A 489,908-nucleotide genomic window follows, 5' to 3' on the forward strand; every position below is an offset into this window, starting at 1 on the left:
GGAAGGCAGGAGGAACTGAGACTATGATTTTCTTTTATTAAGATAAAATTTGCATACAAAAATTCACTATTTTAACCATTTTTAGGTGTATAATTAAGTGGTTTTTAGTGTATTTACAGTGTTGTAAAATACTACTGCTATCTAATTCTAGAACATTTTGTCACTCCAAAAGAAACCCTATAGCCACTCCCCATTCATGTCCAGCACCTGGGAATTCCTAATCTACTCTCTGTCCCTTTCTTTTTCTCCTCTCCTTCTGGGACTCTCAATATGTGTATGTTGGTCCACTTGATAGCATCCTATACATCTCTTAGGCTCTGTTCATTTTTCTTCATTCCTTTTTATATCTCTTTCTCAGCCTGGATAATCTATAAGTTCACTGATTATTCTGCTTGTTCAAATCTGCTGTTGAGCCCCTCTAGTGAATTTTTCAGTTATTTCTACTTTTCAACTCCAGATTTTCCATTGGATTCCTTTTTATAATTTCTGTCTTTTTGCTAATATTCTCCATTTGGTAAAATATTATTCTTCTGGTTTATATTTTATTTACTCTTTATCTACTTTAGCATTACTAACAAATTGGAGTTCCAGGGTTTCCTCTTGACCTTCCCTGACACAATAACCTTAACCCCATTGTTCAGAGAGCCAATGTGGGCATCTGCCCGATGCCAAGAATGTCTATTCTGACTACTTACTCAGGAGCTGGGGAAAATAGCCACAGAATGGGTTTACAGACTCATGAGGCTTAATGTGAGGTGGATTTGTGCCTGAGCACCATTTACTCTCTGACCCCCATGAGCATCCCCTCTAACTGTTGTCTCAGTAAGAGCTCAGCACCAGCATCAATAATCTCTCAAAGGTTTTAGGATTTCCTTTGCTGTGGTGCACATTTACACTGGTGAGCATCTGAAGCTCCCTTTTTAATAGTCTAGGAAGATCCATAGCATCCTGTAACGTTACCACAATGTCTTTCTTCAAGGGTTCCTGACCTTCCTTTGATCAAGGGGCTCTATGACCTGTCTTAGGTCTTGGAATTGGTTGAATGGCCATGAATTTCCCATACATGTAAGTTCAAGTCAGGCTTCTGTCTGCCAGATCTAGAGTTCTCTTTTTTCGAGAGTCTTTGTCACCCAGGCAGGAGTGCAGTGGCACAATCTCGGCTCACTGCAACCTCTTCCTCCCAGGTTCAAGTGATTCTCTTTCCTCAGCCTCCCAAGTAGCTGGGATTACAGGCACCCACCACCATGCCTGGCTAATATTTTGTACTTTTTTAGTAGAGATAGGGTTTCACCATGTTGGCCAGGCTGGTCTCGAACTCCTGACCTCAAATGATCTACCTGCTTCAGCCTCCCAAAGTGCTGGGATTACAGGCGTGAGCCACCACGCCTGGCCTAGATCTCCCTCCTTCCCTCCTTTCCCTCCCTCCCTCCTTTCCTTCCTTCCTTCCTTCCTTTTCTTGCCTTTCATGTGTTTCCTTTCTTTCTTCTTTCTTTCCTTCTCTTTCTTTCTCTTTCTCCCATCCTTTCCCCTCCCCTCCCCTCTTCTCCCCTCCCCTCCCTTCCCCTTCCCTTCCTTTCCTTTCCTTTCTCTTCCTTCCTTTCCTCTTTATTTCCCTCTCTCACTTGCTCGCTCTCTTTTGCTCTCTCTCTCTTCTTTCTTCTGTCTTGCTTTCTGGTATACAAATCAGTCCAGCCTTTCCTAGGAGGTCCATCTACTTTTCAGTCCTAGGAACTCTATGATCCACAATTTGGATGACTTCCTTGGCCCTGCTTCCTATTGCAATGACCACATCCACTTTGTGTCTGGAAGTTGAGCATGGCTACACGGTGTTTGTACCCTAGTACCCCATAATCCACACTGAGCTCAGGGACCCAGGTTAATGGCAGCATCTCCCACATTCATCTCTAAGCTTCCAAGTATGGCTGCCTCTGTGCTTTTCAAGGATGCCAACACGTGATACTTTTTAAAGTGAATGTGTTCTGGGTCTTCTCAGGTGCCAAGGTAGGAACTAGCTGACTGAGTTGCAATTAGAACCTTCCTGTCGTCTCCCTAATCCTTTGGATCATTTTGTCTAAATTATACCTAGCAACTTCTGGCATCTCATCTTCATTCAGCATAGGTTACCATTGAGTCTATAGTTCAAGTAACTGAGCAAGAACCACCTCCAGCTGCCTGAGTTAGCTAGCACATTGAATCCTGACACTATCAAACACACCCATATAAATAAATTCTGCACAATCTAAACTTAGGTTTCCCCTTTGCTAATCTAGGAAAGACACTAAATATCCATTCCCACCGTATAACCCTTAGGCTTTAACCACTATAAATTAGCAAAATCTTGAAATTACTTTGGTGTGTAAGCAGTTTTCTGAGTGTGACTTGGTGAATTTCCCTATGCTCAATTAATCTAATTATAGATCTAGAGGTAAAGATGGAAAGGTAGCATGGGCAGGGTCAGTTTCACGGGCCTCTGACCATGCAGTCACACAGAGCCTTGTGCTTTAGAGGGTCCCACACTTGGTTTAATGCTTTGCTGTTGTTGCTGCCTTGAAATTCTCAATTTTTTTAATAACGGGCTCTGAATTGTCATTTTGCACTGGGGTCCTGCAAATCATGCAGCTGGTTCTGAGAGTGGGGCGTGAAGACAACTGGGCTCTTTATACACAGTAACTATCTCAGGAAAGGCCACGTGTGGTCCTTAAGCAAGGTAAGGACAGCTTCATCAGACAGGGAGGGAGCTGCTGTTTCTGCTAGCAGGAAAGCCCAATAGGGTTTATGAGTTGAGGGGAATTGGACTGAATGTATCTATTAAGATTTTTGAGGTCCCCCTCATTCCCAGTGAGTTACTGAGATTTTTCTATGAGTTCTGGTAAGGCTATGACTTCAACCTAAGTTGCCCTACGTCTGATTTTTGGCTATGTTGGCTTTGTGGTTAAATAAATGGACTTTCTGGTTTTTTTGGCCATGGCTTAGGCCAAGAATTATTTTTCTTTTGTTTTTGTTTTGAGATGGAGTCTCACTCTGTTGCCCAGGCTGGAGTGCCGTGGTACAATCTCAGCTCACTGCAACCTCTGCCTCCCAGATTTAAGTGATTCTTCTGCCTCGGCCTCCTGAGTAGCTGGGACTACCCACCATCATGCCCTGCTAATTTTTGTATTTTTAATAGAGATAGGGTTTCACCATGTTGGCCAGGCTGCTCTCAAACTCCTGTAGGTCAAGAATTTAAACCCCTGCTAGCTATGGCCCACATGCTGCTATCTTGATTTCTGGAAACTGCAGTTTGAAGATTCTAGACTCTACCTGGCTCTTGTTATGTGAGTTGAGTTTGGAAGTCTCCTGGGCTCCTTGTACCACAGAGGGAAAGTAAACAATGGTCTGGATCTTGGAGATAGTGCCCGGACAGGCTGGCTACAGTGCATCAAGGTCGGAGTAATTATTAGAGTGTGAAGCATAATATATTCCTACAATTAACAGATGACAAGGGTAGCATAAGATGACAGTGCAGCAGGTAACAGGGACCTGGGGATCCTCTGTGTTTTTCTGAAGACATTGATTAATGTTGCTGCTTGTCCCTTGTGAGGAGCCAGGCAGGAGAACACTGCTTTTCTGCAGGTGTGTTGAGAAACGGAAACCCCAGGGCGAGATGGGGTGAGGCCACATCCAGACAGGGCCAGCAGAGCAGGCTTGAATTCAGGCTCCTCAGTGCCCCAGGTGTTACTCACAGGCATTCCCCCCAGAGGATCTAAATCACTTTTCCAGGCCAAAGCTGGAAATCCTGAAATCTCCCTGACCCAAAAGAAACACTCATCATCTCACTGTTGTGGTTGAAATCGCCGCTCGTATTTATTGGAAAAGCAGAACAGTATGCACCTGTAGGGGTGTAGCTTCCATGGTTCTCCAAGCACGGGCTGTACATTACCCTTAGGCTGACCATTCCCTTGCGGGGGCGCAAAACTGCTTTGAGGAAATGTCCCCAGGAGGAATAAACTAGAAGACGCACCTGCTATTTCACCATACTATGGAGAATACAGCTAATGAAGTGGTGGCAGAAGCTTGGCCGTGTGAGTGCCCCAGGGTAAAAGTCTCTCTTCTGTCCAGTCCAGAGCAGAGACTTCTCCCCCGTGGACAGCAGCCTGCCACCAAGACTCAAGCAACGTAAGAGTCATCTCCCCAGACTGGCTGTCAGAGCAAGAAGCACCCAGCCTTCCTAAAGGCAGAAGAGTGGAAATCTGACAGTGCCTGCCATTTCCGGTACAGAGGACAGCATCACCAGGCCCTGCAGTGTCTGGGGGGGGTCTCTGGGGGGCAGATCCTGATGAGAGGCCAGGAGCCTTTACTGGTGGAAGAGCAGGGAAGGGCCCTTGTTGGGTTGAAAGGCCATGATCAGAAGATAACCCAGAAAAGGCCACCCAGTTGACTTCTTAATCACACAGCTGGGACCCACTCAAATGTGCCTGAGCAATAAGTCTAGTGAATACTCTCATTTTTACTTATAGTAGTGTCTTAAAAGTTTTATTTCCAGAAAGGTGAAGTGCTTTGGTGGTGTAAGGAACTGACGTAAGGACAAGTGCACTGACGTACACGTATTCCTATCGGAACAAACAAGGCTTGTTGTGGGGGAAAAGTGTTTGCATAAAGAAGAAGAGATTGGAATGGCTGGAATGAGCCCTTTGGGAGCCTGGCTGGGAGTGAGGTCAGGTCACGTGATCCCAGTAGGTAAGGAGGTGTCTTTGCAGAAGTTCACAGCGTCTTGGAGCACCTCACTTTGAGTTCAGAGACATTAGAAACAATTACTCAGCAAACAAGAAGTTAGACTATAGCAGTGGCTGAGAGATTGCTCAGTTTCTCTCAATTTAGGAAGCAGTCTGATGACCCATGGCAGGCCGATCAAGGCAGTTGCCCCCTGTGTTAACGCGACCCATAGGTATCATCTTCAACTCTTTGTAGCTGGTGTTGGAAATCAGGTATAATTTATCTTGTTTAATTACCTGCTGCCCTGCTCCTAATTCCCTCCCCTGTGATGAGCTTATGAAGTCTTCACCTGCCTCAGCTGGAAGGAAAATGCTGGCTGGATAGGGAGGCCCTGCACGTGCTGATTTTCAGGCATCTTGGATGCAAGGCCACCATCCCCTTCCAAAGATGTGGCCAGTGAGGTGCCAGCAGGTTCCAGCACCAGCGTCAGCTCACTCATCAGGACTAATGGTTGTCCTGGACTGGGGAGCTGGGAACCACCCTGATTTTTTTCTGAAATAAAGGCTAAGCACGTTGATGTCTTTTACACTAGAGATTCTAAAATGTTCTCTCCCCAGTCAGGGCTCTTTCTGGGCTGCTCTGCAGGCGAGCATTCAGCACTCAGGGATCCCACTGCCTCTGGACTGCCAGGCACTGCGTCTGGGGTCAGGCCAGGAAGGGGCAGCGCGTGGGGTCTGACATTGAGGCCAGCACCCAAGGGGAAAGCAAGCCTTGCATTTTATCCATTTAGACTCTACCAAATGCGTGATTAAAAACAAAAACTCTTACAACCCTTGAAATAGCTGCATGTACGAAACCTCACTCATTCTCAATTACCGTCAGGATTGGCCCTGCACACCTGGCAGCCCCCAGGCCCGTTACCCCCGCAGGTAGGGGGGGCGCACGGGCCCCCGGGCATTGATGTGCGGCAGCGCGCCCGCCGCCAGCTTCTCACTGAGTTTCTGGTTCGCCAGCTCCAGGTGGCGGCCCTTCTTACGCGCCTGCCGCAAGGACCTCTTGACCTTCTTCACTCGCTCCCGGAGCTGCCGGTTGCGCTTCTCCAGGGTGGCCACTTTCTGCTGCAGTTTCTTGACGTGGTCCTCCTCCTCAAACAAGGCCTTCTGCACCGAGGAGCACATGAGCTGGAGGCAGAGACAGCGTGCAAGGAGAGGAGGTGAGTCCCAGAAACTGCGCTGCGGCCAGGGGAGTCCCAGAAGCTTCCCCGAGTGCTGACAGCAACACAGACCCCGATTCCCCACCCCAGCATGGGCATAAACCCCAGGATGTCCTTGACGGTGACATTCCCCGCCCTCCACCCTGTGAATCCTGCCCTGGCCTCAAATACAGAGCCCCCGTTTTGCTTTCCATACTTGGCTTCCTTGGAAGATGTCGTTTTCAAATGATATTCTGAATATTTGTCATGCGTAGCAAAAAGGAAAGAGCCCCGCTTTGGTAGAAGACCAAAACCAGAAATGCACACAGAAGGTGGACAGTTCCGGGAATGGGGGGAGTCAGGTGGCCTAATTAACAAAGGCTGAGCCACTTACATTCGCGAAGGCTCTGATCAATGCTGGCCTGTCCAACTGAAGGGAGGGGTTCCCTTCAGCAAAAACAGACTCTCTTTGCTCCCTTTAGCTGGGCTGGCCAGCACACAGAAGGTGGATAGTTCACAGGAAAGAAAACGCCAGTATCTCTTAAACGCATGAAAAGATGCTTAACCCCACTCATAATAACATAAAAAAAACAAATGAAAGCCATGGTGAATTACTATTTTTCACATATTAGATTGGCAAAATTTCAGAGTCAGGATTTGGGAAAACAGGTGCTATCATACTGTCAGTAGAGTGTTGACATCTATAAAGACCAATCTGGCTCTGTCAAAATAACTGCATATACCCTTTGATCTAGTAATTCTGGGACTATCTCAGATAAATACTCTCATATGTGCAAGCTGCCACATGTGCAAACATTATGGCATTATTATATTAAAAGATTGGGAACAAAAAATACCCATCAAGAGAGGTCTGGTTCCATAAATTATAGTAAATCTACACAATGCAAAGGTTTGCCGTTTTTAAAGGAACAAGACAGCTCCGTGTGAATGGTGGTGTAGCAATGTCTAAGTGGTGTTCATATTGAAAAGCTGTGCAGAACAGTGTGTATAGTGTGATACCAAGAGTGCGAAATACGGTACCCATCTGTGTCCGTTTAAATATGCATACACTATCTCTGGGAGCATATGCAAGAAACGGGTAAGGGTGGCCATATCCGGGGAGCAGAGAAGACAGGAAGAAGAAGATTCATTTTCACTTTTGTACTTTTTGAATTTTGTATTTCATAGGTTTGGCTGTGTCCCCACCCAAATCTCATCTTGAATTCTAGCTCTTATAATCTCCATGTGTCATGGGAGGGACCCAGTGGGAAGTAATGAAATCATGAAGGTGGGTTTTTCCTGTGCTGTTCTTCTAATAGTGAATAAGTCTCAAGAGATCGGATGGTTTTAGAAAGGGCAGTTCCCCTGAACACTCTATTGCCTGCCATCATGTCAGACATGACTTTGAGCCTATTCACCTCCACCATGATTGTGAGACCTCCCCAGGCATGTGGAATTGTGAGTCCATTAAACCTTTCCTTTATAAGTTACCCAGTCTCAGGTATGTCTTTATTAGCAGTGTGAGAACGGATTAATACAGTAATAAGGCTGGCATTTCCTTTATATGTGTGTGTGAGCATATATATAAAAAGAGGTATTCTCCAATCTTTCTCCTTTCTCCCATTTTACCTCATCAGAAGCTACATTCCCAAAGAAAGACTTGAGCCTCAACTTTCCTCTGCTTAGAAATCTCCATCATTGAGCCGGGCTGGGTGTGGTGGCTCACGCCTGTAATCCCAGCACTTTAGGAGGCTGAGGTGGGCGGATCACAAGGTCAGGAGATCGAGACCATCCTGGCTAACAGGGTGAAACCCCATTTCTACTAAAAATACAAAAAAAAAAAAAAAAAAAAAAGCCGGGCGTCGTGGCGGGTGCCTGTAGTCCCAGCTACTCGGGAGGCTGAGGCAGGAGAATGGCGTGAACCTGGGAGGCGGAGCTTGCAGTGAGCCGAGATCGCGCCACTGCACTCCAGCCTGGGTGACAAAGAGACACTCCATCTCAAAAAAAAAAAAAAAAAAACAAACTCCATCGAGCCCCACTATCTACACTGCAATATGATGGTGATGGGTGAAGAGCTCAGACCCTGAGGCCAGGCTGCTTTGGTTTCCAGTCCTGCCTCTTCCACTGACGAGTGACCTGAGACCTTGGGCAAGCTTCCTAGGCTCAGAGTAGTGGACTCTGGTCTGTATTAGCCAGAACCCACTTCAGTACTAAAGGATTGATTTCCCCAGCTTCTTGGAGTGCTGCAGACCGATAGCCGATAGCCCTAAGCTGAGTCTCTCTCCGGAAACTGACCCTGACCTAAGAGAACTGCCCAAGGTCACGCCCCCTTCTTTGGAGCACCTGTATCCAAGGACTGGCTGACACCAGGGTATGAAGACCAAGGCCCCTCATCCCAACTTGGAAGATCTCTGAAGGGCGGTCCCCATTGCTGGGTGTCCTGGGGTAGGCTACAGCCTTTGTTGAGACTGGATCACAGGCTGATGTCTGCCTCCGCCTGTTCTTGTTCTTTTCTACCCAAGGTATTAATCCCAGGAGCATTCTTGAAAACACCACCTATACCTCTTACATTATTTTTTCTTTTCTTTTCTTTTTTTGAGATGGAGTCTTGCTGTGTCGCCAGGCTGGAGTGCAGTGGCGTGATCTTGGCTCACTGCAATCCTCCACCTCACGGGTTCAAGCGATTCTCCTGCCTCAGCCTCCTGAGTAGTAGCTGGGACTACAGGCACGAGCCACCAAGCCCGGCTCATTTTTTGGTATTTTTTGTAGAGATGGGGTTTCACCATATTGGCCAGGATGGTCTCGATTTCCTGACCTCGTGATCTGCCCGCCTCGGCCTCCCAAAGTGCTGGGAGTACAGGCGTAAGTCACTGCACCTGGCCCACCTGCACCTCTTATTCCAAAGTCTACGTCTCAGGGAACCTGGCCACTCTCAGTGGGATGATCATGGTTGTTGGGAGGATTTCATGAGTTTTACTTGAAAAATGTTTAGAACCATGCCCTCGTGCACAGTAAACGTTCACTAACTGTTAGCCGTGATTATAGGATAGAGTCAAATCTCCTAAAGCCTTTAACTTTTGTGATTGGACCCGGCCAACATCTCCAGTCTTAGTGTTCTTCCTTCTGTTCCCACATTTTATACCCAAGGCACACTGGGTCCCACCCAGCTCTTCCTCCAACACATCAGCGCTTTCTCATCCCAGAGGCTCTTCCTCCCGCCTGGAGCACTGTTCTCCCCATCTCCGCCTGGCCATCTTGGAAGCCCTCTGTGGTCCCCTTTCACGATGCTTTCCACCGGGTCTCCCTGTGTATGTAATGTGTCCCCCTCCCCAGTCTCCATGGCACGCCGTAGCTATTCACACCACACGCCAAGTACCTGGTGGCACTAGGAGAATGTGACTCAAGGGCCTTGACATTCACAAGTCACAAGCTCCTGAAGGCCTGGTTCACAATGGTTTTTGCATCCTTGCTGCCCTGGCCTTTTTAGGCCTACAGTTAAGAAAAAGGAGCCAAGTGGAATGTTCCAATAATACCTGTCATTTAATGAGAAACTCTGGGCTCCCGGGGAAGCTGCTGTTACAGGGGAGACCATATGTGCAACACTGCCCTCTTCTGGCCAAAATGAGACCCCCTCAAAAAGATGAGAAGGTGGGCATGAGAAATTCCCGGGAGAACTGACAGTATTTCTATTGTCTTGTGGATAGATATTAGCTATGGAACTTAGGCTTTAATATGGCCAAGTACCAGGCTGAGCACTGTATAATGACACTCCCTCATTAAGTCATGAGTTTTCTACAAGTTATGGTAGATTCTTCAACCAAGAACAAGACAAAAAAGTCCAAAGTCCATGACAACAAGAGGATTGGGGTTTTGGAAGACTGCTTGCTCGAATTTTCAAAGAACAGAACCCAATAGTGGCTGGAACATAACATCAAAGAAGAGTTGAAGGCAGGCTCGATGGCGGTGTTCAGAAGCTGCGTTTAAAAATCGTGAAAAATAGAGGAGGATGCTGGGACTTGAGTGATCACGTGTTAAGAGTTCTTTCTAAGACACAACACTCTTCACAGTTAGCCCTCGACCATGGACACAGCTGTTCTCCAGGCTAGCAAGAGGATGAATTTCACCTCCAGCAAGACTTAGAGCCCAGACAAAAGGAAGACCTTGACCCAGGCTGTAAAAACCAAGATGGAACAGAGGGACGCCTTGAAGTGCATCTGTGTGTGTATCCGGAGTGGGAGGATCATTGAGATGGGAATGATAAATTCCCAAGCAAAGGTGAATGTGAAAAGCGTGGATGGGATGAGAGTTCCTTGGTGAACATGTCATTCTTTGGTCCTCGTGGCCTCTAATATGGGTAGGGTTTCAGTAGGAGCAAAAGACATCAAAGGACTCTAGTAACGTATCCAAGACAACCAACATAGCACAGCCATGACCCAGGACTGCTTAGCAGGCAGGTCTGTATCTCTGCAGCAAAGTGGGCCATGCCTCTGAGTAGGGGGAGCCTGTGTCATGTGAATTGAGGCTAACGCCATAAAATAACCAAGCCACTGCTGATGGAGCCGATGGAGCCCTCTGGCATCCCAGCTATCACCTCAAAAGAAAATCCTGTGTTTAAGAAAGCAAGAATTTCTAGAGGAGAGCTGTGCTTTCCAAAATGTGTGTTTCTTTAAGAAATGCTTTCTTTGGAATGCTTTCCAAATGAAATCCATCTCCTTTTAAAACTGCTTTAAAAAGAAAAAAAGGTCCAGATACGCTATTTGCTCAATTTGCTTTGTGGTATTTTTTGGTAAACTGAGAAGAGCAGGGAAAGGCCAGGCCAAGCTGAAACAGGTACTGCCATATTTTCTTTGAAGAAGAACCAAAGAGAATGTCCTACAGGGCAGCCCCAAAGCAACAGACTCCTCATAGGCAGGCCCCGCTCAGGCCTGCAGCACTCAGCGCCTCCCAGGTGCTTGGGTACCTCTGGCATTTGCCTGCCCAGAGCTTTTCTCTGGAAGTTTCCATGTGGCCAATAGGATGCCTGCCTAAGGGCAGATGGGAAGATTGCCCTGGGAGCCTGCTCTTTTATTTTCGAAAAGACAAAAGTTAGGCTGGGATATCCATACTTCCTTATCTGTCTAAAATAACACTTTTTAAAACCATCAAAGCACACTGATTGTAGAAAAAACATTTTTTAAAAATATGGGACCAACAAAAGGAAAATCAAAATCATCAATGATTCTATGGTACAGAGATAATCACTGTGGACATTGTAACATTTCTTCCTAGTATTGTTCCTACGGGTATAAATAGATAACTATTTCAAAGAAAACTGGAGTCCTGCTGTTACTCAGTTTTCTGTTCTAATTTTTTCCCCTTTTCATTTTATCATGATTCTTTTCCAGTCATCGGTCTGTACACTTCCCGTGAGTATTTCATGGGAGCTGGAGGAGGGAGCATCTGGTGGTTCCACTTGGCCACGAGGACTAACTCACTAGGCAAGACTGGCTCACTAGGCCGGGCATGGTGGCTCTCGCCTGTAATCCCAGCACTTTGCGAGGCTGAGGTGGGAGGACTGCGTGAGCCTAGGAGTTTGAGACCAGCCTGGGAAACACAGGGAGACCCCATCTCTAAAAAATAAAAATAAAAAATAGCCCGGCATAGTGGTGCACATCTGTGGTCCCAGCTACTTGGGAGGCTGAAGCTAGAGGATCACTTGAGCCTGGGAGGTGGAGGCTGCTGTGAGCCATGATTGCACCACTACACTCCAGCCTAAGTTACAGAGCAAAAGCCAGTCTTAAAAAAAAAAAAAAAAAAAAAAAGACTGGCTCAGGCTCACTAGTTATTAATCCTCCTCTATCCTTAGGACCACAGGCCAATGGGGAGGGATGGCAAGATGGGGTGCTCATGCATCCATGAGATTGAGTGGCCTTAATGTGGCCTTTTTGGGTCACCTGTCTCCAGTGACGGGACAAATCCGTGGAGAGCTCTTTACCCGGAGCCTCCACCTGAAGTCTTCCTATAAGTTTCCTGGTTTCTCCGGGAAGCTCAGGTGTGAGAAAGTTTCACCATCAACATCTTGAGCAGTTAAGGAAGTATATCCATGATACCATCTAGAATCACCTCTCATTTCCAAAGCGTTTTGGCTTCCATATGTTCATTCATTCTGGCAAGAAGCATTTATTGTGTGCCTGGCACTGTATGGTGCAGAAAGTCCCCCCCAGTTATTCTGGAATATAGCAAGTTTGTATCAAGCTAAACAAAAAGACAGTATGTTTTTTTAAAAAAATATCTCATGGCACCAGACATGCCAAAGAGTCACCGAGAGGATTCTTGCCTTTCACAGCTGCTTTTAATTTAAATAACCACGTATAAAGACAAGACAAAGTGTACTTTCTGAAACGTAAAAATATAAAGGAAGAACAGTCCAAAAGCAACAACACAGACAAATAGCTTGCTTTTTTAACACTTTGTTCCTGTTCTCGGGATTCAAAAATGAGAAGGAAGAAAAAAGAAAACCCAGAGCAGTGATCAGGAAACGATGGCCTATGGGCCACATCTGGCCCCCTGCCTGTTTTTGTGAATAAAGTTTTATTAGACCACAGCTATACTCATCAGTTTATGTTTTGTTTGTGGCAGCTGTTGTGCTGCAATGGCAGAGGTGAGTAGCTGCAACGGCTGCTTCCACAAAACCTAAAATCTGGCCCTTTACAAGGAAAAGATGCTGAATCTTAACCTCAAGAGGGGCTCAAGGCAAACGCAGGTGGGAATAGGATGGGTTTGGAGGGCAGCTGGTCTACAGGCAAAGAATGGATGAAGGGCAAAGGGTTTGAAAAAAACACCTGGTGCCAGAGACGCCCAAGAACCTCACTGTCCACATCTCACCCCTTTCCCACCACTTTCAGACATTGTTTTGTGATGATGGCTTTGGCTGCCAGGTCATGGTTCAAGGTCTCCACGATCCTTGTCAAAGGTCCTATTGACTCCATCTCAATGTACTGCAGCCAATTTCAAACCTCCAGGTGGAAATTAACAAACCAGCTCTTCCCAGCACGACTGACTGTTTCTAAAATGCATCCCTTGACATTGGACAGATGAGCCTAGAGCAAGCCCCTGTGCCCTGCTTGGGAACATCAACTGTCAGTGTGGATAAGGGTCTGCAGGGGATTGCTCTAGTCCCGCAGTTGGCCGGTTAATTCTGAAAAGTTTACATGGCGCTGTGTTTTCTGGCCCCGTAGAGGGCAGAGGCCAAGATTCCTTCATTATCCACATGATTCAGGGACTCTGGGGAGCTTGATGGGAAGCCCATGGGCCTTTACCCACGTCCTCCGTAGTGCCTTTTGGCGTTTTCCATAAACAGGTTGGAAATGCAGCTTTGTTCTCCCATTCTTTAAAAGCCTTTAGAGATAGAGATCTATGAGGAGGTGGGCAGAGAGCCACGTCCACGCAGAACGGTTTCCTGAATGACTCGACAGGACCACACTGGAGGATGCCCAGAGCTGCTGAAAAAACTCCCAAAGCTGGGAAGTGACAGCAGGGAAGTTCTTCTGAGGACTGTCTGGAGGGACAACCTGAGATGACTGCATGTGGCTTGGCAGCTCGTTCTCTGCTCCACCCAAAGTCAAAAGAGCTGCTTCCCTGGTGCCAGGAGCCCAAACAAAGGGAACGCTCATGCCCAGGCTGTGGCGGGAGGGGAGGCAAATGAAGAGGAAGGCGGAGATGGAGTCAGGGAAGAGGCTGGGGCAGGAGTTTCCTTTCCATGAGGCAGCACCCGGCCTAGCTGGGCAGGGCCACAGCAGCCTCTCCTGCGTCCGCTTCCTGATGCTGCCGGGGGAGGAGGTAGCCGGGCAGTGTGGGTAGGAAGGGGTTTTGGACTCAGGTAACTCTGGGACTGAATTCTGGCTTAAACGATTCCACACTCCACGTACCCAGATACCTGTTAGAGTCCACAGGTCAGGGAGCCCACTCAGCCCCACCATCGGACAGTGGGGTCTTGCTTAAGTCAATGAACCTGTCTTGGCTCAGTCTCCTCATGTATACAATGGGCCTAATAAAGCCTCTTCCCTAGAACTGCTCTGAAGATGAAATCAGATGATAAGGGTAAAGCATCTGATGTAGCACCTGGTGTAGGGTGAAGGACACACAAAGCTTTTGTGATTGTCGTTCGCCCGAGCTTGACCTTTGCTGCTGGAACTCCTCCTCCCTCAGCATCCTAGGTCCTCTTGAGTGTCTGTGATTTTTTGCATCTAATTCCTTCCACTAAATCTCTGCTCACACCTTAACCAAACGATGACATTCTACTTCTTCTCCAAGTCTTGGTTCAAGAGTCACCTCCTCTGTGATGCCTTCCTGGTTCCTCCTGAAGTCTTCCTATAAGGAAGAGCCCTGTCATCTTTTCCTGGTTCCATTGTCAAGTTTATCGCATGGGGCTCTAACTGTTGGCTAGCCTGACTCTCTCCCAGACTGAGTCCCTTGAACACAAGGGCTCCATCTTTTCATTCTTGCATCCAGCACTTAGCATGCAGTAAGCACTTAATAAATGGATGAAGGGATGCAGGTTGAAATAGAAGCAAGTCATTTTCAATGACTCGAAAATGAAAAACCGGTGAAGAAGCTGGAGCTACCTTTTAATGCTGGAGCTGGATTCACCATCTTCCCTGTGAAGCCCCATTTCCCAGGAATAAAGTTAGTTTTGCCGGGTGCAGTGGCTCACGCCTGTAATCCCAGCACTTTGGGAGGCTGAGGTGGGAGGATCACTTGAGGTCAGGAGTTTGAGACCAGCCTGGCCAACATGGCAAAACCCCATCTCTACTAAAAATAGAAAAATTAGCCAGGTGTGGTGGTGCACACCTATACTCCCAGCTACGCGGGAGGCTGAGGCAGGAGAATCGCTTGACCCGAGAGGAGGAGTTGGCAGTGAGCTGAGATCGCACCACTGCACTCCAGCCTGGGTGACAGAGCAAGACTCTGTCTCAAAGAAAAAGAAAAAAGAAGATTAGTTTTGACGATTTGTTCTGGTAAGATCTGGGAGCTGGATTTAAGGAGCCCTGAACTTGGTGCCTTTTCCTTACTTTCCTTTTCTCCCTGCCCCCACCTGCCCGCCCCCTGTTGACTAGCTTATTTTGTACATCCCCATACCAAATCCCTTAAGAATTGCAGGATGTGACGCAGATGAGGAAAAATCCATTCTAGAGGGGAGATGCTAGATGATGGAAAACCTGGGTAAGTGCAGGAGAAGGGATCACATTTCAGAAGCTGGGGCCAGGGCCAGCCCTGCTGAGAGTTGGAGCGCAGTAGCAGCTGGATGTGGGAAGCAGGGGGACAAGATCTTAAATGGCCAGGGGTTAAGTCCTGCTGATGGCCCATGATTAAAATCAGGAAACATTGAGCTGTCTTGGGTGAATTGCCTGCCATCAGAGGAAAGGGGAGTTTATTAGCTAAGTTCTACTACAGAGATCATAAAGCCACGTCTTCAGATAAATCTACTACAAAGGTTTCCCAAAATGGAGTCTCCAGGACACTCGTCTCATTAGATGTTTACGTGGGGACCAAAAGGGTGGTTCTGGTTAAAAAAGTTTCAGAAATGCTGCATATTATGGCTTCCTCTGTGATGTAACACTTAGTATCAGCTGTGCACATTGGTCCTGCATTAAACCTCTCTAACTTTGTTTTACCCCAGATCTCATCGGTCTCTGGTGGAGATCTCCAACATGCAGCAAGAATAGACTACAAGAGTGAGTGTCAAGGCTGCTCAGTTACGAGCGGTCTCCTGTGTTTCTCCCAGGGAGTTTTGCAAACATTTTATCTAGTCTGTGATACAAAGAAGCCTGGGAAACACTAGGTCATGGAATACTGATTTCAACTCTAAATCCTTTTTCTAGAACTACCAAGGGGTAGAAGGGTGCTGAAATCACAGATTCTTGGCTAAGAACTGTGATTTTTCTTTTTTTTTTTTTTTGAGACAGAGTTTCCCTCTGTTGCCTATGCTGGAGTGCAGAGGTGTGATCTCGGCTCCCAGGTTCAAGCAATTCTCCTGCCTCAGCCTCCCAAGTAGCTGGAACTACAAGTGCATGCCACCATGCCCGGCTACTTTTTGTATTTTTAGCAGAGACAGGGTTTCACTGTGTTGGCCAGGCTGGTTTCAAACTCCTGACCTCGTGGTCCATCCGCCTTGGCCTCCCAAAGTGCTTGGGTTTACAGGTGTGGACCACGGCGCCTGGCCAGAACTGTGATTTCTTAATGCTGACCACTGTCCATGGTGAGTGCAGAGAAGGTGTCCAGGTGTAGTGGGAAGGAAGATGTTCTACTTTTATTTTCAGGATCCCAGAAAATCCACATCACAGTGGATGGGGCTCTGGTCTAGATGCAAGGCTCCATCTTCCTGGTATCCTTGGACACTCATGGTCCTGTGAGTTACAGCATCTGAAAGACATCTTCCAACCTTGGATGCCTCTGCTTGTTTAGTCAAAGCCTCCTTGGGCACCTCAGTCCTTAGCCAGTCACGGCCAGTTAATTCTCTCCCTTGAAAACAGCAGGAGGGCTATAAGGGCACTACAGCCTGGCTGATGCAGGCATTCCCTTGGGAAGGAAGAGTGACATTCATGGCCACTGACCATCGGCCCTCAGATGTGTGTATGCTCAGCCTCCGTGGCATCCCAGGCTGCAGGGGAGGAAGGGCAAAAGGACCTGATGATGTTATCTTCTCCCCACCGTGCCCAGCAGTTGACAGGTGGCTGCCAGTGGGGCACCCGGGGGCCATGCTTACTCCTGCCCTGCCCATGGAGTGTGGGTGTGCCAACCCGGGCTGAGTGAGGTGCACTGTGTCCCCCATCAGCTCTGTAAGCTCCATGTCTTGGGTCATTGCTGTTGCCCAAGGGAAGAACAGGTCATTGGCCCAGTCAAAGCTTACCCCTTGCTCTGTGGACCCCTGTGCTTAGTGCCGGAAGGGCTCTGAAGTCAGGCTCTCCCTTCCGGTGTCAGGGCAAAGCAATGAGGCTGTGGAGAGTGGAAGGCTGAACCGTGGACTAACGGTGCAGGGTACCAGGTCTCCCAAGGAGGGGGATCCTAGACAGGCACTGACCCAAAGCCAAAGCTGTCCTGCTCCCTCCCCACTGGTGCTATCCACCTGACCCATCTCTAATCTGATGCTGGTTTCCATGGGGTACTTTTCAGGGTCTAGGGTATTGGGTAATTAGGGGCCAGTCTCCAGCTCTTCAACTGAAAAAGGCAGTGAAAGGCCAGGCTCCACCTTCCTCCCAAGGGCTGGGGTGTGTGCCTGTATCCTCAGTACTGGCTGAAAACCCCAAGGGCTCCTGGCCATCCGCCCTCCCGGGGAATGCGATGGGAATTTATGAGCTGTGATCATGTTCATGTTTACTTCTCAGAGACTGATGACTTGTCCACACAGCCACATCCAGGTCCTGCTTCAGCTAAGAGTCTGTTTATTTGGGAGAATTTATCAAACCCAGACACAGGCTTTTTTCTGCTACTGAACCAAGACAGGTGGCCCTGGAGTTGAGATAGCCCTAGAGCTGACTCTCCTTGGATTGGAAAGAGCTGTGGGTGCAATTTAGCAAGACCTTGCTTCAAATGTGGTTGTGCCGCTTGCTGGCTACGTAGCTGTTTTCCTTTTTAAGGCAGAGATACTGATAATGAGAAAAAGCATGGTGTATTTGGTGTGCCTTAAAGCCATTCAATGTCGAATGCAGTTGCTGCTACATATTGCCAGACTCAGTCCATAACCATATGTCCCCAAATAAATTCTCAGTTAATATTTTATTTGGTAAAAATATTATTGGAAAACCTATAAACAACAGATGACAAGCACAATGATACGTGTTTCTGCCAATTCAAGGATTGTCCTTCCTGGCTTGGTATCTGGCACAAGTCCTTGCAAACTTGCAAGTTTCAATAACTAGTCAGAGCAAAAAAAAAAAAAAAAATTTTTTTTTTTTTTTTGACACAGAGTCTTGCTCTGTTGCCCAGGCTAGAATATAGTGGCGTGATCTTGGCTCACTGCAACCTCCACCTACCGAGTTCAAGCGATTCTCCTGCCTCAGCCTCCTGAGTAGCTGGGACTACAGGCACCCTAATTTTTGTATTTTTAGTAGAGGCAGGGTTTCACCATGTTGGCCAAGCTGGTCTCAAACTCCTGACCTCCAATGATCCACCCACCTTGGCCTCCCAAAGTGCTGGGATTATGGGTGTGAGCCACAGAGCCCGGCCAAGGGCAAAATTTATATGTGGAAGGCAGTATAATTACAGAATCCTCCCCAGTGCATAGTTGCGGCCAGCCCCTGTGAAATGAATATTATCTGTGAGAATTTTAAATATGTCTGAATTACTGTTCCATTCTATAAACGACCACAGTTATTCTTAGCGACCTCTTCAACAGTTTGCTGTTCCATCTTTCTGGAAGGCCATTCCATGACTCTGCAAGGCAGGTTCATTCTCATCCTGGTTCCTGTGTCATCTCTGCAGATGTGTTCCCTTGTCACCCCATAAGTCACCTCTCCTAATGAGGCTGTTGCATCACCTGCTTCTCTTCAGTGCCTTATAACATTGTTGGATTTCCTTATTAATGGCTAATTTGTTCTTTCTTCCACTAGACTAAAAAACGGGGACTCTATCTCTGGTTTTTACTGCCATAGCCCTAGTGCCTAATACTGTGCCTGACACACAGTAAGTCCTCAACAGAGTCACTGCTGAATGAAATAACACATTCTAAAGCTAATATACGCTAATGTTTTTTTGAAAATTATAAACTAATGAGAAATGGGAAAAAGTCACCTATAATCTCACCACTCAAAGACAACTTGCATTTCTATTTTAGTGGCATGATTTCTTAAACCTGGTTATAAACACTGTATTTACTTTAACATTTTAAAAATATTTAAATTGACAAAATTTATATTGAACATGTACAACGTGATCTGAAATATGTGTACACTGACATGGCTAATTAACGATGTATCACCTCACATACCATTTTTTTGTAGTGAGAACACTTAAAATCTATTTTTAACAATGTTCAAACATACATTGTATTGTTATTAACTGTAGCCACCATGATGTCCATTAGATCTCCTGAAGTTATTCCTTGTAACTGAAATATTGTACCCTTTGAACAGCATCTTCCAATACCCCTTCCAAGTCTCTGGTAACTGCCATTCTACTTTTTGGTTCTTTTAGCTCATTTTTTTTAGATTCTACATTTAAATATTAATAAGATCATGCAGTACTGGTGCCTGGCTTATTTCACTTAATATCCTCCAGTTTCATCCATTTTGTCACAAATGATGGTATATCCTTTTTTAAGGGTGCATAGTATTCCACTGAGTATATACACATCATGTTCTTTATCGATTCATTCATTGACAGACACTTTAGTTTGATTCCCTATCTCGACTATTGTAAGTAATGCTTCAGTGAACATGGGAGTGTAGATATCTCTTCGACATACTGACTTTGGATGTATACCCAGTAGTGGGATTGCTGGATCATACAGTAGCTCTGTTCTTAATTTTTTGAGAAAACTCCATACAGTTTTCCATAATTACTAATTTACATTCCCACCAAGTGCACAAGGGTTCCCTTTACTCCACATCCTCACCAACACTTATCTTTTGTCTTTTTGGTAATAGCCCTTCTAACGGGTGTGAGATGATATCTCATATTCATTTTAATTTGCGTGTCCCTGATTAGTGATGTTGAACATTTCTAAATATACCTGTTGACCATTTGTATGTCGTCTTTCTAGAGGTCTATTTAGGTCCTTTGCCCATTTTTTAAATCAGGTTGTTGGCTTTCTTGCTGTTGGGTGTTTGGTTTCTTTTGGTTATTAACCCCTTATCAGATGTGTGGTGTGTAAATATTTTCTTCCATTTCGTAGGTGTTTTTTTCACTCTGTTGATCATTTTCTCTGCTGGACAGGAGCTTTTTACTTTGATGTGTTCCCATTTGCATCTTTTCCCTTTAGTTGCTTATGCTTTTGTGGCCATACCCAAAAAATGATTGCCCAGACCAATGTCATGGAGCTCTGCCCCTGTGTTTGCTTCTGGTAGGTTTACAGTTTCAGGTCTACGCTTAAGTCTTTAAACATTGAGTTGATTTTTGTATATGGCGTGAGATGAGGGCCTAATTTCATTCTCTGCACGTAGATACTCAATTTTTCCAGCACCGTTTACTGAAGAGACTGTCCTCTCCCCGTTGCATGTCTTGGCATCTCTGTCGAAAATCCATTGACCATACACATGGATTTATTTCTTGGCGCTCTATTCTGTTCAATTGGTAGATTTCTATTTTTAGGCCAGTGCCATCCCGCTTTGATTACTATTGCTGTGTAGTATATTTTGAAATCAGGTAGTACAATGCTTCTTTTTTTCCCCTCAAGATTCCTTGGCTATTCAAGGTCTTTTGTGGCTCCATATGAATTTTATGATTCTATTTCTATGAAAAATTCCATTAAGGTTTTTGATGGGGATTGCATTGAATCTGTAGATCACTCTGGTAGTATAGACACTTTAACAATATTCTTCTAATCTATGAGCACAGGATATCTTCCCATTTATTTGTATCTTCAGTTTTTTCCATCAATGTCTTATAGTTTTCAGTGTACAGTGGTTTCACCATTTTGGTTAAGTTTATTCCTAAGTATGTTATTATTTTGTAACTATTGTAAATAGGATTGTTTTATTGATTTCTTTTCCAGATAATTCATTGTTAGTGCATAGAAATACTACTGATTTTTGTGTGTTGATTTTGTATCCTCAGACTTTACTGAATTTGTTTATTAGCTCTAATAGTTTTGGGTGGACTCTTTGGGTTCTTTTTGTGTGTAAGATCATGCCATTGCAAACAGGGACAATTTGACTTCTTCCTTTCCAATTTGGATGCCCTTCATTTCTTTCTCTTGCCTAGCTGCTCTGGATAGAACTTCCAGTACTATGTTGAATAGAAGTGGTAAGAGTGAACATCTTTGTCTTATTCCTGATCTTAGAAGAAAAGCTTTCAACTATTCACCACGGAGTATGATGTTAGCTGTGGGTTTGTCTTACGTGGCCTTTATTGTGTTGAGACACATTCCTTCTATACCTAATTTGTTGAAAGTTTTTTTATCATTAAAGGAAGTTGAATTTTGTCCAATGGTTTTTCTGCATCTATTGAAATAATCATAAGGTTTTTGTCCTTCATTCCATTAATGTGATGTATCTCATTTATAGATTAGTGTATGTTGAACCATGCTTATATCCCTGGGATAAATGTCATTTGATCATGGCAAATGATCCTTTTAATGTGCTGTTGGATTCAGTTTACTAGTATTTTCTTGAGAACTTTTGCATCTACGTTCATCAGAGATTTTTGGCTTGTAACAGCTTCTTTTTATAGTGTTTTTGTCTGCTTTTAGTATCAGAGTGATGCCATGTACGGTGAGTTTGGAAGTATTCCCTCCTGTTCAATTTTGTGGAAGAATTTGAGAAGAATCAGTATACTTCTTTAAATGTTTGGTAGAATTTAGTAGCAAAGCCATCAGATCCTGTGATTTTCTTTGATGATAGACTTTTTACTGCCAATTCAATCTTCTTACTCATTACTGTTCTGTTCAAATTTTCTGTTTACTCATGACTTAATCATAGTAGGTTGTATGTGTCTAGGAATTTATCCATTTCTTGTAAGTTATCTAATTTGTTGGCATATGATTGTCTGTGGTAGTCTTTTTTAGTCATTTGTATTTCTGCGGTATCAGTGTAATTTCTCCTCTTTCATTTCTGATTTTATCTTTTGTTTTTTCTTTTGAGACAGAGTCTTGCTCTGTCACCCAGGCTGAAGTGCAGTGGCGTGTCCTTGGCTCACTGCAACCTCCGCCTCCTGGGTCAAGCGATTCGCCTGCCTCAGCCTCCCAAGCAGCTGGGACTACAGGCATACACCACCATGCCTGGTTAATTTTTTGTATTGTGTAGAGCCGGGATTTTGCTATGTTGACCAGGCTGTTTTCAAACTCCTGGCCTCAAGTGATCCACCCAGTTAGCCCTCCCAAAGTGCTGGGATTACAGGTGTGCGTGAGCCACCATGCCTGGCCTGAGTTGTCTTTTTTTACTTAGTCTAGCTAAAGGTTTGTCAGTTTTGTCTTTTCAAAAAACCAACTCTTTATGTTGCTGATCTTCTGTATTATTTTTCTACTCTCTCATTTATTATTATTTCTTTCCTTCTAACTTTGGGCTTAGTTTGTTCTTCTTTTTGTAGTTCCTTGAGGTAACACTAGATGTTTACTTGGCAAGTTCTTTTTTGATGCAGGCATTTATTGTTATAAACTTCTCTCTTAGAACTGCTTTTGCTGCATCCCGTAAGTTTTGGTATGTTGTGTTTCCATTTTCATTTGTCTCATGACACTTTAAACATTTTTAAAATTTTTTTCTTTGACCCATTGGTGTTCAGGAACATGTTGCTTAATTTCCACATATTTGGGAATTTCCCAAAATCCTTATAACAGGAAGAATTTTTCTGAAACCAGAATTGATTTCTGGTTTCAAACGATTGTGGTTAAAAAAGATACTCAGTAGGATTTCAGAATTTTTAAATTTATTATCTATCCTGGAGAATTCTCTGTGTGCACCTGAGAAGAATGTGCATTCTGCTGCTGTTGGATGGAATGTTATATATATGTCTAGTGGTCCATTCATTAAATGTCTTGTTTGGGTCATTCATTTTCCTGATTGGTTCAATTGTTTTTCTGCATTTTGCAGGGTGGGGTGGGGTCACTGACCTTCCTTAAAACAATTATTTTGAATTCTTTGTCAGGTAGCTCATAAATCTCTGTATCTTTAGAGTCAGTTACTGGTGCTTTATTTTGTTCCTTTGGTGATGTGATTTTTCCATGATTGTTTTTGTGGCCATAATTTGGTGTTTGCACATTTGAGGAAGTAGAGATTTATTTCAGTCTTTGTTTGAGAAAGCCTTTCACCAGTAGCCTGTCCAGAGATTCTGGGCAGGCTGTCTTGTGTGGTCATGGGTGGGTTTGCTACTGGAGCCTTTGGGTAGGCTGGCCTGGTGCCTGGATCCACTACGGTGAACTTGTTAATTGGTACTGTGGAAGCCAGCCTGAAGCCTAGGTTCACAGAAACTGACAAGGTATTGTGGTGGACCTTGACCCTGGATCTGTAGGTCTTGGCCAGGCACTGGGACAGGCCTGGAGCCTGAGTCCATGAAGGCAACCCTTGGTCTTGAGACCATGGGTGCTGACCTGGCACCAGGGTCTGCAGGGTGGACCTGGGGCAGGTATGGAGCCTGGGTACCTGGAGCCATGGGGGCTAGTCTGGAGCCTGGGTTCACAGTGGATGGTCCTGGAGCCTGGGTTCTCAAGGACAGGCCAAGCACTCGATTGTCCTGGGACAGGCCTAAACCCCTGGTCTGCTGGAGAATAGCAATGCAGGGGCTGCCCTGGCACTGGGCAGGCCTGGAGACTATGTCTTAAGATGCCAACCTGGGCCAGGCGCAGTGGTTCACGCCTGAAGTCCCAGCACTTTGGGAGGCCAAGGTGGGCGGATCACAAGGGCAGGCGATTGAGACCAGCCTGGCCAACATGGTGAAACCCCGTCTCTACTACAAATACAAAAATTAGCTGGGCATGGTGGTGCATGCCTGTAATCCCAGCTACTCAGGAGGCTGAGGCAGGAGAATCTCTTGAACCTGGGAGGCGGAGGTTGAGCTGAGATCGTGCCACTGCACTCCAGCCTGAGGGATAGAGACAGACTCCATCTCAAAAAAAAAAAAAAAAAAAATTGACAGCCTGGGGCCACGGGTGCCAACCTGATAGTATGGTGGGCTCAAAGCCTGAAGCTATGTGGACCAACCTGAGGCAGGAGAATCGCTTGAACCTGGGAGGCAGAGGTTGCAGTGAGCTGAGATCACGCCACTGCACTCCAGCCTGGGTGACAGAGAGAGACTCCATCTCAGAAAAAAAAAAAAATTGCCAGCCTGGGGCCAGGGGTGCCAACCTGGTACTATGGCGGGCTCAAAGCCTGGAGCCAAGTGGACCAACCTGGCTCACATCTGATCTGGAACCGGAAGTAAGCCTGAAGTCTGGGGCCATGAGGACTGGCCTAGCACAAGGCTGGCCTGGAGGCTGGGTCTGTGGCTGCTGGCTTGCTGAGTAAGGCTGCAGGGGCCTGTCTGGTGCTGGGGTGGATCTGAAGCCTGGAGCTATGAGAGCCATCTAAGTGCTGGAAGCAGTCCAGAGCTTGGGGCTACTGGGTTGGGCCCGGAGACCAAGTCCATTGGGCAGGTCGGGTGCCAGAGCAGGCCTTTATGCCCAGTGCAATGGTACCAGCCTGGAGTCTGGGGCTGTGAGGCCCTTGCATGGCACTGGGTTTTTCTGGGGCAGGCCCAGTGTAGGTCTGAGGCGAAGTCCAGAGCTCACTTCCCTTACCTTCCCCCAAGTGGAGAGGATCTCTCTCCATACTGTGCTGCCCGGGGTTGGGGGAGGTGATGTTGGAAATGTCCTTATTTCTTCTTCTTTTTTTTTTTTTTTTTTTTTTTTTTTTTTTTTGAGACAGTCTTGCTCTGTTGCCCAGGCCGGACTGCAGTGGCGCTATCTCGGCTCACTGCAAGCTCCGCCTCCCGGGTTCATGCCATTCTCCTGCCTCAGCCTCCTGAGTAGCTGGGACTACAGGTACCCGCCACCATACCCGGCTAATTTTTTTTTGTATTTTTAGTAGAGACGGGGTTTCACCGTGTTAGCCAGGATGGTCTCGATCTCCTGACCTCGTGATCCGCCCACCTCGGCCTCCCAAAGTGCTGGGATTACAGGCGTGAGCCACTGCGCCCGGCCAGAAATGTCCTTATTTCTATGCCACATTGAGATACTGTGATCTCTCACCTGGTTTTCCCAGCTCTTGGGAAGGTGTTTTCATGTAGGGAGAGTTGTTCAAACTGATTTTCTGCGTGGGAGATGAGTGGTGAAGAGTCCTCTTTTGTCATCTTGCTGACATCCTATTTCTTGGAACACAGTGTCTTTTAGTGTGAATTTCGCTTTCTAAAATTTACATGGTATAAAAACATTGCAACCCGAGTTTCATTATTCTGATGGCTGTAATCATTTCAGATGACTCTTTACTTTACCGTAGTCCTTTTGTTGAGTCTGTGGGCTGTTACTGAATTTTGTACTTTCCTAAAGATTTTGATGTGCCACGTTTTTCTTTATCAGGATGATTTCTTTAGGATTGACACTCAAAAGTGAAATTACTAGAAGTTATGAACATTTCTTAGAAGTATGGCTTTATGTTGCCAAGTTGTTTTTTAAAAATGTCATACTGACTGAAGGTTTAACTTTTCAAATTCCTGAGTTTACCTAGAATCTAGTTGGGTATATGGTATGAAGGGAGTATATAAAGCTTTTCCAAGTAGCAAATCAATTATTCTCCCATATTTTATTAAATACGGCTCCCTTCCCTACCCATCTGTATTACCTCCTTCTTTAGGATTCTTACATATGCTAAGGTCTGATCGGACCCACCTTGTCCTGTTTAGCTATGGGTTAATAAGTACTCCAGTGCCATATGACTTTTGTTAAATTAGTTTTATAATATATGATGTGATAGGATATTCCTTTTTCAAAAATTTCTTGGCCAACGTTTTTAAAATACAGAAGGATTCTATAAAGATCTTAAAATATAGTATGAAACCTTTGCAGTTCCATACAAGCTTTGAATGGATCAAACACTACAAACTGTATTAGACTATTGCAAAGTTATACTTTAGTTCTCTGATCAGTTTCTATGCCCATTATTTTTCCTTAAAGACACTTGATTCCTTCTGTAATTCCTAATCAGGGAACCAAAGCCATAAAATGTTATGCTTCATTCTGGATTTAACCTATAAAAGTTGCATTTCCCCTTCTTCTCATTACCTATCTAGAAAAATATGCACAGATGTTGATAACAGGATGATCACTGAAAAAGCAGGAATGACTTTAAGACCCATGTGTAGGAGAACAGTTAAATAAACTGCAGCCCATCTACCCCATGTAACACTATGTGTGATTAAACAGATGGAAGGGGGAAGGCTTCCAACATACATTATCGAGTAGAAAAAAAAGACACCAAGTTGGCCGGGCACGGTGGCTCATGCCTGTAATCCCAGAACTTTGGGAGGCCGAGGCAGGTGGATCACGAGGTCAGGAGATCAAGACCACCCTGGCTAACACGGTGAAACCCCATCTCTACTAAAAAAATACAAAAAATTAGCCATGCATGGTGGTGGGCGCCTGTAGTCCCAGCTACTCGGGAGGCTGAGGCAGGAGAATGGGCGTGAACCCGGGAGGCGGAGCTTGCAGTGAGCCGAGATTGTGCCACTGCACTCCAGCCTGGGTGACAGAGCAAGACCCCATCTCGAAAAACAAAACAAAACAAAAAAGACACCAAGTTCTAGCACCATTCCTATAGTATGTTACCATACAGTTTTTAAAATGCCCACATAATTATTTTTTAAGGGTCTATGTATTATGTGTGTAAAGACCTAGGCTGGAAGGGTCTTTATTGTTAGAGTGAAAAGGAAGCTGTGTTTTTACTTGCAATGCTTACATTTTTACACAGATCATGTATTTGTACATGCTTTGCTTGTGTAACTAGAAATGAGTACTATTGGCCAGGCAAGGTGGCTCACGCCTGTAATCCCAGCACTTTGGGAGGCTGAGGCCGGCGGATCACTTGAGGTCAAGAGTTTGCCATCAGCCTGGCCAACATGGTGAAACCCTGTCTTTACTAAAAATACAAAAATTAGCTGGGTGTGGTGTTTTGTGCCTGTAGTCCTAGCTACTTGGGAGGCTTAGGCAGGAGAATCACTTGAACCCAGGAGGCAGGGTTTGCAGTGAGCTGAGATCATGCCACTGCACTCCAGCCTGGGCTACAGAGCAAGACTGTCTAAAAAAAAAAAAAAAAAAGAAATGAGTACTATTTTAAGAGTCACACTCTTTAAAGGGATTATCGGCTCCGGGGCTGTATTCCTCTTGCAGTCGCCTTGATGCCTTTGCATCTTGCAGCTCCTTCCATGCTCAGCACAGACTTGTGGCCCCACAGAGTGCCCGGGGTGGGTGGGGGGTGGGCGTTAGCCCGAGATGGCATGCAGCTCCCAGGGAGATGTGCTATGATTAAATCCTTGCCCTGCAGGGATCACAAAACTTGGCAGTTGCCAGTTTATGTAAGAAAAGCTATGCTCAGGAAAGAGAGAGGGAGTTTGACCAGGGATGGGCAGTGACTTGGAGCCTGATCATGAGTGGAATTGAGGCTCCCCAGCCACCAGTCACAAATTCCATCTAGTGGGCCCGGAAGGGTTCTCAGCAGAAGGTTGTGTCCCATAAAAAAGGAGAAGCTGCTAAACATGCTAAGTGCATTAGTCTGTTTTCATGCTGTGGATAAAGACATACCCAAGACTGGGTAATTTATAAAGAAAAAGAGGTTTAATGGACTCTCAGTTCCATGTGGCTGGGGAGGCCTCACAATCATGGTGGAAGGTGAAAGGCACGTCTTACATGGCGGCAGGCACGAGAGAATGAGAGCCAAGTCAAAGGGGAAACACCTTATAAAGCCATCAGATCTCATGAGACTTAATCACTACCAGGAGAACAGTATGGGGGAAACAGTCCCTATGATTCAATTATCTCCCACGGGGTCCTTCCCACAACATGTACGAATTGTGGCAGTACAATTCAAGATGAGATTTGGGTGGGGACAGAGCCAAACCACATCACTAAGGCTTTGGACATCAAATGTGGACATTTCAGGGCTGGTTCATGGCTGTGGCAGGGAGCAGTTATTTACCCAGGGCAGAAAGTTTCCTCGACTGAGGACTTTATCTTCACTTCATTCTGGTGAGGGAGAAACCATTCTTTGAGAATTTACTACGTATTAGGTTGGCGCAAAAGTAATCGTGGTTTTTGCCATGACTTTTAATGGCAAACTTTAAAAGTTTTAAAAACTTTAAAATGTTACTAATACCAGGCACTGTATGAGAAGTTTTGAACACGTATCTTATTATATTCTGACATTCCACCCATATGGGAGGTTGTACCATTCTCCCTGTTTTGTGGATTATAAAAGCGAAGCTCAGAGCACTGACGTCACTTGCCTAAGTCCCCGTGACAAGTGAAGGAGCTTGAATTGGAAATCAGAAGGTCTATCTCAAAAGGTAGCGCTCCCATGCTCATAACCTCCATGGTAGACTGACTACCTCTAGGAAAACTTGAGGTCTTCAAATAAGAAGATTTATTTTGCAAACCAGGGGCTCACAGAGGAGGGCAGGCTTCAGCAGCCTTGGCTTCCCCTAACCCTCGGCAGCATATGAGAACATTCTCTTTGCAGAACAACTGCCTTCCAACTACTCTCAAGAAAAATGCAGGCAAGCTACATATTATGATATTTGCCTGGGACATCGTGGTTTTAGTTACCAAAAAAATAAAACAACCTTTCCAGCTGACTGCCTTCTCATCTTCTTCCATAATCTCTCTTTTGCGAGCAGTCTGGGTATTCAATTTAAAATGAATTAAGGAGGCAATTGAGGAAGGATGTCAGTCCGAGCTTTTAAAAACTCACAGTTAATGAACATCAAATTCCATTCTAGTCTGCAAGAAGGTAACCTTTTGACTTGTAAACTTTATACATCCTCTGTGCTGTCATCTGTCCCCAAGGCTGTCTGTGTACGTCTGTGGGGAAGGTCAGCCCGGGGCCCAGAGCTGGCCTGTGCAACTTCAGCAGCCAACCCCCTCCCCGACTCGTCCCATTGGTGCCCTCTGATGAACTTGAACCTGGAAGCTCTGTCTCACTGTCACACTTCTCTGACCAGTGCAAAAGCCAGGCCTTATCTTTTTCAACTTTTTCAAATGATCTCTTAAAAATTGTAGCAAAATATACATAACATAAAATTTACCATCTTAACCATTTTAAGTGTACACTTCAGTAGTGTTAAGTACAATTACATTGTTGTGCAACCAGTCTCTGGCACTATTTATCTTGCACAACTATAATTTTTTTTGCATTGTAGTTAACTGCATAGACCATAAAAGTTATCGTAGCCGGTTTCTGTTTTTTGTTTTTTGTTTTTAAGACAGGGTCTAACTCTGTCACCCAGCTGGAGTGCAATGGCCCAATCATGGCTCACTGTAGCCTCGAAACTTCTGGGCTCAAGTGATCCTCCTGCCTCAGCCTTCCGAGTAGATAGGACTACAGGTGTGGGCCACCATGCCTGGCTAATTTTATGTAGAGATGGGTCTTGCCATGTTGCCTGGGCTGGTCTTGAACTCCTGTTCTCAACTCTCCTACTTCAGCCTTCCAAAGTGCTGGGATTACAGTCATGAGCCATTGTGCCTGACCCTATCTTAACTATTCCTAAGTGTACAATTCAGTAGCATTAAGGACATTCACGTTATACAAACATTACCACCATGTACAGTCCAGGCTTTATCTCTGACTCCCATTCCTCTTATCATCTGTTCAGCTTCTGCCTTTACACACTGACTTCCACTTCTCCAGATGGTTCTTTGCTCTCTTACATGAGTGCCGTGTTTGTGAATCCAGTCTACAGCGTGAGCTGCCCACGGAGCACAGGCTCCCAAGTTACCCGCACTCGGACGGGCTTCTGCAGACCTGGGTGGGAGCTCCCATCTGTGCCAGTTCCCAAAAACTCCTCCTAGCCCAGGCCCTGCATCCCACCCTCCCATCTGTGTCAGAAGATGCTTTGGAACCACTTGCATGAGTTAGAATTGGCCCAGCACCTCCCTCAGCAGTTGACCCAACCCCCAGAAACCTATTCTCTCCTCCACAAAATGGGGCCACTGCTGTTAGGGTGGCTGTGACAATTTAAGAAGAGGCTTGTAAGGTCCCAGCACCTGGAAGGCCATCTTGGATGTTAGCTGTCACATTCTATTCTAGAAGACAACCTCCCCACCCTTCCTCACTTCCTTCCTTCCCAGCCCTTCTCTCTGAAACATGCTCTTCCCCCTCCCGGACCCCTTCCCGCGCCGCAGGAACCCAGGATGTTTATGTTTTCCCCGGATGTGGTACATTGTAGGAATCTGGCTGTTTTCTGAACCTAAGGAGTGTCAATTTCTCACCTCTTCCCTTTGGCTGAGTCTGGCAGAAAATGCCCACTTAGATGTTGCATCTGATAGTATGGGATGTACAGAAAGAGATGCTTCCCCAAATGCCAATTTATAGCCTAGAAGAGGAGCCCGGAGCCTTCCGGACTCAGGAAAACATACTCTTATTCTGACATTGGCCAAATGTTCAGTATATAAACTTATGACATCCTTTCCTTCCCTCTCCCTTTGTGAGTGAGATAAGATAATCCCTTGATGAATTGGAACACATCACTTATTTTTAAAAGTCATTTGGGGGAAGAAGACCATCTGGATGCTTAGAAAGCTTCAGAACACAGGAAAGAAACTGGGTAGACAAAACCAGATTGGGATAACCTTCCACAGACTCCCCATGGACCCACCATCTGGAAGTTTAATCTTCTAGAAGGGAAAGTAATCTCTGGGTGCTGTTCGTCTGTTTGGGGAACACAGGTCAGTACACTTGCAGCATGTCATGTCTATGCTCAGAAACCTTCAAAGGCAACCAGAGGTCGCCATGAGATAGACGGTCCTCCCTCTGACATCATTACTTTTTCACAAATACCTGAATTACAGCCACTCTGAAATACTCGTTATTCCCTGAACATACCCCAAACATTACTTCTGAGTCTTTATTCTGCTGCTTCCTCCTGGCACGCCCTTTCCACCGGCTTAAGTGGCACCGTTTGCATGGCCAATGTGATGCTACCTTCACAAAGCCAGTCCTGGGTCCCCTGACTGCCTGAAACCCACCACCTCTGGCCTCCTATGGCTCTTGGAACCTCCCTTTTTGCATTAATCCTGCAGAGGTTAGAATGGAAGCAATGATGTGATATTTTGTGATATGATACCTCGATGGGTTTTCCTTTGGGATATGCGTCCCGGTCATTTCTATCCTTTTTTCACCTCCATGCACCAGAATGAGTTCCGTGAAGGCAGCATCTGTGTTTGACTCCGGTCTGTGTCCCTCCCGACCCGTCTCCATGCCTGGAACTGGGCAGGTACTCGGTACATTTTAATCACTTACACTTTACAAGTCAATAGTGCTATTCTGAGCATAAAGGTTTCAGACAACCTCTGCTGTCATGTGTATCTTTGCAAATATCGATAAGGACATCTGAACTCGACACTCCAACCCTGCTCCTCTACCCACTCAGGGAATGGCTACACTTTGCAATGAAGCCAGGGGTGAACGGAACTTCACCTTTGATAGGTGAATGAAACACTAGGTTTGGTGTGAATTTGTGAGCCCAGTTTTGTGCCTTAAAGGAGACTGGCTTCAAATGCTGTAGAATTGCCATGGCCTCAGTTTCTGCTTTAAGCACCTACTATCATTAAAATAGTTTATGCAACCTTCTAAAGGAAGCTGAGTTATGGGGGACCCTTCCCAATCTCCCTGAAATCTGTAAAGGAGACTAAGAGCTGTATATTCTGTAGTCCAACTCTGTCTCTAAACCACTGAGACCTCTTGAGTTGCCTATGTCGAGGCCCTCTAAGTAAGGCCCTTTGCCGTACAGTGTGGTTGAAGACATGGAGGGCATTGCACTGGTAGGTGGCAACCGCTTTTGAGCAGAAATGGGCTCATTATGTTTTAGGAAATTGTGTGCTTGTGGGTTGAAGGAGAAATCCTAGAATGCTTTCTGAAGCGAATATTCGTTGCCAAAACAATTTATAACTGTGTTGCCATGGAAGCCAATATGTCACGTTTCACTCAGCCTAAGAATATCTAAACTCTAATGATTCTGAGAATAGCCGAAGTGGAACAGCCAGGTGTGATCTCTACGAGAGGCCCAAGGTTAACATCCATTTTCCAGTTTCTAATCCACTGTCTATGAATCTCTCAAAATCCCCAACTTCTTACTCTGAATGTCATTTTGGGAGCGTGGGCTTTCCAACTGGAGTATCTGTGAGGCAACTCCTCCTCTTCTCTTATCCAGGTAGTCACCAGGCCAGACCCTGCTTAGCTTCCAAGATCTGACGAGATCAGGTGCATTCAGGGTGCTACGGCCGTAAGTGACTCATTTTCTTTTGTCGTGTTCTGTGTGTATATAAATGCTTGTGAGAATCTCCAAATATGTGGTCAATTTGGGTCTCATGAGCTTGAGGGACAGTGAAAAAAGAATGGAAGAAAATAAAGTGCGAGTAGTTAGAGAATTTCTATGGAGACTTGCAGCTGTGTAAAGTGAAATCGATGTGGCAGCGGTGAGCAGCCCGTGTGGACACCAAGCACAGGTGGGGACAGTAGATTTAACCTGAAGTTCCAGAAGCCTCTGTGTGTTGAAGGAGAGGGGGCCACCAATACCCTACAGGGTAAAGGCACATTTCAGAGGCAGAGGTGTTCTGAATGAAGCACATGGTCGGTTCCAGGAGAGCCCAACTGGGGAGCAAAAACCCTGGGTCAGACTGGCTGGCATCCCTCAGGAAGTAGGCAGGTGGGGAGTGGGGTCTGGAGAGAGGAATATGAAGGAGGGGTGCTGAGAAATCCAGCCAGTGGGAGAGCTGTTAAGGTCCCCAAACTGGGTTGTACTCTTGGCCTCTTTGGCTTATATTCAATAGGTAACCAAACTTAGTCAAAAAAAATCAGGATCTCCTTTTCCCTCTTTAAAGTCCTTTGTGGGCCATTAATTTCAAAACTGACACCTCTTGAGTTGCATATTTCAAGGCCCTCTAAGTAACCTCTCCCCCAGCGAAGGCAAACTCTCCGCAACTCCCCACAAGCGGCCAGTCTGCCTGAATGCCCCTGTGGCGAGACACTCTGACCCTGCCTAGCATCCAAGCCACTTTTAAAAAATGCACAACTGCCTATCCCAAAGGTAAACCCTCTGTGTATCTTAAAATATAACATACATGGTCTTAACTCTTGCCTCTGGAGTCACACAGAATAAACTCTTCTCTTCTTTTCCAAGGTGGCATGCCAAAGGTGTGCACACAGCCATTGTATCTTCTCTAAGTCCTCCGTCCCCATGTAGTCATCCCTGGATCATTTCTCACATTACATTTTCCCCAAAACATCTAACTCCACATCTCATGAAATTCTCAATTCATCCTATTGTGATACCCAGGGCTGAACCCTGTGCTTAAGGGATGATCTGACTGGGATTGTTATAGCTCAAACTTTATGTATGAGGCAGAAAAGAACAGGCAGAACAAAAGCTGGGGTTTGGCACAGGCCCTGGGAGGCTTTATTGGGCCACAAAGGCAGAATTTGTAGGGGCAGTTGGGTACTTGAGATGCTATGCCCAAGAGCAGAGGCTGGGTAGGAGCAGAGGGACTGCTGGCTGCCTGCTGACCCAGCTGGCAGGAGCGCAGGACAGTGCTCAGTCCTGGGTAGGGACTGGAATACTGGGAAGAGTGAAAACAAGTGGATAGTCAGGAGCAGAAACCAAAGGATCCATGGAGGATGCTGGAGGACACAGGTGGAGTGTGAAGACAGCTGGGATTTAGTGATAAAAGGCTGGTTTGTACTCCATGGACTGAGTTGTGTGTAACTGCTTGTGATCATCAACTCAGCTTAAGAAACTGACATAACCCAATTATATATTCCTCATATAGGCCAAGAACTGGTTGAGCTGAACTTAAGCATGGCAGGCAATAGGGGCCTTAGCTATGAGGGCCAGAGACAAACAGTCAGGGCTGGCATGGTGCCCACTCTAGAGTGCCTTATTTATGATGTATTAGATTTGTGCCCCAGGGAGCACAAAGAATGGCATTTCCTAGATTTCTACATCTGTCCTTATGGAGAGGGCTTGCTTTCCTTGCTGTGTATCCTGTTGTTCTATTGGGCAGGAAAAAAGGTCAATTAAGAGATGGGACAAATACAAAATATTAAGATGGTAGACTAAACAACTAAATATAAATGGACTAAACACTAATAAGTGTACAGAGATTAAAGCAAGACCCAACAACATGCTGTTTACATATACAGGCACAAATAGGTTGAAAGCAAAAGGACAGAAAAAGTTATATAGGTATATCATGCAAACACTAAGCATAAGAAAGCTTGTAGGGCTATATTGATATCAGGCAAAGTAGACTTCAGAACAACATTAAGTATTACTAGAGATAACAGGATATTTCATTGGAGGTCAACTCATAAAGACATTATAATCATAAATGTGTATACCCCTAAAAACAAAAAATACATAAACTCAGAGCATTTATTTAGCACTAGAAAGATGAATAAAATATAGTTATTACTCCAAAACAATTTCCATTTTGGAAAAAAAGGGATGTTAACATTTTTAGAGTAGTATATTAGCAACCAAGAAAGAGGCCCCAAGATCCTGATATCAGCCAACGTGATATTTACCAGTTCCTGTTTTCCATCTCCCCTGCCAAAAAGAAATTATTTTTAAAATGGAAATTTCCGAACACACATAAAAGTAGAGAGATGAGTATAGTGAGCCTCCATGTAGCCTCACCACTACTACAAGAATTCTAGCACTTCCGCCTCTCATTTCATCTATCTGCTGGCCCTTCCCCAACTACTTTTTGCTATAGCATTTTTAAGGACATGTCAGATACCACCTGTAAATACTTTAGCACACATCTCTAGCTGATAACATTTGTAAAAGCATAACCATCATACCATTACCACACTTAAAATTAACAATTGCTCAATACTAGCTAATACTCAGTACAACTGCCTCACAGATTTCTTTTTTATATTTAGTTTGTTTACATCATGATTAATATAAGGCCCATATATTACACTGATTGCTAAAGCTCTAGTCTCTTTTACAATATTTTTTGTTGTTTTTGTAAAGCCACTGATTTCTTATGAGAAACTGGTTCATTTATGCTACAAATGGCAAAAAAAAACCTTTCTTTTGACTAAACATCTCTTCTAGAAATGATAATGACCAATATGAAAATAAAAAGCAATAATGTAGACGCTTAGGAGTGAATTCTCTAATACACACTTTGTCCCAAAACACGCTAAAGGGATTGCATCTCATTTCCCGACAAATACACTGAACCTATTGGGGTTAATTTGAACCATATTAGAAGTCCATGAATCCATTAGAATCATCTGGAGCAGGAACTTTTTTCAATTCAATTGCAAGTGAAATTCAGTCTACATTTGAAAAGTACTAACAAGATGTATAAATTCTATCAATCTCAAACTACATACACAGTCCAGAAATGGAATTGCAATGGAGAAAGGACTTCAGAGGCCCCCTGGGTAACAGATGAACATTGCCAAGTCTTAAGTAATTATCTAATTTTCTTCTAACCTCAAGGCATGCTGGGGCATCTGGGAGTTGTCAGGGAATGCAGGTGTGCACACCCAGGGCCTCAGCGTGTTACAACACAGCCAAGGAAATGGCAAAGCAATGCTGTTCAAATAAAAATGTAGACAGACCCAGAGTTTAGAAGAGGTGACTATACCAACTGTGGCTCAAGGCATCTGAGGTTAGTCAGCCAGTACTACAGGGAACCATTTCCCTCCAACTCTTGTCCACACCAGATTCAAATTTTATTTTCTGTTAAGCTTGGAAAGCCAGTATCTTGGGAAGAAAAGGTTCAAAAAGCCCCAGGCACAAGAGAGAAGAATACAATAAAAAATGCAACAAAAGGAAAGAGAAAGCATGAGATGATTTCTTTTTCCCAGTAGTTTTCTGTTAAATTTCCCTCCAACCGTTTTAGGAATTACAATACTTAACATCCTCAATAGGCTACATCAGCAGTTGAAGAAGTGAACCAATACCAGCTCATGATCAGTGATCCATTTTCTTATTCTCTTGGCAGGGCTGCACTTAGCCTCCAGAGTTGTCTCTTCAACAAGACAGGTCTGATCATCTCAGTAACCTTCTTCTGGGACTCCTGTTAGACGTGTATATTTAATACCATTGGCTAAGTCGTAACAATCATCCAAGTCAACCGACCTCCCAGCCTGCCCACATTGCCTCCCTGTAGGAAGTGATTTTGCACACAGAAGCCCCTGGTGGGGTAGGGTGGAGTGTGAAGTATCTGTTCTTGGACCACAGTTCCATCCCTGGAGCAGCAATTGTGAAGCATCGTTCTCCTGTTCCAGCATCTCTCCAAAGACGCTCAGGTCTCCGTCACAGGATCACCATTGAAAAAGGTGTCTGTCCCTCTGACACATACCCAGGGGAGGAAAGAGCAAGCTTTGGAGGCACCTGGTTGACTTCACCTGGAGGTAAGGGTCTGGGCAACTGGGATCACCAGACTGAAGGATTAATTGAAAGTTCAGCAGATGGCTCATGCCTGTAATCCCAGCACTTTGGGAGGCCTAGGTGGGTGGATCATGAGGTCAGGAGTTCAAGACCATCCTGGCCAAGATGGTGAAACCCCTCCTCTACTAAAAATACAAAAATTAGCTGGGCGCGATGGCAGGCACCTGTAATCCCAGCTACTTGGGAGGCTAAGGCAGGATAATTGCTTGAACCCAGGGGGTGGAGGTCGCAGTGAGCCGAGATCGTGCCACTGCACTCCAGCCTGGGTGACAAAGTGAGATTCCATCTCAAAAAAAAAAAAAAAAAAAAAGAACAGAATAGACCCCACCTTCCTCTGAGTTTTATTTTTGTGCCCTGTCATGTTAGAACCTCTGCCTTGTCTTTAAGTCACCAAAACAAGGTGCCAGGGCTGCATTCTCTCAGGGTCTGCAGGGACTCTGATGAGGGCCTTTCACAGAAGCAGCTTGTGAGCACTTAGCGAGATGGCTACCTCTGCCTCAGTGGCTCTAACACTCTCCCTGTGAAGGGCAATTCCTCCTTTTGATAGACAACACCCTGCAAACCCAGATATGGGTTAGAGTCCACAGGGAATGGAGCTCACTCTGCCCCCCTCTGCCACAGATTATCTTTCTCACTCTCTACCACATGCCACTGGCCTCTCCAGTGACCCCCTCACCTTCCCTGCCTCCCCAGGCCCTTCCACATGGGTCCAGCAGGTCCAACAGGCCCCAAAGCCGAGCCCATTGAAGACAATTTAACACCATTTGATTCTAAGCTGGTCATTACCTCTTGAGACTGTTTTAAAAGGGAGCTATGATGGTAGTTTAATGCAATGGGGCGGGGGGATGATCAAACACATGTAAATGAGAGGTGTTTGAAAATGGTAAAATGCTGTACCAAAGCAAGCTAAGAAATTGAAGTGGGAGAGGGTAAAGTACTATTAATATAACAGAAGGCACAATCAGAGAAGAGCTAGAACTAGAAAAAAATTTCTGTTTTTGATCTGGCCATTGAAATTTTTTTATGAGTAGATTAATAGTTGTATTTTAAAATAAAATTGCAGTTCAGGCATCTATATATGATAATGGGAAATGCTAGTTGGGGATTTCCTCTGTCTTCCATAATTGCAGAGTTGAAGCAGAAGGTCCCAATGTCCTCCAGCTCATGGTCTAGGCACAATTTCAGCCAAATTATTTTCATCAAATAGGTTTCTAATCTTTTTCAAAAGCTGTCCAGGACAATACGTTGTACAGTTTCTCTAGGAAATGATGTAATATTTTTACATTTCTTTTCTATTTGGTTTTGCATTGTGCCCTCAAAAACGTGTCACAAAAGCATTTGGCAGACATTTAATAGAGTGATGAATATAATCAGATATTATTTTGAGGGAAAGTGTCACCTAATTTCTGTTGACTCATTCTGAACAATGGAAAACATTCTTTTCCCATGCTTGGAATAAGAGTTCCCCTTGATTTACAAATGTTTCTCCATGTTATTACTAAGAGGTTTACATGACTTAAGAACACGGGATGTCATTTGGAAACATGGGGCACAATAGTCTTCTTTGTGCAATTGACAACTGTGCTAGCAAATAGTGGCTGCTTCCATTGGGTTAACAGCTGATACCACATTCTAGAGCACTGATTCTCAACCGGTGGCAATGTCATTGCCCTGGGGACAGTTGGCAGTGTTCGGAAATACCTTTCATTGTGATGAGTTGGGGGACTATGCTCCTGGGTCAGTGGGCAGAGACCAAAGATGCTACTAACCATCCCACAATGGATTGGATAGTCTCCCACAACAAAGAATCACCCACTCCCAAACATAACAGTGCCGAGGTCAAGAAGCCCCATTCTAGGGTACCTGGAGCATAGAGCACAGGAGGGGCTTTGGAGATGTCTGTCCCAGGCTCTGGTCCAAACTTCACTTTTCACAGTGATGGTCGCAAATTTACTTGGCCGGGTGTAGTGGCTCACACCTGTAATCCCAGCACTTTGGGAGGCCGAGACGGGAGGATCACCTGAGGTCAGGACTTCCAGACCAGCCTGGCCAACATGGCGAAACCCCGTGTCTACTAAAAATACAAAAATTAGCTGGACATGGTGGCCTGCGGCTGTAATCCCAGCTACCTGGGAGGCTAAAGCAGGACAATCACTTGAACCCAGGAGGCGGAGGTTACAGCGAGCTGAGATCATGCCACTGCACTCCAGCCTGGGCCACAGAGCAAGACTCTGTCAAAAAAAAAAAAAAAAAAAAAAAAAATTAAAGCTCTGACAAGTCTGCCGTATTCATAAGACTTTAGGAATGGTGTCCACTCAACATGCAGCAATACACTGTTTTAATTTCTAATTAACTATTTACAATGTACAGCAGATGGGGTGGAATGGGATTCAACCTTCTTCTGGGGTTACTTCCTCTACAACAGAGCCTGGAAAGCTAAAAACTACGTTTCCCAAACTTCCTTGTATTGACCCTTCTGAATGAATTTAGAGTCCATCCATCAGATGCTGAAGATCTGAAAGGTGCAAGTGGAAGCCAGGTTTCTGCTGCACCAGCTATTCCTCCTCTGTTGTAGAAGCATTTGGTTTTTCTATAGCTGCTTTTGGCAGAGGCCGTGGCTACCCTGAAGGGCTAAATCAGTGGTGTTCTGAGAGTCATTCCTGCAGGTCACCTAAAGTTTTCTTCCTGTTGCCCTTCTGACAAGTTTGTCTGACCAAACCTCTCTAATATTTTCTGCTTAAAATATGTAGACTCATTACTGTTTTCTATAACAGAACTGTGGTACATACAGCCAGGATAGCCAGAGATCCTAAACTGTCCACATTTCAAGAATTAGGTCCTGTGTGTTTCTTCCATGCAGGGGCTCTGAATCTGGGGTCTCCACTACCCAAAGGACCTGTAAGTAAAACTCAGAGGATTTGTGTATTTGGGTGGGAAAATATTACATTTTTTATATATAAAAAACAGTTTTATGTTCACAGCAAAGCTGAATGGAAAATGTAGATTTCTCTTGTACCTCCTGTTCCCACATATGTGCAACCTCCCCTCCTATGGATGTCCTGACACTATTGAGTCTTCCTATCCATAAACAAATCTCCATTTGTTTAGTTCTTTAATATCTTTCTTCAGAGTTTTGTAGTTTTCCTCATGTAGATCTTGTAAATATTGTTAGATTATTCTTAAATATTTCATTCTGGGGAGGTGCCTAGTATAAATGATAATGTGTTTTTAATTTCAAATTCAAATTGTTCCTTGTAAGTAATGTTTCTTGACCTATGATGGGTTTATCAGGACGTAAGTAAAAAATGCATTTAATACATCTAACATATTGAACATCATAGCTTACCTTAAATGTGTTCAGAACACTTACACTGGTCTACAGTTGGACAAAATAATCTAACACAAAGCCTATTTTATTAAAAAGTATAGACTATCTCACATAATTTATTGAATATTGGAGTATGGTTTCTACTGAATGTGTATTGTTTCACACCATAAGTTGGAGACCATCCATAGGAAAGCAATTGACTTTTGTCTGTTACCTGTGTATGCATGTAATCTTGCTACAATTGCTTATTAGTGCCAGGAGTCTTTTGCTATTTGGGGGAATTTTCTACATAACCAACCATGTTATCTACAATGTTTTATGTCGTCCTCCTCAATCTGTATACCTTTGATTTTTTTTTCTTGTCTTGTATTAGCTACAATAGAACTTCCAATATGATGTTGAAAAGCAGTTCTGACAGAGGACATCCTTGCCTTGTTCCTGATCTTAGCGGGAAAGCTTTGGGCTTCTCACTATTAATTATAATGTTAGCTTTAGTTTTTTTGTAGATGTTCTTTATGAAGTTGAGACAGTTCCCCTCTACTCCGAGTTTGCTGATAGTTTTCTCATTAACAGGTTTTAGATTTTGCTAAATGCTTTTTCTCCATCTATTGATATGATCATGTGATTTTTCTTCTCTAGCTTGTCATGATGAATTGCATTAATTGATTTTTGGATGTTGAACCAGCTTTGCATACCCAGTTTAAATATCCCTTGGCCATGAGGCATCATTCTTTTTATATACTGTTGGATTTGATTTGCAAACAGCATCATGTTGATTTTTTTTCATCTTGGTTCATGAGATATGGGTCTATTGTTTTCTTGTAATGTCTTTGTCTGGTTTAGGTAGTAGGGGAGTGCTGGCTTGTAGAATGAGTTAGGAGAGATTCCCTCTACTTCTACCTTCTAGGAATTGTAGGGAGCTGGTACAATTTCTTTCTTACGTGTTCAGTAGCATTTACCAGTGAATCCATCTGGGCTTGGTGCTTTGAGTCTGGAAGGTTTTAATTACTGATTCAATTTATTTAATAGATTATAGGTCTATTCAGATTCTCTTTCTTTTTACATGAATTTTAACAAATTGTGCCTTTTAAAGAATTGGTCCATTTTGTTGAGGTTATCAGATTGGTGGGCATAGAGTTGTTGATAATATTCCCTTTATTTTTTTTTTTTTTGAGACAGAGTCTTGCTCTGTTGCCCAGAGCGACCCAGTGCAGTGGCATGATTTTGGCTCACTGCACCCTCTGCCTTCTGGGTTCAAGAGAGTCTTGTGCCTCAGCCACCAAAGCAGCTGGCTTACAGACATGCACAACCACGCCAGGATAATATTTTGTGTTTTTAGTAGAGATGGGGTTTCATCATGTTAGCCAGGCTGGTCTCACAGTCCCAGCCTCAAGTGATCCGCCCGACTCGGCCTCCCAAAGTCCTGGGATTACAGGTGTGAGCCACTGTGCCCGGCCATAATATTCTTTTATTATCCTTTAAATGTCCATGGGATCTGTAGTGATGGCCCCTCTTTCATATTTGATAGTAAATAACATGTCTTTTTTCCTATAATTAACCTGGATAGAGGTTTATTGATTTTATTTATCTTTTCAAAGAATCAGCTCTTTTGATTATTTTCTGTTTTCACTTTCATTGATTTCTTCTCTAATTTTTATTATTACTTTTCTTTTGCTTACTTTAAATTTAATTTGCTCTTTTTGTTGTAGTTTCCAAAAGTGGAAGTTCAGGCCACTGATATTAGATCTTTCTTCTTTCCTAATATATGCATTTCATGCTATAAAATTTTCTGTTAAGCTTTATTTTCACTACATCCCACAAATTGGTAAGTTATATCTTCATTTTCCTTTAACTGAAAATATTTCGAAATTTTTCTTCATTTCTTCCTTGACCTGTGTGTTACTTGGAAATGTCTTGTACAGTCTCCAAGTATCTGGGACTTTTCAGATATATCTGTTATTGATTTCTAGTTTAATTCCATTGTCGTCTTTCCATTGTTGTCTGAGAGCAGATATTATATGATCTCTATTCTTTTTGATTTTTTAAGGTATGTTTTATGACCCAGAATGTGATCTATCTTGGTAAATGTTACATGTGAGCTTGAGAAGAATATGTGGCCTGCTGTTGGTGGATGAAGGAGTATGTAAGTGGCAATTACATCCAGTTGACTGATGGTGCTTTTGGGTTCAAGTATGTCTTACTGATTTTCTGTCTACTGGATCTGTGAATTACTGATAGAGGGGTTTTGATGTCTCCAACTATGATAGTAAACTCATCTATTTTTCCTTGCAGTTCTATCAGTTTTTGCCTCATATTTTGATGATCTGTTGCTAGGCACATAACATTAAGAATCATTATGCCTTCTTGGAGTAGTAACCCCATTATTACATAATGGCCCTCTTTATATCTGATACCTTTTCTTGCTCTGAAGTCTGCTCTAAAATTAATATAGCTACTCCTGTTTGCTTTTGATTAGTGTTGACATGGTATGGCTTTCTGCGTCCCTTTATCTATTTGAGACAGGGCCTTGCTCTGTTGCCCAGGCTGGTATCAAACTCCTAGGCTCAATCTTCCTACCTCGGCCTCCCACAGTGTTTGGATTACAGGCATGAACCACCATGCCCAGTCTTATCTTATTATGTTACCCACACTGGAGTCCATTGGTGCAATCATGACTCACTGTACCATTACGTAACAAACTCCTAGGCTCAAGCAGTCCTCCTGAGTAGCTGGGACTACGGATGTGCACTACCAAACCTGGCTTTTTTTTTTTAAGAGATAGGGTCTTGCTATGTTGCCCTTGCTGGTCTCAAGCAATCCTCCCACATCAGCCTTCCAAAGTGTTGGGATTATAGGTGTGAGCCACCATGCCTGCCTTTGTCTTTATATTAAAGTGAGCTTTTTATAGACAACAGATATTTGGGTCTTGTTTGTTTGAGACAGAATTTTGCTCTGTCACCCAGGCTGGAGTGCAGTGGCACAATTTCAGCTCACTGCAACCTCCATCTCCTGGGTCCAAGTGATTCTCCTGTCTCAGCCTCCCAAGTAGCTGGGACTACAGGCATGAACCACTATGCCAGGCCTTGTTTTTTGATCCATTATGGCAATCTATCTTTTAATTGGTACATTTAGACGACTGAAATTTCAAAGTGACTATTGGTATAGTTGTATTAGTATTTCATATCGGTTACTGTTTTCTATTCATTACCCTGGTTCTCTATTCCTATTTTTTACTTCCTCCTGTGGTTTTAATTGAGCATTTTATATTATTTCATTTTCTCTTTCTTAGCATATCAATTATAACTTCAACTCTTTTTTATTGGTTGTCCTAGAGTTTACAGTATACACATACAACCAATCCAAGTACATTTTTTTTTTTTTTTGAGACGGAGTCTTGCTCTGTTGCCGAGGCTGGAGTGCAGTGGCGTGATCTCGGCTCACTGCAAGCTCCGCCTCGCAGGTTCACGCCATTCTCCTGCCTCAACCTCTAGAGTATCTGGGACTGCAGGCGTGAGCCAGTGCGCCCGGCCAACCCAAGTACACTTTCAAGTAACACTACACTGCTTCACAGGTGGTACAAGTACCTTATAATAACAAGACGTTCCTAATTCCCCTGCTGTCCCTTATATCATTGCTGTGATTCACTTTCTAAGCATCTACTTTTACAAAAGTGAATACATTGTTGCTATTCTTTTGAACAAACTTATCTGTCAGATCAATGAAGATGACAGACATTGTATCTTGACTTACTCATTCTCAGATGCCCATTTTTGTATGTAGATCCAAGTTTCTGACCTATATCAATTTTCCCCTCTCTGAACAACTTCTTTAAACATTTCTTGCAATGCAGGTTTACGGTCCGACGGTAATCTCAGTTTTTGTTTATTTCTCCATCACTTTTGAAGGATAATTTCACAGTGTACAGAATTGTAGGGTTGTTTTTTTCTCTCAGCACTTTAAATATTTTTTTCTCCTCTATTCTTGCTTGCATGGTGTCTGAGAAGTTGGATACACTTCTTATATTTTTGCCTGTATATGTAAGCTGTTTTCTTTCAAGAATTTTTTTTCTCTTTTTGAGACAGGATCTCACTCTGTTGCCCAGGCTGGAGTGCAGTGGGTGTGATCATGGCTCACTGCAGCCTTGACCTCCCTGGGCTTGGGTGATCCTCCCACTTCAGCCTCCCAAAGTGCTGGGATTACAGGGTACTGAGCCACTGTGCCCGGCCACTTTCAATATTTTATCTTTGATTTTCTGAAGTTTGAACATGATATGCCTAGGTATAGGTTTTTGGCATTTCACTCCAGCAGGTTAGATTCTGGTTGAACAGTTCCTCCTAAGGTCTCCTAAGACCAAGCACAGAGGCTTACGCCTGTAATCCCAGTGCTTTGGGAGAAGCCAAGGCAGGAGAATCTTTTAGGCAGATGCTGAGGCCCCCATCTGTGCAAAAAAATTTTAGAAACTATTAGCCAGATATGGTGGCACACACCTATAGTCCCAGCTACTCAAGAGGCTGAGGTAGGAGGATGGCATGAGCCCAGGAGTTCGAGGCTACAGTGAGTTGTGATTACACCTGTCAGTAACCACTGCACTCCAGCCTGGGTGACCTAGTGAGATCCTGTCTCAACTAACTAAAGAAATAAAAAACACAAGGCTAAGGCATATGTCAAAATGGTTCCGTTTCCCTCTTCCTGGCAGCACAAGGGGACCTGTATCTGACAGTTACTTGTAGGACCTGGTAGAGCTTCTAGAGGTAAAACTCACAAAAGCCTAAGCCTGGGGGCCGGCCAATGGCTGGGTCCCTGTGGACTTTTTTTTTTTTACCCTCAGACTCATTCACTCTGAGCATCCCACAGTTCATCAGTTACAGTTCCGCCTTTCCTACCCTGATACTGGTTCCCACAGGCGTTTTTGCTCGGGTAAGTTGTGACCCTGTATTTTCCCGTTTGACTGATCTAAGAGGAGCTTGTGACTTCTCAGCCCCTTACAGGCTGCACTGGAAACTGGTGGTCTCTACCTATTTATTTTCACTCATTTCCTACGTAGAGCATTTCCTTTTAGTATGTGTGCGGTTATCAAGCCACCATAGTACTAGCAGTACCTGAGATGTTGTCACCAGAAGACATCAGATATCATCATGTCACGTTCTATCTCAATGTACTGTGTTTTTTGCTTTTTTCTAAGACAGGGTCTCAACTCTGTCACCCAAGCTGGAGGGCAGGGGCGTGATCATAGCTCACTGCAGCCTCGACCTCCTGGGCTCAATTGATCCTCCCATCTCAGCCTCCCAAAATGTTGGGATTGAAAAATATTCTGAAAAAGAGCCCATAAGCTTCCTCAGATTATGAAAGAGCTCTATGGCACAGAAAAGTTTAAAAACCCTTGTTCCATAGGGACAGTATGTGTGACTCAGAATAAGCTCATTCATAGCTTGCAGGCATGGCTAAGAGAAAGCTGATGTCTTGTGGAAAACATGTTCATTGTCCTGGCTCAGATGGGAGGCCACTACGGTCCCCTTACAAGAGTACTTCTCCAGTGTCTGCCATCATTAAGCCATTATTTGGCACCCCATGGAAACTCGGAGGCAGTCTCCCTGTGTCTCAGTCATCACCCAAGATTTTGGTCCCTTTGGTCTTCCATCCCGTGGCCCTTATCCAATTTTCTGTGTTCATTCTTATGCCTTCAACCCAGCATCCTCCAAAATCCCTGGAACTCTGCAGTATAGAAAAGAAGTCCTCAAACATCTTCAACCCACATGGAATTCTCTCCATCTGCCTGCTTCATTGAAACCTGGCTCCTTCCCAAAGACACAGCTTCCTTGTCCCTCAGCCTTTAGGGTTGGAAGGAGGGGTTAGCATTTTCCTCCCTGAACAATGGTATTTCCAAACTAACCTCCACCCACAGAGAGGAATGCTTCAGCTTTTGAACTCAAGCCATCTAACTGTATCACCATCTATACCTCTTCATTTGGTCACTGCTGGCTTTCTGATCACCAGTCCACACGTTCAATACTTTTAGCCCCCAGTCCTCTTGTCATTGTAGCAATGACATCAGTAACCACATGGATAATGCATCCAGCACTGGCTGCCACACTTGGCTTCAGCTACTTTCTCCTGTGGCTATCCCCACTGCTACGTCATCAGCTGGAACTATTTCCCCTTTGGACCACAACCTTCTAGAGGCAGTGCAGTATAGCGTGAAAAACTTTGGCTTTGATGCCTGGGTACGAATCCCAGCTTTGCCATGTACTAGCTAGGAGACCATAGACAAGTTACTCAATCATTCCATGCTTATAAGATGTGAATAACAGTAGTCCTATCCCAGAGAGTTGAGTTAATGTGCAAAATACAGAACACTGCTTGGCACACAGAGCTATTTATGCACTGGCTTCCATTACTATCCTTTCTGATTGCTCGTGCCTTCACTTCTTTGGTTCCTTGAACTCCTCCCACCCTCTTTTTCCCTCCAAAAGTAACTATTGTAACTATTTACTCCTGTCTTGTGCCTCCTTCCCTATCCAGCCACACTGTCTCCTATATAATGCCTGCTTAATAGACATTTGTATCATGGGTGAATGAATCAAGGATCCATAACCTCACCTGCGTTCTGGTCCATAGCCCCAATCCCCTTGCCTTCTTGTCTTTTAAATAAACACACACAATAAATATGCCAACCCCAGATCTAACTCTAGCTCCACTATCTTCTCTCCTCCTATCTCTGAGAGGTTGGCTGCATCCACTACAAATTCAGAATCTCCAGCCTCAATTCTGCCCAGCCTTTACGTGCCTCAAGTCAGCTCTCTTTCCCAGTCTTTACAACAGTGACTTTTAGCCTTTAACGCTTTCCTATCACTTCCGCATTCGCCCTTATCAATGACCTTGCTTCCTACTTTATAAATCTAGTGTTTCCAGGCCAGTGGACAAGGTGTCCTTCTGAGTAAGGTAAATTCCTACTCCCGTGTTCCAACTTCTGTCCAGTCCATCAGACCTGAAGCTTTTAAGCTGCACGAGAAGAAATCTTTCTTTATATTTTATAATAACTGTTAGTAGAGGCTGGGTGCAGTGGCTCACGCCTGTAGTCCCGGCACTTTGGGAAGCCAAGGCAGGCAGATCTCAAGAGTTTGAGACCATCCTGGGCAACATGGTACAAACCCATCTCTACTGAAAATACAAAAATTAGCTAGGCATAGTGGCATGCACCTGTAGTCCCAGCTACTTGGGAGGCTGAGGGGGGATGATCGTGGCACTGCACTCTGGCCTGAGTGACAGAGCCAGATGCTGTCTCAAGAAAATAAATGTTGGTAGTATTCAACAGATGGTAGGAGCGGATCAATTCTGTCCAGATGAGATACCCTGGGAAAGCGGATCAATTCTGTCCAGATGAGATACCCTGGGAAGGCCAACCTCACATGGGGATTATGCAGAAAAATTGCTTGATATGACATATTCTGATCAAATAGTAGTAATTACCCAAAAGGGTAATGAAATCAAGGCCTGGCCAATCTCTTTAAGAGTCAGAGTAACAACAACAACGACAACAAAACCCTCTTCTTACAGCCAATGATTTAATAAAAATTTCAACCATTTTGCTAATTCACTTGGCTAATTCTAAGAATTTTCTGAATTTCAAGATTGTTAGCTATGGGAATAGTTCAAAGGTCGGAGGCCTTTAAAAATAGCATTGACCTGGTCAAGATGGATTAAATGCCCATTCTAGGGCCTTAACCCATTCTAATTCCACTTCTGTGTTAATATATCTGACCTAAATGTCTAAAAACATACTGTTTTTTTTCTGAGAAAGTGCAGAACCCCATTGGTGGATGTTTTTACATAGAAAAGAAAACAGCTTAAAATATATCAGACTATTTCAGTTACAGAAGCAACAACCCAAAAAGAAAAAGAAGGCATCTGGAGAAAGAATCATTGAAATTGTTTTTTTTTTTTTTTTTTTTCCCTGAACCAAACTCCAGTTTACTGTTTTTCCTGGGAATGTGATTTTATAGTTGGGAAGTGAGATGTTGGCATGGTGGCTGACATTTCAAGTATATTATTGGTGCACAAGAGAATACAATGAAAAGATCAGCAAGAACCTCAAAGTCTATGGCCTCTTGAGAGTTATATTAGGAATGGATGAGCTTAGATGTCTACAGAAGTCACCTTAAGGGTTAGGGTGGTTCCCTAGTCAAAGGAAGAAAATCAGGGAGGCCTGAAGTATAGTAGAAATAAGATAGGATCCGGGGTCAGATACCCAAGTTTGAATCTTAACCACTAATTAGTTCCATGACTGTCCAATCATAACCTTGTAGAGCCTTACCTTACAGAATAATCGTATTTACTTCCTATACTGGTGGTACCGAGCAAGAAGCTAAGTAATAAGTCAATCATACGTAAGAGGTAGGCAATTTACCCTTCTCCCTTGCCTTCTGCACATAAATTTAAATGAGGCAGAATTAAGTGAGAAAGAGCCTATAGCCTAACCCTCCATGTTCCAAGTTCTGCAGAAGAAAACTGATCAACAGGGAAGAACCTGACAAGATGCTGGGAAGGGGATCTGTGGACTTGACAAGGCTTACCCAGCACTGTCCAGGGACAGGAAAGGGAGGCACTGAATTTAGATCCCTGAGTAGGAATTGCTGATCTTTGCACTTGTGATACTCTGTGGGTGTGGTCAGACATGTATGAACCAGAGCGACTCCATTTTGTGTAGAGGCTGGGTAATATAAGGCTGAGACCTACTGGGCTGCATTCCCAGACAATTCAGGCATTCTAAGTCACAGGATGAGATACGAGGTCAGCCCAAGATAAAGGTCATAAAGACTTTGCTGATAAAACAGGTTGCAGTAAACAAGCGGCTAAAACCAACGTGGTGACGAGAGTGTCCTCTGGTGGTCCTCACTGCTACACTCCCACCAGTGCCATGACAGTTTAGAAATGCCAAGGCCACATCAGGAAGTTACTGTATATTGTCTAAAAAGGGGAGGCATAAGTAATCCACCCCTTGTTTAGCATATTACAAAGAAGTAACCATAAAAATGGGCAACCAGCAGCTCCCAGGGCTGCTCTGTCTATGGAGAAGCCATTCTTTTATTCTTGTACTTTCTTTCATTTTACTCCATGGCCTCGCCTTGAATTCTTTCTTGCAGAAGATCCAAGAACCCTCTCTTGGGGTCTGGATCAGGACCCCTTTCTGGTAACAGGTGGGCTTCAGAGGGCTATGTGCACATCTTGGCACTGAATACAAATGTTGCATGTATATTAATGTACTTATCTGGGAGAGGATTCATCACCAGACTCTCAGAGGAGTCTGTGACCAAGAAAAGATTAAGATGACTGCACCAGATGCTGAAGGGAAGCTAAGACATACTAAATTACAGGAGCCCATGAGTCTGAGGTTGAGTTCCTACATAACTTAGTATAAAAACAAACTGGGTTGGGAAACCACTGATCTAGCCAAGTTAGTCTCCAAAATATGCCGCTTTGGCATAAGGATTATTTCTAGCTGGTTATTTTGAGACCCCTTTGTAATAGAAAATTCCATCTATTAAGGAAGGAGATCTCCATTTGTAAGAGTGCCTTCCTCTCTGCACCAGGAATAGGAGGAGGACTAAGTAACTAAAGAATGGAGACGGCCTTGAATCATCTACTTCAAAAGTCTTACCTTTGTTGAAGGCGGTTTTCCTGACCATCTTCTTAAATGGGCCTTTACCTATACCCTTCTTTCTTTCTTTAGGTAAATGATAGTAATTAAGCCAGAAGTCTATGCTCTATGCCTTTGAGATGTCCATTTTCTCTCTTGTTTTCTCTAGAACCTTACAGCTAGCCCTTTGACATGGAAATTTTAAGGGAGATGACTCATCAGAAGAAAAATGACATTTGGGCAAATGAAAATTCTTGTCTTTTCCACAAATATTACTAAAAAGCTTTGCTACCAGAGCAAGTAATCTTAACTTCTTCCATCTGCCAGAAACATAATTGGAATTCAGCTATTCTGTAAAGTAGTAAATTTTGTGGGTTTTGTATCTGGTACTGATACAGGAGCTAAAAAGAAATTTAGGCAGTTGGTGAGGGTAAAAGTCGTCGGCAAAGTTTCCCTTTTAATAAAAAGCAGCTCCAAAGTCATTTCTTTTCTAAGAAAGAACAGTCTGCAAAATGAAGCTACAGACATAGAAAAGCAAGCTGGAAGCTTGCACGGGTGAATGCTGGCAGCTGTGCCAATAGGAAGAGGCTACCTGGGGGTGAGTCATGTTCAACATGGACGCCCTATCTTCCCTTTTCTTTGTCAACCACATGTACAGTAATGAAGCAGGCAACATGGCACCGGCCAGGTAGAGACCCCATCTGCATAATAAAAGATTAGGGTGGGGTGGCCAGCTTCTTCACCTGCTATGCAAGTGGCACACCTGGTCCTACCAATCTTTTGTCCCCTGTGTAAATCAGACACTGCCTCCTCAAGCTCTTCTATAAAACCCCATGCATTTCACCACAGAATCAGATGACCCACTTGGGAGCCCCCCTCTCTCCAAAGGAGAGAGAGCTTTTCTCTTTCTCTCGCCTATTCAACCTTGGCTCTTAAACTCACTCCTTGTGTGTCCTCGTCCTTGATCTCCTTGGTGTGAGGCAAAGAACGTGGGGTATTACCGCAGATGAATGACGCCATTTCAGTACATGCCTAAATTTTAAAATGAAACCTACAACAGAGGGCTCTGTCTTTATGTTTATTTCTCTCTGTAGGTACGTATGTGTGATTTTTTTCTATCTTCAGATGGTATTACCAAAATTAAGTTATAAAAGAGCTTTATTTAATTGGCTTAAGCGCTTATATAAATTAAGTACTCCTTAAACTCTTAGGAAAAAAATGAATCCAAAATACCTTCCAAGTTTATGTGTTCTAGGATAATCTTTGGTTAAAGTTTGTCAGTTTAATGAAAATAGAGTGGTCAGCATTAGATAGTAAACCAAAAAATACAATTCTAAGCACCCCCCCGCAAACGACTACATGGAACCCCCATCTTGGCCAAGGGAACCCCGAAGAAATGTGAAAAACTAGTTTAGGCCATGATGGTGATGAGGTAGCTAAAAAGAAATTATTTAGGCAGTTAGTGAGGGTATGAGAATCCTCGGTAAGGTTTCCCTTTTAACAAAAAGCAGCCTGAAAAATCAAGCTGCAAACACAAGCTTGCATAGGCAAATGCCAGCAGCTATGCCAATAGAAAAGGGATACTTGGAAGCCAGGTATATTCAACATGGAGGTTCCCTCCTCCCTTTTCTTTGTCGCCACATGTGCAGTAGAAAGGCAGGCAACATGGCGCTGCCCAGGTAGAAACCCCATCTGCATAACAACAGATTAGGGTGGGATGGCCAGCCTCTTTGTGTACTATGTAAATGGCACACCTGGTCTGACCAGTCTTCTGGGCCCTATGTAAATCAGACACCGCCTCCCCAAGCTTGTCTATAAAACTCTGTGCATTTCGCCACAGATGAGACGACCCACTTGGAAGACCCTCTCTCTCTGCAGGAAGAGAGTTTTTCTCTTTCTCTCTATTAAACCTCTTCTCTTAAGCTCACTTGTTATGTGTCCACATCCTTGATTTCCTTGGCATGAGATGACGAATCTTGGGTATTTACCCCAGACAACGTTGCTGCTACAATGGGAAGGGACAGGTTCCACTGGCCTCATTTCACCCTCCTCCCTTAAGAGTTGACATACAACCGACCAGTGTTAACATTAAAACAGGGATCTTAAGACTGACAAAGCAGAGTCTTTGTAGCAGTAAGATACCAAAGTGACTCCAGTAGAGTACCACATGACAGATAACAGGCCCTGAAGGAAATTATTTTACCCCAAAATATATTTCTTTGACATATTCCAAAATGGCCCTACAAAGCTCTCTCTCATGGGGGAAACTTGTGTTCCATTGAGAATCTCCTTCCCTTACTAGAGTCTGATACATTTTAGGGTCCAAGAAGACATTCACCATCCATTCTCTCTGACGCCTGCTACCTGGAGGCTTCATCTACGTGACAAGAACCTTGGCTTCCACAACCCCCTTCTCTAAACACAAGCGTTTTTTAATGCTGAATTCAATTCTTCAGGCAGAGCTTAACTCTTTCAACCAACTGCCAATCAGGAAATGTTTGAATCTGCCTCTGACCTGGAAGCCCCTGCTTTGAGATGTCCTGCTTTCCTGGGCCGAATCAATGTATTCATTTCATCTATTGATTTATGTCTTTGCCTGCAATGTCTGTCTCCTTAAAATGTATAAACCAAGCTGTAAACCACCCACTTTGGGCACATGTTCTCAAGACTTCCTGGGGCCATATAATGGGCCATGGTTCTTAACTTAGGCAAAATAAACCTATAAATTGATTGAAACCTGTCTCAGACACTTTCCAGTTTAGAAATATAATACAGACTCATAACTTTTCCTACCTATGTTTACTAGTAAAATAAGCTCATGTTACCTCTGTAGTACAAAATTTGTTAGCAAGAAAAATAACTTAAGGTGACGGATACTTAATGTCTCATTGTCATGAGCAATCCAAGTATAATTGTTAAGAACAATGAATTAGATGTAGGAAAAATATTCCCATGGGAAAGGGGTCTTCCCTATACTAGAAGGTTTTAATATTCTTACCAAGGATGGAAGTTCAGGCTGAGGAAAATGTGTACAAACAACAATTTCATTCTCAGGCCTAGCCAAAAATTCTAATAAGGATAGAGATACAACTTTCCCTCCCCTATAGCTTTTTATTAGAGACTAAAGATAGCTGAATCTGTTAGTAAACATGTTCTGTGTCACAATGAAAAAAATTATTCTATGAGGAAGCACATGCTTCTAGAAATTATGATTCATAAATTTGTCAATCTACAGACAGCTAGTGTAATAGGGTTCACAACTGCTTGCTTCCTTTCACTGGAAATTAAGATGATTTAGTATATAACTAAAATTACCAGAAATAATACGGGAAACAACTCTATATGCAAGCATACAAAATAAGTAAGATGAATTTTCAGAAAATCTATAAGGTAGGAGAATGTGTTTTGTTAAAGGCAAAAAGAGAATAATTTTTGTCCTAAAATAGAATGGCATTGTTCCACAGTGAGAAAAAAAGTATAGGGAAAAAAAAAACCCCGAATGGATATAAGAAAACTGTAGGATGCTTGTAAAAGTAGAATCATGGGAAAGGAATTATATGTGTGATCAAATTCCTAATATTTGCTAATATTTGAAGGGAATTAAGTTGCTTTTAAATTCTAACATTAATATCAAAAGTACGCTGATACAAAACTAGAATGTGGTCCTCTGTGTTAAAACAGCAAGGTTTTCTTGGAGTTCTAGTCTGCTCTTAATAAGATAGGGTAAAAGGTTTTTCTTTACCTTTTAAGTAATTGGTCTAGGAAATAAAGACTGTTTTATCAAGATAATTTCCCGTGCTTCATGTTGTCTTTGCTCTTCGATTAAGAAAATGGAATCATTTCTAGTAAAAAGAACTAAGGTTTTTCTATAACTATGTTCAAGTTATTTAAGATAACAAGGTTGCCTTTGACTATCTGTTGGCTGAATGGGGTGCAGTGTGTGTGTGATAGCTAACACCTTCTGCTGCACTTAGATAACAAACAGGCAACTTGGTTAAAACAAGTAGATTCTTCTGCCTAATTCTTTGGTTTAGTTGGTTGTAATTGGTTTGGTTCATGGGTGCATTGGTTAAGGAGCATATTTCAGTCTGTTAGTACTATCCTCCTGATACGTCATCATAGTAGTATCTCTAGGGCACTGTATTCTCTCAAGAGTCTTAAATGCGGCCACCCATTCTGCCCCAAATGGCCTCACTCCATTTATAGCAGCAAAACCACAAAGGGAACATAACAAGTCATTCAACAGACTTGATGTCATGGCTTGTGAATTCCATACTGAAACCAAACATGTCCACTATGATAGTGACTGACAGGCAATAGCATCAGTGTCTAAGGCTGCGTCAATGTCTGAGCATCAGTGTCAATCTTGAGAGGCTGACCAAAAAGGGGAAATTGTTCAACTAGCAGAGGCTGTCTCTGTACTGTGAGTTTCTACATAACAAACTGCACCTTAATTTATTAGTATGTAAACAAACTGAAAACTAACTAACTTAGGAGTATTTTTTTTTGGTAACAAATAGCCAGGTCTCAGCAAATCCTAGGCAGCCAACTGATCCGATCATGCCCAATAAGACAAATGCCCAACTGTGGCTAATCAGGTCATTTCTCTACTTTGCTTCCTGTTCGGCCTAGAGCAGCTCATGGTTCACACTACTAAGCAGAGCTCTCTGAACCTATTCTGGTTCTGAGTGGTGCCCGATTCATGAACTGTTCTTTGCTCACATTCTGTTAAATTTAATTTATCTACAGTTTTTCACAGGTATTGTATTTCACCATGCCCTAAGACTCAAAAACTCCATTTGCTATTGTAGCAGGAAAAGGTGTTCTTTCTTCATTCTGTCTTCTGCCTTTTCCCTCCTTTAATCAACATGCATTTTCCCTCCTATTTGGGAATTATTACCTTATTTGGTAATCATCTCATCCTGTACTACCTCAAAATTATACTTTCCTAAAGATCCTGTCACTACATTCAGCCCCCTCCGCCACTAGCATAAGGGAGGATGGAAGCCAAGAAGAAATAGAAAACCGAACGGAAAAGCAAAAGACAGAGGCCAGCTCTCTTATTGCTGGTTTTCCTTTTTTGTTTCTATCTCCACAGTTTATTTTCGGTCAAAAATTCTGCCACCCACAGCTCTGTCTCCTTAGTTTTTTGGAGTGCCTGATGTAGTTTCAAAGTAATGTAACATTCCCATTCTCATCTTTTGCTCACTTTTTTTTTTTTTTGTTTTTTGGAGACAGGGTCTTGCTTGGTAGCCCAGGCTGGAGTGCAGTGGCATGATCTTGGCTCACAGGAACTTCTGCCTCCCAGGTTCAAGTGATTCTCCTGCCTCAGCCTCCCAAGTAGCTGAGATTACAGGCGCCCACCACCACACCTGGCTAATTTTTGTATTTTCAGTGGAGACATGGTTTCACCATGTTGGCCAGGCTGGTCTGGAACTCCTGACCTCCAGTGATCTGCCTGCCTTGGCCTCCCAAAGTGCTGAGATTACAGGCGTGGGTCACCACACCTGGCCTGTTCACTTCTATACAACAAATATTTCATGAGCTTCCACCATGTGCCAGAGTGTTGGGTGCTAAAAATACATGAGGCACTGATAAAATGGCCTGTGACTTTGTCACCTCAGCTACAGGCCACCCTATATGGTGTTTTATATTTTCAAGTAGATTATACACTCCCTGTGGACGGGAATCTAGATCTTCTAATTATTTTGAGCCAGGCAACAGGAGCTGGACAAACAGGAGATACTCAGTACCTGACTGAGTAGAATACATTGCTAAGAGTTGGGCTTAGCAGTAACTAATAAATTGATAATTAAGTGCCTCTTGTATGAAGAGATGAGTTAGAGGAGAGCAGTGGATTGACTTCCTTTAAGTCCTTACCAACGGGTCAGGTATTGTGCTAAGCACGGCCTCCTGACAATCCTGTGGTGTGCCTGCTCTTATTAGCATTGTCCCTCAGCTCATAGATGGGAGAAACAGAGGCTCAGAAGACAGACCCAAGATGTCTCACCTATTAAGTGAAATTGGAAGACCCAAGCTTTGAACACATGCAGCCTGACTCCAGAGCCCAGCTCTTGGTCGGTGATACAGTTTGACTCTGTGTCCCCACCCAAATCTCACCTTGAATTGTAATAATCCCCATGGGTTGTGGCAGGTAACTGAATCATGGGGTCAGGTTTTTTCCATGCTGTTCTCATTATATAAGTCCCACGAGATCTGATGGTTTTATAAAGGGCAGTTCCCCTGCACACACTCTCTTGCCTGCCACCACATAAGATGTGCCTTTGCTCTTCCTTCGCCTTCCACCATAATTGTGAGGCCTCCCCAGCCACATGGAACTGTGAGTCCATTAAACCTCTTTCCTTCATAAATTACCCAGTTTTAGGTATGTCTTTATTAGCAGCATGAGAACAGACTAATACAGCCCATATACTAAACTGACTCAGGATATGGAGGAGACCAGGGCCTCTCTCTCAGGCATGTGTGATATCATGGTGAAGAGTTTGATGTGGCTAAAGGCAGGCAGACAATTGCACACACACACACACACACACACACACGGGAGGGGCCACCTTCAGCTCCAGAACCCCGTGTGTTTTCTCTACCTTTGGGACTTTTCCTAGAGTTGAAAAAGTGTATCTCTTTCTTCAACTCTAATGTGAGAGTCATTGTCAAATAGAGTTTGCCCTTCTTTAGACCACTGGTCCAACACCTTAAATTACTAGAAGCGCTAAATTTGGTGACCAACTGAAGACGAAAAGGGGTAAAAATTTAAGTCCTCATTTTTAAGGCAGTTTTTTTTTTTTTTTTTTTTTTGAGACAGAGTCTTGCTCTTTTGCCCAGGCTGGACTGCAGTGGCCTATCTCGGCTCACTGCAAGCTCCACCTCCCGGGTTCACGCCATTCTCCTGCCTCAGCCTCCCGAGTAGCTGGGACTACAGGCGCCCACCACCATGCCCGGCTAATTTTTTGTATTTTTAGTACAGACAGGGTTTTACCGTGTTAGCCAGGATGGTCTTGATCTCCTGACCTCGTGATCCACCCGCCTCGGCCTCCCAAAGTGCTGGGAGGCAATTCTTTTATATCTCATGACATTATGGGGATACCTACATAATGTCCTCAGTAGCTGGGCCATGAGTGAACTGCAACATCACAATTTTGGGGGCTCCTGGGAGCAAACACTGCTGGTTAGCTAAATAGCAGAAGAGCCAGACACAACTGCCAGTGTTCCCCTTGTTTCCTCCTTAGTAAAAGCTGCTAAGAGAACTCTGTAACTGGGCACATGGCTGCCGGGAATAAAGACCACATATCCCAGCCTGCCTTGAACCGGGTGTGGCCACATGAGTAAGTTTTGGCTATGGGATATAAGCAGAAGTGGTGTGCACAGCTTCAGTGAAGTGCTTCATAAAGGGAAAAAGCATGTCCTTCTCTTACTCTTTTTTCCTTCCTGTTGGCTGGAATGCAGACGTGATATGGCTGGAGCTGCCATCTTGGACCAGGAGTTGAACTTAGCCACGGAGGCCATGCTCAGTGGAGCCACCCGATGGAGGGATCTGACACTGTGGAGTTCCATTCCAGCCTGGACTTCACACAAGAGAAATAAACATCTACCTGAGCCAGTATTACTAGGGTTTTCCAATACTGAAGCTGAGCTGAATCCTAAAGAATACACACTACTTTCCCCAACAAGATACATAACTGCCTTGCTTGCTGAGAAAAAAATTATAATCGCAGGTTCACTTTCCTAAATCAATGTAAGTAATAGCCTGGCCTGGCTCTTTTCAGGAGATCCTATCAGATCCTGAAGCAAAAGACTATTCCAGTCTTAATACCAGTATATCTGGGTTTTCTGCCCAGAGGAAAGTGCAATCATGACTTCTAAGGAAGCAAATGGTAATGGGTGCAGAGACTGTCAAGAAATTAGGTGGTGAAATCAGGCTGAGGTCATCTCATCTAATGTATATTTGGTGACCGTGTAGACCCAGAGATACACACTTCAAAGCAGCCATGTGGTATCCATATCTGTGTGCCTACTTTGGGTTCACACACCTGTGTTCTCTCCTAGTTGGTGCCACCTGTCACATCCAAGCCCATCATCACCTCCTGTGCTCATCTCTGCTGTCTCTTCTCCATGCCTTCACTCTGGCCATGCCCCCAGCCTCCCATTCCCTTTCCTGCATCTACTGTTCTCTCTCCTTGTAAAAGCTTTCCTTGCCCAATCCAGACCACATGGGTCCTTTTCTTGTCCCATCTCCTATAGAAGCTGTTACCAGTGCCCTGACTAACCCAAGGCCTTCCTCTGCCTGCTGGAGCTTAATAATTATTGAATGCATGAATAACTACACATGACAAATAAGGCCTCAGGTGTAAGAGTTCAAGCTAACAGGAAATGCTCTCCAAAGCACCCTCCGGAAAGCAGTTTTAAGAGAAAGAGATTCAACCTAAATGGTCAGGAGGATGCTCTTCCCAGGGGTTTGTTTCAATTAAAAATACAGGCATCTGCTGGGATTAAAAAGCAACAATCTAAAGAATTCATCCACCACCCCATCAGATTCTAGCCATTAAGACTGAGATCAGTTCAGATGCAAAGAGCAGAACGAGGCAAATTGTTCTCTACTGAAACAACATGAAATGCTTTCATACTTTGGGGTTGGTGACCCTAAAAACCTTGCACTTGGTTATCATTTTTTTCTCCTTATCCTGGACTTTGACTTCCTCTCCTGTATACTGTTAGAACACAGAAGGCAAATGCAAACATTTCTACAGTTCCTGACTCCTCGCCCATGTCAGAAACCCTTAGAAGCACCCACATACCACACAAGCTCAGACCTGTGGGCTTCTCTAGAGAAAGGCGTCATGACACAATCACATATTCAGCACTGACAGACTCTGTGAGGAAGATATGGGGGGCTTGGGGGTGGCTGCTCCCCCACCACACCTGACTCCATTTAATGCCCAACTGGAGTAATCATGACAGGTCAGCCTAGGTCACCTTGAGAGGGGCTGAGTCTGCAGTAGGGTGCGTCTGTCTGGCCTTCCTCGATAACACGAAGGTTGAGCTTTCTCTGGCTCACTCTGCACAGTAGCTTGGGTTAGAAAAGGCCAAGCAGGAGCTGAGGCAATCAATCAGAAAGTATTCAGTGAGCACTGTGAGAAATAAAAAGTTTAGGCCAAGCACAGTGGCTCATGCCTGTAATTCAAGCACTTTGGAAGGAATACTCGAGTCCAGGACTTCAAGACCAACCTGGGAAACATAGTGAGACTCTCATCTCTACAAAAATAATTTTTTTTAATTAGCTGGACATGGTGGTGTGCACCTGTAGTCCCAGGTACTCGGGAGGCTGAAGCAGTAGGCCAAGCTAGAGAGAGCTGTGATTGCACCACTGCACTCCAGCCTGGGTGACAAAGTGAGACTGTCTCAAAAAAAAGTTTAAAACCCATTTAAGGAATGTTTGACCTAATGCGATGGCTCCTAATCTACAGGGCATGATCCATTAGCAGTGGGCTGTGAAATCCATCCGGGGGTCTCTACCAGCATCTGTAAATAAAGCAGGGTGGACAGGAAGTATCAGGCATCATTTATGCAGTTTTGTGACACTCTGTGGCTCACGCCTGTAATCCCAGCACTTTGGGAGGCTGAGACGGGTGGATCACAAGGTCAGGAGATGGAGACCATCCTGGCTAACACAGTGAAACCCCGTCTCTAACTAAAATACAAAAAATTAGCTGGGTGTGATGGCATGCGCCTGTAGTCCCAGTTACTCAGGAGGCTGAGGCAGGAGAATCACTTGAACCTGGGAGGCGGAGGTTGCAGTAAGCTGAGACTGAGCCACAATACTCCAGCCTGGACAACAGAGTGAGACTTCATCTCAAAAAAAAAAAAAAAAAAAAAAAGTTGTTCTTTGTGTGGGCTACAGCCCAGAGCACATGGAAGCCACTGATTTCATACACAGTGGAGAGGGATCGCTGGTGTTTTTGTAAGAACTCCTCTTTTTATGTCTCTTGTGCATTCACCTTCCAAGAAACTCAGTCCCTGTCTGTACCATGTCTAGTACAACCTTCTGGTATCTTCACCATAGGCCACGAGTATACCCTTTGGACAGATAAGGAAATAAAGGTACAGAATAGAAATGACTTCTAGCCACTTCTAGCCGCCTAGAGAACATAGCCAAACTGATCGTGCCCAAATCAGGTGAGACCAAGAAACAGGCTCATGTGGTTCTCCCCAGACCATGAACATATTATCTAGCAGGCACCAGATAGAATGTGACCTCAGGAGGGAGAAGGTTTTGTTGGTTCACTGCTCCATCCTCAGTTCTTAGGATAGTTCCTGGCACAAAGTAGGCCCTCAATAAATATTAGCTCAGCAAATCATTATGACTTGATGATAGAATGAATTAGGACAATCCCCAAACTCAAAAATAATCTTTTACGGTCATGGACCATGTATTGAACCCAACAAAGAAATCATGTTTCATTGAGGTGCAAATGAATATACTCAGGTAGACTGAGAGAACAAAACAGAACCCAGAATGTATTTCTCTCCAGCTTGAAATGTTTTGATGGCATTCCATCATCTAGAATAACTCCCAGACTAGCCCATGATGTGTCTTCACAGCCGAGTTCCCCTCTTACTTTCCAGTGGCAACTTCCTCCTCCTTGCCCCATTTTGAACTTCATCCTTTGGCATTGATGAACGAATCCGAATTCTCCAGGTGCATGTGGCTATTTTATGACTTGGTGACACTGCAAATTCAGTGTTCTCTGCCTGAGATTCCAGTCATTTTGGGAGCCCAGCAATTTATCACCATCCTCCTTCAAGCCCCAGGCCAGGTGTGACCTCAAAGCCTTCCCTCACCACATGCCCTTAACCTCAACCTCTGCTGAGTAAATGAAGTTCTCATCCAGGTTACCACTGTACCATGTGCACATCCATGGGTTTATTTCTATCATCCTCTTGCAGTTCATCTGGTTAGATGTTTTACTCTGCTTTCCTTCAGATTTTGAGCTTCTTGAGGGCTACAGTTGATCTTATTCAAAGAATATCAAAGGAAGGAAGGGAGGGAGGGGTAATCCACACAGTCCTGTTGGACCCCGTATTAGGCCGTTTTCACACTGCTGATAAAGACGTACCCGAGACTGGGTAATTTATACAGGAAAAAAAAAGTTTAATGGACTTACAGTTCCACACAGCTGGGGAGGCCTCACAATCATGGTAGAAGGCAAGGAGGAGCAAGTCACATCTTACAAGGATGGCAGCAGGCAAAGAGCTTGTGCAGGGAAACTCCCATTTTTAAAACTATCAGATCTCATGAGACTTATTCACTGTCATGAAAACAGCACGGGAAAGACCTGACCCCGTGATTCAATCACCTCCCACCAGGTCCCTCTCACAACACACGGGAATTCAAGATAAGATTTGGGTGGGGACACAGCCAAACCCTATCAGACCCCCTCCCGCTCCACTAGCTCATGTCTTTATATCCCCAATACTACATCTGTAGGGATATACTGAGGAAATTAAACAAGATTAAAATACAGAGAGAATACAGGTACGATTAGAAGCAAAAGGAAAACAGAAGATCTGTGGTTGATTGTGTTTGAACAGGCATGCCACGGAGAAGTTATTAGCCTACTGCTCAGACACACACTGTTTAAACATGGGCAGAGTTTTCTCTGCTGTGAGTCTTACTGCTGCCTTGCTGGGGGACCACGAGCTGGGAGGACAGCTTGCTCAGCTCTACCCTGTGGAGCTGTGACTTCAGAAGAGCCACAGGGGGCCTCGAGGCACTCGGCCCCAGGCAATGCTCAGAAGCCTTGATCACAGAAGAAAAAAAACCTTTTGTGTAGGGAGAAGAAGAGAACAACATAAGTCTTTGGAAGCTAGACTTCCAAAGTGTCTAGAACAGGCACTGGCAAACTTTTTCAGTAAAGGCCGGATAATAAATATTTCAGCTTTGTGGGCCATCCCATTTCTGTTGCAACTACTCAACCATGACTCTGTAGCACAAAGGCAGCCACTGACAAGGACAATTAGTAAACAACTGAGCATGGCTGTGATCCAAAAACACCTTATTTACAGCCATCAATTTGAATTTCATACATTTTAATGCACAAAATATTCATTTTAACTACTAAAAAATTTTAAAAAGCACACTTAACTCAGAGGCCACACAAAAACAGGTACCAGGCCAGATTTAACTAGTTGATCAGATGTAGCTACAGGCTATAGTCTACTGGCCTCTGATCTAGTGAGGAGAAATTATGCTATGCAATGTCTACAAGTCACTCAGAAAATCAATACTCTAGTAGTTTACCCAGAATGCCCATTATCTGTCCTATCCCAAATTACTGGCTTGGCTATATTGAATTGAAACAAAGTGTTCATAAAAGACATTCAACTCAAATAGTTTTGATTTGGAATGATCCTGAATTTTCTTTCCATGATGTAGATTATCAAATTACGTCTTTGTCCATTTGTGTTGGTATAAAGGAACATCTGATGCTGGGTAACTCATAAAGAAAAGAGGTTTATTTGGCTCACAATTCTGCAGGCTGTACAAGAAGCATGGCGCCAGCATCTACTTCTGGTAGGGGCTCAGGAAGCTTCCACTCATGGTGGAAGGTGAAGGGAAGCTGGCATCACATGGTGAGAGAGAAAGCAAGAGAGAAGGGAGGCACCAGGCTCTTTTTAATAACCAGCTTTCATAGGAACTTACAGAGTGAAAACTCATTCATTCCCACGGAGATGGCACCAAGCCATTGACAAGGGATCCACCCCCATGACCCAAACACCTTCCATTAGGCGGCACCTCCAACGTCGGGGATCAAATTTCAACATGGAATTTGGAGGGGACAAACCAAACTATGGCAAATGGGATATAACACATATTTTATAAAATATGAGCCCAGTTATAATCCAATGATTCAAAATGACTTATCCTTGAAAACATAAGGGACTCAGACAGTCATGATAGTTGTGAAACCCATAGGACTGCCATAATAGCCTTGCAAATACCCATCACCATCTGCCTGTCCATTTTTAGAATGTGTACTGTCCCACCTAGACATTACCAGTTGTCATTCACAGCCTAGCACTTCACACGATCATCACACACCACCCACAAGAACAAACTGTTCAAGTTTTTGTCATGAATAATCATTTATTTTTAAAATGCTTAGAACAATCCTATTGTTCAGATGTGTCTGGCATTTAGATTCCTTGGTATACCCAGTGAAGTGATGAATCACACAAAATTGTTTACTTCCATTTCCTTAAAGAAGTAAAGATCCCTTTAAATAGCAAGCTCTCCTAAGGTAACTGAAACAATGTAATTAACTTTTCAAGGACATATCTAACTTGGGCAACCTGTAGTCTTTTGCTTAAGAAGACTCTACTACTCACTCTCCAATTAGGATTCCACTCCTGATCCTACTCCAACACTTTAGAGTCTCATTCCTGTGTGAAAATACAGCCTTTCTTAGGCAAATTCAAGTCATTTCCAGGCCTGCCCACAGTTATTATGGGGCAAGGTGTTGGGATAGAGGAAAGGGAGGCAAATTCCAACTCAGACCCAGGGATCATCTAGTTTGTAGCCAAACCCAGGTTCAGTAACTTCATATTTTTTTTTCTTTGAGAGACAGGGTCTTGATCTATCACCCAGGCTGGAGTACACTGGTGAGATCACAGCTCACTGCAGCCTCAACCTCCTGTGCTCAGGTGATCCTCCCACCTCAGCCTCCCAAGTGGCTGGTATTATAGGTGTGTGCCACCATGCCCAGCTAATTTTTGTGTTTGTTTTTTGTTGTTTATTTATTTTATTTTTTGAGACAGAGTCTCACTCTGTCACCCAGGCTGGAGTGCAGTGGTGCGATCTCAGCTCACTGCAACCTCAGCCTCCCAAGTAACTGGGATTACAAGCATGTGCCACCTGCCTGGCTAATTTTATATTTTTAGTAGAGATGGGTTTCACCATGTTGGCAAGGCTGGCCTCAAACGCCTGACCTCAAGTGACCTGCCTGCCTCAGCCTCCCAAAGTGCTGGGATTACAGATGTCAGCCACAGTGCCCAGCCCTAAATAATTTTTTAAGAGATAAGATCTCACTATGTTGCCCAGGCTGGTCTTGAACTCCTGGGCTCAGGTGATCCTCCCTCCCACCTCGGCCTCCCAAAATGCTGGGATTACAGGCATGAGCCACAGCGCCCAGCCACTTCACTCTTGTTTCAGTGACTTGTGACCACTGGGTTGCAATCTTGCCAAACCACCAACCCTACCCCAGCCCAAGAAGAAATGAAAAGTTTCTTATCCCATCATTCTATGTCTTTTCAAAGTAGGCTGGACTGTCCCTGAGGGAGCTAGGCCAATTACACTCTTCAGACCAATCTTCCTCTACCTAGCATTCCTATGGAGCAGGAAAATGGTCTAGATGAAGGTCAGGGTCCTCTTTCTGTCATGGCTGCCGTGTCCCTGTCAGCACAGAGACCCAGCCATAAACCTAATGGCTGCTCCCTGCTCCCTTCTTCCTACCCATGGGACCTCGATTTTGTTCACCCTCCTCATGGTATTGTGCCAAGAGAGGCCTTCCCCATCTCCAGGGGATGAAGCTTAATGAGTCTAGACTATATGATAATTAGGGAAACTGCATTTCTTTTGCCTGGAGCTTCTGTTGGCTTGGTTTATCCCGGGCAGGTAATGTAATCTGGCCAAAAGAATCACAAAGACTCTCTCCTGGACTAAACTTTAGTCAAGCTCCTCTGAGCCCTCTTCTTAGCTAGGTCTCAGCCTTGGCCTAGAACAGCTACAACTTTTAGCACAAAGGATGTCACCTCCTCCCTCCACCCACCACCACAAACTCACACACAAGAGACCTGAACACACTATCCTAGCAGCCTCAGGTCATGTCCCTGGAATGATCCAATCTCCCTTAAGTTCCAGTCTGAAAAAACTCAAGGCTGCCAACAGAATTTACCATTTGTTCTAGCCAGCAACCCAATAGGCACCTGACCTCCCTTTTCACAGAGCATTTTTTGAAACAAAGCTAATTATAAATCCTTTCTCTGTCCCTTATGAGATGTGTATGTACCTTTTGCAATTCAGGAGTGTCTTTTTCAAAGACCTAAAAACTGTTCCTTTGAAATTAATCATCAGAAAGGACAAGGGCTCTGTCTCTGAGTCTCCACAGAAAGGTGGGAGCCTAACTTCCAAAGGGTCAGTTAGCAGGCCCAGATGGCCTAAGCACACTGACCAACCCCCCTGGCCACTTTGTGTAACTTTGTCAATTTCCACTTCCTAACTAACTCAGGCCCCTGCAGGTTTCCCCTCTTCCTCCTTTTAAGACACCCAGTCACCTCTAAAGGGTTCGGGGCCGAGCTTAGCTCTATACCGAAGCCTCTCTCCTGCACTGCAGTAATACTGAACGAAATCTATCTTTACCAACCGTAACTCGTGTCTGATTTTGTTTTTCTGTCACAGAAACATAAAAGTCTGCTAAAGGTTGCTAGAATTTTTTCTGATTTAAAACAAAATGAAACAAAGAAAGCCGACGACATAGTTTGGATCTGTGTTCCTGCCGCAGTCTCACGTGGAACTGCAGTCCCCAGTTTTGGAGGTGAGAGCGGATGGGAGGTGAATGGATCAGGGGAGTGGATTTTTCACAAATGGCTTCGCACCATTCCCTTGGTGCCGTCCTCACGATAGTGAGAGTTCTCTCGAGATCTGATTGTTTCTAAGCGTGCGGCACCTCCCTCCTACCTCCCTCGTTGTTCTGGCCATACGATGAGCCTGCTGCCCTTTACTTTCTGCCATGATTGCAGGCTTCCTGAGACTGCCCCAGAAGCCAAGCAGGTGCCAGCACCATACTTCCTCAATAGTTTGTTGAACCGTGAGCCAGTTAAACCTCTTTTCTTGTCTTTTTTGTTAATTTTTTTGTGAGAAGGAGCCTCGCTCTGTTGCCCAGGCTGGAGTGCAGTGGCGTGATCTTGGCCTCCTGGGTTCAAGTGATTTTCCTGCCTCAGCCTCCCAAATAGGTGGAACTACAGGCTCACACCACGTCTGGCTAATTTTTGTATTTGTAGTAGAGACGGGGTTTCACCATGTTGGCCAGGCTCGGTTCCAACTCCTGACCTCAGGTGATCCACCTGCCTCAGCCTCCCAAAGTGCTGGGATTACAGGCTTGAGCCCCTATTCCTGGCCTAAACCTCTTTTATTTATAAATTACCCAGTCTCAGATATTTCTTTATAGCAACACAAGAACAACCTAATACAAAAGTAAACAAACAAACAAACAAAAAAAACCCAACAACCCAAGACCATGAAGAAGTTTAGGGAGAAACTTCCACTTGGGATAAAGCAGTTGTGTGAGGTGGCAATTTCTAGAACTGCAACCTGACACCATGAGGCGACAGACCTAAGAGCCAAGCCAGCAGCTGCAGGTGCCAAAAACCAGACGACCTGAGCCACAAATGACCAATCCCAGACCCATGCCACCTGGGCTTCCTGTTACAGGAGATGATAGACCCCCTCCTGCTTAAGCTGCTTTGGGTACCATTTCAAAGCCAAACGCATCCTCCCTGATTCACCCCATAGGGTCAAGAGCAGCCCAGACGATGTGGCAAACGGCAGTAGTGCCTGAAGAGCAGGCCTGGTCTTGACTCAATTGTAGGGGCAGAAACTCAGCTCAAAACTTCCATAGAGAAAAAGAGATCTATTGTTCTACATAGCTGACAGGACCAGGCCCAATTCCAGATTCTGCCAGAGCTGGGGGGCAGGGGAGACCATGAGGCCACTGAAGCTCCTCTCCTCTCTGCTGCCCCAAGCTGACATCAGCCTCATCCTCATCCTCGGCAGGTTCATCCTGTACCCCTCCAGCCTGCCAACCCCCCTGGGAACAGCACGCTTCTTTCCCTATGGTTCCAGCAAAGGTCTCACTGCCTGGCTTAGGTCCCCACCTGTTCCTTGACCACTCACCATGGCCAGGGGAGAGACGCAGTTCTAATTGGCCAGTCCTAGATCCTGGGGATGTGATCAACCTAGTGGGAATGGGTAACCAAAGAAAAGTAAGGTCCACCATTGCCAAAAGCCAGAGGCTGACAAAAATAGCAGGTGTCGCCACATAGGGGGAATGAAGGATTAAATACTGGACCCACATCAGCAGATTCCTACCACTGCCCCAGTCCACTGCAGACCAGCAATGGCCCCCACTCCCAACTCACCCATCTTCATCATTTCACAAGCTACAATCTTTTTTTTTTTGAGATGGCACCTCGCTCTGTCCCCCAGGCTGGAGTGTAGTGATGCAATCTCAGCTCACTGCAACCTCTGCCTCCTGGGTTCAAGTGATTCTCCTGCCTCAGCCTCCCGACTAGCTGGGATTATAGGTGCCCGCCAGCATGCCCAGCTAATTTTTGTGTTTTTAGTAGAGATGGGATTTCAACATGTTGACCAGGCTGGTCTCGAACTCCTGGCCTCAGGGGATCCACCTGCCTCGGCCTCCCAAAGTGCTGGGATTACAGTCATGAGGCACCGTGCCCAACCTACAAGCTAAAAAGTTTAGAAATATACTTCATGATTCCTCAGCACAGTGCCTGGCTAACAGATACCCAACAATTACTAATTACCCAAATACTCCTCTATTTGTGTAGTCAGGGGTCAGGGTGAGCTAAGGAGCAGGGTGGGAAACCATAGTTACAGCATCTCCTCTGCCAGGACTGTCAGAGCTGGAAGGGGCCTTACAAACCATTCCCTCCAAACTCCTTGGTTTATAGCCAAATAATCAGAGGCCCAGAGAGGGTAAGCAGTGTGGCCTGGATCTCATGGCTGGTCAAAGCCAGAGCCTCTTCCAAGCTCAGCCCTTACCATTGCGTCCCATGGCACCCAAAACACTCACAAGTGAGGCCCAAGGAAAATAACAATTTTCTCTCCTTTTTAAGGGGTTTCCTGGCCAGACACAGTGGCTCACACCTGTAATCCCAGCACCTTGGGAGGCTGAAGCAAGCGGATAATTTGAGGTCAAGAATTCAAGACCAGCCTGGCCAACATGGCGAAACCCCGTCTCTACTAAAAATACAAAAATTAGCCAGGCGTGGTCGCACATGCCTGGAATCCCAGCTACTTGGGAGGCTGAGGCAGAAGAATCACTTGAACCTGGGAGGCAGAGGTTGCAGTGAGCCGAGATCGTGCCACTGCATTCCAGCCTGGGCCACAGACCAAGACTCCATTTCACACACACACACACAACACACACACACACACACACACAAAGGTTTTCTCAGCATAACTGTACTGTCCTTGAAAGCAAAAGCAACAAAAAGCATAGACAGACTTTTGAGTATCTTTTGTGTTTTTATCCTGCAGCTTTACAGAACTCTGGAGTCATTATTTCATTATCTTTGAGTGTGTCGTCTGTGTGTGTTTGGGAGAGATGGGGAGAAAAGCCAGGACAGAGAAAGACGGAGGCGGGAGAGAGACAGTCTGAGTCCTGGTGCCCCTGAGGATGGGAACTCCCCCACCCTGGGTTCAAGGCTTATCTGCCTGTTGGCCACAGAAAGCAGCTGCCAGGCAGGGAGATTTATAAGGTGACATTCCAGCCCTGAGCAGTGTTGGGTAAACAGACCGAAGCCCAAGATGCTGGACGTGCCTCCAGTACTTTCGTAGTAGGCTCTAGAAGCTTTCCCACCACAGTGACAAATTACGCAGAAACAAAACACGAGGTGGGGCAGGGTGCAGTCGGGAGAGGCGAGAAATGTGGAAGATGGCCAGAGAGCTCAAGGCTGCGGGACCCTCCCTTAGAGCCAAAGGTTGGGACAAGTCAACACAGATAAAGAATCGCTTGGCTGCCTGAGCTCCGCCTGCCAGGTCACGTGCTGGGACTTCTGCCCTGACACCCAGAATGGGCATTATCCCGACCCAAACAAGCAGGGTAACATGTGGGGAAGTGTCCCGTAGAATAGAAAGCATTCTGCACAAACGTAGGGATGTTGTGGTGACCCTCAGGCTTTCTTCCTCTCTGCAGTCTGGGTTGGTATTCCTAGAATAGGGTCTCTCAGTGGGAGATAAAGTGGGCAAGAGGTAGAAGAGTAGTGCCAACAACAGGGAAGAGGCCAAGACATGCGCCTTTCCCTTCGCAACCTGGATGGCCTCCGAGGTGTCGTCAGGGAGCACCACCTTCCAGAAACATCTCTGTGCAGTGCTGCGTGAGCACCGGCTGGGAATTCCACAGACCTAAGTTCCGGCCCACATTCTGCCAAGTCAGTGGCTTGAGCAAATGGCTTCAGCCCACCAAGTCTGTCTCCTCATCTGTGAGATGAGGATCAGAACAGTATGCACATCACAGGGTTATTGTGAAAATCTAGCATCCCAAGAGCCTGCCAAGTGGCCGCTACCTACTAAATCCACTCTTGCCAAAAATATGTCAGGAAGGAAAAAGGCAGGTGGGTCAACTCATTGCTGAAGACCAACATCTCCTTTAAAGCCAAATAATAATGGGATCCAAATAACATTCGGGGTGGAGGGAAAAAAATCTTCCATCGGTCTAAAGTTGTCCTAGCCACAGTCTATGTCACAAATCTATTTACAGACATGGTCATTGTGAGCCTTTGCAAAGGATTTTGGCATAAACAATTTTCCCCGGAGGCTCTGGGACCACGGCATGAAGCAACCTAGCTCTCTGTGGAAGTGTTTTCTCTTGAGCTTGAAGCAACTCAGGACAGCTGGTGCAGTCTGTTAAATTGACTTTCAAAGGAAGGCTTTGCATGAGGAAGTTAATGGAGCTTAAGTGCATTTCATGGTGGAAACAGAGGGTCTCCCACCCCTAAGTAATTAGATGAAATCAGCACAATTTCCATTTCAGCCCTTTCCTTGGTTCATGCTGCTCAACCCCTCATGAAGCTTCCAAGTAGCTAGCTGCAGGCTGAACTTAAAATATTCCATAAATATGGAGAAATACCCCCACTGACCCATTTTTGAAGGGTATGCATAGGAGGAAATGTAAACCTCTGATAAGGAATAAAGGATTACTTGGACCCGTATATGCTAAGTGCCAAGCCAGACAGATGGGCAAACATCACATTTTATGAGATTGATTGTAAATAATGGAACGTTGCTCTCTGAAAAGATTGAAAGTAAGTTTGATAAAAGGCCAAGAAGAATGAAAACAGAAACTGCTATCTTCATGCTGTGTAAGAGCTCCCAAATTTCTCCAGGCCTTCTTCGGCTTCTCTGAAGTGGAAGGATTTGATATGACAAATTCTCCTGTCACATAGACACCCTCCCTGAAAGTAATTGGCTTTGCATTCAAGAAAAACACGTAACGATCAGTAAGCCCCCAAATCTCAAGGTTGCAAGAATAAAACTTGATGCATTAATGAAGTGCCATAATAAAATGGGCTTTTGGCCGGGCACAGTGGCTCACGCCTGTAATCCTAGCACTTTGGGAGGCCGAGGCAGGCGGATCACGAGGTCAAGAGATCAAGACCATCCTGGCCACCATGGTGAAACCCTGTCTCTACTAAATATACAAAAATTAGCCAGGTGTGGTGGTAGGTGCCTGTAGTCCCAGCTACTCAGGAGGCTGAGGCAGGAGAATTGCTTGAACCTGGGAGCTGGAGGCTGCAGTAAGCCAAGATCGCACCACTGCACTCCAGCCTGGTGACAGAGCAAGACTCTGTCTCAAAAAACAAAAATTTAAACAAATAAAATGGGCTGTTACATTTCGAACGGCTTACAACTGTCACTGTTACATTTAAAATGACACATCAAGGGGTCAGAAGGAAAAGCTAAGTCCTAAGTGGTATAAAATGACATCAAACATTACAGGGATTTTTAAGTGTGAAAAACACTCAAAAATCATTCAGAATACACAAGAGTAAAGTTTTTCCCAAGTAATGCATCAAACATAGATCAGGAAGGTTATTTTTATTTATAGCTAAAAGCTTAGGAAGCCAATTTTCTTCTTTTCCTTCTTTTTGGCTAGGGTTGACAGCTTTTATATGGTTTCTTCCAAGCTTTATGTGTGTGTTTTCATAAAAAGATTTAAACTTACATACTTATATACACTATTTTCCACCTCCATTCTTCCCTCATCAAAAGTAATGGGATCTATGCTTTTTATTTGGTTAAGAGACCTTGGCTGTTTTAAAAATACGTCTGCAGTTAAACACCACTTTCAACTAGTGAAAGAAAATAGCTGTGGGAAAGAAGAGGCAATTGAGACTGGGTTTCATTAACACATTAAGCGATCATATTTTTTCTTTATTTAGAAGGCTGCTTTACCTCCTCTCAAGATACAGACTATGACCAAACATAGGCCAACTGCTCACTCCATCTCCTCTTTGCTTCTGAGATCTCTTAACCTTGTTGACCTTTACAATCCATCTCTCTTCCTCTATCTCTAAACAGCACCATTCACAATGATCCTTTTCACTGGTATGGCATTGAGACTTACCAAATCCACATGCTAATCCCAATAACAGCAGCAAATACACACATAGCACTTCCCACGTCTTCAACACTTTCTAAAGAGTTTCATATATACTAACACATTAAATCATATGTTCTATCTGTTCCTCATAATGATCCTATAGGGGTTATTATGTATGTTGCCTAATTCCTGCCTTCCTTCCTATTGAACTCCAGTTTTGTTTTCCGGGTTTTTTTTTTTTTTTTTTTTTCAGACAGGATCTCACTCTAACCCAGGCTGGAGTGCAGTGGCATGATCTTGGCTCACTGCAACCTCCTTCTCCCGGATTCAAGTGATCCTCCGCCTCAGCCTCCCATGTAACTGGGAATACAGGCGTGCACCACCCATGCCCAGCGAATTTTTTGTATTTTTAGTAGAGATGGGGTTTCACCATGTTGTTCTGGCTGGTCTCAAACTCCTGACCTGAAAGTGATCCACCCAGCTCAGCCTCCCAAAGTGCTGGGATTACTGGCGTGAGCCACCAAGCCTGGCCTGAACTCCAGTTTTCTTAAAGTTGCACTGTCTTTCACATGGCCATTACTTCAGGGCGGGATGTCCCAGGAGGCGAGTCGTTATTGGTCTAAGCTAATTAAGCAGGCCTACAAGGTACAAGTCAGTGATACAACTCTGGCCAATGACATGTGAGAAAAAGCTTGCTGGTTGTGGAGAGGGAGAAGTTGCTCATGAGAATCACATTTTCCAGCCGGGAGCGGTGGCTCATGCCTGTGATTCCAACACTTTGGGAGGGTGAAGCAAGCGGATCACTTGAGGTCGGGAGTTCGAGACCAGCCTAACCAACATGGAGAAACCCCGGTTCTACTAAAAATGCAAAATTAGCTGGGCATGGTGGTGCATGCCTGTAATCCCAGCTACTCAGGAGGCTGAGGCAGGAGAATCGCTTGAACCCGGGAGGCAGAGGTTGCAGTGAGCTGAGATTACACCATTGCACTCCAGCCTGGGCAACAAGAGCAAAACTCCATCTTAAAGAAAAAAAAAAAGAGAGAGAATGACATTTTCTGTTCTTTATAAAAGCCACACCAAAATAATCTCTCCCGCTTTCAGATCTTGTTGGGTCTGTAGTTTATGCCTGGAAGTGCTGCAGCCTTTTTGCATCCATGAAGGAATCTAGCCTGAGAACAACAGTACCACGAAGAGAGAATGCCGAGCCAAAAGAATCACCAAGAGGGGACCCAGATCCCTGATTAACCCGTGCCTGGAGCTACCACTACCTTTGCTTTCTTGCCTCATGTGATAATACATTTCCTCACTGTTTGAAATTCATTGAGTCCAGTTTTCTCTTACTTGTAGCCAAAGGCATCCTTAACAATGTAATTGACTCCACTTTGCAGATGAACAAAGAGACAAAGAGGGCAAGTGACACCTACAGTCACACCACTGGTAAATGTATTAAGAACATGCAGGCATTAGGGAGTAAAGTTTATACATAATTTAAAGTAGTATGTAGGAGTTTAGGACAGGCCACCCCAAAATATGCTGCTTTGGCATAAAGACTACTTTGAGCTGGAGGAACTTGAAAAACAGTACATGCAGACAGTGGCTTTCTCTGAATTCCCTTTATCTGCCTAAAGACAAAACCTCCAAAAGGAGCTCAGTTGTCGTCAGTACCCCCACCCCTGGGAGTTTCATCAACCAGGGAAAATTAACTCTTATCACAGGAGAGGAGAATGGAGGTGACATCACACCCAAGGTTTGTCACAAGCTATCACTTATTCTGAGGGTCTATTCATCTTTCCCCAAAATCATTTTCTCTCTCCTAAATTGCCTACATCCCCCCTCCCTGCTTTCCCCAAAAAGAGGGTATATAACCTTCTAAATCTCACTGTTTTAAGGGGTATGACTTTTTTTCCTATGATGTCCCTGTGCACTTAATAAACTTGTGTATCTTTTATCCTGTTAATCTGCCTGTTGTCAGTTTATTTCATAGACCCAGTTACTAAACCTTGGAAATTAGAGGGAAAATCTTCTCCCTCCTCCCTCCCAAAGGACTTCCAAACATATTTTATAAATTATATGTACTTATACTGTCATAGTCACATATACACACCACAACTAAAATTATGGTTCAGTTCACCAACTAGAGTTCAATATAAATTTACGATTCCTACTCCCGATGATTGTTAGATTTTTGAGTGTACGTAAGAGAGATGTCACTCACAGTGTCACAAGACACATAGAAAGGCAAATATATCTTTTCTTAAACACTAATTTTTTGCTGTAACAGTACATCTTTAAAAACCAAGTGATTAGCCATGACATTCAAAGTATAAACAATTTGTCATTCGTTGTTAATGCTTCTTTTCTCATGTAATCATGAGTCATTAACTTTTGGATGCCGGCAGTTTGGAATTTTCTGTCTATAAGGAGACATCATGCAAGACAGAATGCCAAGTTGGCTCAGCCCTAAAGAGAAGGCTTCGTGACATACACACGTTGTAAATGGCACATGGAGAAGGTGTCTGCACCAAAGTATGTAGAGAATAGGATTCAGAACACAGTTCACATTGGATGATAAATCATTGAGTCTTGTGAAAGTGAATAAGGAGTTCATTTTTGATGACCACAAATCATTAAGTTTCTCCAGCACAGAGTGAATCCACCATCCCAGGCATTTTCTTAGGTCCCCTTTGCAAGCCTTTCACGAGATGTTCCCAAGGCTGGGCCTCACTCTATCACCGTCTGTGGGCAATAAGCCCCTGGCAGTAGCGTAAATAGGCTGTGCTGAAGTCAAAGCCCACAAACTCAGTTTCTCGTTTCTCAACCTTACTCAGTTACCAGCCTTACTCATATTACTATATGGTACTCAGTTACCAGCCTTACTCATATTACTATATGGTACTCAGTTACCAGCCTTACTCATATTACTATATGAGCAAGGTTGAGAAACTAGAAACTGAGGGGCTGTGGGCTTTAAATTCAGCACAGCCTATTTACGCTACTATCTATAGGAGGAATCTCCCTTCCCCAGCCTGCTAGTTTTTGTGTAATGAGTCTTGCATTACAAGCATGCTCCTGGCTTCTCCCCAGACCCTCACACCCCTCCGGGAACAGGCAGGGACTCTGATTCCTGTACTTGCAAACAGGAACAAAGCATGCCTAGCTCTCCCCTTTTCCTCTTGGGAGCCAGCTGGCCACAGGGAGTTCCCAGTCCAGTCTGCTTCTTATCGAAGCAGAAAATTTTAGAGCATCAGACACGCCCCAGACATGGGCTACGGTTTTCCAAAGCGACCTGTGCCTCCTAAGTCCATCTAACCCTGAGGTTGGGAATCATCCCTCTTGCCTACAGATACAAGCCACACTGTATCATCTTCATCAGTTAAGAAAGGAAATCTTTGACTCAGTTAAGTCAGAAAGTGGGTGAGGAAACCAGTATTTATTGGGCGCCTTCAAATTCCAACGTGTTCTAAAATGAAGAGGTTTAACCATACCTTACTTTGTATAGCACTTGACAATGTTCAAAACAGTTTCCCGTATCTTATCTCTTTGGGTCTCCTCAACAAACCTGGGAGGAAGGCAGGGTGTGGAAATGGAAACCCAGCTATTTTAAACGAACTGTCCAGGGTAACAGCCTGTATCATCTTCCAGATCTCTTTTGCTGGAGTCCCTTCATCTTCTGGGCTTCCTCCAGCTTTCTAAGGAGTTGAACAAGCTGAGCGATTTACCCAGGGTGAGGCAGCTGTGAAACCATGCCCCTCTCCACCTTCTCCCATAAATCAGTTTTGACTTTTTAAAGGCTGGTTCCATATGCAATGTATTGACTTTTGTGCCATTCCATAAACAGCATAGGTCTTCCTATAGTGAAATGAACCCAGAACAGCTCCAAGAGGTGACTTCTCCACCAAATGAACAGACATCAGCATAAGGTAATGAGGAAACAAATAATATATCATATTCTTTTGGTGGTGTTATAATCTCCCAGTAACTAACCACAAAGAAATTAAGATATGTGAACTGCCTAAGAATTCAAAATAATTATTTTATGTTCAATGAACCTCAAAAAATCAGAGAAATATCCCAATGAGTCAGGAAAATAATAAATAATCAACATTAGAAATTTAATAGATATTACAATTATTTTTAAAAAATCAAATTCTGGAGCTGAAAAATACAATTAATAAAAAGTTCAATAGAAAATATCAACAGCAAAATTGATCAAGGAGAAAAAAAGTCTGTGAACTCAAAGACAGGTTATTTGAAAATATGCAGCCAGCAAAGAAAGGAAAAAAGTGAAAAGGGATGAAGAAAGCTTCAGGATTTATGGGACAACATCAAAAGAACAAAAATACTTGAGTTACAGGAATTAAGGGAAAAAAACATAGGGGCAAAGGGGTAGGCAAGCTTAAACAATAGCAGAAAACATGCCAATTCTAGGGAAAGACACAAATATCCAGGTAAAAGAAAGTCAAAGTTCTCTAATCAGATTCAATCCAAACAAGACTATCCCAAGACATATTATCATCACACTGTCAAGTATAAAGACAGGTCGGGCATGGTGGCTCATGCCTATAATCCCAGCGCTTTGGGAGGCCGAGGCGGGCAGATCACAAGGTCAGGAGTTCGAGACCAGCCTGACCAACATGGTGAAACCCAGTCCCTACTAAAAATACAAAAATTAGCCAGGTGTGGTGGCGTGTGCCTGTAATCCCAGCTACTCTGGAGGCTGAGGCAGGAGAATCATTTGAAGCTGGAAGGCAGAGTTTGCAGGCAGCCAAGATCACACCACTGTACTCCAGCCTGGGTGAAAGAGCGAGACTTCACCTCAGAAAAAAAAAAGAAAATACAAACACACACACATACACACACACACACACACACACAGAGTATCCTAAAAGGAACAAGAGAAAACAGGAAAACAATATATAAAGAAGTTCCAATAAGGCTAGTGGCAGATTTCTCAGTAGAAACCTAAGCCGTGAAAAAGTGGGATGATATATTCAAAGTATTGCAGGAAAAAACTTGTCAACCAAGAACACTGTACCTAGCAAGGCTGTACTTCAGAAATGGAGAGAAAGACTTTTCCCAACAAACAAAAGCTTAGTAAGTTCATCACCAACAGACCTGTCTTACAAGAAAGGTTAAAGAGAGTTCTTCAAGCTGAAAGAAGATGCTAATGGGTAACAGGAAAATACATCAAAGTATAAAACTCATTTGTAAAAGTAAGTAGTCAAATTCAGAACAGTCTAATATTATAATGGTGGTATGTAAGTAACATTTATCTTTAGTATGAAGGTTAAAAGATGAAACTATTTAAAATAATAGCTATAATTTTTTAAGGGATATACAAGATGTAAACTGTGACATCAAAAACACAAAATGGGGAGGTGGATTAAAAGTATGGAGTATTATCATGCAATCAAGGTTAAGTTATTTACAGCTTAAAATAAATAGCCCATTACAGTATCTTTTATGTAAGCCTCAAGGTAATCACAAAGCAAAAATCTATAGTAGATACACCAAAGATAGAAAGTAAGGAATCAAAGCAAACTATGAGAGAAAATCATCTAATCATAAAGAAGACAGCAAGAGAGGAAGAAAGGAACAAAGGAACAAGCAAAAAACAATTAACAAAATGGCAATAGTACATCCTTACCTATCAATAATTATCTTGAGTGTAAACAGATTAAAATCTCCTATAAAAGACAAACTACACACCTGATAAGAAGTTAATATTCAAAACATACAGGGAACTGAAACTACTCAATAGCATGTAAACAAGTCAATTAAAAAATGGGCAAAGGACCCAAATAGACATTTCTCTAAAGACGACATACAAATGGCCCAAAGGTAAATAAGAAAATGCTCAACATCACGAATCATCAGGGAAAAGGAGATTAAAACCATAATGAACTGTCATCTCACACCTGTTAGAATGACTATAATAAAAAAGACAAGCAATAAATGATGATGAGGATGTGGAGAAAAGAGAACCTTTGTAACAGTTGGTGGGAATGTAAATTAGTACACCACTATAGAAAACAGTATGGAGTTTCCTCAAAAAATTAAAAATAGATTGGAAATTATGTTCAATTATGGTAAATATATAACAACACACACCCACAAATTAAAAATAGAATTACCCAAGGTAATTTAGTACATAAGATTCAGAAGCTTACGTACCCAGTAGTAAACCGACTACTGGGTACATATCCAAAGGATATGATAACAGTATGAAAAAGAAGCCAACCTAAGTGTTTATTGACAGATGAATGGATAAAAAAAGTTTTTTTATATAATATATATGGTAGGATATTATTCATTCTTAAAAAAATTTTAGAAATTTTTTAATATTTTAAAAAATATTTTAATAATTTTAATATTTAATATTCTAATATTTTTAAAAAATATTTTTAAGATATTCATTCTTAAAAAAAAAAGAGGAAATCCTGTCATTTGTGACAACATGGATGAACCTGGAGGAAATTATGTTAAGTGAACTAAACCAGTCACAGAAAAGCAAAATACCATGTGACCTCAGTTATATGTGGAGTATAAAAAAGTCAAACTCATAGAAACAGAGGATAAGACAGAAAAATAAAATACTTCAAAGGGACTCAGTGTATGCCTATTTAATGAAGCCATTTTAATTTAAAACAGGATAGCCTGCAATGCCTTATCTCAAGTTAAATTAGCTTCTTGATGTATTTTGGTAGTGTTTTTTCTAATGTATGGGTTTTTAGGGTTTTTTCATCAATGGTGGTCTCCAAGATGGTAATTTAAAAGTTACAGGAAGGGGTGAGTCACAGCTTTTCCTGGCAAAGGCTGAAGGATGAGGGGTGAGGGGAGATGTTGGTCACAGACGCAAAATTTCAGTTACACCGGAGGAATGAGTTTACAAAATCTACTGCATATCGCGGCAACTACAGTCAATAACACTATTATGGTGGTTCAATATACAATAGTTCAACTTTACCGTGGGTTCACTGGGGTATTAAATGCATTTTCAACTTACGGTGGGTTTATTGCTGTACAACCCCATCGTAAGTTGAGGTACATCTGTAGTATGTATTGGAAAATTGCTAAAAGAGTAGATCTTAAGGTTCTCACCCCAAAAAAATAAGTTTGTGAGGTAGTATACATGTTAATTAGCTTGATGTAGCCATTCTACAACGTATACATATATTTAAAATCATACTGTACACAATAAACATATACAACTTTTACTTAATTAAATAAATTAAAAGTCAGTCTGGGCCGGGTACGGTGGCTCACGCCTGTAATCCCAGCACTTTGGGAGGCCGAGGCAGGGCAACTGGGGATCACCTGAGGCCAAGAGTTCGAGACTAACCTGGCCAGCATGGTGAAACCCTGTCTTTACCAAAAATACAAAACGTAGCTGGGCATGGTGGCAGACACCTGAAATCCCAGCTACTCAGGAGGTTGAGTGAGGCAGGAGAATCACTTGAACCTGGGAGGTGGAGGTTGCAGTGAGCTGAGATCGCATCACTGCATTCTAGCCTGGGCGACAGAGCAAGACTGTCTCAAAAAAAAAAAAAAAATTGTCAGTCTGCAAACCAATAACTAAGCAACTATAAAGCACTTCGCAAAGTTTGGCCTATCATTAAACCCTTCTACTTCTCAACGTTCATTTTTTAAATCTGGAATCTATCTACTTACTGATGTAATGTCAAGGCTTAAATATAAAGGTCTACAGAGTTACAGAATTTTGAAGGGAAGAAAAGCCTTATACCGTTAATGTGAATCAGATCCCAAGCTGTCCACTGTCCACAGAGTGCTGCCTCCCTCCCTGTCCCCAGGGACTCATGAGCTATATTTACACCATGGAGTGTAACCCTAAGTAGCTGGCGTGAGCAGGAAAGGGGCCATCGTGGGCAGCTGAACCAATGCCTGGGGCATCGTGCGCAGCTGAAACAATGCCTGGGCAGAACATGCATGTGGCTTCTATCCTTTCGGAAAGGAATGAGGACATTTGCTTGCCTTAACAGGTCCTGCAGATTGGCCACAAATTGGTCTTTGAGAACCTTAGATCTCTCACTCAGAGCACAGCTTCTCACTGTAGCCCACCGCAGATGGAGATGCAGAAAAGAAGGAACCCACACTCTAGGTCCTAAATGGCCTCCTTGCCAGATCCAGTGTCCTCCTGGCATCCTGAATGTCAGCTCCTGGCACTGCTACCCTATTGTCCCCAGCAGCCTCTGTGCCTGGGTCCCGCCATGCCACAACCCCTGCTCTCCCGCCCGTGTTGTAACAGCTCCTTTGCTGTCTGCTGGACTGAGGTGTGTTCCCTCTTCTGGTCCCACCAGTGCCCAAGCCCCGAAGTTTTTATTTGTTTGTTTTCGAGACAGAGTCTTGTACTGTTGCCCAGGCTGGAGTGCAGTGGCGCAATCTCAGCTCACTGCAACCTCCGCCTCCCAGGTTCAAGCGATTCTCCTTGCCTCAGCCTCCCAAGTCGCTGGAATTACAGGTGCCTGCCACCATGCCCGGCTAATTTTTTTGTATTTTTAGTAGAGACAGGGTTTCACTACGTTGGCCAGGCTGGTCTCAAACTCCTGACCTCGTGATCTGACCACCTCAGCCTCCCAAAGTGCTGCGATTACAGGTGTGAGCCACCATGCCCAGCCCGAAGTTTTTGTCTTTACCCTCTGCTCTCTCCTGCCTCTCCTAATGCTGCCTTATGGCTTCAACTATCACCTCCTGTGCTGGGAGCCTGGACTTCTCTCCACCTAGCACACTGCTGCGTGCAGGACAGTAACTCACTATCAAACCACCACCTCATGCCATACACAATCCAACCAAGCTCACGCACCCACACATGCCCTTAAACTCAACCCCACTCTCCACCCTCACTGGTTCCTGTGAGTTTCTTCATGTTTTCACCACATTTACAACCAAGCAGCCTCCAGCTTCCTCTTCCCCTCACCCCCAACTTCCAAAGCCACCTGGAGACTCATCCCTGCCATAGCCCCAGGCACACCCTTGGGCTTCTGCCTCAGTTTCCAGCCTGGCACTCTGGGTTTCCTGCTGGATCTGAATCCTGCCCTCAACCACATCCCATTCTGTGCTGGAGCTCTGACACCCTCCTACTACCTACCAAGTCCCCTTCACCCTGTCCCAAAGTCACCTAGAAACTCCAAGTCATATTCCAGAAGCTTTTAAAATGAGAAATTGGGCCAGGCACGATGGCATATGCCTGTAATACCAGCACTTTGGGAGGCCAAAGGCAGGCAAATCACCTGAGGTTAGGAGTTCAAGACCAGCCTGACCAACATGGTGAAACCCCGTCTCTACTAAAAATTCAAAACTTAGCTCAGCGTGGTGGTGGGTACCTGTAACCCCAGCTACTCAGGAGGCTGAGACATGAGAATCTCTTGAACCCGGGAGGCAGAGGTTGCAGTGAGCCGAGATCACACCACCGCACTCCAGCCTGGGTAAAAGAATGAGACTCTGTCTCAAAAATAAATAAAATAAAATAAAATAAGGAATGGCATAAACCAGTTTGGTGTGGTTTCTCATTCAGGAGAACTGCAGTGATGTAGTAGAAAGAACTCCAACTTTGAATCCAGACAGGCACGGTTTGAATCCCATGGCTGCAGCTCGTGACCAGGCAGCCTTCTCCTTTAAGCCTGTTTCCTCATCTGCAAAATGAGGGAGATGTCCCCTTGCTTTTGAAACTGTTGTAAGGAATAGAAAATAAGGACAATGTGGCAGCTACCATTGACTGTGCCCTTACTACGTGCCAGGTGCTCTGCTGGGGACCAGGAAAAGACAGATAAATAAGCCCAAGGCTTATTTCATTTAAGACCTGAGGGCTCTACTGTCAAAAAGTAGTCTGATGGATTACAGGGGAAGGGAGTCACAATGAGACCTTCTCTAAAGGATGCAAGAACACAATATCACAGCATGGTGCAGGGCCCTGCACCCAGCCACGTGTCCCAGGTCCTGGGCCCGAGGACAGCGGCCCAGCCCACCAGTTAAGTCACAGCTGAATGGAGGGGGAGGAGGCTCTCCAGAGAGACTAACCAATGGGGGAAGGCCTGAGCAATGGAAATGGGTCAAAAGTCAGGCAACAGACTGGCCTCATCCCTGAATTCCTCAAGGAGCTCCCTTGGGGAATGCCACTGGTCCTTGCCGGTCTGTTCAGGAAAATGTAGGAGGAGCCAACCATGTTCTTCCTACGTGGAAGTCTCCCCTAAAAGGTCATACGCAGTGATTACTGGGTGGGTTCCCAGCACAACCCTGTCCATGATAAGGTGTCAGTTTCCTTTTACTCACTGTACTCGTTACCCAACTTCTACTGGACTTGGGCTTCCAGGTAAACCTGACCCAGGTTTTATATCCCCACGGCCTTACTTGGGCTTCCAGGTAAACCTGACCCAGGTTTTATAACTCCACGGCCTTACTTGGTCTTCCAGGTAAACCTGACCCAGGTTTTATATCCCCACAGCCTCTTGCATGACCCTGGCTTTTCTTGCCACACAAGTAGTGTGATGTGGTTTTTTAAAATAAAGCATTTGAGAAGGCATTAGGAGACCTGGAATTTTTTTTCTAATCACAAACAATCTCCGACTTTGACTGGGTCACTGACTTCCCTATCCTCACCAATCAAATGGGGAAAATGGCACCTATGGTTGTGAAGATCCAACAGCAAGAGAAGTACAAGCACTCCAAGAACCAGGCAGCATTCCAGAAAGGCCTAGAGGTTCCAGAAAGGTCAAAGGTCACAGTCTATAGCCCCTTTCATGGTGGGAAATATGGGGTGATGGACCCAGCATTCTGAAATCTGCAATAACCTAGGCAACATAATGAAATTTGCTGGATAGGAAAAGCCTGCCGGGTACGGCGAGAAAAACTCATCACATGCAGAAGACAGAGCCAGATGTGCGAACTTCCTGCCTGGAGTTTCCATCTAGGAGGGGGCCGCTTTCTGAACCTGGCCAAGTCGTCATCAACAGAGCATAGGCACGGGGCAGCCTGGTGCAGGCCAGAGGTTTCCGCTGTCCTGCTGGCAGGGACTGACCTTATCCCTGTCCTGTTTTGCTCCCACCCTGTTTTCACAGTTGTTATCTCCAGGAGCAGAGGATGGGGCTGACTGCGGGTTGACTGTGATATTTAAGTGATATCAATTATATGGAGTTTAGAAATTGTACGTGTGTCTGTTCTATCCACCTAAACTCAGCCTCCTTTCAGCCTTCTGAAGGCAGGGGATGTGTGGGGTAGGTGCTGGGAAGCAGAGGTGTGGAGCACAGGACTGACTGAATTCAAGTTCTGAGTCACCATGGGGCCGAGGGCTGAGCCCACAGCCAGGAAGACCCAGGCTGGGCTGTATCCTCCCCGGCCAACATGACACCCCCGGATCATTCATTCTTCCTTGGGTCTTCTTAGAGCACATCCACTGCCAAATTCTTGAATCCCAGCCACAGACAAAGGTTTCATCACCAGATTTGGATCGCCTTTGGATTTCATGGCAGCACAGTCTCCCCAGTGATATATTCCTCTGGTTTCATCGTTGAACGTTACTAATATTTTTTGAGAACCCACTATGCATTAGAGACTCACAGTACCTGGTGTTTTCTACACATACACATTCCTAACCCCTGCGAGGTAGGAATTATGCCCACCTCACATGTCACGTGACAAATAAAGACTCAGAAACACTGAGGTTAGGAGATTTCGAGATGCTGAAACAGCTGGCAAAGCCAGGAGTCTCGTCCATGCCAAACTCACGCCGCTCTAGTCACTAGGTAGGGTTTTCTGGCTGGTTCCATTCTAGGTTTAAATTAGTGTTGTGGGCTCAGATCCTCCTTCACAAGCTCTTCCCAAGACCCTGACCCGGCTCCTTGCTCTAACAAATGTCTTCTGTGTAGGGTCTTTGACGCCTCTGCCCATTTCACAACACTGAGCGAGGAGGTGCTCAGTCCTCCCTCCACCCAGACACCCCCACTGCCCTCCCATGGAAACAAACCAAGATTCATTTGGAGTTTTGAAGAGGCAGGAACCTTCCAGAGTTCTGCTCAGCCCTAACTCCACCTGCTGGCCATTCATTCCACCTTAGAAAGGAGTAAGAACAAGATCAGTTTCGGCAGCCTCTTAAGAGGAAACAAATCCACTAACTCAACTCACCCCTGGCTGTTTGTCAATGAGAGGAAGGATGGGCAAATCAATGCTGAACCACCCCTGCTCCGGTTCCAGGACTTGCAAGCCTCCCTTTGTGCAGGTGGCCAAGGCTGCAGCAGGGACTCTGGACAGAAAGTGGCCCACCTGCTGAGAATTAGGTGGGCTGGTCCTGCTAACAGTCATTTTTCTGTTGCCAGCACCCTGTGTCACATGAAGAGGTAGCCCTGGCACTTGAAAGAGTCAGGCACAGAGTGTTCATATAACCAGCAACTTTCACAGAAAGGTCTCAAAGCATCTCACTCCTACTGTCCTTGAACCATGTCAGCAAGGGTGACAGAATGAGCCCAATCCCAAATTGCAGGTGTAAAATTTCATCTCCCCTGGTTTCAGTGAGTTGAAATGAGCCAGGCTGCAAATTCAGGACACAGCCCAGCCAAGACCCTGGCTCCAAGACACACTCTTCTACACTGCATTGTACTCTCTTGAAGGCAGGAGATGCAAATCCCTGCAGAGGTGGGGTTTCTGCTATTTGCCTGTAAGCCCTATGTCTCTCCTGATCGGACCCACACATTGGAGCGATGCCATCTCTACCAGCTCACACCCTTGCTCACTCATCCCAGAGTGACAATCCCAGGCTGGGCTGAGACACAACCTCTGTGTGTCTCTAGAGACCCGGCCTTGGCCCTATTTCCCCTAAGATGGGTGGGCAGAGAGCTAGGCATGGGCAGCAGGGAAGGGCAACCTGCAGTCAGGAAATGAGCATGTAGCTGAGTAAACAAAGGCGTTTTAGGACCTGGTGGTTGAGCATTCATTCGTTCATTCATTCATTCACTCACACACAGAGCATCTACTGAGCAATTACTACTGTGCTTTAGGCCCCAGGCTACAAAGATGAAGATGAAATGGTCCCTAATTTCCAACAGCATCTGGTACAATGGAGAAAGGTGTGTGTATTGGGGGTGGGGGCAGAGGGCTGAGGAGCTGGGTGGCCAGGAATTCTCTGGCAGACACCTCCATCACACAAAGCTGAATCATCAAGGTGAGAATCCACAGCCACAAGGGAAGGTATCTTAGAGAATTGACTTTTCTCATCTGATCCATGAACCTACTTTCACACACGGTATCGTTACACAAATGGATAAAAACAGATGTGCAGGCCTCTAAATAGGCCCTGTCCAATATGCAGAATAATTTAATTCTTGCTGAAAATCCAGTAAGACTTGGGGAGAGGAATAAATCAGTGAAGCACAGGGGATTCTTGGGGCAGTGAAGTGGCTCTGTCCGATACTACAGTGGTGGGTACCTGTCATTACACATTTGTCTACACCCATAGAATGTACAATACCAAGAGTGAACCCTAAACTATGAAGTCTGGGTGTTTAATGTGTCAGTGTAAATTTAAATCTATTTTTTATAAACCAAACAATAGCACTAGATTATGGTATTGACAGAAGGAGTGGGCTCCCCAGTCCAAAGCTCAGAATGGTGTCCCCCACTCGAAAGTGTCTGTCAGGCCGAGTGCAGTGGCTCACGCCTGTAATCCCAGCACTTTGGGAGGCCAAGGTGGGCAGATCACTTGAGGTCAGGAGTTTGAGACCAACCTCACCAACATGGTGAAACCCCATCTCTACCAAAAAACAGAAAAATTAGCTGGGCATGGTGGCGAGTGCCTGTAACCCCAGCTACTCGAGAGGCTGAGGCAGGAGAATCGCTTGAACCTGGGAGGCAGAGGTTGCTGTGAGCTGAAGTTGCGCCACTGCATTCCATCCTGGGCAACAGAGCGAGACCTTGTCTCAAAAAAAAGGAAAAGAAAGGAAAGGAAAGGGGAAAGGAAAGGAAAGGAAGAAAAAGAAAAGAAAGAAAAGAAAGTGTCGTGTCTTTAAGAGAGTAAGCAGTGCCCTCTAAATTTTCTCTTGGTGTCCTTAAGTGCCTGTGGACACCACTGTCCATAAACTTCTCAAAGGAAGAGAACAAACCCCCGACCCCATAAAAGCTATTAATAGTAGCTGATTGCAAAGTTAACAACTGTAGCATCTAAAGTCAATTTCCTTGGACAGATCTCTCCAGAAGCATAAACCCCAGGCATGAGAGAAACATATTTGCAACATGGAGTGGGGAGGGGCTGAAGAAATAACCCTCACAGAGCCTTTCAATTAATTACTGCTTCTTACAACATAAAATCCAGGCTCACAGGACCTTTCCAACAGACTTTAGAAGCAGTTTTCAAACCATAGGAAAGATTTATTGCCAACTTCATCAACCATGCTAAGATTTCATCATTAACAGATGCATATCAAGTTCCTATTGTTCATGAAAAGAATTGCATTTAAAAGGTAAGAATCATGTTCATTAGCAGTTTCAGATAAATACTCATAAAAGACATCCCTGGGATCCACATAGGTTGAATCTTCCTCCAGAACAGGACAAAGGACCAGAACTCAGGCCCGGGCTTGTGCGTGGATGGCGTACAGATGGTGTCAATGATGTGGTTTAAGGGACCACATGTATCGCTTGGGAAAGAAAAGCCATTTTCCACACTCTTTTTTTTTTTTTTCTTGAGATGGAATTTCACTCTGTCATCCAGGCTGGAGTGCAGTGACACAATCTTGGCTCACTGCAACCTCCGCCTCCCAGGTTCAAGTGATTCTCCTGCCTTAGCCTCCCAAGTAGCTGGGACTATAGGCATGTGCCACCACACCTGGCTAAGTTTTTTGTATTTAGTAGAGAGGGGGTTTCACCATGTTGGTCAGGCTGGTCTCAAACTCCTGACCTCAGGTGATCCACACGCCTCAGCCTCCCAAAGTGCTGGGACTACAGGCATGCGCCACCGCACCTGGCCATATTTTCCACACTCTTGAAGCGCCTGTTCCAATCACATTTTCAGGTTAAGAGATGAAAACTTTCAAATGTACATGTTCACAGAAATGTGCTACTACCCTCCTTTTACACTTTAACTCGAATTATCCGATGGAATCGGCTTTGACTGTTTAGCAGAACCTTGGGGTTACATGACACGGTCAAGGGAGTATTCAGGAAGCAGAAGAAATCTGCGGGTCCTGGAGAATGGAACCAGAGAGAGAGAGAGAGAGAGAGATAAGGCCAGAGAAAGCAGAAAGGCAGGAGGCCAACCTGGGGTCTGCAGGGAGACCCAGAGAGGACGGCAAGTCAGAAAGAAAGTTGGACCACACCCAGGGAGCAAACCTAGTCTGCAGACACGATGACCACCATCTCCCTGAAAACTGGGGAATCCACCCTTCTCTCTAGCCTCAGAATAAGGAAATGGAAAGAGGACCCTTTCCTTAGAGCAGGTAACTAATTTAGAAAGGACCTAACAAGTTACTATCTGTACCATGTAAGAATGTTCTTCCTTCATTTTTTAATATGCGTGCTGTTTTGTGAAAGTAAATGCAATCTCAGGACCCCACACTCATTATGCCAAAAGGAAAGGCAACCTTGGGAACTGAGTCACGCAACACCGCCTTCCTTTTGTTCCCAAATGAGAGCTGTCATTTCACAACCCTGTGTCATCGCCTCATCCATAAGCCAGGCTCCCATGTTGACAGAAGATCACATATCTCCCCAGATGGCCTCACAAATTGCTCACAAGGAAATTCCTCGTGAGCCCCTAACTCTTTCAGGATACATATCCCTCTCTATAAACTAGCCCTAAAACTGAGTTCTGTTGAATCTCACCCTGACAATGTCAATTACCAACTTATCTTCACAGGACAAGGGCAAGACCAGACATCAACCTTCTGCCTACACTCAGAAGAATGCACCACTGACTTTTCACATGAAAGATGTAGATTTACTGAGTGTTCATCAGTAAGTGCTCGCTGCCTGCCCTCCCTTTCTTTTTTTCCCCTCCTGCTTGTTCTTTCCCTTTCAAATACAGAAGCTCCCCAAACCCTCTGTCTTTGTTTTTGGTTTTGAGACAAGGTGTCACTCCATTGCCCAGGCTGGAGTGCAGTGGCATGATCACAGCTCACTGCAGCCTCGACCTCCTTGGCTTCTCAGCCTCCAAAGTGTCTGGGACCACAGGCACACACCACCATGCCTAATTTTTATATTTTTAGTAGAGACAGGGTCTTGCTGTTGCCCATGCTCATCTCAAACTCCCGGACTCAAGTGATCCTCCTACCTTGGCCTCCCAAAGTGCTAAGATTACAAGCACGAGTCACCACACCTGGCCCCCAAAACCCTCTTTGGAAAAGCACAGGTCAAACACAGATGCTCTGGTGACTTGTGTTTTCCCTGGTGCATCCTCAAACTTTGGCTAAATAAACCGCTACTGACTGAGACACCTGCCTCAGTTGCTTTTTGGTTAATGATATGGGTTGATTTGTTCACTTCAGCTGACCTTCAGTAGGACAGTTTTGCTTTACTACAAAGCTGTGGCAAAGGGCACAGGCCTGTGCACTTTTGAAGCCCCATGCTAGTTTCTACTGATAGCCTTAATAGTTTAATCATTGAAATGATGATTATTGCATTTAAGGTCAAAAGAGCATCACTAGGCTACGTGCTAATAGTTGTAGCTATGGGTATGTCCTAATTTTCTTAGGAGATTCTTTTATGATGTTACATGAAAGGGTTCGACTAGGCAATCTCCCGGGTCCCTTTCAGTCCTGACATTCTTCATCCTGTGCCCCTGCAAAGCAAACAGACTGCCCTCAAGTACGTCGGGTGATCTCTGGGGCCCCAAGTCCCTGGAAACTGCCAAAAGCATCTGGGTTTGCTTAGACCCCTGGGGGAAGCATGGCTCTGCCAGGTGTCACAGCTGATTTAACTAAAAGAAAGATGAGAACCAGCCAGGGGAACTGAAGCTTGACAGTGTCCCTGAGGGTCTGTCCAGTGAGAGCCAAAACAGCATGGGGAAGACAGGAGGAGATCCTCTCCAGCCCAAGATTCACAGGCTGCGCTTATTCTAACCACAGCCATCAGTCCCCAGAAATGTCCCCACGGGTCTGTAAAACCTCCGTGCCAGCTGAGAAAGGGGAGAGCTGAATCTGCTGGTGTCTGTGATGGATGGGATGAGGCAGAAACACAGGGCAGACAGGGAGGAGGGGGTGGAGGAAGAAAGGCTTAGGTAAGCAAAGATAATGTCTTCTTCCCCGGAGAAGTTTGCATGAGCTAAGATGTCCTCCCGGAGAGCTCAGATAATAGCAAACTTTCTGCTTCCAACACAGAGGGGAGATAAATGATCACTTCCTATTTAAAACCACAGCTTTATGGCCATAGATCCTATGAGCCTGTCATTCTTCTTTGCCTAGACCCTGGAAAGATGGTCTACATATTCAGACCCCACGTCTGCATGGGGGCAAGACACCGAGAGAGGATTCAATGAAGCAAACAGCTACAGGGGACTTTGGAAACAGAACTCAGAATCTTCTATCTCCTAGACTGCAAGACTCTCGGCACACTTTCTCTCAAGCTCTGCTTCTAGTACTCTGGCACATTGCCATAATCATGACCCTAGCATTGGTTACTTCATGAGGCCAGAGGAAGGCTGGCTTGAGGAGTCTCTCTTTGGGGGAGAGGAGACCCTTTATGGAAGATTAGACTTTTTTTTTTTTTTAAGAGACAGGGTCTTGCTATGTTGCCCAGGCTGGTCTTGAACTCCTGGCTTCAAGCCAGCCTCCTGCTTCAGCCTTCCTAAGTGCCAGGATTACAAGTGTGAGCCACTGCATCTGGCCCAGGATTTTTTTTTTTTTTTTTTTTTTGAGATGGATTCTCACAGTTGGCCAGACAGGAGTGTGGTGGCGTGATCTTGGTTCATGGCAACTGCCGCCTCCCAGGTTCAAGTGATTCTCCTGCCTCAGCCTCCCGAGTAGGTAGAATTACAGGCACCTGCCACCACACCCAGCTAATTTTTGTATTGTATTTTTAGTGGAGACAGTGTTTCACCATATTGGCCAGGCTGGTCTCAGAACTCCTGACCTCAGGTGATCTGCCTGCCTCGGCCTCCCAAAGTGCTGGGTTTACAGGCGTGAGCCACCGTGCCCAGCCCAGGATCCTTTTGGATCCACCTAAGCATATCATATACTGAGGCTCTCTGGAGAGGCTTGGGGGATTGAAAAATAAACTTAGTTATACAAGAAAAGTGATAAAAATTCAGGAGGAAATGAGGCCAGTGAAGCCTCTTCAACCAGGCAGGGTGAGAACTTTCTCCTGCTGACTGCTGACTTTTTGGCACAGGTGCTATTACTGAGGGCATCTATGAAGTAGTCCATGGCAAGAGTCCTGTTTATTTACAAAGCTCTGACTTTAGTTACTACCAAATTCCATCCCCTATGAGTTACGATGGAGAAAGTGAGTCATAGTGATACCACATGATTATCCATGAGTTAAAAATGAGAAGTGAGCGGCTGGGCACGGTGGCTCACCCCTGTAATCCCAGCACTTTGGGAGGCTGAGACAGGCAGATCACAAGGTCGAGAAATCAAGACCATCCTGGCCAACATGGTGAAACCCTGTCTTTACTAAAAATACAAAAATTAGCTGGGCGTGGTGGCATGTGTCTGTAGTCCCAGCTACTTGGAGGCTGACGCAGGAGAATTGCTTGAACTCGGGAGGCAGAGGTTGCAGTGAGCCGAGATCATGTCACTGCACTCTAGCCTGGGAGACAGAGAGAGACTCTGTCTCAAAAAAAAAAAAAAAAAAAAAAAAAAAAAAGTGAGCTACCACCAATCAAAATCAAAAGCCATGGTCACACGCTGCAACGTGGAGGACCTTGAGGACATTAAGCTAAGTGAAATGAGCCAGTCATAGAAAGACACATACTGCATGATTCCACTTATATAAGGGATCTCAAGCACTGAAACTCACAGAAACAGAAAGAATGGTACTTGCCAGGGGCTGGAGAGGTGAGGACTTAGCTGGGGAAAGGGCAACAAAACAGAGTTTCAGTCATGCAAGATGAAAAAGTTCTAGAAATCCGCTATACGACAGCGTACACACAGTTAACAATACTGTAGATTTTGTTAAGAGTAGATTTCATATTACGTGTTTTTTACCATAATTAAAAAAAAAATCGGCCGGGTGCAGTGGCTCACACCAGTAATCCCAACACTTTGGGAGGCCGAGGTGGGTGGATCATTTGAGGTTAGGAGTTCAAGACCAGCCTGACCAACATGGTGAAATCCCATCTCTACTAAAAATACAAAAATTAGCTGGGTGTGGTGGCATGCACCTGTAATCCCAGCTACTCAGGAGGCTGAGGCAGGAGAATCACTTGAACCTAGGAGGTGGAGGTTGCAGTGACCAAGATTGCACCATTGCACTCCAGCCTGGGTGACAGAGCAAGACTCTGTCTCAAAAAAAAAAAAAAAAAAAAAAAAAAACCATACCTCTATGCAGGGCACAATGGCTCACGCCTTTAATAACAGCACTTTGGGTGGCCGAGGTGGGCAGATCACTTGAGATCAGGAGTTTGAGACCAGCCTGGCCAACATCGTGAAACCCATCTCCACTAAAAATACAAAAGTTAGCTGGGCATGGTGGCGGGTGCCTGTAATCCCAGCTGCTGAACAGGCTGAGGCACAAGAATGGCTTAAACCCGGAAGGCGGAGGTTCCAGTGAGCCAAGGTCATGCCACTACACTCCACCCTGGGTGATGGCTGTCTCAAAAAATAAATAAATAAATAAAATAGTGTATATATATATATATATATATATATATATATATATATATATATAAAATCTATAGCTCTAAAGGTTTTGGGGTAGAATTAAAAAGAATCTATAGCTATGAGTAGCTTAACAGTTGTGTCTCTAATCCATCTTAACACTGATGCAAAGAAGAATTTGAAAACAGCAGGGAGTGGTGGCTCATGCCTGTAATCCCAGCACTTTGGGAAGCTGAGGCGGGCAGATCACTTCAGGTCAGAAGTTCGAGACCAGCCTGGGCAACATGGTGAAACCTTGTCTCTACTAAAAATACAAAAATTAGCAGGGTGGTGGTGTGCATCTGCAGTCCTAGTTACTCAGGAGGCTGAGGCAGGAAGATCATTTGAGCCTGGGAGGTAGAGGTTGCAGTGAGCCAAGAGTGCACCACTGCACTCCCACCTGGCTTATGTGAGTGAAACCCTCTCTCAAGAAAAAAAAAAAACAAAAGAAAACAAAACGAAAAAAACTTTCAACATACTACAAAGGGAATGTTTACAGTCATAGCTCTAATAAAAAGAAGTGGCAAAAAAAAAAAAAAATGGGCAAAAGATATGAACATTTTACCAAAGAGGCCGGACAGATGGTAAATGTACAGATGAAAAGATGATTGACATCATTAGCCATGAGGGAAATGCAAATTAAAGCCACACTGAGGCTGGGCGCAATGACTCATGCCTGTAATCTCAGTACTTTGGGAGGCTGAGGTGGGCAGATCACTTGAGGTCAGGAGCTGGAGACCAGCCTGGCCAACATGGTAAAACCCTGTCTCTACTAAAAATACAAAAGTTAGCTGGGCATGGTGGTGCATGCCTGTAATCTCAGCTACTTGGGAGACTGAGGTGGGAGAATCACCTGACCCCGGGAGACAGAGGCTGCATTGAGCCAAGATCGTGCCACTGCACTCTAGCCTGGGTGACAGAGCAAGACTCTCTCAAAAAACAAACAAACAAACAAAAAACCCACAGTGAAAAGACAGCACACACAATGGGAGAAAATGTGTACAAATCATACATGTGATAAGGGTTTAGTATCCATAATAAACAAGGAACTATTACAACTCAACAATAAAAAGACAACCTAGTTAAAAATTGGACAAAGGACTTGAATAGACGTTTCTCCCAAAAGGACACTATGCAAATGCCCAATAAGCACCGTAAAGATGCTCGACATCATGAGTCATTAGGGAAATGCCTATCAAAACCACAATGTGATACCACTTGAGTCCCACTAGGATGACTAAAATCATTAAGATAGACAATAACAACTACTAGTGAAGACGTAAAGAAATTGCAACCCTCATACACTGCTGGTGGGCACGTAAAATGGTGCAGCTGCTTTGGAAAACAGTCTGGCTGCTCCTGCAAAGGCTAAACATAGTTACCATCTGACCCAGCAATTCCGCTCCTAGTTAGTTACACACCCATGAAAAATGAAAGCTTATATCCGTACAAAAACCTGTTCATAGCAGCATTATTTATAACAGGCAAGAGTGGAAACAAATCAAATGCCAAACTGCTGAATGAATAAACAAAATGTGATAGCACCATACCATGAAATATTATTCAGCCATAAAAAAGAACAAAGTACTGATTCATACTACAATATGAACGAAGCTTGAAAACATTATGCTAAGTGAGACTTGCCTGAGACAGACAAATCTTACACAATAGTGTAAGATTTTCTGTATATGAGACGTCCAGAGTAGGCAAAGCCATAGAGACAGAAATAGACTAGCAATTGCTGGGGCCTGGAAGAAGCAAAGAACTGAGACTGATCAGTAAAATGGATCTGGGGTTTCTTTTGGGGGTTATAAAATGTTCTGAAGTTAAAAGTGGTGACGGTTACACATATATGTGGATATACTGAAAACCACTTAATTGTACAGTTAGAGACTCAACTGTTTACGCTATTCATAGCTATAGATTTTTTTTACTCTACCCAAAAACTTTTAAAGCTATAGATTTTTTTTAAATTATGGTAAAGAACAAAAAATATGAAATCTACTCTTATCCAGGGTGAGTTTGTGGCATATAAATCGTATCTTAACTTTTTAAAAAGCAAAACCTTAAAACCATAATGAGATAGCACTGCACACCTATCAAAACAGCTAGAATAAGAAATAGTAATTACACCGAATGCTGGCAACGAGGCAGGGAACTGGATGCTTTATCCATTGCTGATAGAAATATAAATGGTACAGGACCTTTGGAAAATTAATTTCAGGGTTTCTTTTAACACTAAAAATAGACTTACCATACAACCCAGCAATGGGACTCTTGGGCATTTATAACAGAGAAGTGAAAACTTATGCCTACACAACACTCTGTACGTGAATGTTCACCGCAACTTTATTCGTAATAGCTAAAAACTGAAAGTTACCGTAATGTCTTTCAGTAGGCAACTCGTTAAGCAATCAGCGGTGCATCTACACCATGGAATACTACCCAGCAATGAAAGGGAATCCAGTAACTTGGATTAACCTCAAGGAAATTATGTTGAATGAAAAAAGACAATCTCCAAAGGCACATATAGTATGATTATATGTACATAACACCTGAAATAACATTATAGATATGGAGAAAAGATTAAGGGTTGCCAGAGTTTAGGGATAGGTGAGGGGAAGGGTAGCTTAAAAGGGGTAGCAGGAAGAAGCCACTTGGTGATGGGACAGTTCTGTATCTTAATTGTGGTGGGGTTACCAAAAGACACACGTGATAAAATTGCATCGAGTTTTTTATTTGTTTGTTTTGGGACGGAGTTTTGCTCTGTCGCCCAGGCTGGAGTGCAGTGGCGCGATCTCGGCTCACTGCAAGCTCCGCCTCCCGGGTTCACGCCATTCTCCTGCCTCAGTCTCCTGAGTAGCTGGGACTACAGGCGCCCGCCACCACGCCCAGTTAACTTTTTTTGTATTTTTTAGTAGAGACAGGATTACAGGCGTGAGCCACCGTGCCTGGCCTCGAGTTTTACACATGTACATAAATGACTGCCTGTGTAACTATCAGGTTGGTGCAAAAAGTAATTGCAGTTTTTTGCCATTTTTGCCATTAAAAGTAATTACTTTTGTACATTTTACAGTAAGATACATGTAATAAACTTGCACAGAGTTTTACACATGTACACAAATGAGTGCCTGTGTAATGACTGAATACTAACATCTGAATAAACTCTGCAGATTTCATCAGTGTCATTGCCTGGTTTTGATATTGCACTACAGTTATACAACATATTAACAGTAGGGGACAAGGGGTGAGGGGTGCCTGGGACCCGTCTGTACATTTCTTTGCAACTGCCTGTGAATCTAAGATTATTCCAAAATAAAATGAATTTTTTAAAAAAGTAATCCCTGTAGGCCGGGCACAGTGGTTCACGCCTGTAATCCCAGCACTTTGGGAGGCCAAGGCGGGCGGATCACAAGGTCAGGAGATGGAAACCACTCTAGCTAACATGGTGAAACCCCATCTCCACTAAAAATACAAAAAATTAGCTGGGCGTGGTGGCGGACGCCTGTAGTCCCAGCTACTCGGGAGGCTGAGGCAGGAGAATGGCGTGACGCGGGAGGCGGAGCTTGCAGTGAGCCGAGATCGTGCCACTGCACCCCAGCCTGGGCGGCAGAGCGAGACTCCGTCTCAAAAAAAAAAAACAAAAAAACAAAAACAAAAACAAAAAAGTAATCCCTGTAAAATAGGAAACTAAAAATGTAACAATAATATAGCATTTGTCCCTGTTTAAGAGTAATAACTGTTTCAATAAAACTTTCATTTGATGGCAAAACAAAAAAGAAAGAAATGATACACCACACACAGTATAGTCACAAATCCTGACCCCTCCTTGCTGGAGGGCAATCTTCTTCGAGTGTGAACTGCCTACACTCAAAAACAAGCCAGGAACTCCCAGTGTGGGTCCACTGACCCGTGCACCCTCATCGGCCCTCCATTCCCTGGTATGCAGCCCTGTCCTCTGCTGTGTGCTGGCTCACCCCAGCGCCTGCACACATCCCTCCCCTGTCTAAATTCATCGTCTCTCACCTCCACCAAATCCTCCCATTTCCTGTGGCCCAGCAGGAGTACCCATCTTTCATGTGGGTTAATTGTATCTCATCACTTGACTTCAGAGACCAGGTCTAATTCTTCCACTACATTCTCCATAACCCATGACACAGTGCTAAGCACGTAGGAAGGATTTTCTATGTGGATGGAATAAACGCCCATCTGCCTGGAGATCTTATGGGATATATGGGGCTATGAGAGCTGTAACATAACGCCTCACACATAACCAATACTCTGTCCTTATTAGTATGTTACCTTTTTTTAAATTATCATTACAGTGATATGGATAAACCACAGTAGGTATATTATAACCAATTTTCAGATAAAGCAACTAACCTCAGAATGGTCAAGTGACACCCAGTTAGAACCCAGAACTCTATTTTAAAACCTATCAAGGACCTGTCTATTCTTGCATCTATCGAGATGCAAATTTCTGCCTTAAAACTATTTTCAACTAGGTATGTTATTAATTAATTCAGGTACAAATATTCCCAAAGGAAGTGTAATATTTTGCAGCACAAAGCATGACATTGGCCAATACCCTGGGGGTGGTCGAGGTGCTGGAGGAAGATGACACAGAGCAAATGTCTTAAAAAGTAGTGACAGCAGTGGTCTGTGATCAAAGACAAATTGGAAGAACACAGGAGAGCGCCCCTTCCAGACATATCCCAGAGCCAGCCATTTCTTCCCAGAGCCACTGCTACCCACTAGTCCAAGCCTCCAGTCTTGCCTAGACAGTTCCAGTGGTTTCCCAACTGGTCTCCCTGCTTCCGCTTTTGCCCCTCAGCAATCTGTGGTTCACTCAGCTGCCAGAGTGTTCCTTTTCTGAAAGGCTCATCACGTCTCACCACGCCGTTCAATGGCTCCCCAAATCACAAAGATCTAATCTTCCCCCACATGCTCAGAAATGTCCACATGATCCAGCCCATGCTCACCTCTCCAAACCCAGCTTGTTCCATTCTCTCCCCACCGCCAATGCTCATTCCTATTTTTCCACCCCTCGAGAAGGCCAAGCCATTTTCACCTTGGGGCCAATTGCAATGGCTTCTTGGTCTGCCTGGCATGCTTTTCTGCCTGATCTTTGTATGGCTGGTTCTGTGTCCTTCAGATTTCAGTTTAAAAGTCATCTCTTCAACCTAAAGTGGCTTCCAATTCCTATTACCTTTTTTTTTTGAGACAGAGTCTCGTTCTTGTCGCCCAGGCTGGAGTACAGTAGTGCAATCTCAGCTCACTGCAATCTCGGCCTCCAAGGTCTAAGCGATTCTGCCTCAGCCTCCTGAGTAGCTGGGATTATAGGTATGTGCCACTATGCCTGGCTAATTTTTGTATTTTTAGTAGAGACAGAGTTTCACCATGTTGGCTAAGCTGGTCTTGAACTCCTGACCTCGAGTGATCTGCCCACCTCAGCCTCCCGAAGTGTCAGGATTACAGGCATGAGCCACCGCGCCCCACCTACCCTCTTTTAATTCTTGGCCAAACACCTATCATTATCTGTTATTTTTCCTATGGACTGATACATTCATTGATGTAGTGACTGTCTCTCCCTCATCCCACTACCACGTAGGTTCAAGGAGGGCCTGGAGCTCTTTTCTCCTGTTCCCTTTTGTATCCCCAGTGACACACTGTAGGTGTTTAGTAAATATATGTAGAATGAAGGTACAAATGAATAAATTAAAAAGACCACCATCCTACCTACTTGCCAGCTTTGGCTCTACTTGGCCAATCAAGTGGCTGAGTAATGACAATCAGAATAAGTTAATAGCCTTCACCTAGAAAGCAGGGAGTAGCACGATTATAAATAGCTCAAAAGCTTTCTGAAAACAGTATATGCTTAGTCACTCTCCAAAGTCCAGATCGAGCCCCCTCAATCCAGAGTCTCCTGAGTCTCAGCCCTGGAATCTTTACAAAGGTCTTCATAGCCCCCTACAATCTGGCCCAACGCTGCCCATGCAGCTGCCCATTATTCAGCAGGGCTAGAAGCCCAGCTCCTGAAATCATTCCAAGCTCAATGTTCACTCAAGGTCTCCTGAAATTCTGGGCCACATACTGAGGTCACAAACCTCCCTTCACTCAGACCATTAAATCCCCCATTCCTTAAGCCCTCGGCTCAGTCAATACCTCCCTTCTACCATGGTCCACCACTGACTTAGTCCAGAGCAGCAGTTCCCCAAGTCTGCAGAATCCTAGGGGGCCCCAGGACCCATTCATTCATTCATTACTCACTCATTCATTCATTTTACTTACTTATTTAGACAAAGTCTCTCTCTGTCGCCCAAGCTGGAGTGTAATGGCACGATCTCAGCTCACTGCAAACTCCACCTCCCGGGTTCAAGCGACTCTCATGCCTCAGCCTCCTGAGTAGCTGGGATTACAGGCACGTGCCACCACACCTGGCTAATTTTTGTATTTTAGGTAGAGACAGGGTTTCACCATGTTGGCCAGGCTGGTCTCTAACTCCTGATCTCAAGTGATCAGCCCACCTCAGTCTCCCAAAGTGTTGGGATTACAGGCGTGAGCCACTGCACCTGGCCCCAGCACCCTTTTAGGCAGTCCATGAGATCAAAACTATTTTCGGAATACTACTAAGATGTTATTTATTTGTCTTTTTCACTGTTTGTCATTTGCGCTGCTGGTGCAACAGCAAGGCAAGTTAAACTGCCAGCCTCATAGCGCAAATCAAGATAGTGGGACCAGATGATTCTAGCAGTCATTGCATTCTTCAGTGCCATGTGCAAGCAGAAAAAAAAAAATGCCAGTTTAATTTAAGAATATCTTCACTGGGCCGGGCACAGTGGCTCACGCCTGTAATACCAGCACTTTGGGAGGCCGAGGCGGGCAGATCATGAGGTCAGGAGATCGAGACCATCCTGGCTAACACAGTGAAACCGCATCTCTACTAAAAATACAAAAAATTAGCCGGGCGTGGTGGCAGGATCCTGTAGTCCCAGCTACAGGCCTCGGGAGGCTGAGGCAGGAGAATGGTGTGAACCTGGGAGGCGGAGCTTGCAGTGAGCCAAGATAGCGCCACTACTGCACTCTGGCCTGGGCAAAAAAGCGAGACTCCGTCTCAACCAAAAAAAAAAAAAAAAAGAATGTCTTCACTGAAGCAGTAAAAATTATTAAATCCTGACTCTTGCATACACATTGTTAATACATGCAAGTGTGAAGAAATGAAGCATACACATAAAGCCCCTCCGCATAGCAAAGTATGATGGTTGTCTCAAGTTCTGAGATGAACTATTGGCTTTCTTCATGAAACACTATTTTTACTTAAAAGAATGAAATGAAGGGCCAAATATATTTATTCAGATTTGGGTATTTGATAGACATTTTCTTGAAGGTGAATAAAGTAAGCTTGTCACTTCAAAGAAAACAACTGACAGTATTGGCTGCCAGTGACTGGGTGTGAGCTCTCAAGCAAAAATTAGAATTTTAAGAAAGTTGCCACTGTGAGTTTGACAGCTTCCCAATACTTAGTCTTTCCCCCATCAGATCAATAGTGGTATTAACAAATATGATTTTTATATTGTATAATTAAATCTCACCACATTTGGAAGGTCTGCATAACATGGTAAAACTACTATTTTCCAAATGGTCAATGCGTCATGTTATGAAATCATGCATGAGTAAGAAATCCATTCAAAGTACAAGATAGGCCAATGTATTTTCATGTAGGAATACAGAAAGTTCATTGATAAGGTTTCAGATTCTACATTATAGCACATTTTTAAGATACTACCACTTTTGAGTTTGGGTGCAGTATCAAAGAAGAATAAAGAAACAGAGACACTTAACAGGTGCTCAAATACTTGTTGACCATAAGCTACACTTCTCCATCTCTAAGGAATGAGTATCTTTGTTTTTGACCAAATGATCTGTTAAACTTGAGGATCTCAGCACACTTGCGGGGATACCTTTAAATTGTTCTAGAGCCCTTTCTGAAAAATGTGAATGAAATGAGTTCTATCTGATTTTTAGTCTATTTGGGGTTCAAACCTCGCTTTAGAAACTACAGATCCTGTCCCATTCCTATTTGCTTTTGATCATCAAAAAATAAACACTGTTCATTTTTTCCCTCCGTGCTATATATTCCACCAAAGCTTGAACATATGTTTTTTTTGTTGTTGTTGTTTTGTTTTTTTTTCCTTGAGAGGGAGTCTTGCTCTGTTGCCCAGACTGGAGTGCAGTGGCATGATCTCAGATCACTGCAACCTCTGCCTCCTAGGTTCAAGCGATCCTCCTGCCTCAGCCTCCCAGGTAGCTGGGATTACAAGCATGTGCCACCATGCCTGGCTAATTTTTGTGTGTTTAGTAGAGACGGGGTTTCACCATGTTGTATCACCATGTTGGCGAGGCTGGTCTCAAACTCCTGACCTCAAGGGATCTGCCCACCTCAGCCCCCCAAATTGCTGGGATTACAGGCTTGAACCACCAATCCTGGCTTTGAACACACGTTCTTAATGGAGCCAGTCAGATAGAAATGTCAACTCCAGCGCCAGTCAAGATGAAGCAAGCCAACCATGGCCTATGATTCCCACTGATTTTAACTGAAATCTCTGCATATAGTTTTAAAAACTCCAAAACCTTACCTACCTGAACTCTGAACACTAAACAGTTAGAAGCAATGCGGGGATCTGACCCAAAAAGGGCTGAATCATGGAGCTGTGCAGCAAAAACTCCAGGAGAAATCCTTATTATGGACAAAGGCCTTGTTTTCTGTCTCTTTCTTATCTTTTTTTCTCACCCAGTCTAGCCCTCAGGCCATGCATATGGAAAGATCTCCCAGATCTACTCATGAATTAAGCAAGGTGTAGTGAAGTGTACACAGTGTGTTGCCATTTGTGTCAAAGACGGTGGTAATAACACATATTTGGATTAAAAAAAAAAAAAGAAAGAAAAAACAAAAACTCCATTGAGGACCAACTGCAGTGGCTCACACCTATAATCCCAGCATTTTGGGAGGCTGAGGTGGGTAGATCACTTGAGGTCATGAGTTTGAGACCAGTCTGGCCAACATGGTGAAACACCATCTCTATTAAAAATACAAAAATCAGCTGGCCGTGGTGCTGGGCGCCTGTAGTCCCAGCTACTCAGGGGGCTGAGGCATGAGAATCGCTTGAACCTCACTGCGGAGGTTGCAGTGAGCTGAGATTGCGCCACTGCACTCCAGCCTGGGCAGCAGACCAAGACTCCATCTCAAAAGAAACAAAACAAAACAAAACCAACAACTCCATTGAGATAAAGAAAATGTATTTTATATATGTCATGGAATACTACTCAGCCATAAAAAGGAATGAAATAATGGCATTCGCAGAGATCCGGATGGAACTGGAGACCACTATTCTAAATGAAGTAACTCAGGAATGGAAAATCAAACATTTTATGTTCTCACTCATAAATGGGATCTAAGCTATGGGGACGCAAAGGCATAAGATTAAGAATGGACTCTGGGGACTCGGTGGGAAGGGTGGGAGAGGGTGAGGGATAAAAAAGACTACACACTGGGTACAGTATACACTGCTCACGAGATGGGTGCACCAAAATCTCAGAAATTACCACTGAAGAATTGATTCGTGCAACCAAACACCACCTGTTCCCTAGAACTGACTGAAATAATGATTTTTAAAACACCACTGACTGTCTATAAAGGAAACTAGTAACAGTGGCTACTTATTTGGAGGATTTGTGGGGACTGGGTGGATGGGTGTCAGAGGTAGTAGAGACCCCACGTGAGTGTGTTATCTGTTGATAATTCAATACACTATATTTTTAAATGTCATCCTTGCACAGAACCCAATCGATTCTGTTGAATGAAAAAAGTGCAGAAGATAGCTTCCCTTCCATCCGTTCCCATCTCCAGCACAAACCCCTGTTACTACTGATGTTGCCACTACTCCATGGGATGTTTCAGGACCCCCTGGACGGGAGCAGGCAGCTTTTCAAATTCTTTTTCAATGTGGTTTTTAAAGCAATACTTGAGAATAATCAGCTTCCAGTAATAAGCCCTTGCATCACTCTAGAAAGTGTTTTCAAAAGTATGTTCTAATTAGGTCCTGAGACAATACCCTGAGACAGTTTATCTGTTCTAGGTTCTATTTTATAGAAGGGAAAACTGAAGTTGTGGGAAGTTAGGGGATCTGCCCACGGTCATTCCTCTGGAAATGGCAGAGCCGATCAAGGTCTTCTGATTACAAGTTGAGCTTAGAGAAGGGTAACACCCCTATCATCCTTCCCAACTCCAAAAGAAGAAAGAAGAAAATGATAGCAAGATCTCCACAGATTTTCCTTCCATTCCATGACATTTTATGACAGACTGACATAAGTATGGGTCAGTCTGGGTCTTGGTCCTAGGGGACAGTAACGGCAGAGAGGGAAAAATATCCAAATTCTGTTTTGACTGTTGCACTTGTCCAGCAAGAGAGAAATGAGGAAGGAAAAATGTCCTTGGCTGGTGTGGAAAGAAATCTGCCAGTAAATCTGGTGGATGTTCCAACGTGCCAAAGATATCCCCCCAAGTCCTATTAACACCATGACACCGAACCAGAGAGGCGGTGAACACGTACTAACACTGCTGACATCTTGGCAGCTTTTGAAAGAAAGATCCCGTTGCTATTTACTAATGCGTGGGTGGGATATTTGAAGATGGAGAGGTGCTGGAAAGGAACCAGAGTGTGGGAGGACTTTGCTCCCAAGGACTGAGTTGAATGTCACCCTGCATATGCTTTGCAAAAGTTTCCCTCCGTAAGATTTCCCCCTCTTCCATCTCCTACCCTCCAAATCGACCCTAGAGTCCCAGATCCTCCAACAGAGAGAAAGTGAGAACTATCAGGGAAGAGAATGAAATGTGCCCTTCATATCTACAGTCCAGATCCACTGTCCAAGCTGAATGGAAACTTAAAGAACAGCAGCATCAACAGCATCTAGAGGTGGGGCATGGTGGCTCACGCCTGTAATCCCAGAACTTTGGGAGGCCAAGGCAGGAGGGTCACTTGAGGCTGGGAGATCGAGACCAGCCTGGCCAACATGGTGAAACCCCATCTCTACAAAAAATACAAAAATTAGCTGGGCATGGTGGTGGGTGCCTGTAATCCCAGCTACTTGGGAGGCTGAGGTAGAAGTATCACTTGAACCTGGGAGACAGAGGCTGCAGTAAGCCGAGATTGCATCACTGCACTCCAACCTGGGCAACAGAGCAAGACTCCGTCTCAAAAACAAAACAAAACAAAAAAAAAAAACACCCAGCACCCAGCACCCAGCACCTAGAAAGTCCAGGAGCACATGGGATGCCTGCAGGGTCTGTAATTGAAGATCGGCACATAATACAAGAAAGTATCCTAAGCAAAGTCCCAGGCCCTTCATAACTGCTCTTAGAATATGCGGAGTGTTAGCGTGTTCTGATTAACAAAAGTCTAACATCTATTCTTACTGGAATAAAAGAGTGATCATAACAGCAATTCTGACCCCTCCCCTAAGGTTAAGGAACAATGTTGACTGCTTCTGACATAACATGGTGTATTTATCCTGGGTAGGATAATTTGATGCTTGCCTTCCCACAGAAAAAGAAACGCTTAAAGTTTTTGGGTTTTTTTAAGAAAAAAGCAGCAAGTAGGCCAGGCACGGTGGCTCACGCCTGTAATCCCAGCACTTTGGGAGGCTGAGGCAGGTGGATCATCTGAGGTCAGGAGTTCAAGACCAGCCAGGCCAACATGGTGAAACCCCCTCTCTACTAAAAATACAAAAATTAGCCAGGTGTGATGGCACATACCTGTAATCCCAACTACTTGGGAAGCTGAGGCAGGAGAATCACTTGAACCCTCGGAAGTGGGGATTGCAGTGAGCCGAGATCATGCCATTGCACTCTAGCCTGGTCTACAGAGTGAGACTCCATCTCAAAAGAAAAAAAAAAAAAAGAAGCAAGTAGTAGTCAATAATTCACAACTATTTTAATCACTCCAGGGTATGTAAAAATATCTTAGGGAGCATCAGAAAACTTTAAAAAGTCAATGTAATTTTAATTTCAAATTAAGTTTTAAACTAATGGGCTAATTTTTCTTGTTTTGCTTTGTTTTGAGACAGAGTCTTGGTCTGCTGCCCAGACTGGAGTGCAGTGGCACGATCTCTGCTCATTGCAACCTCTGCCTCCCAAGATCAAATGATTCTCCTGCCTCAACATCCTAAGTAGCTGGGATTACAGGCGCGTACCACCATCCTCAGCTAATTTTTGTATTTTTAGTAGAGATGGAGTTTCACCATGTTGGCCAGGCCGGTCTTAAACTCCTGACCTCAAGTGATCCGCCGACCTCGGCCTCCCAATGTGCTGGGAATACAGGCGTGAGCCACTGCAATCAGCCCACAATGGGCTAATTTTATGTAGCTTTGATGTGGTCCCTTTCAAAGTGGGTAGGGAGTAAAAACGGCACAAGCAGAGGTCTGGAAACGTGCAGAGTCCCTCAGATTGAACTAAATTCTGCTCCACAGCAGCTCAGCAAAGTGAAATAATGATCTTCCTCACCTCAAGTTTCCACTTTTTCTCTGAGCCTGGAATGCTCCCACACTTTGTTATCTAAGAGGCCAGGGTGATTCAAGGGAAAGGGAAAAGGAATTCTCCCCCAAGATCAACATCTGATCAACAGAAATAGATCTGCCTTCAGGCTGAAACAATTCTCCACGGTCCCATTGTTCTTTGTTTTTCCCAAATGATGGAAAAATCTAATTCCAGAAAAATGTTAGTAGCTAGATTGTGACCATAGTGCTAAGAAGTTATGTAGCTTAAGATTTTAAGGGCTAACCTATTAAAGATCAGAATAATATCTGATCTCTTGACATAAATCTATTATATAGTCATATAAACAAAGCTCCCACAAGATGGGGAACAAAAGGGCCAAGCCTAAAAAGCCTTCGCTTGGAAGAAATTAAGTATGACTCGGGCTTGGGATGCTCAGGCTTAGACTTGCTGGGTCCAACTCAATATGGAGTAGGCAACAGTAATGATTAAGAAGGAGAAAAGGAAGAATAAAAACAGGTGCTTAGAACCACATTGGGAGCAAACTACATGAGAAGCGTTCAGAAAGTTCTAACTTTCTAACCATCAGGGAGGGGTTAGAAAAGTCTAGACTGCTGTCAGTAGGGCAGAGCTGAGGAATGTATGTTTGTTTGTTTCTTTGAGATGGAGTCTTACTCTGTCGCCCAGGCTGGAGTGCAATGGTGTGATCTCGGCTCACTGCAACCTCCGCCTCCTGAGTTCAAGCGATTTTCCTGCCTCAGCCTCCCGAGTAGCTGGAATTAGAAGCACGCACCACTCTGCCCAGCTAATTTTTGTATTTTTAGTAGAGACAGGGTTTCGCCATGTTGGCCAGGCTGGTCTTGAACTCCTGACCTCAGGTGATCCCCCCACCTCGGCCTCCCAAAGTGCTGGGATTACAGACATATGTCAAAGAAGAAGAAATCCTTTCCCTTAGTTGGACGTACCAGCCCTTCACAGGAATAGCTTCTGTGCAAGAGCATGAAGAAGGCCTCCAGGGTCCAGGGAGCCCTGGGAGAAGCTCCCTTTGAATCTCCCTTTGAAGCGGGTTTGAATCCTGTCCTTTGCAGACATGGATGCAGCTGGAGGCCATTATCCTAAGCAAATGAACGCAGGAACAGAAACCCAAACACTGCATGTTCTCACTTATAATGGGAGCTAAACATTGAGTACACATGGACACAAAGATGGCAACAATAGACACGGGGGCCTACGTGAGGGTGGGAGGAGGGTGAGGATGGAAAAACTACCTCTCAGGTACTGTGCTCACTACCTGGGTGCGAAACGATTGGTATACCAAACCCCAGTGGCACGCAATTTACCCACGTCATAAACCTACACACGTACCCCCTGAACCTAAAATAAAAGTTGGAAGGAAAACAAAATAAAAAAGACAATAAGGGGATTCGGAAGAACAAGGCAGCTACCCTAGGCCATCCCACCAGACAAGAGAAAGACACTTCCCTCAAACCCTTCTTGATGGGTGGAAAGAAGGGAGTCTCTTAACATGTGCAAATGGGTTCGTTAATGGAAAAAAAAAAAAAAAGTCCTTATTCCATGTGATACCCACATCAGAACTCTCTCTCCAGCAGTGTGTCACATTGCCCTAAAAATGTCTTCAATCGGGGACCGGAAGAGATGGGTCACAGCCCCAGAGGCCTAGACTGGCCTGGCCCCCACTATCATCCCAACTTGGTTGTGGCAAAGCCCATTGCTTTGGAAGAGTGATGATCATCAAAATGTTCCTCCAACTCTGGCATTTGGCCCAGATCGGAAGACTCTTTTATATTTTCATTCCCAACCCTTACGATCCCGACCCTTACATTTTGCAACCACCTTGGCCATCCTGCACCTCTATGTCTTACCAACTATAGTTAAGAATCACAGAAGTGGTAGCTATGATAGCAATTTCATTTCATTTCCCTCAGCACTTTTCCTTTCCTCTAAGACAATTTCTTAGGGCCCTGTGCTGTCCATGACAATCATACACAGTCAGGAACAGTCGTAACGGCTCACATGTATTGAGCACTTACTCTTTTAAGCATTACGCTAACGGATTTACATAATTATAGTTTTTACATATTTAAATCATATTGCATTAGCCCTCTGACATAGATCAGGGGTGTCCAATCTTTTGGGCCCCATTGGAAGAAGAATTGTCTTGGGCCACACATAAAATACACTAACACTAACGATAGCTGATAAGCAAAAAAAAATTGCAGAAAAATCTCGTAATGTTCTAAGAAAGTTTACAAATTTGTGTTGGGCCACATTCAAACTGTCCTGGGCTGCAGGTTGGACAAGCCTGATATAGATGCTACTATTGTCCCTGTTCTGTAGAAGAGGAAACTGAGGCTCAGCATGCCAATCTTCATCTCATCTTGTTCTCATACTTTGGGAAGAACTCCTTATCCAACAGTAAAGCTTCAGGGATCCAAAGTTTATGAATGGTCTTTTTTAACAGCTGGGAGGTAAGGAGGGATAGCAGGAGAGAGAGAGGGCATACGCTAATACTCTCTGATCTGGGCTTTTGGAAGAGTATTCTTGATTCCTTTGGTCACAAAATTCACACAAGGTGTAGCTATACTATTGTTTTGCTGTGGCACAGGATTTAGCCAATTCTTACCCTACTGTCTTCCTGGATTTCCCAGTCACTGGAGAAAGTCGCCAGCTGCTGCCCTTGCGAACAGTTTGAAAACTGGAAAAGGCTAGAAAACATCCTTCTGTTCTCTTGAGTGTCTGGGAAGATGGCATCTTGGAAATTGACTCCGTGAGGCAAGAGGTTATAATTTTCATCCATCCTAATGGAGGAAAAAAAGGCAGACATGTAGGCTAGACAGTCAAGGGTGTACCAGCTCCAATCCAGAGTCACAGACAACTGCAACGGGCTTGCCAATTTCACATCAATGTCTGGCATGGCTCTCATTAGAGGAGTTACTACTTCTAATTATTTCTTTGTCTCACGCTACATCAGTCTATCCTTAAGGTTTTCAAAAAGATGAGTTTGAGCAAAGTATGGAGAAAACTATGTGTATGGTGCCTGTTTGTCTATTTGTGTTGTCTTCCAAGTCCCCCAAGGGGTCTTCCTTCTCAAAGAGTGTTCCTTATTTCCTGGTGAAAAAAAGGCCAGCTGTCATCACCTATGTTTAAGTTCTGTCTTTGCTATTTATCTTCTGTATGACATGAAACAAATGTCTTAACTCCTCTAAGCTTCAGTATTCTAATCTGCAAAAAGAATATAGTACTGGCTAGGTGCGGTGGCTCACACCTGTAACCCCAGCACTTTGGGAGGCCAAGGCAGGTGGATCACCTAAGGTCAGGAGTTCGAGACCAGCCTGGCCAACACAGTGAAACCCTGTCTCTACTAAAAATACAAAAATTAGCTGGGCACGGTGGCACACACCTGTAATCCCAGTTACTCAGAAGGCTGAGGCAGGAGAATCACTTGAACCTAGGAGGCGGAGGATGCAGTGAGCAGAGATTGCACCATTGCACTCCAGCCTGGGTGACAAGAGTGAGACGCCATCTCAAAAAAAGAACATATATAAGTAAAAAATAGTACCTACTTTTCTGGTGATGTCATAAGCATTGCATCAAAAACCTAAGTAAATGAAGCACTTGGTACAAAGTAAATGCAGTATGCATGTTAGTGAACACATTTAAAGGCCTAGCATTAATCAATTAGAATGATTCTTTAAAATGTCACAAAAAGAAAGAGATGAAAGTTACACTCCAGTCTACAGAAAACACGTAGGGCTCACCAGCAAGTCTCCGTTGCCACCCTCACCCCTGACAGTGACCACAGGTCCAGTTTCATCTCAGTGGGTCCCAGAATAACAGAGAAGGAATGATTTGTGTGTAGTTGTTAACACACTCCAAGGCAAGACAGCCCTGTGAAATGAAAATGTCAGACTACTGTCTTTGTATTTCTGCCCTAACTTTTGTAAACATGGTAGAGCAAAAAAGATGAGAATTGGCTGAGCACCACGGAACTATTGGACAAACTGTATTTCATGATAAAAATTTCTTTAAAAAGCCTGCTCAAACACTTGGGCTCTTTTTCCTTTGGAGAACAAAGTTCTGGTTTTGAATAGTTTTATAGATGGTTTCTCAGTATCTTTCCTAATTAAAAACATGAAACCCTAAGTTTCTCTGTATCGAGAAGGGCACTCTCTCAGTCTCACTGGCTTTATTTAGAAACTACACTTCTCTGGAAATACATACATATATATAAAAACTTAATCTAGCTGAACCACTCAAGCCAACACAAAGCAAGACGTGTTTTTTAAACTTAGATATTCTGGCTTCAATATGGAAAACATGTGTTGCCATGCACTTACAAACACCACTTTGTAGAACTGTTTTCTTTCTCAGAGAAATGCGAGCTAAAAGTGAATCTGCAGACCCACGTCAGCCTCATTCCAAATATCCTCAGTGCTACTTCCCAGACTGGGAAAACGAACTACAACCGATCACCCCAACAGTGGATTAATTTACTATCTTGATAGATAGGTTAGATTCCATTTTGATGTTTTTCTCAGTTGTTTTATATCACTCTCCAAATTCCAACTGAAGCTAACCAAAGAATTTAGAGTTCTACCTGGCACTCTCTATTCAAATTTCAGAAGAATTCAGTAGTCAATGAGAATTGACTGAATTCTTAGGCAGATGCATTCCATCTTGACCACAGGCCAAGTTCTGAAGTTCATGGAACTTCAGAAGATTCCAGTGGTCTATAATCAAAGAGGACCTCCTGGCCTGGTTCACCTCTCCACTCCTCAAAGCATTGCTACCCAGGATTTTACCAGCAGCAGAACCCCAAGCCCTAGTAAACCTTTGCTATTTCAAAGAACCTGGCAGCTGATATGAGACAGTGAAGCAATCCCGGGCTACATTCCACACCATTCACATCTTGGCATTTGAGCAAATGAGGAAGAGGAGAGAGTGGACAGCTGGTCAACTTCTAACCTGCACCAGGTGCTTTGCATGAGTTACGTTCCTCACTCAACCAGCCCTGTCTCTCACTTTACACAGGTGAGGCTATGGAAGTTCTTGAGAAGGTGTCAAGAAATGCGCTCAGAATCACGGTTAGGAAGGGCAGAGCCAAAATGCCAGCCACAGACTGATTTCAAAGATTGTTTTTCTCACCGTCCCAATCTACTCCCACTGAGGCCAGTTTAAAAACCCAAGTCAAAGGGACTGTTGGAGGGCGCTTTGAGCTTCTGTCTGCAATGCTCTTCTGTGTACAAGGCACAGAAACCTTCCCTGTCTTTTAAACCGCCTTAACCAGGGGTAGTCAGGATGTCTGTAGAGACGTCAGACGGAGCAAGAAAGATCCAAGAAGGCAAGGGGTAGGCGCCCCAGGGGCATTCTCACTTGACACCGACAGGCTGCCCGGGGAGTTACCGGCCTGGCTCTAGGTAACGGCGACCTCGGGAGGTGGCGCAGAGAGAGAGAGAGGTGGCGGCGGCGCCGCCGGGCTCACCTGAGGAAGAAGAAATAGGAGTAGTCCTGGACCACGGTGTGGGAGTGGCACGAGAAGTAGCCCAGGCCGGTGAGGTTGAGCCTGGAGCCGGCGGGCACCTCCAGCATGCTGCCCCACGCCTGGTCGCACAGCATCTCGACCTCGGCCGAGTAGAAGAGGCCCCCCTGGCCGGCGTGGTACTGCCAGGGCAGGTGGTTGTAGAGGCCGGGCGCCTCGGGGTGCAGCGCCAGCACCCTGGCGTACACGATGGTCTCGGCCAGCTCGGCGCGGCAGCCCTCGCTCAGGGGCCTCCACTCGGAGGGCAGCTGGCAGGCGCGCGCGGGCGCTGGGGGACCCGCCAGGCAGAGCGCGGCGAGCAGCAGCTGGCGCAGCATGCCGGGCCCTCCCGGGGCGCACGGGGCGGCGGCGGGGAGCCCGGGGAGCCCGCCGGCCCGGGAAGGGCAGCCCTGGGCGCTCGGCTGCTCGGGCCGCTCCCGGGAGCTGAGCGCACCGCTGTCTCCGCCACGGGGCTCGGCATGCCCGGCCCTGGCGCGCCACGCTTTAAAAGGGTCCCGGGGACTGGACGCGCCGGGCGCCCGCCTCCCGCCCTGCCCCCTGCGGCTGGGGCGTGGGCGGGGGAGGGGCGGGGAGTCGGGCGGGTCCCGGCGCCGGCTGGGGCGGGGACCAGGGACTCGGAGAACGCGGGGACGCCGGGACCCAGCCCTGAATTGGGGACAGTGGCCCAGCAATCTCCTGGCGCCCCACGATGGACGTGGTCCGAGCTTGCCAGGCGTAAAGCCTGTTTGCAAACGCAAGGCATTCATTAAAGAATGACTCTTAATTTGCACGATTACTGCCTAAGTTTTTACATTTTCTCTACATTTCAGAGTAAAAATACATAGAAACCAAATCTGACTTTATATTCCCAGAGATTAGGAAATTCAGTGTGGGCTGAGATCTCGTGCTCTCTCAGATTTGCTAGTTATTTAATGAAGATCTTAGAAAAGCTTTGATAAAAGATTCCAAAAAGCAATCATTTGGCCCTGATTTTCTTGGTTTCCATAATCCCTGATTCCATTTTCTAAACACTGTACACCTGAGAAATACATTCAGAAGTAAATCCCAAACAGCTTTTCACATCAGTGAGTGAATTTGAGGATACTGACTCCACAGTTCCATCTTTATCTCTAAAGGCAACAGGTTTTTTGTTTTGTTTTTTGTTTTTTTCTTGAGACAAGGTCTATATCTGTCACCCAGGCTGGAGTACAGTGGCTCCATCAGGGCTCACTGCAGCCTCGACCTCCCCTGGGCTCAGGTGATCCTCCCAGGTCAGTCTCCCAAGTAGCTGGGAATACAAGCACACTGCCACCCCGGATAATTTTTTGTTTTTAGTAGAGACAGGCTATGTTGCTCAGGCTGGTCTCAAACTCCTGGGCTCAATCGATCCTCCCACCTCAGCCTCCCAAAGTGCTGAACTTTCAGGCGTGAGCCCCCACATCCACCCTGAATATTTAAATTATGCAATTTCATAATGCTATTAGTCTCCCAGGGCTGCCATAATAAAATACTCTAGTCTGGTGGCTTAAATAACAGACCTTACTTTCTCAGAGTTTTGGAGGCAGGAAGTCCAAGATTAAAGTGCTAGGGTTGGTTACTGGTGAGGCCTCTCTTCCTGGCTTACAGACGGCCACCTTCTCACTGTGTCCTCACGTGGCCTTCTCTCTGTGTGTGATGGAGAAAGAGTGAGCCCTGGTCTCTTCCTCTTCTAACAAGGTCACTAGTCCTATGGGGTTATCACCCCACCCTTATGTCCTCATTTAATTACCTGCCTGAAGACCCTATTTCCAAATACAGTCACATTAGGGAGTTAGCACTTCAACATATGAATTTGGAGGTGGGAGGGGAGACATAATTCAGTCTATATGAGCTATTTAGCAGGTGTTCTGCAGGTTTGCTAGAGAAAGAGAGCAGGGATCCCAAATGGTTTATATTCCTGGCAGGCAGACTCACAGCACACACTGCCAAGTTATAATAAGAATTGCTAAACCTTAGTCATTGTTGACCATGGGCCAATCACTGTTGTAAGGACTGTACATATGTCATCTTAATAAATTCTCCAAACAATATTCTGAAGTAGATATAACTATTATCCTCATTTTACAGATAACAGGCACAGAGAAGTTAATTGACACCAAAGATCACAAAGCTACAAGTTGACCAAGCTAGGATTCAGCTCCCAGCAATCAGACTCCAGATCCATGTACTTAACTACAACACTAGAATAGGGCCAAATATAGGAAATGCTCTAAAGACACAGGTCGGCCCTTTAACCAGGATATACACAGAGCAAATTAAGAGAAAACCTTAGCAGAGTCACCAATGATGGCTCAAGGAGTGTGCAACTGACCTAACATTAATTTTGTATGACCCAGAATCCCTGCTCTATTTTAGTCCTATACTGTAACTCATCAGATAAGATAGTAAGAAAGTTTTTCTTACTAACTGCATCTTCAAGTGTCTTGAAGGCCTGGAAAAGATTTGTCTACCCCAAAAGACTGTAAGGCCCTCTCTTTTCTTTCCACATAGGTGAGCAAATAAATAAAAATCAGCAAACATGGCTGTTTTTTCTCTTGTTGTATAAACTTGACAGAATCAAAACTCTTCCAATACTTCCCACAGTGTATTTTGCAGAAGTGAGCACCTGCAAGAAATCGTCCTCATGGATTCAGCAGACACATCAGTCATGCTTTTCTCCCCTGTAAGATCTGGCAGAGTGCCTCACTGATTGGGTTTCTCTTCCTGATTGAGCCATTGCAGTGTACCGTAGTGAGCAGTTCCTCTTTGGGGACTAAGACTTCCAAACAAGCAGAGCTCAAGGTAGCCAGGAGGGGAAACAAAACTTCTGTGAGTGAATTATTGGGTTTAATAGTGACATGAGCCACTTCCATCTCTTGATTCCGAGACCTATATGTCCTGGCTGTGGGGTGGATAGTACCGTATATGTATGTTCTGTTTCAAAGCACACACAGTAAGTACACTTTAAGATGGACTCCATCATTTCAGTGTGGTGACTCCCAACTGACACTATAATTAAGTCTTCACTAAACTGTTACATCCTTCAAAATTTGTCCAGTTGCTTCCAGGTGATGGGACATGTGGTAAAACCAGTTAATTCTATGGCCTTGAGACCACTGCTGCACTTCATTGCTGTGAAAGAAGCAATGCTGTGGGAATCATTGATCAGAAACATCACTATGGGAAATTCCATGATGGTGGATAAGGTGCCCCATGAGTCCATAGATGGTGCTACTGGCAGAAGCATTATGGCAGGGAAGGCATATCCGTGTCCAGAATGTGTCTATTTCAGTGAGGACAAATCTCTGACCCCCACCCCCCACCCCAAGATGGAAAAGGTCCGATGGAATCAACCTGCCACCAGGTGGCTGACTAGTTCCCCAGGTGAATGGGGCCACATTAGGGGATCCATGTTGGCCTCTATTGTTGACATATTAGGCTCTCAGCAGTAGTAGTAGTGTTAGCTAGGCCAGCCGTGGTAAGAGGAAGTCCACATTGTTGAGGCAATGAATACCCTCTGTTTCTGCCACCATGGCCACTCTGTTTATGGGCTCATTGAGTAAGCAGTAGAGTGGCCAAGAAAAGAGACTGACAGACACCCACTGAGTACATCAATTGCCCACCTAATCACTAAGAACTTCCCCTCCACTGAATGCACTTTGGTCATCATTCACATGGGTCACAAATATCTTCACACTTGGTAACCGTTATAAGATGTCCATTCATTCACCTCTTCCCAAGATGTCCTTGTCATCAATCTTCTGATCCTATTTCTTTCAAGTCCCTAACCATCAACCAAACCACTAGCAACTGCCCACGAATCAGTGTCCATGTGTACTCCCAGCCCTCTCTTAGTCTAGACATAGCATACAACAAAATCTGCTGCTCAAAGTTCTATCGACTGGGAGAATTTTTCTTCACCAGTGTCCTTCAGGATCACCCATGAGTGAAACTGAGTAATATCTGTGTGTAATACAGAAAAATCTTCAAACCAGTCTTGTTATTTCTTCCTCATTCAACTGGAGTATCTTCAAGAGGCCATAAACCATATGAGTGGAAGAGGCAACGTACCTTCAGAGTCAAAGGAATCTAAGCCACTTGCCCATGCAACTTGCTTGCACCATCTGGACCTGCCCAATCCCAGTCTCTTGGATACCATTTCCATTTAATGGTAGATTGCTGCTGCGCACACATGGCCTTATGTCTAGGAGGGTCATACAACACCCAATTCATGATGAGAAGTTCAGATTACATAGTCACCCAGCATACCATGGTTAGGCATTCAATCTCTACCACAGCCTAGTAGCAAGGGAGATGCTATTTTTCAAAAGGCAAACAGCCATATCCAGAATAAGGCATAGATGTGCACTAAAACCCCAGAGTTTTGTGCTGTGATTTTCCTTCTGGTGCTTTCTAAAGACTCCATACAACATTCCTGTTTGCCATAAATACTTTATCACTGGACCTTCTAGATAATAAGGCTCAAGTGATACAGTGACTTGTACACAGCCTGAACTTGCTGCAGAGACTTCTCAGAACTTGCTCAACACCACTTGAAACTGGCAGCCTTAGAGATAACTCTATAGATGAATTCAAAAAGCATTTTTAAATGTGGCATATGTTCCCTCCTAAATACAAAAAGGCTGAACATACATTCTCCCTCTTTTCCCATTTAGATCATCCAAGGACCAGCAACTTTCCTTTTGCCTTGGAGGAGTGACAATTGAGCCCCCAGAAACCATACTGAGGTGGCAGGTCCCTGAATTTTTGTGGGGCCTATCTCCCACCTTATATCTTACCAAGGCCTCTAAAGTATATGGTGTTTCATGAACATCAGATCCATTCATCATACTGTCATCCATGAGGTAATCCAATGTGATGTTTTGTGGAACGTCAAGACAATCAACATCTCTGCAGAATAAATGTGATAGAGAGCAGGAGAATTGACATAGCCTGAGGCAAAACTGAAAGTATACTGTTAGCCCTGACAGGTAAATGCAAACCGTTGCTGGCAATCCTTGCAAATCAGTGAGGAGAAAAGGGCAGGTCAGTAGCTACGAAGCAAATGCTGGGAGACATATCAATTTGCTCCAGGAAAGATACTACATCTAGGACAGCAGCTGGAATTTTAGCCACCACCTCATTAAGTTCATAGTAGTCTTCAGTCATTCTTCAAGACCCATGCAACTTTTGCACAGCCCAACTGATGAGTTCAGTGGAGATGTGATAACTATCGCCACTTCTTTCAAGTCTTTGATGGCAGCATGGATTTTTGCAATCCCCTCAGGGATGCAATATTGCTTCTGATTTATTCTCTTGGTAGAAATGAAAGTTCTAGGAGCTTCTGCTTAGTCCTTCCAACAATAAAAGCCATCACCCATGGGTCAGAGAGAAAATGTGGGGGTTTGTCAGTTGTCAACTTTGGTCCCTTTGGAGAAGTCTTAGAGGAGGATTTATGGTGTGTGCATGTGGCAATGGTGCAGGGTCCTTCCTCAAGGGCACCTGGCTTACCTTTCAGTCAAAAGGCTCTGTGTCTATAAATTTACTTATGTCTAAAAGCTAGGTAAGGGGCTTCAGTTCCTCTCTGTGGGAATTCAAGTCAGGTTTTCAGCTACCAGAGTTTTTGCTGTTACATAGATCAGGCACTACACCCACAGGTTGCCCACATATTTACTTTCAAGAGACATCATGATCAACTATCCACTGTCAAAGATCTCTGCCAATCGAAACATTCTGATTACTAGTATGCCCCTCCCGACCTTTACGGTAGAGGTACTTACCTTCCCTTTGGCAGTTAAGTGCTGCCGTTTGACCCCTTTTCGATGGCATCATCCTGTACTAGAGTCATAACTTTTCTAGAAAGAGGAGAAACCACAGAGATGTTCAAGGATGCAGTACTTCCTTCATTAATATATTTCTCATTGCTGTCGTGAAGGAAATACCTCTGGGTCATCTTGTGGAATGTAGTTGGCAGGTGGCTGTGCAGGTCACACATCGAGTATTCAGTTCAACCTTCCTAATTCCCTAAGCCTTTGGATTCCCTCCTTTACATTGTTTCAGGGAAGCTCTGGCATCTCAGCCAGCATGGAATTCCTTCAAATTGTAGTCAACCAATCAAGTAAGCTATTAGAGTCACCTCTAGAAGTATATTAAATTTATACTCTCAAACGCATCAAAACAATAAATTTTGCCAAAACTAGTATTATATTCTGCCCACTTTGGTTCTGCCTGGAGTCTGCTGATATATATAGGCAGTCTTGCAATTTCTTTAGTGTCTGGGCTATTTCCTCCTGGATTATAGTGTGTACCTGTCTCCCGGAACATGCTGAGCTTTTACCTTGGTTATACCACTAGTTGAACTTAATTATGACTACAATTGCCTTATAAAAGACACTTCTGAAGCAATAATGGAGCTACCCTCTCTTAAAGATAGACCAAGTATGGTCAAATATGTCCTTTCTTCCCAAAATAATTTTTTTAAAATCCTAATACAAAATAGTGGAAAATATTTTAGTTATGTAAAAAATATTTTAAGTTATTCATGAAAAATAAATGAGTGAGTTCTTCTTCTTTCTTCTTCTCTATCTCTTCCTGAAAAACTCCACTCTAAAAGTCTTTAGCTGGGGCCAAACAAGTTAGGTCTCCAAGCTGGGGCAGGATAAGAGATGGAAGAGACATGCAAGATAGGAGGAGCTTCTGTCTGGGGCTTCCTACTGCAGGTGTGAACCACAAGGGGTGAGGGCATCAATGCAGAGGAGTGGCCCACTATAGGATATGAGAGCCCAAGAAGGGTTAAGGAGAGTCCCTGGAAAAGAAGAGCCTGTCATGTGGTCTCAGGCTCCAAAACCCCATGACAGGGTACCCTGTTATGGGGTTGACCATGTGGGAGGGCAGCATTTGCAGAGACTCAGTGTCTAGGCAATAGTGGCCTCCTAGGCATGCAGCCCAACATGGGTTTCAGAAGCCAATAGGGGTAACATCCACAAGGATGTCAGTGCATGAGCAAGAACAGGGGACTTCCATGTGAAAGGGCATGACCCAGTTCAGAGAATCAGAGCATGGTTAGGGTGAGATGAGTGTCCATGCAGAAGGGCAGCCCAAGCCAGGGAGTCAGAGGCCAAGCAGGGTAATGAGGATGTCCATGTTGGGGAAGGCAGCAGCAGTGCGGTGAATGCCAGACTCCAAGTGTGATGTGGAAGGCATGGCATGAGCTATGGGATGGGAGTAGTGATGGGAGAATAGTTACACACAAGAGGTTGATCAAATAAGCAAATCTATTAAGGAGGATGGAAACCAGTTTCTCACTATCAAAAAAGAGAGTTACATATATGGAAAGAAAGAAAACTACAATGGATCCTGTGGTGGTGAAACATGAATTCATAGATTTTAATAATAGATATAGAAATCAATATAGTTGCATGTGAATTTGTGGATATACACTTTTATCTGTCCCACAAGTCTTAGAAATATATGTTATATGCTTACAAAAAGAGAATTCTTGATAAAACTCAGTAAGTTAGCAATAGAAGGGAACTTTCTCAACCTGATAAAAAGCATCTATGCAGTCTACTGCTAACCTTTCACTTAATGTGAAAGACTGAGTGCTTTCCCTTAAGATCAGAAACAAGACAAGGATGTTCAGTTTCATCACGTCTACTCAACATAGTACTGGAGGTTCTAGTGCAATAATTCCATAAAATAAAATAAAAAGCATCCAGATTGGAAAAAAAGATGTAAAATTCTATTTACCCATGACATGATCATCTGTCTAGAAAATGCAAATGAATCTACAAAAAAGCTACTAGAATTCATAATCAAGTTTAATAAGTGGAATACAAGATCAATATACAAAAATCAATTGTATTCTCTTTACTAACAACAATTGGAAATTGACATTTTTAAAAATAATACCATTCACAATGGCATCAAAATATATGAAATACTTAGAAATAAATCTCATTAAATATGTAAAAGACTTATACATTGAGAACTACAAAACATTACTGAGAGAAATTGAAGAATATTTTGAAAATGGAGATATATATTTTTTTCATAGGTTGGGAGACTCAATATTGTTAAGATGTTCATTCTAGCCAAACTGATTTACAAATTAAATGCAAACTCAATAAAAATCCCAGTGGACTTTTTGATAAAAATTGATAAGCATAGTCAAAATTCCATATGGAATGTAGAGAACTGAGAATAGCCAAAAACAACTTAGAAAATAAAGACCAAAATCAGAAGGCTAACATTACCTGATTTCAAGACCTACTATAAAGCTATAGTAAGCAATAAAGTGTGATTTGGTGCAAACACAAATACCTATGTCAAAGGAACAAAATGAAGTCCAGAAATAAACCCATAAATATATAGATAACTGATTATTAAAAAGCTGCAGAGATAATTCATTGGAAATTGATTGGAAAAAGAACGACCTTTTGAACAAATGGTGCTAGAACAATTGAGGGAAAAATATTTCAGCCCATACCTATCACTGTACACAAAAATTAACTCGAAATATAAAACCTAAAACTATAAAACATCTAGGAGGAAACCTCTGCTAACTTGAGTTAGACAAAACTTAGACATCATCAAAATATCTAATAAAAGAATGAAATATCAAGCCATAGACTGGATGAAAATATTTGCAAATCATATATCTGATAAAGGATACATATTCAGAATACATAAAGAATTCTCAAAACTGAATGATATAGCTGGGTGCACTGGCTCATGCCTGTAATCCCAGCACTTTGGGAGGCTGAGGCGGTTGGATCACCTGAGGTCAGGAGTTCGAGACCAGCCTGGCCAACGTGGTGAAACCCTATCTCTACTAAAAATACAAAAATTAGCAGGGTGTGGTGGCATGTGCCTGTAGTCCCAGCTACTAGGGAGTCCGAAGCAAGAGAATCGCTTGAACCTGGGAGGTAGAGTTTGGAGTGAGCCAAGATCATGCCACTGCACTCCAGCCTGGGTGACAGAGCAAGACTCCATTTCAAAAAAACAAAAAAACAAAAAACACTCAATGATGAGAAAACAAACAACCCAATATAAAAAATGGGCAGAAGATTTAAAAAACACTTCACCAAAGAAGCTAAGAATGGCAAATAAGTGCATGAAAAAACGCTCAAAGTCATTAGTCACTAGGGAAACTCAAAACCATTATGAGATACTCCTACACATCTACTTGAATAGCAAAAATTAAAGATAATGACCATACCAAGTGTTGTCAAGAACATGAAGGAACTGGAACTCTCATGTACTGCTGGTGGAAATGTAAATGGTAAAAGCACTTTGGAAAACAACTTGACAGCTGCTTAAAAAGTTAAACATATGATTAAGCCATTCCACTCCTAGGGATATACTAGAGAAAATTAAAGCATATCCCATATAAAGACTCGTATATGAATGGCGGTAGCAGCTTTATTTGTAGTAGCCCCAAACTAGAAACAACCCAAGTGTCCATCCACAGGTACATGAAAAAATAAACCGTGGCCTGCAATTAAACACTACTCATCAATAGTAAGCAATGAACTATTACTACACACCAAAACATGCATGAATCAGGTGACAGAGTAGTCAAGCAAGTGGATTTCCTCTACCAATTCATTTGCTCTCAGAAATTCTCATCTATAAAACGGTCACAAAGGGCCGGGCACAGCGGCTCACGCCTGTAATCCCAGCACTTTGCGAGGCCGAGGTGGGTGGATCATGAGGTCAGGAGCTCGAGATCAGCCTGGCCAACATGGTGAAACCCCGTCTCTACTAAAAATACAAAAATTAGCTGGGCCGCGGTGGTGCACACCTGTCATCCTAGCTACTCAGGAGGCTGAGGCAGGAGAATTGCTTGAACCTGGGAGGCAGAAGTTGCAGTGAGTTGAGATGGCGCCACTGCATTCCAGTCTGAATGACAGAGTGAGACTCTGTCTCAGAAGAAAAAAAAAAAAAAACCTGTGACAAAGGCGGCATCGAAATAGGAAGAGAAGAAATCAAACTATCCCTGTTTTCAGAAGACATGATTCTATATCTAGAAAACCTCATAGTCTCTCCCCAAAAACTTCTTGAGCTGATAAGCAACTTCAGCAAAGTTTTAAGGTACAAAATCAGTGTACAAAAATCAGTAGCACTCCTATACACTAATAGCACTCAAGCTGAGAGCCAAATCAGGAACACAATCCCATTCAGAATTGCTACAAAAAGAATACAATACCTAGGAATACAGCTAACCAGGGAGGTGAAAGATCTCTACAATAAGAATTACAAAACGGCTGCTCAAAAAAATCAGAGATGATACAAACAAATGGAAAAATATTCCATGCTCATAGATAGAAAGAATCAATATCATTAAAATGCCTATATAAAATGCTATAATGCCCAAAGCAATTTATAGATTTAGTGCTATTCCTATCAAACTACCCTGACATTGTTCACATAAGTAGGAAAAGACTATTCCAAAATGTATATGGAACCAAAAAAGGGCCCAAATAACCAAGGCAATCCTAAGCAAGAACACAGCTGGAGGAATCACATTGCCCAACTTCAAACAGTACTATAAGGCTACAGTAATCAAAACAGCATGGTAGTGGCACAAAAACAGACAAATACACCAATGGAACAGAATAGTGAGCCTAGAAATAAAGGCACACACCTACAACCATCTGATCTTTGACAAAGCTGACAAAAACAAGCAACGGGAAAAGGACTCCCTATTCAACAAATGGTGCTGGGATAACTGGCTAGCAATACGTGGAAGATTGAAACTGGACCCCTTCCTTACGCCATACACAAAAATCAACTCAAGATGGATTAAAGACCTAAATATAAAACCTAAAACTATAAAAACCCTGGAAGATAACCTAGGAAATACCATTTTGGACATAGAAACTGGCAAAGATTTCATGACGAACATGCCAAAAGCAATTGCAACAAAAGCAAAAATTGACAAATGAGACCTAACTAAAGAGCTTCTGCAAAGCAAAAGAAACTATCAACAGAGTAAACAAAAAACCTACAGATTGGGAGAAAATATTCACAAACTATACATCTAATAAAGGTCTAATATCCAGAATCTACAAGGAACTTTAAACCTACAAGCAAACAAGAACCCCAGTAAAAAGTGGGCAAAGGAAATGAACAGATATTTTTCAAAAGAAGACATACTTGCAGCCAATAAGCATTTGAAAAAATGCTCAATATCACTAACCATTAGAGAAATGCAAATCAAAACCACAACATTATACCATCTCGCACGAGTCTGAATGGCTATTATTTAAAAAGTCAAAATATAACAGATGCTGGCAAGGTTGTAGAGAAAAGAGAATGAATGCTTATATACTGCTGGTGGGAGGAGGGAGAAGTTCATTAAGAAAAAGAAAAAAGAAAAAAAAGAAAACTGTTGTAGTCCCAGCTACTTGGGAGGCTGAGGCAGGAGAATCACTTCAACCCGGGAGGCAGACGTTGCAGTGAGCTGAGATTGCACCACCGCACTCCAGCCTGGGGGACAGAGTGAGACTCTGTCTAAAAAAAACAAAACAAACAAAAAAACTGTTGAGTACTATGCTTAGTACCCTGGTGACAAAATAATTTGTACCCGAGATCCCCAAGTCACAAGTTTACCTATATAACAAACCTGCATGTGTACCCTGAACCTAAAAATTAAAATATTCTAATAAACTGTCACAAAGAAAAATATTTTTCTATTGCTGCCGAAAAAATAAAGAAAAACTTAAAATTTTTATATTCAAAATTCACAAAACTAAGTGTAAAGGAGTATAAATAATTTCCAAAATTTTTCTGGTAAATTTATCACATTTATTCTTCAGAAGTTATTAAAACATTCAGAAGTATTAAAACTGCACTAAGTCTTTTGGGACACACACACATATTTCCTAGCTCTGTCGACCAAGAAGGTCCAGGAGCAGTAACACTCCAAAAGCAATGCAAGCACCCAGCAGCCAGATTTTGGTTTCTAAATATCATTCTCCATTAAAAAGAACCAGGACTCTGGAGAAATAGATGATTTCAGAGAGTAGATGATGAGTGGACATGAAAATTCTGATTAGCCACAAACATTTTGTGCCAAAAAGAAAGGGAGTGCTGAAAGAACTGGGAAATATCTCACACAGACACACACAAACCCTTAAAGGGGCTCCCAGTGATGTGTTTAAATTAATAATGAATTATAACCCATAGAATAAAATAGAAAACCATGAATCAACAATAGTAAATACAAGAATGAATAATTAGAACAGTTTAGAGATATTTACATAGTTACAAATAGCTGCCAATAAAATATTTATTTATCACAAAGAGAAAAAGAACATTACAGATGGAGAATCCTGGCAGATACCATGGTAATCCAAGTAAATGTCATGGTAATGGAGCAAACTGGAATCTTGCACCAGCTGATAAAACATACCGAGAACACAGCATCACCTTGTGATACTCCTGCCAATGATGCAAAATGTGAATGTAAACATGAGGAAATATCAGATAAACACAAATTGAGGAACATTCTACAAAATAACTGGCCTATAATCTTCAAAAGTATCAAGTTCACAAAAATCAATAAAAGACCCTGTAGCTGTTCCAGATTGAAGGAGATGAAAAAGACATGCATCGCTGGGCATGTGGCTCACACCTGTAATCCCAGCGCTTTGGGAGGCCGAGGCAGGGGGATCACTTGAGGTCAGGAGCTTGAGACCAGCCTGGCCAACATGGCGAAACCCCATCTCTACTGAAAATACAAAAATTAACCAGGTGTGGTGGCACACACCTGTAATCCCAGCTGCTCAGGATGCTGAGGCAGGAGACTCACTTGAACCCGGGAGGTAGAGATTGCAGTGAGCCGAGATCACGCCATTGCACTCCAGCCTGGGTGACAAAGTGGGACTCCATCTCAAAAAAAAGAAAAGGAAAGAAAGCCGGGCGCAGTGGCTCATGCCTATAATCCCAGCACTTTGGGAGGCTGAGGCGGGCAGATCACAAGGTCAGGAGATTGAGACCATCCTGGCTACTATGAAACCTCATCTCTACTAAAAATACAAAAAATTAGCCAGGCGTGGTGGCAGGCACCTGTAATCCCAGCTACTTGGGAGGCTGAGGCAGGAGAATGGCGGGAACCCAGGAGTCGGAGCTTGCAGTGAGCCAAGATCGTGCCGCTGCACTCCAGCCTGGGCGACAGAGTGAGACTCTGTCTCAAAAAAAAGAAAAAAAAAAAAGAAAAAAAAAAGAAAAGAAAGAGAGAAAGGCATGCAAAAGACTAATGCAACACACAATTCTGAATTAGATCCTTTTGCTCTAAGTGACTTCATTGAGACAAGTGGCAAGATGTGAACGGGAACTGAAATGTCAATGGTGGTACTATATCAAAGCTATTTCCATTTCTATGCCCTTGATTGTAGGAAATACACACTAAAGTATTTGCAGATGATGAGTATCCTATAGCGGTTTGTTGGTACTGGGCTTGCAACTTTTTTTAAGTTTGAGGATATTTCAAAATAAAAGTGAGAAGAAAATTTACTAAATAAGTGAAATAGCTATGAATTTTTTGAAAGAGGATTGGCATAAGTAATTTCTTCTTACAGATATTTAAAAAGTATATTATGCAGCTACAATTCTTGAAACAGTGTGGTAATTGTGCAAGAATCAACAGTCATATCAGGAGAATAAAACAAATCTTCGTTCATAAGAACTTAATATAGTTATGTAGGAACAACTGAAATTGCCAACAAACAGGGAGTGATTTGTAAATTGTAGCACATTCATATATTTGAATATTTTACCACAAACATATTTTTAAACATTCTAAAAGGCATGCATGTGATATAACGTTAAGTGAAAGAAGAGTATGAATGAGCTGTAGGCCCATGATGGGTTCTTGGGGTGCTGGGTTGACTTCAGTGGTAGCTATTGGTCATTCACTTTGTTTCATAAATATGATTTATGTATTTGCCTGATGTAGTTACAGTAAAAGATTTTAAAAGGACCTGTAAGACCCTCTATCCTACTAGACTATATTCTTGAGATTGAGCTGATAATTAGATTAAATTCCATCAGCCTGTTATACAGATTAGGAATCAAATTCCGAAAGGGCTAGATCATTGCTCTCCGGGAGCTGATATCTAATGAGACCAGGATGGGAATTCATCCCCGCTCTTGCCATAGCACTACCCTGGGTCTTCTGGCATTGACGATGGGAGAGCTGCCAGTCATCACAGCGGTTACTGTGACTGTGTGTTAGTGTGCTGAGGATGCCACATGTTTCACTCATGCAGCCCTTACGACTGCCTTGCAAAGGTGGTGTTATGACCCCCAATTTATAGAGAAGGAAAGGGGGTACATAGCTGGCAAAGAATAAAGCTGCAATTCGGACCCATTAACTCATTCATTAAATCAACCCAAACTCATTCGCAGCTGTATATCAGACACTGGAAAGATTCTGGAGATAGAAACAGACGTGACACAATTTCTTCCCTCCAGGAACTGCCCATCCCGATGAACCCCCAACTTGGGCCACTCCATCTGTGCCTATCATTGCTCTTCAGTAGGAGAGCCTAGGTTCGGTGAAAGAGGGGATGGTTAATAGGTACAAAAACTAGTTAGAAAGAATAAAAAAGATACAGTATTTTCTAGCAAAACAGGGTGACTGTAGTAAAAAAATAATTGAATTGTTCATTTAAGAATAACTAAGAGTATAACTGGATTATTCAAAACACAAAGGATAAATGCTTGAGGGAATGAATACCCTATATATCCTGATGTGAGTATTACACACTGCATGCCTATATCAAAATATCTCATGTAATCCATAAATATATACACCTACTATGTACCCACAAAAAGTTAAACATTAAAAAAATTTTAATAAAACAATAGTAGAGCTTATCTGCTACTGTTTACCTATGGTCCAAAGTCAGATACTTCTCCCAGTGGCAACCGAGTTACCTCCTCTCAAAATTCCCCTCCCATAGAGTTAACAAATGAATAAACAAATAAAAACCCCAGCACCCATGATGCAGTTATCCCACCTGAGTTGAGCTCAAGATTTTCTTTTTCCCCTTTGCTGACTTTTTTGGTAAAGCGAAAAAAAAAAAAAAAAAACACAACTTTCTTTTACATTTGAATACTGTATACAGGGAATGGGCCCAGGAAACCTAAACGGAGACAAGCAACTCAAAAATAAAAGACATTCTTCCTATGATATCATATTTCCTACTTGTTCAGGGCCTTCCTTGGAGGCTCCTAATGTACAACGTAAATGTTAACTCATTCTTCCTTCTGGTATCCTTGGGAGGCAGGAAGCCGATGTTATTTCATAGATAAAAAAGCTGCAGTCCCGGAGGTTGAATCCCTTCCCCCGGGGTCACATAACTACAGGCAGTGTGAAGGGCTGGGAATGGAACTTGGGGTTAGGACTCCCTGCCTGTGGTCCCCTGGCTCTCAAGTGGGGCCTCCTTCCTAAGAGATAACTTTTATGTTGAAACTCTGTTGGAATCCGGTTCTATAAAAGGAATGCTATGGAACTGCTGAGACAAAATATGCATTTTTCTTCCCCTGCACATTAATACAGGGTACATCTTCAAGAGGCGACCTAGCACATGTAAGCACTGTCTATAATACTTCCACATTTATCCAGTGTGGGGACTAATATTTAGCCCGAATGACCCAGTCCATGACAATTCTGTTCTGTTGGGAGAGGACAGAAACAAGGGACCGAACTCTAGACATCATGATCTCTGCCAGTTTAAGCATCTGCATTTCCAAAAGGAATGAGCTAGGTCTGAGGTTGAGGAGCGCCTCGTACAAATGTGTTACTCTTTGGGAGGTATCATAGCACTCTGTTAAGCAATGTGCTGGTGTCCTCGCTCTACGGTCATAAGGATGACACAGCCAAAGCCTTTTTCACAGTAGGCAAAGTGGAAACAGGGAGACGAGCTGATTTTTCATGTAAGCCAGATGAAGTTCTAAGAATACCTGTTTTATGGCCAGGCACGGTGGCTCACGTCTGTAATCCCAGTACTTTGGGAGGCCGAGGTGGGCGGATCACCTGAGATCAAGAGTTTGCAACTAGCCTGGCCAACATGGTAAAACTTCACCTCTACTAAAAATACAAAAATTAGCCAGGTGTGGTGGCGGGTGCCTGTAGTCTCAGCTACTTGGGAGGCTGAGGCAGGAGAATTGCTTGAACCCGGGAGGTGGAGGTTGCAGTGAGTTGAGACTGCGCCACTGCACTCATGCCTGGATGACAGAGCAAGACTCCATCTCAAAAAAAAAAAAAAAGAAAAGAAAAGAAAAGAAAAAAGGAATGCCTTTTTTTAAATTTCAAGTCCATCCAACCAATTTCCCAACATCTTCTTGTGTAGATTTTTAGATACTAATGGAAATACTAGGCACAGCCTGAGCATTTGACAATATTCATCATTCAACATTTACATTTCAACAAATAACTTTCAAGATTTTTCTTTCAACTACCATGTGTTGGGCACTATTCCAGGCACTGGGGCCACAGCAATGAATGAAACAGACTCTATCCCATTGGGGTTGACATCCATCAGGACTCAAATTGGTGTGACTGATAAGGAAGGAAGAAAAATCTAGCCTTTGGAGACATCACCTTTCCTTGGAAAAGAATGGCTTCAAAATCTTATTCCACATCCTCTGAAACACCTTCAATTAAATGTCCATGTAACTAACCGGGCTAAGATTAAGCATGCCAGGGTCTCAGGTGGGTCCCTAAAATGCCAAGTGTCCCTATATAGGTTAGAGCAGAGCAAACCCTAAACTGAGAGCAAGGTGGGTTTTATGGACTTTCCTTTCCCATCTATGTCCTTGGAATGAAATGAAAAAAAAAAATAATAATAAGCCAAAGCTCCAGAGGGCTGGGAGAGGGAATATGTGTAGATATCATAAACACAAAGCCAGGTTTCCCTGAGATGTTGTCAACAAATGCCTCTTTCCCATAGGAAGTGAAGTCTCTGGGGACGTGGTGGAAATATGGACAGTGGAAGAGTGGAACAAAGTTCTTGGGGTGGAGGGGAGTCTTCCTGCTGAAGGGAAGACTCACAGCTGGGCCCTCTCAAGAGAATGTAAATTCACAAACTGTGCACACTAGACCAGCTTTCATCCCTGACATACTTGTCTGATATCTCATCAGTATCTGCCCAGGGAATGTGAAAAGCTGGTAGAACGAGATACATGGGAAAGTTTACAAAGACTCCCGGCCTACAGGCCACTGTGTGTCTTCAGTGTGCTGGTTCCACATTTTTGCAAGCTGCACAGGGGACTTAAAATCCTATTGAAAAGTTCCTGGAGAAATAGTTTCTCATCCTGGAGGAAGAATCTCACAGGATTTTCGTCTTAGTGGGATATTATGATGGACTATTGAAAAATGAATAGAGGCCGGGCACAGTGGCTCATGCCTGTAATCCCAGCATTTTGGGAGGCCAAGATGGGAAGACCACCTGAGTTCAGGAGTTCGAGACCAGCCTGGCCAATATGGCGAAACCCCGTCTCTACTAAAAATACAAAAAAAATCAGCTGGGCGAGGTGGTGAGTGCTTCTAATCTCAGCTACTCAGGAGGCTGAGACAGGAGAATTTGGCTTGAACCTGGGAGGTGGAGGTTTGCAGTGAGCCGAGATCATGCCGTTGCACTCCAGCCTAGATGACAAGAGCGGAACTCTGTCTCAAAAAAGGAAAAAAGGCCGGGCGCAGTGGCTCACGCCTGTAATCCCAGCACTTTGGGAGGCCGAGGCGGGCGGATCACAAGGTCAGGAGATCGAGACCATCCTGGCTAACACGGTGAAACCCCGTCTCTACTAAAAATACAAAAAAATTAGCCGGGCGTGGTGGCAGGCTCCTGTAGTCCCAGCTACTCGGGAGGCTGAGGCAGGAGAACGGCATGAACCCGGGAGGCAGAGCTTACAGTGAGCCTTGATCGTGCCACTGCACTTCAGCCTGGGTGAGAGAGTGAGACTCTGTCTTTAAAAAAGAAAGAAAGAAAGAAAGAAAAATGAATAGAAAGTATAGAAGACGTTTGGCTATTGTTATGTTTACTATGAAAGCACTGCATGAAAAGGGTTAAGATTGCTCTGAACCATAAATAAAATTTCAGCCCTTTTTTAGCATCAGGAAAAAGTCCAACTGGTTCATTCATAGCAAAAGCCCACAGGTATCACAATGAGAGCGTTTCTCCCACCACGTGGTTTTTCACGTGCACACAGCATTTACTGATCTTTCCGTCTGTGTTCTCGTTGTAGAGGTATCACGTGATCAGCATTGCACTAACTTCTACCCCTAAGTAAAGTACTTGGTAGAAGAATATCTGTTTTTTCCTTACATTTTCCATTACTGACTTTGTTCCATTTAAAAATACATTATAACTTAATGCTGGTGACCCCACATGACTCATGATAACGTTTAAAAATATGTTTTTCAAGACTGCATGAATAAATATGAACACTGGGCTAGGCAGGGTGGTGCACGCCTGTAATCCCAGCACTTTGGGAGGCCAGGCTGGGTGGATCACCTGAGGTCAGGAGTTCGAGACCAGCCTGACCAATATGGTGAAACCCCGTCTTTACTAAAAGTACAAAAATTAGCCCGGTGTGGTAGTGCACGCCTGTAATCCCAGCTACTCAGGAGGCTGAGGCAGAAGAATCGCTTGAAACCTAAAGGTGGAAGTTTCAGTGAGCAGAGATTGCACCACTGCACTCCAGCCTGTGCAACAAGAGTGAAACTCCTTCTAAAATAAATAAATAAAAATAAATACATAAATATGAACACTATTAGTAAATTATGAATTTACAAATAAACTTGATACTAGGACCTTGGAAAATACTTTGATTGGAATACAGATCCATTTTTCTTCAAAACAATTTTCACTTCGACTTCAGATAGAAGGGACATAAAACCAAATCCCCACTCTGAAAATTCAAGGGGAACTCTTTTCTAGTAACATGAGGCATGAGTGGCGATGGTTTACAGGATTCATTTGTTTCACACAAATTCAGGGGTGGGACTCAGCTATTGTTTTTCTAACTCATTCCCATGAATTCTAAATTGTCAACACCTAAGGTTAATGACACCTGTCTTTTTGCTGTCATGAACAGTTAGCGCGGTTTAGCAAGAGATAAATCATCTTCACACAGAGGGTTGTGCTATTATTCTCAGCAAACAAAGGACAAAGCTTATTTCTATATAATGTTAAACATCGTTATAAGGGAATAAGCTTATTTTTTCTTTCATGCTCTAATGAAATTATCAGCCTACAACACATTTCTTTCTTGATTTGGAACATCTATTCTTCAAAAGTTTGTGGAGTAATCACAGAGAGTTTCCATACATAATGGATCATTCTCACCTCAAAATATGCACTGATTTTTAAGGAATGTACAGAAGGAAAAGTCAACCATCCTTTTGATTATTGGATAACCAGATCAGCCTTGATCTGAAAAATACTCCACTCAATTGAGGAAGATACTTTTAGCTACTAAATAAAATACACAGTGATAACGTAGGGAGGAGGCATGGAATAACAACTTTACCAAGAATAGCCAAGAGATTCATCTTACAATGACTATGAGCAAAAAGTTTTCACAAAAAAAACTTATTAAAGAAAATAAAACAAAAAATTAAAAACAATAATGAATAAATAAATATGAGCACTAGGTATCAGTAATGACTGGTACTGAGCAAGCACTCAAATATTTGCTGAATGAACGAATGAATGAATGAATGAATCAATATGTCCTGTACCTATCAACATACAACTTCAGCTTTTTGGAGGTTTATTTAGCACTAAAAATGCTCTTGTCATGTATTTATTTTGTGTGTTCAAACTCAAAAGTGTAGGCTTTGAGGTATAGACTATAGCAATGTTATATTATAGCTATAAATGTTCTACTCGGCATTTGCAAAAATGCAGTTCTTTGAGGAAATAACTAAGCTTAACATTTAACAATAAAAGAAGATATACTTCTGGGGCAACTTTTAAAAATACACCAATTCAAGGTACCATCATTTTCTCTCCATCTTTTTACTCCTATCAATCACAGCTTAATCTTGCTGTGCTCTCCAGGTCTTCACTCAAAATCTTCTCTCCACTTCAATCCTCTCTTAAAGTCAACTCTCTCCTTGTTTTAGTATCAGACTTTAGGCAAAGCTGGCTTCAAAACATCTTGCAGCTTTTTCCAGCAACAAATTCTGATAACTTGACTCTGACAAGAGCTCTTTCCTGTGGCAGCTTCTCTTAGTCTGTTGCTAAATCTATTCTGCCCAGAGGTGCGGCTTCCTTTGTTCAGGTCTCTTTTCTCCTTTCCACAGGACAAAACGAATAGAGAAATTCAGAATGATCTGCCCTCTGAATGTAATACCTATCTCTTTTCTCTATTTTGTGACTTCCAACCTCCCATTATCCAATGGATAGTTTATCTCCAATAAGATGGATATTGTACAGGGATGGGATTCCTCAGGCCTCTTTTCCTACTCCTCTCCTCTATTTTTTGTTTTTTTGTTTGTTTGTTTGTTTTTGGAGAGTGAGTTTAGCTCTATTGCCCAGGCTGGAGTGCAGTGGCACGGTCTCAGTTCACTGCAACCTCTCCCAGGTTCAAGCAATTCTCATGCCTCAGCCTCCCAAGTAGCTGGGATTACAGGTGCACGCCACCATGCCCAGCTAATTTTTCTATTTTTAATAGAGACGGGGTTTCACCATGTTGGCCAGGATGGTCTCGAACTCCTGACCTCAGGTGATCTGCCTGCCTTGGCCTCCCAAAGTGCTGAGATTACAGGTGTGAGCTACCACGCCCAGCCTTACTCCTCTATTTTTCTAACCCATTCCTTCCTCCCCCAGCCCACCACAAGAGATGAGGAATGACTAAGTTTATTGATGAGAGTACAGGAAATTCACTAAGTCACATCTGCCAGTGAACAGACGTCCTCCTCTCTTCAACCTCCTCCTGCAGACTATGCAGAAGCTATCTTCTCAAAGCAATCCTCTCTCTCTTTTTTTCACCCCTTCCACACCTATAAGGGCATGCTCAAGCAGGTCAGGACCCGATCTGAGAATCCAGATTTTTCTCTGTCTTGCTCCCTCCTTAAAGTTATACTAGAGTGTGTTGGTGCCAAAATTTTGATTCAGGGTGAAAAGCAGGAAGTCCATCTTAGATCAGGAGCCTAAATCACATGCTTCAACTCAGCATTTACCAGAAAGCCCACCATCAGCTGATCCTAGGACCTGCTCAGCTATAAATGCAGTGGTATTAGGTTGGTGCAAAAATAATTGCGGTTTTTGCCATTACTTTTAATGGCCAAAAGTAATGGCCATTTTTAATTTAAAGTAATGGCAAAAACTGCAATTTCTTTTGCCCCAACCTAATGCAAGGGGACCCTCAATCTGAGCATCCATTATCAGAGTTGTTAACAGAAGCAAAATCATGATGTGAAACTGTTTTTTAAAAACTGACCATTTATCAAATTAATTCCCAACCAAATGTCCCTCCTTTCAAGATATTAGTATCTATGTATCTCACCAATATTATAGCAGATAATAAATTCAAGTAGAGTGGAAGTCTACTGTGAAAGAAATTATAAATATTGCAAGAGATGCAGAATTTTACAAAGTTGATGAAAGTGATATTGCAGAACTGCTTGAAATATAGGCCAAGCCATTAATAAATGAAGATATAGCACAAGTTGACCAGTTTAAAATCAAAGAGAAAGTCAACAAGGAAGATGACATAAAAAATACTTGAAAAGAAAGAGAGTCAAATAGAAAAAGATTAACAAACTACTGGGGAAAAATTAAATAAAATCCTTGAGTTGTGTTTTTTTTTGCACACTTTTTTTTTGCACAAAACAGCCCTTTTCATGATTGTACAGCAAAAGGAAAGTGTAAAATAAAAGATATTTAACGCTGCTATTGTACAATTTTATCTAAAAATTATTAGCCTCCTGTTTGACTTATCTACTGCTGCATAAAAACCACCTATACATTTCATGATTTAAAACAATAACAATGTAACGTTGCTCACAATTCTGTTGGTTGATTAGGTAGTTTTTTCTGTTTCACTTGTAGTCTGGATGCTGGAATGACAAGAAGGTCCAAAATGGCTTTATTCACATGGCTGAAAGTTGGTGCTGGCCATTGACTGGGGGCTTAGCTGGAAGGTTTTCTGGGGTTTCAGTTCTCCTACCCAAAGTTGCTCAGGGTTCCTCCTAGCTTAGTGGCTAGGTTTCAAGAAGACCTGTTCTAAGAGAAGATGCCCCAGTGTGCAAGTATTTATCAAGTCTCCAGTCACACCACTCTTGCTAACGTCCCGTTGTCTAAAGCTAGTCACGTGGCCAAGCTGAGAGTCAATGATGGAGGGAACTACACAAAGCTCTGAATCCCAGGAAATAAGATTCATTCAGGGCCACCAGAGCACTCTCTGGTCTCTAATGGGCCATGTCCTTACTACATGAAAAATATAATTATCCCCTCCAAAGCATCCAAGGTCTTGTCTCATTATGATATCATGTACAGAATCTCATCATCCAAATCAATCCAGGTGCAGAAGGGGTCTCTTGGGTGCAACGCCTCTTTATCTGAAGATGTGTGAACTAAAGAGGTGTGTTTTCTGGCCTACACACACCCAATATACAACGATAAGGCAAGCATAGGAAACCTGCAATAGACATTCCTACTCAAAAAGGTTGAAAATGGGTGGTACACAGAAGTTACTGGTCCATAGCAATTTTGAAATCCAGTAAGGTACATGTAGCTAGTTTACTGATGATGGCTCAGTTCTACTCCCTGGAACTGATTCTCTGTGCCTCTTACCTCTGCCCTCTGTGCTTTAGGCTCTGTTCTCTGAGATATCCTTCTTTTTCCAAGAGAAATGACCCAAAAGAAATGAGTTTCTTTTCTGGCTTACTTCCTCCCCATAGAAGTTTGGCGGTCTTGAGGCATCTTTTCATTTTGAGCTATCTCTTTCCTTAGTTTTTTTTTTCAGTCCAGGCTGATATAATTTTATTAAAATTTGTATAGTTTTATATGCATCAAACTGTAATCTCCATTAGAGAAAAGTGCACTAACAGATCTCTTCAAGGCAGTCCTCTCTCTGAAGAACTGGTGTTTGCAGCCTCTCTCTGGCTGCATGTCAGGATGCTACGGGAAAATACTTTTAAGATTCTTAGTATATTTTGCCTAGCTGAGAGAAACTCTGAGAATTCTTTAAATATGTCTAATGTGTTAATAGAGATCTTGACCCTAAAGCCATATTTCACTCCCAGCACCCTGCATTGCATCTTGAAACCAAGGCCATTTCTTACTTTGAAAATTCTTTCTTGGAAAGACTAGGAATGAAAAACAATTGTGTTATCAAACACAGCAAATTATAGCTCCTTTTTAGTTCTTCTAAATTTTACTTGAAATCTGAACAGGTCCTTCTCTAGCTTAACTTGTACCTTCTGTTCTCCGTCATAGGCAACTAAAAAGAAGCCAGATTGCGCATTCCATATTTTCTGCCTGAAAATCTCCTTAGCCAGGTCCACAAGTTTATTAGGTATGTTTTCTATTTCCCATATTACCAAGGCAACCGTTCTGTTACTTGTTCTGCCAATACATAACTTGGGTTCTCTTTCCTCCGGCTTCCCATAGGAATCTCCTCATTGCCCTTCTAGCCCCCACTAACAGTCTCCTTCCCATTCTTCCATATTTCTTCATTCCTTCTGCCAGACTCAAAGCCTGTGTTATTACAGGACCTCACTTTCAGGTAACAATTTATATTTTAGTTATCTATTGCTGCATAACAAACCATCCCCAAATTTGATGGTTTATAATAATTTCTTATTACTTCTTCCAATTCTGTGGGTTGACCAGGGGGTTATTACACTTCACATATTGTTGACTTGGAGTTGGACTGTCTAAAGGGTCTGCCATGGCCTCATTTATATGGCTGTAAATTGGTACTGGATGCTGGTTGGAGGTTCAACTGGAATTGGCGAAGGGGCTTCAGTTCTTCTCCATGTGGTTGCTTAGGGTTTCTCATAACATGGCAGATTGGTTCCAAGAAAAAGCATTCCAAGAAGGCAAGCCTTAAAGTGCAGGGACCTATCAAGCCTTCCCTTGCATCAGTCTTCCTAAAGTTGCATTGGCCAAAGCTCATCAGGTAGCCAAACACAGAATTAACATATGAGGGGGCTCATAAGGGAACAAGCACTAAGGAGTAGTTTAGTGAGAGCCACCAAATTCTATCACAGCCTTCATTTGGTTGAACAAATGACTTAGGGCGCAATTGTCATTATAAAAGAATCTTGTTAAATATAACGTCAAAAAATCACTTTTATAAATTTTCATTTTATTTTAAGAAACTACCATCGAACCTGTTTTATGTTGTCTACGGTGACATTTTGGTCCTCACTTTCAGTGGATTCCAGTTGAGTGGCCTTTTCCTACTATCAATTATCCTCAGATATAAAGAGGTCTTCTTGTATTTTGTTTTTCACTTAGCTTTTGTAACTTGAGTCTCACTCTCAGATCAAGAACACTTTGCAGAAAAGGAGTAAGACACAAAACAGTCTTTAGACGTTGCTGGTCCCTGGAAATAAGAGCATCATAATAGCACCAAATATCATCCCTCTTCCTGACAAATATCTTTTTTAAAAAACTCACCCGGGCATGGTGGCTCACGCCTGTAATCCCAGCACTTTGGGAGCCTGAGGTCGGAGGATCACTTGAGGCCAGGAGTTCAAGACCAGCCTGGCCAACATAGCAAAACTCCATCTCTACAAAAAATATAAAAATTAGCTGGGCTTGGTGGCGTGTGCCTGTAATCCCAGCTACTCAGGAGGCTGAGGCACGAGAATTGCTTGAACCCGAGAGGCAGAGGTTGCAGTGAGCCGAGATCACACACTGTACTCCAGCCTGTGTGACAAAATGAGACTCTGTCTCAAAAATAAATAAAAATAAATAATTTAAAAAATAAAAAACTTCACTATTTAAGAAGAATTAAAGGGTCACTCTCCCACCCACTTTATAACTAGGCGCTGATAATTAGGTGTGGCCTGAAATTATATACAATAGTACTTTCCTCATCATACCTTAATAACCTACAGCTTTTACAAACTGCTTTAGTGGGAGGATACTACAGAAATTAATTCTAAAAGGCCTATAGTCTTTACATAGAACATTTTGAACAAAGGTGTAGTTTTTAAATGGGAGTTTAATTTTGTTTCTTGGCTTCATTTTTTTTTCTTAAGCTTTAAGTGAAAGTTTGAAGAATATGAGTGCTTCATGTTTTATAACACTGCACGGTCTGCACTTAGCATTCAATACCTGGGATATATCTTTTTCACATAGCAATAGAAAAGGCTTGAAATGACTGAATTCACTAAAATTTAGGAAACACTCCACATTCTCAACTAATCCTTGATGAAACTACAGGTAATTGTTTTTTAAAGAGATTTAAAATCCAGCCAAAAAGCATACATGCTAACCATTTCGTTTTTCTCCCTAGAGATTCTCAGTTTAATCTCATAATAGTCAACATCATAAGCTTTTCTTTCCCACTCCAGCATGAATATAACAAGTACTGTAAGTAAAACTCTGTCATCAAAATGCTTCCATGGAGCCAGTGATCTTAACAGAGCTGCCTGGGCCGCCCCCGAGGGTGTTGTTACCTCTTCTTCCATTTCCTCCTCCTGAACAGATCCGTCATTTTACCAGATCTGAAATTTCCTTTCCTTTCACATATCTTCATAAGCAATTAAGCAAAGGATACCCAACCCTTGTGGTTTTGTCACTGTGCCTTAGTTCCCATGGCAATCTTGGTACTTTGTAAAGGACCTGTCAACCTTGCTTTAGTATCTGTGTCTGTCAAACTTGAAAACAAAACCTCTGAAGAATAGGGAGTTGGTCTATGGGCAAGCTGGAGGGTGGAGCTCTCATCAGGGGTGAGCTTAGGTGAGGGTCAGTGTGTAGGTCCGTAGGGGAATCTTAGCAGCAATTCCTCCACTAACAGACGTTTCTCAGAACCCAAAGCACACCTCAGAGGGCATCCCCTCCACATCCAACTCTTTCAACAAACAGATGCTGTCTTATTTTAAAGAATCTAATGAGAAAGTGATTCAGTAACTCCCTTTAGAAATGGTTCCCATCTGTCATATTTATCAGGAATTTCTACACATCCCATAATAATATGAAGTCTTCCCCTGTCTCTTTCTCTCTGACGTCTCATTGCACTAAGACACTGATTAAGAGGCTAATCATTAACTTATTAATAGCTATCATTCACTGAGCAACCGCCATATGTCATATTATGTATCAACCATCCACGCCCAGGGCACAGTGGCTCATGCCTCTAATCACAGCACTTTTGGAGGCTGAGGCGGGAGGATTGCTTGAGCTTGGGAGTTTGAGGCTGCAGTGAGATGTGATCACACCACTGCACTGTAGCCTGGGTGATAGAGTGAGACTCCAATTCAAAAAAAATTAAAAAAAAAAAACAAAAAAAAACTACTCAGTACTTTCCGCACCTGAGCTCATTTAATCAATACGACCTTACAAGGTGACTACTATTAGCACCATTTTATGGATAATGAACTAAAACAATAGTTGAGAGAGGTTATATTAACTTTTCCAAGTTCTCATAGTTACACATGGAAAATGTCTGACCCAGAATATAGATCCCACATCCTATCTTCTCAATTAATGATGGAAACCAAGATTGATGCTCCTCTTAGGTGACATAATTCTGCAGTAGTGTGTTTGCCACAGTTTGGCCAGGACCCTCTGTTTACAACGACCAGGCTACTACAATATATAGTTTATTAATGTGAAAAAGCCAGAATGATATGGTTTGGCTGTGTCCTCACCCAAATCTCGTCTTGAATTACAGCTCCCATAATCCCCATGTGTCATGAGAGGGACCCAGTGGGAGGTAATTGAATCATGGGGGTGGGTTTTTCCCATACCGTTCTCATGATAGTGAGTACGTCTCATGAGATCTGATGGTTTTATAAAGGGCAGTTCCCCTGCACACACACTCCTGCCTGCCACCATGTAAGATGTGCCCTTGCTCCTCCTTCACCTTCTGACATGATTGTGAGGCCTCCCCCAGCCACGTGGGAACTGTGAGTCCATTAAACCTCTTTTTCTTTATAAATCACCCAATCTTGGGTATGTATTTATTAGCAGCATGAGAACAGACTAATACACACAACCCATAACAGAATTTAGAAGAGGAGTGAACCAGACCACCCAGACAGCTGAACAACTCATTGGGATTTTGAGTTAATTTTTTTCCTAATGTGAGAACTACTCAATTCTCATCTCATAGAGCACCCACAGATGACAGGGTTGAACAAAACATTTAGGGATTTAAATGGATTGTCCCATCACATCAGAAAAATGGTATTGGAGTGAATTTGTGGACTCTTTCTAGTCCCTTTGCCCCACACGCCAAACAACTGGTTTGGGGTGGAATCCTAGGAAGATGAATTGATGAGATAGAAATATGAATATTTAGGAAATAGCAGGATTGTAGTGGCACATGCAAAGGGTTCCATCTCTCTCTCTAATAGTCAAATCCACCAAAACCAAGCTTCTGCCTCTTGAGAAGTAAGGAATTATTCTGGACATTGCTAGACTGGAACTGACCTGAGGACAGGAAGCACAGTGCTTCCCTCCCTGCCACACCATAGCACCTGCAAAATGACATCCATAATTCCAGCTGCCAGCAGATGCTTATTTGATCAGTGAATGACCTGACAGTGTGTGAAAATTCCCTCTGACTGAGTAGCCTGTTCGGCCACTAAACAGGGTGTGCAGGTGTGTAACTGGGTGCAGGAGAGAGTGACAGGATGCCAGCCTTGGCAATGTGCTCCTGCTGTGTCCTTTCTGATTCCACTGCCCACTCTACGGTTTTCACCTCTAAACCCCAAATCCCCAGTCATAAGGAAAGCTGTTTTGATACTGCCTCAGGAAGCTGTCTCATCTTGTCCTGTTGGCTTAAAAACAGGTCTGGGGCTCTGCAGCTGACGGTCCTGACTGTTAGAAGGAAAACTAACAAATAGAAAGGACATGCACACCAAAACCTCATCTGTACGTCACCATGATCAAAGACCAAAGGTAGATAAAACCACAAAGATGGGGAGAAACCAGAGCAGAAAAGCTGAAAATTCTAAAAACCGGAACGCCTCTTCTCCTCCAAAGGAATGCAGCTCATCGCCAACAATGGAACAAAGCTGGACAGAGAATGACTTTGACAAGTTGAGAGAAGAAGGCTTCAGACGATCGGTAATAATAAACTTCTCCAAGCTAAAGGAGGATGTCCGAACCCATCGCAAAGAAGCTAAAAACCATGAAGAAAGATTAGACGAATGGTTAACTAGAACAAACAGCATAGAGAAGACCCTAAATGACCTGACGGAGCTGAAAATCATGGTACGAGAACTACATGACGCATGCACAAGCTTCAGCAGCCGATTTGATCAAGTGGAAGAAAGGGTATCAGTGATTGAAGATCAAATGAATCAAACGAAGCGAGAAGAGAAGTTTAGAGAAAAAAGAGTAAAAAGAAATCAACAAAGCCTCCAAGAAATATGGGACTAGGTGAAAAGACCAAATCTAGGTCTGATTGGTATACCTGAAAGTGACGGGGAGAATGGAACCAAGTTGGAAAACACTCTGCAGGATATTATCCAGGAGAACTTCCCCAACCTAGTAAGGCAGGCCAACATTCAAATTCAGGAAATACACAGAAAGCCACAAAGATACTCCTCGAGAAGAGCAACTCCAAGACACATAATTGTCAGATTCACCAAAGCTGAAATGAAGGAAAAAATATTAAGGGCAGCCAGAGAGAAAGGTTGGGTTATCCACAAAGGGAAACCCATCAGACTAACAGCAGATCTCTCAGCAGAAACTCTACAAGCCAGAAGAGAGTGGGAGCTAACATTCAACATTCTTAAAGAAAAGAATTTTCAACCCAGAATTTCATATCCAGTCAAACTAAGCTTCATAAGTGAAGGAGAAATAAAATCCCTTACAGACAAGCAAATGCTGAGAGATTTTGTTACCACCAGGCCTGCCTTACAAGAGCTCCTGAAGGAAACACTAAACATGGAAAGGAACAACCGGTACCACCCACTGCAAAAACATGCCAAATTGTAAAGACCATCAATGCTAGGAAGAAACTGCATCAACTAATGAGCAAAATAACCAGCTAACATCATAACGACAGGATAAAATTCACACATAACAATATTAACCTTAAATGTAAATAGGCTAAATGCTCCAATTAAAAGATACAGACTGGCAAACTGAATAAAGACTCAAGACCCATCAGTGTGCTGGATTCAGGAGACCCATCTCACATGCAGAGACACACATAGGCTCAAGATAAAGGGATGGAGGAAGATCTACCAAGCAAATGGAAAGCAGAAAAAAAAAGCAGAGGTTGCAATCCTAGTCTCTGATAAAAGAGACTTTAAACCAACAAAGATCAAAAGAAACAAAGAAGGCCATTAAATAATGGTAAAGGGATCAATTCAACAAGAAGAGCTAACTATCCTAAATATATATGCACCCAATACAGGAGCACCCAGATTCATAAAGCAAGTCCTTAGAGACCTACAAAGAGACTTAGACTCCCACACAATAATAATGGGAGACTTTAACACCCCACTGTCAACATTAGACAGATCAACAAGACAGAAAGTTAACACGGATATCCAGGAATTGAACACAGCTCTGCACCAAGCAGACCTAATAGACATCTACAGAACTCTCCACCCCAAATCAACAGAATATACATTCTTCTCAGCACCACATCACACTTATTCCAAAATTGACCACATAGTTGGAAACAGAGCACTCCTCAGCAAATGTAAAAGAACAGAAATTATAACAAACTGTCTCTCAGACCACAGTGCAATCAAACTAGAACTCAGGATTAAGAAGCTCACTCAAAACCACTCAACTACATGGAAACTGAACAACCTGCTCCTGAGTGACTACTGGGTAAATAACGAAATGAAGGCAGAAATAAAGATGTTCTTTGAAACCAACGAGAACATAGACACAACATACCAGAATCTCTGGGACACATTTAAAGCAGTGTGTAGAGGGAAATTTATTGCACTAAATGCCCACAAAAGAAAGCAGGAAAGATCTAAAATTGACACCCTAACATCACAATTAAAAGAACTAGAGAAGCAAGAGCAAATACATTCAAAAGCTAGCAGTAGGCAAGAAATAACTAAGATCAGAGCAGAACTGAAGGAGATAGAGACACAAAAAAACCTTCAAAAAATCAATAAATACAGGAGCTGGTTTTTTGAAAAAATCGACAAAATAGATAGACCATTAGCAAGACTAATAAAGAAGAGAGAAGAATCAAATAGATGCAACAAAAAATGATAAAGGGGGTATCACCACCAATCCCACAGAAATACAAACTACCATCAGAGAATACTATAAACACCTCTACACAAATAAACTAGAAAATCTAGAAGAAACAGATAAATTCCTGGACACATACACCCTCCCAAGACTAAACCAGGAAGAAGTTGAATCCCTGAATAGATCAATAACAGGCTCTGAAATTGGGGCAATAATTAATAGCCTACCAATGAAAAAAAGTCCAGGACCAGATGGATTCACAGCTAAATTCTACCAGAGGTACAAAGAGGAGCTGGTACCATTCCTTCTGAAACTATTCCAATCAATAGAAAAAGAGGGAATCTTCCCTAACTCATTTTATGAGGCCAGCATCATCCTGATACCAAAGCCGGGCAGAGACACAACCAAAAAAGAGAATTTTAGACCAATACCCCTGATGAACATTGACGCGAAAATCCTCAATAAAATACTGGCAAACCGAACCCAGCAGCACATCAAAAAGCTTATCCACCACAATCAAATTGGCTTCATCCCTGGGATGCAAGGCTGGTTGAAACATATGCAAATCAATAAACATAATCCGTCACATAAACAGAACCAAAGACAAAAACCACGATTATCTCAATACATGCAGAAAAGGCCTTCGACAAAATTCAACAGCCCTTCATGCTAAAAATTCTCAATAAACTAGGTATTGATGGGACGTATCTCAAAATAATAAGAGTTATTTATGACAAACCCACAGCCAGTATCATACTGAATGGGCAAAAACTGGAAGCATTCCCATTGAAAACTGGCATAAGACAGGGATGCCCTCTCTCACTACTCCTATTCAAAATAGTGTTGGAAGTTCTGGCCAGGGCAATCAGGCAGGAGAAAGAAATAAAGGGTATTCAATTAGGAAAAGAGGAAGTCAAATTGTCCCTGCTTGCAGATGACATGATTGTATATTTAGAAAACCCCATCATCTCAGCCCAAAATCTCCTTAAGCGGATAAGCAACTTCAGCAAAGTCTCAAGATGCAAGATCAATGTGCAAAAATCACAAGCATTCCTATACACCAATAACAGACAAACAGAGAGCCAAATCATGAGTCAACTCCCATTCACAATTGCTTCAAACAGAATAAAATACCTAGGAATCCAACTTACAAGGGATGTGAAGGACCTCTTCAAGAAGAACTACAAAACACTGCTGAACGAAATAAAAGAGGACACAAACAAAGGGAAGAACATTCCATGCTCGTGGATAGGAAGAATCAATATCGTGAACATGGCCATACTGCCCAAGGTAATTTATAGATTCAATGCCATCCCCATCAAGCTACCAATGACTTTCTTCACAGAATTGGAAAAAACTACTTTAAAGTTCATATGGAACCAAAAAAGAGCTGCATTGCCAAGTCAATCCTAAGCCAAAAGAACAAAGCTGGAGGCATCATGCTACCTGACTTCAAACTATACTACAAGGCTACAGTAACCAAAATAGCATGGTACTGGTACCAAAACAGAGATATAGACCAATGGAACAGAACAGAGCCCTCAGAAATAATACCACACATCTACAACCATCTGATCTTTGACAAACCTGACAAAAACAAGCAATGGGGAAAGGATTCCCTATTTAATAAATGGTGCTGGGAAAACTGGCTAGCCATATGTAGAAAGCTGAAACTGGATCCCTTCCTTATACCTTGTACTAAAATTAATTCAAGATGGATTAAATACTTAAATGTTAGGCCTGAAACCATAAAAACCCTAGAAGAAAACCTAGGCAATACCATTCAGGACATAGGCATGGGCGAGGACTTCATGTCTAAAACACCAAAAGCAATGGCAACAAAAGACAAAATTGACAAATGGGATCTAATTAAACTAAAGAGCTTCTGCACAGCAAAAGAAACTACCATCAGAGTGAACAGGCAACCTACAGAATGGGAGAAAATTTTTACAATCTACCCATCTGACAAAGGCCTAATATCCAGAATCTACAAAGAACTTAAACAAATTTACAAGAAAAAAGCAAACAACCCCATCAAAAAGTGGGCAAAGGATATGAACAGACACTTCTCAAAAGAAGACATTTATGCAGGCAACACACACGTGAAAAAATGCTCGTCATCACTGGCCATCAGAGAAATGCAAATCAAAACCACAATGAGATACCATCTCACACCAGTTAGAATGGCAATCATTAAAAAGTCATGAAACAACAGGTGTTGGAGAGGATGTGGAGAAATAGGAACACTTTTACACTGTTGGTGGGACTGTAAACTAGTTCAACCACTGTGGAAGACAGTGTGGCTATTCTGCAAAGATCTAGAACTAGAAATACCATATGACCCAGCAATCCCATTACTGGGTATATACCCAAAGGATTATAAATCATGCTGCTATAAAGACACATGCACACGTATGTTTATTGTGGCACTATTCACAATAGTAAAGACTTGGAACCAACCCAGATGTCCATCAATGATAGATTAGATTAAGAAAATGTGGCACATATACACCATGGAATACTATACAGCCATAAAGAAGGATGAATTCATGTCTTTTGTAGGGACGTGGATGAAGCTGGAAACCATCATTCTCAGCAAACTATCGCAAGGGCAGAAAACCAAACACTGCATGTTCTCACTCATAGGTGGGAATTGAACAATGAGAACACTTGGACACAGGGTGGAGAACATCACACACCGGGGCCTGTTGGGGGGTGGGGGGAGGGGCGAGGGATAGCATTAGGAGATATACCTAATGTAAATGACAAGTTAATGGGTGCAGCACACCAACATGGCACCTGTATACATATGTAACAAACCTGCACATTGTGCACATGCACCCTAGAACTTAAAGTATAATTTTAAAAAAGAATTCCCCCAAAAGCCTAGATCTTAAAAAAAAAAAAAAAATGGGTACATTTTTCCAAAAGTTTGGAAATAAACCAAAGTCATAGCAATAGTTAGGAATGTATTAACATTATTCCAATGGGACCTTTTTTGTATTAGTTCAGTCCAGATTCCTCTAAACTATTATTCCTGTAATAAATGGAATCCAATGTTCTCACTGTAAAAAACAAACAAACAAACAAACAAACAAAAAACCAGGTCTGGCGCTGGGTGCGGTGGCTCACGCCTGTAATCCCAGCACTTTGGGCGGCCAAAGTGGGTGGATTGCTTGAGGTCAGGAGTTTGAGACCAGCCTGGCCAACATGGCAAAAACCCATCTTTACTAAAAATACAAAAAATTAGCCAGGCATGTTGGCGGATGCCTGTAATCCCAGCTACTTGGGAGGCTGAGGCAGGAGAATCGCTTGAACCCAGTAGGCAGATGTTGCAGTGAGCCAAGATCACGCCATTACACTCCAGTCTGGGCGACAAAGTGAGACTCTGTCTCAAAAAATTAAAAAAAAAAAATTAAAAAAAAAAGAGGAAAAGAAAAACAGGACTGGAGGAAACCCCTACGAAGCCCAGTCCTGGCATCATTGCAGGATACCCAGGTAGAGAACACTGATCTCTCTGCATTTCTGGGTGGCAATCTCACAGCCAGAGGCTTTCCTAGGTGGAAGCTGCCTCTTCTTGGCTTTAGTGCATTTTTCTCCTGTTTTTGCTCTAGCGTGTCTTAGGTTATTTTTTCTGCTAACTTCCTGAAAGCTAGATAAAAGAAATTCTCACTTTTGGGCTCGACTGCAGTGATGATTCTTGCAGCTCAGCAGTTACACATTAGACATTAGAGACCAAAAATAAAATAAAATAAAATAAAAAATAAATGCTAGCTGGTAAAGAAGATAAGTCTCAACTTGGTTCTGAAATGAACGGCAACATTTTTCAAAAACACTTTGCCAGAACAGGCCTCCTACTCTATGTGAACCTTTGTAAAAAGTTGTAATTTTTGTTTTTGTGGTTAAACCTGTGAGTTAGTTAAGGGCAAGCTCTGTATCATTTCTGTGTATGTTCCATTGAACCAACCATGTTCTGCTTGTTTAATTCATGTTAAGGGAAGAACTATATCATCCCGAGGCATGTTTTAAAATATCAAGAACATCCAGGTTTTATGATCATCATTCACGTGCAACCCAGGGCTACTTGACTTAAGCTGTCCTGGAACAGGCACTACCTGGGAAGACATTCAGAAAATAGACTTGAATAGACAAAGCAACAAACGAAACCCTTTCCTCTAGGGAGAGAAGCAAAAAGGAGCTGAAGTGTCTAATACCATAAACAAGTGGCTGCCCGGCCAGGCATGGTGGCTCATGCCTGTAATCCCAGCACTTTGGAAGGCCAAGGCGGATGGATCATGAGGTCAGGAGATCAAGAGCATCCCGGCTAACATGGTGAAACCCCGTCTGTACTAAAATACAAAAAATTAGCCAGGTGTGGTGATATGCACCTGCAGTCCCGGCTACTCAGGAGGCTGAGGCAGGGGAATCGCTTGAACCCAGGAGGTGGAGAACGCAGTGAGCCGAGATTGAGCCACTGCACTCCAGCCTGGTGACAGAGCAAGACTCTGTCTCAAAAAACAAACAAACAAACAAACAAAAACAAGTGGCTGCCCACCAGGATGAAGTAATACAGAAAAGGAGAACATGGAAGAAATATTGTGTTGGGGGATAAGAGATGTTGTCCTGAGTCCTGCCCTATCTCTTTTATACTGTTGACCTCACTGAATTTAACAGGTTTTTCAAAGCCTTTAAAAAAATCCATGCTATATATTTTTTAAAACTTCAAGTAAACCATACCAAACTTTGCAAATAGAAAACTCTTTCCCAAAGAGCTTAAATCAGACAAACTTCTAGAAAACCATGTTCTCTCTAAGCTAGACAGAAAAGTGAAGGCCTTATGTGTGCTTTTTTTGTTTGTTTGTTTTTGTTTTTCAGATGGAGTCTCGCTCTGTGGTCTAGGCTGGAGTGCAGTGGCACGATCTCCACTCACTGCAACCTCTGCCTAATGGGTTCAAGCAATTCTCCTGCCTCAGCCTCCCGAGTAGCTGGGACGACAGGTGCACGCCACCATGCCCAGCTAATTTTTGTATTTTTAGTAGAGATGGGGTTTCACCATGTTGGCCAGGCTAGTCTCGAACTCCTGACCTCAGGTGATCTGCCCACTTTGGCCTCCCAAAGTGCTAGGATTACAGGTGTGAGCCACTGTGCCTGGCTCTTATGTACATTTTTTTTTTTTTGAGATGGGGTCACCCAGGCTGGAGTCAAATGGTGTGATCACGGCTCATTGCAGCCTCGACTTCCCAGGCTCAAGCAATCCTCTCATCTCAGTATCCAGCATAGCTAGGACTACAGGCATGCACCACCATGCCCAGCTGATTTTCTTTGTTTATTTTTTGTAGAGATAGGGTCTCACTGTGTTGCCTAGGCTGGTCTTGAATTCCTGGTCTCAAGCCATTCTCCTGCCTCAGCCTCCCAAAGTGCCAGGATTATAGGCATGAGTCACTGTGCCTGGCTGCCTCATGTACTTTGAGTACCTTTATCACATAACTAATTCCCATGTTTTTATATAAAATATTTGTCATCCTTGCTACATTTTTAAAAATAAAAATGTCTAAAATAGCGTACAAGCCCTCAGCTTTAATAATTATCAACGTTTTATCACACATTTCATCTACACTCACTTTTTAAAAGTCAAAATGTTTTAAAACAAATCCAAGTTTTCAAGTTTTTTTTAAATTAAATACTTCATTGGGTAATTAAAAAGAAGATAATACCTTATTACGTAACCATAATGCCATTAACACATCCAACAAAATTAATCATCTGACACTTGATCCTACATAAAAATTCCCCAAATTTCTAAAATAATCTTTTTACCATAGGTTTATGGGAAACATTGTAGAAGGTGATCATGTCTCTAAGTCTCTTTTATATTTTTCTCACTAGAATCAGTAAAATTATCATCTCTCTCCTCCCTTTTTCTTTCCACGCCACTGGGTAGTTGAGGAAATTCGGTGCATTGTCTTGAAGAGTTCACCCCCCTCTGAATTTGGCTGCAAATTCATCTCTTAAGCTTTGAACCCCTTTGCCAGCCAAGATATCCAGAGGAGGCCAGGCATAGTAGCTCATGTCTATAATCCCGGCACTTTGGGAGGCCAAGGTGGGAGGATTACCTGAGCTCTCCCACCAAGGAGTTTGAGACCAGCCTGGACAACATAGTGAGATCCCATCTCTAAAACAAAGATTTCCAGAGGAGCATCCTTTGATCTTGTAGGCACTCTGCACTGCCTTAGTTGGTGAAACTGGATGGCATACACCCTGAGTCTCTACACTTCCCTACTCCTCTGCTGGTTCCACAGTGGAGGAGGGAAACTAACAACTTAGACCCTAAGAGCCTTTTCCCCAGCCAGGTCTCCAACAGATTTCAAAAGAGAAAATGTGGTACCATGGAATAATATGCAGCCATGAAAAGGAGCGAGATCATTGCAGGGAATGGATGGAGCTGGAAGCTGTTATCCTCAGCAAACTAATGAGGAACAGAAAACCAAATACCACATATTCTCACTTATAAATAGAGCTGAATGATGAGACCACATGGACACATGGCGGGGAAAAACACACACTGGGGCCTATCAGAGGGTGGAGGGTGTGAGGAGGGAGAGCATCAGGAAGAGTAGTTAATGGATTCCGGGCTTAATACCTAGATGATGGGATGATCTGTGCAGCAAACCACGGTGACACACATTTACCTATGTAAATGTGCACATCCTGCACATGTACCCTGGAACTTAAAAGTTGGAAAGCAAAAAAAAAAAAAAAAAAGAAAGCTGGAAGACCTGAGTTCTGCTCTCAAGACTCAGCAAAGAGAAAGAGCAGCCTAGGGCTGTGTAGCTCTGATGGGAAAGAACAAAAGTTGATTGTTTAAGAAAACAGACCAGTATTTATGTTCTAAAAGAGGAAGCTCCTATCACAGACAAATATATAGGACTTGCTGAGGCTTAGCTTAGAGGCTTGGCATCACTGGTTGGCAAAGCACCTAGCAACAAGTAGCCTGGGGTGCTCCAAGCCCTGGCTTCTGTCTACCCAGCCCCACTGCTGTCTTGGTATTTACAGACAGAGAGCTCAGGGTCTGCAGATTAGAAGCAATAATAAGGACGGTGTTTGTGTAGCACCTTGTTCCAGGCAGCTTCAAGTGCTTGGCAGGGAGCATCTTGCTCCCGCTGATGTAGCTGTGGGAAGGGATAGATCTGTGGGCTGGGGAGAGGGCTGTTTTCTCCCACACCATCCTGCAGCACTTATGTCTCCTTGTGGCTACATCTTGCACACCTGCTCAAGGTGGTTCCTTTAGCTCCCATTGGGCGACTTCTGGAAGTCCAGTTCCCTTCCCGCAATCCAGAAGAACCTAAACAGGGGTCCCTGGAGTAGATAATGTAACTCCAAGAGAAATTCTTTGACAAAATATCTCGGAGAGCTCAAATGCCACCACGCACATGCTTCAGTTCAAATAAGCAAGCACTGGCAGGGTTGTGGTCATCTATCCATCCCTCTTCTAGCTTTCTTTAGGAAAAGTACTTCGAGCTCACACCTGTAATCCCAGCACTTTGGGAGGCCGAGGCGGGCAGATCTCCTGAAGTCAGGGGTTCGAGACCAGCCTAGGCAACATAGTGAAACCCCGTTTCTACTAAACCCGCATATCTCAAAAAATAGCTGGGTGTGGTGGAGCACACCTGTAATCCCAGCTACTCAGGAGGCTGAGGCAGGAGAACCACTTGAACCTGGGAGGCGGAGGTTTCAGTGAACTGAGATCGTGCCACTGCACTCCAGCCTGGGCGACAGAACAAGACTCTGTCTCAAAAAAAAAAAAAGGTACTTCCAGAATGGATTACAATTTAAATTATTATTTGGTTATTTACACTGGAATTGATAGTGCTTTGAGTTACAAATAAGCAATAAAGAACTAGGAGTAGTTACTTAGTATCTTTTGCCTAGGAGTTTAAAGCATTTCACAGATACTGGTCACAAATAGTAAGTTAATTAGGATGTTTTTCTGCTGCTTTGCAGATGGATAGTATCGGGACAGAGATTAAAGTTGGGAGAGTGCAGAGTAACATTCTGATTTCACTGTAATTTGCACTGTGACCTCAGGCAAGTAATTCTCTTTTCCTGGATCTGATTTCCTCCTTGTGCACAGCATCGTCAGCTGAAAATGGTAGGACCATCCGTCTCCCTCAGTACTTGGAAATGCGGGAGAGGTGGGTTCTAGTTGTTACAATAACTGTGACAGACGTACTGGTGACATACAGTGGGCAGGATCTAGAATGCTGTTTGTCCTGCACAGAAAGGTTTCACAGAAAAGATCTTCCTGCCTGAGCTGCCTATAGCACCTAGGTGACCGCTGACATTGGTAAATGGTCTCTGGCATCCTCCCAGCTTGATAGTCTATGAATATCTGTCTGATTTCACTGTAATTTGAATTATGACTTCAGGCAAGTGATTCTCTGGCACTAAAAGCCCAGTCACAAAGGCATTAAATTCAACATCCAGGTTGTCTGTCCCAGGAAAGATGGGCATGAGAGGGACGTCTCAGAAGCTGGGGCGAACACAGTGAATTAGGATGGAGGGTACCATTTGCAAGTTTTTCACGATACCCAGATTGTGCTTGGGAAAGACCCCACTGTGTCAACCCAGATTTGCAATTAAATTCCACGAAGAATTTAATATTTGTGACACCGTCCCCTATGTTAACACGTTTGCCAGCCCAAGATAGGCTGTGACAAAAGGAAGTGAGCCTTATCTATCAGTGGAGGTTGAACAACCAGCAACGTGAGTCATCCGCAAAAGTAAACAGCTGGGGCTAGATGCGGTGGCTCGCGCCTGTAATCCCAGCACTTTAGGAGGCCAAGGCAGGTGGATTACCTGAGGTCAGCCTGACCAACATGGTAAAACCCCATCTCTACCAAAAACACAAAATTAGCTGGGCATGGTGGTGCACGCCTGTAATCCCAGCTACTCAGGAAGCTGAGGCAGGAGAATCGCTTGAACCTGGGAGGCAGAGGTTACAGTGAGCTGAAACTATGCCACTGCACTGTAGCCTGGGCAACAAGAGCAAAACTCTGTCACACACACACACACACACACACACACACACACACACACAAAGTAAACAGCTGGAGCCAACCAATGAGGACAGGTAAGATAAATTCCAGGTTACTAAACTGGCCACCTGCATACCCAAACTTTCAGGTAGCCTTTGAAGGTGACCTTGTATTATGTACGATGCTGGAGTCCTATCTAGTAAATTATTTCCTGTATGCACTAAGTGGATGCAAATTATTTATTGTGTATCTCACCTATAGATTTACTCTTTTAAGACCTTGAGAATCTTTCTTGTTTTTTAGAAATTTCATTTGACTTTTAATGTTCTCAAGGGCTCAGCCTCAAATGATTATACCTCATGCTGAGGAACCAAAAAAATTAAGTCCCAAACACTGAGTAATTATTTTTCCAATATGTACGTCTAGCAGCCTTTTTAGTAAGTGCGCTAAGAAAAAAAATTTCTCCTCTAAAGTTCTCAAAAATAACACCCAAAGCATAGATTCAACTTAGCCAGCCAGAAGTACCTATTCATCTGGGCCCTTTGAGGTAAGTTGAAACAGATTTAGTATTTCTCTTGGTTTCTAAAAGCCTTTGTCTTCAATTAAAAATAAAAACTAAAGCTAGATGAGTAGTATTTTGACATCCGACCAATTCTTATTTCTGGTATAACTATACAGACTAAAACACCACTCACGGCAAATCTTGCACATTTTTATGTGAATGTTTATTTATACTCGTCTTGGCTCCACACCGTGATATCTTGTTCCACACTAAGTATCTGTATGTGTTGATTTCCCCCTCGCTGTGTGTAAGTTCACTCCAAGTGTCTGGCAGATAATTTTTTTTTTTTTTTTTTTTTTTTTTTTTTTTTTTTTTTGAGCCAGAGTCTCACTCTGTCGCCCAGGCTGGAGTGCAATGGTGCAATCTCGGCTGACTGCAACCTCCACCTCCCAGTTCAAGTGATTCTCCTGCCTCAGTCTCCCGAGTAGCTGGGACTACAGGGGCATGCCACCATGCCCAGCTGGTGGCCAGGCTGGTCTCGAACTCCTGACCTCAAGTGATCCACCTGCCTCAACCTCCCAAAGTGCTGGGATTACAGGTGTGAACCACCATGCCCAGCCCTGGCAGCGAATCTTGATGGAGGCTCCCAGAAGAGACCAGGGTTGGCCAGGCTGGTCTCGAACTCCTGACCGCAAGTGATCCACCTGCCTCAACCTACCAAAGTGCTGGGATTACAGGTGTGAGCCACCGTGCCCAGCCCTGGCAGAGAATCTTGATGGAGGCTCCCAGAAGAGACCAGGGACACCCACTCACCACCATCTCCCTAAGAGTGCTGAATGGGCTCCCCAGACTCAGGAGATCCCAGACGCTTTGGCCTCTGTCTAAAAGAAGACTCTCCAGAAACAATGAGATGTCGTGGATGAAACATAGAGTTTGAAGACCAATAGCCTGGATCCAAATATTAACGATGCCGTTTCCTGCTGTGTGATCCCGTGCAAATCACTGAAATCCTCTGAGCTCCAATTTCTTCACCTATCACAGCAGGTAGCAGTGAGGAGACAAAGGAGAGGAAAACACTTTGAAAACTGCAAATCTGCAAATCATTGCTAATTGTTGAGATGGTTGGTGGGTGGACTACGGCTTGGGAACTAGGACCAACATTTCACCTTCTACTTTCTGAGGCTTTCTGGGATTTGAGGCAAGAATGAGTCAGGGAATGAGGGGCGGGAGACCGCCACAGGACAGTTTCCATAAGGTGGTCCCATGGCCCAGTTGATGAGGTTGGTTATCCGGTATGAAAGCAATGTGGGACTAGCTCAAAGCCTGGTTGAAGCCAAATATTGTCATCATCTCCGAATACCTATTTTTAAATTCTTCTTATGTGCTGTTGGATGCAGAGAACTTCAACTTCCTGCTTGGTTACCTTCTAAAATAATGGTCGAAAACTCCATGGCTTCTCAGCCGGGCGTGGTGGCTCACACCTGTAATCTCAGCACTTTGGGAGGCTGAGGTGGGCGGATCACGAGGTCAGGAGATCGAGACCATCCTGGCTAACATGGTGAAACCCTGTCTCTACTAAAAATACAAAAAAATTAGCCGGGTGTGGTGGCGGGCGCCTGTAGTCCCAGCTACCCGGGAGGCTGAGGCAGGAGAATGGCGCGAACCTGGGAGGTGGAGCTTGCAGTGAGCCGAGATGGCGCCACTGCACTCCAGCCTGGGCGACAGAGGGAGACTGTCTCAAAAAAAAAAAAAAAAAAAAAGAAAAGAAAAAGAAAACTCCATGGCTTCTCACACCTATTTAAGTTAACATCTCAAATGTTCCTTCATAAGTTTACACAGAAAGGATATAACTTCTGGTAATTGCAAATATTGAACATTTAAAAGGAAAACTTTTAAAAAATAATTTCAATTTTTATTTTAGGCTTAGGGGGTACATGTCAGGTTTGTTATATGGGTATATTTGTGTGACACTGAGGTTTGGGACACAAGTGATCCTGTCATCCAGGTAGTAAGCACAGTACTCAATAGTTTTTCAAGCCTAATCCCTCTCCCTCTCCCTGACCCAGGAGCCCCCAGTGTCTACTATTACCATCCTTATGTCCATGAGACATAAAGATGAAAGCAAAGACAAAGACAAAGATAAGCTGGGCATGGTGGCTCACGCCTGTAATCCCAGCTACTTTGGGAGGCTGAGGTAGGTGGGTCATTTGAGGTCAGGAGTTTGAGACCAGCCTGACCAACATGGTGAAAACCTGCTTCTACTAAAAAAACAAAACTTAGCCAGGCGTGGTGATGTGCGCCTGTAGTCGCAGCTACTCGAGAGGCTGAGGCAGGAGAATCGCCTGAACCCAGGAGGTGGAGGTTGCAGTGAGCTGTGATCACACCACTGCATTCCAGCCAGGGGGGACAGAGTGAGACTTTGTCTCAAAAAATAAAATAAAATAAAAATAAAAAAGACACAACAATAAAGACATAAAGACAAAGATCTCCACCCACGTTGCTGCAAAGGACATGATTTCATTCTTTTTCCTGGCTGCGTAGTATTCCCTGGTGCATATGTACCACATTTTCTTTATCCAGTACAGCATTGATGGGTACTTAGGTTGATTCCATGTCTTTGCTATTGTCAATATTGCTTGTGATGAACATATGATTGCAGGTAACTTTTTGGTGGAATGATTTATTTTCCTTTGGATATACACCCAGTAATGGGATTGTTGGGTTGAATAGTAGTTCTATTTTAAGTTATTTGAGAACTCTCCAAACTGCTTTCCACCACAGCTGAACTAATTTACATCCTCATCAACAGTAAATAAGCATTCCCTTTTCTCTGAAGCCTCACTAGCATCTGTTGTTTTTTTGACTTTTTAATAATAGCCATTCTGACTGGTGTGAGATGGTATCTCATTGTAGTTTTGATTTGCATTTCTCTGATGATTAGTGATGTTGACCATTTTTTCATATGTTTGTTGGCCATTTGTACAGCTTCTTTTGAGAAGTGTCTGCCCATGTCTTTTGCCCGATTCTAATAAGGTTATTGTTTCTTGCTTGTTGAATTGTTTAAGTTCCTTATAGATTCCGGATATTAGGCCTTTGTCAGATGCATAGTTTGTGAATATCCTCCCATTCCGTAGGTTGTCTGTTTATTATGTTAATAGTTTATTTGGCTTTGCAGAAGCCCTTTAATTGGATCCCATTTGTCAATTTTTGGTCTTGTTGCAATTGCTTTTGAGGACTTTGTCATAAATTCTTTCCTAAGACCAATGTCCAGAATGGTGTTTCCTAGGTTTTCTTCTAGGACTTTTCATTTAAGGTCTTACGTTTAAATCCTTAATCCATCTTGAGTTAATTTTTCTACATGAAGGGTAAGGATCCAGTTTCATTCTTCTGCATGTGGACAGCCAGCTATCCCAGCACCATTTATTGAATAGGGAGTCCTTTCCCCATTGCTTATTTTTGTTGACTTTGTTGAAGATCAGATGGCTGCAGGTGTGTGGCCTTATTTCTGGGTTCTCTATTCGGTTCCATTGGTCTATGTGTTTGTTTTTGTACCAGTACTATGCAGCTTTATATTATAGTTTGAAGTCTAATAATGTGATGTCTCTGTTTTGGTTCCATATAAATTTTAGAGTAGCTTTTTTTTCTAATTTTGTGAAAAAAATGACATTGGCAGTTTAATAGAAATAGTGTTGAATCTGTAGATTGCTTTGGGCAGTATGGCCATTTAACATATCGAGTCTTCCAATTCATGAGCATTGGAAGTTTTTCCATTTGTTTGTGTCATCTATGATTTAAAAGGAAAGCTCTTACATGACTTCTAACAATGTTTCCCATGGAATCTAAATGCCATAGCAATTTCATATCAAACATAATTCAATTTAAACATACACGAACAAGCTCATCTTTAACAGGCAAAAAATTACTCCATTTACTGCTTAAACTTGTATTTCCATTCTACTTTCCCTACATTATATTATGTTAATGTGATATATTCAATGCCTGAAATTCTTTTATTGACCACTCATAATTATCTACGACAAAAGCATGCATATAAATTGAAATTAATTTTTAAAATTTTCTGTGACCATATGGCTCCAGGTATCAAAGAAATCTCTCTGGACTGAATTACCATTATAGGTAGTGTTAATATGCAATTTATCAAAATAACAAATATATTTTTAAGAAATTATTGGCTGGGCGCGGTGGCTCATGCCTGTAATCGCAGCACTTTGTGAGGTCAAGGCAGGCGGATCACAAGGGCACCATCCTGGCTAACAAAGTGAAACCCTGTCTCTACTAAAAATACAAAAAATAAGGCCACGCACCTGTAGACCCAGCTACTCAAGAGGCTGAGGCAGGAGAATCGCTTGAACCTGGGAGACAGGGGTTGCAGTCAGCCAAGATTGCACCACCGTACTCCAGCCTGGGCAACAGAGCAAGACTCTGCCTCAAAACAAACAAACAAACAAAATATATATACATAACATAAAAATTAGAATTTTATTGGGGAAACTATTCTTCATTCCACTTCTTACTAAAATAGGCAGGGTCCTCATCAACATTTTTCTCATTTTACAATTATTGTTGCTACTGCTACCGTAAGCACTATAAAACTTTTTTCATGTAAAGAAGTATATAAGCGGCCAGGAGCAGCAGCTCACGCCTGTAATCCCAGCACTTTGGGAGGCCGAGATGGGGGGATCATGAGGTCAAGAGTTCAAGACCAGCCAGGCCAAGTTGGTGAAACCCCATCTCTAGGAAAAATACAAAAATTAGCCGGGTGCGGTGGCATGCACCTGAAATCCCAGCTACTCAGGAAGGCTGAGGCAGGAGAAGCACTTGAACCCCAGGAGGCAGAGGTTGCAGTAAGCTGAGATCGTGCCACTGGACTCCAGCCTGGGTGACAGAGTGAGACTCCATCTCCAAAACAAAACAAAACAAAAAAAGAAGTACATAAGCTGGGCATGGTTGCTCATTCCTGTAATCCCAGCACCTTGGGAGGCCAAGGCAGGAGGATTGCTTCAGCCCAGGAGTTAGAGACCAGCTTGGGCAACATAGTGAGACCTCATCTCTACAACAAATAAAAACATTAGCTGGGCATGATGACTCACACCTGTAGTCCCAGTTGCTAGGGAGGCTGAGTTGGGAGCATCCCTTGAGCCCAGGAGTATGAGGCTGCAGTGAGCCGTGATCGCGTCACTTCATTCCAGCCTGGGCAACAGAGCAAGACCCTGTCTCAAAAAAAGAAAAAAAAAAAGGCCAGGTGCGGTGGCTCATGCCTGTAATCCCAGCACTTTGGGAGGCCGAGGTGGATCACCTGATGTCAGGAGTTCAAGACCAGCCTGGCCAATGTGGTGAAACCCCATCTCTACTAAAAATACAAAAAAAAATTAGCCAGGTGTGGTGGGGCATGCCTGTAATCCCAGCTACTCAGGAGGCTGAGGCAGGAGAATTGCTTGAACCTGGGAGGCGGAGGTTGCAGTAAGCTGAGACCGGGCCATTGCACTCCCGCCTGGGCAACAAGAGCGAAACTCCGTCTCAAAAAAAAAAAAAAAGAAGAAGAAGAAGAAGTAGACAAGAATGGAAGCAATTTTATCAAGCAGTATCAATTATTACTCAAGCTCCTTCAGATACAGTGATCTATCATCGAAAATATTTAATGATCTAATTCTCTGACAACTCAATTAGGTCTCCTCTCAAATTTCATGAAAGCAAAGAATTAGAAATCATCTGATCTGCAAAAAGATTTATTACTTAGTCAATAGAATCATTCACTTTCTAAAAAAAAAAAAAAAGAAGAAGCCAATCCAGCAATTTGTCTGGCAACCCAGATATCTGTTCACCCTGGGGCAATGCACCCTAGTAAGATGAGAGAGGGTGAGGGATGTTTTGCATTTATGAAGCAGCTGTTACGAAAGAGGAGACAGAACAGAGAGACTCCATTTAGCGGCAATGGCTCATCGCCATTCAGTTCTCACCAGAACAATTATAGGAAAGAACGCATGGAAATTGTGGACCCAGAATTTAAAAAGAACAAAAACCATGTACCTGTGTAGCCTTAGAAAGTCCTCTTGTGACCCTGAAGATGGGCATACCCAAATTTGAAGCCCATGGGTTTGAAAAGTCCCCATTAAACTGGTAGGTGAGTCTCCATGGAGCTGGTGACAGACCGGCAGCTGGAGCTTCCTTGACATCTCCGGGTGGCTCTCTCCAGCCTGGGCTTTGTGGATCACAGTGCCCTTTGAAATGTTAGGGATCCCCAGGAAAAAGGGATTCTCAGGACAAAAAGTTTGGGGAAAGCTTTCTATTCTTTCTGCCTCTTACAGATTCACAATAAAATCTGCATAGCAAAGACTAAAGAAACCTGCTTAATTTTGTGTAATGCAAAATTTCCCAAACTAACCTGGCTCTCCCCTCCCGCCTCCTTCTTTCACACAGAATGCCTGGGTACATATAAAGAGACTTCAGTAATCTGCTCCGGAGCCCAGTGTGGTCCTGGCAACTGCAAGCTGGATCTCCATCCGTGCCCTCCCTATGAGACCTGGGTGATTCCTGTTAGCCATGGGCCTCTCTAAAGCTCTCCAGAGGGACTAAGGCCTGAGATCGGTTTGTTTTCTTGTGTGAACCAAAAAGCATCTGAGACAGGTCTCAATCAACTTAGAAGTTTATTTTGCCAAGGTTAGGGACGCGCCGGAAGAAATAAACATGGAGTCCCAGAAACAGTCTGTGGTCTCTGCCTTTCTCCAAAGACGATTTTGAGGGCTTAAAGGGGGAAAGCAGGCTGGAGGGAAAGGAGGAAGGATATGGTCACATGACTGAATCCACACGTTGCAAGAGAAAAGGAGCAAGTAGGGGAATAGTCAATTATGTATGCACCTCACGCGCAATGTAAGGTGAATTGAGTAACTATCTGCGGGGATGTTTTGTATTTTATCCATAGCTATCTTAGGAACAAAAGAAAAGGTAGCTTCTTGCATGACTCTGCTTTAAGCTTAATTTTTTTTCTTTTGGCAGAGTGAATTGAGGTCCCAATTATTTTTTTTTAGACGGAGTCTCGCTCTGTTGCCAGACTGGAGTGCAGTGGCGCGATCTCAGCTCACTGCAGCCTCTGCCTCCCAGGTTCAAGCAATTCTCCTGCCTCAGCCTCCCTAGTAGCAGGGACTACAGGTGCGCACCACCACACCTGGCTAATTTTTTTGTATTTTTACTAGAGACGGGGTTTCACCATGTTGGCCAGGACAGTCTTGATTTCCTGACCTTGTGATCTGCCCACCTCGGCCTCCCAAAGTGCTGGGATTACAGGTGTGAGCCACTGCACCTGGCCAGGGTCCCAAGTTTTTATTCTCCTTTTACACTTGCACTTTACGGATTCTGTTACCTATTCAGAAAATGCTACTTTCCTATTGATGCCATTCACTTTTAGATGGAGACTCTCATATAATTGGGAGGTTTCTATGATATTCACTTTGGGCAACACCCACTGCAGACAGGAACTTGAAGGTGTTTCCTAAGTGTTACCTCCACAAGCAGATGAGTCAACTTGGCAGGTCGCTAGCTGTCCCTGTGGGTCCCCTGGTCATCAATAGTATGGTGCCAGCTGAGAAGGGATTAAAATTAGATGTAAAGTAAAAAATCCAAATATTTAAGAGTAAGGAGTGTGTGTAAGAGAGAGGGAGATTGTGTCTGAAAACATATGCCTGTCTTTCATCATACCTAGAGCCACGTGGTCTTTTTTTTAATCATCTGGCTTATATTTTCCATTTTTCATTGCACAACACCAAGAGTTGGCTACATAGTCATGATGAAGATGAGCATACAAATTCCAAGTGTCACAACTGGAGAGGGAGGCCTCCTAAGTTGTTCATGGGAATGAGGATCAGATCACCTGACTCGATACAGGCTTTGGGACATCTTAGGCATCTAATCTCTCTAATCCACTGAAGAGACACAATAACGAGCCCCAGCTATCCCTTCCCTTTTCATCAAGAAGACTGCACATTAGAGATTAGTCAATATTCTATGCACAAATCATAAATATTTGGTGAATAAGGAGATCAGTTAGATTCTCCATCCTTGATTGCAGCTCAAAATTCAAACAAATCAATCAGTACCTGCTGGGGGGAAAAAGCCTGTAGAGCACTTTTTTTTCTTGAAATACAAGAATCATGAAGGGAATAAATATTAACTTTATTCCCTTATTCAGAACAAGTGAATTGGATGGCGCCAATGGCAAACAACATGGATTCCTGGCTCTGCTTCAGCCAAAATGCATTTTGCTCTTTGGAACCCTCAGTTCCAACCTGTGACGCTGGAAAAGTACTAATGAATTTGTATGAGGCTCCACAAACCAAGGAGGGCAAAGCAGAGAATAGCTGGAATAAATGAGATGAAGAGCGAAAAGTAACTTTTTATTTCAAAACAACTAGAGATTTCTTGGAGAATTATATTTTTTTAAACGCCCTTTTATGGGAAAACAAAGGCAGCAGAAATCAAATGGCTTACTTACGTTTAAAGGGGAGTTTGGCAGCTGAAATGTGATGGAAATAGACTCTTCGCTCTCCAGGTCACAGAGAAGGCTGCCCAGAAGAGCCCTGGGAGAGACAACACCATCGACACCTCAGACCACCCTTTCTGGAGGGCGGGTGTGTTAAGTTCTTATTAAAAATTTATCCAGGTGTGGAGAACAGCTGTAGCTGATTTCTTCAGCATGCCTCTGCCAATTTCCCAAGAAAAAGAAACAATATTTTTCTCTCCACTGCTCTTCCAAGAAGTAGCTGAGGACGGGAAGAAACACAGAATCAAAGTGTTGCTCAAGGGTGCTTTCTGATCCAAACCCACAATGTGACATAAATCTGTCATTTTGATTCCGCTGGGGTGTACATCTGAAAACCCAAAAAGTGAAAAAATGAAATTAGCCCAGGTATTAACCTGGGTGTGGGGCTGAGGCTGTGAGCCCAGGTATTAACCTGGGTGTGAGGGCTGGGGAAGGGGAACACAGCATTCTTTGCTGTGGCCGTGGGTGTGGAATTGGGGGCAGGGCTGGTCCATTTGCAGCCTGTGTGTGTGTCTGTGCTGATGGAAGCCTCATTTACACACAGCACAAGGAAGGCAGGCTTTCTCCTTGGTAATTGGTGAATCTGTCAGACTGCAGGGAATTAAACAGCAGGAGGCAGGTGTCGACCTTTAAATACCTAAATAAGCCATATCAATCCAAGGGCTGAGGCCATGGGCCAGGGCTGGGCCTAGGCTTAGAGAAAACTGGTAATAGTCATCACTGGATTATTTATTCTTTTTTTTTTTTTTTTTTTTTTGAGACGGAGTCTCGCCCTATAACCCAGGCTGGAATACAGTGGCACGATCTCAGCTCACTGCAACCTCCGCCTCCTGGGTTCAAGCAATCCTCCTGCCTCAGCCTCCTGAGTAGCTAGGATTAGAGGAACACGCCACCATGCCCAGCTAATTTTTGTATTTTTAGTAGAGACGGGGTTTCACCATGTTGGCCAGGCTGGTCTTGAACTCCTGACTTTGTGATCCACCCGCCTCAGCCTCCCAAAGTGCTTAGATTACAGGCGTGAACCACCGCGCCCAGCCTGTATTTATTCTTTATCATTACGTTTTAGTTTGTTTTTTATTTTAATACAGATGAGGTCTCACTGTAACCCAGGCTGGAGTGCAGTGGTGAGATCACAGCTCATTGCAGCCTCAACCTCCTGGGCTCAAGTGATCCTCCCACCCCAGCCTCCTGAGTAGCTGAGACTACAGGTGCACTCCACCACACCCGGCTAATTTAAAAAAATTTTTTTTGTAGAGACCAGGTCTCACTATGTTGCCCAGGCTGGCCTCAAACTCCTGGTCTCAAGCCATCCTTCCACCTTAGCCACTCAAAGTGTTGGGATCATAGGTGTGAGCTCTGTGTCTAAATATCATCAGCAGATTAGACAAAGCTCTAATCCTTTGGGATTCCTTTGAGTTATTATTCAGATTCTGCCCCCAAAGGAGCCTCAAGTATTTCCAACCGACTTACTCTATTCTATCTTATTTATTTTGGTCACAGCCTGCAAATTAGTGGGGAGGAAGAGGGATTACTTCTCACCCAGCAAGGCCACTCCAGCGCTGGTTCAGCATAAGCTAACACCCACGACCCTAGGCCCTGCAGGGGTGGTCAGAAAAGCAATGAGGTATGGCAGGAAGATTGAGGCTTTGGTGGCAGGTGGGTCATTCGTGTGCAAATCCCAGCTTAGATTTTGGGCTTCAACTGTCAGCTTCAATTGTTTCATTTCTAAAGTGTCATTCACCTTAAAGTCACCGTGCACACTGAAGATTATCACGTCAAGTGCAGGGCACCTAGCAGGTATGATGGCAGCTGTCACTACTATTACTATTGTAACAGAAGAGTATAATTACTCTTCTTTCAAAATCAGAGTCACACTGTCCCCGGGTGGGACACTGGTATATTAAGGACAGACTTCAGATGTTACCAAGGCTGGGGAATATCTAAAGTCTGGGCAAGGCTGGGGTAGAAGGAGGGGCAGACTGCTAGAGCGTGGGGCAGGAGGACTGGGGGTGGTATGCCTGAGACAGGTGAGAATCAGCGTCCCAGACCCAGGAGTGAAGGGAAGGGGCATGGAGGGTGGTGGGAGCATTGTGATAAAGGCAACAGATTGGGGGAACAGTTCTGAACCAGAAAGGGAGCTGACTTCCGGACTGAGCACTTCCGCTTGGACAGGACAATGCAGAAATGGCCTGGAGCTCATGACTATGCTATGGCACTAGGGATGACAGAGGACTCCTCTCCTGGGTTCCTTCTGCAGAAGTTGTGTATGCAGCTGCTCATCTAAGCATGAAGATAGGAGGGCCCCTTTTATGGGACTTCAGGAGAAGCCTAGAAGGTGCAAATTACTAGGGCAGTATAATCTCCAAATTTTGGCTGGGCATGGCGGCACACACCTGTGATCCCAGCGCTTTGAGAGGCTGAGAAGCAGGGATTGCTTAAAGCCAGCAGTCTAGACCAGCCTGGGCAACATAGTGAGACTCAGTCTCTACAAAAAATTTAAAATTTAGCCAGGTATGGTGGCACGTGCCTATAGTCCCAGCTACTCAGAGGCTGAGGCGGGAAGATCGCTCAAGCCCAGGAGTTTGAGGCTACAGTGAGTTATGCTTGCACCACTGTACTCCAGCTTGGGCAACAGAGCGAGACCCTATCTCAAAATTTAAAAACATCTCCAAGCTTTCTTGATTGCTTACCTGATTTGATCAGGTACGTTGTTTTATTCTATTCCATTTTATTAATTATTACATACATATGTTCAGTTATAACTTATTCATATGTATGGACGATATATTAAGTGCAGCTTAGATTAGAAAGCAAACACAAGGAGATCTGCTGTACAATGCTGCACCTATCGCTAACGATACTGTCTTGTGCCCATAAAATTTTGTTGAGGGTTGATCTCATGTTAACAGTTCTACCAATTAAAAAACCCACAGGCATCCTGGGCATGGTGGCTCATGTCTATAATCCCAGCACTTTGGGAGGCTGAGGCAGGCGGATCACTTGAAGCCAGGAGTTCGAGACCAGCCTGGCCAGCATGGTGAAACCCTGTCTCTACTAAAAATACAAAAATTCGCCAGATGTGGTGGTGCATGCCTATAATCCCAGCTCATGACCTGAGGCTGAGGCAGAAGAATCACTTGAACCCAGGAAGCAGAGGTTGCAGTGAGCTGTGATTGCACCACTGCACTCCAGCCTGGGCAGTAGATTGAGACTCTGTCACACACACACACACACACACACACACACACACACACACACACACACATACACACACACACCTAGAAGTTCCAATGTTTTTTTTCTTGCCTTCCAATGGATCTTCTTACACATCCAGTTTTGGATACTTCTGGTCCCAAAAAGCAAGAGGTGGGGTCAGGAAAAAGGATTTTTCCTCTCCAACCTCAGAGGAATAAGAAAAGTCATTTTTCCTTCCTCTAATGCAAACAACTAAAAAGACTGAAGGTAGAATAATCTTTTTTGTTTTTGTTCTTGTAGGCAGGAAGGTTAAAATTAGGAAGATGAAAATATGTGACAACCACTGACTTACGTAATAAAAGTACAAAGGGGTTGGGCTCAGTGGCTCATGCCTGTAATCCTAACACTTTGGAAGGCTGAGGTGGGAAGATCATTTGAGACCAGGAGTTCAAGACCAGCCTGGGCAACATAGTGAGACCCCATCTCCATGAAAAAATTTAAAATTTAGCCAAGTGTGGTGGCATGCACCTATAGTCCCAGCTACTCAGGAGGATTGCTTGAGCCCAGGAGATTGAGGCTGCAGTGAGCTAGATCACACCACTGCACTCCAACCTGGGCAACAGAGTGAGACTCCATCTCTAAAATAATAAAATAAAATAAAATGTACAAAGAACTCAAATTCAAGCTTCTTATGAAAACCAGAGGTGATACAAAAGACAACCAGTTCTTCAAGTGAGGAATGTTGATGAACCTTGGAGGGCACATTTGTTTCATTTGTCACTTAAAACCTGAGCCTGATGCTCCATTTGTACACTGCTCACCCCAAAATGGACGAGCTGCCTCGTTTGATCCTGATAAGCCATGTGGGCAGGGGTGAAGGTACACAGCCCATAGTGTCATCTGGCACCATGTGGCACAGAGCATCACAAGGCAGTAGTGAGCCATGCACGTTAAGAATGAGGAAACTCTTGTAATCGCAGCACTTTGTCAGGCTGAGGTGGGTGGATCACTTGAGGTCAGGAGTTCAAGACCAGCCTGGCCAACATGGCAAAAGCCCATCTCTACTAAAAAATACAAAAATTAGCTGGCATGGTGGTGCATGCCTGTAATCCCAGCTACTCGGGAGGCTGAGACAGGGGAATTGCTTAAACCCAGGAGGGGCAGGTTGCAGTGAGCCGAGATAGGGCCGCTGCACTCTGGCCTGGGTGACAGAGAGAGAGAGAGAGAGACTCTGTATCAAAAAAAAAAAAAAAAAAAGAGGAAACTTGGCAAGGGGCACACCTCACCTGGTCTGCCTCCTCTCAGCCCAGCTATTGCAAACAATCTGCATTCCCTCCAATCACCTCATCAGGCCACTCCGGGCTGCCTTTGTACTTGAGCTGCCTCTGCCTGAACTGGTTTTGCTCCTCCTCTGCAATCCCCTCAGCTACTCATCCTATCCTACTCATCTTCCCAACTCAGCTTAAGCTTTTCAAAGTGGATTGCTTCCATTTTTTTTGTCCCCCACTCAGTAGCAATTCCAAAAACTCGCTGTTTGTTTGCATTTCTGTCTCCCTCTGCTTGGCTACGAGCTCCATGATGGCAGGAATTGCATCTCGATGATCTTTGGGTACCCCCTGGCCTAACAGACTCAGTCATAGGTGTCAAAAGAAAAAGAAAGTTCAGGACCTTTCAAACTCATTATGCCGAGGGGAAAAGTTAAGCCCTGGAACCCGAGTCAGGTAACATGGCTCTCTCCTCTCCCCTCCTCTCTGCTCCTCTCTTTTTTGAGCCAGAATTTCCCTCTTGTTGCCCAGGCTGGAGGGCAGTGGTGTGATCTCTGCTCATTGCAACCTCTGCCTCCTGGTTCAAATGATTCTCTTGCTTCGGCCTCCCAAGTAGCTGGGATTACAGGTAACCCTCACTACGCGTGGCTAATTTTTGTATTTTTAGTAGAGATGCGGTTTCACCATGTTGGCCAGGCTGGTCTCAACCTCCTGACCTCAGGTGATTGACCCGCCTTGGCCTCCTAAAGTGCTGGGATTACAGGCGTGAGCCACTGCACCCAGCCAAGGAGTTATTATTTCTTATGATTCTGAGGGTGCACTGACCTCAGATCAACAGCTCTGCCCCATGTGGTGTGGATTGTGGTTATGCAGGCAGCTGCAAACAAGTGGAGTTCAGCTGGGGCCCAAACATCATGAAGACTTACTTAATGCCAAGCAGGTGGTGCTGGCCTTTGGCCTCTGGGTTCTCTCCATCAAGGCCTCTCTTCCTCCACAGGGTACAGGGACTTCCTCTCTGCAAGGCAACAGGATTTCAAGAGAGTGGAAGCTGCCTACGCCCAGAACTGGCACAGCACCATTTCAGCTGCATTCTGTTAGCAAAAGCAAGTCACATTCAAGCCCAGATTCAAGGGTGTGGGGAACAGAATCCACTTCTTTTTTTTTTTTGTAGACAGGGTCTCACTCTGTCACCCAGGCTGGAGTGCAGAGGTATGATCATAGCTCACTGCAGCTTCAGACTCCTGGGCTCAAAGTGATCTCATCTCAGCCTCCTGAGTAGCTGGGACTACAGGCATGCACCACCATACCTGGTTAATTAAAAAAAAAATTGTAGAGACAGGGCTATGTTGCCTAGGCTGGTCTCAAATTGCTGGGCTGAAGCAATCCTCCTGCCTCAGCCTCCCAAAGTGCTGAGATTACAGGCAGAATCCACCTCTTGATGCAAGAGAAACGTGTGTACAGGGAGGTGAGAAATTGTTGGTGGCTAGCTTTAAAGACACTCTTCCAACATGAATAGTTCTTATTACGGTACCTTTATCTTCACTGAAGGATTTAATTCATTCCAAAATGCTTGGCAAATTCCTGGTTACCTGCTTTACTCATAAACAAATTTGACCACATGCTACAGTCTCTCTTTTTCCTAAGCTACTGTGCTTTCTCCTTGCTAGCTGCCTGCCTTTGAGTCTGCAGATCAAGTCCTTTGCCTGCTAAAACAATTGGAGTGGGGAGGTCTTTACAACCCCTTTTGACAGGGAACCTGTTTGGAGTCTCATATGGAGAAAGAAATCCCTATTGTGCAGAAACATGGATACTTCCTATGAAATATTTTCTACAGGAATATCACATAGGACATTAGGGTTTCATCAGTTAATCTGTGTATCAGTTGTGGTAGGGAAATTACTGCAAAAAAATTTCAATGGCTTCACACATTACAGTTTAATTCTAAACTTGTGTAACAGCCCAACGTAGATCCAAGTCAATGCAGGGACTTTGCTCCATGCAGTCATTCAGGGACCCAAGGTGGTCGCAATTCCACCATCTTCAGCCCATGACCTCCAAGGTCAATTTGGGCACTGACATCAGCTAGTGGAGGGCAAAGAGCGTGTGAGTTTACAGATGGGGCCTAGAAATGGCGCACAACCTCTTGCATTTTATTGGCCACAACTTGGACATACGGCCAAATCTAACTCTGTTGGAAACTGAGAAATGTAGTCCAGCTGTGTGCACAGGAAGGAGAGGAAGCAAGTTCGTGATGGACTAGCAGTCTAAGCCCACTCGTCCGGAACCACATACATTACACACATATTGACAGTGTTACTTGTGCCTGTTAGCACACAGATCACACTCAAGCCTGGGAAGAGGAGGGCGAGTGCCTCAAGAAAATTATAGGAGTGTTTAGCAGGAAGATTGAATGCATTTCCCCCAACTTTCCCTGGAAACAGACAGCATCTTTCCAGACTTGGACACAGTGCCATCTGCTGCTCAGAATAAAAAGCAGGGAGGTGGACTGGGTTATGGTTGGGCCTGGGGTCAGAGTAACCAGGTTAGAAGAATCAGAACTTAGTACTCTAGAATTTTCATCGGTTTGGTAACCATAGGAGATTAGAGGAAATTCATGCAGCAGCCACTTCCATTTAACAGACACCAAACAAAAATTGTGAGGAGGAAGGGAGAGGAGTTGTATGGTTGGTTTTAGCTTTCTGTGGAATTAATTAATTAAGGCAGCTGAGTATCATGGAAGGCAAGACTGGAGTCAAAAGACCTGGGTCCTAGGCCCCACTTTGCCATTATCTGGGCTGCAGTTTCCTTAGTTCTAAAATGAGGGGACAGGCCCGGCACAGTAGCTCTTGCATGTAATCCCAGCACTTTGGAGAGCCGAGGCGGGAGGATTGCTTGAGCCCAGGAGTTTGAGACCAGCCTGGGCAACAACAGCAAGACCCCATCTCTATCAAAAATTTTTTTAAATAGCCAGGTGTGGTGGCATTTACCTGTAATCCCAGCTACTCAGGGGGCTGAGGCAGGAGGATTGCTTGAACCCAGGAGTTGAGGTTGAGTGAGCTATGGTGGTACCACTGCACTCCAGCCTGGGTGACAGAGAGAGACCTTGTCTTAAAAAAAACAATAAAAATTTTAAAATAATGAGGGGACAAGAAGACTTTTCATGATTCCTTCCAGCTGGGAGCTCCAACCCAGTTCCATAGTCATATGGGACCATTTTCAAGATGGCAAGTGAAGCCACATAAACACATCGGATCCCTCAGGGACAGTGTTTCTTCTTTTGTTTTCTTAAAAAAAAAAATCTAAATCCATATGTTATAATTTCCACATCAGAATCATCTATTACTTGCTTTTTTTCTTTTCTGTCAATAAGTTTATTGTCTTTATCTGAAAAATCCTCATAGAAAATTGTTTGGTTTGACCGGGCGCGGGGGCTCACACCTGTAATCCCAGCACTTTGGAAGGCCAAGGCAGACAGACCACAAGGTCAGGAGTTCAAGACCAGCCTGGCCAATATAGTGAAACCCCATCTCTACTAAAAATACAAAAAATTAGCTGGGCGTGGTGGTGGGTGCCTGTAAATCCCAGCTACTCAGGAGGCTGAGGTAGGAGAATCACTTGAACCCAGGGAGGCGGAGGTTGCAGTGAGCTGAGATCCCGCCATGGTACTCCAGCCCAGATGACAGTGCGAGACTCTGTCTCAAAAAAAAGTTAAAACCTTCTTTCTTGGGCTTCTTTTCATAGACTGGATTCTCTCATATAGCAGCATGAGCTTTCTTGTGTATCTCCTCCATCATGTCTGGAGTTACATTGTTCTTTATATATTGAAAGAACTGTTTCTTGTAAGCATCTTCATCTTCCTCCATTAAGTAGCACATGTAATCTGCAACATTCTGGCCCCTGATGTGCTTCTGGTGTACTTCTGCAATAAATTCCTTGTTTTCAGAATCATAACCAGGGAATCATTTGGTATTGCGAGGGATAGACAAGCCTCCATCCACAGCTCCCTTCAGGGTGCCAAAAACTTGATTGCCAGCGGTAGTTCTGGCAAGGCCTGCATCCAAATAGCAGGTAAAGGCACCTGGCTGACCATCAATGCTTTCCACATCGTATTCATCGCCAGTCACCTTCACTTGGCCTTCATAGATCTTGTCCATGCCAAACCTACTGAGAATCCTGTGGGTCAGCAGCAGTCCAGGACAATACGCTGCAGCGTAATTTGTCAGGCCAACCTTCACACCGTATTTTGGCAGTTCGTGTGCATATGCTGCGCAGACTATCATATCCCCCTCAATATGGCCTAAGCAATCTGACAAATGATATCTCTGTTCGTTACACAAACTATCATCCTGTATTTGGGTGTGCTGTATTTATTTTTATCCTGCATCACCAAGCGTTTCTGGGCATAGTAATCCGTTTTACCCTCTCGTCGTCTTCTAAACGTCACTTGGTATCTCTTCAAGTTGGCCTTATTTTTAACAACTTTAACAAACCCCACCCTGTGGAACAGAGACCTGCATCTGTGGCTCGACAGAGACCTGCAGGCCTATTACTTGCAGTTAAAGAAAAGTAAATATGTATGAATTTTTAAATTAACAAGCAGGACTTGTTGTTTGGAGGTGGATGATGAGGGAAGAGAGTTTCTAGCTTGGCACAGCTGGGTGGCTGAGGAAGTCCCGCAGCTAATTAATAGCCATTATCATTCATACACTACGGCGCATCCATATGACTCAGGCATATTCTAATTGCTTCACATACACTATCTCAATTTTCATAACAACTCCTGTGGAGAGTACTATTAGTGGCCCATTTTACAGAAAAAAACAAAACACAGGAAATACTGATGGAAGGACAGATGAGAAACAGGGAGGAAGGGAGTGTGGCAGACAAACTGTCCACCAAAGTTTGGTGTTGTGCTCCCTCCCATACCGTAGACTTATTGCTGGCATACGCACACTTCGTAAGGGTGATGCTAAAATTTAGATATGCCCTTCTGCATCCTCTTTTCTGTTCCCTTCTCCTGTCCGGGTGACGCCAAGGCAACCTTGGAAGCCACCTATGGAAGATGGCAGAGTCTTCAGTCTGGACCTTTGAACAACTTTGCGGAGCGGACCTCTCATGCCCCCATTTCACCTCCTGCCTCCTGCCCTAGAACACCTACTTTGGATATGAGATGAGAAGTAAGTTTTTACTGGTTAAGCATTAAAATTTGGGAGTATCTTTGTTACAGCAACAATATTGAGTGAACATCTTGCTACATCTAATTAAAACGGGATGGGAGGTAAAGACAATAAATGAAATATTGGACATGTTGAATTTGAAATCTTGCAGGACAACCAAACGGGAAAGGCCTAGAAGGTAGACAGCGAGAGATGGGGCGGAGATGAACAGAGTCATCGTTAACACCCAAATTCACAGTGTGGACTTGCTCCTGAATAAATCACAGAGAGAAAGGAAAAATTACTGAAGGTTTTTTTTCTGCCATTTCACTTCATGGCTATGTGCTCTAAACTGACCACGAAATGGGAGGTGTGAATCTGCTGTTCCTCCGATGGCCTCATTTCTCTTGTGCATTCTCACATTGTGAACTCTCTGAGTAAAATCCCAACCTTTAAAAAAACATTGTTTTGGCCGGGCGCGGTGGCTCACGCTTGTAATCCCAGCACTTTGGGAGGCCGAGGAGGGCGGATCATGAGGTCAGGAGATGAGACCATCCTGGCCAACATGGTGAAACCCCCTCTCTACTAAAAATACGAAACTTAGCCGGGCGTGATGGCGGGCTGTAATCCCAGCTACTTGGGAGGCTGAGGCAGGAGAATCACTTGAACCAGGGAGTCAGAGGTTGCAGTGAGCCAAGACTGCACCACTGCACTCCAGCCTGACAACAGAGTGAGACTCCATCTCAAAAACAAAAACAAAAAACATTGTTTTTCTACATAATGGCTCCAAATCTGAGCCAGCTGTTTCATCAGAAACAAAACAAAACAAAACAAACAAATCTCATAGTGAGAAAATGCTATTTTTACCTCGGCCTCAGACCTTGGAACTCAACCCCATGGAAGACGTGACCTTGCTGTGCGTGTCTGGGAATTCGTGCTTTCAAGATGGCGTCTGAATTCAGGGAAGGGGATTGGCTCTCTTGGGAAAACTGCACAGAGTAAGAAGAGGAGAGGACCAAAGATGCACCCTCAGGGAGCGCCAGCATTTGGGATGTGGGCTGGAGAGGAGTTGCGTATAAAGGCCAAGGAGCAGAAGTCATCAGAGAGGTGGGAGGGATATCAGGAGTAACAAGAGTCCCCAAGGCCAAAGGAAAACAGAATGCCAAAGAGTATCTTTGTAAACAACAGACAGGGTCTCACTCTGTTGCCCAAGCTGGAGTGCACTGATGCAATCATGCTTCACTGCAGCCTCAAACTCCTGGGCTCAAGCAATCCTCCTGCCTCAGCCTCCCAAGTAGCTGGGACCACAGATGCACATCACCAAACCAGGCTAATTTTTAAATTTTTTGTAGAGACAGGGGTCTTGCTATGTTGCCCAGGCTGGTTTCTAACTCTTGGCCTCAAGCAGTCCTCCCTCTTCGGCCTCCCAAAGTGCTAGGATTACAGGTGTGAGCCACCACACCTAGGGTTCAAATTTTGTTTCTAAAGGCTGAAAAAAAGGGGTTACTGGATTTGACAATAAAAATATCATTTGTGAGTTTTATAATAGCAATCTCAACGGAGGTGTTGATATAAAAATCAGATTTTAATGGAGTGAAAAATTCAAGGAAGAGAGGGCTCTAAGAGGTTTGGTAATAAAGGCATGGCCCAAGATTAGATTGGGAATTAGCAGGATTAAATCCTTGTTCCATAATTTTCCAGCTGTCCAACCACACTTGGATTCAGTTTCTAAATCTGTAAAACAGTTTTAATAATCCCTGTCTCAGAGAGGTTTCTGAGGATGAAATGAGAGGACAGTTGTGATTGTGTTATAAAACCCAAGCAAGTAGGAATGAGTATAAATTATGGATTTTCCAGCCATTCTAAAATCTTCCTGAGGATACAAAGCAGAATCGCAGAGAGCTGGAACACACAGTTCCACCTCCTCACAGAACTGCTGTTACTGCAGTGGGCTTCCGGTGATGATCTACCTAACAGTGTGGGAAGCAGTTCTGTAAAACACTGGTTCATCTGCTGAAAACATATCAGAGATGTTGTTTATTACATGACGCAGCCTCATCTCAAAGGTGATGGCTGGGAGCATCCCCTCTGGTCTTGTGTGGACGAAAACAGTCAAACTCTGTAGAATATCTGAAGATATTTATTCTGAGCCAAATATGAATGACCATGGCCCGTGACACAGCCTTCAGGAGGTGCTGAGAACATATGCCCAGGATGGTCAGGGTGCAGCTCGGTTTTATACATTCTAGGGAGGCATGAGACATCAATCAAATACATTTGAGAAATACACTGGTTTGGTGGAGAAAGGTGGGACAATTCAAAAGGAATGGGGATGGGGGCTTTCAGGCTACAGATAAACTTAAACATTTTCTGGCTGCCAATTGGTTGAGTTTGTCTAAAGACCTGGGATCAATAGAAAGGAAATATTCAGGTTCAGATAAAAGATTGTGGAGACTGAGGTTCTTTTGAAGTCTCATAGTGGCTGCCCTTAGAGACAACAGATGACAACTGTTTCCTATTCAGACCTTTAGAAGGTGCTGGACTCTCAGTTAATCTCCTCAGGATTGGGAGGGCCTGGAAGAAAAAGATCTAGCTATGTTAACAGAGATTCTTTAGAGATGTAAATTTCCCCCCCACCACCCAGAAAGGACAGTTTTACAGGGCCATTTCAAAATACGCAAAGAACCATGTTTTGGGGTAAAATATTTTGATTTTCTTCTTTGCCACATAATGTTATGCCAGATTCAGAAAGGAAAGTAAGTAGCAATATGTAGGGTTAAATAAAACCCATCTGACGAGAATTTATGGCTTGTAGGGCATGACTCCCCAGACCCCTTAGATAAGAATTGGTGCAAGATAAGAAAAAAATCAGAGCTTAGTCCTCAGTCTGAATATAAGGAATAATTGTGCTTCTCCTGAACAATTGGCCTGCTTTTATCTTGTGACTGACTAACCGAGTTTCCCTTTTGCAATGGTTGCTAGAAAGCTTAGAGTCAACCATGTGGTCCACCCATTGTATGTACATAAGATGCCATGGGATGCTTTTTTTGTACTGGATTCTTCTCCAGTCCTCCTTAATGTTCCTACTTCTACTATTCTCATATTTTAAACCTGTGCCACACTATTTTATATATGCATTCTTACAAACAGTCTTAAATGTTTTCTGTTATAAGGGATGATATTGAAACCCCCTTTGGAAAATTATGACAGACAGTGAAAGCTTATCTAAAGAGATAAGCAAGACTCTGTCTTGTTCTAACCTCCAAGCTATCCTTGTTCGTTCCTGGGGGTAGGCTGAACTAACTTTGGGAGAAACTTAGTTTATGGTTTAAGTAAAGATGGTAACAGCCCTTTCCCAAGCAGACCTCCTTTTTGCTTGGGGACTAGATTGCCTTCGTAGGACTAACATTAGCCACAAGATTAGAAATTACGGTTTAGGAGTCATGCAGCTGGAGGCTACAAGATTCTGACCCTCCCTAAACTGCTCCTAAGATCAGTGCATGAGATATTTTGCATGCCCTGCACTTGATGGATCATCTGACACTACCCAGATCAATAAACTTGCTCATCTGCTCTTATGGCCCCCACCCAGTAACTGACTCAGTGCAAGAAGACAGCTGACTCACGGCCATTTCATCTCTGACCAATCAGCACCCTTGGCTCACTGGCTTACCGATTTCATCTCTGACCAATCAGCACTCCTGGCTCACTGGCTTACCAATTTCATCTCTGACCAATCAGCACTCCTGGCTCACTGGCTTACCCCCACCCACCAAGTTATTTTTAAAAACTTTGCTCCCCGAATGTTCGGGGAGACTGATTTGAGTAATAACAAAACCCTGGTCTCCCACACAGCCGGCTCTGTGTGAATTACTCTTTCTCTATTGCAGTTCCCCTGTCTTGATTTATCAGCTCTGTCTAGGCAGTGGGCAAGTTGAACCCCTTGGGTGGTTACAATATAAATAATTGTTCTAGGCATGGTGTCCTGCTAATTTTCCATCCTCTATTTGATTTTTATGTATGTATCAATACATCTCCAGTCTTCCTATACACTCCATGAAACTGAAACTGTCATGCCCTTGGGTACCTTCCTTAACATCAGAGCTCATGACAACAGCTAACACAACCTTCTCTAGGGGCAGATAGGAATGCTTTATGTGTGTAGATGTTTATGGATTCATTGAATCACAACAATCTTTTTATGTCTACTTCACAGATAAGAAAACTAAGGCACATCAAGGTTCAGTACCTTCAAAGCCACGTAAATAGTAAGGAATGGATCTAAGATTAAAAACCCAGTCGCCTAGCGCCAGAGTCTGTTCCACCAGATGTACCACCTCTCTACAAACTCATGGAAACTCTGGGATACAAATGCTTCAGTATTTTGGCTTGCATGCTTTGTAAGATATTAACAAGAAGGGCTGGGAAGCCTTCCTTGTTAATATAATATCTTGCAAGTTCTGGGATGAGGTAGAATTGTATGTTCTAGCTCTCTGCGATCCTGCTTTTTATCCCGAGGAAGATTTTAGAATGGCTGGAAAACTCATAACTTACACTCATTCTTAGTGTGAGTCGTTTTTTTTTGTTGTTGTTGATGTTGTTGTTTTTTGAGACATTGTCTCGCTCTGTCGTCACGCTGGAGTGCAATGGTGCCATCTCGGCTCACTGCAACCTCCGCCTCCCTGATTCAAGTGATTCTCCTGCCTCAGCCTCCCAAGTAGCTGGGACTACAGGTGCACACCACCATGCCCAGATAATTTTTGTATTTTTAGTAGACAGGGTTTCACCATGTTGGCCAGGTTGGTCTCGATCTCCTGACCTCGTGATCCACCTGCCTCAGCCTCCGAAAGTGCAGGGATTACAGGCGTGAGCCACTGTGCCCGGCCAGCATGGGTTTTAAAAGTCAATCACAACTGTCCTCTCAGTTCATCCTCAAACACCTCTCTGAGTCAGGGGCTATTAAACCTGTTTTACAGATTAAGACATGAAATGTAACAGTAGCTGGACAGCTAGAAATTGGTCTTCACGAAATAAATTACATAAAATTTCTTTCATGTGTGAACCCTGAAAATCTGAGCCAGGTCTCAGTTAATTTAGAAAGTTTGTTTTGCCAAGCTTGAGGACATGTGCCTGTGACACAGCCTCAGGAGATCCTCACGACATGTGCCCAAGGTGGTCAGGGCACAGCTTACTTTTATACATTCTAGGGAGCCATGAGATAGCAATCAATACATGTAAGATGTACACTGGTCCTGGCTAACATGATGAAACCCCATCTCTACTAAAAAAATATAAAAAATTAGCCGGGTATGGTGGTGGGTGCCTGTAGTCCTAGCTACTGGGGAGGCTGAGGCAGGAGAATGGCGTGAACCTGGAAGGCGGAGCTTGCAGTGAGCCAAGATCAGGGGCCACTGCACTCCAGCCTGGGCGACAGAATGAGACTCTGTCTAATAAATAAATAAATAAAAGACATACACTGGTTCTGTCCTGAAAGGCAGGACAACTGAAGTAAGGAGAAGGCTTCTAGGTCACAGGTAGATGAGAGACAAATGGTTACATCCTTTTGAGTTTCTGATCAGCTTTTCCCAAGGGAGGCAATCAGATATGCATTTATCTCGGTGAGCAGAGGGATGACTTTGAATAGAGTGGGAGGCAGGTTGTCCCTAAGCAATTCTCAGCTTGACTTTCCTCTTTAGCTTAGTGATTTTGCAGCCCCAAGATTTCCGAGATTTATTTATTTTTCACACATGTAATAGGATTGGCAAAATATAGCTAAAAATAGTATGTCTAAGTAGAAGTCTTAATGAATACAGATCTCTTTGTTAAATAAGAAGTAATTTTTAATTAGATTAACCTGCCTCTCTTGGTTTCAAACAGTCCTAATCTTCCTAGAGTGCTAATTGTTTATATCCTACAAGGATCTTATGTTTAGTGTTTTTAACTTTTTGGAAGTAGCTGGATGAAATAGATATGGACCTAGGAGAAAAGCAATACCATATAAACACGTCACATCAAAACATCCTACTATTGATCAACTTATTAGCATAAAAATGGTCCAATGGGCATCAGAATATTGAAAAAACAAGGAGATGATGTTGCTGATTCAGGAACTTCTCACTTCTTATTCTTTATTTCTCCTTGGAAGGTAGTTAATGAGATTATAGTTTTAATCCTGGGCATGCTTGGCCACTCTATCTTTAGTATAGGCTTATGGATATTAAGAACGTTCTTGCTTAATAATTACGATATGAAGCTAATGCTGTTTCCTTCTCTTCGATATCCTGCTCATTCCTCAACAGTCAGGGCCCAGGCAATGTCCTACCCCCTCCACAGAATAGCTCCTCCATTCCTGCCCACTTGAACCCACGTTGACACAACTTCCTTCTAAATCCCTGCAACATTCTCTTTGGCATGTATGGACACATTCAATACTTACCAGTTGATGCTGTCAATCATACATCAATGTCATATATATATATCAGTCATTAGATATAAGTTCCATCCAGACAGGAACCGAGTCTCTTTACATTACCAAGTCCACATCACCATGTACAATGATAGGGCACTATAAATGTTTGTTGAATTAATAAGTTCAGGAAAGAATGAGTGAACGAATGAGTGGGAAGTGAGTTGGAAGACCTCTGCAACTGACCAACTCTGCCCTTGCTTAGGGTAATGTTTCTCTAAAAGAGGTCTTTGAATCTTCTGCATCAGAATCATCTGAAATGATTGAGATGCAAAATCCTGGGCTCCATCCCCAGTTCCTTTCATTAGAATATCTGGAGTTGAGCCTAGGAATTTGCAGCTTAACAAGCACCCTAGGTGATTTTTTTTTTTTAGACAGGGTCTCATTCCCATCACCCAAACTGGAGTACAATGGTACGATCTTGGCCCACTGCACCCTTGCCCTCCCGGGCTCAGGTGATTCTCCCACCTCAGCCTCTGAGTAGCTGGGACCACAGGTATGCACCACCACGCTCAGCTAATCAGGTGATTCTTTAGCCCACAAATTTGAGAGCCACTGGTTTACCAGGGTATGTTTTAGCAGATATTTTTTGACTGCTTCATTGGAATAATCTGAATTACACACCACACCTCTCCACAGATTTTATAATTAAGCTCAAACTTGTAACAGTTTGTAATATTCTTTTGTAAGAAATCAATTTTCCTGGAAGAAAGAGATGTTTAGTTTTGGGCACCAGTGTTGTGAGATCACTGGAATTAAGGCAAACAGCAAAACCCATAGTATTTGTATACCATGATGAGACAGCCAAATGCCTAGGCAGATAAAACAGTGTCCCCAGAGAACCTCCGACCCACCCCACAAGTGTTGACATCAGATGCTTTTGTGCAGATGAGGGAACCTGCCCAGGGCCTCGTCTGAGCCTGCCCACACGTGCACTGGGGGAACGGGGTGGAGCCACAGGCAGCGGGAGGAGCCTGGCTCTTCAGTTCTTGTGTGGTGACCTGGGATTCAATCTGTGAGGTGGGGGACTTGTTAGCAGGAAGCCACCTCACTTTGCTGAGTTTTTTTGTTTTTTTCCCTTTTCGCCCAATAAAACCCTCCTCTGCCCACCCTTCAATGTGTCTACATATAATTCTCCTGGTCTTCTGACAAGCTAGAGCCCAGTTTTAGCTGAACTAAGGAGCAAAATTCTGCAACATTTTGGCTCCTAGGTGTGGGGCTTGAGGAGGGGTGGGTAAGATGTGAACCAAAAAATCTTTTTCCCCTTTCGCTTCCAAGCCTTTTTGTCCTTGGGCTTCTTCTGAGGGTAGAGGAAACTGCACACCCCCTCACCCCAATGGCTGCAGGCACCTGCGAGATAGACTGGCGAATGGTGGGTTCCCCGCTCCCCTCCCAGCCAGGGTTGGGGTGCATGGCCCATGGCCCAAGGGTGCCCAATGGTGGACAGCAATTAAGTTTCTCTCCCTGTCGGAGGAACCCATTTGTATAAGAGTAAGAGGTATTTTCCCCAGGCATCTTTCCAACCCTGCATTTTAAACTATTTTTTCCTTTTCTCTACCCTGTCAGCATTTAACTTTTAAGTGAGAGGTTTTTTTTTTCCTTTTTGAAGACATTTTACTAGGCCAGGAATAAGGATCACTGTTTATATTCTCTGTAAAGTTTTAATTATGAAAAAGGATTTGTGAGGTTGGTCTTAAGCTGTAGCCAGTCTTGTGGGCTTTGCATGACTTTCTGTATGGTGAGTAGCAAACCTTGCTGCGGGCCTCCATCTTGTTTTAGGGAGCATGACCTGTAACCACGTGGCAACGTTTTGTCTTAGCCTCCACCATTTTACAATGGCGGCCGGGTTCAATCCTGGCTTAGGGAATAAGTCCTTTCTGGTTTGATATCTGCATGATCTGTTGCTGATTCTCTTCCCCTCCACGAACCACCTTTTATCTTCCTTTCTCTGAGCACCTGGGACATCACCTTTAGCAAAGTTTGAAAGCCAGAAATATTGGCCACTTGGCACGGCTAGTTGGGTAATAAGGCAGTTAAAAGGTTTTTCTCAAAGAGCACTCAGCTTAATTAAAAGTGGATATCCAAGTTATAAGTATATTTAAAAGGTCTTTACGTTTTTTGTTTGTTTGTTTGTTTTCTTGGATCTCTTTGCTGGAAAAGGGCTTTTTCTCAGTAGACTGAATTATTTTTCTCCATTTTGCCTTGTCACTCTTAATGTATGCATGAGAGGCCCTAAGATAACTCCTGGGGGCATGGGACTCCTTGGGAAAAACAGACAAGGTGCCACTAACCCCGTTTTGGGAAGAAACCTGTTTTTCTCATGGAACCCCGGGAATTAAATGCAGATATATCCCTCTCAAAATCTGTTTTTGCCTCCCAGTCATGCCTATTTTATTAGGCCTTAAAAGCTGCATGTTTTTCTGGCCCTGTCTCTTAAAAGGCAACACCCGGAAGCCAATAATCCAATTAGGAGATTGGCAGACGAAAAATTTCACAGCTACTGCATTTTCTTCTGCTTGTGTAGTTAAATATGTGTCGTGTATGTGATGTCTATAAAAAAGAGCTCTACTTCATTGACTTAAAAGAGGATAAGCACTTGAATCAAATATTTTTTAAAAGGGAAGATAAAAGCTGTGGTACCTTTCAGTTCACATGACTTTAATCCTCGAGGAATAAAAGCAGCCTTAAAGATTATTGGTAAAATGTAGATGTCATCAAAATGTAAATAGGTGATCTAAATTATGCAGGTCAGATATTAGGTTTGCTAAATGTTTTAAGGTTATAAACTGCCTTTTTTGGTTTTTGTGAACAGTTTGACTTGCCTGCTTCACAACTGGTGAGGCCTACAGACATATGGAATAAACCACACCCTTAATTATGCTGGAAGGAGTCAAACCTTGGCTGCGACTTGTACATAATTATAACAACTTACTAGGTTCTACATAAAAGTTAAAAATTGCTGGGAGTTACCATTATAACATGTAACTGAAACTACTGGAAATAGATTTACATGTGAGGTGTATAAGAACAGTAAGATGTGTTTTTAGCAAAAGATGATAAGAAGGCGTAGAAATGTAAATTCTTTCCTAGGCTTGAAGGATTGTTTTGAATTAGATAAGGTAAAGCTGAAGGTTTAATCAAATGATGAAAGGAGTATAAAAATTAATCTTGGCCGGGTGTGGTGGCTCATGCCTGTAATCCCAGCACTTTGGGAGGCCAAGGCAGGCGGATCACCTGAGGTCGGGAGTTCGAGACCAGCCTGACCAACATGGAGAAACTCCATCTCCACTAAAAATACAAAATTAGCTGGGCGTGGTGGCACATGCCTGTAATCCCAGCTACTCGGGAGGCTGAGGCAGGAGAAGCACTTGAACCCGGGAGGCAGAGGTTGCGGTGAGCCGAGATTGTGCCATTGCACTCCAGCCTGGGCAACAAAGACTGAAACTCTGCCTCAAAAAAATAATAATAATAATCTTGCAAAAGAAATTCCATGTGTGAACATATTAACTACATTCAAATGGTTATTATATGGTCTTCTATAAATTCAGCATTGAAATAAAAGCACAACAAGGTACTCTTAAGGCATTAATCTGCTCTTTAGCAAAATTTGTAAAAGGTTATAAAAGGTTTTTTGCTTTTTTAAAATTTCTGAGTCATTATTTTGGCAAAATAAATAATTTATGGCAATCTGGAATTGTATTTCATAACATCAGGTGTTTTAAATTTCTAACACATAACAGACTTCCCAAAATCAAACTTCAGTTTCAAAATTGTCTTTCCTGATGCCTGGCTTTTTGGATGCTACAGAGGGCCCCTGGAGTATCCAAAAGAGAGGTGAACAGGATTATTTGACATGTTTAAGTACATTGGATTGCCAAAATGATGTTTAATCTTCAGGTTAGATTTTAGAGAATTATATTAATATATGTTCCAAAATTGTATGGGATGTCTAAAATTCTAATGTCTGAGTATACGCTATCAATCATAATTAAGGTTATTAAGTTATTGTAAACCACGAAGATAACCAAATTTATTTGTCAATCATGTTTCTGACTATAACTACCCTGGACATTTTGTTATTTACAGATAATTGTCTTATTTTGATCCTCTTCAACAGATGGTTTATAACCAGCTATAGAACTTTGACAGGTGCTCTGAAATGCAGGTTTCTGATAACTTTGGAGATTGTGACATTATTCCAAAGGAAAAACATACAGGACTCATGAAAAGATGAAATGTTTATGAATATCAAGCAAAACAAGAGTTAACTGAACGGTCTAAACTAATACAAAACTGAGGTAATCTTTTGACTTTTGCTTGAAATATTGCTGATCCTTGTTTTGTTTTTCAGAGTCAAGCAAACTTATTTTGAGCTATTTACAGCCTTTAATCATTGAGTAAGGTATACTCCTGTGAACAAAATTTGGAGTATATTTGTCTCTGTCTCTCTGCCTGGCTTCTCCAGAATTTGGAAACTAGTTGTGAGTATTCTTAATTTATGGCCATATAGTTGTTTGCATCAGTGCAATAAGAATCCATTTTCTTTTGCAACAGCACACAATTGGAGAAACTGGTTGCAACAAGACACAATTGGAGAACCTGGTTGCTTTACTGAGGCTTTGACTGGAAAGGTATGCTTCCCTTTAAGGAGTCAAGCTTGACTTGCAGAGTCAATAAAGCCCCATGGGAGAAACTGGCCTCATATCTTCGTACACAGTCCCCATACAGGGTTCCTAACCTGCGGTAGGTAAAGAATGTCACTTTCCAACAGACCCAGGGACCATATCTCTTGAAACCTCAAGAAGAGAGGAGTTTGCCCAACTCATCGGTATTTGAGGATACAAACCCATGACTAGGCTCAGCTTTAAAAGGTCTTATTTGAGATTCTCTGTGGAACAAAGTTCCATGAAAGCCGATCTAAAAGGCCTATGTGGAAATAATTATTCTTGCTGCACTTTATGCAAATAATCGGGCCAAGTATAAGACTAAAGTCTATTTTGCAAACAACCCAGTCCTATCATGATTTGTTTTTAACAAAAATGAAGACTAGAGAAAGAGAAATAATGTTTCAAAACTTATCATTAGGTTCTAGATTCATTCATTGTTTTTAACTTTTTGCCTACATTTTAGACGAACCCTGCTTGTTCCTGTGAACCAAACAGCAATCTCTGGCTGCAGCTCAGAAAAAAACAAAAGGGATGGGTGACGTAAAAATCTGGATCAGTATTCTCCTTCTGAGCAGTTATCCTGCAAATCCTTCCAGGTGATGAAAATAAATAGGATGCCCACCACCCAGAGGTTTCCTTTTTGGGAAAGTAAGACAAAGGGAGCTAACCAAAGCCAAGCCCCATGCGTCCAAATCTTAGCAAGCATAACTATAGCCACCAGTGATCTAGGGGTGTCACAAGACATCCTTTTCTCTCCCTGGTTGGAGGAGGACTCAATTCCACCGCTTCATCTCAGCATTCAGCTTATAATAAGGAGTCCACGCAACCCCCCCTCAAGACGTATTTTTGTCCCAAATTCAATTCCAAACTTCAGCTCAAAGCCCTAGGAAAGAAAACTGGATCTGAGGAATCCAGAGACAGATGATAATGGCAGTTAAAAGACACAGCACAGGTGAGCATGACTAATTCCTGCTGCTTAAGCCAAGCTTCCCATTACACGGATAAAGGTCATGCTAGTATCCACGGCATAAATGAGGTCTAGGGAATTCACAGGCTACTGACAGCAGGGGAGACAGGGCGTATGTGGGTAAGAGCGGATATTCCCATCCCTTAGGCCCTCCTTTTAACATGGGTGAAAGCCACTTTGACACCCATAGGTGGCACCCTGTTGTGGCTGCCAGGACTTGGGGATACAAGGACAGAGGAAAGAAAGAGGAACGCCTCACTTTCCGTCCCTCACGTACTCTGGGTGTTTGCTAGTAAGAGAAAGGAACCAGGGATGCCTGCTCCCTTCTTTCTGGATGGGTAGCCATTCATCTTCAGTCTGTATCTCTTTTGAATGCCTCCTGAACCCCTGGGACTCCTCTAAAAAACACCTTCTTTTTCCTTTTTTTTTCCTCTGTCCTCTCTTCAGTGATATATAATGGTGTCTCTGTACTATGAGACGCTCCCTTCAGATGCATTCTCCAAACTGGGAAGAGTTAATTTCCTAAACCTTAGGCTGGTTGGTTTAGTACTGGGCTCAGGAGAAGGGAACCCAGAAGTCCAAATGCTGGCAAAAGGGTAGTTTCATTTTTTATTTTTTTAACCAGTTGGGCTTTTGGCCTCCCCTCCCACTTTGCAAACCAGTAAAAGGCCTTGGGATTTTTTGAGCTGTCCTTACCGTAACCTCCTTGTTTCGTTTTGATATATGTTTCCTAATAACCCAGTTGTCTATTCTCGCCTTCAGGCTATCAAACTCCAAATGATCATGCAACCAGAGCCTCGGACGATGGCCTTTTCTGCTGGGGATACTTAGATAAGCCTCTGAGGGAGATCTGACTGCTGTTTTCCCCAAAACAGTGCCCCCTGTTAGCAGAAAGCAGTTAATTTTGGTCATCATCCTTATCCTTACCTTATTCTAACCGCCGTTGGATGTACTTCTTTAGAGGGGGGAATAAGACAGCCAAATGCCTAGGCAGATATAAAGGTGTCCCCAGAGAATCTCCGACCCACCCCACAAGTGTTTACATCAGATGCTTCTGTACAGATGAGGGAACATGCCCAGGGCTTCATCTGAGCCTGCTCACATGTGCACTGGGAGAATGGGGTGGAGCCACAGGCAGGGGGAGGAGCCTGCTCTTCAGTTCCTGTGTGGTGGCCTGGGATTCAACCTGTGAGGTGGGAGGCCTGTTAATAGGACTCCATCTCACTTTGCTGAGTTTTTTCTTTTTTTTTCCCCCTTTTGCCCAATAAAATGCTGCTCTGCACACCCTTCAATGTGTCCACATGTCTAAAGTCTCCTGGTCATGTGACATGAACCCAGTTTTAGCTGAACTAAGGAGCAAAATTCTGCAACAATGATGCCTTAAAGACATTTCTGCCTGCACAATCATTTCTTTTCTTTTCTTTTCTTTCTTTTTTTTTTTTTTTTTGAGACAGAGTCTCACTCTGTCACCCAGGCTAGAGTGCAGTGGCATGATCTCGGCTCACTGCAACCTCCACCTCCTGGGTTCAAGCGATTCTCCTGCCTCAGCCTCCCAAGCAGCTGGGATTACAGGCATGTGCCACCACGCCTGGCTAATTTTTATATTTTTAGTAGAGACGAGTTTCACCATGTTGGTCAGGCTGGTCTTGAACTCCTGACCTCTAATGATCCACCTGCCTTGACCTCCCAAAGTGCTGGGATTACAGGCATGAGCCACTATCCCTGGCCACACAATCATTTCACTTAGGAGTTTTATAACTTGCAATAGTTCCTAAGAAAAATACCATTTTACCGGGGCAAACTATGGTAGATTCTTAGTCTTCTCTTTGGTGGTGGCCTCTGTGATCTCTTTGGAATAGCTCAAGAATGCTGTCTTTTGGTCTTCCTTCTTGGAATGTCTCAGGACAGGTGACATAGGACACTGAGCTGGAAGATGCACAGACACAGGGAACTGTTTTCTAAACTCAGGTGTCATTACTGCTCTGAAAGCAGCTTCTAAATGGAGAAAACAAATCCAACTGGAGCAGGAGTAACCACATCCCCTTCCATCTTTCACCGTATTAGATGAAGACTTTTTTTTTTGAGACAGGATCTCACTCTGTCACCCAGGCTGGCTCACTGCAACCTCCCCCTCCTAGGCTCAAGCAATCCTCCCACCTCAGCCTCCTGAGTAGCTAGGAGGCTACAGCTACAACTACAAGCACCTGCCACCACGTTCGGCTAATTTTTTGTAGAGACAGGGTTTCTCAATGTTGCCTAGGCTGGTCTCCAACTCGTGAGCTCAAGCAGTCCTCCCATGCCAGCTTCCCTAGGTGCTGGGATTACAGGCATGAGCCACGGTGGCCTGCCCAAGACATTTTTTTTAAATGAGAGATTTTAAAAGCTTAGCAATGAGAGAATAAACCCAACAGGTCTACCATTCCAACTCACCTTTGCTTTTTTCTTTTCTTCCCTTCCACAGTAGGAAGTATCCTCTCTCAGTACCTAAAGCTTTGATGTCACCTCCTCTAACAGGTACACCATGCAGTGTAGATCATTCCAAGTCTTTGTAAGCACTAAGTTACAGTCTCTTGAAGAATTCCATTGAACTGGTTCCAGAGTTGGTGTCTCTTTTCTAATCCTCCATTTATATGATAATCACTTGAAATTCAAGTCACCTGTTACTAGGATTGCAAGAAACAGAGGAATCAAATATATATATATATATATATATATATTTTTTTTTTTTTTTTTTTTTGAGACAGAGTTTCACCCCTGTTGCCCAGGCTGGAGTGCAATGGCGTGATCTCAGCTCACTGCAACCTCTGCCTCCCAGGTTCAAGCAATTCTCCTGCCTCAGCCTCCCGAGTAGCTGGGATTACAGGCATGCACCACCATATCCCGGCTAATTTTTTTTTTTTTTTTTTTTTTTTTTTTTTTTTTTTTTGTAGTAGAGACGGGGTTTTTCCATATTGGTCAGGCTGGTCTCGAACTCCCGACTTCAGGTGATCCGCCCACCTCGACCTCCCAAAGTGCTGGGATTACAGGCGTGAGCCACCACAACCGGCGGAATCAAATCTTTTCTTCTGGAGTTCTTTTAATGCTTTTAATCCAAGGTCCCAGCTCTCATGCTCACTTGAACTAACTCTCCCTCCCCCTCCCCCTCTCCCACTCCCTCAGCTTTTATAGATTTTTCTACAATACTTTCTCCTTACCCTTGTTAAAGCATTTGTTATCACTTCCATCCTTTACTGTTTAATCTTTCTCATAAGCACAAATACGCGTGCACACACATACACACACTCACATGAGTTCCCCGTGCCGGCTGCAAGTCTGGGTGCTGTTTTACTCAGCTATCTACGTTAGACCTGTGTTCCTGTTATTCCACAATATTACCACATTCCAGGAGGAGAAACCATTTTATTGTCTATTTCTTATTTTGATCCACATATCACATTAAAATGGAGCAAAAGAAAGGGTCTCAAACAGACAATATGAGTGCCTTCTTTAAGATGCTGGCCCTATAGAAATAGATTTCATGTTTTCCAAAGAGGACCCGGTACATCCCAGCCGCGGCCAGTCACTTGGCGCCATCTGCTGGACATGGACAAACAATCGTAGGCGGGGAACATCAGAACTGACGCATAGGTGCCCACTGCAAACCTGGCTCCCTGATGAACGAATGGTTTCCCACTGAAACGAGGCTTTACATCCCTTTATAACAAATCATCTCTCCAACTTCTTATCAATATCTCAGAAGCTAGGGAGTCTTTTCCACTATGGTTTTCCTATTTCCTCTGCTGGTGCATAAAGTGCCTTTGCTTTGTTTAACAAGCAATAAACAACTTTTTGTTTTGCGTATCACTGTATCCCCAGCATCCTGCATAGTGACTGGCACATGTAGGAGCTCCAAAATCAGTGGGTATTTTTGTTTCTTTGGCTTTTAAACGAAATAATAAGTGATTGATATCTGAGTCGGGGAAGATGACACACAGATATTCCTATTTTCATCAGACACGTTTGTTTTTTTGTTTTTTTTTTCTAGACGTCCCAGCCTGGGTAGGTGGGTAATGGTTTAGAAGCTCCTAAGGATGAACCTCTTCCCACCGCTAAAGTATTGAATCTGCTAAAAATAAGGGAAGAAACACTAATAAATAAATAAATAAACCAGGAAAAAACCCTTGTGGGGAGGGGAGACAAGAAGGAATAAAGACTTTGCATTATAGATTCTCCATGAAACCTGGCCTAGAATTGGATGAGCCTTCAATGCTCAATATACTTTTCAAAAATTGATGATTAACCAATTTGCTCAGTGCAATGGTTAATTTTATGTATCGATGTGGGTAGGCGCACGGGCATGGTGGCTCCACACCTGTAATCCCAGCACTTTCAGTGGCCAAGGTGAGCGGATCACTTGAGGTCAGGAGTTTGAGACCAGCCTGGCCAACATGGCTAAACTCTGTCTCTACTAAAAAAATAAAATAAAATAAAATAAAAATAGCCAGGCATCATGGCATGTGCCTGTAATCCCAGATATCCAAAGGCTGAGGCAGGAGAATTGCTTGAACCTGGGAGGCAGAGGTTGCAATGAGCCAAGATTGTGCCAGTGCACTCCAGCCTGGGTGACAGAGCAAGACCCTATCTTAAAACAAGCAAACAAAAAAACCTAAAATAATAGGGAAGCAGGTATCAGGGAAATAGGGAAGCAAAGGAGGCAGGTCTCGATGGCTAACTCAGTATGGGCAGAAGAGTCAAAGCTGCCTCCAAATTTCTAACTTAGCAAATGGGCAAATGTTGATGGCTGGAATTAAAACGAAAAATAGAGAGGATAAAGCAATTCAGCCAACAGTAATACATTTAGGATTGTTGTCAGAGGCATTCAAACCAGAGCAACTCCATCTTGGGTGAGGACTAGGAAAAATGAGGCTGGGACTTGCTGGGCTGCCCTCCCCGAAAGTTAGATATTCCTAGCCTCTAGATGTTTGTGGCTAAGGAAACAGATTGATAACCTTTACTAAACAGACCCAGACGTAGGAGTGTCCTGTGTAGAAAGCAAAAAGTTTCTTCCTCAAAGTTTCCCTTGTTAAAGAATAAATCATAAGTGTTAGAAGTAATAGTTCCTTTTAAAGACTAACTTCCTTCAAGCCTCCTTGCTTTGTGCTAATAACTCTTTGTTAAGCCCTATCCTATGTAGTTATTAAACATGCTCACAGGCACATAGTACATTCTATGTCCTTGTACTTTAACCAAGATATCTGTGCTGGACATGCTCACAGACATGTCCCAGCTCGCAGCCTATGCCCCTTCCTTATTTGGGAATGTTATTACTTTTCTAAGTCCTTTAGTAAGCAACTTCCTCCTTTCCCTTGTTCTCCATTGCTTTCACCTATTTAGAGAAGTTTTAAATTGTCAGCCAATCGGGTTCAGTTTATATTGTGAGGTCTGGCTCCAGCCAATGGAGACAGGACAGAGTAGCAGGGACAAGCTGCATAAGGGACAAAAATTGCTTCCCATTCCCTTTGAAAACTGGCACAAGAGAGGGATGCCCTCTCTCACCACTCCTATTACACATAGTGTTGGAAGTTCTGGCCAGGGCAATCAGGCAGGAGAAAGAAATAAAGGGTATTCAATTAGGAAAAGAGGAAGTCAAATTGTCCCTATTTGCACATGACATCATTGTATATTTAGAAAACCCCATCGTCTCAGCCCAAAATCTCCTTAAGCTGATAAGCAACTTCAGCAAAATCTCAGGATACAAAATCAAGTGCAAAAATCACAAGCATTCCTAAACACCAATAACAGACAAACAGAGAGCCAAATCATGAGTCAACTCCCATTCACAATTGCTTCAAATAGAATAAAATACCTAGGAATCCAACTTACAAGGGACGTGAAGGACCTCTTCAAGGAGAACTACAAACCACTGCTGAACGAAATAAAAGAGGACACAAACAAATGGAAGAACATTCCATGCTCATGGATAGGAAGAATCAATATCGTGAAAATGGCCATACTGCCCAAGGTAATTTATAGATTCAATGCCATCCCCATTAAGCTACCAATGACTTTCTTCACAGAATTGGAAAAAACTACTTTAAAGTTCATATGGAACCAAAAAAGAGCTGCATTGCCAAGACAATCCTAAGCCAAAAGAACAAAGCTGGAGGCATCACGCTACCTGACTTCAAACTATACTACAAGGCTACAGTAACCAAAACAGCACAGTACTGGTACCAAAACAGAGATATAGACCAATGGAACACAACAGAGCCCTCAGAAATGATACCACACATCTACAATCATCTGATCTTTGACAAACCTGACAAAAACAAGCAATGGGGAAAGGATTCCCTATTTAATAAATGGTGCTGGGAAAACTGGCTAGCCATATGTAGAAAGCTGAAACTGGATCCCTTCCTTACACCTTGTACAAAAATAAATTCAAAATGGATTAAATACTTAAATGTTAGACCTAAAACCATAAAAACCCTAGAAGAAAACCTAGGCAATACCATTCAGGACATAGGCATGGGCAAGGACTTCATGACTAAAACACCAAAAGCAATGGCAACAAAAGCTGAAATAGACAAATGGGATCTAATTAAACTAAAGAGCTTCTGCACAGCAAAAGAAATTACCATCAGAGTGAACAGGCAACCTACAGAATGGAAGAAAATTTTTACAATCTACCCATCTGACAAAGGGTTAATATCCAGAATCTACAAAGAACTTAAACAAATTTATAAGAAAAAAGCAAACAACCCCATCAAAAAGTGGGCAAAGGATATGAACAGACACTTCTCAAAAGAAGACATTTATGCAGCCAAAAAACACATGAAAAAATGCTCATCATCACTGGCCATCAGAGAAATGCAAATCAAAACCACAATGAGATACCATCTCACACCAGTTAGAATGGTGATCATTAAAAAGTCAGGAAACAACAGGTGCTGGAGAGGATGTGGAGAAATAGGAACACTTTTATACTGTTGGTGGGACTGTAAACTAGTTCAACCATTGTGGAAGACAGTGTGGCTATTCCTCAAGGATCTAGAACTAGAAATACCATTTAACCAAGCAATCCCATTACTGGGTACATACCCAAAGGATTGTAAATTATACTACTATAAAGACACATGCACACATATGTTTATTGCGGCACTATTCACAATAACAAAGACTTGGAACCAACCCAAATGTCCATCAATGATAGACTGGATTAAGAAAATGTGGCACATATACACCCTGGAATACTATGCAGCCATAAAAAAGGATGAGTTCATGTCCTTTGTAGGGACATGGATGAAGCTGGAAACCACCATTCTGAGCAAACCATCGCAAGGACAGAAAACCAAACACCACATGTTCTCACTCATAGGTGGGAACTGAACAATGAGAACACTTGGACACAGGGTGGGGAACATCACACAACGGGGCCTGTCGTGGGGTGGGGGGAGGTGGGGAGGGATAGCATTAGGAGAAATACCTAATGTAAATGACGAGTTAATGGGTGCAGCACACCAACATGGCACATGTATACATATATAACTAATCTGCACATTGTGCACATGTACCCTAGAACTTAAAATATAATAATAATTAAAAAAAAATTGCTTCCCTTCTTTATTCAGGTGTGTTGTCACCATTATTCCATCTGCGAGGAGCACCCTTTCTGCAGAAAGTAAAATTACCTTGCTGAGAAAACTTTTTGTCTAAATGCTGATTTTTCCTTATGGTACCAAGGAACAAGCATTCTGTTTTTGAATAAACATTTTACATATAACAAAATGGTGGCACATATGGGGATACATTCCCCTCCGGGGGTGGTCTCTAGTCCTCTCTCATGAGGAGGCACGCGTTGTGGCCTTAGGGGTAAGGAATCGAGACCCACCTGGTGTGATGAATAAACCCGGACTCTCAGCAACGCAGAAGGAAACTGGCTGTGACCTGGAGTAAAGGATCCTCACGTACCACGTGGACCGGGTGACCTCATGCATGAGCCAAGGAAGGGAACACTGGAGGAGCCAGTAAAGCAATTCCTTAGTCAGGCAGGACTAAAGCGGGGCCATAAAGCATTCCTTGGTTGGGACACATACCAAGGCAAGAGAAACAGCAGGAGCGGTAAAGCATTCCTTAGGTCAGGACTGAGAAAAGAAAAGCCACGGGGTTGGGGGGAGAATGGGGGTGGCGGTGAAGTATTCCTTAGACAGAATGTCTTAGAGGTTAAAAAGAGGTGAAAAATCCCCATTAGGGGAAGATTAAACATCACACAAACGTCCAGTAGTAAAAAGGATATTCAAAACTTCCCTTTCCCCTCTTCTCAGGGGAAGAAAGAGGCTAAGCTCCATTCCCACTGCCACTCCCTAGGGAAAGGGGGAGGAGAAGAGAGAGCAGCAGCGTGGGTGGCTGGCAGAGGCAGGGAAGAGCAGCAGAGAGAGAAAAAGGCAGAGACAGAAAGCAAAAATCTTTTGGCAAAGTTCCAAAGTTCTCTAGACGAGGTTAAAAAAAGAAAGGGAACTCAAGAATGCAAAGAGAAAGAAGGCAAGGTAGGTACTTTAAAGAAGAAGGTCAAAGAAAGTGCTATAAGGGCTGTGGATGTAAAGATAAGGAGGGAAGACAAGGGGGCCCTCTGGCCCAGGGTTAACGACTCAAACAACTTGAACCTGGCATCTGCCGAGCCTCTGGGCCGATGGCAGCCCTGGGCCCAGACTGCAGCCGCATGGATCCCACCCAGCCCAAGAGACTGAGTGTAAGGGAGAGAGGAAACGGGATGGCAAAGAGAGAGAGAGAGAGAGCGAGAGCGAGCAAATGAAAGAGAGATAGAGGGAGAGAATAAGTGACAGACTGGAAGAGACAATGATCAGAGAAAGACACAGAAGGTAAGACTAGGAAGAGAAATAGTGTAAAAGGAAGTCAGAAAGTTAAAGCATGTCAAAGATTGTCTGTGAAAGCCATAAAAAATGTTACAAAAGAGAATTTATGCAAGAAATGTTGTATAATTTAAAAGTAATTAGGCCTCCTGAATGTAAAACTATTAAAGGAACAGTTTATGTGCAAGATATGTAAGGAAAATAAAATATACTTTTAGTAAAAGGATTATAAGGAGGCATAAGAATATCAATTTTTACCTACATTAAAAGGTTAAAAAAAGGTGCTAAAGAAAATTCAAAAGAAAAATAAATATTGCTAAACCAAAGGGAAATATTATCCAACCCCTTATAAAGAAAATCTTATTCCAACTGCATCAAAGAACCCATTAGGGGCCCTCCAGCGCAGAGTTAATACCAACAAGTTTCCACCTCCAGTGGCTCCTAGACAGGCCAGGGTACAAGCCAGCAGGGGGACCTAGCCACGGACAGACACTTCCTGTGTCAGGGAGGGGGCCAGGCAGTTGTTAGACAGCACAGCCCAGCCCAAGGCCAGAGGCCAGACAGTGGGGGCTTGGGCAGGAGCAAAGTCTAGGGTTGGCCGGGTGAGTCACAAGGCCCCTCATCCCCAAGGCCGAAACGCACAGGGGTGATGAGGGCCACAGAGAGGCCGAGACCTCGAGAGAGGGGCAGGGCCACCAGGTCCCCTAGGCAACACTAAGTAGGGATGGGGCAGGAGGCATCACCATGGGGCCTCAAGCCCCAAGATATGCAAAGTCCTAACAAAATAAGAAGCCCCAAAGGGTCCCTCAGAAACAACTAAGTAAACATTTTTAAAAAAGGAAATTTCTCAACAAGAAGACACTAGGAACTATAAAGTAAAAAAAAAAAAAAAAAAATACCTATAGGTTGCCTTACTTACATTCCACTGCTGATGTCCCCACATTTAAAACAAAAGATCAGTTTCTCAGAAATTATATACTTGGTTTATCTTCCACTTTCCCTTCCCTCAGAACTAAGTCTTTTAGCACAGGTACCACCCCTAGAATTTCCAGTACACCAGCACCAGCCTGGAAACCACATCCTCATCAAAGGTCAGAAAGAAGAAAAACTTGAGCCAGCCTGGGAAGGACCCTACCTTGTGCTGCTAACCACTGAGACTGCCGTTCACACAGCAGAAAAGGATGGACACATCATACCTGCGTCAAGAAAGCATCATCACCATCAGAGTCATGGGCCATTGTTCCAGGGTCAAGCCCTACCAAGTTAAAGCTACGAAAACTTAATCTATCTTCTCTTTTTATTTTCTTCCCTTTAACTACTCTCCATCTTATTAAGGTAACTAAATCTAACTCACCTCAAGTTACTACTTTTAATGCCTGTTTAGTTATCACTCCTCCCAGACACAATGACAAGACCAAAGTCTCTATAGTAAAAGTAAAAAACCTAAGGCAAACAAGAACAATTGAGACAAGGTATCAGGATGTAAATGCCTGGCTAAAATGGATTAAATATTCCATCTGCACTCTAAATAAATGCAATCGTTACGCTTGTGTGCGTGGTAGGCCAGAGGTCCAGGTTGTCCCCTTTCCACTCAGATAATCCTCTAATCGACAAGACATGGACTTCCTGGTAGCTCTTTTTCAAAATCCTACAGCCTGTGACAGTGAACTGTGCCAAACTCTCTCTGCTATTTCCTAAAATGCAGTACCCTGTGGGTCAGCCCCCGAGGGCCATCCAGCCTTGTAGGGACCGGCCCTACAGGGTCTGTGGGTCTTTCACCCTGTGTGCAGAGACAAGAGATCATAGAAATAAAGACACAAGACAAAGTGATAGAAGAAAAGACAGCTGGGCCCAGGGGACCACTACCACCAAGATGTGGAGACTGATAGTGACCCCAAATGCCAGGCTGTGCTGTTATTTATTGGATACAAGACAAGGGGGCAGGGTAAGGAGTGTGAGCCATCTCCAATGATAGGTAAGGTCACGTGGGTCACATGTCCACTGGACAGGCGGCCCTTCCCTGTTTGACAGCCAAGGCGGAGAGAGAGGACACAGCTTACGCCATTATTTCTGCATATCAGAGACTTTTAGTACTTTCACTAATTCTGCTACTGCTATCTAGAAGGCAGAGCCAGGTATACAGGGTGGAACATGAAAGTGGACCAGGAGCGTGACCGCTGAAGCACAGCATCACAGGGAGACGTTTAGGCCTCTGGATGGCTGCGGGCAGGCCTGTCTGATGTCAGGCCTTCCACAAGAGGTGGTGGAGCAGAGTCTTCTCTAACTCCCCTGGGGAAAGGGAGACTCCCTTTCCCGGTTTGCTAAGTAACGGGTGCCTTCCCTAGGCACTGACATTACTGCTAGACCAAGGTCAGCTAAGTAACGGTTGCCTTCCCAGGCACTGGTGTTACCGCTAGACCAAGGAGCCCTCTAGTGGCCCTATCCGGGCGTGACAGAGGGCTCACACTTGCCTTCTGGTCACTTCTCACTGTGCCCCTTCAGCTCCTATCTCTGTATGGCCTGGTTTTTCCTAGGTTATAATTGTAGAACAGAAATTATTATAACAGTGGAATAAAGAGTAATGCTACAAACTAATGATTAATAATATTCATATATAATCATATCTATATCCTATTTCTAGTACAACTATTCCTCTTCTATGTGTTTTCTTTATTATACTGGAACAGCTTGTGCCCTCGGTCTCTTGCCTCAGCACCTGGATGGCTTGCTGCCCACACAGCCTCCATCTTTCAAGACCAATTTTACCTCATTTCTCCAACGACAAGGGGAAAATTTGGCATTCCTTGGAGACTTAACAAGCAGTGAGTTCAGGCACTTCCAAGAGCTGACCCATCAGTCCACCATTATTCATCACCAAGCAGATGTATGGTAGTATTGTAGAGGACCTTTACTGGACATTCTGCCAAACAATTAGAGCAGTACTTGCACTCTAGTTCAATTGGCTATCCCTTTTACCCTGGCATTTCATCAACCAGAAAAGCTTTTTCTTTTAAAAACTCAAGCAAAATAGCTAGAACAAGACATGTTAAGAAAGTTTGCAGAGGAAAAAACTATGAAATCAAGAGGAGGGAACCGTAGAAAGTAAAAAGTTTCCTCTTCACAGTTTCCCTTTTTGTTAAAGAATAAATCATAAGTGTTAGAAATAATAGTTTCTTTTAAAGACTAACTTCCTTCAAGCTTCCTTGATTTGTGCTAATAACTCTTTGTTAAGCCCTATCCTATGTAGCTGTTAAATGTGCTCACAGGCACATAGTACATTCTATGTCCTTGTACTTTAACCAAGATATCTGTGCTGGAGGTGCTCACAGGCATGTCCCAGCTCACAGCCTATGCCCCTTCCTTATTTGGGAATGTTATTACTTTTCTAAGTCCTTTCGTAAGCAACTTCCTCTTTTCCTTTGTTCTCCATTGCTTTTACCTATTTAGAGAAGTTTTAAATTGTCAGCCAATTGGGTTCAGTTTAGATTGTGAGGTCTGGCTCCAGCCAATGGAGACAGGACAGAGTAGCAGGGACAAGCTGCGTAAGGGATAAAAATTGCTTCCCTCCTTTATTCAGGTGTGCTCTTGCCATTTTTCCATCTGCGAGGAGCACCCTTTCTGCAGAAAGTAAAATAACCTTGCTGAGAAAACTTTTTGTCTAAATGCTGATTTTTTTTTCCTTATGGTACCAAGGAACAAGCATTCTGTTTCTGAATAAACATTTTATATATAACATCCTGATATCCCAATATCTTGAGAACAGAAGCATTCCTAATTTTGCTTTAAAGATAGTAATATCGATTCTTGCAAGATATAGTCATTAAGAAAATTAATCCTTTATCACAAACCCTTGTAGCAGAGCACATCTCCCCATGATCTTCTTTATCCTACATAAATGAGTATTATACCTAGGGTGGACATGTTTCTTCTTCTGCCTTCGGGAACGCCCTACCCTGTCTATGGAGTAGCCATCTTTCACCACTCTACCTTCTTTTCTTTTCTTTTTTTTTTTTTTTGAGACAGCATTTCACTCTTGTTGCCCAGGCTGGAATGCAATGGCACAATCTCTGCTCACCACAACCTCCTCCACCTCTCGGGTTCAAGCGATTCTTGTGCCTCAGCCTCTCAAGTAGCTGAGATTACAGGGATGCACCACCACACCTGGCTAATTTTGTATTTTTAATAGAGACAGGGTTCTCCATGTTGGTCAGTCTGGTCTCGAACTCCTGACCTTAGGTGATCCACTCGCCTCGGCCTCCCAAAGTGCTGGGATTACAGGCATGAGCCACCGCGCCCGGCCCCACTTTACTTTCTCAATAAACTTGCTTTTGCTTTGCACTGTGGACTCACCCTGAATTCTTTCTTGCACGAGATCCAATAACCCTCTCTTGGGGTCTAGATCGGGACTCCTTTCCAGTAACATTGTGAGATCCTGATTTTGAGATGCCCAGAAAGTTGCCAGCAATCAGTGGATTACAGAGGTCTGAAGATGTGGGGAGGAGGTGAGCAAAGCCATGAGAAGGAGTGAGATTGTCTAGGGAGAGGAAGGAGAGCACAGTATGGGTGCAGGGGCCAGGCTTGTGTGGACACATCTGGAAAATGCTAGAGCACCCCATTAGCAGGTGACGTTCCCCAACAGAAAATCACGCCCTCCAACCAAGCCTTTGTCAGTCACATACAAAAAAGTTTTAAATCTCTCATCTGCCTTTCTCTGGTTTCACACTTGTTCAGAACCCAGGCAGGGAAGAAGAGAACTATTTTCTGAGGCCCCCTGAAGATCCTGACAACAAAGAGAATAGTTGAAGTGTCAATATCCTTCCTTCCAGAAAGTGTTCTGGCTTCCAGGCAAACTGCCACCACCACCCCAGCAACCTGAGATCAAGGCACTGGAGTCTGCCTAGCAAGCCTGGGTCCCAGCCCCAGCCAAGGGAATATTGAGTGAGCGTGCTGTTGTGTGCGCACCCCAGAAACTTTACGGCTCTGTCACTAAAGGGAGCCACTCCAGTGGTTCTTCCCAAAGAAGTCAGCTTCAAGATGACTCAGTGTCCCCATGCCAGAAATAGAAATGGCTGGCAACTTTCACATGTCAGTTTCTTCTGCTAACAACAATTCCACACCCTGTTACATGCCCATTGAATTTAACAACGGGAGGTCCTTAGCGATTTTGGACACAGCAGATGGATTTTCAGTCCAAAGCATTCAGGAAGCACTGAAATCCGTGACCCCATCCCCACCTCCGTTGTGGGGCTTTGTAATGCATATCAGCATATTGAAGACCGTGGAAAGCAGTCTCCAACATTTTGTTTAATTCAAACTTTTTGATCCATAATCCTCCCTCCTTTCCAGGCAGAAAACTTTCAAATATTCCATAAAACATCAGAAATTCAAGGGACCATGAGGCCAGGTGCAGTGGCTCATGCCTATAATCCCAGCACTTTGGGAGGCCAAGGTGGGCAGATCACCTGAGGTCAGGAGTTTGAGACAAGCCTGGCCAACATGGCGAAACCCCATCTCTATTAAAAACATAAAAATTAGCTAGGTGTGGTGGTAGATGCCTGTAATCCCAGCTACTCAGGAGGTTGAGGCAGGAGAATCACTTGAATCCGGGAGCTGGGGGTTGCAGTGAGCCAAAATTGTGCAACTGCACTCCAGCCTGGGTGACAGAGAGAGACTCCCTCTTAAAAAAAAAAAAAAGAAAGAAAGAAATTCAAGAGACCAAGTATATATTGAAGAAGTTTGGATGAAAAGATAATTAATTAGAAAAAGTGGTCATAAAGGGAAAATATGAACCAAGAGAGGCCTTGTTATTTAGTGATTATTTTTAGATTGGTATAAACTTCCATATGTTCTTAGGCCAAGGGAAGCAGGAAAGATGGCGCATATGAGAAACAGAATAATTCATGGAGCCAGGCCCTTTGGGGATTTATAATCAAGTAGCTTTTACTTGGTAAATACTTCTTATATGAATAACAAATGAAAGGAAGTGAAACCCAAAATTTGTAAGTTTCAAATGCAAAGTAGATGAATAATCATTCTTTTGAGATATTTCCAAAGTTAGCATAACAATTCCAAGTCATTGAGTAAATATTCACATCAATATTTAAGATTTAAGGCAATTGTTTGGAATATTTTGGGAGTTATGAATAAAACTCTGAATCCTCTCTGCAAAAGGTTTCTTTCTTTTTTTTGAGATGGAGTCTTGCTCTGTCACCCAGGCTGAAGTGCAGTGGCACAATCTCAGCTCACCGCAACCTCCGCCTCCCGGTTCTCCTGCCTCAGCCTCCCCAGCAGCTGGGATTACAGGCACATGCCACCACGCCCCACTAATTTTTTGTATTTTTAGTAGAGACGGGGTTTCACCGTGTTAGCCAGGATGGTCTCGATCTCCTGACCTCGTGACCCGCCTGCCTCAGCCTCCCAAAGTGCTAGGATTACAGGCATGAGCCCCCGCGCCCGGCCTCTGTAAAAGGTTTCTACGATGAGTTTCAGGGAATTCAATCCTAGTTTTCAAATTTGTCACCAAAGCTGTGGTTGGTCCAGGGGGTCAGGAAGCGGCACCTGCCACCCAGAGGTGAGTAAAATGCAGAAAACCACTGCCAGTAGTCCCAGATGCCTACAAGCCCTGGGCTAATAACAGTTAAGGAAACATGAAAGGGGCTGCAGATTCATCTGTTGGAAGCCCACACACCTGTTGCAGCCTCAGCTTTTCAAACCTGGCACAGACACATCTTCTCAGCTGTATCCTAAAGCCTGTTGGCAAAGGCATTTCAGAAATATAGTCCCTAGGCTTCTAAGGCCTAAGATACAGAGAAGAGCATAAAAGGTGCTAGGAACAAGGCCGGGCATGGTGGCTCACGCCTGTAATCCCAGCACTTTGGAAGGCCAAGGCGGGTGGATCACCTGAGGTCGGGAATTCGAGACCAGCCTGACCAACATGGAGAAACCCAGTCTCTACTAAAAATACAAAATTAGCCAGGCATGGTGGTGCATGCCTGTAATCCCAGCTACTCAGGAGGCTGAGGCAGGAGAATTGCTTGAACCCAGGAGGTAGAGGTTGCGGTGAGCTGAGATTGCGCCATTGCACTCCAGCCTGGGCAACAAGAGTGAAACTCCATCTCAAAAAAAAAAAAAAAATGGTGCTAGGAACAGTGCTGACGATATCTGGCCCACCCTCTTTGCCCCTCTCCCTTCTCCATGTCCACTCCTCTTAGCAGTGCACCTTATAACAGAAGACCAGATAGAAGGCTAAAAACCAGCACAAGAGAAGTCTGGACCCTGGAAATGGGCGGGTGAGATCGAAGCACAGAAGGGCTATGGAAGTCTGGGGAAAAACAGGAGGTCCTAAGGGGTAGAAGTTTTCCTCCCTACTATAAAAGGATAAGCTATGTTGGGGCTTATCCTTAGATACTTAGAAGATGATACTTAGAAGTATCATCTAAGGTCAGTGGAGAAACTGGCGCAGAGAGCTAGGAGCATAGAGAAGCCATAGCCGCCGCTTTCCTATGTACTCTGCAATGGGCTGGAATGCTTTTCTACAGCCTGAAGGTAAGAGATCTACAAGGTTGGTGCACTAGCAATTGTGGTCCTCCAGACTTTGGATGTGCTCACATTAGGAAGCTTTTGGCAAGGACTTCACGGATAGCATTGCAAGCTGAGGATCTGTATAAAATGATCAGATCCAGGATTCCACTAGTTGGTAAAAAGTCTTTGTGTGCGTTTGAGAAAGGAGTTACTTCCTTGGGAAGACGCAGCTTCACACCAAAGTGCATGACTTGGCATGCTTCAGCCTGCATTCATCCCCTTGGGGATGCAGTGAACAGCCTGCACAACTGTACACAGCCGCCCCAGTCAAATCCTAGCAAAAGACTAATCTACAGTAAATTTATGTTAGCAAACTTAGATACAAGAATTTTGACTCACCATTGAGTCATTGTAAAAGTAGTGTTGGTTTTAGTTATCATTAAAAAGACTCAACAATTTAGAAATAATGTTGAGAAGGATAAAAAAAAATTAACATGCTGCTCTAAAGATAGAAAGAATCTAATTCTATTGGAGAGCTGTAACTCTTAGAATAAATGAAAAGGAAACGTGAATTGAGCAAACCAGTGTTGATAAACACAAGAAAGGGACGTCATAAAATGACATCGCCCCAAATCCAGCAGAGTCAATATCATCAAACTATAATTAGCACAAGTCTCCAAGGAGCATGAATCATATTGAGAAATAGGTTTTTGATCTTGAAAAGTAATATGAGAACTAGAGATGAAAACTAAGCTGTAGATGGCACACTGCAAAAAATTGAGGCTACCGAGGGAATGGAATGAGACAGGCTGCCGCTCACCTGCCTGCCCTGTCTCCAAAAGCACAGGCAAAAGAAGCAAATGAGGCGTTAAGCAGCATTAAGGAGACAAGACGGAAAGGAGGAAAGCATTTTTAAAAAATTAACTGAATATTAGCTGGGCGCAGTGGCTCACGCCTGTAATCCCAGCACTTCGGGAGGCCAAGGCAGGAGGATCACCTGAGGTCAGGAGTTCGAGACCAGCCTGGCCAATATAGTGAAACCTACTAAAAATACCAAAATTAGTCAGGTATGGTGGCGGGCACCTGTAGCTACTCAGGAGGGTGAGGCAGGAGAATCATTTGAACCCTAGAGGCAAAGGTTGTAGTGAGCTAAGATCGTGCCACTGCACTCCAGCCTGGGTGACAGAGTGAGACTGTCTCAAAAAAAAAAAAAAATAAAAGAAGAAAGAAATATTAACTGGATATTGAGATATATGTAGAACAGGTCTACGACAAATTCCCTCCTCAAATTCTCCAGGTTCTGATTCAGATCCAAAAACTACACAGCGGACCATATAAAATACATCTTAGAGCTTACAGATAGTGGCTAACTCTTTAGAAAGAGTCGTCTTAAAGTAGTAACTTTATTTGTTTAACACTTATTTATGAATATTTATAAATGAACACTTATGAATATTTGTAAGTGAACACTTATTTATGAATATTTGTAAGTGAACATTTCTTTATGTTTAACACTTATTATGAATTCTTTATATGAATCATATAAAGAATGCAAGTAAACAACTTAGTACTATTGTTATATTCTTTGAAGTTGCTGGGACTATTGTCCCATCACTTGATTAGAGTCTTCAATTCTCAAACTTGCTTTTCTGTCCCCATTCCTCGGGGTACTCTGGCCCCGGACACCTTCAATGCCCTCTCCTTCCTGATACTTTTCCTCACTTGACTTCGGGGACATTGCTCTCTCCTAGTTTCGCTTTCTCTTATCTGGATGCTCCCTCTTCTCTCCTCTCCAACTTTTTATTTTCTTTCAGCACCCCCCCTTAAATTGGAGGAATTCTCTAGAATTCAGCCATTTTTTTAAATTTAAATTTTAATTTTTTTATTTCCAAAGGTTATTGGGGAGCAGGTGGTGTTTGGTTACAGGGATAAGTTTTTTACTGGTGGTTTGTGAGATTTTGGTGCTCCCATCACCCGAGCAGTGGACACTGCACCCAATTTGTAGCCTTTTATCCCCCACCCCCCTCCCACCCTTTCTCCGTGAGTTCCCAAAGTCCATTGTGTCATTCTTACGCCATTGCATCCTCACTGCTGTGAGTGAGAACATACGATGTTTGGTTTTCCATGCCTGAGTTACTTCACTTAGAATAATAGCCTCCAATCTCATCCAGGTTGCTGCAAATACCATTAATTCATTCCTTTTTATGGCTGAGTAGTATTCCGTTAGATATATATATATATATATATATATATATATATATATATATATATCACCGTTTCTTTCTTTTTTTTTTTTTTTTGTGTCAGAGTCTCATTCTGTCACCAGGCTGGAGTGCGGTGGTGTGATCTCAGCTCACTGCAATCTCCACCACCTAGGTTCAAGCGAGTCCCCTGCCTCAGCCTCCCAAGTAGCTGGGACTACAGGTGCGTGCCACCATGCCTAGCTAATTTATTTTGTATTTTAGGAGAGACAAGGTTTCACCATGTTGGCCAGATTGTCTTGATCTCCTGACCTCGTTATCCACCTGCCTTGGCCTCCCAAAGTGCTAGGATTACAGGTTTGAGCCACCGCACCTGGCCATACCATTTCTTTATCCACTCATTGATTGATGGGCATTTGGGTTGGTTCCACATTTTTGCAATTGCAAATTGTGCTAGAATTCAGCCCTTTTAGAGGAGGTCTCTGAGAAGGACTAAGTCCATATTTCCAAGCTTAATCTCTATCCTGAGGTTCAGGCCCATTTTTCCAAATAGGTGTGGACCTCTTCATTCACCTATCCCACAAGTAATGCAAGTTACTCAGAACTAATCTCCTTCCCCCAGGGCAGCTGCCTGTCCTGGGTTTCTCATCTGCTAGGGTCTAAATGTTTGTGTCCTCCCAAAATCCATAGATTGAAATCCTCACCGGCAGGTGAGGGTATTAGGAGGTGTTATTAGTCAGGGTTCTCTAGAGGGACAGAAGTAAAAGGACAGATGCATATATTGAAGGGAGTTTATTAAGGAGAATTGACTCACACGATCACAGGGTGAAGTCCCATGACAGGCTGTCTGGAAGCTGAGGAGCAAGGAAGCCAGTAGTGGCTCAGTCCAAGTCCCAAAGCCTCAAAAGTAGGGAAGCTGACAGTGCAGCCTTCAGTCTGTGGCCAAAAGCCTGAGAGCCCCCAGCAAACCACTGCAGTAAGTCCTAGAGTCCAAGGGCCGAAGAACTTGGAGTCTGATGTTCAAGGGCAGGAAGCATCCAGCACAGGAGAAAGATGAAGTCTGGAAGACTCAGCAAGTCTGCCCTTCCACCTTCTTCTGCCTGCTTTTTCTAGCCTCACTGGCAACCAACTGGATGGTGCCCACCCAGATTGAGGGTGGGCCTGCCTCTCCCAGTCCACTGAAGCAAATCTTAATATCCTCTGGCAACCCACTCACAGACATACCCAGAAACAATATTTTGCATCCTTCAATCTGATCAAGTTGACACTCAATATTAGCCATCACAGGAGGTGAAGCCTTTTGGGGGGTGATTAGGTCATGAGAGGAGAGCCCTCACAAATGAGATTAGTGCCCTCATGAAAGAGACCCCAGAGAGCTGCATCAACCCTTCCACCACATGAGGACACTGCAAGATGATGTCTATGAACCAGGAGGCAGGCCCTCACCAGACACTGCCAGTGCCTTGATCTTGGACTTCCCAGCCTCCAGAACTGTGAGAAATCAATTTCTATTTATAAGCCACTCTGTTTATGGTATTTTGTTATAACAGCCAGGATGGACAAAAACACCATCTCAGCTAATACTGCTACCCTCCATTCAGTCGCCCAACGCAGAAATGTTCGCCTTCAACAACTCCCTTCATCTCCTCAGGTACATCTCATCATCCTAAAGTTCTCTCCCCTCCATCTGCATAAAAGCTTCCAAGCATAACCCCTTTTAAATAACAGAGTCAAATACATAACCTTTTTTTGTAGCCAAGATGGAAGTTCCCTAAGTGTCTGATTTCAAGCTTACTGAGAAAAGCCCAATCCAAAAAAAAAAAAAAAAAAAAATTCCTCCTTGCTGGCAGATCCTGAAATCCCTTTGGCAGACAAGGTTTTTATTGCAGAATTAGAAATAATCCTAAATGCCAGAGGCTCTGGAAAGATGCCACCTGAAATTGAAAGGACACCAAAGTGTCAATGTTGTGTCATACAGCCTTGCAGTGAAAAGGGCTGATGGTGGGAGGAGAGGGGAGGGTGGCAGATAAGAGCAAAGAAGAAAGAGTGCAGGGTGCAGATAGCTGCAGCAAAGGTGGTGGAGGCGGGCACACTGTGAACATACAAAGAAAGTTCGCTTGAGCCAACCAAGCCAGAATCAACTAAAATATACTTTTGTGCTGAAGGTGAATTAAACAATTCGTGAGTATGGGAACCAAGGTAGACAGGAAATCATTTTATAAAAAGATTCACAGAGACTCTTCTCTTGTTTCTATAATAAACAGAATGGAGCCACTTCCCAGAATTATAATAAGACACAGTGAATGGGAAAGTTCTAAATTTATGTAAGATCAGCTTTTGAAGTCTCTGAAATCGTTGCAATGGGAAATACTGCCTAAGTGCTTCCAAGTTCACTAACAGATCTTCCTCTAGGAGTTTTCACAGCCAACCCTTCAAAACTTGGCCACCTTTGCCATAATAGTCCATGAATATCCAATTGTCTCTGCAAGAAGTCTGTTATGACTGGGATTTCTTTCTGCCTCCCTTGGGTCAGATCAAATTAACTTGGTAAGAATTGCTTTCTGTAAAGCTAACTCACATTGGAGTAACCCCCGTGTGACCTAAGGCATCTTCTCCCCTGGCTCCCAGTAGATTCAGAAAAAGGAATGGATGAGGTCAGGAATAACACAGGGGTGACCAGTTGCAAAATTTAAAGATATAGCAGCTGGAGAAGTGAACCATAGGCCTTAGGAAAGAAAGAAGCAAAATGTTGCTGGCATCCAGCTGTGCAGATCTGATGAGACCAGCCGCCCAGAAATCTGTGTTACTGCTCCAGAAGACAATGCAATGTGCCTACAAATTTAATGACTGTCTCCTGGCCTATAACAGGGGAGCAGGAACTCTGCCCGCAAAGCCGAAAAGGGTCAAGGCAACCTGGTGAGAGAAATGTTGACTTTTCGTGGGTATAAAAGGCACAGACAATCTAGCTAAGGCAGGTGTATTGTGATCTAGTGGAAAGTCATGTATGAACCCCTCACCTTTTTTTTTTTTTTTTTTTTCAAAAACAAAGGAGTTACTGACTTTTCAAACCGCAAAATCATTTATGACAATTTAACCAGCTGTATTAGTCTGTTTTCATGCTGCTGATAAAGATATACCTGATACTGGGTGATTTATAAAGAAAAAGAGGTTTAATGGACTCACAGTTCCACGTGGCTGGGGAGGCCTCACAATCATAGCGGAAGGCGAAAAGCACATCTTACATGGCGGCAGGCAAGAGAGAGAATGAGAACCAAGTGAAAGGGGTTTCCCCTTATAAAACCATCACATCTCGTGAGACTTATTCACTACCATGAGAACAGTATGGAGGAAAACACCCCCATGATTCAATTATCTCCCACCAGGTCCCTCCCACAACACACGGGAATTATGGAAGCTACAATTCAAGATGAGATTTGGGTGGGGACACAGCCAAACCATATCACCAGCCAAGTATTAAGTCAACCTCTACAGAAGGAAGAGGCTTAAATTCAAATTAATTTGGCATCTACTAAAATTGTATACCAAATATAAGAAATGAAAAACAAATTCTAATTTTTTTCAAGCTGGAGAGAAGCTAAGAGGTTATCTATCTTAGCCCCTGACTTCCCTCACTGATGAAGAGGTCAAGGCCTAGGGGTGAGTTCTCAGGTAGGGCCGAGGTAGCCTGATACCCAGGTCTCTGTGTCCTCCCTCACTCCACCATGCACTTTTTCAGAGAAGTGAGACACCTTAGTTTGGAAAAAAAATAAGTGAGATGGAAAAAAGACAAATCACTTGTACTTTCCTACTACTGATCAATTATTTAATCCAAAGAAGCTAAAACTATGTCTAAAATTAGACAGCCAGGCCATTTTTCACTCCTCAGGCATGCAAAGAAGATAATGATAGTATTTTTCAGACAATGACGAGGAACTGTGGTGCATTACAGTGATTATTTTCCCAAATCACCAGCTCTGGCTAATTAATACTTAAACAGAAAATTTTGCTAAAGGAACTCATGACAGTTTTGTAGCAAAACAAGGAAGCAAAGACTTAACATTTCATCGGTGCTGTGCTTTGATTTGGTACAAAAGGCGGCAGGGATTAGACAGGTTCTAATGGGACAGGCATAGGAAGTAATTAATAAGCAGCATTCTTATCTATTATTTACAGAGGGCCAACCATAACCTAAGGGGTAAATACCTGGCTCTTTCCCAGTGAGTTTACTTTTCAAGATGATGATGATGATGATGATGATGATGATGATGATGATGATGATGATGATACTCACCCAGGCTGGAGTGCAATGGCACGATCTCGGCTCACTGCAACCTCCACCTCCCAGGTTCAAGAGATTCTCCTACCTCAGCCTCTAGTAGCTGGGACTATAGGCGTGTGCCACCATGCCCAGCTAATTTTTGTTTTTTTAGTAGAGATGGGGTTTCACCATGTTGACCAGGATGGTCTTGATCTCTTGACCTCATGACCCGCCCACCTCAGCCACCCAAAGTGCTGGGATTACAGGTGTAAGCCACTGTGCCCGGCCTATTTCAAGATTTTTAAACATGAGGCAGGCCCGGCACAGAGAGTTATGTCTGTAATTCCAGCACTTTGGGAGGCCGAGGTGGAAGGATCACTTGAGGTCATGAGTTTAAGACCAGCCTGGGCAACATGGTGAAACCCTATGTCTACAAAAAATACAAAAATTAGCCAGGCATGGTGGTGCATGCCTATAGTCCCAGCTACTTGGCAGGCTGAGGTGGGAGAATTGCTTGAGCCCAGGAGTTCGAGGCTGCAGTGAGCCACGACTATGCCACTGCACTCCAGCCTGGGTGACAGAGCAAGATGCTCTGTCAAACAAACAAAAAACATGGGAGGAAGGAGAGGAAGGAGGAGCTTAGCACAGCACACACACCGTGAACAGGCTTGTCTCAAAGCAGAGCCATGGTCCCTGGGACTCTGGGTACTTGGCTGAGGCTGTAGGTTGGACCCTAATCCCAGAGCCTCATTCTGATGGAGGCTTCAACCATACACCTTGCTTCTCATACAGGGAGTTGCTTTCATGCTGGATTTCAGGGAAAGGAAAGCAACCTATTAGAGGCATAGACACGCACCTGTTTGAGTCTCTGTTTTCAGTTTCTTTGGAGTGTACACCTAGAAGTGGAATTGCTGGGTCATATCATAACTCTCTGTTTAACTTTCCAAGGAACTCATCCTCGGAATATTTGGAACCAGTGATGAACTGAATCAAACTAAAGCTGAGACAAAGTCCAGACCAAGGTCAACCATAGGGCAGATGATTCATGCAGCGACCACACCAGTGGCCTCACAGGAGCAGGGGCACACCCTTTGCTGCAGCAGTCCCCAACATTTTTGACACCAGGAACTGGTTTCATGGAAGACAATTTTTCCATGGATGGTGGTGGGTGGGGGGGTGGTTTTGGGATGAAATGGGTCCACCTCAGATCATCAGGCATTAGAGTCTCATAAGAAGCACGCAACCTAGATCCCTTGCATGTTCTGTTGACAATAGGGTTCACGCTCCTATGAAAATCTAATGCAGCTGCTGATCTGACAAGAGGCGGAGCTTAGGCCATAATGCTCACCCACCCGTTGCTCACCTCCTGCTGTTCGGTCTAGTTCCTGAGAGGCCACAGGCCAGTACTGGTTCACCACCCGGGGTTTGGGGACCCCTGCTTTATTGGACATAATTATTAGGTCGTGTTCTTTTTGGTGGTGTTTGTACAGCTCTATTGAGGTATAATCCACATGCCATAAAATTCACCCCATTTGTAAATGTATGATTCATGGCTTTCAATTACACTTAAAAAGTTGTAAAACCATCATTACAATTCAAATTTAGTATATTTCCATCATCCCCCAAAAATCCCCTCGAGTTCCTTTGCAGTTCAAAGCCACCCCCAATTTCAGGCAACTACTGGTCTGATTTCTGTCTTTTTCTACTTTCCTTTTCTGGACATTTAATGTATATGGAGTCATAGCATATGTAGTCTTTGGCATCTGGGGTAGCAAGTACGAATATTAGTCTACCACCTCAGATGCACATAAAAATATTACATATCTTTTCTTTTCTTTTCCTTCCTTCCTTCCTTCCCTCCTTCCTTTCTCTCTCTACTTCCTTCCTTCCCTCCTTCTTACCTTTCTTCCTTCTCTCTCTCTCTCTCTTTCTTTTTGGACAGAGTCTCACTCCATGGCCCAGGCTGGAGTGCAGTGGCACCATCTTGGCTCAGCGCAACCTTTGACTCCCAGGCTCAAGCAATTCTCCTGCCTCAGCCTCTCAAGTAGCTGAGATTACAGGCACGCACCACTACTGCCTGGCTAATTTTTATATTTTTAGTAGAGATAGGGTTTCACCATGTTAGCCAGGCTGGTCTTGAACTCCTGACCTCAAACGATCCTCCCAAAGTGCTGGGATTACAGGCGTGAGCCACCGCCCTGGGCCTCTTTACTTTCTTTAAACCCAGTTCTGCAGGGGTGTACGGAAACCTATTTTCGGGCACCACTGGGGTCTGGAGAGGGGAGGTCTCCTTCCCTACGGCCATGCAAAACTCCAGGAGGGCTTTTGGTACCCATTGAAGTAAGGGCCATTTATTTTTCAGCCCAGCAACATTGCCACTGATACCCTCATTATCAAATGGTTCTTCTAGGGAACAGTCTCTGCTGTTTCCAATGACAAGCCTGGGCAGCAGAATCTGCGGGAGGTTCCCAAAGTCCAGTAGGTGCATCCCAAGAGCTTGCTGTCTGTCTGGGTGCTGCAGGGACTGAGGCTTGAGTCCTTGATGCTCATAAGACCACCATCCCACTCCTCCTCCCAATCTGGGGGCGGGGGAGTCACTCCTCCCTCCAACTGTTGTGAAAGCCTCCACCCCACCCAGCTCTGGCTCTTCCTCCAGGACATCTGGGGTAGATCATGGATGTATTGAGATCAGGCTTTCTCAAAAGACAAGAAGAAAGGCTGTACTTCTAAGAGCTGTTGCCAGGAGTCCAGCCAACGCTCCTGAAGGTAGGAAGCCCAAAGGGACTCGTTGCTAACTCCAAACAGAGGAGATTGGGGTGGAAAGGGAACACAAGGAACATCAAACCCAGATTAGGATCTCACTAAAAACCTTCCCACACTGCTCTACATTTACCCACCACAAAACCACATCAACAAATCAGCTAAGAGCATGCTATTATTTCAGTTTTTTCGCTGCATTTAGATTCCATCTACCCATGGAAGTGTGCAGGAAGATGGAGTCACCAAACGGGATGATCCAGGCTAAGAAACAGAACCGGCTCTAACACAAGCAACAGCAACAAACACCATGAGCCAGGCGTTCTTCTAGGTGTTGAAGACGTATTTCCTCTTTAATCTTCTCAGCATCCTTAGGTGAGGGCTGTGGGTCCAGAGGCCTTATCTAAAATTTTTGGGTGGCTGGGCACCGTGGCTCACACATGTAATCCCAGCACTTTGGAAGGCCGAGGCAGGTGGATCACCCGAGGTCAGGAGTTCAATACCAGGCTGGTCAACATGGCGAAACCTCATCAATACGAAAAATGCAAAAATTAGCTTGGTGTGGTGGCACACGCCTGTAATCCCAGCCACTTGGGAGGCTGAGGCAGGAGAATCACTCAAACCCAGGAGGTGGAGATTGCAGTGAGCTGAGATTATGCCACTGCACTCCAGCCTGGGCAACAGAGTGAGACTCCACCTCAAAAAATAAAATAAAACCTTTGGGGCAAGCTCTGCTTTAGAGTCCAGAATTCTGGGGATTTTCAAAAGGCTATTCAATAAATGGGATTTATATCACATAACACCCTGACACTGTCTGACGCAGTTCTCCTATCAACTATTCGATTTTCCTTCACAAAACAAATTTAAAAATCACATCAAGGGATCTAAATAAAGACTGTAAATAGCTTTCCATCAGTTGGGTCTGGTCAGAAAAGAGGTTTGGTCCTTAGAACTTTCTGGATTTGGGAGTGTACTATACTCCCCATTTTACAGATAAAGGGAATGAGGAAGGGTAAGATGAAGTAACTTGGTCAAGGTCCTACAGCTAAGAAGTGGTTGTCGGGGGAGTGTGTGTGCATGTGTGTGTGCAGTGCTTCAGGGCACCCCCCACCCCGACCCCACCACTGAGAGCAAGGAATCAGGAGAAAACAACTTTGACTGCTTTCTGTACCAGAAACTCACCTCGAGCCTCCCACACCAAAGCCATGGGCAGCTTGTGGGTGACCTTCTTCTCTTGGCTCTGAGTTTCACTGATGCTCATTTTAATTCACTTTCATAGTGTTGTTTTGTTCTCGTTTTTGTTTTTGCTTGAGACAAAGTCTCCCTCTCACCCAAGCTGGAGTGCAGTGCTGCAATCACAGCTCATTGCAGCCTCTCCCTCCTGGGCTCAAGCGATCCTCCTGCCTTGACCTCCCAAAGTGCTGGGATTACAGGTGTGAGCCACCGTGCCCCACCTATAGGGTTTTAAACAGTAAAAGGAGCCTAGTGAAGTACGACTTACCGCAGGCACCCCTTACAGGCCCCGGGGGGACCCTTTTCTGCCGATCCCAGGGTACAGCTGTGACACCGTCTTTTCTGCCTGGATTATCCCAGTAGATAAACAAAAATTAGAGATCGTCATTCCATTTCTCTCTGTATATATTTTTCCAAGCCCTTTTCATGAATGATCAGTTATTTCCTGCACTGATTTTTTTTTTTTTTTTTTTTTTTTGAGACGGAGTCTCACTCTGTCACCCAGGCTGGAGTGCAGTGGCATGATCTCGGCTCGCTGCAAGCTCTGCCTCCCGGGTTCAAGCGATTCTTCTGCCTTAGCCTCCCGAGTAGCTGGGACTACAGGAGAGTACCATCATGCCCGGCTAATTTTTGTATTTTTAGTAGAGACAGGCTTTCACCATATTGGCCAGGCTGGTCTCGAACTCCGGACCTTGCGATCTGCCTGCCTTGGCCTCCCAAAGTGCTGGGATTACAGGCGTGAGCCACCGCGCCTGGCCCTCCTGCACTGATATAAAAAGAATTTTTTTAAATTCTCTATTTCTCCCCACTCCCACCCCCAGGCTCACTCCTTATAAAGCAGCCTCTAGCCTCATCTGCCCCTCCTACACCACACCAACTCGAGGGCCCGGAATTGGGTCTGGGGCAGTCGCTGACTTGCTTGCTTCTCTGCCCTGCTCTTGGGGTTAGCCTCAGGGGCAGGGTTGAGAGTCAGGCTTGGCCAGGCAGCAGGAGGTCCAGACAGCGAAGCAGAATCCTTCGGAGATACCAGGAGAGGGCGCATCTGCCTTTTTCCTGTTTCAGATTAGGTTTTGTTGTTGTTGTTTTGTTTTTTTTCTCTCCCTCTCTCCCTCCCTCCCTCTCTCCCTCCCTCTCTCCCTCTCTCCGTCCCTCCCTCTCTCTCTCTCTCCCCCTCCCTCCTTCCCTCCCTCCCATCCCTGCAGCGCTACCCGGGTACTCTGGATGCACATAGGGCGGCTCTCGCTCCTACCTTGTCATCCTGCTGTCTAATCCGGGGGCAGCTTCCCTCCTCCACACCAGCAGAGGCTATTCTTCAGCAACAAGAATAGCCGAGCCTATTCGTCCGCAACAAGAGCCCAAGAAGCATCCTGCAGGCTTTCTGCTTTTTGAGTGTATTTTAAAGCAAAAACGAGTGGAAAGCTATGTATGCTCAGTTAACTATGTCTAGATGTTAACCTTTTTTCAAAAAACACAGATGGAGGCCTCCCTCCGAGGATGCCTGGCATTCTCCTCTTTCTGTGGGCGGCAGCGACCCCCTGCGGCTCCAGCCTCCACTACGGGATCTGCGGGAAGACACGGGGAAGACGAACTCCGCACACTGCATTTGATTAATGATTTATTTTGATTAACGCCGTCACAGTGACGCCTTAGAGCAGTCCCTGTTCACCCGGGTCCCAGCCTCGACCCCGCACGGACAGCGAGGGTGGGTAGCTGGGGGCGGACGCAGGAAAGAGGAGGGGCGGGGCCTTGGTCGGGTGGGGTATGGAATGGGCAGGGTGGGGGGGATGGGCGGGGTATGGGATGGGCGGGGCCCGGGAAATTCCCCGGCGCGGGCAGGGAGCGGCTGGCTGTCAGCTGAGCCGCGCTGGGCGGGGTCGCCAGGCCGCGCATCAGCCCTAGGCACCCCAGTCCCGGCTGCCCCCTCCGCCACCGCCGCCGCCCGCCGGCAGGTTCCCTGGTCAGCGTCCCATCCCGGTCGGGAGTTCTCTCCAGGCGGCACGATGCCGAGGAAACAGTGACCCTGAGCGAAGCCAAGCCGGGCGGCAGGTGAGCCAGGGCAGGGGGCTGCAGCGGTGGGCGAGGGGGCGGCGGCTCCTTCCCGGCGGGCGCTTCCGCGGCCTGAAAACGGTACCCGCCGCCCTGCCCCGCGGCCCGGAGCCTGTCGGGGTGAGGGTGGCGAGGGGTGGGGCGGCCCTCCCGCGAGACGGCTGCCCTGGGAGGATCCCCAAGCCTCGGCGGGTCCTGACCTGGTGGGAGAGGGTGGGTAGTGAACACAGGGTGGGCCCAAGAAGGGTCCAGGGCCGGCCTCTTGGCCGCAGGTAACCCCTCTACAAGTCACCCAGAGACTTGGAGGTGACGTCCTCCCGCAGGCTGGGAAGGATTCCGCAGCCAGTTCCTCGCCATAAGGAGGTGGTTACAGACACGCCTGTGGGAGACATGGGACCACTACCCGAGCTGAATGAGGTGCCCAGGGTCGGTGGGAATCCACATAGACTGCTGTGTCTAGGAGAGTGTGTACACTCTATATAGAGAGAATATTTGATGAGGCCGAGAACCCCAAAGGAATTGTTTTTGCCATCGAAATGCATAAGCTACAGGAAGTAAACATCGCTCAAAGAAAATGAAACCCAGGTTCCGACCTGGCCTCCACCAGCAGGAAAACTGTTGTATGGAAATGTACACCAAGGAACTGTTTGTAAGGATGAAATGGAAAATGAAAGCATAGAAAAGTAAGGCAATGTGAGGACCTCAGAAGCCTTTGGATCTGGTTAGCAAGGTGCAGGCTGTGTGAACAGAAGAACCCACCTTGCTCTTTTGACCCAGGGAGAGAAGAGTTAGTGGTGCCAGGCTGCCTCCCAGGACAGGCCCAGTTTTGGGGCGGGGGCTGGAGAAGTCCCAGGGCAGACCCCAAGGCCAGGGATTGCCCTGGAGTGGACAAGGCAAGTTTAAATGTGACCTGTAGACAGAGGACGATCATTGATTTAAGTCCTGGCATAATTCATCTGTTTTTCCACTGGGCCAATTTTAGGCGTTCTTTATATATTACGTACAACACAATAAAAGTAACAGCTTCTTTTTTTATAAACTAACCTTTAGGTTGCATATTATGCTAGGAATATAACTAACCTAACCTCCACCCCCCCACCCCCCCACCCACCCCCGGAAAACCAAACTTTATTCTCGAGGGCAACTGGACACTGTATTATGTCCTGCCGAACCCCCGCCCTTACTTAGGTAGAGGCGCATAAGTATTCTGGCCATGAAATACACCTTCTGTTTTATAGAGATTTGGCATATTTGATATATGTTCTTTGGAATTTATGAAATAGAAAACCCAAAGGAAAAAGAAAAAAATTAAACTTTTTTTTAAAAAAATATTTCATTTAGAAAGAAAAAATTAAAAGTTTTTGTTATTTCCACTTTGACATGTGTATGAGGAGCATTAGAATCTGTGTTATGAAGTGATACCCAGATGGCTTTGCAGTGACAGAAAACACTTCTAATTTTTCAAATAAGTTAGAAAGGAGGATTTTGAGAATCTGGAAGTGAATGCCGTGGAACTGTGGAGAAACTCCTAACAATACTGGCATGCTGAGTTTGTCACCTACACAGCAGAAAGCATTTTACAGGTATTAGACTTAAAAATACCTCATTATGCTATATTTTCATTTCATTTCAACCAACATTTACTGCAAGCCTGCTATGTGCCAGTCTCTAGTAAGAATAACATGGAGAGAAAATAGACGGGCAGACGATAGCAGTAATTTCAGAATGGGCGGAGGAGGTGGAAATGCAGAGTGTTCTTGGGTGCTCGGAGTAGGGAACAGTTCATATGACACAGGACATCATATTTAAGCTGGACATTGATCTGTCCAGTGGAAGTTTGCCAGGACACAAGGGGAGCCAGACATTTCGGGCAGAGGGCAGAAGGGAGGCAAGGACGCAGAGACAGAAGAATGCAGGGAACCGTGAGCTCTTTAACGTGCCTTGGGTACGAGTGTTTTGGTGGCAGGAGGTGACTCTGGTGGGTCAGTTGGGCCTGGGCCCTGAAAGGCCACGTTTGTCTTGTTAAGAAACTGAAAGTCTGTCGTGTATGGGAAGGGTGGACTCAGGGGAATGACCTCATATTGCAAAAGAAACCATGAGGGCAAGAGGACTGAAATTGACAGGGCTGAAAGCCAGTCATTTAGGAGGCTGTTAAAATGTATTCAACAGATATTTACCGAGTCCTGCCTTCTATGTGGCAAGTAATGTTCTCAGTCCTGGGGATACAGCAGTGGACAAAATAGGCAGAACCCCTGTCCTTTGTGGAGGTCAACATGGCTGTGGTACAGACAAGATAAGGGCCTGAACTAAGCCTGTGGGGATGGAGAGGAGGCAGTGGATTTTAGAAACACTTAGAAGGGCCAGGCATGGTGGCTCATGCCTGTAATCCCAGCACTTAGGGAGGCCGAGGTGGGTGGATCACTTGAGATCAGGAGTTCAAGACCAGCCTGGCCAACGTGGCAAAACCCTGTCTCTACTAAAAATACAAAAATTAGCTGGGAATGGTGGCATGCACCTGTAATCCCAGCTACTTGGGAGGCTGAGGTGGGAGAATTGCTTGAACCTGGGAGGCGGAGGTTGCAGTGAGCTGAGATTTTGCCACGGCACTCTAGCCTGGGCGACAGAGTGAGACTGAGTCTTAATTTAAAAAAAAAAAGAAAAAATAAATATTTAGGAGGTAGAGGTGATGGCATTTGGTGACCCATTAGACTTGGGGAAAAGGGGGCTGGGAAGAATCAAGCCTTACTCCCAGGTTCCTGCCTTGGGGAGCTAGGTTAAAGCTGCTGCCATTTTCTGTATATTACTAAAATACGAAGTCACAATATCCCTTCTAGTGTGTAATGACGAGGCTGCTTTTACCCCATTAGTAGGATGCATACTCTAAGTTCTTTTTCCAAGGTGGGAAGGGTTTAGTCAATGCAATGTTAGAATCTTACCCCCCTTGTGAACCCAAACTCTTCATAGCATTTGCCAGTAGCCAACTCTTGTCTCTGGTCAAAAAGCAAGTTTTCACTGTTTAAAACTCATTTATCCCATGTAGGGATTGAACCTACGAATACTTCATTAGCAAATTTGAAGACTTGGCCATACCAGGGCAAGGGCCTAACCTTATACTATGTGCAGTGTCCACTGGGGGGAAGTCAGTGTAAGGCAGGTACCATTTGACACATTATGACTTTCTGACCACTAGAGCCATCCCACAGTGGAACAGACAGTGCCTGCTAAGGTCACTGCACTCGTGCTCTGTCATTGAAATACTCAAGCCTGCTCTATAGGATCATGTGCCATCGAAACCAGACAAGACATTCTTGCATTGAATATATTGGTCTGGATCATTTCTAAGGCCAACTCAGCAATCAGATGTATGCTCGTGTTTACAAGGTCAGGTCATTACTAGAATTACTTGATCTCTGGAATTTAAATGTATATACACACACATGCACACACACACACACACACACACACAATCAGGAATTGAGATAGCAGATCTGGGAATAAAATCTAGGGGACTTGCTTTTGGCCATCCATCTACTAGGCAGTCCTCAGTCTTCCTCATTGGTGGAATCTTGACAAATCCTGTGCTCAATTAATTCATCCTTCCATCATTAAATATCACTTTTGCCTAGAAATAACATACTTCACATCTAGGTCAGTTGATTATGGGAAACTCTGTTATTTGATAGAATCTTAGAATAAATGGCTTAGTTCCAATTTCTGTAACCTTCGAAGACATGTGCAAGGATATGTAATGTATCTCTGTCTTTCCTCAGTTGAATGTAGCTCAAGGTGATGTTAAAAACAGAGAATGAAGCTTTCTGTAACTGGCATTCCACCGACAGATATTTCATATGTGCACTGCACAGTGATAGCTCATAGTGATGTCCTAAGATAACCTAAGAATTATGAAGTGCCCTTTGAGTCATCCAAAATCAGTTAAATTAGTTTTTTTTTCTTTTTTTTTTTTTTTTTTTTTGTGAGACAGGGTCTCACTCTGTCACCCAGGCTGGAGTGCAGTAGCATGATCTTAGCTCACTGCAACCTCTGCCTCCCAGGTTCAAGCGATTCTCATGCCTCAGCTCCCGAGTAGCTGGGACTACAGGCATGCACCACTACACCCAGCTACTTTTTTTTTTTTTTTTTTTTACTATTACAAAATTTATTTAACAAAAAGTCTAATATGAAAATGTACATGACCTAACTTTTACATCATAGTAAAACAGGCCCTATGGAGAGAGGACATGGGTTTCTCTGCTGAACAGCCATTTTTTATACTCATTCCAAGGCTTCTAACATGAGGATACTGTTTCCTCGTATTACCACCATTCCAGTATTGTTCTGTTGCCCACTAGTCGCCATCTCCACACATTCATCTATCACAAGATTCATAAAGGGATCAAGTCCCTGCAATATTCCTTGGACGTGTCTGCCACCATTTAATTTCAATGATAACTTCTTGTCCATAAATCCCTTCTAGCCATCTGGTTAGAACATGATGCTATTCGAGATGTTCAACAAAAGGTGGCATTCGAGATCTTCAAGGAACGAAGAAGGGACAGCATGGGGGTGACCAGGGGCCCGACCGCAGGACCGGGAGGCGAGTCGGCCAGAAAGAGGTGCAGTGGCTGCTGGTGGTAACTACGCCGACGTGCGAGCTCTGCTACTAATTTATGTATTTTTAGTAGAGATGGGATTTCACCATGTTGGCTGGGCTGATCTCAAACTCCTGGCCTCAAATGATCTGCCCACCTTGGCTTCCCAAAGTGCTGGGATTACAGGCATAAGCCACTGCACCCGGCATCAATTAAATTACTTTTAGTAAAATTTTGGTATTAAGTATTTACATGCTTATATTTACCGTTTATGCTAACTTCTTATGTTTGATGACATTTGAATTACAAAATATTTTTTCTAACAATACACAATATCACAGAATTTGCTGTCATTAGGACAGTTATAGCTATTCATGAGAGTGACTGGCCTGCCCGTGATACTTGGTGTATATGCATTGAAGGGTGGGGTTTAGATTGTGGTCTTTCTAGAAACTAAAGAATATTTTTCACAGAGTTCATAAGGATTATCATTTGCTGGATGAGTCAATAAATACCACTAGAGGTCATGTGACTTCCCAAGGCCACACATCTGGCTAATGGTACAAATGTTTTTTTCTGTGGCCTCCCTTAGCACGACCCCACTTTTTTCCTCGTATGCTTATAAAATCCGGGCAATGTGAGAAGTCAGAAACACTGATGTAACAACTAGAACCAGTTTTAACTTTATTATGGTGGTATCTGTAGGCTTGGTGGAGGCATAAAAGGTCATGGAGGGGCCCGGCACCGTGGCTCAAGCCTGTAATTCCAGCACTTTGGGAGGCTGAGATGGGTGGATCACCTGAGGTCACGAGTTCAAGACCAGACTGGCCAACTTGGCAAAACCCTGTCTCTACTAAAAATACAAAAATTAGCCGGGTGTGGTAGCACATGCCTGTGATCCCAGCTACTTGGGAGGTTGAGGCAGGAGAATCACTTGAATCTGAAAGGCAGAGGTTGCAGTGAACTGAGATTGTGCCACTGTACTCCAGCCTGGGCGACAAAGTGAGACTCTGTCTGAAAAAAAAAAAAAAGTTCATTGAGGAAAAAAATCTTAACAGTTTTCAAAGAAACGTCTCTCTCTTTTCTTCCCTCTCTTCTCCCCTCCCCTTCCTTTCATTTTCAGAAAAAAAGGAGAAATTTGTGCATATAATAAGATGAAACCAAACACACTTCTAAAAATCTGCTTAGATCCTTTCTTTAAAAAAATCTGTTGAATATTTTCATGGCCTTTGCAAAATATAGTATAATCACTGAATACCTAAGAAAAATTAACTGTTGGCAAGTAAATGATACAGATGACAAGGATTTTCTCTTTTAGGTCTATTACCTAGAATTTTAGTATTCCTCTGCAAATTAGGTAGGAACACTGTTACTCAGTAAAACCCTATTTTAATGAGATGATTCTGGGTACAAAAAAATGAATTTTACAGAAAATTAGAAACTGATGGTCTATTCAGATTATTTTTGTGAGAAGAAGAGCAGTCTGTTCTAGTCACCTAATGCTAAGCTATGGAACACTTCTGCATTATACCTGTTTTCTAAGTGAATTTGGGTGTGTGACACATAGATACAAAAAGTTCAAAAATGAATCCTATGGTTTATCAGTGTTTTCTGCTTCGTAAGATTGCCATCACCCTCATTACATGACTACATGAGAATGCCCCTCTTGGTACTAGCTCTTGTAGGAAGAAGTGGCACAGGCTGTACTGTCACAGGGTGTGGTAGGTAGCTCTGTCTCTGATTACCTACAAGTTCCTCACACCAAAAGGAGGTTACCAGGTATTGCTTCCAGAAGATCTACAGAAAGCCCAAGGTATTGCCTCCTGTGGCCAAGGACGCAACACCACAGTGGTGCATTTTGTTTTATTTTAATTGATGGCTATTAAATGCACACATAGATATCATGACACAGTTACATGTCAGAAACAGGCAGTGCTCTTATCTCTATCTTCCAGGGACTGATATCATGTGTAATGGATTCTTCACAACTCAGGGTTCACACAGGCTCCATAGTCATGAGTGGCTGATGGATCTCATTGAGACCAGTGCCTTTCCCCCGTTAGAAATGGGATGCTCGCTTCCAAGTTCTCTCCTCACCCCTTTTGTGCATGCGTGGCTTTCTGCCTGATCACAGTTGTATAGTGTACATTGGTGCTTAATACCTATTTATTGGATAGATGGATTTTAAATTATTTTCTAAGGTCCAGGAGCAGTGGCTTATGCCTGTAATCCCAGCACTTTTGGAGGCCGAGGCCAGCAGATCACCTGAAGTCAGGAGTTCGAGACCGGCCTGGCTAACATGATGAAACCCCGTCTCTACTAAAAATACAAAAATTGGCCAGGCATGGTGGCTGACGCCTATAGTCCCAGCTACTTGGGAGGCTGAGTCAGGAGAATCACTTGAACCCAGGAGGTGGAGGTTGCAGTGAGCCGAGATCGCTCCACTGCACTCCAGCCTGGGCAACAGAGAGAGACTCTCAAAAAACCAAAACAGTCTTTTTTTTTTTTTTTTTTTGAGACTCTGTCGCCCATGCTGGAGTGCAGTGGCACGATCTCGGCTCACTGCAAGCTCTGCCTCCTGGGTTCACGCCATTCTCCTGCCGCAGCCTCCGGAGTAGCTGGGACTACAGGCACCTGCCACCATGCTTGGCTAATTTTTTGTATTTTTTTTATTAGAGACAGGGTTTCACCGTGTTAGCCAGGATGGTCTCGATCTCCTGACCTCGTAATCTGCCCGCCTCAGCCTCCCAAAGTGCTGGGATTAGAGGCGTGAGCCACCGCGCCCGGCTCAAAAACAATCTTCTAACAGTAAACATCCTGGAAGTAAATAATATGCTTTTTCAGGCATGTCTCTGGACTTTGGCCATTCTTGACCTTTGTAGAATGCGTGTGTGGGCCATGTGTACACAGCGTCAGCGGGGAGGAGTTGCCTTTGCTATGTATTGCTTTATAATCTATCCCCATCAGCTCTTGAAGAAAATACATCATTTTCACCAAGTGTGAAGGTGGAAATTTGTGCTGAAACATGTTTGCCTGGGTGGTTGGTAACACAGAAGCAGAGTGGGGATTTACTCATTGGTCTTGCATTTCTATGTCCACATGGATGCCTCTACAAAACAAAATGATATGTGTAAAAAAATTTCAGACCATGCAATACCTAAAGATATCTTAGTCTTTTCAGTATGCATTGAAAAATAGACTATTAAAGCCTAAGTACTCAGTAATATAACTTTGTTGTTTTACAAGGTGTGGCTTTGATAGCTGGTGGTGCCACTTCCTGGCCTTGGATGAGCCGTACGCCTCTGTAAACCCAACTTCCTCACCTTTGAAACAGCTGCCTGGTTCAGCATTAATGAAGATTAGTCAGTGACAGGCCTGGTGTGCTGAGTCCGCACATAGTAAGCATTCAAAGAATGTTAATTCTCCCTTTCTTCTTAACCAAAAACACAATAAACTAAATATAGGTTTTAAAACAGCTTTTTTGAGATAGAATTCACTTACCATGCAATTTACTTGAAATAAGGAGATTTGAATTTGAAGATTTGCATGGGAAATTTTTTTCATGATACCTTGCCCATGTCTACATATATCCTGATCATCATGATGTCATACCCTCGTCTCCCTCCCCCATTTCCCAAATCCTTATTGTACCCTTTTTTTTTTTTTTTGGTTTGAGACGGAGTCTCGCTCTGTTGCCCAGGCTGGAGTGCAGTGGCGCGATCTTGGCTCACTGCAAGCTCTGCCTCCCGGGTTCACGCCATTCTCCTGCCTCAGCCTCCCGAGTAGCTGGGACTACAAGCGCCCAACACCAAGCCCGGCTAATTTTTTGTATTTTTAGTAGAGACGGGGTTTCACTGTGTTAGCCAGGATGGTCTCAATCTCCTGACCTCATGATCTGTCCGCCTCGGCCTCCCAAAGTGCTGGGATTACAGGCGTGAGCCACCACGCCCGGCCCTCATTGTACCCTTTTATACACCCATACACACACACGCACACACACACATGCACACATGCGCGTGCACACACACACACACTTTTCTGAAGCTACATATACCTTTTTTGTTTAAAAGGAAGAATCAAAAATGTCCAAAATGTAACTGGAGAGAAAGTGGGCAACTTTTGGAGTAAGTATTAGCAATCGCCAATGGGTTTGTGGGACTCCCGGGGACCCCTTGTGGGGCGGGGGACAGCTCTATTTTCAACAGGTGACTTTTCCACAGGAACTTCTGCAATGTCCCATCAACCTCTCAGCTGCCTCACTGAAAAGGAGGACAGCCCCAGTGAAAGCACAGGAAATGGACCCCCCCACCTGGCCCACCCAAACCTGGACACGTTTACCCCGGAGGAGCTGCTGCAGCAGATGAAAGAGCTCCTGACCGAGAACCACCAGCTGAAAGGTGAGCAGGGCTGGCCCCTGTGTGCCCCATTCATCCTGGGCCTGCAAGAAATGCCATCCCTTTGCACTAAGGCTTGGTGGTGAGCTCCCTTCTCCCCGTTTCCATAGGTGGTAGCTGGTGGGGAAGCACAGGATTTAGCATTTGGCAAGGCTAAATCTGTTCTGATTTTTACTTTTGGAAACAGGTACAAGTAAAAACTGTGTGTATCTCAAGGAAGTAGCATAATGATATTTAGCCCATTCAAAAGGAAAAAGAGGCTGGGCGTGGTGGCTCATGCCTGTCATTCCATCACTTTGGGAGGCCGAGGCAGAAGGATTGCTTGAGTACAGGAGTTCAAGACCAGCCTGGGCAAGATGGCAAGACCTGATCTCTACAAAAAAATTAAAAAAAAAAAAAAAAAGCTGGGCGTGGTGGTGCACGCCTCTGGTCCTAGCTACTGGGGATGCTGAGGTTGGAGGATTGCTTGAGCCTGGGAAGTTGGAGCTGCAGTGAGCCATGATCGTGCCACTGCACTTTAGCCTGGATGACAGAGAGAGACCCTGACTCAAAAAAAAAAAAAAAAAAAGGAAAAAGGAAGAAAGGCTGCTATGGTTCCAGAGTTAGTCCTATATATTACCTTATTAAGAGAAAGCATCCTGGTATCTCAAGATGGCTTTGGGCAGGACCAGTATTTGAATCTAGGAGTAGTAAGAACTTCCTTAGCTCCTAGTAACCATAGATATTTAGATATTTGTGCTGTAGTGGCGGTACCCAAATCCACTTTATTTTCTTGGGATTTTTAAGGACTAGAAATGATGTTCATCCCGCTAGTCTTTTCTGTAAGCAAAAACCACTTCGTCTTTTTGCTGCTGACCCTTGGGCCAAGGCTAAGCATGGCATCTTTCAATTCAGAGCCATGTGGTCAAGTGGACTAGAGGGAGATTTGGTTCATCAGATCAAGTCCACTTTCCTGGTGTGTGACTCCATCACTCTGAACCTCCTGCAGAAGCCATGAAGCTAAATAATCAAGCCATGAAAGGGAGATTTGAGGAGCTTTCGGCCTGGACAGAGAAACAGAAGGAAGAACGCCAGTTTTTTGAGATACAGAGCAAAGAAGCAAAAGAGCGTCTAATGGCCTTGAGTCATGAGAATGAGAAATTGAAGGAAGAGCTTGGAAAACTAAAAGGGAAATCAGAAAGGTCATCTGAGGTGAGCAGACCGATCCATTGTGATGTTGTTTTTTTTTTTTCCCTTGACATTTGCAGTGGAATCTTACGTGTCTAGACTCCTAGATCAAAACCTTTCATGGTTCAGTCTGGATTGGTGTTTTGCCTGGTCTTGGAAGAAGTGCTTTTGCTGAAAAGATTGGTTGCCCTATTAAGGGTCATGGATAATCTCTTTTAGAAGAAAGAAATTTGTAAAGCTTTGACCGTACTGATTGTAGGCAAAAGAACAGTAAGGTTATAAATCATTGTATTGTATTCATTATAGATGGTGCAGATGGGCCTCTGCCTAGAACCAACAATTGTTTTTAGTTTGTCTTTGATATAAAAAATATGTTTAAAAAACCCATTACTCAGAATTTTTACTTGTTGACCTTGTCTGTTCTCTCAGTCTAAAATGGAGATTATTCACTTTACATTTTCCTTTTTAAAAATGCTTTGGAAAATGTCATGTTGTGGTAGGAGGCTATCGCATTGCCACAGATGAAAAGAGAAAGAGACACATTTTTCTTAACCCAAAGAACCTGGAAAAATGTGCTCATACCTGGGAGTGGATGTCAAAGATGATAGTAATGACACAACCCAGAACAAGTTTGAAATCCCCACTGGGCGTGGTTTGTTAAGGAGTCCTCTGCTGTCCATGCCAAGTGTGGGGAGAATGGGTGTGGGTGGGCTTTGATGGGAGGAAAAGGGCAGGAGGTTGGGTGGTGGGAACGTTTTTTCCTTCCTTTCTGGAATTTTAGACACAGCTTATGAGTCCACTGTTGCCAAAGTGTGGTTGATTATTTCTATGATATCAGATTATTCCAGCATGGCAAGGAAGGCTTTCTTTCTTGTCATGAAGTTACTTTAAATTTTGATTATTTGAATACAATAAAATAATGTAAAAATTTCCATTTTAAATGTTATGTCAAAATAAATCGTGGGCTAGGCACGGTGGCTCACACCTGTAATCCCAGCGCTTTGGGAGGCTAGGGTGGGCAGATCACCTGAGGTGAGGAGTTCGAGACCAGCCTGGCCAACATGGCGAAACCCCATCTCTACTAAAAATACAAAAATTAGCCAGGCATGGTAGTGCGTGCCTGTAGTCCCAGCTACTTGGGAGGCTAAGGCAGGAGAATTGCTTAAACCCGAGAGGTGGAGGATGCAGTAAGCTGAGATCGCGCCATTGCACTCCAATGGGCGACAGAGTGAGACTCTGTCTGGGAAAAAAAAATTGTCAGGTAAAAGCTGAAATTTTCTACATTAAAGCACAAGGCATAAAGGTGTTGAGAAACTTCCTTGTCAGTAGGTGTGGGGGCAATTGAGTCTCATGGCCAGGTCCTTAGTTTGATTTGTATTTGTTTTTTGACTGTTTTTTTTTTTTTTTTTTTTTGAGATGGAGTCTTGCTCTGTTGCCCAGGCTGGAGTACAGTGGCATAATCTCGGCTCACTGCAAGCTCCGCCTCCCAGGTTCACGCCATTGTCCTGCCTCAGCCTCCCGAGTAGCTGGGACTACAGGCGCCCGCCACCACGCCCAGCTAATCTTTTTGTATTTTTAGTAGAGACGGGGTTTCACTGTGTTAGCCAGGATGGTCTCCATCTCCTGACCTTCATGATCCGCCCACCTCGGCCTCCCAAAGTGCTGGGATTACAGGCGTGAGCCACCACGCCTGGCTTGGCTTTTTTTTTTTTTTTTTTGAGACAGGGTCTTGGCAGTCTTAAACTCCTGGGCTCAGGCAGTCTTCCTGCCTCAGCCTCCCAACTAATGGGGACTACAGGTGTGTGCCACTACACCTGGCTAATTATTAAATTTTTTGTAAAGATGGGGGTCTTGCTATGTTGCCCAGGCTGGTCTCAAAATCCTGGCCTCAAGGGATCCTCCCACTTCAGCCTCCCAGAGCTCTGCGATTAAGGGCATGAGCCCATGGTGCCCAGCCTTAGTTTGATCTGTTCATTCACTTTACTCCTTGTCATCTCCAGGACCCCACTGATGACTCCAGGCTTCCCAGGGCCGAAGCGGAGCAGGAAAAGGACCAGCTCAGGACCCAGGTGGTGAGGCTACAAGCAGAGAAGGCAGACCTGTTGGGCATCGTGTCTGAACTGCAGCTCAAGCTGAACTCCAGCGGCTCCTCAGAAGATTCCTTTGTTGAAATTAGGATGGCTGTGAGTTTTTGGTTTTATTTTTGTTTTGAGCAAACTATAAAGCCTCCCCTGGAAAGATGAAACAAATACCACTTTTTCTTGTCAACACAAGCCAAGGATTGAGGAAATTCCAGTGTAGCAAAGATAAATTGGCTCTCATTTTCTAAGTATAGCATAATGCATGTAAGGGTTATCATAGCTAAAATGGAAAAATATTAATTACCTTTTATGATGAAAGCTGTAGTCTTTTTTTTTTTCTTCATCATGTCCTGGCAAATTGAACATTTTTGTGACCAGAAAAGGAAAAAACCCACACGAACATGAACTTTCTGTCATTTTTCAAACTAGGTCTCAAAGCTGTATTCCGCAGTTCACTTAAGGGAGCGCAAACATATTTTCACAACAGAACCCTCTTTTTTTGTTTTGAGACAGAGTCTTACTCTGTCTTCCCGGCTGGAATGCAGTGATGTGATCTCGGCTCACTGCACCCTCTGCCTCCGGGGTTCAAGAGATTCTCGTGCCTCAACCTCCCAAGTCGCTGGGACTACAAGCGCATGCCATCACACCCGGCTAACTTTTTGTATTTTTAATAAAAAAGACAGGTTTTTGCCATGTTGGCCAGGCTAGTCTCAAACTCCTGGCTTCAAGTGATCCACCCGCCTCGGCCTCCCAAAGTGCTGGGATGACAGGCGTGAGCCACCGCGCCTGGCCAACAGAACCTTCTTTTCAAACAAAGTGGTATGAGGAACCCTGATACATTAAAAAGAAGAAGAGGAGAAAAGAAAGAGCAGAACTGCTCTGGTTGTAGGTTGAGGGAGTGTCCTGGCTTTTCCTTCCCTTTCAAAAGCAGCTACTCAGGAGCCTCTGAGAACTGAGTTTGAAGCCATTGCTATCAAAATCAAATTTCTCTGCAACCCCAGATGAAGTGGGCTAAGCGAGGGGGCCCTAAGCTCTTGAGAAGCATCTGTTACAACTGTGCCTGGGCATAGGGGCAGCCCTATTGAAGAGCAGAGCAGGTCGATGCACCAGCTGGGGGCCTGTCCTTCATTGCTACTAACAAAGATTAGACAGGGAGAAAGATAGACAAGGATAAAATCCTCTGTAGTATAGATGGTCACTTTCGATGAGTCAGAGTACATATCTGATACAGGAAAAGGGACTGGCCGGGTGTAATGGCTCACGCCTATAATCCCAGCACTTTGGGAGGCTGAGGAGGCAGGATCCCTTGAGCCCAGGAGTTCAAGACCAGCCTGGGCAACCTGGCGAAACCCTGTGTGTACATAAAAAAAAAATACAAAAAGTTAGCTAGGCACATTGGCACACACCTGTACTCCCAGCTACTCAGGAGGCTGAGGCAGGAGGATCACTTGAACCTGGGAGTTTGAGATGCTGCAGTGTGCCATGATTGTGCCGCTGCACTCCAGCCTGGGTGACAGAGCAAGACTCTGTCTTTAAATTTAAAAAAAAAAGAAAAGAAAAAAAATTGTGTCCTTGGAAGAGAAAAATGTACATTGTAGATAAGTCAGGAGGAGTGGGGAACAACTTGCAAAAAAGCTCACCTACTGGTTATATCTGAAATATGAATGTCTGACTGTCTTTGCTTTCTGATTTATTTGCTGCAATAGAGTTAGGAAACAGCTCTGAATAACCCTGCCATCCATTCCCCCTCATACATTTCAGTGGCCAAAATCAAGATAATTAAAATGTCAATTGAAAAGCGTATTTTGCCAGAGTACCCCTTCTGCAAGTGATCGAAGATTACTGAGACAGAAGTTTAACCAAAGAAACTTACCCTTCTGTCAATAACCGATAAGCTGCAGGAAACCCAACAGCATATGAGAAGTTTCCAGATGAAGCTTCTTCCTTCAGGGTGCATGGTTAGCATCTCATTCTCCCTGTCAGATGAGTGACAGTTATTTTTAGTGTAAACACGTTTTGCATGCGTTTCTTCTGTGAACTGGAAAGCACTGCCCAAGATTTAGGAAGAAACATCAAAAATATCTAGAACCCCCATGGCCCCAAGCAGAGAAAAAATATATGTATCTATGTTTTTTATAATAGATATATCTGTATTTATATTATATAATGAATATATAATATATTCTATAATATATAATGTAGAATATATTCTACAATTATATAATTGCATATATAATTATATAATTATATAATTATATAATTATATATACATATATATAATTATATAATTATATAATTATATAATTATATAATTGTATAATATATTCTACAATTATATAATTGTATTATATACACTTACATATGTATCTGTATTTTTTATAATAGATATATCTATATTTATATATATTTATATATAGATATATCTATATTTATATATATTTATATATAGATATATCTATATTTATATATATTTATATATATAGATATATCTATATTTATATATTTTTATATATAGATATATCTATATGTATATATATTTATATATATAGATATATCTATTTTATATATTTTTATATATATTATATATATATATAAATTTATAATATAGATATATCTATATATTTATATATAGATATATCTATATTTTATATATATATTTATAGATATATCTATATTTATATATATATTTATATATAGATATATCTATATATATCTATATTTATATCTATATTTATATAATGAATACATATAATATATTCTATAATATATAATATATAATATAACATAGAATATAGAATATATTATACAATTATATAATTGTATAATATATATACACTTATATATGTATCTGTTTTATAATAGATATATCTGTATTTATATTATAGAATATATATAATATAGAATATATATAATATATTCTATATTATATAATATAGAATATATATAATATATTCTATATTATATAATATAGAATATATATAATATATTCTATAATATATAATATAGAATATATTATACATTATATATTATACAATTAATATATAATTACATATATAACATTATATATTTATATAATATATATTTCTATATCTAAATATCTAAATATATTATATATATATTTATACGTATATACCTAGAACTATCTTTGTGCATTTTTGAAGATTTTCCCTGGGAGCTTATTGGAATATAAATGTCTTTCAAATCCTGTGGGTCTTAGACTATCTTGTTCCCTAAGTGACCTGTGGTGCATACAAATTTCTAATGGGAACCAACTTGGCCAAGATGGTGCTTTGTGAATCTCATTCACAGAAACTGCCTCTTTTTTAACTTTACCTCAGTGAGTTCTAGCATTTTGCATTTTAAAGGAAGGATATGTGGAGTTGTCACCAGCTCTGTATGACCTTAACCTTGAGAAAGAGGGAACTGCCAAGGAAAGGGAGGAGCAGATAAGCTTTCATGTTTACAGAGTCAGGTAGAATGTGTATGGCGAGATGAAACTGACCTTCACGCCTTAGCTGGGATATTTATAATCCCGACAGGGCGTGCCAGGTGAGGGGAGGGTACGTTTCCATTTCCTCTGAGCCACCCCGTTTAAACAGTGCACATCTGAATGTTTGGAAGCTTCCTTGGGTTGCATGTCACAAAAATTCATCTTTTGTCTTTTTCTTCTTTTGACAAAGAATTTGTCTTGTAGACATATTGTGTTAAATCCCTTGCATTTCTGTTTTCACAGGAAGGAGAAGCAGAAGGGTCAGTAAAAGAAATCAAGCATAGTCCTGGGCCCACGAGAACAGTCTCCACTGGCACGTATGTGAAGGAAGACTCGGGCTGTCAGGCAGACAGGCTGGGCAGGCTCGTCACTGGGTGCTTGTCACCGGAGGTCAAATGTTGTGACCTGAGGAAGTAACTTCTTTATGATTTATACCAGGATCTTTCCAGAATATTTGGTTTGAATGCTATTTAATGTTGCAGCTCAAACTGGCAAAGATTAAAAACTGTTTGGTTCCTGTTTGGCTCACACTGACTGCTCTGTTCTAGTGGTGTCTCACCTCCAGCAGATGAAAAGTGAAAGCAAACTGGTTCTCAATCAAGTCAATGATTTGTTCCTAATCAAAGACATGTTTGCTCATTGGTTCCCCGGTGCCATTTGACCCAGACCAGCCTGCCCAGCTTCCATAAGTGAAATATTTTCATTTTCTTTTCCCTGCTACTTCCCAGTTATAAGCTGGCATGGCCAATACTGGAACATCTTTTGTAACAATGACTGATAGCACTCTCAGTCATTGTGGGTGTTGCCTGAAAGTGCCCAGATTTCTTATCTGTGGAGTCTCAAGTGTACCTGTCCTATGTAGATGTGAGGAAACAGACATCTTAAATAGTGGCAGGGCCTTGGGGAGGGAGGCAGACCTAGAACTGAGCGCCTGAACCTCTTGACTCTCGCAAAGCAGTGCTCACCAAGGAGACTGCTAGCTCGCCTTCTGCAAGCTGCTTACTCCTGTAATCATCTATTCAAGAGACGATTGTCTGAAAAGAACTCTAAGGATCTCTTTTTTTTTTTTTTTTTTGAGACGGAATCTTGTTCTGTTGCCCAGGCTGGAGTGCAGTGGCGTGATCTCGGCTCACTGCAAGCTCCGCCTCCCGGGTTCACGCCATTCTCCTGCCTTAGCCTCCCGAGTAGCTGGAACCACAGGCGCCCACCACCATGCCCGGCTAATTTTTTGTATTTTTAGTAGAGATGGGGTTTCACCGTGTTAGCCAGGATGGTCTCGATCTCCTGACCTCGTGATCTGCCCGCCTTGGCCTCCCAAAGCGCTGGGATTACAGGCATGAGCCACCGCGCCCGGCCAGGATCTCTTATCTCACAGACGGATAAGAGATCCATCTTTTTTTTTTTTTTGAGATGGAGTTTTTTTTTTTTTTTTTTTTTTTTGAGATGGAGTTTCACTCTGCCACTGAGGCTGGAGTGAAGTGGCGCAATCTCAGCTCACTGCAACGTCTGCCTCCCGGGTACAAGCAGTTCTCCTGCCTCAGCCTTCCGAGTAGCTGGGAATACAGGTGGCCGCCACCACGCCCAGCTAACTTTTTGTGTTTTTAATAGAGACAGGGTTTCACTGTGTTGACCAGGCTGGTCTCGAACTCCTGACCTCAGGTGATCCTCTGGTCTCAGCCTCCCAAAGCGCTGGGATTACAGGCGTGAGCCACTGCGCCCAGCTATCTCATAGATTTGTAAAACCTTCTTTGTATAACTTGATGAATGTGCATATAGAATGACTTACAAAACGTGAAAAAAATTGTCTTCCGTTATGTTTCTAAGCCCTTGTATAAGGAAGAAAGTAAGTATTAGATAATATTCTTTCGTCAAACACAGTAATTGGCATAAACGAAAGTAATTCCCTTTTTTGGTTAACAATTCTTCACGTTTCCCCCAAATTGCTTTTGTCATATTTAAAGACGTTCCTGGAAGTAGTGGGAAATAAAAAAGCCCTGGTTGAAATATCAAAGCCACTTCCTCATCATTCATATCCAGATGCAAAGACCGCTTCCTCTTTTAAGCCACATGGCTATTTTTAAAATAACAGCTCTGTACCATTTGTGAGTATCGTAATTAGTTTGAGATTGATTTCCAGGTTTGGAGTTGAAGCTTCAGAGTCCTGGAAACCGGGATTTAATCCTGGCTGTTTATTAGCTATGCGAACCTGAGTCGGTGACTGAAAGAGTAGCTGCCGTTAGCATCATCATAGTCATCCCTCATGTTTTGTAACAGTGATCATGATTCTGTTTGTCACTGATATGTCTCTTGATTTAGTCAGATTTTGAAATCGAGAAAAATACTTGACATATCAACAGAGCCTCCATTTCTCTGCTCTCATTATTTGAAACCACAAGTGAAAAAGGTTTTCTCCCCTTGACTTAAGCTGTGATGGTCTCTGTTAACTTGGAGAAAGGCCAGTGGTCTGTACAATGTGCCTTTATCTTTTGTCTGACTGCAGTCCCCTTTGAGACTAGATCTCTGGAAAGCTTGGCACCTTCAGCCACGGCTGCCTCTGCTGAACTGTTCCGTGAGTTTTGTGGTGTGGTGTGAGGTACACAGTGACTGTTTGGAGGACGTGGGTGTGTGCATTGTAAGCTGGCCTCTCCAGAGCCTCACTGAGTCTCCACACCTTCCCTAGGAAGCATGGAGGAGCTTGGCACTGGGGGTCCCAGGACCAGCTGTGCTTGTTCACTAGTTGAGAATTAGTTGGAGAATGTTCTGGAAAGCAGTTCCTTTAAGCTGGTCCCAGTTATATTGGGTTACTCTCTTCTTAGTCTTTGGAATTTTTCTGATGAAAACCTTTTAACCTTTATACTGAACAGGGCATTGTCTAAATATAGGAGCAGATCTGCAGATGGGGCCAAGAATTACTTCGAACATGAGGAGTTAACTGTGAGCCAGCTCCTGCTGTGCCTAAGGGAAGGGAATCAGAAGGTGGAGAGACTTGAAGTTGCACTCAAGGAGGCCAAAGAAAGGTATGAAATAGGTTAACTTGAAATATGTGTTTTTTTAAAACAGCTTTCCTGAGATATAATTAAGATACCATACAGTTCACCCATTTAAAGTATACATTTCAGTGTTTTTTAGAATATTCCAGGATTGTGCAACCACTGTTACTACAATATAATTTTAGAACATTTTTTCCCCCAAACAGCACTCACTGTCTGCTCCTCCAAGCAATGTGCTTTCTGTCTCTATAGATTTGGCCATTCTAGACATTTCATATAAATGGAATTATACAGTCTGTGGTTTTTTGTGACTGGCTTCTTTCACGTAGCATAATGTTTTTGAGGTTCATCTACAACGTAGCATGTATCAGTACTTCCTTTTCCTTGCTGAATAACCTTCCATTGTCTATATATACAACATTTTGTTTATTCATTCATCAGTTGATAAACATTAGAGTTGTTGCCACTTTTTACCTATTAGGAATAATGCTGCTATGAACAGTGTGTACAAGTTTTTACTGGGATATGTGTTTTTAATTCTCTGGGGTATATCGTTATGGGTGGAATTGCTGGGTCATACGGTATCGCTATTTCATATTCTAAGGAACCAGCAAATCATTTTCCAAAGCAGCTGCGCCATTTTGCATTCCCACCAGCAGTGCATGAGCATTCCACTTTCTCCACGTCCATACCAACACTTGTTTCTTACTGTTTTCACTTTGACTTCAGCCATCCTAGTGGATGTGAATTGGTATCTCATAGTTCTGATTTGTATTTCCCTAGTGACAGCGATGTTGAGCATCTTTTCATGTTGACCGTTTGTTTGATTTGGAGAAAAGTCTATTCAGAGCCTTTGCCCATTTTTAAAAATTGGGTTATTTGTCTTTTTATGTTGAATTATAAGAGTTCATTTTACATTCTGGATACAAGACCCTTATTAAATATATGATCTGCAACTATTTTCTTTCTTTTTTTTTTTTTTTTTTTGAGACGGAGTCTCGTTCTGTCACCCAGGCTGGAGTGCAGTGGCGCAATCTCGGCTCACTGCAAGCTCCGCCTCCCGGGTTCACGCCATTCTCCTGCCTCAGTCTCCCGAGTAGCCGGGACTACAGGCGCCCGCCACCACGCCCGGCTAATTTTTTTTTTTTGTATTTTTAGTAGAGACGGGGTTTCACCATGTTAGCCAGGATGGTCTCGATCTCCTGACCTCGTGATCTGCCCGCCTCAGCCTCCCAAAGCGCTGGGATTACAGGCGTGAGCCACCGCGCCCGGCTGATCTGCAACTATTTTCTCCCATTCTGTGGATCGTCTTTTCCCTTGATGGTATCATTTGCAGCACATTTGTTTTTATTTTGATGTAATACAGTTTATCTCCTTTTTCTTTTGTCACCTGTGCTTTTGATGTCCCATCTGAGAAACCGTTGCCTAACCCAAGGTCACAAAGATTTACTCCTATGTTTTTCTCCTAAGAATTTTGTAGTTTTGGCCTGGCGCGGTGGCCAAAATTACAGTTGGCCACCGCACTCCAGCCTGGGTGACAGAGTGAGACTCTGTCTCAAAAAAAAAAAAAAAAGAATTTTGTAGTTTCATCTCTGACATTTAAGCCTGTGGTCCATTTTGAGTTTGTTTCTGTGTATGTTGTGATATAGGAGTTCAACTTCATTAGACTCTCAGTTCTGTTTCATTGATCTATGTTTGTCCTTACGCCAGTACCACAATGTCTTGAGTACTATAGCTTTGTAGTAAGTTTTGAAATCAGGAAGTGTATTAGCCCGTTTTCATACTTATATGAAGAACCGCCTGAGACTGGGTAATTTATAAAAGAAAGAGGTTTAACTGACTCACAGTTCAGCATGGCTAGGGAGGCCTTGGGAAACCTAACAAATCCTGGCGGAAAGCGAAGGGGAAGCAAGGCACCTTCTTCACAAGGTGGCAGAAAGGAGAAGGAACGCAGGAGGCACTACCACACACTTAGAAAACCATCAGATCTCATGAGAACTCACTCACTATCACGAGAACAGCATGGAGGAAACTGCCCCCGTGATTCAATTACCTCCACCTGGTCTCTCCCTTGACACATGGGGATTATGGGGATTACAATTCAAGATGAGATCTGGGTGGGGACAACAAAGCCTAACCATATGAGGAAGGAGTTAACTGTGAGCCAGCTCCTGCTGTGGCTAAGGGAAGGGAATCAGAAGGTGGAGAGACTTGAAATTGCACTCGAGAGATAGTGCCTTCCAACTTTGTTCTTCTTTTTAAAGACTGTTGGCTCTTCTGGGTTCTTTGCTGTTGCGTAAGAATTTTAGGATCAGCTTGTTAATTTGTGAAAAAAGCCAGCTGGGATCTTACTAGGGATTGCATTGTATCCCCAAATGATTTGGGGAGAATTGCTATCTCCAGGATTGTGTCATCGCAGAGATAGTCTTGCTGCTTCTTTTCCAGTCTGAATGCCTTTTATTTCTTTTTCTTGCCTGATTATCCTGTAAAAAAAAAAAAAAAAAAAAAAAAAAAGTGTTACATAGAAATGGAGAGAGCAGGCATCCTTGTCTTGTTCCTAATCTTAGGGGGAAAGCTAAGGCCCCACCTTTGTCATCACTTCAGAGGTTCCTGGTGTCACTCATGCTTGAGTGTCCTGGAGTTCCCACAGTGTGAATCTGGTTGCTTCTTGGCTGTCCCTACTGTTGGCTCAAAGGTCGGCCTTCTTGGGCTGGTAAGGCCCCACTCAGACCTGTACTGCCAAATTTTCCTACTATTATTTCCTCTCCCTTTTTCTTTGTTCCTGTAGGCACATGGCTTTTTGAAGGTCCTTTTAGTAGAGTTTGGGCTGGGAAAAAAATTGCATGCATCTGTTCAACCCATTATCTTTAACCACAGTCTCTTGTTTCATTTGGATTGGGACGGCTTTCCTGTGGTTATGATTTGGTGTTAAGAATGGTGTTACTTTTTTTGTTGTCGTTTATTCGGTGACTTTTAAACTTAGCTGTGTCCTAAAAGGAAAAGTCTTTCCTTCTCTAATGAATTCTTATGAATGAGATACCATGTTCATGGAACACACATGCATCCACATGTGTAAACACAAACAATTTCAAAAACATTGCTGCATAGGACAGTTGCATGGAAACAAATGGTGTTCAAGATGAGTTTCACTTGCCTTTTACCTCTGTGTGTATTTGTCTGTGAATCAATTCTAGCCAATTTTAGGATGAAAAATAAAACTAATGCTAATATAGTGAATGTGTAGAGATTTTGAAAACCCCTGATCCTTTATCCCAATTGTAAACAATGTTCTTTTTAGTACTTCTGTAATAATTGCTATTTCTCTTAAAGCCAAAGAGAAAGTAACTTTTCTATCTTCTGTGATTTTCCAGAGTTTCAGATTTTGAAAAGAAAACAAGTAATCGTTCTGAGATTGAAACCCAGACAGAGGGGAGCACAGAGAAAGAGAATGATGAAGAGAAAGGCCCGGAGACTGTGAGTCCTAAGATTCCACGGCCACTACCACACCCACACACACGAGAGTAGTCCAGCCACTGAATTCAAATCTTGTGATGGGTTATTTGCTTTAGAAATATAGAAATCATGTTGATATTGAATATTATCTATCTATTCCTTTTATATGTCCTTGTCCTGCTCTGTGTCAATTGTAGCGAGATGTATTTCTTTTTTGTTGTTGTTGTTGGAGATGGAGTCTCACTCTGTCGCCAGGCTGGAGTGCAGTGGCACGATCTCAGCTCACTGCAACCTCCGCCTCCCAGGTTCAAGCAGTTCTCCTGCCTCAGCCTCCCAAGTAGCTGGGATTACAGGTGCCCGTCACCACGCCTGGCTAATTTTTGTATTTTTAATACAGACAGGGTTTCACCATGTTGGCCAGGATGGTCTTGATCTCTTGACCTCGTGATCCTCCCACCTCGGCCTCCCAGAGTGCTGGGATTACAGATATGAGCCACTGCGCCCAGCTGCAAGATGTATTTCTATCAGTATTCTACAAAACGATTTCCTATGTCTCTTCTTGACTGATTTCTTCTCCTCGGTCCTTCAATGAACAAGCCTACTGTAGGAAAAGGAATGTTGTCCACTTTATAATGAGATCATTTGAGGATATGACTTAGAAACTTGAGGGAGAATTGAAAGATTTGGGTTCTATCCCATTACTGGTTTGAATAAAGTAGTTTGAAAGGAAAAGGTTCACTGTTGTCTTGTTCAGTGTTGTCTGGTAATTGAGAGAGGTGCCTTCGAGTCTGCAGAGAGTCTTCAGCTTTCGGAAGTTAATGAAGCCGTGAAGGTTGATAGCCATAGGGGCCCACGTGAAAGGCATTTACATAAAATATTCACTTTAGGTAATTAATTTATTCAACAAATATGTACATTGAATGCCTATTGTATGTCAGGAGACTGAGACCTTACTGTTGAAAGAAGAGAGAACATTTAGAAAACAGATGAAGAGACCACCAGTGAATAATAGTTCCCTGTTGACTAAAACGAATTCAACAGCCAGTAGCAGGGAAATATGGTCTTTCAAGGCATCAGAAACTCATTTACAAAAATTATAGAGCTGCCAGGAAAAAGGCTGCACAACAAAAATAGTTGAGTAAACTAGAAACATACACTGGGAAGAGAGTATGGGGGCAAGTTGTTAGCTGGATAGATAGGACTGTGCTTTGACACCTCTGTGGTCTATGATCTCTGAACCTGGAATAGGGTTCATTTTAATAGCGATAAAGTCATTATCCCAGTGCATCCAAATTGATTAGTTCATGCTTTATTAGGAAACAGAAGTTACCCAAAACTTAGCAAACCTAAGTACCAAGTATCCAAAACATTCTTTTCCTACACAATGTTTGGGGTATTGTCAAAGTTGGATTGATTCACCAGCCAGTCTTAATTGGCTACTAATGGTTCAGCCTGTTTTCTCCTAAAGAGGTTTGTTTAATGTCAGATGATAATTGTACAGATATGTTTGGGATTTCCCGTATGATAGGTTGGAAGCGAAGTGGAAGCACTGAACCTCCAGGTGACATCTCTGTTTAAGGAGCTTCAAGAGGCTCATACAAAACTCAGCGAAGCTGAGCTAATGAAGAAGAGACTTCAAGAAAAGTAAGAATGAGAGAGCAATTTTATCCTCCTTTGAAATATACATTTTTACAAAGTATACTACTATATAAAAACATAGTTTTTTAACTATGTTATGACTAAAAGAAAAATAGACACCTAATTAAAATATAAATTCAGAATATACTAATGTTCCAGTTAATGTGTGAGCATGAAATACTTGTAAGATGGGGGGTTGGGGACTGGAGAACTTTAATTCTGCCATTTAGGGGCATTTGTTAAATGTACGAGCCTGGGTAAGATCTCTACAGTAAAGCTGTGAGCTAGTTTTCCTGTTACTGACTTAAGCTGATGACATTGATGTGAGTAAGCATAAAGAAAGATGAAAAGAGCATAAAGATCTTGAGTGACATTTATTTGGAAAAAGGTCAATTTCAATTTGTTATTTCAATCAGTTAATTATTTCAGGCTAACATGTAGATTGAGCGTTTGGCATTTGCTTGTTTCTCTTGATGTAAGAAGTTACCCAAAACTTAGCAAACCTAAGTTGATGCTGTTCTATTGGATTCATTGGCAAACATGTTTCTAGCACAATACGGAGGTGTGTGTGTTTTCTTGAGGTTATAATTCCCAACACTCTGTAGAATTATGGTAACGTGATACAACATGGCAGCTACAACTAAGGACTTTGGACAAACAGACCTAGATTTAACATATGAGTCTGCAACTTATTTGTGTTGGGCAAGGTATTTATTTCAATTCTCTGAGCCTGTCTTGGCATTTGTAAATTGTGTGTTGTAATTTCTTCTATATACATTGTGTTAAATGATATGTCTAATGGGCTGGGCATTAATGCTTTGTGCATAGCTGTCATTTATTTGTATTATATTGAAATCCTCTTTCCGATCTTTAAGAAGACTTAGGGGAACTTCCTTTTTCCCTTATTGAATCTTTGTCAGAAACTAAAGTCTTTGCAATTGACAGAACCTATAACTTTTTTTTTAATATAAAAGATATCCACACATCACTACATGAGAAGCGCCTTAGCTAATTACTACTGTGGTCTGTGTTTAAATACTAAAAATGTATCTGTATGACTAGTTTAAACAATTATTCAAAGAGGACAGTACTGCATGTGAGCTTAGATCTGTACTTTTTTATGTTTAGGCGTAAGGGTTCAGAAATATGGCCAGGTCTAGTGAAGAAGCAAGGAGGATTATGTATTTCATTTTGCATTCATAAACCCTACAGCCCTAAAATTCTTATATTGTACATAACCTTGGGGTTTGTTTAAAAGCCACTGCGACGTAAAGGAGCATTGTTTATCCTCATGAAATCTTGACCTTTCTTAGGTGTCAGGCCCTTGAAAGGAAAAATTCTGCAATTCCATCAGAGTTGAATGAAAAGCAAGAGCTTGTTTATACTAACAAAAAGTTAGAGCTACAAGTGGAAAGCATGCTATCAGAAATCAAAATGGAACAGGCTAAAACAGAGGATGAAAAGTGAGTATGTTGAGTCAGAAGGGCAGCGACGGGGCAGAGGAGGGAGAATCGCCTTTTTATACAGATTGGAATTCGGATTTGAGAATAAATTTTAAAAAATTTCTTTTTCACTTATCTGAAGGAGTCCTAGCAGACCTCTCAGAGAGGGGGATAAAATTTAAAAGTTTTGTCATAATAAAATTATGCTGATTGTTTGCACTCTGTCTTGATTTTTCAGAAAAGATTTTTTTTGAGAGTAAGAAATGCTAGTAGGTCGTGGGGTGATAAAGGTAGGCGAGAAGATTTTTCTACTGGAGTGTTCAGAAGGTTGGGAGGCAAGACTATAAGTTTCTATGATATTTTCCCCAGGATTCCATTTTTTAATATCTTTTTTAATAGGTCCAAATTAACTGTGCTACAGATGACACACAACAAGCTTCTTCAAGAACATAATAATGCATTGAAAACAATTGAGGAACTAACAAGAAAAGAGGTATTCACTGAAAAAAATTACTTCCATAGCCTAGTAATGAACAGAAACTGTTGAACGTTTTGTATATAAAATAGTTACATGAATCCTTCACTAAATCTGGTTTCAAAGGTTGTTTTCCAATGTATCATTATTTCTTGCATCTAGGGTTTGTAACTTCTGATGTTCCACATATGTGTAATGTGCTTTATTGCGTACAAAGATGATGTGAATGTCCTATGGTCAGGGATTAAGCACTTCGTATTTCTTTTTTTTTTTTTTTGAGACGGAGTCTCGCTCTGTCGCCCAGGCTGGAGTGCAGTGGCGCGATCTCGGCTCACTGCAAGCTCCGCCTCCTGGGTTCACGCCATTCTCCTGCCTCAGCCTCCCGAGTAGCTGGGACTACAGGCGCCCGCCACCGCGCCCGGCTAATTTTTTGTATTTTTAGTAGAGACGGGGTTTCACCTTGTTAGCCAGGATGGTCTCGATCTCCTGACCTCGTGATCCACCCGCCTCGGCCTCCCAAAGTGCTGGGATTACAGGCGTGAGCCACCGCGCCCGGCCAGCACTTCGTATTTCTAAGGATAGGTTTGTAGGAGAGCTAAGAGCATGGGCTTCTATGGGTAGGAAGGGCCATCTGCTCTGGGGAATTGTGCAAGACCAGCGTGCCTGCTGTCAGTGAATTTGGGACCCTGGAATCATCAGCCTGCAGTTTAAATTCATAATAATGGACCAGGTGTGGTAGCTCATGCATGTAATCCCAGCACTTTGGGAGGCCAAGGCTGGAGGATCATTTGAACCCAGGAGTCTGAGACCAGCCTGGGCAACAGGGAGGCCCTATCTCTACAAAAAATAAAGAGTTAACCAAGTGTGATGTTCGTGCCTGCGGTCCCAGCTCCTTGGGAGGCTGAGGCAGGAGGATCACTTGAGCCTAGGAGGTCAAGGCTGCAGTGAGCTGTGATCACGCCACTGTACTCCAGCCTGTGACAGAGTGAGAACCTGTCTCTAAAAAAAGAAAACAATAAATAAATTAGTAATAATGCCAGCATGGTGTGATAGTTTAGAGACCACAGAAGCTTGTGAATTAGAAGGGATCTTTGAATTTTTAGCCTTGTAAATATACTCTTTGTTTTTCATTTATTTTCTTTTAAAGAGGAGGTTTTGCCATGTTGCCCAGAATGGTTTTGAACTCCTGAGCTTAGGCAATCCACGTGCCTCAGCCTCCCAAAGTGCTGGGATTACAGGTGTGAGCCATCATGCCCAGCAGTAGTGTTCCTCTCTTGGACCTAATAATTTTAAATTTAAAACATGTTTCTTCTTTTCCACTGACTGCAGGAAGTAACAAGTGGCAAAATAACAGTATCAACGAGTCACAGCCTTATTAACATTGGAGTTTGTTATTGTATCCCTGATTTCGGTGTTATCACCTTTTTTTTAGGAATTCATTATTTGCAAGCCACAACTTAAATACAACTTTCTGAATAAGTTAGCGTTGCTGATTAATAGACTGGTTAGAGCTGATACATTTTTTAGATCTCGCTATGTTGCCCAGGCTTGTCTCCCACTCCTGGGCTCAAACGATCCTCCCACCTCAGCCTCTCAATTCTAGGCATGAGCCACCACACCCGGCCAGAGCTGATAATTAAAAAAATAAACCTTTTTCTAATATTTTACTAAAACAGGCAGAATTATTTCAAAACCATTTCTAGAATAAATGTTTCTTTTTCAGTCAGAAAAAGTGGACAGGGCAGTGCTGAAGGAACTGAGTGAAAAACTGGAACTGGCAGAGAAGGCTCTGGCTTCCAAACAGCTGCAAATGGATGAAATGAAGCAAACCATTGCCAAGCAGGAAGAGGACCTGGAAACCATGACCATCCTCAGGGCTCAGGTGAGGCACCTTCCAAAACCCCAGCTGAGCGAGGCCAGCCCTGACTGTATTCTCGCATTGGAAAGCAATGGTGTTTAGAATGTTTGTAATTTTCTATTTTATATATTTTTTCACCCGTGAGTGTATTAAAACTTTAAAATTGAAACATTTGGAAAGTGCTCAGTGGATCTTATCTGTTCTACATTTAATAGGTAATTGGATTCTTTCCAGTTTGTGGCATTATGATTAACGTTGCTAAGACATTCCTGTGCATGTTGCTCTGTTCACATGTGGATATTTTATATTTCTGTTGGGTACACACCTAGGAGTGGAGTCGCTGGATCATAGGCTCTGCATGTTACTCACTTTTAACAGGTAATGCCAAACAGTTTTCCAGAGTGGTTGGACCAGTTTTCACTCCCATCAACAGAGAGTTTCCATGGCTCTACATCTTACCAACACTTCTATTATCAGTCATTTTCCTTTAACCACTCTGGAGGGTATATAGTGGTATCTCATTTAATTTGCATTTCCCTGATCACTAATGGGAAAGAGTACTTTTTCAAGTGTTTTTGGCCTTTGAGGTATCCTCTTTTGTGAAGTGCCTTATCAAGCCTGCCTTTTTTTTTTTTTTTTTTTTTTTTTTTTTTTTGGTTTGGTTTGCCTGGCATTTTTTTTGAGACAGAGTCTTGCTCTGTCGCCCAGGCTGGAGTACAGTGGTATGATCTCGGCTCATTGCAACCTCTGCCTCCTGGGTTCAGGTGATTCTCCTGCCTCAGCCTCCCATGTAGCTGGGACTACAGGCATGTGCCAACATGCCTGGCTAATTTTTGTATTTTTAGTAGAGATGGGGTTTCATCATGTTGGCCAGGCTGGTCTCAAACTCCTGACCTCAGGTGATCCACCCACTTCCACCTCCCAGAGTGCTGGGATTACAGGCATGAGCCACTGCGCCTGGCCTGGCTTTTTAAAAAAATGTAATGACTTCTATGTATACTGCACATACAAGTCTTTGTCAGTTATTTTTGCCTTTTCACTCTCATAAAGGTGTCATTTGAGGAACAAAAGTTCTTAGTTTTAAGGTAGTCCAGTATATCAGCCTTCTCATTTATGATTAGTACTTTTTGTGTCCTGTTTAAGAAACTTTTACTACCCCAAGGCCAGGAAGATATTCCCTCTGTTGTCTTCTAAAAATTTTGTTGTCTTACCTTTTACATTAAGATGTACAAACCATTTGAAATTGGCTTTTGTCTATAGAAAATGAGGTAAGGGTAAATATTTATTTTTTTCCTATATGAATATCCAGTTAACTTGGCACCATTTAAGCCATCTTTTCTTAAGTGCTCTGCTGCCCTCTTCATCATAACTTGTGTCCATATATGCATGGGTCTGTTTCTGGATTTTGTTCTATTTTATTGGTCTACTCATATATCTTTGCTCTGGTACCATGCTGTCTTATTATAAAGCATCAAACTTTTTTTTTTTTTTTGAGACAGAGTCTAGCTCTGTCACCAGGCTGGAGTGCAGTGGCACGATCTTGGCTCACTGCAACCTCCACCTCCCGGGTTCAAGCCATTCTCCTGCCTCAGCCTCCCAAGTAGCTGGGACTACAGGCGCACACCACCACGCTCAGCTAATTTTTGTATTTTTAGTAGAGATGGAGTTTCACCACGTTAGCCATGGTGGTCTCGAACAGTTGACCTCATGATCTGCCCAGCTGGGATTACGGGCGTGAGCCACCGTGCCTGGCCAGCATCCATTTGAATGGTTGGATCATGAGTTATGTCCATTTCTCAGTTAAATAAATATTACCAAGCTGTCTTCTAAAACTGCCTAACCAAAATTATACTCTCACCAAAAGATAAGCACTCCTATGTCCTCACATTCTTGCATTATTTTAAAAACCTTGGCCAATCTGATGAACATATTATTTTTAATATAATAATGTCAGCAGTTTGTTATTCCCTACATACAGACTCATTATCACCAGCTGCCCAGAGTGGCTGACCCCTGTGAAATGCAGCCAGTTGACTGGTACTTATAGCTTTAGTTTTATTTCTACAGGAATAGAGCCTCAACCTGCATTCTCAGCTCTTCAGAGCATTTCCTTGCTTGGGTAACTCATGTCATTGGGTTCTTCCACTCTGCTGCAGTCATGTATTTTTGCTCATTCTAGACATAGACATTTGTTTTCTCTTGATGGATACTCTTGCTCATTCATTCAATAACTTCTTTTTTGAGCACTTATAATATGTCAGAGACGGCCGGGCATGGTGGCTCACACCTGTAATCCCAGCACTTTGGGAGGCCGAGGCAGGCAGATTACAAGGTCAGGAGTTCGAGACCAACCTGGCCAATATGGTGAAACCCCGTCTCTACTAAAAATACAAAAATTAGCCGAGCGTGTTGGCGGGCACCTGTAGTCCCAGCTACTCGGGAGGCTGAGGCAGGAGAATTGCTTGAACCTGGGAGGCAGAGGTTGCAGTGAGCCGAGATCATGCCACTGCACTCCAGCCTGGGCGACAGAGCGAGACTCTATCTCAAAAAAAAAAAAAAAAAAAAAAAAAAAAATCAGACACTGTTCTTACTGCCTGGGATATAGGAATAGACAAAACAAAGACTCTGTTCTTACTGGCTCAAAGCTAGTAAGTGATAGAAGTGAGACTAAATCGAATTTAAGTCATACTCCAAAACACCCATGATCCACTGCCAACACTGTGAGATGCTGAACCACTCACATTGATAGGATATCCCTTAAAATGATCTCTTTATTACATACTTTTAAGTAACTATAGTTTTGATAGAATATTTAGATTTTTAATTTTACTTTTAAAATAATGGATAATAATTTATATCTCAGAACCAGCAAATTTGAAAAGAAAAAACTAATTTTAAACATAGAAAGTGAAAAATTAGTATTAAATTCCAATACCAATGGAACAGTTCACTCAATTAGCTGACAGCATTAAATATTAAAACACTATTAAGTGTTTTGTTATTTATAATTTTTTAAAAATTACTTAATTTTTAAAATGTTGTGTTGTTTTGTTTTTTGAGGCAGGGTCACACTCCTGTCACCCAGGCTGGAGTGCAGTCGCATGATCGTGGTTCACTGCAACCTCTATTTCCTGGGCTCAGGTGATCCTCGTGCCTCAGCCTCCCAAGTAGCTGGAACTACAAGTGCATGCCATCATGCCCAGCTGATTTTTTGTATTTTTAGTAGCGATGAGGTTTTGCCATGTTGCCCAGGCTGTCAGCAGGAGGCCTCAGTTCCTCACCATGTGGTCTCCTCCAGAGGGATGCTTGGGTGCCCTCATGTCATGGCAGCTGGCTTCCCCCAAAGCAAGTGATCCAACAGAGAGCAAGGAGTGACAGCGTCTTTTGTGACCTAGTCTCAGAAGCCGTACACCATCACTTCTGCGGCATCCTGGAGGTTACACAGGTTGGGTTTATTCATTGTGGGAGGGAAACATACAAGGTGATGAATACCAAGAGGCAAGGATCACTGGAGCCATCTTAGGAGGCTGGTGACCACACATGGGACATGGATTGAATATGGAAAAGTTCATGGGAAATGGTCTTCTGTCTGGTTCAAATGCTGATTTGGCCACTTAACAAATTTTCCCAAGATTAAGAGCCGTTAAGTTTGTAAAATGAGGATAGCCATTCTTTATTCTCAGGATATTTCATAAGGTAAAATAAGATAGTAAATGTAAAGCACCCAACATAGGACCTCACACATGTTTGGAATTTAACAAATAGCATCTATTTGTGATGATTATTCTTTTAAATTTAGCTTAAGACCAGCCTTCATAAATACACCTGGCAGAATCAATTTACTATATTAAGTAATCATTTACTATATTAAGTTGATCCTGAATTGTTTATTATCTAAAAGTCCAGATAATTTTGCTGAATTAATGGTACCTACAGTATTTAAACTACCTATATCAGTGCAGTTGCAGGATTTGTGTTGTTTAAAGCACACACACAAACACAGCTTGTATCTGCTATCGGAATGTACCTGGAAAGTCATGGTCATTATACTGTTTTCTAGCAGGATTGTGCATCTGTGATTCACAAGGGCTATTGAAGGATACAGCACTACCTCCTCATCGCATAAACACTGTAAGAATCTGCATTCATCTAGGTACTAACTTCTGTATCTTTTTTTCCTCTAACAGATGGAAGTTTACTGTTCTGATTTTCATGCTGAAAGAGCAGCGAGAGAGAAAATTCATGAGGAAAAGGAGCAACTGGCATTGCAGCTGGCAGTTCTGCTGAAAGAGAATGATGCTTTCGAAGACGGAGGCAGGTAAGGAAAAGAGAGAGGAGGACCCAGAGCTCACATCAGCATGGCCGTAGAAGAGGTGCCTGTCCAAAGACGTTCCTGATTTGAACTATAAGAATAGCTGTGTTCGCGCCACTGCACTCCTGCCTAGGTGACAGAGCGAGTCCCCTGTCTGAAAAATAAATAATAATAATAATAATTGCTTCACTTACACTTCATGTGATCATGTTCCCAACACTTAGTTTGTCTTACAGGAAAGCTTGACAGAGACTTGTGGGAGCTTGATCAAGCTCCTTGCTTTTAGATAAGCAAGGATTTTGATTTGATTTTAAAATGTTGTGTTGTTTTGTTTTGTTTTTTGAGGCAGGGTCTCACTCCTGTCACCCAGGCTGGAGTGCAGTGGCATGATCATGGTTCACTGCAGCCTCAACTTCCTGAGCTCAGGTGATCCTCGTGCCTCAGCCTCCCGAGTAGCTGGAACTACAAGTGCATGCCACCATGCACTTGTAACAATAATGTTACGTGTCCCAATGACCTATCTTGCCATCGTCACGGATGAAATATTCGTAGCACTTTAAATTCCTGAATATTCTTTAAAAAATACTAACAAAAATTACTTCTGACTTTTAGAAATTTATTTTGAGAAAGTTTTAAAACACAGCAAAATTCAGAGAATAAAATAACAGACTCTACTATGTACTCCTTCCTGCATTGACAACTGCTTTTATTTGCTTCAAGTATTTTTTTTTTATTAAAGGAAAAAGGGAGTTGTAGTTAGAATCAAAGTCTCCTTTGTTCCCCATCCATCATTATATTCCTTTCTTCTTTACCTTGTGCTGTTAGGAATTTGGTGGGTAGCTTCCCCATCTATTTTATACTTTTACATATCACATACACACTTACCTATATCATATCTCAAAACCAGATAATATTGATTTCTCTGTGTTTAAGTTACAAAATGATCACTGTAGGTATTGTTCTGCAGCTTACTTTACATAATATTATGATTTTGAGCTCTCTTGATATGTGCGGATGTAATTTATTATACTTCATTGCTGTATTTTGATTTATAAATATGCCACTTCTTTCTAATCTGTTTCCTACTGATGACAGTTTGGTTATTTCCTGATTTTTTTTAACTGTAATTATTTACTTTCACTAGTCTCCTAGTGCCAATAGTATTTAAAACTAAAATTAGTCTGGTTTTTATGAACCTTGGCAGTGTAGTTTGAGTCTTTTTTCCCCTACTTCTGTGGACTGTCTGCTCAGTGTTGTCATGTTTCGGGGTTGTAGAACATCACACAGCGTGTTGCTTTTCGTCCTGGCAGGCAGTCCTTGATGGAGATGCAGAGTCGTCATGGGGCGAGAACAAGTGACTCTGACCAGCAGGCTTACCTTGTTCAAAGAGGTGAGTCCCGTGTGATCCTGGATTTTCAGGAAATAGCTATCCTATGAAAAAGATGCTTGAAGAAAAATTCCACTTCATTCTCTACAATGGATTCCAAATCAAGGCACCAAAAATATAGCACCCGTCAGTCTCATTACCACAGCACTCCCATCTCCATCCATTACCCACCGAATCCAGACCAGACCCTTCACCCTGCCAGAAGGTGCCTGGCACGGCCACACTTTTTCTTTTTTTTCTTTTTTTTTGAGACAGAATTTCGCTGTGTCGTCCAGGCTGGAGTGCAGTGGCGAGATCTCGGCTCACTGCAACCTCCACTTCCTGTGTTCAAACGGTTCTCCTTCCACAGCCTCCCGAGTGGCTGGAATTACAGGCGTGCACCGCCACACCCAGCTAATTTTTGTATTTTTAATAGAGATGGGGTTTCACCGTGTTGGCCAGGCTGGTCTCGAACTCCTGACCTCAACTAACCTGCCTGTCTCGGTCTCCCAAAGTACCGGGATTACAGGCGCAAGCCACTGTACCCGGCCTACAGCCACACTTTTAAACCGTGTCTCCCTCTGTTCTCTTACAGACATTAGCCAGACTGAATCATCCCCTTGAACTTGTCCTAAGCTTGTATTTGCTTGTATTATGCCCTTCACAGAGACGCCCTTTTCTTATGCATATTCCTGTCTTCCTCCAGTCTCTTTCCAGTGACCTCTTACCCCATCTTTAAAATCTATTTCAAACTCCATCTCCATGAACTGTTTCCATTTTGAACTTCCAAAGTACTTTATTCCTCTATGTTGGTACCTGTCTGCTATTTTATAGGTGTTTGTGTGTTCTAGGTAGATACTTAAGTACTTTATTTTTATTTCTATTTTTATTTTGAGACAGGGTCCCACTCTCTTGCCCAGGCTGGAGTGCAGTGGCATGATCGTGGATCACTGCAACCTCCGCCTCCCGGGTTCAAGCGATTCTCCTGGCTCAGCCTCCCAAGTAGCTAGGACTACAGGTGCACGCCACCACGCCTGGCTAATTTATTTTAGTAGAGACAGGGTTTCACCATGTTGGCCAGGCTGGTCTCAAATTCCTGACCCCAGGAGATCTGCCCACGTCGGCCTCCCAAAGTGCTGGGATTACAGGCGTGAGCCACCACGCCCGGCTAATTTGTATTTTCAGTAGAGACAGCGTTTCACCATGTTGGCCAGGCTGGTCTCAAACTCCTGACCTCAGGTGACCCACCCACCCAGGAGAGGTCTCCTAGAACAGAATGTACCTTCTCAGAAGCAGAGGCAATGGTCTCATTTATTCAGCAGATACTTTTGAGTCCTCCAGGATGTGCAAGAGGTACTGCTTATGCTGGGAGTCAGAGAGCAAAGGCAGCCCCGGATGCTGACCCCTCTTCTCTGGCAATGGGGTGATTAGAAAGCTCCCTGCTTTGGAAACCATGCTTTATGATCAATACATACCTCTTCAGAAATGCTTCTTAAGGCTGCTGAACACAATCTCAAATATTCATACATGTTACTACATCCAAGTAATGTACTTAGAAGCAAATAAAGGTTGCCTCCAAAAACAAACATTTTGAGAGCCAAACCAAAGTCTAGGCTGAGTCCAAAAAACCAAGACGGTTTGCATTGGTCCAGAAAGGTCAGAACAGAGAGATGCCCGGGAGCCAGAAATAATTTCTTGCATCCATCACAGTTTGTATGGATCCAGGACCTAGCTAGGGTCAGGGCTTATTTCGAACATGCTCTGATTGAGGCTTGAACCTCAGTACTACTCCAAAACTGGGGGAAATGATAGGGTGCATTCTTCCATCATTCCTCCTTGTTAACTTTATGTAGATAACTCCTGTTCATTCTCAAGGCCCCTCTCAAGTTAATTGGTCGCATCTAGGAGGCCTTTCTGCACCAAGATCTAAACTAGGGGCCCTTCCCTTTCTCCCATGGACACCCTTGCACCTAACACTCACCTGGCCTAACACTCGTGCCTAACACTTTTGCCACGCCACTGCTGCCACATCTCTCACCTGGCTTCTCCACCACGTCTGTCTCCCGGCACACAGCAGTGTCTTTATACATCCCAGAGGATTCAAAAGTGTCTGCTGAACAAATGAGATGATTGCCTCTGCTTCTGGGAAGGTACACTCTGTTCTAGGAGACCTCTCCTGGGCTCTGTGGATTTCTTTCTCCACATTCCCTTCCTCTTTTGCTTATATCCTCATTCATCCCTTTTCTTCTCGCAGATATCCTAGTATTTACTAGAACATGCATTGTCCTGTACCTAGAACTGAAACCATGTATTTTCGCATACCTTGAAACTGGGATACAGTTTAAATCCTAAAAGAATGCACCAATGCACCTGTAATCCCAGTACATGGGAGGCTGAGATGGAAGGATCAGTTGAGACCAGGAGTTCAGAACCAGCCTGGGCAACATAGTGAGATCCCATCCCTACAAAAATTTTAAAAACTAGCCAGGTGTGGTGGCACGTGCCTGTAGTCGCAGCTATTCAGGAGGCCGAGGCAGGAGGGTCACTGGATCCCAGGAGTTAGAGGCTGCAGTGAGCTATGATTGTGCCACTGCACTCTAGCCTGGGAGAAAGAGCGAGACTCCATCTGTCAAGAAAAAAAAGTAAAGAAAAGAAAAAAATCCTAAAACAGGCCAGGCGCAGTGGCTCATGCCAGTAATCCTAGCACTTTGGGAGGCCAAGGTGGGCAGATCATGAGGTCAGGAGTTCGAGACCAGTCTGGCCAACATGGCAAAACCACATCTCTACTAAAAATACAAAAATTAGCTGGGCGTGGTGGCGCGCACCTGTGATCCCAGCTACTCAGGAGGCCAAAGCAGGAGGATCACTTGAACCTGGGAGGCGGAGGTTGCAGTGAGCCAAGATCGTGCCACTGCCCTCCAGCCTGGGTGACAGCGAGACTCCGTCTCAAAAAAAAAAAAAAAAAAAAAAAATCCTAAAATAATAGGGAAGCAGGTATCACTTGGAGAGATTTTTCTCTATGTGCATCGTGATGACTTCAGTTAAAGACCAAACACCTGTGCTCATGTCCCACTACGTGTTGAATACGAAGTTGAACTGATGTTAAAACTCGCCATCTGTTCTTCAAGTGAAACAAACACAACTGCCTGCAAAATGGAACTAATGGAATTATCATACTTATTCCCAGGAGCTGAGGACAGGGACTGGCGGCAACAGCGGAATATTCCGATTCATTCCTGCCCCAAGTGTGGAGAGGTTCTGCCTGACATAGACACGTTACAGATTCACGTGATGGATTGCATCATTTAAGTGTTGATGTATCACCTCCCCAAAACTGTTGGTAAATGTCAGATTTTTTCCTCCAAGAGTTGTGCTTTTGTGTTATTTGTTTTCACTCAAATATTTTGCCTCATTATTCTTGTTTTAAAAGAAAGAAAACAGGCCGGGCACAGTGGCTCATGCCTGTAATCCCAGCACTTTGGGAGGTCGAGGTGGGTGGATCACTTGGGGTCAGGGTTTGAGACCAGCCTGGCCAACATGGCGGAACCCTGTCTCTACCAAAATTACAAAAATTAGCCGAGCATGGTGGCGCATGCCTGTAGTCGCAGCTACTCGCGAGGTTGAGGCAGGAGAATTGCTTGAACCCAGGAAGTGGCAGTTGCAGTGAGCCGAGACGACACCACTGCACTCCAGCCTGGGTGACAGAGGGAGACTCTGTCTCGAAAGAAAGAAAGAAAAAAAGGAAGGAAGGAGAAGGAAGGAAGGAGAAGAAAAGGTACCTGTTCTACGTAGAACACCTTTGGTGGAGTTCCATCAACTCGCAAAGTAGAATCCTTACCTACTACTCTTCTGATAATAATTTTAATATTTTTTATGTTTGGTTGATGCGAGCAGCTGCACTGCTCATGCAGTTAGCTAGCATGTGACATCATGTGACAAAGTTCATGTAATTAGATGGAAGAAACCTCACTGATTAATTTTAAGAACCTTTTAGGGATGCAGGAACAATGAAGTGGCCACAGTATGTGCTGTTTTTGAAGCATTTTTAAAAACGAATTGTAGTTGTTTTTCTTCATTTAAAATGGATCTGTTGGAGGTTATGTGTGTATGTTGTAGTTTTATTGCAGCCACAATAATTTTACCAAAGTTTTCACATAGGCAGTTAGCCTTTACTTAATATCAAGACAAGTGAAAAAATATTGGCATCGATGAAACCGATAACATTGGCCTCATTGGATTTCTTTACCCATTCACAGTGTAAAGAAGTTACCTTCATGCTTTCATTGTACCTGCAGGCCTGTGGGCTTGTACAGTAGATAATTAATTTCTAAAAAGAACAGCTGCCTATTTTCTTCCTAGGTTAGGTTATATCTTCATAATCACAAGAATTAGTGATGGCAAAATAAAATTTTGCTTATGAATCTTTTACATTGTTTATATATGATTAATATCATCATATATATTTTCTGTATTAAGCTCATTTGGCTTCATTTAAGCTGTATACTTAGTCATATATCTTTCATTAGTTCTATGGATATGAGCAGATCCCTTTACTGGAGCCCAGTATGTGCTGTGTGAGTTAGAAGTCATTCTTGCTGAGAAGGTGAATAGGTAGGGATTTGCCTTGTTTTGTAAGTCTACAATTTGCCAAGAGTAAATAACACTGGACCAGCTGTAAAAGTAAACAGTGTGTTTATGCATTGAGATACTAAAGCATTTAAGAAAAAATTAAAAGATCTCTTTTGTTTAAATTTGTCTTAAGAATCTCTCCTAGACAAACTTGACTATACACACACACACTTCAATAAGAATCAAAATAGTTCATTATATCTTCATGCCAAGAGAACACATGATACAAATTCAACAGTAATTTCAATTAAACGAGTCCCCTACCACACCTCAGGGAGAATATTTGTTAAAGACATTTCTAAAGTAACTCTGACATTTTTACTTTTCTTTGTTATGGTTTCTAATGTAAATTTTTTCCCTTATCATCTTATACTGGAGGAAATATATTTCTATAGTCTCCTAAACAGAGAAGGAAACCAAATGGTTTCACATTTAAAGTTATTGGACATAATCCTTTTACTTTGTTCAAGTAAAAATATTCAGCAAAGCCAGACTGAAATAATAACATGAATGGGCTTATTAAGCTTGTGACCAAATCGTTTGTTTAATAGTTGGAAGAATTACAAATGAAGGCCATTTCACGTAGTCAGTTTAAATTAAGGCTGTTGTTTCCAGCTTGGTAAATAGCTTATAAACTCTGTGCACATCTTACCTCATTTATTTATTCTAATATCCCTTCAAAGGCTCTGTTCCATGTGACCAGTTAACTATACCTCCTAGGAATTTTGTGTCTGTAAAAATACATAGTTGAAGATTGCACTCTTAACAGGTTTACGACTATCCTGGATAGTATTGTTAACTGTGTGCACATTGTTGTAGAGCAGATCTCTAGAACTTTTTCATCCTGCGTGAATGAAACTCTACACCCATTCAACTGCAGCCCCCATTCTCCCCTCCCCAGTCCCCGGCAACCACCACTCTCCTTTCTGCTTCTGAGTTTCACATACCTCCTATAAGTGGGATTACATAGTATTTTTCCTTCTGTAACTGGCTTATTTCATTTAACATACCTCCCTCATTCAAACCATAACTTCCTGGATGAAGGTTTCAGGCAAAAGCACCTGGGAAACCAGGCCTTTGCTACTCATTTACCCCCCATTCCCCACCCCACCCCCCGCCCCAGTCCCGTGCCTCCACCTGCTGAGCACCGTTCCATTTGCCGATGCTCTCATGTTACCCTGGGAGACATAAGGTAGAAGAGCCATGGGGACTCTGCTCGAGGGTGGTATAAGGCATTTGAAACTAAGCCTCTTCATTAACCCAATCCATATCACAGAGAGGCAGCATGGGTGCCCCTAGCCCAATGGCCGGGCTATTTGCTACTGCAATAATAGGTTTCTTATAAACCGTCAGCCTCCTGAGTAGCTGGCACCACAGGGACACCACAGGCTATTTTTTAAAAAAATTTATGTAGAAATGGATTCTCACTGTGTTTCTCAGGCTAGTCTCAAATTTCTAGGCTCAAGCAGTCCTCCCGCCTCAGCCTCCCAAAGTGCTAGGATTATTGGTGTGAGAGGAATCCCTTTCAACCCTTGAAAATAAATCAAGCGGTGATGAACTCCCTGAGCTTATATTTGCCTAGGAAGGTCTTTATTTCTCTTTCATTTTTGAAGGACAGTTTGGCTGGACATAGTATGTCTTATTTGGCAGTTTGTCCCCTTCTGCACTGTGAATATATTATGTCAGTCCCTTCTGGCCATCTGGCAAGGTTTCTGCTATGAAATCCACTGTTTTATGAAGGATCTCTTGTTCATGACAAGTTGCTTTTTGATTTTAAAATGACTCAATGTGGATGTCTTTGGGTTCATTCTAGTTGGAGTCCTTTGGAATTCTCGAATCTGGATGTCTATTTTCTACCCCAGATTTGGGAAATTTTGAGCCATTATTTTTTTTAAAGAAGCTTTCTGTCCCTTTTTGTATTTCTTCTTAAATTCCCATAGTGTTTATATTGGTCCACTTAATGGTGTCCCAGAAGTTCCTTAGACTTTCATCATTTTAAAATTATTTTCCCTTTTTGATCCACTGACTGGATAATTTCAAATAACCTCTGAGTTCATTCTTTCTTCTGCTTTATCAAATCTGCTGTTGAACCCCTCTAATAAATTTTTCAATTTATTTTATTCTTCACTGCCAACATTTCTGTTTGGTTCTTTTTTATACTCTCTCTGTTGATATTCTCATTTTGTTCATACATCGTTTTCCTGAGCTCACTGAACATCTTTTGAATTTTTTTTCAGGTAAGTCATATACCTCTAGTTCTTGGGGTCAGTCTCTAGAGATTTCATTTGCCTCTTTGGGCCATATTTTCATATGTTTCTTCATGTGTCTTGTGATTTTGTGTCGGGATCCATGTATTTGAAAAACAACTCTGTCTTCCAGTCTTTAAGGACTGGCTTCATACAGGGAAAGATCTTTTCCAATCATCTTGGCTAGAGATTCTGAGATCTCCCAGACCTCTTCCATAGATACATCCCCCCAGACCTGTGCATGCAAATGTTCAATTAGATTTGCTAGTCTCGTTTTTCACAATCTGCAGCCTCTTGTTCCTTCCAGTGTCTGCCTGCAGCCCTGCATATTCCCTGGAGCTGCCACAAGCCATCCAGCACTCCTTATCTTATTCTCAGCAGCCTCTAGGTCTCTCTCTAGAGCATTCTGGGTTCTGTCAAAACTCTTTAAGTTGGGCGAGATAGAACCAGTTCCCTGGGCAGCCCCTTAAAAGCCAGAACATTTGAAACACACTCCACTAGTCTCTTTCCCTCCACAAGGGAGAGGCTGGCTGAGCTGTATTAACCTCTGTATGCTGCACCATGAGTCCTGGAGCAGTAGCAGGTCAGGTCACCCAGCTCTCTCTCTTTCCCAGTGTCCTCCAGGCATCTAGAGTATGCTGTGTTCCATCAGCACTCCAAGACAAAGCAGAAACGAGTCCCTCAGACAGCCTCCCAAAAGGGCAGAATGTTGGACACACTTTGCTCTTCTCTTTTCCCCTGTATAGGAGAGGCCGCCAAGATGTATTGGCCTCTGTTGGACTGCAGATCCTCTACAGCAGCAGCAAGCTGCCATGCTTTTGTTCTCAGTAGTCCCCAGGCATCTATGGTATATCAAGCCTTTCAATGCTCAAGACAAGAGAAACAGTCCCCTGGGAAGCCCCCTGAAAAACTGGAAATTGGATTCAGGCTCCAACTCTCTCCCTCCCCAGGGAAAGGCAAGAGCCAGGTGTTTTCTCCCACTTGTTTCACACTGAGCTGGGGCAATGGGTATGGTGACAGAGTACATGCCAATCCCAGTCTCCTCTTTTGTTCTGAGTGGTCCCTAGACTGATACCCTTTTCAGTCAGTTCCTAAATTCAGGCAAGAGAGAAACTAATCCCTCAGGCAGCCCCCTGAAAAGTCTGCACATTGGGCATAGGTATTAGTCTTCTCTTTGCCTCCCCAGGGAGAGGTCAGGAGCTGGGAGCTTTCTCCTGATTGTGCCACACTGAGCCACAGGAGGTACTATGGCAAGGGTATGCCACAGGTTCTCCTACATGGCTGGTTTCATGCCCATCTGGAGTGGAGGAGCCTGTTAACTATTTTCTTGACTTCTCACAAAGGGAATTCATCCATGTATTGTTGAACCAGTGCCTTCCCGGCGGGGAAGGAGGGCCTGGGGCTTCCTGTTCTGCCATCTCCCTTTTGTAAATGCTGCCATGCTGTATACTTTTTTTTTTTTAAAGGATAAACATTTCTGTTTAAAGGATAAACATTCAACGTTAACTGGAAATGAAAAGGAGACGATTTTTAGTCTGATACTTATAATGCAATATTATTTGCAATTCTGTATAAATAGATTTCAGAAACTTCGATTTCAAATCCCAATTAAATTAAAGAGAGGAAAATTACTGAGAGGAACTGCAGTTCCAAATTTTTCCTTTCAGGGCAGTCAATAAAATTAGCTTTTTGTTTAACTAAAAGTAAGATTTCAACTATCTAACTATATCAGAAAAACAAAGTACCTGTTTGTGATTTTGGGTAGTCAAGTCAAAATTCCTTGCAAATCATCCACATGCACCTTCATCTCTTTCCATTGCTTTTCTTTTTTGTCTCTTTTGCTACATCTATTGAAACTAGGCCAGGTGCGGTGGCTCACACCTGTAATCCCAGCACTTTGGGAGGCCGAGGTGGGTGGATCACCTGAGGTCAGGGGTTCAAGACCAGCCCAGCCAATATGGTGAAATCCCCGTCTCTACTAAAAATACAAAAATTAGCTGAGCGTGGTGGTGCACGCCTGTAATCCCAGCTATTCGGGAGGCTGAGGCAGGTGAATCGCTTGAACTCAGGAGACGGAGGTGCAGTGAACTGAGATCGTGCCACTGCACTCCAGCCTAGGTGACAGAGCAAAACTCTGTCTCAAAAAAAAGAAAAAGAAACTATAATTACTGAGGCCCACTCTAGTTGTGTCAATTCCTTTTCATTTGGCTTTCTGGATGAAGATAGGCTAGGAGCTGGAAGAGGTCTTATCTAATGTATTTCTGGTTTTGCTTGACCCTAAGACGTTTTTGCAAGGCAAGGAGATGCCACTGGTTCTGGCCTTGGTTCTACTTGCTGGTTGAAGCTTCTGTTCAGCTGTGTGACATATCTGCATTTGAGGAAGCTAAAGTGCTGAAATGTAATCCACTTCTTATTGGCATTCCTAAAAAGATGCATGAACTTGTGAGGGGATTCCTGCATGGCTCTTCTTCTGAGATACCAGACACATCCTCCTACCCAACCTGTCAGGAGGTGTGAGGAGAGCATGTGAATGGATATGGCCATAACACAAGAGACTGGCCACTCCTCAGATCCCCATGTCCCTCTCTCCTCACTGGCTGTTGGGTGCCACCATCTTCCTTCCCTACCCCCTGTCCATGTCGTACATATTCTTGAAGTCTTGTTAAATAGGAGCAATAGAAAGATTGGGAACTGGGAAATATGAATGAGCCAATGAAAATTTACCTGAGTTACAGCCAGGCACAGAGGCTTATGCCTGTAATCCCAGCACTTTGGGAGGCGGAGGCAGGCGGATCACTTGAAGTCAGGTGTTTGAGTCGAGCCTGGCCAACATGGTGAAACCCTGTCTCTACTAAAAACACAAAAATTAGCCAGGTATGGTGGTGCACACTTGTAATCCCAGCTACTTGGGAGGCTGAGGTGGAAGGATCACTTGAACCCAGCTAGTGGAGGTTTCAGTGAGCTGAGAGCCAAGATTGCATCACTGCATTCCAGCCTAGACTGGAAGGCAGCAGACTCTGTCTCAAAAAAAAAAAAAAAAAAAAAAAAAAGAAAGAAAGAAAAATTTAACACAATTATTTTAAAATATTATCTTAAACTTTTATATTTGAAAATAACTTTGACTCAGTCTAAGTGAGGAGCTGAGAAGTCATCATTCCTGTTCTCATACCAAGAAAAAAGCTGCACAAATTGCATATCAACAATTCATTTTTAAGTCTGTCAGTGAATTGAGCTTGCAGGGCAAACCACTATCCCCAGAATTGGAAAGACAGGATAATACAGAGAGTTGCAGGATACCAGATCCGAAGCTCAGAAGCAGAAACCACCACTGGAGCCAGTGCCATGGTAGAAAAACTTAAGCTAGCTTAATTGGTGAATGGCTGGAAGTTCCGTGTGGACAAGCTTGAGAGTTAGAAACTCCTGGAGGGCCAAGTCTTAGAAGAACTCTTACACTTTTGTGATTTTTACCTCCAGGAGTCCTGCCAGATTCTTAAGTGAAGACTGGAGAAAAATCCCCTCATGCATCTGGGTGGGAGTAGCCATTTGGAAATATGCCAGAGCATTCTGTTCTCTTAAAAAGGCCTACTGTTGTGAGATATTGTTTTATCAAACCCTGTTGACCTGGAGGAAGGGAAATATCCAACCCAGCCCTGCAGAGGCTTCCTCCTGTCACCTGAGAGGGAGTGGGGAGAAACCTAAGATGTACTGTTAAAAGGTCACAGCCTGGAGGCACAGGCTCACTAAAAGACTGAGACCTTACTTATCACAGGATTGTAGAATGTTTCTCCTCCCCTCTACACCTTACCATCACATCAGTAGGGCCCCTGTATAATAATAGAGTTACAAATGAAAAAACTGTGTGTCTCAGATCTTATTTAAGAAGATACCTGTATGGAAACCCAAAACAACAAGGGAAACAAAAACAATAACTTCAGAGGAAATTTTAGCCTCTGATACTTGTGGAAAAAGCAAATAGTAAACACATCCTAACTCCCGGCCAAATAAATGTAAAACCTCACACTGAAGGCCTGTTTACTTACATTCCTTTTAACCAGTGTATCTTGCCAGGCTTTCAACAAATATTGTAAGGCATCACAAAGACAAAAACATTCCACACCATTTGAAAAGATAGACCAAGCATCAGAACCAGACTCAGTTATGACAGCTATGAGACTGGGTATTTAAAATAACTATGATGTATACTCCTAAGGGTTCTAATGGGAAAAGTGTTTAAAATGCAAGGAAAAGATGGGTAACATAACCAGAGATGGAAATTTTAAGAAAGAATAAAAAAGAAATACTAGAAAACAAAACATTGATGGGAATGAAGAGTGTCTCCAGTGCGCTCATCAATAGACTGGACATGGCCAAGGAAAGAATCGGTGAGCTTGAAGAAATGTCAGTAGAAACTTCTAAAACTGAAATGCACAGAGAAGAATGAACGAAAGGAGCAGAATATTCAGGAACCGTGGGTTAATTATAAAAGTTATGCATATAATGGAAATATCAGAAGGAGAAGAAAGAGAAGAAAACGAAGGAAGTATTTGAAGTAATAATGGCTGAGAATTTTCAAAAATTAATGACAGACAGCAATCCACAGATCCAGGAAGCTCAGAGAATACCAAGCATGATAAATACAAGACAAAATCTATACCTAGGCATATCATATTCAAACTATAGAAAAGCAAAGACAGAAAATCTTGAAAGAAGCCAGAGAGGGGAAAAAACCTTACCTGGAGAGAGGAGCAAGGATAAGAACTATCAGACCTATGTTCAGAAACCACGCAAGCAAGAAGAGAATAAAATGAAATAAGTGTTGAGCGAGAACAACCACCAATTTAGAATTCTCTATATATGGACATAATCCTTCAAAGGTGATGGAGGAATAGACTTTTTCAAACCGTAATTAAGAGGATTTGGTGCCATTAGTTCTTCCCTTCCAAGAAATGTTAAAAGGAGTTATTCAGAGTGAAGGAAACTGATATGTATTAGTATGATTGATATGCTAAGAGAGGAGAGAAAATTATATAAAATTCTCAGTTGAAACCATAAAAGGCAGAAATACAGTGGAAGACAGTAAAAAAGATTAAAGGCAACAAATAGAAAACAATAAACATGGTAGACATTATTCCAGTTATATCAACAGTAACTTTAAATATCAGTAGTCTAAAGATACCAATTAAAAGAGACTGTTAGAGTGGATTTAAAAAAAATAAATAAATGAAACAAGACTAGGCCAGGCACGGTGGCTCACGCCTGTAATCCCAACAATTTGGGAGGCCAAGGCAGGTGGATCATGAGGTCAGGAATTCAAGACCAGCCTGGCCAACATAGTGAAACCCTGTCTCTACTAAAAATACAAAAATTAGCCAGGCATGGTGGTGCACACCTGCAGTCCCAGCTACTGGGGAGGCTAAGGCAGGAGAATCATTTGAACTTGGGAGGCAGAGGTTGTGGTTAGCCAAGATCACGCCACTGCACTCCAGCCTGGGCAACAGAGTGAGACTCCATCTCAAAAAAAAAAAAACAAAAAACAAAAAACAAGACCCAACTATAAGTCGTTGACAAGAAACTCACTTTTAATATAAAGACATATATAAATTAAAAAGATGGAGGAAGATATGTTATACTAACACTAATCAAAACAAACCTGGAGTAGATAACATTAATTTCAGACAAAGACGTCTCAGAGCAAAGAAAATTACCAAGGATAAAGAGGGACATTACATAATGATAAAGGGGTCAGTTCTCCAAGAAGACACAACAATCCTGAGTGTGTTTGCACCTAACAATGGAATGTCAAGACGCATGAGGCAAAAATTGATAGAACTGCAAGGAAAAATAGATGAATTCACTAGTATAGTTGGTATTATGGACTAAAATGTTTCCCCCAGAATTGATATGTTGAAGCCCTAACCCCAGTGTGATGATATTTGGAGATGGGACATTTGAGAGTTAATTATGTTTAGGTAAGGTCACGAGGGTGGGGCCTTGATGATGGAGTGAGTGCCCTTACAGGAAGACACACCAGAGAGCCCTCCCTTCCTCCCTCTCTGTGTGCATGCACCAAGGAAAAGCCATGTGAGGACACAGCAAGAAGCAACCATCTGCAACCCAAGGAAAGAGCCCTCACCCAGGGTGTGACCCTGCCCACACCCTGATCTCTGATATCTAGTCTCCAGAGTTGTGAAAAATAAATTCCTGTTGTTTGAGCCACCCAGACTATGGTATTTTGTTATGGCAGCTTGAGGAGACTGACAGTTGGAGGCTTTAAAACCCCTCTGTGAGTAATATCACAAGTACAGGAGGCAGAAAACCAGTATGGACAGAGTTGAACTGAACAACACTGTCTTAGTTTGTGTTGCTATAAAGGAATGTGTGGGGCTGGGTAATTTACAAAGAAAAGACGTTTATTTGGCTCACATTTCTGCAGACTGTAGAAGCATGGCATCAGCATCTGCTTCTTTTTTTTTTGACACAGAGTCTTGCGCTGTCGCCAAGGCAGGAGTACAGTGGTGTGATCTCGACTCACTGAAACCTCCACCTCCTGGGTTCAAGCAATTCTCCTGCCTCAGCCTCCCAAGTAGCTGGGATTACAGGCACACGCCACCACACCTGGCTAATTTTTATATTTTTAGTAGAGATGGAGTTTCGCCATGGGTGGTCCCAAACTCCTGATCGCAGGTGATCCACCTACCGCAGCCTCCTAAAGTGCTGGGATTATAGATGTGAGCCACTGTGCCCAGCCAGCATCTGCTTCCATGAGGACCTCAGGCTGCTTCCACTCATGGCAGAAGGCAAAGGGGAGCAGGCATTGCATGGTGAGAGGAAGGGAGAGAAGGGAGCTAGGTGCCAGGCTCTTTTTAACAATCAGTTTTCCCAGAAACTATTAGAGTCAGAACTCCTTACCATGAGGATGGCACCAAGCCATTGATGAGGGATCCACCCCCATGACCCAGACACTCCCACTAGGCCCCACCTCCAGCACTAGGGATCAAATTTCAACATGGAATTTGGAGGGGACAGGTATCCAAACTATATTAAACACCATCAGTCTACTAGATCTAATTGACACCTATAGAATACTTCATACCCTGCATATAGCAGAATTTACATTATTCTCATGCTCGTATAGAATATTCACCAAGATAGGCCACATTCTGGGCCATAAAATGCAGCTTAACAAATTTAAAACAATGGAAATCAAAGTATGCTGTCACATCAAAATGTAATTAAATGAGAAATCAATAACAGAAAGAGAGCTGGAAACTCCAAAAATACATGGAGATTAAACAATACACCTATAGGCTGGGCATGGTGGCTCACACCTGTAATCCTTAGCACTTTGGGAGGCTGAGCAGGCAGATTGCCTGAGTTCAGGAGTTTGAGACCAGCCTGGACAACACAGTGAAACCCTGTCTACTAAAATACAAAAAAAAATTAGCTGGGTGTGGCGGTGTGCACCTGTAGTCCCAGCTACTTGGGAGGCTGAGCAGCAGAATTGCTTGAACCTGGGAGGCAGAGGTTGCAATGAGCCAAGATTGCACCACTGCACTCCAGCCTGGGCAACAGAGCAAGAGTCTGTCTAAAAAAATATATATATATATATACATATATATATATATATACACCTACAAACAATACATGGTTTAAGGAAGAAGTCTCAAGCAATATTGTAAGCTAAATGAAAATATAACCTATTAAAATGTGTGGGATTCAGAGAAAACAGTGTTTTGAGGGAAATTTGTAGTATTGAATATATAGAAAAGAAGAAAGACTAAAATCAGTAATATAAGCTTCCACCTAGGAAACTAGGAAAGAATAGCAAAGAACAAAATAAGCAGGAGAAAAGAAATAATAAAAATTAGAGCATAAATTAATGAAACAAACAAGGAAATCAACAGAGAAACCAGAAGCTGGTTATCTGAAATAAATCAATAAAATTGATGAACTTCTAGCCAGGTTAACTAAGAAAAAGAGACAAGGTACAAATCACCAATACCAGTATACCAACAATGAATCATTGCCCCTTGATATATAAAAACATAGTACTACTAACATTAGCACCAAAAAATGGAACACTTTGGTATTCCAAAGTATTCATTTAAGATCTGTATGAGGAAAACTACAAAACTCTGATGAAATAAATCAAATAGGCTGGGCGTGGTGACTCATGCCTGTAATCCCAGCACTTTCGGAGTCTGAGGCGGGCAGGTCACCTGAAGTCAAGAGTTGGAAACCAGCCTGGCCAACATGATGAAACGCCGTCTCTACTAAATATACAAAAATTAGCCGGGCATGGTGGCAGGCGCTTGTAATCCCAGCTACTTGGGAGGCTGAGGCAGGAGAATCGCTTGAATCCAGGAGGTGGAAGTTGCAGTGAGCCGAGATTGCACCACTGCACTCCAGCCTGGGCAACAAGAGCAAAACTCTGTCTCAAAAAAAAAAAAAGAAAATAAATAAACCAAATAAAATCTATTAACTGGAGAGATATTCCATGTTCATAGATAGGAAGACTCAATATATTCAAGATGTCAGTTCCTCCAGCTTGGTCTATAGATTCAATGTAATTCCAGTCAAAATCTCAGCAAGTTATTTTGTGGGTATCAACAAACTGATTCTAAAGTTTATATGGAAAAGCAAGAGACCTAAAATAGCCAACACAGTATTGAAGGAAAATAAATTTGGGAAAGTGACACCACTGGCTTAAAGACTTACTATAAAGCTACAGTTATCAAGACAGTGTGGCATTGCCAAAAGGACAGGCAAATAGATCAGTGGACAAGAATTGAGAGCTGAGAAACAGACCCACGTGAATATAGTCAACTAATCTTTGACAAAGGAGCAAATCCAATTCAGTGGAGAAAGGCTTTTCAATAAATGTTTCTGGCATAACTGGACATCCACATGCAAACAAATAAAAAAGAACCTAGACATAGTCCTTGCATCTTTTACAAAAACTAGCACAAGCCACAGACTACGTGAAAATCTTTACAGGATACATATCTAATAAAAGACTGGTATCCAAAGTATACAAATAATTCTTAAAACTCAACAGTAAGAAAACTCAATTTTAAAATGTGCAGCCAGGTACAGTGGCTCGCACCTGTAATCCTAGTACTTTGAGAGGTCAAGATGGGAGGAAAACTTCAGGCCAGGAGTTCAAGACCAGCCTGAGCAACATAGGGAGACCCCCATCTTTACTAAAAATAAAAAAATTAGCAAGGTGTGGTGGTGCATGCCTGTAGTCCCAGCTACTCTGGACTGAGGTGGGAGAAGCATTTGAGCCCAGGAATTTGAGGTTGCCATGAGCTATAATTGCCACTGCACTCCAGCCTGGGCAACAGAGCAAAACCCTATCTCAAAAAAATAAATAAAAATGGTCAAAAGATCTGAACAGATACCTCACCAAAGAAGATGTACAGTTGGAAAATAAGCATATGACAAAGATGCTCAACATCGTATGTCATTAGGGAATTGCTAATTAAAACAACAATAAGATACCACCACACACCTATTAGAATGGCTAAAGTTCAAAACATCAACAAGACTAAATGATGAAGATGTGGAGCAACTGGAATTCTCATTTATTGCTGGTGGATATGCAAAATGGTACAGCCACCTACTATAGAAGAAAATTTGGCAGTTTCTTTAAAAAAACCAAGCATACTCTTACCATATAATCCATCAATCATTCTCCTTGGTATTCACTGAAATCAGTTGGAAACTATGTCCACACAAAACCTGCACATGAATATTTATAGCAGCTTTATTCATACTGGCCAAAACTTGGAAGCAACTAAGATGTCCTTCAGTAGGTGAATGGATAACCAAACCACAGTGCATCCATAAAAAGGAATATTATTCAGCAATAAAAATAAATTAGTTAGCAGGACATGAGAAAACATGGAGGAGACTTACATGTGTTGGGGTGAAGGGAAAGCTTCCCCTTCGCCCTCGAAAGATTCGCTGAAAAAATCAACTCAGCATAAAGCAGATTAATAAAAGGCAAGCCGGGTGAGGTGGCTTACGCCTGTAATCCCAGCACTTTGGGAGGCCGAGGTGGGCGGATCACCTGATGTCGGGAGTTCGAGACCAGCCTGACCAACATGGAGAAACCCCGTCTCTACTAAAAATTCAAAATTAGTCGGGCATGGTGGCGCATGCCTGTAATCCCAGCTATTCAGGAGGCTGAGGCAGGAGAATTGCTTGAACCTGGGAGGCAGAGGTTGCGGTGAGCCAAGATCGCGCCATTGCACTCCAGCCTGGGCAATAAGAGTGAAACTCCATCTCAAAAAATAAAATAAAATAAATAAATAAATAAAAATAAAGGAAAAGCATACAAATTTATTTAACCATGCATGTGGAGAGAATCACAGAGTGATTACCCAATATCCCAGTGGGGCCCAAAGACTTACATAACCTCATGCCAAAAGGGAGGTGGGGATAGGGAGTATGGGTAATTCTGTTGAGGGGCAGTAAATGATTACTAGAGAGAATGAGTGGATACTTAGGGGGATGAATAGATAGGGGAACAGAGACTGATTTGTAATTGGTTCTCTCTGGAAAATGAATGAGCCTGAGAGACAGACATTATTTTGTAAAAAGGTTGGGCCAAGTCTGGTTACATTCTTGATCATCATTCCTGCAATAGACAATGAAATAACATGGCAGGAAAAAACCATTGTTCTTCTTGGTGGATCTGTCAGGTCTTTGTGTAGCTAGGAGAAAAGTCTCTTCCAAGTCCTATCGATCTATAAGGACTTTTAATTCAAAATGCTTATTATGCCAAGGAGTCATATTTTGGGGTGGAATTCCTTGCACTTTTTAAAATGCAGATTGCTAAGTGAAAGAAGCTATTCTGAAAAAGTATGATTTCTGTATGATTCCAACCATCTGACAATGCAAAAAGCAAAACTATGGAGATGGTAGTGGTTGCCAAGGATTGCGGGGAGGGAGGCGTGAAGAGTTAGAGTATGGGAGACTTTTAGGGCAGTGAAACTACACTGTAGGATACTGTAATGGTGGACACCATTGTCAAAACCCATAGAACTGTACAACATAAAGAGTGAACCCTAATGAACTATGGACTGTCATTACTAATAATGTATCAATATTGATGTATCAATTGTAACAAATGTCCCACATGAATGCCAGATGTTAGTAGGAAGGGAAACTGTGTGTTTGGAAGGGGCTATTTGGGGACTCTCTGTTCTTTCCAGCTGATTTCTCTGTAATCCTGAAGCTGCTCTAAAAAAAATAAAGTCTATTATTTTTTTAAATGAAAAAACTTTGAACTATAAGATTATTTAATATGAACACACCTAAAATTTATGTTTGCATCAGAAAATCAAGGTTGTTGTAAATATTAGTTAACACTTCCATGTGACCCATAAGGAAAGGGCTAACTTGAATTATTTTTAATGAAATATTAAATTTATTATGCCATCATTAATTCAGTGGGGGAAAATGGATATGACACCTAGTTGCAGCTTATTTTTTTTTTTTTTGAGACAGAGTCTCTCTCTGTCGCCCAGGCTGGAGTGCAGTGGCGCGATCTCAGCTCACTGCAACCTCCACCTTCCAGGTTCAAGTGATTCTCCTGCCTCAGCCTCCTCAGTAGTTGGGATTACAGGCATGCACCACCATGTGCAGCTAATTTTTTTTCTTTTTTTCTTTTTTTTTTTTGTATTTTTAGTAGAAACGGGGTTTCACCATGTTAGCCAGGATGGTATCGATCTCCTGACCTCGTGATCCACCCACCTCAGCCTCCCAAAGTGCTGGGATTACAGGCGTGAGCCACCGCGCCTGGCCATGTCCAGCTAATTTTTGTATTTTTAGTAGAGACAGGGTTTCACCATGTTGGTCAGGCTGGTCTCAAACTCTTGACCTCAGGTGACCCACCTGCCTCAGCCTCCCAAAGTGCTGGGATTACAGGCGGGAGCCACTGTGTCTGGCCTAGTTGCAGCTTTTAAGTCATAAACCAAAAATAAAATACTAAGCCCCCCAACCAGCTGGATGAAACCTCCTCTTGGCCAACTGGATTCCAAAGTAAACCTGAAAAACTAGTTTAGGCCATGATGGGAAGCAGAGATCTTATGACCGATGAAACAGACTCTTTGTAGCAATAAGATACGAGATTCCAACCTGAATCTAGTATAGCATCACATGACAGCAGGCCTGGACAGAAACTTAAGTATTTTACCCCAAAATATATTTCTTTGACATATTTTGAAGTGGCCCTGCAAAGCTGTCTCCTGTGGGGTAATTTATATTCTGTAGAGAATCCCCTTCCCTTTCCAGGTCTTTTTCTGATCCTGAACAGATGAACCGAGAGTCTGGCCTTTTAAAAGATCTGAATAGGAAACATGTTGCCTCTAAGGGTGACTAGACTCTTTATGGGCTTCCCTTTGCAAAACATCAGTCAGGGTAACTGATGGAAGTAAACTCCAGGTTGGCTGAAGAGCAATAGACATCTATTTGGGCAAGAAAGACAATATTCTGTTATGAAAATTAAAGAGGCTGGGTTTTCTTCTTTCTCAAGAAGGCCACTTATTTCTAAGCAGAGATATAGGTGTTTGTCCAGTCAGCTGGACAAATTCAAGTTTGGGATAAGACTCTAGAGATTTCTGCACCATCCAGCATGGAAGATGTGAAGTCAGACATAAACGGGCCTAGGAGAGATGGTGGCAGTGGGGTGTGTTGCAGAAACCAGGCTATTACTCCCAGTGGGCCTGGCTCTGAATAGCATTGCCTCCTGCTGGGCCTAATGATGGAATCATTGTTTTCACGATCTGGTGCCTTAGCTAAGGAAACACACTCAAAGATACTCTGCAATGTCTACTTGGAGAACTCAACTACGTTCTCTTTTTTTTTGAGATGGAATTTCGCTTTTATTGCCCAAGCTGGAGTGCAATGGCACGGTCTCAGTTCCCAGGTTCAAGTGATTCTCCTGCCTCAGCCTCCCAAGTAGCTGGGACTACAGGCGCATACCACCACGCCCAGCTAATTTTTTGTATTTTTAGTAGAAATGGGGTTTCACCATGTTAGCCAGACTGGACTTGAACTCCTGACCTCAAGCGATCTGCCCGCCTCGGCCTGTCAAAGTGCTGGGATTACAGGCGTGAGCCACTGCACCGGCCTCAGCAATGTTCTCTAAACCCACTCCCCAGACCTACATTTGAAACCCAGATCCCCCTGGCTTCAGTCACAAACCTGAAGGAGGAAATCTCCACACCACAGCCTGGGACTGAACTCATCATCCCCGTCTGATCCACAGTAAGCTGCTCTTTCAGACTCCTCATCTATTTCCATGGTTCTGCCAGTCTCCTGGGCATTGCCAACCTGCCCACTGTCCTCTCCTTTTCCTACCCAAGGTAACTTTCCTTTGGTCAGTTACCAAAGCAGATAGGCTTTCCCCAATACATTTTCCATTTGTCTCTTCCTTTCTCTGCCTCCAGTCTGTTGTGTTTTCAGTTCCTGAGCACCTGCCTTTGTTAGCTTAATCTCCCTAAACAGTGCCCGATGGAGCAATGAGAACATAAATTAACACACATTTAATGCTTACAGGTGCCAGGCACACTATTGCATATTTCCAAATTTTTCTCATCTAATCCTCATGATGGCCTATGAAATAACTATTACTGTCCCCATTAGGCAGATGAATAAGTGGAGCCAAAGACAAAAACCACATGATTATCTCAATACATGCAGAAAAGGCCTTCGACAAAATTCAACAGCCCTTCATGCTAAAAACTCTCAATAAACTAGGTATTGATGGGACGTATCTCAAAATAATAAGTTATTTATGACAAACCCACAGCCAGTATCATACTGAATGGGCAAAAACTGGAAGCATTCCCATTGAAAACTGGCATAAGACAGGGATGCCCTCTCTCACTACTCCTATTCAAAATAGTGTTGGAAGTTCTGGCCAGGGCAATCAGTCAGGAGAAAGAAATAAAGGGTATTCAATTAGGAAAAGAGGAAGTCAAATTGTCCCTGTTTGCAAATGACATGATTGTATATCTAGAAAACCCATCGTCTCAGCCCAAAATCTCCTCAAGCTGATAAGCAACTTCAGCAAAGTCTCAGGATACAAAATCAATGTACAAAAATCACAAGCATTCTTATACACCAATAACAGACAAACAGAGAGCCAAATCACGAGTGAACTCCCATTCACAATTGCTTCAAAGAGAATAAAATACCTAGGAATCCAACTTACAAGGGATGCGAAGGACCTCTTCAAAGAGAACTACAAACCACTGCTCAATGAAATAAAAGAGGATACAAACAAATGGAAGAACATTCCATGCTCATGGGTACGAAGAATCAATATCGTGAAAATGGCCATACTGCTCAAGGTAATTTATAGATTCAATGCCATCCCCATCAAGCTACCAATGACTTTCTTCACAGAATTGGAAAAAACTACTGTAAAGTTCATATGGAACCAAAAAAGAGCCCGCATCACCAAGTCAATCCTAAGCCAAAAGAACAAAGCTGGAGGCATCACGCTACCTGATTTCAAACTATACTACAAGGCTACAGTAACCAAAACAGCCTGATACTGGTACCAAAACAGAGATATAGACCAATGGAACAGAACAGAGCCCTCAGAAATAATGCCGCGTATCTACAACTATCTGATCTTTGACAAACCTGACAAAAGCAAGCAATGGGGAAAGGATTCCCTATTTAATAAATGGTGCTGGGAAAACTGGCTAGCCATATGTAGAAAGCTGAAACTGGATCCCTTCCTTACACCTTATACAAAAATTAATTCAAGATGGATTAAAGACTTACATGTTAGACCTAAAACCATAAAAACCCTAGAAGAAAACCTAGGCAATACCATTCAGGACACAGGCATGGGCAAGGACTTCATGTCTAAAACACCAAAAGCAATGGCAACAAAAGCCAAAATTGACAAATGGGATCTAATTAAACTAAAGAGCTTCTGCACAGCAAAAGAAACTACCATCAGAGTGAACAGGCAACCTACAGAATGGGAGAAAATTTTTGCAACCTACTCATCTGACAAAGGGCTAATATCCAGAATCTACAATGAACTCAAACAAATTTACAAGAAAAAAACAAACAACCCCATCAAAAAGTGGGCAAAGGATATGAACAGACACTTCTCAAAAGAAGACATTTATGCAGCCAAAAAACACATGAAAAAATGCTCATCATCACTGGCCATCAGAGAAATGCAAATCAAAACCACAATGAGATACCATCTCACACCAGTTAGAATGGCAATCATTAAAAAGTCATGAAACAACAGGTGTTGGAGAGGATGTGGAGAAATAGGAACACTTTTACACTGTTGGTGGGACTGTAAACTAGTTCAACCATTGTGGAAGTCAGTGTGGCGATTCCTCAGGGATCTAGAATTAGAAATACCATTTGACCCAGCCATCCCATTACTGGGTATATACCTGAAGGATTATAAATCATGCTGCTATAAAGACACATGTACACGTATGTTTATAGCGGCACTATTCACAATAGCAAAGACTTGGAACCAACCTAAATGTCCAACAACGATAGTCTGGATTAAGAAAATGTGGCACATATACACCATGGAATACTATGCAGCCATAAAAAATGATGAGATCATGTCCTTTGTAGGGACATGGATGAAATTGGAAACCATCATTCTCAGCAAACTATCCCAAGGACAAAAAACCAAACACCACATGTTCTCACTCATAGGTGGGAATTGAACAATGAGAACACATGGACACAGGAAGGGGAGCATCACACACCAGGAATGTTGTGGGGTTGGGGGAGGGGGGACGGGGGAGGGATAGCATTAGGAGATATACCTAATGCTAAATGACGAGTTAATGGGTGCAGCACACCAACATGGCACATGTGTACATATGTAACAAACCTGCACGTTGTGCACATGTACCCTAAAACTTAAAGTATAATAATAATAAAATAAAAAAGATATATAGATATATATAAATTTATCTATCTATATATAGATATAGATAGAGATATATATAGAGATAGATATATAAAATATTTTATAGTATTGAGTGCTTGATTTTCATAGTAAAGAACCACATTAATACTGATGCTCAATCTGTCTCAGATGTCATAACTGAAGGTTCAAAAAAACTGACCCTGTAACATCCCAAACACTGAAATCATAGACTATGCTAGTTGTATTTTCAGTTTGGAAGATAAATACATAATTCTAGAAATCAAAATTTAAAATCAGAACTTCATACCTTGTGCAAGCATGTTAAATTCCAAGAACGGTGCTGTGTGGTAAAGTTCCATGGCTTTTCCTGCCCTGGTCATGTTTGGCTTCCCTGCGACGAGAGCCTGAACTTCACTGAGACTCCCCACAGAGGGGCTACAGTGCCAAACAGAGAGGTCCACCGCGTCGGTATACATACAGTGTAATATCACTTTTGCATATTTTTGTGGTATAATGGACTCATCTAATATAATTCTTGTGGGAGTCCTCAAAGTTCCATCTGTGATTTCTTCAACAGTTGGTATTCTCCTTTGTAATAAATTTTGAAAAAATGGGGACCGTGCAGAAATAACAGCCTTGTGGGCTTTGAGCTCTTCATCTAAACAGTTCTGATGTCCACCAAAAGCTTCAACCAGTTCAGAGTCTGAAGAAAAGCTAAGGACGACATCGTAATAACACATGTAATCAAAGAGTCCACGCATATCTACATCAAGGGAATTCTTCACTAAGCTGAACAAGGATAACGACATTTTGAAACCCTGAGTCTTCCATTCCAAACTCTCCTGTATAAAGATAGTATAACAAAGCAGAAAACATGGGCATATCAATACCAGCTGTATTGATGTCCATTATTATCTCTGCCCCATACTCAGGTGAGGAAGAAAGCATTTAAAAAATGGACACCTTGCTGCCAAAATGGCACGATGAACAGGATAACAAGTTTCTTGAAATATGAAATCTGTATCAGTACGATACTTGTACTCATAAAGATCAGCCATATCTTTCTGCAATGTCCGGGCTTCCGGTCTAGCCAAACTGGCTTGTAGGGAAAGCTTCTTTAATGCTGACCTTCCCTCATATTCCTCCGCTAATGCATTGACATCTCTAATATCCCACCCAGAGAGGAGTTCTCGCATCTGCTTGGCATGATCGGCAGACCTATCAGATTTTCGAGGCTTAATTAAGTTCTTTTTGAAGGTAGCAGGGCCAGAGGTCTTTTTTTTTTTTTTTTTTTTTTTTTTTTTTTGAGACAGTCTGGCTTTGTCGCCCAGGCTGGAGTGCAGTGGCTCGATCTCGGCTCACTGCAAGCTCTGCCTCCCAGGTTCCCGCCATTCTCCTGCCTCAGCCTCCCGAGTAGCTGGGACTACAGGCGCCCGCCACCACGCCCGGCTAATTTTTTGTATTTTTTAGTAGAGACAGGGTTTCACCATATTAGCCAGGATGGTCTCGATCTCCTGACGTCGTGATCCGCCCGTCTCGGCCTCCCAAAGTGCTGGGATTACAGGCGTGAGCCACCGTGCCCGGCCTCTTTTTTTTGTCTTGTGGTTTCTCATGGCCATGGTCAAGGCTATACAATTTTGATTCACAACCATAGCCTTGCTGAGAATAGGATGACGTCCCTATAAAAGTCTGTTGGGCCTGTGAATTTCCCCCTACCTTCGCGGAACATGGATGAGGATAATGAGATGCATTAGCACCCATTTTCTTCAGTCATTCAGGCATTCCGTCTGCGGGTTCTTCAGAGTATAATCCTAGAGGCCATTAGGAACCTTCAACCCTGGATCCAGCAGCCTCTTTCCATCTATTTCTATGAGAACAGGGCCATTAGACCTTACTTTAGTGCATACTATTGAAGTATGAAAGGCTGTGGGCAGCCAGACACACGGACAGTGCATTCTGTAAGAACCACACAGCAAGCATCCTCAAGTGTTTACTATACAGTCTGCCCTTCGTATTCCGTAGGTTCCTCATCCACAGTTCAATCGACCTGGAGGCTCCTCCCGCCGCCGCTGCTGCTGCTGCCGCAGGGACCTCGGCCGTCGCCCCCGCCGCCTCCGCCACCAGCACCGCGGCAGGCACCGGCGCCAGCACACCGCCGCCATCCTCCTCCCACCGCCGCCGCCGCCCTCTCCTCTCCTGTCAGTGGCTCAGGCTCCGGGACTGCTCCAGTTTTCCCTCGCCGCCATTTTGATTCCTAGAGGGAGCAGGAAGGGCTCGGCTTGGACTTTTTGTGTTTTTTTTTGTTTTTTGTTTTTTTGAGGCGGAGTTTTGCTCTTGTTGCCTAGGCTGGAGTGCAGTGGCCGATCTCGGCCCACTGCAACCTCCGTCTTCCGGGTTCAAGCGATTCTACTGCCTCAGCCTCCCGCGTAGCTGGGATTACAAGCATGCGCCAATACTTCCGGTTCATTTTTGCATTTTTTTTAGTAGAGATGAGGTTTCACCATGTTGGCCAGACTGGTCTCGAACTCCTGACCTCAGGTGATCTGCCAGCTTCGGCCTCCCAAAGTCCTGGGATTACAGACATGAGCCACCGTGCCCGGCCCACTTTTAATACATTAAAGGGGTCTGTGATAAACATCCTCCTACCGCCCAAAAAAGGTTAAGGACCACTGCAATATGGGCTGTTTGCTTTAGATTTCATTTTAGATAGATGTTGATAACTGTCAGAGCTGTTCTTTTTTGGCCTTCGTTTGTATTCTAAGGAGAGTCCAGGCCTCTCCTTAGAACCCCAGATCTGGAGATCAAGCTGGCTACCGTGCCTTTCTTAATCAGCATCTCTCATACATCTCATTCTGAAATAGAAAACTAAATCTATCTTCTCCCCTAAACCTGTTCCGTTCTTCCTATGTCTCCTACTTCAGTGCACAACCTCAAAAACGACCCTATTGTATAAATCAGAAACCTAACAGTCATCCTAAACCTGTCTCCCCATCCCCTCTCTGCTTCCTTCTCGCTAATATCTCCACATTCAATGGATGTTTTAAAAATATAAACTCAAGATTTTATTGTCTTCATAATAAAAGAAAACATGACACTTAGAACTGGATCACTTGGCCGTTTCTCTTCTTACCTCCTCCCAGTTCAAAATGCTAGCATATTTTAATAGCCAGCACTCTCTTAGAGCTGCAGCTGGGCTCAACGCACTCAAGCCTTGGCACAATTTTCTGTAGTTTTAGCCCTTTCCTGGAAAATCGGCTTAATTTGCCCACGATAGCCACTCTGCTTCCTGTCATAACGCCGCTTTCCCTGGGCATACAGAGAATCCTTCTCCTTCGTGTACAGTGTCACTTTGTGGGGTTGGTGCTTGCCACACTTCTTATAGAAAGTCTGGCGGGTTTTAGGAAACTTCGTAATGTTTGTGTGAGCGCTATCGGCACGGAAAAGCCACATTCAATGGATTTTAAAAAATCTATTTGCCTAATTGTTTCTCAAAATCACCTCCACTTCTTTTCTCAAAGTCACCACTATACTAATTCCAATAAAAAGTGCTTGATTCTTCACTTAAGGAAGGTTTGCGGGCTTAGGTTGGTTCTGTTTCTGACTCCTTGCCCGGAACTGGATGCAAAGAGGACCTGGAAAGTGAAGGTGAAGAAAAGAACTTCAGAGTACTGATCAGAATTAGTCAAGGAATTTCTGCATAATGGCTAAGAATAAATCTATGACGAATCTTTTTTTTTTAATAACTAGATGTAGTGATGCATTTATTTATTTATTTATTTATTTATTTATTTATTTATTTAGACAGAGTCTGGCTCTGTCGCCAGGCTGGAGTGCAGTGGCGAGATCTCGGCTCATCACTGCAATCGCCACCTCCCAGGTTCAAGCGATTCTCCGCCTCAGCCTCCCAAGTAGCTGGGATTACAGACGCGCACCACTACGCCCAGCTAATTTTTGTGTTGTGTGTGTTTTTAGTAGAGATGGGGTTTCACCATGTTGGCCAGGCTGGTCTCGAACTCCTAACCTCGTGATCCACCCACCTCGGCCTCCCAAAGTGCTGGGATTACAGGGGTGAGCCACCGTGCCCGGCCTTAGTGCCGTATGTTTAAAAGTACGCATTTAAACATACTTTTTCAATTTGATTACTAGAGTTCCTCCATTACTATGAATTTTTAACACTAGCAGCTCTCAGAAATGGTTGTATTCCTATTCCTGAGCCAATATAGGTTTAAGTAATAGGGCTGAGCTCATAAATGGAGCAGTAATATTCCATTAGGACACAGAAAAAAGTCAACGTAGATGGCATCAGGACTGTTTATCTTCAGTCTTCCTAAAGTCGATTTTAATTGTTCTGAAAATGAAAGTACGTAGTGGATAGAGATAGGATCTTATACCAAAGGGATTATTAGTGGGGGAACTGCAGTGCCTGAACAGTGTCTGCAAGGAGGAAAAGGGGGGAAAGACTTAAAGTGGCCATTTGGTCCATCAAAGTCTCTTCTGCTATCAATCCCTTGAAATTATGTAAAAGCTAAATGTTATTCTGCATTTAGAAACTATGTTCTTAGTATTATGTACAAACACTATTTTTTAGAATGTAAATACATAAAGAGGCCTGAATTTTACTGAAAAAAAAATCTGTGAAAGATATGGTCTGCTGATAAGTTCTCTTCAGCCCTGACGCCCCTTAGAAGTCCCAAAATCTATGGAACAGGAATTACTCGGGAAATGGTGGTTTCAGTGTAAAAGATGTCATCTACCCTTTCCCTCACTGCACAGATGGTGAAGGGGAAACTCAGAGAGATAAGTCACTTCCCCAAGGTCAGACAGGGTAAAAGTGGACCGGATCTGTTTGGTCCTGAGCCCAAACATTTCGAATGGACATAAGGCTGACAAAGGAACAGTCGGTCCCAGAGCGTCAGGAGTTGAGGTGGGATGGGACCGCAGGGAAAATACTGGGTGGGATGACTTAAACTTCCCGGCACCAGGGGGCGCCAGACACTCTATTTTACCTAAAGGAGACTGGCTTCTACCGACAGGAAGGTCCCTTGCCCCCAACAAAGAGGGCGTCCAATGACGTAAACCAATCCGATTGCTCTGTGCCAGGGCCGGGATTCGCTGGCGTAGCCAGTCAGTGCTGCCCCACAGCCGCGTGCGTCTGACGTCAAGGCAGGGGCGGGATCCGGTTGGAATTTTGGCGGGTTCAGCTGTGAACGAAGAAGGCGTCCCGGCATCGGGTGAGGAGCGCGGGCCCCGGGCGTGCGTGTGACCCTCGGGCGGCGGGGCCGGGGCCGCCTCGCACGTCTCTGCGCGGGTTGCAAGGGGTCCGAGGCTAGAGGCGCGGGGTCCCGGGAGCTCGGGTGGGCGCGATCTGGATTTGGCGGCAGCTTGGGACCGCTCGGAGCTGGCATGGCCGGGCCGGGGGCTGGGAGTTGCTGGCCGTCTACTAAGGAATCGGGTTCTTCCTTTTAAACGCAGCCTTTTAAGTGCTTGCCAAGTGCCTGCCGCCTGGGCTTTCTTTTATTCATTCATTCATTCATTCATTCATTGGTTTCTCGTATTCATGATTTGCCAATGATTATTGAATGCGGACGGTGTGCATGGCTCGGATCACATTTCCGCTGCCTTCACAGCGCTTACAGTTTAAAGGCACGAGCAGGTAGTAAACAAATGCACGACAGTGGACGACTCAGGGTGGTCCAGAAAGTCTCAGAAAGATGAGTAAGTGGAGACCGAAGGGCGAGAAGGACCTGGGGGGAGCTTTCTTCGACAGAGCCTGAGACCTCAAAGCAGCTTAGTGTGTTCCAGAAGGTGGAAGCGGGCTGGCCCGGCTGGAGCATCGTTATGGGTGTCGGGGTGGGTAGAATTGGACGTGGTGGATTGTGGAAAATGTGAGGGAGTAGAAAGCTTGGAAAGAGAGAGAGAATATGAATCATTGCCTCGCAGGCTTTGTAGATTTTTTCTAAGGGCAATGGAAAATCATTAAAGAATTTCAATGAAGGGACCCCCATGATCTGATTTATGTTCCTAAAGGTTACTAAGGAAAGGGAAGATTACCGTGGCTGTCGTATGCAGAACAGATTGCACGGGGACAAAGAGACCAACATAGAAAGCTAACACAGTCATTGGGTTAAAGGTTGACGGTGGCTTGGCCTAGGGTTCTGGCAGTGAAGTTGGAGAGAAGTGGCAGATTTGAGCAGTGTTTTGGAGATGGGACCACAGTACTTGTCAGTGGCCGTGGATTTGAGGGCGAGGGAGGGTGCACAGTTTCATTTTGGGGGAAGGCAAGGCCGGTTACAGACTTGAACGAGACAGTTTGCTCCTAACGCTCAGGAAGCTTACTGTCCAATAGGTTCCCCAGTAGATAGCACAGTGTGTGGCACATGAGGGATCCGTGGAAATGTTGGTTGAATGAATTTTTAAAAAGCGGCCAGGCGCGGTGGCTCACGCCTGTAATCCCAGCGCTTTGGGAGGCCAAGGCGGACGGATCACCAGGTCAGGAGATCGAGACCATCCTGGCTAATACGGTGAAACCCCATCTCTACTAAAAATACAAAAAATTAGCCGGGCGTGGTGGCGGGCGCCTGTAGTCCCAGCTACTCGGGAGGCTGAGGCAGGAGAATGGCGTGAACCCGGGAGGCGGAGCTTGCAGTGAGCCAAGATCGCCCCATTGCACTCCAGCCTGGGTGACAGAGACTCCGTCTCAAAAAAAAAAAAAAGCACCTTTGGGAGTCCAAGGCTGATGGATCACTTGACATCAGGAGTTCAAGACCAGCCTGGGCAACATGGCGAAACCCTGTCTCTACAAAAAACACAAAAATTAGCCGGGTGTGGTAGTGCACGTTTGTAATCCCAGCTACTTGGGAGGCTGGGGCAGGAGAATCACTGGAGCCTGGGAGGCGGAGGTTGTAGTGAGCCAATAGCACCACTGCACTCCAGCCCCAGCGACAGAGCGAGATCCTGTCTAAAAAAAGAAAAGAAAGTACCATAATCACTGTAATTAGTTCCTTGACATTGAACTTGCCAAAGAGCACATGTAAGTTAAATAAGAGCCTAGAAAAATGTATACTTTCTTACTTGCAGTTTAAAAAATAACCTTAAATGAAAAGAGAAGTGCACAAAGTGATACAACTTTGTCTTAATTAGCTACGCTGTTTCTCTGTGCTTTGCTGACTAGTATTGAATCAAAATCCTGATTGTCACTAAGGCTCCACCTAAGTAGAATCATACAGTAAGCTGTCGTGGATAACGCAGATGTCAGGTGTATTACAGTGAATAAAATGAAAGAATAGCCTAATGTAGATCGACCCCAATAATTTGTGTGTGTGTGTGTGTAATTTTTAAAAAAGACAAGGTCTTGCTATGTGACCAGGCTGGTCTCAAACTTCTGGCCTCAAGTGATGCGCCCACCTTAGCTTCCCAAAGTGCTGGTATTACAGGCGTTGAGCCACTGTACCTAGCCAACCCCAATAGTTCTTCCTCATAATTTATCTCATCCACGTAATCTAGTGTGATTTACAAACTGCTCTGCAGCTCAATAACTTTCTGTAACCTTAAACACAAGTAAAAGTGAGCTGCTACATCCAAGGAAGGAGATGGCATTGGCGGTGTGGAGAGAGGAGGTGAGAAATGGTCAGATTCTGGATGAATTCTGAGGTTAGAGCCCATAGGAGTGGTAGGATTCTGGGTTTGTTGGATGTGTGTTGTGAGAGAAAGAGAAGAATTGAAAGTGACATTTCTAATATTGCTTTCACACAGCCAAGATTCTACATTGCTCATCTGGGCATCTGAGCCTCCTTCGAAGTTTCCTGTCACAACTGTCCTCTTGACAGCATGGATGGTAAGACCTGGCAGTTTTCTGTTACTCTGTTTCAAGGAAAACTAACCTTTTGTCCATGGACTTGTTATTTATTCTACCTGTAAAATGGTGAAAATGCTCCCCAGCCCTCAGGTATTGTCTTAGTGGTTCTGAAGCAATCTCACATCTCACAGAGGTCACTGAATGTTACTTGCTTTTATCAGGGGAGATTTCTTCTGGCAACAGAGATTGTCTTTCATAATTACAATAGCTGGTAGGTGTACAGTGGGCCAGGCACTGCTCCAAGATCCTTGTGGAAATTAACTGATTCAGTCCTCAGGCAAACGTATTTTATAGGCAGAAAAACAGGGATGTTTAGTAACTTGTCACAGTTCAAGCTGGCATAGCAGGGCTTTGAACCAGGCAGTCTGACTTCAGAGTTTACATTTGATAATGAAATCTGCTGAAGCGATATTAGTCTAGCTCTGACTTAAGTTTTTATTAATATCATCCTTTCTAATTTTGTTCATTTTGCAAGGATGTGTACAAAATGTTTACCTAGAAAAGAGATGTTGCACTAATTAGCGATCACCTAAAATGATTGTGCTGGGCTGGACGCAGTGGCTCACGCCTGTGATCTCAACACTTTGGGAGGCCGGGGTGGGAGGATTGCTTGAGCCCAAGAGTTCAAGACCAGCCTGGGCAATAGAGTGAGACCTCATTTCTATTTTTAAAAAATTAAAATGATTGTGCTGGTTGTGAAGAGATCTAGTTGCATAATTGAACTCATAATCTGAAACTGGGTTTTTTTAAAAAATTCAAACATATTACACTTTGCCCTTTAAAACAAAACTTGAAATTCCTCACACTGTGATGCACAGTGGACCCCCGTTGTCCCTGAGAGATGTGTTTCCACACTCCCAGCAGATGCCTGAAACCCAGGATGGTACCAAACCCTAGGCATGCTGTGTTTTTTCCTGTACATACATACGTGTGATAAAGTATAATTTATGAATTAGGCACAGTGAGAGATGAACAACAATAATAAAATGGAACAATTATGACAATATACTGTAATAAAAGTTATGTGAATGTGGTCTCTCTCTAAAGTATCTATTGCACTCTCAAAATATCCATTGTACTGTCCTCAACCACAGTGACCATGGAAAATCAAAACCACAGAAAATAAACCCTCAGATAAGGGGTTATTCCTTATGTGAAACTCATTGCCTGATGCTATCATGGTAGTTTCCTGTTTCTTAAAATTGGCAAATTGCCTACAGGGCAGGTTATATAATACAAAGCATCACTTTTTGCTATCAGATTGACATGAAAATAAGAGGTGAATGGATACCTGTTCTCTAAGAAATCATAGTATCTATCTGGAAACAGTATAGGTCAAGAAAGAAGAAATCATAATGTTTAGGCTGGGTGCGGTGGCTCATGCCTGTAATCCCAGCACTTTGGGAGGCCAAGGTGGGTGGATCACCTGAGGTCAGGAGTTCGAGGCCAGCCCGGCTAACATAGTGAAACCCCATTTCTACTAAAACTACAAAAATTAACCTGGTGTGGTGGCATGTGACTGTAATCCCAGCTACTCAGGAGGCTGAGGCTGGAGGATCACTTGAATCTGGGAGGCAGAGGTTGCATTGCATCGAGATCCCACTACTGCACCTCCAGCCTGGGTGACAGAGCAAGACTCCATCTGAAAAAAAAAAAAAAAAAGAGGAAAAAGAAATCATAATATTTAGTAAGAAAATCTCATTTGATTGGCATGGGTTCACAATTTGGCCGGTGTAGAGGAAATCGGAGACTGTATGGTACTTGGGATATACTGTTGAACAATGTTCCTGCTTATATTTTAGTGGAGGGAGAAAGATAACAAAACAATAAACGGGTAGTTAGTAGATGGGAGACACTGCTATGTCTTTGTATGCTGACAGGAGTGCTTCAGAGGAGAGGGAGAAACTGGGGATTCAGGAGCCAGAGAGGTGGTAATTGTAGAATGAAGTCTTTGAGAAGCTGAGAAGTGGGACCCAATGTAAGAATGTAAGTGGAAGAATTGGCTGTGAATAGCACTAGATACTTAGTCCCAGGAGGGAAAGCAGAGAAGATACGTTCAGAGTTGGGAGTGAAGGATGAGGAAGTCTGATTACATCTATTTTTTCTGTAAAATATAAGCCAAGGGCTGGGCGCTGTGGCTCACGCCTGTAATCCCAGCACGTTGAAAGGCCAAGGCAGGTGGATCACCTGAGGTCAGGAGTTCGAGACCAGCCTGACCAACATGGAGAAACCCCATCTCTACTGAAAATACAAAATTAGCTGGGCGTGGTGGCACATGCCTGTAATCCCAGCTACTCGGGAGGCTGAGGCAGGAGAATCACTTGAACCTGGGAGGTGAAGGTTGCAGTGAGCCGAGATCGTGCCATTGCACTCCAGCCTGGGCAACAAGAGCAAAACTCTGTCTCAAAAAAAAAAAAAAATACATACATACATATATATATATATATATATATATATATCATCAGCTAAGAGTAAAGAGTGGGGAGTGGGCATAGGAGGTTTGAGGAGAGACAGTGTGAAGTGGTCAGAGCCTGGGAAAGCGAATGAATTGAGGAAGTGTGGGAATCTTTAAGCAGTGCTGAATGCTTGTTTGTTATGGGTGTGCAAAAATTTAAAGTTAGACTGAGGCAGGGTCTTGTTGATCATACCTGTAGTCCCAGCACTTTAGGAAGCCAAGGCAGGAGCATCGCTTGAGGCCAGGAGTTCAAGACGAGACTGGGCAACATGGCAAGACCCCATTTCTACAAAAAAATATTTAATAAGCTGGGCATGGTGGTGTGCACCTCTAGTCCCTGCTGCTTGGGAGGCTAAGGCAAGAGGATCGCTTGAGCCCAGGAGTTTGAGGCTATAGTGAGCTAAGATTGCAACACTGCACTCCAGCCTGTGTGACCCTGTCTTGAAAAATAAATAAATAAATAAACAAACAAAAAAGACCAGTCAGCATGGTAGCGAGTCTTTCTCCAGGACCATTCACCAGCCAGGGAGCTGAGTCTTTAGAAGGCAGTGAGTGATGATGGTGTTGAACATGGATCCACAGGGAGGGCATTAGGGGCAGGGGGTGATGGACAGGAAACACATTGTAGGTAGGCTGATGGGTTAGACATGTGGATGAAGCTGAAGAGCTGCTGGATGTGAATACTAGAGTGAGCGGGCTGAAAGGATGGGAGGTTGGATCACAGAGGGACGTTCAGAGGTCAGTTGTGCTTTGCTGTGATGAGTTGGAGTTACTATGGGAGTGGGTAGCTAAGATGGGGAGTGGATGAGAAACCCAGCGACCAAGATGTTGGCTGGATCATCCTTGCGGAGGTTGAAGTGCCCCAGGAGGGTGATAACAGTAGAGATGGAGGGGAGGACCGGGGGGGGCATGCATGATACACATATGATGATCAGCACATGACAGTGCCATGAGGGGTTCTTGATGCCAGCGTCTGGTGTCTTGAACTTCAGAGAGCTGTGATCTGGAAAAAGACTGAATCATTCCAAAGTGACAGTGATAAAGAAGACATCAGGAACCTGAAGTTGATCAACAAGTATTTGTTGCATGCCTAATACGTGCCGAACACTATTCTAGACATTGCCATGTGAGGTGTGAACAATTAAATGCTTTCCATTCAAGAGGCTTCCAGGGGTAGCCAGATTTCTGTTGTAAGAGCCACTGGGGATCCGAGAAACGTGCTGATAGTAGATTTCACATCCCAGGGGTTTGAGAACAAAGAGGCTGGGAGATTGAGTCAGCGTAATACAGAGAAGACATGATTTTTGGTGGTGACTGAGGTAAACGGGGTTGTGAGGCACCATGGGATTAGCCCTCGTTCTCTTGTGAAGGGTTCAAAGTGAATAGTATGGGGTCCCCAGGCAGCATTTTCCACCTGTGGCCCCCAGTGGTGTGAGCCAGAGCCTCTTCCCGGGGTGTGCCCTCTTTGGCAGACGGGAACAAGAGATGGTGGAGGCCTCTTTGCTTCCTTGCAGGCATGTGACATTCTCAGAGCACAGGGGGCTGCCTGGCCTCTTCTCTCTTGCACTGTGCAGCCTTGGAGTCTTTGTGGACTAAGCAACTCAAGCTAATCCTTATACAACCTCTGACTGAGCATTAGGCCCCATCATCAGATTCTAGGCCTGAAGTTTGGCTACTGGCTTTTTCCTTCTGGTAAGGGAGTGTAGAGTGGTGGAAAGGATATTGGTTTGCTGATCTAGAGATTCCTTATTAACCCAGCTCCTGAACTGATCTGTTTCTCCATGTGATCCTGAACAAGCCCCTCACCCTCTCATACTCTAGCCCCTGAATTTCAGACAAGGAGAGTAGGTCAGATATCCTTAATATTTTTCCATTGAATACCTCTGATTTTATAAACAAATAGTGCCCAAATAGGGGGGAAAAAAGAGCAAAGAAAATAGATAAATCAAGAAAGAAGAAATCCGATTGGCAAATAAACAAACAATTCTTAACCTCACCAGTAATCCAAGAAATGCAAATCAAAACAGTGAGATGCCTTTTTAAATCGTCCATCAGATTGACAAAAAAATATTTAAGTGACACATCAGATATTGATGAGGTGGTGGGGAGAAGTGGCCCTTGTGTACAGCTCTAGTGAGAGTGATACAGATGATAGCAATTATTTAGGGAGATAGTAAGGGCAACAGAGTCCTCAGCAGAATTTCCCTTTTAGCAAAAAGCAGCCCCCAAGTAATTTCTAACAAGGCCAGCCAGAAAAATCAAGCGGACATAGAAAAGCAAGCTAGTAATTTGCACGGATGAATACCTGCAGCTGTGCCAATAGGAAAAGGCTCCCTGGGGGCCAGGCGTGTTCAACATGGCGGCCCTTTTTCTGTGTCAACCACGTGTACAGTAAAGAAACAGACAATATGGCGCTGGCCAGGTAGAGAACCACCTGCATAATAAAAGATTAGGGTGGGGCAGCCAGGTTTTCCACCCTATGCAAATGGCATACCTAGTCCAGCCAATCTTTTATGTCCTGTGTAAATCAGACATTGCGTCCTCAAGCTCGTCTATGAAACCCCATGCATTTTGCCATGGACGCGGCAACCCATTTCTCTGGGACCTCTCTGCTGCCGAGAGCTCTTCTCTTTCTTTTGCCTATTAAATCTCTGCACTTAACCTCACTCCTTGTGTGTCAGCATCCTTGATTTCCTTTGCATGAGACAACGAACCTCAGGTATTACCCCAGACGAACTATGCCATTTCAAGAGTGCATCCACTTTGAGAACAATTTGGCAGCATCTAGCAAAATTGGAAAACGTGGATACCCAGCAATCCAGCAATTCCATTTCTGATAGATATTCCCAAGAAACACATGTGCGAGAAGACGGATACACGATTACAGCGTATTTAGTAGTGGGGAAAAATTAGAAATAGCCCATATTGTCCTTTATTGGAAAATGGATTAATGAGGTGTGATACAGTCTTATTATAGGATACAATATAGCAACGAAAAGAAAGAAACTAGAACTATATGGGGTTTTTTGTTTGTTTTTGAGATGGAGTCTCGCCCTGTCACCCAGGCTGGAGTGCAGTGGTGCGATCTCGGCTCACTGCAACCTCCACCTCCCAGGTTCCATCAATTCTTCTGCCTCAGCCTCCTGAATAGCTGGGATTACAGGCACGGGCCACCACGCCCAGCTAATTTTTGTATTATTAGTAGAGACGGGGTTTCACTTTCTTGGCCAGGCTGGTCTTGAGCTCCTGATGTCAGGTGATCCTCCTGCCTTGGCCTCCCCAAGTGCTGGGATTACAGGCGTGAGCCACCACGCCTGGCTAGAACTATATGTTTTGATTTGGGTTAATCTTACAAGCAATGTTGAATGAACCTGGAATGCAGAGTAATGCAGTGTGGAATATTTATGTAAATATTTTTAAAACCATCTAATATAGATTGACTATGACTGCCTATATATTTATGTAAAAGCATAAGAATGGACTGGAATGATGCCTCAAAATTATGAAAGTGATTACAATGGGAAGTGGGGGCAGTGGTCAGGAGTTGGGATAAGATTTGGCATGACAGACTTCATCTGGAAGGTGTTATTTAATGTTAAAGGCAAGAAGCAAACAACAAAATGTTAATGATGGCTAATTCTGGGTGATGGGATCTTAGTATTTTTTATATAGTTTGTATCTTTTTTTTTTTAAATCTCAAATAATTTGAAGGTCAGGAATTATATACATCTAAAGCCTAAATCTATGTTTGGTGTTTTAAAATTATTCCCTTGTTGGTTGAATTTCATGGAAGTCGGTGTGCGGGAAGCTGTCTCATTGATTGGAGTAGAATGCTTGAGGACATTTGGCCCCGTGGCTGGCCCACTCTACTCACTAAGCAGTATTGGCTCCTTCTTAGCCCAGTGTCCCCTAAGAAGCACCTGGGGACAAGAAAGATGGAGACAAGGAGAACAAAGACCAGGCAAAATGGTGCATCTGTAGGTTTTTGTTTTTTTTGTTTGTTTGTTTGTTTGTTTTTTTAGTTTCAGCTTTCATTTTAGATTCAGGCTTGTTACAGAGATGTATATATAGTGTGATGCTGAGGTTTGGAGTATGGTTGAACCCATCACCCAGGTAATGAGCATTGTACCCATTAGGTAGTTTCTCTTACCCCCATGGGGTCATTTAAATTGCCTAAAGTTGAATGTTTGGAATTAGCCGTGCTTATTCTCTGTCCTTTCTCTTCTTTTCCCCTAGAGGAGGAAGACAATCTGTCTCTGCTGACCGCACTGCTGGAAGAAAATGAGTCAGCCTTGGATTGTAATTCAGAAGAAAATAACTTCTTGACGCGGGAAAATGGCGAGCCCGACGCATTTGATGAGCTCTTTGATGCCGACGGCGACGGTGAATCTTATACAGAAGAGGCTGATGATGGAGAAACAGGAGAGACAAGAGACGAAAAGGAAAATCTGGCCACTCTCTTTGGAGATATGGAGGACTTAACAGATGAAGAAGAAGTTCCCGCATCACAGTCAACTGAAAATAGGGTCCTCCCTGCTCCTGCCCCCAGGCGAGAGAAAACGAATGAAGAGTTGCAAGGTGCCCTAACTACTTGCCTTCCTTATTTCTTTCGGATAAGTTGGATGAAGACCACCAATCTGATAGTTGTCATCAAAATAGCTGCTGATTCAAGGGTAGAGATAAATGACTTTGTAAAAAAAGAAAAAAAGAAAGAAAATTATATGAGTTGGTAGATGAAATGTTTGGGCCAGCATTTCAGCACAAACTATAGACTCTATCAGTGTCAGCCAGCTGCACTTGATCCTGTACGGAATGGCTCTGAAACTTTTCATATTTCTTATGGAATAGTAGCACTTTGGGATGTATGTGGATGTGGAGCCAGAGACAAGGTTGCAAAGCTGCCACATATCTATTTGAGCAGAGCATTCCTGAACAGAAGCTTTGACACATGTTCTTTTCTCATTCCTGGCATCTCATACATGTTTAAGCTATAGTAAAATTCAATGGTTAGCTGTTTCTTCTAATACAGAAGCCAGCATTTATTATATTAGTTATGATATCCAATTTATGAAGTAAATATAATTTTTTTTTTTTTCCGAGACAGATTCTTGCTGTGTCACCCAGGCTGGAGTACAGTGGTGCAATCTTGGCTCACTGTAGCCTCCACCTCCCAGGCTCAAGTGATCTTCCTGCCACAGCCTCCCTAGTAGCTGGAACCATAGGCATGCACCACCATGCCCAGCTAATTTTTTTTATTTTTTTTATTTTTTGTAGATACAGGATCTCCCTATGTTGCCCATGCTGGTCTCGAACTGCTGGGCTCTTGCGTCCTCCTGCCTCAGCCTCCCAAAATGCTGTGATTACAGGCACGAGCCACCATGCCTGGCCTATAATTATTTCTCAACTCCTAAAAACTTGTTAACTGTGGATTTTATTTGATATCTCTTAATAGTAAAGATTTATAACTAGTTTGATTATTGGGTGCTTCGTTTACTTTAAATAAAATATGTATTTCTCTAAGAGACCTCTTTGAAGTACCAAAGTTAATCATGAGCTTTGGGTATGTGATTATATTGTGGGTCTCAAGGTATTGGGGCAGGGAGTGGACAACAAAAATATTGCCCGCATTTTTGTCATGTAGAACGTTTTCTCCTGCCTGGTTCTTAAATTAACATATTTTCATTTCCTAGAGGAATTAAGGAATTTGCAAGAGCAAATGAAGGCCTTACAAGAGCAGCTAAAAGTAACAACAATTAAACAGACAGCAAGCCCAGCCCGTCTGCAAAAATCCCCTGGTAAGAAGACTGTCATTCTGGCAATCGTGTGCATTTATTTTATTAGAAATTATCACATCATTTCTGCATCCAACTCCTGTCCAAACAGCCCTTTGAACCTCTTTCTGAATGGGTTTTTACTCACTTATTTTACTTTTGATTAAGTAGAGAAGTCTCCCCGGCCACCTCTTAAGGAGAGGAGAGTTCAGAGAATTCAGGAGTCAACATGCTTTTCTGCGGAGCTTGATGTCCCTGCGCTACCAAGAACCAAGAGGGTGGCTCGAACACCAAAGGCTTCACCTCCAGGTGTAGTACTTGCGGTCTCAGTATCTTGGCACTATTGTATGTGTTTATGTGTGTGGGGGTGTTCATGTGTGTGTGGGTGTCTGTGTCTTTTGGTCTGTCTTATGTCCCCATTGAGAAAGAAAGTTTCTTGGGAATGGAAGCCACATGATATATTTTGTGTTCTTCGTCTACATCTCAAAGTGCCTAGAAAATCCTTAGGGCCAAGGCACGCGGCAGGAAGATTGCTTGATCCTAGGAGTTTGAGGCCAGGCTGGGTAGTATAGCAAGACCCTATCTCTACAGTAATAAAATTAGCCAGGTGTGTTGCTTGCCTGTAGTCTCAGCTACCTGAGAGGCTGAGGTGGGAGGATCATTTGAGCTCAGGAGGTTGAGGCTAGAGTGAGCTGTCATCACACCACTGCACTCCATCCTGTTCCAGAGTAAGACCCTGTCTGAGAAAAGGAAAATCCTTAGGTACAGAGTAGCTATTTACTAAGTACTTAACAGGTTGAATTTTTTTTTTTAGCTCTGTAGTCTCATAGTTTTACCTGGACTGTAGTAAGTAAAGCCACTGGTTAGGTTCTCATGCTTTAGACTTGTGAGGTTATTCCCTTAGAAAATGGTCAAGTTTTATTTGAAGCCAGGTCGTATCAAATCAAAAGGGCTGTTTTCTGGAAAAGACTTCTTTGCCACTAGTAGAGGATGGTATTCAAATACAGTCCTAGTTCAGCACACACATGTATATGCACAAAACAGCAGTGAAAAGGCTTTCTGCCCTATGTATTGCTTTTCTTTTATTGCCGGGAGACCTAAGACAAGATGGGCCTGATAAAACATGGGTTGGAGGACACAGCATTTTATTGGCTGCACGTGTTTGGAAAAGCCCCTTTGAATAGCATGGGTCTGTGCCACAGTCGTAGAGAACTACTTCCGCCTGAGTGTTCACATTAATCTGACAGCAAGTTATATATTCAGATATCCATTCAGGAGTAGCATCCATCCCCTCAGGACCTTTGGCATTACTAGGGTGTTGCATTAGGTAATGTCCAAAGTTTGGTTTTAAGGGGTGGGGAATGGGCCTGGCCTCTAGGTTCTAAAGTTCTAGGGTCACCCTGGCCCCCAGTGTGAGAGCAGTGATCCAAAGTCCCTTTGAGGGCAAACAACAATCTTATGAAAGAGAGAGTGATATTTTATTAAGGAAAATACCCAAGCATCTGACTTTCAGGAGAATTATCAAACACTTCTAAAATATGAAAAGTAACTCCATCAGGGATATTTAATGAAGCAATAGTAAATAGAATACCAGACCCCTAACTTTCCTTGGTCCCACAAATAAAATGGAATGGAATGAAATGAAACAAGAAAGAAGAAAAGGGGAGCTAGTTTTGGATTTTTTTTTTTTTTTTTTTTTTTTTTGAGACAGAGTCTCACTCTGTCACCCAGGTTGGAGTGCAGTGGGATGATCTGGGCTCACTGCAACCTCCACCTTCTGGGTTCAAGTGATTCTCCTGCCTCAGCCTCTGGAGTAGCATGCCCCACCATGCCCAGCTAATGTTGTATTTTTAGTAGAGACAGGGTTTCATCATGATGGGCCAGGCTGATCTTGAACTCTTGACCTGAAGTGATCTGCCCACTTCAGCCACCCAAAGTGCTGGGATTACAGATTCTTAAAGTAGAATTTGAACTGTACATAAATCTCCACTAATTACTCATTCTGAAGGAGGTCTTGTCCTCCCTTTGATAATCTGCGCCAGTGCTCTGTATCTTGATGAATATTCAGTAAACATCATTGCATAGAGAATCAGTATTATAGAGTGGAACTATCTAGTACAGTAGCCACTAGCCACCTGTGGATATTTAAGTTAAAATTAGATTAAATTTAGTTAGAAATGTATTTCCTTAAAAGCACAGGGTCACATTTAAGTGACTGATGGTCACATGTGTCTGGTAGCTAGCACCCTATTGGACAGCACCAATGTACAACATTATTATCATCAGAGAAAGTTCTATTGGACTGTAAGTCCAAGAAATGGTCTTGTGGGGCATGCTTTGTTCCCAAGATTTGATTATTGCATGTGTTGCTTTAAAAAAGGGACAATCCTGGCCGGGGGCGGTGGTTCATGCCTGTAATCCCAGCACTTTAGGAGGCTGAGGCAGGCGGATCACCTGAGGTCGGGAGTTCGAGACCAGCCTGACCAACATGGAGAAACCCCATCCCTACTAAAAATACAAAATTAGCCGGACGTGGTGGCGCATGCCTGTAATCCCAGCTACTTGGGAGGCTGAGGCAGGAGAATTGCTTGAACCCTGGAGGCGGAGGTTGTGGTGAGCTGAGATCGCACCACTGCACTCTGGGCAACAAGAGTGAAACTCCATCTCAAAAAAAAAAAGGAACAGTTCGGACTGTGTGCGTGTGCAATGTCTCACGCCTGTAATCCCAGCACTTTGGGAGGCCTAGGTGGGTGGATTGCTTGGGCTCAGGGGTTTGAGACCAGCCTGGGCAACATGGCAAAACCCGTCTCTACAAAAAATACAAAAATTAGCCGAGCATGGTGGCACATACCTGTGTTCCCAGCTACTCAGAAATCGCTTAAACCCAGGAGATGGAGGTTGCAGTGATCCCAGATCACGCCACCATTGCACTCCTGCCTGGGTGACACAGTGAGTCCCTATCTCAAAGGAACAAATCCGTAAAAACAAATTTCCAAATTCCGTTCGTGATTATCAGTGTGGTTGCCTTTTCATTAATTGTGTTAATTTTCTAGATCCCAAAAGCTCATCTTCAAGGATGACAAGTGCACCCTCCCAACCCCTACAGACGATTTCTCGGAACAAACCTAGTGGGATAACTAGAGGTCAAATTGTGGGGACCCCAGGAAGTTCTGGGGAAACGACTCAACCCATCTGTGTGGAAGCCTTCTCTGGTCTGCGGCTCAGGTCAGTAGCTAAACCATCTATTCATGTGCGCCACGGCATAGCTTTTTGTGCCTCTCGGAGTCCTTTAGAAGTAGTGTGTTTATACATCAGGATCCACAAAACACCAGCAGCTCTTGAACTGGACAAAACACCACTGGAAGACTAGCAGTAGCCCTAGGTTTGACTAAGTACAGTTGCATATAAAATGTTTAAGAAAGACTTTTTCTTGTGTATGTAATCAACAAAGAATCTGTATCTATAAAAAGAAATGGACAAATGATAGTATATTTAATCAGAAATTGACAGATGGAAATAGTAGATTTTTAAAATTTTTCTCCATCTCTATTGAGGTATAATTTAGACTTTTTAAATACACAGACAGTTTAACCAGGATAATATTTATGCAATTAAGCAATTACTGGATTGCTTTGGCTCTTCTGGGTCTTTTGCGGTTCTGTATAAATTTTAGGATCATTTTTTCTATTTCTATTGATTCTTGTAGTTGATGTTAAGAAAAATAGCTATGCTGTTTTTCTTTCTAATAGTCTTTTTAAGGCAAATTTATATTCTTTGCATCTGTTATAGGGATACATTTAAGATAGCCTGTTATAATAGGAATATATTCCAAGCTCAATCCAATTAAAAGCTATATTCAAATCTTGGACTTTTTTCTAACTTTATTTTAATTTTTTTAATTATCTATACTCTGTATCACTACTCCATTGCATCTCCATCATTACATCTGGATAATCCCAGGGCAGAACAGTACTCCTTACTGTGAGACTGGATTGCTTTTAGCACAGTCCATTTGAGGAACCAAGTGAAACCCTCTAAAACTCTGAAACCTTGTCAGTGTAAATATCAGCCAACAACTAAAACTGCTAAGCTCTTAAAGTATATATTATTAGCAGAGGAGAACAAGTGTTGCCAACATACAATAAAAGTGTATTATAAGGCTGGGCGTGGTAGCTCACACCTGCTATCCCAACACTTTGGGAGGCCAAGGCAGGAGGATTGCTTGAAGTCAGGAGCTCGAGACTAGCTGGGGTAACATAGTGAGACCTCATCTCTACAAAAAGTAAATTAGCTGGACACAGTGGTGTGCACCTGTAGTCCTAGCTACCTGGGGGTGCTGAGGCAGGAAGTTCGCTTGAGCCCAGGAGTTCAAGACTGCAGTGAGCTATGATCATACCACTGCACTCCAGCCTGGGCAACAGAACAAGACCTTGTTTCCACAAACAAGAAGTGTCTTGTAAAGAGTTGGTATTCTCCAAAACTGAAGAATGTATTTATATCTTAATTACATCTGAGACAGACTCTAAGAAACAGAATACAGCAGTAGAAGCTGTGGTTCTCATTGAGGGGGCTGCAGGCTTCCTTCTCAAGGTAGAGAATTGCCCCCACCTGAGATGCTACTGCCTGCCCCAGCCATGGCCCACTTGAAGCTCCCTATGGGTAATGAACCATGTTGCTGCTGGTGGGCATTTATTGCACATGTGAATCAGAATTGAGATAGAAGAGACTTAAACTACTCAGCAAAAGCTTCTGAGTGGCTTTTAAATTTAAGGGATCACAGAATTGTTTGGGTCTCTTTGTCATTGTTAAATGTGAACCTCAGGCCTTAAAAATACTCTAAAGGACATATTAATAGAAATTCCCCGACACAGGTCGAGGGTCCCTTATCCAAAATGCTTGGGACCAGAACTGTTTTGGATTTTGGATTCTGGAATATTTACATTTAATAGACTTGCTAGTTAAGCATCCCAAATCTGAAAATCCCAAATCTGAAATGCTGCAGTATTTCCTTTGAGTGTCATGTTTGTGCTCAAAAGTTTTAGATTTTGGAGCTTTTTTTTTTTTTTTTTTTTTTTAATCTATTAACTCATTGTTACAGAAAAAACCCTGGGCTGTATAGAAGAACCTTTCCCTAGCTGGGCATGGTGGCTTACACCTGTAATCCCAGCACTTAGGGAGGCTGAGGGTGGCAGATTGCTTGAGCTCAGGAGTTTGAGACCAGCCTGGGCAACAGGACAAAACCCCATCTCTACAGAAACAAAATTTAGCCCGGTGTGGTGACATGCGCCTCTAGTTCCAGCTGCTTGGTAGGCTGAGTGGGGAAGTCAAGGCTGCAGCGGGCCAAGATTGTGCCACTGCGCTCCATCCTGGACAACAGAGCAAGACCCTATCTCAAAAAAAAAAAAAAGTTTCCTCAGAACTGAGAAGGATCCAAAAGCCAAAGAATGACTCGGACTTATATGTAAGGCACCCCTGGATGGCAGCAAGATTGTTTGGGAGATCTGCTTATTTGTCTATTTTTGCTTTGGTTACCTGTGCTTTCGTGTTACTACTCAACAAATCTTAGCCAAGACCAATGTCCTAGAGAGTTTCCCCAATGTTTTCTTTTAGTAATCTCATAGCTTTGGGTCTTAGATTTAAGTCTTTAATCTTTTTTTTGAGACAGTCTTGCTCTGTTCCCTGGCTGTAGTACAGTATCGTGATCTCAGCTCACTGCAACCTCTGCCTCCCGAGTTCAAGTGATTCTCTTGCCTCTCAGCCTCCCGAGTAGCTCAGACTACAAGCACGCACCACAGTGCCTGGCTAATTTTTGTATTTTTAGTAGAAACCGCCATGCTGGCCAGGCTGGTCTCAAACTCCTGACCTCAGGTGATCCACCTGCCTCGGCCTCCCAAAGTGCTGGGATTACAGGCGTGAGCCACGGTGCCCAGCCTCTTGAATACATTTTGAGTTGATTTTTGTATATGGCGAGAGATAGGGATCTAGTTTCATTCTCCTGCATATGGATATCCAGTTTTCCCTGCACCATTTGTTGAAGAGACTGTCCTTTCCCCAATGTATGTTCTTTGCACCTTTGTTGAAAATGAGTTCATTGCAGATTTATGGATTCGTTTCTGGTTTCTCTATGCCAGTACCATGCTGTTTTGGTTACTATAGCTTTCGTATAATTTGAAGTCAGGTAATCTGATTCCTCCAGTTTTGTTCTTTTTGCTCGGGATTGCTTTGGCTATTTTGGGTCTTTTGTGATTCCATATACCTTTAGGGTTGTTTTTTCTGTTTCTGTGAAGACTGTCATTGGTACTTTGATGGAGATTGCATTGACGCTCTAGATTGCTTTGGATTGTATGGACAGTTGAACAACATTGATTCTTTAAATCCATCAACATAGGCTATTTTTCCATATTTGGTATCCTCTTTAATTTCTTGCATCAATGTCTTTTAGTTTTTATTGTAGAGATCTTTCACTTCTTTGGTTAAGTGTATTCCTAGGTGTTTTATTTGGAGCAGTTGTAAATGGGATTACTTTCTTGATTTCTTTTTCAGATTGTTCGTTGTTGGCATCTAGAAATGCTACTGATTTTTGAATATTGATTTTGTATCCTGCAACTTTATTGAATTTATTTATCAGTGCTAATAGTTTTTTGGTGGAGTCTTCAGGTTTTTCCAAATATAAGATCATTATCATCTGCAAACAGGGATAATTTGACTTTTTCTTTTCCAATTTGGATGCCCTTTATTTCTTTCTCATCTGATTGCTCTAGCTAGGACTCCCCTAAGCTGTTTGCCTACTGTGTATGTGTGATGAGGCTCTTTTCTTGGTGTGTTCCCAGATATGCTCCAGAATGGTTGGGTTCTTAGGGACATCTGCTCCTTGGCTGGACACCATGGCTGTGGCCCCCTACCTGGCCTTCAGGGTTCAGGCAGCTGACATACACCCTTAAGTAACTTGGGGTCGGGGGGAGCCTATCACACTACAATCACAGAAATCAGCCAAAGGAAAGAATTTTCCCACTGAAGTCAGTGTTTTGCTTCCTGAATATTCTTCATTGTTCAAACTTAGCTCTGGGACTTTCTGTTCCAGAAGACTCATGAAATAGTGAAGAACCATGTTTTTCTCTTAGTGTCTTTTCTCGTCTGCAAATATATAACGCTATCAAAGATGAAACAAATGTTAATAACCCTAAGAGTTTTTTGACTCAGTCATTAGGAATAAGAATATATTAATTGAAGCTACATTCAAAAGCCTTTATTGTATGTCAAAATGTTGTCTTTAAAAAAAATTCAATTAGAATAGTAGAACCTGTGAAATTCTTGCATAATCGATGAAATTTAAGTGTCTTATTTATGAATATTAATTCATGGTTTTGTAATAAAGTAAAAAAGATTGTTTGCAGAAGAATATTAAAATTTGCATAATTTAAGAGCTTAAAGGATTTGCGATCTTTCTTGTATTCTATATAAGCCCTAGATCTATATCCAAAGAAAGGCAAACCTAGCTTTAAAAATTATCTTAGAGGCCAGGCGCAGTGGTTCACACCTGTAATCCCCGCACTTTGGGAGGCCGAGGCGAGCAGATCGCTTGAGGCCAGGAGTTTGAGACCAGCCTGGCCAACATGGCAAAACCCCATCTCTACTAAAAATACAAACATTAGCACATGATGGCACATGCCTGTAGTCCCAGCTACTCAGGAGGCTGAGGCAGGAGAATCACTTGAACCTGGGAGGCGGAGGCCGCAGTGAGCCAAAATTGCGCCACTGCACTCCAGCCTGGGCAACAGAGTGAGACTCCATCTTTAAAAAAAAAAAAAAGAATTATTTATTTATTTGCTATAAAAATGGATGCCTTGGTCATACTATATAACTAAGCTTCCCAAGAACAGGTACTGTAGAGGTTTCTGACCATCACACTCCCTTACCACCTGCTAAGGTGCCAGGTAATTTCTTTATTAGAATCATAATTACTAATCGCTGGTTTCTTAACCCAGGCGGCCTCGAGTATCCTCCACAGAAATGAACAAGAAAATGACCGGCCGAAAACTGATCAGACTGTCTCAGATCAAGGAAAAGATGGCCAGAGAGAAGCTGGAAGAAATAGATTGGGTGACATTTGGGGTTATATTGAAGAAGGTTACGCCACAGAGTGTGAATAGTGTAAGCCATTGTATTGGTTTCTTAGCTGTTTTACTACAAACTGACAGTGGGAATTCGATGTCCTGAATTTGTTAACTGGAACCTGTTGGTGTTTCATTTAGAAATAAGTATAGTAAGTTCCAGAATCACCACACATCATTGAGTTGGTATCCAGCGGGTATAAGCAAAGGATGCCCTATTTAAATAAGACCTGGTGGTACAGGTTTCTTGGGCTTTCCATTGTCCAAATCATCCTTACTGCATTTCACTTGTCATTGTTTTGGGTGACACATGTGGTTGTCCCTGTGACACTGTGATCTCTCCCATGGAGGAGAGGCGCAAGTAACCAAAGAGGCTGAGCTCACCGATTCTTTGGAGGTCCCTTTAGATGTAAAGTACCAACCACAAAAGTGCTGAAATTGCTGGCCTGTGTCAGTGCCGTGTGATATATTTAATTTGATGGTTATTACCAAAGATCTAACAAGTTTCAAAATCACTTTTGACTGAGTCATAAATGGGAAAGTTATTCTGTGACCTGGCAAGTCAGATAGCCTGTCTTCTAAGCCTTGTGCCTTTAACTAGCGATGTTACCTTAGGTTGGCTGTTAATCTTTCTTTACCGGCTTCCATTTCCTTATTTATAAAATGAAGGAACTGACTTTGATTAGATTGAAAATCTCTCCTATCTCTAAAATGCTATGATTGATCATGCTCAATCATGATGTTATTCTCTAATTTAGATCTTGGCCCACCTTTGGTTTTTCGTTAGAGCTGACATGGGGTTGAATTTTAAGAGTACCTGGTCCTAAGCCATTATCCTCCACAAACTAATGCAGGAACAGAAAACCAAACGCTGCATGTTCTCACTTATAAGTGGGAGCTAAATAAATGAGATCACATGGACACAAGGAGGGGAACAACACACACTGGGGCCTGTTGGTGGAGGGCAGGGAGGGGGAGAGCATTAGGGAAAAGAGCTAATGCATGGCAGGCTTTATACCTATGTGATGGGTTAGTAGGTGCAGCAAACCATCATGACACACGTTTACCTATGTAACAAACCTGCACATCCTGCACATGTACCCCAGAACTTAAAAAAATTTTAAAAAATTAAAGATTACCCGGTCTTACACTAGCCCTGTCACTGTTGAGGTAAATGTGGACAGGTCTGGTTTTCCTTTGATCAAATTCTTAGTTACTTCATAAGTGGCTGTAATGACATAATAATAATAGACACGAGAATTTATCTGAACTCTTCCAAGACAGGCACTGCACAAATCCCTGGAAGATGGATTCCAGCTCAGCGTCCGGGCAGTAGATTCCATGCTGTAACCCATAACCATCCCCAGCCCGGGATGCCTCTGTGAGATAGTGCAAGTCAAGATTATTCACAGTATTCTGGTTTTAAAAACAACCGTAAAAGTGGAGGTTTTTCACATTATAATCGGTCAGCATTTTGAGCTGTATTTCTTCAGATACTTAATCATACTTCTGAAATGTTAAGGTTAAACTCAACCAGTTTTCTTGAAATGATGCTTTTGTAAGCTAAGCAGAGATGTAATAGCCTAGAAAGGAAACTTCTTTTTTCATATTAATAATAGACTTAGGCTAGGCTTGGTGGCTCACGTCTGTAACCCTAACGCTTTGAGAGGATGGGGTGGGAGGATCACTTGAGCCCAGGAATTCATGACCAGTCTGGGCAACATAGTGAGACCTCATCTCTATGAAAAGAAAAAAAAAATTAGCTGGGGCTGGTAGCACATGCCTGTAGTCCCAGCTGCTTGGGAGGCTGAGGATGGAGGATTCTTTGAGCCCAGGAGTTGGAGTGAGCAACGGGACATGATTGCACCACTGCACTCCAACCTGGATGACAGAGCAAGACTCTGTCTCTAAAAATAATAATCATCATATAATTAACCAATGATATGGAATAGATTTACTCATTTACCTAATATTGATTCATATCAGTAAGTTATTAAATGGTACTGTCATACCTTCCACTGTCCTTTTAATGATGTGTGTGTGTGTCTCTGTGTCATTAGAAAGGCAGTGCTATCCCACTCCCTCTGCTTAGACCCGAGATAACTAGAGACTCTGCTAACAAGTTTGCCACTGGCTTGCTTTATTTCACTTTCATCTCTAAAATGAGAAGGGTAATAGAATGCAAAAGCCTAGAGAATGGGTTAAAGTTATCACACATGCTGATGATACATATTTGAATAACAACAAAAAAACTTGGATTTTATGGATTATAGGCATATAGTTTTCCATAGTAAAACTCTTGAATCATAAATGAGGACGGCATAACCTACAGTTCAAAATTATAAAAAATAACTATTTGTTCCAGGGAAAAACCTTCAGCATATGGAAACTGAATGATCTTCGTGACCTGACACAATGTGTGTCCTTGTTCTTATTTGGAGAAGTTCACAAAGCGCTCTGGAAGACGGAGCAGGGGACTGTCGTAGGGATCCTCAATGCCAACCCCATGAAGCCCAAGGATGGTTCAGAGGAGGTAAGAGCCTGTTTCTGGGATTTGATTGATGATTGTCTTTACAAGTTAACTGAGTTTTATCAAAGATGTTTGATGCAGCACACAGTGGCTCACACCTGTAATCCTAACACTTTGGGGAGGCCAAAGCGGGAGGATCACTTGAGCCCAGGAGTTCAAGACCAGCCTGGGCAACATAGTGAGAACCCCATCTCTACAAAAAATGTAAAAACTGGCTGTGAGTGGGGGCACACAACTGTAGTTCCATCTATTCAGGAGGCTGCGGTGGGAGGTTGAGGCTGTAGTGAGCCCTGATTGTGCCACTGCACTCCAACCTAGGTAACAAAGTAAGACCCCATCTCAAAAAAAAAGACAAGAAAAGAAAAAAGTTTGTATTAGTCTACCTCCAGAAAATAAGTCATGCTTTTATGTGATTGTGTCTCCGTGAATCTGGCTTTTCATTTTTTGTTCATTCATTACCCATCAGTATTCTGAATTTCCACCTATTCTAAAGTGTTTTGTAACAACTACTTTTATTCCATCTTTTCAAATTAGTTACAAAGTTCCTGGAGTTTTTGAACTATTGTACTCAGGTTTCCTTGGATTCATACCTTCTTTTTTTTTTTGAAAGTGAGTCTTGCTCTGTTGCCCGGGCTGGAGTACAGTCATGTGTTCTTGACTCATTGCAAACTCCGTCTCCTGGGCGTAAGTGATACTTCCACTTCTGCCTCCTGAGTAGCTGGAACTACAGGTGCATGCCACCATGCTCTGCTAATTTTTGTGGTTTTTTTGTGTGTATGTGATGGAGTTTCGCTCTTGTTGCCTAGGCTGGAGTGCAATGGCGTGATCTTGACTCACTTCAACCTATACCTCCCAGGTTCAAGTGGTTCTCCTGCCTCACCCTCAGCAGCTGGGATTACAGGCATGTGCCACCATGCCTAGCTAATTTTTTTTGCATTTTTATTAGAGACGAGTTTTACCATGTTGGCCAGGCTGGTTTTGAACTCCTGACCTCAGGTGATCCACCTGCCTCAGCCTCTTAAAGTGCTGGGATTACAGCCATGAGCCACCACGCCCAGCCTATTTTTGTGTTTTTTGTAGAGACAGGGTTTCACTATGTTGCCCAGGTTTGTCTCGAACCCCTGGGCTCAAGTGATCTACCCGCCTCGGCCTCCCAAAGTACTAGGATTACAAGTGTGAGCCACCGTGCCCAGCATGATTCCTTATATAAATTTTTATGGTGGCATCAAGAAAGCAGTGTTTTATAGTTGAGGGGATTTTGCTCCGTTGACTGTGACAACCATAGCTGCAGTTTAAAATCAAAGTGAATTTTCATCTTCTCAAATACTAGAGTTTTGGCACTACCTACTGCTTCTCTAGGAAATTGCAAATCTAGACACAGTGTGAATAGCAACTGGCAGTTTCTCTACTCTGACCCAGCATGGAGCTTTACTCTGTTGTAGTCAGATTATTATTTTCAAGAGAAGTGAGAAAAATGTTATCTCATTCCTTGCTTTCACCAGAGAATGGCAACAAATCTTCCTCTATTGGTTAGGAATGTGTTTGGCTGCAAGTAACAAACAAACTTAAGTATAGTTTCTTTTCAACAATAAACAGTGGGGCTTATTTTTCTTACATATTAAAAAAATTCAGATTTAAACACTATAGTGATTTAAGAGTGACATCTCTGTGAGTCTCAGCCTTTCTCTCCTGGTCACAAGATGCCTTTGAAACTCTAGCCATCACTGTGAATTGGCATACCGTGGAAGGGTGCCAGTTTCTTGGAGAGGAATACCATGCACTGTTTACCAGTCCTGTGGGAGGGCTCTAAACACCTTGCCAATTTCTACTATTTCCAGATCTGGTAGGTTCCCAGATCTGGCTGGAAGCTTTGTACAAACCCAGCTGCCAGTGGTTCAGCATAAACCAAGCTACCAGCAGCTTTGCACAAGCCTGCCTACAGGAGTATGCATCCGGGAGACAAAGCACACACAAATTGGGCAAAGCACCTTAGGCAGCGAGACTCCACAGAAGCCTAGGATCTGGGTTGAGCCAGTCCACCAAGACTCAGTCAAGGCACTCCAGGCAGGCAGAGTCCTGTCTGCTCATGGCTCTCTTCACCCTGCAGCGGAGGGATTATGAAAGCACCCTGATCTGGGTTTTATAACCTGGAGGCTACTTGGCTTATTGAGCTCAAGTGTTGTAAGAGATCTTGTCCTAGGAGGGGTGAGGACAAAGCCCGAGCTATTCAGGACAGTCCCTCTTGGTACAGTCTGTCCAAGAAGAGAATTGCAAACAAGAAGGGAGAGAGCTGAGTTCAGCAAGGCCCTTGAGGGACTTGTCTCCCTCCAGTCATCTCCATTCAAGGCAAGAAGTGAAGAGGAAGGGGGAGCCAGCCTCCTAACTCATTTTGTCAGGAAAGCAGAAGCTTCCCTACCAACTCCTGTTTATGTCTGAGCATCTAGAACTTATCACATAACCAATGCTAGCTCTAAGGAGTGCTGGGAGAACAGGGAACAGGATCTATGACCTGAGGCTGAGAAGTCAGCCAGCCTAGAGAAAATCAGGATTCCAATCGCAAAGATGAAGGAAAGGATGGAAAATGGGAAAAGAACTGAAGGTGCCTTCTGCATCCCTGTTCCTAAAACGGTTATAGAGCCCTGGCTTCAAATTCCTTTAGACCACTAAAACCTCTCTCCTTTTTGAGACGGCCTCACTCTGTTGCCCAGGCTGGAGTGCAGTGGTGTGATCACAGCTCATTTCAGCCTGGACTTCCCAAGCTCTAGTGATCCTCCCACTTCAGCCCCCCAAGTAACTGGGACTACATGCACGCACTACCATGCCTGGCTAATTTTTGTGGTTTTTTGTAGAGACAGGGTTTTGCCACATTGCCTAGGCTAGTCTCAAACTCTTGGCCTCAAGCGATCCACCTGCCTCGGCCTCCCAGAGTGCTAGGATTATAGGTGTGAGCCACTGCGCCTGGCAATAACCTTCTTAAATCAGCACCAACCATTCTTTTTTCTATTCCTGCTAATAAAAGGCCATAATTTTGTCCGCCTTTAACTCCTGCCCCACCTTTTCTTACAGGTGTGTTTATCTATCGATCATCCTCAGAAGGTCTTAATTATGGGTGAAGCTCTTGACCTGGGAACCTGTAAAGCCAAGAAGAAGAATGGAGAGCCGTGCACGCAGACTGTGAATTTGGTTGGTTTCAGCCTTGTTAGGATGGTTTCTGCTAAAGAAAAGAACAGTTAGGAATAAACTGTTGGTGCTTTAGCTGTGATGACCAGTTTGGAACTGAGTTTCCCACTTAAAGGAAGAGTCAAAATGAGAAAATTTAATGTGTGGTTAATAACTGCCAGTTTAAAAAAGTGAGGGCAGGGGAAAGGTGAGGGGATTTAACCTCTTAGGAAAGTGATCTTTTATCTGACCAAGAAGTTTAAGACAGAATTTTTGTTTGCCTTTAATTCTTGTAATTCCACAGAGCAAACATGATGAAATACAATGAAAATTGTATTTTAGCCTATATTTTAACTCCATTATACCTTTTCTTAGGGCTTTTTAAAAAATAATAGCTTCATTTAGGTATAATTCACATACCATGCAATTCACCCTTTTAAAGTAAGCAATTCAGGCCAGGTGTGGTGGCTCACTCTTGTAATCTCAGCACTTCGGGAGGTCGAGGCGGACAGATCATCTGAGATCAGGAGTTTGAGACTAGCCTGGCCACCATGGTGAAACCCCATCTCTACTAAAAATACAAAAATTAGGCGGTCATGGTGGTGGGCGCCTGTAGTTCCAGCTACTCAGGAGGCTGAGGCCAGAGAATCACTTGAACCTGGAAGGCAGAGGTTTCAGTGAGCTGAGATCGCACTATTATACTCCAGCCTGGGCGATAGAGTGAGATTCTGTCTCCAAAAAAGAATATAAATAAATAAAGTCAACAATTCAGTAATTTCTAGTACATTCACAGAGCTGTGCAACCATCACCACTGTGTAATTTCAGAACCCTTTCATTGCCCCAGAAAGAAACCCAGTACCCACTAGCAATCACTCCCCAGTCTCCTCTCCCCCAGCCCCTGGTAAGCACTAACCTACTTTCTGTCTCTATGGATTTGCCTCTTCTAGACATTTCATATAATGGAATCACAATATGTGGCCTTTTCTGTCTGGCTTCTTTTGCTTAGCATAATTTTTCTCACAATTGATCCGTGCTGTAGCATTTATCAACACTTTATTCCTTTTTGTGGGTAAATAATATTCCATTGTATGGATATACCATACGTTGTTTATTCTTTCATCAGTTGATACACGCTTGGGTTGTTGCCACATTTAGCTATTATGAATAATGCTGCTAAAACACTCACATACAAGTTTTTATGTGGATGTATGTTTTCCACTCCCTTGGGCATATACCTGGGAGTGGGATTGCTGGGTCAACATGGTAACTGTCCAGAGTTTGGAGGAACTGCCAGACTGGTTTCCCAAGTGGCCCACCAGCAATGGATGAACTTTCCAGTTTCTCCCTGTCCTCATCAGCACCTGTTACTCTATTTCTTTTTTGTTATAGCCATTGTAGTAGGTGTGAAGAGGTACTTCTTAGAGTTCTTTGAAAGGATTAAATGACAGGTTTTGGTTTAATCTTTTTTTATTCCCTTATTCCTTCCTATTAGATTAATTGGTGGACAGGAAAGAATAAGGTGGGAGACGGTTGGAAAATGAGGTTTCAGAGTGAAGTACCCAACAGATCTCCCCGTGAGAATTAGATTCTTAAAAATCCATTGTCTGGATGGGGCGGTGGCTCACACTTGTAATCCCTGCACTTTGGGTGGCCGAAGTGGGCCGATCACTTGAGGCCAGGAGTTCAAGACCAGCCTGGCCAACATGGTAAAACCCCGTCTCCAGTAAAAATACAAAAATTAGCTGGGCGTGGTTGTGCACACCTGTAATCCCAGCTACTTGGGAGGCTGAGGCAGAAGAATCACTTGAACCTAGGAGTTGGAGGTTGCAGTGGGCCAGGATCACGCCACTGCACTCCAGCCTGGGTGACAGAGCGAGACTCTGTCTCCAAAAAAAAATCCATTGTCGCCGTAACTACTGTTCACCCAGCAGAACAATGCTGCACCATCTCTCTTTGTTTCTTTCACTGAAAGGATAGCACTTGTCCGAGGATCAACCAGAGAAACAGCTAGAAAAACCTCGCTGGGAGCTGATTTTGTTTTTAAATTATTTTTTATTGGGTCAAAATTCACAATATACAGTTAATCATTTTAAAATACATATATAATTCAGTGATATTTAGTTGTGTAACCACCAGCTCCCTGGTTTCAGAATTCCATCACCCTGTAAAAACAATGGCACCATAAAGTCATCACTCCCATCCCCACTCCCTCCGTCTCCTGGTGACGTCTAATCTGCTTTCTGTCTCTATGGATTTGCCTCTTCTATAAAAACTTCCTTTTATATTAAATAACATAGGTCCTATATTAAATAACATAGGACCTTGTGTGTCTGACTTCTTTCACCTAACTTGTTTTCAAGGTTCATCCTAAAAGCTGATTTCCTTTGTAGAAAGAGGGCAAGGGGTATTTCACCAGAACAGTGCTTTCAGGGGACTCGAAGGGAAGAACTTCTTCCCCTCAGGGACTGAGCAGCCCTTCCACATTGGGAACGGTCGTGGAGGTCAGCAGGGAGGACTCTGCATGCGTCATGTTCCGGGAAGTGGGGAGAAGGAACTGTGTCTGCTCACTGCTGTTTCCCAGCCTGTTGCCCTCATCCTGATGCCACTGCTCTGCCTTTTGCAGCGTGACTGTGAGTACTGTCAGTACCATGTCCAGGCTCAGTACAAGAAGCTCAGCGCAAAGCGTGCGGATCTGCAGTCCACCTTCTCTGGAGGACGAATTCCAAAGAAGTTTGCCCGCAGAGGCACCAGCCTCAAAGAACGGCTGTGCCAAGATGGCTTTTACTACGGAGGGGTTTCTTCTGCCTCGTATGCAGCTTCAATGTAAGACGTTCTCGGGCTTCTTTTGGGCAGAGGATTTTGCTTATCAAAGACTAAACCTACTGGTTGTACCTTCCTGTAACCGTCATAGGATACTTGTACAGGTTTTATCTTTCATAACTCACTACTTGAAACAAGTTGGTTAAAGACCGCTTTTATTCCCAGGTAGAGAGAAAAACTTTCAGGAGAGAGAGAGATTGACTTATGTTGTGTTGGACTTTAAGAGAGCCCACTCTTCCTCTTCAACTTTTTTTTTTTTTTTTGAGACGGAGTCTTACTCTATCACCCAGGCTGGAGTGCAGTGGTGCAGTCTCAGCTCACTGCAACCTCCAAGTCCTGGGTTTAGGTGATTCTTCTGCCTCAGCCTCCTGAGTAGCTGGGACTACAGGCGCGTGCCACCACGCCCAGCTAATTTTTGCATTTTTGGTACAGACAGGGTTTCACCATGATGGCCAGGCTGGTCTCGAAATCCTGACCTCAGGTGATCTGCCTGCCTCGGCCTCCCAAAGTGCTGGGATTACAGGCATGAGCCACTGCTCCCAGCCCCTCTTTGACTTCTAATGTGAATAGTGCACCTTCATCAGGGCCATTAAAAATGTGTTAATTACAGTGTTAACACCCTTTTAATTATTTCTCGTATGACTATATGAGTGAGGCTACAGACCTCATGGAACCCAAATTTCATTCAGTGAGTGAATATACTATGAAGCTTCACATGGGGAGTGGGGCGATGCTGGGCAGGCATCCATGGCCCCTTGCCTGGGGGTTCAGAGTCACTACAGCCCCTGACGCTGTAATCCAGGGGTGTCCAATCTTTTGGCTTCCCTGGGCCCCTTTGGAAGAATTGTCTTGGACTACACATAAAATATATTAATGATAGCCTATAAGCTTAAAAAAAGAAAGAAAAGAAAAGAAAAATCTCTTAATGTTTTAAGAAAGTTTATGAATTTGTGTTGGGCCGCATTCAAAGCCATCCTGGGCTGCATGTGGCCCGCAGGCTATGGTTTGGATAAGCTTGTAATCAGTGGCCTCGTCACTACATTATATAAAGCATATCTGAGGACTTGGCACGAGGCAGCTACAGTTGGTCCAAGAATAAAACATAGATTTTTGTTCCCAATCCAGCAGGAATGGGGCAAGAGGACTCATTTCCTGTTTCTTTTTTAACAGTAAGCATGTTTTTGAGATTTAAAATTATTTCTGAATTTTTCCAATCTGCTAAAACAATACATGTATATTAGTCTTTTAAAAGAACATACAATCCAACCAATGGAGAAAATAAAAACCAACTATAATCCTATCACCTGAAAAACTGTTAGTTCTAGGCCAGGCACAGTGGCTTACACCTGTAATCCCAGCACTTCGGGAGGCCAAGGCAGGAGGATTGCTTAAGCCCAGGAATTTGAGACCCGCCTGAGCGACATGGCAAAACCCCATCTCTACAAAATGCAAAAAAAATTAGCTGGGCATGGTGGCACATGCCTGTAGTCCCAGCTGTTTGGGAGGCTGAGATGGGAGAATTGCTTGAGCCTGGGGAAGTTGAGGCTGCAGTGAGTCAGGATTGCTCCACTGTACTCCAGGCTGGACAACAGAGTGAGATCTTGTCTCAAAAAAAAAACCCCAAACTGTTAGTTCCTTGGTATATATACTCCTAGGTGTTGTGTTTCTTCATATGTGTACATTTTTAGTAATATAAAATGAGATCATATTGTTCCTATTCTTTGTATCCACTTTTTTTCCAGTGTAAAATAATTAATGTTTTTCTCATGTATTTTCAGTGGCTACATAGTGTTCTTTTGCATACTCTGCCTTAATTCATTTAAACAATTCCCTGTGGGTGAACGTTAATGGTGTTTCCAATGTATGACATTATAAACAAAGCTGCCATTAATATCCTAAATTTTTGCATAATCCTTAATTATTTTAAGATAAATATCCAGACTGCTGGATCAAAGCATTGGCTTTTTTTTTATTTCTTTTGCCAAATTTCCTTCCAGAATGGCCTCAAGTGGATTTGTAGGCTGCCTCTAGCTTTTCCTCTGTGACACAGTGCATAAACCAGTTATGCTATTGGGCCGTAACATTAAGAAAGCCTACTTAGATGGTGTTTTGAGAAACTTTGACGGTGTGTGTAATAAATGATGATATCTATGCCTTCTTTACCTCATCAGAGCATTGAGGCTTTAGTGATTCTCCTTTTGGGGGTGACTTGTCATTTCAGTGCAGCAGCTGTGGCTCCTAAGAAGAAGATTCAAACCACTCTGAGTAATCTGGTTGTTAAGGGCACAAACTTGATCATCCAGGAAACACGGCAAAAACTCGGTAACTTTGTTTTTCCATAAGAAATTTCTTTCTCCAGTTTAATTATGCAGCCTTAGGGATAAAAGACTACACATTGGGTACAGGGTACACTGCTCCGGTGATGGGTACACCAAAATCTCAGAAATCACCACTAAGAACTTATTCATGCACAAAAATAAATAAATAAGCAAGCAAGCAAGCAAGCAAGCAAGCAGTCTTTAGGGTTGAAAATGGATACAGCTCATACTCTTAAGTAATAAGAATCCAGTCATCACCTGTACTTAGTGAGTGGCGCGGTCTAACCTAAAGGAATCAAGCCAGGTTTGCAGGACCTTAAGGAAAAAAACAGCATATTGATTTTAGCTATGTCTTACCTTAGTATGCTTTTTAAAATTTCTTGGTGTATCTGGGTCCAACTCTTTACATCCAGCATTAGAATCAGCAGTATTATCTTCCTGGCCAAGCTTATTGGTTATCTTTTGTTAAAATGGGTCTTGGTCATAAAAACAAAAAAATTTTTAATAAAATAAAAACAAATAAAAACAAGTCTTGATCAGAGAATGCAGCCCCCATCCTGGGCTTGTGGTCAGGGACCCTTATCCTTAGCGGATATTCCAGAAACAGGGTATGGAATGACCCCCAGATTTAAGGGCTTAATATTCTAATCATTACTAGAAATAAAATATAGTCGAGATACCCTGCCATCCTATGAGTCTGATGATAGAGGTTAAGGATTCTTTTCTTTCCTCTTGGGATTCCGTCTTCTTCGTTTACGTATGACTAAAATTACAAGTGCAGAGTTTAGAAAGTGGTATGTCATATGACCTCAAACCATCTGAATGTGAATCCTCTAAAGCTGGTGTTGACCTGGCACAGGAATACCCCAGAAGAGCCTGTCTTGCTCTGAGGAGTTCAAGGAACTGATGGACCTGCCGACGTGTGGAGCCAGGAACTTAAAACAACATTTAGCCAAAGCCACAGCTTCAGGTACCATCAGCTGCATGGCCACACGTGTGTCCCTGTGTTCCCTCAGCCTCCCAGGGCACCCCCTCAGTCTGGGCTTCTGTTTCAGGGATTATGGGGAGCCCAAAACCAGCCATCAAGTCCATCTCGGCCTCAGCACTCTTGAAGCAACAGAAGCAGCGGATGTTGGAGATGAGGAGAAGGAAATCAGAAGAAATACAGAAGCGGTAAGAGGAGCAGATTTAATATTCCCCGCTTGGGTCATCCATCTCAGGCGTCCTCAGAACGTCTTCATCGATTTCCAGAATGTGACTTCAGGTTTCGGTTGGCTGCGTTTTAACTCTGAAAGTTTAAAATAGTTTTCCCATAACCTGAATAGCATTTAAGGCTGTATTATTTCTTACACTGGTGACTCCCAACACCAAATGGTACAGGTTAGAGTCGTTATCACCATGGAAAAGGGAAAGGAGTGAAGTGTATGTAAAGAGGGTTTTTGTGAAGGGGGAGAGCGTAGGTTCACATGCTGGCTGTCATTTTCTCTCTCTCTCTCTTTTTTTTTTCTGAGACGGGTTTTCACTCTGTCACCCCAGCTGAAGTGCAATGCTGCAGTGTCGGCTCACTGCAACCTCCATGTCCCAGGCTCAAATGATCCTCCTGCCTTGGCCTCCCAAGTAGTTGGGACTACAGGCATGTGCCACTATGCTTGGCTAATTTTTGTATTTTTTTATAGAGACTGGGTTTTGCCATATTGCCCAAGCTGGTCTCAAATTCCTGGACGCAAGCCTGGATTTGCCTGGCTGCCATTTCTGGGTTTTGCCGCAATTCAGTTTTTTATGACAGGCAGAGCCAGTGAGTAGAATACAGTTCTTTGGATAAAGGACAAAACTGAAGCACTAAAAATGGAGAGTCATTTTAGAGGCAAAAGCAAGTGGAAATGTGTTACTTGGCTTCAGCCAATAATTAAAAAAAAAAAAAATCAAGTGGAAATGCATAGGGTAGGTGGACAAATGAATGATTCCTGAACTCAGGTCACCTGAATACTAATGAGAGCTGCGGTTCACAGGCACTTCATACGTACTCCATAAACACAGTATCTGAGCCTCCGGAGGCTTCTCAGCCTTGTTTTACTAATAGTGTGCCTGGAGATCAGAGAGCTAGTTTATGGTGGGGCCGAGTTTTGGGCTCACACATGTTGTGCTCTGGTGCTGAACCTTTTGCCATCCCGAATCTGGGCTGCTGAAAGGCAACCACATCCATGAAAGGGAGTCAATGATAAGACAAGAGGAAATTCTTTGGGAAAGTAAGAGAATGGGTTTGGTCTCAGGCAGATTAGTTTGAAGTGCCGGTGGGATATCTATAGAGCTATTCATCTTGAGCCTACAGATGACATAAATTATATACGTGGACACAGAAATATGTATGGAGTTGGGGGCCTCGTGGGAAATAGAGAATGCCCATCAGCTTGAAGGCATTGCGTAATGAAAATTTTCAGAATTTTGTTGGCCAAGGAAACCTTATCTTTGCGTAGGATTTGATAGGCAGTTTGCAAACACAGCCTAGAGCTTGCAAGAGTGGCTGTGCGGTTGGGAAGAGTACTGCTCTGGGATGGCCTGGCTCTAATCCTGAGTCTGGCCCTTGTGAGTAATGTGATCCTAGGCCTCAGTTTCTTCATCGATCAAATGAGAAGTTTGGACTAGATGATTTCTGGGGTTTGTTATTTGTTTTTAAATATCTCTTATGAGGCTGGCTTGGTGGCTTATGTCTGTAATCCTAGCACTTTGGGAGGCCGAGGCAGGCAGATCGCCTGAGCCCAGGAGTTTGAGACCAACCTGAGCAAAATGGCGAAATCCTGTCTCTACAAACAGTACAAAGATTAGCTGGGCATGGTGGTGCACACTGTGGACCCAGCTACTCGGGAGGCTGAGGTGGGAGGATCACCTGAGCCTGGGAGGCAGAGGTGGCAGCGAGCCGCAATCGTGCCAACGCACTCTAGTCTGGGTGACAAAGCAAGACCCTGTCTCCAAAAACAAAAGTAAAATAGCTCTTAAAACTATTTTTTGCCAGGCATGATAGCTCACGCCTATAATCCCAACACTTGGGAGGCTGAGGCACGAGAATCACTTGAACCTGGGAGGCAGAGGTTGCAGTGAGCCAAGATCATGCCACTGCACTCCAGCCTGGGTGACACAGCGAGACTCTGTCTCAAAAAAATCAAAAAAAAGAAAGGGGATGTAAAATAATCGCTGCAAGTTACAGTGTTTTTCATTAATGACTTCCAAATGTCTCACATGTATTGTCTCTTCCCAGTAGCATAAACAAAGATGCAGGGAGGTGCAATGAGTTCCTACAGGCCCTAGAGCTGACGGTAGGGGTGGGAATACAGTTCACACCGCGTCTTCAGCTGTGTTCCTTGTGGATGACATCCACTGGACAGCCAATTGATAAAAACAGTTATCAGTTCTAAAGTGTTAGGACAATTACAGCTTATTCAAAGAAAACTCAATTAAGGAGGAGTTAGTAAAGCTAGTATTGTTCTTATCGTGTGCAAATTTGAATTACCAGCCTAGAAGGGGACATTATTTTGCTAACAACTAGCTCCCAACTGGTGGCCTGCCTGCCGCCTCCCAGTCCACTTTGAGTTCTAGAGTTTTTATTTTCGTAAACCCTGTTTGCGTATTTTGACTGTATGTTCTTTAAAGATTTCTGCAGAGCTCAAGTGAAGTTGAGAGCCCAGCTGTGCCATCTTCATCAAGACAGCCCCCTGCTCAGCCTCCACGGACAGGATCCGAGTTCCCCAGGCTGGAGGGAGCCCCGGCCACAATGACGCCCAAGCTGGGGCGAGGTGTCTTGGAAGGAGATGATGTTCTCTTTTATGATGAGTCACCACCACCAAGACCAAAACTGAGTGCTTTAGCAGAAGCCAAAAAGGTAACTGGCATCTCTTCTCTTTAGCACTTGAGTTTGCATTCTGTAGAGCAGAGCTGGAGGAAAGACAGACACCTAATAGCTCTTTATTGATCGTGATCATTAGAGTCAGTGTAATTTGAAAACATGGTAGTGTCAACATAATACTAAAAGAAAGTTAGATCTGTTATCTCAACACTTTTTCTTGTCAGGCTACAAGAGGTAGCCTAGAGGAAGATAGTGTTTTATAACCAGAGGCATTGACAGTAGGAAAACAATGCTTGGAATTGTTGAGGTGAGACTGTAAAATGGTGGTTTAAGGAATCCTTTTTTTACGTTTATTTATTTATTTATTTATTTATTTATTTATTTATTTATTTTTTGAGAAGGAGTCTCACTCTGTCACCCAGACTGGAGTGCAGTGGCGCAATCTCGGCTCACTGCAACCTCCTCCTCCCAGATTCAAGCGATTGTCCTGCTTCAGCCTCCCGAGTACCTGGGACTACAGGCGCCTACCACCACGCCCGGCTAATTTTTAGTAGAGACATGGTTTCACCATGTTGGCCAGGCTGGTCTCGAACTCCTGACCTCAAATGATCTGTCCACCTCGGCCTCCCAAAGTACTAGGATTATAGGTGTGAGCCACCATGCCTGGCGGTTTTATTTTTTATTTGTTGAGACAGACTATCCCCCTGTCACCCATGCTAGAGTGCAGTGGTGCAATTATGGTTCACTGCAGCCTCAACCTCCCAGGATCGATTCATCCACCTGCCTCAGCCTCCCAAGTAGTAGCTGGGACTGCAGGCACATGCCACCACGCCTTGGCTAATTTTTGTATTTTTTGTAGAGATGGGGGCCTCCCTTTGCTGCCCAAGCTGGTCTTGCACTCCTGGACTCAAGCAGTCCCACCTCAGCCTCCCAAAGTGCTGGGACTACAGGCATGAGCCACTGTGCCTAACCAAGAATCCTTTAAAAGAAATCTTACACAAAAGTCCAGTCCCATGACAGGTGAAAGCTGAGTTGCTGCGGCTGAAGTAGGGGTAGGGCACCCAGAGCCCCACCTGCCCACTTCCTGAGTGCCCCAATCGAGCCTCTCTCTTCCCTTAAGTTAGCAGCTGCAGCCAAATGAAGGGCAAAGCTTGCTGTATGCCAAAACCTTACCTATAATAATAACAACAGGAATACCTACAATAACCATGGCACATGTCCATATTACTCAGTACTTGTGATATGTGTGTGCCATGTATTTACTATGTTTATTTATTTATTTATATATATATTTTTTGAGATGGAGTCTCGCTCTGTCACCCAGGCTGGAATACAGTAGTCCGATCTCGCCTCACTGCATCCTCTGCCTCCTGGGTTCAATCAATTCTCTTGCCTCAGCCTCCCGAATTGCTGGGATTACAGGTGCCCACCACCATGCCTGACTAATTTTTGTATTTTTAGAAGAGACAGGGTTTCACCATGTTGGCCAGGCTGGTTTCGAACTCCTGACCTCAAGTGATCCACCTGCCTCAGCCTCCCAAAGTGCTGGGATTACAGGCATGAGCCACTGCGCCCGGCCAGGAATGTATTTGCTATGTAAAGATTCATACTTTGCAGATATTATCTTATTTCATCCATACAACCATGACCTTCAAAGGTAGGTCAATGCTATATCATCATTTCCTTCTCTTTTTTTGTGTGTTTGTTTTGAGACAGGGTCTCACTCTGTCTCCCAGGCTGGTGTACAGTGGTGCAATCACAGCTCACTGAAACCTCCATCTCCCTGGGCTCAGGTGATCCTCCCATCTCAGTCCCCTGAGTAGCTGGGACTACAGGCATGCACTACCATGCCCAGCTAATTTTGTACCATGCCCAGATGAAGTCTCACTGTGTTGCTCAGGCTGGTTTTAAACTCCCGAGCTCAAGAAATCCACCTGCTTCAGCCTCCCAAAGTGCTGGGTTTACAATGAGCTACCATGCCAAGCCCCATTTCCATTTTATACTTGAAAAATTAAGTAATTTTCCTTGGGTTACAAGCTAGTCCGTGGCAGAGCTGGCTGGAACTTTATCTTAATTCTCTCTGATTCTAAAACTTCCAAAATGGTGATGTGGCTCCTTTATGGATCTGGAAGCCTGCAGTCTTGCTGATGTCAAACTTGTTATATTTAAATAAACTAAGATTTTATTCATCAACATATAGACCTGTCTCCCATGCTATTATATTCTAGTAATTGTGTTAATAATACTAAGTAAAATTAAGATATGTTCTGCCAATTTCTGTCAGAGAACAGCCAGAATTCACTGGTTACTAATAAAAAAGGGATCCAGGTCTATAAGTGCCTCTGTCATCTTTTAGATCTTTACCTCCCTCTCATTCCCTTTTTTCTAGTTAGCTGCTATCACCAAATTAAGGGCAAAAGGCCAGGTTCTTACAAAAACAAACCCAAACAGCATTAAGAAGAAACAAAAGGACCCTCAGGACATCCTGGAGGTGAAGGAACGTGTAGAAAAAAACACCATGTTTTCTTCTCAAGGTACTGCAGTTTCACAGTTAACAGTGGGAAAGAGAAACTGTTTCTAAGGGAAATATGTTCTAAACCCAAACCAGCACCCAGATATCAAGCAATTACTTCCATTTCCTCCTATATAGAATACCTAAATAGAATTTCTATGGGTGGAACTGATTTTTTTTTTTTTTTTCATGGAGTCTTGCTCTGTTGCCAGGCTAGAGTGCAGTGGCGCAGTCTTGGCTCGCTACAGCCTCTGCCTCCTGGGTTCAAGCGATCCTCCTGCCTCAGCCTCACGAGTAAGTGGGACTACAAGCGCGCGCCACCACGCCCAGCTAATTTTTTGTATTTTTAGTATAGATGGGGTTTCACCATGTTGGCCAGGATGGCCTCGATCTCTTGACCTCATGATCCGCCCGCCTTGACCTCCCAAAGTGCTGGGATTACAGACGTGAGCTGGAACTGATTTTTTTATAATTACATTAAATTGGAATGAAATTGGGCACAATTTGAATACTTGGGAATAGGATTGCTCATTGGATCTTTGTACATATATATATTAGCATAAAGATTTACTTTGACAGAACTAGAATTCCTTTGTTTTAAATTGCCATATCTTTATTTTTAAAACTCTGAAGTTGGCAATATCATTTTAACATAATTGTCAACATTATTTACACTGTTGTTATCTGTTACTATCGTCAGCTGCCTATTTGAAGGTGAAAAAGAGATTCTATTTAGTGGTAAAATCTGCCACCACCCCACATTCTAGGCTCAGCTTCTTGGCTCACCTCTGAGAGCTTTTCCCTGCTGGGACCAGCGGGGGTAGGTCAAGTTTGAAGGGCTGGTAGGCAGAGGAGGAGGGAGTGGGAGGGAGTAGAGTTGATGAGGCGCACTGGCTTTCTGAAATTTCTTGGTCGCTGCTAATGTTTGTTCCTTGTGCCCTAGCTGAGGATGAATTGGAGCCTGCCAGGAAAAAAAGGAGAGAACAACTTGCCTATCTGGAATCTGAGGAATTTCAGAAAATCCTAAAAGCAAAATCAAAACACACAGGCATCCTGAAAGAGGTAAGAGCCCAAAAGCTCAAGGATGGTGTTGATGTCCGATGTCCTTCAAAGCCAAGGTGCTAGCTGTAGGACCAAGAATGTGTTGTTTGTTTTATTTTGTTTTTCTGAGACAGAGTCTCAGTCTGTGGCCCAGGCTGAAGTGCAGTGGCGCCATCTCGGCTCAATGCAAGCTCCGCCTCCCAGGTTCAAGCGATTCTCCTGCCTCAGCCTCCCAAGTAGCTGGGATTACAGGTGCCTGCCACCACACGAAGCAAATTTTTGTGTTTTTAGTAGGGACAGAGTTTCACCGTGTTGGCCAGGCTGATCTCTAACTCCTGACCTCAAGTGATCCTCCAGCCTTGGCCTCCCAAAGTGCTGGGATTACAGGCGTGAGCCACCATGCCCGTACCCAGCCAAGAATCTGTTTTTTACATAAATCTAAAAGTAGGTATATGTCAGTTTGTTTGAGTTTGCTTTGAAGAACAGGAGAATTTCTAATAAATTTTAGCTTTGTCCTTGTCTCTTTACTGAAGAATATCATTTGATTTAACATGACTTAAATAGATATCAATATTATAAAAATGTTTGCATTTGGTTATGGCTGTGAAATTATGTTTAAATGGCTCTACACTGCTGCTATTTTCTGCCTTGCAATATGCAAAAAGAGTTTTCCCATTCCAGTATTTTTATATTGGCATTTCAAATGCTCTAAATCAGTAGTTAACCCCATCACACCCAAGGACCCTTTTTAATAACAAGTATTTTGTATTGCTTCCTTATCTTGAAATAAAATTCATAGATAATATGAATTACCTATACTAGTCATTTCGAAAAAAATCAATAAATATCCTAATGCAAATAAGAAAAAATGAAAAGATTTGTGATAAAGATACAGATTTCATTATGGATTCATAAATGCAGAGGCAGAACTAGCTTAGGGGAAATAATCAAGTCATCAGAGGCTTGGACTTATCAGTGTAAATGAGCCAGAAATGGAGGCTCACATAGGTTTGTGTCTTGGTAAATAGCATGGACCTATTTCTTTGATAATGTAGGGGTTTTGTCAGGGGTTGGAGGGGTGTTCAGACAGGGTCTCCGTATGTTCCCCAAGCTGGTCTTGAACTCCTGGGCTCAAGCAATTCTCATACCTCAGCCTCCTGAGTAGCTAGGGCTAGATAATGTACTTTTGGTGGGGGTTGGGGAGGTTTTGTTTTTTTTGAGACAAGGTCTTTTTCTGTCCCCCATCAGGGCTCACTGCAGCCTCGAACTCCTGGGCTCAAGTGATGTTCCCACCTCAGCCTCCCAAGTAGCTGGGACTACAGGCGCATCACCATGACTGGCTAATTTTTTTTTTTAGAGACAGGGTTTATCTAGTTTTACTCTTGGAATGGTCAACATAGGTTAAAACCATGCACAAATATTGTAGGGTTGTGTAGAAAGCAGTTAGATTCTAGGGTTTAATCAGGTTCCCCATCCACACAGATGTCTCATAGAGCACACAGAAGCCAGGCAGGATGAGAAGCAATCCTTGGTTGTGTCGGTGACTGTCACATGCATTGCAGACAGTGCAGCACCCCGGTCCCTGCCAGCCACAGAGGTAGCAATCATTGCAATGAAAAGGAAAGTGCTCCCACCAATTTTCAAAATATCCCCATTCAGTATCACTACTCTGAATGATCTGTTCTTCCTTTGATTAACAAATAACTAATGAGACAGTTCTGCATCATATCTTTTCACTGGACTTGAAACTCAGGAGAGATGCCAGAGCTGACTGCAGGCTGCAGAGCTGAGCTCCTCGCCTCTGTGGAACCCTTGGCCCCAGGCCCTCCTGTCTGTGGAGCAGCACTAATCCCATCGCTGCACCCACATTCTGCCACAAGCATCTCTGCCCTCAGGGCTGTTCCCTGATGTCCCGTGCACCCAGGAAACTCACCAGTGGGGGCCTGGAATACCTTGTGTATGTGGAGTCTGTATTAGAACAGTAGAAATAACTGCCTTTGGGCACACACTTGACATACTGATACTGTCATGTTAGGAGTGTTTATTTGTATTTGGTGCTTTAAAAGTCACCAAATGGGCCAGGTGCGGTGGCTCATGCCTGTAATCCTAGCACTTTGGGAGGCCAAGGCAGGCAGATCACCTGAGGTCAGGTGTTTGAGACCAGCCTAGCCAACAGGGTGAAACCCCATCTCTACTGAAAATCCAAAAATTTAGCTGGGCATGTGGCGGGCACCTGTAGTCCCTACTACTCAGGAGGCTGGTGCAGGAGAATCACTTGAACCCAGGAGGTAGAGGTTGCAGTAAGGTAGAGATTGCACCACTGCACTCTAGCCTAGGTTACAGCGAGACTCCATCTCAAAAATAAAATAAAATAAAAATAAAAATCACCAAATGCTCTCATGTCCCTTTGTTTTTGCATATTAAGAGCTCGTTTCTATGCATCATCATCTTTTGCTTTGCAGCTCATGAGGTGCTGTCCAGGGCCCTCTCACACTTAGCCTGCCTCTTCCATTCTGTTCTGTTTTGATTATTATCAGCTGAGTCATTTGAATAATCATCGAGTTACTCTTACTGTGCTGCCTGAGTGCATACTGGATTTAGTACCAGGTCTTTCATTATGCCCTGTCATTCCAGGCCGAGGCTGAGATGCAGGAGCGCTACTTTGAGCCACTGGTGAAAAAAGAACAAATGGAAGAAAAGATGAGAAACATCAGAGAAGTGAAGTGCCGTGTCGTGACATGCAAGACGGTGGGTGAAGGTGGGGGCTGCAGCAACCCATGGGCCCTGTGTGGTGCTTTTGTGACTCGGCAGCATGTGGAGAACCTGTGGGATCTGGGGCCCTATCTCGTGATGTGTCAGTTAATTAGGCTGGAAAGCAAAGGGCGCAGGTGGCCCAGGACCCGGCTTCCTGCCTGACCTGGCTGCTGTGCTCTGCTGATGGAGTGTTTGTCGAGGGGATTCTTCTCTCATTTGACCACAGCCCCCAGTTTGGATGGGTCCTAACATCTCTTGCCCTGGACCACTGGGTCCGCGTGGCTCTGACTGCTCTTTCTCAGGTTTTGGCGTATCCTCGCTCAGCGTTCTCAGGCCTTGGGACCGTGGTTGAACCCCCTGGCCTCTCCTGTTATGATCCACCACTGCTTTCCTACTCCTGGCTCAATCTGCTCTGTTGAGTCTCAAGCCAGAGTGTGGATTAGATCATCATCTGTGTTTGCAGAATTTTTATCATAAATCTGTTAGAAAATTCTAAGTCCTCTATTCTTCAACACTGATTAAAAATGGGAAGAAAGGGCTGGGTGTGATGGCTCATGCCTGGAATCCCAGCACTTTTGGATGTCAAGGCAGGAGGATCACTTAAGGCCAGGAATTTGAGACCAACCCGGGCAACATCGTGAGACCCCATCTCAACAAAAAATAAAAAATTAGCCGGTGTGGTGGTGCACACCTGTGGCTCCAGCTACTTGGGAGGCTGAGGCAGGAGGATCACTTGAGCCCAGGAATCCAAAGCTGCAGTGAGCTATGATCACGCCACTGCACCCTAGCCTGGGCAACACAGCGAGATCCTATCTCAAAAAGAAAAAAGACAAGAAAGAAGAAAGCTCTTGCTGAACACTGTTCCTTCCATTACCATTTGTTCCCACTATCCCTGTGTGGCAAATCAGCCTACTTAATAAACATGCAGAAGAGGTGGAAGTGGCATAGCTTACCAAGTGCACTTTTCTCTGTCTTATTCCTTTTAACACTTTAGCTCTCCTATGCATTTGGGGGTCAGCTCCAAATCAGCTACCACCAAAAGTAGGGCTTCCTTGAGAAAGTTTCTGTCTTGGGGCATAAGTAAAGATGATTCTTTTAAACGTAATCTTTGGAAGATTATGTGTCTTTGGAAGACAGGAAACACAAACCCACCATTGCATTTCACCCTAGATGACAGCTCTTACTCTGACACAGCGGTGGACCTGCAGGCGGACTTAGTGGGTTTGTCTCCTGTTGCCACCGTAACAATGATCACAGATGAGGTGGCCTAACACAATGCACATTTATTGTTATTTTATTATGTATTTATTTATTTATTTTTGGAGACAGAGTCTCACTCTGTCGCCCAGGTTGGAGTGCAGTGGCACAGTCTCGGCTCACTGCAACCTCTGCCTCCCTGGTTCAAGCGATTCTCGTGTCTCAGCCTCCCGAGTAGCTGGGATTACAGGCACGCACCACACTGCCTGGCAAATTTTTGTATTTTTAATAGAGATGGGGTTTCACTATGTTGGACATGCTGGTCTGGAACTCCTGACTTCAGATGATCTGCCTGCCTTGGCCTCCCAAAGCGCTGGGATTACAGGCATGAGCCACCATGCCTGGCCTCACAGTGTACATTTATTATCTCTTATGTAGGTCAGAAGTCTGTAGGGCTACAATCAGGGTGTAGCCAGGGCCAGGTTTCCTGCAGACGGGGCTGCAGTAGGGGAGAATCATCTCCTGGCCCAGCTTCTGAGTCACAGTATTCTTGCCTGCCCTCACTTCCTCCATGCAGCCAGCGGCAGCAGGTTGAGCTCTCACCTTGCAGCCCTGAGCTCCTCTTCCACGTTTAAGGGTCCTTGTGATTCCATTGGGCCCACCCAGATCATCTAGGACAATCTCCCTATCCATTAGCAACCTGAATTTCACCTGCAGCCTCGATTCCCCTTCCCTCTGGACCATCACACACTCACAGTTTCGGGGAGTAGGGTGTGCACGTTTTTTAGAGGGCCATCGTCATGCCAGCCTTGGGCTCACCACTCTGCTCTGCACTTTCTGAGGTTGTCCAAGTGTCGAGTTATTGATCAAGCTCAGTGTAATTCCCGGAAGTTACATCGCTCTCTACTGCACATGTTTTGCTACTCACCCACCCCTTCTCATTCTCCTCGGTCCTTCTGAGGATCGGAATTAAAAGTGAATTCCTCAATCTCTCTGTCTTGGCTTTGCTGCTAATAGGGAGTAAGAATAAGCCTATATCCTTTTTATAGATCATAGAAGAGAATGAAAGAGCTGCTGATCAGTCTAAATAGATCCCAAGCCTCAGCATCCTATATAAGCAAGGGGCCGTAATGACTCTAGCACAGACTGACCGAAGCTATTTAGGGGTTTACAGTACGTTTCCTCTCCTGCCCTTGCTGTTGTCATCATGGAACGTGTTACACAATAACAGAAAGTTATTGTGTACTTTGTGCCTGATCAGAAATTGGGACAAACGTGAGAAACGGTGGTATCAGTGTGAGGGAGTCGGGCAATCACACGGGTCACTGTAGCAAGAGGCGAAGGTGGCCCAGTCCCCTAGCAAGGGCCCAGGTAGTGATGAGAGACCAGGTGGTCATGGAGCAGATTGCCCTTACTGCAGCTGAGCATTTGTCCTCAAAGGCTCTTCACCGGCGGTGTGGGTTTTTTGTTGCTCTGTGCAGTGCGCCTATACCCACTTCAAGCTGCTGGAGACCTGCGTCAGTGAGCAGCATGAATACCACTGGCATGATGGTGTGAAGAGGTTTTTCAAATGTCCCTGTGGAAACAGAAGCATCTCCTTGGACAGACTCCCGAACAAGCACTGCAGGTATGAGAATCACCTGGAGCTCTTTGTCCCACGTGGGGATTTTCATCTCTTTTTCCAGAGTCTGTGATTCTGTTCCCTTGGAACGTTGGATGATCATTCCATGCCTTCCTATAGCTCCAGGCTACCCTTGGGACTCAAGCTGTTAACTGAAATCCCTGGAAGGAAGGGACCCTGCCCTTTCACTGCTGTCCCCAACACCTAATATAGTGCCTGGCCCATAAGGGGTCCTCAGAAGTGTTTGTTGAATAAATAAGTGAAGAATCATAGGGTGAGGTGGTAAACATGTGTGTGTTTGTTGGGGGCTAGGATGCACATAATATTTTTTTCCTCTCTCCAAAGAGTTATTTGATCATTTTAAATGTCTTTAGCTTGTGAGGACTCTGCTGTTCTTCAGTATCCAAGGGGCATTGGTCCCAGGACAGCACTCTTCCCCACAGGATACCAAAATCTGTGGATGCTCAAGTCTCTGATATAAAATAGTGTCATATTTGCATATAACATGCACACATCCTTCCATATACTTTAAATCATCTCTAGATTACTTATAATACCTAATACAATGTAAGTGCTGCAAATAGTTGTTATATTGTTTTTTATTGTATTTTTTATTGTGCTTCTCATGTATGTATGTATGTATGTATATATATATATATATATATATATATATATATATATATATATATATATATTAATTTGTATAAATTTAAGGGGCACAAGTGCAATTTTGTTACCTGGATAGTTTGTGTAATAGTAAAGTCGGGGCTTTTAGTGTAGCCATCACCTGAAATAATGTACATTGTACCCATTAAGTAATTTCTCCTCCCTCGCCCCCTCCCACCCTTCGGTGTCTATTATTCCGCCTTCTGTGTCCTTGCATACACATGTTAGCTTCCATTTGTAAGTGGGTACATGCAGTATTTGGCTTTCTGTTTCTGAGTTTTTTCACTTAGGATAATGGCCTCCAGTTCCATCCATGTTGCTGTAAAAGACATGACTTCATTCTTTGATATGGCTGAGCAGTATTCCATTGTGTTTATGTACCACATTTTCTTTATCCAGTCATCTCTTGATGGGCATTTAGGTTGATTCCACGTCTTTGCTATTTTGACTATTACTGTGATAAACATACATGTGCAGAAATCAGTGTACTGATTTCTTGTTCTTTGGGTAGATACCCAGTAGTGGGATTGCTGGATTGAATGGTAGTTTTATTTTTAGTTCTTTGAGAAATCTTCATATGTTTTCTATATGAGGTTGTGCTAATTTGCATTCCCACCAGTGTGAGCATTCCCTTTTCACCACATCCACGCCAGCATCTGGTTATTTTTTGCCTTTTTAATAATAGCCATTCTTACTGGTATAAGATGATAACTCTGATGATGAGTGTTTTTCCGAATACTTTGGACCCACGGATGGGATGCTTGAACCCACAGGTGTGGTAGGCTGACTGTGTGTGTTGTAAGTGTCTTTTGTTTCTCTTTTTACTTTTGGGGGCAACATCAGATACGGAGGCAGAGCTGCCGTGTTTGACAGTCAAGGAACATCCTTCACATAGAATACGACGATGGCACCTCTGGAGCTGGGTTAAGGAACCCTCCCTGGTGCAGCATGTTGCCGTCGCAGGTCCATCCAGTGCCCTCCCTGTTTCATTCACGTGCTCTTCTTACCCATTCTCCCTCCATCCTATCCCTTCGCACCATCCTCTGCCATTCTCCAATGGTTGCTGTGATCCTCTTGTTAATTTTCTTGTGAACGTGTACTGCTTGCTCTGCAGCCGTTTTTATTTCACATAGGTGGTACAGAATTCTGTCTCATTTGATTTTGTTTCTCACTCGGCTCTGTGTTTGTAGGATGCGTCTGTGCTCGCTATGTTCCTCGGCTTCCTAACTGATGACAGTGCCCAAGGCAGCACCCATCACATTTCGCCCACGGGCACCCTATACCCTCCCCACACAGGTCCCCTGGCCTCAGCCCCTCAGTGCTTTCACCACAATGAGTTCTTATTCTTGTCAAGAGCTCTCACTGGGATAGTATCACTGCCTTTTGGTGTGCTTGCTTATTTTCATTTGTTGTTCACTTCCTGGAGTTCATACTTCACTCTCACTTCAGATTCTCCAGGGTCGATCCAGAGATCTGAGGGAGGGAGCCAGGAAGCCGGGCTAGTTCATCACTTTACCAGGAGCTGGCTTGCCAATTTTTCACAATCTAGATTATAATTTTTAAGTAGTTATTTATATATTGATACTTGACTTTTTTCCAAACTAGATGACTAAAAATGTCATTATAGCAAGAGCTTATGGAAAACGTTAGAAAAATTAAAAAAAATTCTGTTTATTAAGTACAGGGCACAAATGGAAGGGCATGATGCCTTTCAGCCTCCAGATGGCACTGTGATTGTAAGAACCATGTTTTTTCTGGACTTTTTGTCAGTTGCTTTTTTTTTTTTCCTTCTTTTTTTGAGACAGGGTCTCACTCTGTCATCCAGGCAGGAGTGCAGTGCCATGATCATAGCCCATTGCAGCCTTGAACTCATGGGCTCAAGCGATCCTTCTGCTTCTGCCTCCTGAGTAGCTGGGACTACAGGTGTGCACCACTACACCCAGCTAATTTTTTTAATTTACTTTTTTTTATAGAGACAAGGTCTCACTATGTTGTCCAGGCTGGTTTCAAACTCCTGGGCTCAAGTGGGCTCAGCTGCCCAAAGTGCTGGGATTGCAGGCCTGAGCCACCATGCTTGGCTAGTTCTTGATCTAGAACAGAAGGCAGCACACATTGCCTGTAAAATGTCAGTGGTGAATATATTAGGCTTTGTGGGCCAGATGATCTGTCACAACCACACGGCTCTGCTGGTGCAGCCTGAAAGCAACCATAGATAATACACAGGCAACTGGGCACGGCTGTGTTCAAATAAAACTTTATTTATAAAAACTGGTGATGTGCTGGATTGGGGTTGTAGTTTGCTGACTCCTAACTAGAATAGTGATTTTTTTTTTCTCACAATTTTATCATTGATCGACATATAGGCTACCAGAGTTCTCTTCATTGATACTGAACCAGTCTCTAGAGGTGGAAGGTGATGGTTGGGAGGTTGTAAGGGCTAAGGCCACTGGCGTGCCACCTTTCAGGGCAGAAATTGTGATATGGTTTGGCTGTGTCCCCACCCAGATCTCATCTTGAATGGTAGCTCCCATAATTCCCACAAGTTGAGAGAGGGACTCAGTGGGAGGTAATTGAATCATGGGGCAGGTCTTTCCCGGGCTGTTCTCATGAAAACAAATAAGTCTCATGAGATCTGATGGTTTTATAAAGGAGAGTTCCCTGCACACACTGTCTTGCCTGCCGCCATGTAAGACATGCCTTTGCTCTTCCTTCGTCTTCCACCATGATTGTGAGGCCTCCCCAGCCATGTGGAACTGAGTCCATTAAACTTCTTTCCTTTATAAATTACCCAGTCTTGGGTATGTCTTTACTAGCAGCATGAGAACAGACTAATGAGAACGAGTAGACTCTAAGCTAGGTAAGGGGAAGGGGAGACAGGCAGAGCATCCCCACCCCACCCCAACCCTCTGAAATCCAAGTAAGCAGGCAGACATACTTCCTTAGCTTTATTATATGTCTTCTCTCTTTCTCTCTCTTTTTCCCAGAGTAAACTTCATAGGAAATAAGTTTTCACCATAGTGTTCACATCCCTTCTCAGGGTGGAAGTCACCCACCATTTTAAAAACTAGAGCAAGAAGGGCTGGACTTGGTGGCTCATGCCTGTAATTCCAGCAGTTTGGGAGGCTGAGGCAGATGGAACACTTGAGCCCAGGAGTTCAAGACCAGCCTGGGCAACATAGTGAGACTCCCCATCTCTACAGAAATTTAAAAATGAGCTGGGCATGGTGGTGTACACCTTTGGTCCCAGCTACTCAAGAGGCTGAGGCAGGAGGATCACTTGATCCCTGAAGATCAAGGCTGCTGCAGTGAGCTGTGATCGCACTACTGCACTCCAGCCTGGGCCACAGAGTGAACCCTGTCTCTAAAAAAAAATAAAAACAAAACAAGAGTCCCTGGGCCCTTTGAATAAAAAGAGAGTAAAGAGGCTGGGCACAGTGGCTCACGCCCGTAATCCCAGCACTTTGGGAGGCTGAGGCAGGCAGATCACTTGTGCCCAGGAGTTTGAGGCCAGCGTGGGCAACATAGCAAAATCCCATCTCTCCAAAAAAAAAAAAAAAAGGAAAAGAAAAGAAAGTGAGTAAAGGCTTTTGGGTTATAAAGAGAAAGGGAGAAGGATGATCCAGACTAGAAAGAAGATTATTCCTTTCTTAGCTCAACCTTTTTGCTCCAAAAAAAAGAGGAGGAAGGGGCCAAACATAGATTATCCTGCACCAGAGGGCCAGCTCCTTAAATCTGAGTCTCATCCCAACCACCATCATTTGTAAAAACCAAGGGTGCATTCATTACCTGCAGTGCGTGGATCCCTGTGGTGCCATCATTATCATTTGAAGCTCCATCTCTGAAGCCTCTAGCTTTGTAAGGACCTACAGACCACTTCCCAAGTCATTGCAGGTTTATTTTTGTCGCATTTGAGCATAACCTCAGATTTGGCATACAATACGAATGTCACCTTGAACAGCTTCTCCTTGAATGGGGGCCTACTCTCCCCAGGTGCAGTGAGCACCGTCGTCTTTACATGAGTGGGCCTACACCACCCTGCTGAGTAAATCCATCTGTTCTGTTTCAGTAACTGTGGCCTCTACAAATGGGAACGGGACGGAATGCTAAAGGTATGCCATTTGCGTACTAATTTTTGACTCCTTTTAGTGACCCATGCTAATAATGTGGAACCATCTCCTATTAAAATATTTTCATTTTTCTAGGAAAAGACTGGTCCAAAGATAGGAGGAGAAACTCTGTTACCAAGAGGAGAAGAACATGCTAAATTTCTGAACAGCCTTAAATAACCCGAACTTCAGACATTTTCCCACAGACTTCCTGGCCTCCTGTGACTCTGGAAAGCAAAGGATTGGCTGTGTATTGTCCATTGATTCCTGATTGACGCCGTCAAAAACAAATGCTTGTTAAGCCCATAAGCTTTGCCTGCTTACTTTCTGCCATTGGGTTGGTTTGATACCACATTTAACATTGACATTTAAGTGGAAAACCAAGTTATCATTGTCTTTTCTAAGCTCAGTGTGGATGATTGCATTACTTCATTCACTGAAGTTTTTGCCCAAAAATTGGAAGGTAAACAGAGAGCTATGTTTCTGTATCTTTTGGTTATAGAGTGTTCACTTCTTTATCATAACAAAATTCTAGTGTTTATACGAACACCCAGAGGCAAAAGAATTTGGCTTAATTCTCACTCCAGGTAAGTAGCTTAACTTCTGGGCTTCAGTTTTCTCATCTGTAAAATCAGGAAGATTGGACTAAGTGATCCTGAAATGTATTTTTTAGCACTGGATTTCTACAAATAATAAAACTTTCCCATCTAGATAATGATGATCACATAGTCTTGATGTACGGACATTAAAAGCCAGATTTCTTCATTCAATTCTGTTATCTCTGTTTTACTCTTTGAAATTGATCAAGCCACTGAATCACTTTGCATTTCAGTTTATATATATAGAGAGAAAGAAGGTGTCTGCTCTTACATTATTGTGGAGCCCTGTGATAGAAATATGTAAAATCTCATATTATTTTTTTTTTAATTTTTTTATTTTTTATGACAGGGTCTCACTATGTCACCCTGGCTGGAGTGCAGTAGTGCGATCGCGGCACACTGCAGCCTTGGCTTCCCTGGGCTCAAGCAGTCCTCCCACCTCAGTCTCCCAAATAGCTAGGACTACAGGCGTGCGTGACCAAGCCCAGCTAATTTTTGCATTTTTTGTAGAGATGGGGTTTTGCCATGTTGCTCAGGCTGGTCTCAAACTCCTGAGCACTAGCAATCCACCCACCTCTGTTTCCAAAAAAAAAAAAAAAATGAAAGGTCAACCCCTATGCAAATTACCACAGCAAAGGTTTCATTCAGGAGATTCTTCCATCTGGGCAACCTGGTTTTCCAAATATCATTTGACCTAAGTGAATGTTGATACTAGCTAAAGATTGGGTAAATTGGTTGAATTATTGTATTGAAGCTTGAGCTGTAGCTAAAAGTAATTTAGGTTTCCCCTAAGATGTTATTATGTTAGGGACATAACACTTTTGGGAGGTTGTTGTGGGAGATGGTTGATTTAGGTTTTCAAAAGCTAGAAATAAAATTTACATGCCTTAGATTTCATAAAATTCTGCTCTAATTGGGTGGAAGGTGCTGTATCTAACTTGTGTTCCTCCTAAGGTTATGTCCTAATAACTATTCTTTTAGGAGTATACTTCTACTTTATAGAAGGTTGCTTTTCTTTTTAATTTTTTCTAACAAAGAAAAGAATAAAGTATTTATTAATAAGAACCAGAAAGCACTTGAAACTGATGTTTTTAATGGCTCATTTAGGGTAGATTTATTTATCTCATTAACTTAAAACAGCTATGTGTATGAAATAGGTCACAACAGAACTTGAACACCAGGTTGGTGTCTGAGCAATCCCTTTCTTATGGGAAAAACAATGTTCTTGTTTGAACAGAGGGTATCATTGCAGTCAGTATTCACGTGTATATTGTTATATAAGTTGTATAATATGCTTGTAAAGGCTGAGGGTGAGCTGTATCTGGATGCCTTTTTACAATTTGATTTTAACTTTTAAAATAAATTTAAAACATAATTGTCACTTCTTAGTTTTGCTCAATCTTGGGGGACTTTGCTTTGAGGTGCTCTGTGCATGTGCTTTCTTAGCATATTTGGGGATGAGACGCGGTCGGTAGGGGTGGGGTAGGGAAACTTGTTATTTTATTTTACTTATTTTTTTGAGACAGAGTCTTGCTCTGTCACCCAGGCTGGAGTGCAGTGGCGCAATCTTGGCTCACTGCAACCTCCACCTCGTGGGCTCAAGCAATCCTCCCACTTCAGCCTCCCGAGCAGCTGGGATTACAGGTGGGCGCCACCGTGCCTGGCTAATTTTTGTATTTTTAGTAGAGAAGGGGTTTCACCATGTTGCCCAGGCTGGTCTCAAACTCCTGGCCTCAAGTGATCCACCTGCCTCAGCCTCCCAAAGTGCTGGGATTACAGGCATGAGCCACTGTGCCCAGCCTAATCCTACCTTCCTTATCAACCTTTATGAAATGCTTTCATGCAAATCCAACATATGTGTTTTATTTTTCTTAACCTGTCATTGGTAGCGTAGGGATTAAATGTGTAATCACAGGCCACTGGAACAGGTAAGTACACAGTGATCTGAACTAGCAAACAAAAACAACCGTGTCCTTCAAGGAGAACCTGGTTGATCTAAAGTTAATAATCTTCACAATAGATTTTTTTTTTCTTTTTACTGTGCCTTTTTCTGTTTAGAGGAAATAAATGGCTTTCTAAAGAAAATCATCTTTGTCTCGAGTTTCGTTAAAATAAATTTTCCCTTTCCAAACATCAAAAGGAAATCTGAAGTATTTTAGATACCAACCATCCTGAATAGCAAATGAGGAACTTCTGAATAATGGGTGTGGAATTTTCCCCAAAGGGAACTTCAACATTCAAAGCTTCAGGCGGACTGATGGATAACAAACTTGACAGGAAGAGATCGCATGGATTGGGTTTCTGTGTAGAAACTGGTGATGACAGAAGTAAAGCTTGATGTTTGTAGCAGGTGAAATCATACCTAATGACATTTTAGAAAATCTGGAGCACAAATCTATGTGCGTAAGTATATCTCTAGTAGCAACCCATTAGGTGTAAAATAGACTTCTCTGATCCCATGGCTAGAGATTTGGAAATAATACAGCTTTCAAGAATGATGGGTGAAATCTGGCTGGGCGTGGTGGCTCATGCCTGTAATCCCAGCACTTTGGGAGGCTAAGGCGGGTGGATCACCTGAGGTCAGGAACTGGAGACCAGCCTGGCCAACGTGGTGAAACCCCGTCTCTACTAAACATGCAAAAATTAGCTGGGCATGGTAATGCACACCTGTAAGTTGGCTAAGTAATTTGGAAATAAGATCTGAAACAGAATTGGAACCAAATCTGTGGGAATGTTGCTTGACCAAGACTTCTATGGTAGGTTTTTGGTTTTTTCGGAGTCTCACTCTGTTGCCCAGGCTGGAGTGCAGTGGTGTGATCTCGGTTCACTGCAACCTCCGCCTCCCAGGTTCAAGCAATCCTCCTGCCTCATCCCCCCTAGTAGCTGGGATTACAGGCACGTGTATAGTGATATTTTTAAAATCAACTGTGTTAAAGTATAAATTTCTTACAGTAAAAGGCGCATATCTTAGGTGTGCAGTCAGCTGCATTTAGACAAATGTATACATCTGTGTAGCCACACCACAAGCAAGATACGAGACACTGCCATCATCCCAAAAGGCCTGTACCTCTTCCCAGCCCCAGCCCCAACCCATCAGGCATCTATTTTCTGTCACTATTGTGTAGATTTGTCTTTCCTAGAATTTCATATACACAGTCATACAGGACACACTTTGGCTTCTTTCACTGGGCATAATATTTGGCAATTCATGTTGCATGGATCCATGGTTTATTGTGTTGTATGAATATGCCCCAGAATTTATTCACCTGTTGGTGGGCATTTGGGTTGGATTTCCAGTTTGGGGGTGTCCTGAATAAAGCTGCTATAAATATTCAGGTATAAGTCTTTCTGTGGCTATGTTTTTGTTTCTCTTGGGTAAATACCTAGGAATGGAATTTCTAGGTTATGTGTTAAGTATATGTTAGCTTTGTAAGAAACTGCCAAACTATTTTCCAACATGGTTGTACCATTTTTCGCACTAACTAGTAATGTACGAGAGTTCCATTTACCCAACTTCCTCACCAATACCTTTTTCATTTTAGCCACGCTGATAGGGTCTGTGGGACAGACCCAGGCTGAGCGATGGATGAAAGGAGTACTCAGACACAGGTATGCAGTATAAGAGCAGCTAGGGGGCTGTGCGGCTCTAGGGGCCAAAGTGCAGCAGCAAGAAGCTGGAGCTGCTTGCTTTTATTCAGTGCAGGCATAATGCAGAAAGCCTGGAGCAAACACAGTCTGCAGGTAATTAGCATTTACTGTTCCCCTTTCAAGGAACGTTTGTGCGCCTGATCAAAGGTGGTCAACATAAGTAAACAAGCCTGTTTAAGATAAATTCCCCTACACTCCCTTGTACCTACTCCTTGCCCTCTGCCTTAGGGTTAGAGAACAGCTGCCTTCAGCTATTCTCCCCCAAAGCTTTGCAGAGCCTTCTGACCTTTCCGAAAGCCTGTTTCTTTCCCTGTAGTTTCTCCCACCACTCTGACTGATCTCCTACAGATAGATGTGTAGTAGAATCTCATTGTGATTTTAATTTGCATTTCCCTGATGACCAATAGTATTGAGTATCTTTTCACGTGCTATTGACCATTTGATGTCTTTTTTGGTAAACTGTAACATGTTTTTCTGTAATTTGGGAATAGGAATACCTCCTTTTTTTGGACTTTGCAGATACTGTGATTTTTAACCCTGCATCAAGCAAGCCTGTTGGCACCATTTTCCCAGCAACATGTGCTCACATTGTGTAGCTGTCACATACTGGTAATTTTCACAATGTTTCAAACTTTTTCATTATTATTATATCTGTTATGGTGATCTGTGATCAATGATCTTTGATGTTACTATTGTAATTGTTTTGGGGTGCCAGGAACTGTGCCCATATAAGTAGCAAACTGAATCGATAAGTGTGTGTGCTGACTGTTCCATCAACCAACCATTCCCCCATTTCTCTCCCCTCCTCCTATCTCCCTATTGCCTGAGACACAACAATATTGAAATTAGTCCAATTAATAACCCTACAATGGCCTCTAGGTGTTCAAGTGAGAGAGTCCTGCATCTCTCACTTTAAATCAAAATCTGAAAGTGATTAAGTGTGGTCAGGAAGGCACACTGAAAGCTGAGATAGGCTGAAAGCCACACCTCTTGTACCAGTTAGCCAAGTTGTGAATGCAAAGGAAAAGTTCTTGAAGGAAATTAAAAGTTATTCTAGTGAACTCACAAATGATCAGAAAGTCAAACAGTCTTATTGCTCATATGGAGAAAGTTTTGATGATTTGAGTGGAAAACAAGGCCCTAACTTTCTTCAATTCTGTGAAGGCTAAGAGAGGTGAGGAAGCTACAGAAGAAAAGTTGGACGCTAGCAGAGGTTGGTTCATGAGATTTGATGAAGATGCTGTCCCCATAATATAAAAGTGCAAGGTGAACAGTAAGTGTAATATAGAAGCTGCAGCAAATTATTCAGAAGATCTATCTAAGATTATTGATCATGGTGGCTACAGCAAACATTTATTTATTTATTTTGAGACTGAGTCTTGCTCTGTCACCCAGGCTAGAGTGCTGAGTGGTGCAATCTCAGCTGTGTGCAACCCCTGCCTCCCAGGCTCAAGTGATTCTCCTGCCTCAGCCTCCCAAGTGGCTGGGACTACAGGTGCACACCACCACGCCCGGCTAATCTTTTGTATTTTTAGTAGGGATGGGGTTTCACCATGTTGGCCAGGATGGTCTCAAACTCCTGACCTCAGGCGTTCCACCTGCCTCGGCCTCCCAAAATGCTGGGTGCCTGGCCCACTAAACGGATTTTTAATGTATACAAAACAGCCTTCTGTTGGAAGAAGATGCCATCTAGGACTTTGATAGCTAAAAAGAAGTCAATGCCTGTTTTCAAAGGACAGGCTGACTCTTCTGTTAGAGACTAAGACCACTGGTGACTATAAGTTGAAGTCAATTCTCATTTATTATTCCCCAAATCCTAGAACCCGTAAGAAGATTTACGCTAAATCTACTCTGTGCTCTATAAATGGAAAAGTAAAGCCTGGATTGGAGCACATCTATCTACAGCATGGTTTATGGAATACATTAAGCCCACTGTAGAGACCTCTTGCTCAGAAAAAGATTCCTTTCAAAATATGACTGCTTGTTGACAATACACCTGGTCATCCAAGAGCTCTGACAGAGATGTACAAAGAGATTAATGTTTTCATGCCTGCTAACACAACCTCCATTCTGCAACCCATGGATCGAGAAGTCATTTCGACTTTCAAGTCTTATTTTTATGACTTTTTTTATTTATTCTTTTATTTTTAGATGGAGTCTTGCTCTGTCACCCAGGCTGGAGTGCAGTGGCGCGATTTCAGCTCACTACAACCTCTGCCTCCCAGGTTCAAGTGATTCTCTTACCTCAGCCTCCCGAGTAGCTGGGATTACAGACACCCACTGACACTCCCAGCTAATTTTTGTGTTTTTAGTAGAGACTGTGTTTCACCGTGTTAGTCAGACTGGTCTGGAACTCCCGACCTCAGGTGATCCACCTGCCTCGGCCCCCAGAGTGTTGGGATTACAGGTGTGAGCCACCACACCCCGGCCACATCTGTAGTGACTTTCTAAAGGACATGCTACACTATTTTTTCAGTAATGATTTCAGGATACCATTCTAATTGTGTAAATCACTTTAGTTTAAAAGTTCTGTCTCTAGCAGTTGAGGGATTTGTCCATAAGCAAATTTGTTAAATATGAATATTCTAGTCTACAACTGATGGTTTTGATATACTCTGTGATCTTACAATGTACTAACACTTTTTTTTTTTTTGAGACGGAGTCTCGCTCTGTCGCCCAGGCCGGACTGCGGACTGCAGTGGCGCAATCTCGGCTCACTGCAAGCTCCGCTTCCCGGGTTCACGCCATTCTCCTGCCTCAGCCTCCCGAGTAGCTGGGACTACAGGCGCCCGCCACTGTGCCCGGCTAGTTTTTTGTATTTTTAGTAGAGACGGGGTTTCACCTTGTTAGCCAGGATGGTCTCGATCTCCTGACCTCATGATCCACCCGCCTCGGCCTCCCAAAGTGCTGGGATTACAGGCGTGAGCCACCGCGCCCGGCCTATACTAACACTTTTTAAAAAGTTTTGGCACTTTCCATATTATCGTGGCTTTTGTAATTAAAAATAGTTTGAATACACATGGTTTAAAATGTTTAAAGGACAGAGGAATATAACACAAAACATAAATATAGAGTATCTTGCCCCTCAGTGCCCTTCTGTTCCGTACTGAGTGCATGAAAAATTACAATTTAGAACATGACCTAATAAAATCGTAAGTTAGTACTCCAGACCTCGGTGCCTCGGAGGAATGGGATCATCATTTTTAATTCTGCAAGTCTTTAACTTGGGGGTTTACACACTAAATGATCCAGACTCACTAGTGTGTTATTTGAGACTCAAAAGTATTATTAGAGTGTCTAAACTAATGAGACATTATCTAGAAAAATGTTCACCTTTGTTTGCATGTGAAATCAGGGTTCTTTTCAAACACATCTTCAAACACTGCCATTCCTGTAGGAAGTTTTTTTTTTTTTTTTGGAAAGTTTTACAAAAACTGCTTAACTGTAAATTAACTATACAGATTTTTATTCGTGGTAGAAAGTTGGTTTAATAGGTAAACCAACTGGTATTAAACAAAGCATGGCATCCAACCAGGAGGACAGTTTTGTGTGAATACAGCGCAACCTTCCTGGTGTCGCTGGCTGAACAGCCTTCAGGGCTGACGCAGGATCTGAGCTAGCAGCAGGCTGAGCTTGCACTCCTGCCCAAAAACATATCACTGGTCAAAAATAAATTCTAAAGTTTTTTAAAAAAAATAAAAATGGTCAGCACAGTGTTCCTGGCGGAAAAATAAATAAATAATAAATAGAAAAAAGTTTATATACTTAGATGTATACAGATCACTCAAAGGAAACTCAAGACAATGGTGATAATGGTTTCTTTCAGGAGACCCAGGAGGGACTACCTTTCTGCGTATTCCTTTCTGTTCTTTAAAAATGTTAAACCATGGGGTGCTCGCTTCGGCAGCACATATACTAAAATTGGAACGATACAGAGAAGATTAGCATGGCCCCTGCGCAAGGATGACACGCAAATTCGTGAAGCGTTCCATATTTTTATGCCGCATATCTACAACTATCTGATCTTTGACAAACCTGAGAAAAACAAGCAATGGGGAAAGGATTCCCTATTTAATAAATGGTGCTGGGAAAACTGGCTAGCCATATGTAGAAAGCTGAAACTGGATCCCTTCCTTACACCTTATACAAAAATCAATTCAAGATGGATTAAAGATTTAAACGTTAGACCTAAAACCATAAAAACCCTAGAAGAAAACCTAGGCATTACCATTCAGGACATAGGCGTGGGCAAGGACTTCATGTCCAAAACACCAAAAGCAATGGCAACAAAAGCCAAAATTGACAAATGGGATCTAATTAAACTAAAGAGCTTCTGCACAGCAAAAGAAACTACCATCAGAGTGAACAGGCAACCTACAACATGGGAGAAAATTTTCACAACCTACTCATCTGACAAAGGGCTAATATCCAGAATCTACAATGAACTCAAACAAATTTACAAGAAAAAAACAAACAACCCCATCAAAAAGTGGGCGAAGGACATGAACAGACACTTCTCAAAAGAAGACATTTATGCAGCCAAAAAACACATGAAAAAATGCTCATCATCACTGGCCATCAGAGAAATGCAAATCAAAACCACTATGAGATATCATCTCACACCAGTTAGAATGGCAATCATTAAAAAGTCAGGAAACAACAGGTGCTGGAGAGGATGTGGAGAAATAGGAACACTTTTACACTGTTGGTGGGACTGTAAACTAGTTCAACCATTGTGGAAGTCAGTGTGGCGATTCCTCAGGGATCTAGAACTAGAAATACCATTTGACCCAGCCATCCCATTACTGGGTATATACCCAAATGACTATAAATCATGCTGCTATAAAGACACATGCACACGTATGTTTATTGCGGCATTATTCACAATAGCAAAGACTTGGAACCAACCCAAATGTCCAACAATGATAGACTGGATTAAGAAAATGTGGCACATATACACCATGGAATACTATGCAGCCATAAAAAATGATGAGTTCATGTCCTTTGTAGGGACATGGATGAAATTGGAAACCATCATTCTCAGTAAACTATCGCAAGAACAAAAAACCAAACACCGCATATTCTCACTCATAGGTGGGAATTGAACAATGAGATCACATGGACACAGGAAGGGGAATATCACACTCTGGGGACTGTGGTGGGGTCGGGGGAGGGGGGAGGGATAGCATTGGGAGATATACCTAATGCTAGATGACACATTAGTGGGTGCAGCGCACCAGCATGGCACATGTATACATATGTAACTAACCTGCACAATGTGCACATGTACCCTAAAACTTAAAGTATAATAATAATAATAAAAAAAGAAAAAAAAAAAAAAAAGAAAAGATAAAAAAAAAAAAAAAAATGTTAAACCATGGGTGTGTATTACCTGTTAGACTATTTTTTTTTTGAGATGGAGTCTCGTGTACCTGTTAGACTATTTTTAATTTTAAAAAGCCAAGATAATGTGGAAAGTGAATAAAACATTTTTAAACATTTATAATTTTAAACATTATAAGATCACAGAGTATATCAGAGTTCTCAATTGTAGACTAGAACATTTATATTTAACCAATTTGTTTTCAGAGAAATCCCTTCAAGGCTAGAGACAACTTTTTTTTAGAGACAGGGTCTTACTCTCTTGCCCAGTCTGGAGTGCAGTGGTGTCACATAGTTCACTATACCCTCAACCTCCTGGGCTCAAGCAATCCTCCCACCTCAGTCTCCCGAGTAGCTGGAACTACAGGCATGTGTCACCATGCCCAACTAATTTTTAATTTTTTTTGTAGAGATGGAATCTCACTATGTTGCCCAGGTCAGTCTCAAACTCCTGGGCTCAAGCGATGCTCCCACCTCGGCCTCTGAAAGTGCTGGGATTACAGGTGTGGCTCACCACGCCCAGCCTTTTAAATTATGAAAAACTTTTAAATTATGAAAAACTTCCCAAAGAATTAGAACATAATTGGCAGCAAATGAATTAGAAATAAAATAACCCAACTCAATGTAACTGATAAAAACCACATAAGTTAAAAAAATTTTTTTAATCATTCTGTGGCTCACAAAACTTACCACCTCCTTCTAAAAAATCTAAATAAACAAAGGCACACGATAATAAATTGTAAAATCTCTCCTGGAACACACAAAAACATTGTTTTTTCCTTGTACCTTTAACCTGCACTGGGAAAATGAAATTCCAACATATGCAAAATTGGTGAATAAAAATGAATGACAGATATATCCTTTGACAAATTTGTTTTCAACCACTTAGCTAGAACCCACTAAGAACTACGGGAAAGTAATGAAAGAACAGAAAAACCCAAGCAAAAGAAGCCCCAAAGGCCACACTTTTGACAAGGCCAGTCTCCAAAATACAAACCGCCCTGTTCTAATTTCATGTGAACTGTGGCTGTCCAGATCCCAGATCGCGTTACCTCTGTTATGCTTCTCCCGCCCAAGGAAATGACCGCAGCTGGCATTTGGTGAAGGAATTCTGGACCGAATTTGAAAACCCTGAAGTATAATGGAGCCCTTGTTAAGGATGGGGGTAGAACAAGGTAATGGAATTCTTATTTGGCTCCTTTCTGCCAGAGTTCTGTATCTAGAGCCACCGTGCTAAGCATGAGCAGGGAAGAGGCAAGAACAGGCTGTTTTGCTTTTTTAAAGCAAGCCATTCTTGGTTTTTGACATCTGAAAAGCCCTGCATTCCTTCCTGTGGACACACGACCGGCAGGTGGTGCATGGTGTGGCTGTGAGTCAAGTTATTGGTTGACATCCTCCTGATCACCACCATGCAGCAAAGGGGAACTGCCCTCTTGCCAGAAAGCACTGGGGTGTGTTATCCTGACCAATATGAACCAGATTGGGGCTTCTCTTGTTTCCCCATGGAAGTGACAGAGCAACACTTTGCCTTTTTTTCTGTTGCACACTGAGTATTTTTTTTAGTCATTAATTAAAAAAACAAAAACAAAAACCTTGTAAACAGAGGCTACCTACCTCAGGGCCTGTCTTGGCATCCAACCAGAAGGTCAGTTATGTGCAAATACAGTGCAACCTCCCTGGTATCGCTGGCTGAACAGCCTGCACCCCTGACTCAGGATCTGAGCTAGCAGTGGTTAAGCTTTCACTGCTGCCCAACTACCAACCCCAGTTGGCAGGCTCACCATCCACTCGGTAACTGATCTAGATAGACACATGTTGTTCTCAAATTTCATTTTTTCTTTTTCTTTTTTTTTTTTTTTTTTTAGATAGGGTCTCACTCTGTCTGACAGACGGGAATGTAGTGGCCTGATCATAGCTCACTGCACCCTCAAACTCCTGGCCTCAAACAATCCTCCTGCCTCAGCTTCCCAAAGCACTGGGATTACAGGTATGAGCCACCACACCTGGCCTTAAAGTTTTTCTGTTATACCAGTCTCTTCCACTGCTAGAACATTGCTTACTAAAAGCTGTGTGTCACTTTCAAGGAGGTTTGTGGAGAGCTGCGGGTTCCTAAACAGCCTTTCTGTTTAGCCAGGCCCGAAGGCATTGGGGTAGGTGGTAGAAGTACATGGATCACATAGCTAGGGTATGCACTAGGAACCTGGTTAAGTCTGACTTGGTTAAATTTAATGGAGCTAGAAGTGAGATTTGCCGTCTGAAAAGACACCATGAATAGTGTATATTTCAAGCACCCCTGTCCCCTGCCCAGGACTTTTCTGGTCTTAAGTTTACTTGCTTTCAGAAAGGATCAGCAAAGATGCCCAGCGATAGGAAGCACGCGACCTCTTCAAAGAGAAATTCGATTTAGCCAGTTTAAAATATGTAGAAGTCGGCTGGGTGCAGTGGCTCACCTGTAATCCAGCACTTTGGAAGGCCAAGGTGAGTGGATTGCTTGAGCTCAGGTGTTCAAGATCGGCCTGGACAACATGGCAAGACCCCGTCTCTCCTGAAAATACAAAAACTAGCTGTGCATGGTGGTACATGCCTGTAGTCCCAGATACTTGGGAGAATGAAGTGGGAGGATCACCTAAGCCTGGAAGGTCGGGGCTGCAGTGAGCCATGATCTTGCCACTGCACTGCAACCTGGGTGACAAAGTGAGACCCTGTCTCAAAAAAAAAAAAAAAAAAAAAAGTGTGTATATATATACATATATATATACACACACACGCACATATATATATATATGTTATGACCCAGCGTTTCATGTCCAGAAATCGATCACACTGATAGACGACTGGGTGAGTCAACTCTAGCATATTCGGTGGCATATGGGACATATTGAGAAGAGTGAGCAATGCTCCTCAAGTTCAAGCTTTCAAACACCCAAGTCAGCAAGAATCACATCATCGCTCAGGGAAGACAGCATGACACCCCTCGGTTGGAGATTTGAGAAGATAATACACATGGTTGATTCAGCGTTTTTATTTGTAAGCCATAAGCAAACATGTGATTCTTGACTGATTCTTTTGCTTGGGAACGAAGCCAGGGGAAGCCACTGTAGGTTTGGTACTAGGAGGCCCTGCAGGCAGTTGCTCACCTCAGAAGATGGTCTGCAAAGAGGTGAAAGTCAGGACACTTTCACACACTGGAAGGAAAGGCATGCGTCTTTTCAAGAGCTGCTGGCCACTGCAGACCCCAAGCTGAGACCCTCTGAAGGGCCGGTTTGCATGGGAAAGATTGCTGGAACACGGGGATGCCAATGGTGCTACAAGCTTTGTCTTCTTGGCCGGCTTCAGGATGGGATCAGGTGTGGTGGCGGTTGTAGAGATAGGATGGGTGCAGGCCGTCATAGTGCCACTGGCGCCACTGCTCCACAGCCTCCCGGCTCCTCTCTTCCTGCTCTGGGGAGGAAAGACAAAGCCACCTGTTAGGACAGGGGGACTCTGACCTGCCACTGAGCCCAGCAGCCATCAGCCGAACCCCTGCCCTGTGGTGACCTGCACTGAGAGTGTTTGTGAGCCCTGGTGAGAGAAGGCCAGGACTGGTGAGGATCCAGAGTATGTGAGCTGACAAGCCTTGTGTATAAGTCAGGCCCAGATGGGCGAAGGTCACAGGCAGGTGTAGACCAGGGCCGGGCATCTCAGGCTCTTCTGCCTGCCCAGCCAGTGTAGGAGGGCAGAGGCTTATGCAGCCCTGTTTCAAAGACTTAACAACCAAGACACAAGACGAAAAAGTAACAACACAGTAGCAGGAATGGACTACTGGAAGGACATGCAAGAAAAATAAGGGACTACAAACCATGCCTTGAAAACATGAAGGAAATCATTGTCGACTTGGAGTTTTTTTTCCTCCATACTGTTCTGAATTAATTTTCTTTTTTTTTCTTTCTTTCTTGTTTTGTTTTGTTTTGAGACGGGGTCTCAGTCTGTCACCCAGGCTGGAGTGCAGTGGCGTGATCATGACTCACCGCGGCTTCAACCTCCCAGGGCTCAGGCGATCCTCCCACTTCAGCCTCCTTTCACCATGCCTGGCTAATTTTTTAATTTTTTTATGGAGGTGGAATTTCAGTGTGTTGTCCAGGCTGGTCTCCAACTCCCAGTCTCAAGCAATCCTCCTGTCTCAGCCTCCCAAAGTGCTGTGATTGGCCAGGCGGGATGGCTCATGCCTATAATCCCAGCACTTTGGGAGGCTGAGGCTGGCAGATCACCCAAAGTCAGGAATTCTAGACTAACTTGGCCAACATGGTGAAACCCTGTCTCTACTAAAAAATACAAAAATTAGCCAGGCATGGTGACACACACCTGTAATCCCAGCTACTCAGGAGGCTGAAGTATGAGAATCACTTGAACCTGGGAGGTGGAGGATGCAGTGAGCTGAGATCACGCCACTGCACTCCAGCCTGGGCGACAGAGTGAGATCCTATCTCAAAAAAAAAAAAAACACAAAAGAAAGAAAAAAAGAAAATGCCCAAAAGAATTGAAAACAGGGACACACAAATGGATACTTCTACGTGAATGTTCGTAGCGCAACAGTTACAGCAGCCAAGAGGTGGAAACAACCCCAGTGTCCCTCAACAAAGAAATGGATAAACAAAATGTGGTGTGTATGTGTAAAATTTCGCCACAAAAAGGAATGAAGTTCTGGCACATTCTACAACATGGACAAACCTTAAAAATATTCTGCTGAGTGAAATAAGCCCAGACGCAAAAAGATGAATAATGTATGATTCCACTTAGATGACATGTCTAGAATGGGCAAGTTTTTGTTTTTGTTGTTTTGACTCTCGCTCTGTCACCCAGGCTGGGGTGCAGTGGCGTGATCTCGGCTCACTGTAACCTCCGCCTCCCAGGTTCAAGCGATTCTCCTGCCTCCACCTGGAGTAGCTGGGATTACAGGTGCATGCCACCACGCCCGCCTAATTTTTATATTTTTAGTAGAGATGGGGTTTCATCCTGATGGCCAGACTGGTCTTGAACTCCTGACCTCAAGTGATCGAACTGCCTCGGCCTTCCAAAGCACTAGTATTACAGGCGTGAGCCACTGCACCTAGCCTAGAATGGGCAAATTTACAGAGACAAAAAAAAAAAGAGGTTGCCAGAGGCTTCCAGGAGGGAGGAATGGCGAGTTACTGCTTTATGAATGCAGTTTCTGTATGAGGCTATGCAAGGGTTTGGAAATAGCAGTGACTGTTGCACAGTGAATGTAGTAAATGCTGCTGAATCGTATGCTTAAAAATAGTTTATGCTGGGCATGGTGGCTCACACCTGTAATCCCAGCACTTTGGGGGGCCAAGCTGGTAGGATCGCTTGAAGCCAGGAGTTTGAGACCAGCCTGAGCAGCGTTAGCAAGACATCGTCTCTACAAAAAATAAAAAAATATTAGCCAGGTGTGATAGCACTTGCCTATAGTCCCAACTACTTGGGAGGCTGAGTTGGGAGGATTGCTCGAGCCCAGGAGGTTGAGGCTGCAGTGAGCTATGATCATACCACTGCACTCCAACCTGGGTAACAGAGCAAAACCCATCTAAAAAAGAAAGAAAGGAAGCGGTGGGGAGGGAGGGAGGGAAAGAGAAAGTAAAGAAAGAGAAGAAAGAAAGAGAAAAAAAGAGAAAGAAAAAGAAAGGAAAAGGAAGAAAGAAAGAAGAGTTTAAATGGCAAGTTTTATGTTGTGTGTGTTTTATCACATTTTTAAGATGCATTTGTCAAAGATGTTGGAAGGATGGGAAATCCTAACAGAAGATGATGTCAAGAATTAAAGAACCAAGATGTCTTTCTTACCTCTGTTTTCTCAAATGTGGACCTCACCAAGAAGCCCATGAACCTGATTTTGGTACTAGCGAAAGTGAAACTGGCATCCTCTGTGGCGATGGCCAACAGGACCGCCTGGTGGCTTCAGGGTGTGAGGAATGGAGATGTTGCTTTGGTCCTTAGCACCTGTGAGAGCCGCGTGCTCAGGCCTAGTCTCACCTCGGCCCAGCTGGGTGCAGGGCCCAGTGACCAAGGCATGTTGAGGCACCGCAGCTGCCAGAAGTGTTTCCTTCTTATGTGGGCTCAGAGCTGGCCCTCCCCTTGGTGCTGAAAATCCCATTAGGTACTTGATAGCCCAGGGGCAGCCTGGAGCTCACAGAGCCAGGCCCAGGCCGGAGCTTTGTGTGTTCATCTTCAGCTCTTTCGGGCATTTCTCAAGCTCAGTAGACGAGCTACTCTTTGCCAACCCTGAGAGTGTGGTTTTGACGTAGAAGTTGATTCAGCATCCCTTTTTTTGTTGTTTTTGTTTTTGAGACAAGTTCTCATCCTGTTGCCCAAGCAGAAGTGCAGTGGCACAATCATAGCTCACTGCAGCCTCCTGGACTCAAGTGATTCTTCAGCCTCAGCCTCCCAAGTTGCTGGGACTACAGGCATGCACCACCATGCCGGGCTAATTTTTAATAGAGACAAGGTCTCGTTATGTTGCCAGGGCTAAATTCCTTGGCCTCCAAAAGTCCTGGGACTACAGGCTTGTAGTCCCAGTGGGCATTCCTTTTATGAAGTAAGTACTTTGGGGAGATGTCGAATATCCAACTGCTATCAGTAACCCTTAGAATAGGTGACTCGGGGCGGGGGCGGGGGCTCACGCCTGTAATCCCAGCACTGTGGGAGGCCGAGGTGGGCAGATCACCTGAAGTCAGGAGTTCAAGACCAGCCTGGCCAACATGGTGAAACCGTGTCTCTACTAAAAATACAAAAATTAGCAAGGCGTGGTGGTGGGTGCCTGTAATCCCAGCTACTCAGGAAGCTGAGGCAGGAGAATCACTTGAACCCCGGAGGAGGAGGTTTCATTGAGCCGAGATAGCGCCACTGCACTCCAGCCTGGTGACAGAGCGAGATTCCATCTCAAAAAAAAAAAAAAAAAGAATAGGTGACTTGGTTAGATAGGACAGTTAGCTGAAACCAGGGTCCTGACTGACAGGTATGTCAGGGGCCTCAGGGGAGGGCTTGGAAGTCAGACGCCTTGAGCACCGCCCCAGGGATGGTTTCAGGCAAGCAGAACCCCGTGCAACATTGTGAGCCACAGGCAACGGAGAGGAAAGAAGATTGAAATGATTTCCACCTTTTCCAAAACTCATCCTCCGGAGGCCAGGCCTGCTTCACCTTGTGACCCCTGCCTTGATGGAGCTCTGGGGAGACCCCCTGAGGGCTACTCTGCTTTATCTTTCTCACTCACTCCATCCGGGGGCCAATTCCTGGATCAAAGAAGCTCTCCAAGACCTCTATGCATTTGCTCATCCTTGATTTACAAGAACAGGAGCTTTGCTGGCAAATAAGCCTTGGGGTTCTAATGCTAGGGCTATCTACTAGCCTCGTCTCCTTGAGTATACATGTATCCTTTCTAAGCCTCAGTTTTTTATTTTTGTTGTGGATTTTTTTTTTTTTTTGAGACAGGGTCTTGCTCTGTTGCCCAGGCTGGAGTGCAGTGGCATGATCATAGTCACTCTAGCCTTGAACTCCCCAGGATCAAGTGATCCTCTGTTAACCACCCAAGTAGCTGGGACTACAGGCACATGCCACCAGCCAAGTTAATTTTCTCATTTTCTATGTTGCTCAGGCTGGTCTCGAACTCCTGGGCTGAAGCCATCCCCCTGCCTTAGCCTCCAGTGTAGCTGGGACTACAGGCACATGCCACGATGCCCAGCTTATGTTTTTTAATTGAAAAATTTTTTTTCTTTTGTAGAGACAGGGCCTCGCTTAGTTGCCCAAGCTGGTCTTGAACTCCTGGCTTCAAGCAATGCTCCCACTTTGGCCTCCCAAAGTGCTGGGATTACACGTGTAAGCCATGGTGCCCAGCCTGAGCCTCTATTTTTGAAACATGAGCTGGAAATTACAAGACCTGTCTCAGAGGCAGTTCGTGAGGATTAGGTGGCCACTTACAGTGCCTGGCAGAGCAAGGGCTCAAGGACAACAGCTTCTGGAACTGCATTCCCCAAAGGCCTGTGTTTTCTCCATCTGTGTGGGTGAGACCTAGGGTCTCCTGTCTTCCTATCCTGTAAGAGGACCTGCAGGCGCCCAACCCTGCATCCTGAATTCATCAAGAAAGGGAAAACAGTGAATGTTTTTTCATCTACATGCTAGAGCTTTGGGCCTAAAACATTTAAAACTGCTCAAAATAAAATGCTATTTTAATAGTATGAGTCAAAATCACACTGAAGGAATTTTGAAGGCCACATTCTCAACTTTTAAGTGCTTCTCCCCAAGCTGCCCACCAAGATAAACACATCTCTAGCAGAAGTGTGTGCTTCCAAGCTGTGATGGCCTGAAGTTTTCCCAGTATGTTCCTAAGAAAGTTTGATTTGCCAGGATCCAAGCCCAGCACCTGTTTGCAGGCCTCAGCCAGGTGCACCTGCAGGGCAATGGGCATAGCCTGCAGCACCTGACCCAGGGGTGGTTTCCTTTTCACTAGGAGATGCCTTCCGAGGGTGCTGCCTCCCCAGTCCATCAGAGCAAACGGCCAGGAGAAATGAAAGAGCTGACTCTCTCCCACAAAGGCGACCTAAACTGGGGCCTCACGTCCAAGTTCACGTGCACCCAGGAGGTACCAGGTGATTTTCCTCAGGAGCATTACAATCTTGAAATTTGGAGAAAGACCAAATAAATAAACAGGGCTAGGTGCGATGGCCCACGCCTATAATCCCAGCACTTTGGGAGACTGACATGGGCAGATTACTTGAGGTCAGGAGTTCGTGACCAGCCTGGCCAACATAGTAAATCCCCATCTCTACCCAAAATACAAAAATTAGCTGGGCATAGCGGTGCACACCTGTAATCCCAGCTACTTGGGAGGCTGAGACAGGAGAATCACTTGAACTCGGAGCGGGAGGTTGCGGTGAGCTGAGATCATGCCACTGCACTCCAGCCTGGGTGACAGAATGAGACTGTCTCAAAAAAAAAAAAAAAAAAGGAAAGGAAATACACACACACACACACACACACACACACACACACACATTCTCTGGTATGCTGGTGTGATCCCCATTAAACGGTCCTAAGGATGTTTGCTGTGGGTGACCCTTGAGGGTACTTCACAGCAAAATCAAATCCCACTCCGTGGAAGGCAGTGGCTCAAAGACAGAGCATCCTCTACCCGTGTCCCCAGCCACACCATCCTCCACTGAGCCCTGGCACAGCCAGCACTTTCTAAGAGCAGACAGGAACCCTGTCTGCCAAGGGGTTGAGGGGTGCGGAATGCCTGGCCAGAGACACTGGACTCTCTGGTCTAGGCCTTTTCTTTTCTTTTTTTTTTCTGAGACAGAGTCTTGCTCTGTTGCCCAGGCTGGAGTGCGGTGGTGCAATCTTGGCTCACTGCAAGCTCCACCTCCAAGTTTCAAGCAATTCACCTGCCTCAGCCTCCCAAGTAGCTGAGACTACAGGTGTGCACCATCACGCCTGGCTAATTTTTAATTATTTTTAGTAGAGACAGGGTTTCGCCACATTCGCTAGGCTAGTCTCAAACTCCTGACCTCAAGTGATCCGCCCACCTCAGCCCCTCAAAACTCCTGGCCTCCCTGGGCCTTTCCTACTCTCTATTTTTTGCTAGTAAGGAAAAGACCAAGGCTTAGAGAAGAGGATACAAATAGGAGAAGCATAAAGCCACAAGAAAACCATATAAAAATTTTCAGGTGATCTGATGCTTTTGGATGAGTTGGAGCCTGAAGATAGGCTGTAGATGTTGATGCTGCAGGTGGGGTGAGAGGGTAGAAGGCAAGCTGTTTTCTGAGTTCAGCTTTCCTGGTTTGCTTCTGCCAGTCAGTAAAGATGCTGAGTACACTGAATAGGTCAATGAAGGCCTTGATTTTCCAGGATGGAGTAGGACCTGGAGCCAGGACATTGACGTGAATATAAGGCACCTGCGAGTGAGTGTGGACTCTGTCCAATATGATCCTGCCAGAGCTAAGCCTAAGTGTTGGTGCTTAGACGGAGAACACAGACCAGTGCGGTGATGCCCAAATAGGAGGAGGGAGGGAAAGGAGTTTAATATCCACACAGTCAGCAAACAGTTGCCCCATCCCCACAGCCCCAAGCCAATGGGAATAAGGGTATTCTGTCCCCTTCCACACCTTCTCAAGTTCTGTGTAGCCATTTTTCTCCCTTCTTTTTATTTTATTTTATTTTATTTTTTTGATATGGAGTTTCACTCTTGTTGCCCAGGCTGGAGTGAAGTGGCACAATCTCCACTCACTGCAACTTCTGCCTCCCAAGTTCAAGCGATTCTCCAGCCTCAGCCTCCTGAGTAGCTGGGGTTACAGGTGCCCGCCACCACACCCAGCTAATTTTTGTATTTTTAGTAGAGATGGGGTTTCGCCATGTTGGCCAGGTTGGTCTCAAACTCCTGACCTCAGGTGATCTACCCTCCTCAGCCTCCCAAAGTGCTGGGATTACAGGCATGAGCGACTGCGCCCGGCCCTCCCTTCTTTTCAAGGCTCTCCTGGATATGAATTGAAAGTAGACCTTCCCTTTCCTCCCTCCTCCAATTAAAAGTTCAGTACCAGCCTGGCCGACATGGCAAAGCCCTGTCTTTACTAAATATACAAAAATTAGCTAGGGGCATCTGTAATCCCAGCTACTCTGGAGGTTGAGGCAGGAGAATCGCTTGAACTTGGGAGGTGGAGGTTGCAGTGAGCCAAGATCACACCACTGCATTCCAGCCTGGGCAACAGAGCAAGACTTCGTCTCAAAAAAAGAAAAAAAAAAAAAGTTGGGTAGAAGAAGAGAAAGCAAACCATGTGATTTCTCCCCAACGCTCCACCTCCCTGAAGACACTGGCTGAAGAGCTCTTACCATCGTTTTGTTCCTCCACGAAGTTCTCAAATTCATTCCTTTGTTCCTCGTAATATTCTCTCCGCAGCTCATCAACCCGAAGCTTCTGCCTGTTTTCCACTGTGAAAGGAAAAGAAGCAAGAGTTGCCCCTCAAGAATGAGGACACTTAGGGGCACACACTTAGGGGAGCACAGTTCATCTGAGAAGTCACCTGGTTGGGGGATGAGTGGTTTGTGGGGGATTGTGATTGGAGACTTCCCTGAAATGATTTACTCCTGACACAGACTTTAAAACTTGAAGGTGATTATCTGATCCAGCTGCCTCATTTGCAAATGAGAAGATAGAGGCCCCAGAGAGTAAAGTGATTTAGCTCTGATTATAAAGTTGGTGGCATATCCAAGTATACCAGGCCACTTGGAAACCAGAAATCCCATAATCAGAAACAAATTCCCTAAAGGAATAATACAACTTAATCTCACATCCATTCAACATTTTCGAGCTCTTATCACGGCCAGGATGTAGGCTAAGCACTGGAATTAAAAAGCCGAATAAGAAAGATTCCGTCCTTCCAGCCAGATACGGTGGCTCACGCCTGTGAGCTTAGCTACTAGGGAGTCTGAAGCAGGAGGGTTGCTTGAGGCCAGGAGTTCAAGGCTGCAGTAAGTTATGATTGTACTGCTGCACTCCACCTTAGGCAACAGAGCGAGACCCTGTCTCAAAAACAAAATAAAATAAAATCCTTCCCTCTGCTTAAGAGACCTATAATTCAATAAGGAGAAAGACATAAGACAAGTTTTACCAAGCATTACAGCTGTTGGAATAAAAATTCCCGGTTGTCTGGAGGAAACGATGTAAAGCTCTCTACTTTCAAGGTATTTCCCCCAACACGAGCTTCAACTGGAGAAACCCATGAAGCCAGGGAGGCCACGTCTAGGGCAGGAAGAACCAGTCCCTCAGCACGCCTCACGATCTCACAGTGGGATTCCCCTCACACCAAATGGGGGAGACGGAGGTACTGTTTTTTTGCCCCATCAACTCTGATGTGCAAGAGGAGGCTGGGGGGTGCTGAAGGAAGCAGAGAAGCTGGGGAAAGTCATGGTTCCCTACCCCCAACCCACATTACAGAGGTGCTGGGAGAAACAAGGAAAAGTCTTTGCAAAATGATAATATTGGAAACCATCTCAGGCCGGGCGTGGCGGCTCACGCCTGTAATCCCAGCACTTTGGGAGGCCGAGGCGGGCGGATCACTTGAGGTCAGGAGTTCAAGCCCAGCCTGGCCAACATGGCAAAACCCCATCTCTACTAAAAATACAACAATTAGCCAGGCGTGGTGGCAGGTGCCTATAATTCCAGCTACTTGGGAGGGTGAGGCAGGAGAATTGCTTGAACCGGGGAGGTGGAGGTTGAGATCACGCCACTGCACTCCAGCCTGGGCAACAGAGCGAGACTCTGTCTTAAAATAAATAAATAAATAAACAAACAAACCATCTCAAATCCTTGGAAGTAAGACGCTTACCTTAATTAATGAATTATATAAATACTAGTTATTTCTGTTACTTTTCTATTACTTAACTCAGATTAAAAATCAAGTTATCTGTGAACTGGGCTTAGTGCAGATTCCAGACGTCTGGAATGTTTCTTCCCAAACGTCTGCCGTGACCTACTTAGTTGCAGGAAACTTGAGTCTGGCAGAAGGGGTTGGTTATCCCATCCATACCCATGCCCCACCTCTCACTCGGCATTCACACATTTCTCAGAGGGGATTCAGGCTCAGAGATGTGCATGACCTAACAGAGGTCACACAGCAGATTGGGGCAGAGCTAGGGTACCAGGTTCCCACACGCCACTGCTGGCTCAGCTTCCCTCTTCCCACCCACTGTGGGTCCTGATGTTGCTCCAAGCGCCAGAAAGCCGTTGTGGGAGGTGCGGGGGCTTAGGGTTTAGGAAGCAGGTACTTAGTAAGTCACTGCCTATTCCTAAAGAAGCGTCCTCTGTCCCCTGTGTACTCAGGACAGCAAACAATCTTCCCAAGTGGTCTTTTCAGAGGTGTCACAAATTAGAGCTTTGACGTAATGAATAAGAACAATTTAATCCTCAGGACAAGATAGTAATTTTATACTATGTGTCATTCTGTGCATTGTATACGTTTCTTCTCAAGAACATGCATTCATCACACTCTCTTTTCACCCTAAAGTAACTTCACCTTTATCCCAGAGGCTTAGAGATGTCAGATGCCTGTCTCCTGGTTCCAAATTCAAGTTGGCTGAAGTGTCTGTCACCTGCCCTTTATCCAACCTGAGGCATCGCTGGGCACTGCCCTCCTGCTATCCACAGGAGTTGACTGGGTGACAGCAGATGCATTCATGCACAATCCTGGGTGTTCACCAGGCTGTCCTGCACCTCCCATGACTAATTGACACACTGAGCTTCTGTCCGAGGTAAGGCACTTCAGGCTAAATGGTGTAGCTCATTGTTTGGAGTCAGCTTAAGAGGACAGAAGAGGCCATGCGCGGTGGCTCATGCCTGTAATCTCAGCACTCTAAGAGGCCGAGGCAGGGGGGTCACCTGAGTTCAGGAGTTCGAAACCAGCCTGGCCATCATGGCAAAATTCTGTCTCTACAAAAATACAAAAATTAGCAGGCGTGGTGGCAGGCATCTGTAATTCCAGCTACTTGGGAGGCTGAAGCAGGAGTATTACCTGAACCTGGGAGGTGGAGGTTGCAATGAGCCAAGATCCTGCCACTGCACTCCAGCCTGGGCGACAGAGTGAGACTCCATCTCAAAAAAAAAAAAAAAAAAAAAAAAGAGGACAGAAGCTATTTGCCTGGCCTAAAATCATGCCTGTTTCCCCTGGAAGTCTGCCAGAAGATTGCTTCTCCCATTTTAATCAAAAACAGTCCAGCCCCCCTCCCAACCTTTCAGTGCTTCTTGACATTGGCCAACTTTTAAATCTCCAGTTGTATGAGGCCTGGAGGTTTTCCTAGCACGGTTATACTTATTCAATTTTTTTTAAAAAAAGAAATTTCATCTCCAAGCATTTCTATCTCTGTTCTTCCCATCATTTGAAAACAGTCCTGTTATTTTTACCAAGCAAGTCACCTTGCTGAGTGCCCTGAAGAATACAAAGAGTTCATTCACCCACAGGCACGAGGAGGAAAGACTCAAGCCAGAGACTCGGGAGATACTGTCTGAGCTCAGCATCTTGGAAGAAGCAGGTTCAGGAGTAGAAACTCAAATGCCCTCAGGGGTTGGCAGGTGAAGGGCATGAGGACCCTGAAGCCGGGGCTCCACAGGCCCTACAGCAGGCTGTGCAACAGACAGGCTCACCCCAATGTGTTGAAAATGAAAACTTAAAAAAAAAAAAACCTCTGCTGGCTGAACACAGCTCTTTCAGAGGCTTATAAATAAGGAAATTAGGACCAGAGGGAGGAAGTAGCCAAGGCCACTTAGCAGCACAGCTGTCCCCAGACCCACATTTCTCAGCACCCAGTGTCCTGTGCCTTCCCCATGTGCGATGCTGTTGCTCTTATACAGAAGGTGTGCTGGACCAGTACCCGCAAAGCACACACTGATGTGTGGGTCGCCTCCAGACCAGAATATAGATTTCCCTCCCTACACCTTTCTGAAATCCAATGCATCTTATCCCTGTTAGGTGTGTTTAATGTAGCATCATGGCCAAGAAGCAGGACAAGAGGACCTGTCTCCAAGTCATCTTTGCAGAGGTGGGGCCTCCTAACCCTGACAAAGTATTCAATCCAATATACGACCTACAGTCAGGAAATAGGGTGTAATTTCTCATTCAGAGCTGCAGTCCCTTTGATACCCTGGGGTGAGCCCTTCGTGCCCAGCTGCATCCTGCTGCCCGGCTGACTGTGGGAGAGGAGGAGCCGGGGGGTGTGAGCAGAGGTGGTGATGGACGCGGGATGGGGTCCCTCCAGCATCCTTACCATTGACCTCATCTCTGGACTTGGGGGACCGCTTGCCGCGCCTCTTGAGGAAATTCGAGGCATCTGATTCCTGCATGAAAATCTTCTGTTTTGCATCTGAAACCCGGGAGAGGCCTGTCACCAGCAGTGTGGGGGTGCTGGGGCTGCTGCTTCGCTGGCTGCACCTGCCCTGCCCCGTGGGTGGCCCCTGCACTCACCTTCACTCGCCTCTTCTCCCGCCATCTGCATGGTGCCCACAGATACACTGGTTCCCTCTCTCAGCACTGCAGGACAAGGGCACAGAGTGAGGCTGCAGCATCAGAGGGGAGCCCAGACCCTGAGCTGAGTCCCCATCTCTCTTTCCAGGCTAAGCGTCCTGCCAGGGCCTGGCAGGGGGCCCGTGGTTTCTCACGTACCAGCTGCAGAGCCAATCTCCCCAGGAACCCACCAAGCAAGCTGGCTTGGGTTTTTTTTCTATTTTGTTTCTTTCTTTACTGTTTTTTATTATTATTATTATTTTTCTGTATTGCATTGTGTCCTACATGCACACGACACACACATACACACATGTTAACAATAAGCATACTCCTTTCTACCTGCATCACCTGAGCAGCCTTACCTGTGCATGGTAAGTCTCCCTTACCATGTAACTAACACCCTCCACCTTGACCCTCCTGTACTCACTAGACAGGAGCACCACGGCGGAGAAGCAAGACAGCAGGACGGCCTGTCTCCAAGTCATCTTTGCAGAGGTAGGGGCTCCGTCCAGGACCCACAAGGCAGACCAGGCGTCCTGCACCCTTTGGGTCCCCACTTCTGAGGCAGGCAGCCCAGGCGAGAGGAAGGAAGGCGGGGGAGGGAAGAGAGAGGCAGGAGGCTGGGATACCACTGGGGGAGAGGAGGAGGGGGCTGGGCTGCCCTTTCCATTGGCTGCTCCTAGATGGAGCAACGGAGATGTTTTTGGCACCTGGCAAATGTCTCCAGAAGCAGAGCTTGTAGTTAGGGCCCTGGGTGGGACGGTCTTGGAGTGGCCTTTCCAATGTCCGTGTCTGGGGATCTGCTGCTGGGAAGGCTCATCCTAACAGTCAGGGTTCCAGTGACCAAGGCCTGTGTCAAGGAGGTCCTGGCACCTGCTCCAGGGACGTTAGGGCCCCGGTCCTCAGGGTTGAAGCATGGGTGGGGGCAAGGAGGAAGAGAGGATCAATGGGGGAGTTTTGATCTAAATGTCAGTCAAGAAGGGCTCATAATGACTGGAATACCCATCAGGGTGACACACAGACGTGTGGGTCATGCTGACAGCGACCAGAGAACACCTTACCTGATGCACTGCTTCCAGCTGATGCTCACTGCCAAGCCAAACACAAACTCCTGGGGCCGCGGGTCCCAGAGCCCTTTAAAGTCAATTGCCTTCCCGCGGTGGCTCATGCCTGGAACCCCTGCACTTTGGGAGGCCGAGGCAGGCAGATCACCTGAGGTTAGGAGTTCGAGACCAGCCTGGCCAACACGGTGAAACCCTGTCTCTATTAAAAATAAAAATAAACAAATTAGCCGGGCATGGTGGCGGGCGTCTGTAATCCCAGCTACTCAGGAGGCTGAGGCAGGAGAATCACTTGAACCCGGGAGGCAGAGGTTGCAGTGAGCCGAGACCGCGCCACTATACTCCAGCTGGGGTGACAGAGCAAGACTCAGTCCCAAAAAAAAAATACATATAAAATAAAATAAAATAAAAATTTAAAAGTTAAAAACAGCGGCCGGGCACGGTGGCTCACGCTTGTAATCCCAGCACTTTGGGAGGCAGAGGTGGGCGGATCATGAGGTCAGGAGATCGAGACCACGGTGAAATCTCGTCTCTACTAAAAATACAAAAAAAATTAGCCGGGCGTGGTGGCGGGCACCTGTAGTCCCAGCTACTCAGAGAGGCTGAGGCAGGAGAATGGCGTGAACCCGGGAGGCAGATCTTGCAGTGAGCCGAGATTGCACCACTGCACTACAGCCTGGGTAACAGAGCGAGACTCCATCTCAAAAAAAAAAAAAAAAAAAAAATTTAAAAACAGCAAGGCCAAATTCAATCACCTTCCACAGCGGAGGGGGAGAAGGGCAGGTATCTGAAAAGCTCCACAGCTAATCCTGCATCTCTAGGAAGACACACATCATACTCCATGTAGGGGAGGAAATGGGTTCCCAGAAATGGGACCACTAATGAAATCAGCACCAACATGGCCATTAGAGCTCAGTCCCCTTGGAGATGTGTTCCTAATGTTGCCTTTGTTAGGAACCATCAACTCTTTGCTGTCAGCCTTCTGGCATCGTTTAATGTTTGTCTAATGGGAACCATCACTAGACCTAGAACCCAGCCCATACCTACCTGAAGCTCCCCTCTTACAAGACTTTTATGTTAGCTAGGCAAAGTGGCTCAAGCCTGAAATCCCAGCCCTTTGGGAGGCCGAGGCAGGAGGCTCACTTGAGGCCAGGGGTTGGAGATAAGCCTGGGCAACATAGCGAGACCCCCATGTCTATTTAAAAAAAGAAAGACTTTCAGTCGGGCGCAGTGGCTCATGCCTGTAATCTCAGCACTTTGGGAGGCTGAGGTAGGTGGATCAGTTGAGGCCAGGAGTTCTAGACCAGCTTGGCCAATATGGCAAAACCCCATCTCTACTAAAAATACAAAAATTACCCAGGCGTGGTGGCATGAACCTGTAATCCCAGTTACTCAAGAGGCTGAGGCAGGAGAATCGCTTGGACCCAGGAGGCAGAGGTTGCAGTGAGCCGAGATTGCGCAACTGCACTCCGGCCTGGGTGACAGAGCGAGACTTTGTCTCAAAAAAATAAAAAAAGGCCGGGTGCAGTGGCTCATGCCTGTAATCCCAGCAGTTTGGGAGGCCAAAGTAGGTGGATCACCTGAGGTCAGGAGTTTAAGACCAGCCTGGCCAACATGGTGAAACCTTGTCTCTACTGAAAATACAACAATTAGCTGGGCGTGGTGGTGGGCACCAGTAATCCCAGCTATTCAGGAGGCTGAAACATGAGAATTGCTTGAACCCGGGAGGTGGAGGTTGCGGTGAGCTGAGATCGCACCATTGCACTCCAGCCTGGTCAACAAGAGCGAAACTCCATCTAAAAAAAAAAAAAAGAAAGAAAAGAAAAGAAAGACTTTCATGTTTACATCCCTCATGGACTTTACCGTCGTCCAGGAAAAGAATGTTAAGGCAGAAAAATAACTGAGACAGAGTAAACAAAATAAAGGGTTGGTTTCCAGTGGAAGAAAATGGGGTTGATGGCTATGCTGGCTGGCCCTACGTGGGCTCCCCTGGGATACTGGCTGGCCTGCACTGAACATGGGAGCAAGGGCTCTACATGGCTGAACGAATGCATGAGGACAGAGCCACAGGGCTCATCTATCAAATGAACTGGATGTCACTGGGAGAGGGGAGGGACAGACACAGGGCTGAGCGATTTTGATGGGACGTCCAGTGAGAAAGCGGACATGTGACAAACCCGTGACATCCTCCATACCCTAAGTCCACTTGTGCCTTTTTAATTCTATTTGTTTCAGCCACAAACTTGTATTGAACACCTGCTGCCATGCACCAGGCACCTGTGCCCGTCACTGGCGAGTCAGCCTTGGGTAAATCATTTTTAAAATTTTTTCAGCTGGGCGTGGTGGCGCATGCCTATAATCTCAGCACTTTGGGAGGCCGAGGCAGGCAGATCACCTGAGCTCAGGAGTTTGAGACCACCCTGGGCGACATGGTGAAACCCCATCTCTACTAAAATACAAAAAATTAGCTGGGCGTGGTAGTGTATGCCTGTAGTCCCAGCTACTTGGGAGGCTGAGGCAGGAGAATTGCTTGGGCCCCGGAGGCAGAAGTTGCAGTGAACCGAGATCATGCCACTGCACTGCAGCTTGGGCTACAGAGTGAGACTCCATCTAAAAAAAAAAAAAAAAAAAAAATTCGTAGAGACAGGGTTTCACCATGTTGTCCAGGGTAATCTGATGTCTGACCTCAAGCAATCCCCCTCCTTGGCCTCCCGAAGTGCTGGGATTACAGGCGGGAGCCACCGCGCCCAGCCTACCTGAGATTCCTAGTGGCTACACTGATCTGCTCCAAGCAGCGTTCTGACCATAGCTGGTTTCCGCAACCTGTCAGTGCCTTATAACTTTCTCTCCGTCTAGACCATGGGCATTCATTTTCCATATGTTTCCACCTTCAGCTGCCCCTGCCCTCGGGCTGCCCACCAGGGCTGGATGTGCTGCAGAAGTGGCCTCCTCGTGACATTAGACCCCAAAGAACAACATGCCACCTCACCTCATGGCAAAGGCATAATTCTAGTGGCTGTGGGAAGAAGAGAAGAGTGCTGGATTTGATGTCAGAAGACCTGATTTAAACCCCACAAGTGGCCAGGAGCAGTGGCTCATGCCTGTAATCCCAGCACTTTGGGAGGCCGAGGCAGGTGGATCACGAGGTCAGGAGATCGAGACCATCCTGGCCAACATGGTGAAACCCTGTCTCTACTAAAACAAACAAACAAACAAACAAACAAACAAAAATTAGCTTGCGTGGTGGCGTGTGCCTGTAATCCTAGCTACCTGAGAGGCTGAGGCAGGAGAATCACTTGAACCCGAGAGGCAGAGGTTGCAGTGAGCCAAGATCATGCCACTGCACTCCAGCCTGGGCGACAGAGCGAGACTCCGTCTCAAAAACAAACAAGCAAAAAAACACACAAGTACTGTACACTGAATCTGTCCAAAGACATATCCTTTGAGATTTCTCTTTTTTCTGTTTTCTCCATCTCTGTGAATGAGCTCACTGTTCATCCCCAGCTACTCAAACTAGAAGCTCCGGAGTCATCGGAAATGCACAGCCTCGCCCCTCACAGCCCAGCTCCTTAGTCCTCAGACCCTGGTGACTCTATTGCTTACATCTTTTGAAATGCCCTCTGCTCTTGCCGGTCCCCTTGCTCCTGCCTTTCTCAGACACCATTGCTCTCCCGGATGATGGTGACAGCCTTGTCTAAGCTGAGGCTTAGACCCTCCATGTCGCTGGGAGGATGGTCTTCCTGAACAACTTTCAGGTCAGTTCCCTGCTTAAAATCACTCCACGGTTCATTATTGTGTCGCGTTAGCTAACATGTATGCAATGCTCAGGACGTGCCAGGTGACATTCAAGGACTTTGGGTGCATTGACTCTAATCCTCACTTCCATCCTTGTGACAGAGGAGGGGATTAAGGTACAGACAGGTAGAGCGACTTGCTCAAGGCCATGCAGCTGGGCAAGTCCAGGGCTGAGACTGAACCCGGGGTAGCCTGGCCCCGGGTCTGTGTCATAACTGTCATACTGCACCGTCTCACAGAGATGAAGACCAGCTCCCTCCTACCTCCTCCCCTCCACGGGCTCCTGTGCGCTGGAATACAGAGCTGCCTGCAGTTCTTCAAGAAGGCCTCACTTCTCTGGGCCTTTTGACAATGTTTTCCATTCCAGGAGGGTTTTGGGAACCCTTGTCCTTCAAGTTAATCTCAGCCATCACCTCCTCTTTGAAGTCTGCCTGAATACCATGCCCTTGACCCATATAGATGAGTATCATGAAGCTGTTTTTACATTTTGTAATGTATGTATATGTATAAATGTATATTTTTGTGACTTTTTGAGATACAATCAACATACCATGCAATTCACCCATTTAAAGTGTGTACCATTCGGCCAGTCGCGGTGACTCACCCCTGTAATCCCAGCACTGTGGGAGTCCGAGGCGGGTGGATCACCTGAGGTCAGGAGTTCAAAACCAGCCTGGCCAACATGGTGAAACCCCGTCTCTACAAAAATACAAAAATTAGCCGGGCACGGTGGTGTGCACCTGTATTCCCAGGATTATTATTTTTTCTCAAAAAATAAATAAAGTATACCATTCAATGGTTTTTAGTATATTCACAAAATTGTGCAACCGTTACCACAATCGATTTTAGAACATTTTTATCACCTGAAAAAGAAACCCCATACAAATTAACAGTCACTCCTCATTTTTCCTAACCTCAAAGCCTTAGACAATCACTCTTCTTTGGTTTGTCTCTGGGGATTGGCCTATTCTAGACATTTCATGTAAATAGAATCCTAAAATCTGTGGCCTTTTGTGACTGGTTTTCTTTCACTCAGCATAATGTTTTCAAGGCACATCCAGTTGCAGCATGCATCCATACCGCATCTTTTTTTTTTTTTTTTTTTTTTTGAGATGGAGTTTTCCTCTTGTCACCCAGGCTGGAGTGCAATGGCACAAGCTTGGCTCACTGAAACCTCCGCCTCCTGGATTTAAGCAATTCTCCTGCCTCAGCCTCCTGAGTAGCTGGGACTACAGGCACCCGCCACCAAGCCTGGCTAATTTTTGTATATTTGGTAGAGACAGTGTTTCACCATGTTGGCCAGGCTGGTCTTGAACTCCTGACCTCAGGTGATCCACCCACTTCACCCTCCCAAAGTGCTGGGATTATAGGCGTGAGCCACTGCACCCGGCATCCTCATCCCTTTTTATGGCTGAAAAATACTCCATTGTACGGATATACCACATGTTTATCCATTCATCAGCTGATGGACTTTGGGTTGTTTCCATCCTTCGGCAATCATGGATAATGCTGATGTGCACATTTGTGTACAAGTCTTTGTGTGGACGTATGTTTTCATTTCTGTTGAGTAGATATCTACAAGTGGAATTCCTGGGTCATGTGTAACTCTGTTAACTATTTTGAGGAACTCTCACATTATATTTATTTATTTATTTTAGACGGAATCTCCCACTGTCGCCCAGGCTGAAGTGCAGTGGCAGGATCGCTGTAACCTCCACCTCCCGGGTTCAAGCGATTCTCCGGCCTCAGCCTCCCGAGTAGCTGGGATTACAGGCATGTGCCACCACACCTGGCTAATTTTTGTATTATTAGTAGAGACGGGGTTTCGCCACGTTGGCCAGGCTGGTCTCGAACTCCTGACTTCAGGTGATGCGCCCACCGTGGCCTCCCAAACTGCTGGGATTACAGGCATAAGCCACTGCACCTGGCCTCACATCATATTTAAAATGTTCATTTATTCACCCATCTCCTTCAGTGCTGTGGTATCTCTTTGAGGGGATGTTGCCACCTTGTTCATACCTAATATGGTGCTGGTACAGACCAGATGCTTCATAAATGTTTGCTGAATTCATCAACCGAAGTACTCTGGTATGAAAGCATTGAAAGAAAACATTTATGAGCTCATTTCAATGGGCTAGTCATAAGAAAGCACACAACCAGGAGCCTGAAATTTGCAAGTTTGTGTATCGCTGGGCTTAAGGTCTTTCCCAAGCAGAAGAGTGAAATTTGGGGTGCGTTTATGAAGCACTGACTTAGATAACCAAGGAGACCTTACCATTCCCCCCTAGTCTGGCTAAACTTTAGAAGGCTTCTTCCCAATTGCAGGCCCCTGACCTCCCTTTCCTTGTCACAAGCACTTTAGAAAACTTGGAATTGTAGCCAGGCATGGTGGCTCATGTGGGTAGTCTCAGCACTTCGGGAGGCCGAGGTAAGGAGGATTGCTTGAGCATGGAAGTTTGAGACCAGTTTGGGCAACAGAGCAAGACCTTGTCTCTTATTAAAATAATATATTTTTAGAAATTAGCCGGGCGTGATGGCATGCGCCTGCAGTCCCAGCTACCCAAGAGGTTGAGGCGGGAGGATCACCTGAGCCCAGAAGTTCGAGGCTGCAATGAGCCATGATTGCACCACCACACTCCAGCCTGGGGCACAGAGTGAAACCCTGTCTAAAATAAAATTAAATTAAAATAAAGAAATAAAAATAAAAATAAAGACAATTTGCAATTGCAAATTCTTTCTCTGACCCTTTGAAATATACACAACTTCTTTCAGCTTCACAACCCAGTAAATGTCTTTCTCAAGGACCTACCTAAGGATATATATATATTTTTGAGACAGGGTCTCACTCTGTCACCCACGTTGGAGTGCAGTGGTGTGATCACAGCTCACTGCAGCCTCAACCTCCTTGAGGAGGCTCAAGTGATCCTCCCACTGCAGCCTCCCGAGGAGCTGGGACTGCAGGCATGTGCCACCACACCCTGCTAAATTTTTGATATTTTGTAGAGACAAGCTCTCCCTATGTTGCCCAGAATGGCCTTGAACTCCTGGGCTCAAGCAATCCTGCTGCCACGGCCTCCCTAACTGTTGGGATTATAAGCGTGAGCCACTATGCCTGGCTGATTGCACAAGTCTTGAATGAAGTCTTTTTTGCCTATTTAACTTTGTTGAGTGTTGACAATGGCATTGACTCAATACACCACTTGGTCTACCAGGAACTGAGGGCATAACTCATGTAAAGTTGAAATGACCCTTGGGGAAAGGTGTTCATGTAAATGAGGTCGCAGAGGATGCCATGGCCCACTTATAAATGTTAACCTGAAACAAACATTCAAAAGCCCATTCATACACCTCATATTAAGAATATATAGTTGGCTAGGCATGGTAGCTCAAGCCTGTAATTTCCGCACTGTGAGACGCTGAGGCAGGAGGACTGCTTGAGCCCAGGAGTTTGAGACCAGCCTGGGCAATGTAGGGAGACCCTGTCTCTACAAAAAAAATTAAAAATTAGCCAGGTATAGGCGGGGCACAGTGGCTTATGTCTGGAATCCCAGCACTTTGGGAGGCCAAGGTGGATGGATCACCTGAGGTCGGGAGTTCGAGACCAGCCTGACCAACATGGAGAAACCCCATCTCTACTAAAAATACAAAATTAGCTGGACATGGTGGCGCATACCTGTAATCCCAGCTACTCAGGAGGCTGACGTAGGAGAATTGCTTGAACCTAGGAGATGGAGGTTGCAGGGAGCCGAGATTGTGCCATTGCACTCCAGCCTGGGCAACAAGAGTGAAACTCTGTCTCAAAATAAATAAATAAATAAATAAATAAATAAATAAATATAAAAATAAATAAATAAATAAATTAGCCAGGTGTGGTGGCACCTGTAGTCCCAGCTACTCCTGAGGCTGAGCAGGGAAGGATCACTGGAGGCTGGAGAGGTCAAGGCTACAGTGAGCTACGATTGCGCCACTGCACTCCAGCCCAGGCAACAGAGTAAGACCCTGTCTCAAAAATAAATAAATAACTAAAAGAATATATTGTTATTTCATTTCACTTCATTCTCAGAGGACTAATGATGTTCCTGAGAGCCCCCCATTTGGTAGGGATGAAATAAGGATTGTACCAAAAGGGGAAATTATGACCTTAGAACCAGGGGACCCTCAGAACTCAGCCTCCAGGAGCCTCATGGAGAATATAGATGAACATCCTTCCTCAGGTCTCAGGAGCAGTAAGAAGGAAATGCTGTAGATACGGTGTGAACGCTTGTGTGTTGGGCAAGAGAGTGACAGTTTTTTTTCGTTGTTGTTTTTTGTTTTTTGAGATAGAGTCTCGTTCTGTTGCCCAGGCTGGAGTGCAGTGGCACGATCTCGGCTCACTGCAACCTCTGCCTCCTAGGTTCAAGCGATTCTTCTGCCTCAGCCTCCCAAGTAGCTGGGACTACAGGCATACACCACTAGGCCCAGCTAATTTTTGTATTTTTAGTAGAGACGGGGTTTCACCATATTGGCCAGGCTGGTCTCGAACTCCTGACCTCGTGATCCCCCTGCCTCGGCCTCCCAAAGCGCTGGGATTACAGGAGTGAGCCGCCGCACCCGGCCGAGAGTGACAGGTTTAACAAATGTTTTAACTCTTCTGACATCCCTCGGAGCTGACTGTGTTGACACAGATGAGTGTGGAAAGGGAGAGTCCCGTGAGTCAGGACCACATTTCCGAATTTTTTTCTGGTTCCTTATTTCCCTGTGAAAGACCCAGTTCTCTAGTACTGAGCCAGAGCATTCTGGAGCATCCAGATAGTATTTCTCCTCTTGAGTGACAGAAATAGGATCCGTCTCCATGACAATGGTGTCTAGAAGACCCCCATGAGATTAAGTCTGACAGGAGCTGTCCGCTTAGCAAATACCAGGTTTCCATCCAGAGTGAATCAGCATCACTAGCCGGGTGTCCTGTTCCCAGCTTGACCAATGACTTCCTTGGGTCTATAGGGAAAATTGTAAACTCGCTGGCGTATCACCATTTCCCCACATGCCACACAAGGAGGCCATAAAACATTTGTCCTCCACCATCACAACTAGGATATAGGATGTGCTAGCTGAGAGGAGCTTTGGAAAAGGCTTCTAGAATGGGACATTGTACAACTGCAGGGAGTACTGCCATGAGATCCCCCATATCTGGGTTGAACTTCAGGAGGTGAGTGCTGTTATGGCTATACAGGTTATTAACATATTGAAGGCCAGGTGCGGTGGCTCACACCTATAATCACAGCACTTTGGGGGGCCAAGGCAGGTGGATTGCCTGAGGTCAGGAGATCAAGACCAGCCTGGCCAACATGGTGAAACCCCATCTCTACTAAAAACACAAAAATTACCTGGGTGTGGTGGTGCGAACCTGTAATCCCAGATACTTGGGAGGCCGAGGCAGAAGAATTGCTTGAACCTGGGTGGCAAAGGTTGCAGTGAGCCAAGATTGCACCACTGCATTCCAACCTGGGTGACAGAGTGAGACTCCGTCTCAAAAATAAATAAATAAATAAATAAATACATAAACACATAAATGTAAGGTAGAGGAGAGTAAGCTAGTTATGAAAGGGGAGTGTAGGTGGCTCCATTGTCCTGGAAGATCACCTGGAATGGATAGGACTTAATTGTCCTGAAAAAGAATCACCGAGGCAGGTCTTGGGGAAAGGGCATAACAATATCATTGGCTTTTTTATTCTTTGAGTGACAAAAAATAGCCTCACCCTTTTGGGGAGGGAGAGGATAAGGAGGGTTGAAGAGGAGGAGGAGAGGTGGAGGGGTGACTTCAGCCAGGGATGAGGACCTTGGGCAGGTCTCTGCCAGGACTCACTGGGATGCTTGTCCATGGAACCAGAAGAAGCTCATCACTAAGATTGCTGAGAGTCTGACACCTCGGGCTTGAGACTGTGAACTGGGAGTCGCCTGGGGCTTCTCTCTCCTCAAAGAAATGCAGTGAAAGTCTTTGCCCTGCAGCCGATGCTGTGACCACAGCAGAGGACCCAGCCTCCTCTATCCAGCCTTCACCTCTGAGGCCTGCTTTGCCAACATGGCGGCCTGTGCCCTGGTGGCCTGAGTATCTGGCTGCCACCCCCATACTCCCCATTGCTCAGCAGCTTCTGGCCTTTTGACCCAAGAACCTGAATCACTGCCGATTTTCTGAGCTGCCCCAGGCCTGAGAATGGTGCTCTGGTGCCCAGCTCTATTGGTCCACCACTGCTCTAATCTCCATTGCTGGGACATAGACCCATCAGGGACCTAAAGAGCATCTGGGCCCGGTGGGCCAGAGCCCCGCTCCTGAAGATGACACTCAAGGGTGAGTGAGTGAGAAGCCCACTGACGGCCCACGGCTCTAGGATATGAGGACCAGCCAGACGCAGCGGTTCACAGGAAGCTGAAGCAGGAGGATCACTTGAGCCCAGGAATTCAAAACCAACCTGGGCATCACAGTGAGACCACTCCTCTCTCCATCCTGGTCTCTACAAAAGAATATAAAAATTAGCTGGGTACAGTGGCTCACACCTGTAATCCCAGCACTTTGGGAGGCCAAGGAGGGCAGATCGATTGCACTCAGGAGTTCAAGACCAGCCTGGGTAACAAAGTGAGACCACGTCTCTACAGAAAATACAAAAATTAGCTGGACGTGGTGGTGTACACCTGTATTCTCAGCTACTCGGGAGGCAGAGGCAGAGGTACTTGAGCCTGGGGGCAGAGGTTGCTGTGAACTGTGATTTCACCACAGCACTCCAGCCTGGGCTATAGAGCCAGACCCTGTATCAAAAAAAAAAAAAAAAAAAAAGGCCGGGTGTGGTGGCTCACGCCTGTATACAATCCCAGTACTTTGGGAGGCCAAGGCAGGTGGATCACGAGGTCAGGAGATCGAGACCATCCTGGCTAACACAATGAAACCCCATCTCTACTGAAAAAAGTACAAAAAATTAGCTGGGCGTGGTGGCAGGCGCCTGTAGTCCCAGCTACTTGGGAGGCTGAGGCAGGAGAATGGCGTGAATCTGGGAGACGGAGCTTGCAGTGAGCTGAGTTCACGCCACTGCACTCCAGCCTGGGCAACAGAGCCAGACTCTGTCTCAAAAAAAAAAAAAAAAATTAGCTGGGAATGGTCACATGTACCTGTAGTCTCGGCTACTCAGGAGACTGAGGCAGGAAGATCACTTGAGCCCAGGAGGTTGAGGCAACAGGGAGTTATTTATGCCACTGCACTCCAGCCTGGGCAATGGAGCAAGACCCTGTCTCAAAAAAAAAAAAAAAAAAATCAGCTGGGAATGGTCACATGTACCTGTAGTCTCAGCTACTCAGGAGGGAGTTGTTTACGCCACTGCACTCCAGCCTGGGCAATGGAGCAAGACCCTGTCTCAAGCAAAAACAAACAAAACAAAAAGCAAAAACCACCAATGCCTGGGACCCAACCTGTAAGATTCTTACTCAGATTGCCTGGGATCTGGACGTCAATATTTGTTACAAACATTTGAGGTGATTGGAATGAACATCTAAGCTTGAAAACCACTGGTATGAATGTACACAGATATTCACAGACTCATCTGTTTTTTGATTAAAAAATGCAGCCAGGCATGATGGCTCACGCCTATAATCCCAACACTTTGGGAGGCCAAGGCCAGGGGATTACCTGAGGTCATGAATTCAAGACCAGCCTGGCCAATATGGTGAAACCCCATCTTCACTAAAAATACAAAAAATTAGCGAGGTGTGGTGGCGCGTGCCTGTAATCCCAGCTACTGGGGAGGCTGAGGCATGAGAATTGCTTGAACCTGGGAGGCGGAGGTTGCAGTGAGCCAAGATCGCACTACTGCACTCTAGCCTGGGCAACAGAGCGAGACTCCGTCTCAAAACAAAAGAAAAAATGCACATACGTGCATTAAAAAAACACTTGCAGTAGGGATGGTCTTTATTTTCTTCCTTCAATTTTATTATTATTATTATTTTTTGAGACGGAGTCTTGCTCTGTCGCCCAGGCTGGAGTGCAGTGGTGTGATCTCAGCTGACTGCAACCTCCACCTCCTGGGCTCAAGCGATTCTCCTGCCTCAGCCTCCCAAGTAACTGGGATTACAGGCGTGTGCCACCACTCCAGACTAATTTTTGTGTTTTCAGTAGAGATGGGGTTTCAACATGTTGACCAGGCTGGTTTTGAACACCTGACCTCAAGTGATCACCCGCCTCAGCCTCCCAAAGTGCTGGTATTACAGGCGTAAGCCACCACGTCCGGCCATTTTTTTTTCATATTGTTAAGTTTTGTGCAATTATTGTGCAGTTATTTTACAATTAGGGAAATAGCCAAAACTGCTATTTAAGGAATTATACTGATCCTTCTAGATTCTGCTCAATTCTCTCTGCAGGAAGCTTCCTGAGGGCTCCAATGCCGCTGTCTCTGTCCTCTGAATTCCTCCTGGCCTGTGATCACCCCAGGGAACACAGCACTTCACGGGGACTAGTAAGTGCTTGTACTTTGTTTTAGGTTGATATCACACCGTTTCCCAGCCTGGAAGGCAGGGACTGGCACACCTTTGCAGGAAGCAGGGCCTCCGTACAGATGTATTATTGATAACCCGGGCCTGAGCTGGCGCCTGGAGAGGTGGCCATTTCTCTGATCAAAGGCTCTCTCTCTCTCTCTCTGCAGAAGAAACACAGAGCTGCTTTCTGGTTTCACGATGAACTTTATAGGGAAATGAAAAGAAAAAAAAAACGCATTGGCAAGGCCTGTGGAAGAAGCGATGGCCCAGCTGGCTGGGGTCCCTGGCCGTCCAGGAATCCAGTGAATGTATGGCTGTGTTCTGAGCCCCTCACAGCCCTGGCAGCTCCGCCAGCGCTCAGCCAGGGCTGTGTCTAGGTACAGCTTGAGGTAGGCCCATGGAGCACAGGAACTGAGCCACTTCAGGAAGCTAGAGCAGAGGCTGAGCCGTGCCAAAGGAGGCCAGGGACACAGGCCCCAGTCTTGTCCTCCGCGTGGGGATGGCTTTGAAGGAGAGCCTTGTGAAGAGGCTTTGCTATGCTAAGTCCTAAAAGATGGGCTTGGACAACCAAAAGAGCTGGAGAATGGCAGGTTTGACCCCTTTCCCCGCTACCCTCCTACTGAATACCAAAATGTATCTTCCTGGGACGGAGTATTGTCCTATGTGAATTCCCAGTTGCTCCTCAGCCCCGAGGGATACATTAGAATGCCGCTTCCCCAAGGTTTGGAGTGAGTAGTACTACAAGATGCTCCAAGGTGAAAGGGTTCCACAGTCAAAAAAATTTGGGAAATATTACACACTCTATTCCCCTTTTCCCTACCAGAATCACACTGCACAGTAGTGTATTAAAGGCTCTGATGAGTCCTGCAGTTAGACAATCTGACAAGTCGTGCAATCAGAAAATCTGTTTAATTTTGTTTTGAACTTCCCAAACCTCATTGACTATGCCATCTTTTATACGGAGCCCCTATTAACATCTCCTGGCCTACCTTAGGAAGATCTGAGTTGGTCATTTGATAGCAAGAAATTCTACATTCAGAATGGTCTTTAATTCAATTCAGTTTTCAGGACAAAGCATGTATTAGTCTGTTCTCACAATGCTAATAAAGACGTACCTGAGACTGGGTAATTTATAAAGGAAAGAGGTTTAATGAACTCACAGTTCTACATGGCTGGGGAGGACTCAAAACCACGGGAGAAGACGAACAAAGAGCAAAGGGGCATCTTAGATGGTGGCAGGCAAGAGAGCGTGTGCAGGGGAACCGCGCTTTATAAAACCATCGGATCTCGTGAGACTTATTCACCACCACGAGAACGGTATGGGGGAAACTGCCCTCATTATTCAGTTATCTCCACCTGGCCCTGCTCTTGACACTTGGGGATTCTTACAATTCAAGGTGAGATTTGGGTGGGAACACAGCCAAACCATATCAAAGCATGATTTAATAAGTATTATAAAATTGGGTCTTTGCCCTCATACAGTCCAATCAGAGAGCTAATACTCACTGGGAACAGTGCTTTTTGTTTTTTGTTTTTTTGCTTGAGAAGAAGTTTCACTCTTTTCACCCAGGCTGCAGTGCAGTGGCACGATCTCGGCTCACTGCAACCTCCGCCTCCTGGGTTCAAGCGATTCTCCTGCCTCAGCCTCCCGAGTAGCTGGGATTACAGGCACCTGCCACCACGCCTGGCTAATTTTTGTATTTTTAATAGAGGTGGGGTTTCGCCATGTTGGCCAGGCTGGCCTTGAACTCCTGACCTCAGGTGATCCACCCGCCTTGACCTCCCAAAGTGCTGGGATTACAGGCATAAGCCACTGCACCCGGCCTGGGAACAATGTTTTTTATGACATTATGGTATCCTGTGGGCACCAAGATCATTAATATAGAAAACTGTCTAAGGAAGAGAGAGGCAGGAAAACTGAGTGAGTTCTGGTGTAAATGCTGACTCAAGGATGAACTCACAGTTCAAGGAAGGATGAACACAACGTGCCTCCGGAGTGAGACCAGGGATGCTTCTTAAACTAGGGCTATTGGTCTGATCCATTTTTTTTTTTTTTTTTTTGAGACAGAGTCTGGCTCTATCGCCCAGGCTGGAGTACAGTAGTGCGATCTCAGCTCACTGCAATCTCTGCCTCCTGGGTTTAAGCGATTCTCCTGCCTCAGCCTCCCAAGTAGTTGGGATTACAGGTATGTGCCACCATACCCGGCTAATTTAGTATTTTTAGTAGAGACGAGGTTTCACCAGGTTGGCCAAGCTGATCTAGAAATCCTGACCTCAAGTGATCTGCTTGCCTTGGCCTCCCAAAGTGCTTGGATTACAGGTGTGAGCCACCACACCCAGCTGGTCTGATCTTTAAAAAATGCAAAAAATCCAAGAAAAGAAGGAAAGATGTGGATATAGATATACAAAAGAAGGAAGGTCATCTCCCTCATGCGTCCGACTTGGGGTCAAATTGGAAAGATTGTAAATTCAAGTCCATTTATTCTGAGCAGAAGAAACTTCGGGAAAAAATGGCTTCTTGTCCCATGACCTAGTTAGGCTTTGATTGGCACCTTCGTGAAAAACAGCCCAACTTACGGCACAGCAAAGGCTGGTTGCTTTCTAGCTGAGGAGCTCAGCCTTTGTTTTGTTTTTATTTGTCTTTTGTTTTTGCCAAAGGAAAAAAGGAATTGGCAACTCCAGAATCTTAATGTGTCTTAACAGCATGAGATTCTGGTAAAATTATTGTAAATTTAACAAATGTTTTTACCTGTGTGCAGTGGCTCACAGCCATAATCCTAGCACTTTGAAAGGCCGAGGTAGGCGGATCACTTGAGGTCAGGAGCTCAAGACCAACCTGGCTAACATGGTGAAACCCCATCTCTACTAAAAATACAAACAAATTAACTGAGTGTGGTGGTGTGCACCTGTAGTCCCAGCTACTTGGGAGGCCAGAGGCATGAGAATCGCTGGAACCCAGGAGGTTGCAGTGAGCTGAGGTTGCACCATTGCTCTCCACCCTGGGAGTGCAATGTCTCCAAAAAAAAAAAAAAAAAAAAAAAAACAGAGAAGACTCTGTCTCAAAAGACAAAATAAAAAATTTTTTTTTTTTTTTGTAGAGACAGGGTCTCCCTATGTTGCCCAGGCAGGAGCCACTGCACCCAGTCTTCTTGTAATTTTTAAGGAGAAAAGAAAAAGGCCCTGAAATCCTTACCACTTGCACTTTTTGTCAGGGCTAGATAGGGGCAGGGCAGTGACCGATGGACAGGGCAGAGAAACAACCATAGACAGGCTGGGCAGGGGTGACACCGGTCTGTGAGTCTCTGGACCTTCTGGCAATAGCTGGGGAGAGGGAAAGGCAGAGACTGGCCATTGTGGGGCATGAAGAGTGTGGGGAGAGAACTTTCTAAACCCAGGGCGAGCTATCTGAGAAAAGTGATGAGAAGGGAGCTCGGGTAGGGATTGTTTGCCTACAAGGTCTCAGGATGCCATTACCACATTTGGTTTCTAGTATAATCCCAAGGGACAATTATAACCATTTCAGAGATGAAAGAATTGTTGGGGGACCTCTTCTTTTCACTGGAATCTTGAACAAATTAAAGAATAAAGCAGAAAGAAGGATGAAGGTTAAGATGCCACCTTTATACTCAAAAGCTGACATGTGGGCCAGGTATGGTGCTCACACCTGTAATCCTAACACTTTGGGATGCCAAGGCAGGAGGATGACTTGAGCCCAGGAGTTCAAGACCAGCATGGGCAACATGGCAAAACCCTGTCTCAATCAATCAATCAATCAATAGCTGGACATGGTGGTACGTGCCTGAAACAGCTACTCGGGAGGCTAAGGTGGGAAGATCACTTGAGCCTGGGAGGTCAAGGCTACAGTGCTTCATGATCATGACATTGTGCTCCAGCCTGGGCGACAGAGTGAGACCCTGTCAAAAAAAACAAAACAAAACAAAACAAAAAAAAAACACAGGGCATGCACAGTGGCTCAAGCCTGGAATCCTGGCACTTTGGGAGGCCAAGGCAGGCAGATCACTTGAGGCCAGGAGTTCGAGACCACACTGGGCAACATGGTGAAACCCCGTCTCTACTAAAAATACAAAAATTAGCTGGGTGTGGTGGCGCATGCCTATAATCCCAGCTACTTAAGTAGCTGAGGCACTAGAAGTGCTTGAGATCAGGAGGTAGAGGTTGCAATGATCTGAGATCATGCCACCGCACTCCAGCCTGGGCAACAGAGCAAGACTCTGTCTCAAACAAACAAACAAATCAACAAAAAATGCTGGAGTCTGAGGAGCCAGCCATGTGTTAATGTTATTACATTATGTTTTTTGCATTTCTCTGATGACGAATAATACAAAGAAATGGACCATAAGATTCCTTATGTGTGAAATACCTACCCATTTATTTTGATCTTAATTTCTCTCTGGAATGTTTTAGGCCTTTTTAAGGATGCTTACGGTCCATTTCTTTGTATTTCTTTGTAAAGTTTCTGTTCATCTTTTGTCCATTATTTATTGGGTTGTCTTTTGATTACAGATTTTCCATGTTCCTCATACAACCCTTTGTCAGATGTAGGAATTGCTAAGAATTTTCTCTAGGTCTGTAGCTTGCCTGCTTATTTTCTTAACTGTCTTTTAACAATCAGCAGTTCTGTGTGTGTTAGATTAGTGGGTTTTTAAAAAATTATTATTATTATTATTTTTGGAGACAGGGTCTCACTCTGTCACCCAGACTGGAGTGCAGTGGCATGATCTTGGCTCAATGCAACCTCCTACCTCCCAGGCTCAAGTGATCCTCCCACCTTAGCTTCCCAAATAGCTGGGACTCTAGGTGCATGCCACCATGCCCCTACTATTTTTTTTTTTTTTTGTATTTTTTGTAGAGATGGGGCTTTGCCATGTTTTCCAAGCTGATCTTGAACTCCTGGACTCAAGCAATCTGCTTGCCTTGTCCTCCCAAAGTGCTGGGTTACGGGTGTGAGCTACCACACACACCTGGAATATAGTCTATTTTCTCATATAAGTTTTATATTTAGATCTATGAGCCATCTTGAATTGATTTTTATGTATAGTATGAAGTAGGGAATCGAAGATTTTTTTTTCTTGTATATATTTAATTATTCCAGCACCAGTTGACAAAAAAAATTTCCTTTTTCTGAAAGATTGCTTTGATGCTTTTGTAAAAAATCAGTTGAGCATACATTTGTGGTCTTTGAGGTTCAACTTTCTAAGGGCTCTATGCTCAGTCAAGATCAGCTTGGAAATCAGACAAGCCCAGAGAAGGCCCACACAACACATCTCCGGGAGCATAGGACTGGGAAGGTAACTGTTTCTTCCCCAAGTGGTGCGTGCTCTGAGATGGCCAACAAGGCCGCCTCTTGGTCCCTGGAACTACTCCTTTGGTCTCAGTTCCATTGACCTGTTTGTTGCTCCTTATGTCAATATCACACTGTCTTGACTTCTTTAGTTTTATAGTAAGTCTTAAAATCAGGCGGTGTAAGACCTCTAATTTTGTTCTTCCTTTTGCTATTCTAGGTTCCTTCTGCTATTCTAGGTTCTTCTGCACTTCTTTTTTTTTTTTTTTTGGAGGCAGAGTCTCCCTCTATCCCCCAGGCTGGAGTGCAGTGGTATGATCTCGGCTCACTGACTGCAACCTCCGCCTCCCAGATTCAAGCAATTTTCCTCCTCAGCCTCCTGAGTATCTGGGATTACAGGAGCCTGCCAGCACGCCCGGCTAATTTTTTTGTATTTTTAGTAGAGACGGAGTTTCGCCATGTTGGGCAGGCTGGTCTCGAACTCCTGACCTCAGGTGATCTGCCTGCCTCGGCCTCCCAAAGTGCTGGGATTACAGGCGAGAGCCACCATGCCTGACCTCTTCTGCACTTCTAAAAATACATATATTTTAGAAACAGATTAGGGAGAATTATCATCTTAACAGTGGTAAGTTTTCCAATCAATGAGCATGAAATACCTACCCATTTATTTTGATCTTCTTAATTTCTCTCTGGAATGTTTTATCCTGTTTTGTGTTGGTCCTGCATATCTTTTGTTGAATTTATTTTTTAAGTATTTCATTTTTTCCTAAGTGAAATGTTTAAAAATTATATTTTCCAACCATTTGTGGCTACTATGTAGAAATGCTATTTATTTTTGCATATTGACCTTTTATCCTGTAGTCTTGCTGAATTCTCTTATTAGTTGTAGTAGGTTTTTTGTAGGTGCTTTAGGATTTTCTAATATGTACACAATCGTGTCATTTGTGAATAGAACAGTTTTCCTCCTTTCTTTCTAACCTGTGTGCTTTTTATTTATCTTCCCTTTTGCAACAGCTAAATAATCTAATGCAATGCTGAGTAGTAGTGAGAAGGCACTGTCTTGGGGGAAAGTGTTCATTCTCCCATCACAAAGTATGATGTTAGCTGTTGATATTTTGTAGATGTCCTTTATCAGACAAGATAGTCTTCTCTTCCTAACGTGCTGAGAGACTTGTTTTTGTTTAATTTTGTCAAATGCTTTTACTGAATCTATTGACATAATCATATGATTTTTCTCTTTTCTTCTGTTTATGTAAAGAAGTACATGGATTGACTTTCAGATGTTAAACCAACCTGGTGTTCCTGGGGGTGGGGGGTAAACCCTACTTAGTTATGCTCAATTACTCTTATTATTTACCTCTGAATTCTATGGCTTATATTTTGTTTAGAATTTTTGTATCTGTATTCAAGAATAATGGCTTGTGGTTTTCTTGTAATATCTTCTATGGGTTTTGACATTAGGGTAATTCTAGTCTCATAAAATGAATTGAGGAGTATTCCTCTACTCTGTTGTCTCAAAGAGTTTGAGTAAGATTTATTAGCCTCAAACTCTCAGGCTCAAGCAGTCCTCCCCTTTCATCCTCCTGAGTAGGTGGGACTACAGGCGTGTGCCATCATGTCTGGCTAATTTTTAAAAAAATATTTTTGTAAAGCAGCATCACACTACGTTGCCCAAGCCGGTCTTGAACTCCCGGGCTCAAGTGCTCCTTCTGCCTTGGCCTCCCAAAGTGCTGGGATTACAGGCATCAGCCATCACATCCAGCCTTATTTCTTCTTTCAATGTTTGATAATATTTGCCAGTGAAGCCATCTCAACCTGGAGTTTTCTTTGTCGGAAGTTTTAAGTTACAGCTGTAATTTCTTTAACAGATATAGGACTATTTGGATTTTCTACTACAGCTTGTGTAAGTTTCAGTAACTTGTATCTTTCAAAGAATTTCATTTCATCTAAGCTGTCAAATGTATTGGCATAAAGCTGCACACAGTTCTCTGATTAACCTTTCTGTGTTTGCATGATGTATATAAATGGCCACTCTTTCCTTCCTAAGACTGAACATTTGCATTCCTTTTTTTTCTTCATCAGCCTTGCTAGGTGTTTATCAGCTTTATTAATCTTTCCAAAGAACCAACTTTTTCTGTCAGTCTTGTTTTCTGTTTAAATAAAGAACAAACTTTTGGCCAGGTGCAGTGGCTCACACCTGTAATCCCAGCACTTTGGGAGGCTGAGGTGGGTAAATTGCTTGAGGCCAGGAGTTGGAGACCAGCCTGGGGAACATCGTGAAACCCCGTCTCTACTAAAAATACAAAAATTAGTTAGTCATGGTGGTGCATGCTTGTAATCCCAGCTACTCGGGAGGCTGAGGTGGGAGAATTGCTTGAACCTGGGATGTGGAGGTTGCAGTGAGCCAAGATCATGCCACTGTACTCCAGCCTGGGTGACAGAGCAAGACTCTGTCTCAAAAAAAAAAAAAAGAAAAGAAAAAGAAAAAAATTGTTTTTATTGTTTTTCCCGCCCTGTTAATTGTCCATTTTCTATTCAATTGATTTATACACTTTTCTGTATTATTTCTTTTCTTTTACTTATTTTTGGCTTAATTTATTTTATTATTTTCTAGCTTTTTCCCGTGATTTCTTTCACCCATGATTTATTTAAAAGTATGTTGCTTAATTTCCAAATTAAGTATGTTATTAAGCAACATTAAGTGTGTTAAGTATATTAATTATGTTATTAAGCAACATACTTAATTTGGAAAGTAAGTATGTAATTTCCAAATTAAGTATGTTGCTTACTTTCCAAATTTGGGGACTTTTCAGACATCTTCTCCTGATAAATTTTATGGTCAGAGAACATAGTATGTGTCTTAGTCTGTTTTGTGCTTCTATAACAGAATACTACTGCCTAGGTAATTTACAATAAGCAGAAATTAATTTCTCACAGTTCTAGATGCTGGCAAATCCAAGATCAACGTGTGGGCATCTGGTGAGGACCTTCTGCTGCTGGATCCCCTGGTGGGACAGCAGTAGAGCACATGTGAGAGAGGGAAGGGGGCCAAACTTATTCTTTTATAAGGGGTTTTCTCCTGCTGCAATAATGAACCCATTTCCTCAATAACAGCATTAATCCATTCATGAGGCAGAGCCCTTGTGACATAATGACCTCTTAAAAGTCCCACCTCTCAACAATGTTGCATTGGGGATTTAGTTTCCAACACATGAAGTTTTGGGGGCACAAATCACATTTATCTTAATTTATCTTACTTTTAATTTATCTTAATTTATCTCACATAGCAGTATGATTTTAGTCCTTTGAAATTTATTGAGACTTGTTTTATGGTCAGCATGTGGTGTCTGTTGATAAATGTTTAGGTTCACTTGTTGCTGTTGTTGTTGCTTTTTTTTTTTAAGTGTATTCTGCAATCGTTGAGCATAATGTTCTGTGTTAATTGAACAGAGTAGCCTCTAAAAGAAAACAAAAAATTCTGATTCTTCTCAAACATTTTAAGTTGAGAGCTACAGTTTTGTTGTAAGTTTAAACAATTATAAATAATTTTAGGCATATTGTACGCATCAATATTTTTAAGTAAAATTGCTACATTGCTCTTTTGAATGCATCAAATGGAATCCAAATACAACAGTAGGTTTACAGCCACCATCATCCATTTTTTATAAACACATGAATAGGCTCTTCTTTAACAGTTCAAAATTTGACATATTTTTCCCTTTCTCGTTGATCTCTTATTTCCAGTCCACTGGATGAAATATCAAGGGCCTTTCTGTTCCACTTCTTCCCAAAATATTTTCCTAATGTAATCAATGTTTAAGCTTGTAAGTCTGATTTATCACCTTGTCATACTTCTCTGCCAGTACATATTTTTTTTCTGAGGCCATAATTCCTAATGTTAGATGTTTTCTTTTGGAGTGAGTTGTCATTACAATTAATATTAGTGCATAACTAATCAAACAACCTAATGGTTATGTATTAAGTGACAAACAACAAATGATTATTTATACATGTTAAGTAATCATTAGACAATCTTCATAAAATGAAGGCAGTTGTTTGTGAATTAGATTATGTATCAGTAGACAGCTATTCCTTCTTAATAGATTGAGAGAAGACTCAGCAACAATATTCTTCCAATTTTTTTGTCTTATTTGAATAGAAGAGCTGAGGAAGCTTTTTCTCAGAAATAAGTAGATGGTGAGGCCAAAAAATTTATTATAGCAATGTCACTCAATTCTTTGAAAGCTGTTCAGTTATATTTCAAAAACCATATAGTGATCTATCATCAAATATTTACTTTCAGTAAAATTAAAAGAAGATCTAATAGAACTGTCGAATAATATAATAATAATATTCATTATATTATTTTATAATACCATATGTTATATAATATATTATTATTTAAATAATATAATTAATAAATATATTAATTTTAATATTATAATTTATATTATTTGATAGGTCTATTAGATCTTCTTTCAATTTTACTGAAAGCAAAGAATGGAAAACAACAAAGTTGGAAAAGGATTTGTTAACTGTTTTTGTTTTTTGAGACAGGGTCTCACCCTGTCACCTAGGCTGGAGTACAGTGGCACAATCACGGCTCACTGAAGTCTTGACTTCCTAGCCTCAACTAATCCTTTCACCTCAGCCTTCTGAGTAGCTGTGACTACAGGCATGCACCACCACACCCGGGTAATTTTAAAAAAATTTTTATTAGAGGTGAGGTCTCGCTTCATTGTCCAGGCTGATCTTGAACTCCGGCCTCAACTGAACCTCCCACCCCGGCCTCCCAAAGTGCTGGGATTACAGGCATGAGCCACTGCGCCCAGCCCCTGTTAACTGTCATTTGTTTTCCTAGATTCTGAAAAATTAAACAAGGAGGATATCTTCAAGTCTTCTAAAATTACTATCAAACACTTGCTAATAAAATATTCTTTTTTTTTTTTGAGACGGAGTCTCGCTCTGTCACCCAGGCTGGAGTGCAGTGGTGCGATCTCGGCTCACTGCAACCTCCTCCTTCCGAGTTCAAGCAATTCTTGTGCCTCAGCCTCCCGAATAGCTGGGACTACAGACACACACCACCACACCCTGCTAATTTTTGTATTTTTAGTGGAGATGGGGTTTCACCATTTTGGCCAGGCTGGTCTCGAACTCCTGACCTCAGGTGATCCACCCACCTCGGCCTCCCAAAGTGCTTGGATTACAGGCGTGAGCCACTGTGCCTGGCTCTTAACAAAAATTTTATCGCAATTATGCTTTAAATATATTTTATCAAACACTGAGGCTGCATGTTTTGCTGACTACTTTAGAGGAAATCTTGTCACCTAACCACATTGCAAAGCCCTTTTTATCTTCTCATCATAAAGTCAAATCAGCCCACACTGACTTTCTGTCCTCAGAATTCTGCCTTTATTTTTTAGACTAAATAAGTCTGCAAATACATCTCCTGTGACATCCATCTCACTCCTGACTTCTGAGATAAATGGGTAAGGCACGGAGTCCTGCCGTGAGTTTGTCTTTGAAGTGAAATCAGATCTCTTGCCTACAACTTTCCCCTGATGCTCTCTTTGCTTCGCTCTCACCAGACTTTATTGTGAAGGAGATACTCCTGGAGGTTTTTACTCCCTTGAGGAATGGACCTCCATAAGGTACAGAAATTTAGGGGGCAATGCTTGTCTCTTTTTACAATTATTTTTATTGTGGTCAAATACACATAACCTAAAATTTACCATCTTAATCATTTTTTTTTTCTTGACACAGAGTTTCACTTTGTCACCCAGGCTGGAGTGCAGTGGCACGATCATGGCTCACCGCAACCTCTGCCTCCCAGGTTCAAGCGATTCTCCTGCCTCAGTCTCCCGAATAGCTGGGACTACAGGTGCACCTCACCATGCCCGTGTAATTTTTGTATTTTTTTAAAGTAGAGATAGGGTTTCACCATGTTGGCCAGGCTGGTCTTGAACTCCTGACCTCAGGTGATCCGCCCGCCCTGGCCTCCAAAAGTGCTGGTCTTACACTGACAAAGCTATCAAAATGGGAAGGAGAGGGGAGAACAGCAGCATAAGCGGCTGCCAGAGGTAGGGAAAGACCAGCAAGAAGAAAAGAGAGAAAGAGAAAGTCAGAGGAAGAGACAGAGACAGAAAGTCAAAGAGGGAGTCAGAAACAGAGACAAAGAAAAGGAGTCAGAGAAAAAGAGGGACAGACACAGAAAGTCAAAGAAAGAGTTAAAAAGAGAGGAAGAGACAAAGAAGAAGTCGAAGAGAGAGATGGGAGTAGTAAAGAAAAAACAGCATATCCCATTCCTTTAAAAGCCAGGGTAAATTTCTATCTACCCAGCCAAGGCATATTCTACTTATGTGGATCTTCAACCCATATCGGCCTCTCAGACGGTTTGCAAGAAATAACGAAATCTATCCTTACTTTACAATCCCAAATAGACTCTTTGGCAGCAGTGACTCTCCAAAACCGCCGAGGCCTAGACCTCCTCACTGCTGAGAAAGGAGGTCTCTGCACCTTCTTAGGGGAAGAGTATTGTTTTTACACTAACCAGTCAGGGATAGTATGAGATGCTGCCCGGCATTTACAGGAAAAGGCTTCTGAAATCAGACAACGCCTTTCAAATTCTTATACCAACCTCTGGAGTTGGGCAACATGGCTTCTCCCCTTTCTAGGTCCTGTGGCAGCCATCTTGCTGTTACTCGCCTTTGGGCCCTGTATTTTTAACCTTCTTGTCAAATTTGTTTCCTCTAGAATCGAGGCCATCAAGCTACAGATGGTCTTACAAATGGAACCCCAAATGAGTTCAACTAACAACTTCTACCGAGGACCCCTGGACCGACCCACTGGCACTTCCCCTGGCCTAGAGAGTTCCCCTCTGAAGGACACCACAACTGCAGGGCCCCTTCTTTGCCCCTATCCAGCAGGAAGTAGCCAGAGCGGTCATCGGCCAAATTCCCAACAGCAGTTGGGGTGTCCCGTTTAGAGAGGGGATTGAGAGGTGACAGCATGCTGGCAGTCCTCAGAGCCCTCGCTTGCTCTCGGCACCTCCCCTGCCTGGGCTTCCACTTTGGTGGCATTTGAGGAGCCCTTCAGCCCCCCCCCCACTGCCCTGTGGGAGCCCTTTTCTGGGCTGGCCAAGGCTGGAGCCCACTCCTTTAGCTTGCGGGGAGGTGTGGAGGGAGAGGCGTGAGCGGGAACCGGGGCTGCGTGCAGCGCTTGCGGGCCAGCTGGAGTTCCGGGTGGGCGTGGGCTGGGTGGGCCCCGCACTCGGAGCAGCCAGCCAGCCCTGCTGGCCCCGGGCAATGGGGGACTTAGTACCCGGGCCAGTGGCTGCAGAGGGTGTACTGAGTCCCCCAGCAGTGCTGGCCCACCGGCGCTGCGCTCGATTTCTCGCCGGGCCTTAGCTGCCTTCCCACGGGGCAGGGCTCAGGACCTGCAGCCCGCCATGCCTGAGCCTCCCACCCACTCCATGGGCTCCTGTGTGGCCCGAGCCTCCCCGACGAGCACCACCCCCTGCTCCACGGTGCCCAGTCCCATCGACCACCCAAGGGCTGAGGAATGCGAGTGCACGGCGCAGGACTGGCAGGCAGCTCCACCTGCAGCCCCAGTGCCGGATCCACTAGGTGAAGCCAGCTGGGCTCCTGAGTCTGGTGGGGACGTGGAGAGTCTTTATATCTAGCTCAGGGATTGTAAATACACCAATCAGCACCCTGTGTTTAGCTCAAGGTTTGTGATGCACCAATCGACACTCTGTATCTAGCTGCTCTGGTGAGGACGTGGAGAACCTTTATGTCTAGCTCAAGGATTGTAAATACACCAATCGGCACTCTGCATCTAGCTCAAGGTTTGTAAACACACCAATCAGCACCCTGTGTTTAGCTCAAGGTTTGTGAATGCACCAATCGACACTCTGTATCTAGCTGCTCTGGTGGGGCCTTGGAGAACCTGTGTGTGGAAACTCTGTATCTAACTAATCTGATGGGGAGGTGGAGAACCTTTGTATCTTGCTCAGGGATTGTAAACGCACCAATCAGCACCCTGACAAAACAGGCCACTCGGCTCTACCAATCAGCAGGATGTGGGTGGGGCCAGATAAGAAAATAAAAGCAGGCTGCCAGAGCCAGCATTGGCAACCCGCTCGGGTCCCCTTCCACACTGTGGAAGCTTTGTTTTTTTGCTCTTTGCAATAAATCTTGCTACTGCTCACTCTTTGGGTCCACGCTGCCTTTATGAGCTGTAACACTCACTGCGAAGATCTGCAGCTTCACTCCTGAGCCCAGCAAGACCACAAGCCCACCGGGAGGAAGGAACAACTCCAGACGCGCCACCTTAAGAGCTGTAACACTCACCGCGAGGGTCCGCGGCTTCATTCTGAAGTCAGTGAGACCAAGAACCCACCAATTCCGGACACACTGGGATTACAGGCGTGAGCCATGGCGCCTGGCCTTAGCCATTTTCAAGTGGACAATTGGGTGGTTTTCAGTATATTCACATTGTGTTGGGCAACCACCACCACCATCCATCTCCAGAACTCTTTCTTCTTGCAAAACTGAAACTCTGCACACATTAAACACTAACTCCCCATTTCTCCATCACCATTCTATTCTCTGTCCCCATTAATTTGACTATTATAGGGACCTCATATAATTGGAATCACACAGTAATTGTCCTTTTGTGTCTGGTTTAGTTTGCTTAGCACAATGTTCTCAAGAATTATCATGTTGTAGCATGTGTCAGAATTTCCTTTCTTGACCAGGCACAGTGGCTCATGTCTGTAAATCCCAGCACTTTGGGAGGCTGAGACGGGAGGATTGCTTGAGCCCAGGAGTTTGAGACCAGCCTGGGCAACATGGCAAAAACTCATCTCTACAAAAAATAAAAAACAATTAACCAGGCATGGTGATGCATGCCTGTGGTCCTAGCTACTCAGGAGGCTGATGTGGGAGGATCACTTGAGCCCAGGAGGTTGAGGCTGTGATGAGCTGTGATTGAGCCACTGCACTCCAGCCTGGGTGTCAGAGCAAGACCTTATCTCAATTTTTTTTTAAAAGATCACTTTTGTCGCTGCTTCCCTGAATGCATGTGACTGATTGAGGCTATCATTCATCTCCACCCCTGCTACAGCAGTTTTCCTGTGTTGCGTCTCATTCTTCTCTGTCATCATTCTACAAGCTATTGTCATATTCATCTTTCCACAATGCAGCCAGGCACTGTGGCTCACGCCTGTAATCCCAGCACTTTGGGCGGCAGAAGTGGGTAGATAACCTGAGGTCAGGAGTTCGAGACCAGCCTGACCAACATGGTGAAACCCTGTCTCTACTAAAAATACAAAATTAGCTGGGCGTAGTGGTACATGCTTGTAATCCCAGCTACTTGGGAGGCTGAGGCAGGAGAATCGTATGAACCTGGGAGGCAGAGATTGCTATGAGCCAAGGTCGCGCCATTGCACTCCAGCCTGGGCAACAAGAGTTAAAACTCCATCTCAGAAAAAAAAAAAAAAAAAAAATGGAGTCTCAATCTGTCACCCAGGCTGGAGTGCAATGGTGTGATCTCGGCTCACTGCAACCTCTGCCTCCCAGGTTCAAGCGATTCTCCTGCCTCAGCCTCCTGAGTAGCTGGGATTAGCATGCACCATCACGCCCGGCTATTTTTTTTTGTATTTTTAGTAGAGATGGGGTTTCACCATGTTGGTCAGGCTGGTCTCAAACTCCTGAGCTCATGATCCACCTGCCTCAGCCTCCCAAAGTGCTGGGATTACAGGCAAGAGGCACCACGCCTGGCCAAAACCATCTTTCCACAATGCAAATTTGATCATATGACAATACCACCTACAATCCCCCAATGATGCACAGCACCCTACCACCCCCTTCTTTGTCAACAGAGCTGAGATTCTGTCCAGTTCTCCGCCATCCACGTGCTTCAGAGACACCTGGACCCATCTCCTCATTGATCTTGATTGGTTAAGCCAGTCAAGGCAATCCGTTGCTAATCATTGACTTAGGAAGGGGTTTACAAACTTGAGGCAGGGAGGAAGACTACAGTAGTGCAGAAGATTCTGGAAAAGGATTCTTAACTTTTAAAAAGAGCACAAGAAAAGGATCCCTAGTCCTTAAAAGGAGACACAAAGAAAGGATAGAATTCTATTTTGCCTCTGGACGGTGTGTAGAGATGCAATGCCTGGGGCCACTGCAGTCATTTTGTGATCATGAGAAGAATGATTGATCTGATGAGGACAGAATGTGCCCTACTCTGGGCTTCCAGTTTTATGAGGTAATGCATTTTCTTTATTGGTTAAGCCTGTAGAGTTGACTTTTTCTGTTACCACCAAAAGCATCCTGAGTTATTTACCATTGAACATGTTTTTTTTCTTTTTTTGAAAAGGAGTCTTGCTCTGTTGCCCAGGCTGAAGTGCAGTGGTGTGATCTCAGCACACTGCAACCTCCACCTTCTGGGTTCAAGCGATTCTCCTGCCTTGGCCTCCCCAGTAGCTGGGATTACAGATGTGCACCACCATGCCTGGCTATTTTTTTTATTTTTAGTAGAGACAGGGTTTCACCATGTTGGCCAGGCTGTTCTCAAACTCCTGACCTCAGGTGATCCACCCGCCTTGACCTCCCAAGGTGCTGGGATTACAGGTGTGAGCCACTGCACCCGGCCTACCATTGAACATTGAATAAACTCCAATTTACTATGTGTGGTGTAAAAGGATGTTCATCATCCATCCCTGTTGACCTCTCCAGTTGTCTCTCCCGCTGTCTCACCCTCTGTGCTCTGAACTAACACACTCTTGCCATGCTGTGTGGATTTACCCTTTCTTGACATTCTCTCTCTGGTGAGCAGCCCTCTACTCCCTTGCCTATTGGACAAAGACTTTCTAATTCTTCCAGATTATGACTGAGCACCCTCTTCTCCTCAATGCCTCTCTCCTTTCACCTCTCCTGGTAGAAGTGACCTTCTCTTCCTTGTGTGCCCCACCCCATTCTCTCCCTTTTGCCCTCACTTTTCCTTGTACATGACCCCACTTCTAGGTTCAGCCTTACTCCATGCACATAGATTTGTAGGAGATTGCTCTCCCTCTGCTGCCCGCTTCTCCAGTAGACTCTGAGCTCCTTGGGAGCAAAGACTATATCTTACTCAGTTCTGTTTCTCCCAGGGGTTGTGATAGTGCCTGGAACATCATGGTCACTCAGTAAATATTTACTAAAGGGTATTGACGTGGAGGGCTTGGTTGAAAGCTGGGAGAAGTGGGAAGGGTGGCCAGGCAACTGTGAGGGGACAAGGGCTGGAGTGCCGGTGCGAGGTGTGTGGTGTGAGTGTGTGCACACATGTGTTGGCCGGCGTCTGGGTCTCTCTGTTGAGGGAACGCATGAAAGGGTGTCTGTGTCATGGTACAAGAGCGACCCAGTGGGTGAATGTGGGCTTGTGTGAGGCAAGTCTCCTGTGCAAGGAGGTATGAAAAGGGGGTTTGTTCCAGTGACTGGAGGCATCTGTGAGACTGTTGGGAGTGAAATTCTGAGGACTGGATCAGAAGTGCAGAAGGAACACATGTAAACTTTTCTGATCAGTCGAAATTTTGGTCCGCTTAAGATCTTTTCCTAAAGCCATATTTGTCATTTTTGAAGCCCTAGCTTCTAACCCTTTAATTATTTTCATTCCTACTCAACCTGCCCATGTTTTCCACACCTCTTTTTAGTAACCAGAAAGGAATGAGGCAGACTGTCCTAATAATAAGCAGATCATCACCTATTATGTATGAAACCCAGGGTTTTTTGGTTTGTTTGTTTGTTTGTTTGTTAGAGACAGGGTCTCACTTTGTCATCCAGGGTAGAGTGCTGTGGTGCAGTCACGACTCACTGCAGCCTCAACCTCCTGGGCTCAAGCAATCCTCCTGCCTCAGCCTCCCAAGTAGCTGGGGCTACAAATGCATGCCACCACACCCGGCTAATTTTTAAATTTTTTGTAGAGACAGTGTCTCACCATATTGCCCAGGCTGGTCTCGATCTCCTAGCCTCAAGCAGATCTTCCCACCTCAGCCTCCCAAAGCTCTGGGATTACAGCGTAAGCCACTGTGCTCAGCCCAGGTGTTTTTTTAAAAAAACATTTGTTTTATACATTCACTCTTGTAAAATAGGCAGTGTATAGGAATTACCTGAGATCCTCCAGGCCACAGGATGATGGAAGATAACATGTGTGATTTTGTCTTTTTCTTGTTTTGGAGGAAGACACAGGAGCCCATCGGGGTAACGAGGAATCAACACAAGATTATGGGTGGTCTGGAGCTCTCCCCCTCCTGCCAGTTTCCAGCAACATCCGAGGCATAGTCGTGACTGATTTGGGGGTGAGTTTTGTCATATTCATTGATAAATACATCCTTATTTTTTGAGACAGGGTCTCCAGCCCAGGCTGGAGTGCACTGGTGTGATCATCCTCACTGCAGTCTCAACCTCCTGGGCTCAAGTGATCTTCCTGCTTCAGCCTCCTGTGTAGCTGGGACCACAGGTGCACACCACTATGTCCAGATAGTTGTATTGTCTTTTGTAGAGATGGGTCTCACTATGTTATCCAGGCTGGTTTTGAACTCCTGAGGCCAAGCGATCCTCCTGCCTCAGCCTCCCAAAGTTCTGGGATTCCAGGTGTGAGCCACTGTGCCCAGCTCTAGACCCAATTTTAAGATCTTTTTTACCAAGTGAAGTCTGAATGGGTTTCTCCACAAATGATAAGAACAAAAGAGAAAAATATCCAATACTCTTATTTACTTTGCAAAGCACTCCATGCAGCCCTATTTTATAAATGAAGAAGCTAAGGTCTAGAGATGTTCAGTGACTTGTATAGGAAGGTACATAGAGCAGCCGGGGTTTCTCCTGAGGCCTGGCTGCGGGGAGCATTCGAGGGACTCTCCAAGGAGAGCTAGGGACTGAGTGTGGGGTTTGGTCCTTTTTTTTTTTTTTTTAATTGGCTCTGTCATTGGTCTAGGAAAAGACTGCAGACCAGGAAATGCAGGTTTCAGACCAGGAAGAGATTCTGCAAATCACGTGGTGGAGAGAAAGCTGTGTTTCCTGGGGGGTTAGCTGCAGCTCCAGTGACCATACCCCCAGGGTCAAGTCACAAAACCCCCCAGGATCAATGTTGAACTGTGTCCAGGAAGAAGCAAGAAATGAAGAGTGTGGCCGGTTGCAGAGGCTCACGCCTGTAATTCCAGCACTTTGGGAGGCCGAGGCGGGCGGATCATGAGTTCAAGAGATTGAGACCATCCTGGCTAACACGGTGAAACCCCGTCTCTACTAAAAATACAAAAAATTAGCGGGGCGTAGCGGTGGGTGCCTGTAGTCCCAGCTGCTCGGGAGGCTGAGGCAGGAGAATGGCGTGAACCCGGGAGGCGGAGGTTGTGGTGAGCCGAGATCGTGCCGTTGCACTCCAGCCTGGGCGACAAGAGTGAAACTCCGTCTCAAAAAAAGACTTTATGAGGTGCTCACACAAGGCACAAACAAAACAAACAGGAAAGATTCCCCTTCTGTGAATTTTAGGACTAACGGGAAAACCAGAGACCTTTTTTCCTTGGGCTTAGAGTTCCCGTCATCCTTTTAAAAATCTTATGCTCTTTAAAAAAAAAAATTGTGGTTAAATACACATAACATAAAATTTGGCATCTTAGCCACTTTTAGGTGTACAGTTGAGTGGCATCAAGCACAGTCACTGTTGTGCGATCATCGCCACCATCCATCTCCAGAACACTTTCCACCCTCTGAACCTCTTTCCCCATTAAACAACAACTCCCCACTCTTTCTCCGTCCCGCGCCTGAGAACCACCATCCTACCTTCTGTCTCTGTGAATTTGACTACTCTAGGGATGTCCGTTCCACGTAAGTGGAATCAGACCGTAATTACCCTTTTGCATCTGGCTTATTTCACTTAGCATAATGTCCTCAAGGATCTTCATGTTTCAGCATGGATCAAAATTTCCTTTTTTTTTTTTTTGAGACAGAGTCTCACCCTGTCACCCAGCCTGGAGTGCAGTGGCGCTATTTCGGCTCACTGCAACCTCCGTCTCCCAGGTTCAAGCGATTCTCCTACCTCAGCCTCCTGAGTGCTGGGATTATAGGCACGTGCCACTACGCCCAGCTAATTTTTGTATTTTTAGTAGAGACAGGGGATTTCACCATGTTTGCCAGCCTGGTCTCGAACTCCTGACCTCAGGCAATCCTCCTGCCTCAGACTCCCAAAGTGCTGGGATTACAGGCGTGAGCTACCTGCTCTGCTTTTTAAGGAACTGAGGCTAAGATAGACATTTCCTGTCGCATGTCTGCTGAAGTTCTACCAGGGAAGATAAACCACAGCTTGTGAATTTCTTTGCAATTGTAAGCAAAAAGCATCATCAAGTGATCTGCCTGTGGTATGATAGAAACACCTGCTCCAGAAATTAGAACTCCTGGATCTACAAACTTCATCTCTTACTCAAAGCAACTAAATTATTCTTCAAAGAATAGGTAACCAGGCCAGGCACGGTGGCTCATGCCTGTAATCCCAGCACTTTGGGAGGCCAAGGCAGGTGGATCACTTGAGGTCAGGAGTTCAAAACCAACCTGGCCAACATGGTGAAACCCTGTCTCAACTAAAAATACAAAAAATTAGCTAGACATAGTGACTGGTGCCTGTAATCCCAGCTACTCGGGAGTCTGAGGCAGGAGAATTGCTTGAACCCAGGAGGTGCAGGTTGCAGTAAGCTGAGATCACTCCACTGCACTTTAGCCTGACCGATAGAGTGAGACTCGGCCTCAAAAAAAAAAAAAAAAAAAAAGAATGTATAACCAAAAATGGAGCAAAACATACTTACCCTGCCTCACATTTGTGAAGATTAACAAGCATTACAACACTTTACAGCACTTACGGAATGCTTGCTCTACCATATGATCTCTTTCGATGTTCTGCCAACGAGCTAGATGTTTTCACTTTTGATTGAAGATAAACCTTGTTTTCCTTGTTTTGTTGCGATCATGGCTCACTGCAACCCCTACCTCCTGGGTTCCGGCAATTCTCGTGCCTCAGCCTCCCAAGTAGCTGGGATTACAGATGCGTGCCACCACGCCCGGCTAATTTTTTGTATTTTTAGTAGAGACAGGGTATCACCACGTTGGCCAGGCTGGTCTTGAACTCCTGGCCTCAACTAATCTGCCCACCTCAGCCTCCCAAAGTGCTAGGATTACAGGCGTAAGCCACTGTGCCCAGCTAAGCCTTGTTACTTCCATTTTTCAAATGAGCACTCTGAGACCCAGAGAAGTCAAGTAATTTACCCAAGAGCGCACAGCTGGTTAGTACGAGAGTCAGAAATTAAGCGCAGGTTTGTCTGACCTCAAACTCAGCATTGCTCCACTGTATTGTTCAGCCTGTCTGATTAGGTAATACAGGGAGGGATGTTCAGCTCCATAAAGCATAGTAAGATGTACCCTGGGAGCTGAAGACACAGCTAACTACATTTTTCCTAAGAAAGCCTGTGTTCTTTGAGGCCTTTTGTTCTGGAGGTAAAGCACAAAAATCAGTGACTCAGGGGGACAAAAATTGGGCTTTTTAATTTCTGTTCTGTCGGCCCGCAATTCCCTGAACACCCTTTTTCCACTAGAGAGATCTCCAAACTCCATCTTTGCCATAATTGTTTAGATAGAGTTGGGGATGAGAGGGGCTGGCAGGAGGGATTACCCTTGCCGTGATGTTTCAAGTTGTCTCAAGCCCATGACAAAGGCTGGCTCTCTCTTATAAGAGGTATAGATTGTATCAAGGAATAGCAACTTTACCGAGAAAAAGGGATTAGAATGTTGGAACAACGAAGGCATATTAATAAAACTGTAATCATGCTTGGATAGGCATTACCAACCATAGAAGAAGTAAGTCTGAAAATCCCAAACCTTCATCGGCTGCTCAAAAGTTCCAAAGTGTCATTGCAGCACTACTGACAAGAGCAAAGATGTAGAACCAATCCAGGAGTTCATCAGCGGTGGATTGGATAAAGAAAATGTGGTATATATAGACCGTGGAATACTATACAGCCACGAAAAAAGAACTAACTCATGTTCTTTGCAGCAACTTGGATGCAGCTGGAGGCCATTATCCTAAAGGAATTAACCCAAGAACAGAAAAACAAACACCCCCCACATGTTTTCACTTATAAATAGGAGCTAAGTATTGGGCACACATGGGCATAAAGATGTGAACACTAGACACTGGGGACTCCTAGAGTGGAGAGGGAGGAAGAGAAGCAAGGGCTCCAAAACTACCTCCTGGGTACTATGCTCAGTACCTGGGTGATGGGATTGCAGCAGCATAATTAAGGAATCACAGAGACCGAGGTGTTGAGGAGGAATTATTTAATTATTTAGGTGCACCGACCCAGTTGGATTAACATCCAAAGGACTGAGCCCTGAACAAAGAGTCAAGTTACCTTTTAAGCATTTTGTGGGGCTGGGGGGAGATCTGTGCAGGGGGAAGCATATTATAGAAGCGAGAAGCAAAGACAGTTATTCAATTGAGACATGATTTACATCGTTTCTTACTTTTTAAGGAACATGTTTTATGACTTGAGATTATCTGCCTAGTGACCTTGCAGCTGCACTGCTAGAGAAGCAGAGTCTTCACAATGCCTGGGAAGGGAGGAGAGATAAGGCTCACCAGCCACAGAAAAACAGGCAGTTAATTTGAAAGGACTCCAGCTGTTTCTCTTCTTCAGGGGGAATTGGGTTTTCTTACATACAGCTGAGTTTTTGCTCACACATTCTTTATTTTCTTTCAATTCCTGTTTCAGGATCCATTGCGCCCCAAACATCAGCATCATGGAAATATATCAAAACTGCATATGTACACCCTGAATCTAAAATAAAAGTTGAAATTTAAAAATTTAAAGAAAAGGCCGGGCGTGGTGGCTCACGCCTGGAATCCCAGCACTTTGGGAGGCCAAGGCAGGCAGATCACGAGGTTAGGAGATCGAGACCATCCTGGCCAACATGGTGAAATCCCATCTCTGCTAAAAATACAAAAATTAGCCAGGCGTGGTGGCACGTGCCTGTAATCCCACCTACTCGGGAGGGTGAGGCAGAAGAATTGCTTGAACCAGGGAGTCAGAAGTTTCAGTGAGCTGAAGTCATACCACTACACTCCAGCCTGGTGAGAGAACGAGACTCCGTCTCAAAAAAAAAAAAAAAAAATTTAAAGAAAAAAGATCCAACGTGTGTGTTATGAACTGTGTCCCCCCAATTACAAGTCCCTAGTACCTCAGAATGTGATGTATGTGAAGAGAGTATCTTTAAAGAGGTAATGAAGGTAAAATAAAGTCATTGGATGTATTCATTCGTTCTCACACTACTGTAAAGAAATACCTGAGACTGGGTGAGGTGGCTCCCGCCTCACTTTGGGAGCACTTTGGGAGGCCGAGGCGGGTGAATCGCCTGAGGTCAGGAGTTCGAAACCAGCCTGACCAACATGGTGAAACCCCATCTCTACTAAAAATGTACAAAATTAGCTGGAAATAGTGGCAGGTGGCTGTAATGCCAGCTACTTGGGAGTCTGAGGCAGGAGAATCGCTTGAACCTGGGAGGCGGAGGTTGCAGTGAGCCGAGATTGTGCCACTGCACTCCAGCCTGGGTGACAGAGTGAGATTCCGTCTCAAAAACAACAACAACAACAACAACAACAAAATCAACCACAAGAAATAACTGAGACTGGGTAATTTATAAAGAAAAGAGGTTTAATTGGCTCACAGTTCCACAGGCTATACAGAAATCGCTGTGACATCTGCTTTTAGGGAGGCCTTAAGGAGCTTTAACTCATGGTGGAAGGCAAAGTGGGAATAGAAAGTTCACATGGTTGGCCGGGCACAGTGGCTCATGCTTGGAATCCCAGCACTTTGGGAGGCCAAGGCAGGCGGATCACCTGAGGTTGGGAGTTCAAAACCAGCCTGGCCAACATGGTGAAACCCCGTTTCTACTAAAAATACAAAAATTAGCCGGGCTTCATGGCAGACACCTGTAAACCCAGCTACTCAGGAGACTGAGGCAGTATAATCACTTGGGCCCAGGAGGTGGAGGTTGCAGTGAGCTAAGATCACACCACTGCACTCCAGCCTGGGTGACAGAGCGAGACTCCATCTCAAAAAAAAAAAAATAAAATAAAGTTCACATGGCAAAAGCAGGAACAAGAGGGAGAGTGAGGTGCAACGCACTTTTAAACAACCAGATCTCAGGAGAACTCACTCACTGTCACGAGAACAGCACCGAGGGGAAGTTGCTAAACCACTCGTGAACTCGGCCTCCATGATCCAATTGCCTTGCTCCAGGCCCATCTCCGACACTGGGGATTACAATTCAACATGAGATTTGGTGGGGACACAGATCCAAACCATATCACTGGGATAGGCCCTAATCCAATATGACTGATGTCCTATAAGAAAGGAAATTTGGACCCAGACACAGAGGGAAGATGATGTGAAGACACAGACAGGAGACAGCCATCTACAAACCCAGGAGAGAGGCCTCAGAAGGAACCCACTGTGCCAACACCTTGATCTTGGACTTCCAGCCTCCAGAAAGTTGAGAAAATAAATGTCTGTTGTTAAAGCCACTCAGTCTGCGGTATTTTTTATGACAGCCTGAGCCAACTCCTACAGTGTGAGTCATGATCTAGACTAGTGGACTTCATACTTTTTGACTACACCCAACAGTAACAAATTTATTTTGCGTTGTGATCCCAAATGAGCATGCACATTGGAAATCGAAGCATCACTTTCTCTTACGATGTGCAAGTCTCTCTCATCTTTTGCATTTTTTTCATTTTATTCTATTTTGTTCTTTTTTTCAAAACTGACGTTGTGACTCACTAAATTAATATCAATGATGGGTCACCACCGGGTGGGTCCCAGAGTTTGACCTAACACCAGGTGATGAGTCTGTGTCATGTAGGAGCCGAGACAGGGTGACAGGCCAGGACTGGGGAAGTGGACGTTTGCTCAGGGAAGACTCCCTTCTCCTGGTGCAGTGACCTTCATCACAGCCCTTCCCTTCTTTCTTCTCAGAATTGATTTTACCCTCTCCATGCAGCTAAACTATGAAATTCAGGTGTGTGGGTCAATGCTCGGTGCACCTGTGTTGCAGTGGACACAGTGTTTGGGGCTATCTTCTTCCTTTTTGTAACCTGATCTTGCTTTGGGGCAATCTCGTTTCCTCTGATGTGTGATTTGGGGGGAGGTGGTGGCATATTCTCACCCATATTCCCTCTCCCCACCTCTGCGGCCACCAGGAGGCAGCATGTGGCTCTCACTGCCTGAAAGAGCCTGTCCCCGGTGCTTTGACTACGAATCAGGAGGCCCAGGGACAGGGGTGGGGGTAGAGGTCATCTTATCCCCAAAGCCACTGGCCTAGCCTGCCCCTTTGTGCTGTGCCCTGCCCCCCAGCGCCACTCATAGCACGTCCCCGAGCCCCAGAGAGCCTGCTGACACCATCTGTTTTCTGTTTCTCACGGTCAAGGGCAGTTTCTGTTTCTCACGGTCAAGGGCAGTTTCTGTTGCTCGCAACCGAGATTCTGACTGCTACTGATAGGTACATTTAAATGGAATCCATGAAAATATCATCTCCCACCACAGCCCAAAGTAGGTCCTTCGTGGGTTGCAAGTTACACTAGAGAGATCTGGTGGGGTGGTGGGGTGGGCTTAACACATTGCCGTAAACTTAATCCAGATTAAACACTGGCCACATCGAGGAAACAAAACAAACAGCTGCATGTCACAGGTAAGCAAGCTCTTCTCCGCACCAAGGAAGGGAGGATAGCAGAAACTTCCTGCCCGTCTCTCAGAAGCTGCGAGGTGTGAGGCCCCCAAAGCATCGCTTCAGTGGTGCAAGGTGCCTCCTGCCAAGGGACAAGGCACGTGTTGGCTTTACTGAATTTGTGCATTCATCTAGAGCGGAGTGGGCAAACTAGCGCCTCCGAGCCACATCTGGCGGGATGCCTGTTTTTGTAAATAGAGCTTTATTGGGTCCCAGCCACGCATGTTGGATTACATGTTGTCTCTGGACGCCTTCCTGCTCCAGCGGCACAGTTGAGCAGCTGCCTCAGAGATGGCCCAGCTGCAAAGCTGAAAATATTTACTATCTGGCTCTTGACAGGAAAAAGGTTGCATCTTCTGACTGAAGGCAGAAATACCCAAACAGGCTGGGAGACAGTGTGGCCTGTCCTGCTGGGTATCCAGCCCCCAAATCACTCCCAATTTCTTCCTGTCCGTTATTTTATTTTAAAATGTTATTTTAGCTTCTAAACGAGTAGTAAATTTCACGTGCTTCAAATCAAAATTAAATCAATGCAAAAAGTCCTGTTTCTTTGCCTCCCCAACAAACACCGTGTTCCAAGAAATGCCAAGCCTGAAGAAGAATGAAGGTAGGTCTGAAATTTTCAGAGGCCCAAGCAAGACTCTGGAATCTCTCGGAGCAAATATAAACCTCCCCAGGCCAGAGCACTATTGTCTCTGAATGACTGTGACTTTCCAGAGATGCTGGGCCAGGGGATCGCCAGTTTTGGAGCGCTTTAAGAATCACTGTACGAGCTTGGTAACAATGCACATTGAGAGTGCATCTCAAGCCCAGATCTTGGTTTCCAACAGTTCCCAACAGGTAGAACCAGGGCTCTTTGGAGAAATGGCTCATTATAGGACAAAGGGCAGGAAGATACAAAATAATCCTGGAGCACCTTGTAGTGCCAGAAAGTAAGGAAATAATAAAAATAAAATAAAACAATAAAAAAGCAAAAACCGTGTGGGTAGCTCATGCCTGTAATCCCAGCACTTTGGGAGGCTGAGGCAGGAGGATCGCTTGAGCCCAGAAGTTTGAGACCAGCCTGGGCAGCATAGGGAGACCCTGTCTCTACAAAAAAATAAGTAAATAAACAAAATTAGCTGAGCATGGTGGTGTGCATCTGTGGTCCCAGCTACTCAGGAGGCTGAGGTGGGAGGCTAGCTTGAGCCAAAGAGGTCAAGGCTGCAGTGAGCTATGATCACACCAGCCTGGGTGACAGAGTGAGAGCCTGTTTCTAAAAAAAATAAAGGGCAGGGAGAGAAAAGAAATATCCGATCATCAATTCCTGTCCCAGAGTGGCAGAGAAGGGGAGGGGAAATTATCTGGGATTAAAAGATGGTTTAGATGACTGACGCAGTCATTTGCCAACAACTGTTTGAATACGTAGCAGAATCTCTTTTGATTTGTTTTATGATCAATGAGACCACTCTTGGAAGCAGTGATATTAAAATTTAGAATGGGTTGGGCGTGGTGGCTCACGCCTGTAATCCCAGCACTTTGGGAGGCCAAGGCCGGTGGATCACTTGATGTCAGGAGTTCAAGACCAGCCCGGCCAACATGGTAAAACCCCGTCTCTACTAAAAATACAAAAATTAGCCAGGTGTGGTGGCACGCACCAGTAATCCCAGCTACTCGGGAGGCTGAGGCAGGAGAATTGCTTGAACCCGGGAGGCAGAGGTTGCAGTAAGCCAAGATTGCACCATTGCTCTCCAGCCTGGGTGACAGAGCAAGACTCCGTCTCAAAATAAAATAAAACAAAACAAAATAAAATGTAGAACGGCCAGTGAGGCTTAGAGCAAGTGTCTACAACGCCAGGACAGGTCCTGGAGGCTCCTGGGCAGCCTGGCACTACCAGTTGGGTTGCTGGACTTGGGGAGGGAGGGGAGGAATCTCAGGAGAGGGGCTGGAGCAGGTGGGAAGGAGGGGCAGCACTTCATGGACTGAGGAGCTCAAGATGAAGGCTACTTACCAGCCATGACAGTCCTTCCTTTTTTTTTTTTTTTTTTTTTTTTTGAGACGGAGTCTCGCTCTGTCGCCCAGGCTGGAGTGCAGTGACGCGATCTCGGCTCACCGCAACCTCCGCCTCCCAGGTTCACGCCATTCTCCTGCCTCAGCCTCCCGAGTACCTGGGACTACAGGCGCCCGCCACCACGCCCGGCTAATTTTTTGTATTTTTAGTAGAGACGGGGTTTCACCGTGATAGCCAGGACGGTCTCGATCTCCTGACCTCGTGATCCGCCCTCCTTGGCCTCCCAAAGTGCTGGGATTTTAGGTGTGAGCCACCGCGCCTGGCCTAAGAGTCTATCAATGTGTTGGCAGCGGATGTAGCAGCCATGCTCCCAAGCTCAGCGCCAGCTCTGGGGAAAGCCAACCTCAGCTGAGGATACTTTGCGGCCCTGTCCTACAGCTCCCGTGACCCTCTTCCCTTTTGCTTTTCTGCACCCACTTTTCATCCTTCCCTTGTTCCCAAAGGCTGCTTTATTTCTTCTCTGGATGCAGAAGAAATGTCTTCACGAAGATATTAGGATCCAGTGCTGTCATTCCAGAGGTACTTGCATCTTAAAAGACAGTGTTGGCTGAGGCAGGAGAATCGCTTGAACCCGGGAGGCGGAGCTTGCAGTGAGTCAAGATTACACCACTGCACTCCAGCCTGGGCAACAGAGCGAGAATCCGTCTCAAAAAAAAAAAAAAAAAAAAAAAAGAGAGAATGTCCAGAAAGAGGCTTGGTCCTCAAACTCATGGTGAGTGATGGAATCTCAGACATGGGTGGGAACCTTCTCAACCCTCTTCCAAATATGCTGAGCAGGGGCCACCTGTGGGACCTGCCTTGCTCAGGACAATGCTGTTATCAACTGAAGTGCCACATTCCTGTACTCATGGTATCTGACTGATGGTCCCTCTGTTACATATTTTGAACATCATCAGGTACAAACCCTTGGCTTTTTCTTCCCCTCCCTTCCAGGACACCTAACAAAGGCCTTCAATGGGCTTCAGACTTGACATCAGGCGGCTTCAGGCTTGAAATGAATGAGATGGAAAAATAAGCTAACTCTCTCCAGACATTCCAGCTATATACGGCTAGTTGAAATCTGTTCTCTGGCTTTTCTACCACAAGGTATCCTCTTGGGCCTAAGAGACCAGCATTCAGCAAGTCGGCCACAGAACGCCCATAGCGATATGAAAACTCCTCTATCTCATTATGATCAAATAAATGCAAATTACAGTAATCATATATACCACTATTCTATTAGATAGTAAAAAATAAGGCCAGGCATAGTGGCTCACAGCTGTAATCTCAGCACTTTGGGAGGCAGAGGTGAGAGGATTGCTGAAGTCAAAAGTTTGAGACTAGCCTACACAAAAAAGTAAGACTCCACCTGTTAAAAAAAAAAAAAAAAAAAAAAAAGTAGGCCGGGTGCAGTGGCTCACGCCTGTAATCGCAGCACTTTGGGAGGCCGAGGCGGGCGGATCATGAGGTCAGGAGATCAAGACCATCCTGGCTAACATGGTGAAACCCCGTCTCTACTAACAATAAAAAAAAATTAGCCGGGCGTGGTGGCGGGCGCCTGTAGTCCCAGCTACTCGGGAGGCTGAGGAAGGAGAATGGCGTGAACCCGGGAGGCGGAGCTTGCAGTGAGCCGAGATCGCATCACTGCACTCCAGCCTGGGTGCAGAGCAAGACTCTGTCTCAAAAACAAAACAAAACAAAACAAACAAATAAACAACTCCTCCCCCCAAAAAAAACCATAGAAAAAAGAGTGGGGGAGGGGGAGGCTCCAAGCACACACAAGGAGCAAAGGCCTCCAGTTTTCCCAAGCTATTAGTCTCAAAATTCACAGAAGAGGATCCTTGCAATTTGTTTTGTTTTGTGATTTGTTCGAGCACCTTATAAAGTCCTTTTAGACTAGACTTTGGTGAAATGGACATGAGCCCAGGACAAATCCCCTCCCACCTCCCCTCAGTCTGATGAAATCTGGTGGAATTCCTTCCCTGACTCTTCATTTTCCAGCCAACCCTGACTGCCACCTTTCACAGGACAGGTCCGCGCGGACAGTTTGAGGCACCCTACCTCATCCTGACATCTAGTCCCACTTCATAGAGTAGGTGCTTGGATATTTTAGCCGGGCGCGGTGGCTCACGCCTGTAATCGCAGCACTTTGGGAGGCCTAGGTGGGTGGATCACTTGAGGCCAGGAGTTTGAGACCAGCCTGGCCAACATGGTGAAACCTCGTCTCTACTAAAACTACAAAAATTAGCTGGGTGTGGTGGCGTGCACCTTTAGTCCCAGCTACTCGGGAGGCTGAGGCGGGAGAATCACTGGAACCTGGGAGGCAGAGTTTGCTGTGAGCTGAGATCACACCACAGCACTCCAGCCTGGGTGACAGAGCAAGACCGTGTCTTCAAAAAAATTAAAAAAAAAAAAAAAGAGTGGGTGCTTGAATATTTCTTACATGCACTAATGGACAAAAGGGACATGGATCAGATGGGAAATGAATGTTTCCTGATGGCAACCAGTTGGTTTTCACTCACAAAGGCACACAGGAAATAACAAATTGCTCTTCAATATTCCTACTGAAATTTAGTTTTTCATATTCACTTTAAATTTGAAACAATTTAGAGTTTATTCCATAACAAAGCAGGGCTCCCCACATGTTGTTTACACAGGCATTCCTTTATTACGTTTTATTTCCAATCATCCCATAATCTAATTTCCTTAGATTCTGTCAGTGATCTGCCTTCTCCAGTTCCCAGTGGGAGATGAGCTTCACTTGGCTGTCCTCACAAACAAAACGGCACTCATGGCAACACTAGATTTAGGAAAACTTGTGCTTAGCAGAATGACAAGAAAGGTACTCTGTTATTTCTTTCTTACTAAAGCCCTAACTAAAATTTGTAAAAATAAGGACTATGTCTCCTTGCTGCCCTCAGCTGGTACCGAAAATATGGTGCTGTCTTGAAATAAGTTTGTTCAGTCCATGCTCACTCCAAATCCAGGGAAAAGTATCTAAAAAGTTCCCTATAGCTTGAAGGAGGTTAGGCTTCATTCATAAATGTGGAAAGTTTCCAGCAGCCCTACCCAATAAGATACATCAAATGAAGTCACCCTCATCTTCGTTCTTTTTATTTATTTATTTTTCATTCCTTTTTTTTTTTTTTTGAGACAGGGTCTTGCTCTGTCACCCAAGCTGGAGTGCAGTGGTGTGATCTCAGCTCACTGCAACCTCTGCCTCCCAGGTTCAAGTAATTCTTCTGCCTCAGCCTCCTGAGTAGCTGGGATTACAGGTGCATGCCACCACGCTCGGCTATTTTTTTTTTTTTTTTTTGTATTTTTGGAGAGATGGGGTTTTGCCATGTTGGCCAGGCTGGTCTTGAACTCCTGACCTCAGGTGATCCACCCACCTCGGCCTCCCAAAGTGCTAGGATTACAGGCGTGAGCCACTGCACCTGGCCCTTGTCTTCATTCTTCAGGAACAGAGGAAAGGACTGGAAAGAACAAGTCTTCTTGTTAAGGGAATGGTTGGGTTGAAGAAATCACAGGAGAAAGCCCTTGTCCGAGCAGGAATATCCACTTTATTTGGACTCCATGACACCGTTCCTATGCCCTTGACTAGATGTGAATGTATTATACATTGTTCTAGATTTGGGGGAAAAAAATCTCTTATGACATAAAATTGGTAGGGAATGGGTTTATCAGAAAGGGGATACAAAACATACCCTAAGCTCCAAATCATTCACTTCTTCTTGGGTAAAGAGCTAACTGAATGAAAGAAATTGATTTAACACTTAAATTAGACACCAACCACCTTTATTGGCTGCCACCCTAAATTAGTTTTCCTTAAAACAGTAATATTTCACTTTTACTGTTTTTTTTTTCCATTAAAGCAACACCATTGTGCTGCAAAACTAACTCTATGCAATTAAGTACCTGATACATGTTTTCTGCTTTTAACAAGTGATAGAAAAGGTTACATCATCTCATTAAGAAAACATTTTCCTTAGACATTTCGTTTGGTTTTGGTTTTCTGTTGAAAGAGTTATAGCAGATGGCTATTTCAAAGATTGGTTCTTTCTCCTTTCACAAGTCGAGCTCGAAACATCCAAATATCCTGGAAATAATATCAAACAGAGTGGGTTTATGGAACACTTCAATCTGCCCTCCATTAACCTTCAATTTCACCATAACACAAAATTGATTTCTAGCTTCTATGAAAGGTTACATAGGGAAAATAATCCCTGTAAGTTATATTCATTAGTAAACAAAACAACTCAACTTAAACTACTTACTCAACTCTTTTTTAAAAATTTTTTGGGGACACAGTCTCACCCCATTGCCCAGGCTGGAGTGCAGCGGCTCACTGCAACCTCTGCCTCCCGGGTTCAAGCGACTCTCCTGCCTCAGCCTCCCGAGTAGCTGGGATTACAGGTGTGCACCACCACGCCCAGCTAACTTTTTGTATTTTCAGTAGAGACAGGGTTTCGCTACACTGGCCAGACTGATCTCAAACTCCTGGCCTCAAGTGATCTGTCCGCCTTGGCCTTGCAAAGCCTCCCAAGTGCTGGGATTACAGGTATGAGCCACCACTCCTGGTCTACTTAACCGACTTCTAAAACAGTGTTAACTAAATTAAGTCAGTGGGTCCCCCAGCTGCTGTCAGTTCTGTTTTATTCAGGATATTTGTTGGTGCCAGCTAACATAACTGGGTCAATGTCATGTCGGGTTACAGAACAAACAGTTCACTGCCATTTTTCTGCATAATTTTTTTTTTTGAGACGGAATTTTGCTCTTGTTGCCCAGGCTGGAGTGCAATGGTACCATCTTGGCTCATTGCAACCTCTGCCTCCTGGGTTCAAATGATTCTCCTGCCTCAGCCTCCCAAGTAGCTAGGATTAGAGGCATGTGCCACCACACCCGGCTAATTTTATATTTTTAGTAGAGACGGGGTTTCACCATGTTGGTAAGGCTGGTCTCAAACTCCTGACCTCAGGTGATCCACCCGCCTCAAACACCCAAAGTGCTGGGATTACAGGAGTGAGCCACTGCACCTGGCCTGATGACTCTTATGTTACTTGTCTGAGCCTTTTTGAGTGTTCTACTCTTGATGAGATGATAATAGTGAACATGGTATCAAGGATTACTGCTTTGTTTGGTGGGTTTCTTCCCCCTCTGCCCTTAATAAAATAATTTAGATGTTCTTATTTCTTGGTTCTTGTTTATTTTTGAGCAAACAGCAAGGTATGGTGGAAAGAATAATTTTCAGATTTGACCTGACTCTAAAATCAAGCTTTGTCGCTTAGCTAGCTTAGATCAGCCTCTGGGATTTGTTTTCTTGTCATTGACAGCATGGAGTTTATACTGCCCCACCGGGTTTTGGTGAAGAAAATAAGAAAATGAATATGAATGTGCTTTTGTACTTTACAGAGAACTATGTAGCAGAGGTTAATATTGTTATTCTAAATATAACTTACAGAGTAATTAAACTAAATGTGGGAGGTATTCATTTAGCACAACCTTGACAAACCTCAAACATAATGTACATATATTTGTTCTCCCTTAAAATTTAGGATGTTAGCTCAAAGCTCCAGTTGACAAAATGTATAGGCATTTTAGGTACTGAACAAAAAGTGAGGAAGGACAAGAATTTCTAGGACCTGCAAATGCAAAATCAGAGCATTTTCAGAGATGCGACACATTTCCAGGTTCTAAAGGGAGAAGCAAGATTCCTTCTTTTGTTGTTGTTGAGACAGAGTCTCGCTCTGTCGCCCAGGCTGGAGTGCAGTGGCATGATCTCGGCTCACTGCAAGCTCCGCCTCCTGGGTTCACACCATTCTCCTGCCTCAGCCTCCCGAGTAGCTGGGACTACAGGCATGTGCCACCAGACCCAGCTAATTTTTGTATTTTTAGTAGAGACGGGGTTTCACCATGTTGGCCAGGAAGGTCTCGATCTCCTGACCTTGTGATCTGCCTGCTTTGGCCTCCCAAAGTGCTGGGATTACAGGCGTGAGCCACCTCGCCCAGCCATAAATACTCTATTCTATATTAATAAACATGGCCTATGATTGGATCTCAAACCTATAACTTTCCTTCTATCCCTTCAGAAGGCTTTTTTTTTGACACATGGTCTCACTCTGTCACCCAGGCTGGAGTGCAGTAGTGCAATCAGCTCACTGCAGCCTTGACCTCAAGCTCCAAGTGAGCCTTTCAACTCAGCCTTCGAGTAGCTGGGACTACAGCTATGCTCCACCCAACCTGACTAATTTTTATTTTTATTTCTTTTTTAGTAGAGATGGAGTCTCACTGTGTTTCTCAGGCTGGTCTCCAACTCCTGAGCTCAAGTGATTCTCCTGCTTTGGCTTCCCAAAGTGTTGGGATTTACAGGCATGAGCCACCATGCCCAGCCAGAAGGCAAGGTTTTGTCTTTGATTTTCTCTCATCTCAATCTGTAGTTTTGTTTTCCTTTACTGTCCTGTGTGAAACAGGACAGCCAGCACACCTCTGGACAGCCCCAAGACATAAAGAAGCAGCAGGAAGTTCTCAAGCCTCCTGCACGGGGGCACAAGTGTAAATGGAAATTCCATTGTCATTTTTGGTGGGGGCTCAGCGATGTCCCTAAAATGAATCTAAACCCAAGCACTATATACTGTCAAATAAACTAGGTATGAGAATTATGAAGCATCTGAAGAAAAGAAAAACCTGAGATTTTTACCTTGCTATTGTATACAAACATACCTTCAAGTTCACGCTATTTTCAGCTCCAAAGAATTTATGTGCTATTCCTACAACTTCCTTCTCGATGTTTTCTTGACTGGTGCCCTTCACGTCAATGTAGTGGCAATCGGCACTGGCGAAATGGCAGGAAATTGCCTGTGCAAAGTGAACAAATTGATATTGGAGAAAAACATCCCATGAATACCAGTGACCAAGCAGGGAGTCTTTCTTTTAGAAAGTCATTTATTTCACTCAGTATTTGATTTCTAAGTGGAAAGTCAGGTCCATTGCATCCTGTGTCAATCTCTTTGTAACTAAGCCTGTTTTTGTTTCCAGCTAGAAGTTAATTGAGAAATTTCAAAAGATCGTTAACCAGATGTGACATGTATTTTTGAAAGGTATATATGGGAGAGGGAATGGAATTATGTCAGTAAGAGGTATTTAGTTTTTTTTTTTTTTAGCATTTTATTTTCCTAATGAATGAATATCCCAAAGTCTTAAGAAGGACTGCATTCCACGGCAGTTTATCTCATAAGTTAGTTACCTGGTCCAATTTGGGATGAATTGTTATTTCAGTGGCAATAGATTATGAAAAGAACTAAAAATACCTTGAGATAGAAAATAATGCAGACACCTTCTCTCAAATCAAAAGGACATTTAAAAGCCAATACCAGTGACATATATTACCCCTCTTGCTTCCTTCTGAGGGTAAGGATGAAATTGCTTGGTTCTCCCTATTTTAGAAAAAGTTATAAACAGATCTAAGCTGCAAGGCAATCGTTAAAACTTACCTTTTTTGTCACAAGTGATCACACTTGTCAGAAAGACTTTCTACTTTGCCCCAAACAACAAATTTCTAGGGAGTGGAGTCACAAACTCCATTGCCTCTGTAAGCCCTGGTGCCATACGGCACTGTAACAGAGCCCAAGGCAAAGGGAAAACACGCACCCCTATATCTGTATCTTTATGAAATTATAGTAATATTTTCCCAGAACATTAAAGTCATTAAGCCTGGGCACGGTGGCTCATGCCTGTAATTCCAGTACTCTGGGAGGCCAAGGCAGGAGGATCACTTGAGGCCAGGAGTTCAAGACTCGCCTGGGCAACATAGCAAGACCATGTCTGTACAAAAAATGAAAAAATAAAATTAGCCAGGTGTGGTCATGCATGCCTGTAGTCCCAGCTACTTGAGAGGTTGAGGTGGGAGGATGGCTTGAGCCTCAGTGTTCCAAGATGCAGTGAGCTATGATTGCACCACTGCACTCCAGCCTGGGCAAAAGAGCAAGATGCTGTCTCAAATAAATATATAAACAAATAATAAAATGTTTTAAAATAAAAGCATTAAAAAACATTGGGCCAGGCGAGATGGCTCACATCTGTCATCCTAGCATTTTGGGAGGCCAAGGTGAGACGATCACTCAAGGCCAGGAGTTCGAGACCAGATTGGCCAACCTGGGGAAACCCCATCTCTACTAAAAAATACAAAAATTAGCTGGGCATAGTGGCGTGTGCCTGTAGTCTCAGCTACTCACGAGGCTGAGGCAGGAGAATTGCTTGAACCTGGGAGGCCAAGGTTGCAGTCAGCTGAGATTGCATCACTGCAATCCAGCCTGGGCAACAGAGTGAGACTCCACCTCAAAAAAAAAAAAAAAAGAAAAAAGGAAAATTGCCAAGTCTATATATTAAAACCCACAACATGATTTGTGTCGTTGTGCCTGCACCTCGCTACTTGCACAGCTCTGAAGGTTGTGCTAGTGTGGGGTCCAATAGTGTCTTTTATTTAAACTTTTGGCATTGTGCGCAGCCAATACATTGGGTATTTTGCATTAATTTTGATTTTTTTAAATTTCGCATTAAAATGTTACTAAACTCGATTGCAGAGTCTTTTTTTGGCATCCCCTTACATTTTACCCCTGGAGAGAGTGCCCCAACTTGTCCCACCCTAATCCTGACCCTGATGAGGCTGGTGGAAATATGAATGAATGGAAGACGAAATTTGGCCCCTAACCCATGGCCTCAGGAGACAACAGTGATTTTTTCTTTTTTAGTAGAAGTGGGGTCTCGCCATGTTGCCCAGACTGGTCTAGAGCTCTTGGTCCCAAGTGATCCTCCCGCCTCAGCCTCCGGAAGTGCTGGAATTACAGGCATGAGCCACTGCACCTGGCTTTCATAATCAATTTTTTTTTTTTTTTTTGAGACGGAGTCTCGCTGTCGCCCAGGCTGGAGTGCAGTGGCGCGATCTCGGCTCACTGCAGACTCCACCCCCTGGGGTTCACGCCATTCTCCTGCCTCAGCCTCCCGAGTAGCTGGGACTACAGGCGCCCGCCACCTCGCCCAGCTAATTTTTTGTATTTTTAGTAGAGATGGGGTTTCACTGTGTTAGCCAGGATAGTCTCGATCTCCTGACCTCGTGATCCACCCGCCTTGGCCTCCCAAAGTGCTGGGATTATAGGCATGAGCCACCGCGCCCGGCCCATAATCAATATTGACAAGGTTAGGATCCTGAGGTCACCTGGCTTCTTACTGATAAGAGCACAGAAAGCCCAAGGTAAGCAAATATATTTCCTGGTAAATAAACTGGACTAAAGTCCAGGTTGGTTAAAAGCCACAAATCTTTAAAATGTTAATGCAATTTAATTAAAATTTTATTCAATTAATTTGAATTCAATGAATTGAATACAATTTTTGTTTCTAACCCACACTTCTGCAGCAGGTGCAGCAATGTGAATGCTTACCTTCCGGAATCCCTGGGTTTTATTCTGACCAGATCCGTGGATGAGCAAAGGATGGAAGAAAACAGTGTCGCCCTTCTCCATCACCAGGTGCACCCGGGCCTTGTTTTCCTCGTAGTCCTGGATCCCGTGGAACATTTTGTTAACTCCCCCCTAGAACAAGAGGCAAGTGAAGTCTACATTTGAGGGAGTACCATAATTAAAAACATTGTCAATGGTTCATCAGGGAAAGCAAACATCAGGGAAAGAAAGCATTTCTCTCTCCCAAGAGAAATAAATGTCTAAATTAAATGCTTACATTTTTTTCAGTATACAAAAGCCTCTCAGATATCTGGTTTTTAAGAGTCACATTTTGGCCGGGCATGGTGGTTCATGCCTGTAATCCCATCTCTTTGGGAGGCCAAGTTGGGAGAATTGCTTATGCTCAGGAGTTTGAGATCAGCCTGGGCAACATGGCAAAACCCCATCTCTACAAAAACTGCAAAAATTAGCTGGGCGTGGTGGTGCCAGCCTGTGGTCCCAGCTACTCAGGAGGCTGAGGTGGGAGGATCGATTGAGCCGGGAGGGGGAGGTTCCAGTGAGCCATGATCACACCACTGCCCTCCAGCCTGGACAACAGAGCAAGACTCTGTCTCGAAAAATAATGGTAATAAAAAAAAAGAAGTCACATGTTGATATTAAAATCACTGATTTTTTGGAGGAAATGAACAGTGTGGAATTTCCACCTGCCCTTCATGACTGCATTATACATGAAGATCTAGCTTAGCTTTGCCTTTTGTGGTTAATGCAGGCAACCACCTATCTCTTGGGCATTTCCAGCCTGAAACTGTGAGTGTTCCCAGTGTGTTCTCCTCCTCGCCCAGAACTTTAAATAAATCCTTCATCTCTTACTCAGGAGTGTCTCTGAGAAGCTATTTCCCCAAAATAGGGGGGAGAAAATGCTCAATTTTTCTGAGCTCAAAGGCACTTATGTTACATCCAGAATAATGAAAGAATAGTAAATTAAAACACTGTGTTTGTTTGTAACTATTTCCCAAATTAGTTGCTACTTTAGGTAATGCGGTTATGTCTTTATTAAAGAAATTGACATGAGAAGCACCTTAGGAGTCAGGGTAAGGGAAGCAGCCCATTCCTCTTCCTAAGAGCATCCCCAGTTCCTTCTGGGAATGACGACATCCCTCTTAGACAGTGCTGAGACTCTGACCCAGAGCCCTTCTCTCCTGGCCAGGGTGAATGTGTGACCCACACTAAGCTAATCATACCTCCCACTCTGCATCTGAGCAGGGTATCTGAGACTCCACACGCTCTGGAAGCCCTGCAAACTTTTCCCTTTGCCTTCTGTCAGCCAAAGCCCACTGCAGTTGCATGCACCAAACTTTAAACCTTGGCTTCACTGATGAGTTTCACATTAAATGGTTTTATATCAGGATCCAGACACTCACATATTTTCATTTGACACTAATTATTGGTGCAAGAAATCTGAGACGTTCTATTATTATTATTATTGTTATTACTGAGATGGAGTCTTGCTCTGTCGCCCAGGCTGGAGTGCAGTGGTGCGATCTCAGCTCACTGCAACCTCCATCTCCCAGGTTCAGGCAATTCTCCTACCTCAGCCTCCCGAATAGCTGGGAGTACAGGCACACACCACCATGCCTGGCTAATTTTTGTATTTTTAGTAGAAATAGGGCTTCACTATCTTGGCCATGCTGGTCTCAAACTCCTGACCTCAAGTGATCCACCCGCCACGGCCTCCCAAAGTGTTAAGATTATAGGCGTGAGCCACTGTGTCCAGACGAGTTAGGAGTTCCTAAAACCATGTTCCTCATTTCCTATCGAACTACAACTCATTCTCCCTGCTTTAACAATGGGGGCTCTTTCCATTCGCAGCATCATGGGATTCCAGGATCTTTTCTTTTCTTTTTTTTTTTTTTTTGAGATGGAGTCTTGCTTTGTTGCCCAGGCTGGAATGCAGTGGCGCGATCTCAGCTCACTGCAAACTCCACCTCCTGGGTTCAAGCTATTCTCCTGCCTCAGCCTCCTGAGTAGCTGGGACTACAGGCGCACGCCACCACACCAGGCTGATTTTGTATTTTTAGTAGAGACAGGGTTGCTCCATGTTGGTCAGGCTGGTCTCGAACTCCTGACCTCAAGTGATCCGCCCACCTCAGCCTCCCTAAGTGCTAGGATTACAGGCATGAGCCACTGCGCCCAGCCCAGGATCTTTTCTTTTTCTTTTGATACGGGAACTTGCTCTGTCACCCAGGCTGGAGTGCAGTGGCACCAACATAGCCCACTGCAGCCTCGAATTCCTGGGCTCAAGTAATCCTCCTGCCTCAGCCTCTGGAATAGCTGGGACTACATGCATGCGCCACCATGCCCAGCTAATTATTATTATTATTATTTTTAGAAATGAGACCTCACCGTGTTGCCCAGGCTGGTCCTGAACTCCTGGGCTCAAGCGATCCTCCCACTTTGGCTCCCACAGGGTCTTTTCACCTTAGACCTAACGCGTTAATAGTCATCTCTCTGGTTTCTTTGCTTCTAGATGCCTATACCTCTAACGCGTCCTGCACCAGAACGTGACATTACTGTCCTTGAAGAGCCGATTTGATCCCATCACTCATGAGCTCAAATGCATTTAACATTTCCAAGCATCAGCAGCTGAATGGATGAACAAACCATGGTTCACGGTGCAGCCATGCAATGGAATACTACTCAGCAAGGGAAGGGAAAGAACTACTGTTGGCCAGGCGCGGTGAGCCCAGCACTTTGGGAGGCCGAGGCAGGCAGATCACGAAGTCAGGAGATCGAGACCATCCTGGCCAACATAGTGAAAACTCGTCTCTACTAAAAATATAAAAATTAGCTGAGCATGGTGGCTTGTGCCTGTAGTCCCAGCTACTCGGGAGGCTGAGGCAGGAAAATTGCTGGAACAAGGGAGTCGGAGGTTGCAGTGAGCCAAGATCGTGCCACTGCACTCCAGCCTGGTGACAGAGTGAGACTCTGTCTCAAAAAAAAAAAAAAAAACAACAAAAAACTACTATCATACACAACAGCATCAATGAACCTCAAAATCACTACACTGAGTGAAGGAAGCCAGAACGGGACAAAAAAATCTATACTATGTGATTACATGTCTATGACATTTTAGAAAATGCAAACTAACCTGCAGTAACAGAAAGCAGCTCAGTGGTTGCCTAGAGCAGGGAGAAGGATGGAGTATCTTGATTGTGGTGATGATTTCACAGGTATGTGTGTGTGGAAAATGATCAAATTATACATGCAAAATATGTACAATTTACATGACAATTATACCTCAATGAAACTGTTTATTTGTTTAATTGTTTGTTTTTTAATTAAAAGCTCTTCAGCCAGGTGTGGTGGCTCACGCCTGTAATCCTAGCACTTTGGGAGGCAGAGGTGGGCGGATCACGAGTTAAAGAGATCAGGACCATCCTGGCCAACATAGTGAAATCCCGTCTCTACTAAAAATACAAAAATTAGCTGGGTGTGGTGGTGCGCGCCTATAATCCCAGCTACTCGGGAGTCTGAGGCAGGAGAATCACCTGAACCCAGGAGGCAGAGGTTGCAGTGAGCCGAGAACGTGCCATTACACTCTAGCCTGGTGACAGAGTGAGACTCCTCAAAAACAAAACAAAACAAAACACAACAAAAAAACAAAAAGGGTCTTCGATCTTCCTAAAAGTTTGAACTAAAAAGTTCCCATTCTTCCCCCAAATAAACTGCAGACTTGTTAGTAAAACAGTCTTTTCTAATCTGGTCCTAATGTACATTTTTGGGCTCACCTCCTCTGCTGCTCCCCAAAATACACCCCCAGCGCCCAGCCCATCTAGACTGCAAGCTCCCTGGGTCTTTCCTGTTCTTTGGTCAAGTTCAGGCTTGCCCTTGACCTTGTGCCTTCCTATATCGACTCTTCCCTATGGGACATTGTACACTGTCCTGCAAGGCTCAGGTCAGACACCAGCCTCCCCAGATCCTTTGCTGGTCTCTGCAGTTGCAAGGAGACAATCTCTCCTTCCTTACTCTGAGAGCCATCAGTTAGTGAGTAAGACTGACTTGGTGTCTACCACACACATCTGGGGTCGAAGGGTTTATGTCTTACCTCTGCAGCTAGGACTTACAATCTCGGATCCTATACAGTACCTACCCAAGCTCCCCACCTTGGCTGGCTTTCAAACACGTGTTAAGGGCAGGTACAGTGGCTCATGCCTTTAATCCCAGCACTTAGGGAGGCCGAGGTGAACAGATCACCTGAGGTCAGGAGTTCAAGACCAGCCTGGCCAACATGGCAAAACCCTGTCTTTACTAAAACCACAAAAATTAGCCGGGCGTGGTGGTGCACACCCGTAGTCCCAGCTACTAGGGCGACTGAGGCGGGAGGATGGCTTGAACCTGGGAGTTGGAGGTTGCAGTGAGTTGAGCAAGACCCTGTCTCAAAAACAAACAAACAAAAAAAGTGTTGAAAATAGGTGTGATGAATGTTTTCTCTGACATCCTTGAACTTTCTCTGATCCTCACTGCAAATCTTAGGACAATGTTTTGCTCAGAAAGGAAATGCCATCTCATTTGTAAACTCTTTAGAGGTACTGATGTGAAACAGAAACTGCGAAGGAGATTCGGATCAAGACTCAGCCGCCGGGCAGACCTACCTCCCACTTGGGGTAATCGTGGGGCTTCAGGGAGCCCTTGTGTGTGCCTGGGAGCACAACCAGACAGCCGTTGTTCCGGCTGATGTGCTCCATCGCCGTCCAGGCGCAAACGATGAGATCGCTGGGCCTGAAGGGGAAATAGTGCAGGTCCTGGTGCAGGGGGTGACGGGACGTCTTCTTGCCTGAAAAGAAAACCTGCTACTAAAGGATACTCGAGGCCGAGTGCAGTGGCTCACGCCTGTAACCCCAGCACTTTGGGATATAAAAATATATCCCAAAGTGGGAGGCTGAGGCAGATGGATGGCTTGAGCCTGGGAGTTCAAAACCATCCCGGGAAACACAGTGAGACTCCGTTTCTACAGAAAACAAAACAACAAAACAAAACAAAACAACAAAAACAACTAGCCGGGTGTGGTGGCATGCACCTGTAGTCACAGCTACTTGGGAGGCTGAGGTGGGAGGATCACCTGAGCCTGGAGGTCGAGGCTGCAGTGAGCTATGATTGCACTGCTGCATTACAGCCTGGGTGACAGAGAGCGAGTCCCTGTCCCCCACCCCCAACCAAAAAAAAAAAAAAAAAAAAAAAAAAGCTGGTCTCAGAATTCTTATCCTTTGCCTGAAAAAACAATGACCTGTCCCCAGAAGAACCAAACAAATGAAATAATGCTAGAGAAAATCAGCCCCGGAGAGATAAACACCAAATTGGAAATCAACACACTGGCTCCACATCTTCAAATCCCGCACTCCCTTCTTCCGGGTTGCTGGTAGCTAAGTACTTATGCACACTATTTTCCAGCAAGCGGTATAACATCCTCATCTCTGTTGTGCTTTATTCTTTGTTGTTATTGTTTTTTGAGACGGAGTCTTGTTCTGCTGCCCAGGCTGGAGTGCAGTGACGCGATCTCGGCTCACTGCAAGCTCCGCCTCCCAGGTTCACGCCATTCTCCTGCCTCAGCCTCCCGAGTAGCTGGGACTACAGGCGCCCGCCACCACGCCCGGCTAATTTTTTGTATTTTTAGTAGAGACGGGGTTTCACTGTGTTAGCCAGGATGGTCTTGATCTCCTGACCTCGTGATCCGCCCGCCTCGGCCTCCCAAAGTGCTGGGATTCCAGGCGTGAGCCACCACGCCCGGCCTTGTGCTTTATTCTTTTGTGACCCTGGATTGGGCACAGTACCTAGCATGCAGTAATGCATGTTCAAAAACCAGTTGCATTAATTACATTGAAGAGAGTGATATGGAGTCAAGTTTGAAATCCCCTTTGAAGTGGCTGATGTCAAAAAAAGTTCTAAGCCACGTGTAGTGGCTCACACCTGTAATCCCAGCACCTTGGGAGGCTGAGGCAGGCAGCTCTCTTGAGGTCAGGAATTTGAGACCAGCCTGGCCAACATGATGAAACCTCGTCTCTACAAAAATACAAAAATTAACTGGGCATGGTGGTGCACACCAGTACTCCCAGCTACTTGGAAGGCTGAGGGCTGAGGCAGGAGAATCGCTTGAACCCAGGAGGCAGCAGGTTGCAGTGAGTCAAGATCGCACCACTGCACTCCAGCCTAGGCGACAGAGTGAGACTCTGTCTCAAAAAAAAAAAAAAAAGAAAAGAAAAAGAAAAAAAAACACACAAAACAGGACGGGCACGGTGGCTCACGCCGGTAATCCCAGCACTTTGGGAGGCTGAGCCGGGTAGATTGCCTGAGGTCAGGAGTTCGAGACCAGCCTGACCAACATGGTGAAACCCTGTCTCTACTAAAAATACCAAAAAAAAAAAAAAAAAAAAAAAAAAAAAATTAGCTGGGTGTGGTGGTGGGCACCTGTAATCCCAGCTATTCAGGAGGATGAGGCAGGAGAATCACTCAAACCCCAGAGGCAGAGGTTGCAGTAAGCCGAGATTGAGCCACTGCACTCCAGCCTGGGCAACAGAGCAAGACTCCATTTCAAAAAAAATAAAAATAAAAAAAGTTATCTAAGAGGTCCTCACCCCCCACAACTATAGTCATTCCATGTCCAGTCGGAGTGCCCATGACCACACTGACATTTTCCCCTGGTTTGCTCCCTGAGTGTGGCTCCCGAACACCTGCTCTCCTCAAGGAGGGAGAGACCTGGTAATGCTAAGCTGCCTTCTATCACATAAACCCCTCCTGCAGATCAGAAGGAAGAAAAGGCAGAAAGGATAGGGGGACTCTCTCATGGCTGATTTTTACTGCAGGCACAGAGGAATTTCCCAGTGTAGTCCAAGTGATCTGCACTACAATCTCTGGACTTGAACTCCTGGGCTCCAGCGATCCTCCCCCCGCAGCCTCCTGAGTAGTTGGGACCACAGGTGCACATCCACGCCCAGCTTGAGGAAGGTTATTAAAATACAGAAACCTGGGTTATATTTCTCAATCAGTCTGTCTGCCAATGAGGTCTTAGATTCTACATTTTAGCAAGCACAAGACATTTTAAAGACAACTATAGGCTGGGCGCGGTGGCTCACACCTGTAATCCCAGCACTTTGGGAGGCCAAGGCAGGTGGATCATCTGAAGTCAGGAGTTCGAGACCAGCCTGACCAACATGGCGAAACCCTGTCTCTACTAAAAGTACAAAAATTAGCCAGGCTTGGTGGCACATGCCTGTAATCCCAGTTACTTGGGAGACTGAGGCAGGAGAATCAGGAATTGTTTGAACCTGGGAGGTGGGGGTTGCAGTGAGCCAAGATCGCGCTATCGCACTCCAGCCTGGGCAACAAGAGCAAAACTCCATCTCAAAAAAAAAAAAAAAAAAAAAAAAGACCACTATAGTTTGTGACTCATAGTAACAATTTTAATTGTGTTAGTAATAATAATGTCTTCCTATCAGGAATGCAAGAATCCACACTATCACAGCTAAAAAGAGCTGATCAAGCTTAGAGACGTCGAATGGCAGGAACCTTTGATATATGAACAGTTATGTCGGTTAAACTGCATTTTTGGGGAGCCAGTCATCTGAAAATTCAGCAACAGTCCTACAGTTAATATCTGAAATAATTACCACATTTCACTGTTGTTATAGTGTAAGTTATTTTAAGACTTCCTTATCCAAAGTTTGACAGTTGTACACATGATTACAGTTAGACATCAGCTATTTTATTATTTTGTTTTGTTTTGTTTTATTTATTATGTAGAGATAGGGTCTCACTGTGTCACGCAGGCTGGAGAGCATGCCATTATAGGTTCACTGCAGCCTTCAACTCCTGGGCTCAAGTGATCCTCCCACCTCAGCCTTCCAATAGCAGGGACTACAAGTGCATACCACCATGCCTGGATATTTTTAAATTTTATTTTTAGAGACAGAGCCTCACTATGTTGCCCAGGCCACTCTCAAACTCCTGGCCTCAGAGATCTTCCTCCCTTGGTCTCCTAAAATGCTGGGATTACAGGCATGAGTTACTGCACCCAGCCAACCTTACACATTTTAATGAAACCATTTTTTTTTCTTCTCCCTTACAATTACCAGAATCTGGAGGTTTGTTTATCAACATTGTGTGCATGGCCATAATATTAGGTCCAGTGAAGCACTCCACATATTTCAGAATCTAAGAAAGCAAAAAAAAAACAAAAACAAACCTTGTGGGAAATCAGAAGTATTGACAACTGGTACAAAGTACAGTAGCTATCCACACAAGAACCAAGAAGGCAATAGTTTAAGAACCAAGCGGTATTTCACAACATTGCAAACAAAGCATGAAAAACCCAGCCATTGGAAATCATTCTAAATCTATAACACGGAATGAAATGGGCTTTTTCTGAGCTAGCTGGGAATGAAACCATTTTTTCTCTACAAGAAACATAGGAGTTCCGATGAGATATTAATATAGCTTTCTTGTCAACCCAAGCAACAGAAGGTTGCTCAGTGGGAGGGCAGTTTCCTCTTCCTCATTGGAGCCTCTGCATACGAAGAGTCCCATACAATTCACAGCTGTCATGAATAGCCCGGAAGAAAGCAGAATGGTGGCTTGGAGGACATTTGACAATCGGGGACGCTTGGCACTTGACAACTCATTACTGAGATCTGGGAACCAGGAGGTGACGGGAAATGGGGAAGCAAGAGTGAACAAGCAAAGCAGGTCCCAGGAGTTAGATGAAAAATGTTAACCCAGTAATGACATGGGTCAGAGTGGCCGAGGGACACTGCATTATGAAGAAAAGGCTAACATGGGGAACCGTGACAGGGAGAGCTGGTTTAGTCGTGGGGCCTGGGAGCTGGGCTGCCGCTACCTTGTGTACAGAACCCAGCAACGGAGAGGGAAAAAGCAGAAAGGGCTCAACACTGAGGTCGGGTGCGTTAGCGCACACCTGTAATCCTAGCACTTTGGGTGGCCGAGGCGGGCGGATCACTTGAGGTCAGGAGTTCAAAACCAGCTTGGCCAACATGGCAAAACCATATCTCTACTAAAAATACAAAAATTCGCCGGGCATGGTGGCACACGTCGGTAATCCCAGCTACTTGGGAAGCTGAGGCAGGAGAATCACTTGAACCCAGGAGGCAGAGGTTGCAGTGAGCTGAGATCATACCACTGCAGTCCAGCCTGGGCAACAAGAGTGAGACTCTGTCTCAAAAAAAAAAAAAAAAAAGAAGAAGAAGAAGAAAATAAAACAACCCATGATATTCAAATTTTGATTCTGCAAAAAAAAGACTCCAAAAAATAAGCCACCTTCTACTGCTTCCTCACTTTTTGATCTCTTGTGTATAAGGAATATTGGCAATTTGAGTATGAAACCCTGGAAAGGTTATTAAAAGCCTAGCAGTCAGGCACACACTTGCTTTTTATAAAGCCTGGTATTTTTTTGTATTCATCTAGGCTGGGATTTTCTAAATGCCAGCCATTCAAGAGCCATCCTCACAACTTCTGACATAACTTGTACTGTTATTTAGCCAATGATTTCCCTACCCTTAGTTAGCTCACTTGTTTTTTGTTTTTTGTTTTTGTTTTTGTTTTTTTTGAGATGGAGTCTCGCTCTGTTGCCCAGGCTAGGTGCAATGACATGATCTCGGCTCACTGCAACCTCTGCCTCCCGGGTTTAAGCGATTCTCCTGCCTCAGCCTACTGAGTAGTTGGGATTACAGGCGCCCGCCACCATGCCCAGCTAATTTTTGTATTTTTAGTAGAGACTGGGTTTCACCATGTGTCTCAGGCTGGTCTCAAACTTCTGACCTCGTGATCTGCCCACCTCGGCCTCCCAAAGTGCTGGGATTACAGGCATGAGCCACCGCGCCCGGCAGTTAGCTCACTTCTCTTATTCAATCTTTGTTTTTTTCTTTTTTTCCAATATAGACAATGGTCTCACTATGTTGCCAGACTGGTCTTGAACACCTGGCCTCAAGTGATTCTCCTGTTTCAGCCTTCCAAAGTGCCACTTCGCCTGGCCTTTTTATTTAATCTTGTCCTAATTAACAACATTTTTGAAATCATGAGTTTGGTAGACTGTTGAGTTTTTTTCCAATACATTTAAAAATAAATATCTATTAAAATAATTTATACCTCCTAAAATCATGGCATAGACCACCAGATACTGGTCCCATTCTTCAGAAATGTAGGACACTGGCCAGGCGCAGTGACTCATGCCTGTAATCCCAGCACTTTGGGAGGCCGAGGTGGGTGGATCACGAGGTCAGAAGTTCGAGACCAGCCTGAGCAATATGGTGAAACCCTTTCTCTACTAAAAATACAAAAATTAGCCAGGTGTGGTGGCAGGCACCTGTAAACCTAGCTACTTGGGAGGCTGGGGCAGGATAATCACTTGAACCTGGGAGGAAGAGGTTGCAGTGAGCCGAGATCGCACCACTGCACTCCAGCGTGGGCAACAGAGCGAGACTCTGTCTCCAGAAAAGAAAACAAAATAAAACCCACTGATTTTACTCAATTCAACTCCTTTCCATATCCAGCTCTAAGAGCAGTGGTTCCTGGGATCAAGCGATCCACCTGCCTCAGCCTCCCACAGTGCTCGGATTACAGGAGTGAGCCACTGCGCCCGGCCAAATCAGCGGGTTTTACAGGCAGACATACACACTGGCAATTAAGCCGACGCAAAGCAAGGGTGGTCTCTGACCTCGGGGAGAGTGCAGTATCTGAAGAGCTCCTTATCTTCCTGGAAATCCTGGACCTTCGTGATCATCTTCTCACTTGGAGCATATTCGGATTTCGAAATGGTCACATCTCTCATTACTGTTAATCCTAATGGTTTCACCTCCTTTCTGCAGATTTTTTCAAACTCATTCCTAGAAAATTTAATTTGCAAATGATGTCGTTACCGCTGGCTCCAAGCACCTGCCCTGCCCTCCTCTGTGGAAAGGGTTGCAGACTTGAGGGGTGGTTTCTCTGCACTAAGTTGGCCTCCAGCTTGAGGTAGAATAATTCCAATGAAAGGGAGGAGAAACTGTCTGGCTAGAATCCATTCCCAGAATTAAATTATTCCCTAGTTTAGCATACCAGTAGGGAAGTCTTTTTATAATTTGGTTACATTGTAATAATAATAACAGCAAACATTTCTGTAACACTTACCATGTGCCCAGCTCTCTTCAAAGTGGTTTCCATATATTTCACCGTATTTAGTCCTAATAACAACACTAGGACATAAGTGCTATTATTATCCCCATTTTACAGATGAGGAAACAGAGGCATGGGATGTGAAGTAAATTGCCCCAGGACACATGATATTAAGTGGTGGAGCTGAGACTGAAGCCCAGGCATGGTGGCTCCCGACTGTAATCCCAGCAACTCAGGAGGGTGAGGCCAGGAGTTCAAGACCAGCCTGGGCAACATAGTGAGACTCCCTGTCTCTAAAAACAAAGAAATAAAAAATTAGCTGGGTATGGTGGTGCACAACTGTGGTCCCAGCTACTCAGGAGGCTGAGGCAAGAGGATTGCTTGAGCCCAGGAACTTGAGGCCGCAGTAAGCTATGATCGCACCACTGCACTCAGCCTACACAACAGAGTGAGAACCTTTCTCTATAAAAAATAAAAAGCCAGTCTGGCACCAGAGCCCATGCTTCTAAACACTTCCCAACAAACCAAATCATTAAAAAACATCTGTAAAGCCAGGAGCGAATCCACCTTGTATTCTCATTACATGCACACAATACATACTATTGTAAAATAACAAATAGTGTTACTGTACCGAAAGCGTTGAATATCGGCATCAGGTACAAGATTTTTGATTACTAGAAACCCATTTTCTTCATAAAATTTTCTCTGTTCCAGGGTTAGAACGTTATTATCCAGAGTATACCTAAAGGAGAAAAAGAATCCCAAAATAAGTTACATTTTTAAATTACAGGCTAGGCACAATGGCTCACACCTCTAATACTAGCACTTTAGCGGGCCGAGGCAAGTGGATCACTTGAGGTCAGGAGTTTGAGACTAGCCCAGGCAACATGATGAAACCCTGTCTCTACAAAAAATACTGGTTGTGCCACTCCACTCCAGCATGGGCGACAGAGTGAGACCCTGTCTCAAAAAAAAAAAAAAAATTTAAATTACATCCTAAAAATATGTATCAAGAACCTGAGGCTAGGCGTGGGGGCTCATGCCTATAATCCCAGCACTTTGGGAGGCCGAGGCAGGTGGATCGCCTGAGGTCAGGAGTCTGAGACGAACCTGACCAACATGGTGAAACCCCATGTTTACTGAAAACACAAAGTTTAGCCAGGCATGGTAGTGGGCACCTGTAATCCCAGCTACCCGGGAGGTTGAGGCAGGAAAATCGCTTGAACTTGGGAGGCGGAGGTTGCAGTGAGCTCTGATCATGGCACTGCACTCCAGCCTGGGCGACAGAGCCAGACTCCGTCTCAAAAAACAAAAACAAAGACAAAAACAAGAACCTAGGAAACGTTCATGCTCTTCAATTCAGCATTTCTAAGACCAAGGAAATAATCTGAAAACTTACGCTTTATGTCACCAAAACAAGTGCATTAGTGGGCCGGGCACAGTGGCTCATGCCTGTAATCCCAGCTTTTTGGGAGGCTGAGGCAGGTGGATCACCTGAGGTCGGGAGTTCGAGACCAGCCTGACTCACATGATGAAACCCCATCTCTACTAAAAATACAAAAATTAGCGTGCCTGTAATCCCAGCTACTCAAGAGGATGAGGCAGGAGAATCGCTAGAACCTGTGGGGGTGGAGATTGCAGTGAGCCAGGATTGCACCAGTGCACTCCAGCCTGGGTGACAGAGCAAGGCTCCATCTCAGAAAAAAAAAAAAAAAAAAAAGTGCATTAGTGGAAGAAAAATTAACTAGTGACACTATGTTCACTCAGTGGAATATGACTCAGACATTAAAAATTAAGGCCATATAATAGTATGGATGGCGGGCACAGTGGCTCATGCCTGTAATCCTAGCTTTGGGAGGCTGAGGTGGGCGGATCACGAGGTCAGATCGGGACCATCCTGGCTAACACGGTGAAACCCGCCTCTACTAAAAATGCAAAAAATTAGCCCGGCATGGTGTCTGGCGCCTGTAGTCCAGCTACTGGAGAGGCTGAGGCAGGAGAATGGCGTGAACCCGGGAGGCGGAGCTTGCAGTGAAGCAAGATGGCACCACTGCACTCCAGCCTGGGCGACAGAGCCAGACTCGGTCTCAAAATAAAATAAAATATAATAAAATATAATAAAATAAAAAATAGTATGGACAATGCTTATTATAATAAAATATTATTACAATTATGTAAAACCAAGACACTATATGAAAAAAAGAAAAGCCTGCAAAGAAATACACCAAAGCAATTTTTAACAGTGATTGCCTTTAGAAATGGAATTAGGGATGATTTTTTAAAATTCCTTCTATTTCTCTGATGTTTCTGTAATGAATACATATGATTTTTCAGATGGGAAACAAATTCAATAAATTGTATATTTTTAACTGTCCAGTTGATGCATTCCAAGAAGGTAAAGTAACAAAATCCAAATAAATGTACAGCATACCCATAAACTCAAATCACCCAACCTATTCCTTAAGATCGGAATTGTGGTTGTATGAGAATATTTAGGAAGGTCAAGATCTTCCCCTTTAAAGGTGATTTAAGATAAACCAAAGATGCTAGCTAATATGTCCATATAACCAAATACAAGCTAATTTGTTTTGTTTTGTTTTGTTTTTTGAGATGGAGTCTGGCTCTATCACCCAGGCTGGAGTTCAGTGGCGTGATCTCAGCTCACTGCAACCTTGACTTCCAAGGTTCAAGCGATTCTCCCACTTCAGCCTCCTGAGTAGCTGGGATTATAGGTGCACACCACCATGCCCAGCTAATTTTTGTATTTTTTCATTTTGTAGAGGTGGGGTTTGTAGAGATGTTGGCCAGGCTGGTCTCGAACTCCTGACCTCAAGTGATCCACCTGCCTTGGCCTCCCAAAGTGCTGGGATTACAGGCATGAGCCACGGTGCCCGGCCACAAGTTAATTTAAATGAGATGTTTAACTGAATTTTTAAAAGTCAGATTATAAGGCTGGTGTGATGGCTCAGGCTGCAATCCCAGCACTTTGGGAGGCCAAGGCAGGAGGATTGCTTTAGCCCAGGAGTTCAACACCAGCCTGGGCAACATAGGAAGGGCCCGTCTCTATTAAAAATAAATAAATAAATGTCGGATTATGTATTTTCTGGTATTTTTCCTTCTTTCTGAATCTTAAAATACATACAGAAAATTAGTCGGTCTCCAAAATTTTCCACAAGTGCACTAATTAGAATAAGTCCTGGAAACAGAGGATTTGTATAATAAAATTCTAATCAGGTAACATATTATGTGGTATATCTTCATTACCACTCAAGAAACTTTTATATACATAATATATTTCAAAATCAAAACTCAAACTACTTACTGGAATTGTTGAGGATGGAAACTGGCAGAGGAAATAGTCCCTGAAGTGGGATGAGCTACCTAGGATGTGAATTAAGGCAAATAAAGTAAAATATAGAAGGCCAGGCACGGTGGCTCATGCCTGTAATTCCAGCACTTTGGGAGGCTGAGGCAGGAGGATTACTTGAGCTCAGGAGTTCGAGACCAGCCTGGCCAACATGGTGAAACCCCATCTCTACTAAAAATACAAATTAGGCCGGGGGCGGTGGCTCACGTTTGTAATCCTAGCACTTTGGGAGGCCGAGGCGGATGGATCACCTGAGGTCGGGATTTCGAGACCAGCCTGACCAATATGGTGAAACCCCATCTCTACTAAAAATACAAAAATTAGCCAGGCGTGGTGGCGTTCATTTGTAATCCCAGCTACTGGAGAGGCTAAGACAGGAGAATTGCTTGAACCTGGGAGGTGGAGATTGCAGTGAGCTGAGATCAGGCCACTGCATTCCAGCCTGGGCAACAGAGAGAGACTCCATCTCAGAAAAAAAACTACCACCACTACTACTACTACTACTACTACTACTACTACTACTACTACTACTGCTACTACTACTACTACTAATAATAATAATACAAATTACACTTGGGAGGCTGAGGCAGGGGAATGGCTTGAACCTGGGAGGCGGAGGTTGCAGTGGGCCGACATTGCAGAGTGCGGCACTGCACTCCAGCCTGACCACAGAGCAAGACTCCGTCTCAAAAATAATAATAATAATAATAATAATAATAATAATAATAATAATAACAACAATAACAACAACAACATAAATTCGCCTGGCATCGTGGCGCAACCCTGTAGTCCCAACTACTTAGGAGGCTGAGGTGGAAGGATCTCTTGAGCCCAGGAGTGAGCCGAGATCGTACCACTACTGCACTCCAGCCTGGGTGACAGAGTGAGGCCCTGTTTCAAAAAAAAAAAAAAACCAAAAAAGCAAAACCCTAGAAATTCCTTTTAAAGATCTCCTTTCTATCCGGTAACTGCAGAGAGTTGACATAGAATTGCATTGTTTCTTTAGCTTAATCGGTTACTTTCGGAATGTCACTCTCATCAATTAACATGTTATCCTTTCTTTCTCTCTGTTTCTCTCTTTTGGAACGCACTGGCCATCACGGCTCACTGTAACCCTGGACTCCTGGCCTTGGCCCCCAGAAGAGCCGAGACAACAGGCAAGGCGTGTGCCGCCGCGCCAGTCCTCACCCGCTGTCCTTCCCCAAATAGTGTCTTTATATAACTCAGTGGCAATGCCGTAGTCCAGCAGGGAGGCCGCCCTGGGCAGCGCCTGCCTGGCCAGCTCCTGCCCGGGAGGGCACCGTCCTCTCCCCTCCGGAGAGGTCCCGGTCACTGCCTGCCTGGGCCGGTTCCAGGCAGCCCTGCGCGCCTGTGCACCGTGCGCCTGTGATTGGACATCTCTGGGTCTCTGGACAGCTGCCGGGGTCACGCGCCGCCGGTGAAACGACGTCTCCACAAAGAGAGGAGCAGAGGCCCCCAGGGATCCCGGAGGGCAGGGCAACGCGGCAATTGCCCCGACCCCAGGGCGGCCGCGCGTGTCCTCGGGGGACGCAGCCTCTTCCCCGCTCCCCGGCTCCTGGAAGAGACGCGACCCAGGCGGGGACGCGGCGCTGAGCGAGGAGGCGCTGGGGCTGCGAAGCGTGCGACCCCGAGGCCTCCACCCGGACCAGGGCCACCACTCAGGCGGCGGCGCCGGCGCCGGATCCAGCCCGAGCCCCGCGCAGCCCAAAGGATACGACAGCCCCGGCCGAGGGGCGGCCGAGGTGGCCCAGAACAATCTGCAGACGGGCGGCGGCGCGAAGCTGCTCCATGGCTGCGGCGCGGGGAACCCCCACCCCTCCCGGCCTCTGCCCCATTTAGCCCAGCGGGCGGCTCCGCCTCCAGGCGCCGCCCCGGACTGGACGTAAGCGGGATTCCGGGCGGTGCCAGCTCGCGGGCCGGGCTGCTGGGGAGCCCTAGTCCGCTAGAGTCCGCGCGCCGGGCAACCGCCCGGGGCTGAAGTCCTCCCCACACCATGATCCTTCCGTCCTTTATTTTCTTTCTTTTTAAAAAGAAACAAGATCTTGCTCTGTCGCCCAGGCTGGAGTGCAGTGCGCGATCATAGCTCACTGCAGCCTTGAACTCTTGGGCTAATTTTTATTTTTTGTAGAGATGGGGTCTCGCTACGTTGCCCAGGTGGGTCTCAAACTCCCCCCGCCTCCCGTCTCGACCTCCCAAAGTGCTGGGACTACAGGCGTGAGTCATTACCCCTGCCCCGCACCCTGTTTCTGTTCCATCACCAGGACCCTCCCTGCCGCACCGAAGCTCGGGGGCCCAGTGACCAGGCCGAGGTCACACAGTGACAAGTGGCTGGGCTGGGACCTCACTCACTCTCCTAACGTCATGGCTTCCATCTGTTTAACCCTACGTGACTGCTCCTTCCACTGACAGCTGAAAGAATAAAATCTCCGATTTAAACAAAAAGTTTGCCGGGCGCGGTGGCTCACGCCTGTAATCCCAGCACTTTGGGAGGCCAAGGCAGGCGGATCACGGGGTCAGGAGTTCGAGACCAGCCTGGCCAACTTGGTGAAAACCCGTCTCTACTAAAGATACAAAAATTAGCTGAGTGTTGTGGCGCACGCCTGTAATCCCAGCTACTGGGGAGGCTGAGGCAAGAGAATCACTTGCAACCGGGAGGCGGAGGATGCAGTCAGCGAGATGGCGCCACTGCATTCCAGCCTGGGTGACAGGGCAAGACTCCGTCTCTAAACAAACAAACAAACAAACAAACAGGTTTTTAGCCGGGTGCGGTGGCTCACGCCCGTAACTCCAACACTTTGGGAGGCCGAGGCAGGAGGATCGCTTGAGCTCAGGATCGCTATAGATCGAAAGCAGCCTGGGTAACATAGTGAGAACACCTGATCTACAAAAAAATTAGCCGGGCGTCGTGGCGGGCGCCTGTAGTCCCAGCTACTCAGGAGGCTGAGGCAGGAGAACGGTGTAAACCCAGGAGGCGGACCTTGCAGTGAGCGAGATGGCGCCACCGCACTCCAGCCTGGGCGACAGAGCAAGACTCCGTCTCAAAAAAAATAAAAAATAAATCAATAAATTAAATAAATAAAAATTCCAGACATTGTATGAGGAAGCATTGCAAAACTTTCTGTTCTGTTAGCTGTTGCCTGTAGCCCCCAGTCATGTTCCCCACGCTTGCTCGATCTCTCACTAAACTTTCACGTAGACCCTTAGAGTTACAAGCCCTTAAAAGGGCCAAGAATTTCTTTTTCAGGGACCTCGGTTGCAAGTCTGCCGAAGTTCCCGGCCTAATACAGCCCTTCTTTAATCCGGTGTCTGAGTTTTGTCTGCGGCTCGTCCTGCTGCAGGAGGATCACCTGAGCCCGGGAGTTTGAAGTTGCAGTGAGCCCAGATCGTGCCTCTGCACTCCAGCCTGGGCGACAGAGTGAGGCCATGTCCAAAAAACACAAAAACAAAAAACAAACAAAACTCCAAAACATCAATGAAGTTTTGAAAATAAAAATAAAAAAATAAAAATGCTAAGATGCATCCCTAAAAGTCATATGTGCCATTCAAAAGGGGTATTTCATTTAGTGGGACTCCAGCCCAAAATATTAGAAAGTTCGGTTGGTCATAAAAAAAAAAAAAGTGAATAAAATAAATGACCTCCAGAAAAGTCTGATGCACACAGGCCAGTATGGTGTAAATTTCTTAGATAACTCCAGCATCTCTTTGTAAGATTTATTTTCCATTCCATAACTACGGATATTGACATAGCATCTCATTGTTTCTTTAGTTTCATTTTTTCATTGATTTTTTGTTCTTTTTTAGCTTCGAGTTACTTCCAGAACGTCGCAGCACACGTTATCACTTCCTGCATGACGTCTTTATAGAATTTGGTGACAATGTCGCAGTCCAGGAGGGAGGCCCGCAGCCAGCATCACCAGCCCCTTCCTGTTTGCACAGGCAGGGAGGAGAACGGCAGCTCCCAGGCTTCCACTGGGGAGTCCCTCCGGCTTTCTCCGGGATTCCGCCCGCCCCAGGGTCTCAGACCAACAGAAGGACCCGGGATCCCTCAGCAGCTCCGGACCTCATCTGCCCCACTTCGGCATCCCGCGCGGGAATATGACCATGTAGGAGTAACCCGGGGCTCTCAAGGACTCTACGGTTTGTCACGGTTTGAACGCAAGCGCAGGGCCTGGGGCGGGTGCAGGTGGAGGGTCGGCCTCTTTCTGCCCTTGGGAACGCCCCTTTCTGGATGTGGACCGGCGAGGCGGTCTCTCCTTTCTGCCCTCGCCTGGTGAAATGTGGGCACTGCTGCCAGGAGAAAAAAAACTGAAGCTGTGAATTCAGTTCATCACCCTTCCCTTGTTTATTAAAAAATCGGACCTTGGCCGGGCGCGGTGGCTCACGCCTGTAATCCCAGCACTTTGGGAGGCCGAGGCAGGCAGATTAGGAGGTCAGGAGATCGAGACCATCTTGGTTAACACGGTGAAGCCCGGTCTCTACTAAAAATACAAAAAAGTTAGCAGGGTGGTGGCGGTCGCCTGTTGTCCCAGCTGCTCGGGAGGCTGAGGCAGGAGAATGGCGTGAACCCGGGAGGCGGAGCTTGCAGTGAGCCGAGGTCGTGCCACTGCACTCCAGCCTGGGTGAAAAAATAAAAAAAAAAAAAGATCAGGACCTTTACCCGCGCTGACGGTGATTGGTTTTCATGACCAATAAAGAAATTCGAATGAGATGAAGCTACTTACACCTGTGTTTTTACTGTTCCTTTAAAATGCCCTAATTTCACAACCATGTGAAAATTCCTGCCATCTCTCCCCCAAGGCATTTATACAAGGATGTACTTAGATATTTAGATGTATTTAAATTTATGCTTTTCTTTTCTTTTTTTTTTTTTTTTGAGACGGAGTCTGACTCTGTTTCCCAGGCTGGAGTGCAGGGCGTGATCTCGGCTCACTGCGACCTCTGCCTTCCGGGTTCAAGAGATTCTCCTGACTCAGCCTCCTGAGTAGCTGGGATTACAGGCGCGCCATCAAGCTCAGCTAATTTTTTGTATTTTTAGTAGAGCCAGTTTCACCATTTTGGCCAGGCTGGTCTCGAACTCATGACCTCAAGTGATCCGCCCGCCTCAACCTCCCAAAGTGCTGGGATTACAGGCGTAAACCACCGCACCCGGCCCAAACTGATGCTTTTTACCGACAGATGAAGGAAATTCTTAAATGCTCACAATTGTTATCTGCCTTTTTAAAATTAGAGGGATGCTGGGTTTAACATTTTTCATTTAAGATCCCACGGAGAATTAACATAATAATTTCTCCGTAGGTAAAGAGGTAATTTGATGAATGTTACTAGTTTTCTTTCAAATAGCTATTTGGATTATTGGAAAATTCCCTAAGTAGGCATCTTTAATAATTATGTTATTAAAATAAAAATATTTTAGAACAATTGAAGCAGAACATTAATGGAATGTAAACATTATCACAAGAATGAAAAGTTCTTTCCCCTTTGGTATTAGGCATTTATTCATTTCTTATTAAAGTTGACCTTTTGAAGATTACTTCAAAATTAGCTTCCCCCCACTTCCAGTAATGTGCTTGGTTACTTACGTATTGAAAGTAACCTTGCAGACAAGTTTTGAAACACAATTTTCAAAATGATCTAAGGAATAGTTTTCCCCATATATATAAATTAAATGATTTGTTAAATAATAGCCATATTTGAACAGCTAAGTAAAATGTTTGAGTTTTAAAATCTTGGATTAAATTGTTCAAACTGGCTAGGGGAAGTGGGTCACGCCTGTAATCCCAGCACTTTGAGAGGCTGAGGCAGGTGGATCACCTGAGGTCAGGAGCTCCAGACCAGTCTGGCTAACATGTTAAAAACCCGTCTCTACTAAAAGTACCAAAAAAAAAAAAAAAAAAATTAGCTGGGCGTGGTGGCACATGCCTGTAATCCCAGCTACTCAGGAGGCCGGGGCAGGAGAATCGCTTGAACCCGGGAGGTGGAGGTTGCAGTGAGCCGAGATAGCGTCATTGCACTCCAGCTTGGGCAACACGAGTGAAACTCCATCTCAAACAAAGAAACAAACACAAAAACGAAAACCAGAAAACAAACAAACAAACAAAAACCCCAGAAAATTAGCTGAGCGTGGCACACCTGTAGTACCAGCCACTTGAGAGGCTGATGTGGGAGGATCGCTTGAGCCCAGGAGGTGGAGGTTGAAGTGAGCCAATATTGTGCCACTGCACTCCAGCCTGGGCGACAGAGCAAGACTGTGTTTCAAAAACAAAATAATAAATTAAATAAATAAATAAATAGTTGAAGCCAAGCATGGTGGCTCCCGCCTGTAATGTCAGCACTTTGGCAGGTCGAGGCAGAGGATTGCTTGAACCAAGAGGCTCGAGACCAGCCTGGGCAACATAGCAAGACTTCGCCTCTACAAAAAATTTTAAAAAGAAATAGCGGGGTGCAGTGGCGCACGTGTAGTCCTAGCTACTCCAGAGTCTGAGGCAGGAGGATTGCTTGAGCTCAGGGTTCTAGGCTGCAGTGAGCCATGATCCCCTACTGTACTCCAGCCTGAGTGATAGAGATCCTATCTCTAAAATTTATTTTAAAAAGTTTAAAAAGTTAGCTGGGTGTGGTGGCTTATGCCTGTAATCCAGCATTTTGGGAGGCTGAGGCGGGTGGATCACAAGGTCAGGAGTTTGAGACCAGCCTGGCCAAAATGGTGAAACCCTGTCTCTACTAAAAAAATAAAAAAATTAGCCAGGCATGGTGGTGGGCGCCTGTGGTCCCAGCTACTCAGGAGGCTGAGGCAGGAGAATCGCTTGAACCCGGGAGGCAAATGTTGCAGTGAGGTGAGACTGCACCACCGTATTCCAGCCTGGGCAACAGAGAGAGATTCCAAAAATAATAATAATAACAATAATAAGTTGTTCAAGCATTGTACACACTTAAGGAAATGTCATTATATGAATAAAAAATTATCTGCAATCAACTCCAGATTCAAAAACTCTGAGAATAGATATTACTGTAGGTGAGGTCATTTGGTTACAAGTTTTAAAGTTCGTTTAGAATATAGTGGCTCACACCTGTAATCCCAGCATTTTCAGAGGCTAAGGCAGAAGGATCACTTCAGGCCAGGAGTTCAAAACCAGCCTGGGCAACATTGCAAGACCCCATCTCTGCAAAAAGTTTAAAAATTAGCCAGGTATGTAGGCTGGGTGCGGTAGCTCACGCCTGTAATCCCAGCACTTTGGGAGGCCGAGGTGGGCGGATCACCTGAAGACAGGAGTCTGAAACCAGCCTGGCCAACACCCTGTCTCTACTAAAAATACAAAAACTAGCTGGGCATGGTGACGCATGCCTGCAGTCCTGGCTACTCAGGAGGCTGAGGCAGGAGAATCGCTTGAACCTGGGAAGGGGAAGTTGCAGTGAGCTGAGATCGCGCCACTGCACTCCAGCTTGGGCAACAGAGCGAGACTTCGTCTCAAAAAAAAATAGCCAGGTGTGGTGGTACGCACCTGTAGTCCCAGCTATTCAGGAGGCTGAAGCGAGAGGATCTCCTGCTTTTCTCGAAGCCCATTTCTGATGTCAGCTATAATGAAAACAAGTCTGAAGAATGGAGACATCTGTGGTGCAAAGAAATATCTCATCTTCCAACCTAAATTAGAAACTAAGAAATATAGGTGTGTAAATCTGGGAGAAGAGGAAAGAATAAAATTATCACTTATGGAATTATTTGGATTGAGAGGCCCGGGGTAAATGATCTACCATGAAATAAACACAAATCAACCAGCAAACCTCTACACAATTATTGGGTACCTAATTTGTACCGAGCTGTCTAAAAGAAACAGGGAAACATAGGAGGGGGTACAGCAATGATCCACGTAAGCAGAGGGAAAGGCAGTGCCATGCCCAGGCTCTAAACGACACAGGGCAGGGGACAAGGCAGCAGGTGCAGGAAGAGTGAGGGCTAAGGTATGTTAGGGTGAAGGAGGGCAGAAAGGAAGGAAATAGGGAAAGAAATCACACACACACACTCATACACACACACATATACACATACATGCACACACACACACATGCACGCATGCGCGCACACACCTTCCATTCTGTGTGTCAGTTCCCCATGGATATGAATGGAACACGTGTGTGTGCAGGGAGGCTGGAATCACAGAGGCTGCTTGACAGCAAAGGGAAGGTGGTGTTTTAATTCTAAATTGTCCAAAATGCAGAAAGAAAGAAACTTCTCATTGGAAACTGTTGTATTTCCATGGCCCTTTATGTATTCTTTATTTTTTTTTTCCGACAGAGTTTCGATCTTGTTGCCCAGGCTGGAGTGCAATGGCGCAATCTTGGCTCACCACAACCTCCGCCTCCCAGGTTCAAGTGATTCTCCTGCCTCAGCCTCCCAAGTAGCTGGGATTACAGGCATGCACCACCATGCCCGGCTAATTTTGTATTTTTAGTAGAGACGGGGTTTCTCCATGTTGATCAGGCTGGTCTCGATCTCCCGACCTCAGGTGATCTGCCCGCCTCGGCCTCCCAAAGTGCCGGGATTTATGTATACTTTCATGTTGGCGTTAATCATCTCATGTTGGCACTACAGAAAAGTTGATTCTGCCACAGTCTGCCTGGTGGGCGAGGCTTGCTTTGTGCACAAAGCTTGGCAGCCAGCGGTGAACTGACCTTCCCCACTGCTGGCCCCCACTTTGTATGGCTATGTGATCATATTAATTTGGCCAGCCATGGTGGCTCAGGCCTGTAATCCCAGCACTTTGGGAAGCCAAGAGTTTGAGACCATCTTGGGAAACACAGCAAGACCCCATCTCTATGAAAAAAAGCTAAAAAACTAGCTGGACATGATCGTGGTGTGCCTGTAGTCCCAGGTACTCAGGAGGCTGAGGCGGGAGGATCACTTGAGCCCGGGAATCAGAGGCTACAGTGTGCCATGATCACACCACTGCACTCCCACCTGGGCAACAGAGTGAGACCTTGTCTCAAAAAATTTTTTAAAAATCATATTAGTTTACATTATATATTACATATATATTTAAATGACCCAATGTTTTGTGATCAATAATAATACACATATATTGTAGAATATTTGAAAAAATATAGGGAAAAAACCCCTAAAATTCACCCATGTGGCTGCTCTTTGCAAGAAAACCGTTGTTAAAATTCATTCTATTTTTCCCATTCACATTTAGTTGAAATACATACATTTTATACAGGTATATACATATATATGTATATATTTTTTCAAAGTTAATATCACACTGAATACACTACATTGCATCTTTTTTTGTATAAAACACTTAATTTAGGCCAGGAGCAGTGGCTTACGCCTGTAATCTCAGCACTTTGGGAGGCCGAGGCGGGTGGATCACCTGAGGTCAGGAGTTCAAGACCAGCCTGACCAACGTGGAGAAACCCCATCTCTACTAAAAATACAAAATTAGCCGGGTGTGGTGGTGCATGCCTGTAATCCCAGCTACTTGGGAGGCTGAGGCAGGAGAATTGCTTGGACCCAGAAGGTGGAGGTTGCAGTGAGCCGAGATAGCGCCACTGCACTCCAGCCTGGGCAACAAGAGCAAAACTCCATCTCAAAAAAAAAAAAAAAAAAAGAAAGAAAGAAAGAAAGAAAAAAGAAAAAATACAGGGAAAAAAAACCTCTAAAATTAACTCATGTGGCTGCTCTTCACAAGAAAACCACTGTTACAATTCACTATATTTTTTCCCATTCACATTTAGTTGAAAAATATACATTTTATACAGGTACATACATACATACGTATATATTTTTTCAAAGTTGGTATCACACTGAATACACTGAATAGACTGCATTGCATCTGTTTTTGGTAGAAAACACTTAATTTATTGGTCTTTGTGGAGAATTAGGTGCATCACCAGTGTGTTACAGCTGAGCCATTAGTTTTGTAGCTTCATCAACATTAACTGGTTTGCTCTGATGACGCTGCTGAGGAATCAGCTCTTTCTGCAGAAGATCAAGAGAAAGGCCTTTTGAGAAATGTGGAAGTTCCTCTTGTACACTTCCAAAAGCTTTGTTTACTCTGCTGACTTTTTCATCATTCATAATGTGTATCTTCTTAAGATTAGCGGTAATTGGTTTTACTCTGTTTTTAGCCTTAAAGCTTTTTTGGCTAGCTATGCGAAATACGTTCCTGGACTTCTGCCCTCTAAATTTGTTCTTGGCCATTGTCAGGAATTCAATACTTGCGTGCAGCTTCTTAAACTCCAGGTGACGCCGCATCTTTTTTTCACCTTAGATTACAGCATAGACATTTTACCATGAATACATAGTCTCCAAAAACGTGACTTTTGAGGTAGAATTACAGATAATTTTTTTTTTTTTTTTGAAACAGAGTCTCAAAAAGAAACATTTAAAAAACTGATGGGTGTGGGCTGGTGGCTCAAGCCTGTAATCCCAGCACTTTGGGAGGCCGAGGTGGGTGGATCACTTGAAGTCAGGAGATCGAGACCATCCTGGCTAACACGGTGAAACCCCGTCTCTACTAAAAATACAAAAAATCAGCCGGGCGTGGTGGTGGGCGCCTGTAGTCCCAGCTACTCGGGAGGCTGAGGCAGGAGAATGGCGTGAACCCAGGAGGTGGAGCTTGCAGTGAGCCGAGATTGCGCCACTGCACTCCCCCCGGGTGACAGAGCGAGACTCCGTCTCAAAAAAAAAAAAAAAAAAAAACCAAGAAACAAAAAAATTAGCCGGACATATGGCGTGCACCTGTAGTCCCAGTTACTCTGGAGGCTGAGGCAGGAGAATGGCTTGAGCCTGGAAGGCAGACGTTGCAGTGAGCCGAGATTGCATCACTGCACTCCAGCCTGGGTGATAGAGTGAGACCCTGTCTCAAAACAAAACAAAAAAACAACACCAAAAAAGACTGCTGGGTGTGGTGGCTCACACCTGTAATCCCAACACTTTGGGAGGCCAGAGTGGGACGATCACTTGAGCCCAGGATTTCAAGACTAGCCTGGGAAACAAAGTGAGACCCCCATCTCTACAATAATTTTTTTTTAATTAGCCCAGGCGCGGTGGTGTGCCTGTAGTCATAGCCACTCAGGAAGCTGAGGTGGGAAGATCTCTTGAGCCTGGAAGGTCAAAGCTGCAGTAAGCCATGATCATGCCACTGCACTCCAGCCTGGGTGACAGAATGAGACTGTCTCAATAAAAACACACTTACTTACATACATAAATACATAAATTGGAATCATACTGCATATAGAGTTGTTTTTCAAAACTCATTATTACATTGTGAATATTTCCGTATTTTAAATGCCATAAGACCTGTTTTTTTTTTTTTTTTTTTTTTGAGACACAGTTTCATTCTGTCACCCAGGTTGGAGGGCAATGGCACTGTCTGAGCTCACTGCAACCTCTGCCTCTGGGGTTCAAGCGATTCTTGTGCCTCAGCCTCCTGAGTAGCTGGGATTACAGGTGTGCGCCACTACGCCTGGCTAATTTTTTTATTATTAGTAGAGACGGAGTTTTGCCATGTTGGCCAGGCTGGTCTCGAACTCCTGACCTCAGGTGATCCGCCCGCCTCAGCATCCCAAAGTGCTGGTATTACAGTTGTGAGTCACTGTGCCCAGCCTAAGACCTGATTTTTGATGACTTCATAGCATTCTAGCCTGTGGATTTTCCTATATTCATTGAACCAATGTCCTATTACTATATGTAAGTTTATGTTTTCTTTTCCTTTCTTTCTTTTTTGCTTACAATTGTAAATAATTTGATGAATGTGCTGATTTTCAGTGTTGGGTAGTCCCATGGATATTTCCTTAGGATAAATTATTGACATAGAGTTGCTAGTCAAAGGCTATTAAACATTTCAATATTGCCAAACAAGTCTCAAAATGCTGTTATCAATGAGCATTGAGCATTGACAAAACCTGGGCCTTATCCCCTTTTTTTTTTTTAATTTTTTTGAGATGGAGTTTTGCTCTTGTTGCCCAGGCTGGAGTGCAATGGCACGATATCGGCTCACTGCAACCTCCGCCTCCCGGGTTCAAGCGATTCTCCTGCCTCAGCCTCCTGAGTAGCTGGGATTAGAAAGAAGCATGCACCACCACGCCCTGCTAATTTTGTATTTTTAGTAGAGACGGGGTTTCTCCATGTTGGTCAGACTGCTCTCCAACTCCCGACCTCAGGTGATCCACCCACCTCGGCCTTCCAAAGTGTTAGGATTATAGGTGTGAGCCACCGTGCCCGGCCACCTTACCCTTTTTAAATTCTTGCCAATTAGGTAGGCAAAAAATAAAAAGACTTCATATTGTTTAAATTTGCCTGTCTAGTAAGATTGAACAAGTTTTGAGCTCTACATTGGTCATTTGTGTATTTGTGAATTGCCTGTCGATTTCTATCTTAGGGTAGGTTAAGCTATGCTGTAGTAATAAGTAAACCCTGAACTGTTAATGCCTCAACCAAATGAAAGTTTACTTGTCAATGATTCTCCAGCAATGACTGAGAGATCCGCAAGTCCATTTTGTGATGCTGTCACCTTAGACCTGCATCCTCTGAGGGTGTCAACGGAAGGCAGTCACAGTATAGGTGGCCCCGACAGATTTCAAGAGATTGCAGCAAGGCAGTGCCCAACCCACTGAAAACTGGGACTCAAGTGAAAGGGTAAAATAATGAGACTCTGGAAGCTGGTGACTCAGAGAGAAATACTACAGAGCAGGGGTCCCCAACTCCCATGCCGGGGACCCTTACCAGTCTGTACCCTGTTAGGAACCGAGCCACACAGGATGGGGTGAGCAAGCATTCCCACCTGACCTCTGCCTCCTGTCAGATCAGCAGTGGCACTGGATTCTCACAGGAGCGGGAACTGTTGTGAACTGCATGTGAGGGATCTAGGTTGTCTGCTCCTTATGAGAATCTAATGCCTGATAATCCATCACTGTCTCCCATCACCCCCAGATGGGATCGTCTAGTGGCAGGAAAACAAGCTCAGGGCTCCCACTGATTCTACATTATGGTGGGTTGCAGTTGTTTCATTACATATTACAATGTAATAATAGTAGAAATAAAGTACAAAATAAATGTAATGTGCTTGAATCATACTGAAACCTTCCCCGGGCACTGTGCCCCAGTCTGTGGAAAAATTGCTTCCACAAAACCAGTCCCTTGTGCCAAAAAGGTTGGGGACCACTCCTACAGAGGAAGACACTTAGAAGATGAATCATGTACAGAATTTCTCTGCTGTTGTATAATGTAAGTATTTGGGATAGGATGTTCTCTAAAACATTGGTCAGAAACTGCTAGGTTATCCTTGCACTATAGAAAAGTCAATTCCGCCGGGCACGGTGGCTCACGCCTGTAATCCCAGCACTTTGGGAGGCTGAGGCAGGCAGATCACGAGGTCAGGAGTTTGAGACCAGCCTGACCAACATGGTGAAACCCCATCTCAACTAAAAACACAAAAATTAGCTGGGCCTAGTGGCGCGCACCTGTAATCCCAGCTACTCAGGAGACTGAGGTAGGAGAATCACTTGAACCCGGGAGGCAGAGGTTGCAGTGAGCCAAGATTGCACCACTGCACTCCAGCCTCGGCGACAGAGTGAGACTCTGTCTCAGAAAAAAATAAATTAATAAAAAGAAAAGACAAGTCAATTCCAGCTGGGTGCGATGACTCACGCCTGTAATCCCAGCACTTCGGGAGGCCAAGGTGGGCAGATCACCTGAGGTTGGGAGTTCGAGACCAGCCTGACCAACATGGAGAAACCCCGTCTCTACTAAAAATACAAAATTAGCCGGGCGTGGTGGCACATGCCTGTAATCCCAGCTACTCCAGAGGCTGAGGCAGGAGAATCTCTTGAACCCAGGAGGCGGAGGTTGCAGTGAGCTGAGATCACGCCATTGCACTCCAGCCTGGTCAACAAGAGCGAAACCACATCTCAAAAAAAAAAAAAGAAAGAAAAAAGAAAAGTCGATTCCAGCCGGGCGCAGTGGCTCATGCCTGTAATCCCAGCACTTTGGGAGGCCAAGGTGGGCAGATCACCTGAGGTTGGGAGTTCGAGACCAGCCTGACCAACATGGAGAAACCCCGTCTCTACTAAAAATACAAAATTAGCCGGGCGTGGTGGCACATGCCTGTAATCCCAGCTACTCCAGAGGCTGAGGCAGGAGAATCTCTTGAACCCAGGAGGCGGAGGTTGCCGTGAGCTGAGATCACGCCATTGCACTCTAGCCTGGTCAACAAGAGCGAAACCACATCTCAAAAAAAAAAAAAAGAAAGAAAAAAGAAAAGTCGATTCCAGCCGGGCACAGTGTCTCATGCCTGTAATCCCAGCACTTGGGGAGGCAGAGGGGGGCAAATCACCTGAGGTCAGAAGTTTGAGACCAGCCTGGCTAACATGGTGAAACCCCATCTCTACTAAAAATACAAAAATTAGCGGGGTGTGGTGGCGGGTACCTGTAATCTCACCTACTGGGGAGGCTGAGGCAGGAGAATCTCTTGAACTCTGGAGGTGGAGGTTGCAGTGAGCCGAGATCGTGCCACTGCACTTCAGCTTGGGTGACAAGAGCGAGACTCAGTCTCAAAAAAAAAAAAAAAAAAAAAAGGTAAGTCGATTCTGCCACAGCCTGTCTAGTGGCCCACGTTTGCTTTGTGCACAAAGCTTGGTAGCTAGTGGTGAACAGACCTGCCACCCTGCTGGCCCCCGCTTGGTATGGCTGTGTAAGCAATTCTTGTTCACTGATTTTAAAAATACCATGTTTGAGGCAACAGCTTTGCTTCATGGCTGCAAAAATCTCTCCCCTGGTGAAGAAGCTACCCCGTGGGTATACGGCCTTGTGGTGGGGAGAATAACGGTCCTCCCCAAAGATGTTCACGCCCTAATCCCTGGAATCTGTGGCTGTTACCTTACCTGGCAAAAGGGATTTTCCAAATGTGATTAACGTTAAGGACTTTGATAGGGGGATCACCCCGTATTATCTGGGTGAGCCCACTGCAATCATGAGTCCTGAAAATGGAGAAACGTTTCCTGGATGTAGTAAGAAAGAGATATGCCAGCCAGGTGCGGTGGCTCATGCCTGTAATCCCGGCACTTTGGGAGGCTGAGTGACCCCCATCACTTGAGGTCAGGAGTTCGAGATCAGCCTGCCCAACATGGTGAAACCCCATCTCTACTAAAAATACAAAAATTAGCCGGGCATGGTGGGAGGTGCCTGTAATCCCAACTACTTGGGAGGCTGAGGCGGGAGAATGGCTTGAACCTGGGAGGCGGAGCTTGTAGTGAGCGGAGATCACGCCACTGCACTCCAGCCTGGGTGACAGAGTGAGACTCTGCCTAAAAAAAAAAAGAAAAAAAAAAAAAAAGAATTAAGCAACATATAGGACTGGATACTGGGTAATGATCAACGTTAACATTTTATAGGCCGTTTTAATTTTTTTTTTTTGAGATGGAGTCTCGCTCTGTCGCCCAGGCTGGAGTGCAGTGGCACGATCTCGACTCACTGCAAGCTCCGCCTCCCAGGTTCAAGCCATTCTCCTGCCTCAGCCTCTCCGAGTAGCTGGGATTACAGGCACCCGCCACCATGCCCGGCTAATTTTTTGTATTTTTAGTAGAGACGGGGTTTCACCGTGGTCTCGATCTCCTGACTTTGTGATCCGCCGCCTCGGCCTCCCAGAGTGCTGGGATTACAAGCGTGAGCCACCGCGCCCGGCCTCGTTTTTTTCTTTTCTGTTTTTTTTTTTTTGAGACAAAGTCTCGCTCTGTCACCCATGCTGGAGTGCAATGGCACGATCTTGGCTCACTGCAACCTCTGGCTCCCGGGTTCAAGCGATTCTCCTGCCCCAGCCTCCCGAGTAGCTGGGATTATAGGTGCGCACCACCACACCCGGATAATTTTTGTATTTTTAGTACAGACAGGGTTTCACCATGTTGGTAAGGTTGGTCTCGAACTGCTGACCTCGGGATCTGCCAGCCTCGGCCTCCCAAAGTGCTGGGATGACAGGCGTGAGCCACTGTGCCCAGCCAGGCCCTTATAATTTTCTACGGGCCTATGCTTGTTCTAAAAATATAATAGTAGAAAACACACTGGCTTTTCTGCAATCAGATCACTAATAGAGTGAGTTTTCTGTTTTTGTTTGTTTGTTTGTTTGTTTGTTTGTTTTGAGACGGAGTTTCGCTCTTGTTGCCCAGGCTGGAGTGCAATGGCGCAATCTCAGCTCGGCACAACCTCCGCCTCCCAGGTTCAAGCAATTCTCCTGCCGCAGCCTCCCGAGTAGCTGGGATTACAGGCATGCACCACCATGCCTGGCTAATTTTGTATTTTCTTTTTTTTTTTTTTTTTTTTTAGCAGAGATGGGGTTTCTCCATGTTGAGGCTGGTCTCGAACTTCTGACTTCAGGTGATCCGCCCACCTCGGCCCCCCAAAGTGCTGGGATTACAGGCGTGAGCCACCGCACATGGTCTTTTCTGTTTCTATGAAGCTTTGATAGGCTTCATTACATGCAGTTTCTCCTAAGCATAAAACTCCCTCTGAAAGCAACAGGACTTAGAAAGGACAAAAACCATGGAAAGCATCAACTGTGTGTTCAGTGCTGGATGTCATATTTAAGGACTGTGAAACGTAGGGAAACTTACAGCACCTTCCTTACCCTGAATTCACAGACAAATCAAAGCATTTGGCATTGGCAGCAGGCTTGGATTCCAGGCAATTCCAGAACCAGTCTAGATGCCTATGGGAGCACCGTCTCACCTACTGCTTTACCGAATGAAGACCTTGTGTAATCCATCCACTCCCATCCTCATTCAAGACACAGAGATTTCAGCATAGATAACAGGATATTCCCAGGCTTCACTTTTAACAGGACATTGGTGATTTTCACTGTGCCCCTTGGCATATGTAATGACTATAATTCATATGCGGATTCTTAATGAGAAAAATTTACAAATTACTGTTCAAAGTAAATTATGTTGTCTATGCAACCACTGCCTAAGCTAGAGGAAAGGGTGGGCTGGGTGTGGAAGTGAGCAACTCAAGGATATATACAAACAAATATACACAAAAACACACACACGGACACGACTGGTATCTGAAGCGTCGATGACTACGCTTGCTCTATTACCTAAAAATAAAGTGCAGCACAGTATAGCTATTCTGGTCTCTATACAATTAAAACTAAGATTGAGAACTCAGATATAACTCTTTTAAAGGGAATGCTAAATTCAGACTGAAAATGCCTGGCTCATTCATCTATAAACAGAACAATTTGAAACACATTTATTCATTATAAAGCATGCAGAACTTGGAAGACTATAATCTACTATTTTTAAAGACTGAGCCAAAAAGTACATATTGCTTATACAATATTTCAATTTTTCTTGGACTGAAACACAATAAATACCTCAACACAGCCTGTGCAAATAAGCAGCTTCAATATTCCTTCAGATTATTCCTAGTGCCTGAATGACTGACTCCACCATGATCCAGCTGCCTCAGGTTGTATTCACTAATTCTATGCATTCTAACAGACTGTATTTTTGGATGCAACTATACTATATGATTTACAGAAAACAAATCAGTATACCAAGATAAATACACTTCAGTGTGAAGTTTTAAAGTGCTACCAGAAAGTCAAATCGACTACTTACTCTCCACTCACTTTTTAAATTTTATTTTTTGTAGAGACGAGGTCTCACTATGTTGCTTAGGCTGGTCTCGAACTCCTGTGCTCAAGTGATCCTCCTGTCTCAGCTTCCCAAAGTGCTAGGATTATAGACGTGAGCCACCATGTCTGGCCTGTCCACTGACTTTTAAAATGTTCTACATAGATTTTGCCAAGAACTCCAATATTCAGTGACAATCATTTGAGTCTTCGTGGAGCTTTCAAAATACAGGTCTTTCTGCTGCCTTGCTGGGCCGTAGCTCAGATGTGGGAAGTAAACAGAATGGTCAAGATTTGGTCGGAATGGTCGGTAAGAGAATGGTCGAGGAAAAAATTCCTGCAAAATATGTTGCAAAAGGCTGGGCATGGTGGCTCACACCTGTGATCCCAGCACTTTGGGAGGCCAAGGCAGGCGGATCGTTTGAGCTCAGTTCGAGACCAACATGGCAAAACCCTGTCTCTACTAAAAATACAAAAATCAGTCAGGCTTGGTGGCATGCGCCTGTAATCCCAGCTACTCGGGAGGCTGAGGCGGGAGAATCACTGGAACCTGGGAGACAGAGGTTGCAGTGAGCTGAGATCGCACCACTGCACTCCAGCCTGGCTGATAGAGAGACTCCGCCTCAAAAAAAAAAAAAAAAAAAAAGTTGCAAAACCAGGTCCTCTTACTTTCCCTGCCTTCCTCTGCAACATTCCTTTTGAGATCAGTTTTTTTTTTAAATTATACTTTAAGTTTTAGGGTACATGTGCACAACGTGCAGGTTTGTTACATATGTATACATGTGCCATGTTGGTGTGCTGCACCCATGGTTCTGAAACTTTTTTGGCCATAGCCCCATAGGGTCCTTATTTAAGATATTCCCAAAGTCCCACACCCCAGAAATTCTGATTCTGTGAATCTGGAAAATCAGGGGCAGGAATGTTGCCTTCTAACACCCCGGGTGATTCTAACACAGGTGAATCTGGGCCACTATACAATACTGGTTTTTGTTTGCTTGTTGAGACTTGAGTCTGTTTCTTGAGACTGAGTCTCTGTCGCCCAAGCTGGAGTGCAGTGGTGTGATGGCAGGTTGCTCACTGCAACTTCTATCTCCCGGCTTCAAGCGATTCTTGTGCCTCAGCCTACCCAGTAGCTGGGAATACAGGTGTGCGCCACCAAACCCAGCTAATTTTTGTATTTTTAGTAAAGACAGGATTTCACCATGTTGGCAAGTCTGGTCTTGAACTCTGGACCTCTGGTCATCTGCCCACCTCGGCCTCCCACAGTGCTGATATTACAGGTGTGAGCCACCATGCCCAGCCAACACTGCTTTAAATACAAATTCTTCCTCTTGGGATCATAAGACTTACACGGACCTCTAAGTACCCAACATTTTCTCTTTATAAATATCAATCTTCACAAATATTATTTCCTTAAGTACATACTCCACTTAGCTCCCTCCTCTCAATAGGCCTGCCACTGAGGAAAACACCAGCTCTCACGGCACAGGCTACACTGAAGTTCAGTCATCGTTATTTAAAAAAAAAAAAAAAAAAAAGCTCAACAGTAGGTTTATCTCACTAGAGGTTTCCAACACACTTTATTTTGCAGACCACTGGTTTGTAGCTTTTGAGGACCAACATCTCTATCAATTCCTATAAAATGTCCAATCACTTTCAGTTCCGTAGCAGGCTCTTCCATACTGCACACCATGCTTATGGCTGGAGGTCCAGTTACACATGCATGAAGGCTGCCCTGCCCACTGGTTCCTGGAGGAGGGCGCGTCCGAGTTAAAGCCTCTTCCAGGAGCTTGAACTTCCCAGGGGTCATTTCCTTTGGCAAGAAGTCAGTTTACATGTGCAGCTTTGGTGCCTGTGAGCAGAAAGCACCAGAAATGGGCAGGATGTGCTGCTTTTTCTCTCACGAAGATGGGCACTTGAGGATCCAGCGCCCTTGTGCTTAATGACAGGAATCCCTCCTCATTGCTTAGTAGGTTAAAATATAAGGAAGCCTCCACTTTACATAACACAGAGAACACCTTTTTAGATTGCCTATTTATTCTAGAACTACAAAATTTAATTCAAGAAAATATAGGTCCCATGAAAGACTTAAAAGTTTTATAAAACTAAAATCTAGTTTTTCCCGATAAATTGTACTTTAGGCAAAACCCTCCCAACGCTTCTAAAATAATACTAAAAGGGGCATCTGATTATACAAGAGCAATTTAAAAAATTAAATATTTATTTGAATAACAAGTTTAAGTTCGAGCTGCAATGTTGGCAATGCAGGTTTTTAACACAGATCACAAAAAGCGTGCACAAAAAAGTACTGGCGCAAAGGACAAAATAATGCTAAGAATTAGGCCAAACAGCTGCTGATTTTAAGAAAACAAAAGGCCTGAAATCACTGTACAAAATAGAAAATGTATTAAACACTACCATCCACAGAACAGTCTTTACTATTGATTATATTTAAAAATTATTTGTGTAATTATATATTGAATTGTAAATGAGTATTATACATGAACCTCCATTCGGAAGGCAATTCCTTGTAGCACTATAGAACATCTAATAACATTGCAAAAAGTATCCTTTTTTGCTATCGATAAAACAGTTAATGGTATTACTGTAAATATCAGGAAGGCTACAAAAAAAGAAATAAGATTTCTTTTTTGTCTTCAAAGTGTTTTCCATGCAATGAAGCACTTGCTGTGTTGAACTGAATGCACTACTGGAGAATGTTCTGGGTCCGAGATGCTCTTGAGAGACAAGACTAGGCTTTTCAAATCAAACACTCAAAGGAATCATGCAACCCTCTTATGACTGGGATACCGTCATGTGCCACTTACCAATGCTGTCTCTCCAGAAAACCATTCAAGACGCTTAAAAAAAAAAATCAGACTTATATGATAAATATACATAAAATGAAGACACCAACTGCTATTTGACACGACTACGGGTAATGCCTGTGCTATGTGAAAGCACCTTTAAAAAGCCTATGCGGCAAGAGATAAGTGTCTAAAGATTCAAAATGAATCAACAGTATTGGATAACAATATAATTCTCAACTCAGAAGCTGCCTCAAGATTAGGTGCATCTTCAGTTAATGTAACAGGAAAAAAAGGCAATGGATTTTATTTTATTAATTGTATCCACTTACAAACCGACCTAAGGTCACCCCGATGTGTAGACACAATGAGATTTTTGTTGTTTATAGTCTTTAATTGAAGTGATAAGGGAAATAGATCTATTTAAAAACAAAACCAAACAGCTATTTCTGTCTAGATTAAGAGGTGGCCCCGGGTGTGGGATTCACATTTTGAGTGGCCACTTGTGGTGCGACCTCGATGATCCGGGGTTTGTCTATGATTCTGGCTGTGCGGTTGCCCTTCTCTACAATCCCAATAATCCATGCTTGGTGGCCTTCACCATATTTGGGGGACTTTATCTCTGCACAGAACCGAGCTGCTTGCTCACGTGGTAAACAGATCAGAAGGCCGCCTGGCAAAAGAAAACAAGAATGACTGTTAGTGTTGACATGACAGCAGCTTCTCTGCCTCTGCTGCTTCTGCAGAGATCCAACTTCCATCAACAACTTGCTGCCACCTATATGCAAGTAGCTCTTCCCATTCAACTAAGCAGCTTTTTTTTGAGACAGGGTCTCACTCTGTGGCCCAAGCTGGAGTGCAGTGGTACAATCACAGCTCACTGCAGCCTCAATGTCCTGGCTCAGGTGACCCTCCCACTTCAGCTTTCCCAGTAGCTGTGATTACAAGTGTGCACCACCACACCTGGCTAATTTTCTGTAGAGACAAGGTTTCACTGTGTTGTCCAGGCTGGTCTAAAACTCCTGGACTCAAGCAATCCACCTGCCTTGGCCTCCCAAAGTGCTGAGATTACAGGAATGAACCACCACTCCCAGCCTAAGAGGCCTGTTCTATGCTGTAATTAAGCAATTGCTAGTAAACTCCTAACACACACACATATACACTCCAACTTTCAACTGTGAAAATGACCTATTCGTGAACCACATAACACTGTGTAGGGGTAAGGTGTTTGGGGCTTCAATAACCCATGTGGTAGCTATTTTTTCCAAGCTACACTGAAACAAATATTGACAAACAAAAGGGAACTTTTGATTCTCTACATCGACTCTCTCATTTTACCGAGAATGCTTTTTTGTATTTTTAGAAAATTTAAGACTCATGAAACAGTGTATGCCCCAAAGTATCTAGGTTCCAGTCATGACTCTGTCATTATATCCAAAAGACAAACAGTATAAAATACATTAAAATAAACCTTTGTTGCTCTTTCCAGTAAATAGGCCATAAATTTTTTTTTTTTTTGAGACGGAGTCTCGCTGTCTCCCAGGTTGGATTGCAGTGGTGTGATCTCGGCTCACTGCAAGCTCCACCTCCCGGGTTCACACCATTCTCCTGCCTCAGCCTCCTGAGTAGCTGGGACTACAGGCGCCCGCCACCACACCCGGCTAATTTTTTGTATTTTTAGTAGAGACAGGGTTTCACCGTGTTAGCCAGGATGGTCTCGATCTCCTGACCTCGTGATCCACCCGCCTTGGCCTCCCAAAGTGCTGGGATTACAGGCGTGAGCCACTGCACCGGGCCAAAATTTATTTCTCTAAGTAGAAATAAGATGATGAGGAAAAACTGTAGTCTACTTCTACAAAATGTAAAAACCTTGTGGCTGGGCATGGTGGGTCACACGTGTAATCCCAGCACTTTGGGAGGCCGAGGCGGGTGGATCACCTGAGGTCAGGAGGTAGTTCAAGACCAGCCTGGCCAACATGGTAAAACCTCGTCTCTAAATTAGCTGGGCATGATGGCACAGCCCTGTAATCCCAGCTACTCGGGCTGAGGCAAGAGAATCGCTTGAACCGGGGAGGGGGAGGTTGCAGTGAGCTGAGATCGCGCCATTGCACTCCAGCCTGGGTGACAAGAGGAAAACTCCATCATAAAATTAAAAACTTCCTATTTCTGAAGAAAGGAAACAAATTTAAATGGCTGGTAACATTCGTCAATTCATTCAATTTCCATTCAGTGCCCAATTATGTGGCAGACACTGTCCTGGCCAGAGCCTGAACCAGCAGGGGAAAAAAACCCTGCCCTGTTGGAGCTTACTTCTAGAAAATGGTTTGTTTTTTTAAACGGGAGGCTGAAGCGTCCTCTATAAAGGCGGTGAGAGGCCTGGCAGAGTCCTGAAGCCCCCTCGCCACAGCACAGGTCGACGTGACCAGGGCTTTGTGGTCCCAGCACTGTGGTCCCTTGCCCCGGCCTACTACGGAATCTCCCAGGCAGCCTTCACAGATGCTGAGGCCCAGGCCCACCCGAGATGGATCCCACCGTTTTTGGGAGGCTGGGGCTAGGCATGTGTATTTTTCTTTTTTTTTTTGAGACAGAGTCTCACTCTGTCGCCCAGGCTGTAGTGCAGTGGGGCGATCTTGGCTCACTGCAACCTGTGCCTCCTGGGTTCAAGCGATTCTCCTGCCTCAGCCTCTGGAGTAGCTGGGATTACAGGGCACACGCCACGACGCCCCGCTAATTTTTGTATTTTTAGTAGAGACAGGGTTTCACCATGTTGGTCAGGCTGGTCTCGAACTCCTGACCTCGACCTCCCAAAGTGCTGGAATTACAGGCGTGAGCCACCAGGCCTGGCCGGCATGTGTATATTTAAAATCCTAAGGTGATTCCACTCTTTTGCGGGTAGAAAACTAGAGTTCTAGAGGAAAGGAAATAGAAAAAGAGAGAAACCGAAAAAAAGGGAAAAACAGGGAGACTTAAAAGATGAAAACAGTAAAGGTAAAGGGAACAAAGGGGGCAAAAGAGAAATGGTACTTCAGGAGGACGCGCCATCTGGCTCCAGCTGGGGCTGCGGGAGTGGGAATGAGCGATGGCGAGCCTGTAGGCTGTGGGTGGCGGCCTCGGCGGCCGGCAGGCCATGCTGGAGTACCTGCCATGATGAAGAGGAGGACGTCCCACAAGTTCCGGACAGATGTGGCCACCAAATTAATCAGGAAACAAAAGGAGCTTAATCTTAGAAAAATGATAAGGGATATAAAAGCTCCCTAGGAGTCAAACTACTGGGGCGTATGGTGTCAGACCTGCACTGCTGTCTGATGGCTCTCTCTACCTACGCTTGCTCCATCTCCCGTTTATCCTCCATTTATGTTTCCTCTAATAAATTACTGCACATCTAAGAAAAAAGAAAAATGGCATTTTAAAGACATAATATCCTATTGCATTCTTTTTTATTCTGTATCATTCTCTTTTCTTTTTTTTTTTTTTTTAAGGCAGAATCTCGCTCTGTCACCCAGGCTGGAGTGCAGTGGCGCAATCTCGGCTCACTGCAACCTCTGTCTCCCAGGTTCAAGTGATTCTCCTGGCTCAGCCTCCCAAGCAGCTGGGATTAAAGGCATGGACCACCACGCCCAGCTACTTTTTTTTTGTATTTTTAGTGAAGATGGGGTTTCACCATGTTGGCCAGGCTGGTCTTCAACTCCTGATCTCACGTGATGTGCCTGCCTCAGCCTCCTGAGGTGCCAGTATTACAGGCAAGAGCCACCACACCTGGCCCCTTTTCTCTCTATCATTCTTAAAACAACGTTAGACAATTTTCAAGGAAAAAAATATCACCTGTTCAAAGTAACCTAGGGGTATTACAGTTAATTTCAAATGCGAAGCTTTCAGTAAAAACTGAATGCTACCTTATTTCCCCCATCACCATATCCTTGCATCAAAAAGAGCACAGGCCACTCAACCTCAGCAAGGCTGCTGGATCCACCCAGGATGGCGGGGACCAGACCCACCGGGAGGAGGAAAGGCACCAGCTGCTGCGGAGGCCGAGGTCAGCAGCATGGAACTCGAACAGAGTGGGGGCCCACTCGGGGTGGGGCTGCTGCTTTCTCGCTGAGCTTTCTGTTAGCCTCACTATTTAGTCCTCAGATGCGCCCAGCATCCTGTACCTGAAGTCTCCGGGCAGGTCCCGTGCATGAGGCCGAACATGTTTCCGCAGGCCTTGCTCACCGCAGCCATCTTGGCCAGCACCGGGAGGTTGTGAATTACAAACGACACCTCGTTCCTCTGCTGCTTGGCCAGGTTCTGCGCATGGCCCAAAATCCCGAAGCCCGTGATGTCAGTGGCGGCGTGGGCATTGAACGTGTGCATGAGTCCTGCAGCTGGGAGAGAGAGGGGGCGGCTCTGAGAAAAAACACCTTTCCTCAACTCAAAAATCTTACGTCCACAATTAATCTGCAACTTCCTTACTTGTCAGGGAGATGACGTATCGGAATAATGAAAACGCAATGTAAAATCAACCAAAGACATAGTGAAATTCCAAAAGTTCTTATTTCACTTTGAGCCACCTGAAAACTATCAGAAGCTTCAATTAATAGTAGTTTTCCAGTAAACTAAAAAAACTATGCAGAGGGATTATGATCTCAGTGGAAGGTAAACCGGCCAAGACCATCCTAAAACCAAAGACCGGCACTTTTTTCCTTTTTTGAGATGGAGTCTCGCTCTGTCATCCAGGCTGGGGTGCAGTCGTACGATCTCGGCTCACTGCAACCTCTGCCTCCAGGGCTCAAGTGATTCTCCTGCCTCAGCCTCCTGAATAGCTGGGACTACAGGTGCGCACCACCACGCCCAGCTAATTTCTGTATTTTTAGCAGAGACAGGGTTTCACCATATTGGCCAGGCTGATCTTGAACTCCTGACCTCATGATCCGCCCGCCCTGGCCTCCCAAAGTGCTGGGATTACAGATGTGAGCCACCACACCCGGCCAAGACCAGCACTTTTTAAGAAGGCCTTGCTCAGTATCAAGGTACTCCCGCGAAAGGTGAATTGCGTGCAAGTTTATTTTTAAATTTCTTTCTTTTTTTTTTTTTTAAGAGACAGAGTCTTGCTCTATTGACCAGGCTGGAGTGCAGTGGCATGATCATAACTCACTGCACTTGGGCTCAGGCAATCGTCCTGCCTCAGCCTCCCAAAGCGCTGGGATCACAAGTGTGAGCCACTGCTCAATAATATTCCATACTACAGATACACTACATTTTGTTTATCCATTCATCCACTCACCTACTATTATTTAATTATCCATTCACCCGACCTATTATTTAATTTTAAAAAAATTTACAGACTTTATTTTTTGGAGCAGTTTTGCGTTTAGAAAGAAATTAAGTGGGAAGTAACAAATCCTCAGTGCTCTGCTCTACCTGATCCCCTTCCTCTCCGATAACCTCTGGCCACCACTGATCCTTTCTGCATCTCTACAGTTTTGCAGAATGTCATGCAGTTGGAATCCTTCTGTATGGAGCTTTTTCAGACTGGCTTCTTTCACTTAGTAATATGCACTTAAGATTCCTCCACATCTTTTCATGGCTTGATAGCTCATTTCTTTTTACTGCTCAATTATATTCCATCATACAGATACACTACATTTTGTTTATCCATTCATCCACTCACCTACTGAAGAAATGAATGGCTGCTTCCAAGTTCTGGCAATTATGAATAATGCTGCTATGAACATTTGTCTGCAGGCTTTTGTGTGAATGTAAGTTTTCAACTTTTTTGAGTGAATATCAAGGAGCACAATCGCTGCATCATATAATAACATATTTAGTTTCATAAGAAACTGCCAAACTGACTTTTAAAGTGGCTGTGCCAGTTTTCAGTCCTACCAGTAATAAATGAGAGTTCCTTCCTGTTTCTCTACATCCTTGCCAGCAGTTGGTATTATCAGTGTTTTTGGGTTTTTTTTGAGACAGGGTCTCGCTTTGTCACCCAGGCTGGAGTGAGGTGGTGCGATCACAGCTTACTGCAGCCTCGACCTCCTGGGCTCAAGGGATCCTCCCAACCTCAGCTTCCCAAGTAGCTGGGACTAAGGCGCAAGCCACCATGCCCAGCTAATTTTTTGTATTTTTTTGGTAGAGATGGGGTTTCACCATGTTGCCCAGGCTATTCTCAGTGTTTTGGATTTTAGCCATTCTAACAGGTATGTGGTGGCATCTCAATCACTGCTTTAATCTACAGTTCCCTATTGACGTACCACACTGAAGGTTTCCTTTTATGCTTATTTGCCATCTGCGTTATCTTCTTTCATGGTGTCTGTCAAGGTCTTTGGGCCATGTTTAAATTGAGTTGTTTTTTATTATTGAGTTTTAAGAGTCCTTTGTATATTTTGGATACCTGACCTTGAACAGGTATGTGTTTGGCAAAATTTTTCTCCCAGTCTGTGGCTTGTCTTTTCATTTCCTTAACAGTGTTTTTCACCGAGCAGAAGTTTTTTATATTAATAAAGCCAAACTTAGCAATTTTTTAATAGATAGTGCTTTTGGTGTTATAAAGTCATCACCAAACCCAAAGCCACCTCAATTTTCTCTGATGTTACCTTCTTCCAGTTTTATATTGTTGTGTTTTATTTAGGTCTACGAATCATCAATATGGTCTGGCTCTGTGTCCCCACCTAAATCTCATCTCGAATTGTAATCCCCACATGTCAAGAGAGGGACCTGGTGGGAGGTGACTGAATCATGAGGGCGGTTTCCCTCGTGCTGTTCTCGTCAGGGTGAATGAATTCTCATGAGATCTGATGGTTTTGTAAGTGGCAGTTTCCCCTGCTCTTCTCTGTCCTGCTGCCTCATGAAGAACCTAGGTGCCTGTTTCCCCTTCACCATCTGCCACGACTGTAAGTTTCCTGAGGTCTCCCCAGCCATGTGAAACTGTGAGTAAATTAAACCTCTTTCCTTTATAAATTACCCAGTCAGCTGGGCATGGTGGCTCACGCCTGCAATTCCAGCACTTTGGGAGGCCAAGGTCAGGAGTTCAAGACCAGCCTGACCAACATGGTGAAACCCCGTCTCTACTAAAAATACCAAAATTAGTGGGGTGTGGTGGCGTGCGCCCTGTAATCCCAGCTACTCCAGAGGCTGAGGCAGGAGAATCGCTTGAACCTGAGAGGCACAGGTTGCAGTGAGCCGAGATCACCCCACTGCACTCCAGCCTGGGCGACAGCGAGACTCCGTCTCAAAAAAAAAAAAAAAAAAAAAAAAAAAAAAAAAAAAAAGAGACTCAGTCTCAAAAAAAAAAAAAAAAAATAATAATAATAATAATAAATGAATAAATAAATTATCCAGTCTTGGCTATTTATAGCAGTGTGAAAACACACTAAACATTCATTTTGAGTTAATCTTCACGAAAGGTATAAGATCTGCATCCAGAATAATTTTCTTCATGTGAATGTCCACTTGTTCCAGCACCATTTGGTGAAAAGACTCTTTTCTCCAATGAATTGCCTTTACTCCTTTGTCAAAAATCAGTTGACTAGGCCAGGTGCAGTGGCTCACGCCTGTAATCCCAGTACTTTGGGAGGCCGAGACAGGCGGATCACAAGGTCAGGGGTTCAAGACTAGCCTGGCCAACATGGTGAAAACCCATCTCTACTAAAAATACAAAAATTAGCCAGGCGTGGTGGCGGGCGCCTATAATCCCAGCTACTTGGGAGGCTGTGGCAGAAGAATCACTTGAAGTCGGAAGGCGGAGGTTGCGGTGAGCCAAGATCCTGCCACTGCACTTCAGCCTGGGCGAAAGAGCAAAACTCCATCTCAAAAAAAAAAAAAAAATCAGTTGACTATAATATGGACCTACCTCTGGATTCTCTATTCTGTTCCTCTGATCTATAACTTTTTTTTTTTTTTTGAGACATGATCTCACCCTGTCACCCAGGCTGAAGCGTAGGGGTATGATCACCACTCACTGCAGTCTCAACATCCTGGGCTCAAGTAATCCTCCCACCTCAGCCTCTCGAGTAGCTTAGACTACAGGAATGCACCAGGCGCAGCTAAAGAGACGAGATGGGGTCTCACTATGTTGCCTAGGCTGGTCTCCAACTGCTGGACTCAAGTGATCCTCCTGCCTCAACCTCCCAAAGTGCTGGATTATAGGTGTGAGCCACTGTGCCTGGCTATAACTTTCTTACAAGTAACAACAAATTACAGAAAATTTTTATTTCCAAATGAATTGTAAAACAATAGGTAAAAGATAATTGTGGTACATTTCTCTGGTAGAACATTATCTAGTCATTAAAAATTATGTGTACTATGGCTCACGCCTATAATCCTAGCACCTTGGGAGGCCAAGGAGGGTAGATCACCTGAGGTCAGGAGTTCGAGACCAGCCTGGCCAACATAGTGAAACCCTGTCTCTACCAAAAATACAAAAATCCGCCGGGCATGGTGATGATGCGTGCCTGTAGTCCCAGCTACTGGGAAGGCTGAGGCAACAGAACTGCTTGAACCTGGTAGGTAGCGGTTGCAGTGAGCCGAGATCACACCAATGGACTCCAGCCTGGGCGACAGAGTTAGATTCTGTCTCAAAAAAAAAAAAAAAAAAAAAAAAAAAGTTTACTAGGATACATAATATGGGAAACATTAGTCATGTCAAAACAACAAAAGCAGGCACTCCAAATACATATACTAACCATTACATAGTGAAAACTTATACTAACCACTACTTTAAAACAACAATAGTAAATCACCAGCCAAACATGAAAAAAAGTCCTGGAAGAATACATAAAAATGCTAGCCGGAGCTGTTTTGGGTGGAGGGACTATGGACAACTTTTTTCTGTACTATTTTCCATTTTCTAAAAACTTTTCTATAATAAGCATGTAATTCTTTTATAGTAGAAAAAATGTATAAAATAAATGGGAAGAGAAGACATATTAAAAAACGCTTTCTAAACATAGTGTGCCATTGTAAACTGTGGTGAACACTTTGGAAGACAGTTTGGCACTATCTATAAAAGCTGAGCCAGTACTGATCTCTTACACGTGCCTCAGAGGGCTGGGCCAAGGAAGTCCATAGCAGTCGCCCCAGTGTGAAACAGGAGAGCAGAGAAGCCAGTGGAAAAATCAACACAGCCAAAAGGAATCTACTACAGCTACATATAACAAGGAGACTCTCAGGAACAATGGTGAACAAAACAAGTAAAAAAAATGCAAAACTAATTTGCTGCTTAAGAACACAAGGGCTGTGCAATAAAAATATTCTAAAATGCAAGAAAATAAACACAAAATTCAGTGGTTACACCTAAGCAGGAATGCAGGGGATGGGTGGGAGTGGGGGCACTTCTAGACTTCCAAGGTTATGTTCTGGAAATAGCTCCAGTATCTTAAACTTTCTAAATTTCCATTCTGAATGGTTTGCTTCCAAATCTTACATAGGTAACCCACACAAACGCTTTCTAGAAATAGTTCCTCTGGTATGTCAGAAGTTAGGACTTCCTTCTTAATTATAAAGCACTGTAAGTCAGGGACCATCTGCAGTGATCTATGGAATGCCAACCTGGTACCAGGAGAAGACGGTCTGTAGTCACTGGCCAAAAATCTGGCCACCTACCCTGAGACAGTATGTGGCCAGAAAAGCCTAAGACATTTACTGTCTTGGACCCCTGGGACCGAAGCGCCCTTCCCACCTGTCATACCTGTCCTGTTGAGCCTCGCCATGTTCATCATCGCCTCCTGGTAGGCCAGCTCTACATCTTCTTGGGTGACCACTAGTTTAATCTTATTCCATTTCTCAGGCTGATAATAGAAATGTAGGTGAGGGAGAGAAAGAGAGGAAAATGTGATTAATCTTTACTTCTAGCAACTGAGAAAAACAGCAACTTTTTCTTATTTAACTTCTAGGGACTTTAATTCAGAAAACTGAATTTTCCAACTCTGGTTTTTCTGTGGATAGTATTTTAGGTGTCCATTAGACCTGTCAGCATGGCGTCTTTTCTGTTCTCATCCCACATTTCTGTAATTAAGTGCTGTGATTTATTGGGTATGTGTAGTCTAGCGGGACACACGGCGGCACTGCTGTACATGCAGTGTAGTGTCCTGCTAGTGGAGAAGGGCTCCCCCATCCGTGACACTCCCTGCCTCACCTGCTTCCAGCTCCCTGCTAGCTCAGGCCTGGGAGGTGGGGCTGGAAGGCACCTCTGCGCAACATCCCCGCAGTGGCCTTCTGCTCTGCTCCCCATCACAGGGGGAGGAGGGAAAAACTGCTAAAGAACGTGGCAGCCTTAGAGAATTTCTCTACCCTGCGACATCAAGCTAAGATATACCAGGTTGATGAAAGACGTGTAATTATTGATTATTCTCTTTCAACTGTTTCTCAGGACTGGTAGTTTCAGATGATAGTTGTAGAAATTAAATGCACCATGATATGTGAGAATATACCCCAATCTTATTAATTTGTGAGTTGTTACGGCAATGAAGAAAACCAATCTTAAAGTATGATTATAGCTCACTGGAAAAATGACTCACAAGACATATCCTCATTATAGATAGATTCATTCTGCACAAGAGAATTATTTATCAAAATGTTCTGAGTTACTCATCAGTTTAAAAAGACAAAACTACCAAACAAAAACAACCAAAAACTGCATAAAACAATTTAAACTGTCAATAACCCTGGTTTTATTTATACCCCAAACACTACGCCTTCCACCAATTCTCCTTCATATTATTTCTTAGTGATGTTTAAGACATGAAAGACGAAGCTATCTCAGGGCCAAGTAAACAAAGCTAACCCCCTGCCGAGCAAATTCTTTACAGAAAAATCTTAAAGCTCCAAGCTGGGGCTTACCTACTGCAATCAAGCATTCAATATGCAAAACTGTTATTTAAAGACTATGAACAATTCCTAGGATTTCTTTAAGGACTTGACTAATATTAACTCCCTGGATATGAAACTAAAAAACCTCATTTCCCAAATCCTCCAACAAAAATTACCTGCAAACGTACCATTCCCCTCCCTCCCATCACAGCAGTGGTTTACTCACGATATCCAGCCACTGGTGCACAGCCACTGCCACCTGTGTCCCCAGGGGTTTTGTCAGCACCAGCACGTCCCCTGGCACTGCATTGTCTGGCCTGAAGAAAAGAAAAGGGCATGTTCTAGTCAAACTAACCAAGGAGATGAGCTCATTGTTATTAACACAAGAGAAGGAATAATCTGTCAAAAATATATCTGCCTTTGCATTTACTTAAATTGAAGCCAACTACCAGCATGTATGGGACAGAGCCTTGCAACCTGCTACTGAGGCTATTGCTGGAACAAAACATTCAGCCATCAGGCTGGACACAGTGGCTCATTTCTGTAACCCCAGCACTTTGAGAGGTCAAGAGGGGAGGATCACTTGAGCCCAGGAGTTCAGGACCAGCCTGGGCAACACAACAAGGACCCCATTTCAAAAATAATATACATATTTTTAAAAAGAATGAAACATTTAGCCTTCAAACGTTTCATCAGGCCCAGATTTCCCCTCGACCACATACGAGTGTATGTGTAATTTTCACTACAGACCCACTAGCATTCAAAAGCTTCTGAAACAGAGAGTGCTTCTTTATGATCACTGATATGCTAGAGACTCAGGACGGATTTTTCGGCCCAGGGGTTTGGTGGATTTGCAGGCAATCTGTGGGTCTAATGTCTTGGTGATTTCTGCCTCCAGGTTCTCAAACTCAGACTGACTGATGGTGAGTTTCCTACCTGGCACCCAGACGCCTTGGTGGTCCCTGTCTTAGAGACAGAAGGCAATACTAAAAAGGCACCTCTAAAAGATGACAACTGGTGCCCGAATGAAACATCTACCAGACTTGCATTCACACTACCAGGAAGCAGGTCTGAGAGTTGTGCCTTTCGCAGCTTCAGCAGCTGAGCTCCTGAATCGTTCCATTCCCCGATGCTGGCCTCCTCAGGTACTCACCCAAGTCGATGAAAACAAAGCCAGGGCCACAGACTTCAATACCAACACCCAGCTCCCCAGCTCAACCTATACCATTTGTATCCACTCTCAGCTTTGAAAAATAGAATTCTGTGACTACGCAAGAAACTTGTTTTCCAAAAACCAGACCTGAAGACATAAATGTCTTCGAATTCAGACTCAGTTGTACCATAAAGTTGATGTTCTTTTTTTTTAAATTTTTTAAAATTATACTTTAAGTTCTAGGGTACATGTACACAACATGCAGGTTTGATACATAGGTATACATGTGCCATGTTGGTTTGCTGTACCCATCAACCCGTCCTTTACATTAGGTATATCTCCTAATGCTATCCCTCCCCCAGCCCCCTACCCCCGACAGGCCCTGGTGTGTGATGTTACCCGCCCTGTGTCCAAGTGTTCTCATTGTTCAACTCCCACCTATGAGTGAGAACATGCGGCGTTTGGTTTTCTGTCCTTTTGATAGTTTGCTTAGAATGATGGTTTCCAGCTTCATCCATCTCCCTGCAAAGTACATGAACTCATCCTTTTTTACGGCTGCGTAGTATTCCACGGTGTGTATGTGCCACATTTTCTTAATCCAGTCTATCATTGATGGACATTTGAGTTGGTTCCAAGTCTTAGCTATTGTGAATAGTGCTGCAATAAACATATGTGTGCATGCGTCTTTACAGCAGCATGATTTATAATCCTTTGGGTATATACCCAGTAATGGGATTGCTGGGTCAAATGGTATTTCTAATTCTAGATCTTTTTTTTTTGAAACTGAGTTTCACTCTGTCACCCAGGCTGGAGTACAGTGGCACGATCTTGGCTCACTGCAACCTCCGCCTCCTGGGTTCAAACCACTCTCCTCAGTCTCCTGAGTAGCTGGGATTACAGGCGCCTGCCATCGTGCCCGGCTAATTTTTTGTATTTTTAGTAGAGACAGGGTTTCACCATGTTGGCCAGGGTGGTCTTGAACTCCTGACCTCAGATGATCCACCCGTCTTGGCTTCCCAAAGTGCTGGGATTACAGGCATGAGCCACCACGCCCGGCCAAAAGACTGACTTTTCTTAACAAGACATCAAACATGGAAAGTGACAACTTGGTTAGGAGAGAAACTTCTCCAAAGAAGATACACAAATGGGTAGTAAGCACATGAAAAGATGCTCGGCCTCATCAGTCATCAGGCAGACACAAATCAAAACCACAAAGACATTCCACTTCACACCCAGTAGGCTGGCTAGAATCCAAAAGACAGACAGGAAAACAAGTACTGGAGGGGTCATAGAGAAATTGGAATCCTCATACATTGCTGCTGGGAACGTAAAATGGCGCAGCCATGTTGGAGACCAGTCTGATGATTCCTCAAGTTAAACATAATTACCACATGACCCAGTCAATTCTTAGGTATACACCCAAGAGACCGGAACTTATGTCCACACAAAAACTTAGAATGTTCATGGCAGCATCATTCCTAATAGGTGGAAACAACCCAAAGGTCCGTCACCTGAGGAATGGCTAAATAAAGCAGGGTCCATCCATGCAATGGATTATACAGCCATGGAAAGGAATGCGATACCGATTCATGCTACAACACGGATGGACCCGGAAAACATTCCGCTATGGGAGTGAAGCCAGACACAGCATGTCATGCTGCACGATTCCATTTCTATACAATGTCCAGAACAGGCAAATCCTTAGAGACAAAAGCACATTCTTGGTTGCCAGAGGATGGGAGCAGGAGGGAAATGGGAGTGAGCTACAGGGCTTCTTTTTGGGGTGATGAAAACATTCTGGAATTGGATAGTGGTGATGGGTGCACAACCTTGTCAATACTAAAAACCAACACATTGTGTACTTCAAAATGCTGAATTCTATGTTATGTGAAATTTTGTTACGTGAATTATACTTCAACTAAAAAACCTAAAATGTCAGCCGGGCGCGGTGGCTCACGCCTGTAATCCCAGCACTTTGGGAGGCTGAGGCGGTCGGATCATGAGATCAGGAGATCGAGACCATCCTGCCTAACATGGTGAAACCCCATCTCTACTAAAAATACAAAAAATTAGCCGGGCATGGTGGCAGGTGCCTGTAGTCCCAGCTACTCGGGAAGCTGAGGCAGGAGAATGGCATGAACCCGGGAGATGGAGCTTGCAGTGAGCCGAGATCATACCACTGCACTCCAGCCTGGGCGACGGAGTAAGACTCCGTCTCAAAAAAAAAAAACAAAAACACCTAAAATGTCTTAAAAATAGGATTAAAATACTGACACATGCTACAAAATAGATGACCCTTAAAAGTATGCTAATACTATGCTAAGTGACAAAATCCAGGATGGAGCAGGAGTGAACAGTGAGAGCCGAGGAGGATGGGGTTTCTTCCTGTAGCAATGAAAACATCCTAACATCAACTCCGGTAATGGCTGTACAACTCTGAGTATACTCCAAACCACTGACTCTTTAAATGGGTGAATGGTATAGTACGCAAATTATATCTTAATACATCTATTTTTTTTTTTTTTTGAGATGGAGTTTCGCTCTTGTTGCCCAGGCTGGAGTGCAGTGGCGCGATCTTGGCTCACTGCAGCCGCAGCCTCCTGGGTTCAAGTGATTCTCCTGCCTCAGCCTCCCAAGTAGCTGGGATTACAGGCATGTACCATCATGCCTGGCTAATTGTGTATTTTTAGTAGAGATGGGGTTTCTCCATGTTGGTCAGGCTGGTCTCAAACTCCCAACCTCAGGTGATCCACCCGCCTTGGCCTCCAAAAGCGCTGGGATTACAGGCATGAGCAACCGCGCCCAGCCTTGCGTTCTTGTCTTTTTTTTTTTTGGAGACAGAATCTTGTTCTGTTGCCCAGGCTAGAGTGCAGGGGCATGATCTCAGCTCACTGCAACCTCCACCCCTGGGGTTCAAGCGATTCTCCTGCCTCAGCCTCCAGAGTAGCTGAAACTACAGGCTTGCCCCACCATGCCTGGCTAATTTTTGTATTTTTAGTAGAGACAGGGTTTCGCCACATTGGCCAGGCTGGTCTCAAACTCCTGACCTCAGGTGATCTGCCCGCCTCGGCCTACCAAAGTCTGGGATCATATGTGTGAGCCACTGCACCTGACCTTAATACATCAATTTTTAAAAAGAGAGGACAGAGAGAGAAAAACAGGTCAGGTGATATGAAACAAAAATCAACTTACATGATAAATTCATTGGGTTGGCAGACAGTGGTAGCCACTCCTCCCAGGACAATCCAGGGGTTTAGTACTGTTTGGCCGCCTGTTACAGATGTTCCTGCTTCCTCAGCTGCGTCTTTAAAACCTTGGATAATCAGAGGCATCACTTTATCCCTTTCCTAAGGTTGAAAAAGGTACAAATAAAAAGTCAAAGAATTCTGTTCAAAACCCAGAAAAGAAGGTTTTTACACTTACAGTTATAAAAAGAACCATAAAATCCTAAAGGAAGTCCTCAAAGTTTACAGACAGGGAAGGTTGTTAGGGGCCAGGCATAATCGCTCACGCCTGTAATCCCAGCACTTTGGGAGTCCGAGGTGGGCAGAGAGCTTGAGCCCAGGAGTTTAAGACCAGTCTGGGCAATGCAGACAGACCCCTTTCTCTACGAAACATGTAAAAATTGCTGGGTGACCGGGCACAGTGGCTCATGCCTGTATTCCCAGCACTTTGGGAGGCTGAGGCGGGCAGATCACCTGAGGTCAGGAGTTTGAGACCAGCCTGGCCAACATGGTGAAACCCCGTCTCTACTAAAAATACAAAAATTAGCCGGGTGTGGTAGCATGCGCCTGTAATCCCAGCTACTTGGGAGGCTGAGGCAGGAGAATCGCTTGAACCTGGGAGGCAGAGGTTGTAGTTAGCCAAGATCGCATCACTGCACTCCAGCCCTGGGCACAAGAGTGAGACTTCATCTCAAAAACAAAAAAAAAAAATATTGCTTGGTGTGGTGGCATGTGCCTGTGGTCCCAGCTATTCCGGAGGCTGAAGTGGGAGGATGTCTTGAGCCCGGGAGGCTGAGGCTGCTGCAGTGAGCTCTCATCACACCACTGCACTCCAACCTGGGCAACACAGGGAGATCTTGTCTCAAAAACAAACAAAAACAAAAGCTAGAAAATATTTCACATTGTCATCATTTTATCCAATGCTGGAAGATGTTCTAGACAACAATGTAAATAAAGCCCAGACACCAACATTGTCTGGACTCAGTGCACAGGACCAGCCCTAGGTCTGATGACTGCTGGAAGCCAGCTGTCCAGTGCTCCTTGAGAATCTCAAGACTGGCTTCCTAAGCACAGGTCCCCTGCCCTGCAGTAGGCATCCATCCTACCAAGGCTTGGCTGCAGGCTACGAGTAACCCACACTGACAGAGCCTGCGCCAAGACCACCATGCACCACTGATGACTACAGCCCATGTTCAAGGGCAGGAAAGAGCCTACTGGAAACTCAAGTTTCTCTAAGGCAGGGCAAACTGTTGGGGGCTCTTGGGACAAAAACAAGTACCTGTCTATCTAAATAGGAATTCATCTCTGGTTCAAAGAACAGGTTCAGGCAGCAAGGGCACAGAATGCTAGGCGATGACACAGAGGCGTGAGCCCCTGGTGGCCCTATCCCCCGTCACCATCTACGTCCACGACATCCCCAGCCACAGCAGAGGGAGTGCCCTCTAAGTGCCACGTGTCCCACATCTGTAAGGCTGTGCCTGATTCACACTGAGGCACCATTACTATGGCCAAAACTTTATTTTAAAAAATGCACAGGTCGGGCACGGTGGCTCATGCCTATAATCCCAGCACTTTGGGAGGCCGAAGTGGGTGGATCACGAGCTCAGGAGTTCGAGACCAGCCTGACCAACATGGTGAAACCCCATCTCTACTGAAAATATAAAAATTAGCTGGGGGTGCTGGTGTGCCCCTGTAATCCCAGCTACTTGGGAGGCTGAGGCAGGAGAATCGCTTGAACCTGGGAGGTGGAGGTTGCAGTGAGCTGAGCTTGTGCCACTACACTCTAGCCTGGGTGACAGAGTGAGACTCTGTCTCAATAAAACAAAAAAAAATATACACAAATGCCTTGGGCCGGGCACGGTGTTTCACGCCTGCAATCCCAGCACTTTGGGATGCCGAGATAGGTGGATTACCTGAGGTCAGGAGTTCAGGAACAGCCTGGCCAACGTGATAAAACCCCGTCTCTAATAAAAATACACAAAATAGCCAGGTGTGGTGGTACGTGCCTGTAATCCCAGCTACTTGGGAGGCTGAGGCAGGAGAATTGTTTGAACCCGGGAGGCGGAGGTTGCAGTGGACTGAGATTGCGCCACTACACTCCAGCCTGGGCGACAGAGTGAGACTCCTGTCTCAAAAAAAAAAAAAAAAAAAGTCTTGGTTTCAGTCTACTGGGAAGAGAGAAAGGGAGCAGGTGGCAGAAGTGCAGAGATGACTAGGCCAGGCTTCCTCATTTTAATTTACTGGTAACTGCCAAAAAGTGGAGAGCCAGAAGGAGTGCAGGGAGCCATATGGCCTGGGCTCCTCGCTTTCTAGATGGGAAACCAAGTCTAACCAAGGCCAGAGATGCCACCGGGACAACACGGACCAGGCAGCAGCCGGGTAGCTCCTACTTACCCTGTCGGTCATTTTATTACTGACTCCAAGGAGCATCAGCATATTGTCACATTCCGTGACCCCCATTGCATAGAGGTCACTGAGGACATTGGCACACGCTATCCTGCCCTGGGAAGAGAGGGAAACATGAGAAAGGACGACCGGGGACTTTCCATCTGCAGAAACTGAGTGAGCCATGGAGTGGACTCCACAGAGAACGTGGAGACTTTCCAGGAGTAGCAGCTACTAGGATGGGGTCCTCAGTTTCTATGATTTGCAGACTGGCAACCTTTCCTGCATCACAGAGTCACTAGGCCATTCGTTTTTTCTCAGACATTCCTGTTACCACCTCTTTCTTGTGCAGGACAAAGAATGTACCAGTTTTTCTCCATTCTAAATTTTAGAAGTCTGCAATTTATTTAGATAGGGGAAGGGGTATATGTGCAGCGAATGAGGAGGAGAAGCAAGTTTAGAACCGACAGTCTTGGGGGAAGAGCTATGGAGCGAAAAAGCCTGCAAACAACTCTCCTAAAGAAAAGTTGGAAACAGCCACATATCCCAAACAGATTCTAAAAATGGCTGGCTTTAGTGGTTATAGAGATGGAGATAGTCTTTGTGCACTTGGATTAAGAAATGTTTGCAGCTTAGGCTGGGTGTGATAGCTCACGCCTGTAATCCCAGCAATTTGAGAGGCCGAATCAGGTGGATCACTTGAGGCCAGGAGTTAAAGACCAGCCTGGCCAACATGGTAAAATGCTGTTTCTACTAAAAATATAAAAATTAGCTGGGCATGGTGGTGCACACCTGTAGTCTCAGCTACTTGGGAGCCTGAGGCATGAGAATTGCTTGAACCTGGGAGGTGGAGGTTGCAGTAAGCTGAGATCGTGCCACTGCACTCTAGCCTGGGCAACAGAGCAAGACTGTCAATAAACAACAACAAAAAAAAAACAAAAAAAATTTTTGTAGCTTCTTTTCAAGGATGTATGAGATAAACAGAAAAATCATCTTAAGAAACAAATAAAAAAATACCCAGGGCTGAAGTCATATTGTTTTCAAAAGAAAAAGAAGCATTTCCCAGTAAATGATGTCATTTTATTAGGAACTTTAAAATACAATTCAACAGAAATGTGGTAATGAAGATTTTTTTATTGCCACTGGAGATTTTTAAAAGTTAAGTTGCCCTTATCTAAATTTTTATCTTTTATAGACAATAAAGAGAAAATACAAATTTTCCTTCTGACATAAGGATAATCAAACTCCCAAGTGTTATCACTTCCAGTGGCTGTTTAATTGCTTGCTTTAGGCTTTCTTATACATTCCTGGAGGTCAGCAATGCAGCTCAACAACCATCTGTGGCCACACTTTCAGTATCATCAAGCCAGTCCACAAGGCCAACAGGTGGTCTACAACTCGCACAAGCCAATCGCTAGTTAGGGGGGTGGTGATTTAGCGCCCCTTCTGTTCTGGGTGCTCTCATTTTAGGAGATGCTGGAAAACAATGGACTGTGGTTTTAGCCATCCCTGCCACCTGGTCATGTGGGACCTGGGCTGTGGCTTACCTGCCCAGTCTCAAGAGTATTGCTCCAGAGGAGAAAACGGACAGATGTGCGGAAGAAATATAGGTTTCCAATAATCTGGTATTTGTCACTGGTACCTGAGGGTGAACACCCCCCACGTGGCTGCCTCATGATAAAGTCCCTACAGTGCAGCCTGATCCCACTGTCCTTGCCACACACGAAGAACACCTGGCATTTTATAGCAAACCAGATTTTCCTAGTCTCTCCACTGGCTCCTCCTGGGTGGTAGCAAATTGGGGTTAAAGGTTGGGTGGATCAAAGGGTGGCTGGCTGCAACTACGCAGTAAACAACTGGGGAACACACCTCAGCAGTGTATCATCAGTAGCCAGGAACTTTAACTCAGTGGTCAGAAACCTACTATGTACAGCGGCACATCACACGGTGGTGGGTGTGCAAGTGGCTGGGTTGAGTGAATTAACCAGATATCCGAATTAATGTTTGAGGCATCTAATTGTGATGAGATACTAGCTCCTTAATCTCTTGAAGGAAACATTTAGGATCAGTCCTATTACAGAGGACAGTAACATCTCCAGCCTAAAACACAGGGGTGATGGAGGTTACCAATGTCAAAGAAGAGAAGGTGCAAGAAAGAAGAAAATGACAAAAACAGGCCATTGACATGCTACTAAACAAGAGGTGTTCTTACTCACAGCATGTACTCAGTTGCAACAGCAGCAGAGGGCCTTCCCTGCTTCCTCCCTAATTGCTTTATGCCCAGTGCCAAGTGTGGGCAGGGGACAGGCCTGACTTCAGCAACTGCAGGAGTCTGGGCAGGGTGGGGCAGTATAGTCGGGATATAACAGAAATAAAACCAAAACCCCACAGATACATACAAAACCCCAGCCACAACCCAAACCAAACAAATAAGCCCTTCCAGTCACAAAAACACATCGGCTCACGCTTACCATCATGTAAGGGTCGTCTACGATCGGGTAAATGTAATCTGTGGTTTGAACCAAGGAAAGCCCACCGTGCCTCAAAGGAATGACACAAGTATCCATTCCAATGCCTGTGGAGATGGAAGTCATTAGCATCCAAAAATAAAACGGGAAAGCCATTTCATTTTATATCACCAGTGCTCTGAACAGGAAGAGCTCATAAGATACTTATGGAAACTGCAGGCTGCCAATGAAGCCATGTGTTTCCTATCAAGAAGCGTAACTGAAATAAACGTGAAACATATCCAGCTTAGGATGGAAAATACCAATGAAAATGTTACTCATCAAGACTCAACTCCAATATGGCATAGTTTTAATCCTTAATGATGCCTTGAATAAAAATCTTTTTCACTGTATGACTTTTATTATTTTACTGTATTACTGTAGCGTGTGACTGGTACCGTATACAATTTCTTTGAAGATGAGAATCCTATAAATGGAACTTGGGTTATCTTAAGTATAGTTATTGTGCGTACATCTTTACAGACATTATCGTATTGTCCCATCAGAAACCATGTAAAATATTTTTACATTGAAAAATGCTATTATTACTTATACATTTTAGTCAAAAGTGAAAATGACACACACACAGATGAAATGAAAGGACAAATCCCAATCTACAATTCAATGGAAATTTCCAATCAAGCCTGGATATAAACACTCTGGCATCTATGTCAGAGGAGTCCCAAGACCACCAGTAGTAGTCAAGATACGCTACTCCTTGTCTTGGAGATAAGGCTGTACTCCTTTAAAAATTACTTGTAATGCAGGCATTTTACAAACTCAGACTAGCATTCCCACCAAGAAAGCTGAACACAGTGAGCAGCCCTACACCCCTCAGAAGGACACTCTTCTGTCCTCTTATGAGGACAGCTGTTCCTTGGTATCTGTGGGGGACTGGTTCCAGGACTCCCACAGACACCAACATCCACAGATGCTCAAATCCCTGATTTGAAATGTCCCAATATTTGCATATAACCTACACACATCTTCTCACATACCTTAAATCATCTCTAGATCACCTATGACACCCAATACGATGTGAATGCGATGTAAATATTTGTTATGCTGTACTGTTTAGGGAATAATGACAAGACAAAAAAAAGTCTGTGCATGTTGAGATGCAACCATCCACTTCTTTCCCTGCATATTTTCAGTCTGTGGTTGGTTGAATCCCCCACGAGGATTCTGCAGATACAGAGGGGGATGCTGTACTTCTACTTTGCAGCCCAATAGCCAAAAGCAGGGAAAAAGCCAGAATTAGGACAAAAGGAAGCAAATTATGTGCCTGAATCTACCCTATAAATTCAGAATTTCAAACAAGTTTAAATCATATCTGAATCGCACTAAAACGACCTTTAATATTCTGCGTAAGTGAAAGGGCCGTGAAGCACTGCCTCACTCGGTCTCATGACAGCAGCAGACCTCACAGAGGCGGGTCATGGAGGCACCAGATCTTTCCTGCTGCAAAAATGAAATCTCACTCAATAAAAAGCCATAGTCTGTGAAGACAGGCTGATTTTTATCACACTAGATAACAAAGCAGAAACTCTTGCTGGAAGACCTCGCTTAGGGAATGGAGAAGTGAAGTTCAGAATGGCAAGTTTCAACAATGTCAGGCACTGGATCAGTTTTCATCTGTCAGAGGAGAACGTGTGAGATAATTCACGTAAACAGCCCATGGGCACAACCTCTCAGAAATTTGTTTCATCACACTCTTTAGCACCTAAATAGAAATACCACTCTTTAACTCAATGGATTCTCCCTAAATGGATAATTCTGACAACTGGTTATTCTGAGTATATTATTATTCACTTTGGAAAACAGTAAGAGGCAGTTTTCTTTCAGGCTTCCATTTAAACTGGAGGACTACTGAAAGAGAAACTAAAATTGTTGCTGAATGTTAGCTTTAAATGTTCTTAATTTGAATAATCTTAAATTTGAATTACATACATTTGATTTGTAAAGCGCTTTATTTCTAAACTTAGCAAGTCCTTTGATCAGAGTAACGGGGGATTCTTGAGCACGCCCCTAGGGCTGAAAAGCAGCTCCGTTATCCACGGTTTCTCTTTCACACCTGTGCCACCACAGTCTACTAGAATAGGGTCTGGTGCTGTCCAATGTGGTTGACACTAGACACAGGGGGTGGCTGCGCATCTGACAAACAGGTGCTGTAAGTACAAAACAGACAACTGATTTTAAACACCTAGTACCAAAAACCAACATCTCATTAATAATGTCGTATATATACATACTGAAAAGACATTTTTATATATTGTGTTAAATAAAATAGATTATAATTAATTCCACCTGATTTTTGTTATCGGGTTTTTAAAAATATTACTTTGAATTTGAAAATTACGCATGTGGCTTGCATTGTATTTTTGGACAGCACTGGTCTACAGTGATTGGTTTAGAAATCACCAATCACATTTCAAGGAAGGAAGAGAGAAGGGGTGAGCCTGAGATGCCCACAGGCCTTGAAAAACTAGCGTTTGAAATGGAAAGACAGAGGGACGGTCCAGAGGGATGGTAACTGGGAACAGAGGAAAATGCCACAGGGTCGGGGAAGCCTTAAATACTAGACAGAACAGTTTAGGTTTAATGACCAGGAGGCAATGGGCAAACTTGCTGGAAGGTTTTCAGCAATACTGACATCCTCCATCAGAAAGACAACCTAAGTTATCACACCACTACCCACCCCCAACCCCTGCACCGCCCCCGCCAGCAGCAGCAATCATTACTTGATAGCTCCTAGGCACCAGGCAACAAATGTCTCTGGTTCTAAGGCACACTTCTTTTACCATTTCTTTAATTAGGATACATTTAGTAATCGTGTGTACATTTAAAAGCTGTTTTGGTTAACCCTTCAATTAACACCATTTTTGAAGCCAGAAAACATGACATTCAATTAGAAAAAAGTTAAAAACATAAACAGGCCGGGCGCGGGGGCTCATGCCTTTAATCCCAGCACTTTGGGAGGCCGAGGTGGGCAGATCACTTAGAGTCAGGAGTTCCAGACCAGCCTGACCAACATAGTGAAACCCTAACTCTATTAAAAATACAAAAAAATTAGCTGGGTGTGGTGGTGCACGTCTGTCATTCCAGCTACTTGGAGGGAGGCTGAGGCATGAGAATCAGGCCTGGGAGGGCCTTGAACCCGGGAGGCAGAGGTTGCAGTGAGCTGAGATTGCACCACTGTACTCAAGCCTGGGTGATGGAGTGAGACTCTATCTCAAGGAAAAAAAAAAAAAAAAGATGGCGGGGCGCGGTGTCTCACGCCTGTAATCCCAGCACTTTGGGAGGCCGAGGCAGGCGGATCACGAGGTCAGGAGATCGAGACCACTGTGAAACCCCGTCTCTACTAAAAATACAAAAAATTAGCCAGGCATGGTGGCGGGCGCCTGTAGTCCCAGCTACTCGGGAGGCTGAGGCAGGAGGATGGCGTGAACCTGGGAGGCGGAGCTTGCAATGAGCGGAGATCGCGCCACTGCACTCCAGCCTGGGCGACAGAGCGAGACTCCGTCTCAAAAAAAAAAAAAGTTAAAAAAATAAACATACAGCCGGGTGCGGTGGCTCACGCCTGTAATCCCAGCACTTTGGGAGGCTGAGGTGGGTGGATAACCTGAGCTCAGGAGCTTGAGACCAGCCTGGCCAACACCTTGAAACCCCGTCTCTACTAAAAACACAAAAAAATTTAGCTGGGTGTGGTGGCATGCGCCTGTAGTCCCAGCTACTTGGGAGGCAGAGGCAGGAGATCACTGCTTGAACCTGGGAAGCGGAGGTTGCAGTGAGCTGAGATTGTGCCACTGCACTCCAGCCTGGGCGACACAGTGAGACTTCATCTCAACAACAACAAAAAAAAGGTCAAAAACACCCATACATATATACCATATATACTTGTGTACAGAGGGTATACACATACATGTATTATATATGTAAGTACAGACATACATGGCACACCTACACACATTTTTGGTACAACAATGCAAAACAGTAATCTTTTTTTTTTTTTTGAGGCAGGGTCTCACTCTGTCTCCCAGGCCGCAGTACAGTGGTGTGACCTCAGCTCACTGTAGCCTCTGCCTCCCGGGCTCAAGGGATCCTCCCACCTCAGCCTCCCGAGTAGCTGAAACTACAGGTGTACACCAGCAAGCCCAGGTAACTTTTGTATTTTTAGTAGAGATGGGTTTCACCATTTTGCCCAGGCTGGTCTTGAACTCCTGACCTTGAGTGATCTGCCCATCTTGACCTCCCAAAGTGCTGGGATTACAGGTGTGAGCCACCGCACCCAACCCCAAACAGTAATTATTATTTTATAGATTAGGAAGCTGAGGCTCAGGAGGGCTGGGTGACATTCATGACATAATATGAGTGACTAGTAAGTAACTGTGCCAGAGGAAGTTATAAATAGTAATTCTTACTTTATGCCGTAATGTTTTAATTTCATTGGTTTTTGAGCATTAAGTATTAATAGCTTTTTTTCTTGACAGTTATCTAACAGCTTCCTCAGTATATTCTCATTTCTCGACAAATAAGCCAACATCAAACCCAGCTCGCTCACATGGTATTTCTCCACAGCTTGGCCATCAGCTGGACGGCAGGAACTGTTTTCAAACTGAGCTCCTCAAAGTCCTGCAGGTCACCAGCGACTGGGGTGTAACATTTCTTCCTTTCCAACAAAAGCAAGTCTGCTTTTATCTGCTTTCTCTATCTGGGAGTAAAGGAGACCCCAGGCTCATAACCAATGAACCTTACCAAATAATGGGCAAAAACAAATGAAATGAAAACCTTGGCTGGGTGTGGTGGCTTACACCTGTAATCCCAGCACTTTGGGAGGCTGAGGCAGGCAGATCACCTGAGGTCAGGAGTTCGAGAACAGCCTGGCCAACATGGTAAAACTCCCATCTCTACTAAAAATACAAAAATTAGCCGGGCATGTGGCAGGGGCCTATAATCCCAGCTACTCAAGAGGCTGAGGCAGAAGAATCGCATGAACCCAGGAGGCAGAGGTTGCAGTGAGCCAAGATCACGCCACTGCACTCCAGCCTGGGTGACAGAGTGAGAATCCATTTCAAAAAAAAAGGAAGAAAACTGATCAAGTCACACAGTAATTATCGAACATCCAAACCTCCGAAACTATGCGTCGAACACAAGAAAAGTGATCACAGTCTTGTACTGTGTACTTAATAAACTGCACAAGAAACATGAATAAACAATATCCCAGGAGCCCAGAATTTGTTTCTAAGCTCTGTGTTTGGGAAAAGTGAAATCACTCATGACATCAGGAATGTAGTAAAGAAAAAGACATTGCCCTGGTTCCAGATGACATCCTGGGGTCAAGAACAGATCCATCCAGTCCTGGGTCTGGAGCAGTCCCACCTCCTCACCGTAACACGCTTTTCGCCCGATGCACCCTGCAGAGAACCCCAATGCCCTCCTGACACAGTCACTGCCATCCAAGTACAGCACAAGAACCCTAAGGCTGGAACCGCCTTTCCTAGGGCAATGAAGGGAATGTGAGCATTTTAGGAGTCCTTTTAGGAAAAGGGAATAAAGTATTTCTGCTTAATCTTCAGCTAACAGAAAATTCAATTCAATTAAATTGAAAATAAAAATTAAAAAGTTTTTACTGTAATAACAATCTCAATTGCATACTCCATGATTTAAAAACTGTCAAGAGTACCCCTCTTGATGCGTTTCAAGTACTTTCTCTACATAAGTTACAAGAACATAACATAGCAATCATAACATTGATTGCTCTTCTAATCCTTCCCACAAAAATTAAAAAAAAATAAAGGGGGTACGATGTACACTATTTGGGTGATGGCTACACTAAAAGCCTAGTCTTCACCATTATGTAATATATTCATGTAACAAAACTGCATGTGTATTCCTCAAATCTATAAAAGCAAAAAAAGTAATAATAAAAAATAAATAGGCAACATGGGAGGCGAGAAATCCAGTTTTTGACTCACTGATTGGATCGCAGACCATCAAAGAAACACTGGGTTACCTACCAAGCCTTGGCATAACGGCTCCCAGAAACTGCTCATCTTCTTGGAAGTGGTTCTCCTGTAAAGATTCCAGCAATTTTTGCAGGACATCTTGGGGCACTTTGCAGCCTGTGCCCTTCAGTTCAGTGAATCTGGTTAGCCGGAAGCTTTTGTCCAATTCGTAACTTTCCGGGTTAAAGGACTCCCGCGTAGACATGGTTCTTGGGCCCCGCTCTCCTCACAGCTCAGCCCCTCCCCTCCCTCTGCGGGTTGGCTGGGTTCTTTATGGATCCACCTGGGTGTCACCAAAACACAAAGATGCCATGAAAAGAATTCCCACTGGGACCTGCCAGCGAATCAAGTGAATACATGACAGCGAAAAGTCAATGTGACAAGGGCTGAAATCATCAAGACCACTTATATTCACCACAGCAGTGCATATGACAAAATAGATCTTTTCATAACGGGACTGCGTCAGCACAGACATCTATGTAAAATCTGACATCTGGACTGTGGTTTTAACTGTGGCAAGAGGGCCAGCCTGCAGGTTCACATGACACCGTGCCACCTTGAACAGCAAATCCCAAAGGTTCTTCTAGGACTCAGCATTAGAACAGCACCTCTGGGCACTTCATGTGTCAACCTGGAAGCACTGTGGTTCAGAAAGCGGCGGTCCTCGCTAAGGTGACTTTTCCGCAAAATCTTTTGATATCTTTTGCTTTATCACACAGAAGAATGAAACGCCCGATACAAACTTGTCAGAAAAGGGCATTAATGTAAATGCATTGGACAAAATTCTTCACGATGCTAAATCCTTATTTTAGAAAAACACGTTTTCCCTCTGAGCCCAAAGAATATACAACACAAGGATGGGCGTGGTGGCTCATGCCTACAATCTCGGCACTTTGGGAGGCCAACGCGGGTGGATCACCTGAAGTCAGGACACAAGCCTGGCCAACATGGCGAAACCCCGTCTCTACTAAAAATACAAAAATTAGCTGGGCGTGGTGGTGCGCACCTGTAATCCCAGCTACTTGGGAGGCTGAGGCAAGAGAATCGCTTGAACCTGGGAGGCGGAGGTTGCAGTGAGCCGAGATCGAGCCACTGCACTCCAGCCTGGGCGAGAGTGAGACTCCGTCTCAAATAAAAAATAAAAAAATACACAATGCAATCCAAAACTAATAGGAGTCCTCTCTAAAGGGCACAACTTAAAAACTACAGTGGCAGTTTAACACAGTAAGGTCTGTGTTCTTCAGGCGAAAGCCTGGAAAGTTCTCTGATGTTTTCACGCAGTGCTATTTCCTAGAAAGCAAAACATCCAGCCCAACAAACTAGTACACACATCATTGACAAAATATGCTACTCCTCATTAACATTTCATTGCAGAACCGAAACAATAAATTAAGCCATACTAAATCAGCAGCATTTCGGCCCTGTGTACCACCGTTAGGTTTCTGGAACAAGCACTCCTACGTTTTTTAGCCTTTGGGGCTAAAGGAAAAAACAACATGTGTTCCTCGAGTTTACAAACCTCCAGACTGATACTTTATTGGGACTAGAATTACAAACACCCCAAGTTTTAAGGTCGGTTTCCCCTATAAAATTTATGATTAAGAACATAATTCCCATTTATAGAGTTTTCCATCCCTTGGGACGCACATCGCTCATATAAATCTCACGAAGCCCGAGTTTGGGCAGTAATCCAAACCGTCTTCACAAAAACACGGTTTGGGATGAGCAATGATTTCGGTGGGAAACGTAACAACTGAGCAGGAGTCAGCCTTCGAACACGATTCCAAGAAGTCTCCCTGCCCAAAAAGAGCAGGCGCTGGCCGCAAGTGACAAGAGACGAGAATTTTGAAGCCATCTTAGAGTTATGGGAAAGTTTGAATACCACTTTGACTTGGAAGGCGTTTTCAACAAAAACAACAAAGTCCTTTCCTCAAAAAACACCTCGCATTTAACACAGCCTCACCCCTACCAGGAAAAAAAAAAGAAAAAGAAAAAATCCAACTCACGAGGCATCCAGTTATTTTCCTACCTCCTATCTATTCCTCTCCTGGCTCCCAAAAAGGTGGGGAGGGGAATTGTGTGGCTATCACTTCCTTTTAAATTACTATCTTCTCAAGAGTTTTAAGGGTGGAAAAAAGTTTAAAACACCTTGTATCAGGAAGGCGCTCAGATTTAAAATTCCAAATGGTACTAAGGACACAAATCAGCCTCACATCCTAATGAAAAAAGTACTAGATTCTTACATTTTTGGAGGGCATGGGAAGGGGGAGGGGGTTCTGGGGGAAATGTGCAGTGATTAGGGAACCAGGGGGATCCATTTGCATTAATAAGGGACGGTGCCCGGCGACCCCGCAGCCACATGTTTACGCCTTTAAAACAATGGCATGAATATTTAAAGCAACGTTTAGCCCTTTCCTTCCCGGGCACATTTCCATGGTTTGGTTTTTTTTTTTCTTCCAACGAGCGTGGGGAGCCGGGGAGCCGGTCAGCGGGGTGGGCCCGGCGCGCTGCCCCGCCAACCCCGGACCTACCTCCCCGCCGGCCCCGCACAATGGGGCGCGCTCTCCAGGACGCCCGCGTCGGAGGCGGCCGGGGAGGGGAGCAAGGAACCCGGGGACACCTTCGGGCTCAGGCTCAGGCTCAGGCCCTCGCCGCCGCCTCGGAAGGCCCAGCAGGCCCGGGCTGCGGGCCGGCGGCGGGGCGGAGGCGGCAGCTCGGGGCCCCGGCCGGGCCATCCCTGTTCGGGCCGGCGGGAGGCGGCGGGAGCCGGCGGGCACCGCGCGTGCGGCCCAGGAGCCGGGGAGGACGCCGGGACGCACCCGCCCCGGGTCGACAGGGCCCGCGCGGAGAAAAGGGGAGGCGGGGAGGCCCCGGAGGCACCCCGCGACCCCAGGCCGGCCGCTCCCGCCGCGCGCACGGGCCGCCGCCGCCGCCGCGCAAAAATGTCGGCGGGCGAAAAAATTAACCCCTGCGTGGCCGCCGCCGCCCTCCCCTCCGCTCCTCCCCGCCCTCCCTCCCTCCTTCCCCGGCCCCGCGCGGCGGCGGCGGCGGCGCGGGCGGCGCTTCTTTTTTAAAGCGGCCCCACCAAGCCCGGCGCTGCCCCTCTCCAGGCAGGGCTGGCGGGGCCGGCGGCGCGCGGCTCCCCGGCGGTCCCGGGCGGCCCGGAGGGGGATTTGCAACGGCCGCCGCGGGCCTGCGGACCCAGATTCCCCTTTAAGCCTGCGCCTCCCCCCCGCGCCGGGCCCGCCGCTTACCGGCTCGCTTTGCGCCCTCCGCCTCCTCCCGAAAACGGGCCGCGGGCCGCTCCCACAATGCACCGGGCGCGGCCGGGCTCCCTTAAGCGTCGCCTGAATAAAAATGCCGCGCCCGGCGGCGGCGGCGGCGGCGGGGGCCCGGGCCCGCGCCTGGGCGCCGCGGGGGCTCGCCTGCCTCGGCGCGGCCCTGCGGGAGCCGGGCCGCCGCGCTCCCGCCGGCTGGGCGCGCGGGGGTCCTTTAAGGCCGGCCACCTCCCTTTAAGAGGCGGCCCTGGCTGCTGGGTGGCGGCGTGCGGCCCGGGAAGGGGGCGGGGGCGCCGTGCAGCCCCGAGCGCGGCAATGATTGGTCTCGGGGGAGGGGTGGGGGGTTGCAAACCCGAGGAGCGGTGGCATCCGTTGCATGATGCAAAAAAGGATTGATTTCAAAAGTTGCGAGTTGCATTGGCAGCCGCCCTTGGCGCCCGGGCCACCTTTTTCCCGGGCCCCGCTGCAAGGGCCGGGAACGTTTCCGCCACCTGGCCGGGCTCGACCGCGCGGCGCTCTGCGGGGCGCTGTCCCCGCTCCCCGAGTGCGCAGCGGAGCGTCCTGGAAGACAATGACCATGGGAACAATTTGCACAGGAGGCTAGGAGCCCAGGAAAAGCCGCCTGGGCGCCAGGCAGAGGTTTTTTGAAAACACAAACGGCGCGTTAGATGCTTGGGGACTCCCAGCATCTGTCCTTCCTATTGTTTAGCTCGGCTCCGGAGTTCACGGGAGCCTCGTGAAATGTGGAGACGTCCTGCAAAGTTTCTTGAACACTTCATGTGCGTGGTAGGAAGTCGAGGAAAAAGGTTTACGGTTCCCCGCTGGTTGCATTGTTTGTCCTGCACATGTTCGAGCGAACATGGCAGCCGCAACCCTGGATGTGTTCGAATTGACATCGAGGGGGGAGCTTCACGTCGTGAAATAACTTTTTTCTGGGCTTTCGAGATTCTAAAGCATTGCTGATGAAAATAAACCAAATACTTTCAGATATCGTTTAGGGCTTCTCTCTAAAACAGCAGTGTGCAGGAATGCCGATCGAACTTTTCTAGGCAGTAGGTCAGCATTTTCCAAATGTTATTTGGGAGCAGAAATGTTTTGGGTCACTGGACCGTGCTTTACGTGGCACGGCAGGTTGGCACGCTACGCAGATGCCCTTTTCGTTAACATTTCCGCTTGCCAGTTGCTCCGGGTTTTAATCCTGGGCTGGATGCAGAAGTGATGCCACCTCGAAGACAGGCTGCTCCTGTCTTTGTGTACTTTCTTCATACCCTGTAGTAAGTTTGCAAAGAACGTGTTAGTCTGCATTCTTTTATTTTATATTTATTTATTTATTTATTTTGAGACGGAGTCCCACTCTGTCGCCAGGCTGGAGTGCAGTGGCGCGATCTCGGCTCACTGCAACCTCCGCCTCCTGGGTTCAGGTGATTCTCCTGCCTCAGCCTCCCCAGTAGCTGGGATTACAGGCGCCTGCCACTGGAGGATGGCTTCTCCCAGAGGGGAAGACAGGGTCACGGTTCTCATTAAGAGGGTATTGTACTAGTCAAGCCCGGAGATGTACTTGAACTGAAAGCAAGGGGAATGCAGCCCAGGGAAGGGATTTGGTGTGATTTAGCACGTAGGAAGGAGAGGAAGAAGGATAAGATGACCCCCAGGTTTCCAGTTTGCGGGGGTGGGGGGTGGGGGAGGGAATGAGGAGCGATGCTAATAATTTATCTAAGAACTGCTGAAAGGCAAACAAGTTTCGGGGTGAGTTCAGCTTTGGAAATGTTAAATCTGAGGTCTGCCGGATGGTGTGGGGGTGGGGCTCAGAGTTGCAAATCTCAGGTCTGCCGGATATTCCAGACCAAAGTTAATAGGGAAACAGGTCCGGAATTTGGTGTGGGGATGGGGCTCAGAGATGCAAATCTGGGTGCCATCAGCATGTAAATGGTGTTCGAAGCCTCCGTAAGAGGTGAGATTAACCCCGAAGGGAGAGCTCAGGAAAAAAGTGAAAGAGACCTTGGACAGAGCTCTGCAGAACTTGGAAATCAAGTGGCTGGGCGGGACAGAGGCCGATCCCCGCTGCGTCGGTGGGAGGCCACCATCCTCAGAACCGACTCTTCCTCCCCGCCTCCACCCACCACGAGCTCACCGGGAAGCAGTTCTCTGCCGCAGAGGCCGTAAGCCACAGATGCCTTACTTCATCCAGGGCCACACTACAGCCTTGGCCCAGATCATCTGGCAGAGTCATGCATCCTTTTCTTTGCCGGTGATGAGAGCTTCTTCCTTGGGTACTGCTTTGAGCTAGTCCTACGCTCCCCCGCAACTCCCGGGCTCACCAGAACCCCATTCTAGGGAGCCATCCCCGCTGGATTCTCAGGCTCTGCTGGTTCCGTCCAAGAGATGGTTCTCCTGGGTTGCATTGTCTGGTTGGGGCTTATTAAAAATACCAGTTTACCGCTGAGCAGGGTAGCTCAGGGTGCCTGTAACCCCAGGGCTTTGGGAGGCCAAGACAGGAGGATCACTTGAGGCCAGGAGGTTGAGACCAGCCTGGGCAACATAATGAAACCGCGTCTCTACAGAAAATTTAAGAAGTAGTCAGGTGTGATGGCGCATGCCTATAGTCCTAACTACCTCAGAGGCTGAGGTAAATCATTTGAGCCCAGTAGTTCAAGGCTACATTGAGCTGTAATCGTGCCACTACACTCTAGCCTGAGTAACATAGCAAGACCCTGTCTCAAACAAAACAGAACAAAACAAAAAGAACTAATTTACCAGCTTCACTCACTTGAAAGATTACAGCTAGCAGATACAATGGGTTGAATTATGTCCACCACAAAAGGTGTGTTGAAATCCTCACTGCCCCCCATACCTGTGAATGTGGCCTTACTTGGAAATAAAATATTTGCAGATTTAATCAAGGTAAGATGAAGTCATACTCAATTGTGATATGCCCTAAATCCTATGGCTCATATTCTTAGAAAAAAAGGAATATTTGGGCTGGGCGTGGTGGCTCATGCCTGTAATCTCAGCACTTTGGGAGGCCAAGGTGGGCAGATCACTTGAGGCCAGGAGTTTGAGACCAGCCTGGCCAACATGGCGAACCCCATCTCTACTAAACGTACAAAAATTAGCTGGGCGTGGTGGCATATGCCTGTAATCCCAGCTTCTCGGGAAGCTGAGGCAGAAGAATCGCTTGAACCCAGGAGGCAGAGGTTGCAGTGAGCTGGGATCATGCCACTGCACTCCAGCCTGGGTGACAGAGCAAGATGTCTCAAAAAAAAGAAAAAAGAAAAAGAAAGAAAGAAAAGAAAAGGAAGATTTGGAGACAGCGGCACAGAGGAGACACAGGGAAGATGGCCATGCATGTGAAGACCGAGACAGAGGTTGGAGCAATGCAGCTACAAGCTACAGCGGAGGTTGCCGTCAGCATCAGAAGCTGGGAGAGGCAAGGAGGAATTCTTCCCTAGAGCTTTCAGAGGGAGCGTAGCCCTGCCGACACCTTGGCTTCCCGCTAGCAGCCTCCGGGATTTAAACTACCCAGCTTGCGGTCCTTTGTTATGGCAGCCATGGGAAAAGACTCCAGCAGGTCGGAGGTGTATGTGGTGGGGAAGGGATGTGAAGAATCCCCATTTTGCCAGGCTCCCTGGGTGATTCTGATGCTTTTGAAGAACACTGACCTAAGAATTCCACTTCCTCTGAAACCCAGAGGGACGAGAGGCTGCCTGTTCTATACCCCACATCCTGCTCACCCCAAAACAGAAAAGCAGCTCCAGTGACATCACCTTCCTGTCACCTGCCCTTCTCATTCGGGGCTCATGCCATCCAACACTGCCACCATCTGCTGCCAGAAGTGTCACTCCCCTGCATGGTTTGAATCATGCCCATTCAAAAGTGGCCCCTGCTCTGTCATCCCAGGGGATGGAGAGGGTCCATTCTCAGGAATAGCACCTGCTAGATGATGGATGTGCAAATCTGATGACCTTGACCTTAACTCCACTTTAGACACCCATTGTCTTGGCCGTGCTGTGAACCTTCTCGGCCCTGGAAATCTTTCATTTTTTATTCGTTTAGAGATGAGCTCTCGTTATGTTGCCCAAGGTGGTCTCAAACTTCTGGGCTCAAGCAATCCTCCCACCTCAGCCTCCTGAGTAGCTGGGACTACTACCATGCTTAGCTAACCCTGGAAATCTTAAACACCAACACCCTCTCCCCCGTCCCTGAGTCCTCTCCCTTCTTTACATAGGACACCCACACTCTAACTTCATGGGGGCCACCAGTCTCCTGAAGTGGATCCGTTTCATTCTGTTCAGCTTGGACCGTCTGAGGGTAGTTCTGCAGCCTCATCTCACCTCAACCCATTTCATTGACCATGTTCACCCCCACATGTCCAAACTTAAGCCCCTCTACCTGCCTTCTTTGTCCTTCCACTGGGCTGGAGGAAACTCAGAACTTAGAGATCCTGCCATGATGGGCATGTCAGCCCCCAGTGCCAGCCGGGCTTTTCTGACACCTCAGAAATCATTGAGTATGTTATTCCTGATGTTCATTATTCTCCCCAAGGGCTGGTTCACACTTTGCTGCCTTCAAGAGCAGATGCACCTTACAGAAAAGAATTCATGTCCTCAGGGGAAACCCTGTAATTCCCCCACCCTTCCCTGGCCCCACTAGACTCCTCTGACCTCCAGGGTCAGTGTCTCAGAGACAGGACTGCCCTCTGCCGGTCCCAGGCTGGTCCCTGCCTGTACCCTGACTTCCACCCCTCCAACAATAGCTAACCTTTGTTGAGGATTCACTACATACCCCACTGCACAGTGTTTTAAAGCACTGCTTTTAGAATTCTCCCCACAGTCCCCTGCGGTAGGTTTTCCTTTCATGGGGATGGGAACCAGGGTTCCGACTAATTAAGTAATTTATCCAAGGTCACTGTCTTAGTTTGGGCTCCCCCAAAGTAGACCTGGAGACAAGGATTAGGGAGAAGGGAGTTAGTTAATTTGGGAGGTGATCCTAGGAAACATAAGTCATGAAGCAGACAGGAGGAAACAGAAAGGAGAAAGCCGGAAGGAATGTTAGAGTGGCCTACCAACCGTGGGCACCTGGGACTCTGCCCTGTTGAGGCTGCTCTGAGAAATGGTACGGACCCCCTAGGGCAGGCAGATGAATGACGAACTCCAGTAGGTCTATGTCCCAAGCCCCAGAGCCTGTGACTATGTCATGTTACAAGGCAAAGAGGAATTTCAGTTGCAGGAATTGAATGTACTGATCAGAGCCAAGTGTTGTAGTTCATGCCTCTAGTCTCAGCTACTCGGGAGGCTGAGGCTGGCAGATTATTGGAGCCTAGGAGTTCAAGGACACAGTGAGGTATGATTGTACCACTGCACTCCAGCCTGGGTGACAGAGACCCTGTCTCTTAAAATAATTAAAGAAAAATTTGCTCATCATTTGAGCTTAAAATAGGGTGGTTATCTTGGATAATCTAGGTGGATCCAAGGTAATCACAAGCCTCCTGAAAAGTGGAAGAGGGAATAGAGAGCTGGAGAGATGGGAGCGTGAGAAAGAATTAGACTGACATTGCTAGCTTTGAAGATGGAGGAAGCGGCCACAAACTGAGGAAAACAGGTGCCCCCTAGAATATGGAAAAGACAAGCAGGTTCTCCTTTAAAGCCTCTGGAAGAGAATACATCTAGCTGATAGCTTGATCTTAGCTTAATGATATCTGTGTCAGACTTCTGGTCCACAGAACTGTCAGATCATAATTCAAGCTGTTATAGGAGAGGGGCCCTGATCCAGACCCCAAGAGAGGAATCTTGGATCTCGCACAAGAAATAATTCAGGGCAAGCTGGGTGCGGTGGCTCACGCCTGTAATCCCGTCGCTTTGGGAGGCCGAGGCGGGTGGATCACCTGAGGTCGGGAGTTCGAGACCCGCTTGACCAACATGGTGAATTCCTGTCTCTACTAAAAATACAAAAATTAGCCAGGCATAGTGGCAGGCGCCTGTAATCCCAGCTACTCGGGAGGCTGAGGGAGGAGAATCGTTTGAATCCAGGAGGTGGAGGTTGCAGTGAGCCGAGATTGTGCTATTGCACTCAAGCCTGGGTGACAGAGTGAGACTCTGTCTCAAAAAAAAAGAAAGAAAGAATTCAGGGCAAGTCCACAGTGCAAAGCAAAATAGCAAAAGCAAGTTTATTTAATTTTATGTATGTATTTTTAAAAAACAAGTTTATTAAGAAAGTAAAGGAATAAAATAATGGCTACTCCATACACAGAACAGCCTTGGGGGCTGCTGGTTGCCCATTTTTATGGTTCTTTCTTGATGATATACTAAACAAGTGGTGGATTATTCATGCCTCCCCTTTTTAGACCATATAGGGTAACTTCCTGCATTGCCGTGGCATTTGTAAACTGTCATGGTGCTGGTGGGAGTGTAGCAATGAGGGCAACCAGAGGTCACTCTCATCACCATCTTGGTTTTGGTAGATTTGGGCCGGCTTCTCTACTGCAACCTGTTTTATCAGCAAGGTCTTTATGACCTGATTTTGTGCTGACCTCCTATCTCATCCTGTGACTTAGAATGACTTAACCATCTGGGAATGCAGCCCAGTAGGTCTCAGCCTCATTTTACCCAGCTCCCATTCAAGATGGAGTTGATCTGGTTCAAATGCCTCTGACAAAGCCACAAAGTTTGTGATAATTTGTCTCAACAGCAATAGCAACAAATCTGTCCCCTTAAACTCATGCTACTGGCAGGAAAAGAAGCCACGGCTCTATCCACTGACTCCTGTCCTTTGGTGGTTAAGGGTTGCCCCTGGATGTTAATTCCCCGGAACTCCCCGCACGTCCTCTCACTGGACTGGACAAGACTGAGAACTTCAGGGCCAGCAGAGCTGCCCTGGAGTGCTGGGCAGGCAGGTGATTGAGGTGGGATGCTCTCAGCGGGCTGGCCCCTGCAGCTTTGGGTAAGATCAGTGAGTCAGATGTCAATGGCGTGGGCAGTGCTACCACAGTGCCCAGCTGTAAGTAGTGAAACCAGGATTTGAGCTTGGGCTACGTCTGGAGCCCATGCACCCAGCCTCCAGCATTTGCTAGTCCCACTCTTTTGTTTGAAATTTTCAGGCAGGGCACAGTGGCTTATGCCTGTAATCCCAGCAGTTTGGGAGCCTGAGGCGGCTGGATCACCTGAGGTCAGGAGTTCCAGACCAGCCTGGTCAACATGGTGAAACTCCATCTCTACTAAAAATACAAAAAAATAAGCCAGGTGTGGTGGCAGGTGCCTGTAATCCCAGCTACTTGGGAGGCTGAGACAAGAGAATCACTTGAACCCAGGAGGTGGAGGTAGCAGTGAGCCGAGATCGTGCCACTGTACTCTAGCCTGGGCGACAGAGTAAGACTCCATCTAAAAAAAAATTGGCCAGGCATGGTGGTGGGTGCCTATAATCCCAGCTACTGGGGAGCCTGAGGCAAGATAATCACTTGAACCTGGGAGGCGGAGGCTGCAGTGAGCCAAGTTCACACCAATGCACTGCAACCCGGGCAATAGAAGAAGACTCCATCTCAAACACACACACACACACAATTAAAATTCATGTCACCTGTTTCTTTTAACCTTTTTTTTTTTTTTTTTTTTTTTGAGATGGAGTCTCGCTCTGTCACCCAGGCTGGAGTGCAGTGGGCGATCTCGGCTCACTATAACCTCCACCTACTGGGTTCAAGCAATTCTCTACCTCAGCCTCCCGAGTAGCTGGGATTAACAGGTGCCCGCCCCCATGCCTGGATAATTTTTTTTTTTTAATTTTTGGTAGAGATGGGGTTTCACCATCTTGGCCAGGCTGGTCTTGAACTCCTGACCTTGTGATCCACCCACCTCAGCCTCCCAAAGTGCTGGGATTACAGGCGTGAGCCACCGTACCCAGCCACACCTGGCTAATTTTTGTATTTTCAGTAGAGACGAGGTTTCACTGTGTTGGCGAGGCTGGTCTTGAACTCCTGACCTCGTGATCCACCCACCTCAGCCTCCCAAAGTGCTGGGACTATAGGCGTGAGCCACCATGCCTGGCCACACCTATTTTTTGTATTTTTAGTAGAGACGAGGTTTCACTGTGTTGGCCAGGCTGGTCTAGAACTCCTGACCTCGTGATCCACCCGCCTCAGCCTCCCAAAGTGCTGGGACTATAGGCGTGAGCCACTGTGCCCCACCACACCTGGCTAATTTTTGTATTTTTAGTAGAGATGAGGTTTCACTGTGTTGGCCAGGCTGCTCTAGAACTCCTGACTTCGTGATCCACCTGCCTCGGCCTCCCAGAGTCCTGGGATACAGGTGTGAGCCACCATGCCCGGCCTCTTTTTACTTTTTAAAATGGGGCCACTTGAACACTTAAGATGACACATGTGGTCACATCCACTTTCTAGTGGACAACACTGCCTTAAAGGATTCCTGGTTCCCAGACCCCAGACACAGGCATTTGGGCACCTACTTGAGTGTTACACAAACACTTCACATTCAACATGTTCCAGACCAAAATAATCATTTTCCTTCCCACTCTCCCTGTCCCATCACCCCCGACTATGTACTCTCTTGGCTGGTGGACAATCTCCTGTGTTGCACGTGGTGGAACCCTGGCCCATATGCTGAACTCCTCCCTCTCTTTCCAGTCCCTATTCTGAGTCAATTCTACCACCTTGATATTCTCCATCTCTCATCCCCACTGTTGTGGACTTAGCCTTATTTACGGTCTTTTGCTGTTTTGCTCATTTCCATCAGCCCAAAATGATCCATGCGGCTGGAATGACATTTATCAGAGGCAAACCTGATCATGTCCTTTCCTTGCTTAAAACTGCGCAGTAGCTCCCGTTGCCTGTGGCTCCATTTCTCAAAAAGTCTGGTCTTCATTCGTGGGTGTGCATGGATGAGTTAAGTAGGGCATGGAAGAATATTTTATTTTTGTAGTTAGGGGTATTCATTTCAACACCCACTGGAAGGATTTAACTGAAACATAAAACCTGTGATTTCACAGACATTATTGTTCAGAACAAAAGTGAGTCAATTTAAATAAAAGTTTAAAGAAACAATAGCACAGGCTGAAGTAATAGCACTGACCAAGTAAATAATAGCTACAGGATAAATTTCAGACTCCTTAGTATGGTAAAAAACTAAGCAAACAAAAAAATAAACGCTTTGTGACCAAGCCTCCTTCTCTCCCTTCCTTCCTTCTTTCCTTCCTTCCTTCCTTCCTCTCTCCCTCCTTCCCTCCTTCCCTCCCTTCCTTCCTTTCTTTCTCTCTTTCCCCCTCCCCTCTCCTCCCCTCCCTTCCTTTCCTTTTTAACAGAGTCTCACTGTGTTACCCAGGCTGGAGTGCAGTGGTGTGATCTCAGCTCACTGCAACCTCCACCTCCTGGGTCCAAGCAATTCTCCTGCCTCAGCCTCCCGAGTAGCTGGGATTACAGATGCCCGCCACCACGCCTGGCTAATTTTCGTATTTTTAGTAGAGACGGGGTTTCACCATGTTGGCCAGGCGGGTCTCAAACTCCTGACCTCAGGTGATCCGCCCGCCTTGGCCTCCCAAAGTGCTGGGATTACAGGCATGAGCCACAGCGCCCGGCCTACTTTTCTTTCTTTTTTGAGACTTGGTCTGGCTCTGTCACCCAGGTCGGAATGCAGTGGTGTCACCATACAGCTCACTACAGCCTTGAACTTCTGGGCTTGAGAGATCCTCCTGCCTTGGCCTCCCAAAGTGCAGAAATTACAGGCATGAGCCACCGCAGCCAGGCTTCTACTTTTCTTCTCTAATTTAATCTACCCTCTTCAGCCCTACAGCCACACTGAGTGGCTTCCAGATCTCTGGGCTCACTTCTCTTTCTTCACGAAGTGTCTCAGCAAGTACTATTTCTTCACCTGCTCTCCCTCTTCCACCCTCCTCACTTCTGGTGAAAATGGATAATAACTAAACTTGTGAGATTCAGCTCCAAGAGTCTCCTCTCTGAAGGGCTCTCTAGATACTCTAGGGAGAGTGAACACCCTATTCTTGGTAGACAGAGTAATAATCCCTGAAGATACCCTCATCCTCATCTCCAGAACCTGTGAATGAACATAGTATCTTCCGTGGCAAAAAGGGCTTTGCAGATGTGATTAAACTAACGATCTTGAGATAGGAGACTATCCCAGATTATCCAGGTGAGCTCAATGTCATCACAAGGGACACAGGAGGGTCCATAAGAAACGGATTCTCCCCTGAAGCCTCCAGAAGACACACGGCTCTGCCCACCCATTTTTATTTTTATGTATGTATGTATGTATTTGTTTGTTTGTTTTTTTGAGACGGACTCTCGCTCTGTCGCCCAGGCTAGAGTGCAGTGGTGCGATCTTGGCTCACTGCAACCTCTACCTCCTGGGTTCAAGAGATTCTCCCATCTCAGTCTCCCGAGTAGGGATTACATGCCTGGGATTACAGGCATGCGCCACCATGCCCGGGTAATTTTTGTATTTTTAGTAGAGATGGGGTTTCACCGTGTTGGCCAAACTGGTCTTGAACTCCTGACCTCAGGTGATCTGCCTGCCTTGGCCTCCCAAAGTGCTGGGATTATAGGTATAAGCCACTGCACCTGGCCTATTTTTATTTTTATATTTTTTACTATTTATTTATTTATTTATTTATTTATTTTGAGACGGAGTTTCGCTCTTGTTGCCCAGGCTGGAGTGCAATGGCGCAATCTTGACTCACTGCAACCTCTGCCTCCTGGGTTCAAGCGATTCTCCTGCGTCAGCCTCCCCATTAGCTGGGATTACAGGTGCCTGCCACAACGCCTGGCTAATTTTTTGTATTTTTAGTAGAGACAGGGGTTTCTCCATGTTGGCCAGGCTGGGCTCGAACTCCTGACCTCAGGTGATCCACTGGCCTCAGCCTCCAAAAGTGCTGGGATTACAGCTGCGAGCCACCACACGTGGCTTGCCCACCCATTTTAGACTTCTGGGCTCCAGAACTATAAAGTAATAGATTTGCATCTTTTTAATAGATTTAATAAGCACCACTAAATTTGTGGCTTATTTGTTAGAAAAGTCAAAGGAAACAAATATTCCATTCTCTGCACCACCCTATCCCTTGTACAGTCCTCGTCATGGAACCTATCCAGCTGACTTGCAGTGGTGTTCCCTGTACCTAGCCTGTTCCTCCAAAAGTCCCATCAAACCATGAGTGTCTTGCAGAAACTGTCTGGAATGTCTTTGCCCCCAGTGCCTAGCACACTGCTTGAAATATGCTAGGAATGGCAGGAAAGTGACATTCTGGAATTTGGTGACAAAGAACATTTCAAGAAGGGAAGAATATCGGACATTGCCAAATCTACAGAAAATTAAAGTAAGATAAGGAATTGAAAATAGACCACTGCAGCCGGGTGCCGTGGCTCACGCCTGTAATCCCAGTACTTTGGGAGGCCCAGGCGGGTGGATCATGAGGTCAAGAGATCGAGACCATCCTGGCTAACACGGTGAAACCCCGTCTCTACTAAAAATACAAAAAATTAGCCAGGCGTGGTGGCAGGCGCCTGTAGTCCCAGCTACTTGGGAGGCTGAGGCAGGAGAATGGCGTGAACCCGGGAGGCGGAGATTGCAGGGAGTGGAGATCGCACCACTGAACTCTGGCCTGGGCGACAGAGCAACACTCTGTCTCAAAAAAAAAAAAAAAAAAAAAAGAAAAGAAAATAGATCACTGGATTGAAGGGAACCCTAGTGGCCCTGGGGCTGGTTCCTTCCACAGGACCACCCCACTCCCTGTAGACCTGGCTTTGCAGCTCTAGAATTGTCTGTCAGCAGGGATTAGGGCCAGGGGACAAGTGTCAGAAGGTAGGTGTCTAAGGGGAGCAGAAATTCAGATCCAGAACCAGGAGGTTCCGAGGTAATAGATTCAGGGCTAAGGAAAGCCAGAGAACCAGGAAGGCCAGATGGGGGCCCTGGTAGGTCAGGTGGGAAAGTGACACAGCCTGGAATATATCCCAAAGTAGGGCCTGGGACCACCTGCTGTGTATGCCCTGGAAGCCAGCATTTTCCTGTGGGCTGATACTGTAAAAGAGCAAGACCATTAAGGCAAATTTTAGATTGCATTTTGATCTTTTGGAGCCGTCTCTGTTTTCCCTAGGCCCCTGCCTGGGGTTATTTATTTATTTATTTTATTTTTTTAGAGGCGGAATCTTGCTCTGTCGGCAAGGCTGGAGTGCAGTGGCGTGATATCGGCTCACTGCAACCTCCGCCTCCCAGGTTCAAGCGATTCTCCTGCCTCAGCCTCCAGAGTAGCTGGGATTACGGGTGTGTGCCACCACACCCAGTTAATTTTTTTTTGTATTTTTAGTAGAGGTGGGGTTTCACCATGTTAGCCAGGATGGTCTCAATCTCATGACCTCATGATCCTCCCGCCTCAGCCTCCCAAAGTGCTGGGATTACAGGCGTAAGCCACGGTGCCTGGACTTGCCTGGGGTTATTCTTGTAACTACATAGCTTTCTAGATCAATTGAACTCTTCCAAGGGCAAGGGTTTTGGATCCCTCTCTGTATAAGACAAACTGGGCCGGATGCAGTGGTTCATGACTGTAATCCCAGCACTTTTTGAGAGGCTGGGGTGGGAGGATCGCTTGAGCCCAAGGTGCAGAGAGCTATGATCTTGCCACCGCACTCCAGCCTGGGCAACAGAATGAGAGCCTATCTCTAAAAATAAAAATAAAAAAAGAGAAACTGGTCCTGTTTTTCCATGCTATGAAATTCCCAAGTGACCTGAATTCCAACAAAAATGGATACCGCTGAAAGACCAATAAAGTTTTTTTCTTGAACAAGAGAAATAAGCTTTCTCCCTACTTCCTTTTTTTTTTTTTTTTTTGAGACAGAGTTTCATTCTTGTCACCCAGGCTGGAGTGCAATGGCACGATCTCGGCTCATCACAACCTCCATCTCCCGGGTTCAAGTGATTCTCCTGCGTCAGCCTCTTGAGTAGCTGAAATTACAGGCATGAGCCACCATGCCCGGCTAATTTTTGTATTTTTAATAGAGACGGGGTTGGTTTCTCCATGTTGGTCAGGCTTGTCTCAAACTCCCGACCTCAGGTGATCTGCCCACCTCAGCCTCCCAAAGTGCTGGGATTACAGGCGTGAGTCACCGTGCCCAGCCTCTATCTACTTCTATATATCATTTGTCTTTGTCCACCACCTTTGCCTACAAAGTCAGGTTAACAATAAGCCTTAGCACTGATCAACTACTAGTTTCCAGGCACTGGGCTGGGTACTGGGATCCCGTGAACGTTGGAATCCAAATCAGTGGACGGGAATTGTGGAAATATGAAGTGCTAAGTGGAGATTGCAAGAGATGCATTTTTTTTTTTTTTTTTGAGACGGAGTCTCGCTCTTTCGCCCAGGCTGGAGTGCAGTGGCACGATCTCTGCTCACTGCAAGCTCCACCTCCTGGGTTCACGCCATTCTCCTGCCTCAGCCTCCCAAGTAGCTGGGACTACAGGTGCCCGCCACCACGCCCAGCTAATTTTTTGTATTTTTAGTAGAGACAGGGTTTCACTGTGTTAGCCAGGATGGTCTTGATCTCCTGACCTGGTGATCTGCCCGCCTCGGCCTCCGAAAGTGCTGGGATTACAGGCGTGAGCCACCGCACCCGGGCAGGAGATGCATTTTGTTTTATTTTACATTTGAGGGGAGAGGAGGGAATCCATGAACCTTCTGAAATGATGAACAAAATTGTGTTTCCTCGTCATTTCTGGGAAGAGAGTTCCTCGCTTCCACTAGCTCCTCGGAGGGGTCTGTGACTCCCAGCCTAAGTATGGTGGTAAGTACTGTGAGAACAGCAGTTGCATTTGAGGGAGACCTTTGAAATATAGGGAGGACATTACTATTCCATTAACTCATTAATATTACAGTAATTTCAGTAATCATCATTCCTCTTCATCAGTGGCCTTACGATCTTTGGTAGAACCATAGCTTTTTTGACAAAAATAAAAAAGGTCACAACAGCTGGGCGCAGTGGCTCACACCTGAAATCCCAGCAATTTGGGAGGCCAAGGCAGGAGGATTGCTTGAGCCCAGGAGTTTGAGACCAGTCTGGGCAACATAGCGAAGCCTCATCTCTAAAAAAGTTTTTAAAAATGGCCAGGGGTGGTAGCTCATGCCTGTAATCTCAGCACTTTGGAAGGCTGAGACAGGCGGATCACGAGGTCAGGAGTTCGAGACCAGCCTGGCCAACATATTGAAACCTTGTCTCTACTAAAAATACAAAAAATTAGCTGGGCGTGGTGGCGAGCACCTGTAATTCCATCTATTTGGGAGGCTGAGGCAGGAGAATCACTTGAACATGGCAGGCAGAGGTTGCAGTGAGCCACGATCGCGCCATTGCACTCCAGCCTGGGAGACAAGAGTAAAACTCTGTCTCAAAAAAAAAAAAAAAAAAAAAAAGCTGGGAAGGTGGCACATGGCTGTGGTCCTAACTACCAGGAGACTGAAGTGGGAGGATGGCTTGAGCCCCGGGAGGTTGAGGTTGTAGTGAGCTGTGATCATGCCACTGCACTCCAGCCTGGGTGACAGAGTGAGACCCTGTCTCAAAAAAAAAAAAAAAAAAGGAAAAAGAAAAGAAAAAAAAGGTCACAAGGAATTCCTGTCATGGTTTTGGCACTTTTGTGTTTGATTTCAGAAGGAGTGAATTAATGATTTCACGCCTTCATTAAATGAAGAACACGCCATAGAGTCCACCATAGTTTAGAAACCCACTCAGCCTCCAGGCCTCTGAGTGGCGCTGCTGTCCCCTCTCCCAGGGCTGCTACCCATGCGGCTCTGCAGTTAGGCTCAGAAAAGATCTCAAACCGGCCGGGCGCGGTGGCTCACGCCTGTAATCCCGGCACTTTGGGAGGCCGCGGCGGGCGGATCACGAGGTCAGGAGATCGAGACCATCCTGCCTAACACGGTGAAACCCCATCTCTACTAAAAATACAAAAAATTAGCGGGGCGTGGTGGGGGGCGCCTGTAGTCCCAGCTACTCAGGAGGCTGAGGCAGGAGAAGGGCGTGAACCCGGGAGGCGGAGGTTGCGGTGAGCCGAGATCGCGCCACTGCACTCCAGCCTAGGCAACGAAGCAAGTCTCCGTCTCAAAAAACAAAAAACAAAAAGATCTCACACCACTGCGCGGTGGCAGAACGGAGGCAGGAGACAGGACTTGAACTCAGTCTAGACAGCAACGCAAGGGGGCATCTATGCGATTGACCATGGCCGGAAGCACACCTCCATGCGATGCGGTGAGGGGAGTATGCGCCACTGAAATATAATCAATCAGAAGATGCTTTCCAAGATTCTAGCTCTGCAGCTCCCTGAACGTAGCCACATTCCACCAAAATCCCACCGTGCCTGTCATGGTGTTTGCCCAGTGAATTCTGCATTTTTAACCCCCCCAAAATGATTCCTTTTGTGTATAAAATGAAGATTTCCTTGCACCCAGAGAATATCAAAGGCTACAAAATTATTGTTTCTTGGCCGGGCGTGGTGGCTCATGCCTGTAATCTCAGCACTTTGGGATGCCGAGGTGGGCGGATCACTTGAGGTCAGGAGTTTGAGACTAGCCTGGCAAACATGGTGAAACCCCTTCTCTCCTAAAAGTACAAAAATTAGCCGGGCACGGTGGTGTGTGCCTGTAATCCCAGCTGCTCAGGAGGCTGACGCTGGAGAGTCGCCTGAATCTGGGAGGCGGAGGTTGCAGTGAGCTGAGATCGCGCCACTGCACTCCAGTCTGGGTGAGGGAGCGAGACTCCGTCTCAAAAAAGAAAAACAAAATAAAAATTGTTTCCCCCTTTTTTGATAGGTGAAAGATAATATTGAAAAACACCTGGTTTATTTTCTTTGATTGCATTTTCATCGACTCCACCCCCGCCCCGTCCTGCCTCCACTAATTAAAATGAGTGAAATCTTGCACATCGTTTCAGAAAGTGCAGATGCCCCTCTTCTAAATGAGATCTTGGTAGCCACCCACTTCTGGTTATTATCTAAGTCCAAGTCCTTTCTTTTGAGACCGGGTCTCATTCTGTGGCCCAGGATGGAGTGCAGTAGCACCATCATAGCTCACTGCGGCCTTGAACTCCTGGGATCAAGTGATACTCTCACCTCAGCCTCATGAGTAGCTGGGACTACAGTTGCACGCCACCATGCCCAGCTACTTTAAAAAAAATTTCTGGCCGGGCGCGGTGGTTCACGCCTGTAATCCCGGCACTTTGGGAGGCCGAGGCCGGCGGTCACGAGATCAGGAGATTGAGACCATCCTGGCTAAAACGGTGAAACCCCGTCTCTACTAAAAATACAAAAAATTAGCGGGGCGTGGTGGCAGGCGCCTGTAGTCCCAGCTACTCGGGAGGCTGAGGCAGGAGAATGGTGTGAACCCGGAAGGCGGAGCTTGCAGTGAGCTGAAATCACGCCACTGCACTCCAGCCTGGGTGACAGAGCGAGACTCCGTCTCAAAAAAAAAAAAAATTCTGTAGAGATGGAGTTTTGCTTTGCCACTCAGGCTGATCTCGAATTCCTGGGCTCAAGCAATTCTCCCGCCTTGGCCTCCCTGAATGCTGGGATTATAGGCGTGAGCCACCGTGCCCAGCCTAAATGAAAAGTCATGATCACCTCGGTCTAGATGCATCCTCCACATTTTTCTTTTTCTTTCTTTCTTTTTTTTTTCTTTTTTTTTTTTTGAGACAGAGTCTTGTTCCATCATCCAGGCTGGAGTGCAGTGGCACGATTTCGGCTCATTGCAACCTCAGTCTCCTGGTTTCAAGCGATCCTCCTACCTCACCCTCCCGAGTAGCTGGGACTACAGGCACGTACCACCACACCTGGCTAATTTTTGTATTTTTAGTAGAGATGGGGTTTCACCATGTTGGCCAGGCTTGTCTTGAACTCCTGGTTTCATGTGATCCTCCCGCCTGTGCCTCCCAACGTGCTGGGGTTACAGGCGTGAGTTATGCACCAGCCTCTTCACGTTTTTCAGAATGAAATTGTGATAGGCTCTTCTTTGTCCCCCAGTGTTGGAGACTATCTGCATGTGGTCACATTGTATTGAATGATGATTGTTAGCATCCAGCTCCCACCTCGTGTTTATTGGGTAGGGGAGGGGAAGAAAGAGGGAAAAGTAAGGAGGAGAGAGATGCAGAGAAAATAGTTTGAAAAGACAAGTATATGTGGATGTATGTTTCAGGCTGACTTCCTGCTCTAAGAAATTCTTGAATAAAAATGGAATCCAGAACTAAGTCCTCAGTTAACTAGAGTTCATTGTTCTCCAAGCAAGGGAGCAGCTATTTCTCCACATTCTTTGTCTCCAATGTTTAATCCATGGCAGACTTTACCCTTTGCCCCATGATTACCGTCTTCCTCAATTATTTCCTCTGGTTAGAGGCCACTTGGGAAAATAATTACAACGTGAGTTCATCCCACCCAACTGTGACTGTCCTTGTTGGATACTTTCTCTGTCAGCAGTGTCGCCAGCCCTTATGCTGAACATGGTTCAGGAGTAGACTCGACTCCAGGGACTCCAGACTCAAAGTTGTATACAGACTGGATGCAAGATGAGGATAAGAGGGGCTGGGTGCAGTGGCTCACACCTGTAATCCCAGCACTTTGGGATGCCGAGGAGGGTGGATCACTTGAGGCCATGAGTTTGAGACTAGCCTGGCCAACATGGTGAACCCCCATCTCTACAAAAAATACAAAAATTAGCCGGGCCTGGTGGCTGGTGCCTGTAATCCCAGCTACTCTGGAGGCTGAGGCAGAAGAATTTCTTGAACCCGGGAGGCGGAGGTTGCAGTGAGCCGAGATCTGGCCACTGCTCTTTAACCTGGGTGATAGAGTGAAACGCTGTCCAAAAGAAAAAAGAAAAAAGATGAGGATAATAAATAAATAATGGTGGAAGGAAAAAAATAGATTTCAACTCTCTCAGAGCTCCCACATCTGGATTGCAGGGACCATTTCTCATTTTGGATGTTGTTCAGGTTTGACCTCCTTGGCTGGAATTTCTCCGAGCACAGCCAGTCCTCCATCCTATGAGGTGCTCTGTATTCTTTAAAGAGAGCGAGGGGAATGTTTCTATTTCAATGCTTAGCAGGGGGGTCCAAGCAGCAGATGTGTTGTTGTACTTGAGCATGAAGATCCTTTCCACGCTGAAGATTCTGTGATTCATTTGGTGCGGGGTGGGGGGCGCCCCTGACCATTTGTTGGTGGTGATTTCCTCAGCTCAGTCTGGCTTCTTGTTGATTCTGCTTTTCTGAATATTACTCAACTCCATCCACATTTGTCCTTCTCCACGAATTTAACCTTCATTCACATTCCATTTGTCTGAATGACCAGCAGTGGTCTCCTAACTGAAGTCTCTGCTTCCCTACTCTACCTATCCTCTTACGCCTCTGCCCCAAGATACCATCCCGAAGCACAGCTCAGATAAAGCCACACCCAAGTCTGAAAACCTGGAGGTGCCCCGCCCCAACCCTTTTTTATCTTTTCTTTTTTGAAGTGGAGTCTCACTCTGTTGCCCAGGCTGGAGTGCAGTAGCCCAATCTCAGCTCAATGCAACCTCCGCCTCCTGGGTTCAAGTGATTCCCCTGCCTCAGCCTCCCAAGTAGCTGGGATTATAGGCGCGCACCACCGTGCCTGACTAATTTTTCTATTTTTAGTAGAGATGGGGTTTCACCATGTTGGCCAGGCTTGTCTCAAACTCCTGACCTCAAGTGATCCACCTGCCTGAGCCTCCCAAAGTGTTGGGATTACAGGCATGAGCCACCGTGCTTGGCCTTCTTTTTTTTTTTCTTTTTTGAAGCAGAATCTTGCTCTGTCACCCAGGCTGGAGTGCAGTGGCGCAATCTCGGCTCACTGCAACCTCCACCTCCTGGATTCAAGTAATTCTCCTGCCTCAGCCTCCCAAGCAGCTGGGATTACAGGGGCGCACCACCATGCCCAGCTAATTTTTTGTATTTTTAGTAGGGTTGGGGTTTCACCATGTTGGTCACACTGGTCTCAAACTGCCCCCATTCCTTGAGCCCAAGTAACCAAGCTCGGCCAGTGGTGAAGTACGTGTTAACGGCCTTGTCATTAACCCATTGTCAAGACTCCAAGAACCCTCCCCCTGGCTGGTGAAAGAAAGTCCTGCCTTTTGCAATGCCTCCTGCTCTGAAATTCCTGTAAATGCCAAGGTGCTTCCATGTCCCAAAAATCAAACTTAGTTATGGCTCACCAATACTCTCATTATCACCCTTGAAATGTGAAAGGTGGGCCAGGTGTGGTGGTTTATGCCTGTAATCATAGCACTTTGGGAGGCCGAGGTGGGTGGATCACCTGAGGTCAGGAGTTCGAGACCAGCCTGACCAACATGGTGAAACCATGTGTCTACTAAAAATACAAAAATTAGCTGGGCGTGGTGGCACGCTCCTGTAATTCCAGCTACTCAGGAGGCTGAGGCAGGAGAATCGCTTGAACCCTGGAGGTGGAGGTTGCAGTGAGCTGAGATTGCAGCACTGCACTCCAGCATGGGCGACAGAGTGAGACTCCATCTCAAAAAAGAAAAAAAAAAAAAAGAAATGTGAAAGGTGAATGCCAGAGACTCAAAGACGTCAAGAACAACCAGCATCTCTTCCAGTTTTTTTTGAGATTTTGTGCTTTAATTAATCAATTAATTATTTTTAGAGAAAGGGTCTTGTTCTGTTGCACAGGCTGGGTACAGTGGTGTAATCATAACCCATTTTTATCTCAAACTCCTTCCTTCGCTCAAGTGGTCCTGTCTCAGCCTCCTGAGGAGCTGGGACTACAGGTGCACACCACCTTACCTAGCTAAATTATTTTTATTTTTCTTAATAGAGACAGGGTCTCTCTGTGTTGCTTAGGCTGGTCTCAAACTCCTGGCCTCAAGTGGTCCTCCTCTCTTTTTAATTAAAAAAAATTAAAACTGCCAACGATTACAAACATAAGCGGTATAGTTAAAGCGTATATGTCTAATAATTTAATGCTTTTCATACACACACATGCAAATCAGTGCAATATAATTATGCTGTTTACAAGACAATTAGGAGTCTTATAATAAAAGTACACCTTTGCATTTCAAAAATATGAGACTTTGACTTCAGAGGGAGAAGAATTTTTTCTTTTCTTGTTTTTTTTGAGACAGAGTCTCAAAAAGAGTGCAGTGGCAAGATCTCGGCTCACTTGCAAATTCTGCCTCCCAGGTTCAAGCGATTCTCCTGCCTTTGCCTCCTGAGTAGCTAGGATTACAGACATGCACCACTACACCCAGCTAATTTTTGGAAATTTAGTGGAGACGGGGTTTCACCATGTTGGTCAGGCTGGTCTCAAACTCCTGACTTCAGGTGATCGGCCTGCCTCAGCCTCCCAAAGTGCTGGGATTACAGGCTTGAGCCGCCGCACTAGGCCTGTGAAAGATTTCTTAAGATACAAAAAGCACAAATCAGAAGGAAAAATTTTGATAAACTTGACTCTATTAAAGCTTACACTTTTTGTGTAATAAAGAGGTACTTAAACCACATTAAAAGACAAGCCAGACCAGGCACCGTGGCTGAAGTCTGTAATCTGAGCACTTTAGGAGGCCAATGTGGGCTGATCGTTTGAGCTCAGGAGTTCGAGGTTGGCCTGGCAAACATGGTGAAACCCCATCTCTACAAAAAATGACAGAAAAGTTACCCAGACATGGTAGTGCACGCCTGTAGTTCCAGCTATTGGGGAGGTTGAAATGGGAGTATTACTGAAGCCTGAAAGCCAAGGCTGCAGTGAGCCAAGATTGTACCACTGCACTCCAGCTTGGGTGACAGAGCAAGGCCCTGTCTCGAAAAAAAAAAAAAAAGACAAGCCACAGAATGAGAGTAGATAGTCACACTGCATATAATCAACAAAGGAGGAACACTTTCTAGAATATGTAAAGAACTAAAAATCAATAAAAATATATCCAATCAAAAAATAACAAAGTTATGAACAGGGAATTCACAAAAGAAGCCATCTAAGTTGCGAATAAATACATGAGGCAGAGCACGGTGGCTCACGCCTGTAATCCCAGCACACTGGGAGACAGAGCGGGGTGGATCACCTGAGGCTGGGAGTTCAAGACTAGCCTGACCAACATGGAAAAACCCTGTCTCTACTAAAAATACAAAATTAGCCAGGTGTGGTGGCACACGCCTATAATCCCACTTACTTGGGAGGCTGAGGCAGGAGAATAGCTTGAACCCCGGAGGCAGAGGTTGCAGTGAGCCGAGATTGTGCCATTGGACTTCAGCCTGGTCAACAAGAGTGAAACTCTGTCTCTAAATAAATAAATAAATACACGAAAAGATGCTCAACCTCACCAGTAATCAGGAGAATGCAAATTAAAGCTAGATATCACTTTACAGCCACTGCACTGGCAAAAATTAAGTCCAGTGAGTCTTGATCACATATTGTGAGGAACATGGGGAAATCAGAGGTCTCTTATGCTCAGGGCAGGACTGTACATCAGTAAAGCTGTTTTGGAGGGCAATTGGATACTTTCTAGTAGAGGTGAAGACACATATATCCTCTGATTCATTAGTGCCGCTTCTAGGTGGATGTTCGTGCACAGAGTTGCATACGAAGATGTTTGTAATAGCAAATAATCGGAAATAAATGTTCATTGAAAAAGGAGTAGAAGGCCGGGCATGGTGGCTCACGCCTGAAATCCCAGCCCTTTGGGAGGCCAAGGCTGGTGGATCACTTGAGATCAGGAGTTCAAGACCAGCCTGACCAACATGGAGAAACCCCGTCTCTACTAAAAATACAAAATTAGCCGGGCGTGGTGGCGGGCACCTGTAATCCCAGCTACTTGGGAGGCTGATGCAGGAGAATTGCTTGAACCTGGGAGGCGGAGGTTGCGGTGAGCCAAGATCACAGCACTGCACTCCAGCCTGGGCAACAAGAACGAAAGTCTGTCTCAAAAACAAAAAAACAAAAAAACAAAAAACAAAAACAAAAAAAGGAGTAGAAAAAATAAATGTTGCACATTCATATCACAGAATACTATATAGCAGTCAAAATTATGAAGCAACTCTAAATGTATCAGCATAAAGGAACCTTAAAACGATGTTAAGGAAGCTGTTTAATAAGTTTGGAGTTTCAATTTAGGATAATGAAAAAGTCCTGGAGATCGGTGGTGGTGATGGTAGCCCAATAGTGTGAATGTACTTAATGCTACCGAACTGTACGCTTAACATGGTTAAAACGGTATTTTTTTTTTTTGAGGCGGAGTTTCACTCTTGTTGCCCAGGCTGGAGTGCAGTGGCGTGATCTCAGCTCACGGCAACCTCTGCCTCCCAGGTTGAAGTGATTCTCCTGCCTCAGCCTCCCAAGTAGCTGGGATTACAGGCATGCACCACCACGCCTGGCTAGTTTTGTATTTTTAGTAGAGACGGGGTTTCTCCATGTTGGCCAGGCTGGTCTTGAACTCCCGACCTCAGGTGATCTGCCCTCCTCAGCCTTCCAAAGTGCTGGGATAACAGGCGTGAACTACTGTGCCTGGCCTAAAATGGTAAATTTTATGCTGTGTATATTTTACTATAATTAAAAAGCATAGTGTTAAGTGAACAGAACAAGTGCAAGATAAAATGCATTATATGATGCCGTTCGTGAAATCTGAAAACACTAAATAATAATACTACTACATACTTACTGAATGTGTTTATCTATGACCAGAATGAGAAGGACTCACATAAAATGCATGATATTCTGACTTTTGGGAGGGAGGGAGAAAAGCCAGAAGTAGAGGTTATGCTTGAACTTCATAACATTTTATTTATATTTATTTATTTATTTATTTACTTAAGATAGAGTCTCACTCTGTCGCCCAGGCTGGAGTGCAGTGGCGCGATCTCGGCTCACCGCAACCTCTCTCTCCTGGATTCAAGCGATCCTCCAGCCTCAGCCTCCCGAGTAGCTGGGACCACAGACGCCTACCACCATGCCTGGCTAATTTTTGTCTTTTTAGTAGAGACGAGGTTTCGCCATGTTGGCCAGGCTGCTTGAACTCCTGACCTCAGGTGATTTGCCCGTGTCGATCTCCCAAAATGCTGGGGTTACAGGCGTGAACCACTTCGCCCAGCACACATTTTATTTGTTTTAAAAAACTAAGAAAGGCTGGGCACCCATGCCTCTAATCCCAGCAGTTTGGGAGGCTGAGTTGGGAGCATTGCTTGAGCTCAGGAGTTCATGACCAACCTGGGCAACACAGGAAGACCCCATCATTATTTAAAAAAAAAAAAAAAAAGAAAGTATTTTAAGACCAGGCCTGATGGCTCATGCCTATCATACCAACACTTCGGGAGGCTGAGGTGGGGAATCACTTGAGTCCAGGATTTCGAGACCCACCTGGGCAACACAGAAAAACCACATCTCTACAAAAAAATTTAAAAATTAGCTGGACATTTTGGTGTGCACCGATAGTCCCAGCAGTCAGAAGGCTGAGATGGGAGAATCACTTGATCCCAGGAGATCAAGGTTGCAGTGAGGTATGACTGTGCTACTACACTGCAGCCTAGGTGACAGAGCAAGACCCTGTCTAAAAAAAAATACAACAAAAAAAAGAAGTGTAAAGGACAGAGTGTTGAGACACAGCAATGATATCCTCCCCTGTTCTAGATGGGAAAAGACAGAAACTTATATAAGGTGAAGGAGAGAAATAAGTACAGTTTCACAGAACCTGGGGGAAAAGTATGTTTCTGTAAGAATGGAGTTATAAACAGCTTCGAAAGCCAAGTAGACAGGTGACTGGCAAAAGGTCACCATGACTGTGAGGTTTATTGTGGAAAATATACACAAAGTGGATAATCCTGAGAACAAAGAAAACACCCTGCCTTGCAAGGTCTCCCATGAAAAGCACCTCTTAGAATTTGAGGCTTGGTTGATATGTGAACTTTGTCACTTGATTGATTTAGAATGGCATTTCTCAATCTGGAGACTGCAGACATATTTAGACGAGATTCCCCTCCCCGCTCTTTAAAAAAGTCTGTGTATTAATCCAGATGAGACCTGTGGGTTTTGTGCAGATCCCCACTATGGCCGGTAGGAGGCAGCATAACCTAATGCTCTGAGTCAGGATCCTGTTGCTGGAGTCTGTGCTCTGGCCCAGGGGAGGAGGAGCAGCTCATCAGCTCTGTGCTTCTGTTTCTTTCTCTATATCCTGCAAAAGGCAGGAATTAACAGAGCTAAACACTCTCAAAATATTAAATGCTGTGGGGGCGCCAGGCATCACTGCAGAAACCACAGCTGAATATAACACTATTCTCCCTGCTGCTCTCTGGCCCTAGGATCAGAAAAGCTCAACACTTTTTATTTTTTTAAATAGATAAATAAATTTATTTTGAGACAGAGTCTCAACTCTGTCTCCAACTTTTATTTTCGATTCAGGATGTATATGTTCAGGTTTAGTATATTTCCATGATCCTGAGGTTTGGGGTACGATTGATCCTATCACCCAGGTACTGAGCATATCACCCAACAGGTGGGTTTTCAGCCCTTATCTCCTTGCCTCCTCCCTCCTTTCCCCCTTTTGGAGTCCTTAGTGTCTACTGTTCCCATCTTTATGTCCATGTGTACCCAAAGTTCAGCTCCCACTTATAAGTGAGAACATGCAGTATTTGATTTTCTGTTTCTGTGTTAATTCGCTTAGGATAATGGCCTCCAGATGCGACTTTGTTGCTGCAAAGGACGGGAGCTTGTTCTTTTTTATGGCTGTATAGTATTCCACGGTGTATATACACCACATTTTCTTTATTCAATCCACTGTTGATGGGTACCTAGATGATCCCACGTCAAAAATGTTACATTCAGCTGTGGCTCACATTATATTTCTATTGGACAGAGATTATATTTCTATTGGACAAAGCTGCTCTGAGCTATTAATAAGCAGGAAGTGTGTTGTGCATCTCTAAGAGGAGGTCATAGTAGGCAGGCAAGGTTTGGAAACACATTTGACCACAGAAGCATTTTTCACATAATATCTGGTTATCTATTTATTCTCCTTTATGGGGTTGCAAAACAAAATCATGTCCATTAATTTCCTTGATCTGCTTCGAGTCCCATTTAGTGGATGTCTACCCAGAAGTATGCTTCCCAAAGAAGTTAATTTTTTGTATGTGTGTCAGAGTCTCACTCTGTCACCTAGGCTGGAGTACAATGGCGCGATCTTGGCTCACTACAACCTCTGCCTCCCGGGTTCAAGCAATTCTCCTGCCTCAGCCTCCCAAGCAGCTGGGATTACAGGCACCTGCCGCCACGCCCAGCTAATTTTTGTATTTTTAGTAGAGACGGGATTTCATCATATTGGCCAGATTGGTCTCTTGGCCAGGCTGGTCTCGAACTCCTGACCTTGTGATCTGCCCTCCTCGGCCTCCCAAAGTGCTGAGATTACAGGCGTGAGCCACTGTGCTTGGCCTAGAAGTTAATTTATTGAAACAAATCAATGGAGGCTCTGCAAAGAAGCCCCTCATTGTTCTGATAGCTGTAACATGATGAAGACCGGCAGAAGCATCCTTCATGCAGCTGTCCACTGTGCAAGTGGTTTTAGCAAAACCAAAATGAAAGTACATTTTATCATTTCATTGTATCCCAGAGAATCATAGAAATTGAGATTTGAAAGGTATCTAATCCAATACCCCCAAGTCATATTCTTGATTGGGAACCAAACACCCAGCTGCCAATACTATGTCAAATGTTTATTGAGCATCCACTATGCTCCAGACACTTGTTTTACACTCACCAACAAACTTACCAAGCTGATTCTATAATGATCAGTACAATTTTGTAGGTATTAGGAAGATCAGAGAGGTTGGACCACCTCTTTGAGGTCACACAGCTGGATGGAGGCGCTAGCATGCTTCTCCACTATGTTCTGCTGCCACTGGGAAGCGAAGAGACTTGCAAACATACCAGGTATATTAATAATATTCCAGCCACTACAAATAGCAATGTACAGTGTTTGCACTAGACCAATGACAGTGGTAATACAGTGAAAAGAGTAATCATTTTTACCAGTTTCAGAGTACTAAGACAATAATGTGGAAATGAAAAAACTGCCAGGCTCAGTGGCTCATGCCTTTAATCCCAGCATTTCAGGAGGCCAGGGTGGGAGGATCCCTTGAGGCCAGAGTTCAAGACCAGCCTGGGCAACATAGCAAGACCTCATCTCTACAGAAAAAATTTTAAACTTAGCCAGGCATGCAGTGTGTGCCTGGGATCCTAACTGCTCAGGAGGCTGACCTGGGAGGATGGCTTGAGCGCAGGAAGTCGAGGCTATAGTGAGCTATGGTGGTGCCACTGCACTCCAGCCTGGCAGCCTGGGTGACAGAGCGAGGCCAGTTTCTAAAAGAAAAATATTGAAAAAAATGAAATAAAAAGTCTTGGGCAGGGCGTGGTGGCTCATGCCTGTAATCCCAGCGCTTTGGGAGGCCAAGGTGGGCGGATCACTTGAAGCCAGGAGTTCGAGGCCAGCCTGGCCAGTATGGTGAAACTGTGTCTCTATTAAAAATATAAAAATTACCCAGTCATGGTGGCAGGTACCTGTAATCCCAGCTACTCGGGAGGCTGAGGCAGGAGAATTGCTTGAACCCGGGAGGTAGAGGTTGCAGTGAGCTGAGATCGCACCATTGCACTCCAACTTTGGCAAGAGAGCGAGACTCCATCTCAAAAAAATAAAAAAATTAAAGAGTTGAAATTTAAGAAATACTTACAGTATTAAAATAAAATGTTCTAATAGCCACATTGAAAAAGTAAAAAGAAACAGATGAAATTAGTTTTAATAATACATGTTATTTAACCCAATACACTCCAAATAGTCTCATTTCAATGTGTAAGTAACATTTTTTAAATGGTTAAAAATGTCTTATTAGGTCTTTTAAATACGATGCAAATTTTACACCTAAGAGCTCATCTCAAGTGCTCAGTACCTATATGTGCCTAATGGCTGCTGTATTGGATGGTGTAGGCTCAGAGATTAAATACTGCAAGGAAACCCCAAATAGAACCTGAGAAGTCATCACGAAGTTACAGGGAAAATAATGGAAATGAGCAGAGGATACAATTGGGTTAATATAAAGGCCGAGATGTTAGAAGACAGCCTGTCCAGGAAAAGGCTTAGCTGACAGCACAGTTAGGTTAGATTAAAATGGACTCTGTTGCTGGGCACAGTGGCTCACGCCTGTAATCCCAGCACTTTGGGAGGCCGAGGTGGGCAGATCACAAGGTCAAGAGATCGAGACCATCCTGGCCAACATGGTGAAACCCTGTCTCTACTAAAAATACAAAAATTAGCTGGGCGTGGTGGCACTCATCTGTAGTCCCAGCTAGTCGGGAGGCTGAGGCAGGAGAATTGCTTGAACCCGGGAGGTGGAGGTTGCAGTGAGCCAAGATCGTGCCACTGCACTCCAGCCTGGGTGACAGAGCAAGACTCCATCTCAAAAAAAAAAAAAAGGTGGGGGGGCTCTATTATGCAAAAATGAAAGCTCACTGAGTTAATGACTGTTCCCAGCATTTCTCTTAATACTCCAGGCAGGGATCAGGAGAGACACTTGCGGTCTAGGCCAGGAGGTGGTTTGGTCTTGTGTTTATTTGTTGCTTTGAATTCTAGTTGAGTTGTTGCCGCTGTGTGTTTATAGGATGAGGCTGTGGAGAGTTTAGCCATTTTTTTTTTCAACTGCAAATGATGTGTGTCTATATGTACATGTGTGTATATAGAGTTTTTGTTTTTGTTGTTGTTTTTGTTTTTTGTTTGTTTTTTAAGAGACTGGGTCTTGCTCTGTTTCCCAAGCTGGAGGGCAGTGGTATGATCATAGCTCACTGCAACCTTGACCTCCTGGGCTCAAGTGACCCTCCCACGTCAGCCTTCTGAGTAGCTGGGACTATAGGTGTGAACCACCACACCTGGCTAATTTTTAACATTTTTTGTAGAGATAGGGTCTTGCTATGTTGTCCAGGCTGATCTCAAACTCCTAGGCTCAAGCAATCCTCCCACCTTGGCCTCCCAAAGTGCTGGCATTACTGGCATGAGCTACTGTGCCAAGCCTGCAAATGATGTATGTTAACAGTAACAACTTCTCAGACTCTTTAGCGAGAGATAATTTTAGCTCCCTGCCCCATTCTAATTCACTGGTTTCCAAACTTGTCACTGTGTCTTCATGCTGACATTCTAGGCACTCCTCGTCTCGGCTCCCCTATCTTTATTTCATCTTTGGGCTAGCTTTCCTCCCCCAGACAGAAGCAGCCTGGATGCTCTGCCTGTAGCTCTTATTAAACAGGCTTGAAATACCTGGTCCCCTCTTAACCTGCTCTGAAATATTTCTTCTTACACACCTCTGTAAAAGCATTTTACGATCCCCCATATTAATCCCTGTTTTTTTTTTTTTTTGTCAGCGCTGCATAATTGTACCATGAGCCACGATCCTAAGTCAAGAGACCTTTCTCTCACCAGTGCAGATGATTGCTCCCTCCAGGTGTGTAGGAGGGAGGATGGCATGGCTTTCATCAAACCGTGAGCTTTTTCAGAACTTCCAACCCACCATAAAGCTCATCTGAAGAATGTTTGCTTTTCCCTGTCAAATATTTCTCTGATCCAAAGTCTGTTAACAATTTAAACGTCAAATCCCCCTCTAAGGTTACTGAACGGGTATCTCTTTTTGTTATGAAGTGAAGGTGTGTAATTATTCCAGCCAGGTTCGAAGTCACCTGATCTGAGCTGGTCTTTCTCCTGGGGATGCTCTGTGAGTATTAAATTCCCAAGTTCCCTTCCCAAGCTGGCAGTGCGACATAACCAAACAGCTATCCGATAGCTGCTTTTGGAAGGCAGCAAACTTCTGCCAGGCTTAGAGGAACCTGTTTCACGCAAACATGCGCAGCTTATGGGGGATCATCTTGGGACTAGTGTGCAGGCCCAGGCAATTGAGTAAGAACTACGTACTTTCAATAACTTTTTGACGACTAAGCCTTTCTTCTTGAAGCCAGGATTTCTCTTATCTTTTCCCTTTCTTAGCTGCAAGAAAAGCATGTACATATTTTGTTGTTTGCAACCTTTCAAAAGTCCACTTTCTGGTTTTTGGTGCCTGAAACAACTTTTTTTTTTCTTTTCTTTTCTTTTCTTTTTTTTTTGTTTGGGATGGAGTCTTGCTCTGTCACCCAGGCTGGAATGTGGTGGCACGATTTCGGCTCACTGCAACCTCTACCACCTGGGTTCAAGCAATTCTCCTGCCTCAGCCTCCCTGGTAGCTGGGACTACAAGCATGTGCCACCACGCCTTGGTAATTTTTGTATTTTTAGTAGAGATGGGGTTTCACCATGTTGGCCAGGCTGGTCTTGAACTCCTGACCTCAAATGATCCACCCGCCTCAGCCTCCCAAAGTGCTGGGATTACAGGTGTGAGCCACCGTGCCCGGCTTGACTTTTTTTTCTTTTCTTTTTTTTTTTTGAGACAGAGTCTTGCTCTGTTGCCCAGGCTTTAGTGCAGTGGCACGATCTTGGCTCACTGCAACCTCTGCCTCCCTCGTTCAAGCGATTCTTGTGCCTCACCCTCCACCGAGTAGCTAGGATTACAGGTGCCCACCACCATGCCTAACTAATTTTTATATTTTTTAGTAGAGATAGGGTTTCACCATGTTGCCCAGGCTGGTCTTGAACTCATGGCCTCAAGTGATCTGCCCACCTTGGGCTCCCAAAGTGCTGGGATTACAGGCATGAACCACCACGCCTGGCCCTTTCTTTTCTTTTCTTTTCTTTTTTTAAGACAGATACTTGCTCTGTCACCAAGGCTGGAGTGCACTGGCATGATCTTGGCTCACTGCAACCACCGCCTCTCAGGTTCAAGTGATTCTCGTGCCTCAGCCTCCCAAGTAGCTGGGGCTACAGGTGCATGTGCCACCACGTGGCTATTTTTTTTTGTAGTTTTAGTAGAGACAGGGTTTCACCATGTTGGCCAGGTTGGCTTCTGGCCTCAAGTGATCCAATGGCCTCTGCCTCCCAAAGTGCTGGGATTACAGGCGTGAGCCACTGCACCTGGCTCATCTCTATTTTCTTTCGCCAAGAATCCTTTGTAGTACCCAAATTTCATGATGTCATGGGAGTGGAGTTAAATTGGAAGCACTTACATTATATGACCAATTAAAGTCCGCTTTAACTACAATGACTAATAGGTCAATCCTGTTAGTGTAACATTCTGTTCCTGTCAGGAAGTGGTTATATAATGCACAGCGGGACTGGTAGAAATGTTGGGTTTGTTCGTTTCTGGATAGTAAGTAATTAGCTTTAATTTGACTTTAAAAGTATTAGGAGGTGGCCAGGAGCAGTGGCTCACGCCTGTAATCCCAGCACTTTGGGAGGCCAAGGCAGGTGGATCACCTGAGGTCAGGAGTTCGAGACCAGCCTGGACAACATGACGAAACCCTGTCTTTACTAAAAAATACAAAAATTAGCTGGGTGTGGTGGCATGCATCTGTAATCCCAGCTACTCAGGAGGCTGAGGTGGGAGAATTGCTTGAACCTGGGAGGCAGAGCTTGCAGTGAGTACAGATTGTGCCACTGCACTCCAGCCTGGGGGACAGAGCAAGACTCCGTCTCAGAAAAAAAAAAAAAAGATACAATGGTCAATAAATGCATGAAAAGATGTTCAACATCGTTAGTCATTAGAGAAATGACAATCAAAGCCCCACTAAGATACCACTTCATACCCACTAGGATGACTAGAATCAGAAAGACAGACAAAAGCAAGTGCTGGTGAAGACACAAAGAAATTAGAATCCTCATATGTTGTTGTGGTGGATGTAAATGATGTAACCAGTTTGGAAAATAGTTTGACAGTTCCTCAAAAGATTAAAAATAGCATTACCATGTGAACCAGAAATTCCACTCCTAAGGATACAACCAGGAGAAACGAAATATATGTCCACACATATATTTCACATGTATGTCCACACATATATGTACACGAATGTTCCCAGCAGCATTATTCACAACAGCTAAAAGATGGAAACGACACAAATATCCATCAGGTGACAAATGGATAAACAAACGAGTTGTTAGAAATACCATTTGACCCAGCCATCCCATTACTTGGTATATACTCAAAGGATTATAAATCAAGCTGCTATAAAGACACATGCACACATATGTTTATTGTGGCACTATTCACAATAGCAAAGACTTGGAACCAACCCAAATGTCCATCAATGATAGACTGGATTAAGAAAATGTGGCACATATACACCACGGAATACTATGCAGCCATAAAAAAGGATGAGCTCATGTCCTTTGTAGGGACATGGATGATGCTGGAAACCATCATTCTTAGCAAACTATCGCAAGGACAAAAAAACAAACACCGCATGTTCTCACTTATAGGTGGGAATTGAACAATGAGAACACTTGGACACAGGAAGGGGAAAGTCACACACCGGGGCCTGTCATGGGTGTGGGGGGAGGGATAGCATTAGGAGATATACCTAACGTTAAATGAAGAGTTAATGGGTGCAGCACACCAACATGGCACATGTATACATATGTAACAAACCTGCATGTTGTGCACATGTACCCTAGAACTTAAAGTATAATTTTAAAAAAGTATTTTTAAATAAAAGCCCAATAAAAAAACAAAAAAACAAATGAGTTCTATATAACCACACAATAGAATAATACTCAGCCATAAAAAGGAATCAAGTGCTGATCCATGCTACAAAATGGATGAACCTTGAAAACACTATTCTACGTAAAAGAAGCCAGGTGCGAAGGATCATATATTGTGATGCCTTTTCTAGGGCATATCCAGAATAGGCAGATTCCCAGAAACAGAAAATATATTGCTGGTTGCCAGGGGCTGGGAAAGAGGGGAATGGGAATGACTACTATTGGGGACAGAGATTCTTTCGGGGGGTGACAAAAATGTTCTAGAATTATATGGTGGTGATGGTTGCACATCATTGGAATACACTGAAAACCACTGAATTGTGCCCTTTGAAAGGGTGAATTTTATGATATGTATATTATATCTCAAAAGCAATCATAGGGCATAAATTACCTTGATCAGCTTCCTTTCTGAGAGCAAACATTAACTGGGAGGAGAAAGTAAATTCTTCCGGGCACGGTGGCTCACGCCTGTAATCCCAGCACTTTGGCGAGCGGATCAACTGAGGTCGGGAGTTCGAGACCAGCCTGACCAACATGGAGAAACCTCGTCTCTACTAAAAATGCAAAATTAGCCAGGCGTGGTGGCGCATGCCTGTAATCCCAGCTACTCAGGAGGCTGAGGCAGGAGAATCACTTGAACCCAGGAGGCGGAATTTGCAGTGAGCCGAGATTACACCATTGCACTCCATTATGGGCAACAAGAGCAAAACTCCATCTCAAAAAGAAAGAAAGAAAGAAAGAAAATATAGATGAGTGAAGCCTCTGCATGGTCTGGATTCATGTTTGAGGCATGTCCTACACCACCATCCATGGACTCTTGTCAAATTGCTGCTATTGTCAATGAAAACATCCACATGGCCTATGCTCCATCCCAGTGGGAAAAAGATACTCCCTGGCCTAGCGCTATTCCACCTCTAAACATCTGCGATTCCGCAGGTTCTTAGTTTACTTCTGTAGGGAAGTGCTCACATTTGTTTCTTATTGGAACATTTGGGGGAAAAATGTGTATGAGAAGAGCCAAAAGGAACATCAACTTGGGAACACCCTTTTGGAAATGAGGATGGAGCTGTGGCTTAGACTTCAAGGAAGCTGTTGAAACCTAACACAGGATGAGGCCCCCAAAGAAAGCTGGTGGTTGAACCCCAGGATTCGGCAGTCCAGTCACTGCTTACAAGAGTTGCTATTCCTCAGGGCATCTCCTTGCTTCCATTTCTTTCATTTGTCCTTACGGGGATAGTGGGTGAAATCGAGGAGGAGAAACCAAGGGGTCCCCACTGTGAAGGTAAAGAACAGAATTTTTGGCCAGGTGTGGTGGGGGCAGAAGGCAGGAGGATTGCTTAAGCCCAGGAGTTTGAGAGCAGCCTGGGCAACATGGCAAAACCCCATCTATACAAAAAAATACAAAAATGAGCTGGCCATGGTGGCATGCACCTGTATTCCCAGCTGTTTGGGAGGTTGAGGTGGGAGAACCACCTGAGCCTAGGAGGTCAAGGCTGCAGTGATCTGTGATTATGCCACTGCACTCCAGTGTGGGCGACAGATCAATACTGTCCAAAAACAAATAAACAAACAAAAAAGAGAATTTTTTTTTTTTTTTTTTTTTAGAGAGACATTTTCTTGCTCTGTCGCCCTGGCTGGAGTGCAGTGGCATGATCATAGCTCAGTGTAGCCTGGAACCCCTGGCTTCAAGCAATCCTCCCACCTCAGCCTCCCAAGATGCTGGGATTATAGGTGTGAGCCACCGTGCCTGGCCCCAGAATAAATTTTATACCAGAATGTACAGTGGCAAATGCGAGAATGAACTGACGAGGGAAGGAGGGTGAGATTATAGAACTGCAAAGTAATTGAGTCATCTGGAGATCAGATTCAAGAAGGAAAAGGAGGCTGGGTGTGGTGGCTCATGCCTGTAATCCCAGCACTTTGGGAGGCTGAAGTGGGCAGATCACCTGAGGTCAGGAGTTCGAGACCAGCCTGACCAACATGGCAAAACCCCGTCCCTATTAAAAAATACAAAAATTAGCCAGGCGTGGTGGTGGGTGCCTACCCTAATCTTATTATGCAAGTGAATTCTCCCTTTGTCTGGTGCCATCTTTTCTGCTCCTTAGTGTACACGTGGCTGGCAGAGAAGGGAAAATGGATCTGCCATGCTGAACATGTCTAGCTCCTAGTTCCTGCTCGCATTCACCTGTGCAAGCTCCCAATTTGCTTGTCTATGTCTGCAGACTTTACACACTGCTCTTTGTTAGAAAGTGATTTGGGACTGCTTTTCATTAAAAAGAAAAAGCCTTACTGAGGACTTCCATACCCTCACTATCTGCTTAAGTGATTTCTTCCTAACTCCTATATCAATGTCTCTCGTTTTCCGTAAGATAAAAAGGAAACTCCCTAACAAAAAGGGACTTACATAGTTTAGAAAGGACCACCACCATTTAGAAAGGACATTTGGACCAGGTGTGGTGGCTCACGCCTATAATCTCAGTGCTTTGGGAGGCAGGAGGTGAGAAGATCCCTTGAGCCCAGGAGTTTGAGGCTGCAGTAAGCTATGATGGTGCCACTGCACTCCAGCCTGAGCGACAGAGCAAGACACAGTCTCAAAAAAGCCCGGGCGCAGTGGCTCACGCTTGTAATCTCAGCGCTTTGGGAGGCTGAGGTGGGTGAATCACCTGCGGTCAGGAGTTCAAAACCAGCCTGGCCAACATGGTGAAACTCCGTCTCTACTAAAAGTAGAAAAATTAGCCAGGCATGGTGGCATGATCCTGTAATCCTAGCTACTCGGGAGGCTGAGAGACGAGAATGGCTTGAACCCAGGAGGAGGAGGCTGCAGTGAGCCAAGTTTGTGCCACTGCACTCCAGCCTGGGCGACAGAGTGAGACCCCGCCTCAAAAATAAATAAATAAATAAATAAATAAATAGACATTTGATCACCTGTAAAATATTCCAAGGCAAAAATTTTGCGAGGAGAATTGAGATGACAAAAATCTCTCCACTGTAATCCTCAAAGACACAACTTTTGAAATTTAGAAAAAGTGTGTTACTAACAGCGAGAATTCA

The 489,908-nt window shown here is 44.4% G+C and overlaps 6 protein-coding genes, 2 long non-coding RNA genes and 7 pseudogenes across 29 annotated transcripts, besides 57 other annotated features; 5 read left to right on the forward strand and 10 right to left on the reverse strand.

Annotated features, from left to right (window-relative positions):
* Window positions 1-3,818: 3,818 nt before the first annotated feature.
* Window positions 3,819-207,183, reverse strand: CCDC3 (coiled-coil domain containing 3). Of its 2 annotated transcripts, NM_001282658.2 has the most exons (7): window positions 206,700-207,183; window positions 206,278-206,503; window positions 205,719-205,796; window positions 181,062-181,294; window positions 156,868-157,135; window positions 105,532-105,706; window positions 3,819-5,873 (listed from the first exon to the last, which is right to left on the reverse strand). In NM_001282658.2, exons 6-7 carry the CDS (start codon window positions 105,703-105,705, stop codon window positions 5,610-5,612), a joined length of 438 nt encoding a protein of 145 aa, NP_001269587.1. In that variant the 5' UTR covers window position 105,706; window positions 156,868-157,135; window positions 181,062-181,294; window positions 205,719-205,796; window positions 206,278-206,503; window positions 206,700-207,183; the 3' UTR covers window positions 3,819-5,609. The 2 variants fall into 2 exon arrangements, with proteins under 2 accessions (NP_001269587.1, NP_113643.1); NM_031455.4 differs by lacking the exons at window positions 156,868-157,135; window positions 181,062-181,294; window positions 205,719-205,796; window positions 206,278-206,503; window positions 206,700-207,183 and adding an exon at window positions 108,391-108,907.
* Window positions 14,993-36,107, forward strand: LOC105376418 (uncharacterized). The gene is made up of 3 exons (XR_001747367.3): window positions 14,993-15,085; window positions 15,543-15,597; window positions 35,718-36,107. It is a non-coding gene; the product is annotated as an uncharacterized LOC105376418 (long non-coding RNA).
* Window positions 20,672-24,217: a meiotic recombination region, noted in NCBI's record as "this region was identified as a recombination hotspot within the HapMap CEU population". NCBI's record gives the evidence for it as "EXISTENCE:nucleotide sequencing assay evidence [ECO:0000219][PMID:20981099]".
* Window positions 20,672-24,689: a biological region, named in NCBI's record as "10p13 CCDC3 distal Alu-mediated recombination region". NCBI's record gives its function as "recombination_partner: LOC107275222".
* Window positions 22,964-24,231: a meiotic recombination region, noted in NCBI's record as "meiotic double-strand break mapped by DNA meiotic recombinase 1 chromatin immunoprecipitation followed by single-stranded DNA enrichment and sequencing in the germ cells of some male individuals with the PRDM9 A/A and PRDM9 A/B genotypes". NCBI's record gives the evidence for it as "EXISTENCE:chromatin immunoprecipitation-seq evidence [ECO:0000229][PMID:25395542]".
* Window positions 23,235-23,775: an enhancer, noted in NCBI's record as "H3K27ac-H3K4me1 hESC enhancer chr10:12958041-12958581 (GRCh37/hg19 assembly coordinates)". NCBI's record gives its function as "activates a minimal SCP1, AML or CMV promoter by ChIP-STARR-seq in naive H9 embryonic stem cells {active_cell/tissue: H9 hESC(naive)}" and the evidence as "EXISTENCE:reporter gene assay evidence [ECO:0000049][PMID:30033119]".
* Window positions 23,388-23,400: a nucleotide motif, noted in NCBI's record as "nucleotide motif; similarity to the predicted 13-mer PRDM9 A binding motif (LD hotspot motif), CCNCCNTNNCCNC".
* Window positions 24,375-24,689: a mobile genetic element, noted in NCBI's record as "direction; reverse".
* Window positions 24,642-24,678: a non allelic homologous recombination region, noted in NCBI's record as "10p13 CCDC3 distal Alu-mediated NAHR sub-region, recombines with the 10p13 CCDC3 proximal Alu-mediated NAHR sub-region within the 10p13 CCDC3 proximal Alu-mediated recombination region". NCBI's record gives the evidence for it as "EXISTENCE:nucleotide sequencing assay evidence [ECO:0000219][PMID:26740941]".
* RNA5SP300 (RNA, 5S ribosomal pseudogene 300) lies at window positions 31,873-31,979 on the reverse strand (annotated as a pseudogene).
* Window positions 108,036-108,536: an enhancer, noted in NCBI's record as "H3K4me1 hESC enhancer chr10:13042842-13043342 (GRCh37/hg19 assembly coordinates)". NCBI's record gives its function as "activates a minimal SCP1, AML or CMV promoter by ChIP-STARR-seq in primed H9 embryonic stem cells {active_cell/tissue: H9 hESC(primed)}" and the evidence as "EXISTENCE:reporter gene assay evidence [ECO:0000049][PMID:30033119]".
* Window positions 108,537-109,037: an enhancer, noted in NCBI's record as "H3K4me1 hESC enhancer chr10:13043343-13043843 (GRCh37/hg19 assembly coordinates)". NCBI's record gives its function as "activates a minimal SCP1, AML or CMV promoter by ChIP-STARR-seq in primed H9 embryonic stem cells {active_cell/tissue: H9 hESC(primed)}" and the evidence as "EXISTENCE:reporter gene assay evidence [ECO:0000049][PMID:30033119]".
* Window positions 120,813-122,595: a meiotic recombination region, noted in NCBI's record as "HapMap CEU population data shows a slight increase in recombination rates within this region". NCBI's record gives the evidence for it as "EXISTENCE:nucleotide sequencing assay evidence [ECO:0000219][PMID:20981099]".
* Window positions 120,813-123,381: a meiotic recombination region, noted in NCBI's record as "HapMap YRI population data shows a slight increase in recombination rates within this region". NCBI's record gives the evidence for it as "EXISTENCE:nucleotide sequencing assay evidence [ECO:0000219][PMID:20981099]".
* Window positions 121,367-121,673: a mobile genetic element, noted in NCBI's record as "direction; forward".
* Window positions 121,400-121,412: a non allelic homologous recombination region, noted in NCBI's record as "10p13 CCDC3 medial Alu-mediated NAHR sub-region, recombines with the 10p13 OPTN distal Alu-mediated NAHR sub-region b within the 10p13 OPTN distal Alu-mediated recombination region". NCBI's record gives the evidence for it as "EXISTENCE:nucleotide sequencing assay evidence [ECO:0000219][PMID:26740941]".
* Window positions 121,545-121,562: a nucleotide motif, noted in NCBI's record as "nucleotide motif; similarity to the predicted 16-mer PRDM9 C-type binding motif, CCNCNNTNNNCNTNNC".
* Window positions 121,789-121,804: a nucleotide motif, noted in NCBI's record as "nucleotide motif; similarity to the predicted 16-mer PRDM9 C-type binding motif, CCNCNNTNNNCNTNNC".
* Window positions 157,177-157,678: an enhancer, noted in NCBI's record as "NANOG hESC enhancer chr10:13091983-13092484 (GRCh37/hg19 assembly coordinates)". NCBI's record gives its function as "activates a minimal SCP1, AML or CMV promoter by ChIP-STARR-seq in primed H9 embryonic stem cells {active_cell/tissue: H9 hESC(primed)}" and the evidence as "EXISTENCE:reporter gene assay evidence [ECO:0000049][PMID:30033119]".
* RPL5P25 (ribosomal protein L5 pseudogene 25) lies at window positions 165,084-165,919 on the reverse strand (annotated as a pseudogene).
* Window positions 173,406-173,920: an enhancer, noted in NCBI's record as "H3K4me1 hESC enhancer chr10:13108212-13108726 (GRCh37/hg19 assembly coordinates)". NCBI's record gives its function as "activates a minimal SCP1, AML or CMV promoter by ChIP-STARR-seq in naive H9 embryonic stem cells {active_cell/tissue: H9 hESC(naive)}" and the evidence as "EXISTENCE:reporter gene assay evidence [ECO:0000049][PMID:30033119]".
* Window positions 173,921-174,434: an enhancer, noted in NCBI's record as "H3K4me1 hESC enhancer chr10:13108727-13109240 (GRCh37/hg19 assembly coordinates)". NCBI's record gives its function as "activates a minimal SCP1, AML or CMV promoter by ChIP-STARR-seq in naive H9 embryonic stem cells {active_cell/tissue: H9 hESC(naive)}" and the evidence as "EXISTENCE:reporter gene assay evidence [ECO:0000049][PMID:30033119]".
* Window positions 205,905-206,208: a mobile genetic element, noted in NCBI's record as "direction; reverse".
* Window positions 206,161-206,197: a non allelic homologous recombination region, noted in NCBI's record as "10p13 CCDC3 proximal Alu-mediated NAHR sub-region, recombines with the 10p13 CCDC3 distal Alu-mediated NAHR sub-region within the 10p13 CCDC3 distal Alu-mediated recombination region". NCBI's record gives the evidence for it as "EXISTENCE:nucleotide sequencing assay evidence [ECO:0000219][PMID:26740941]".
* Window positions 206,633-206,692: a silencer, noted in NCBI's record as "silent region_2149". NCBI's record gives its function as "represses an Ori minimal core promoter by ATAC-STARR-seq in GM12878 lymphoblastoid cells {active_cell/tissue: GM12878}" and the evidence as "EXISTENCE:reporter gene assay evidence [ECO:0000049][PMID:35858748]".
* Window positions 207,163-207,732: a silencer, noted in NCBI's record as "silent region_2150". NCBI's record gives its function as "represses an Ori minimal core promoter by ATAC-STARR-seq in GM12878 lymphoblastoid cells {active_cell/tissue: GM12878}" and the evidence as "EXISTENCE:reporter gene assay evidence [ECO:0000049][PMID:35858748]".
* Window positions 207,276-245,502, forward strand: OPTN (optineurin). 4 transcript variants are annotated; one of them, NM_001008211.1, is made up of 16 exons: window positions 207,276-207,496; window positions 215,332-215,483; window positions 216,156-216,209; window positions 216,291-216,482; window positions 217,468-217,670; window positions 219,647-219,829; window positions 223,461-223,534; window positions 226,082-226,234; window positions 229,579-229,681; window positions 231,189-231,304; window positions 232,612-232,761; window positions 233,140-233,233; window positions 234,939-235,097; window positions 239,261-239,391; window positions 240,696-240,775; window positions 243,939-245,470. In NM_001008211.1, exons 4-16 carry the CDS (start codon window positions 216,317-216,319, stop codon window positions 244,058-244,060), a joined length of 1,734 nt encoding a protein of 577 aa, NP_001008212.1. In that variant the 5' UTR covers window positions 207,276-207,496; window positions 215,332-215,483; window positions 216,156-216,209; window positions 216,291-216,316; the 3' UTR covers window positions 244,061-245,470. The 4 variants fall into 4 exon arrangements, with proteins under 4 accessions (NP_001008212.1, NP_001008214.1, NP_068815.2 ...); NM_001008213.1 differs by having other exon boundaries at window positions 216,306-216,482; NM_001008212.2 differs by lacking the exon at window positions 216,156-216,209 and having other exon boundaries at window positions 207,357-207,496; window positions 216,306-216,482; window positions 243,939-245,502.
* Window positions 208,013-208,142: an enhancer, noted in NCBI's record as "active region_3049". NCBI's record gives its function as "activates an Ori minimal core promoter by ATAC-STARR-seq in GM12878 lymphoblastoid cells {active_cell/tissue: GM12878}" and the evidence as "EXISTENCE:reporter gene assay evidence [ECO:0000049][PMID:35858748]".
* Window positions 211,634-212,154, reverse strand: SNRPGP5 (small nuclear ribonucleoprotein polypeptide G pseudogene 5; annotated as a pseudogene).
* Window positions 215,739-216,039: a mobile genetic element, noted in NCBI's record as "direction; reverse".
* Window positions 215,739-217,861: a biological region, named in NCBI's record as "10p13 OPTN distal Alu-mediated recombination region". NCBI's record gives its function as "recombination_partner: LOC107275223 | LOC108903149".
* Window positions 215,903-215,908: a non allelic homologous recombination region, noted in NCBI's record as "10p13 OPTN distal Alu-mediated NAHR sub-region a, recombines with the 10p13 OPTN proximal Alu-mediated NAHR sub-region a' within the 10p13 OPTN proximal Alu-mediated recombination region". NCBI's record gives the evidence for it as "EXISTENCE:nucleotide sequencing assay evidence [ECO:0000219][PMID:22402017]".
* Window positions 216,418-217,861: a meiotic recombination region, noted in NCBI's record as "this region was identified as a recombination hotspot within the HapMap CEU population". NCBI's record gives the evidence for it as "EXISTENCE:nucleotide sequencing assay evidence [ECO:0000219][PMID:20981099]".
* Window positions 216,738-217,054: a mobile genetic element, noted in NCBI's record as "direction; forward".
* Window positions 216,772-216,784: a non allelic homologous recombination region, noted in NCBI's record as "10p13 OPTN distal Alu-mediated NAHR sub-region b, recombines with the 10p13 CCDC3 medial Alu-mediated NAHR sub-region within the 10p13 CCDC3 medial Alu-mediated recombination region". NCBI's record gives the evidence for it as "EXISTENCE:nucleotide sequencing assay evidence [ECO:0000219][PMID:22402017]".
* Window positions 216,819-216,830: a non allelic homologous recombination region, noted in NCBI's record as "10p13 OPTN distal Alu-mediated NAHR sub-region c, recombines with the 10p13 OPTN proximal Alu-mediated NAHR sub-region c' within the 10p13 OPTN proximal Alu-mediated recombination region". NCBI's record gives the evidence for it as "EXISTENCE:nucleotide sequencing assay evidence [ECO:0000219][PMID:20428114]".
* Window positions 218,610-218,900: a mobile genetic element, noted in NCBI's record as "direction; forward".
* Window positions 218,610-219,441: a biological region, named in NCBI's record as "10p13 OPTN proximal Alu-mediated recombination region". NCBI's record gives its function as "recombination_partner: LOC108903148".
* Window positions 218,691-218,702: a non allelic homologous recombination region, noted in NCBI's record as "10p13 OPTN proximal Alu-mediated NAHR sub-region c', recombines with the 10p13 OPTN distal Alu-mediated NAHR sub-region c within the 10p13 OPTN distal Alu-mediated recombination region". NCBI's record gives the evidence for it as "EXISTENCE:nucleotide sequencing assay evidence [ECO:0000219][PMID:22402017]".
* Window positions 219,039-219,341: a mobile genetic element, noted in NCBI's record as "direction; reverse".
* Window positions 219,204-219,209: a non allelic homologous recombination region, noted in NCBI's record as "10p13 OPTN proximal Alu-mediated NAHR sub-region a', recombines with the 10p13 OPTN distal Alu-mediated NAHR sub-region a within the 10p13 OPTN distal Alu-mediated recombination region". NCBI's record gives the evidence for it as "EXISTENCE:nucleotide sequencing assay evidence [ECO:0000219][PMID:20428114]".
* Window positions 223,743-223,952: an enhancer, noted in NCBI's record as "active region_3050". NCBI's record gives its function as "activates an Ori minimal core promoter by ATAC-STARR-seq in GM12878 lymphoblastoid cells {active_cell/tissue: GM12878}" and the evidence as "EXISTENCE:reporter gene assay evidence [ECO:0000049][PMID:35858748]".
* BTBD7P1 (BTB domain containing 7 pseudogene 1) lies at window positions 263,877-265,437 on the reverse strand (annotated as a pseudogene).
* RPL36AP36 (ribosomal protein L36a pseudogene 36) lies at window positions 266,615-267,011 on the reverse strand (annotated as a pseudogene).
* Window positions 268,501-268,814: a silencer, noted in NCBI's record as "fragment chr10:13203307-13203620 (GRCh37/hg19 assembly coordinates)". NCBI's record gives its function as "represses an EF-1alpha promoter that drives an FKBP-Casp9 reporter gene in an ReSE screen in K562 erythroleukemia cells {active_cell/tissue: K562}" and the evidence as "EXISTENCE:reporter gene assay evidence [ECO:0000049][PMID:32094911]".
* MCM10 (minichromosome maintenance 10 replication initiation factor) lies at window positions 268,752-318,304 on the forward strand. 4 transcript variants are annotated; one of them, XM_011519538.3, is made up of 20 exons: window positions 268,752-269,419; window positions 271,322-271,403; window positions 278,116-278,457; window positions 279,570-279,674; window positions 279,819-279,959; window positions 282,704-282,875; window positions 287,636-287,801; window positions 290,127-290,294; window positions 293,358-293,474; window positions 296,075-296,274; window positions 298,493-298,593; window positions 299,449-299,559; window positions 299,645-299,762; window positions 302,235-302,463; window positions 304,817-304,961; window positions 305,883-306,001; window positions 308,615-308,728; window positions 311,413-311,558; window positions 316,285-316,327; window positions 316,421-318,304. In XM_011519538.3, exons 2-20 carry the CDS (start codon window positions 271,397-271,399, stop codon window positions 316,502-316,504), a joined length of 2,628 nt encoding a protein of 875 aa, XP_011517840.1. In that variant the 5' UTR covers window positions 268,752-269,419; window positions 271,322-271,396; the 3' UTR covers window positions 316,505-318,304. The 4 variants fall into 4 exon arrangements, with proteins under 4 accessions (XP_011517840.1, XP_047281393.1, NP_877428.1 ...); XM_047425437.1 differs by having other exon boundaries at window positions 279,822-279,959; NM_182751.3 differs by having other exon boundaries at window positions 268,752-268,800.
* Window positions 268,837-269,016: a silencer, noted in NCBI's record as "silent region_2151". NCBI's record gives its function as "represses an Ori minimal core promoter by ATAC-STARR-seq in GM12878 lymphoblastoid cells {active_cell/tissue: GM12878}" and the evidence as "EXISTENCE:reporter gene assay evidence [ECO:0000049][PMID:35858748]".
* Window positions 280,883-281,177: an enhancer, noted in NCBI's record as "tiled region #2216; HepG2 Activating DNase matched - State 5:Enh". NCBI's record gives its function as "activates a minimal TATA promoter and a strong SV40 promoter by Sharpr-MPRA in HepG2 cells {active_cell/tissue: HepG2}" and the evidence as "EXISTENCE:reporter gene assay evidence [ECO:0000049][PMID:27701403]".
* On the forward strand, window positions 324,463-324,569 carry RNU6-6P (RNA, U6 small nuclear 6, pseudogene; annotated as a pseudogene).
* On the reverse strand, window positions 328,960-341,568 carry UCMA (upper zone of growth plate and cartilage matrix associated). 3 transcript variants are annotated; one of them, NM_145314.3, is made up of 5 exons: window positions 341,395-341,568; window positions 340,929-340,994; window positions 340,732-340,827; window positions 336,805-336,903; window positions 328,960-329,394 (listed from the first exon to the last, which is right to left on the reverse strand). In NM_145314.3, the coding sequence occupies exons 1-5, from the start codon at window positions 341,450-341,452 to the stop codon at window positions 329,297-329,299; spliced, it is 417 nt and encodes a 138-aa protein (NP_660357.2). In that variant the 5' UTR covers window positions 341,453-341,568; the 3' UTR covers window positions 328,960-329,296. The 3 variants fall into 3 exon arrangements, with proteins under 3 accessions (NP_660357.2, NP_001290047.1, NP_001290048.1); NM_001303118.2 differs by lacking the exon at window positions 340,732-340,827; NM_001303119.2 differs by lacking the exons at window positions 340,732-340,827; window positions 340,929-340,994.
* Window positions 341,271-342,181: an enhancer, noted in NCBI's record as "H3K4me1 hESC enhancer chr10:13276077-13276987 (GRCh37/hg19 assembly coordinates)". NCBI's record gives its function as "activates a minimal SCP1, AML or CMV promoter by ChIP-STARR-seq in naive H9 embryonic stem cells {active_cell/tissue: H9 hESC(naive)}" and the evidence as "EXISTENCE:reporter gene assay evidence [ECO:0000049][PMID:30033119]".
* Window positions 384,993-407,258, reverse strand: PHYH (phytanoyl-CoA 2-hydroxylase). Of its 6 annotated transcripts, none has more exons than NM_006214.4 (9): window positions 407,162-407,258; window positions 405,381-405,439; window positions 402,690-402,800; window positions 401,622-401,790; window positions 399,025-399,106; window positions 395,554-395,735; window positions 390,884-391,033; window positions 388,170-388,304; window positions 384,993-385,548 (listed from the first exon to the last, which is right to left on the reverse strand). In NM_006214.4, the coding sequence occupies exons 1-9, from the start codon at window positions 407,234-407,236 to the stop codon at window positions 385,495-385,497; spliced, it is 1,017 nt and encodes a 338-aa protein (NP_006205.1). In that variant the 5' UTR covers window positions 407,237-407,258; the 3' UTR covers window positions 384,993-385,494. The 6 variants fall into 6 exon arrangements, with proteins under 6 accessions (NP_006205.1, NP_001310011.1, NP_001310009.1 ...); NM_001323082.2 differs by having other exon boundaries at window positions 399,019-399,106; NM_001323080.2 differs by lacking the exon at window positions 407,162-407,258 and adding an exon at window positions 406,614-406,957.
* Window positions 406,248-406,868: an enhancer, noted in NCBI's record as "H3K27ac-H3K4me1 hESC enhancer chr10:13341054-13341674 (GRCh37/hg19 assembly coordinates)". NCBI's record gives its function as "activates a minimal SCP1, AML or CMV promoter by ChIP-STARR-seq in naive H9 embryonic stem cells {active_cell/tissue: H9 hESC(naive)}" and the evidence as "EXISTENCE:reporter gene assay evidence [ECO:0000049][PMID:30033119]".
* Window positions 406,845-407,264: a silencer, noted in NCBI's record as "silent region_2152". NCBI's record gives its function as "represses an Ori minimal core promoter by ATAC-STARR-seq in GM12878 lymphoblastoid cells {active_cell/tissue: GM12878}" and the evidence as "EXISTENCE:reporter gene assay evidence [ECO:0000049][PMID:35858748]".
* On the forward strand, window positions 407,383-410,162 carry LOC124902377 (uncharacterized). The gene is made up of 2 exons (XR_007062056.1): window positions 407,383-407,600; window positions 409,248-410,162. It is a non-coding gene; the product is annotated as an uncharacterized LOC124902377 (long non-coding RNA).
* Window positions 407,445-407,584: an enhancer, noted in NCBI's record as "active region_3051". NCBI's record gives its function as "activates an Ori minimal core promoter by ATAC-STARR-seq in GM12878 lymphoblastoid cells {active_cell/tissue: GM12878}" and the evidence as "EXISTENCE:reporter gene assay evidence [ECO:0000049][PMID:35858748]".
* Window positions 408,960-409,460: an enhancer, noted in NCBI's record as "H3K27ac hESC enhancer chr10:13343766-13344266 (GRCh37/hg19 assembly coordinates)". NCBI's record gives its function as "activates a minimal SCP1, AML or CMV promoter by ChIP-STARR-seq in primed H9 embryonic stem cells {active_cell/tissue: H9 hESC(primed)}" and the evidence as "EXISTENCE:reporter gene assay evidence [ECO:0000049][PMID:30033119]".
* Window positions 408,960-409,606: a biological region, named in NCBI's record as "H3K27ac hESC enhancer GRCh37_chr10:13343766-13344266".
* Window positions 409,317-409,606: an enhancer, noted in NCBI's record as "active region_3052". NCBI's record gives its function as "activates an Ori minimal core promoter by ATAC-STARR-seq in GM12878 lymphoblastoid cells {active_cell/tissue: GM12878}" and the evidence as "EXISTENCE:reporter gene assay evidence [ECO:0000049][PMID:35858748]".
* Window positions 409,797-409,946: an enhancer, noted in NCBI's record as "active region_3053". NCBI's record gives its function as "activates an Ori minimal core promoter by ATAC-STARR-seq in GM12878 lymphoblastoid cells {active_cell/tissue: GM12878}" and the evidence as "EXISTENCE:reporter gene assay evidence [ECO:0000049][PMID:35858748]".
* Window positions 415,283-415,697, reverse strand: RBISP1 (RBIS pseudogene 1; annotated as a pseudogene).
* SEPHS1 (selenophosphate synthetase 1) lies at window positions 424,622-455,487 on the reverse strand. 8 transcript variants are annotated; one of them, NR_164738.1, is made up of 10 exons: window positions 455,194-455,487; window positions 451,952-452,222; window positions 447,885-448,102; window positions 445,899-446,002; window positions 443,437-443,544; window positions 441,011-441,165; window positions 436,892-436,982; window positions 435,545-435,644; window positions 430,029-430,241; window positions 424,622-426,550 (listed from the first exon to the last, which is right to left on the reverse strand). NR_164738.1 is itself a non-coding variant. In NM_001375769.1 (9 exons), the coding sequence occupies exons 2-9, from the start codon at window positions 452,142-452,144 to the stop codon at window positions 426,336-426,338; spliced, it is 1,173 nt and encodes a 390-aa protein (NP_001362698.1). In that variant the 5' UTR covers window positions 452,145-452,222; window positions 455,194-455,487; the 3' UTR covers window positions 424,622-426,335. The 8 variants fall into 8 exon arrangements, 7 of the variants coding, with proteins under 7 accessions (NP_001362698.1, NP_036379.2, XP_047280796.1 ...); NM_001375769.1 differs by lacking the exon at window positions 447,885-448,102 and having other exon boundaries at window positions 430,029-430,235; NM_012247.5 differs by lacking the exon at window positions 447,885-448,102.
* Window positions 436,614-437,114: an enhancer, noted in NCBI's record as "H3K27ac hESC enhancer chr10:13371420-13371920 (GRCh37/hg19 assembly coordinates)". NCBI's record gives its function as "activates a minimal SCP1, AML or CMV promoter by ChIP-STARR-seq in primed H9 embryonic stem cells {active_cell/tissue: H9 hESC(primed)}" and the evidence as "EXISTENCE:reporter gene assay evidence [ECO:0000049][PMID:30033119]".
* Window positions 437,115-437,615: an enhancer, noted in NCBI's record as "H3K27ac hESC enhancer chr10:13371921-13372421 (GRCh37/hg19 assembly coordinates)". NCBI's record gives its function as "activates a minimal SCP1, AML or CMV promoter by ChIP-STARR-seq in primed H9 embryonic stem cells {active_cell/tissue: H9 hESC(primed)}" and the evidence as "EXISTENCE:reporter gene assay evidence [ECO:0000049][PMID:30033119]".
* Window positions 441,977-442,478: an enhancer, noted in NCBI's record as "H3K27ac hESC enhancer chr10:13376783-13377284 (GRCh37/hg19 assembly coordinates)". NCBI's record gives its function as "activates a minimal SCP1, AML or CMV promoter by ChIP-STARR-seq in primed H9 embryonic stem cells {active_cell/tissue: H9 hESC(primed)}" and the evidence as "EXISTENCE:reporter gene assay evidence [ECO:0000049][PMID:30033119]".
* Window positions 442,479-442,978: an enhancer, noted in NCBI's record as "H3K27ac hESC enhancer chr10:13377285-13377784 (GRCh37/hg19 assembly coordinates)". NCBI's record gives its function as "activates a minimal SCP1, AML or CMV promoter by ChIP-STARR-seq in primed H9 embryonic stem cells {active_cell/tissue: H9 hESC(primed)}" and the evidence as "EXISTENCE:reporter gene assay evidence [ECO:0000049][PMID:30033119]".
* Window positions 448,811-449,663: an enhancer, noted in NCBI's record as "H3K4me1 hESC enhancer chr10:13383617-13384469 (GRCh37/hg19 assembly coordinates)". NCBI's record gives its function as "activates a minimal SCP1, AML or CMV promoter by ChIP-STARR-seq in naive H9 embryonic stem cells {active_cell/tissue: H9 hESC(naive)}" and the evidence as "EXISTENCE:reporter gene assay evidence [ECO:0000049][PMID:30033119]".
* Window positions 454,423-455,252: a silencer, noted in NCBI's record as "silent region_2153". NCBI's record gives its function as "represses an Ori minimal core promoter by ATAC-STARR-seq in GM12878 lymphoblastoid cells {active_cell/tissue: GM12878}" and the evidence as "EXISTENCE:reporter gene assay evidence [ECO:0000049][PMID:35858748]".
* Window positions 455,383-455,602: a silencer, noted in NCBI's record as "silent region_2154". NCBI's record gives its function as "represses an Ori minimal core promoter by ATAC-STARR-seq in GM12878 lymphoblastoid cells {active_cell/tissue: GM12878}" and the evidence as "EXISTENCE:reporter gene assay evidence [ECO:0000049][PMID:35858748]".
* Window positions 455,672-456,462: an enhancer, noted in NCBI's record as "NANOG-H3K27ac-H3K4me1 hESC enhancer chr10:13390478-13391268 (GRCh37/hg19 assembly coordinates)". NCBI's record gives its function as "activates a minimal SCP1, AML or CMV promoter by ChIP-STARR-seq in naive H9 embryonic stem cells {active_cell/tissue: H9 hESC(naive)}" and the evidence as "EXISTENCE:reporter gene assay evidence [ECO:0000049][PMID:30033119]".
* Window positions 456,463-457,254: an enhancer, noted in NCBI's record as "OCT4-NANOG-H3K27ac-H3K4me1 hESC enhancer chr10:13391269-13392060 (GRCh37/hg19 assembly coordinates)". NCBI's record gives its function as "activates a minimal SCP1, AML or CMV promoter by ChIP-STARR-seq in naive and primed H9 embryonic stem cells {active_cell/tissue: H9 hESC(naive and primed)}" and the evidence as "EXISTENCE:reporter gene assay evidence [ECO:0000049][PMID:30033119]".
* Window positions 462,606-462,759: a silencer, noted in NCBI's record as "fragment chr10:13397412-13397565 (GRCh37/hg19 assembly coordinates)". NCBI's record gives its function as "represses an EF-1alpha promoter that drives an FKBP-Casp9 reporter gene in an ReSE screen in K562 erythroleukemia cells {active_cell/tissue: K562}" and the evidence as "EXISTENCE:reporter gene assay evidence [ECO:0000049][PMID:32094911]".

Source organism: Homo sapiens, chromosome 10, assembly GCF_000001405.40.
Source record: "Homo sapiens chromosome 10, GRCh38.p14 Primary Assembly".
Taxonomy (NCBI): domain Eukaryota; kingdom Metazoa; phylum Chordata; class Mammalia; order Primates; family Hominidae; genus Homo; species Homo sapiens.

Bases quoted from the DNA above. Each gene is read 5' to 3' on its own strand.
- CCDC3 (NM_031455.4), bottom strand. From the start codon at position 108,764: ATGCTGCGCCAGCTGCTGCTCGCCGCGCTCTGCCTGGCGGGTCCCCCA. The intron at 105,707-108,390 runs GTGAGCCCGGCG...TTCCTCCATTAG, and splicing joins TCCTATTTCTTCTTCCTCAG to GATGGATGAAAATTATAACC. The intron at 5,874-105,531 runs GTAAGAATTGGC...CTCTGCCTCCAG, and splicing joins AAATCCAGGAAGACAGTAGG to CTCATGTGCTCCTCGGTGCA.
- PHYH (NM_001323082.2), bottom strand. From the start codon at position 407,236: ATGGAGCAGCTTCGCGCCGCCGCCCGTCTGCAGATTGTTCTGGGCCAC. The intron at 402,801-405,380 runs GTAAGTAGTTTG...TTTCTCCTTTAG, and splicing joins TTCCATCCTCAACAATTCCA to GTATACTCTGGATAATAACG. The intron at 395,736-399,018 runs GTAAGGGAGAAG...TTTTCTTTTCAG, and splicing joins ACCTCCAGATTCTGGTAATT to GCAAGAAGACGTCCCGTCAC.
- SEPHS1 (NM_012247.5), bottom strand. From the start codon at position 452,144: ATGTCTACGCGGGAGTCCTTTAACCCGGAAAGTTACGAATTGGACAAA. The intron at 430,242-435,544 runs GTATGACAGGTG...TCTCTCTCCCAG, and splicing joins GGCGAGGCTCAACAGGACAG to CTGCAGGACTCATGCACACG. The intron at 426,551-430,028 runs GTACAGGATGCT...TTCTTTTGCCAG, and splicing joins GACCTGCCCGGAGACTTCAG to GCGGCCTTCTGATCTGTTTA.
- UCMA (NM_145314.3), bottom strand. From the start codon at position 341,452: ATGACTTGGAGACAGGCCGTCCTGCTGTCTTGCTTCTCCGCCGTGGTG. The intron at 340,995-341,394 runs GTGAGTACAGGA...CTTGTCCTGCAG, and splicing joins CGCCGTGGTGCTCCTGTCTA to TGCTGAGAGAGGGAACCAGT. The intron at 336,904-340,731 runs GTAAGGATGCTG...TTCCTTTCACAG, and splicing joins GTCCAGAGATGAGGTCAATG to TGGAAAACAGGCAGAAGCTT.
- OPTN (NM_001008211.1), top strand. From the start codon at position 216,317: ATGTCCCATCAACCTCTCAGCTGCCTCACTGAAAAGGAGGACAGCCCC. The intron at 217,671-219,646 runs GTGAGCAGACCG...TGTCATCTCCAG, and splicing joins AATCAGAAAGGTCATCTGAG to GACCCCACTGATGACTCCAG. The intron at 223,535-226,081 runs GTATGTGAAGGA...TATACTGAACAG, and splicing joins AGAACAGTCTCCACTGGCAC to GGCATTGTCTAAATATAGGA.
- MCM10 (XM_011519538.3), top strand. The intron at 279,675-279,818 runs GTAAGAAGACTG...CTTTTGATTAAG, and splicing joins CCGTCTGCAAAAATCCCCTG to TAGAGAAGTCTCCCCGGCCA. The intron at 304,962-305,882 runs GTACTGCAGTTT...CTTGTGCCCTAG, and splicing joins CACCATGTTTTCTTCTCAAG to CTGAGGATGAATTGGAGCCT.